The 534,327-nt window shown below is 41.8% G+C and overlaps 2 protein-coding genes and 2 long non-coding RNA genes across 19 annotated transcripts; 2 read left to right on the plus strand and 2 right to left on the minus strand.

Annotated features, from left to right (window-relative positions):
- The first annotated feature begins 78,728 nt into the window (after positions 1-78,728).
- MID1 (midline 1) lies at positions 78,729-397,727 on the plus strand. 16 transcript variants are annotated; one of them, XM_008167184.4, is made up of 11 exons: positions 78,818-78,960; positions 274,290-275,005; positions 288,229-288,345; positions 336,594-336,689; positions 359,358-359,465; positions 364,347-364,495; positions 369,433-369,560; positions 373,306-373,449; positions 389,558-389,719; positions 392,638-392,845; positions 394,509-397,727. In XM_008167184.4, the coding sequence occupies exons 2-11, from the start codon at positions 274,346-274,348 to the stop codon at positions 394,855-394,857; spliced, it is 2,121 nt and encodes a 706-aa protein (XP_008165406.2). In that variant the 5' UTR covers positions 78,818-78,960; positions 274,290-274,345; the 3' UTR covers positions 394,858-397,727. The 16 variants fall into 16 exon arrangements, with proteins under 16 accessions (XP_065436743.1, XP_008165406.2, XP_023960055.2 ...); XM_024104287.3 differs by lacking the exon at positions 78,818-78,960 and adding an exon at positions 173,286-173,421; XM_024104288.3 differs by lacking the exon at positions 78,818-78,960 and adding an exon at positions 173,400-173,541.
- Positions 93,286-100,427, minus strand: LOC135980752 (uncharacterized). The gene is made up of 2 exons (XR_010597650.1): positions 100,303-100,427; positions 93,286-95,616 (listed from the first exon to the last, which is right to left on the minus strand). It is a non-coding gene; the product is annotated as an uncharacterized LOC135980752 (long non-coding RNA).
- On the minus strand, positions 253,311-258,965 carry LOC135980753 (uncharacterized). The gene is made up of 3 exons (XR_010597651.1): positions 258,835-258,965; positions 258,493-258,641; positions 253,311-254,526 (listed from the first exon to the last, which is right to left on the minus strand). It is a non-coding gene; the product is annotated as an uncharacterized LOC135980753 (long non-coding RNA).
- A 39,922-nt stretch (positions 397,728-437,649) lies between the features above and the next one.
- LOC135980754 (uncharacterized) lies at positions 437,650-440,172 on the plus strand. The gene is made up of 2 exons (XM_065580678.1): positions 437,650-438,689; positions 439,607-440,172. Exons 1-2 carry the CDS (start codon positions 438,407-438,409, stop codon positions 440,071-440,073), a joined length of 750 nt encoding a protein of 249 aa, XP_065436750.1. The 5' UTR covers positions 437,650-438,406; the 3' UTR covers positions 440,074-440,172.
- The last annotated feature ends 94,155 nt before the right edge of the window (positions 440,173-534,327 follow it).

Genomic DNA, 534,327 nt, shown 5'->3' on the forward strand with positions numbered 1-534,327 from the left:
TACTCATGTGCACAGAATATTCAATGCAGCATCACTGTGCACTGTGAATTACAGCTGTCATTCTGGGAAACTCCCTTGGTGTGAGGTCCAGGTTTCCTTCTGACCCAACCCCAGAGATGAAACTGTAATTTGTGGGATTGCCCCCATACACATGTATGTATGAGAAAATGAGACGCTCCTTGCCAGCAGGGCATTCTCTGAAGGGGCAGGTACACTAAAACCCATTAGAGTTACCTAGTTGGGAAGGAATTTATATTTCCATATGAAATGAGGAAGAACTTCCTCTAGGTGGTAACCATCCCAGATTAAACTCTGCTGCTTTTAGGGGAGCAATGTCAGTGGCTTTCTCAAACATTTCAAAGCTTCTTTCCCTTTTCCCCTTTTTTTAACTTAAACTCCCATGGTTCCTCTAAGGACAGCTCTTGATCTAAAAATGCATAAGGCCACGGTTTAATCTGATGGTGTTGTCAAAATGGATTTATGGATTTGTTTGTTAGACAGAATAATTTGGAATGGGATGAACCAAATTCGCCTCAGGCAATGGATATGGCCTCTGAGAGTCGACTTTTCTGTCTGTTTTTAAAGAAATAGATTACTAATGAAATATGACTTGCAACTAACAGAAATTAAAATCAGGGGAAAGCTTTGTTTTTATGTAAACCTTAGAAATGGCAGCCTGGCATTTCCAAAGTTGAGTGATAAATTGTAACTGTCCTGTCAATTTTTTGAGCTTATCTCAAGGGTTGCCATGAAAAATTTTAGGCTAAAGAACAGTAAAAAATCATGGACTTTTTGTCAAATCTACCTGTCTGCCCTTTGCTTTCCCTCTTACTCGCTTTCTTTTCCTTCCTTCCTTCCTTGTTGCTTTTGTTGTCCTGCTCTCCAAACAAACAAAGAAGATGTTTCTCACCATGGGAATCAGTACTACACCTCTTCGGGTACATCTACATTACAGCTGGGAACACATAGCCAGACATATGTGCTAGCTCTGCTCGCTTAAAATAGCAAGGTTGCTGGGGTAATGTGGGTGGCCGTTCAGGTTAGCTGCCTGAATATGTACAGCTGGATGTAAACCTGGATCGGTTTGTACCTGGGCAACTAGCTGCAGACTCTAAGGCTATGTCTACCCTACACGCTACTGGTGGTGGTGTATAATGTGCATGTAGCTACATGCTGCAGTGGCAAGCAGGCTGTGTCCATGCTGGCATGCCTAACAACACGTTAGTGAAGGGCTCTGGCAGAGGGGAGGCAACAGGGAAAGGCTTCAGCAACACCCCTCTGCTGGAGCCGTTCACTGCAGTGAGGAAAGGGTTTGGTGTCGGGACCCAGTGAGTGAGGAAAGAGTCCAGCAGCAGGGAAGTGCCTGAGCCTTTCCCTCTTGCCTGCCTCTCCCCCCCCCTCCCCACCCCGCTGCCAGAGCCTTTCCCTTTGTTAGGAGAAGGATCTAGGGTGACCAGATGTCCCGATTTTATAGGGACAGTCCCGATTTTTGGGTCTTTTTCTTATATAGGCTCCTATTACCCCCCACCCCCGTCCCGATTTTTCATACTTGCTGTATGGTCACCCTAGAAGGATCCATAGCAGGGATCTGCCCAAGCCTTTCCTCCATACCACAGTCTTTCCCTGCTTGGAGTCTTTTCCTGCAGAGGCGAAAGGCTCCAGCAGCTGGGTTGCAGTGGGACACTATGGTGCTAAAAATAGCAGTGTAGACGGGGAGGCACGGCTTGGGCAAGTAGAGAGCGTGTATGGTATGTACTTGCATACATACTTGCACCCTTCAGGCCTATCTTTACTCTACCTGCCTAAGCAGCGTCTCACTGGCTACGCTGCTATTTATACTGGTGCTAGGAGACCTATGTGGGTATGTAAGCTACATGCTGCCAAAAGAAGCGAGCCACAGAGACGTACTGTAAGATGCACAGAACTTGCAGCCCAGCGGGAGAGGATCTAAGTTAGTATTAAACCATCCTTGCACTCTCCTAATCCTGGAGTTGTCCCTGATGTAATTTATACAGCTATGCAACAGCCTGGCAAGCAGGTGCTTGGGGCGGCCGCTCCGGAGAGGGGCGGCAGGTCCAGCTATTCAGCGGCAATTCGGCGGACGGTCCCTCACTCCCACTCGGAGCAAAGGAGCTCCCGCCAAATTGCCGCCGCAGAGTGCGATCGCGGCTTTTTTTTTTTTTGGCTGCTTGGGGCAGCCAAAACCCTGGAGCCGGCCCTGATCCCCACCCATGGCAACCCCCCACACCCCAGGGCTTGTGATGGGGTCCTTGGAAGACAGATGCAGGCTATCTTCCATAGCCAGGTTGAGGCTTTTTACTCTGCTTTGGCCCTTTTGCCCAGCATAAAGGTGTCAGAGTGGGGGTGAGAATCTCACCCCTTGTACTGCTTCTGGGGCCTCACCCAACGGAAGGTCTTTTTTAGAATTACACTTAAAAGTGTAATTGTAACATATAGATTTTCTTTTGAGTAGTTCCAGACTTTATTACATTAATACTCTTAAGCTCCATTTTTAGTAACTCAACTTTCTGAAACATTCACTTTTTAGTTTATAATGTTCTAGGCTTTGTTTCTTAAAGATGATTATTTTTAAAAACTATTCAGCCCTTTGGTGAATCAGGGAAATATTTTTTCCCATTCTTAAATTATTATTTTTTTGCTACTTTTTTTGTTTTAATAGCACCACGGCCAAAACCAGTGAGGTTGGAAAGTTGAAATTTGGCATTGAAATAGTCCTTACTGAGAAGTACATTCTTGAGGAAATTGATTTTCATGTTACCATCTTAGGAGTGTCTTGAAAATTTAGGTTCTGAGCCACAGGGTTCACAGTTGATTTATGTCTTTATTTTTTGCTAAGCTTGTTGAGTTAGATTTGCAGTGAATGAGCTACTTCTCTTTGGTTTGGGGAAGAGAGAGAGAATCTACCAGTTCCCTTTGTAGTTTGTTCCAATGATGAATTGTCCCCACTGTTAAAAACATGTGCCTTAATTCTAATTCTGAATTTGCCTGGCTTCTGCTTCTAGCCATTGGTTCTTTTATGCTTTTAGTTTTGCAACCAGAAAAAAGATCCCTTTTAGTTCCTATGAAGATGCTCATACAGTATAACCAAATCCTTCCTTGTGATAAACTAAACAGACTGAGTTCTTTGATTCTCTCTAGTCTAAAGCATCTTCACTAGCCCTTGAATCACTTTGTTGCTCTGTTCTGTACCTTGTTCAGTTTTTCAATATCCTTTTTCAAAATGTGGACGCCAGAACTATATGCAGTATTCCAGTACAAGTCTCACTCATACTTCATACAGAGGTAAAATCAACTCTCTACTCCTCTATTTATATACCCAAGGATTGCATTAGCGCCCCCCCCCACTCCGACCAAGAGGCCGCACTCCTCTCTGTGGCTTTGCCCCTGTTCCTCCTCTTCTCCCCAAGGCCCCACCCCCTGGACAGGCCAGAAGTTGGAGCTGGGCCGTGGTAAGAGCTGCCCAGGGAGCCACTGTGGGGAGCCCCAGACCTTCCACCTGCCCTGGGCGGTGTGTCCCAGGGAGCGGGAACATGGGCTGGGGCTGCTCTTGGGCACTGCAGCCCCCCTGCTCAGGGCAGGTGGAGGGTCTGGGGCTCCCCATGGTGGCCCAGGCTCCCTGGGTGGCAATTATTCCTGCTCAGCTCCAGCTTCCAGCCTGGCTAGGGGGCAGGGCCTCAGTGGGGAGAGCAGAAGCAGCGGCAGGACTATGGGGCAGCGGCAGGACCTTCTGTTGAGGTTCCAGTGCTTGCTCCCGACTCTGACCCCTAGGTCCTCTTCAGAGTTGCTGCTTTTTCAGATTATAGTCCCCCATTCTGTAGATACACTCTGCATTTCTTGTTCCTAAATGCATAACGTTGCATTTGGCTGTATTAAAGCACATTTTGTTTGAATTGGCCCAGGTTAACAAGCAATCCAGAGAGTTAGAATTTTGGACCCTGAATACTTGCAACAAATAGCTCATTAATTACAGGCCAATAATTAGTCAATGAAATATTTTCATGAATACATTGGAGGAAATCATAAGGAGTTCTTGGATACACATTTGCTATGAATACTCTGACTGATAGTGTAACCCAGAGTTTCAAGTGAAGTTTCCAGCTCCTGATGTGAAGGGAAGGGACTTTTGACATCAAACACATGGCTAGCACTCTTTTTACAATGCCAGGTACCAACTTTAGCCCATTGCAAAAGTAATTTTACACAGACATCAAATACTTTAAAGGATCCTCTCAATATATTTTGAAACATTCCCTTCATAAGGTCTTGCAAATTCTTTTTGAGTGTAAACAGGATTGTTGCTATTCTTTGATCTGCTTTCAGACTCAGCATAACATTTATCTATATTGTTGTAGAATATTTTTTTCCCCTTCCTTGATTAACGGGGTCTTGATTTTGGGGTTTTTTTTAATGGCTATTCTGAATAAAACTCTCTGGCTGGAAACTGATGATAAAAAGGTGTTATTCCCATGATGACTATCTTCCCTTAGCTTGCAGATGACCTCAGACTCAGGGAATCTCTTGCTCCTCTTAACATTCTAATAGAGATAACATGGCTCATGAAAGAACTTGTTTGCCTCACATGGATTTGTTTAGTTGGCATAGCCTTATTTATCATTACCCTGTCACTTAAGGAAACATGTATTCGTGGGATATAAACTTGGCTGTCATTTTGGTAATTGCTGTTTATACTGCACTTGGTCAGTTCTCTTCTCTATTCTCCTTCTAATTGTGTCTGGAATGCTGCAAATGTGAGGAATGTGTGTTAGACTTGGTTTGGATTTTTCAAGGCAGTTCTTCTCTGACCCTTTTTATGAGATGATTGAAGGGGACTGCGGTTTTTTGGCTCACTTTTTTAGTGTCCACAATAAAAACTGTTCAGCAATTTTGAACAGTCACAACATGTTTGCTTGCATAGCTGAATTAGTGCTGGGAGGGCTTTCTGATGAACTGCATGAATAATTTATCCATCCTAAGAATCAAAGGAAAAACTACTACATTTTTTCTGAAAGAAGTACTGTAGATAGGGAATAACCCAATGGCTGTTGCATTTCTTCCATGCCGGGAGTGAGAGAGAAGGGGATTTTATTACTCAGAGTATTTTTTCTTTTTTCTTTTCAAGTTGCTCATTATTTTTCAGAACATTGTACTGTAAATATATGCTAGATTTTTGTTTATTTGCTTCTCTGCAAAATCAAACTTTAGCTTTCTAGGGATTTGCGTGGAAGCCGCCTTCTCACAGAAGTAGCTGTAAGGCTATCTTTCTCAGCGCCTGACTCTTCTGTGATCTGGGGTATGAACTAAGCAGATGTGTCTGGTGCTTGACTCATACATCCCATAATATTTGTGAAGCAATAATACTGCCTAGTGAGCAACATGGGAGGTCATGTATGATCTATGTGCATAAAAATGTGCTTGGGAACTGGCAAAAGTTGCTTCGACGTACATGTGTCAACATCTGGATCCATTATTTGTTATACTGCTCGAAAGCCTACAATGTCAGCTTAGACTATTGAAAAAATCAAAATTGCTCAGGCATTAATGAGACTTCTACCATCATTTCCTTGCATTAGATTTGAAAGAGGCATTCAAAATAAAATGTGCCTGATATGGGCAAACAATATTGTGCATACAAAATGATTTTTTGTCATCAGAGAAGAATATTTATCCCACTGAACTGAATAGCTTGTGATAGCTGCACACTATGCCCCAGATTCTGCAGAGCTCTGAATGCCTCTTGAGAAATCCATTCTTGCGCATGCTTTGATTCCCACTCAAGGACTAGGTCCTAACTTTCATTTCTGTATTAAAGTGTCTGAGGTGCAAATACAATCACTGCAAGTGAACTTGTTGAATAAAGACATGTTAGTTTTGTTATATGCTGTCATTTCCCTAAAACACATGCGTTCCCATACATCAGAACCAAAATGGTTAATTAAAGTCATGCAACCTTGACGTACCTTGATTTGGTTTAACAAGGATCCAAATGGATTATCTGTAAGTGCACAGTAATCCTCATCTCTAAATGAGATAATATGGAAAGTAATAAACAGCATCATAAAACTGACATAAATTAGCCTGGTGTTTTTCATTCAACTGATGGCTTAACTGATGGCTTGTATGTGCTTCAAAGAAAGAATTCAACTAATTAGTAGAGCTCAGGGAAACCACCTGGAAAGTAATCTTGTATTATATCTTTTGAGCCTAAGGTGAGATGAAGTCAATAAAGAATTTAAAAATAAGAGAAATAGGGCAGCAAAAATAGATGCATAAACCCCGGCCTCTGTACATCTCGGAAGCAGTAGCCATAGACAGAAGGACCTAATGGCTTTATCAACCTTGATGTGTTGGGTCATGGATTGGTCTTGTCATACTGGAAGTAGCATGATTGTTTATAGGAGGAGTGGATGGCTTTATCAATAACATTCACTTTCTTTTCTAAATGAATTGTGCCATGCGGACAATCTTTTCATATGGTAATAAAGTGGTGTGGTATTCTTCTGGGTGCAATATACAGTATAATTGTTTTTCCATAGACATTTCCACCGAGGAAATATATACTTTCAATTCAGTTACCTTATTATTTGTGTTACAGTAGCACATAGAGACCCCACATAGTAAGAGATAAACAGTCCCTGTCCCAAAGAACTTAGTCTATCGGACAGACAAAAAGAAAGGGAAGAAGAAGAAACAGACACAGAGGTGAAGTGACTTGCCCAAGGTCACTTTACACATTTGTGGCTAAACTCAGATTTTCAAAATTCTAGTCTAGTGCCCTAGCAACTACACCGCTGATTGATATTTTAGATTTGACGAAAAATGAAGTCTCCATAAGAGAGCAGAGTGCGTGTGCCTCCTCTTTATCAACAGCCATCCTGAATTAGCTCAAAGAGACTTCTCTACAGACTGACCCGAGGGCCCATTCTACCCCAAATGCAGTCTATGGAGAGAAGCCTTACCATTGTATACTGTACACCACAAATAAAGTAATAATATCAGTATTTATTAAATAGACTAAAGGGGCTCCCTAGTTCTATGTGCTGAGGACTGGAAGTCAAGAATTCTCTGTTATTTGGGGTTGGTCTACACTACTGTGGTAAATCGTTATGTGAATAACATAACTGAAGTTGACATACTTAGATGCACTTACCATGGTGGCTACGCTGTGCTGTGTCAACGGGAGAGCATCTCCCATTGACTTCCCTTACGTTTCACAGGGAGGTGGAGTACACAAATGATGGGAGAGTGCTCTCGATTCAGCGTGTCTTCCCCAGACCCGCTAAATCTACACTCGCTGCATCGATTGCAGCAGTGCCAATCTAAAGATAAGTATAGACGAGCCCTTGGATTAAATAGGAAGAGAGAGAGAGACAATAATGATTAAAGAATTGGAAAATATGATTTATAGTAATGAGTTCCTTGAATCTTGTCTACTCAGCTTAAAAAAGAGAAGGCTAAGGAGTGATTTGACCACAGTCTAACGCTGCCTACATGGGGAACAGAATTCTGATAATGGAGGATGATTCAATCTATAAGATCCAATGGCTGGAAGCTGAAGCTGGAAAAATTCATTCAAGAGATAAGGTGCCGTTTTTTAATAGAGAGGGTAATTAACCATTGGAACAATTTACCAAGAGTTCAAACAAGAATTAATTGAAGGAAGCCCTATTGCCTGTGTCACATAGGAGGTTGGTTTAGATAGTCACCGAGGTCCCTTCTGGCCTTCAAATCTATGAAATAGAACTCTTAAGGGCTCTAACAAGGATTCCCTTCTGAGACCTCAGGCAAGTTGTTTCTTTTTTAAAATAGGGATAATACTTGTGTCATCTGTGCATTGTAAGGATTGATTATTTTTGTAGAATTCTTTGAAGATAAGTGCTGTAAACACTTCAAGCAGGGGGCAAGGTTATAATCAGAAAAGGTTTGTTTGGAATAGGAAAATTCATCTTGTATGAATATCTTGGCTTTGAAATTTATATTGGAAGGTGAAAATTATTAGGCTTGCATTCAACTCAGGAATGTAAAGGCAGAAAGGAAAATCATCCAATGAAAAACAGAGTATAAATGGAGCAGTGATGGGCAGAATGACTGCTATAATGTAAAATAAAAAGGACAATAGAGATACCAATGGGAAAAAGGGATAATATAATATAAACCTAATGGCTAAGTGGTTTGCTGGGAACTGAAGTGCTCTGGGTTCCCTTGTGGTGAAAAGGGAATGTTTATGTTGGGAGGGGGAGGGATAGCTCAGTGGTTTGAGCATGGCAGGGAGGGATAGCTCAGTGGTTTGAACATTAGCCTGTTAAACCCAGGATTGTGAGTTCAATCCTTGAGGTGGGGCCATCTGGGGCAAAATCAGTACTTGGTCCTGCTAGTGAAGGCAGGGGCTGGACTCAATGACCTTTCAGGGTCCCTTTCAGTTCTATGAGACAGGTATATCTCCATACACTTTTTTTATTTTTATTTTATGATGCATATTGTTTTATACAGGACACAAACTAGCCTTGGTTTTTAGTGCTTGGCCTTCTAACTGTAACAAATTGCACAGGCTTCGCTTTGGCTAGGAAAACCATTTTTGAGAAAAAAACTCCACCCAGGAGGGGTGGGATGTGGACCCTTATTTACAGGAAATGGGTTCATAAATTTCACAAAGCTCCAGATTCCTGCAGGTACATGCCTTCCTAATGCTCGTGACCCATACCATTTTGTATGGCTTCACCAACACTGTTCCATGTTTAAGAGCAGTAGATAAATTGTGGCATTTGGGAATCCCCAGCTGCAAGACAGGTATTCATTTGTTTTCACAAATTCAAAGGTTGGTCATAAAGGGTTTGGGGAATGGTCTAGAAATGACAGTAGTTTGTAGCACACTAAAGAACTGCACAGCAATGGTAAGTGCTGATGTGATGTTAATAAAGCCCCTGTGCAGAGGCAGTCCCAGGGACATGGTCAAAGTGTGGTTGTTCTTAGTGCCTCCTCGCTAGTGGCATCCCCTTAGTACTGCTGGGGCTGGAATCAGTAGGAATCATTATTTAAAAATAAATAAATAAATAAATAAAGGATGGAAGGGTCGAATAGTAGGCAAGTGGTAGGAGCTTCCTGAGGAGGAATGGGAACCTCTATACTGCCAACAAGAAGTTACTACTGTGAATATGATGAGTTGTCCAAATGTTATTGATTACAAGCAGCACATCATTTCATGAATTTGAGTTACTCTTTACAATTTGCATAAGATTTAAAAAACAGAAGAAAGGAAAATGTTGGGAGCTTTAGATATGTATGGGGAAAACCTTAAAAGCGGGCTATTGCCACTCTAAGGGGTTATTATTTTAGATTACTTAACCAAATCTGATAGGAAAAAGCAAGCCGCTTTCAATTCTTAGTTTTCCCCTGTAAGCCATGCAAGATACTGTAGACAGGTTGCAATGTGGTGAGAAGCACATCAGCCAAGTGTATCAGCTGCAGTGCCAGGGTAATTGCATTGCACAGAACAGTTGATATAGAAACGGAGAAGTCTTGTTATTTTGCTCCTAGAGGTCTCACTTAGATATTGTAAACAGTAGGTTGCTACAAATAAGGAGCGAGAAACTCTATATTCCTGTTGAAAATGTATACAACTTTCATCTCCCACTGTGTTGTGTTATCTAGTCACCTTGGTATCACGCAGCCACATCATTCATATTCCTTTTGATCTTATTCTTGGCAAATATTGAAAAAGACTGCCAAGATCATTTTAGCCCTTTACCCAAATTACTATAATGGCTAGGTTCTGCATTGATGTCTTAATTCCCTATCTCAGATGAACTGAAGAAAAGCTGAGCTCTTAGTGGTTTGCTCTAAGAGGAATGCCGATCAGGGATACCTCCTTGCTGTTCCCTCTTGACTTTCAGAGTACCATTCATGAGTCTAAAAAGCACAGGTAGTAAGATGGCCTTTAGTTTATCCTTCGATAGTCATATTTGTGATATTTTCAGGTTTTTGTGTTTCAGCCTTTGAATGATTACCTGATTGAAATCTTGATTTAACAACCTGTAAGTGCTAGTCAGTTATTTTACCATATGTGAACAGAGATAAGCCTTCTTTAATGGAAGCTTTTACAGATTGTGCCATTTATAAAGACAAATTATCTTCTGAGATCCAGCCCCTTTGCGCCTCTAAAGCGGCATAAAGGCACTGTAATCTGGCTGCAAATCACTGGCCCTGTACCTCCCTTTCCAGGTATTGGATGGGGACCTGGCAAACCCTGCCATCTGTGCCAGATCTTAGAGCTGATAGAAGCAAACTATTGGGTGGGTCAGTCTCTTTCTCATTTTGGCCAGAAATTCCATTCTGGACCTGATAACTTTTTTGATAAATCAGCATTTTCCAATGAAAGCTGTTTAATCAAAACATTCCTGATCAGTACTGGTAATTTCCAAGTTGATCTAACAGATGTCAATCCGAGGTGATATGACTGCAAGCAGAGAGAGTAAAAGTGAAACGACAAAAAAAGGATATTTTAAATATGTGGGTGTGTCACTCTGTCACATTTGAGCACTTAATACATGTTGTAAATGGCTGGTTTTAAACACAGATGTCACTGTTTATCATCTAGAAGTATGGTGCTGACTGACAAAGCCCTTTTCTCTTCCCCCTCCACCCTCCTGTTCTTATTAAAGCTCTGTAATAGTGAAGTGGAACAACATCCAAAATATTCCAACATAACAAAACAATATTATGATTTGAAAGCTGAAACTGTTGTGGTTTGGAATCCGGAAATCCTAGGGATTCAAAATTGTGGTATAGTCCCTGTATAACTGTACTTGGTAATTATGAGAAGCTCTATTTTTCTTTAATATTAAATTTCACTGATTAAGAGGTTCAGCCCCTAGCTACAATACATTAGAAAGAAGATAAAATAATCAAATCAACACAACTTGTGTTGCATTTAGAGAAGTACATATCATGATGAGAGTAAGAACTAAAAATAAATAAAAATGAAAAACTGGAGGAGACTTGTAATGAAAACTTCGTAGACTCGTGAAATATGTTGGATAGAATAAATGTTCATACTCTGTGGGTTTTCCTTCAGTGCAGCTTCATTCTCCAAAACATTGATTTCCATTCTAAAAATTGGATAGAGAAACTTAGTTTAGATAGACCCATTAATCATTAGCAAAGCTATCCACAATCATTAAGCCTCCCACTGTTCTCTTTTAAGAAGAATCTGTCTCATGGAATAAGAACCCATATAAATAAATCACGCTGACATTGGAAAATATCATTGAGCTGATCGGTAATGGTTTCTACTGTTTAAACCCCTCCGTTTATGCATTGCTCAAAAATCTTGAAGTAATGGTCCATTCACTGTACATTGGCTAACACTTTCAAAAATGGCTGCCTAACTTTAGGCACCCAATCCCATCTATAAGCAACTAGAGAGGTCACTAGAACTTCAGAGGTGCTGAGCCACCTACAATTCCAACCGAAATTCAAGCCACCTATTAGCTATCTAAATATGGATTTTGGGTGCCTAACTTTGGCAATGTTGGCTAGTGCATATTAATACATTGTATATTGCACATAATTATTATTAGGGATTATTACTTTTCTCCAGTTAGAGCCTTTAGAAAAATTAAACTACAGTCATGGGGGGAGGGATAGCTCAGTGGTTTGAGCATTGGCCTGCTAAACCTAGGGTTGTGAGTTCAGTCCTTGAGGGGGCCACTTAGGGATCTGAGGCAAAATCAGTAGTTAGTCCTGCTACTGAAGGCAGGGAGCTGGACTTGATGACCTTTCAAGGTCCCTTCCAGTTCTGGGAGATAGGATACCTCCATAAATTTAAATATGCCCCAATCTTGCTAACTCTTCCATGAGAGTGGAACTCTGTGTCAATGTAGAATATAGTAGCCTGAGCAGTATTGCAATTAAGAGTTTTACGATATGTTTGAGACTACAATGACAAACACCAGCAGCTTTGTTGCCTTTCAGCCCTAAATCTCTTGTACAATACAACACAGAATTGCATTCACCATTTTCATGCCTTCCTGGCAATAGCAATGGAAAAATAAGTGCAACAGTAGAAAGATTAATTAAAAGCAGTGCCAAATATGTGTTAGTTTCTCATGCCTTCTCTATTCCAATTATCTTTTAATGAAAGAGTCAGGATAATTATTTGACTAGTTGTTGCAAGCTTTTCTCTTAAGAAAAAATAATGCTGGGCCCCAACAGTGGGATTATGGAGACAGATCAACCAAATCAAAGGCTGTATTCTGTCAGTTGTCCTGTTGAAATCACAACTCATGAGGTGAAACCTTGGCTCCAAAGACATCAATGAGAATTTTGACATTGACCTCAATGGCGATATCTGTCCCTAAATGAATAACAAATCTTGTGAAATTCATTGGTTCTTCTAAATTAAGTAACTTTTACAATATACACACACCATTAAGACATAATGGAGTTTTATTAGGCATGAATTTAGCCTATGCTGTTTAAAACACGAGGAGGCAAAATGGATTTACCAATTGGCTAAAAACGAATAGTAATTTCTCCCTGCGAAGCTAGATAACTGATTTACCACCTTAAAAACCAGCGTTATCAAGATCTCATTAGAGTTTCATTACAAAATGGCAGGTAACACTTAATTGTAAATATTTTTAATTAAGAAATAAATAACTCTTGGTTTCAGTTGTTACTATATTAAAGTACAGGTGTACAAGTTTAATTTGTTTTACTAATTTTTCTGTTATGGTGGTAAAATCTGACCCAGGTAAAGACTGTTAGCTTTTTAACTTTGGTTAGAATTTTTTTTTCAGAAATTTGATCTGTACTTGTTTCTTTTGTGTTGCTTTTGGCTGCTTCCAGCTGTGATTCAAACCTGCAGTAATTGTGTTCTGCTATTATTCATGTTTGCTTTCACTAATCCAGCTAAAGAATGCAAGGAAGAAGACTCTTTTTAAAAAAATTAGAAATGACTTAGATGAATGGGTTAAACACACAAGTCTTGTTCTTTATTAAAGTGCTTGCATTTACCATAGGTAAGACAATCATGTTTCTGAAATTCTAGTATCTAGTGAAATAGAAATATGGTTTCACTACTAAAGGTTGTTAGCACTAATATCCAAGAAATGTAAATTAAACTTTTAAGGACACATGGCTTAGGATGACTTTTTTCCTAGAGAAGCTTTATCTTTTAAAGTTTGCTTGATATCAAATAAATAAATAAAAATCTAATACTGTCCAGTAGATCTCTCTTGCTTGATTTTTGCTTTACCTGTCTTATAGTAACAATTAATCTTTGTATAAATTATGTTTCATGATGACCTTTCCACCCTACCTTATGATGTGGAAGTTCACATTTCCTTTAACTAATAGCTTTGCCACTGTGGAGGTTTATCGGAGTTCTTGTTGAACAGTGAATAGGAAGAGAGTAATTTTGAGATCCACAGAATACTACAACAGCTTCACATTCATAGATACTGTTTTATAAATTGTATCCTTGCTCCACTCAGGCTCATACAATAAAAGTACTTGCAAGATTTTCATTAATGAGATAAGGAACACAATCTAGTGCAACTTCTATATACTAAACTCTGGATAATCTGAACCAATGACATCTGTTAATGCAGTGGAGTTAAGTATTGAATATTGTTAAGCTGATTCTTCTCACACAAATGTCATTGTTGCTTTTTGTTTGCTGTGTTGGTCCCAGGGTATTAGAGAGACAAAGTGGGTGAGGTAACATCTTTTATTGGACCAACCTCTGTTGGTGAAAGAGGCAAGTTTTGAGCCACATAGAGCTCTTCTTCAGGTCTGTGACTCCCCAGGGGTCATGGAAATCAGGAGACCCTCCCCCACTCTTAAAACCATGTAAATTTTTGAAATGCCTTTTCCTGATTGTCCATCTTGGTCAGCACACCTAGCAGCTCTCCAGCACTGTGTGCAACCACTAGGGTTGCCAACCCTCCAGGATTGTCCTGGAGTCTCTAGGAATTAAAGATTAATCTTTAATTAAAGATTATTTCATGTGATGAAATCTTCAGAAATTTGTCCAACCAAAGTTGGCAACCCTAGCAACTATCCAACTGACCATGTAAGCTACATGCTCCAGATGTGCTCTGACCTAAAGTAGATAAGAAGATATTGAATCTCCTGGGCCTGTGGGGAGAAGAGGCTGTGCAAACACAGCTATGGACCAGTCATTGAAAGGTGGACATCTACAAATAGATTGCACAGGGAATGTAAGAGAAGGGGTGTGACAGGGATCAGCTGCAGTGCTGCATGAAAGTGAAGGAACTGTGACTATCACACCTGGGACATGAAGGGTCTGACCTAGTGGTTGGAGCAGGAGTCAGGCCAGGTCAGACACCAGGAAGCCAGAGAGCAGGCTGAGAGTCAGGCATCAGGAGGTAGGCAGGATCAGGTTACCAGGAGGTTAGAGTCTGAGACAGGCCAGAGAGAAAACCGAGAGTTAGGTGTCAGGAGGCAGGCAGAGTCAGGTTACCAGGAGATTGGGGTCAGGCACTAGGTTACAGACAACAACTGGAGAGCAAAGTCAAGGATGAACCAAGGCCGGAAGCTGGCATCTAGGGCCTATTGTTAGCAGTGCGTGGAGCAGAAGCAGGCAGGCTGTGTTGTTGCTCAGATAGCTCCTCATCATGGCATCCTAGTTTATATACTGTTATCGGCCAGTCAGTGGGCTGTGAGGGGCTGCCACTCACGCCCTGTGGGGTGGTACTTCCTGCCAAGCCTAGGTTTACAAGGTCTTCTCAAGGATGCCGAGCCTAAGCCTCTAAGAGGGCGATATGGAGGCATAAGTGGCCATGGGTCCCAGGTTCTAGCCCTGCAGATTTTTACAGTGATAGGAACACCAGAAGGTCAGGGAGGCCAACAATTGAATCAGTGCTGAGCCTCAGATCACTGCTTTAACTAAGAGCTGCATGCCATCCTTGACGGAGACCCCACCACCACTCTGCAGACCACTGTGGATACCTCCGAGGAGCTAGAGTCACAAGCCCCTGATGTGAATTGTGAGGAGGAGGAGGAGGATGGGGGATCTGTGACTGTGTTGTCACAGCTATGCCGTGAATCAGGACCTATTTTTGTCTCCACTATTGTCCAGTCAGTCCTTGCAGTCGAGCATGAGTGAACCCAATGCAGGGAAAGGAACCTTGGGTAAGTGTGTAAATTTATTTCCCATTACAGGGATGGTGCCCCTAACTTAGCAGGACACAGCTACTGACTTTTCATTAATTTACTGCTACTAGAAAAGGTAGCAGTACAACAAAGAGGGGTAGAGTTGCTATCTGTTTTTCATTGCCTTGTACAGTTGCGGGGGGCGGGAGGGAGGATGCAGCACGGTTTGTGTATGTACACTGGGATATCCCTTGAATCCTCCTCAGAGATCTCGATGAACCTTTCATGGAGTTACTCTGCAATCCTCTGCTGAAGGCTTCATCCACTGCAGTAGGATGTTGCTTGTCATCCGAAGCCTGCATTGTGATGCGATCCTATCAGTCAATGCTCAATTCTCGGGCCAAGAGGCAACACTCTACCATTTGCAGCTGCTCCGTGAACATCACCAACAATCTTGATTTGGTCCTTGCTACATCCCACAGCAATCTGCTCTCCAGAAAACCATCATGTTTCCCCAGCTCTTCTTGCAGCTCTGCAAATACTGGAGGATTGTGCATCCTGTGCTTGCAACACTCATGACAATAGAGCTGAACTATGCAGCTCCCATGCTTCTGTCAAAAATGGTAGACAGTGGCAAGACCCACGCAGGTTTGTGGGATTTTCAAAATAGGCACAAAAATTATGGGATAGAGAAAGTTGCATGATGGGAACTTGACCATGTAGTCCCAGTCACCTTTGTGCATCTCATTTCTGCCCCGACCTTGCATTGCCGAAAGTTCTCCAAAACCAGTGTGCTGGATGGTGGCGAGTTGCACGCAGGGCCGGCTCCAGGCACCAGCCCAGCAAGCAGGTGCTTGGGGCGGCCAACAGAGAGGGCACCGGCACGTCCGGTTCTTCAGCGGCAATTCGGCAGCGGATCCCTCAGTCCCTCTCGGAGGGAAGGATTTGCCGCTGAATTGCCGCCGAAGAATGAAGCGGCGGCAGTAGAGCTGCCGCCGAAGTGCCGCCGATTGCGGCTTTTTTTTTTTTTCCGCCTGGGGCGGCAAAAACACTGGAGCTGGCCCTGGTTGCATGCTGAGATACTACCCATGGTGCACCGCAGTGTGCATGGAAACAAGCACTCCTGGTGAGCAAGAAACCAAGTATGCACAAGCAATAATCTAACTACAGTAGCTTTAGGCTGATTTTATGCATTGGCAAAAGTTAGTATTGTAGAACGTGCCCTCAGTCTTGGTCAACACTACAAAATTAGGGCCACTTCACCTTCAATGATTCCTTAGAATATGTGTTAACTACTTATGCTAAACAATTGGCTGTACCTTATATTTAACTGTGACAGGCTGAGGACATGTCTACATGTACAGTGCTGCAGTGGTGCGCCGCTGCAGCATATCTGGTGAAGACGTTCTATGCCGATGGGAAAGAGCTCTTCTGCCAGCATAATAAAACCATCTCTGTGAGCAGCAGAATCTATGCTGGCAAGAGAGAGCTCACCTGTCAACATAGCACTGTCCACATCGACACTTATGTCGGTGTAACTGATGTCGCTCAGGGGGATAGTTTATTCACACCACTGAGCAACGTAAGTTCTATCAACATAAGCTGCAGTGTTGACATAGCCTGAGTACCTTTCCCAGATATGGAAAAGAAGTTCTGTGTATCTTGAAAGCTTGTCTTTTTCACAAACAGAAGATGGTTCAATAAATGATATTACCTCACCCCCCATGTTTCTCTAATTGTTGCTTTTCATTTAGACATGAAATTGTTGAAAGCAATGGTCAGCAAAGTTTGCTGTTTTCCTAAAGGACAAAAGAATATAAATAATCCAAGTTAGAAGAGTTTAACATAAAATATTCCCTGAAAATGTGGCAGCAACTGATCCTAGGTACTATGGTAATACAAATAATAATAATAATGATTTACAGATTGTTTATTCCACAGTGCATAGTTAGTCTCTCTTGCTAATCTACATTTGTGTTATCATCTTTGCAACAAAGAGGCAGTCTTTGGGCAATGTAATAAAAAGGAATGTTGGCCTTAGACCTCTCATTTTAAATCTGTGCTTTAAAGACCATTTTTTCTCTTTTAAATGTAAGAACAATAAACTCCTTTAGCAAAACTCTGGAACATACCCAAACCAAAATGGTAAGAATAGTATGGCTAAAGGTTACACAAAGTGCATGCTTAGTCTCCAAAAACTTTAATTAGGTAAGGCAAACGTTCTCTTTCTCTCTCTGTCTCTTTCTTAATGTCTGTTCCATTGCTAATAATTTTATTTTATCTTTTTTATTATGTTGTTGTAAAATTAGAGACATAGTTTGGAGATAGGCATTATTTTCTTAAGAAAAGACTACAGAACTGCCAGTCACAGATATGCTGAAGAGAAAACAAGTTTGCCATTCATGTTTCACAAGACCAGCCTCTTTGTTCCCAGAGGACATTTTTTACAATTACAATTTAAAGGTTAAAATTGTATGTGTCTGTGCATGTGTGTATATATATATATCTATGTGCCTACATATACACACATTTTATATATGTGTGTAAGACACACATATATATACATATACAATATGGGCCATTTTTGATGAGTAATCTTTTCTTCCTGCCTTTAATTCTGAAACCTTCGAAAAGTGAACTTTATGTTGGGAACTGGAAGACTAAATGTGTTCTGTTTCTGCTAGTGCTATTGCTACTCTTGCAATTTGTATGAGAGAGGTACATAAATGTGCCCCCACCTCTACTTTTAGTTAGTGGATTTGTCATGTTATCACCAAGAAATAGATGTGTATACATCCTGGATATTTTTTATTATCTTTGAGTCCATAATCAGTTTGGAATTCTTATTTATAACTCACTATTTAACAAAAATAAACTTCCTGAACACACCATAAAAGAAAAATTAAAAGACCTAAAAAAATATTAAAAGGGGTTAAACTAGAGATGGATGTGAATTAGAACTCCAGGCCTGAATAATACAAACTTCAAAGAGAAGCATTATGGAATTGGAATTTGAACCTAGATCCAATTTTGTGGTTGGTCAATTTCGATATATGTATTTGGCCTAGCTCAGACTCCAGAGCCCAACAGCCCCACATTTATGTGGCTTGAAAGCTAGATCTAGCTCTGAAATGTATGGATTGAATTAGAACAATGAAAACAATTCTGAAAATAAATAGGGGCATGCTGTAAAAACACAGTGAAAATGAAAATCACCAAAGTGGAAGAAACACAGTTAAACCACATGGACCAAATTCTACTCAGTTACACTAGTGAAAATCTGGAGTGACTCCAGAAATGGCAGTGGGTTTATTCCAGATTGTCACATTGGGGTAACTGACAGCAGGATTTGGCCTGTTTTTTTTTAAATATTGTAGTAAACCCTAAAAAGCTTGGTATTTAACTTAATTTCCATGTTGTACACATACAACAGAACATTGGCTTTCAAAATGTCCGTATCTTTCTGTTATTTCATGTGATAGAAGGGAAAGAAAAGGCCCTCTATACATCACTGAACATCAAAATATACTTCGGAAATATGTGACAGTACAAAGGGATCTTGTGTTTCACTCTGTGTATGTGTATTCATCTTGGTTGCTTAATTATGAAGCATAGAATTAAGGCTGAATTGTGCACTCCTGGTTACAGGACCTGTGGGGTGACTGGATCCATTGCTTGGTAACTTGTTCCTCAAGGACCAATTAAAAGCAAGACATGTAAAGTTAAATAAAAGTACAACTCTTGTGAGCTGCAAACTTCTTGCTGGAAACTGGCATTAGCAGAATCTCAGTAAACTGCTTTTTTTGTTATCCTTTTTATGTGAGACAATTAGCTAACTTGTTAATATAAATTCACACCACTATCTCAAGGTCAGCAATTGAATTAATTGGCTATTTTAATACACCGGTATTATTATCCTTATTATTATCTTATTATCCTTGTGAATGAAAATGAGACATGACCATAGCTGAGAAATCCTCTTTGCACTCACATACGATCAGTATAAGAAAATATTCAACCTCTTGCTCTGCTGATGTTTATGTGGGATGCTATGTGGAGGAATTTCAGATCTTGTTTATGTCAGTAATTTAATCTTAAAAGTTATAATAGCCCGGTTAAGTTAGCTCTGCTGATGATGTATTCTTTCAGCTTTCAGCTAAATTATAGTTAAGAGATTTGTTGAATTATTCATGTATATAATTTTGTATGTCAAGACTCTAAATATATACTCACAAAATGAACAAAGTATATTAAGCATCTGTAATGCATTGTGAACATATGTACAGTTACTAGAAAAACGGGCCTTGATTCTCCACTCAGTCATACCAGTCTTACATTGGTGTAACTGCATAGGCTTTAAAAGAGTTGCTCCCAGTCTACAGCGGTGTAAGCAAGAGGAGAATCATAACTATAATCTTGACATTGTTAAATGAAATGAAAAACCCAGGAGAAGATATAAAAATAATCAGTGCAGCAGCTCTCATGTTTAAACATAAATGCTATATCCACAAGCAAATATCCATTCATAAACAACTGCTAACTCTGTTATAGATTTACCATATGCATGAGTACTTATGTTAATGAAGAAATAATATATCATTTGTCAAAAGAATGTTGGTTTCTTAAAGATGTAATTTCTTGCACTGTACTTGGAATAAGAAAGGAGGGGAATATGGCTATGTTTACATTAGTATTCTAAAAGCAGATTTGTTTATTTGGAAAATATTCCAGTAAAGACAGATATTTACATTCAGATTGGCCACTGAATAATTGTAGCCAATTATGGGAACAAAAACTAGCTCAAATAGGGCTGCAAGAGAAGAAAAAGAGCATCCAACACCCAATGAGAGTAGTCTCAGCATATCAGCAATCATTCCTTGGTTAATAGAGGCAGACCTGCTCTTGTTTTACACAGATAGTACAATCCTATTGTCGGGTGAAGTTGCGAATCTGGGGGCCAGCCCTCCAAGCATAGGTCTGGAACAGTACTAAGTATTTTTTTCCTGGTATCTCTAAAACAAGCTAGTAATAATTTTAATAGCAAGCTATATTACTGTACTAAGCTGAGTGGTATGAAAGTTCAAAGGGAAGCAATTTTCAACATGAACACACTGACATACACATTTGAAAATATGATTTACAATTATGATTGACTTTTATTCAGTCTAAATTTTCAAATGCTAATAGTGATTTTTGTAGCCTAAAATTCTGGTTGCCCATATGAGACATCTTAAAGATTTTCAGAAAGAAACATTTGACCTAGGCCATACATTAATGAAAGCTTGACTTATCTAGCAAGAAGTGACAGTTGCTGACATTGGTTTCCATTCCCTCTTCAGAGGATGGAACTACAGAGAAAAAACCAATTCATTTACTGGATGCTGTGAGACTTTGGGTTGAGCACAATTTGAAGAAAGAACAAACACCACTGAAACAAGAACAAAACACTGGAGGCAATTTAGGACATTGAATTTTTGAAAGCAGAGGAAGTGGAAAGATTTAAGTAATTTGTTACACCTCTCTCACACAGGCAGTTCTTAGCCTCTTTTTTCAGAATAATTAGATCTTTATAGGCTAGCAAAATAATTCCTGTGAATTAAGGGTGGAGAAAAGGGTCTGGCCCATAGGAATGGGGAAATGAGTCTGGTACACTATAGAAAAACTCACTGCAGTTTACTTGGAGACAGTCATAGGGATATACTTGGCGTCCCATGTTTCTGTGTTCCAAACGTTTGTCTTCACTAGGAAATCTTATGTTTCAGCCACTGTGACTATTTCGTGATGTCAGCTAATCATGGTTAAACAATTCTGAACTTGACTGGTCCTTTTTTTTTCAGAAAGTGCAGGAAGTAAACAGAGGGACAGCCATTTTAGACTTGATTCTGACCAATAGGGAAGAATTGGTTGTGAATCTGAAGGTGGAAGGCAATTTGGGTGAAAGTGATCATGAAATGATAGATTTCCTTATTCTAAGGAAAGGAAGGAGTGAGAGCAACAGAATAAGGACAATAGACTTCAAAAAAGCAGCCTTTAACAAACTCAGAGAATTGGTAGGTAAGGTCCCATGGAAAGAAAATCTAAGGCTAGGTCTACACTACCCGCCTGAATCGGTGGGTAGAAATCGACCTCTTGGGGATCGATTTATCGCGTCCTGTCGGGACACGACAATCGATCCCCGAATCGACGCTCTTACTCCACCAGCGGAGATGGGAGTAAGCGCCGTCGACAGGAAGCCGCAGAGGTCGATTTTGCCGCCGTCCTCACAGCGGGGTAAGTCGGCTGCGATACATCAAATTCAGCTACGCTATTCACGTAGCTGAATTTGCGTATCTTAAATCGACTCCCCCCTGTAGAGTAGATGTAGCCTTAGGGATAAAGGAGGTGAGGAGAGCTGGCAGTTTCTCAAGAGACCATATTAATCACACAACTACCAACTACTGTGACGTGAACAAAAGAAAGGAAGAATAGTAAGAGGCCAAAGTGGCTCTATCAGGAGCTATTTAATGACCTGAAAATCAAAAGGGAATCCTATAAAAAATGGAAACATGAACAAATTGCTAAGGAGGAATACAAAAGAAAAGCACACGCATGTAGAGACAAAGTCAGAAAGGTTAAGGCTAGCAAGAGACATAAAAGGTAATAAGAAGAGGTTCTATAAGTATATTAGGAGCAAGAGAAAGATAAAGGAAAGTGTAGATCCTCTACTTAGCAGGGAAAGAGAGCTCATAACTGATGGCTTCAAGAGCCTACTTTGCTCCAGTCTTCAATAAAAAGGTTAATGGTCACCAGATAGCCAACACAATTAATATTAACAACAAGGGAGAAGGAAGGAAGACATAACAGCTCAATCTGTTTATGTTATCAAAAAGAAGACTCAGAGGTGACTTGATTATGGTGTATAAGTACCTTCACAGGGAGAAAATACCAGGTAGTAAAAGGATTTTTAACTCAGTGGAGAAAGAAGTATCAAGAACCAATGATGGAAAGCTGAAGCCAGGCAAATTCAAATTAGAAATAAGGCACATTTTTAAACAGTGAAGTTGATTAACCATTGGAATCAACTGCCAATAGAAGTGGTGAATTCTTTTTGAGTCAATACTGGATGACTTTCTGGAAGATGTGCTTAAGACAGGGGTAATGGGGTGAAATGTAATGGCCTGTGATACACAGGGGGTCAGACTAGATGACCTAATGTTCCTTTGTGAACTTAAACTCTATGAATCTATGAATTACCATCTCAAGTAAAACAATGTATCTTATATCTAGTCTAAATTTGTCTAGCTTTAGCCTCCAGCCATCAGATCTTGTTTTACTTTTGTCTGTGGGAAGGCTTTTTAATCTAGCAGACAAAGGCATCACAAGATCCTTAGAAGATGAAACTATACAAATTCAGCCTAGAATTAAGGTGCAATTACTTTTTTCACCAATACAAGATGGCTAGCATCATAGGTGTTTACACTATATCCAATTACCAACACTACATTTATGAAAGATAGACACACCTACTGTCTCCAGCTTCTTAATTTTTTTAAAAAACATGTTTATTATGGTAGTACCTAGGAGAGAACTGAACCCAATTGTGCTAGGCACTGTACAAACACAGAATAAGACAGAGTTCCTGCCCAGAGGTGCTTACAATATAAATAGACAAGGCAGACGAAGGGAAAAGGATATAACACACAAGCAGATGTCATGTAAGTTTTTGTTTTTGCTCTGTTGTTTCAATCCTGTTTTGGGGTTATGTTAGGAGAGCTAGATTGAAAGACTAAGGAAGAGAGTGGGTGAAAAGAGGTTGGAGAACATGAAGTAGGAGGCAGAAGGAGTTGGAGCAAACAGCCCATTGTATTATGGTCAGTTATGCGTCTGATGGTTCCTTTTATCAGCTGGCACAGCATTGGACATAGCTGTTGGTGTGTGTTTATTACACATTACCGAGTTAAAAAAACAGCAACAGTTACTTTGAGAAATCATTAACATTCTTAATTATATAATTGGTTGAAAGAGCATAGCCTAGTCATTGTTTAACAATATTCTTGAGGATACACAAACTCTTCTCTCTTGAACCTGACTTACCGTATTTGAAATGAGCCAGACACTAGCACCTCATCTCTCTCTTTTCACTTTTACTAAAAGTGCAATGTTAAACGGTATGTTAATTACAAGGGGCCTGTATTGTGATATATATAGCAGTAGGTTTTTATGACTTTTAGATACCTAATTAATTAAGAACAGTTTAGTAAAAACAGCACATTTAAACAATGTACCGGTACTTGTCTTTGGTCTGCTAATATAAATGTAGGAATCATGAAAGGGGTACACCTTTTCTAACATAAGTGCCATTCTATTTGCACAAGGCTTAGCCATTAAAATGTTGAATGCAAGAGTAAAATACTAGGTTCTTTTATGGGAGGACTTGTTGCCTCACCCTATGTTAGGTAGGAGGTAAAGCAAATAATATTCCGTAAAATGGAATTTGGAATCAGATTTACTGCACTGGGAGTAGTTGGGGTTAACAGTGGCCATGCAGTATACAGCTAAAATCTTCTCTCAAGAGGCTGCCTCCGTTCAATAAACTAACACTAATAAGAGACTCTTATCCCTATATAAGACTGAAAAGCTGAAGAAAAATATTTACCAAAAAAGGGTAAATCTGTAAAATTTACATTTCTCTGAGTATTTTTAAAGAAACAAATACACAGCAACCTCCTATTCCTGCTGTGATTATTTGGGGAATTTGTCTATACAAAGTTTACTAGTTCTGTTTGATACTGGGAGCTCTTTATGTGTACACAAGTAAGACTTCATTTTGAATACAGGGCTGCTGCCTTCTCTGTTGTCTTTTAATCTCCATGTTGGACTGAAATTCCAAGAGATGGTGGCACAGGGCTAACTAGAGAGGGCTGTTAAATCTTGATGACCCTCTATTCAGATAGAAGCATCCTTTGACAAAGTATTAATTCTTCTGGGTGGCAGCCAATCTGCCCAGGTGAGCTGAATCTTAGCAACAGAACATCTGGTGAGGGACTTTGATCACCTAATGAGGTTAAATAGAGATCACCTGAGAAAGGGGGTGGGAGATTATAAGAGAAAGCATTTCTTGCTCCCTAGATATTGGGAGAAGGGACCAGAAGCAGAAGAAGAAGAAGAAGTTGGGGGGCAGAAGAGAACTAGACTAGACCAGAGAATCCATGTTCTAGATGACAAGCCAAGGGCATGGAGGAAAGGAAGGATCCAGAACTTCTTAGAGGATTGTGGACTCAAAGACTGTTTCAGAGTGGTGAGGAAACTGTGGCAGTGAAATGGAGGTAGATGTATTTTTGTCTAGATGTGTGTGTTTCTCATTCTGTCTAAGTAGAGAGCAACAGAATTCTGTGCAAAGTCTGCCTGTATGTCTGTTTGCTTTTACCTGTCATGTGACCCTGAAAAGTTAATCTGTGAACCCAGAGTATGGCTTGAGTTCTGGGAAAGGATTTGTTTAAGCTATTGGGAATTCTGCTGTAGCTATAACTAGTACTAGGGCTAGGCAGTTGAATCATGGGGTCTCAGCTCTCAAAAAGGGGTTGCTAGACAAAGGATCTGCCCACTGAGTGTGTGCCTAGAAACCTCTCCCAGGGGCAGTAAGTGGACTCTGTTTAGACTCAGGAGGCTTAAAGTACATGGGGCCCAGGAAAGTGGGCACCAAACACAACACCCTGGTTAATGTCTGCTACAGGAAGCTCTACCAGTGCTGTGGATGTGTGATACCTGCTTTCTAATATTGCAGGAAATTCCAGGATATCCCTTTTCACTTTTGCTAATTGCTGTAACTGATGTGAAATGCCTATCCCTGAAACCAGGACTTTTGTAGAATATTATGGAAAAAGATAAACTCAATGACATTTTGTGACATACTTCATAAATCAGTTGAAAGCTTTCCATTTAAATCCGTGTAGACACTTACTTTAAAAAGGTGTTGGCAGAGTTTTGCTCACAGAATTTTTCCAATGGCTTCAACCAGAGAGCATTTTTTATAGAGAAGGGGGACATATGGCAGTAGAGCTGGGTGAAAGCTGCATTTTCGGTGTCGCACTTTCAAAAAATAATTCAGTTTGGGTTGAACCAAATTTGAAAATTCCAAAAATGTTTGCTGAATCAATGTCCATTTTGGGTTGAGGGAATATTTTGTTCTACCTGAAACATTTTGTTTCTGGGAATTTTTAAAGGGCTAGATTCATAGGGAGGAGATGATGGTGTCTCCTTGATAAGTTTTCATCCAGGATCTAGGGCACTCTGCTGGGATGTGGGTTTAATTCCCCACTTGGCCTGATGCAGAGAAGGGATGTGAACTGTAGTAGGATAGTGGCCTAATCCTCCAGGCCATAGGGTAGTCTGAGATGGGTTTTTCTCAGTCTGTCCTGCTGAAGCTGTTCCATTTTGAATAAATACTTAGTCATTGAGAGGGAGAGAGAGAGAGACTCTATTCTTATTAGGCACTCACCCAGGAGCTGGGAGACCCTGCTCCAGTAACTGTTTAATTACTTATATACAGTGGAACAACTTTAACAGGAGAGACTCCTACATCAGAATATCCCATAGCTCAGAGGTTAGAGTGCGCGTCTGCAAGGTGGGAGATCCCTTTTTCACATCAGCAAGAGTGGGGAATTGCCCTAGGTATGTGCCCTAATCACTGAGCTAAAGCTTCTAAAGGAGGCACTACTACTACTACTTCCTCCTTTTCTGGCCATTTTGTGCATGGCCACCTCACTCACACAAAAAAAAACATTTTTTGGGTTGATATTATTCCGTGAATTTAAGTCAAATTCACAAATAGTTTAGGTTCCCCCCAAAGTGCATTTTTTGGTAAATTTGCTATTTGTTGGGGAAAAAATATCATACAGCTCTATATAGGAGTGGAGGGAACATTTATTTTCATTCGTTATGAAATGCAGCAGGAAAGAGAAAATAACAAAATAATTAGGTTAGCACAGAAGTAGCCTTAACTTATGGGGCTGCAAATTGTTGGAGCTTGTCTTTGCTAGGAAATATTATTATCTGCCACACTGGAAGAAGACAGGATGTGGTTTAAGTACGCCACAACTTTATTCACTTAAAATATCTGGGAGTACCCAGCAATACATTGTATAGTGCAGGTCATCATCATTCCTTAATCATCTCCACAGAATCACCCTCTTACTGCTGGGACCCCACTGCCCTCACCTTGTCTGAGGTGAAAGGGGGCTAAGAGAAGAGAGGTGTCAGCTCACAGCTATTCCAGATGTAAGAGCTCGGAGCTGCCCTTCCACACCTCCCTTAAGGATTGCTTTCCTTTACATCCTTTTCCAATACATTTGATCTGTTAACCGTATCCCTTTCATATCAAGTGCCTGCAGGGCCAGCTCCAGGCACCAGCTCAGCAAGCAGGTGCTTGGGGCGGCCAGGGGGAAGGGGCGGCAGGTTGGGCTCTTCGGCGACGGGTCCCTCGGTCCCTCTCGGAGGGAAGGACCTGCTGCCGTGTTGCCACCGAAGAAGAAAGCGGCGCGGTAGAGCTGCCGCCAATTGCGGCTTTTTTTTCTTCTTCTTCTGCCGCTTGGGGCGGCAAAAACCCTGGAGCCGGCCCTGCGTGCTTGAACTGGATATCTGACCCAATCCAGGTAAAAGAACTGGACATCTGACCCGATCCAGGTAAAAGAGAGCCTCTCTAGGGCTCCATGGGGTATAAATTCCTCCCCTCCCCTCACAATTCCGTTACGCACAAAGACAGCAACCTTCTCCTGACCTGGTCCCATCTGCATCCTGCCTTTCTTGTCTATCCCTTTAAATTTTCTCTCTTCTCCCTACACATTGTAAGGAAGCCCCTAAAGGGGCAATAACCTTTCCCCTCCCGGCTAGCTGCACAAAGACCCCAACATGAAGGTTGCAGTGGACACGCTGTGCGTAAGCATAATTGTTAGGGGAAGACTTAGCTGACACGGTGCTCCTGTGACTGATTGGCCAGTGTAGACAAGGACCAGTCAAGTTCAGAATTGTTTAACCATGATTAGCTGACATCATGAAATGTGACAGTAGCTAAATATAAGATTTCCTAATGAAGAAAAGCCTTTGGAGCACAGGAATGTGGGACACCAAGTAGTTGCTTTGCTTGTGTCTGTCCCTATGACTGTCCCCAGGTAAACTGCAGTTAATTTTTCTATGGTATACCAGACTCATTCCCCCATTCCTGTGGGCTAGACCCTTTTCTCCACACCTAATTCACAGGAATTATTTTGCTAGACTACAAAGATCTAATTATTCTGAAAAAGACTAAGAACTGCCTTCTGAGAGAGGTGTAACAAATTACTAAATCTTCCACTTCCTCTGCTTTCAAAAAATCAGTGCTGTAAATTGCCTCCAGTGTTTTGTTCTTATTTCAGTGGTGCTTGTGCTTTTTTCAAATACCAAAAGGTTTAGATCTGACTTTTGTGCTCAACCCAAAGTCTCACAGCATCCAGTAAATGAATCTGATTTCTTGTCTGTCAGTTCCTTTCTCTGAAGAGGGAATGGAAACCAGTCCTTGTCAGCAACTGTAGTTTCTTGCTAGATAAGTCAAGCTTCACTAACCTATGGCCTAGGTCAAATGTCATAGGACCTATGATTTTAGAAGAAGCAGGAAGTTGGGAAGGTTGTTGACTTTTGGAGGTATTATAGTAACAACAGCTAGAAGAGTGTTAGGAGTCATTAGAAAAGGTGCTATCAGAGCACAGGGAGAGTGTGTGAAAAGAAGACAGGAACTTGGAAACTTGTAGCTAGGAAGGAAGACTGGAACTAGAGATTGCAGAGGAGAAGCTTGAGGATACTGCAGGAAGCTGGAGACATGGGAAAACTGAAGCTGGGAATTAAGTAAATATAAGGGGATTCAAAGTCTGTAGCCTGAAAGAGTTTATAGAATTAAAGAGCTGAAGTACATGAATCAAGTGATGGGGCCACAGCTGAGACAGGCTCTCTCGGGGCGCTTGAACGATTTTTATAGTGGGGGTGTTGAGACCATTGAACCAAACTATAAACCCTGTATATAATGGAAACCACTTCAAGCCAGGGGATGCTGCAGCACCCCACACCCCTAGTTCCAGCACCTATGGGCTCTCTGCAGTGGTGGTTGGGACATCAGCCCCTATCCATTACTGCTGTTGTGGGGGCATCAGTTGCTGCTGCAGTTTTTAAAAGTGCAATAGACATGCTTTTTAGCTTGGCTTTTTTTTTTTTTTTTTTTTGAAGTGTGCGTGTAAACTCTTTGGCACAGGGAAAGCATCTTATTCTGAATGTGGTGTGTAAACTTGCAGTGCTGTCTAAATGATTGCATATAATAGTATGTTGTGTTTTTTTTTTTAAAGGCTGTTCATACGATGCAGGATAGAACAACTTGAGTACTTCTCCCCCCCAGCCCCAGACAGACTCCATAAAGAAAACTGTTGAAATATGCTGACAGAAAGAGTCTATCTGAAGGCTCAGCAAGGCATTTAGAGAAAGAGCCCTTTTCCAGAACCCCTGCAATCTTTCTTCTGGCATGCAGACAAGTTGTAAATATTTAACATGGTCTTCCTTTTTTCTCCTTCTTATTTCACTCCATCAGAATGTTTTATTCTCTCTTAAGAAGAGCTGCTGTCAGGCCCCAACAGGTTATTTGCCAAAGCACTAACGACCTCATCTAATTACTGTTTATCTGAAACTGCTTGAAGAAACCTTTTTTTTTTTTTAATTTGTTAGAGAAGAATTCTGTCACTGAATCTCAGCACAACAGTTGAAAAATCCCTTGGATTTCAGCATTTGTGAATAGTCCCCTCACTAAAAGAGAAACACGGGCTATATTACAGCAGTTGCTTTACCAGGACATGATTTATTAAAAACAAAACCAAACTTAGCTGAACTTGGGTATTATTTGTAAAGTCAGTGTGGTTGGGGTAATCAAAACAGCACTGGGATTGATACGAGAGCTGGGCAACATTTTTATGGCAAATAATATATTCACTAAAATAAGCATTTTTTGTGTCACCTAAACTATTTATGAATTTGGGGTGAATTCAGCTGAAAGTCAAAATGGTTTATTTTGGCCGTTTTGCAACAAATCCTTTTGACTTTATTTTGAAAGGGCATTTTGATTAGCAATGTAGCTTTTTTCCTTTCTTTTTTTAAAAGAAGTGTAAACACCTGGAAATAACCCAAAATGACCTGTGTCTTCCTCCTCCCCCCACCGAAAAATTAAGTTTGAACAGAAAAAAAATTGTTTTTTGGTTTTTCAGTTCACTCAGATCTACTTGCTACTAGCAGGAGGAAAAACGCTAAATAATATTGTTGGGGGGCAAAAACCCCCCAGCTAAAACAAATGCTTCCCTCACACACTGTAGAATTGTTTTAAACTTTTTGTAGATTTCAAAGTGCAAAAATATGAAACTAAAGTTCTTGAAATAGGGACTTCAATATGTTCCAGTGAAACTACAGCAGGTTCTGCAAGAGTTTTTGTGAGGGGAACTAAGATTCAAAATCAAAGTGAACCACAGGGGCCCAGGAAATATAAGCCCTATCCTGTAGCAACTCCAGATGTGCAAATCCCTGTGAGAGTTAGATGCATGGAGTAATTGCAGGATGAAGCCCTTCAATAGAAAATAATTCCAACAGACCACTGGGACTGTCAGACCTGTTAATAGATAATCATTGTAAGTCTCGTTCTTCACACAAACTGAGCCAGCCCATATCTCTTACCATTCCTGAAAACTGTGAAGGTGGAAAATCTTTTGTTCATGTTGGCAAAATTACCAATTTTTTTGCATCAGTTTTTATTTGTAAAAATTGATAGACTTGTAATACTCTTAATGCTGAATCTAGGGCAAACTGTTATCAATTCCAGTATTTTATGTAGCTTAACCCCACTCCAAAGAAATGTAAAAAAACTTCCCTTATCAAAATCCTTCCCTTTGATTAAAATTGTGAAAGTTCACACATCAAACACAGGTTTCTTTGCGTGTGTGTGACATTTTTGTGAGTTTATCTGGTGATGGCATTCGTTTACATGAAAGATTTATAACTAGGGCCCTGCCAAATTCATGGCCATGAAAAACGCATCATGGACCGTGATATCTTGTCTCCCCCTGTGAAATCATTTTTTTATGGTATGGAGCCTCTTACACTTGACATAGCTTAGGGCCACAGCATGTCATAATCCGACCCTGCTGCACTGCGTCAACAAGAGATGCTCTCCAGTTGACTTCCCTTACTCTTTTCAGATAGCTGGAGTACTGGGGTTGACTGGAGAGTGCTCTGCTGTTGATTTAGTTGGGCTTCACTAGACCCACTAAATCAATCAGTGCTGCATCGATTGCAGCAGCGTCGATCTCCCTGTAGTGAAGACCAGCCCACAGACTTGAACTGAAATAACTAAAAGTGTGAATTACAATAAATTGTTACTTGGTTTCCATTTACTGTGTAAACAAGCCCATAGTCAGTTTAAAAGAATTAAGACTTTGCTAGGGACACGAAGAATGCGCACATAAAGATCTCATAACCCAGCATAGGCCTCAACAGCTCCTTGGAAGTCCCTTTCACTTCCACAAATTATGTGCCTTGAGTATAGCAACTTGAGATGTTCTAAGTTTCTACATTGAAACATGATATACGGGCCCAGTCCATGGCCCCCAGCCATAAAGGATAGACTCCCATTGACTTCAGTTCGCTTTGGACCAGGGCTAAAAGAGCATTATGTTTTGATTATGTTTAACAAATAGTGTTATCCTTCTCCATCGGGGATGGAGAGTATTTATATTACCCAAATATAATCTGCTGGAAGTCAGACTGTCTGAACAAGCAGACAAACAAGAACTTAGTTTGGACCTGCAGAAAGTAACCTTTTTCTTTCTTATGATTCCATAGCAAATTTTTTAGTTTATGGGTTAAAAGATTACCCCTCAGATCTGCCCTGCAGACTCAATGTAGAATCTCTGAATCCAGCTGTATTCAGAAATGTTGCCTCTTGCATCATCACAGTATACAATTCTGCAATATGAAACTACTGATGATGCATAAATCAGACTAAAATCTACTTACAAGCTTTGTAATCTGCTTTATGCATCATCAGCTAAATTCTATTTTTTCAGCACTGTAAGCAGTGATGGGTCTGACACATTAAAAGGAGGCAGAAGGTGCTATATTACATTATCACTTTACTGACTAAGTCACACTTACAAACATGAAGACCAACAGCTTTTCTATTATAATCCAGCAGGATCTAAAGTAGCTGGCTACAGATGACACCATCTATGTCAGCAGGATAGAATAATGGCTAAAGTAATAAAACCTTTTTCTGAAACAAGTGGGTGATCCCATCTGTCTGGTCTTGCTTCAAGTAAGCTAGCAAATACCATTTGAAATATCCCAATCAGCCGATTCTATATAGATATTGTATACAGGTAAAAAGAATGAGGAGTACTTGTGGCACCTTAGAGACCAACAAATTTATTTGAGCATAAGCTTTCGTGGGCTAGAGCCCACTTCATCAGATGCATGAAGTGGGTTTCAGCTCACGAAAGCTTATGCTCAAATAAATTTGTTGGTCTCTAAGGTGCCACAAGTACTCCTCATTCTTTTTGCTGATACAGACTAATATGGCTACCACTCTGAAACCTGTAGACAGGTAGTTATGCCTGTGACTAGGGGACATGCCATGTATGCATTCTTTAATTTAAGGAGGACTGAGAGAGAAAAAACTCCACAGCACAGTTAAACCTTTTCATTTTCATTCTTCTTTTATTCCTCCCCTTCTTACTGTGTTTTATGTGGCTTGTACATGATGTGACTTGAGTTTGATGTAATGGTGTGAAACATGAGTGTTGGGATCTGACTGAACTTTTGTTTTCTGCTTCTTGTCACTTGGATTAAAAAAGGATTAACAAAAGTTAATGCTATATAGGGCAAGTTGAAAAATTGGTTGACATTTTTGGTAAAAGGTTGATCTGTTTTATTCACTGAAATTCAAAATTTTGAGAAAAATCTTGAAATTTCTTGAGCAGTTCTAGTTGTTACCCCATCTCAAAATAGGGTTGAGTAGTCATTGACTTCAGTAGTTATTGCTGATACTTTATTTGTCTCTCTTTTAAGAATGCCAGCAAGGATGCAGGTTCTGTTGTTGGTAATAGCTTTCGCTGACATTATATTTTTATTACTTCCTTTACAACCAAATAATGCCATCAGTCAATGACAAAACAATGTATATAATTTCAGTTACTTATTACAAATTATTTGGATTTTCTACCATAATATTTTCTTTATAATCTGACAAAGAAAGGAATAGTAACTGGGTATGTACAACTAACTGTTAGAACCTGGACTGAGACCATCACCACATAGGTCTTTGAAAAGTCACAATTATTTATACAGTACCATAAATATGCATGTTGCTTTACAGACCTTCAGAGAGCAATGAATTTCTGATATTACTGGAAAAAGAACAGGAGTACTTGTGGCACCTTAGAGACTAACAAATTTATTAGAGCATAAGCTTTCGTGGACTACAGCCCACTTCTTCGGATGCATACAGAGTGGAATAAATATTGAGGAGATATATATATATATATACACACATACAGAGAGCATAAACAGGTGGGAGTTGTCTTACCAACTCTGAGAGACCAATTAAGTAAGAGGAAAAAAAACTTTTGAAGTGATAATCAAGTGTTCGCTCTCGGGACTGAGAGGGACCAGACATCAATCCAGGTTCTCCACATCTTTCTAAACAAGTCTCTCCTATTTCAAACTTGTAAGTAAATAGCCAGGCAAGGCGTGTTAGTTTTCCTTTGTTTTCTCAACTTGCAAATGTACCTTTTACTAGAGTGTTTATCTTTGTTTGCTGTACTTTGAACCTAAGACTAGAGGGGAGTCCTCTGAGCCAGATTTGAGCCATTGGCTTCGGTAGAAAAGGCTTCATGCCCTGTTATCAATCCCCTAAATCATTCAATCCAGGCAGCCTCATATTTGTTTCCTTTTCATGCTATGATAATGTTTCTGAATACTGATGAGATAATTCATTCCTTCTTCCGGACTAAGGTAATCAGATTAATACATATAAACAATATATTTAAAAAACAGCATTACAAGGAAATTTGAAGTGGGAGCTATCTTACGTCTTGCTATCAGGCAGATGTTGGTACAGTGTGCCCAAACTACTTTGAATTGCCTGTTCTCTCATCCATACCAGTTACGAGATGAGGCTTTCATATCAGAAGAGTATCACAAAGGCTTTATTAATCTCTGTAAACAAGGACAGTAGTGGTGCCACCTCACAAAAAGAGAAAAATGGAAAATGTACGAAATATAATTTATTTTAATCCCATGCACATTCATCTGCTAAATGTTTTCAGATGAATGGCTGACTGAGTTGGTAGTAAGATCACATTATCCATATCTTGTGCTTTTTCTAGCAATAATCCTTGTGTAATTACACATTTGACAGGTGAAAATTGCAATGGACTTTGACAGTGCTTAGCACAGTGTAATCTTGCATGCTGCAATCTGTAATTTTCTTAGCTTTGTGAGAGACTACATGGTGTTATCGCTCTGCAGTCTGGGTTCATCATCAGAACAGACATTCTGCATATTTGTTATCTATACTGCTTACTCAGCATGGTACTATACAGTGCATTCACAGTCTTCTTACTTGAATTCGACATGCTATTTCTAAAGTCAAAATACTGGTAAATCACTCTTGCTGTTTGGATATCTTCAAAAATTATGGTTTAGGATTATTGTTGCATGTAGATGAGAGCCTGCTGGTCTGTCTTTTCCATCACGAACCGGTTGTAGATGTTGGTTTTTCAAATTCAGAAGAAGCCTTTGAATACTGCTGAGCAATAAATAGAGCCTTCAGTTAGAATCAATTTCATATTAACATAAGAATGGCCATACTGGGTCAGACCAATGGTCCCTCAAGCCCAGTATTCTGTCTCTGACAGTGGCCAGTACAGAACAGGGCAACTTTTGAGAGATACACCCATCTTTCCCGCTCAGCTTCTGGAAGTCAGAGGTTTAGCATTGTCGGGTCATGGATTTGCATCCCTGACCATGATGGCTAATAGCTGTGGATGGACCTCTCCTCCATGAATTAATCTAGTTCTTTTTTTAACCCACTTATACTTTTGGCCATCACAACATCCCATAGCAATTAGTTCCACATGTTAACTATATGTTGTGTAAAAAAGTATTTCCTCTTCAACCTGCTGCCTATTAATTTCATCGTGTGAGCCCTGATTTTGTATTGTGGGAAAGGTTAATAATATTTGTTCCACACCATTTATGATTTTATAGACCTCTATCATATTCCCCCCATTAAATGTCACTTTTCATCAGTTCTGAATCTGTCCTAATCAGAATAATTATATGGCAGTTTTCATATTTGGAATTCATTGTTAAGATTTGTAATTTGTATCCTGAATGGGGGAGAACCAGATTTTTGAGATATTATAATTCAGTTTTCTTTAAACTTTTTCTCCAAGTGATGGAAATTAATCAGTCAACTGAAAACAGTCTTCAGAATGCAGAAAAGGTAAGTATTTAAGATCACACAACCTGGTATGATAGGTCTACAAAGGAAATCTCTTCCAAAGACTTGCAGGCCACTCTTGAATTTATAAAACAGAGAAAATAGCACCTGAGTTAAGATCAAACAAACATCTTAGGTACCATTCTATAATAGGTAATAGCTGTCATACTTTGTTGCTTTCTATTGTGCTTGAGTACTGACAGTCGGTGTACTTATTTCAAGACAAAATATTTCCTTAGAACTTTATTTTGGTGAGTCTCCCCATGAACCAAGACACAATGTGACACCCCCGCCCTCCACACAGTTATTGATCCAACATCATAGTGAAATGCAAATGCAGCATGAATAGTTTTGTTGTTGCCTATTCTACATAACCTAATTACAAGATAATTATATGATAATGGCTTCTTAGTGGTTACATGCAAAACATTTCACATCTACTCCATCTTCTTTCTGTAACACAAACAGTACTTCACACAAATCTGTGAAAAGATTTATATAATTTGCTTTGAATATCTCAAATATTGCCTCAAGATCCTTTGTTCACATGCTTATGCCAATAATTTAATATTGTTGCATGATTTTATTGATTTAATAAACTTGATGATTAGGTAAAAAGTGCCATTATGCTTAATAATATTATTGCCATGTCAATGGCAAAGCCCTCCCCTTCCATCCCCATTAAGGAATTATTATTGGATAGGAATAAAGTAGCCTCTTTAGATGCATTAATGCTTGGGAAAGTGTCACTCATTTGGGAAGACTTCCTAGAAATAAAAATAATATAATATATGGAAATATACCTATCTCACAGAACTGGAAGGGACCTTGAAAAGTCATTGAGTCCAGCCCCGTGCCTTCACTAGCAGGACAAAGTACTGATTTTTGCCCCAGATCCCTAAGTGGCCCCCTCAAGGATTGAATTCACAACCTGGGCTTAGCAAGCTATTGCTCAAACCACTGAGCTATCCCTCCCCCCCATGTTTGATAAGGGTATAGCACACTCATCCATTGTTTTCTTACTTCCACTTTTTTTTGTTCAATTTCCTAATACAAGCTCTTTTGTGCCATCTCTTCTTGTATCCAGCTGTTTTCATAAGGCTAAAGGAAAATGGAAAATAAGTATTTCTATTTCATATAGTACATAAATTCTTAAAATCTTACTGGAAAAGGTGGGACTCTAAGGCATTCTTTGGATTTTTCTCTGGATTTGCTATATGTTGCTTTTACTTTGCTGCTTGGTGTTTTCTGTATGCTTTACATCCTATATGTACAGAAAAATATTCAATAATTATTTTTATTTATTAATCAAATATGACTGTAGTACGTTATGGGGCTGATCCAAAGTTTAATGACGTTGATGGAAAAGTATAGATCAGCCCCTAATTTTTTATTTTAAGAACACTGACTACATTATGAACTCCCTGATGAACCCAAGAATCAAGAATGTCAGGATTGCTGCCAAACCATCCAATATATGGAAGCAAAAAATGGTGCAGGTGTTAAAATCATAGGACAGATAGGGCCATAGAGATTCTGATATCCATTTTGCCTGTGTAAATTTGGACTACTTCACTGATTTCATCCTCAAATCAGAATATTTTCCCAAAGTTGTTCTGGAATCCAGAGAAACGTCATTTTGGCCCAGAAACCAAATCATGGTGTTGAAAAATGGCCTGCCTGTCAGGGTTGAAACAGATGTTGAAACATAGCAGATGTCAACACGGTGAAACCATTGTCCTGCTTTCAGCCTTGGCATCTCTGTTCTTGAAAAAGCAATAGTTCAATAAAAATAGAGAGGTGGGGGATGATTGAGTGAAATCTATTTTATATATATATATATGGGTATATATAAACACACATCATTTCCTGGCTCTGTTAGTGGTGAGGGAAAATATGATGTTTTAACAATATGTCCCTCTCACTAGCTGGTACTCCGCCAGAGCTCTGGTTGCAGGAATTTCAAACATACTGCCACCATTTGCTTGGAAATTAAGCCCTAAAAATCAATAATTGGGTTTCAATATTAAGTCGTATACAGTATTTTTATTGTGGTTTTATTAGATCAGTAAAATGCCAACTGTGGGACAATATCACAAGGAATTAATTAATGTAGCAAACTTAAAATCTAATATATGCCGAAGAGTGTAGAGAGAGAGGGATTTGAAAGAGGCAAAAACTGTAGAGGTTTTAGTGTTTTAAAAGAGTTTCCTAATATGAAAAGAGTAAAAGGAAACTAAAGTCCAATAAAGTTAAATATTGCAAGGTTTGATGTTTCAGATTACCTTAATTTGCTGTGTAAATTGCTAAGGAAACAAGGTTATGGGACACTTTCTCAGTCACCTTCCTTCCCCCAGGGGTTGTCTTCCCTCCCCCCACCCCACTCTCACTCTCAACAAACTCATTAGAAACTAACCATCTAGAATTTTTAATTTTGTTAATTAAATTGGAACCATCAATTGATTAAAGTATGGGCAACTATGTTTTGTTAAACACATTGGGCCAAGATATGACACAAATACTCATGCTGTGTAGAATCTGGCCCATAGTTTATGCATTTCTCAAATTTAATCCTTTATGGAAGGATCTGAAGCACAGGGCCCAATTCTGTTCTGATTTGTATCAGTGTTTAATGTGAAGTGATTCCACTGAAGTTTGTGGAATTTGGCGTTACTTTGGCTTTTCACTAGAAGTTTGAATTACTCTGGAGTTGTATCATTGTACCTGAGAGATCAGAATTTGATCCAGGTTAGGTAAGTTTAATTTCTAATCTGAGTTTTAAAAAGACTGTTATTATTTATTATTGCCATTGACTGAAATGACCGTAGGATCAGGCCCTTTAATATTATAGCTTCAATGATATCCAACAGGGGGAAAATGAAGAACAAATAAATAATGTGAATAAAGCTGAATTAAGTTTACTTTCACCATAAGAATGAGCTACTGAAAAGCTGAAAGAAATTCACTTTCCGAATCTGTGGGAAATGATTGGAGGAATTGCAAAAGAAGAATGTTTAATCAGCTTCACTTAAAATATACAAATCTCCCAATATGTACATTTTTTGTGTTTTTAAGTTTTTCATAACATTAACTTTGCAATTAATTCAGTCTTGTTTTTTAAATTTCTACACACATTTCCATTGTTCTCCTCTTCCAGTATTTGTGTGACTAGTGACTGGAATGTAATTGTAGCATCGGTCTGAGACAGGTTTAGTTTAATATATTATTCCAAATTATACATGGTGACACAGAGTACAAGATCTATACCACTGTAGGATGAGAGCTTCAGGGTGACAGATATAGTTGATGAGAATGAGGCAGTCTTGCATGCTAAATTGAGATTTTTTTTGAAAAAGACCTTGACACTATGAAACTACTCTCTCTAATGTCAATATAAATTCAGTAACATCTACTTTATATTATGAAATTCCTATAATGCATATAGGCAGCTAAACATCTAGAAACAAATATGCAAATATTGATAAAGGAGGTGTCATGTTCTAAATGCAATTACTTTGATATCCATAATTCATTAAAGATACCCAATTCTTTGTTAGAAAAGATCAGTATGCCTTGTTTTGCCTGTGCCAGATGCTTCTCAGTCAGGAGGAGACAGTTGCTAAATTGTTCACCATGCACTTGAAATAGCAATGGAAGTATTATACCCAGCATGTGGTCCAAAGACAGACATCTGCTAACAAAGATTAGGGATATTGTGGAACAGATTCACAGTTGTTATAATGAGCCAAATAATCTCCCATGTAACTCCACTGAATCAAATGAAAATAGCAGTTAGTGGTATTGTACCAATGTTGGCCCAGTGTACTTTGCCAATTGGATTCATAGTATGTGTTTAGTGCCTTTGGGGTTACAGATGCATTTGTCAGAACTTCTTGGTAAATCCATGTTTATTGGCTAGAAACATGGTGAGAATAGACTACCTATTGCTCTAGGGGAAACAGGGAAAACCACCCAACTTCATGGAATCAGACAAAGCCTTTGAGGAGACTAGCTGTTGGAGACTAGCTGCTTCAAAGATAAACTGCTTCTAGTTCTTCAGAGAGCGTACAGAGAGACCAAGTGGAAATACATCGTTTGTTGCACCTTTTGATTATAAGCATTCTGTCCCACAGTTCAGGGACTTACAGCCCTTCAAGAGGTATCCCTCACATATGTGTTATCATTATGGTCACTAAGATATAAAGTATAGTTTAAATCATTAGGTACTGGTCATTCTTAAGACAGACAGTGGGTTTGTTGGGTACTCAAGAGTCCCAAAAACTCCACTTGGATTTTGTTAACAATTTTTAAACTTTCTTTTAATACTAAAAGGAAAAAATCCAAGGAGTTTTAGAGATCAGTTGTGCACTCTGAACATTTTGGTAAATTTCTGCATTAGCTCTTAAGAAATTGTTTTATATAGTCTGTCAGCAAACACAGATGCAGGAAAACTGAAGAATAAACCACCTTCACTTCTGTTTGACCTCTGGCTTGCGTAGCCAATGGGAACACAAAAGGCATATGTGCATGCATTCTGAGATAATTAACTTATTACTTATTCAATAGAGTATGGTGCAAGCATGAATACAAAATGTGTAAGGCAAGGTCAGCCACTGACCACAGTTGTCATTTATTGCACTTGATTTGGAGAACTGTGGCTTCATAAATTGGTATGCCCTGGACATGAAACTGGGATGGCCCTTTTTCAACTTTGAAGCTCTTTGGTTTCTATTGTATATCTAACCATGAGAGGAGAATTACAAAATGTTATCTCCCGATCAGATGGCATGATGATATTCTCTAAATGGATAACACAGTGTGATGTCAGTTTCTGAAACTTATATTGGTACCTATAGGATTTCATATTTTCTTTCCAACAATTCTGAGAAAAATATACACTGCACCTAAATCAACATTGAAAACTTCAAAAACTTTGCGCATGTGTGTATAATAATTTTAGTGGATAGTGGATGTTCCCAGCAAGCTGTTCTCCATTTTATCAGGTGTCTCTGCTTCATTTAACTTCCACTTCAATTAATGTAATTAATCCCTCTTCATCTTTGAGAGTATAAAAGCTAAATGGAAAATGAATCTGGATATTGTTCTGATGATGATGCGTGAAGTTTTATATATTCTATATCTATCCCTTTCATGTGAAGCAGAGTGGGAAGGAAAATAGTTTAAAACTTTAGATAGGCTATTTTAGACACCTGCAGAGATGGAACTGTGCAAATGCTTGCTACATGAGTAGCAGAAAGGGAATGATGTTAATGTAGTCCCTTTTTACTGGAAGGCTTTACAAACTATATTGAAACATGTCTTAAGCGATACTTGAGGGACTTACCAAAAATTGATTGCTTAGTGGAACTGGTCTTCTAATAAAGGTACAGTAGACCTGAAATCCTCTATACACTTGGGGATACTAATTTTAAAAAAGTTGGCTAATAAGGCTGTACAGGTTTATAAATTATATCTGTAACCCCTGCTTGCTCAGAGTGGCACTTTGTCCCCCTCTAGTGGTGGCTAGGCCAGTTAGAGATTGATGAGTCTGCTACAGCCTTGGCTAAGAGAGATGTGTCTTTTAGCTCAGGCAGTAGAGGCTCATGCATTAAGCTCAAGAGCTCCCAGGTTTGATCCCCACTGCTGATGCCCCTGCGTGGGTCAGTGTTACAAGTGGTGACCCGCACAAGGTTCGAACCAGTCACCTGGGTATTATCAGCACCAAACACTGCTCTCTGTCAACTGGAGAGAAATACAAAATATTGCAGTTTGTTTCTTTTTAAAGCCCAAGGGACTTCAGCACAATCTGCTTGGCAGTTTTGTTAAACTGTTCTCTGCCCTTGCGCCACATTTTGGAGGCATCAACATAGGTTCCATTTACATAGTTTGATTCTGCTAACATGCTAACAACTGACAATAGGCTCTTTTCCACACTCTGCTATGGGCTCCACCTCTCAGTGCTGCTCTTGCTGAGATGACCCCATACAGTCATCTTAATGGTGCCTCCACTTGTAATGATGACCCACTCAGGGGTGTTGGCAATGGGGATGAAACAGAGATGACCTTCTGAGTTTAATGCATGAGTTTCTACTGCCTGAGCTAAAAGACACATCGCTAAACCAAGGCTGTAGCAGACTCATCAATCTCTAGCTGGCTTTTCCACCACTAGAGGAGGACAAAGTGCCACTCTGAGCAAACCGGGGTTACATAGAAGCATAGAATCGTAAGACTGGAGTGGACTTCAAGAGGTCATCTAGTCCAGTCCCCTGTACTCATGGCAGGACTATTATCTACACCATCTCAGACAGGTGTTTGTCTAACCTGCTCTTTTATCTCCAGTGATGGAGATTCCACAACCTCCCTAGGCAATTTATTCCAGTGCTTAACCACCCTGACAGGAAGTTTTTCCTAATGTCCAACCTAAACCTCCCTTGATTCAATTTAAGCTCATTGCTTCTTGTCCTGTCCTTAGACGTTATAAATAAATAAATAAATTAATTAATTAATGGAGATAGCCCATCTCCTAGAACTGGAAGGGACCTTGAAAGGTCATTGAGTCTAGCCCCCTGCCTTCACTAGGCAGGACCAAGTACTGATTTTGCCCCAGATCCCTAAGTGGCCCCCTCAAGGATTGAACTCATAACCCTATGTTTATTAGGCCAATGCTTAAACCACCGAGCTATCCCTCCCCATGTTAAGAAGAACCTTTTTTTTTCCTTCCTCCTTGGAACAATCTTTTGTGTACTTGAAAACTGTTATCATGGCCTCTCTGTCTTCTCTTCTCCAGACTAAACAAATCCATTTTTTTTCAATCTTCCCTCATAGGTCAGGTTTTCTAGATCTTTAATCATTTTTGTTGCTCTTCTCTGAATTTTCTCCAATTTGTCCACATCTTTCCTGAAATGTGGAGCTCAGAACTGGACACAATAATCCAGCGTGGAGTAGAGCGGAAGAATTACTTCTCGTGTCTTGCTTACAACACTCCTGCTAATATATCCCAGAACGTTTGCTTTTTTTGCCACAGTGTTACACTGTTGACTCCTATTTACTTGTGATCCACTAGGACCCCCAGATCCCTTCCCAGATGCATAATCTCAATGTTGAAAATAGATTTATCGTTTCTTTTATTTCAAAATGATGAGGCTGTATGAGCCAAGCCTTACCTCAGCCTCAACAGTGTTATGAGGTAGGGAAGCTTTGCTGTATGTCCCTGACAATGACTGATTTTTCACAGGCCATTACTAGGGGAAATTCCAAAGGATAGAAAACCGCTGACTTTGTTCAGCCTCCCAAAAGCAGAGTCCTGCTCTCCTGACAGATTTCTCTACTGCCTTCCCACCGCAGTCCTTCCCATTGTAGGCCACTGTCAGGAACGGGGGCCTGCAGTTGTGCCTGCCCAGTCATCAGATTGGATAAGGCAATCAGGTGGCTTGCTCTTAAACCCAGCAGCTCCAGAGGATCAGAAGTTGTTCAACAGACATGCCCACAGATTCTCTGTCTCCCGTTGCACACATCATTCCAAGTCCAGTTCTGCCCTGCACCCACCTTCACTCCAGTCTAGACCCTGTCCTGCACCCAGCTTTGTTGCAATGCTGTTACATCTTGCTCCTGCCTTCCATGACTCCTGCTCTGACCCTCAGTTCTGATTCCTGGCTCTGTCTCAATCCTTCGCTCTGACAGTCAGACTCTGACTTCAGTTCTGATCTTTGATTCCAATCAAAGGGGAAAAATGGAGGAGGTGTTGCCTTATATATTAAAAATGTACACACTTGGACTGAGGTAGAGATGGACATAGGAGACGGAAGTGTTGAGAGTCTCTGGGTTAGGCTAAAAGGGGTAAAAAACAAGGGAGATGTCATGCTAGGAGTCTACTACAGGCCACCTAACCAGGTGGAAGAGGTGGATGAGGCTTTTTTTAAGCAACTAACAAAATCATCCAAAGCCCAAGATTTGGTGGTGATGGGGGACTTCAACTATCCGGATATATGTTGAGAAAATAACACAGCGGGGCACAGACTATCCAACAAATTCTTGGACTGCATTGGAGACAACTTTTTATTTCAGAAGGTTGAAAAAGCTACTGGGGGGAAGCTGTTCTAGACTTGATTTTAACAAATAGGGAGGAACTCGTTGAGAATTTGAAAGTAGAAGGCAGCCTGGGTGAAAGTGATCATGAAATCCTAGAGTTTGCAATTCTACGGAAGGGTAGAAGGGAGAACAGCAAAATAGAGACAATGGATTTCAGGAAGGCAGATTTTGGTAAGCTCAGAGAGCTGATAGGTAAGGTCCCATGGAAATCAAGACTGAGGGGAAAAACAACTCAGGAGAGTTGGCAGTTTTTCAAAGGGACACTATAAAGAGTCCAAAAGCAAGCTATTCCGCTGGTTAGGAAAGATAGAAAATGTGGCAAAAGACCACCTTGGCTTAACCATGAGATCTTGCATAATCTAAAAAATAAAAAGGAGTCATATAAAAATGGAAACTGGGACAGATTACAAAGGATGAATATAGGCAAACAACACAGGAATGCAGGGGCAAGATTAGAAAGGCAAAGGCACAAAATGAGCTCAAACTAGCTACGGGAATAAAGGGAAACAAGAAGACTTTTTATCAATACATTAGAAGCAAGAGGAAGACCAACAACAGGGTAGGCCCACTGCTTAGTGAAGAGGGAGAAACAGTAACAGGAAACTTGGAAATGGCGGAGATGCTTAATGACTTCTTTGTTTCGGTCTTCACCAAGAAGTCTGAAGGAATGCCTAACATAGTGAATGCTAATGGGAAGGGGGTAGGTTTAGCAGATAAAATAAAAGAAGAACAAGTTAAAAATCACTTAGAAAAGTTAGATGCCTGCAAGTCACCAGGGCCTGATGAAATGCATCCTAGAATACTCAAGGAGCTAATAGAGGAGGTATCTGAGCCTCTAGCTATTATCTTTGGAAAATCATGGGAGACGGGAGAGATTCCAGAAGACTGGAAAAGGGCAAATATAGTGCCCATCTATAAAAAGGGAAATAAAAACAACCCAGGAAACTACAGACCAGTTAGTTTAACTTCTGTGCCAGGGAAGATAATGGAGCAAGTAATTAAGGAAATCATCTGCAAACACTTGGAAGGTGGTAAGGTGATAGGGAACAGCCAGCATGGATTTGTGAAGAACAAATCATGTCAAACCAATCTGATAGCTTTCTTTGATAGGATAACGAGCCTTGTGGATAAGGGTGAAGCTGTGGATGTGGTATACCTAGACTTTAGTAAGGCATTTGATACGGTCTCGCATGATATTCTTATCGATAAACTAGGCAAATACAATTTAGATGGGGCTACTATAAGGTGAGTGCATAACTGGCTGGATAACCGTACTCAGAGAGTTGTTATTAATGGTTCCCAATCCTGCTGGAAAGGCATAACGAGTGGGGTACCGCAGGGGTCTGTTTTGGGACCGGCGCTGTTCAATATCTTCATCAACAACTTAGATATTGGCATAGAAAGTACGCTTATTAAGTTTGCGGATGATACCAAACTGGGAGGGATTGCAACTGCTTTGGAGGACAGGGTCATAATTCAAAATGATCTGGACAAATTGGAGAAATGGGCTGAGGTAAACAGGATGAAGTTTAACAAAGACAAATGCAAAGTGCTCCACTTAGGAAGGAAAAATCAGTTTCACACATACAGAATGGGAAGAGACTGTCTAGGAAGGAGTACGGCAGAAAGGGATCTAGGGGTTATAGTGGACCACAAGCTAAATATGAGTCAACAGTGTGATGCTGTTGCAAAAAAAGCAAACATGATTCTGGGATGTATTAACAGGTGTGTTGTGAGCAAGACACGAGAAGTCATTCTTCCGCTCTACTCTGCTCTGGTTAGGCCTCAGCTGGAGTATTGTGTCCAGTTCTGGGCACCGCATTTTAAAAAAGATGTGGAGAAATTGGAAAGGGTCCAGAGAAGAGCAACAAGAATGATTAAAGGTCTTGAGAACATGACCTATGAAGGAAGGCTGAAAGAATTGGGTTTGTTTAGTTTGGAAAAGAGAAGACTGAGAGGGGACATGATAGCAGTTTTCAGGTATTTAAAAGGGTGTCATAAGGAGGAGGGAGAAAACTTGTTCACCTTAGCCTCTAAGGATAGAACCAGAAGCAATGGGTTTAAACTGCAGCAAGGGAGGTCTAGGTTGGACATTAGGAAAAAGTTCCTAACTGTCAGGGTGGTTAAACACTGGAATAAATTGCCTAGGGAGGTTGTGGAATCTCCATCTCTGGAGATATTTAAGAGTAGGTTAGATAAATGTCTATCAGGGATGGTCTAGACGGTATTTGGTCCTGCCATGCGGGCAGGGGACTGGACTCAATGACCTCTCGAAGTCCCTTCCAGTCCTAGAATCTATGAATCTATGAATCCCTGGCTCTGACCCTGCCTTGACACTGGGCTCTGGCATTCGGACTCCGACCACTAGGCCTGACTCCTGATCTGAACACTAGGCCTGACCATCTACATTCTCATTTCCTGATACCCACCTATGGCCAGATCTCTTGCTATGCTCTTTCTTTGCACCAGCAGCATTCCTGATAAAAGCCCCTGCAACGTTCTCCTTCTCCTTGTTAGTTATTGCTCATTCTGTTGCTGGAACCGTATAACTGTCACCCTGCCAGCTCTTACTATCATCATCCCTATCAGCTCTTCTTGCTCCCGAACTTCTAAATAGTTCTGCTTTCCCCCAGGTCAGCTGTTTATGGCCCTTTTTATTGCACTGTATTCCAGTTCCTTATGCGCTATCCCTTCTTCCTACAACTAGCTCACTCTGCCAGTGAACAGCTCCCTCTGCTCTCTTTTTTTCAGGCATCACTCCCAAGCCCGCTCTATCGGCTACCATCTCAACCAAATCAATCTGCCAGCAGCCACATTGTATTGTCCCGACATTTGGTTCCTATTTGGATCCATCTCTTATATCAAATTACACATCATAACCATTTCCTCTGAGGTGAGCAGTACAATGATTTTTTGTGATGACTGAATTACTTTGGACTCATTTGGCACAATTCTACGTGTAAATTGTTCTTTTAAAATGTATCCATGAATCAATTTCTTAATTTAGGTCTTGATGAAAATATCATTGAAATATTGGGTAATTCTTTCCTCCTTCAAGTCAGGTAAATAAAAGTTAATATATGCGGTCTTTCTGCCTCTCCTTCTCTATTTACCTCAAACTGCTAATTAGCTGCAGCAATCAAAATGAACATAATATATGGAATTCCAATATGGAAGACTGAATCTGTCCTAAAAATAAATTGTGCTCAAATAACTTTAAATTATTATGCAGTGCTGGAGCTATGTTTGTAGAAGATAGTTGTAGCCTTCTAATAATTTTTGAATTACTCAATGGTATAGAATTACTCAGTGCTATAGTTTTGGTAGTGTAACTATAAAAAGTCAGGCTGATGAATTAGACTGATGAAAACCCATATGGTAAGTATATGATTTTTAAAGTAAATTGTAAAGCATATAGGGCCAAATTCTCTTCTGGTCTAAACTAACTTGGCTTTCTTGGCTTCAGTGGACAAGTACCAATTTATACTAGCAGAGAATTTAATCAAATGTACACAATGTTGTATTTATGCTATGCTACAGTGCAAGAGAATACTCTGCCCACCAGTCAGATAGCCTAATATTGTAGGTTTCAGAGTAGCAGCCGTGTTAGTCTGTATCAGCAAAAAGAACAGGAGTACTTGTGGCACCTTAGAGACTAACACATTTTTTTGAGCATAAGCTTTCGTGGGCTAGAGCCCACTTCATCAGATGCATAGAATGGAACATTCAGTAAGAAGATATTTATACATACAGAGAACATGAAAAGGTGGAAGTACCATACCAACTGTAAGAGACTAATTAAGAGAAGCTATTATCAGCAGGGGAGAAAAACTTTAGAAGTGATCATCAAGATGGCCCATCTCAGACAGTTGACACGAAGGTGTGAGGATACTTTAACATGGGGAAATAGATGCAATTAGTGTAATGACCGAGCCATTCCCAGTCTCTGTTCAAACCTAAGTTAATGGTATCTAGTTTGCATATTAATTCAAGGTCAGCAGCTTCTCGTTGGAGTCTGTTTTTGAAGCTTTTCTGTTGCAAAATTGCCACCTTTAATGTCTGTCACTGAGTGATTAGAGAGGTTGAAGTGTTCTCTTACTGGTTTTTGAATGTTATGATTCCTGATGTCAGATTTGTGTCAGTTTATTCTTTTGCATAGAGACTGTCCGGTTTGGCTAATATACATGGCAGAGGGGCATTGCTGGCACATGATGGCATATATCACATTGGTAGATGTGCAGGTGAACGAGCCCCTGATGGTGTGGCTGATGTGATTAGGTCCTATGATGGTCTCACTTGAATAGATATGTGGACAGAGTTGGCAGTGGGGTTTGTTGCAAGGATAGGTTCCTGGGTTAGTGTTTTTGTTGTATGGTGTGTGGCTGCTGGTGAGTATATGCTTCAGGTTGGGGGATTGTCTGTAAGCGAGGACAGGTCTGTCTCCCAAGATCTGTGAGAGTGAGGGATCATCTTTAAGGATAGGTTGTAGATCTTTGATGATGCACTGGAGAGGTTTTAGTTGGGGGCTGAAGGTGATGGCTAGTGGCGTTCAGTTATTTTCTTTGTTGGGCCTGTCCTGTAGTCAGTGACTTCTGGGTACTCTTTTGGCTCTGTCAATCTGTTTTTTCACTTCAGCAGGTGGGTATTGTAGTTTTAAGAATGCTTGATAGAGATCTTGTAGGTGTTTCTCTGTCTGAGGGATTGGAACAAATGCAGTTGTATCTTAGAAATTGGCTGTAGACAATGGATGTGTGGTGTGTCCTGGATGGAAGCTGGAGGCATGTAGGTAAGTATACCTGTCAGTAGGTTTCTGCTATAGGGTGGAGTTTATGTGACCGTCGCTTATTAGCACAGTAGTATCTAGGAAATAGAATGCTTGTGTGGACTGGTCTAGGCTGAGGTTGATGGTGTGATAGAAATTGTTGAAATCATGGTAGAATTCCTCGAGGGCTTTTTTTCCCCCGTGGATCCAGATGATGATGTCATCAATGTAGTGCAAGTAGAGTAGGGGACGAGAGCTAAAGAAGCGTTGTTCTAAGTCAGCCATAAAAATGTTGCCATACTGTGGGGCCATGTGGGTTTTTCTCCCCTGCTGATAATAGCTTCTCTTAATTAATTAGCCTCTTACAGTTGGTATGGTACTTCCACCTATTCATGTTCTCTGTATGTATAAATATCTTCTTACTGTATGTTCCATTCTATGCATCTGATGAAGTGGGCTGTAGCCCACGAAAGTTTATGCTCAAATAAATTTAGTCTCTAAGGTACCACAAGTACTCCTGTTCTTTTTCCTAATATTGTAATTATTCCACAATGTTTGCACAAGTTGGTGAGCCCGGGCTTAGGTAACATTATTTATTGGTGACATCCTTGAAGACATAGCTTACTTCTCTACTTCTTAAGACTGAATTTATACTAAACTTTCTTTCTGAAAAAAATTACCATTGTTGCTAACCACTGTGCAATCTAGTATAGACAAAAATTAATTTAGAAACAAAAATGTATCATTAAAATTATTACAAATATGCATGTTATAGTACTGTTACACTCTGTGCCCCAGAACAGCAATCCCCAAAACACAATCTAAGCAAGACATGCAGGTAGGTTTTCAATCAAAACATATACAAACCATGAACCAGTTTGGACAGCAACAGTCTGAACAAAACATAATACCAGTCCAAACAGCAGATATTTAACAGCAGCTCTGAGTAGCTGCACACATCCAACTCTTTCTTCTCAAGGAGTAACTGTGGACTATCCTGTAGCCCCTAATGCATCTCCCTTCTCCTAGGGAGTCACCACAGCCTACTTCCCTGAAGTCTTTCTTTTGCCATCTCCTGGACTTTATGGAAGTCCCATCTGTTCCTGCCAAATTGAGCCTGTTCCCAATTAATCACCTGACCCCTCCTCCACATGCAATCTGTGGAGTTAATTGGCCCACTTGGCCATCTTAACCCCTTCCAGTCTTGTTGGGGTAGAAACCCCATCACAATCCCAATTTGAATATCATGCACAATCCAGTCCCTTGTATTTTTAACTTTCTAATTTTCTACATAGGTTTCGTATTGTTTCTTCTAATTTGTGTGATCTAGTAGAAAGTTAATATTCAAATAAAAGTGAGGAAGTTCCTTTGGGTGGATGAAGTATTGCTTGATGTGAGCATTATTTGAGTGTGTGATGAACATTCACTTCAGTTTGCCAAAATAATTCACTGTTAGCACTGCTGACTCATTATAGAAATTTCAAATTTACTCAGTTAACAAAAGGATATAGTAAAGTTTAAAAAAAAAGCGTATATCAGTGGCTTCTGTCTAACTTACACAGACCATCCCAAACAAACCTATACAAAATATACTGCCAAAAACTTTACAGTTATATTTTAATGAAAGACAGGTATTTATGATTTACCCTCTTCGTTAATTTAATGTAAGAAAAAAATATTTTGGTTTGAATGTCATTAGGACACCAGTAACTTTAATATACCAGCTATGCCCATTCTTGCATTTAGTTGAAACCAGTGAGAGCTTCAATTATCAGAAATCCTAACTCCTGGTCTACACTGGGGGAGGGGGATCGATCTAAGTCACGCAATTTCAGCTACGTGAATAACGTAGCTGAAGTCGAGATACTTAGATCGACTTACCATAGTGTCTTCACTGCGGTTAGTCGACTGCTGCCATTCCACCGTCAACTCTGCCTGCGCCTCTTACGGCGCTGGAGTACAGGAGTAAATGGGAGAGCGCTCGGGGATCGATTTATCGCATCTAGACTAGATGTGATGAATCGATCCCTGCTGGATCGATCGCTGCCCACCAATCCGGCGGGTAGTGTAGACTTACCCTCAGTAAATGCCGAATGGCAGGGTTTTAGAAGTGGTTGGCTGTTGACAGTATTCAAAACATGAGTAAGTGTCAAAAGGCATAATCACACCTAACACCTTCTCTGGGGTCAGTGAGCTAAATTCAGAAACCATGTGATATATTAGACCCCCCGTGGTGTTAGTTGTGAATGTTTAGAGCAGCCACGATGCGTCTTAAAGCTAGGAGGTAAGAGTCAGGTAAAAGAGTGAGGTAAAAGACAGTCTGGCATTCATGCCAGCAATGGTGTGCTGGGTCTCTGAAATCTCTACCTGGTGTCAGAGTGGGGTCGAATAAAGACCCACCAGATCATAGAATGTCCCTGCAAAAAAGGAAAAGGGGGAAAGGAAAACGGAAAAGTAAGCCCTCCTCCCCAACCAGAACAGGCAAAGAGCTGCCGCAACGTAAAACAGGCAGAAAAGAGGCCTGAAAGCACTGAGAACCCAGAGGCAAGTGCTGTGGTGAGTGCAGACTACAACAGAATTGAAATATGTGATATTTATGTGTGCCTGAGAATCAGCTCACTAAAACCATTGTTAATGTCTGCTCTGTCAGACAAGCCATGGCAGAAAGTTGAGTAATAGGTTGGATTATCCAGATTATCTTTTAATGATTGATTATTTCTCAAGTTTCATTAAAGTTGCCAGGTTGTTCAACACCATGCCAAGTGCAGTTTTAGAGAGTATAAAACACCTCTTTGCCAATTTCAGGATTCCAGAACAAATCATCTGTAACAATGATCCTCTATTTTCCTCTGAGACCATTTCAAAACCCTTGAAAACAAGAGGATAAATGGACACAAGTCAGATATCAGGAATGGCAATATACAAAAACCTGTAGGAGAACACTTCAACCTCCCTGGCCACACAATAGCAGATGTAAAGGTAGCCATCTTACAGCAAAAAAACTTCAGGACCAGACTCCAAAGAGAAACTGCTGAGCTCCAATTCATTTGCAAATTTGACACCATCAGATCAGGATTAAACAAAGACTGTGAATGGCTATCCAACTACAGAAGCAGTTTCTCCTCCCTTGGTGTTCACACCTCAACTGCTAGCAGAGCACCTCACCCTCCCTGATTGAACTAACCTCGTTATCTCCATACTGATTTATACCTGCCTCTGGAGATTTCCATTACTTGCATCTGAAGAAGTGAGGTTCTTACCCACGAAAGCTTATGCTCCCAATACTTCTGTTAGTCTTAAGGTGCCACAGGACCCTCTGTTGTATTATTACTATAAATAGAGGAGTCAGACAAGGTGACACAATCTCACCAAAGCTGTTTGCAGCAGTATTGGAGTCACTGTACAAGAAATTGAACTGGGAAGAAGGAATCAGAATTGACAGAGAACAATTAATGCATCTTTTCTTCACTGACAACTGTGTAATATTGGCAAAGGACACAGCACATCAATTAGGATTCCCTTAAATCTATTACCAATATCTAAGGGAGTGTGAGAGATTGTTTTACACAACTTTACATATTACCTCTGAATTTGTTCCAATGGGTATCTTTGTCCCTTGCAACCTCAAAAAAGTTCTCCCTAATTAACAGTGAGTTACATGACATAATAATGTCATCCCATTTAATGTGAACTAGTTCCCTTTAAATTCTGTGACAGTGGACCTCTTTTCAAACTAAAATGACAGAAATATGAAGAAAAACATAAATTTGATATCAGTGATAACATAATTCATCTGCAATCCCTTGCCGGAGTCCCTCTGGCTGTGTAATATTCTATTGCTAACTTTTTTTTCCCTGTGTGTTTAGAAAACAATGTATATTTAATAACTTACTATTATAAAATGTTTTTGTCTGGCCAAGACATCAGTGTGAAAAGGACTACAGATGCTACAGTAACTTTCACAACTTATTAATGTCATTCATTTACTGTTCATTTAAATAGTAATTAGCGTTATAAAAATTTCATTAAGGCCACTATGATGCTATTGCAATGCACAAGATAAACACATTGTCATTTAAGTCTATGGAGAGCATTTTCAAAATGATTGCAAGTTACAGCAGAAGATGAAGAGATGGCATGAAGCAGCAAAGATAGAACTGCATCCAGACTTCTCAAATATTGGGGTTGTTCACACCTAGATATATGGTTTAGGTCCATCTCTGATGGAGACCATATAATGATGGTAATGGTAGGGGTTAGTGAATGGCCAAAGAGACAAGCTTTACATTACTAAATTACTAGGTTGACTAAGGTAATGCATCGAATCACTCAGATTAAGACAAACTATTTCAGTGCAAGTCAGTGCAGACCATATTAGAACACTGACACGACAGAGCTTGCATACATTACTTGTATGAGGTGAACTGAAAAATACTATTTCTTTTGTTTATCTTTTACAGTGCAAATATTTGTAATAAAAATAACAATATAGAGTGAGCACTGTACACTTTGTATTCTGTGTTGTAATTAAAATCAATATATTTGCAAAATGTAGAAAACATCCAAAAATATTCATAATAAATTTAAATTGGTATTCTATTGTTTAACTGTGCGATTAAAACTGTGATTAATCACTTTTTTTAATCTTGCAATTAATTGTGATTATTTAAAAAAATTGTTTGACAGCCCTAGTAAATATTATAATTTATATAGGAATAGGTTGTAAGATCCTTATGTCACTGACAATGGGCCATATTCTCAGCCTTGCTATGGCTGCTTTGTGTCTGTTTAATGCTGATCCCTACTAGCTGGAACAGGTCCTTGGGGCTATGGACATGTGTGTGTAAATTAGAGCAGCTCGGTATGTGCTCTAATTTACATCAGGGACTGAATCAGTCCTTGGCTGGCCTCAGGATAAGGAAGCGATAAAGTTGGCAATTTTGGCCTCCTTAACAGAGCTGCGCCAAGTTCAGCTCAGATGTAAACAAGGATCAAAGCCCATGTCCTCATTCTCAGTACACTTTGCTGGTGCACTATACAAATGTTTAATAAGAATAATCTAGCGTTTATATTTCACTAGAGTCCTCTCAGATGTCTGTGCAGTATCGAAATGTATAGACCGCATGTGTGAGGCAGGGTTGCTGTCACAGATTTACTTAGGAATTTTCTCACTTTGGTACTCTCTGCATCTGTTAATTCTGAGTATTTTAATGTAGATTGATTTTGGTATGTTCTTAATAGCCAGGCTGCTAGGCTTTGAATAGGTAGCTGCTTATGAAGCCATTTCCCTACTTTACAAAAATCCATCCTATGCACAGAATTTGTCATATCAAAAGCTTATGTCAATTAATACTTCCTATGAATCCTCAATAACACTACTCTGTGAGAAATTTCACTTGTGCATTATGCATGAGCATTGCACACAGAATATGTGCATGGACTATAAAGGTTTTCTATCTACATTGGGATCAAAGTTCTGTCCTCTTGCTTTTCTTGTGTTTATTCGCAGCTTTTGATTCCATCAATCATGCTTAGGCGACATAAACTTTGAAGGGATACTGCTGGGTTACTGTGAGTATTATTTTGACACACTTGGTATGGTTTCAGATGACTCTCTGATAGTTATTCTAGTTGATTTTGTCTTCTCATAGCTCTTCAGGATTCCATCTCAGACCCTTATTAGCCTTTTGTTGTTGTCGCATGCTAGTGTCCTGATTACCCTGTCCTTTAAAACATTAGATGTGCCATGCAAGTGACCAGGCATCCTTACTGAACTATGTCTTCCAAAATTGATTTGGTTCCTGTGGCTTGTGGGCTGCCCTGAAGACATGCTTCTGAGCTAGGGCCGAAGCTGTACAGCATTTTGCTTTAGTGGAATTCTGACGATACAAGCTTTATGTGCAGAACCCAATAGCCTCTTGGAAGAGCCTCTTCCTTCATAGTCTCTTTGGAGGATGATTTTTCCATTTCCTGTCACTACAGATTGCACTCTTGGAGGCAGTTTTAAATCTGCAATGTCTTTGATGTTTTCCTCTTACTATGCCAGGAACATTCCCAGAGTGACACTGATGCTCTCCCAGGCTGTCCAAATGTATATTCATGGCAGGCTTCTGCTAAGCTCAAGCTCTCTCTCTCTCTCTCTCTGTTTGCTAGCTTGCCAGATGTGAATAAGCTTCAGTTAATTGAAAATACCAGATTTTGAATAGATTGCAATTAATTCAGAATGCTAAAGCCAGATTATGTGTGACTAAAATTTATGTCACTTAAATTTAACTATTGCATTACTCCTCTAGTCAAATCTATTGACAAAAGTTTCTTATAAATTTCAGAACATTTTCCTTCCAGGCTTACAAATGCCTTCCAAGATTTTTTTTTAATTCCTCTTTCCAGGACAGTCTAATGTGTCAGTCATAGCATTTAGAAATGGAACATATATGTCATGGAGATGGCCAATTTCCTATAGCCAAGCAACCGAGTATGTTTTTGTTTCTGTTCTGCTAGGACCTGCCTGTAGCTGCTTCTCCTTTTCCTTAAAGAGAAATTAATTGATTTCAATTATTGCTCCCTGTTGTGTTCCATGGAGCTAGGTAGGGTGGTATCAACCACCTTCCTTTTCTTTCTTCCTTCGGTAGATCCACTTCTTCCCTTCTGCTGAACTCAGACGAAACACAAACCAAAATGTTTGTCTGGTACCATGATACTTCAAAAGAGTTGTTGCAGTAGCTAGTAAAGGATTCTGGGGCATGCATACAGACATTGAAATGAAGGAGCACTGAGCTATTTGGAGAATAACCATCCATCTTTATGAAAGAAAACCATTGAAGTCTTCAAACAAAATCAGAAGACTGTTTTATTCATGGTAATGATGCTGTAAACAGGCAAGCCCGCCACGCATCATACTTCATGAAACTGTGAATAGAGAAAGACACCAATTCTCATTATAATTGAGGAAACATTGAGTTTGCCTAAGTTTTGAATGAATGTCATTATTGTTATGTCAGGATCTGCTGCTGCCAGTCAAATCAAAGCAATGTCCTTCTCTAATGATGCAGTCAGCTGATGAAATCATGATATGGTCAGAGAAGTTCAGGAACAGCAGCCTAGAAGCATTCAGAAGAGCCAGCATTATTCAGTACAACTGGATGAAAGTATAGATATCAAATGCCCAATTTATAACATTTGTCTAGTATGGGTGGGAAGGACCCAGGCAGGAGGACTGGCTGTTCGACTGTCCACTGACAGTAAGTAGATTCCATAAAACTGAAAGAATGTTGAAGTCATGCCAGTGTTGAACAAAGGCAAGTGAGATGACCTGGGGAATTATAGGCCTGTCAACCTATCAGCTTGTTATCAGTCCCAGGTAAAATAATGGAAAAGCTGATAAGGGATTCAATCAATAAGAATTTAAGTATGGGAATATAATTAATGCCAGTCAATGCGGCTTTATGAAATTAGGTCTGGTCAAACAAACATGATTTCATTTTTTGGTGTGATTACAAGTTTGGTTGACAAATGTAGCTGGGTAAATACAATAGACTTAGGCTTTTGAAAGGCATTTGACATTTAATCAAAATGTCATGTACTATTAACACTATGTTTCTACAGGGGATCCACAGGGATCGGCACTAGGCCCAAGACTATTCAATATTTTCATCATGTATCTAGAAGTAAATACAAAATCTGCACTTTAAGATGAAAGAGAGGTTGGTGGAGTGGTAAATAATGAGCCAGACTGGGGAATCTGAATTTCATGGTAAACTAGGTCTATTCAAAGAAACTATGTTTAAATACAGTCAGATGCAAGGTTATATATCTAGGAAAAAAGAAGGCAGGCCATATCTCCAGAATGGAGGACTGTATGTGGGAAATCAATGATTCTGTGAAGGATTTGGGGGTCAGAGGGAACAAGTAACTCAACATGAGCACCCATTGTAATGCTGTGGCGAAAAGGGCGTATGTGATTCTTGGATGTAGAAATAGAAAGGTGAGTAGTGATTAAGAGCAGGGAGGTGAATTTTACTTCAGCGTGTGGAATTGGTCAGGCAGATACTGCAATACTGTGTACAGTTCTGGTGTTGCAATTTAAAATGAATGTTGAAAAATTAGAGAAGGTGTGGAGAAGAGTCACAAAAATGTTACTAGGGTTGGAGAAAATGTCTTACAGTGGAAGACTTAGAGTTCAGTCTGTTTATCTTATCCAAAAGAAGACCAAGGGGTGATTGGTTAGAGTAGATAAGTACCTTGATGGAGAGAGAATAGCATGTACTAAAAGGGCTCTTTAATCTAGCAGAGAAAGACATAACAAGAACCAGTGTGTGCAAGCTGAAGCCAGACAAATTTCCTTCACAAATAAGACACACATTTTTAACAGTGAGGGTTATTAACCATTGGAATAAACTACCAAGGGAAGTGATAGATTATCCATCTCTTGATGTCTTCAAATGAAGGCTAGATGCCTTTCTGGAAGCCAAACACAAGTTATGCTTTAGTCAAACACAAGTTATTGGGTTCAATACAGAGGTAACTGGAAGAAATTTTTTGGCCAGTGTTATATACAGGAGTACAGACTAGATAATTTAATGGTCTCTTCTGGCCTTGAAATCTATTAATCTAAGTGCTACAGAGGAAAAAAAATGTTTTTGAAATATTCTAAGAATCCAGTTCTTGCAGCGTGACTTGATTAGTATGGCTGTATTGCTATTTCAGTGATGTTGACACTGTGGCCTTGCAACTAGACTGTATTTCACCCTGAGACATTTGGACACTGTTTTTTGTTGAACGGGAAAATGTTGTGGTGGTGAGGATACTAGTGGAACTGAAAAAGTTTCTTGATGGGCTGTACATTGTGAACTCTTGAGAAAGATAAGCCCAGTGCATGCCTCTTCATTCTTTTTCTATGCTGAGAGGGACACTCAGCATCAGCTCCTTCTCCTCACTGAAGTTTGTTGGCCTTTTGTATGACAAAGTTTTAAATCAAAAGTTTGAGCTAAGAGAAGTGGTTGAGATTTTTCTTGTTGAATGTGGCTCTGCCCTTACAGAATATTGCACTGAGCAGCATTCATTTGCTCTGAGCTCTTCTCTCCAGGGAAGGGTTTATGACAGGAATTTTCAACGTAGGAGTCACAAGCAGGTGTTAGGGGGTTAGGATCACCTTGCTCCTACCCTACTTATAAATGAAGGGTGGGGTGATCTTTGGAATAGGGTGCTGGTTTTCAGAGTTTTCCTTAGGCGGGACATGCCCCCTCCTTCAAATTAAAAATTAAAGGGGAAAGTTAATACTTGTGAAACTGTGTTACAATTGATGACCACCTTCATGTAATCAATGGGTCCAGTATAATCCTTGGCTGTTCCCTTGTGCTCTGTCATCACAGAGACAGTCAACTCAAACCAGACCAGTCAGGAATAAAAATACATTTTTAGATCCATTCATTTAATTGGTGCCCATCTTAGATTGTAAGCTCTTCAGTGTCTTTTTATGTATGTCTAGTGATGGTCTTGGTTTACTTAGTCTTGCCTCAGTGCAGGGGTCTGGACTTGCAGACTTCTTGAGGTCCCTTCCAGTCCTACATTTCTGATTCTGTGTTTACACAGTATGTAGCACAATGGTCCCCTGATCCTGATTGGAGCCTCTAACGAGAGATCCTTAAAGCTCACTCATTCTAGAGCAGAGTGCAAGTTCTTTCAAATTATTCAAATACCTCTGTTTTCTGAAATGTGAACAATGTAAAACAAAGGGATTGCAGAGAACAATATTTGCGATCACTCCACTTCCCATTTTCTCTGGATCGCCCCTAGAATGCATTGGCTATTCATTCTCCCCTCTTTTTTTCTTCCTCTTCCTTCATTGTCCTAATGGCCTTTCCACTCACCAGACAGGTTTTATGAGAGCATGAACCACTTTTGGGGGATACTTGTCTGGCTCAAGAAAGGATATTGCTTAGTTCAGGTGAAAAGTTGCTCTGTATCAATTTCTGTATAATTTCCACTAGGTAACGTGTTATTTTCCTTCTCTGGTCTACCACATAATAACAGGTATTGTTTAGGTTGGGTTTGTTAGTAGATGGCTTGCAAGAAATTGCGTCATCTATATGGTGGACATTTGTTAAGTGAGTGGCACAGGAAGCATTTGTGGCATTCAAGTTTGTTTGAATTTTGTCAGTAGTCTTTCTTTAGATGGTTACATTATTTTTGTCTAGGATTCATAGGTGGAGCTTGGACCGAATAACCGAAATGGCTGATGTACATCATCAGTGGACGCAAGCTTCAGGGGTAGCATAGAAATGAGACACTCCTATTAGACTTGAATTTAGAGGTAATCGAGTCTCAATTTGTATGAAAGCACAGCTGTGCCTGTCAGCAATCAGACACTATGTTTTATGTGGAGGGCCACACCACATCAGATAGATGGTGAACTGTACACTTTATAATTCTCTGTTAAAAGTTGTGGTTAAAAGACTTTAACTATTGAATTTATATCTGGAGAGCCAATTTTTCAGCTGTTAGAAATCAGCATAGTTCTAGTTAAATCTGTGAAACGACACCAGTTTGAACCACCTGAAGATCTGACCTGGAGGGTTTATCTGGCTGAACTTGATGGGAAGGGAGGTGGCAGAGTGGTACTCACACCCAAATATGTGTCTAATTAAGCAAACTACTTTATATTTTATGGAATGAAACCCACCCTCAAAACAATAGCAGAAATCTGACCACTTCTTTGGCCTGTATTTGTAAATCTTCTTTCTCTCCTCATAGGCTTCCTTCTAATACGAGAGTTATTGTTCTGGACTCAGCTCTCTAATGTTATTAATTGAGGAGTACTTTACTTTTCATTCTCCCACCATTTATTTTAAAGAAAAGCAAGGACTTCAGAACACAAACATGCATATAATAATATGAAATTCAGTATGTGAAACTAAATCCACAGAAATTAAGGTGGTGACGCAAACAGACACAATCCAGGGACTTCAAGCTTAAGGCTAATATTTCATTCTCCAGAGCTGTTAGGCCTTTTTATTTTTTCTTTTCTTTAACAGGAATGGTGTGAGCTATGGATGGAGTGTCAGTTAAGTTTAAATTTCTTGGCTTGTCAGTTTGTGCAACTTTAATGTGGTTTGTGTAGTATGTGTGCACATGTTCATATATTCTTTCTCTCTAAAACTGCTGATATCAGATTTTACATGGAACAGAAAGATTCTCAGAGTTTTCACAGAATGAGATATAGTATCTATTTAATAGCTGTAAGAAGTGGGTTTTGCATATTGCTTTGAAGGTCATAGTCATTCTGATCAATTCCAGGTGGGAGTTCCAGATTTGTGGGCCACACACCAAAATGATCTGTCTCTTGTGTGTGCAGCTTAACCTTTTGAGATTGATAGTTCCATTGTTTCAGTGGAATGTGGCTGTCATGGGAGGCCCTGATCATACAGGCTGAGGTGGTCCCCCAGGTAAATTTGGCCAGTCCTACAGAAGGCTTTGAAGATGGGGTTCAGAACTTAGAATTTAACCATCAGGAATCAGTGAAGGGAATGGTGCAGTAGGGTGTTTTTTATGTGGCTATGTTTGGATCTCCAGAAGCAGTGAGGAGTCCAGGTAACTGTCAATTCTGAGAACATAGCCTGGGCTTTTCAGACCTTCTTCACATTGTACGTTGTTAGTGACTATATACAAATCTTTGTATCTAATCATCCACTAGTTTCTTTGTCTGTTATCTGCCTCATTAGAAGTGGTCCAGTTAAAGATGTTGGTAGATTGAGTAGAACTGAAAAGAAATGCATCATATGTTTTTTTAATTTCAATTTTTTGGGACAGGGGGAGGTTGGGTGTGTTTTTAGGCTAGCTGTAGACTTCTGGTGCCCTTTGTCACATCTGGCCAATCATTGAATCTTAAGGGTTGAGACTGGAAAACCCATGGCTTGGTTTCTCAAAGAAAATGCAGTCCAAGCGACACACGATATGAAAACGTCACATGGAAATTTCCAAAAACATGTTATGTGAAAATGCCAAATTAACTAAAATATACATTTTAAAAAAACTTCCAGATGAAAATATGATTGGCAGTAAAGCTGATCTATTTTGCCTGTACAGCAAGATTTGGACTTCATTTTAATTAAAGGCCCAGTCCAATGTCACCTTTCCCAGTTTTTGGTGCTGCATGTCAAATAAAGTGTTATTACAGGAGCAGTGAGTTAAGTAGTTGTTTATAATAATGCTTTACACTGGTAATGAGGAAAGTTTTAAGAGTTTTGAAAACAAATTGATGTTTACCCTTTAAAGGACAAATTCTACTGGTGGAAGTATGAATGAGGCTTCTGTTGACATCAATGGAAACCATATGCTCAAAGGAAGAATGAGGCTCTTAATCTTGTCATCTCCAAATGGGGAGGAGAGCCTGGTCAGCCAGAAAATAGGCATTCCTCATCTGAACAGGGATTCTCCAATCTGGATCTAAAAGTTTGGAATCCATAAAAGGTTCAAATCAAGACGCACCACTTCAGAAAAACGAGGTGGTAATTTGGTTGTATCCCCATTTTGCTTTCAAAACGGTTGCCTTTACTGTTCCTTTTCCTTTACCAAATAGAATACTGATTGCTCTACCACTTCAGAAAAGGTCCAGGGCAGGAGTCTCACCAAGGAGAGTTTTTTGAGAGGCATCTGAGCAGAAATATCAGGCAATGAATCCATCTTACTGTGTGAGGATAACTCATAGTGTCCAGAGCCACTCTCCAGTAATTACTGAATATATGAGAACCAAAAGGAGGAATGACAATAGCTGTAAAAACAACAACAAAAAAGCAACTATAAGAGATTATGGTTAACCCATCCCTAATTCTGCAGCTGTCCCCTCTTCTTTAGTACTTTCCATATTCCCAACCTCATCCACCAAATGAAACTGACTGCCATCTCCAGTCCTCTCTGTGCCTGAGTCTGCTATGTATGTTCTAATCCGAGACCTTCTATAATAGTTTGTTTTCTGCTGCCTGCCCACCTGTAACTCTGTTGACATAGCCCAATAGACACCGAGGATGGCTCCTGCTGTGATGGACGGGGCAAAGCTTTCTATCTAGACGGTGTTTGTGCTGCTGCTGTTGCTGCTGCTGGGCAAGCAGTGGATGGAAAATAAACAGATCTGAAGGACAATAGTAGTGCTGCAGGCAGTGGAAATTAAACACAGCTGAGCAGTAAGAGAAAGATCTGTTCTTTAGCTTCTTTAAACTTTGAAATGGGTGGGGCAAACTTGAATCTAGTGAGCTGGTTACCTCCTGTCCTATTACAATTTGTCTTTGATACAAAGAGGTGAGCTGGGGGGTGGGAGAGTGAATGAAAATAAGGAAAAGAGGGATTGAGAGGAAGGAGAAGTCACTGAGGGACTTAAAGAGGGAAGAGAGTGGGTTGATGAAAGTGGGGAGAATGAAGTTGCTGGTGTGTAATACACTGGCTCACCAATCCTTCTCTCTACCTCCCCAGACAGTCTTTTTTCACTGTGGTGTAAATTACAATAGCAGATGTGGAATCTGTGAAGTAATTTCTTTTTGAAGAACTTACAAGTGCTCACCACTGGCTTGTTAAGACACCACACCACTAGCAGTTATAAAGTGCTCTAAGTAACGCTGGCTGATGGGCAAGTCAGGTAGCAAAGAGAATTATTTTTTGCAAAAACTAGTTACAAATGATTTTCCGGTTCTCAATACAATAAAGAGTTCTCTCACCCAGAGGTTTGAATCATGAAAACTATTCTTCTGCTGCACAGACAGTAGAGAATAGGACTGTCTGACTTTTGGTTAATAAGAGAGAGCCTAGGATAGCTATATGTTCAAGTTACACTTGGTACCGTAACGTTTTTTCTGATTAATGTGTAAGAGCTGTGGGTGTTTGTTTCTATAGAGATACATTCTATACATGCAACTCGCATTAAAATCAGTGGAAGCTCTGCATATAGATTTAGGATAGTATGCCACTCTCCATACTTTTTATTTGTTTCTGGAAATTGTGCACATTCTGTTCTAGGAAATGTATTTAGCACATTTGTAGGAGCTGGAGTTGGGGCTGATAGTGAAGGTGGACAATAATATGGATTGCAGTATAGTGTTTATTGAAGGCTTTTCCAGTGCATTGAAGAGATTCTTTACTGTGCTCTGCGTAACATACAGTATACAGAAATATCTTTAATACTTAGCATTAGTTTGTAATATTGCATATGTAACCATTTAAAACAGGGCTTGCAAACCACATCAAAAGTCTTGAGATGGGTATTTTTGCTGTTGCTTGTATTTGATTCCCACAGCCATCTGCCACTATGTAAGCTTATTTCTGTTCTTATTTATGCAAAGAAAATGATCAAACCTTAAGTCCATTGTGACTACCTCGGGAACGGCACTATTGTTTTATCATTTAGTTATGTTTTGGGTAAATCTTGCCATAAAATTCAGCTGCAGCTCGGAACTGTGTTCAGTACACTTTAAACTTTATAAAATCTTCCATATGTAAAGCAAATTAAACCAGCATATTGTGGTGCATGGCTATTGTGCTGAGAGGAGACTCTGGTTCTGCTGTTGTGTTGTATAGGAAGGTTGCTATCCTTTGGAAAGAACAGATTGGGCTATGCATTCTGTGCTTAATGCCCTTTCAGAGCTATGACCTGAGAGGCTAGGAGTTGGGGCACCTAAATAAAGAGGTGATATTTTCAAAGTCTAGATGGCTTGAGAAACAAAAATAATCATTAAAAACTCTGTTGGCTTTAGGCACAAGCAATGCAAGAGGCTTCTTAGGACTTTGCACTTCTGTAGGCTTTGCAATGCTGCATTGACTTTGGGAACTGAGCGGCTGACTCACTCTGGCAAGAGCCATGGAATGGGAGGAAACTTAGGGTCAAAGATTTAGACTACTTTCAAACTTCAACCCATGATATTGAAATGAATGAAATCTGACCCATGAGTTTCTGGTAGTTAATGCCAACCATCAGCTCAGCTTCAGTAACCCCACCCTGCTGTGGTTTCTGACATCAGTCAATTTGTTGTTTTCGAAAAGACCAAAAAAAAAATCTATCTCTGCAAAAGCATTTGATGATAGACTATATATTATTTGGGTAATTATAGGATATAGAAATGGCAATTCTGGAGCATCACTGAAAATCTTCTGCCTCTCTTCTGCTGTTGACAGATTCTGTTATGCATGCTTAGGGATCACAAATCTTGTTATTGAGTGATCCTTAAAGTGTTTCTCTAATTTATTGTGTCCTGCCCGGAAATGGCCTTGCAAACATGCCCGGGCTTGCTGAGGGCCAAAGGTTCATTCAAAAACAGTCAGTGCTGCTGTTTCTTTTTTTTTTTTTTTTAGAAAGCTATCTTTACGGATGTCAAACTTGTGTTTGTATAGGAAGGTTGTGTTGCTGCTCCAAGTGCTTTGTTGTTGTTGGAAAGGAAAAGGAAAAGTTTTTCTCCCCTCCCTCCATTTGATTGCAAAATAGATTTTTGGGATAGATTTTCAAGAGCACAAATGGCTTTCGATAGCCATTTAGAGCCAATGGGAATTAGGTGCCCAAGTGCCATTTCTGTTTTCGAAAATCTACCCTTCTATGTCTTTCATAAATGTTTGCAATTTTGCTTGATGTGAGTTGTCATTTTAGATCCTTAACAGTTTGGCTATGCAGGGGTGACTTTAGGCACCAGCAAAACAAGCAGGTGCTTGGGGCAGAAAATTACCAGGGGCAGCATAATGCTGGGGCACTGTCCTGGGCTGGATCCTGACCGCCCTGTTGTTCTCTGATCGGGTGCCACCGAGGCTGTGCGGCAGGACAGGGGGAGCCAGCTCAGTGGGGAGCGTGTCCCTGCCGTTCTCCCACGGGCAGTGGCCAGCCCCTCTCAGGCAGGAGCCGGTAGCGTGGCCCTGCCCCGGTCGCGGAGTGCATGGGGTGGTGGCGGAACATGGCGGCCGGGTGGGCCGCTCCTCCAGCGCTGGCTGCGGGCTCCTCCTCGGCTTGTCCCCGCCTCCGCCTCCCCCCTGCGCTGCCTCCTGCCTGGGGAGGGGAGCGGCAGCCCAGGCTGAGCTGAACTCGTGCTGCTGTGCAGGCCAAGCCCGTGGCTGGCTTGCGGGGGTCCCGGGGAGCAGGAGGCCCAGGCACACTGCCCTGCAATCACCAGCCACCGGCTGCTCTGCCCCGGACCCCGGCAGCCGAACCCCGCAGCCACCCCAGCTCGCTACACGTGAGAGCTACAGGCGGTGCCCCCTGCACCCCCCAGCCTGCTGGCTCTGTCCCCGGCCACGCCACAGGGTGACCGCCCAGGACTCTGGGGTGTTGCTGAGGCTGCCCCAAGCCAGGCTCCCCAGGTTCTGCTGCCCCTCCAGCCGCGGGGGCCCTAGGACAGTGTGGGAGCCGGGATGCAGCCCTGCTCTTAGAGCCTCCTCCCCTCCCCGCGCTGCATAGCAAGACGTGGGACCGTGGGCAGGGCTGCTACAGCCATTTCAGACTGGGATTGGTGCCAGGGGAGCGGAGGTGATTGTGGTCGGGCTGGAGAGACCGGGCAGCCCCCCAACGCCCACTGCTTGCTCCTGCCTGCACGGGGCTGTAATGCCCAGCTTTGGAGGGCAGTGCCAAGCCCCCGGGCATGCTCGCGGGGAAGGAGAGACAGGAAGCAGAGCTCTTCGGTGTCTCCCACGCAGCTCCAGGCCCCTCTGGCTACTTAGCAGTGACAGCCAGGCTGGGGAGGCCGTCAGCAGCATGACTTAGTCTGATCCGCACAGACCACATGAGCCCTGGGGTTGGTGCTGACATCCTGCCTACGCCAAGGCCTCCGGCGCAGGGGCAGCCCTAGCTCTGCCCAGGCAGACACAGCCCAGGTCACTCCATGGTCGGCCCAGTGAGTAAATGAGTACACTAGTAGGAAATTGTTTTATTTAACTAACCAAAAAAAAAAATGAAAACAGAGAATTTGTAATTTTAAACAGTCAAAAACAAAACAAAACAAACGTGTAAAAGCCAAAAAAAAGGGGCCGGGGGGGGACAACCAAATTTTTTTTGCTGGGGGGGCAAAAAACCTAGAGCCGGCCCTGTGGCTATGTATCTAATAATCGAATAAAAAAACTACAGATAGGAAATGCAGGTCCTATGGTCATTGCTACATTTAGGTGGTGGTTTGTATTTGATCCTAGATAGTGTGTTGAAAAAATTTCTAGAAAATGTTTTGTTGAAAAATACCATTTCATCTAAACCGATATTTAAGGAAAAATTTAACTAGGAAGGTTTCTCAGGCCCAGGATTGTGGGGGCAGGTGACAGGAGGACAAAGAAACTCCCAGAATAGTCAATAGCCTGATAAGTAGGGGTCTTAGTTAGGATGTGGGAGACCCAGGTTCAGAATCAGGTAGGGAAGGGAATTGAACTTGGGCCTCCCCTCTCAGTGCCATAACCACCAGGCTATCAACTACTCTAAGGTGTGTCTCACTGTGTGGTTTTTTTTTTACCAGAAATTCTATCCTGGACCTAAGAAACCTTTCCTGACAAAAGTTTTGTTTAAACCAATATGTTTCCATGACATACTTCGGTTTGGACAAATGACAGTCCCATCATGCAAAACAAAAATGCAGCCTGCCCCTATCTCAGCCCTCCCCCAAAACCAGCTCTTACAGATGGACTTCGCAGTGTATCCAGATGGTCAACATAGTAAGGCTACCTCAAGCCCAAGCTAAGGACTGAATTCCAAAGCTGATGGGCCCCATAGAGAATCCCCCGTCTTTTTAGACAGCCAAAAAGCTGACAGAAATCTAACCAGTTCCCAAGGTGGTGGTATCAGTTTATTTTTCACTGGACAGATGTCTGCAGAACAAACAAACCTCGTCACTACCATTGGCAGACCACTGTGTTATCATTGTTATTAATTATTATGAGCTCTTATTTATTATTTGTAGTGCCTAGAAATCCCAGTCATGGCCCAGGACCCCATTGTGTTAGGTGCTGTACAAACACAGAACAATAAAACAGTTCTTGCTTGACGAGCTTACACTAAATATAGGTCAAGAAACAGTGGATGGATATAAACAGTTGGGGGAGAGTGGAATACAAGGAAACACTGAGGCAATAATGGCTGCCGTGATAGACTGTTGTGGGCAGTGTAGTGAAGGCTGACATGGGCTGATCAGAGGAAGAATCAACTGCTTGATACTAAACGAGAGAGAGAAGGTGGGTAGGTGTGGGGGGCGGAAATTGACTGTAAAGGGTCAGGAAAGTCAATATAAGCAGTTTGTTTTATGCAGTACAGAAGATGGAGTCAATGGAGGGGGTTCAAAAAGAAGTGCTACACATCAAAATGATGGGTAGGTAGAATGGTCTTTGCAGCGACAATATGAATGGATATGAGGTAGGCCTTAACCACGGAGTATTGAGAACACGATTCCTTATTTTCAGCTTCCTCTGTTACTAGATCTGCCAATCTCTCTTGAGACAGGAAACATGGTTGTAGTGCAGAAAGGGTTTCAATTATCTTCTCATTTGCTGGAAATAATAAGAAACCTCAAGCTGACATGTGTCTCAGGAAGGATACATCATCCATACCACAGAAACAAACAAATACCATTCCTTCAGCTCCAATATCCTGGTTGGCCAAACCAAAAAGTTGCAGAACATCAGCAGCTGTATTATCTAGCAGTCTTCCTTGCTGACACTGATATGTACATGCTGGTGTGTCAAAGTGCATTGTGACCTGACCAGCCATGACTGCAGAAGTGAATGAATGAAAAAAGTAAATTTAGAATTATGGAGGGATTTTATAAAGCTATGTATAACTTTTTGCAAAAATCAAAACATTTTATAGAATTTTAAAGTACATTTTTATACTGGAATCACTTTACCCACCAAAGGAACATAACTACCTTTGGTGTATAACATGGCAGGTGTGTTTGAGTAGCGATAATTGTTGTGGAAGGATGTTAGACATTGCTGCAGAGACCGAAGTTCATCCTCTGTCATGGAAGAAATGGCTCTGAACTGCAGAGGGTGAGCTGCAGGTTGAAATGAACAGCAGGCTCTGGTTTGCATTTGGTAAAATTTTCAAAAGTGCCTAAGGCCCAGATCCTCAAAGGTAATTAGGCACCTAACTCCCATTGACATGGGAGCTAGGGGCCTAAATACCTTTGACTGAACGTAAGTGACTTAAGTGTCTGAACTCCTATTGAATTTCACTTCTGAAAATATTGTCTCTTTTTTGCAAAGATCTCTGCACCTCAGTAAGGCAACACAGCAGGTGTTAAACTTCATTCAGCTGTGCTATACAGAGTACAAGTAAAGACGTGAATAATAATACATATGATTGAAATTGCAAGGTAAATACCTGAATTTGAATGAAGCTAGGACACAAGGGATAATACTCCTACCCTTCTGAAAATTGTCATGGGATCAATAACCACAAACAGTTAGGACCTTGGTTTCATGTCTCATCTAAAACACTGTCTCTCCATGTCACTGAAAAATCATAGAAATGTAGGGCTGGAAAGGTCTTCTAGTCCAGAACCATGCTGGCCCATTGGTTTCCTGTGCACTCAGGGAGAAGAGTACTTTCTACTGAATCACCCAAATTTATGTCCTGCAGCACTTAGATGTTTAACAAGGGTCTGTTCTACAGATACTGATATCTTACTCCTGCTTAGCTTGTGACAGATGATGGGATCTCCCCATAAGGTGCTTTTACCCTTGCTTTCCCAAGTATTTAGCGCATAATTTAGAGCTAATTTATATTTAAATAGTGCAAGTCACTTTTAAACACCTGCCTTCCAAATGGGAGGAGGCAGGCCTTTAAGAGATGGCTTCATTTACATGCATCTCACTTTGTATTTAGCAAGGGCACATTTGGCTCATTTTCATTTTTTGGTATGGCACTTGCAGTATATTTAGCTTCCTCTGACAGTAGTAGCAGCTGTTTATGTAAAATAAAATTAACTGTTTAAAGATTTAAGTCCATTTTCATGCTTCATTTTATAGTGTATATTCCAGGAGAGAGAATTTCCTGTGCTTTGAAGGGGGAAAAAAAGTACTTTTTTGGTGCCAAAACATACAGAAAGCTTATATGCTATGAAAGAAAGGTGAGAGGAACAGGACTGTTTCTGAGAGAATAGACGTTCCTTTTACTTCCTGGATTTTCTTTACATGACTACTAATATTTTTAAATTAACCTGGTACCTTGCAGGCAGTAAAAAAGCAGCCCACTCCCCCCATCAAAAGCAGACTTTTCTTTTCCTCTTCAAACCAGGTAATTCTGAGACTGTCTTTTAAACTAAACATTCCTACTTAAAAGGAAAGTGCAATCATGTTCTGCTTTTGAAGACAGCTGGTAGTTTGTCCAAATTCATAAAAATAAGTGTCACAGCAATTACCATAAAGGACTGAGAAATTATATTGAATTCTCCCTTCAGTTACACTCCCAACATTATTGGAAAAGAGAGAATAATGAGAGGTGTTTAAGCAATATGGGAAAACAAACATTTAAGTGAGCAAATATTGGAGGTTGTGTAATGGAGCCCCCAGGGCAATGAATACATTCCAGTACCTAAATATCAGTTTACAAGCAGAAAAGTTTTCTTAGACATTGGAGTTAATTAAGCTTTATGTTTGTCAATACTTTGCCATTTATATCTGCTTCTGTGAATAATATATCCTATGGCAAAATATCACATCAGTGCCCTATTCTTCAAACTCCTCATGTGACAATTTTTCCATCATGGGTGGGCCAATTGACTACTAGAAATAATCAAATCTGTGGAGTTAAGTTGAATTCATAGTCATTGGACTTCAGGTTCTTAGAGAGGACCAGGATGTGGTGCATGAGGGTCTTGATAAAGTGAAGGACCGCTGAATAAGAGATCATTCTCAAGTTTCCTACTCAAGCTTATGGTCTGTTTTCTCTCTGCTCACACAACACTCGTGCCTATATGCAAATTCAGAGAGTCTAAGGCTAAATTTAAAAAAGAAACCCAAATATTTAAAGGGATGGAATGCACAAGTAAGGTAGACAAGCTATCTTAATTCTGGCACTTTAGAGATATCAGCCTCTCATCTTCTTTTTGCTGCAGGAGTTCTGGCAATATAGAATATTTCGTTATATTTAATTTCATATGTAAGTCTCCAATACTAAGTGAGTTGCTCAGTCACCATTTAACAATCACATTTTTATTGCAAGGGCTATAATTTCATGATCTGGGCCAAGATTCTTATATATGCAGGCAAGCTTACTATGCCTAATGACACATGCATAAGTGGCTAATATGTAATTGCAGGGCCCAGAAGCAAAGTTCTAAGTGCCTTCTGCAGCTCCCAGTGTTAGGGCCTGAATGAGGATTGGGGAATGATTGCCTGGTGTGTGCTATTTGTTAAATCGGGAATTTGTAAGTAGACATTTTCTTTTCTGTGGAACAGTTGGTGCAATCATGGCATAGTTAAGCTTAATACTTTGATTTTGTGGTGATTGCTAAAATGACACTTATTATGGAAGGATGAGGTAGTCTGAATATCTAATTTGCTCAGGATGTTGCTACAAGGCAGAGCTAATGTAGTTTGAGTGGCTTAATGGTATAGAATCATAGAATATCGGGTTGGAAGGGACCTCAGGAGGCCATCTAGTCCAACCCCCAGCTCAAAGCAGGACCAGTCCCCAACTAAATCAACCTAGCCAGGGCTTTGTCAAGCCTGACCTTAAAAACCTCTAAGGAAGGAGATTTCACCACCTCCCTAGGTAACCCATTCCAGTGCTTCACCACCCTATTAGTGAAAAAGGTTTTCCTAATATCCAACCTAAACCTCCCCCACTGCAACTTGAGACCATTACTCCTTGTTCTGTCATCTGGTACCACTGAGAACAGTCTAGATCCATCCTCTTTGGAACCTCCTTTCAGCTAGTTGAAAGCAGCTACCAAATCCCCCCCCTCATTCTTCTTTCACAGACTAAATAATCCCACTTCCCTCAGCCTCTCCTCATAAGTCATGTGCTCCAGCCCCCTAATCGTTTTTGTTGCCCTCTGCTGGACTCTTTCCAATTTTTCCACATCCTTCTTGTAGTGTGGGGCCCAAAACTGAGTGTATTATCTAATCTCTCTCTAAGTATTTCCTCTGATGATGTCTCTGTGGCTTCTCTTGGCAGGCTGTTCCATTGATTAATAGCTCTTATTAGGAAGTTTTTCCTGGTATCTAATCTTAACTTGTTCTTCTTTAGGTGAAGACCATTACTTCTTTGAATGTATTCTTGGTCAACTTTGAATAAGTCTTCCCCCTCTTTCACCTGGTTTCCTTTAAAACAGAAAAAGGGTATAGAGAGTTCATATGTACTTTCTGGTTTGTTTAAGCAATGTCTCCTTTTCACCTTGTTCCTTGTATGGTACCTTTCAACTTTCTTACGGTTATTGCCCTTTTTTGTTTTCTCTCTTTATCACTTCTGTTTGTACTGAGATGCCCAAAGCGCTTCATGCTATCCTCAATGAGGCCTTTCCAGTGATGTGAATGCAAGAATTGTTACCTCTCCACTCTTAAGTATAATATTTAAATATATATTTTTTTCCATATGGCATTAGTCTTTTCACTTACCGTTTGTTGTATCAAGGCTGAATCTAAAATTGCAGTAGTTCTGGTATGTTTTCCTACTTTTTGGAACAAGAAATAATTCTCCAAATATTTCAAGAAGTCCACAGAGATCCAATTTTTATGCAAATATATTCATCATATTTGTGTGATCTAAAATGATCTCTTTACCGCCTCCCCTATGTATTTTGAGTCAGATTTGTGGCAGTTTGTCACCCATCCACTTTGCTTTTCCTACATTACATTAATTCATAAAGATTTGCTGTTGCGTTTTCCTTCTGAAAGGCAATTCTATGTCAGTACATGTACCAATAATTTAAATATAAATGCACTGCGATCCTTTCATTTTTTTTTAACCAATAGGGTCATATCCTGAGATCTTTACTCACTGAACATTCTATTGACCTCATTGAGAGTTTTGCCTAAGTATGGACTGAATGAAAACTAAGTTCCGAATTGGCCCTGTAGCGGGGTGGTCACCCCTCTCCTGCCCTGAAGAGCTTAAAACAGCCTTGGGAGAGGGCTGTGGAAGGGGAAAGGTAGGCTGATTGGGAAACCAGCCACAGCTGTGGCCAGCTCAATCAGGGCCCAGCTGGCCCTTATAAGAGGGCGGTGGGCCAGAAGCTGAAACACACTCTCTTTAGCCTTTTGAGAGAGAAGGACCTGGCTGCCTGGGAGCTGAGCAGAGTCCCTGAGGTGGAGCAATGCTGGGGAAGGGCAGAGGGAGCTGAGGAGCTCCAGCCTAGCAAAAGCCCAGGATGCAGGCCTAGTTAAAGGCCCATAAAAGGTACTGGGGCTGCAGAGGGACAGCCCAGAGATAGGTAAAGGCAGCTGGTCCAACCCCCTTTGCCGATGATGAGTGGTTTACAGACTGCCGTCTGCCCCAGGGAGCGGGGGCTCGATGATGACTGGCAGTAGCCACAAAGGCAAGGTGGGGATAGAGGGTTGGGGGTTCCCCTGGAAGGGGAGACCCAGAGACTGTGGGTTGCGGCTGGGGGCAGAACCCTGATGTAAACAAGGACCAGGGTCCAGGAGGGACATGGGGGCCAGAGGCAGGCAAGACACTGGCTTGCAGAGGGCACTCTGGGCTGGAAGAGCTAATTCCCAAGACAACCAGTAGGAGGTGCTGTGCTAGTAGTCATCACCCCGCCCCAGGCCCATAGATTCTATCCATAAATAATGAAATTCCATTTCTGTCAATGTATCCTATCATGTTTTATGTATGTCAGGCATCATTCTGTATACTTTCTCACATACATGACCACATTCCTCAGATTCATTGCCCATGCTCTTTGTTTTTGTGTATAGATACTTGAATTTTATTTTTAATTTAACCTTAATTTGGGGCTATCTTTTATCCATTATTCCTTTTTATTAGGCTTGGGCTAAATTATGTCTGTAAAAGGCAGAGCTGTTCAGTGAGTAGGGGAAGGAAGCATATTGCCTGAGCAGTGCTTCCTCCAGAAGCACAGACGGATGTGGGTGAGCAGGTTAAAATGTGTAACAAGTTTCCCTCCAGTGCTGTCTAGTGCTCAGCATACCATGGCCTTCCATTATCATTCTCAGGCACATCTGCTTTGGACCATTAGCTCTCACCCATCCATGTGCTCTCTAGTATAGTCAGACAATTGATGCTGACCTCCTTCAGGATTGTGCTGGGCTGTGGTACTCACCCCTCGGTTTGCCCACCCAGGGCCAAATATAATTTGACCCATAATGTTTTGTTCCATACATGACAATTTCCTCTGTCCTCCTAGCTCAAAGATCTTTGTACCACCTTAATTAGTTTGACATTCAGATAGCTAGCTCCCCATTTGATCAAATCAAGGCAGAACATTCTAAATAGCCCTGGTGTTAATATATTTGTAAAGCTATTAAGGAAGGTCATAGTTACTCACTAGTTACGGAAATCTTGAAAAACTAAAGGGCTGTAAAACTAACTCAAATTACAGCCTGTCTTAGTGGTTGAGATCCCAGATTTTGATAAACACTTGGAGAAATTTTCTGCTATCTAGATTCCTAAGGTGCTAAGAAGTAAGAGCTGGATTCACAAAAGGCCATAGGCACCTAACTGTCACTTTCACAAAAATGCTGCTTAGCTGCCCCCAAACCCGGTAGCCTAAAATCTCTGGTCCTATGCTGAAGCTATTGCACGGTGATTAAATAATGAGAGAATCAGTGGGGGTGGAGAAGAGAGCTCTTGTGCACAACCATCACAATGACTCTGTAGCCTGGTGATTAGAACACTCATCTAGGAGGTGGGAGACCCAGGGTCCAGTTGCTCCTGCTCCAATGATTGTTTCATAATGTATTCAAAGTGGAACAGTGCCAGCAGGAGAGATTGAGATTGAATAGCCCAGTGGCTAGAGCATTCAGCTGAGAGATGGGAGACCCCTTATTTAAATTCCCCTCCCCTCCCTTGGCAGAGAGGGGGGGGGATTGAACTGGGGGTCTCTCACATCCCATGTGAGTGCTCTGACTACTGAGCTATAAATTATAAGTTCCTTCTCACTCCACGGCTTCTTGCAGAAACGACATATGTGCCTAACACCAAGAGAGGGTTTGCAGCAGAGGGAGGCACCTCCCTGTAGCCCAGATTTAGGTGCCTATTTCTGAGAGAAGGGTGGGGCTTAGCACACACCCTTTGGCTAGGCATCCCCCATTAGCTAGTTTAGACGAGGAGCCACCTAGCGTGTGCTGGCTTTTGTAGCTTCCATTGTAAAGTGCCTGTTTCTCGCCATTCATTGTATAAGGAGCCTAAGGGCTTGTCTACACTGGCACTTTACAGCGCTGCTCACTCATGGGTGTGAAAAAACACTCCCCTGAGCGCAGGAAAGCGCCAGTGTAAACAGTGCACTAGTGCTGGTAGCTGCGCTCCCAGAGCTGGTGTCTACGCCCCTTGTGGAGGTGGTTTTTTAGAGCCGCGACTACACAAGCCACATTAAAGCAGCACTGTAGACTAGCCCTATGTGCCAAACTCAGGCTTTCTGAATCCCAGTGATTACCTAAGCACCTAATTTTCTTTCTGAATCTAGCCCTAAGTACTTCCCATGAGACCTCTTAGGTCTAGATATTCTGAATAGTCTTCTCATGGGTCTCAGGCATTTTCCATGCTGAGAACATATATATTTTTACTATTTATTTTCCAGAGTATTTTAATCCCCCTCTAATTTTCCTTAATATTATCATTATTTCATTAACTTCTCCTACTAATACATTTAAGCTCCTCCGTACCAAATAGTTTTCTGCTGCCTCCCGTACTGATTGCTTCATCTGATGCCACAACTTCGAGTTTTTAATTTATTTAATGGAAAAAAACCATAATTTTTTGTCTTGTATCAACATATTTTTGAGGCCTAAAGTAGCCCTTACACTTGGTACAAGTCTGTTGTATTACAAAGGTTTTAATTAAACATTTTGTGAGAGATGAAGAAGAAACCACTGTGATCTTTTTTCGAAGGTAAATGAATATCCATAGGACTTCAGCATGTATTGACACCTTTGTTCCTATGTAAAGGTTAATTAATATGGTAGACTGTTATAAGCAGTGCTTTATTAAAAGCAATATGTTAAGGGTGTAAAATTAAACACCAAAATCAGAAAATACTATACAACCTTCACTTTTTATTATAGTGAACTGATCGATACAGCCAGACGTGAAAGTAAGCCAGTACAGTCCGGTACAGTGTACCGGCAAGAGCCAGTACGCCGTGCTGGACTGACCGGCTTCTGCAGCAGTGATTTAAAGGGCCCAGGGCTCCAGCCGCTGTGGGGAGCCCCGGGCCCTTTAAAGCATCACCAGAGCTCTGGCAGCTGGGCTCAGGCGGTGATTTAAAGGGCCCAGAGCTCCGCGGCGGCCGGAGCCCCGGGCCCTTTAATTCGCCACCGGGCTCCCAGCCCCCTCTGCAGCTGGTAGCTCCAGGGTGATTTAATGGATTTAATGCAGCTGGAGACACAAGGCCTTTAAATCTTGCAAGGCCCCGCCTCTTCCAGTTGAGGCCACACCCCCACTCAGGACTCCGGCATACCGGTAAATCCTTTAAGTTACTTTCACCCCTGCATACAGCTTGTGCGCTACAGATAAGTTACGTGCTTAACAATTGACCCAATACTTTAAAATACTGCATATAGTATGTGCAACATGAATGAGTTAGCATTTTCTGAAACCCTTAACCTTTTCATTTCCTGACTTCTTCCTAGCTTCTTTTCATTTGTAGCTTGAATGTTTCTTTAATATAATTTTTTGCATTAATTTTATTTTGTGCATTTGTTGGGGGGGGAAAGAATAAAATGGGAGAAAAAACTCCACATCAAAATACTCATAGTTGTGTGTTTTACATACTTGATTTATCTGTATTAATAGAATTATAATGCCTTACCCTGAGAGTGCTAGTTCTCCATTATAAGTATGTACGGTTAATTGGTCTATTTTAGAAACAATCACTTCCATGACATGGGAATATTAAGAACATACATATAGTAACTGAATGAAAGTACACCTCTACTCAGATATAACGCGACCCGATATAACATGAATTTGAATATAACACGGTAAAGCAGTGCTTTTTTTTGAGGGGGGGGGGCTACACACTCCAGTGGATCAAAGCAAGTTTGATATAATGCGGTTTCACCTATAACGCGGTAAGATTTTTTGGCTCCCGAGGACAGCGTTACATCGGGGTAGAGGTATAGTTTAAGGTTCTCTGTCTGGCCTGGATCAGTCTGACATTCTTTTCTATAGAGAGGGAGAGATGTATAACTTCACAGTGCAGCTTTAGGAGACACAAGCTCATCTGTCAAATAGAGACTGTAATATGTGTTAGCCTTTTAGACTCTTCTTTTGTAAACAATGTTTCTATGAGTTCAGTTAGCATCAGACATTTTTTAGGACTCATTTAGACAATCTCTTGAGTTTTCTGTGTGGTTTTCTGTGTTTTTTTAATACATTTTTGTTATCTCATTTGGATTGAATCTGTCAATTTTATTTGAGGAAATACATATTGTTATAATTCATGAAAGCGTGTGATTTATCTGTCTTCAGTTCTTGGTGATGTTATGGAGAAAAAGGACACGAACTATTGAATTGTTGGCCTGTCAGAAAGGAGCAGTCCCACAGAAACTGTTCTGGTGATAGACTGGTGATTAAGAGATGTCATGACCAAGATGGAGGGTGAAATCCTGTCTTCAGTGAATTCAATGGGAGTTTTGCAATTGACTTCACGGAGTCAAGATCTCAAGAGTACAAGAGCAGCTTAACTCTTAAAACTGTAGCGTCATAGTGTTGTGCAGCCAAATGTTGCACATCTCCCCTGGTTTAAACTCAATGGTTTCAATAAATGTAGCCAGTTTATTATGGTGTTCAAGCATGGACAGTTTCAACCTAAAGAGGGAAATTTTCAGAATGTTATGGACTAGAGAAGATTGGAGGTTGCAAGAAACATTATTTTAACCTGATAGCTTATTGTGCCTATACAGATACTTGTGGTCAATCAAATGCAGAGTTCAGTCACAACAGATTGAATTCCTACTTTAGATTTTTATAGTGAGAGGAATTCTTAAGCTAGTTACTTGAATAGTGAAGGTGGGCTGTGATTTCTATTATGATGGGCATTGGTTATTTAGCCTCTTTGTGCAAGTCCTTTCCCCTTTATGATCTCTCCAAATTCACCAGGCAACATAGGAAAATGAAATTTTTACTGGATTTCTGTTTCTGAGCACCGGTACTGATTCCAGCACTATGTAACCAATGAAACGCTGGTGCATGTTATGAAGGGAAAATGAAAGCAAGTCACTCGTTTAAGAGGACAGAATAGTTGTCATGAATAGTCGCCTGCACTGTAGAGAACGCAGCTACTTAGGAGAACAATTGGCAGTCATGAAGAGGCAGAGTGGTTCACTTGATTAGTCACTGACCTTTGAGGTCCTCCTTAGAGACTGTTGTTATCCACAGTAAACAAAGCTCATTGTAATTACAAACAGATGCCAGATAAAAGGTGGAGAATACAATAATCTCAGCTGAGCTTCTAGTGAACGCGGAGTATGGAAAACAGGGTACCAACACTCCAAAGGAGCATGGCACAGTGTAGTTTAAATTGTAAGCTTTTGTGTTGAAAGCTACCCAGAGTATGCTGGAAACCCCACTCTTGCCATTACTTGCATTAATTCCTGATCCTTTTCATATCAACCCATCCATTTCCCATATTTTAAAAAGAAATATTTTACAGGCCCAAAATGGAAGAATTTCATATGGAATAGGCACATACATATGCATACTCAAAAGATGTCTTGCAACTTATTAATATATGAGGTTGATTCCAGTAATTAATATCATCCTATCACTTGCAGACAGTACATGAATGACAGGAAAGTAAATGAAAGCAATCAGTCTGCATGACTTTTCAACCCCCAAAATTAGACTACCGCTGAAGATTATATTTTAAAAAGGCCATACCATACATTACAGCAGCCATTTAAAAATAATCCGACTACATGTAATACATTACTAGTATGAATTATTTTAACTCCTTGGTGTAGGTACACAGTGAAATTATAGTGAACATATTTTTATGATTTGAGAGATTGCTAGTTCCACTGCTACTCTCTATCTCCCAAACCAGTACCATATTTCAAAATTGAAGAAACTTTTAACATGTGATCACTGTGCCACGTATTAGGGATATGACAAACCCATAATTTGGGGATTCTATAGGTAAATAGTGAGTATTCCTGATGGATTCAAATCCAGATATTGATTACCTTTAGAGTCTTTGGCTCATGGATGGAGGTGAACAGAGGGCTGAGCTGGGGGAGGCAGTGGGAGAATAGGTTCTGGGGATGTGGTGGAGGGAGGGATGTAGAGCGAAGTAATAGGTATGGGTGGAAGAACCCACGTGTGAACAAAGGTGAGCAGTGGGAAGGAGTAGTTTTTGATGTGTGACTTGCTTCTGGGGCTGTGGATTTGCTGGAAGAATGGTATTAGTATCAGGACTGAGAGTGAGGCCATACTTGAAATGGCTGCTACCATACTGGATTAGCCATCTCAAGTGTTTATCTGTTTTATTATCAACTGGAGAATCCAACTGATTTGAGTACAGGTGCAAATATGACTTGCTTAATATAAAAATTGATTTTTAATTGGAGATTTGTCACATGCTTTACTTATAGGGAGAGAATACAAGTAGTGTGGTGCAGTACACATAGATTTAATCAGAATAGCATGAGTTTGGCGTGGCCAACTTACCCACAAAGTTGTGAAGCCACAAGTGAATTATTTAAATGACCCTAAATGAATCCCATGAAGACCATTATACCACATCCATGGTCAGGTATTTGGTATATGCCAAATATTTTACAGGTAGAGACTATTTTAAATGTATTTATGGAGTGTTTTACAATTTTTATTGGTATTAATTTTCATATTTCTCTACCTGTAAAGCCAGGCTCCTTCAGTATCATAAGGCCAAATGCTCTGCTGTTTCTAACCCTACTAATTCACCTGTTACCAGACCTTATACCTGTGGCTGGTTCAGGACTGAATATTGCCTGTCCTGAGCCATGCGGCTGTATATGTTTGGCATGAAAGAATGAAAAGTTGGGTTCCCCTCCTCTTAGGGCTGTATATATCTGCATTTAATATTCAGTATCTCTCCCCACTATATCTCCCCGTTTCCACTTTTTATCTACTTCTTTCTTTTTCTCTTTTTGTTTCTTTCTACTTCCTCTTGTTAAGGGAAAGCTTTGGCAAAGAGGTGAGTCTTGATCTGACTGGAGTCAGCTGAGAATGTGTTCAACTTGTGGTATTTTTAATGAATTACCTGACTGTTGAAGCTGCTCTGGTTTTTGAAATGTTAAGAGCAGTCCATGAAGAAATGGATTAGTAGGCAGAGTGCAGTTGAGGGGAGTTAAAGATACATGAAAAATTCAGATGTATTAGTTCCACAATTCCTCACATAAATATCCACTGTCTTAGAAACATGTGTGCCCTAAGGGGATACCTTGTGTGTCTAGCTATTTCTGTAAAGCGTCCCAAGGTAAGATAGTGACAGTATGATAGAGATTAAAGAGATCCCGGTCCCAAAGAGCTTAAACTCTAAAAATGCCCAAAATACAAACAAAGGAATTGGAGAAGGGATATGACAAGTTTTTTTTATCCCAGTGTTTTCTGTTCTATTTTATAGTTTTAATAATTTGTAGCCTTTACTTCTTGTACATAAAGTTCGGTTTACTTTAATCTTGTATTAAACAGTCTTAGCACTGCTAGTTTTTTAAAACTCTCAGATTCTCTGTGTGTTTATACACAGATACATGTACCAGTGTCATCTTTTGTGCTTTGTTTCTCTCATCAATATTGAAGTATAGGATGATGAGGGTGTAGTGACACTTTTGTAAAAACTGTTTAATGTACTGTAATAATGCATAATATCTTAGTTTTAATAAAATGAATATTTGAATAGATGGTAAACTGGTATCATATTCCTTTTGCAGTGTCTTTACAGTGCTTGCTAGCAAACTACATGCATTCAAACCATTTGGTATTTGTGGAGTTAACTAACTTACACCTATTCCCAATTAGCTTCTTACACCCGGAGTGCAATGCTTGTTTACCTATCTAAGGAAACATGTTATACTGAAGTGAGCTTGGCTGGTTTTTAGCCTGACTGAGAGAGACAAGTAAGCACACACCCAGGAGAGTGGGAGTGATCAGTAGGCTGGACAGAGCACAGCTTCCTGAATCAAACTGACTACTACAGTTCAGCTGATCTTGAGGAAAAACAGCACAAGCCAGGCAACAAAGCACACTACTTGGAGGAACTATCAACTTAAAAAACCAAACAAACAGAATTTCAGGACAAGAACAATAACCAACAGTATAAAAATGGAGAAGCAGGTAAGTCACTTGCATTTTAGAAGTGGCCTTGTTAGAATGAGGAGGAAATCAGATTGCTACTATTAAGTCTTGTATCTAGTTCATTCCTAAAACGGCTTGCACATTTTAGAAATACTTCTAGACAATTTATGCCTTTTGTGCACAGCAACATCTGTGTGGGGTAATTATTTTAGTTTATCTGACTTTCCATGTGTTTCTAATTTGGATACACCTTTCTTTACCAAAGAGATTATCAAAGTTTCTTATCTTTGATGGAACACAGATGCAAGCTGAGACTGTGCAAATAAAGCTAGGACGCTTTGATTAACTGTCTGAATCCCTGCAAACTGCAGAATGCAAAATTTCTAATTTGCACACACTAAAAGTCCTTATTTTTAAAGTTTAGTGCATTTTTTAAAAAAGTGAAATATCGCTTCATTCCGTAGTTTCTAGTATACTTCATTTTGACTGGTATGACTGGAGCTCAGTCAGCACAGCTGAAATGTCCTTGCTTGCTGTACATGGAATATGGGTATACCTGCAATAATAAGCACAAATTAATTAAAAATAAGCCTGGTTCAGTCTTGCAAAACTTGTAAACAAAACTTGTTCTCCTAAAATAAAAGTTGTCAAGGTACAAAACAAAAACATGGGTTGCTTAGGGAACATTTACAGATTCTGATAACCTTTACAATAGACTCTGATTGGAATCCAGAGAGGAAAAGAGTTCTTTGAAGAATATCTCAAAGAATTAAAAGTGGAAATCTGAGAGAATATGTTTCAATAGCCTTCTAATTGCATAGTGTTGTACGGTACTTCAGGACAGTCAATGTTAAAAGGCAGCTAGTTGTAGAACTTCCTTCAAATTCTATTGCACTGATGATATAAAAATTACGAATGAAAGTTTGGTTTAATTGATCCCTCTGAGAGGTACCTTCCACAGAAGAATACTGTGTGCAGAAAACTTTACAGAAACAGGTGCAGACTTTGTTTTTAGGGTGATTTCATTTCTCTCATTCTGGTGGTTCACTGTCATATGGTTGCATTGCAATAAGCTTTGACTGATAATCTCATCACAAAAAATCTGCATTAAGAATTTAATTGGTATGTCTGTATCTTTCCTGAGGGCCAAAATAGCAAAAATAAATAAATAAATAAAAAATTACATTAATATTTCTAAAAATGTAGAAGATTTTTAAGAAATTGATTACACTAGAAACAAAACAGTTAACTTTCAAAATGTTGCAAGATTTATTAATGTATGCATAACAGTAAGCAGTTATATTGCAAGCTCCTGTAATGTAATATTTCCTGGCTAAAACATTCATTCGTGATAAGGAATTGGCAACGTTAAACTTCACTTATGCTAATTTAGTTTCTCATTCATAAATATACAGGATGTTTCTAAACTCCTGACCTTCAAAGTGAATATATTGATGGGAGTTACATACATAAAACAGCAATGCAGTATCTTCAGTATAGCATTTTTACAGGATCATTTGCAAGGAAAGTAGATAGTGAGTTCTTAGACATGGGACAACATCGGAACATACCATGTTATCCCTCTGAAATATCATTGCTTTTGATGGAACTCAGCAGCGGTAGGGAATCTGGGAATGGAGGACCAGGAGCAAAGATTGTGGCTTCTGAACTTCACTCACCTCACCTCCCACCCTATCTTTGCTGGCTTCTGTTTATGGTACCTCAAGAAACTCTGTGCCTCAGGTAGGGATACAAGATAAGAGATTTTTATCAGGGGTGTTTGTAAATAAAACACAAGCTTTAAATTTTATTAATGGAGATATCCTATCTCCTAGAACTGGAAGGGACCTTGAAAGGTCATTAAGTCCAGCCCCCTGCCTTCACTAGCAGGACCAAGTACTAATTTTGCCTCAGATCCCTAAGTGGCCCCCTCAAGGATTGAACTCACAACCCTGGGTTTAGCAGGCCAATGTTCAAACCACTGAGCTATTCTTCCCCCCCCAAGAACAGGAGAAATACCTGCCAAGAGAAACCCACATTCTTAATCTATTGGATTCTATTCTGTCTAGATACTTAATGGTACTGATCCAAATACCTCATAATCATTAACAGAATTTATCTTTACAACACCCTGGGAGGTAAGGATGTTCTATTGCCATTTTACAGATGGGAACTGAGGCACAGGGTATTTTATTTATATTATTGTAGCACCTAGGAGCCTCAGCTATGGACCAGGACCCCATTGTACTAGGCGCTGTTATATAGACACAGATCAAACAGTTCCTAGATTAACTGATTTACCTAAAGTCACAAAGAATGTCTGAGGATGAGCTGGGAAATGAACCCAAGTTTCCTGCATCTCAATCCAATGCCCTATCCACTAGATCAGGGTTTCTCAATTGGGGGGGGGGGGGAGGAGGAAGGAGGCGCCTGTCAAATTTTCTAGGGGGAAAAGCACATCACAACACCACTCATGACGGGGGGAGGGGGGGGGGGGAGGAGGGGGGAATGTGTGTGGGAGCCGGGCTACATTTGAGTAAATGACACAAGGGTTCCAAGTTTAAAGACAAAGAAATACCTCCCCTCCCCGCCGCAAAAAATCTAGGGTGGGATGTGGTTCAGAAAAGGTTGAGAACCCCTGCACTAGATCACTCTTCCCTCTTAAGCTTCTGTGCCTGAGTTCCTTATCTGTAAAATGGGCATATTTCTTCACACATCGATAGACAGAAACATTCTTTCTGTGACGATATGCAAGTAAAGTAATCTTGGAAACTGGGAACACCGCCCTGTGCAAAGTGGTTAAATAATGCTTTCACTGCCAATGAGCTGTATGTAAGGAACTCTACTTGTATATTTAGCTAAAACTGGTTCCAGCAATTTTTTTGGTCCATAATGCACAAAATGAGGAGGGGGGGAATCATCCCACAAACCCACCATATTTATGGGATTTGGCTCATGAGGCAATATTTCTGTCATTTTATGGGTGGAACAGCTGGCAGTACTGGGTGAGGGTCTTTTGGGAAGCTATTACCTTGAGCTGCATAAACTTTATAGCCTTTCTCCTTGATACTCTTCATCAGTAAATGTTTTTTTTTTTTTAATGAGTCTTGCCCTAGTAGAAAATTTCCATTTTAGATACGCCTTGAAACACTGAGGAAAAGCTTTCACTTTAAATGGTTGGTGTAGAAAAAGCTATACTTTTGTTTTAAAGTTTAATTCCAGGTTAAATAATGTAATTAAGTTCTACAAGGTTTCTCCCTGTCTTTGGATATGTGTCAATTTCAATTGTTTATCTCCAAGGAAAATAATGAAGTACATTGATGATGTTCAGTCTAAAGAAATGTCAGCTTTGCAGATGCACATATTGAATCTAAGCAAAGGTGTTGTGCCCCAACAGGCTTTCTGTGTGTATGTATGTACTTATAGCACCATCTTTAGCTGTCTAAACATGAGACAGGGCTGAAGTGAAACAGAACAACTCTGATTTGACAGTCCAAGTTTTAACACAGAGAGGACTGAGTTGGAAATTTTTGTTCACGTTTCAAAATTGTGAAGTTATTACTCTCTGACAAAGGCTCTGATTACTTAGACAAAAATGATTTTGCTTGGTTCTGAGTGAAACATTGCTGGTGCATTAAATTCAGGAGGGTTCTTATCCATTTGTGGTTTTAGCAAATAAAGGGTTAACTTTAGAACTGAGGCTGTTGGATGTAGTTATCATGACACTTTTATTTTAAAAGAAAAGTTGAATATGGAAACTAATATTTCTTTTTAATCCATTAACAATAGTATTTAAGGATATTTTTAAAAGTTTCCAAGGTAAATAAACTAGAGTTGACAGTTCACCCTACAACGACTCTCTTTCTTGATTAAACAGGTTTTTCAGAACCACCGCTTTGTTTACTTATTTTTACTTTTTAAATTTTTCATGTAATTGGAATTGAGAGCTTCTATACATTAGCAAGCAGAGGCTGTGCACGTCACATTTCCATTTTGATACCTTAATGCTTTTTCAATGAGAACTCAAGGCTTTCAAAATGTAATTAGAGAGCTAGCAATAATAGATGAGCAGGCTGTACTAATTGTGTGCTCCCTGTAGGGTTTTGTTAAAGGTTTTACCATTCTGTTACGCTATCATTTTCTAATGTAAGCATTTTATATGGCATGTGTGATTTCACTGCCCTTAAGTGACCTAAGTAAATTCCTTTTCCCCCCCTGAAGCATATGCCTAATTGAAAAGAACCGTCAACAGTTGCCGAGTTGCAAGCAACATCGCTAGGAATAGTTTGAAGAGAGACAGGTGTCAAAAAGGGTGGGGTCAAGTGGGACAACATTTATAACAACCTTCTGCAGATCCTGTATTGAATCATTGTTAGGATTAATAGTAATGAAGAAGTGTAGGCAGGGCATATTAGCTTAGCTGAAGAGAAGACAGCAGCTGCCTCAAGATTAAATATACAGAATATATTTTCTGAAAGGGCATCTGTTTTGGTTTTTTACTTCTGCTGTCCTTGCTACTCTATTTAGGAAATTTAAAATGCAACTCAAAATCTGTATATTTCCTAGTGCAACTGCTGTTCTAAAATCATAAAGCCCCACGTGGCTGTGTGGAACCGCTTTATTCATAAATGTAGTTATGAAGAACACACTGGGCTGCAACCTAAGATTGAAACATTGTGTTCCCTATTGGGAGCCCTATGTTGCTTTTAAAGTGCTAGCTTCCCTGAGTGCATGTTTTAAGAGTCATGCAAATGAAGGACAGTCTCAAGCTGGGGAATAGCCTTTCTTTTCCCTGATCAAGAAAAAATTATGAAATGATAAATCATTGGTCAATTCTGCTTAGATGATTAAAAAAATTAATCTCAGTTTAAAATACTTCCATGAAGTCTGCTCAAATTTTATATTTATTGATTGCAACTTTAACTTGCTTGATCAGGTCAGAAAAAACAACAACCCAGTACTTAAATTTAAAAAGGTTAAAAACCAATGGTCCTTGCAGGCACAAACACAGAGCCCGTATCATATAAAGATGTGTCACATCATTCTATCAGCCGTTCTGTGCTATTTGTCTGGCTTGGAAAGTTCAGAAACCACTAGGTTAAAAATGAAGACTAGGAAGGTCTCTGCCAATGGACTATGGATAGTAAATTAGCTCAGCACGTCTGTCTTGTGTTATCTGTCTCATAGTCTGCTTTAGGTAGGCTTGTCCTATTGATTTATTTGATTCTGTATTTATTCCAGGCTATATTTCAGTAGCACATGTCAGAATTTTAGTTTTGGAATGCTTACAACTTTGGGTCTGATCCTGAAAGGCGCTGAGCACCCATAACTCCCATTTCAGGCAACTAGATTTATAGGTGCTGAGGCCCTTAACAGGCTGAATCTGCCTGGTTTTTTTTTTAGAACAATATTTCCTGTTGTGTTTTATTTTTTGCTAAACTAGTCAACATTAAATCTAATTTTTGGTGCTGTGACCAGTGATTGAGAGAATACAAGGCTGTGTTAATGCAGAGGTTGTTTATAATACTGTATTTTGTAGGGCAGGTTGGTCATTTTCATGATAAATTCCTGATTCAGCAAAACAGTGAAAGACAATAAAAATATATTTCCGAGAAACTTCTCTGTCAACAATACTGAAGTCAATGGGACTTATGCACAAGCTTAAAGTGCATGTTCTTAAACATTTTGCTAAATTTTGGCCTCAATCAACAAAATCAAGATCTTTATCCTCAGACTTTTATGCTCTTCGTACAGTATATCAGAGCTAGGGAAATAGATTACTTTTGAAATCAGTTTTAGCCAATAGGACTTTTTAATACAAAACTCAGCATTTTCACCTTACAAACTGAAACATTTTATTTGGTTTTAAGTCTTATTCCTGGACTCTTACCCATTGGTAGTAATTGTGATAGCCCTTAATATAAAGAATTAGGGTGAAGGCAGAATGGAAGTGGGCAGTTTCTCTTGTTAGATGTGATTAATTTTATTTGCAGGAAGTATTTGATTAATTTCAGCTTCATTTAAAACCAGCTGAGGTTACTTTCAGGAATAATGAAAAAAGACATTTGTGGATACTGTAGTGCAAAGTTCCAGTCATTCCTACAGGTTGAGAACAGTCTCATTTTGTAATACAATAGATATATGCAGCGTCATTTTCAAAAGGTCTTGACTTGTTCACAATGAGCTTCCACTGATGTGTGTTCTCAGCGCTGCTGGTCTTCCTGCAGTTCTGTGTGGTAACCGCCTAATCTTGGAGGTGCCATTTGAAACCCCAAGTCAGGACCCTGAGGGGTATATTTTTTTGTACTTGTGTCATATCCCTATGTATTAAACACTGATTGTGCTCCTAATTTGTGAATTCTGTAACATGCCATTATTTTCACTGTACATTTTTTATCATCTTAGTCTCCAATTTCTTAGTCTGTTTGAAATTCAAACTCTATTTTATCTGAGCACTTTAAGTATTAGCAATTAATTATAAATTCTTACCTTTAAGAATGGAAATATGCCACAAAGTGGTTTGGGATATCTTATTGGTTGTTTATTCAAAATTATGCAGCTGCACTTAAAACTCTAGTGGGCAATTCTGAATATGTTGTGTTTTGCCTTTGATACAGTGCCATACCTCCTCCATTAGTGCAGTGGTTAGACTGCAAACATCTGTTTGCTTTTATTGCACATGTGTTACATAAGATGTTCGGTTTCTGCAGGATGTAAATCACTGCAATTTACTGCAACATAGGATTTGTTTATTCAGTAAACCTTAAAATGTGCCAATTGACTATCCTAGATATTGACATATATAGACACATACAGAAGGAAAAGCTGATGCTCGGTGTCTGTGTAATCAACAATATTACACTTTTCTGTTTTAAAAAACAATTTGTAAACATTCATGTGACTGTCTATAAAAAAAATTGACCTAAAACTGGCACACACCCACACAATCAGATGACAGTGGTCAAAACTGGGGATATAGAAATGCACCTGACTTAATTACATTTCAGAAAACAAAATGACAAAATCTATAGACCCTCATTCTAGAATCTTGCTATATTCACAGAACAAAACAGAACATATGAATGTGTAATATACAGTAAATGCATTTTCAGGTGATATAACTGTATACAACATATTGCCTTTTGAACAAATTGATAAATTAAACAGTAATAAGTCACCAGGACCAGATGGTATTCACCCAAGAGTTCTCAAGGAACTCAAATATGAAACTGCAGAACTACTAACTGTGGTATGTAATCTATCATTTGAATCAGCCTCTATACCAGATGACTGGTAGATAGCTAATTTGATGCCGATTTTGAAAAAAGGCTCTAGAGGTGATCCTAGAGGCAATTACAGGCCAGTAGGCCTAACTTCATCACCATGTAAATTGGTTTAAAGCTATAGTGAAGAATGCAATTATCAGATACATAGATGAACGCAATATGTTGGGGAGGAGTCAACATGGCTTTTGTAAAGGGAAATCATGCCTTACCAGTCAATTAGATTTCTTCGAGGGTGTCAAAAATGTGTGGACAAGGGTGATCCACTGAATATAGCAGATATAGACTTTCAGAAAATCTTTGACAAGGTCCCTCACAAAGGGTTCTTAAGCAAAGTAGGCAGTCATGAGATAAGAGGGAAGGTCCTCTTATGGATCTGTAACTGGTTAAAAGACCGGTAACAAAGGGTCATAATAAATTATCAGTTTTCACAGTGGAGAGAGGTAAATAGAGGGTTCCCCAAAGGATCTGTACTTGGACTAATGCTAATCAACATAGTCCTAAATGATCTAGAAAAAGGAGTAAACAGCGAGGTGGAAAACTTTGCAGATGATACAAAATTACTCAAGATAAGTCCAAAGCTGACTGCAAAGAGTTACAAAGAGATCTTATAAACTGGGTGAGTGGGCAACAAAATGGCAGATGGAATTCAATATTGATAAATGAAAAGTAATGCACAATGGAAAAAATAATCCCATCTATGCATACAAAATGATGGGGTATAAATTAGCTGTTACCACTGAAGAAAGAGATCTTGGAGTCATCGTGGATAGTTCTCTGAAAACATCTGCTCAATAAGCAACAGCACTAAAAAAAGATAACAATGTTAGGAACCATTAGGAAAGGAATATATCACAATGCACTATATAAATTCATGGTACAGTAACACCTTGAATACTGAATACAGTTCTGGTCACATCATAGCCAAAAAGATATATTTGAATTGGAAAAAGTACAGAGAAAGGCAATAAAAATGATTAAAGGGTATGGAACAGCTTCCATATGAGGAGAGATTAAAAAGACTGGGATTGTTCAGCTTGGAAAAGAGATGATTGGGGGGAAAAGGGGGGCATTATGATAGTCTGTAAAATCATGAATGTTGAAAGTGAAAAAGGAAGTATTATTTACCCCTTCACGTAACACATGAACCAGGGGTTAACCAAGGAAATTAATAGGTAGCAGGTTTACAACAAACGTAAGGAAATACTTCTTCACAGAATGCACAGTTAACCTGTGGAACTCATTGCTAGGGAATGTTAAATGTGAAGGCCAAAAATATAAGGGGGTTCAAAAAAGAATTAGATAAGTTCATGGAGGATATGGCTATCAATTGCTATTATCCAAGATGGTCAGGGATGCAATCCCATGCTCTGGGTGTCCCTAAACCTCTGACTGCTAGAAGTTGGGAGTGGATGGCTAGGGATGGATCACTCGATAAATTACCCTGTTCTGTTCACTCCCTGTGAAGTATCTGTTGGAAGACAGGATACTGGTCTAGATGGACCATTGGTCCAATATGGCCGTTCTTATGAAACATTACCTGGATTCTAAAACAAGTTTTTCAAATGATCTCAGTAATTTTGGTTCTTTCAATGATATTTTATAGCTATATCAGACCTCTTGAAGCTTGGTTCTAATGTAACTCACTCAACATTGCTAAATTGCAGAACTGAATTGTTTACTTTAGGTTACAGAAAATATAACCCTTTGTAGTAGATTAAGGTGGTTATTAGGGCTGTCAAATGATTAAAAAATAATCGTGATTAATTGTGTGGTTAATCGCACTGTTAAACAATAATAGAATACCATGTATTTAAATATTTTAGATGTTTTCAATGTTTTCAAATATATTGATTTCAATTACAACACAGAATACAAAGTGTATAGTGCTCACTTTATATTTATTTTTGATTACAAGTATTTGCACTATAAAAAAAACAAAAGAAATAGTATTTTTCAATTCACCTAATACAAGTACCATAATACAATCTCGTTATCATGAAAGTTGAACTTACAAATGTAGAATTATGTACAAAAAAACTGCATTAAAAATAAAACAATGTAAAATTTTAGAGCCTGCAAGTCCACTAAGTCCTTTGTTCAGCCAATCGCTCAGACAAACAAGTTGTTTACATTTGCCTGCTTCTTGTTTACAATGTCACCTGAAAGTGAGAACAGGCGTTCGCATGGCACTGTTGTAGCTGGTGTTGCAAGATATTTACATGGCAGATGTGCTAAAGATTCATATGTCCCTTCATGCTTCAACCGCCGTTGCCGAGGACATGCGTCCATGCTGATGACGGGTTCTGCTCAATAACAATCCAAAGCAGGGCGGACCGACTCATGTTCATTTTCATTATCTGAGTCAGATGCCATCAGCAGAAGGTTGATTTTCTTTTTTGGTGGTTCAGGTTCTGTAGTTTCCGCATTGCAGTGTAGCTCTTCTAAGACTTCTGAAAGCATGCCCACACCTTGTCCCTCTCAGATTTTGGAAGGCACTTCCAATTCTTAAAGCTTGGGTCGAGTGCTGTAGCTATCTTTAGAAATCTCACATTGTTATCTTCTTTGCATTTTGTCAAATCTGCAGTGAAAGTGTTCTTAAAATGAACAAACATGGGCTGGGTCATCATCCGAGACTGCTATAACATGAAATATATGGCAGAATGTGGGTAAAACAGAGCAGGGGACAGAGTTCTCCCTCAAGGAGTTCAGTCACAAATTTAATAACACTATTTAAAAAAAAAAAAAAAAAGCGTCATCAGCATGGAAGCATGTCCTCTGGAATGGTGGAGAGGCTGAGGGAACTGGGATTGTTTAGTCTGCAGAAGAGAAGAATGAGGGGGGATTTGATAGCTGCTTTCAACTACCTGAAAGGGGGTTCCAAAGAGGATGGATCTAGACTGTTCTCAGTGGTACCAGATGACAGAACAAGGAGTAATGGTCTCAAGTTGCAGTGGGGGAGGTTTAGGTTGTATATTAGGAAAAACTTTTTCGCTAGGAGGGTGGTGAAGCACAGGAATGGGTTACCTAGGGAGGTGGTGAAATCTCCTTCCTTAGAGGTTTTTAAGGTCAGGCTTGACAAATCCCTGGCTGGGATGATTTAGGTGGGGATTGGTCCTGCTTTGAGCAGGGGGTTGGACTAGATGATCTCCTGAGGTCCCTTCCAACTCTGATATTCTATGATTCTATGATTATCTCTTGTAATTATAAACAAACTTGTTTCTCTTAGCAATTGGCTGAACAAGAAGTAGGTCTGAGTGGACTCGTAGACTCTGAAGATTTACATTGTTTTGTTTTGAGTGCAGTTATGTAACAAAAAATCTAGATTTGTAAATTACACTTTCACGACAAAGATTGCATTCCAGTACTCGTATGCAAATATAATAAAAATAATATACACTTTGATTTCAATTACAACACAGAATACAATATATATGAAAATTTAGAAAAACATCCAAAATATTTAACAAATTTAAATTGGTATTCTATTGTTAACAGTGTGATTAAAACTGCAATTAATTGATTTTTTTTTAGTTAATCACATGCGTTAACTGCAATTAATCGACAGCCCTGGTTATTATGTTTGTGATGTAATTTAAATGGCTCCCAGTATGTTAGCCTCAAATGCTTTGCAGTTTTAGTTCTTTGTCTCCCTATCTGTTTGTGTAACTCAAGCAAAACTAAACTAGAATGCATTGTCCATCTCACTTGAGAATGAAAGACACAAAGCCTAATTAGAAAAGGAGAACTTAAAAGTGGACAAGTCAGTTGAATCATTAGCTGCATAACCTTTTATTTGACTACCAAGAACTTGAAAGTATTCAGAGTTCTGGTTAGAGACCGCAGAATTTCAGAACTGGAAGTTTCCATAGACAGCCAAGACTGTAAAAGGAATTGAAAATTGGAACAGGTTATTTTTTGTCCTAAACTGGCTGTAGGGAATTAAAGAGTTGATCTTTCCTGAGGCCAGGTCTACACTAACCCCCTAATTCGAACTAAGGTACGCAACTTCAGCTACGTGAATAACGTAGCTGAAGTTCGAAGTACCTTAGTTTGAACTTACCTTGGTCCACACGCGGCAGGCAGGCTCCCCTATCGACTCTGCGGTACTCCTCTCGTCTAGCTGGAGTACCGCAGTCGACGGCGAGCACTTCCGGGTTCAACTATCGCGTCCAGACAAGACGCAATAAGTCTAAGCCAGAAGTTCAATCGCTCGCCACCGAACTACCGGGTAAGTGTAGACCTACCCTAAGACTCAAATTGGAGCTGTTGGTATGATATATGTGTTATCCAGCAGATTGTGGTGTCTACTGAGGCCTCTTTAGTCATTCCAAGGTAAATTTTGGGTTGGCACTCTGGAACTTTAACTGATTATTTTTACTTTAGACTATTACACAGTTATCAGTATCAAGTTCAACTCGCAGGATTCTTTGCAGCTACCTGGCTTGTAGTAACAAAAGATGCATAGTTGCCATGAGAAAATGCTAAACCTAGTATAAATGTTACAAACATTCACACATCTATTGACACGAAAACAGTCACCATGTATAATACAGTCCAGAATATATAATTTTCCCTGTTAAAATGCTAATTATGGATTGTGGCATAGTTAAAGAACATAACAATACAATATCTGTAAATGTAAGGCAAGCATGAGAGTAACCATTTGAAAATGTGTAGGGAAGATAAAGTACATTATGTCATTCCAGGAGAGAGAGTTGTTGTCCTCTATGGTATTTTTAACTTTCATGTCTGAAGTGTGGCGGAAGAGTTGTATGACAAGGTCCTTCTAAGAGAACACTGAGCAGAACTGGTTATTGCTTAAAATGTAATATTGATTTGGCATGATCAACAAACGAGCACTCAACATATCACCCATTATGTTGCAGTGTTGAGTCATTTGATCAGTCTGGATCAATATCTGCACTCCATACTGCAGTATCCATTAGGTGTGCTCTGGGAATTACAGGCGTTATCCCTTGACCAGTTGGGTTCCAAATTAGAGTCAATGAGCTCAGAAATAGCAGATAATAAAAATGGAAATGAGATTGATTTCTTTTGCATGATACTTTCCATAACTTCAGCTTCATGAGTGAGTATTTTTGATGTCAATAATTGGGGTTAGATTGGATAAATTGAATTCCTAAATAAGGATGGTCTTTGTCAGGAGTGTAATCAAGAGCAGTAAAATGTCAAGGCTATGTATGTGTACATTTTCTCTTCTAAAATAGGCCAATATATAGTCTTTATACTAACAGATATCTGTCTAATATTTAGATAATAGATATCTATATTGTGATATCAAACCACAAATCTATTTGTGGGATCATATTATGGTTTCTGAGCACCTATATCTTAATTCTTTATTTGTTTGTAGCTGGGAATAATTACTAACAGATTTCTTTTAGTGAATTTTGTACTTGTAAAAGATGCCAGTCTCACAGCCCTGGAGTCTGAAGTATTTTATTTATCCACAGAACAGATATAAGCACAGATAGAAACTGAATAAGCTCACATCCTCCCTTCTATCCTGTTTATGTGACACAATTACATCATGGTTGGGGAGGAAAAGGTAATTCATTCTTAATACTCACTCAGTCTTTGGCCTAATTGCTGGGACCGCCAACACGGATTCCATGGCTTGTGTGATGAGCTTCCAAAAGGAACTGGATTCAGAACACCAGCTCATTATAGTGTTGCCATTAAATGCTGTTAAGCAATTAAAATTTAATTGCTGTCTCTCTCGCAGTGATCTCCGACATTCTGCAGTTATTTTCTATCATAAATTTGGGAAATGTGGTATGTCAGATAACAAATGTTGTAACAGTTGGCAAATGTTCACTTTTGAATGGCAACCACTGCCTTTCAGTTATTGCAGTTTTGGGTCAGAACAGATTACATTTTATTTTCAGTGTATATAGCACTTGCTAATTTCTAAGACGTGACTGAAACTCTGCATCTAAAAATATTTTGTAAACGTTAAATTGAACCATGCTATTAAAAATTCAATAATTACATGCAGCAGTACTTCCACGTGTCTGCTCAAAGCCAGCTTTTAACATGTTGCCTTTAGACAAATTCTCTTTAAAGTTCTTGGACAAGTTAAATCCCAAAATAAAATTTGTTTGGAAGATGATATTTTACTAAGCATGGTTTAGTAATTCTCCTAGATCAGAATCAAATCAGTAGTTTTTAGCATATTTGTACTGAAGACAGATCTCAAACTAAAAACCTATTAAAACACATGACAAAACCTCTTGTCTAAAAATATTCAAAGGGGACACCAATATTCAACAAACCTTAGCCATCTCCAGAAACCATAGACTCTCATGCTGAATTTATGAAATCACCTTTATTCCCAGATGGAGCAAATCATAGCAATTCCTGTTCTCATTTAAGTTAATAAGAGCTATACTTCTCATTAGCTTAAAAAGGAGCAGGATCAAGCCCTTAAAATAAATCTAGGATAGATTTAGAAAAAGACTCTGTATTTACAATGGATTTTCAGAAAACCTTTGAGTAGACATGTAGTGGTTGCACAATTCATGTAGCAATGAAAAACTCCTGTTTAAACCTCTCATATAAACATCTGGAGCAGGACGTGTGAATGGATAAAGAACTTGATAAAAAGTAGAACAACAAAGAAAAGGGTAATTTTCAAAAGTAGCTAAGTGACTTAGGAGACAAAGTCCCATTGAAGGACAAGGAGATTTAGGGTCTTCAGTCTGTTAGGTACTTTATAATTTTACCCAAAAGGATTAAAGGAGTTACATCCCTACATCCTATGGAAATATCCCATAGAATTAGATAGGGATGAAGCAACAGGACACTGCTCAGACCTGGTTAGTTTGAATAGCATGTAGAATCCAAAGGCTGGGTCCATTTGTAGCAGCCTGGTGACTTGTTTCTCTCCCAACAACAGAGGTTGGTTCTTTACAAGATATTATCTCACCCACCTTGTCTTGCTAATATCCTGGGGACTGACATAGCTACAAGTACGCTATATGCAGCCTGGTGACTGTCCACTAGGAGAATTCATCCTGGGCTGTACCACGGTGTACTAAAATAAAAGAAAATCTTATAACATCAGGAACATTTAATGAGCATCAGGCCTATTACAACATAGAATTGTCTTCCAGAGGAAATGATAGAAGCCCTATTGCTTCAGTCACTTGAAACTGAATTGTATAAAGCACTTTAGAATATACTGTGGAAACCAACCTGCACAAACAGAGGGATAGACTTGATATGACCTCGCTGGGAGAGTGGACTGGAAGGGGGCAGTTTCCAGCTATAATTTCTATGATGCATGTCTTGACAAATGTGCAAAGCTCATAATGGGAAGTTTGCATTCTTACTGAGATCAGTATGAGTTGCACTCTTGCCACAGAGCAGAAACATTCACTTCTTCCTGCTACCTAATATGCCACCAGCATTTCTTCCTCTGCACTACTTCCATGTAATCAGTCTTAACAAAACAATCCACCAGAGTCACATGTATCTCTGTGTGAGACAGAACTATTTGGCTAGTGGTACTGCTTCTACTAATGCTACTCTGAAGGAGTGCTAGAACATACTGTGCTCTAGGTGGATAATATGGGAGGGTGAGTTTCACAATTAGTTAATGGAGGGGAAATAGCTGTGTGTATGGACATAATGGGTCCCCAGCCTGGTTGGCATCCAGGTAAATACTTATGGACACATTTTATATAAGATGTCATGGTCACCAGACAAATTGCCCCCTGAGTAAAGGGATTTGGAAAAGGGCTGAACAGACCATCACAGAAGCTAGCTAGGTGATTTTTTGCATCTGAATTTTTAACAGATGGCAGGGAGCCCCTAGCTGATAAACTGAAAATATCAGTCATGCTGTCGACCAGGAGAAGTGTGTGAAGTCTCACTGCAAGGATGCAGAAAGTATGGAGACTGGCATACCTTACAGATGCCACCCTTTCACTTTATTCTTCATACAGGTTTTCTCAGACAGGGCCCAAAATGTTTTGATAGTGTTAAAAACCCACTCCCCTCCCTTTACTCATCAGTTTGTTCAGCATTTTCATGCAAGATTTGAAGTGGAATGTTGTAAAGTTATATGCGTTTAGTCTGTAAAACTCTGGATTCTGTCCAACAGACTGTTTTACATGGCCTGTATACTTTTTAGACAAACAGGAACTGTACTAGGGTGCAAGAATTTAGACAACTGATACATTCTTTAAAATAACTACAAGTTGGCCTGCTGCTGCCTTTTATGAGTAGAAGAGTCCCCCTCCCACATGCCCATGGAGTCTAGGAATATAGTTGTGGCAAAAAATTTTAAGTACCTTTAAATTAATAAGTGTTAAAGGTACATTTTGTTTTCTGACACATTATAATTCCTTTTTAATTAATTAGCCATCCACACAAGGTAGGTGAGGACACTTAAAATTTCTGCAACAAAGTACATGTACTCTGTGACTAAAGTGTTAATTTTTAAAAGAAAATATATCATGAAATTTTTTCTATAGTGATAAAATTAGCTTTTCAAGTCCATGACACCCTTTTCATGATGAAATTGATTCAGTGATGTGCTACCAGAATTTTAACATAGGATTCCCTCAGAAATGTTGTGCCTCAGTCAGTGATATGTATGATGGTCTCCGGGAAAAGCACTATTTCATCTCCTCGCAAAGCAGTATATTCTTCTTCCTCCCTGATGATGGAAAAATTTTATCACTATCCCCACCTTCCAGCTCAATGCCTCTTGACACTTCATTCTTTCCCATTCCCTGCACCTCATGGAAATGTCTCTAGATGCCAACCCCTATCAAGCGTCTGCTCCTCACAGCGGTAGTGGTGGTGTCCAGTGGCCTTTGTTGACAGCAGTAGGGGTGGGTAACTTGTCTGGTGGTCTTTAGCTGTGGAATGGTTGGTCAGGTGAGGAGTGGATCCCTTATGGTGGCAGATAGGGAATTGGTCTCTTTTTGGCTCTTGAGGTGGGTAGGTTTCCACTCACTTCTATTAGGAAGGGGAAAGTGTGAATCCTCCACAGTTGATGTAGAGAGTATTAATGGAGGAGTAGGTCTCTAACTGGTGTGGAAAGTTGGGTGTGGAGCAAGTCCCTCCTGGTAGATGGGTGGAGAAACAAGGCTCCAGGCTCTCTGCCAATATCAGGTCTTCAGACTCAGGACAGGGAACAAGCAGGAAGAAGGATGAGGGGAGGATGGCAACAGCTATAGGACTCTTACTTCATGGTGCAGTAGGTTGACCCCATCTTCTTTCCTCCTCCTTCTGTGCTGCTGCTGCAGCTGTGGAGACAGGAAGGTTAAATGGTGTGTCCTCTTTGTGGACCTAGAGGCACTGATGGGGGATACAAGGGCGTTCCCCTTGCAGTAGCTGTCACGGTTGCAGTCAGTGTGCCTACCCAGAGAGGGAGCTGAAAATTTTAACAAGAGTTGGCTTTAGTATTCTGGCATTTTGTCACTTCCCCTCCAAATGCAAGCAATTTCTTACCACCGTAAACATGCCATATTGCACCAGGCTGACCGAAAGGCCTAGCAGGATGATTGGGCTACAGTCCAAATACAACTGACTTGTTTTATATAAAAATGATGTGTTGGAGAGAATCTTTATGTCCTCCACAGCCGGCTGTGGAAATGGAGCCCCCAACTGCATACTCCTTTATAATCCTAGCAATCACTTTTCATTGATTTACATTTTCATGACTATCTTTACAGGGAAAAGGACTAGAGGGCTCTCTTAAAATTAAAATTTAGCTTCTCCTTTAAAGGGACCGAAATCTGACTCTGTTAACAAGGGACTCACATGAGTGCTCACTGACTTCAATTTATTTGAGTTTTATTTCCAATTTTTCCTTTCCCTTCTATTTTTAGAGATCCTAGTTACAACCACATTCCTGGAATGGGATCAGTGCTGAGGTCCTTGTGTAACAGCCTTTAAGGAGCAAACCTAGATAAGTAGTTTGACTAGGATAAGCATATATGAGCAGGGCAGGCTAACTTTAGCCTGTTTGCACTGGGATTATAACAAAGACAAGGAGGGAGGAAAGTTTGAAAGCATTTTCTTCAGGGTTGTATTATAGATTGTTTGCTGACTTGAGTGCATTCTTCAGAACATTGTCAAAGACACGCATTTCTTTTCAAGCTTGGAAAGCAAACCTTGTGAATTTTTCATGGTTTCTTCTTCAGCGGTTTCTTTAAGTTCTTTTAATCAAATAGGTGTGGAGGATAGAATTATGTTTTTAATTATTTTTATGTAAGAATTTTATAGTAACAGCGCTAGGGCCAAATGACCCTTGGATGCATGATTTGAACTGAAGTAAATGGAAGTTGTGCATCTGTATCAAAAGACAGAATGGCATTTAGTGCATGAAAAAATATATAATTTGGTGTTTTTTCCCTCCCCCCATATTTAGATGTATATCTTACTTTACTTTTGTATTGGGTAGCGAGGGGATTCCATCGAATTGAATAAGTGGGGAGTCCCTTACTAAGGTACAATAAATGTAGCTGCTAACTTTGTGTTAAAGAAACAAATTTGGTGAAAATGCAATTTTAATACACAAGTATTTAGAAAGTAACAAATACAAAAAAGATGTAATAATTATAGAAAAATGATGAAATCAAATCAGTATTTTTAATAAAAATATATTTTCTGTGAATATTTTAGTAGTTGTGTTATGAAACCTCCTGATATAGAGCAAGTAAAACATTAAAAAAAGTCATTTCTTACAGTGTTTCAGCAGCAAAGATCTAACTTGGATCAGATAAAATGACACTGTCCAGGAAAGTATATGTATTGAATTACTGCAATAATAAAAGGGAAACTGTAGTACAGTAGTTTTCCTCAGCCATTGGATTTCACAGGTGCTTAAACCACTGTGGGATAGAATAACTGTATTGTAAATATAGTCATATTTTGCAATTAGCTGCATTTTTCTGTGAAATGTGATAAATCAAGGACTGGAATTTGTCAGGCATCGGTTCCCTAATGGAAAGAAGAAAAAAACGCTCACAGCTAAAATCACCATTTTTTAATGTTAATGTTTTCACTCAAGTCACAACAGAAATATTACAGTCCAATGCATAGACTGAAGCTTTTTGATTTTTATTTGCATTAATTAGAATAAGGTTATTATGTAACCAGATATTTTGGCAACACCTGTGCTTTTATTGTATATTTTCCACAAATCTGCAGCTCCCTGTGAAGTGTGGCACTTTGTCACAATCACTTGGTGCAATCTGACATCTTCCTCTCTGATTAGGGAATTTATAGTTGATAGCTATCGGAAGAAGCAATTGCCAGTTAATCTACAGGTCTATTATGGGTAGCAGGGGGGGTTTCTTACAGTGTTAACTGTGTTTTTCCTGGATATAGTTATGACTGCATAGCCCATTTGTTGTTAAAAATTCCATAATACAGGATTCTACACCTCTGCAATACTGCACCAGCTAATTTAAGGTAACTAACTGATATAGGAAACCACAGCCGCCCTGGGATTTTTTTCTCCCATTAAATAAAAAAGCATGTGGATTTAAATTTTGTGATCATTTAAAAATATAAAAAGGAAATAGTTATTAGGTGATGGACATTAAAGGCCTGATCCAACTCCCATTAACTTCAATGGGAAGGTAGATTAGGGTTACCATATTTTGAGTGTCCAAAAAGAGGACACTCCACGGGGCCCCCGCCCCCAGCCCTGCCCACGCCCACGCCCCAACTCCACCCCTTCCCCAAAGTCCCCGCCCCAACTCCCTCCCCCTCCCCTGCTTCCTGTGAACATTTGATTCATGGGAAGCCTGAAGCAGGTAAGGGTGGGGGGAGGAGGCGCGGCCCAGTCTGGCCCCCCCGGCGTCTCCAGCCTGGGTCGGCTCGGGCCCTGGGGTGCTGGCCCCGGGCCACCCCCGGCCGAGCACCCCCGGCCCGCCCAGCACCGCCGGCCCCTGTCCCGGCCCAGCACCGCCGGCCCGGCCCCTGGTCCAGCACTGCCAGCCCCGCATGTCCTGATTTTCCCGGACATGTCTGGCTTTTTGGGATTTCCCCCCGGACGGGGATTTGAAGCCCAAAAAGCCGGACATGTCCGGGAAAATCCGGACGTATGGTAACCCTAAGGTAGATCAGTCCCTAAAATGCAAACACAAATGAAAGAAGTATGGTAGCTACAACTAACTTTTACTGCCTTTGGATGCACATTCAGTTCCTATCTAAATAACTGACTTTGAATGCAGATCATGCATCCACTGGCAGAGTTACCCTCCGTGTGCTTAGCAATTTTTCTGGGCTGGATGCAAAAGCTTAAAGGGGTATATTTCCCCCTCTAGCCATGTGTATAAAATTCACTAATGTTAACATGTCAGCTGAGCACAACCACTGAGGTGAAAAGAGACCCCATAATGAAGCAAATCCAAATGATGTGCATGTGGGTTATTTTTTTATACTTTGCAACATTAAAATCCTTCAGAGATCACTCCCTTTCTGCCATAGAACATATTTCTCTTAGAGGACTAGATTCCAAAACTGCTAATGCCACGGGGATCATATTTCTTTTACTCCGTCTTTTTGTGAAAAACTCCCATTGGAAGTTGAGCAATGAAATTAGAGTGGAATGTAGCCTTCTTAAGGGTCTAGCTCATGCTGCCCAGCTCTTTATAAAGAGGATCTCTCCCTCCTGCATGAAAGTACATGTCAGTCATCTATGCAGCATAGTTTCCCTCACTCTGGAGAGTATTCATTTGTTCCAAGGTCAATGTGTGGGAAGCGGGAAGAGCCCGGGGCCGTATTATCTCTTCGCTGGAATCCATTCTGGGGCCCCAGAGCAGTCAAGGCCAGAGTAGTGCAGTTCCATGAAATCTTTTGCCAGGAACCAGGGAATTAGTGCAGAGGCACGGAGTCTCTGTGAGAGATGATCCTGGCTGACTGTTGATCCCTGGAATTTGTCAGGCACAGGAGTTGGCCCTTCAGCTTTTTCCATAGGGGCAAACCTGTGGGGGGGTGGAAAGAGTCCTTGTAGAGATTTATTTCCCCGGATATCACTCCCATGGGTTTTACTGCAGAATGGGATAACCCAGGCCAAGATATGCTATCCGTGTTTTCCTGTTGCTTGAGGGTGGCCTGAATTACTGAAGTGCAATACAGACTTCAATGCTTGAATATAAAACATAGGAGGAGGAGGACTACAGAATGCTCTGAATGAAGAGTTAAGGGGAGAAGAGCTAACAGGAGTCAGTCAACAAGTGAGTGTGGTTGGGGTTGGAATTTCCTGCTCGCCCCTGTAAGAACAAGTTTCCATTTTGTTTGAATACGAGTGACATCCAAGATATTACAGGACAACAAACATTAACTATTATCTTTATGCTCAAGCAGCTCCAAGGTGAATATAAACAGTGATTGTTTAGAGACCATCAATTAAACTAAGATGTATTTACAGCAGGTGCCACAGAGATAATGGAATGAATGTAAAGAGAACTTTATAGCCTCATAGCTTTAAAACAATTAGGGTTTTTGATGTCATGTTTACTGGGAAAAGTACTGAGATGATATTCAAGGCCTGTGCTACTTTATGAAAGGTTTACAGTTTAACAACCACATTTACAGGCATCAAGTAAGAAGGGCTAAGTGGTGGGAGCTTTTACACTGAAGAAAGATTTATTTATAACTGCAGTAATTTATTAAAACGACACTTGAACCTAGAGCCAGAAGTTCAGATGCTAGATCTTTTCTAACCTTAGATTTGATTTGTTTTAAAATAACATTTGTTTTAAGAAAACCTTCCACTATATGTATTTGGAATACAGTGTGGCAGCTAGAGGCCCCCATTGAGTTTGGGGTCCCGTATGCACATATAGTCGCTGCTCTGAAGAGCTTGCAATTTATATAGACAAGACAGACAAAGTGGGAGAAAGGGAAGTTTATATTATCCCCACTTCACAGATGGGGATCTGAGGCACAGAGAAACAGGGGCTGAGATTTCCAAAGCACACTAGGGCATTTAGCCACATGATTCTCATTGAAATTAAACCTAAACTGCCCTGTCTAAGGTCACAAAGGAAACTGAACCCTCAACTCCTGCATTGTAGTTTAGTGCCTTAACTACAGGACTAACCTTTTGATGATGTTAAAAGCAGTTCCTTAAAGGATTCCTAGCCCCTTGATTTCCGTCCAGGCACGCTGTATTACCGGGTGCTTAACAGTGGGAGGAAGGAGAATCTTGGATTTTAACCTGAAATGTCCCAGCTCATTCAATGAGCCAGTGTCGCAAATTATTTGATGTTCCTGTACCTTGGTCAGCGCAGCTGTCAGATTAGGTAAATAGAAACAGGACTTTACTGAGAACTAGATCCTGTATCTGAGCTGATCTATCCCTAAATAAATAAGCTACAAAATAAAGTTAACTATTGCTAATCGTGGTGTGGCCCGTTTCCTTAAACAATGGTTTTGCATCAGGATTTTAGTCCACATGAAACTTACCTTTTTTATATGATTAAACTGTTATTAGTAATACTGATTGTGCTTAATGCCATATAAAACATAGAAGAGACATGGCACAAAGCACTAGGTGACACTACTTGCGATGATGCAATAATGACCATGCAGGGAAACAGGACTCCCTTGGCCAGATGCTCTCCTGTGCTAGAACTCCACTCAGTGTAGAAACCGGGGCCAAGAGAGCCATAAGGGATCCAGTTATGCCAGTAGAGGAGCGGCATAGCAGAGAACCATCTCTGGGACACCCCTTCCCTTTATGACCCCTCCAACACTGGGGGAAGGAAGTGCTCAGGTAAAGGACCTAGTTTCAGCACACTTGCAACGCCCATGAGTTTGCCTCCAACAGGATAATTCTCTGTTGGGCATTTCTGGATGGATTATATCTCCTTTGTGCCACCTGGTTGGTGCAAAGATGAGTAGCTGCATAGGGAATCTGGCCTTCTCTGTACATTTCAGGTCTGAAAGAGCTCTCTAGTTTGAATTTGCTTTGACTTAGCTCTTGAGTTTGACACTATACCCACTTGTCAATAGCGAAGCACCTCAGCCAGCCAGCTAACACTCTGATGTAGGCCTGTAACAATTCCTCCTCCTCCATCTCTGCCTAAATGGCAAATTCAGAGCTTGTTGTTCACCTTTCTATACACTCAGTTGCCACTATCTAGTATGAAAAACAACAACAAACTGCTCTTCTCTTCTGCATTCAAAGGAAGTGTAAAGAGGTTAGCCGGGGCTTGTCCCTTTCTGGGGCGGCGGGGAGCCACACCACCTCGCTGTTGATGTCTTGGGGGAATTAGTCTGACCTTGGGAGTCTCCCTCGGTGGCGCTTGCGGCAACTGAAATAAACACAGTAAGCCTGGGCCCTAGGTCCGGGTAGGGCAACAGTGAGTCAGGTGCTCAGGCCCTCAGGCAGGGCTGAGCAGTAGCAATGCAAACAGTAGCAATGAGCCCAGGCCTCCAAAGGGCTAGGAGAGGGGGAGACTGCCACCCACAAGTTGGGTGTCAGGGGGGACGCAGGCCCTCCCACTCCACTGCGTCCCAGCCTGGGGCCCTAGCAGCGGCAGAAGACCTGCTGGTGAGTCAGTGGGGATCCTGGCCGCAACACACTGACATGGGCTCTGGCAGTGCTGCAGCCAAACTAGGGTCGGCTGCCCCCAGGCTACTTCCAGACTCCCCCTCTTGTGGTACTTGAGTCACAGTGATGCCCTCCGGGGGGGTCCAGCACCATGGGTTCCTCGGGGTAGTTGGCGAGAGGCAGATCTGGCATCTCCTCCGGGTAGTGGGCGAGGGGCAGGTCAGGCCAGTCCTTGGGCGCACCTAGAGCGGCACGGCTTCCCAGTCGCGGGCTAGGCCGGAGGCGTCTGGCCTCCCCGGCGTCTGTCTCTCCAGTGACTGCTGAGGTCGAGCCTCTGTACTTCCGGGGCACTGCCTGATCCGCTGAGGGGCAGGCTCAGAGCTCCCTAGCTCCATCTAATCTGGTGTCCAGAAGGGGTCGTCCCTCTCTGGGGCGGCGGGGAGCCACACCGCCTCCCCACAGGAATCAATAACATTATCACTGTAGTGAAAGACACCCAGTTACAGTTCAAACGTTACCACCGCCCAATAGCCATAACATAGATGGCAAACTCTTCTGAGATTACAGCATTCTGATATTTCCTGTGAAAAATAATCTTTCATTAGGTTTATGTTGCTAGTGATACGAGGAAGTCTATGCTTCCTGTTGATGGTTAATGAAAACTGACATATGCAATACAGGATACCAAAGTTTGAGTTCATAAACAAATTCATTTCCTGCTTTACCATCTATTCTTAAGATGATAATAGAATCACAGAATCATAGAACATTAGAGTCGGAAGAGACCTCAGGAGGTCATCTAATCCAATCCCCTTCTCAAAGCAGGACCAACCCCAACTAAATCATCCCAGCCAAGGCTTTGTCAAGCCAGGCCTTAAAAACGTCTAAGGATGGATATTCCATCACTTTTCTAAGTAAGTGCTTCACCACCCTCCTAGTGAAATAGTTTTTCCTAATATCCAACCTAGACCTCCTGCGCTGCAACTTGAGACTATTGCTTCTTGCTCTGTCATCTGCCACAACTGAGAACAGCCTAGCTCCATCCTCTTTGGAACACCCTCCTTCAGGTAGTTGAAGGCTGCTATCAAATCCCTCCTCACTCTCCTCTTCTTCAGACTAAATAAGCCCAGTTCCCTCAGCCTCTCCTTATAAGTCATGTGCCCCAGTCCCCTAATCATTTTTGTTGCCCTCCGCTGGACTCCCTCCAATTTGTCCACATCCTTTCTGTAGTGGGAGGCCCAAAACTTTACGCAGTACTCCAGATGTGGCCTCACCAGTGCCGAATAGAGGGGAATAATCACTTCACTCGATCTGCTGGCAATGCTCTTAATAATACAGCCCAATATGCCATTAGCCTTCTTAGCTACAAGGGCACACTGCTGATTTATATCTAACTTTTCGTCCTCTGTAATCCCCAGATCCTTTTCTGCAGAACTGCTGCTTAGCCAGTCAGTCCCTAGCCTGTAGCGGTGCATGAGATTCGTTCGTCATAAGTGCAGGACTCTGCACTTGTCCTTGTTGAACCTCATCAGATTTCTTTGGCCCAATCCTCCAATTTGTCTAGGTCACTCTGGACCATGTCCCTACCTTCCAGTGTTTCTACCTCTCCCCCGAGTTTAGTGTCATCTGCGAACTTGCCGAGGGGGCAATCCATCCCATCATCCAGATCATTAATGAAAATATTGAACAAAACCGGCCCAGGACCCACTCCTGGGGTACTCCGCTTGATACCGGCTGCCAGCTAGACATCAAGCCATTGATCACTACCCGTTGAGCCTGATAATCTAGCCAGCTTTCTGTCCACCTTATAGTCCATTCAATCCATACCTTTTTAACTTGCTGGCAAGAATACTGTGGGAAACCATATCAAAAGCTTTGCTAAAGTCGAGGTATATTACGTTCACTGCTTTCCCCATATCCATAGAGCCAGCTCTCTCATCATAGAAGGCAATCAGGTTGGTCAGGCATGACTTGCCCTTGGTGAATCCATGTTGACTGTTCCTGATCACCTTCCTCTTCTCCAGTTGCTTCAAAATAGATTCCTTGAGGACCTGTTCCATGATTTTTCCAGGGACTGAGGTGAGGCTGACCAGTCTGTAATTACCTGGATTCTCCTTCTTCCCTTTTTTAAAGATGGGCACTATATGTGCTTTTTCCAATCATTTGGGACCTCTCCCAATTGCCACGAGTTTTCAAAAATAATGGCCAATGGCTCTGCAATCACATCAGCCAACTCCTTCAGCACCCTTGGATGCATTGCATCTGGCCCCACGGACTTGTGCATGTCCAGCTTTTCTAAATAGTCCTTAACCTGTTCTTTCACTACTGAGGGCTGCTCACCTCCTCCCCATACTGTGCTGCCCAGTGCAGCAGTCTGGGAGCTGACCTTGTCCGTGAAGACCGAGGCAAAAAAAGCATTGAGTACTTCAGCTTTTTCCACATAATCTGTCACTAGGTTGCCTCCCCCATTCAGTAAGGGTCCCACTTTCTCTGACCTTCTTGTTGCTAACTTACTTGTAGAAACCCTTCTTGTTACCCTTCACATCCCTTGCTAGCTGCAACTTAATATTGAAATACTCCAAGGATTAAGAGAGTTGCCCACTGCTGCTTATATTAACAGCTGCAGATAAAGGTTTTCAGTGGTGTTATTCCAGTTCATCCTTGGGAGAAAATAAATCGTTCATGGTGGAGGTATATGGTTAAGTGCTAATACATTAACCAGGTATTGAAAGCAGGCTGAGGATTATGAGAAAATGGCCAGATAAACAGTTAACTGTTCCATAAACATGTAGATCCACAATCTGCCATGAATGCACACATGGATTCCCTCTGAAATCAAAGGGAGTTGTCCCTAAAAATTGATTTATGATTTCATATAAAATTGACAACTTATATGTAAAAAAAATCCCATGTGAACTTACAAAATGTGTTGAATAACATAAGTACCGTTTTCAATTTTAAAATTCCAGCCTCAGCAATTTTATTTCTTCAAGTGCCAATTTATTTCCTCTTTCACAGACATACTTTCTTTAATTCCTCCTATATTAAATGAATAGTGCAGGGCTTTAAAAACCTATGATTAAAATCCTCTCCGAATTAGTTTCCTGGCATGGTTTTTATTTAAATTGTAGAGGAATTTTTAATGATTCTTCCACAGAGAAAAGTTTATTACTAATGCATTTTCTTTGTACCTTGTATATCGGTCCAGCATTCTCTTCATTTACATAATTAACTTATATTTTTATTGTGTCTTCTCAAGATAGTTTTGTAAGTCTTGTGTCTTTTTTTAATACAAACAACATTTTAGTTTATCTATTAAATAATGCAAACATTCTGTTTTTTTTTTAACCAATTGAAATTAAAACAACCTGATGGCCAGATCTTCTAAAAAGCAAAACATATCTGCTTGTTTAGGACCTGAATGTTTATACAGGGCAGTTTTATATTACCATTTCTCTACAGGGAATGCATGTTGATAGATGGAAATTGGGAAGATAGTACTCAGCAAAGTCCTATGGCTTATATTATACAGGAGATCAGATTAGATGACCACAGTGGTTCCTTCTGCCTTTATAATCTATAATCAATTAACCTTGGGTCACATTAGAGCAGTGTCATCTAGTCGTTATCTCAGCTGTTAAGGCCATTGCAAATATGCCTATCTATCTTGGACTTACCATTCCCATTCTATCCGAGTGCCTCACAGTGGAAGGGAGCTATGAGAGAAGACATCTCCATGAAGTTTCCCCCATCATCCTATTGGGGAATAGGAGTTTTCTCCTGTGGAATAGGCTACAGCACCATTGGAGCAGAGATATCAAAAACTCCCTTTGCCATTAGGACATGATGCTTCTTGAAGAAGAAAACACAGGTTTAGCCATGTAGTTCACTGTTGTTACCCATGTCTTCCCTTTCCTCTTTTTGACCATATTGTGTGTTGCTATCACTCATGTTATAATATTGTTTCTATTATCATACAACTAAGATGATAAATTCTTCAAGGCAGGGACTGTGTATTTCATTTGTCCGTTCCTAGCTAACTTGTGGCCTGGCATAAATAGTCATGATGATAATATTTTGATTTTTCACTTTCTCCCTCTATTGATACTTTTGGGTAAGAGTGTTGTTCATCTAGCAGATGGCACTGTTTGTTTCATTGTTGACTTCAGCCACTCCTGCTGTGCTTTTTGGAAAGGAAAAGACTCAGCAGGAAGAGCTTTTTGTTACAGGAGCCAATTGCTCCATGCAGGTGTGTGTGTATGTGTCTCTTGCGGACTGAGAACAAAGAGTCTTAATTTTTCAACCAGACAGCAATAATCTGAAATGGGCTGAACTGGAAAGTCCTTGGGGAGGAAAGGAGAAAATCATTTTGTAAGGGCTTATCCTCCAGTTCTGTAATCAATGAGCATATTGCCTGCAGAACTGGGACCATAGTGATTTGAGAAACAAAACATTTTGACAGTATTTATTAATGTATTTCATGGAAGGGTTTTGAGAAATCTTCCCTCCGTAATCTGAAGTATAGTAAATTACAGCGTTGGATAGATTTTACAGACCAATCACTTTGAAAGGGTGTTGAATAAACAGCTGCAAATAAATACCTGGCTTATTTTGGATTGGGTGGGAAGAAAATTAATAGCTTGACACAATTAGTATTTAGAGTTGAGCCATCTGTATAATTAAAATGAGACACTCAACAGAAACGCCTTTCCTTATAATATTTTGATTGAAATTCACTTTGTACAAGGGGCCAACCCTAGTCCTGGGCACAATATATGTCTCTATTAACCACTGTGTTTCACCTTTTCTGAATGTTTCAGCAATATCAAGGTAATTAATGGCAATGGAGCATCTAATGGATACCTTGCTATATATCACTCAACTGCATAGGGGGAACAACAATGAAATCCTTGGTCACATATACAAAATAGTCTCTGCTGCTGGCATTTCTTTTACCTATATGTGATTGAAATATGTGTTATAAATGGCTGATAAATCTAGTCTGGTCTGAAAGAAAAAATTATCAGAACAGCTTATTGTATGTAATTGAGAAGAAATGATGGTTTTATGGCTAAGGTGCTCGACTGGGGTTACGGAAATATAGGTTCAGTTCTTGGCTGTGGCTCAGGCTGTGTGTGACTTTGGCAAGTCAGTTGGGCCTAAATGTTCAGAAGTGACTAATGATTTTGGGTGCCTCAATTTTTGGGTGTCCTGCTTGAAAATCTTGAGACCGATTTTCAGAAAGTGCTGAGCACCTGCCTTCTGAAAATCAGTCCTCTGTCAGGCATTTTAAATTGGGCACCCAAAAATGGTAGCTCCCCAAATCCCTAGTGACATTTGAAACTGTTGGCCTAAATTTCTCTGTGCTGCAGTTTCTCATCTGTAAAATGGGAAAGAGAATACTTTCTTTCTTCGACCCTTTGCCTGTCTTTTCTATTTGTATTGTGAGCTCTTTGCAACAGGAACTGTTTTTTACTACATGTATGCTGTAGCTACTAGCACAATAGGGGCCTGATACCAGTTGGTGCCTCTGGGTGTACTGAAACAATATTATGTTTCAGTTCATTGTTAATTATTATTATTATGGCTCTTGGAGCACAAATTTTGGCTGATAGAATAAGCTTATGATCCTTGAATGTTCACATTATTTAGATTATCTAGATTACATGTTTATATCATCTGTGCATATAAAACATATAATTAGGGAATGTTTGAATCTGTAAAATAGGTTTTATTAGGAAACTGAAAACCAAAGGTATATTTTATACTGTACTTTATGCAACAATAAACTGTTAACAGCTCAGCTTTTATAAAGGATTAGAAAAGAATTCAAACAGGCGTGATAAATTGTATGTTGAAAAAAAGAATACCCCATTAAAAATACAGACTCCTTATAGTTTAATGTCCATTGAATTTCTAAAACTTGAATTAAGGATCAGGTGACATTTTAATTCTGAACAATTTTGGGGGAGCATACATAGTTACTTAAGGCTAAAAGTTAGCAAGCAAGCTGGGTGAATTTTCATTTTCTAAAAATAAAAAATCTCTCCTGCTAATTAAAGAACTCTGTAAATTAATTTTTCATGCTGTGTAAGTGTATAATCTTGATGGTTTGGGACACTCTATTTAAAAGTTAAACCATTAAAAAAATTTACTGTTTTTCTTTGGCAAAGGGTTTTTTCTGTAGTCTTGAATAAAACTCAGGTTAATGTGTCTGCTTCAGTTAACAGTAATGAATACAATTTATGCTAAAAAAAGTCTGTACTAACATAATCAGTGACAATACAATTGTGGAAATTGTGTGTGTTAGTGTAGCTTGGGTATTGCTATTGCAGTGCCAGCACACACAAAATTGTTTGAACCTCACAAAAATGTGTCTGTTTTTGGGTTTTCTCTTATGGATGCTATTTTTTTTTTTACTATATATTTAGAATAATCAGGGCACCCCACCACTGTATTATGTTGATGGAAAGATAGGTCAGAATTTAGGTCTATCCTTTTTTTGTAGCCACAATGTGGTCAAAACATATTGATTTTTGTAGCTATAGTTGACATTTCCACTTTGGTCTCACTAAAAATAGCTTTCAAAAATGATAATTTCACATTTCTCACACACTTGGGGGCCTGATCTTACAGCCCTGGTGGACCCAAAACTCACAGTGAATTCATTGGGAGTCTTAAGTGTGCAAAGAATTTCTCCGAAATAAGAAATAATAAAATCAACATGTTCCATGGTAGTTCTACCAGCTTTACTGTTCAAGGGGGAAAATAAAATCCGAGAAATTCTTAAGTGAGATTTCATCTATTAGTAGCAGCAATGTGATTAATTGTAGCTCTTTGGAAGCTGTAGTATCCCTTACCAGTAAAAAATAAGAGAGGACTCAGTTTTAATAGCTATGACACTTTAGCTAACATTTATATGATTTGCCTCCCTTTTCTTGGGCTTATGGGCAGGCAAAATCCCAATGCAGTTTGAAACCAATAGAATAGCCAGCAATAGGCCAGTGTTCAGAGAAACTGCACACCTACAGCTCCCACTGTCCATTGCCTCTGAAAATCCAACCAGATGTTGTTTGGACATGAATAGGGCCCTACCAAATTCACAGCCATGAAAAACGCGTCACAGCCTGTGAAATCTGGTCTTTTGTGTGCTTTTACCCTATACTATACAGATTTCACAGAGGAGACCAGTGTTTCTCAAATTAGGGATCCTGATCAAAAAGGGTGTTGCAGGGTGGGTCACAAGGTTATTTTAAATTTGTTAGTCTCTAAGGTGCCACAAGTACTCTTGTTCTTCTTTTTAAGGTTATTTTAGGGGGGGTTGCAGTATTGTCACCCTTACTTCTGCGCTGCCTTCAGACCTGGGTGGCTAGCGACTGGTGGCTGTTGGCCGGGAGTCGAGGTCTGAAGGCAGAGCAGCCGCCAGCAACAGCACAGAAGTAAGGGTGGCAATACCATACCATGCCATCTTTACTTCTGCGCTGCTCCTGGTGGCAGCTCTGCCTTCAGAGCTGGACTCCCGGCCAGCCACTGCTGCTCTCCAGCTGCCGAGCTCTGAAGGCAGTGCACCAGCAGCAGTGCAGAAGTAAGGGTGGCAGTACTGCAACCCCTGTACAATAACCTGCGAGCACCCCAGGATCCCTACAATTACACCATTGTGAAATTTTAGATTTAAATAGCTGAAATCATGAAATTTACAATTTTTAAAATCCTATAACCGTGAAATTGACCATAATGGACCATGAATTTGGTAGGGCCCTAGACATGAGCTTGCTTCTCTTGACTTCAGATGGAGCAGAAAATGAGTGTTCAGAAGGAAGTAAGGCAGTGATTTCAATTGAGATGGACTGAGTATTAAAATTGAGTAAGGATCTCTGAATTGGACTCTAGAGAAAACTAACTTAATTTGTGTACTTCCCTCACAACAGAGTACAATTCCTATTGCAGTAAAATAGTGCTAAATCACGGAGCTATTGTAAGCTTGCTATACATCAGAGAAAATTATTTCTTCACTGCAAGCTTCCTCGTCTGCTTTTTGTTTGTTTGTTTGACTCTTCTTGTGAGTCTCTATTACTCATGTTTAAGGCCCGTGTCACACATTTAAGCCTGGCAGATTGAGAGCTATGTGACTAATGTGGAATTCAGATTCACAAACTAACCATGCCTTCACATGCAAACTGTGCATAGCAAACATACTTTGCTTTGTACATTTTTGCATAGAAACTATGCAGAACTACAGAACTAAACGTACTACAGAACTAAAAAATATAAGGCAGAGGCCGGTATCTGGTATAAGTTACAAAAAGCAGTTTTGAAAAGACATTGTTTGATAAAAGAAATTAAAGCAGTGAGTCATCAGAATAACGAAGGCAAAGAAAAATAAAGGGGCTTAGGGAAGGGAGCCAAGCTGAAGATAGGGTCCCTGATTCTGCAACTAATTTTGCATGTACGGATCCTTTTGTCCACACAGAGTCCCACTGACTTCAGTAGAATTCTGTATAAGTGTGGGGGTTTGCCCAGATGGTTTCAGCTACAGTACTGGGGCCTTGGTTTAAGACAAGAGAGGGTAAGTGACGTTGAGGTGGTGGAAGGGTGTTCCACACGGCAGCAGTTGCAGAGGAGAACATTCTTGCAGCAGCAGAGATAAGTTATGTGATGGGACAGAGAGGTGGAGGGAATTAGGAAGGGGAAAGGTCTGTAAGGTAGGCTGGAGCAAATACACAGAGGGATATTAAGGATTGTATTCAGAAATGAGCAGGGAGCCAGGTAGGTGTTTGTGGAGGTGATGTGGTTGGGTTTCTTTGTGTGGGTGAAAAGGAGGAAATACTGGATTCAGGAGAGCTGGATCTTCGAGAAACGGTATATTAAAAAAAAGTCACTTGGGTAATTTAATTATACTGTTTAGGGCTTGGTCACCAATGGGACAGATCTCTCTCTCGCTCTCTCTTTTCAAAAGGCAAAATGTTGTAGCATACTTTTTTTCTTTTTGACAATTAGTGTTCTATGTAATGTTTTGTGGCTAAGAGAGAGAGATCTCTGGCTGACTGTATCCTCAAGGGAAGACACTGGAGATTATACCCATACTCTCCCTTATGCTAACATGAGTAGGGTGGAGCAAAACCTGGTGAAAACAGGCTGTGGAGAATAGAGGTTCTATAGCATATTCTTTCTTCCCTTTATTCTGCTCCCATAGAAAACTCCCCCCATTAAATCCAGAGCTCTGAGATTTGTGAAGGGTCATAACTGCATGGGGAAGGGTAGGACTGGGAGGATGGTCAAGTTCAGCCACATTACCCCTACCAGAATTTTCCCAGTTCATGGATGTTTTGGAGCAGCTAGTGAGACTGTCATGAAGCTTGCCTGGAGGTAGCTGTGCTGCTGTGGGGAGAGGGAGCCCAGGAAATAGTGTGATGGAACTAGTTCATCAAGCCAATTCGATTTCTTCAACAGATTTCTGGTTTTGTGGGCCTCACCCCAATCAGTTCATCACACGCGGGCAAACTCCATTTTCCTGATGGAACAATTGGAAGGAAACTCTACAAGTTGAAACTCAGTGTTCTGATTGGGTTTTCTTGATGTACACTTCATCGGGTCTGCAAATATTATTTGAACAGGAGATGGTAGACCTATTTATTGTTGATTTGGGCCAGGGCCGTCCTTACCCATATGCAAAGTACGCAGCTGCGTAGGGCACCAGGAAATTTGGGGCACCACATTTCCTGGTGCCCTGCGCAGCAGTGTGCTGCTCCAGCCCCTGCCCCGCCTCTTCCCACCCCTGTTCCACCCCAGCCCCAGTCATGCCGCCCAGGGCTGGCTCCAGGGTTTTGGCCGCCCCAAGCAGCCCAAAAAAAAAGCTGCGATCATGATCTGCAGTGGCAATTTGGTGGGAGCTCCTTCGCTCCGAGCGGGAGTGAAGGACCGTCTGCCGAATTGCCGCCGAATAGCTGGACCTGCCGCCCTTCTCCAGAGCGGCCGCACCAACCACCTGCTTGCTAGGCTGGTGCCTGGAGCCGGCCCTGACGCCGCCGGTGAGTGCTGTGGGGTGGTTCCCCCCTGCTCCCCAAGCCAGTCTTCCCCACCCTCCCATGGAGGCCTGGAGCCCCCTGCAGCCTTCCCCGCGGTGGGGCTGCGTAGGGCCCCAGAATAGCTAGGGACGGCTCTGATTTGGGCTGTCATTTCCCTTGTGTTGTTCTAAGGATATAGCTGCACTTTTCTTTATGAAGGTTGCTTAAGTAAGAACCCAAACTGTGCCCCCGAAGCAAGCATTAAGAGTGGTGCAGCTGCATATTAGGGCTGCAATGCTCTCATTATCCAAAATAAATTATTCTCCTTTTTATTCATGGGGGTTTCTCTCACATTGTCAGCCTTTTCCTGCCCCTTTCTATTATAGTTTTCCCCCTGGATGAATGCTTGACCACTGATAATGAAAAAATGTTATATTTAGAGAAAAGTTTACCTGAATAACAAGAGTGTGAGAGACAGAGCTGATGGCATCTCTTGCACTGTGATGTTTAGAAGAGTATCATACTCAAATATCTGTATCTGTTAACTTGAAAATATTGGTAACTTATTTCAGAAGAAAGAAAAAGTAATCCATCTGTTGTCAATTGTCATATCTAAGAGATAATATCAGTCCAGTACAGATTTGCCATAAGATAATTGGTTCCTGCTCCTGCATAAATGGAAAATAAATGTCAAAGTGAAGCTGAGACGTTTATTTTCAAAGCATAAGGCATGGGTCCTTTGAAAATATTTTAGTTTAATTACTTAAAAGGGTAATGTGATACTAGTACCTATGAGGCAAAAAATGGCTTTGTTGGCAATTTAATGCTGAAGCAAAGCTTGAAGTGTTTGTTAACATTATTCTTTAAAAGTTATTCTTTGCTAAAGCTGGTTGATAAATAGAAATTTCCATCTGGTGAGAAATTCTGAGATTTTAAAATTTTGGTTCATCCCAAATCAAAGTTGCAATCTCGGAAAAAAAATTATGAAACAAAATATTCCAACATACTTTGTTTTGACTTTATCGTTTCGACTATTGTGTTATATTTATAATGTAAGAGTTAAAACATGCTGACACTTATATTATATTCTATATCAGAGTTGAAATGATAAAGTTGAACTGAAGTGTTTCGACTTTATCCAAATGAAACGTCGACAAAAGCAATATGCTCCCGCAAAAGTATTCCACTGGAAATGACCTGTGCTGTTCATTGCCTGTATACTCAAGTGTCATGAACCCCTATTTCTATTATACAAGACAGTGGTCAATCAAGGAAATCCAGGCCTACACAGACCTGTGCCAGGGGCAACATAATAAACAAGTAGCAATGTTTTCCCATCCACGTGAGGATTTGAAATTAGGAATAATGGTTGGTTATGCAGAAAACTGACTGGGTGACCCACATTCTTCTTCTTCTTCGAAATAAAGCTGGCATAGACTTCCAACAGATTTTGTCTCCCATCTTGATGTCCAAGTACTGTACCCTCTTTCATCAGCAATAACTATGATATTGGGCCAAATATGCCCCTCTGTGCAATGCAAAGGAGAGTGAAAATAGAGGGGACAAAACAGCAGATGGAATAAAGGCTAGATTTGGATGGTGTGTTTTGGGGACGTATTGAGTTGAAGTGGGGAACAACTGTATAGCGACTGTTCTACACAGCACACCTCCCTCAACAGCTAATTTCTCAGTGGAAATTAATGCTGCCTGTTGTAGCATTAACTAGTCCTCAAACTTCTGTTTCCTTTGGAGAGAGGAGATGGTGCATAGCCGTAGTGGGGGAGTCATTGGTCAAACGGCTCTGAGAGCGGTCAGAGTAGACCAAGGAGCACTGAGTGTGAAGAGGTTAGTGCTCTGGATGACACAGGTTCCGTGGAGTTGGAGCCAATTTCCCTCATGAGCTCTACTCAAATGGCATTCCCCTAGCTCTTTCATGTGACTGTTGACCACTCCCTTAGAGGGGAGCATGCTTCATTTTTCCTCCCTATTTCACACAGGAGACTTTATATTTACATTAGTTTTTGTCCCCTCCTGCAGGTTTTTTCAGCAGGTAGGGAAAATGTGTCCCATGGTCACTCACGGGCTATGGTGATGAAGGTATTGTAAGTCGTTTGGTAAGAGAGAGTCTCTTTCTCGCAGATGCACTTTAGATGAGGGTTCTCGAAAATAAATGAATGTTTTTTTTTTAATAACATAAAAGGTAAGGGTATAGAACTATGTTTACAACATATAGTACACATTTATAGACAATACATTGTAGTTTTCTGAAACATCATTATTGCTAGAATGTCTTCCTGAAGAAGAAACTGATAGTACTTCTGGGTGAATTCTGTGGAGGGAAATATTCCTAGCATGTCTTATAATATCCCAGAGACATAATTATTTGGTAAGTCTCATAGCTTCAGCCAGGCTGTTGCTGATTAAATAATGTAAATATATATGTGCCACATCTGTCGCTGCAGTTTTTCTGAGACTCTTTCTAACAGGACAGACCTATGAACTGCTGTTTGGATAGTGTGAATTCCAAATATAAACTGGGGAAAGATTACATTTTTGGAACATCTGTAATCATCTGTGTGCTAGTACAGAGTTAATTAGCTGTATATGGATTTTAAGCATTAAGTATCCATCATTAATACAAAATGTAAAGGCAGCTTTAGGGCTTGTTACCAAATTAAACTGAATCAATAGAACGTACTCTTAAACTGATTTAAGAGTGTCCACACAAGATGGTTCCACTGACTTAATATAATAAATTTAGGAACTGATTTCTTTAAATCAGTGTAATTTCTGTGTGTAGACTGGAGACAGATGTTTTTAAAATGTCTTTCTGTTGTTTCATAATCACCAACAATAAATACATCATATTTTAAATTATCCATAAGTTTACATGAATTCTCTTCTTCCCCATCACCCTACAACCTATTTTGTGCTCAGGGGCGGCTCTAGGCACCAGCAAAGCAAGCACGTGCTTGGGGCAGCCCATTTGCAGGGGTGGCAGGGATCCAGCACGGAACCAACAGGGGGCCCTTGGAGCTGTAGTTCCTTGGTTAGCTCCCTGCCTATAGAGCCAGCCCTGGAGCAGGGAAAGAACTACATTTCCCAGCATTCCCTTGGCCACTACCAACAGGAAAGAGGGGGAGGAAGTGAGGAAGCTGAGACCTCATGCTGCAGCCTGCTGTGAATGGAGAGCTGCACTGGGAAGGGTAGGGATACCATATTTTAACATTCAAAAAATAGGACACTCCACAGGGAGGGAGGGTAGCCCCACCCTGCCACCATCCACTCCCTCCGACTGTCCCCCACAGAAACCCCAAGCCATCCAACCCCCCCTGCTCCCTGTCCCCTGATCACCCCCTCCCGGGACCCCTGCCCCAACTGCCCCCCAGGACCCCACCCCCTATCTAAGCCCCACTGGTCCTTGTCCCCTGATTGCCCCCTCCTGGGACCCCACCCCCTATCTAAGCCTCCCTTCTCCTTGTCCCCAACTGCCCCCTCCTGAGACCCCCCCCCCAACTTCCCTCCTAGGACCCCACTCCCTATCTGTCCCCTGACAAACCCCTGGGACTCCCATGCCTATCCAACTGCTGTCTGTCCCTTGAGTGCCCCCCCTGAAACTCTGACCCATCTAACCTCCCCTTGTCCCTGCTCCAGACTGCCCCCCCGAACCTCTGCCCCATCCAACCCCCCCTGCTCCCTATCCCTTGACTGCCCCCCCCAGAACCTCCTACCCTTCTCCACCCCCCAGAACCTCCTACCCCTTTTCCTACTCCTAGCCACTCAGACCAGCGTGTCTGGCTTTGCGCAGCGCCAGACACGCTGCTGCATACATGCTGCCATGCTCCCCTACAGAGCCACAGCCCCCCTCCCCCCCCGCAGCACGTGCCTTCCAGATTTGAACACCTCAAAATTCAGGAGTGCTCAAGCTCCGTTTGGGCAGCTGTTACTTCATTTCTCCCAAATCAAATATACTGATCCACTGTAACTTGCTATAGAAAAAGTAGGATAAAATTGAGCAAGAAATGCTTCGCAGTGGAATTGCTATTTTCAACAGCCATTGCCTTTTTGTTTGTTTGTTTGTTTGTTTAAAAGGAAGACAGTGATATTGCATTGGCAAATTCCCCATAGAAAGAAAGAGTGGAACAAAAGAATAATAAAGGCACCTCAACTTTTCCTCATTTATGTAGGACAGTCTTATAATATGCATCCAGATATCCTCCAATCACACAAGCTGAAAATTGTTCCACTTTACTGCAGTTCTGTAACCATATGGGAACCAATCCTGTCTGTGTTCTGTGCACATCTAAAATTCCTGCTGAATGACCTGCCCAGGGAGCGAGTTATCAGTGACCCAGGGCTGCGGTGGAAGGAGGGTGCAGGTGGGGGGGGGGGCAGATCCCAGGGCTGGGGCAGTAGGGGAGTGCGGGTGGTGGGGGAGAGCCCAGGGCCGGGGCGGTGGGGGGTGCGGTGAGGAGCCCAGGGCTGGGACGGAGGGCAGGCAAAATTTTTTTTGCTTGGGGCGGCAAAAAACCTAGAGCCGGCCCTGTTTGTACTGCCTTCCTCTCCCTAACCTTACCTTCACAACCTATACAGGGTGAGGTGAGAGCTTGGTATTTCACTTATCTGTTTTAATTTTTTGGAATTCTTCCTCCTCTTGAGCAACAGGGTGACTTCCTCCCTTTAAATCTTACATCTTTCCTTGTCTCAGTTTCTGATTAATGCTCGGTACAAAGTGCTCTGTGATGCGGTGAATTAATGGCATTTTTGTAAAATTAAAATGAATCTTATTTGCCAGAATTTGGTTCTTCGTATTCTGGACTTGCCATTTGTATTTTAAATGGTGGCTTACTTGAAAATCAGAAGAGAGACAAGGTGGGGGAGGTGATATCTTTTATTGGACCAACTTCTGTTGATGAGAGAGAGAGAAAAGCTTTCGAGCTTACATAGAGTTGACCTGAAGAAGAGCGCCGCATAAGCTTGAAAGTGTGTGTCTCTCTCACCAACAGAAGTTGGTCCAATAAAAGATATCACCTCCCCCACCTTGTCTCTCTAATATCCTAGGACCAACCTGGCTACAACAACACTGGATTGAATAGTCATCTGTGTATGTGTGCGTGCAGGCATTCATGTTGGTTTACGACCTCCTGGAAGTTTGCTTGAATTTGCTTTGATTTGACATGTATTCTAACAGTAACCTACCTGAAGCCTTTCACTTCCGGGTTGCTAGTTCATGTCCAGTACCTATTAACAGAGATTGAAAATGATTATAGATGGTTAATGTAAAATAAATTGGTGGCCTCAGTCCACTTCCCTGTGGACAGTTAGACATCTTGCACAATTGTCACCAGCGCTGGCAGGCCTTCAGAAAGGAAAAGAATATAATGGGGATAAACACTGAATTACCCTAAAGCCTGTTGCACCAGGTCAGAGTTGAGGCATTCTGGCAGGGCAATTTGGGGAGCCCTTCTCTGCTGCTGCCGCCCATGCTGCACGTATTTTATAGATAAAGTTCAGTGCTGTTAATTATGCATTTTTTCTGAGCATGAAGGCCAAAAGTTGTAAACCTGGGTGCTTAAAGTTAGGATCCTGAATTCATAATTAGGCACCTAAATAAACATGGCTTGATTTTTTTTAAGTGCTGAGCATCCACAAATGCCACTACAGTTAATAGAAGCTGCAGGTGATCATCACCTAAATTCAGGTGTCTAAATATGGATTTAGGAGCCTAACTTTAAGCACCCAGGTTGGAAAATGTTGGACTAAACTCTCTAATATCGGGAGGAGAAAGGGGAAAGACAGATCTCTCATATAGGACCCGATCAATAGCCCAGTGAAGTAAATGGGACTCTTTCAAGTTGATTTAAGTGGGCTTTGAATCAGGTCTAGGTTCTTGTCTCCATCAGTTTCTGTTCTGGACTATATAGAATTTAATTCTTCTTGTTTATCCTTTAGATCTGGTGTTGCTAAATATTAGTCTACTCTTCCATCATAAGTGTTCTCAAATAGTATCTTTGCAGCCTGAACTGCTCTGTCAGCACATTTATTTCTCCGAAGCTAAAGATTAGAGGAACTCACAATATGCTTTAGGTCCCATCTGCTGGTAAATTGCTGAAATTCTTTGCAGCTGAGCTGTGGTCTGTTATCATTTATTAGTTCATCTGGAATTCCATCCTTAATGCTTGAACTTTCATCTTCTCAGTAACAGCTGATGACTTAGTATTTGGTGAGAAATCCACTTCAAACCATCGTGTAGTCTTCTTTTAGCAAATAATCTCTGTTAGGGCACCCCAGTAGATCTGTTCTATTTCTCTTGGCCTTTGTGGAAATGTGAGTGACAGCAAAGATACTCTACTGTGGTTCTTGTGACTAGAGTATGCCGTAGACATTTCTGGATGTATGTTTTATGCCGTCTTCTCCTCACTGTGCTTTCTATCTCTGATGTCATTTACATGCTTCTCTTCTAAGATGTCTTACAGCTGATAATTTTCAGCATGATCGTCTTAATCTAATAATAATACTTAGAACTTTTACACAGTGTTTTCATCATCAGTGCCCTTTACAGGTTGTTACTAAGTAATCTTCAGACTGCCTCTGTAAATTAATATAGATGGGTAAATAAATTCTCATTTTCCAAAGGAAACCGATACTTCAAGTAGGGGACAGGAAACTCTTTCAGATTTCTCAGTTTTCTATGTGATCCTCCATACTAGGGCTCTGGTTTAGCTCTCCTCCTCCCATAGATGAGATGGGGGGATAGGATTCTAAAGCCAGTAGGACCTTTGAAATCCATGGAGGCTCTACTTCCCTGTGACAGATGTGGCAATGTCCTGTAATAGCCTTGAAAGACCTTATTGTATTAAGTTGATGTATTATTGTGGGCAGGGATTGTATGTAACCTCTCTATGGGGGAGATGTGACAGATGTAAGAACTTAGGAGTTCAGAAGAATATATTGAAAATGTGTCAGACAAGTATGGACTTTTTGGGACAAGTGTTAAGTGGATTTCCTGGGGATTCCTTAGGGAGAGGTTAATGCAAATTCCCCATGTCTGATTATATAAAAACCCAGCTTTTTGAAGCTATGCCCCAAGGAAAGGGTCTTTGTCTGCTGATCACCTATTACAGAAGGTCAAGATCAAAGGCCCGAGCTGTATAAAGAAATGGCTGTGGATGAATTTGTAACCATGGGGAGAACCCTATTTTAGGTTTTGAAGGACTGAAGCCTACCAGAGTCTAGGTTGGCACCCAGGGTGACCTCTGGTAAGCTTTAAGTGGGTAGATTTTTGTATTATTTTAATGTTTTCTCTGTAATGCCTTTACCTTGAGAATAAATGTGCATGCTTAGAAGGAGCTGTGTGGTAATTTATAACTGTGGGCAATACACTGGACATAGCCATCTGGAGAGAAAGCAGCACACAGTTACTGGCCTGCTTAGGCAGTCTGGCTTGCTGAGGATATTACAGTGAAATCCAGGGAGCTGTGCAGCCTTAAAACCTCTGGCCAGGAGGAAGAGTCCTGGTCTCTGTCCCTGGGCTCTGCCCAAGAGAAGTGACAGCTGGGAGCTGGAAACCTTTAAGTGGGTGCCCTTGAGTGACTGAGGAGGGGAAAAATAAATGCAATTACCCTTAAACAGTGGCATCGCTATCCAGACTCCTTTCAGAGTTGTGCTATCAGGGGTTCTGCTGCCAGCCACTGACCAAAGCACACTTCCCTTAAGGGGAGCATTTCACAGCCTAGAGGGGAGTGTGTGAGGGATGTTGGCAAGTTGATTGCTGATAGGATTGTCATTAACTTGCCTAGAAAAGTTCTGTAGGTTTGAGGGAGAGAGGAAGATCATTTGACCTCCTTAGCTATATCCCCGACCCAAACGATCCCTGAGCCTCACATGGGGTATCCACAGAAGGCTGATACTGCGGAGGCACTGTGAGTTAGTGGATCGGACACTGGCCTGAGAGTTAGGAGACCTGGATTCTATTCCCAGCTCTGTCTTGGGTAAGGTACTTCATCTCCTTGTGCTTCTGTATCCCTACCTGTAAAATGGGGATACTGATACTTTCTTTTGAAAAGTGTTTGCGTTCTGTGGATGAAAAGTGCAATGATCCAAAGCCTACTAAAGTCAGTAGTAACATTTTAATAGACTCTAATGCGCATTGGATCAAGCCATCTAAGATTAAGTATTATTTATTTATTTATTTTATTGCCTCTTTCCATACTCTGGGATCTCCTGAATCCTTACACATTCTGTGATGGGAGCAAAAGAGATGATGACATCCTTTGGTCTGCTCATTTTTCCAAAGGCATATAATAGCCATCCATAAGTTAAACAGGCTGTCATAATACATATTCCACTAACGAACTCTCAATTTGTTTATGGTAAGTATTTCTCTTAAACCGAAACCCTCAGAAATCTGTACATGTATAAAGACTTCCTGACCAAAGCCTTGAATTCTTAGATAAAGCAAATGAAAATATATTTATAAACCATGAATGAAAGTAATAATTTTTTTAAAAATAATGAATCTTTTTCAGTGTGACAGGGTTTGATGAGGTTACAGAGGGAAAATTTAAACTGATTATAGTGATTATGGTATTCAATAGAAAATAGTGCATCTCACAAAAAGGAGAGGAATAAAAGGCAACAGAGTGGGAAATAGGTTTTATTTATTTCATGGCTTATGGCTGCTTAGTTTTTTTTTTTTAATTATTGGAAAGAAAATTTATAATAAAATGTATATAAGTTAATGGGGAGTCGCAAAGTGTTTTCTTTCCTATAGTATAGGATTTTAGAGCCATTGGCCATTATATCTGAAAATTCATGGCTGTCGGGGGAGGTCCCAGACAATTGGAAAAAGGGCAAATATAGTGCCCATATTTAAAGAAGAAAGAGAACCTGAGGAACTACAGACTGGTCAGCCTCACTTCAGCCCCTGAAAAAATCATGGAGCAGGTCCTCAAGGAATCCATTTTGAAGCACTTGGAGGAGAGGAAGGTGATCAGGAACAGTCAACATGGCTTCACCAAGGGCAAGTCATGCCTGACCAACCTGATTGCCTTCTATGATGAGATAACTGGAACTGTGGTTATGGGGAAAGCAGTGGATGTGATATATCTTGACTTTAGCAAAGCTTTTGATATGGTCTCCCACAGTATTCTTGACAGCAAGTTAAAAAAGTATGAATTGGATGAATGCAATATAATACGGATAGAAAGTTGGCTAGATTCTTGGGCTCAATGGGTAGTGATCAACAGCTCGATGTCTAGTTGGCAGCTGGTATCGTGCGGAGTGCCCCAGGGGTCGGTCCTGGGGCCAGTTTTGTTCAACATCTTTATTAATGATCTGGATAATAGGATTCATTGCACCGTCAGCAAGTTAGCAGATGACACTAAGCTGGGGGGAGAGGTAGATATAGAGTCCAGAGTGACCTAGATAAATTGGAGGATTGGGCCAAAGAAATCTGATGAGATTTCAAGGACAAGTGCAGAGTCCTGCACTTAGGAAGGAAGAATCCCATGCACCGCTACAGGCTGGGGACAGACTGTCTAAGCAGCAGTTCTGCAGAAAAGGACCTGGGGATTACAGTGGATGAGAAGCTCGATATGAATCAGCAGTATGCCCTCGTTGCCAAGAAGGCCAACGGCATTTTGGGCTGTATTAGTAGGAGCATTGCCTGCAGATCGAAGGAAGTGATTATTCACCTCTGTTCAACACTGGTGAGGCCACACCTGGAGTATTGCATCCAGTTTTGTTCCCCCCACTACAGAAGAGATGTGGACAAACTGGAGAGAGTCCAGCGGAGGGCAACAAAAATGATTAGGGGGCTGGGGCACATGACTTATAAGGAGAGGCTGAGGAAACTGGGGTTATTTTGTCAGCAGAAGAGATGAGTGAGGGGGATTTGATAGCAGCCTTCAACTACCTGACGGGGGTTCCAAAGAGGATGGAGCTAGGCTGTTCTCAGTGGTGGCAGATGACAGAACAAGAAGCAATGGTCTCAAGTTACAGTGTGGGAGGTCTAGGTTGGATATTAGTGTAAAGGGACTGTTGCCCCTTACTAACATTCAGTGGGGGTGTTTTGGTTGGCTAGCTCCCAGCACTAAAAGGGGAGGGGTCGATGGGAAATCAGGACCCTGAGACTGACAGTCCCCAGGAACAATGGCGAGACGCCAATGCTCTAGGTCAGCCTGATTGACAGGGTGGGCAGGCTAATCAGCATGACAGGAGGCCAGGGTGGGCCCTGTCCTCCGTGTGAGTTGGAATTGCCTGGGTCAGACTGAGTGGGGCCGAGCTAAGGAGAGAGCAGGGGCCCAAGCTGAGCTGGAGAGCAGAACCGTGCCAGATCCAGAGGAACCAGAGACGCAGCCCAGGGAGAGCAGATCCTGTGCTGGGAGCAGAGCTGCAGCCACAGAGCCAGGTGTGGTGAGCAAGTGGGGCCAGCCAAGGGGGGACCTTGGGCAAAGGGCCCAGCACAGAAAGACACCCCCAGACAAGGGCCCTTGCAGGCCAGACCAGGAGGGGGACCTTACCCTGACGGGGGGCTGATGCTGGGAAGAAGGGTCCCACCACTCGAAGCCCGGAGATGTGTGGCCACCACTATTGCAAATGTTCAACCTGCAGCATACCTGCAGCACAGCCAGGGCCTGAGAAGGAAATCTGGGACCTACAAGGAACAGACTGCGAAGTGCCCTGATGTCCAGAGACACTGTTTGTGATGTTCCCTGCCACAGAGCGGGGTGATGTGTTTTCCTTTAACCTCTCCCATTTTTCCTTATTCTTTTCTTTAGATTAATTGTTAATTAAACAACTTGTATTTGTTTTAAATTGTATGGCATAATCAGTGGGTCAGGGAGGTGCCCCAGTGCAGAGAGAGTACCCCGGAGTGGGGACACCCTAGCCCCTGCCCTAGGTGACCACAGCAGGGTTGGGGGTTGAGCCCCCCCAGGAATCCTGGGCCCAGCCTTGTTGGGGTTACGAGGACTCTGCCAGACAGGAGAGTGGAAGGGGAGCCCTCAAGGGCAGGGAGGCCTCTGGGTACAGGGAGTGGGAGCGAGGACTCAGATCCTTTTGCTAGCCCACTTCACCGGGGTAGTGCAGAAGCCAGGAAAGTTCCCCACAATAACGGGACCATTCCCCCCTTACATTAGGAAACACTATTTCACTAGGAGGGTGGTGAAGCACTGGAATGGGTTACCTAGCAAGGTGGTGGAATCTCCATCCTTAGAGATTTTTAAGGTCTGGCTTTACAAAGCCTTGGCTGGGATGATTTAATGGGTGTTGGTCCTACTTTGAGCAGGGGATTGGACTAGATGACCTCCTGAGGTCTCTTCCAACCCAAATATTCTATGATTCTATTAACTGAGCTGATACAGTTATTGGTAGAAAACATAAAGCATAATATGAATCCATACAAAAGGAACTATACTAGTTTATCCACATACCAACTAAGATTATTATATTTAAAAGTCAAAGCATTCTTCAGTTGCAGATTTGGAATATGGAAATTCAATGTAAGTACAACTGAAAGAACACGATCTCAAAAGTGGTCCCCCTAACCCTCCCAGTGCCAAAACCTGTGAACAAATTAGAACAGGTGTCCACCCTCAAATTCTTTGCAAAGCCTTCCGTGTGCAATCCGTCACTGAAAGAGCAAAGTGATGCCAGTTCATGTAGCATTTTTAGGGATTTGTAACCTGTTCAGAAAGGGTTTTAATTGCTTATTTGGAATATAGACAATTATTACTAAGAATCTATATTATGTGGCTTTGTCTAATATGTGCTAAATCCTCAAAGGCCTGCTTTCTTTGGACAATATTACTTAAGCAGCCCCTTTCCTTTCCCTTATAATTGCAGTGCCTAATACAAGATTAAGAAAAGCTTTTAGAAAATTGCTCATAAGGGTCAGACATTTCATCTGGTAGGGACAGATGTGGGCATTGTACACAGAGTTGAAACAGCTATTAAAAGTGCTCATTCTCAAAATAACAAGGATGTTTGATAGAATCTCCTTGTCAGCCTTCTAGGAAATAAGGCAACTGGAATATTACAATGACACAAAACACTTTGGGAAAGATTCGCCTAGCTCCACGGATGTCAATTTACACCTTTAAAGTTGAGTCTGTGTGTTGCAGTAATGGAAGCTACAGTCATAGGGATGGATTCTGACACCCTTAATGATGTTGGGCAGTGCCTTACTCCACAAATAGTTCCATTGGATGAAATCTTGGCCTCACTGAAGTTAATGGGAGTTTTGCCATTGACTTTAACAAGGCCAGAACTTCACTCGTGACTTCAGTGAGACTGTTTGTAGTGTAAGGTACCGTTCAGCATAAGCAAAGGTCTCAGAATCTGGCCATGGTAACAGAAAAAAGGTGGACAGTTCTGTTTAAACACACACATAAAAAAATCCAACTGCTGATTTTGTGGAATAATTTTTTTAGGTACACAGTGGAATTATTGGTGACTTTATTATTACATCGTTAGAGGCATTTATGACTATAAGACAAACATGAGGTTTCTTCAGGCTAAGCTAATGCAATTTTTATATTCTGAATGAGTATTCTTGAAAATGAAATACACAGTTCACTGACTTCATTACAACATTGCTGTTACACTTATAATTTCTGCATTGCACCCCATTTTCATGGGTTTATATTTTGATTGTAGAGACTTAGTCTGAATTGCATGCATCGTCTCTTAGAATGGGAGCTATTGGTTTTATAATATTTTTCTCCAAAATAGCTTTAGCCTTTTTGAGTAGAAAAACAAATTAAAAGTTAACATGTTCAAGATATTTTTTTATTTCTATGATTCAAAAGATTTTTTGCAGACCATTTGCTTATAATAGGAATTAGTGCCTTAAGGAAATAATTACTAGAAGGTAGCTTAGTTAATTTATTTAGAATTGCAGTTCTTTGCATGCACACTAAGAATTCTGTTCTTCCTTAGTTTACGTGTATAACTCCCATTAATTTTATCTGGAATTAAAAACATGTATTCAGAAAAGAATGTCACAATATTTTCTTTCTTTGAAAATTTCATAGAGATTTTTGGCATGAGAAAATAGCACACATTTATAATAACTGGAATAATGTGATTGATCACAATAGCTGCAAAGGAACAATTACACTTTATTAATTCAATAATCTTGTTAAGAAGGAAGTAACTATTATAGTACTTTGTGTAAATACTATGTGACAGATCCTCAGCTAGTGTAAATCGATGTAGCTCTATTGAGTGAACCTGAGGATGAGGGATGAGATCTTCACCTCCACTTTAGCCTCTTTATGCTGGGTAAAGGAGCCAGAGCAGCATAAAGGGGCTCTAAAAGCTCTGACTCTGGCTGGGATCTCTCAGCTCAGGCAGTGCAGAAGATAGCTGTAAGTCTGACTTTCAGGGACCCCTTTATGAGCACAGGCATTGGGGCTGTGCTGGAAACAGGAGTGGCATCTCAGCTGCAGGGGCTGTTGCATGCTCTGCCTTTAAGAGGCACAGAACAGAATCTTATCCTTAGTGTGCATGTTCTCAAAATTGGTGGGCTAGATCCTCAGCTGGTGTACATTGGTGTAGCCGTGTTGTATAAATTGAAATAAATGGATTTATATTAATTTACTCCTGGTGGGCATCTGGCTCACCACATTTTGGCATGTCTAGACTAGGTAGTATTTGAGAGTATTTGGGTTTTTTACATGTTTTTAAGCAAACATCCCTTAGCAGCCAATATAAAGAAAATATAAAACACTTTAAAAATGTGTTAGCTGTTTATAATCAAGCCTAAACTCCTCTCAGAACCAGCTAACTTGTTTTCAAATGCGTTAAACCCTGTCAACACTAGAAGCTAAGCAGTGTTGTAAACTGAGTGAATTAAAACATGTTAGCTAACATGTTTTTAAAACATCACCTACTTTCTTAGTCTTGGTAAGGTCTTTAAGAACATATGGGCCAGATTGTCATGTAGTGTTAATTAGTAGAGTTTCACTGAAGTATATATACTGATATTGATGATGTATGTTATGTCATTTACCTGACAGTAAATATAAAGACCTTAGAAGGGGAGAATTACTCACACTAGGATATATACTCAGCTGGTGTAAATTGGATTATTATCCTTTCTATCTACTAAATGATAAACAATATAATGTCAATATTAGTGTATATATATTGATCTAACATAATTCAACGACGCCAATTATATAATTTTGGGGAAATGGTATAGAGGGAGTTATCAAGTATTTATATTACTGCATCATTTTATACTGGCATATTAAAAAAAAGCTTTTGGTGAGCAATACAAGAGCTCAGTTCTGCCCTCTTTACTAGAGCTGGTTGAAATTCAGAATTTCTCATTCATGGGAAATTTTGACATTTCAAAATTTATTTTCATTTTTAATTGGAACAAAAGCAAATATTTTCAACATTTCTGAAAAATTTAGTTTTTCCAGATTATGGGTTGTGTTCAGTACCGATCTATGCTGGGGGCTGGCTTTACTCATTGGTGACCTTGGCAGAGAATGCTAATGTTGAAAAGTCCCCCAGAGAAGAGAGTGTTTGTTTGAAAAGTTACTCCTGGGGGAATTCTATGCCAAAAATTTAAAAATTCTGTACCAAAAATTTAAAAATTCTGCACACAATATTTTAAAATTCTGCAAATTGTATTTGTCAAAATAACACTATATAATCATGCCTGTTTCAATTTTTTTAGTAATTTATTTCAAAATACCTGTCAACAAGTATGTCTCTAGCAATACAGACACACACAAATTTTCCCCCAGGAGTAGTGAGTTAAAGGAACCCCTACAACAACCCAGTTTCTGCTTTTCTGTCCCCTCCCCAGAGCCCAGCTGGAGGAGCCAGACACTCACACCCCCTTTCCCCCAAAGCCCAGCCCTGCCTCCCCAGAGACCAGCCATGCCCCCCCCCACAGTCCAGACACTCACATCTCCTTCCCCCCCCAGAACCCAGGCATGGGGCACTCCCTGGCCCAAACATTTATACCCTCTACCTCCCCAGAGCCCAGCTGCAGGCCCCTCCTGGCCCAGACACTCATAGACTCTACCCTCCTAGAGCCCAGGCTTTCAGAGGGAGAAAGAGCCTGATGCTGAGTCCCGGGCTTGCACAGAGTTTCCTTCAGGATGTGCAGGAACTGCAGCTGCTGGGAACTCTCCAGTTCCCTCCCCCTCCCCCAGGCCTTGTCTTCCATTTGCGAGCTGGGCTCTGCCGGGTCCAGCAGGTCCTAGTCGCGGCCAACATCTCTTCAGCCCATTTCTGTGGGGAAAAAAGGAAATTCTGCATTGCGCACAACATTAATTTCTGCAAAATTCTGCATTGCGCAGTGGCACAGAATTCCCCCAGGAGTAAAGAGTATGGCAGTGAAGTGACTGTAACCTCCTCCCCTCGGAGAGAGCCAGCACAGCTAGAAAATCTTTTTGGATTTGGAATTAAGAAGGCACTACTGAATAGTTTGGTTTGATTGAGTATGTTCCACATGAGCATTATAAAATCTTATAGTCTAGGCCATAAAATAAGGATAATTCTGAGCAAATTAGTAAAAGGGGCTGATTTGTCAAACTATTAATTTCCTCGTTTAAATGAGGACCATATGGAGAGTTAATAAATTCAGCGGGTTTCATTTCAACTCCCAAGGAGGGTATCCTATGTTTTATTTTACCCACAGTAAATGACACATAGTTGGTTGGAATGTGGAGAGATACATCACTGAAAATTTCCCCAAGTGGAGCTCTGTCGTTGGGTATCATTACATAGCAGCACGTGCACAGTAACAATGGTTTCTTAGCAACTAACTCTCTCTTTCTTTTGAGTTCTCCTTCTGTGATGAGGGGGAAATTCTTAGAAATAGGCCCTTGATCTCCACCCCTTTATTTTTCCATTTCCAAGGCAATGAGAACCAGGACATGATCATATTTTGGCCTCTCAGAAAGCCCATGTTGCAAATGAATATATCTTCCTTTGCTGTTCTATAGTCCCTAAAATCTATTGCATGTATTTTTGAAAATAATTTGTTTTTTAATTAAAATATATTTATCATTAAAATCTTGCCTTTTTAATAATATATGGTATGGCATTCAAATATATTTTAATATGATATTTGGCTTTAGTAAAAAATATATAGTAATTAAAATCTGCAGATCTGGCCTTTACATAGAAAATTCATTATTTTCCATTGGGGTCAATGTTAATGTAAACACATATGCATCATTGATGTAAGGATGGACAAAGAATAGAATTCCTTCTGTGCAGAAGCTTAGAGGCTATGCTTTCAAACTGTTTACTTTAAAAAAAATTGATCTTGGTGTATATATTCCTAATGCTGCCATTGGATGTTTTGTTTTATTGTTGATTTCTTTTTCTTCAAATTATTTAATCCCCTTCTGTTTGCAGTGGCTATGTATGCTGGGAATGTTTCAAGTCATTTATTTTCTAAGAATGTTGGGATCAGTGTAATATTTAATTGCCTAATGCCCTTCATTTGCTCAAATAAGAATGCAAAAAGTTGGTGTGCTATGTGGCTGAGTGGGTGTAATGAATCATGTTCCATCTAAGTCCCAGTTATATTCTCATGTCTAGACAGGGTCTGCTACAAGGAACATGTGAGTGTAATTGAATATGTCAGTATGCAGTGAAGACTTTTTTTTCTAATAAGCTTTTAATACAAAACAACAACATTTAGTAAAACTCAAAGCACGTACACTGTTTAGAAAAATCTTTTTGAAGTGAGGAATCTGGTTGATTCTTCTGCGCTAAGCTGATTAACTGTTGTGTGACCTTTCAAAGTATGTCTAATATAATCCTGAAAGACCACCAGAGTTGAAACTACTTTGTTAGTTTTGATGTCCCCTTCAGGCTTATTATCTGTATCACACGAAATACTAATTCACTTTGTTTTTAGTTAATTTGACAGGTCATTGTTAACATCATTACTAATAGCAACCTAAAACAAGTTACACGTGTTCTGACTAGCTGGAGCCTTTAGATAATGTCAGTTAATTAGTGTACAGTGAAAATGCCAATTGCTTCTTTCCGTGAACTGGATATTCTTAATGTTTTTTGGGGGGAGAGGAGAAATATGTTTACTTCATGGACAAATCTCTCTCTCTCTCTCTCTCTCTCTCTCTCTCTCTCTCTCTCTCTCTCTCTCTCTCTCTCTGGCTAAAGGTAATTATGACTAAATGAAAGCTTGAGGATACCTATAAACAATCATAGTGCTAATACCATGGAGGCACTCTGATGAGGAGGACATCCTTGTCTGGTGTCACAGTCACATCCGTCCTTCCTGTTCAAATTCTATGCAGGCATTTGAGGAGCTTTTTGTGGAGTGCTACAGTAGCAATGTAGCATTCCTTGCCCAACATCTTTTGGAGCTAAGGGTGGCGGTGCCTACACTAACTTAATTTAAAACTAAGGGGACTATAAAGCTGTTCCTCAGCTGATACTTCAGTACATGGAGTTGTCGTAGCACCTACCAGTCCTGTACTGCTGCTTTGCATATATATTGCCTGGTAGATCTGCTGGCTCTCTATCTACTACACCAGTGTTTCAGGCTGGCTACCCCTTATTTGGAGTAAATCATTTTCATGATCCCCATACATTTACTATAAAAGTAAGAGTAAAAAATACATAAATGATAAGGCCGTGTAATTTATGTTTTGAGAGATTGAAAAAGAATACTTGACCTTGAAGGGTAAGAATGTGTGGGAAATAGGGGAATGAGAGTTTCTTTTTTAAGATACAAGGGGAAATCTCTGGAAGTTAAATCTCTTTTCCAATTTGGGACCACTGCTATAAAAAGCAGCTATAATAACCCTTCTTTGAGTGTTTCTATCAAAGGGATTCACCAGGGAATAATTGGCTGTTCCAGCGATACCTCATTCCCCACTCAGATCAAAAGATTTAAAATTTATTATTATTAATTTATTTGTATTGTGGTAGCACCTAGGGGTCCTCATCAGGGACCAGGACCCCACTGTGGTGGGCACTGTACAAATATGAAAGAAAAAGATGGTCCCTGCCCGAAAGAGCTGTGACTCTTGCTGTAGAATGTGCGTGGCAAGGGAGTGATGCTTTGTTCCACATCTGGTTGGAGTGTCCAAAGGTGTCCAAACTTTCAGCATATATCCTGGCACTGACACCAGATTACCAATGGACCCTTTAGTTATAGTTTCAGTAGGGTTACCATACGTCCGTTTTTTCTCAGACATGTCCGGCTTTTTGGTAATCAAACCCCCGTCTGGGGGGAATTGCCAAAAAGCCGAACATGTCCGGGAAAATGCCGGCCGGGCACTTCCCCTCCCGCGGCTGCTCTGCTCCTCCCCTGACTCTTCGGCTCTGTTTAAGAGCCGAGCTGCCCGAGCGCTGTGGGCTTCAGGCAGCCCCCTTGCCTCCGGACCCCAGCCGCCGGCTGGGCACTTCCCCTCCCGGGCGCCGGCGGCGCAGGGTCCGGAGGCATGGGGGCTGCCCGAAGCCAGTAGCGCTCGGGCAGCTCAGCTCTTAAACAGAGCTGAAGAGTCAGGGGAGGAGCAGAGCCTCCGGCCGCTGCGGCTCTGCTCCTCCCCTGACTCTTTGGCTCTGTTTAAGAGCCGAGCGCTACGGGCTTCGGGCAGCCCCTATGCCTCCGGACCCTGCGCCACCGGAGCCCGGGAGGGGAAGTGCCCGGCCGGGGGCGCAGGGTCCGGAGGCATGGGGGCTGCCCGAAGCCCGAGTGCCACCGGCTTCAGGCAGCCTCCAGACCCTGCGCCCCCGGCTGGGCACTTCCCCTCCCGGGCTCCAGCTGCGCTGGGGAAGCGCCGGCCGGGGGCGCAGGGTCTGGGGGCTGACCGGCAAACTGTGAAGCCGGTAGCGCACAGGCAGCCCTTTTCGCATGGCTGGGAGTGGGAGGGAGGAGGGGGTGGGGCTGGGGTGGGAAATGGGTGGGGCCAGGGCCCCATGGAGGGTCCTCCTTTTTTTATTTGTTAAATATGGTAACCCTAGTTTCAGGCCTGGCTTATTTCTTAACTCTTGGTAGCAGCAAGATGCTCCTTAGCTGTGAATTGGAAGAAGAAAGATCCCTAATACAATCGCTTTGTTTGGTAGGGTCTGAGACATATACCATGTGGAAAAGCTTAAAGACAACACAGAAACCGGTGTTAGTTTCAAAATAACTTGACTCCAATTTTTTTTAGAACAAAATAATCCTTCAAAAACAAACAGGTGACTGGATAACACCAATGTTTTTCTTTATTATGATCTAGGCAGTGTCTTTCCTTTGACACGTGTATAAACCCTATGCATTCCTGCTCTCTTCTTATTCCATTTTCCATATAATCTGCATACCTTTGTTGTATTCTGAGGATTGCTCTGTCTCCTATGTCTGTCTTCTATGTTTAATTTTGTTATTTCTGAACAGAAATAAACATAATTGATTTATTAAGAAAAAAGAGGGAAAGCAAGGGAGGGGAGATGGTGAAGGGATAGGAGTGAGGTAGAACAGTCAGGATAGCACAGAGAATGTGCTGGGAATTCTCATTTAAAGAAAATACAAAGAGTATGAAATCACTTTTGGAGCAAGTCAGAAAAATGCCAGAACAGCAATTTCTCCCTATCATAATATCCACATTTACACTGAGATTCGGCCTGACTGCTTGCTAATTAGTGTTGCTGATTCATATCACACTTAGATCTATATCTCAATATGCTATGACGGTTCGATTTGCATTTCACAAAGAGGAACAGCCCTACTAATGAAATAATGCTTTGCAGAGATGTGTGCAGAGAGGCACAGCTGGGTTATGTAAATGTGATTTATCAAGCTGTAACTTGGGCCCTGTTATTCAGATGCTGGTGTCTAACTCATTGATGATTTTAGTGGTTTCACACATACTCAGTGTTTGGTATTGACACTTAAGCTCATTTGTTTTTATGAATGTCATAAAAGGTTTACATCAAAGTTATCATATACCCTGAGTTCATGCTCGCAGTGGCCTGTGGTGTTTATCTTCCCCTCTTCCGGCTCTGCCATTCGCCACAGTGACATTTTCAAAGAGGTGTGATGCATACCAAATGTGTCTAATTTAACATCACACTCCAACGAGTGAAAGAAGCTTAAGAAACAAAATGTAGCAAGTGGTATCTAACTGGTCTGTTATACTGTCAGTGTTTCCCTTTCAGTTGGCCTTGATCCCAAAACCTTTTATGGTGCCATTTGTATCTCTAAAGAACAAAAATGTGTCTCTGAAGGGTGGTTATGTAGCAAGCTTTATCCAATGCCAAAGCATTGCTGTAATTGTAATTTCAGAGGGGGCATTTCAGCATTTGTAAAACTACTGTTTATGTTAGAACTTGGTTGTAACTCATGGAAAAGGTGACACATTGCAGGTATACACATCACACTCACAAATAATACTGTATGGGTTACATTCAGCCATAAGGCTAAGGCCTGGTCTACATTATGAGTTTAGGTCGACTTTAGCAGCATTAAATAGAATTAAGCCTGGACACGTTCACACGACGAAGCCCTTTCTTTCGACTTAAAGGGCCCTTTAAACCGGTTTCTTTACTCCACCTCCGACGAGGGGATTAGCGATAAAATCGGCCTTAGCGGGTCGGAATTGGGGTAGTGTGGACGGAATTCGATGTTATTGGCCTCCGGGAGCTATCCCACAGTGCTTCATTGTGACCGCTCTGGACAGCACTCTCAACTCAGATGCACTGACCAGGTAGACAGGAAAAGCCCCGAGAATGTTTGAATTTCATTTCCTGTTTGCTCAGCGTGGAGACCACAGGTGACCACTGCTCGCCATATGGGGAGATGAATCAGTGCTAGCTGAACTCCGTAGCAGTAAAAGAAATGGCAAAATATTAGAAAAGGTCTCCAAGGCCATGAAGGACAGAGGCCATAACAGGGACGCACAGCAGTGCCGCGTGAAAATTAAGGAGCTACGGCAAGCCTACCACAAAGCCAGAGAAGCAAACGGAAGGTCCGGGGCAGAGCCGCAAACTTGCTGCTTCTACGCGGAGCTGCATGCCATTCTAGGGGGTTCAGCCACCACTACCCCAACCGTGTGCTATGACTCCCTCACTGGAGAAACACACAGGGAAGAGGGTTCGGGGTACGAGGAAGATGAGGATGGAGGTAATGTAGATAGCTCACAGCAGCAAGGAAGCGGAGAAACCGGTTTCCCCAACAGCCAGGATATGTTTGTCACCCTGGACCTGGAACCAGTAACCCCCGAACTCACCCCAGACCCTGAGGGCACACAGGAGACCTCTGGTGAGTGTACCTTTGTAAATATTACACATGGTTTAAAAGCAAGCGTGTTTAATGATTAATTTGCCCTGGCAATCGCGGCCAGTACAGCTACTGGAAAAGTCTGCTAACGTGTATGGGGATGGAGCGGAAATCCTCCAGGGACATCTCCAGAAAGCTCTCCTTCATGTACTCCCAAAGCCTTTGCAAAAGGTTTCTGGGGAGGGCTGCCTTATCCCGTCCGCCATGGTAGGACACTTTACCACGCCAGGCCAGTAGCACATAGTCTGAAATCATTGCATAACAAAGCATTGTACCGTATGGTCCCGGTGTTTGCTGGCATGCAGACAACATCCATTCCTTATCGCTCTTTGTTATCCTCAGGAGAGTGATATCATTCACGGTCACCTGGTTGAAATGGGGCAATTTTATTAAGGGGACATTCAGAGGTGCCCGTTCCTGCTCTGCTGAACAGAAATGTTCCCCGCTGTTAGCCACGCGGTGCGGGGAGGGGTGAAGTGATCATCCCAGAGAATTGGGTGTGTGGGGAGAGGGGGGTTAGTTGGGTTTGTGCTGCATGTTAATCTGGAAACCGCAGCCTCTCCTTTTACATTGCAAACCCATTTTAAATGGCCAACCCAATTCATGCTTGATATGGGAAATGAGGGCGCTGCTGTTTGAAACCATTCCCACATGTTAAGAAGGTTAAAAAACCAAAAGACTGTGGCTTACCATGACTGCCTGCAAGCCGAAATCTGTTGCCTGGCACTGCGTGAGTGATCTCTCACACGAAACCGGCAGGCCCTCACTATAAGAGGAAAAATGCGACCTTGTAACGAAAGCACATGTGCTGTGTAATGTGAACAGCAAAATTTAACGTGAAAAAGTGTACCCATTGTTCTCTAAAATGTGTCTTTTTTAACCACCTCTCCCTTCTCCTCCACCAGCTGCAAATGTTTCTCCTTCACAGAGGCTAGTGAACATTAGAAAGAGAAAATGGAGGACGCGGGACGATATGTTCACAGAGCTCCAGATGTCCTCCCACGCTGATAGAGCACAGCAGAATGCGTGGAGGCAGTCAATGTCAGATTACAGAAAAGCACAATATGAACGAGAGGAGAGGTGGCAGGCTGAATCGTGGGATGAACAGAGCAAGTTGCAGGCTGAAGATGATAGGTGCTGTCAGCTTGCAGACAGAAGGCAAGAGTTGATGCTCCGGCTGCTGGAGCATCAAACTGATATGCTCCAGCGTATGGTTGAGCTGCAGGAAAGGCAGCAGGTGCAGAGACCGCCGCTACAGCCCCTTTGTAACTAACAAAGTTCCATAGCCTCCTCCCCAAGTTCCATAGCCTCCTCACCCTCCGGCCACCCAGTCACTCCACCCCAGATGATTGCCCGAGCATCAGAAGGCTGGCCTTCAATAAGAGTTAAAGTTTTAAAATGCAGTGTGTCCCTTTCCTTCCGTCCTCCCCCACCCATCCCGGGCTACCTTGGCAATTATCCCCCTAGTTGTGTGATGAATTAATAAAGAATGCATGAATGTGAAGTAACAATGACTTTATTGCCTCTGCAAGCGGTGCTCAAAGTGGGGAGGGGAGGGGAGGGTGGGGTGGTTGGTTTACAGGGAAGTAGAGTGAACCGGGTGGGGGGGCGGAGGGTTCATCAAGGAGAAACAAACAAGTTTCACACCGTAGCCTGGCCAGTCACAAAACTCGTTTTCAAAGCTTCTCTGATGTGCACCGCGCCCTGCTGTGCTGCTCTAACCGCCCTGGTGTCTGGCTGCGCGTAATCAGCAGCCAGGTGATTTGCCTCAACCTCCCACCCCGCCATAAATGTCTCCCCCTTACTCTCACAGATATTGTGGAGCGCACAGCAAGCAGCAATAACAATGGGGATATTCTTTTCGCTGAGGTCTGAGCGAGTCAGTAAGCTGCGCCAGCGTGCTTTTAAACGTCCAAATGCACATTCCACCACCATTCGGCACCTGCTCAGCCTGTAGTTGAACAGGTCCTGATTACTGTCCAGGCTGCCTGTGTACGGCTTCATGAGCCATGGCATTAAAGGGTAGGCTGGGTCCCCAAGGATCACGATAGGCATTTCAACATCCCCAACGGTTACTTTCTGGTCCGGGAAGAAAGTCCCTTCCTCCAGCTTTCGAAACAGAGCAGAGTGCCTGAAGACGCGAGCATCATATACCTTTCCCGGCCATCCCACGTTGATGTTGGTGAAACGTCCCTTGTGATCCACCAGGGCTTGCAGCAGCATTGAAAAGTACCCCTTGCGGTTTATGTACTCGGTGGCTTGGTGCTCCGGTGCCAAGATAGGGATATGGGTTCCGTCTATGGCCCCACCACAGTTTGAGAATCCCATTGCAGCAAAGCCATCCACTATGGCCTGCACGTTTCCCAGAGTCACTACCCTTGATATCAGCAGGTCTTTCATTGCCCTGGCAACTTGGATCACAGCAGCCCCCACAGTAGATTTGCCCACTCCAAATTGATTCCTGACTGACCGGTAGCTGTCTGGCGTTGCAAGCTTCCACAGGGCTATCACCACTCGCTTCTCAACTGTGAGGGCTGCTCTCATCCTGGTATTCTGGTGCTTCAGGGCAGGGGAAAGCAAGTCACAAAGTTCCATGAAAGTGCCCTTACGCATGCGAAAGTTTCGCAGCCACTGGGAATCGTCCCACACCTGCAGCACGATGCGGTCCCACCAGTATGTGCTTGTTTCCCGTGCCCAGAATCAGCGTTCCACGGCATGAACCTGCCCCAGTAACACCATGATTTCCACATTGCTGGGGCCTGTGCCTTGTGAGAGGTCTATGTCCATGTCAATTTCCTCATCACTCTCGTCGCCGCGCTGCAATCGCCTCTTCTGCTGGTCCTGGTTTCGCTCTGCATATACTCCAGGACAATGCGTGTGGTGTTCATAGTGCTCATAATTGCTGCGGTGATCTGAGCGGGCTCCATGATCCCAGTGCTAGCTATGGCGCCTGGTCTGAAAAAAGGCGCGAAACTAGTATCTGACGGACCGAGGGAGGGAGGGCCGAGTGACAACATGGCATACAGGTTCAGGGAATTAAAATCAAGAAAGGTGGGTGTGCATCAGAGAGAAACACAAACAACTGTCACACAGAATACCCTCCCCCCAAAGATTAAACTCAAAACCCTGGGTTTAGCAGGCCGTTGATTTCACGGAGGGAGGGGAAGCAAATGAATACAAAACAAATCTATTTTTTACATCTTAAGCTGGCAGACGACGGTGCAGCATGACTGATAGCCCTCGGCATCTTCTGGGTGCTTGGCAGAAAATACTGGGCGCTTGGCAGAAAATAGCATACTACGACTGATAGCCATCATCATCGAGACTGCCCAGGTGCCCATGATTGACAGCCACTGCAGTACAACGACGATGGATACCAGTCGTAATATACCATCTTCTACCAAAAGGCAAGGGGCTGCTGTTGTGTGCAATGCAGCCCCACGTGTTCCAGCCCCACGTCTGCCAGCACCCAGATCGCCGATGAAGGCTACCAGTCATACTGCACCGTCTACTGCCAAAAGGCAATTAGCTGCCGCTGTGTAGCAATGCAGTACCACGTCTGCCGGCACCCAGAGGACATATGGTGACGGTGAGCTGAGCTGAGCGGGCTCCATGCTTGGCGTGGTATGTTGTCTGCACAGGTAACCCAGGTAAAAAGGCGCGAATCCATTGTCTGCCATTGCTCTGACGGAGGGGGAGGTGCCTGACGACATGTACCCAGAACCCCCCCGCGACACCGTTTTGCATCATTCAGGCATTGGGATCTCAACCCAGAATTCCAATGGGCGGTGGAGACTGCGGGAACTGTGGGATAGCTACCCACAGTGCAACGCTCCGGAAGTCAACGCTAGCCTCGGTACTGTGGACGCGGTCCGCCGGCTTCATGCACTTAGAGCATTTTATGTGGGGACACACACAATCGGCTGTATACAACCGATTTCTATAAAACCGGCTTCTATAAATTTGACATAATTTCATAGTGTAGACATACCCTAAGTCCAGAATAAGAGGCAGTGCATAGCTGCGCTGCCCCAGGAGGAGCCCTGGTAAGGAATTGTGACTCAGCCTTGTCTACATGAGAAAGGGACCATATGGAAAGTGGTTTTTAAACCAATTAAGTGAAAACCCCTAGGTGGATACTCCTATTTCAGTTGAAGAGTGGCTTCTTTAAGTTTGCACCCCTTCAACTTACTGGGTTTAAAATCAAGCCTTTAGTTCAACTGGTCCAACTTCTATGTATAGACAAGGCCCCAGGGAATTGCAGTTACTTTCTTTCTCCTTGGGGAGAAATAAATTGCACCTTCTTTCCCTCCACATGCCAACTCCTACTGGTCTTGCCTCACACAGGGACAGCAGAGATGAGGCGTTGCATGCTTGATTGTGGGGGGGCCTAGAGAATGTCTGGAGTGCTGGGGCTGCACTCTTCATCAGATCCAGAGCCAAATGAAAGATTGAGAGCTTTGCACTGAACCCAGAACTAATGCTTACCTTACCCTTAGACTATTTTTCTTCATTATTTACAGAGCTTTGGATGATCTCATCAGCTCTTTAACACCAAATATTTCCTTTTCTATTAAAATCCTTTATAAAGCATCCTTTTGTCCTACAAAGTTGTTTATACGAGAGCGAAACCAGAGAGACAAAAAGATCAGTTTTCAATCCCATGATTTTGGGCAATGGCCTGAAAATGCCAACTATCTCTGTCAAAATAACCAAGAGAACAAACAATATACCAGCAACCTCTATTGTACTTTTATACTCAATTTTTTAAAAAGTTATGAAGATTTCTAAATCCCTATTGCCTTTGTGGGAATGTAGGATGGGCCCTGGGGTTGCAGCAAACAGAAGTTACCATTGTTAGCTGTTGACCCAGGAGCCTAGTACCTTGACTCTTGCACAAGTGGTCAGGCACTGAAAAGCCATTGTGATGCGGAGTTTGCAGCTGGTTTGAACACTGTAGCCTGAGCTAGAAGAGCAGAGAGTTAAATGACCTCAGACCTACGTAGAAACTTCGCAATCAAAATAAGCATTTGGCTGATTTTTTTTTAAGTATAATCCACATGGGGTGGTTCTGCAATGAATTATTTCATGGATTTTTTCTGAGATTATATTTCTGCCTTGTTTGAAAGTATAATAAATAAGGGCAGCATTTCACCCTCCTACACCCATCTTTTAGGATATAATGTTCCTCTCCTAAGTGGGAGGATGGGAGGGTACAAAACTAATTCAAAGCCCCACTGGTGCTTTTAGGAGTGGCAACCAAGTGCTCAGAGGGCGGGGTGGAGGGGGGGATGCAGAGCCAGTGAGTGAGGCCACTACAAGCTGCAGAGCTTGGGGCTCAGTAGGAAAGTAGCCCTGGGATCCTTGGCTAGATGCAGAGAGGCTTTCCTTCCATTCTCATTAAATGACAAACCCTCTTCCCTTCCTCCAGAGAAACAGCAGCACAGCTTGGTACCAGCCCTGCTGCCGCTGGCTGTCCGCACAAGACTATGTTATGTTTATTTTATGTGGACTGCCCACGCAGGAAGGGAAAATGCAACATTATTTGAGTAGCTGTTGCCAACTCCTGGCTTTGGCCACAGAGGCATTGTGGAGACATGCTAGAGATAACTGTGCAGAGGAGAGGAATGTTCTGTGTAGCCACCTTTCCCCTTCAGATATATCCAGTGGTGCAAGTAGAATTAATTTCTTACTGGTACGCTGCACCAGGTAAAGCGGAGGGGAAGGGGTGGTGCACGAGATCTCCCCATATGACTCCGACATGACTCCTCATGTGACCCTGTCCCGTCCCCTGCCTGGGGCCCCACGCTCTCCCTTTCCCCTCCCCATGATCCATCCCACGTTACCTGGGAGGGATTGCTCCCAGTGTGTGGACATGGCACAGCTGCTGTGTGAGCTGCTAAGAGAAGAGCAGGGCTTGCTTTCTGGAACAATAGCCAGTTCGCAGTCACACCTGCTTTGGGAATTGCCAGCAGAAGAGCTTCAAACCAGCTCCCTCGAACAGCAGAGAATATTTTTTTCAGACACGCCGAAGGAGCTGCCGGCGTAGGAGTTCTGCAGGGCTGTCCTGGGAACTGCAGCGGTGAAAAGAGCAGAACATGGAGCCACTGGGCGGCCCCACACCGGCAGCTCCTCTGGCGCGGCTGTACTGTCCCCATCCCCACCCCCAGCTCTGTCCTCCGGTGGGGCTGCTGTACCGCCCCCGGACAGGGGACACAGGCACACAGCTGCGTGGAAGGGCTGGGTGCGGTACAGCCACCTCGGAGGAGCTGCTGGCGTGAGGCCACCGTTCTGCTCCTCCTGTGTCTTTTTGGGATGCTGTACCGGCTATCAATAGCTTACTGGTACGGCTACCGTATTGTACTGCTCTAGTTGCACCACTGGATATATCTCTTTGACTTCTCCCTCTGTTATTGTTTCTCTCCATTATTTGCAGCAGGAGAAGTGTAAGGGTCGGATATCTACCCAGATCCTCAAACCTCCCGAAAATAACTTTTCTGTCCTAAGTAACCCTGCAGGCCCTACAGATTCTTACAGTATGGAGAAATATTATAAGTACAGGATGTTCTTCTAGCAGTACAGACCCCTGAGCATCCTTATGATCCTTGATTAGCCTTGTGGAACATGGACAGTTGCAACACATGCCGCTTAACTCAGTCCAGTAATACATTTAAGCAATTAAAATAATCAAGTCCAGGTTTTTTTTACCAATTAAGACAGAAACATTTTAATTTGAAAAATATAGATTTGATTTTTCACCTGGAATAAACAACAAATCTGTAAGGGCTTGTGTGGTGTGTTGATGAACTGAAAACGTAAATTGGACTAAACGGTGGTGATTATTTTAATGTGGATTAATGTTCCTTATAATGTTCAGGAGGAAGCTACCAAACTTCATTTTCCCTTTTAGAATTAGCTCTCTGAAGCTGGAAGACTAGTTCACTGACACACTGTCTTATTATAGCCCCTTCTCAGAGCCTTATCACCCAATAGGAGAGTGTCTCCAGCTTTGGGGTCTGGGAAATGTGGCAGACATTCTTATATCAGACAGGTTCTAATCAAATGATGATGGTTCAGTTTGTTACAATAAATAGAGTCTGAATAAATAAAGATTAAAACTGGATTCTCCCCTGCAATTCTATGAGCACAGGTAAATCACCAGAGAAGGGCACAATGAGGAATTCTGACTTCCTGGACGTCCATCCCTTTTCCACCCCTACACTCAGCAAAAGTGGGTAGAGGATGTACCAGGCGTAGTAAAAGGAAAGATCAGTCAGAAAATCCTGGAGTCTGATTTTCTATATGCCTTGTGGGAGTAACCCACACAGGGAGAATATTTGTCTCAAAGCCATTGTTTAAATTGTTGGGCACCATATCTTACCATCCCTTCTCATGTGGCTCTCCCATTAGGATCAGTGAGTTTTTTTGCATAAAAACCACTTGCAGGGTAGTAATTAATCGATAATTACAGGCAGCTGTCTGTTTCTTAAGGAAAAAAAGCCTTTAATAAATGACAGTAAGTACAATCTGTGAAAGTGCACACTTGTTTCCTGACATGATGCAAAATCCTTCACTGATATAACATAGGTTTTTAATGCATAAACATGGTAGGTTTGATTTTAACTATACTCAGGTGAAAAGGGATTTTGTTTTTAAAATAAAAATTCAACTAAAAGGAAGAGGAGCTCTGTTTGGCTAGAAAGCTTGTCTCTTTCACCAACGAAAGTTGGTCCAATAACAGATATTACCGCACCCACCTTGTCTCTCTAATATGCTGGGACCAACATAGTTCCAACAACACTGCAAACAAACATACTTTCTCTTCACAGAAAATGTTCAAAGAAGCTCCATGTTAGGCCCTGGACTCATTGTAAATTCTAGAGAGATCTCAAAGGGAATTACCCTCACTGCTTAAATGTGCAACTGCAGCTGGGTCTTGAACTGTATCCTAAATTTTTCACCTACATTCACAGTTGCCCAGTTACATTTATACATACCATTCCTTTGGCAACCTCATTTTCCTTTCTGCCTGACTACAGCAATGAACAAGGGTTCAGTGCTTCCCCAGTAACAAAGGTCTCCCATTGAAATTCTGAAACTTCTTTTTGAAATGAAAGAATATGGTACTAAGCCAAACACTCACTTGCTTTCCATCAAAATACTTGCAGGGTGCCATTATTCTAGGCTACTAGAAGGCCCATATTTGACATAGCATACCAACTACAAAAATGATAGTATTGGACCTGTGCCTCTCCCTGTTTATTTAAGTGTATTGTATATCTTTGTTTAAACTACTGACTCTTTTCCTCACTAGCACCCTACTATATCCACAGATTGACAGTAGTAGTTTCTACCATTATGCGTACATTACCAATCATTTTCATTTGTTACTGTATATATTAACATGGAAAGCTGAATGAATTTTTAAATTCAAAATGATTCTTTCCCATCATTCAAAGTAGCTGACTGGCGATCTCACTACAGTGCTTTTGCTGAAAGTAGTATTTTATAAATATATAAAAGGGAAGTTCTCGATTTCTCTCTCTCTCTAGTTATTTCTTATGTAGGTTTTGCATTCACTTAAATATTGTCATGTAGAAGGAGCATATGAGCACCCAAGAGCTATGCACAGTTATGTGATCTGTGCTCTAAACTATGGGGCAGATCCTGATGGTAATTGGTACATCTCTATTGGATTAAAGGCAGTTATGCTGATTTACATTACCACCTTAGAATCTTGTGTTTCCAGGAAATGGGTTACAAATAAATAAAACTACTCAAGGAGCAAATTCACAATCTATCTATGATAGTTATGTGGCCCCCATTATCATATTTGAGCACCGTGCAGTCTTCACAATGTAGTTACTTCACAATAACCCTGCGAGGTTGGGATCACCATTTTACAAAGGAGTCCCTAGACTCAATACATTGTCCATAGTCACACACAAAATCATGTGGCAGAGTAGAGAATTGAGTCTGGATCTTCAAAGTCCCAAGCTAATGCCCTAACCACTGGACAATCTTTTTGCTGTCATTATGCGGCTTTCTTGGGGTGCCCAGAACTGTGAGTCACCTTGTTGCCCTTCCTCCCACCCCCGCCAGCAGCAAAAGGGAGAATTGCTTGTGTTTAACTGAGTGTCAGCTCCCTGACACCACCAGTGTGTCAGCCACCCAAACAGTCTCCTCAGGGCAACGTCAATCCTGATTTTAGCTTTATAGGTTAAAAATAGGTTCTTCCCAGTCTGCAAGCCCCTTTGAAGCACTTCCCTGTGATACCCAGCCCCTGCCACTGGCTACTCACAGAAATACCAGGTAGACTAGCCCCCAGGGGACAATGTAAACACCAGATTGTTTGATTCAGATGAGGATCAGCTCCTATATAACATCACAGCCCTGAGACATATTTATAGTGAAAATATAAATTTATTATCAAAGATTCAGATTTAAGCAAGGATAGTGGAAACAGAAAGGTTACATATAAAATCATAACATGCTTTCTAGAGATTAAATTTAACAGGCTAACCTCCTGTCAAAGGAAGTTTATCTGACCCCAAATGTCTTTTACAGCATTTTTAACCAAGGCTGGTTGAGTTCCCATTTTCATGAATGTCATTGCACTTCCCAATTACATCCTCATATAAAGGGGCATCTTTTGCCTTCCCCTTATGGTCCCCAAAGTCATTCTTTGTCCCTAGAATCAGATGACCCCCCCCCCCCGGGTTTATTCTTTGGCCTGCTGACTCCATGTTGATTTCACATCCTCATACAGACTTCATATGCAAATGGGGGTTCCATTGTGTTGACTTACAATGCTTAATATTTACTTCTGAAGTGAGGCAGAGAGAGGACTATACATCTTTTGTCTGGCAGAAACCTACTTGTCAACCCTGCCTTGAATCAGACTTTTAGGATCATGCTTTCAGTATGTGTATATACATAACTTCTTACATGGTATATGGTATTTGCACATACATTTCCTAACACTATTAATGATGAGTGTGACCCCAGCTTTTATTGAAGACTCTTATGACATTCTTTATGGATAAATACTATGAAAGCAGTGTGCTAGGTGTAGTGCATTTGCCAGGCCCAACAGGAATTGCTGTTACAGAACAGTGAACCCTTCGCCAGTTGGGCTTCTTAGGCTCACAGTCATACCACATCTTGTCATGGAAACACATTCAAAATAATGTGTACATTACAAATTTAAATCCTTGAGATTAAAGCCAATAATTAAACAATCTGGTAGTTACTTACAAAAGCCCATTCGTATATGCACCATAGGCCCAATCCTGCTACTCTGAAGTTAATATAAAGATTTGTAAGCAATTTGACTTCAGTGAGAGTTGGATTAGGCGCTATGACTTTCAAAGTGTGGTCTGTGCATTTTGGGTGGAATTCCAGTTGAGCTAATGCTGTTAGAGACAGAGTTTTTAAACAATAGAAAAAAAATAATAATTAAGAGACACTTCTTTGACTAAAATTTCACTAGTGTTTCATTTTCAAAGAAATGAGTAAATAATGTTTAACCCCCCCCCCCCCCCAGGAGCATCATAGACTTTTTATTTTTGTTTAAAAACCTCCTTTTTTTCTATTTTATGTCTGTATTTCCAGCCAAGCAAAATCAAAAAGACTAAATAATATGTCTAAAATATTTCACAAGAAAGAATGCAGAGGACAAATAGCTGCATGGAAATTCAGCGATTTTAAACATCTGTGATGCATTTTTGAGTAGTCTTGAATAGAAATAAACCTAAACTAGAACCATTTATTCAAACCCATCTTCCCCCAAATCACTGAAGGTTCAGATAAAATGGAACCCAGAATCAAGCCACCAAAGCCTGACAGCTGAGATTTAAAAAAAATGAAAATCAGGCCTGATTTTGCTCAACCCAGGAGCTTGCTTTTGTTCCCAATAAAGTAGATGGCAAAAAGTCTCATTAGTTTCAATGGGAGCAGGAACTAGGCCTCTGTCTGGAAGCTGCTGTCTGAAATTCCACATAGAAGATTTTGATCTAATTGCTTAGCATGAAAGAATGTTGGATAGCGAGATAACCCAGTCATTTTCATCTGTTACTGCATTACAAAGCACCAAAGCTTGCTCAGCCAACTGGCTAAAAACTGGCTCTCCTGGCTAAGAAGTCTGACACTTCTATTCAGAACAGAGAGCAATCAGTAGGCGTTATGAAACATTTAATGTTACACTGCTCCATGGTTACTGCTGGGAATGTACTGTATCATGATCTGTGGCATTAGAGTCAGAGGACCATGTTTCCTGGAAGACTATTATTGATGGGACACCAGGGAAACAGAGAATGCTGGGGAGTTAGGTTGGAAGCAACGCAGCCACATAGATGGAGCAGTGTAAAGGGTTTAATAAAATTCCACTTGTTCAGTGTAATCCGTTTTCTGCATCTCTCTGCAAATAAACAGGGGCTGCAGCAGGCATTCAAACATGTTACTCAGTTAGATCTTTAATTTTTATTTTAGAAAATAGTGAAAAATATTTAAAAATGAAATACGTTACAATATATTTATGCAGTTGCATCTCTTTCTATTAGAATGCTTCTGTGACCAGCTGGTAAGAGACAAGAGCATCTTGGCTTCCATTTTTAGTCCATTTGGCCTTAAATTGCTCAGCCCTGAGCATCTTCTGAGGGTTTCACAGGAGTTCGAGTTCAACACTCTGGAGCAAACCTTTAGGCATTCATGGCTAGTCAGTGTACTTCCAAAAAAATTGTTGTCAATATTTTCTTAAAATAACAACAATGAATTTGCTTTCACTGGGTTCGTGCCCCTATTGTGGACACTTTCTCCAAATATTTTAAACAACTAGTTTACTTAATATTTGTAAATTTTAAGGGAATAGTCACAGAAGGGGATATTCACTGCTTCAGTCCAGTTTCAACCTTCAAAATAGAGAATTCAAGTTGTGCATAGGTCTTTTTGATGGCCTGCTGTGCAGGAGTCAATTTCATCCAGGAAATGTTTTTCAAAATATTAATGAAAGTATTTGGACTGGAAAACTGATCGTAAAAGTTATGTTAATCCAATCAGGGAATGGAATAGTACCATGTGAGCAATGTGTCCAATTAAAATAATGGACCAGAATCTTCTGAACTATGAATATTGGATACTGTCAGTTGCCTGCTTAGAATCAGAGGCCAGAAATTATTTGGTGAATAACTTTCAATAGTGAATACATTCAGACAATTCCATTGTGTGGATTATTTCCCTATCTTTAGTATGAATATAGATTTCAGTTTTCAGCTAAATTACACACATGCCGTGGGGGCGTATAATTCAGGACCATCTGTGCCTGAAAATAAATGCCTCCATCACTTGTACTAAAGGTAAATTATGATCTAATGATGGAATTACCTTCTTTGTAAACCTAATATTACCATAAGTTTTATTCCATGACGCATAAGGACCAAATAAGCAATACAATGCAGTACTCTAACTGCAAAGGAGCCCACAGTTGCAGTAGTGCATATCTTAAATATGCAGCTATCCTATAGAATTTAACAGACAATGAAAACCTTTACAAAGATTTTTTTTCAATCAGCCTATAGAATTTTATGGCGAAGTTATCATTCTCTATTCAATTCTATAGGCTCGGAGCAGCAACACCCTGAGCTGGAATCATATGTTCAGTGAAAGAGGCCACACGTGATATGTATATTGTTAATCAAGACAAAGACATTTCAAATACATTTGAGGACCTGATACTCTATCAATTTTTTTCTTATCTTTGAGCATTGCAAGAAATAGAAGTCTCTCCAATGCAGTCCTGTTACTACAGCTCTTCATGTGCCTTTGTTCATGAGTCTGTGAATCACAGTCCGACTACTTCAAATAGCTCCTTTTTTTTCAAACTTTATTTTTCTTTCAGATTATTTCCATATTTTGAGCCAGACTTCTTGAAACTAAATAGTTCTGGGACAGTCATGATGGTCCAGATAGATTGCTCCAACTATTAAGGATTTAGATCCAATTTTGAGTCCCACGTGAAGACTCCTGTTCTGCTCTTCATGTCAAATGTAGAACTATTTGCCATTTTTTAAAACCAGGGGGCACAAGGGTGGATAGAAAGCAGTTTCTGAGTTTCTTTAATATCTAATATCCCTTTAATATCCCTCGTAATAACATACGAGACTATAAGTGGTATTTGTATTTGTTAGTGTCTTCTCTACAAAAAGAAAGGAGGACATTTGCCATAGCTTTTACTTTTTACAATGTTTTTCTGGATCAGAGGGAATTTTCCCACATAGCATTTGTTTAACCTGCAGCATTATTCCACCTAATTTGAAATGGCTACCAGGTCAGAAAATTGGAGACCTTCCACTTAAATGAACCTCCTTTTATCTGAAGCTAATGTGTAACCACCTGGCCTTGCAAATAAGTTGCTTGGGTGTTTGTATTCAGAATACCATATTGATTGAAATATGATACACTGGTTGCCATCAAAAGTCAACATTTACCCACAGTTATCACAATTTAGTTATGAGATGGTGCTTTAGAGATACAACAGTTACCATCTGCAGAGTGTATTTTATAAAACAAAGTCAATGAAGCAAGTTGATATGCATTTCTTAATGCACGGCTTTGCTTACGTCAGGATTTTATTTTTAAATTGACTAAACAACTACTTTTGAAAATTTCAGATAGGAATGTTAAAGAACATACCATACTTACAACACATTATTCTAGCCTTAGTGTCCAGAAATATGAAAATCTATGTCTAGAGAAAAGCAGCAGTTTCTCTTTCTTTCTTTCTTTCTTTCTTCATTACTGGTGCATGGTGGAGATTTTGAGAGAGGCTGGTATAGAGGGGCCTTAGTGCAAATAAGAATCAAGCACAGAAAAAGCAATATGCACTTCATTCTTCAGGCTTGAATCTGTCTATATAGATTTAGTATATGGTCATGCATCAGCATAGTATCTAAGTGGGGTCTGGGAGTTTGGCCATTGACTCCAATATCACTGACCATAAACAGGAAACTGTAATAGTCCTGTGACTTAGGGCCTTATGGTTGCTGCCATGCTGTATGCCATGCGCACTATGAACTTCTTTGTAAGAGTGGAGATAAAACTCAAATCCTCCAGCTCCAAAAGCACCAGCTTCTACTATATGAACAAAAAGAGTCTCTATTAGTTGTACAGGGCTATCACACACAATTAAGCCGTTTTAATTTTACCCAGAAGAGGTCATTGGAACAAATAAACACTAGCAAGTTTATTACATTCTCCCAGTTAGATAAAACTTGAGTGTCTGAGGGTCCCAGGATTTCAAGTCTCACCTCTCATACCTGTGTGGCAAATTGGTGACCAACTAGGGACTACACAGTGTCAGTATGTGTTCACAATGGCAATGGGGATAGAACTATTATCATCCTAGTATAAAAGCTCAGACAACTCCCATCTGAAGTAAGGAGAGTCAATGTTAGCTATCTGTCTACCTATCTACTTACCTAGCTACTTACATAGCCCTCATCAGTGTAATGTCTGAGTTTCTGTTAGAAATATAAAGATTTGTGACACAAAGATGATCTGTTCAGATTCTGCTCAATAGAAAACAGTGGTGCACAAACAATAGCCAGTATACTGCAATCCTTTGTATTTTATACAGCACTTTCCAGCTAAGTACTTGAAATGGAATTTTAAATCCGGATAAATTCAGATTCACAACAGCCCCATGGAGTATTATGGTTTACAGTTAAGGAAACAGGGTCTGCTAATTTTTAATCAAAATTGTTGTTCTGACATCTCCCTCAAGAACTCGAACTCTTGCCCATCCTCAATACCCTCTTAAGGCATGTCCTCATCCTATGTCAATGAATTAGTGGCCCAGTACTGATTCTATTAATGAACACCAGCCAGCCTCTTATTGTTTGGTTTCATAGGGTACTAAACTATTGAAATATTTTAATAGTATGGGGGCAGAGTGCTAGCTGTAGCACCCTCATCACTGACATTACTGCTGGAGGGAAAAGGCTGCAGGCTAGGCTGGAAGCAATTAAACACTTTCTGGTGGGAGATTATGACCACCACCTGGGTGGTCATTGCTGGGCTAATGATACAATTAGCAATAATTGGGAAGATATAATGGGGGGAGGAGGGGAAAGGAATCAAGGTGACAGGATGAGCTGACGAGAGGAAAGATGCCACATAGAAGTTTCCTCCTGCAGTATGTCTGTGACATGTTCTGTTTGCGGGAGACTGAGGAATAAAGGTACATGGGGTGAAAAGGAAACAACTTGGGTATGCTTGAGATGGAGGGGCCATGGAAGTAGGCTAGGTAGAGAGGCATAGCAGGTAGCTGAAGAAGCACCCTATGACTGTGTAAAAATAGTTTTGCTCCCCAGGTTCTACATAAGATTCTTTCTTTGATTAGTGCGTTTTAGGAGCCTAAACAAGCTGACAGTATCCCTTTGCAGTAAAACCTTGGAGCAGGGATAGTCAACTATTTTTTGTCAAGGTCCAAATTTCTTGGTCAAGATTCAGACTCCAGAGAAGAATATCCCCTCCCTATCCCCCCCCCCCCAATGATAAGTACATAAAAATATTTCAGGGTCTCTTCAAAAGCATCTGGCAGTTTGGATTTAGCCTGCCTATTGACTATCCCTACCTTTGAGTGCCCTGAGTACTTGAGAAGGATGAATGTTGTCTTATGAGTGTATATTGCACTCAGTGTTTTCTATTCTTTCATATTTCCTTTTTTTTTTTTTTTTTTTTTGAATGTATAAACAGATGTAACCTCATGCAATATTGGGTATAACAGTAATGCTGTACTACTACTTTAGAAGACAGGCTTCCTCCAGAAAGGGAAGCACATTCAGGCTCCCTGTTTTCCTCAGTGCCTATGAAATGATGCATGCTACCCAGTGGGAGAAATTAATTCTAGTACAACACACACACATGCATATAGTCAGCTGATCAAAGTGTGTTAAAGGCAAGATTCCAGGTTGCGAATGTTAAACATCTTTCTTGAACTTGCTCTCCTAAGGTTCAGAGAATGCTGTAGGCTGCCTTAGCTCTGATCTTCCATGTGAATTATGCATTTCCTTCTGTTTCTTAATGGGTAATGCATTTATTTTTGTAGGCGAGGACCTGATTTTAAAATGTGGCCTTCAATTTTGACTGCCGTTTTATCAGGGGCACCATTTCAGATTTTGGTAGGGGGTGGAGCAACTTTAACCATGATGCCAGGGGCTACACTACAGACACAAGCCGATTTCAAAAATAACCAAGCATCACCACTACCCTGCAGGCTAACTACTTTAAACCTTGTGGTATTGCAACAATTTGAATGATGCACATGAAGAATATTTTATTACACCCTAAATCAAATAAGAGGTAGATATGATTGAGGTCTATAAAATCATGACTGGTGTGGAGAAAGTAAACAAGGAAGTGTTATTTACTCCTTCTCATAACACAAGAACTAGGGGTCACCAAATGAAATTAATAGGGAGCAGGTTTAAAACAAACAAAAGGAAGTATTTCTTCACACAACGCACAGTCAACCTGTGGAACTCTTTACCAGAGGATGTTGTGAAGGCCAAGACCATAACAGGGCTCAAAAAAGAACTAGATAAATTCATGGAGGATAGATCCATCAATGGCTATCAGTCAGGATGGGGAAGGGATGGTGTCCCTACCTCTGTTTGCCAGAAGCTGGGAATGAGCGACAGGGGATGGATCATTTGATGATTAACTGTTCTGTTAATTCCCTCTGGGGCACCTGGCATTGGCCATGGTCTGAAGACAGGATACTCGGCTAGATGGACCTTTGGTCTGACCCACTATGGCCCATGTTTTTTTGTTCTGATTGTTTCATAATACCCTACAACTGAAATGCTTTTCATAGCAGCAGTTTTTGTATTCTTAATTTTCCAGTGCACAAATGATTGAAATTCTACATTTCAGTAAAATTTCAACGAACCTCAGGTTTGTATTAAGGAGATCAAAATATGATGTTTTCAAAACCTTGTAGCAGTAAAATCAAAACTAAAAATGAAATAAGATGGACCATATTCTGCTCTTTTACACAATTCCAAATTCAGAATACTGGTTGAAACCCATGCAATTTCTCCAGATTTACAGCAGTGCTAAGGAGAGCATAATTTGCCCCTTTGTGTTTGTTAGTTGCAATTTCTGTTGGAAACTGTGCTAGAGATAGCTATGGATAGAGATTCGCTGGTAAAACCCCTTCCTAAATGGCCCACTATATTAAATAATTCCTTTAGCACAACTTACTGTAAGTATTAAAGTGTACCTAAATACTAGAATTTGATGTTTCTTTGTAAAACTTCTGTAAAGATTGGAACAAACATTGCTGCCCAATAACATTAGACCTTTTTGTAGGACCAATTGCAATGCATTAACTATGGTAGAAGGTCCATCTGTAAGGAGATCATCCACAAGTGAACCCTTTCGATTGAGATGGCAAAGCAAGCCATTTTTCAAGGGGGTACATAAATATAAAGTTGAACCGGGGCTAGATCCTTTAAACACATATGTCACAAGTCGTCATCATCCAATACTAATTCTGGAAGTAGCTCTTGCTCTTTTTTGTTGAAACACCATGAGATCTGAATTATCCAGAGGGGTTTCTTTTCAGAACTACACCACTGAGCATAATTTACCCTCTCTGATCTTTTTCCTTTAATTTCTTTAGGGCACTGTCCTAGGCACTTTAGAAATAATTCTACATTGTGTCAGTAAAACCACTGGCATCTATTGATTGCATGGCAGACAGCAATATATTTCAATTACGAAAGGCTAGAAAACTTCTCAAAAATATGAAGAACTCACCCAAGGTGACATAGATCCATTTGGCAGATAAGGGTCTAAGAGCATTGGATCAAACTCTTTTTTGGGGGGGAAGGGGTAATGAGAAGGGGTTTGTAATTGACAACCTGGAGGATGAAGACAGGATCCAGGAATCCACCCCAACTCCCCACCCCAGGAAAGCCCATGGCTTTGGCCAGGAGAGACACAGCACAGAGCACCTGGCGCAGAGCGGTGCGTGCGAACAAGGCAGAGGAACCCCAGCAAAGGCTGTCGACATCAAAGAAACTGCCGGCTGATTGGCAGCTCAGAAGAGGTGTTGTGTGACTCTTGCACACGTACACACAGCGCTGTGCATCTGTCTTAAAGGGCCAGCACTCGCTTCCTGCACACCTGGGAGCATCCACATGGAGCAAGCTGGAACCCGGCTCGGGTACAAAACTCGGGGGGAGGGAAAAGTGCTGCCCCTGAATTTTATGTGTATATAACTCTGAGTACAACAATTGCATGTCTACTGTCTGCACCTGTGAATCAAAGAGAGGTGTCAGTGTTAGAGTTGGCACCTGCAATTAGTTGTACAGCTCTTTACTAAAATCAGAATGAAAGAGGTCCCTAGTTTGTTTTCCATAACTTGAATAATCCAATTATTGATGGCTAAGTTGAGGGGCAGGTAAGGATAACTGGCATATAGTAATAACAAGTGTAAATTAATATAGGAATATAAAATTGTATGTCTCCGCCCCTATCCTTCATATGTCATCTTCTAAAAAAGTGTAAATTCAGTGGGAGGGAGGGGGCAGGGATTGCGGGTTGGTTTTTTTGTACATTTAATACTTAGCACAATTGGGGCCCTTATTTTGACTGGGAATTCCAGACACTACTGCATTATAAATAATAATAGATTACTTAGGTTGGTTGTTTATTGTCACTAGTAGCCAATGTGTAATTAGCTCTTTTACTGCAGGCTATTGCGACTTTGTACTGCAGCTTTAAGTAGACATCCCCTGATAATAAGTAGGACATGCATACTTCATGCTTTGGACAGCCTACGATGCCTGTGTCTGTTTGGTACAGCTGGTATTTGAGAGCAATTAAATGGTTAATTACTTTGTGTGATATGTTTCAGTCCTTTAAAGTCTCTCATTTTCACTGAAATGATACTGTTTAAAATAGGTAGCTGAATCCAAACCATGAGATGCAATTTGTTGCTACACACACAAGTAAAGCTAATTTTTAAAGAAAACATTAAATAATTTATGGTGGGTTCATGTGAGATGTGGAAAATATAGTAACTGTATTCACGGAGAAATTACCTCCGTAACTTACTTCAGCTGCACCTTTCATGTGTTATGAGCTCTTCTCTTGCCAAGAAGAGATTCCTCCCCTCACACCCCCCGCCCCCCACATATCTCTGACATACCCTTTGTGAATACTACTTGCCTTTCTCTAACTCTAATAGTATTTCTCTTCTGTTTATCAGTCCAGGGAGCAGAGGGAGGCAGAAACAAAAACACATATCAGATAAAATTGTGATTGATACAGTAGATTGTGACACAGTAGAAATTGCATAAGGCTGACTCACCACTCTGTAAGCTTCCCCTCAGGGGCCAAACTGGGGAGATAACTGGTTAATCACACAGTCCTTTGTCAATTAACAAGGGGATTGAGCTTGACAGCTGGGGACAGTTAAAAGGGAAAGGGGGAGGTTGGAAGGAAAGACAGATGCTATCTAAGCTATGGAGATAGATTGACATAAGGCAACTTACATCACCCCAACTCTGTCTACACTGCAATGATGCTCCCGCGGATGTAAATCACCTACTACAGTGACCTAATAACTCCACCTCTGTGAGAAATGTAGCACTTAGGTTGATGTAGTTAAGATGATGCAGTGTTTGTGTAGAAACTGTGTTACTACACAGACACTCCCGGGCACACACAAGGTTACCACCTACCTGTTTTTCCACCTGGACAGTCTCGGTTTCAGCTTGTGTCTGGGTGCCATTTGACAAGCCTGGATGTCTGGGGGTTTTTTTGTCTGGGGGGAGAAGAGGTGGGGTGCAGTCTTGGGGGGGAAGAAGCAGAGCAGGGGGCATGGCCTCGGTGATCTGGTCACCAGCCATTAAAGAGGTGCCAACCTGGGGCCCACAGGCGGAGCTCTGTCTGTGAGCCCAGGACAGGGCTCACAGTCTGGGCCGTGGGCCCCAGAGGGGCGGGGACTCCAGCTGTCAGTGCCTCACAATGCCCCACACAGTTAAATTGATGGAAGCGTTCCTGATGAGGACACGCACCACCAACAGAGGGGGCGTAGTGTGGACATGAAGCACCACAGTAATTACTGTGGTGGCTGAATGTTGACCTAACTTAGATTGACTTAATTTTGTAGCATAGACAAGGCATAAGAAGCCCATGAGAAGTGAGATCTCTTGCCCTAAGTCTAGAGAGTATGCCTTATGTTGTAGGGACACAAACTTGTGTAAGATGATATAAATAAAACACATGGTGTTGAGCCTGCAGGAGGGCTGTTTGCGAAATACACAAGGAGAGGGAAACTCACCCTGCGACAGCGATGTATTCCTGAGATCCAAGAAGAATGCAGAGTGTACAGAGCAGCCTAGAAGATGGAATCCATATGCCTGAGATTCTAGCCATGTTCTGTGTCTTTAGTTTAATTTAATAAGCCTTGAAATGTGTTTTATTAGTTTTGTAATTACAGTTTCAAATTGTTTTATTTTGGCAGCTGTATTAAAAATGTAAGCATCAAATAGTACCTTGAAATTGTTCCATTAACCAGTTCGAATTCTTCTATTGGCTCCCTGCCTTACATCTAAGCAGAGCTCAGGAGACAGATCCTCTGAAGATATGTTTGAGGAAGTCTCCCTAATTGAAAAATCATTTCCCTCTTTTTCCCCTTGCAAATACAGGAAGACCTCATTAGGAGGCTCTCTAATATAACATTCACAGACAAAAAGCTACTATAGTGAAAACTGAAGCTAAAGTAATCTCCATTACAGAGACTCAGATTATTCACACACACATGCAAATCTTTATAATTAGGCTGTTAAAGTCCTTTCTCTCACTATGGAAAATGTGTTATGCTTAAGCTTAAACCAGGTTATTAGTTTATTATTCTCCAACATCTGTCTCAAACTTGTGAGAGAACTGAGCTGTTTGGCTCAGTTTACATTTAAATCCTGTCAAAACTAAGGAATTTGTTATGCCAACCACTTTGTGGTCCTTCAGCACACCTTGCATACACACCAAAAATACTCCCAAAGACTGACAGGAATTCCTGCCACCAATTAGATTAGACCTGCTTTGAAAAAATATGGCAAGTTTGGTCTCTCCCTTTGCCAGTTATCAATCATGACTGGTTTCCCAGGGTACAGCCTAGAACTGGGGTACTGCTGAGTCCTCTGTTTCACTAACCTAGGCTCTTTCTCACACTGTGATAAGCTACAAACCTCTCCAGGTTCATGAACTTACATTGCCATCCACAGGCAGGGATACAGCCTGCTGAGTTACACGAAGCTTTTGCCATCCACTCATGAAACCAACACTAGAGAGGTTCCAGGCAATTCTCCATAGGTCCCCAGCCTAGGACCCCATAGCTAAACCATCTTGCCCTGGTCAGAAGCCTGACTAGTGTAAGTTTATTACCCAGTCTGCCCCTCCCTCAATGTAGAGAGGACATGCACCAGTTCTTGTTCCAGAACAGATTCCCCAAACACTTTGAGCAAAACACACTGTCTTACATAGGTAAAATATAAAACAGTTTTATTAACTACAGAAAGATTAAGTGATTATAAGTAGTAAGCGAACAGAATAACGTTGTTATCTAAGAAATAAAAGTAAAATCACAATCTGAGTTCTATAAACTAGACAGGATTTGAATCAAGCAGTGTCTCACCTGACGATATAGTTCCTTACTGCGCAAGGGATTGTCCTTTCCAGCATGGCACCAACTCCCCAGTTCAGTCTTTGTTTTCCAGACATGTTTCCAGGTGTTGATTTGTGTGGGGAATGAGGACCAATGATGTCACCTCCCCTCCAGAGGGGAGGGATAGCTCAGTGGTTTGAGCTTTGGCTTGTTAAACCCAGGGTTGTGAGCTCAATCCTTGAGGCACCCACTTAGGGATCTGAAGCAAAAATCAGTATTTGGTCCTTCTAATGAAGGCAGGAGGCTGGACTCCATGAACTTTTGGGGTCCCTTCCAGTTCTATGAGATAGATAGGTATAGGTTCTTCCAGCTTGCCAGAAAGCTCGTTTGCTATGACGTGAGTCAAGCAGTGTTCATTGTTTACATGCTCCTTCTGAGAAGCCTTCATTGTATACAGATCCTGTGATAGTCCTTAGTGTTCTAGGCTCATTAAGGGGAATCCACACTACTATCTGGCTTCTCCATTGTTGTACGTGAAAGGCTGGTTGTGGCTGTTTCCAACTTCACAACATATTTCAGTAACACACACAGCAAAACTTCATATCTTCACGTACAATTTAACAGAATATTAATATTCAACAGGTTAAGACTTTTACAATGATACCTTACAAGGCATATTTTGTATAAAACATATAATCATATCACCATGGTAAATATGGGTGCCCCAGGGTGTTGCTTTGGGGTACAGTGTATCACACTAATGTTGCATTGCTAGTGTGAACAGAGTAGGGTAATAAACCCAGTAGAGCATACAGCCATCCCTCCTCTATTCCACAGTATAGGGGCCACTGCTTAGGTGACTTGTCTGGTCTTCTGCAAGCCACTGCTTCAGAGATTGTCTTAGGAATTGTGGCATAATTACCAGTGTATAGTCCAACTGCAGTGAGACAGAACAGTATGTATGCGATTGCATTTGAATCAGCATGGCTACCATGGAAAACACTGCACCGTTTATGTCTACACCATTAGATCCCACCAGTTTAATTACCAAAAGTTCATTTTTCTAGTTTGAACAGGGCCTTAGAAAATTCAGTGTTATCTGCACCTGTCTACCTAGTCCTGAAAATGTATGGGGTTTTTTGTTTGTTTGTTTTTAAATGGGTAAAACATGTTTTTGCCTAATCCTCATTGATGAAATAAAAGCAAGTGGAATAAACCAGTTTTTAAAACCATTTAGTTAATGCACCTTTTTCTACTTCTAAACATGTTTTTTTTTTTCTGTGTATATGAGTGTGTTTCACAACACCACTTAGCAAACAGGGCAATCACTAAGTTTTGCTGTTTTAAATAACGGGTTTCAGCTTCACCACTCATCTGTTCATTGTGTATTTTTCTTTGAAACTCGACCCCTGAATGTGTGATATCACTGTCAATTTCATGGCAATAAGAATGAAGTAAAAACACAGGATTATAATTTTACTGCAGGATCATGTATAGAGAAGTTTTATTGTAAGTGAAAATGCTTTTTCTAGCACTAATAACTTCAGTAACATGGTGGGGCATATATAAAATTGCAGTCAAAGTAATGGCTTTTGTGGAGGGTCATGACTGGAAGGAAGGAAAGTAAAAATATCCATTTTATCTTTTAAAGTCTATCCTATATATCTTTGTTTAGACACTCTGGCTTCTATTAGATTTAATGACTTTCCACTGTAGATTGCATTGTTACTAAAAAGGCCAGCATTTATTTTAAAAACTATTTATTTAAAGCTCCTACTCAAAAGTGGCTTTTAAAATAGAGATAAAAGTGTGTTTGTTCTCAGCTATCTTAGTGCATTTGGTGTGATTTATTGTTGAGAACCAGCACTCTGGCTGGAAGAATTCAGGGATGAAATATTCTGTGTATATATGGATGTATTTTCTTCTCCATATACACACAGACTATTTCATGTCTCTGTTAATTACAGCTTGATTAATCCAGTTGCTTATTAATTGTGTGATGTCTCATAGTAATAACTGTGTTAGTGCCTGATGTCTAGCCAGGGATCTGGGGGAAACACTATTTTACTGCTGTTTTAAGTGTCCCATGCATCCGCAGCCACATTTCATATATTTGCTAAATGCATGATTGAATCCATCTGTTACCATTCTATGGCATGCTATAATTTGCCAACCACTCACCATGGCCATTAGTTGTATGTACATGCTTCTGCCACAGTTGCAGAGGGTGCAGTCACCCTTCCAGAGTGGTATTTTTGACTTATTTTCACTGATTATCAGGACTATGGGGAAATGCAGTATGTTGCAAAGTGTCCCCTTCCTCTCCCATGCATTATAATACTATTTGATTACATCTGCCAAATCCATGGATGGAATTTACTGGTCTCCATTTTCATGTCCTTTCTTCTTTGCAATCACTGTCAGTCACACAAATACTTTAGTAATTGTATATATGTGTGAAGGGTGAGGTCATTTACCCTTATCTATCTCATTGTATTAACTACATTACTGCCAAATTTAGCCTGATGTCTAGGGAAAACAGTTTTATTTCCCTGTTAAGTATCACACTTGTATTATTTTAACATTTATACTGCAGCAGTGCCTAATGGGAGTTCAACGTTTGTTAAAGGAGAAGCAGAAAAGAGCTCGTGGAGAGTGGGGGAGATTCACCAATTAAAGGAGCAGAGGAGAGTCCAGAATGAATGTATTTAACAGGAGGAGGGAAGGCTGAATTCATTCATTGTTCAGAGCCCAGGGTTTAACTAATGTATGTGTCAAATTTAAGGTTTTTTTGTTTTTTGTTTTTTGTTGTTTTTTTTGTGGTGGTGGATTCAGGCTGGCAAAAGGAGGCTGGAAGGGCTGGAATTGATGTGGGAGTGAAGATACGGTGTCATAATGACTTTGAAAAGCTACTTTAACAAATTCCAAATGAATAGCAGCCATGCAGAAAACAGCTCAGGTCTGAGTGATGCCAACAAGCAACTTGCTACATTAATACTATCAAATTGTAATTGGATTTATTTATTTATTTTTCTAGTTGTTGAAATTAAGTTTGTAATGGCATGGTTGAAAGTCAGTTGTTTTGCTGTCACTCCTTCACCTCTGCCCCAAAGTTTCAATGAGACATTGTTAGAGCTTGAAAGTTTCCCTTTTTTAAAATTTGTCTTCCCCTCTTTTCCCCCCACCCCCATATGACCATCATGTGATGCCAAAGGAACCAGATAAGGACCAGAGAGGAGTGAGCTTTACAACAATACTGGAGTACTAGACAAAAGGAAGCCAGAGGTACTGGCTTTATACTCCGTTTGCACTGTCCATAGGGCAAATCCTGGCCCCATGGAAGCCAATGGCAGGACTCCTATTTACTTCAAAGATTTCATGCATAGTTTCTAAGACTTGTGCTTCGAGTGCTTTTTTCCTGTCCTTCTGCTTGGCCTAGTAAAGAATCCTCTCCTTGAAGTTAGCAAAGAGTCCTGTGGCACCTTATAGACTAACAGATGTATAGGAGCATGAGCTTTTGTGCGTGAATACCCATTTCTTCGGATGTATGTAGTGGAAATTTCCACTTCCTCTTTGCTGCTTTTACAGATCCAGACTAACACGGCTACCCCTTTGATACTTGACTCCTTAAAGTTGTGTGTATTAATACTCATTGGGAAGCCATCAGGCACTAGACTCTATGGGGACTAGTTGTTCCCAAGGTCTTGGAACATCTGGCATGCTATCAGGTATCTGAAGAGCATTGGAGTATCATCACAACCACAGTAGTGGGTTAATTACAATATATATTTTAGGATGGCTGGAACATCAGTTCTATGTCTCTTCTGAAAGCCACACAGTAGTGCCCTATATGATTTAAATGACTTACTGAATTGTAAATGAATCCTTTTAAAAATAATTAAAAACACCTCTGTATAAGTAAAATGGCTAGATATTGTCCACATACCAAAAATCTGTCTTGGGATTTATGATTACTTCTCTTCATTCAGTGACAAGATCATACCAATGAAAGGAACACCCATATAGCTACAGCGATGAACAGCCTTTATTGACACCACACTTCACTATTGGTTTGTGTAAATAATCTTTAAAAGATGCCTATTGGTTGCCCTGGTGTGACAATAAAAATGCTAAATAACTTCAGAGTGAAAACAGTCCCACCAACAACCTTAGTTCTTGTATTATCAGACATAATGGGTTTGTAGCCTCTTGATTATTTCCCTTTAAATAAATCAAAAACAGAGAAATAAAAATATCCAAGTTTAACTGTGAGCTATGCAGCTCTACCCTGCAAATGTTATCTCTTCTCATTAATCCACATGATTTATTTATAGACTCCCAGGCTTTTCTATGGTGCAAATCACCATAGTAGCCGCATGCCTCAGAAGCATTAATGGAGTTAGCTTGACAGTGCCTACCCTGTGAGACAACATTCTCTCCATTTATAAGATGGGTAACTGAAAACACAGAGACTGGCACTTGCCCAAGCTCACTATGTCTGTAGTAAAGCCAGAGCTGGAACTCAGATCTCAGTACAGTGTCTTAGCCTCCAGACCATCCTTCCACAGGATCACTCTCATACCCCACATATTTACAAGAATCACTCATGGTAACTTTTGATCTTGTTCCTATGACAAAACATAAGTCTCAGCCCATTCCAAATTCCATGCAGCTCTTAGAAAACATATCCAACCCTCCCCCAAATATCCTCATTTTTAGACACTAGCGTTGTCCCGATGACTGTTAAATTGATACAAATATTCACCAGAGAAAAGTTTGCCTTTCTAAAAGAATCGCCACAAAAGTAAATGACCTCTAGCTGTCAGATGTGTAATGCTGATCTCCAGGGTTCAGCCGGAGCAGGACTCAATATCAGCCTACAATCACAATGGATAGTATTCAGGTTCCTTCACTCCTCCCCTCGAACCCTCACACTTCTGGGGCACGGAGCTGACCTCGTCACTCAGGGAGGATGACCTCTGCCAACACACTTGAAATCCTCTCAATGAAGTTCCAATGAGAATGGAAGGTTCAAACCAGGACTTTAAGCAACAGGGGTTTTGATAGAAGAAATCATTTTGCCTTTGGAGCTACTGTTACAGCCAAAGAGCATATTCCAGTGTATTCTTATTTAAATAGAGTGCGTATTGGCAAATCCATTTCTTTAACTCTGTGAAATACCCTCCAGGAAAGGTGGCAGAGGCATACTAACATCTTTTCCTGACAATTCAGATATAAAGGTGGTGGGACATCCATTGGACAATGAAATACTGTATGTTGCTTTAATGATCACCGTGTATGGTGCATATGGAGTTGTACATAATGAGACAATACATATTGTTGGGTTTCATCAGCAAGAATTTGGAATGGCCGCATTACTTACAAGAAGCAAAGCGGCTTCTGGGACCAGATTCTTGCAGGTATGGTTAATCTTTAGGGGTTGTCTATGCATAAAATGCTGCAGCAGTGCCACTGTAGTGCTTCAGTGAAGACACTACCTACATCAGTGGCAGGTGGGGGAGGGGAGGGTTCGCCTGTTGGTGAAGGTAATCCACTTCCCTGAGAGGTAGTAGCTAGGTCAGTGGGAGAAATCTCCCATTGAAATAGCGCTGTCTACACCAGGGGTTAGGTTGGTTTAACTGCATCACTCTGGTGTGGATTTTTCTCACCCCTGAGCGACATAGTTATACCATCTTAATTTCCTAGTGTAGGCTAGGCCTTAATCATGTGGGTATTCTCATTGACTTCAGTGAGACTTTTCATATGAGTAAGGGTTGTAGTATAATGCCTTTAGGTCTGACCTGATCAGGCATTGCAGAGCATTAGTGATGAAGATATGTATAACTTAAAAACCAAAAGTATCTTATTTCTTCCGTATTTCAATAAAAGATTAAATACTTATGTTGATTCTTAGTTTGTCATAAATGAGTTAACCATCCCAGATTTGTAACTTGGCTCCTAGAATTATAATTCATAATGAATCAATTTAATAAATTATTTCTCTTTCTGTTAGCAGAACTTCTGTCCATACATAGATCATCATTTTCTGGATTTTATTGTTTGAAATTGCTCAGTGAAAAATTTCATAAATTCAACTTTCTCTGTGCATGCCATTCAAAATTCAGGGTGTGTTGCTTAGTTGTGACAACAGAATTTACACGGTATTGTTTCTCTTGCCTGATTGGATGAGCAATTACTCACTCTGGAAATGCTTGGGGAAAGCAAATGTAAAATTAACTATTGCAGCATGGGAATTGATAATGTACATTTCCATTGTACAGTACTTTAAATATTATTTTTATCTCTCCAGTGATGTGTATGGTTGATTTCCTGTCCCAAAGAACTTAGAATCTTGTCTATGCGGCACCTCCACGAGTAAGGGACAGTAAAAACCCCAGAAAAAGGTTGGGGAGGGATTGTGCCTTGGAAGCTGGTGTAGTATACTGTTGGACAGCTGTGTAGGCCTGGAGGTGGGTGGGAGGGAAGAATAGAGCTGTGAGGACCCACACTTCCAAGGGGGCACTTCTCTGAGTATAAGGAAAGTTATTCTGCATGGCCCTTGCATGAAACGTAGACAGAAAGTTCTCTGCACCTCTTCAACCTGCACACTCTCTTGTAATGATCAGGGTCAATCTGGCCCTAAGTTAGGATGAGAAACAGGAGGTAACAACACAGGGCAGAGGTGGGAAAGAGCTATAATGGGGAAGAAGACAATTGCCCAGATCCTCCAGCAGATAAATACCTTTGAGGCTCTGGGCCAATATGAGTACATGACCATATGGGGGACTAGTACATATGGCTGGTTACAATTATGTATTTATTTGTTAATGATGTCTTATGTATTTAAACTAAAGCTATAGTTTACATTCAGCCTTGAAAAATGAGTGGTTTTTTTATGGGGTTAACACTAGAGGAATGGCAGGAAATGGTGCCAGGACGTGGATTTTTTTTTTTTACATGCTACATATGAAATATCAGCTGTTCTGGCTGCTGCAGCTGGCAACCATATTTTTGAAGAATCCGTTAAAGTTTCTGCAATTTATCATTTCTGTTCCTTAAGGTTAGGTTCTTGTTATGAGAATTCATATCCAAGTATAAGTTGGCTACCAGAGCTATCAAATCATGGAGGCTTTTTGTCTTCCCTTTTCCTTTGAGAGGACTGATGTAGCTCTAGCCAAAAGATTTTTTTTCTGCCTTCCTCACAATGTATTATTATAATTGGGATTGACCATGTTTGCCTGAAAACTAGTAATGTCCTTGTTGGTCTTGTAGAAAACAGCACTTCTCCACCATTTTCCACTAACTCCATCTGACAGGCCACCTGAAAGAGCCATCGATCAACTGAGATGCTGAAAGTGATCAAAGGCTGGCTGATCATGTGTGCGCGTCCAGGATCTTCCCCAACCAGTCCTGTGTCACATCGACACCTTGTCATGTCCTTCTTACCAAGAGCCTGATCCATCTCCTATTGACTTCGGTGGAAATTGGATTAAGTCTAAATGATGACTGGCATGCGGATTCTTATGGCTCAGTTTAATTCTCAATAAAGTTAATGAAAATAATCCTATTGACCTCAGTGGGAGTTGGATCAGGTCCTTTGTGTGTCTGAAAAAAAGAGAGGTCGTTGACACTACCATTAAAATATGCAATCTCAGTTCACAGCCCAGACATGGGTTTTGTTACAGATTTGTTCAATGTTTGGGTGGAATTCACAGCTTGTGGCGCTAAAGCTGACCATTTATTAAAACTTTTCCATGTAAATCTGCTGTTTGGAAAAACTTTGGATTACTTAGCACATGATCAGAATTGCCATCTGCAGCCAGCCATTTGAGTTGCTCGCATCAGAGAACTGTACACAAAGTTCCAAAATTTTATTGTGCCTTAATTACTGAAAAGGGCGAGCTGTCTAGCAGAATTTTTGTGAGCATTAATAAACTCTCTTGGTAGTTATATAAACATTTAGGGTAGTCCATTAATGAAAAATGTGTTAGTGCAGGTGTTGAGTGTACTGCAATGAAATTACAGTACTCAAGAGGTTGTTTGTTATACTCAGTTACATGTTCTGTAATACTTCCAGGTATTCATACTGAACTCAAACAAATGAAAACACAGATTAAATCCTGTTAAAATGGAAAATAAGGTTAAGATCAATGTTTATAGCAACTGAGTCTTCTAAGTGAAGAAACCAGTTCATAATGAATTTAGAGGAAATATTTTTTCCAAGCAGACTCCCCATGATTTTCCAAGATTTATTATAACAAATATCATTGCCATAAAAACAACTTCAGCCAAGGACTTCTGACAACTTCGTTTTTAGTCTGGTCAGCTAAGGTAAACTGAGATGCCCAAGGAGAGTTGGTGAAAGAGTTTACTTGCTGTAATTGTAATAAAGGAAGTTTATAAACCACAAGCTGTTACAATTCAAAAGTGAACAACTGAATATTATTTCTAACAGATTTTTTATTTCCCCTTCTTGGCAAGCTCGTGCTACTTTGGGCTAGTGGGAATGGGATTGTGTTGAGGTTAGGGCACTGTTATTTATGTTAGATAAATGAAAGTATAATCACTGCACACTTTCACTGCATAAATTCAAGTTTTGTAGTTTTAAATCCTAGGACTTTGTTTTACAGCCCTAATAAAACACACCATAAGTAAAAATCAAATCATAGCATCCATCTGTTTCTGGCACTGAAGTTCATTTGGTCAACTTCACATGCCTGCACAAATACTAACAATACACTATTTGCCTACCACACTTACTAAATTCATCATTTCTGCCAATAGAACTCTAATTCTGTTTTGCAATTTCTATAGCCTGATTCAATGGCAAAATATTTACCCTGGAAGGAACCATTTGTAGCTATTAAAATATTAGAAAGTGTAACTCAAATATGTTTATAAATGATGCTGGAAGGTGAACATTTATGACTGACAATTTTATTTTGTAGTCAAATGAAAGCTTAATCTCACCTTTGATCTCAGTAAAATCAAGAACTCAACTACAGCTTCTGGATGGCTTGCATTGTCAGTTATTTTTTTAAAAAGGTAATGATACATTTGATAGACATACAATACATGGTATGTTTGAAATGGAGCTTCTCTACACCGAGTTGACTGCAGAATTACAACAGAAGTGCTGTCAGCTTTATGCAAATTAACCATAGGAGGGAGCCTTTCCTCTTTAAGGATATAAGGAATCAAGGCCTTTGCAAATTAAAGATGTCTTTAGCAACAGACTATGGTGTCTACCAACCAGTTTTTATTCTGGTAAAAAACAAAACAAAACTCTTATTCTGTTAATACACTCTATGGCAACTTCACAAAAGGTAACATTTACACCATAGTATAGACTCCAGCTTCTATAGGCACATATAGAGCAATTTCCAAAACCTACTCTGAAGAGCAAGTAAGGGGTGATAACACTTTTAACATTACTGGGATTCACTCATTGTTAGAAGAAAGCTGCTTTTTTAAATCTTTGCCAACATCAATAGAGGCTGCTGTGGTAAAGAATATTTGTGTTCTAATGCCTGTTTGAGTTGCAGCCTATCTTTGTAGTCACTGACTGCTCTGTCCTCAGAACATATTAGAGAATAAAGTCTCAATGACTCCCTTATGTCTTAGAATAAAGTTAGGGCTGGTTTACACAGAAATGTTTCACTTTAAGTAAAATCAGGTTTAAAATCAATTTGGCTAAACTGCTGGAAACCCACCTTCCCTGACAATATCCCCTCTTGCTCTGGTGCTACATGCCTGCTACCCTCTCCCCACAGGATCCAATCCCTGCTCTGCCCTGACATAGTCCTGGAGCAACACACATTTGTAAATCCCATGAACCACTATAAAGCATATAGTGGAAGCTATAACAGATTTATTAATGAGCAGTCACTGTGCCTCTGTCTCTATGCATTTCTTGACCATCACTGATGACGATAGTCCCTGGGCTGTGTGAAAAGGGGCCGGGAGAAGGGAGGGCGGGGGCGGATTTTAAAAGCACCCCGGTGGGGAAAGAACAGATTGTCATGACAATTATGGTTGTGCAAAAACCCAACACCATCCCTCTCCCCCCCCCCAAGTCTTTCCTTCATCTTATGAGTGGGAGCCATGTGGAAAGGGAATGGGGGTGGTTGGTGGCTTAAGTGCAGGCTCGCCTAGGTCAGGGAAGGGAAAGAGAACAGTTTGTTTGCTGAGGAAAATCAAAGCAGTCCATTCTCTTTCTGACTATTTCAAATGTTTTGAACCATTCTCAGTCTCTGGCATCTGTCCTGAAAGCTGGGAGAAGCAGGGGGGTGGGTGAAGCATCCACTTAGGCAGTTGCATAAACACAATGCTGTTTCCCTTATTGGGGAGAGGCAATTGCCATGTGCGGTTAATCCAAAACTTCAGGGAAGAAAATACACTTCTGGAGTCACTCTCGGTGTTCCATGTCCCTTTCAATGCTGCTTGCTGGACATGGGCCGGATCATCTGGTGATGTGGAGGGGCTAGGGGTTGAGTGGATGTTTTCTGTCCTCTTCCAGGGGAACGCCGTCTTCTACCTTGGAATAGTCAATTTCCACTTGAATTGCCACTCAGGCCTGTAAATATAATTCAGTATGTTTTTGGTGTTGCAGAAATTCAAGATGGTTCTTCAGGCTTAATGACAGGGCAAATGTGCTTGGTTCACCTTCGTATTTCACCAAACCCTTCCACTTAGCAATAGGTGGAGCGGTCACCCTTAGCGGTCACCATTAGTCCACTATGGTACTAGGAAGCACATTTCTTTTTTCCATTCCAATACCTTCAAAACTGCTATATTCTCCAAGTGATGGCCAGCCTTTAAAGAAAAGAAAGGTGTTACCCCTGAAGGAACCAAACCACACCCCAACCAGTCCCTTGATGAACTGCAAACATTACAACATTTTAATAAAAGTAACACAGGTATCTTACCATATTTACCCTCTGCTTCTTCCTCATGGGCTGCATAAGTAGTCTGAAGAAAAGAGGCTATAACACTTGCATTTCCGGGATCCTAAAAAGTATCAATATTGTGGCCTTCTGCAGCACAGTTATGTTATGTGGGGGGATTTAGGTACCTCTCAAGGAAAAATGAAATAGAATGCTACCCTTCTATTTAACTTGGTAGGATATTTCAATGCCAACAGGGAAACCATTCCAGTGGTTGGTCAGTAGCAGCACCACAGAGGTAGCAGAGGAAGACCTGCTTCTTGGCATAGATAGCAGTCAAGAGCACTTTGACTTTCTTGGGGAAAGGGAGGAATGGGCTCTTAGGTACGATGAGGCATTCCAACAAATGGAGATGCAGCACCGGCAATGGGAGCATGCACAGAGAGAAGGGGATCATGCCGGTCCTCATCCAACTGGTGGCAGAACACTTTTGGGGTCTGCCTCCCGTGGTGGCTGCCGCTCCTGTATGGGAATGGGCTTCACCTCCTCCTTCTCTAGCTGTCACACAGCCTTCTGCTGAAGTGGTGAATCCCACTGCTCCCCAATGGGAAGGAGCATGTTGGATGCCTGACACATCATTCTCCACTGAAACTCCTCACAGAGAAACCACCCCCCCCCAGCATTCAGTGAGGGAACAAGGAGCCTGATCCACTCCCTGTTGTCCAACCTGTGTTCGTCCCTTGACCCACACAGAAGATGTCCATGTTTGTACCCCTGCACAATATTCTGCAGCATTCCCCCACCCCTCTATGTCTCCTGGCCCTTCCCTTCTCCTGACATGTCCACAGACATGGTTTACCCACTTTTCTCAGTGAATTTAACCTTTTTAAGGCTCATTTTTTTCTTGTTATAAAGCCCTTTAGCTCTTTGTTCAATGTATGCCTGTTCCCTGAGAGCTGAACTGGTTTGCAACTGATCAGTAGATGCCAAGGCTTAACAGCTTCCAAAGGGTGATAGCCACCCACTTATGTATTGATATGGATTTCTGAAATCAAAGTGGTCTGGCACTGAAGGGTTGTTGCAAGTTGCTCAGACAACTCTGTGAAGGTCTGCTTCCTCATTCAGAAGTTCTGCAGCCACTGGTCATCATCCCAGGTTTCCAAGACTATCTGGTCTCATCACACCATGCCGGTTTTCTGGGATCAGAAATGGTGGTCCACCCATAGGCATTCTGTTGCAATCCTGGGACTTAGCACTTTCCTTGGGACTACTGGAGATTTTCATTCCCCTTCTGGGTCAGTCATCTTCACCATCTCAAATTTTTATGGACCGATTCTGCCCAGTATCCAATGCTGAACCACACAAGCATTTGTGCTTTGGACAGGAGCAGAACCACATCATCATACACTTGCTCCATGTCTCCAACACAGCTCGGAGAAATGGCCAGGAGCTGCTGTTGCCAAATGTGTGAAGGCGGCATACAGTGCCAGCACTTCCCAGAGTCTCCTGTGTTGAATAGAACTCTGGGATACTGCCATTTCAGGGTTGGTGCTACTATGCCATCCTGAAAAGGGTTAGTGTGTATGCAGCACACTGGTATATTCCTGTGCACAGCATATACCTGTGCCCACCTTGGCATATGTGGACACTTGGTATGCATATGGGGAACATCTGCTAGCAATACATGGATACGTAACCAGGGAAGCGCACAAGCATAGATGTAGCCTAACCATAGTACAGAATCTGTAGTCCAGGGTGAGGGTGGGAGGGACTAAAGTGGTTTAAAGCCACTTTTGCACTCTCCTAATCCTGGCCTGGTCTGCGATCACCAGAATAATTGAGACAGTCCTGGGAGCCTGTCTAGGTTACAGCAGCCTGTCGCTGGCTGCCTATGGGCAGCAGCTCTGACCAGAATCTTCACAGCACTATGTGCTGAGGCCCTATCCCTGATGCGCCTCTTCCACCTGTAACATCACCCCAGCACATACTCTATGCTACAATTTGTGAGGCAGTCCTTGGACGACATTCTTATGGCCAGTGCTGGGGGAATCTTCTCCCAGCCAAATGTGGGGCTTTTGGAGCTACTTCATGTCACATGTAAAGAGGCTGGAGCAAGGTTAGGGATCTTGCCATTGCAACTAACACTATGTTAACCAATGGCAGGAAAGTTGCCTTATTGCTATTCTGTTTTCTTTTTTTTTAACAAGCTTTAAACTGAGGCTGCATTCACTAAAGTTCAAGCGCCATTCACGCAAACCTGGGCTGATTTATGCTTTGATATTAGATTCTACAGATATTCTTAGTGTCTCAAACTCCTGATGCAAAACCAGCTGAACTTCAATCATTTTGGCTGACTTTTACTTTGAGAATATGAGTTCACCCAAGTCAAAAACTGAAAGCAAAATTTGGGAGTTGGGGATGGGATGAACCCATATGGACTAAAACCAAAGAAAATAATTGGACAGACCCTTGCAAAGTTGAAATCATTGACTATTACAGAGTTCTTGCTGGAGTGAGTCTTTTTTTCTCTTACTAATGCTAAGTAATATCACAATCTTGTGTGTTTCTTACTCTCATTTTCTCTTCATCTCAGTTCTTTCTTTTCTTGCTCTATACCATCTCTCCCTCTCCTTTTACTCTTCCTATTTCTGTTCCCTATTTCCGTCTGATTCTCAGCAGCTCTCTCTCTTCTCTCTAATTCTACTCCTCTACTCTCCCTTCTCACTTCTTTCTCAGAGGGCATATCTGTGATATGTAACTGAAAACATCACCAGAACATTTATGCATATTAAGCACTGATTGGGTCTGCATCATCCACAACTTTATTTGCAAATGGTACATTTTCAGGGCTTATTGAGAAAAATAAGGAGCTGTCCTGAATGAAAAGTTGTTTGAAAATCTCTAACATTTCCAAAATATGGACCTTCCATGGGTTTATACTCCATCTGTACTTTACCTAAAGCAAAAAGTTAGTTTTCCTGCAGTTATAAACCATTGCTTTTTTGACAGTGTTGAATCGAAATCAAGTTGATCTCTTATCTTTAGATCTGAAATTTGGCTGTTCCATGTGGCTTCCGAGTGTTTTTAATGTGCCAAAATGAATTGGCAATGGAAAAATATAAAAAATGACACTGTCTCAGTAAATAAATGATTCCAAAACTGTCAAGAAAAAAATCAACGGGAGATTAGAGAATAGAAAGCCAATTTTGCTTGACTCCATTGTCAGCTTGTCTTCTGCCCCAAGATCTGCACAGTTTGCGGAGATTGTGTAATACTTTCAGGGAGCTAGTTACAATTCCCTGATTTTTTGGGCTTCATACTTTCAGATAGTCTGAGTTACTTTAGTTATTGTTTCAGAGGGAAACCTAATTGTAAAATTTATTGAGGATTTTTTAAAAAGGGGATGAAGTGGCATTTAGTCATTGGCAAATAAAGAAAGCATCATAGCTTGAATCATAGAATCATAGAATATCAGGGTTGGAAGGGACCTCAGGAGGTCATCTAGTCCAACCCCCTGCTCAAAGCAGGACCAATCCCCAACTAAATCATCCCAGCCAGGGCTTTGTCAAGCCGGGCCTTAAAAACCTCCAAGGAAGGAGACTCCACCACTTCCCTAGGTAACGCATTCCAGTGCTTCACCACCCTCCTAGGGAAATAGTGTTTCCTAATATCCAATCTGGACCTCCCCCACTGCAACTTGAGACCATTGCTCCTTGTTCTGTCATCTGCCCCCACTGAGAACAGCCGAGCTCCATCCTCTTTGGAACCCCCCTTCAGGTAGTTGAAGGCTGCTATCAAATCCCTCCTCATTCTTCTCTTCTGGAGACTAAACAATCCCAGTTCCCTCAGCCTCTTCTCATAAGTCATGTGCTCCAGACCCCTAATCATTATTGTTGCCCTCCGCTGGACTCTTTCCAATTTTTCCACATCCTTCTTGTAGTGTGGTGCCCAAAACTGGACACAGTATTCCAGATGAGGCCTCACCACTGTCGAATAAAGAGGAACGATCACGTTCCTCGATCTGCTGGCAATGCCCCTACTTATACAGCCCAAAATGCCGTTAGCCTTCTTGGCAACAAGAGCACACTGTTGACTCATATTCAGCTTCTCATCCACTGTAACCCCTAGGTCCTTTTCTGCAGAACTGCTACCTAGCCATTCGGTCCCTAGTCTGTAGCAGTGCATAGGATTCTTCCGTCCTAAGTTCAGAACTCTGCACTTGTCCTTGTTGAACCTCATCAGGTTTTTTTTAGCCCAGTCCTCTAATTTGTCTAGGTCCCTCTGTATCCTATCCCTAACCTCTAGTGTATCTACCATGCCTTCTAGTTTAGTGTCATCTGCAAACTTGCTGAGAGTGCAGTCCACACCATCCTCCAGATCATTAATAAAGATATTAAACAAAACCGGCCCCAGGACCAACCCTTGGGCACTCCGCTTGAAACCGGCTGCCAACTAAACATGGAGCCATTGATCACTACCTGTTGAGCCCGATGATCTAGCCATCTTTCTATCCACCTTACAGTCCATTCATCCAGCCCATACTTCTTTAACTTGGCGGCAAGAATACTGTGGGAGACCGTATCAAAAGCTTTGCTAAAGTCAAGGAATAACACATCCACTGCTTTCCCCTCATCCACAGAGCCAGTTATCTCCTCATAGAAGGCAATTATGTTAGTCAGGCACGACTTCCCCTTGGTGAATCCATGTTGACTGTTCCTGATCACTTTCCTCTCCTCTAAGTGTTTCATAATTGATTCCTTGGGTTGGCATAGACTGAAACCATTCTGAGAAAATCCAAAGGTACCACAGGCTAGAGAGTATGTTTACCACTGCCCTTTATTGGATGGAATCAGAACTGCTCCACACGTAGGTCATGGATGCTACACTGCTAATAGTTAACAGAAAGGATAATCTCTCTCATGTAGTAGAGACTTGTGCTTTGAGAGGATCTAAAGTCTATCCTCTTTATTGCTGAAAAGTTTTCAGTCTCTTTTATTGTGAAATGTAGTAACATCTATGAAGTCCTTGGTGTGTACGGATTTGTTACAATTTGCTTCTTTCCTTATTTGTGTAAGGCTCTGACCTTGCAACTGGCTTTGTGCAGAATGCCAGTGACTTCAACAGGCCTCCACATGGATGCAGGCATCCACCCCATAGAGCTCCTTGCAGGATCAGAACCGACGACATTGTTAACTGATTTTATATAATAGTCCCAAAGAACAATTTTGACAAGTGTAGGAAGCTGTTCATTAGTGTATGGGATTTTTCAATCAACAAAGGCTTAGTTGTGACTAACACTATCAACTACTCATCTTGGAGAGATATAATTAATGGTTGTGAGGACAAAGCATTGTCTTTGTTCATTCACTCACTAGGTCATAAATAATAATACTGAATGTAAATATTAGAGGTTGAGTGTACATTTTTCTTTGTTTTTATTGTTTCTAATGTTAACTGCCTCTTTTGCCTCTGTCTCCACAGTGTGTTCTAGAATTATTGGAATTTTTTCCCCAAGAGCAGATCCACAACAGAAGTGTCGCTGTGCTAGGCTAATCTAATCAGTCACATCAGAGATCCTCAAAGAGCTTAGTGTCCTTTCATGTTTAGTTTTGCTAGAATCATTTCCAGTGCAATTACATACTCCGTTCTGCTTAGGGATTTGAAATACATTTAGGATTACTATTAAAAATGCAGAATTATGACCAAAATGACGTTGCCTTTTTTTCCTTGTTAATTCAAGAAACAGTATTTGGTCCTGCCATGCGGGCAGGGGACTGGACTCGATGACCTCTCGAGGTCCCTTCCAGTCCTAGAATCTATGAATCTATGAATCTATTATGGTTCTAATATGAAACTGCAATTCCATATCCATTTTACCAGTAGATGATTCTGTGAGGCAATGATGCTGCATGAGATCTTGAAAAGTAGAAACGGATGTTCAATGAGGTAAAAAAAATCTATGAAAGCTGTAAATAAAATAACTTAGTTAACTATAATGTTAAAAGTTCATTTTAGTGTGGAATCTGTGCTTGAAATAGTATGGTGCCACTAAATTAAATTTTAGTAAATATTGTTCCTCTGATATTTTACAGTTACATTTTAATGATAATAAGCAATCCCATACTGGAACTTCGTATGGTGCAAGAGTTCGCTTCACAAATCATATTACAGGATGGGGGCCTTAGTGAAATACACAACTGTCCAAGGTTCCTGGTAAAGCCATTAAATTAGTAGCTAGGAGAAATTGACAGAGGTCATCGTTCAAGTGCCCTTGATGGTACACGAAACAAAAAAATTCCTTCTTTCCTTCCTGGCTGATGATGCTGGTTTTTTGGGCCAAAATAAGCTATGTAGTGTGCTACTGACACTAGCCCTCCTCCTTGTAATGTCTCCCTAGTCACCTCTTACTCCCACAGCTTTTTCCACAACAAACCCAGAAAAATGTAGAGAAAACAAAAACCAAAGCAAAACAAACAAACCCTCACAACTTTGGTGAGGTAGCAAAAGGAAGTCTCAGCCTTTGCTACACAGGTTTTGTTTCATTTTCATTGTTAAAATTGTTTTGTGTGTAGTAGCTTTTTGTTTTTGTTTTTCCCTAGATAAGCCATAATGGAGGATGGGATGGGTGAGGGGGGAGTCATAGCTAATGAAGTCACAACCTATATTGTGAACAGAGAACCTCATCCATCAAACCGTCACCTCAGGTTTCTGTACAGGGTCACAGAAGAACAAAGTAAGCCTGTGTCAGGTTGAAATAGCATTGGTAAGTGTTAGTGTGTGCGAAGCTGGTGGTTTGAAGTCTATTTATTTTGTCTGAAAGGCACAAATGGCATGCTGCTGAGAAAAGGAACAAGCAGGGGGGAAGTATCCTTATCAATTATTACTAGAAGGCTAACAAACCGACATTTAAGCTGTCGAATTGTACCATCTGCTTTTCCACATCTTTTGATTTGTTTTGAGGCAGCTGTTTATTTCTGAGCTTCAGAGAGAGATGGGCAGGTAAAGCTTATGTTTCCAATAAAAACAACAATGTTTTTGAACAAAGTTCTAAAGACTTCTTGAACTATGAAGAATATGCTGAGGATGAGATTTGATTTACATGGCATAACTTCAAGGTGCATTATCTGGGAAAACCAAATATAGGTCATTTTACATGTAGTTAGATGTCGGTGTCAAAGTAAACTTTACATAATAGTTTTTTCTGCTTGTAGCTATTAAAAACATTTTAGGAAGTTTAGATGTTTTAATAACTCACCGTTGATTTCAGTGATTCCTAATACATTTTTGATATTATTTGTTAGGATTTTTTTAACTTCATCTTTGTTGTTATCTTTTTTCCAGGGTCTTTATTTGAAAAATAAATAAACAAAAATTAGGGCCATTAGCAGCCTTAGGAAATTCAGGTAGCTATTTTTTTTTTTAAAAAGACTAATTCTTTAATATACTTTAACTGAGATGTAAACAGGGAACTCTTAGAAGTATCAAGAGATGTATTTATTTCAGAAATTAGTAGCTGAGATGTTGATGAATGGAGATGCACACTTTTTTATGCCTTGTCAAGAAGCACTCTTTGTATGGCATTTGGTGCCTGATGTCCAAATGACCACACTGTGTAGGCGAGTTTATTTGGATACCCTCTCTGAGGATTAACATACTGCAATGGTTGAATGCCAGCAGAATCTCTTTTCCCCCCCACCCCCCAGGAGAATGGTTTCTGCTGAAGTCATTTGGTGTGTGCTTTTTCCTGTGTGAGGATTAGGGAATAGGAGAATGGCTTTGTGAGGAGATTCGGAGAGAGGGAGCTGAGGAGAAACTAAACACAGGGTACGAAAGACTTTAGCCTTTCAGAGTTCTTTCAGTCAATTCATTCTGGGAGACCAATTGCATGTGATACAGCAGCTGGGGTTTTGTTTTCTTTTCAGCTATATACTGTAGGAGAAGCTGGTAAGGTTATTTTTTTCCCCTTGTTCTACTGTTCCATGATGCTGTTGTAATTGCTTTATCGAAGTGATTGTTTCAAGAGGAAGGGAAGTTGGTTAATGATGATGGGGACACCCTGCATTGTCTCTCCTTTGTACAGCTGCTTAGTTTGCAAAGAGGCACTGTTTACAGTAAAGGGGCCAGTTTCCGTAGAATATCTTTGCTATTTTTTAATCAAAGTTGTTTTAGCCTCTCTTTCTGCAAAGCTGGTAAAAATAAACAAATAAAAGGAACTCAGCTCTTCAGTAATGTTTGAATTTATAGAAAGCTAATTTGGGGGGGAAAGCTTTCATCTAAATGCTAAATTTGAGATGTTTGTTCTTCGTTGATGTTATCAGATTTCTCATTTTTATGGATTAATTCCAAACCTCTCCTGGGTTTTGCATGAGGAACATATATTACAGTCTTACTTCTCACATGCTCAACCTAGACAACAGGGGACACTTGCTCTGACAACAAAACAAAAGCAAATAAATTTCTCTAAGGAAGGTGAAAATGAGAAATACAAAAAAAAAAAAAAAAAAAGCTGGGGGGAGGGGGGGGAAGGAGGGGATGGAGGGGAGTCCAAAATGACCAGCTGAATTTTTTTAATTATTTTGTTTTAGTTTAAAAGAAATTGCAAAGAAATCATCAACAAGGACATTAATATTAGACACCTATTCTTACCAAAGTGCTTGTGGATAATGTAAGATGATAAATACAAGACTAAATAGAAAAAATAAGGAATCTTTCAGAGGAATCAAAGTACACAGATTCACATATAGTCTAATTACACCCTCTCAAAAAGGCAGTTTTCAGATTCTTATTTGAAAAAAATATTAGCTATCCTTTCCCTCCCCCTGCCCCACACATTATTTTTAGAATAATGACTTGTGTTTGTCTGCATCTTTTATTTCCTTTCATATCATCGTGGGAAACTTTAGCTTGAATTGCTTGAGGATACGTGAACACAGCTTGGGGCATACCATGCTTATTCCACAGGCAAGCTATGAAAATCCTTCCTGTGACTCAGATGAATTGCAAAGTCCATAATTACAAACAAAAGTTTCTTTTGTGGTCAGTCAAAAATCACAGACAAGGGAACTGGAGAATGATTGGCATCAGTTATTGGAGTGATTGACAGAGAACCAGAAACTTGGTCCATGACATAGTATGTTGGTTTTTCAAGCAGTGTTGGTCTTTTTTTTACTATTATTCATTTCTTTATTCCGAGTTTCCCTATTGAGTTCTGAATGCTTTGCTAAAATGGTCCTCTGTAGCTATTATTGCTTATAGCCTATGGATGTCTGTATACAATGATTTACTAATCTGTTGCTGCTGAAACAAAACTGATAATTGCATCATAATCAGACCTCCTTGAAAGAATGTGTAGATTCACTTTACACACTTAGCTGTTGTTCCAGTTACAGATCCCACTCTTATTAAGTAATGAAGTGCCAATGCCCAATCCTGCAAAACCATACTCACAAGGTTAGCTCTTACTCATGGAGCCGGCTCACTCATCTCAATGTGGTTACCAGTATGAATAAAGGTTTGGAGGATCAGTTTCCTAGTCATTAATGAACTGGATTAGGAAGTGAGCTGTTACTATGATTTTCTTTGTGGCTTCAAAACAGAAACATCTATTAAAATAGACACTGATGGAATCTGTCATGGGGGCCCAATGAATGTCAAGCTCACTGGCTAAATATTAGAGTGTTGTAGACTTTTGACTTCAGCATTACAGGGAAATGCTAAAAGATCAAGCACATTTTGCAAGTTTACCTTTCTTTAGAATACTAACAATTTTGGCAGCAAGGGAAACATAATTCTTCTCTCTCTCTGCATTCTACCACCAGATACTGTGACCCCAGGGTTAGCAGTGTAACTTAGAGCTACTCTCTAGGAGGACAGAAGTTAAATTAGTATAGTCTTATCACCTACCATTGGAGTCCTTACTCCTCCCAACTCCTAGCAATAACTCTCAGTGCTGCCAAATGGCTAGATGCATTATCTTTTGGCATCAGGATCTGTTTTCAGCAAACTGACACATCAGGTTAGGCTTCTGGCTGTGGTTCTAAAGATGGAAAAGTAGTTTAACTCCAGACTGTAGAGCAATATACTGTTTATTATTTTCACATCACTGATTTCAGTGTGACTACTTCTGTGAGTAAAGGTTTTCGGTATCGGTACCCCAGTCATGAAGGAACCAATCTAAGTGAGCAGTTACTATGGCTCCTTGGTTCTCTGCTATAGTGCTGTCCAAACTCTGTTTCATTAGTTTTCATTACTCAACAGCATTCTTTAATGTATGAAGGTAAAAATGAGGCTCTGTTGTAAGTTCTTCCCACATATGCATGGGTCTGCAAAATTCCCATGGAAGAGAAAATGTGGTAACATTGACCCAGTGAACCACATTAGCTGCTATTTCTGTCTACGTTGGAGGTAATGTAACTGCACTGAGTTAGTTGGTCCCAGCAAAAAGAGACATAAAATTATCTGTTTGAGCCTATACTTTGGCTAGTTCAACATCATATCACAATGCAAAAATATGTGTTTTTTTCCTATGTACACATTATTGTTTAGAAAAGTCGGGGGATCCAAGGCTAGGTGAAAGGTAATTTTGTTTTGTGAGACCTGTTATGTTTATCATCCGGTATATTACATAGGAATGTGGTTGTGTAATTTAAAGTACTTGCTATGTTTATGATCACAGAGAACATGTGTGAGAGAAGTCCTTGCAGCTCATGGTTTCCAATCCTTCTAAAAATAACCACCAGACTCCCATGTCATCATATCTCAGGCTAAATATGCTGTAAAGAAGTTGTGCTTTCATTATCCAAGACTAGCAGAAATCACATCTGGTCTCTCATGGGAAGTTGCCATTTCACAAGCACTAATCCACCAGAGGTCCAGTCCGATGGAATAGGGTAAGAATTCGGGAATACAGTTCCCAGTTGCTCATGTAACAAAACAAGAGACTTTGAATATTGCTGTAAAGTCAATTCTATCACATTGTAATGTGTTTTTTTTTAAATTGCATCTGAAAATGGTCAGCAATTACATTAATCATTCTTATTAACAGAACTTATTTATAGCAATTTTCAATCTTTTATTTTCTCATCATTCAAATGGGGGCTGTATTCTTTAATTCATTATCTATTATCAGAGCTCCATTGTGGCAGCTTCCTATATGATTGTCAATTATTCTTTTTGGTACTTGACAGATATGGTCCTGGAGCTTTAAAATTGCCAGATGTTCTATACTGTCTTTTTTACAGGAACCCAGTGTAACTTGATGAAAATCACCTTGCTGAGTAAGTGATCAGCCACAGGATGGGTGGAATTTAAAGTTTCTGGGACGGTATAACTTATTGTTGAGGTTCTCAGAGCTGATGAGTGGATTTAGCCACACAACTCACGTTAATCTGTATGCATGTTGTGTGACTAAATATCATGCCTAGCCATCTTGGAAAATGTGTATTTGTGTGTGGGTGTGGGTGGGTGTGGGTGCACGCACACAACTTGCACTCCTTTGTACTTAGATGTGGTGAGTATCCTTTATATTACATTTCTGTGTCCTTTAGGAAGATATCACCATTTCCATTGTAAATGTTCAGGATTTAACAGCTTGACTATGAAAATTCATTGCAGGTTAAAGCTTTGCATAGATGATAAAACAGTCTGGACACTGTCAAGAACTCATATTTGATACAGAATTGAATTATTGAGACATGTGAACTTAATGTAGAAACATAACCTTTACTAAGACCAGGACTGAAATGTTAATGATCTTTTGTCTAACACTTCAGGGAAAGACCACCAGTGATCTCCTAGGAGAAAAGAGCTATTAACTTGAAAACATGTCTTAGTCTGGCCAAGCTTTTTACATTGTTAACTGTCATCTATGTAGGTATATACGAACTTTTGAAGTTCTCTCAACTACATATGAAGAGAAAAATAGAATGGCGTGCTTTTACTTCCATGAAGAAAATGTATCTCTGAGATACTTCAGTGCTAAGACCAGGAAGCTAAGGGACAGCCTGTCAGTCAGGCCTTGTCTATATTCGGAAAATCTGTAAGAATTTTTCTGTACTGGTGAAGCTTGTCCAGTGCTACCTATTGTGGCTAGGGTGTAGGCTGAGGCTTTGTAACTCATATTATGATCAGAAAAGTGTTAAAAGGCATTGTGACACTCCTCACAGTACATTCTGGACTGTTGCATAGCTGTGTTTCCTCAGTTCTCCAACCTGGAATGCCTTTTACACTGTTTTACTGATGAGCAGTCACTCCTGGTCAGTTAACTACACAGCCTCTAGCATGCAACTTGCTCTCAGCTACATAGTATTGAGTGCTATTAGCTAACAACTTATAAATTACACTGCAGAAAAATAGCAGAAGATTCTCTAATCCGGGGTCCCCAACGCGGTGCCCGCGGGTGCCATGGCGCCCGCTGGGGTGTCTAAGTGCACCTGCATACTGGCCGGTGGACGAGCATCCACCGAAATGCCGCCGAGAAGCAGCGTCATCCAGAGGCGTCACCGCCAAAATGCTGCTGATTTTTGGTGGCATTTCGACGGCGACGCCTCTGGATGACGCTGCTTGTCGGTGGAATTTTGGCAGCAACGCCTATTGACGTTGCCACTTGTCGGCAGCATTTCAGTGGATGCTCGGCCACCGCCACAGTTCTCCGTGGCTTGTCGTCTGATGAAAAAGGTTGGGGACCACTGCTCTAATCCAAGACCTTCTCCCAGAAATGTGCGTCTTGTATTACCTAACACCTTGTTGAACAATGCAAGCTCATATAAAGTCCATCATTCCATCAAAGGAAAATGATATGCACCAGCTTTGTTATCCCCACACACTTTAAACCAAAAACTCTGGTTAGATAAAACAGTGAAACAAGTTTATTAACTACAGAAAGAAAAGAGACTTTAAGTGACTACAAGTATTGAGGCGTAAAAGTCAAGACTGGTTACAAAAGTAATAAAAAGATAAAATGCAAACTAAATGCCTAACTTAACAAACTAAGTGCAGGGTTTTTCTCACCATAAGCTTACACCAGTCAGTACTGGCTGAAAAGCCTCTCAGCCACTCCTCTCCCAATTCAATGGTTCTTCCTTTGTCTTTCGAGTGTTATAGCTGCCATGGGTAGACATGGGGGGAGAGAGAGAAGTGATTTGGATGCCACTGTCTCTCATTCTCTCCCCTCTTTGCTGATTACCCCCAGCTGGGGTGCAGGCGACAAGTAGTCTCTTGTGGACGTGAGGTTGGAACCATGCCTGTGATGAAATGTAAATTTCTCATTCACATCTTCTCGTTGTTGGGAAATGGCTGCTTAAGCCAGTGATAGCTCTGGGTGTTTGCCAAAACTGGTTTGGGGCTGCTTTTCTTAACCTTGGAACTTGTTATAACAATGGTATACAGTAGAATTCTGTAACTTCACATAAAATACTGATACACATATTTTATGAGGACAATAATGTTCAGCATTTCAAATGATACCTCACAAGTCATACTTCCTACAAAATTTATCATAGTCTTGTAAAAGTGGTGAATGTAATGGTATAGACTGTCAGAGGCATACTGGTAAAAATGCCTATACACTGCTTTCACCAGCTCTCCCACTATCGCTAGCCCCTTTGTAGCAGCGCTGTGTACAGAGAAACACAATTTCCCCCATTGTAGACATGTCCTAAGGCAGTGGTTCTCAAACTAGGGCTGCCCTTGTTCAGGGAAAGCCCCTGGTGGGCCGGGCCAGTTTGTTTACCTGACATGTCTGCAAGTTCAGCTGATCGCGGCTCCCACTGGCCGTGATTTGCCGCTCCAGGCCAATGGGGGCTGCAGGAAGGGTGGCCAGCACGTCCCTCGGCCCACGCCGCTTCCTGCAGCCCCGATTGGCCTGGAGCGGCTTTCCCTGAACAAGTGGGGGCCCTAGTTTGAGAACCACTGTCCTAAGAGACTGAATCCTCCAGACTGTAAGGGCCAAATCTTGCAAGTATTTAGGCACTTGAATAAAGGCACCTATCTACATAAGTGCTTGTAGGCTTTCCTGAAAGACTGGATTTGAGAGTTATATGGCTAAGGCTGTACAAAGTTTTGGACCAGATATGATTTGATACTGTAACATTCTGTTGGGTTTGGTCTTGAGTATTTACTGTGTCTATCCAAGGAAACAAGGAAAATTAACTTCTGCTCCCTCCAAGGAGACCTGAAAGGAAGTTACAAGATATTGTACCTGGAACATATAGTTCAAAGCCTGGGCAAAAGACTGTCTGCCTTCAAGAGTTGCTGTCCAGATGCCAGCCATGGTCAGTAAAGATACAAGAAGAAGTCTAGGAAACCACTAGATGAGACGAGTCTAGAGGACCAAAAACTGCATAAGGTTTTGGCCCTGCAAAAGCCTTTTAAAAATATTTATAATAAATTTATTTTGTGGTTAGAAGAAGGACATTTTGAAGTCAGTAGTTTTGACAATGTTTAGTGGTCAATAATTTATAATGTTGATTAGTGCCTTAGGGTGTTTTGGAAAGAAACATGTAAAAAATAAGTTATTTTGATTCCTATCATGGTTATTATGTCAACAATGACATTTTCCTACAGACATTCAGGAGGATTTTTATCACACAGAGTGCCGAATAGAAGGAGGAACTTTATTTCTTGTGTAAGGTTTAATTTCCATTTTAGTTTTAGGAATAAGATGAATTGGGGACAAGTTTGATATGGGGAATTCTGTGGTTAGGTGATGTTAATACATATCAAAACCAATCTGTGACTTACTTACTATAGTTTTGAAATTGAATAGTCAAATGATATACCAGTGTAGATGAGAGAAGAATTTGCTCAAGAGTGTCTGGTACATTTAAAAACAATTGGTTAAGTTTAGAAAGAAAGTAGAACCATATATTATTTTTTTGAATTACTAGAGGAAAGGGTGCAAAAGAAATACCTGTACTCAGTGAACATTTTGATCTGGCATTACTTTTGCATCCACAGTGCCCATTGATTGGTGTCAGTCAACCAATTGTCAAGGTATTTTTACAATTTGGGATCTTACAGAACTCATTTTTGTTTTATGGACATCCAGCTACTAGTGATGGCTTGACATATCTTCTTGATCTTCAGCTAGCTAAGGGATAGTAACATATAACCTATCTTAGATATTGACCTAGTCATGCTTACCCACCATTTGTCACCTATAGACATCCATGCTTGCATTAATGTTAGGGAGGCATGTTCAAGGAAAAGCTTACAGTAAGTGGCTCATAGAATTCTCTATGACTGGCCCTCGTCTCTGGAACTCATTGCAGGGAATACAAGATGCATGTCTTTATTTAGCCTGACTCAAGCAGGGATAGAACACACTTTCTCATATGTTATGCATTTGTGTCTATCACCAGCCTTGATTTGTAGCTCTGCAGCCCAGGGTGTAGTGCTCGTGCAGAGGGGTTTGTCTAAATTTAGGAGTGTGTTAATTATTTTTATTTTATAGTAGTGGTTGAAGTTTCCCCCCTACAGTTTGAAGAATTATTTTCAAAATGCTAGAACTGCACCTTGTATTAATAACCCCAAAAAGGCCTTACCCTCCTAAAATGCTGACTAAAACCAGTTGGAATAGACTGCCAAGACAACAACTGTAGAGTGAGAGAGAGGAAGTGTGTATACTGATATTCTCTCTCTCTCTCTCTCTCTCTCTCTCTGCCTTTCTCTCTGTCACATCCTCACACACGGTCTCATTCGGCTCTCTTTTACTGTGGTTTTACATTGTTGACATCAGTGGAGCAACTCCTGATTTACAGTGGTATAAATGAGATTTGAATGGGGTCCATTGCGTTCCCTGGTTTCATATTACCATTAGACATAAATATGTCAGGTATGATGATCCTATTCTAGAGCTGAATGGGTCATAAAAGGACTGTTATGCTGCCCTCTGATATGTTCAGCAGGAGGACTGAGTCCTCTCCTTCCCAAACATGCAAGGTGGGATATCCACCGTTGGCATAACTCAGTTCCATTGGAGTCAAAGGGAGTTTTACTATTGACTTCAGTGGGAGCATTAGGCCATTGTTGAGTACTTTTTGAAAATATCACCTGCAGACTTATTTCTGCAGAAATATTAGTATGCATAGGTTGGGTGGGGGGGCATATGTTCTGCACATACTAGTGCAATGTGTGGAGTACTTACTGCTCTCCAGGGTAGCTTGCTTGTCCACTGCAAATACAATGGAAGTTGCCTGCCACTGCTTTGTTTGCCCTGGTTTGCCCCTTGTACTTCTTGTTCTCAATTGGTGCTGCTACTCTTGGATTTTCCACTTATTTGGAGTCTATTTGCTGAGCTCTTAAGACTCTTGTGGGTGTAAGTAATATTTTTCCCACCTCAATATTTTTGCGTGGGTGTGCATGCCAAACATTTATTTCCACAATTAAACATTCTAAAATATAAATCCACTTATTGTTTGTTTTATGTCTCTCAGTAATGAGACATCAGATGGTAGGGCAATTGCAGAACGGAGTTTACCAATTTACATGCTAATCCAGCTGAGTTTGATGGAGCACGATTAGCATAGACTCAGTCAACATATTAGTTAGGTACAATCCCAGTATGCTGCAGTGGTGCCTATCACCCTCAGAATTTTTCCAGAGAAAATGCAGGTTCCTTAAAAGCTGATTCTCAGTGTTGTTGTTAAAGCTGAGACCTTAATAATTGGTTTAATAAGGGAAGTTAGTTAAAAAACACTCAACCTCACATAGAGCACCTGGGGCAGCACAGTATCTTTATTAGGAGACATCTGGTTTCTCACTTGTATCAGAGGGTAGCCCACTGATAAATTGAACCAGGTGAGTAATTAAATAATAGACGTATCAAAATGAAGTTCAGCAAAAGGATATGATAGATCTTCTGACTTAGAACAAATGGTGAGAACATAAATCTCACCAAGTGACATGCTGTCTAAACCTTGTTGGGTTTTTTTAAAGGTTTTGGGATGGTTTTATCTAATTATTTAATTCCACGTGCCTACAGCCACAGGAATCTCTCTACAGGAGACTGTAAGAAATCAGGATGAGCATAATTTGAGTCTGCCTTTGTATTTGAGGACTCTGCTGAGCTAGACTTCACCTCGGCTATTAGTATCTACCATGATATTTTGTGAATAGAAACACTGATTTGAGGTTTTTGTTTTGTCTGTTGTTAATTTTGAGGGTATTTTTAGGAATGAAGATTGAGTTTTATATACATAATTAAATGTATATTTATATACGTATTTTTAAAATGTCCCTGAATTAGACATTTTCAAAGTCCATGCTTCTGAAGATGAGTTCTGAGTGAAAATAGATGTTTAGAAATTTTCCTTGCTTCAACTCCTTGCTGAATATTTTTTCACACTGTAAACTGTGTGTAAATCTGGGGAAGGATTCTATGTATATTAAAAAAGCAAAAGCCCAAATCAGAAATATTTGTTCTCTGGGTGAAGGGAGGAAATTATATTTTAATTTTAAAACCAGGAGCTACTTATATGGCATCATATATTGATGCTACTACAACATTACAAAGCAAAATGTTAGGGAAGGTAAATATATTCATTCTGTGCAGTTTCCACCTCTTCTTGCCTTCATGGCTGTGGGTGGAAGAATAGCTGGAGGTGATAAAAAGAAAACATCTCTTGTGTCCCATATTTGTCATTTGGAACTGAGATTTCAGGTTAGAACTCAGAGCAATCTGTGACCTTACACTTCTCACTGTCCTTGGGAACATCATAATGACTATCTGCTTGGGCTCTAAGACGAGAGGTTTAAAGCCACTCTTTGTATGAGACAATTGACACAGGGAATGCCTTTTGCATGGTCTATTCAAATACTACTCTCTGGCCTTCCAGCCAGGGGAATGACACTGCCAACTCAGACAGACAAAAAGGAGATATTTTATTTGGCAGATGAATTAGAAAATAAAGGAAGAGGTTTCTTATGTCTCCATCTAGAGATCCTTGTAGCTAGAAATGTCTAGAAGTTATAAATTATATTACCTGCCAGTGCAGATCATAGAAATTATTGATGAAAATGACCCACGGACACACTTAAGCAGTTCCTTCAAGTTCTGGAGATATTCTGTGGTCTTGATGGTATTCTGTGTTTTAAGTATAGGAAATATCTCTGGAAACCTTTACTATCTCTAAATCCAGAAGGAACTTTTGAATTGGCCACTCTGCACATTGCAACACTATCCAAACTGGAATTCTGCCCTACCCTCTGAAGTCACCTACCCTCTGAAGTCACCTTTGTCACCTCTACTTACTCTTTCTAGTGTTTTTATTAGACAACCCCATTATTATTATTCAGCCTTTCCACTTATGTTACTGTATTTCTCTCCATCTGATATGAGACTTGAATCATCTGTTTTTCATGGCCAGCTAATGACAATTTCAATGATTACTAAACCTCATTGCTGACAGATTGCTTTAAAATTAACACAACACTGAGTGAGTCCCCAACAAATTGCCAAACTTTCGTAATAGTACAAGCACTTGAAGTAGTAAATTTCAATTATGTAACATGTTAACAGTAAGAAATATGTACTTTTATAAGCTAATTTCCCATATACAAATCTAATTTCCAGTGGTCTATTTTCATCAGTTTTAGTGCACTATTTTTTCCGAGGGTTTTGACTCTTGGAGATTAATGCAACCAATAAAAGGAACAAGCCAAAACAGGGATGAAGCAGCCTAAGAGCAGTTTCTTCCCAAGATGTAGAAACGTCATGTGTCAAAATGAATGAACAACATTGTGTTGAATAATTGGAGACTACCCAGGGCCAAATGGCTTTAGGTTCTGGTCATTTACATGACATTAATATAATGTGCTCCTGTAAAGACATTTCACCAGCAGCAGACTTACATTACACTGTTCCAGATGATTAGTGCACTATCATAAACAAAATCTCCTTATTAATATGTAAGATGTTCCAGTTGTCATCTTTGTTGTTGTTTCATATCATCCAGATTTCTGTAAATTGTCTTCCCTGTCTTTTTCTCTATAAATAAATCTTTTTTTTTGTGGGGGGGGGGGGGGAGAATAAACATGGAAATTATAGTTGTTTACTTAGTTGGAAAAAAGCAAACACATGGGAGAGCTGAATTATATACACCAATTGTGGGAATTCCAACCACAGAAGTTGCATTAACTTAAATGGGATTTTTTAACTTTTATTTTTAAATGTGTATTATCTCCATCATCATAGCTGTTTTAAATTCTGTAAATTCATCCAGTCAGACAACTAGAAGTATTGCCAGCAACTGATAAAAAAGAAACACATTTGTGCTTCTCCCAGGGGTCACTGAAAAATAATTTCCCCCAGCTGGTCACAATCCTCGTTAGGGAAAAACATATTTTAAAAGTTATTTTGCATTGTGTTCTAAAAGCCATTAAACTGGTAAATCACAGTAGAAAGTCATCTCTAGAGCTAAGAGTCCTTGGGTAATAATGCTAATTAATTAGCACTTCCATAGTGCTTTTCAAATATTAACTAGTCCACCTGATGTACCCTCACTTTACCCAGGGGGAAATGGTAGGCAGAGGAGTTCAATGATTTGCTTAAGGACCACAGAAGGTTTCATTTACAGAACCAGGATCAGAATTTGGGAGTGCTTTTCTCCTAATGCAATGATCAGATCACTACACTTTTGAAGATAAATCTCTTTCCTCTTACCAAAAATGCTTTTTGGATTCAATCTTTGAGATATCACTGGGAGAGAAGATCTGGGTTTGGTGAAAAGAAGGCACAGATGTTTGAACTGCATCATGTGTGATCAGCAACACTTCTATTAAGTTGGGTGTATGTAAAAAATATTCACCCTATAGAGAAAATGGAAAGATAGGCTCTCTTCTCTGTAGGTTAGTTGTATTCTAGGCATGTGTCTGATTCTTAACGCTGTGCTATGTGTTATGTATGTGTGATAATCAACTTTTAGAGATCTGGGAAATGAAATAATATTACTAAAGAATTGTTGAATTGGGAAAGGGAAAAAAAATCAAGAGTTCTATGAGTTGTAAAAGAACAGACCAGGAAAGAGCCCACCAGCTGTGCGATACTGTTCAGTGTGAAAAATGTGCTATTAATTCTCTCTCTTTTCTGTAGGAGATCATTAGAGGGTTTTATAGTCTTTCCTGATCAGTACAAAAGACATTCTGTAGCTTGGTGTGTCTCTATGAATTTGGAAGATATGCACTCCAAAGGGGATACTGCTGTTTGTTTTATCTTATTAATGTTCTTCATTTATTTCTGTAGAATATCTAGACTGTCTCTTATAGCTGGAACTGCCTGTGGTGATAAATTGGATCCTGAATCTTTGCACCTGATGCCATGCAAAGCTATAAATTAGTTATGGGCTAGTAAGATGGAATCCTAAATGTTTCCATTTCTCATAGAGTAGCTGACCCTGGAGGTCACAAGCAATGAATGGGGAAAAAAACTGGACTTGTTAGCAAGAATACAATTAATTATTTACACACATGTGAGCATTTGACATTAGCATCTTTTGAATTAGAAGGCTTTGCTCTGCTTCTTTTAATTTTGCCCTCAAAACTATATAGTTGGTAAAATGGGATTCAGTGTTTGTCTCATTTAAAACCAGAAAATATATACAAAACAAGTTCTAGGGTAAAAGTGGGGGATGTGTGTGAAGAATTTTTGGTGAACAATTTAAATGTTTTTAAGAATCTAAGATTAGACTATTTTATGTCAAAGCTAGAGCATTGAAGAATGGGCAGTGGTTACTTAACTATACATATGATGGCTTAATATCCCTATGCATTCAAAACCAGTATAATAAATATAGTGAATGCTGTGGGTTAAACACAAAGAACAGGGGGAAAAGCCACCTCCCAGTACAATTCCCACTGGGAAATCTTCAGTGAAGTTCAGCCAAGTGAGGTTTCCACTTGTTTTTCTCATTTACACTGCCATGCTCTATTCATCCCAACACCAGGTCACTTTTCATCCCTGAAAGCTCCTTGCTAAAGTAATAGATGGGTTTGTAAATAAAGCCTTGCGTCACTGAGAAAAAAATATAGATCACAGGTATTCCAGTATATTTAATTTGGTTTAAACTCTGAAAAGTTTATTCCTGTAGTGGAATATTTTAAGGCACCCTTGGTAGGGAAAGCTTTCTTTTTAATGGCATGTAACCTTTACTGGCCCTTCATGGCTATTGAACTGTTGTTTTGAACACGAAGGGCTTACAACTGCTGCAGTATGATACAGGAATTTTAGTACGATTCTCCAAGGTGAAAGCATTTTTTTCCAATATATGAGCAGTTCTAAAACATCAGGATCCATGTTCTGCCCTCAGATACATGCCCAAGAGACCCGATGGCTACAGTGAGAGTTGTACATGCATATCTAAGGGGCAGTATTGGCTCTGAATGTTAATGAGGCTAGGGTAGAATAGACTTTGGTTTTGTATAGCTCCTTTCAGACTTGGTACAGCTCAAAGCTACTTACAAAGAAATAAATGAGATACTAGCAGTGTGATGACTGCAGAGGAAAATGGAGCAGCCATTAGTGCTCAGTAGTAGCTCTCTTGCTCTCTGGGAAAGTAGAGCCTGGTTTATGTTGAGAAAAGCAATACTGGCTAGTAACACTGGGGTTATCCTGATTTTTTTCTGAAAGTGCCAATGGATCTTTCAGGACATTCACCAGAGAATGTCAGAAGGCTTTAATGTCTCAAAACTATGGACTTTCCCCCTTCTTCTTATAGTGTTGCTCTAAACCCTGCAGCAACTTGAAAGCATCAGGTGTGAAATGCAAAATATCTTCTCCAGCTCAGTTCTCCAGTATCAAAGATGCTAGACTTGCTTTTAAAATTAAATACAGGAACAGGGGCGCTGGAACAACGTTTATGGGGATGGGCATGGTGCTGAGAGCCATTGAACCAAACAGTAAACCCTGGATATGATGGTATCCATTTCAAGCCAATGGTGTGTCAGCACCCCTAGTTCCAGCACCTATGTACAGGAAATGTGTTTACTTCACATGCATGTTCTATACAGCAGGCTGTGTGCAGTCATTCTAAGCAATGATCATTAACAGCTAGACACCAAGTTAAGCCGAGTTTTCTGATAGCTAACTTAGGCTCCAATCGTGCAATGAGCTCTGTGCAGATGGGGGCTCTTACACTTGTATGGAGCTCATTGCAAGCTCAGGACATTAGATGTAACAGTGCAAGTGTTGATATGCTATGCTATTCCCACACAAATAATCGTCTGCTTCAGAGAAGGAGCCTTTGGATTAATGGGAAATGCCTGAATACTGTCTACAGGCTGATGTTCCTGACACTACCACTTTAACAGCCTTAAAAGCTGCTGACCTTTCAATCTTTGATTCTAGTGCCAAAGAAGGAAGTCTCACATGCATATGATTTTTTCCCCTCAAAAATTCTTCTATTCATAAGCACTGTTGCAGTGGCTGCATAGTTTTTACAACTTGGAATATTTTAAATACATAGCACTGGCACATATCGGAGGATGTGGATGACTATACTTTGAGAGCACTTCTGGAATGATGTATTCCATATTTACTCCATATAAAGGATCTGGGCATCTTATATGTCACTGAGCAACAAGAAAGGCAGACTCCATTCTTTGGCAATGCCAGGAACTACTTGGTTTTGTAGACAGGGAGGAACATCTTTTGGGATGCAAGTGGGAAAATTTGTGGAAGGTGATCTGAGGTCATGATAGTAATAAAATGGATATATGTACTATCCAAGCTCTTTTATACATAATCTTTCAAATCTGGCAAGCCTTCAGTAGTTACTTAGCCACACTACCCTCCCTTCTTTTATACTTATACCCATAAAAAGACACAATAAAATAGAGAACAGCATCTTTAACATTTTCCGCCTAATGCTCTCTTTTAAATTGGTGTAAACAATGCTGGCTTTGGGACCCCTGCTGGTCTTAAATTGTTTAATAGCTTGCCAGCAGCATGCCAACCTCGATTCTGTAGTCTGTAGGACAAATTCTGCTTGCCTAACTCATGTAAGTAGTCTGTTAACCTGTGGCCCTGGGCATCTGATGTTGCCATGGTAAATTTTAGAAAAGATATCTAAGCATTTAAAGCTCTTCAGGACTCAGTTATACTCAGAGAAACATCTCTTTTTCTTTTTTAAATTGAGCTACTTGTCTTTGAAGTGTGGTTTCTCCTAGAATCACGGTGATAGATTTTGCATTAGGGTGCCATCTACCACAAGGGCTAAGAGCTCTTATGAGGCACAGCCTTGAGGTGCAGGGGCAGAAAATTCATTGTTTGAAGTAATGGTGGACATTGTCCTCTGTGCCTGATCCACAGAGGGGGTGAGCCTGTTACAGTTCTCAGCTACAGAGATTGGCTCTTTAACTCAAGCTGTAGATCCCGGTGTGTTAGCAATGATCGTACATGGAGGCATTGACCTGCTCTCTTGTCTCCTACATCCATAGCATTGCCAGACCCACACATTCAAAATTCATGTGTCAGGTCCAATAGCACACTCCATATAAGGTAATATATTCTTGTTTATGATCCTTTCTAAGGACTGTTTTACAGTACCTAATTACTATGTCCGTTCTGTTACTAATTGTTTTTGGTTCTGCACAGCATAAAGCAAAAGGTCAAAACACATTTCTTCAGGTCTGGAAAGCCAAGAGGTTGCTTGGCTTTCCAGACCTTCCAAACTGCAAAAGCAAACGTAACTAGCTTGCTAATACAAAAGGAAAAGGACAGTACTGAGAAGGACATGTCTTTTGTGCAAAGCTGAACAGAAACCAGCATTTCTAACAGGATTTGGGGGTCATTGCTTAAGAAACACACACCTCAGAAAACATGGATTTTTGCAGCTAGAAATCAAGTATGCTGTTGCTATGGTTGCCAGATATCATCAAAGACATCCTAGTGGGAGAAGAGAGAACAATGCTGATCAGGGCCGGCTCTTTTGGCCGCCCCAAGCAAAAAAAAAAAAAAAAAAAAACCTGCGGCGTGGCCGGAGCGCGGGTGCAGGGGGACCGGCTGGGGGTGTGGGGGAGGGAGTGGGCGGGAGAGAGAGAGAAGGGGGCAACCAGGGCTACAGCAGGAGCGCTGCCACTCGGCCCCTCCCGCCGCGTCGCCTCCTGCCGCCTGCCGCGAGGGCTCCGCTCTGGTCGGCGGGGAGGGAAGGAAGAGGACTGCCCTGCAGGGCACTCTGGTTCTCCGCGCCGCCGCCCCCTACAGGGCGGCCGGAGCGGAACAAGAGCAAACAAACAAACAAACAAAAAAAAGCGGCTGTGCCGCCCTAGGATTGGGCAGAATGCCGCCGCGAACAGTCTGCCGCCCCAAGCACCAGCTTGCTCATCTGGTGCCTGGAGCCGGCCCTGATGCTGAGTTGTAAATCAAGACTGCCTATAGACACTGATTTGAAGTCAGCCCAGAAACAGAAGAAGGAAATACATTTCTTCCCTCAACCCAGCCATAAGAACAGTGATAGGCCAGTTCTGTTTTCTCCACATTGCCATTTACTCAGGCTCAGTGTTTCAGGGCTGCTCTAACTGCCACGGGTTGGGCTGGCACAGAATCAGAGAGCTTGTAATTGAGAAGAACTTGGATTCAGGGGAAAACTGAGCATCCTTTCTTTGTCCATATTTTAAGTTGTTTGGGACATAAACCATATGCGCCGACTCCGTGAGTGCTTCGGGGCAGTTACATAGATGTTTTTAATGACATCATTGTTATCTGACACTTTTCCCCCTAGGAAATAATAAGTTTAGGCCTACTTCTCCACTGTCTTGCACCTTGGCTACAGGCTGCAAAGTCTGGCACCCGTCACTAGTATTTTTTTCTTCTTCTCATCCTAAGTAAATTATCAGCATCCCCAGCCCAAGAGCTTTGATGTGGATAAACTGCCAGATTTCCACTTGAGAAATACAGCTTCACTGCAAACACACCTTTGTTTGCAGTGACAAGTATTTATGTTGCACCATTCCTCAGCGGTGCTTGTTTTCTCCACTTATATCAAAGAGCATGTAAGCCGTGAAAGGAAGCAGGGCAAAGTGAACCCAAGCATCCATGAAGCACAGAGCTGGCAAGGACCAGCTACTGGGCCTGATAGTGCCTTTGAACTACATGCCTGTGATATTATCGGTCCTGATCCAACTATCATTGATATCAACTGCAAAACTCCAGGAGCGGCTCTCGTAAGAGAAACTAAAATTTGGCTGTGTGTATGTGTGTACGCACGCGTGCAAGAGAGATTCCTCAAATGCCAAGTCTACTTTATTCCTAAACATTTCAAGAAACGATGTGGCCTTTGACATTAATGACATGACATGAAATGTGTTAATAATAGCATAATAGTTAATCTTTGCAAGAAAAATAAGCGCATCCCTCAATACTTGCCATACGCCTAGATCAAATGCATCCCTACGGACTATTAATGCCAGATGAAATCTGAAGATGTAATAAAACATGAGTTGAATAAAACATGTTCTCCTTTGTTACTCGGTTCTTTCAAGGCTAAGAAGTAACAGAACACAGGGTATCAACTGGTTATTTCTCAGTAGTCCTGTTCTTGCACATTGTAACTGCAGGACTGGGCGCTTCTGTTGTGCCATCCTTTTCGCAAGTGTCAGCACCCTGCTGAAGCTCTGCTGAATTATTATGGCAAGTGTGACTCATTAACTTCACCCTAGAAATAAGGGAAGTATGGCTGGTTGCCTAGGAAGAAGAAGCTAGTGAGCTAAGTTGAGAGCTGTGCGAATAACTGATTTTTCAGTTTGCCAGCTGAATCACAAAATCAGAAAAAAGTTAGAATTTTCTGGCAAAAAGTCAAAAAAATAGTTCCGGGTGGAATTAAATGTTTCATTTCATTTTCAAAGTTTTTTAATCTTTTATTATTAACATTGAAACAAGATTTGAAACAAAGTCATTTTGCATCCAAAAATCAAAACATTTCATTTAAAAAAATGTCAACATGGAGTGTTCTGATTTTTTTTTCCAGATTTTTTTGGGCGGGGGGGAGTTGAATGAAACAATTTGGTGAATTCAGCACAAATTAGAGAAATGTTTGAGTCAATCTAAATCTGTATTTTACAGTGAAACAAAGTTTTGACCAAAAAATGTCATCCACCTCCAGTTAAGATATAGGAAGTCCTGGAAGAAAATATTATGAATAGCTAAGGTCAGGGAGTCAGCTTATGCTGAAGTTGATGTGGTGGTGGTTGTGTTTTTAGTTACCAATAAAATGAGACTTCAGGAGGAGAATGAGCTTGGGCACTAACTCAAGGTCCACATGCGTTTCTGGGAACAGGGTAAAGATTCAGCCTGTTCAAACACATAAACAATATGAGCCAGATCATTCATAAAGGGATAGGAATGGAATTTCTGGCTGCAATACCCTTTCACCAGTAGCCATTGTTCATACATCTAAAGATAAATGAACAGCAGAAATTGAGAGAGCTCAGACTGGGATCATGATCCATTTCATTATGGATTTATTTGCCTTTCGAAAGAGTGTTGGGGTGCATAATAATTATGATACTTGTCCTGTCTTCACCGAGTAGCTATAGAAGGTAGCTGCCAGTGCATTGAGCTGTGCTCTTCATTATCATGTCAGAACACGCTGACGTGCTCTCTAAATTTCACTTTGTTTGACTTAAAGTTTGGTGGTTGGCATGACTGGATGCCTCTTATTAAAACAAAAAGAAAATCATGATCTGACACAGGTAGAAAAAGTATTAAAATGCACAAAATGATTGGACATCTACAACTTAAACCCTCCCAATTCAAGTATATCTGAGGCTGATATTGTGTTGTTCTTATTCCCTTTATGCTGACTATCAGGATATCCTGTTGCTATAGGCTAATGTGGAATGCACAAGTGCCTTACTGGTCAGAGTTCGAGGGTTTCATCATATTTTTGCAGCCAGAAAGCTGGTCCCGAGCACCATTCCTTTATTCCAAGGGGCCACACTTTTATGCTGGGAAAAATTTACCACAAATCTGACGCATGCAAAGTCTTGCAGGCTCTTAAACTTGTAACTACAGAAAAATTACAGGGTAGAGACTTCAAGGTGATAGTACAGTTGGAGTATGTTGTGTAATATAAAGTATTCCCAGTGGGCATTGGTGGGGTACCTACTTAATAATTCCAACATACTTTAAAAAAATTACAATTTTAAACTGTTGTCTTTGTTTGCTCATACAAATAAATTCCTTTAGCCTATGAAGACATATTTAGAAACCGAGATTCCAAGTTGTTTTTCACTAAAATAGCGGAGTATTGGGTGGGATTATTTTCAAGAATTTATAGAACTGTCTGTTTTATTTGCTCCTTTATGTGATTGTGCTTCCTTATCAAGTTTAAGAAACTAGAAGTAATTGAAACTAAAGAACTTTATTTTTCTTCTGAGTAGCTGAAATATCACTATGATATCGATGTGTGCATGAAACTGACCTCAAGCCTAGATTGAAAGGAATCCCATAGTCTTTGCAATTCATTTCTGGGCCATCCTTCAGCAAAGTCTGTGAATCATTTTTGGTTATGCAAACGTATGTGTTGTTTGGGCAGCAGGGATAAAGGGTGCTGGGGATTCTTGTGATGTTTATTATTGGCCACCAGAGGCTGCTCAGAGTCCACCATACTCATTTCACTGAGGATTATAGTCCTAGTGGTAAAAAGAACAAAAGAGGTCTTGCTCTGCCATCTCTTTGAACTGGGTTCTCCTATAAAATTAATACATTCCTTTGAGGTCTGGTCTTTGTAGCAATTAATTAATTACCTCAATAAAGAACCAAAGAACAACAACAATTCCAGACTAACTAATGACAGTCCCATCCTTTACCCCTTTGTTTTTCCTCTAGCTTCTTCCTTAGCATTTTGCAAAGAAAAAGTATTTTTTTCTGCAATCTTCCAACTAATTTCACTTATTTTCCTTATTTTTGTGAAGTTAACATTTTTAAAAACTTTAATAATTTAGTTTTTACATTTACAAATTCTTGTTTTCTTTTTTGCACTTTCCACATTTCCCCTTCTTCTGTCTACATTTTTCATAGCCATCTCCACTTACATATTTCCAGCAAAAACTTTTATTTCATGACTTTACAATCCACTTTTTTCAAATCTTTAAGTAAGTGACTAAAAACTGAAGCTGGTAACATGATCAATGGCATGATAACCAAATAGTGCACTGCCAAATGGAAGATCTGTCATAGGTTTGGAAGTGCATTCCTCACCAAGGGCTTTTGTTGCTTAGCATTACAATTCCTGATTTCACTGGCACTATCAAAACACACTTAAAGATCAAACCTGACTAATTTACCTCTGCTAACTACATCACAAAAATGATTCTCTGAATGCTTATGTACAGATCTCCTTAACATATGTATGTATACCATATGTGCTTGCTGTTGTTGCAGTGTGAATTTAGGGTTTTATGAAGTGATAAGCCACGTATTAATAGTTTTAACAGAAGGCACACTAGTTGTTAACATGGTAGCACCTTGCCAGAACAATGTTATATCCATTTTTGATGCTAGAAATAGGCTAGATGCTGGGCTTTAAAATATGTAATGCGAGTGCATATTTAGCACTCGTATCTGGTCAATATATTATCTTCATCAGTCTCTTGGGCTATTGCCTGTAGTTTTATAAAAATGTGCAGCCCTAGACTAAATATTAATCCATTTCTCAGTAATTTGGGAAACAATATGTGAATATGGACCCCAGCACTGCAAATACTTTAGCACTTGCCTAACTTTACTCATGTTCATAGTCCCATTGATTTGAATGGGCCCACTCACATGAGTAAAATTACCAAGTATTTGAGTGTTTGCAAGATGGGCCTGTAGCTTGGAGGAATAATTTTCTTTGTTCTTGTAAGAATTATTAGATTATGGGTGAAATCCTGGTTCTATTTAAATCAATGAGAGTTGTGCCATTGATTTTAACAGGGCCAGGATTTCACTCATAACTTATTAAAGTAATTTCACAATTTGAAAATCTCTCTCTCATATTTCTAACATACCCCACAAGCTCTAACCTTTTATCTGTAACTTGATACATTTTAGGGATTAGGCAGTGAATGGCCAAAGCAGTTTACCTGGTTCCAAAATGTTATGATATTTGGATCATCAGAAAAAAACGGGGAAGGTTCTCATGTCTTCACTTTTCAGATTTTTTAAATAAACCAGATAAAATGCAAAATTAGCATGAAATCAGCATTTTCAAACTTCTGTTTAGTAGCATTGTTAAGAAGATTGACAAGGATAAAATTCAGGTTAAATTGCCAAATATCTTGTCTTTCCAGTAACTCCTTTAAACTTGCCATTCTTAGGAGGGAATGCATGAAAGCATTTACCCGTGAGTAATACCTTATTAAACTGTCATGATTTAATGTAACACATTTTTTCTCTCAATTTGCATGCCTGACAATAAACTTCCTAAATATCACCTTCAGAACCATTGGCAAAAAAAGTAACCCAACTGAAATAAATGTTGGATCAGCAACGTGGGACAACCACAATGCCCCATGTGAATACAGGACAAAGGGCTTAAGCCATTAAAAACTATATGGTCCATTGCCATGCTAATGTTGAGTTCTTTGTGCAGAATGGGCTTGTTGCCTTGTAAACACATTTCCATGATTCATTAAATCCTGTGGAATAACCCCCACCCCACAACAATCCCAGTACAATGGAGCAGTCATTTTTAGATTTAATTATGAACAGGCAACACAATGAGCTGCCTAACTTGCCCACTTTTGCTGAAGGACCAGTGTGTCTACAGACCTTTCCTTTAATTAACAGAATACACATTTTAGAAATCCATTACTTTTTTAAAAAGAAAAGGGGGGAGTCTTGAAAAAATAAGGGTGCATAAATGAATGCCATTCGGGGCACTAATATTTAATGAATCGAGTTGCACTGGTTTTGCACACCTATTTAGTATTCAGTTTAATAGAATATAGTAACCATAGTAACCAATGTATAAAGGGCTATGCAACTGCTTCAGACTCTGCAACGTCTTCTTAATGAAAATGCCATGTTAATATCTAAAACAATTTTGTTGATACTATCAATTGGAAAAAGCTACAAGGAGAGATTATGTATAAAATCCTCAAGAATCCTGACCTTGCATTATAATTTTTGCCTTTTAATTCAAACACTGGCTTCCCCTTGCCCATTTACTTATGCTATGTATTCCTGGAGTAACCAGTGAGAGTGTGGGTGTAGTCTGCAGAGGGCATTTCTACCATTTTAGACTCTGCATGGCAGCCACCTCCATTTCCTTTGCAGCTTCAAAGATGCACTGGGGTGAGGGTCTACTCTTGTGGTGTTTGGAAAATGGGCATGACAGCCATGTTCTCCTGCTGTGTCATTCTGAAACCTCACAGGGGCTTCAAACAGTAGCTGCCTGCTCCTGCCAGCCTCTCCCTGCTCATCTCACAAGACAATACTTCAGCCCCTTCCACTACAGCCTTCTCCTTTCCCACTAGTTTAGGAACTGCACAGGTGGGTGGCTGTCATGTGGAGCTCCCAAGCTGCACAGGAGCCCTTGGGCAAATGCTAAGCAGCCACATTTGAAATAATAATTTCTTCTAAGGTTTTCATCCAAATATGAGTTTCCTTCTTTTTTTTTTCTTTTAACTGAATGCGAAATGCAATAGTTTTATGTTTTCACCAGGGCTACATATTCAGAATTAGGTATGTAAAATAAGTGGTATGATTCTATGATACTAAATGGTTTTATAATCCGTGGACATGGCTTCACAATTCAGTGCAACTCTGCTGCATAAATTGAGAGATCTTGGTGCACAGTTTACGTCTATGCCACACGGTACAAAGCTCCCAGACCTTAATCTCATAAAGTAGACATCTCATTGCCCACAAGTCAATGGGAGAGGTATGCAGGACCAGGGCCAATAGGATCACTGCTTTATGCCAGCTGAGTGGGTGGAAATGGGACATTTATATAAATGAGAATTAGGCCCATACAATTTAGTTATAGTTATGGAGAGAGAAAGAGTAGTAATACAAAAAAAATCCTGTTGAGGAAGGAATTAAAAAATGTGACAGTATTTGAGAGAAAGGGTGGTCACAAGCATTAAAAATTGCATGCAGTGGCATACAGGGCATATGCTAAACTACCCCCATGGTGAAACATAATGTAGCAGGTATTTCTGTGCTTCACTTTTACTGCTGTTGGTGACTAGTGATGGTACCTGACGGGAGTGCAGTGTACACAGGAATTTGAACATCTGGGTGTTCCAGCAAAGAAACACAAGCAGTCATGAAGGGTGTTACACACCTGTCAGTTTCTGTGACTTTGGATACTGAAATGTCAGAAGCTGATTGAATAAACTGGGGAAGAAAGAGAAGCATAAATGAAACACACGGATATAGCCTTTGTTTCTGTGCTTGCCTTCATACTGCACAAGTACTACCTTTATCAGCCTTCAGAATTTTACCTTACTGGAATGGCACAAAAATAATGGCACTTGACATAAAAATATCATAGTTTCACAAATCAATAGTTCACTCTTTTTTATGGGTGTGTCTTATAAAATGAAAAAGAAAACAGTCAGAGAATCTGACTGTAAAACAGCTTTGCCAGAAACCTAGGGAAGTACATTATCTTTTTAGCCATTATCTTTTAGTACCAGCAGCGTTTAACAAAAAAGAGAAGCCTACGGAGGAAACACATCTGGAAATGTGTCCTAAATAAAGTAAAAATTCTTTTGGGAAGTGGTAAGCCTATACTATGTCTGTAATTAAAAGAAATGAGGTATGGTGGCTCATAAAAAACCATCTGAAAACAGTTTAAAGGTTAAAAAGAGGGCTCCCTGGCATAGATAGAAGGGTAAGAACTGAACAGACCACCTCACTCCTCGCAGGGCGGTGCTCACTGTCAGACAACTTAAAAGTGTAATGTTTCAACTCATTCCTTACTTAGCTGGCATGTATATAAATAATTTTAAGTACTAAACAATGCTACTGACAAGAAGAAAAACAGCATTCATGTGATAGGGAAGACTGAAATTGTTTCTTTCTTACTCATAATAGTGTATGACTAATGTTTAGAGACATCTGTCCATGTCCTTGTGGATTACTTCATTAAATCCTTAAGGCCCTTTCTTTTTTCATCTATGGCTTCTGTTTTTCCTCTTCTACAAAGCAAGAACAAGAATGCTTTCTGCTGGGTTTCCCTAAAACACATATTGGGTAATCAGCCCAGAGAGTCACAGATGACAGTAACTGAAGCAAAGTCAGAGGTACTGTAGGTGTATGGGACTGGATTTGATGTAGGTTTGCCAACCCTCCAGGATTGTCCTGGAGTCTCCAGGAATTAAAGATGAATCTTTAATTAAAAATTATGTAATGTGATGAAACCTCCAGGAATATGTCCAACCAAAATTGACAACCCTACTTTGATGGGGAATCTGAGGTGCTGTCTTGACAATTAAAAACATCAGAAATTTATTCAAGCCAGATCCTGAGGCATTTATTCAGGTAATCTCTCATCGATGAGCAAAATCTAAGGACTTCAGGACTTTTGTCCACTGTATTTTTGCACCGACTTGATCATGCTAATATGACTCACAAAAATCATATTGACAGGTTTACCTATTTGGCTAAATGTTTAGCCCAACTGTGTGTAGGGGGTGGGGGTGGGAGGAGAAAGGATTCTTACTTTTTAATTGAAGTAAAAAGACTTCAGCCGTTTTGATTCTAAGGGGGGAACTGAAGTGTATTTTTAATCACACCTCAAATAGTCTATTCATTGCATTAACTGTTTGATTCATATTGTCTGTCTCACTACAGCTATATTAAGGGATTGGAAGATGCAGCCCCATTCTGCAGGGGGCTGTTCTTGCCAGGCCTCTCCTTTCCCATATAGATCAAATTCTCCTATTTCTCCCTCTGCTCCTATCTGTCAAGAGGCTTATATGGCCCTGATTACTACAATATCTTGTGCCCCTTTTTAGTATTTATAGATTTATCCTCACAACATTCTTAGGGAAGTGTAATTATCCCCATTTCACAGATTAGGAACTGAGGCAGAGAGATATTAAATGACTTGGCCAATGTCACACAAGAAGTCTGTGGTAGGAAATCTAGGTCCATTTCACAGCTCCTGAGTCTGAATCCTGTGTCTGAACCATGACACAGTCCTTCAATATCTGCCTTCACATTTCGCTATGAGTTCTTAATGGGCTTTAGGGTGGGACATTCCCTCTTAGATCCTAGTAGTGTCATACAATTAGCAGGTTTGTAACCTAACAGAGATGCATTATTGAGAAGGGGAATATAATGTTTCAGTTGCTTGGTGCAGAGTCTCATCTCCCATGGCAGGCTGCTGGCAGAGGAATAGAGCTGGTCAGGAATTTTCCATTGGAATAATTTTTTTTTGATGTAAAACGCAGTTTCCACAGGAAATTTTTGATTGTGCCAAAATTTTTCAATTTTCCAGTTGGAAATCTAAACAAAAGAATTTTGTTTTGGGTTGATTGAACATGAATTAAAAAATTCTGAATTGTTGAATTGACCTGAAATGTTTCATTACAACATTAAACTGCATTTCCCTATTGTAGAGATTTGCCTCCTGGGAGTGGTAGTTCCTGCTTCCTGCATGCTCAACCTGACTGGAGCACATCTCCCCTAATGCAATGCACTCTCCCCTTTGATCGAGCAGTGTGGTATATCATGGGCATCATGTGGCTGTGGGTAAGTCATGGGAGATTTAGTCTGGTGAGGGAGCCCAGCACTTGGGCGCATCATTCTCCTGATCTACAACTCCTATGAGGCAATGTGTCCCCACAGGGAAATGCGGTTTAATGTTGAACTGACTCAAAATGAAACATTTCACCATTTTTTAATTGAAACTTTTCAGAACTTTCAACGTTTTGCCACAATTTGGGTCAAAAACAAATGTTGAAATATAAGAGTTTCTCACAGGTCAGAAACTCTGATTTTTCTCAGCTCCACAGAGGAACTTTCATTCTCCCAGTGAACGGGATAGTTTAGATCCTTTGGCTATCACAGGGTGCAGAGCGTCCCACTGTTGCATCAGGATTTGCACAGCATTGCATTAGGTCTGACTGACTGCTATATTTGAGGTCAGAAAAACAATTTCTTTCAGTGACAGAATGGCTTGGCTTATGAGGACTTTTTTACTTGCTTTGGTAAATCCATGGCAGGGTACTGGACTAGCGGAAGTAATCTTCATTTGGAAAGGAAAGATTTGCAGAGAAGGGTGAATTTAGTTAGCATGGAGGTTATGGCATTTTGAACAGATGAGAATTTGGCTGTACCAAGTAGACACAGGGTCCTACAAAGTGCTGTGGGACCACAGGGCCTTGTAGGCTAGGTTAGAGTTTGGTAGTTTATTTCAATTTAACAATTTATCCCACAGGTTTTATTTAAAATTTCGTTAAAACTCTGGCTGGAGGCTCTTAATCATCATATTCTTTGTCTGAGAATATTTATTTGAGTGTATGTTGTGGGGGAGCAGGGTTGCACTTGGTAAAGTATTTTTATTGCAAACTATGACTTAATGTGTGGCCATCGATATAATATATCCCTTAAGCTTTGCTTCTGAATCCGTACTGGTTTAGCATTATTTATTAGGGGCTTGATCCTGCTACCTTTAACCATGTTGAGTAATACCTTATTTTGCAAGCATTCAATAGGACTACTCAGGAATAAGGTACTCTTTAACATGGATAAGGGTAATAAAAAATTAATTCCATCTCTTTTCCTTGACATGTTTTGCTTCTTATCTTCATGTAGGCTTCACAGGGGCTTGACTATTAAGAGAGAAAAGTAATCAGTGCGCTACTTATTTATCTATTTTTCTGTATATATTTAGTAGAAATAAGGTTTTAACCAATTAGTCTTAAAAACTGATATAAATATGCAAACACCAGAGTAAATTAATTGTGATTTACATTAAATTCTGCATGCATGTAGATCTTGGTATGTGTTAGACTTTTGTAGTCTGCTTTTTTTTTAATTTACGATATTTCAGTCTAATTTTGGAATATAATATCAGTCTTCCTGTAGCTAATTTAATGCACATGAGTTGCAATGTGCAGTTCGGCGATCAAGTATCTATCTTGTAGTACAGAGGCAGTGAAATGAAATGCTGCAAACATTTTCTTTTGCTAAAATATTTTAATCAAAATGTGTAGTTAATTTTGTCCATTAGGGCAAATACAGTCTAATATTCTTTTACCACTTTTCTAAAGCAACCCCCACCCCCTCAAAACCCTGCTCTGTAATATTTTGGATGAGATCCTTCAGTCTGTCTGAGCTGTGCTTGGTGCAGGACCTGGGAGAAGACTGGGGAAGAAGTTCACTCCAAGTCCTCTTCCCTACTTCCCTAGTGCAGTCCTTGAGCTACTCGGAGGCCAGTTCAGCCCCTGAAGTCATTAGAGCAGCCTGAGGGATGCTGTAATTTCCATTGGTAGTAATGGCCTTTTAGGGACCATTCTGCTAGCTGAGGATTTTTAGAATTCAACATGCTCTAGTCACACTCATCTGTGTCTGGACAGGTGTCAGCTTTCCAATGCCTTCTCCTAAATAACCTTTCCTATGGAGTGGCCTGGCCCCCTGCCCTTGGAGCCTAGGAAGTCTCCCCTGGGACATTCTAGAAACCTCTGCTGGTACACCTGAAAAGTGGGTGGTAGTTACCTCTCTGCTATACTGAGTAACTGAGTAACTGTCATTAGTTGATGATTTTTTAAAAGTTTTTTTCCCTCTCTGACCCAAACAATGGACGCATCTCTACAGTGGCGGCTCCAGGCACCAGCGCAGCAAGCGCGTGCCTGGGGCGGCAAGCCGCGGGGGGCGGCGTGCCGGTCCCCCCTGAGGGTGGGAGTCAGATGTCCTTTGGCGGCATGCCTGCAGGAGGTCCGCTGGTCCCGCGGGTTCGGCGGCAATTTGGCGGCGGGTACGCTGAAGGCACGGGACCGGCAGATCACCTGCAGAAACGCCGCCGAATCCGCGTGACCAGCGGACCTCCCGCAGGCATGCCGCCGAAGGCAGCCTGACTGCCGTGCTTGGGGAGGCAAAAAACATAGAGCTGTCCCTGCATTTCTAACATAATGGGGAACCTGCTGGCTCCATATTTAAATTCCTAGTTTCCATAATACACAGTCCCATATTAGAGCATCATGAGAAAAAGCTCCGAGCAACAGTGGAAATGTCCAATCTGGAGTGTCTTCATACTTAAAGATATTAGACTCCATCAGTAATTTTTTATCTTCTCATTTTGGAAATATTTTGGAAAATTTTTGCACATTTAACTATATATGGGTCAGTTTGTTTTAATTAACATAGTTTCATTGATTTCAGTAGAACAATGTTGATTAAACCAGTGAAGGATTTGACCCATATGATTTTTTTCTATATTTATAAGTGGTTGCTGGAAAAATTAAATGAAATATAAGAATGGAATTGTGCACAGTTTTGGGAGGGTGATTCCCTCCCTCTGTATTTTCAGGTCAACTTTAATATTTATACTTTTAAAACTCTATGCATTTTTCTTATCAATGCCATGTTCTTGGGATATTTTTGGCTCCCTACAAGCTTTTAGTTCAAGTATTTTATTATGTTTCTTTTGGAGGTTATTTATATATTCTGTTTTTGTTGTTGCCACTTGAGAATTAAAGAGAGTATTTTGTATTCTGGACATCCCAATCTTCCTTCGGATGTTGGTTTAAAAATCACTGAGAAAGGGGCATATAAAAGCTACTTGTGGAGAATTGCAACCACGTTAGTTTGGGTGTGAAAATTAGCTCAGTCTGCCTGAAATGTGAAGGATTAGATGATTACTCATTTGTGAAAAATAATGGGTCTTTATTACCCTAAATTATTTATATCTAAAATCAAAGGCAATCTGTTTGTGATAGACTTCACATCTTGAGATGATGATGATGATGATTGTTTATAGCATCTGGCTTAACGGTCTTTTTTCAAGCTTGGCTTTTTTTTTTTTTTTAAACATGTGTTGGGCCAAATTCATACTTGGTGTCAGCATAGCTGGTGCAACTCTATTACTCCATTCTGATGTAGGACCAGATCCTGTGGTCAGGCCTGGCTGTATCTTGGGGCTGGCTAGGTTACTTTAATGTATATTCACTTCCCTTGGCCCAAAGGGGCCATTATGACAGTTGGAGATCAGATGGGTGTAAAGAGGCCTTGGTTCCATCTGCATTGCCCTGGTCCCACACCCTATGTCACTAGCAGGTAGCAGCTCTGTGCCAACTGAGAATTGTTCTATGCCAGAACAATTGTTCAGTGTCTGAGGAAGCCAGCTATAGAGCAGCTTTGCACCTGCTCAACCAGTTCAAATCCACCTGGAGTATTGGAAAATTGGACCCGAGTTTGGATCAAATCGTATGCATTGGGAAACATAATAAGCTGTCATAGACCAGATACTTTATGTGAAGTATTAGGCATGCCCCCAAAAGCTAAAAATATGGTCACATACAAACGCCTGGCCATAGCGTGGCTGAATCAGATTTTTTTCATGTGACATTTGGCAAACAAATTAGTTTGTTTATATAAGGTAACAATGTGCTCCCTTCCTTTCAAAGTATATAACTTTCAATCTGTCCACACAGAAATAGCCTCTGTCAGATCACAGTAATCAAAGCTGATTCGTCTATTGTCACAGAAAAGTAACTGCCTCAACAAGCCGACTCTTACTGCTGTACAGTAGCTCTCAACCTGCCAAGGCCCAAATGTATGACCTTGGCCTGTACATTGGGCACCAAAAAGAGTCACAACAGAATAGTTAAGGAAGGAAACTGAGAAGATGTGAGATTAATTTATAGACTGTACGTTGTTTCCAGAGCTTAACGTCATAGCTGACGTCAATAATTATGGATTAGCTAGTGACTCAATATGTAAGACAGTGTTTCCACTATAAGTGCAAACTATTTCTCATGCAGGAAGTCTTTGCTCTGATAATTTGTTTTGGAAAGTATGAGGTTAATTAGGGCAGAGTTAACTGGATAAGCCATTTTGAGCACTGAGACTTAGAACAATTTTTATGAACTGAAAAACCAACACTGTTTCAACCTATTTCCCCTCCCCTCAGAACTTTACAAGTCTTGTTATAAAAACTTCAAACTTGTCCAATACACTAATTCTCATTGGCCTACTCCCCAGTCCTATTGAAATCAGTTGGAGTTTGCCAAAAATGGGATTTGTCCCAATGAAAAATAATACATAGCCTGTTTTTACCAAGATGCAGTGCATATATGTTTCATTATTAGGGACTGATGTTTCTGGTCCCACGTATATAATAACTTTGGGGACAGGTCTATTGAATATTGTCAATGCTAGTCCACCTGATTATAGACTAAAAAGTGACTCTCCAGCCCTTACTGATGGTGAAGACAGCTTTAAAAATGTAAACCCATGAGTAGGTTAGTACACTTGTAATCGTTTTTCTTTCAAAGAGATGTTCACAATCTTCTTCGGAAAAATGTCAGGCTCCCAGCCGAGCTTGCATATTCAGAGAGACACCTCTTCCCCTGTGCTGCTTAGTGAGAAGGTATGAGAAAGCACTTCTACCATGCCGGAGGAACCAAGCTATCGAACCTAATCCTCCTCCTTGCAGCAGCCTCATGTCATCTGCAGAGGCAATAGGGGCTGGATTTTAAATGTTTCTTCCTCCAGCAGTGGAATCTTCTTTCTCTTCCCTGAAGCCGGTAAAATTACTGTCTGTCCCCTCTATTCCAGAGATGGAAGCAAAATAGTCGTTCAGGAGGGGCAGGGAATGACATTGCCCTTTCACCGATCCACATGGTAATGACACTTCCTCAACCTCTCAGTCATATTGTTTTATCCTTAGGGTTAGGGGCCTAGCGGCAAAGTAAATTGAAATCTGGTCCCAAACCCTGATCTTTTCAACATTGTCCAGAGTTTCAGGGTGTCTAGAGCCAAGATTTTATGTCAGGTCCATCTCTCTTTATCTTCTGTCTTGTGGGAGACTTGGAATAGGAATCTTTCCAGCCCCCTTATGTGAGTGCAGAATGTCAGAACAACCAAGCTTTCAAAATCCACCCTCCCAGGTGATTGCACTGTGTATTGACAGTTACGGACTAATCACAAACCACACTCCTTGAATGTGAAAAGTGAATTGAACAGGTGATAAAATGCTGACCAGGTGAGATATTTAGATTACCTGAGTAAAAATGTTTCCCCACAACATGCATCCTTATCTCTTTGGAATGATTCCTTAGTAACACCATACAGGTATTGGTTTTCAGCAAATAGGGCCATGTCAATTTTTGATGCCATAAGCCGCTGACTAGTCATGAAGATAAAACCTATATCTTGTGAGAAAATATATGGATTGCCAGTCACTGTGTGTGGCATTTTAACAAATGCAAATTTCTAGAAACCTTCTTCACCTTTCCTCATTCTTTCAACATAGGAGTTTCTACTGCATCTGTTGTTATGTGAGAGCCCCACTGAAATGCTGGAGGCGGCTCTTAGGACTCCCTTGTTAAAACTCTGACTCCAAATTGAAGAGAGTGTAGGGTGATTCCCCAGGCTTTGGAAAATTTTGCCTCTCTCTGGCTACTGCTAAATCACCTTTGCCACAGCAGACTTATCTCTGGGGCTCAAATTACTTCAGAAGAGCATTTTTTTTCTTTTAGAATGCATCATATTAAATCAAAGTCCATGTTTTTAAAAGTATTTAGGTGTTGCGGTGTTCAGCCTTGCAATGCTTACCTGATTTAGGAGATAACTTTTGAAAATGAGACAATCTAGGCATCTAGGAGCCTAAATCCCATTGACTGTCAATGGGAGTTTTGGCTCCTCCGTGACTAAATCCCTTTGGAAAATTATACTTATGCTCCATAATCAGTTAGACATTGCAATGCTGAGTGCAGCAATGCCTAAATACCTTTGCAAGTCTGGGCCCAAGTATCAGGTATCTTCCAAAAATGTTCCCAGGGAGGATTCTCCTAGGTTTATCTACAGTAAAAGGTCTTCACATACCATATATATATATATACACACATTTCAAATTACATTATCTGAACCCTAAGCTAGGGATGTAGATATTTTTCAGGAACAATCTATAAACATTTATTTCAAAGTGCACTTAATGCACCACTCTACCCTGCAGCCACTTAGAGCTGCTCCAGCAATGGAAAGAGTCCCTAAAGCCTCTGTAGCTGGCCCCAGGATCACCAAGTCAACCCCTCTGGCCCAGTGTAGATATCATGGTTGGGGTTTTCCTCATGCCTTTATTCACAACAGCTATGTTGGCCCGTTAGGGCTGAAAGTGAGAGCAGCCTGAACTCTTTAACTGAAGTGTGAGGACCATACCAGTGTACAGCCAGGCCAGGGTCAAGAGAGTGGAAAGGTATCTTAAAGCCACCTTTCCCCTCCTCCTTCCACCCTGAGCTGTGCAGTGTGTTCTTTGACTGCAGCAGAGCATCTGGTCCAGTATGGTATTACTTCCTTTCTCAGCTGTGTGTATATGAGAAAAAGCATTTAAATAGCAAAACAAAGGAATAGATTCCCCAGTCCTTCACTCCCATTTCTACAACATACACAGCCTTGGTACTCGGAGCTTATCACAGGCCAAAAGAAAACACATTTTAAGAATCCCTTTATTGAACTATTGGCAACACATCACTGTGACACCTTATTCTGCAGCTCAGTGCAAAAGATTCCTGGAGCTGAAAGGAATTTTCTGAGTAGTGACTACTTCTTGCCTTGATAGAAACAGCCATTGCTGTAGCAAATCCATGACCATGGGGCTTTTCTTCAGACATCAGATTTGCCTGATTGTCCCTTGAGATCAAAAGACAGATTTCCATTTAGAGTGGAACAGAGGAACTAGCAAGCTTCTAAACTGATCTTAAGTTTGAGGCTGGGAAAGAGGGGGTGGAGGAAGAGGCGAGGGGGGGGAGGTTAGAGACTTGAGGAGGTGGTGTGAGTGTATAATTCTGTAGATCTGCCCCTTTTCTTGGCTTAAAAATGGTGCAAGTCAAACAGCAGCCACATGTTACACACAGCTCCATTTTAAAAGAAAGCCACTAAGGGACATATGCGTGCTGTGCAACTAAAAACAGGTCCTATTGGACAAAGCAACAAAGCTCCACCAGTTGTATTTTATAATCTGGATATTTTCTTGAAATTCAAAGTAGGGTACAATACTACCTTAGGTTTGGAACCTGTATGCAAGAATGATTCCCTCCACCCCCCCGCCCCAGGGAAGGCAGGAATCACCCTTCCTAAAGAGAAAAATTAAAGTAAAATGTTATGGAGAGGATTATACATTTACTAGTGAGACAAATGAGGATTTATCACAGAACATTTTGTAATTTCTATAGCTTTGTTTGCACATGTTCATATGTTTCTGTTCCTCAGGGCACATATCTATTTGGTATATATGTAAATTAGATATAGCATGTTTTTCCCTCTTTACTTCTTATGTTTTATATATTGTAATTTGGTAGGACTTCAAAAACAAATGTTTCTTAAATTGCTAGTGACATATGTGGTTCTAAATAGAATGGGTGTTACTACACCTTACAGTTTTTTGGTTAAGTATTTGGGCATCTCTCCAATATTTGGGCAGTTTTTACTGGCTATTTACATTTCAAGTGTGTGTGTGTGTGTGTGTGTGTGTGTGTTTTTTTAATCTCAGGAGCCTGTTAAACTTTGAGCAGACCCAGAGCAGTAAGATAAGAATGGAAATAATCTCTTATACCACAAATTGACTTCCCTCTTTGTAGCCTTAGACACTGTTTCCAGCTGCTTTCAGTCTTTTAAATCCTTGAAAGCTTTCCTAATCCTCATGTAGGCAGTCTCTCTGTGTTATACCTCCCTCCCCTTTCCGCTGATTGGTGAGGCTATTTCATGGCCTAATTCAGCCAACTACTACATATCTGAGCCGTGATTTGAAATAAGAGCAAGGCAGACAGTTGCCTTCCTACGCCTGACTTTTAATAGGCTAGAGGAAAGGTTGCAAAACTTGACATTGTCTTAGGAAGAGTCCCCACAGCAAAAAATGAAGGAAAATGAGAGAGAGAGAAACTTAGCAGCTTGTTTATAGGGAAACTTCTGATGGATTTTTGTTTTTACTTTGAAATTACACTGTAAATTTGAATTCAGATTGTTTCCTGCTGGATGGATAATGGAATTCTAAACATGAGGCAGGTAAGGAACATACTGTAAAGCATTTAGAGATCTATAAAGGAGGGAGCAAAGGGGGGAAAAGTTGGATTGGTCTGTAAATATTTGCTTTGTTGGACTAGATAGCATTTGCAGAAACCTTTAGATTTTTAGCCTGAAGATCCTTTATAAATAAATACAAATTAACCAGTCTGATCTTTCAGTTTGATCTTATTGCTAGTAAGTGATGTCATGCAATTCATTGTTTGATTCAATTTTGTAAATGGCATGAAAGCTGTTTGTAGGATATGTAATTCAATTCCAATTTGCCCTGGGTTAAATATGTTGTGTAGACTTTCTCACAACCTTGTTTGTGACATGTAGAATAAGAATGTGTTGTTTAAACTGTAGAGGTGTGTGGGAATGATTTATTAAACATGCACAGCAACTCACACACAAATTGCCAATACTTAAATTTTTCAGTTGCTTTAAAATATAATAGTCTCAAGCCGTTTTCAAAAGTAGTACTGTAACATTGCATAAAAGAGCCTAGAAAACCAATGATTTTTCAAATACGCTTACTTTTTTAAAAGCTTGCTATTCACATGAATGGACAAAAGCAGCTGTTTGCTTATTCTCAAAGTTGAAGGTCACAATGGGATAACAATTTGATACTACACTGTTTGTAGTTTTGCAATTAAAATATGCAGTTAGAACACAGAGTACAGAGCAGTGGCAGATGTAAATCTCAGCCTTAAAGCAGAGCTCGGCTCTGAATTAAAGACCCTGGCAAATCAACATCTTAAAATCAATACTTTGTTTTACGAATAGCCACTGTATGAAAGTCAGGCTGTGAGAAAAATGTTCTTGTTTCTTTGTGAGAGTCATAGTCTATTCAGGCAGCTTTCTGAAATCAGTAGGACTTGGGGCATGGCGGGGGAGGAGGTAGAGGGGAAAGGAGGGTAGAAGCAGGAGTAGAGTTTGCACCTGCAGTGGAAATGGAGCATTTGTTTTTTTTCAACCACTTTTTGAAAACAAGATGGAAGCACTCATGTATTTTAGACCATTTTGCCATATGTGGAGGAAAAGCAGTTTTTGCGAGTGGGCAAAAACCTGCTTTTTACCTTTTTAAAGATTGTTGGGGGGAGGAGGGGAATTCTTGTCACAGTGGAGTGCAAATGGAAACTAAAGTTTACATAATGCATTGCTTGGGTTCAATTAGTCCTTTATCTATGTGATCAGCAGAATGCATTGTCGCCACAAAAAAGAACCTTAGTAAAGGGAGGTGTCAAAGAGGATCAGAAGAAAGTTGGGATACGTCAGAGCATAAGAATACAAAACAAACATTGCTACAAACAGATGGGATGCATCTATTTGAAGCAGATGGTTGTAAAGTGTGTATTTGTGTGTGTGAATAAATAAGAAGAGGAAACCAGGAGAGGAGAAGAGGAAAAAGGGGAGTGGGAGTTAGTGAGAAAATAAAAAGCACTAAAGTTCTTCAGGGACTCCCCAATAAAAAGAAAAGAGGAGGGACAGATTTAGCATTAGAATATTTTTGACTCATTGTATAATACCCACCTCCATCCAACAGAAGTCCTCCTCTTTCTACTTCCTCTGTGGCAGCAGTATCTCCTGGGAAGTTGCATCCATGAAATTGAGAATATGGGCCTGATTATCCCCTCACAGTAGCTTTACATTGCTACAGCCCCATTAATTTTAATGGAGTTATTCCTGGTTTTTCCCCTCTGTATATGAGAGAAGAACCAGATCCAGTAGGGCAGACCTTTGCCTAGTATAAATTGTCATAGCTTCATAATGGAGCTTCACAGCAGGTGAAGATCTGCCCCTGTGGGTTTAGACACACATTTTTGTGTAAGCTTTCCCAACTTGGTTGACCGTACTTATACCACATGCACAATTCTGAAGTTGCCACTGGATTTCAGTGGTGTTTGTGTGTGAAATATTTCAGTTTGGCAGAGAAAAATCTGTTTTCTCTAGTTTACTACTAGTTCTTGCTGAACAAAAGCCAGTGACCTAATAGTCTAGAGTTGAAGGGACTAATCATGCATATGTTGACAGAGATCAAACAGCCTCTTTGCATCTTTAAAATGGTGATTGGAGATCTTGATAAGCCTCCAAATGTGATGACCAAAGGACAGTACAAAATAAGAAAGCAAAATATTCAGGAACTGAAGTGCCATGAAATTGGAGGCATGAGATGGTTAGGAATCACTTCTGATTTTATTTGAAAATTTCTGAAGAGAATGAGTACTCAGGAAAAAATGTGCCTTTTCTATCTGCCAGCCAATTTGTTGTCATAATCATAGTCTAGTTTGGATTTGCAGGGTTAACTATCAAACAAATCTGTGTGTCATCGCATTGAAATGAAATATACTTTGCTGATGAAGGATCTGGCCCACAGGCAGCATACAGATGCTGAACAATAGTGCATAGGTTCAAAATAGTGCAATGCAGCTAACTACCCTAGCTGAAGAGCAGAAATTACTCATAGAAATGTAATATGCTGCCTGTTGGGCTGATAGGATTCAACCTGTTTTACAGTCGTGCCAGGCCAACAGTCCCTAGCGGGACATCATTGGTTGGTTGTACGGAATGCTGTGCTGAGATTCATAAATGACACAGGTAAAAAGAAGTAGCCTTTTATTAGGAGGTAATTTAAAACCTCAGCAAGGGCTGTGAGTGTCTCTGTTCTGTCTGATATAAATAATAACTCGACTGAAACCTCTATCATGAAATTGTGAAGTTTCCATACAACAGCTGTGTACATCACATCTTTGAAAGCACCTTGGTAATTCTGAAGCTGGGAAATTTTAGGCTTCTAGTCAAAAATATGTCCCTAGGAAGTGGAACTGTGTAGTTTCTTAAGAGGGTTTCTAACATGCCAGCCAAATATATACTGTACCAGGAAACAAAACTTCAGCTTCACTATGGATACTGAAATTTCCATCCACTAAAACTCTGACCAGCTCACTACTTGGGAAAAGAGATCAAAAGAGTAAGAACTCTCAAAGATCAGAAGTTTAGATAAGAACACAGATGTGTCAGCGGTCCAAGATTTATTGAGGCCACTGTGGCTGGGTGCAGTTTGCTTGTCTGTATTCTTGGTATTTACTTTAAAACTGGAGAGGGCAGTGTGGTATCTGTTTTAGGTTCCCCAAATGGATTTAATAGAAACTAGGTAATCAATTAATTTTTAATATTCAAACCCATTTTCAAACTATTTTTGCCCACAACAAATAATATCCTCAAACATACTAACACCATAATGCAGCACATAGGAATTCTGTGAAGGCAGATTTAGGGCTTTATTTTCCACTCAAGTCAATGGCACTATTCCCATTGACTTTGGTCAGGGCAGGACTGGGCCCACAGTCCTATAAAAGGGTCCTGTAAGACATGCAATTTGCTAATGGATCATTATGAACCTAATTAAAAGTGAAGATAAAATCTGTAAGGCACAGAGGCCATTTCAGTTTTTATTTATCATAGCTGTAGTCATATAGCTTTTATAGTATATGATTCATAGAGTGCATACATGCTGAATAGAATTTTAGTCGATAACACATGTAAAACATAAAATCATCCCTCTTCCGTACAGATGTTTAGCTTTTTAGCATGTGGTTTCTATTTCCTACTTTCTTTAGTGCACCTTTTTAATTCTTAATTTATTCCTTGCTAAGAAATCTATATCCTTGTCCTGAAATATTGTAATCATAAGACTTGCTTTAGGAAGTGCTGCTTAGAGTTCCATGCCGTCTCTTTTTTTTTTCCCCCCCCAGGGGCTGTCTTTTCTCAGAGATAAATTCTTATTCTAGACTTCTGTTTTTGTGTGCCATATATAATAAAGAAAACAAGTATATGGAATCTGTGGGCTGAGAGTGTATCAGTTAATTAGTGGCTGGACGTTACCCGGTAGGAAGTCTGGCAAGGTTTGTGTGTGTGTGTGTGTGTGTGTGTGTGTGTGTTGTCTGCTTTCTTTGATCACTTGTGTGGTAAATAGACATGCAGAGTAACTATGGCAACATGTGCTGTAGGTTTGTGGGAACAGAGGGGACTCAATCACTGGACAAAGGATAGTTTGTTAGAATAGTTGGTTATGATTAGAAAAAGGTGGCACCGAACAAGACTTTTAAAAATGTAAGTTTTAAAAAACTCAAATTTATGTTATCAATTGGAAAATAACATTCTTCTATAGCTATGAAAGATCATGCCATGTTTGAGGGTGGTGGTGGAGAGGGGAAACAGAAATAAATCTGAGTATAAAATGGTGCTATTTGATTATTGTTCAGTATATGCCTTTCATAAAACTGAATTTGTTTGAACCAAATGCACATATTAGTGTTTTTAAAAATAAAACCTTACATATTTAAACCTTGTCGGTGGTTTGTGTATTAAGGCTGGAAGCCTGGCCTTATGCAGTGTCTAATAAAATCTTTGTACAACTTAGGTACAGTATCTTTTGATCACATTTCAGTTACCTACCTGTAGAGGTCAGACTTGAAGTTCACAAAAACTTTACATGATAGAATTTAAACCAGAGTTAAGAGTAAACATTTCAGAGCAGACATAGCTACTTCCTTATTAACTTTATACTGAATTACTTAATGATATCATTAGTTTATAAATAGCATATTATTAAATAATATATATACAATGGATGTGCATAACCACCTTGGAATAAATAAAATCTGAGCCTTCTCCCCCATCTTGAACAGAACCAAACCTAAACCTTTTATTAGGTTCTAAATTATTTAGATGTGTATCTCTCTCACTAATCTCTAACAGGCTTCTACCTTTGATGAAATACATCTCAGGTTCTCAGAATGTCTGGCATTCTTTGCTGGGCTGGCTGCTGGATCTAACAAATTCCAGGGCTTCTGTGGGATCAAAGGTGGGGCAATGCATTCTGGACCCCTACTAACCTGGGGAAGCCTTTGAGCTCAGTAAAAATAGTGCCAGACCTTAGAGTCCATCAACAGAATAGCACCAAAGGTAAGAGGTCTGCTGAAGGGTAAGTCAGGGATACTCTTTGCAACTGAGGAATTAGTAAATGCTCGGGGGACTTGTTGGAGCTCAGCAGAGGAGAAAGATGGAGTCAGGGAGAAGAATCAGATGGGGTAGGAGGAAATAGGGGCGGGGAGGCAGAGATGAATGTAAGGGGACTTTTGTCCCCTTACTAAAACTGTGTGTGTGTGTGTGTGTGTGTGTGTGTGTGTGTGGTGGTGGGGGTTTCGGTTGGCTAGTTCCCAGTACTAAAAGTAAGGGGAAGGGTCAATGGGAAATCAGGACCCTGAGACTCACAATCCCTAGGGGCAATGGGGAGACACCAATACTCTAGGTCAGCCTGATTGGCAGGGCATTGGCAGGCTAATGAGGGAGTCAGGAGGACAGGGTGGTCCCATCCTCCATGTGAGCTGGAACTGCCTAGGTCACAGATTGAGGGGGGAGGGATAGTTCAGTGGTTTGAGCATTGGCCTGCTAAACCCAGGGTTAAGAGTTCAATCCCTGAGGGGGCCATTTAGGGAGCTGGGGCAAAAACCTGTCTGGGGATTGGTCCTGCTTTGAGCAGGGGGTTGGAATAGATGATTTCCTGAGGTCCCTTCCAACCCTGATATTCTATGACTGGGGCCGAGCTGGGGAGCAGGGCCGTGCCAGCCAGAGAAGCAGCCCAGGGAGCAAGTCAGTGCTGGGAGCAGAGGCACAGAAGCAGCCCACAGAGCAGACCTGTGCTGGGAGCAGAGCTGCAGCAACAAGAGCCAGAGGGGCCAGAAAAAGCAGCCCAGGGGGCTGGAACAAGAGCAGCAGCCGAGCTGGGGCTGGAGCAGTTAGGAGCTGGGTGCAGGGAGCAGCTGGGGAGAGCAAGGGGGACCCTGGGCAGTGGGCCCAGCACAGGGAGATGCCCCCAGCCAAGAGGTCTTATAGGCCACACTTGGGGGCGGGGGATCATAACGCCAATGGGTGGCTGACACTGGGGAGAAGAGTCCTGCCACTGAGAGCATGTGGCCACCGCCAGAACAAATGCCCAGCGTGCAGCACAGCCAGGGCCTGAGAAGGAGGCCTGGGACTTGTGAGAAACAGACTGTGGACTTCTCTTACATTCCAGAGACTGCTGTTTGTGATGTCCCCATGCCACAGAGCAGGGTTGTGTGATTTCCTTTAACCTTTTGCATTTTTTCCTTATTTTTTAAAATTGATTGCTGTTTAATAAATTGTACTTGCTTTGAACTGTATGTAATGATCAGTGGGTCAGGGAAGCGTCTAGTGCAGAGAGAGCACGCTGGAGTGGGGACACCCTAGCTCCTGCCCTAAGTGACCATGGCAAAATTGGTGGTCCAGGCCCCCAGGAATTCTGGGCCCAGCCTTGTTGGGGTTCTGAGGACTCTGCCACACAGGAGAGTGGAAGGGAGCCCTCAAGGTCAGGCAGGCCTCTAGGTAAAGGAAGGGGGAGCGAGGACTTGGATCCTTTTGCTAGCCCACTTCATCGGGGTAGTGTATAAGCCAAGAAAGTTCCCCACAATAGCAGGCCTGGTCCCCCTCTTACACTAGTAAGAGAGAAAGAAAAGGGATACACACAAGTGTGGATAAAGGTTTGAATAAGCTTCAGAACTTTCAGGGCTTATTTGAACTGAACTTCCAAACCTTTTAAGGTTTCCCATACACTAGTCCACCGTTAGCACAAATGTGCAGAAAAACTGTGCAGCAATTTAGTGCTTATACTGTTTTCTGCAGGTTGTAAAGAGTTATTGTACATCACTTGAGATCTCAAGCCTGTAATATGAAATCTACCCTGTATGGAACTTAAAAGGCACCAAAACGGTTTGATGAAGTTCAGTTTGATCTGATGTTTATAATAAAAATAGCTCTTAATATTTCAAAGTGATACTTCCCTGTTTCCTGCAGCTTCGTAGACATTTATTATACCATCTTATGGTGATATGGGTGGAAAGATGTGCAATTCAAAAAAGCTGGAATATAACACTTTAAGGTGTTTTTATTTGGCCCTGCAATATGATTAGATTTTTCTTGTAACATGTCTAGGTCTAAACACACTTTGAAAAATACTAAAAAGATTAAGAGAAAGTTAAGGTTCTACTCCTGGGACAGTGACTGAGAAGATGCAGTGGGTTTGGTATCAATTTTTATTGTAACAAAATGGACTGTAGTGACAATATTTTGCCACAATAATACATTTTTATTACTGCTGAAAGGAGTTGGTACTTGACAGTCCATCACACCTTGACTATTGACCCTTTAACTCCCCAACTCAGAGTCAAAATTCTCTGTGTGTGTTTTGATCCTGGTCCACGGAAGTCAAAGGTAAAACTGTCATTTACTTCAGTAGCACAGGGTCTGATCCTGTCCCATTTTATTAGTGAGATTCAGTGATGCATTTAATTAATTGTACAGTTGGTGTGTGTGTGTGGAAATGATTCTGACACATGCAAAATCTGACGAGTGCCCTTTGAACATTGTATTTGGGGTCACTTCTCTTTGGGTTTTTGGTACTAAAACTTACATGTGTTGTTCCAGTTCCATACCAAGTCTTCCTCAAACCCACACCCTCTGCCTCTTGGTATGGGCTGACATGGTGAGCAGAGTACAATATAACCATGCAATGAAAAAATTACAATAGAGAAGTTAGTTATATCCTTAACAGAAAATATTCTGACATTGACATTTACGTTGTCAGCTGCAATGTTATATTACAATACATTTTAGTCTTTTGTAAGGGGAACAGAATCCCAGCTTTAACGGTACATTAATGACAGTTTTGCTTAGGGGAATCAGTATAAATCTTGTAATTAGATTAGGAAAAGAGGTGAAAAGCACTGACTTTTACTGTCCTCATTAAGTTGAGTAGAAGTGCCATATAATATGGCCTGCTCCTGAATACACTTAAGCACCTGTGTAACTTTACTCACATGAGTTTTCTGTAGAGCTGTCTATTAATTGCAGTTAACTCATGCGATTAACTCAAAATTAATTGCAATTAATCACATTGTTAAACAGTACCAATTGAAAGGTATTAAATCTTTTTGGATTTTTTTCTACATTTTCAAATATATTTCTATTACAACACAATACAAAGTATACAGTGCTCACTTTTATAATGCAAATATTTGTAATAAAATGGTAAAAGGTTTTTCAGTTCACCTTGTACAAGTACTGTAGTGCATTCTCTTTATCATGAAAATGCAACTTACAAATGTAGATTTTTGTTGTTGTTGTTACATAACTGCACTCAAAAACAATATACAGCTTTAGAGCCTACAAGTCCACTCAGGCCTACTTCTTGTTCAGCCAGTCACTAAGACAAACAAGTTTGTTTACATTTATAGGAAATACTGCTGCCTGCTTCTTGTTTACAATGTCACCTGAAAGTAAGAACAGGCATTCACATGGCATGTTTGTAGCTGGCGTTGCAAGGTATTTACGTGCCAGATATGCTAAATATTATACATCGTTCTGCTCTGCTTTGGATCGTTATCAAGCAGAACGCATCATCATGGACGCATGTCCTTTGGAAGCCCGGTGGTTGAAGCACGAAGGGACATATGAATCTTTAGTGCATCTGGCACGTAAATATCTTGCGACGCTGGCTACAACAGTGCCATGAGAACACCTGTTCTCACTTTCAGGTGGTGACATTGTAAACAAGAAGCGGGCAGCATTCTCTCCTGCAAATGTAAACAAACTTGTTTGAGCAATTGGCTGAACAAGAAGTAGGTCTGAGTGGATTTGTAGGCTCTAAAGTTTTACATTGTTTTGTTTTTGAATGCAGCTATTTTGTACATAATTCTACATTTGTAAGTTCAACTTTCATGATAAAGAGTTTGCACTGTTGTACTTGTATTAGGTGAATTGAAAAATACTCTCGTTTTACAGTGCAAATATTTGTAATAAATATAAAGTGAGCACTGTACACTTTGTATTCTGTGTTGTAATTGAAATATATTTGAAAATGTAGAAAACAAAAAAATAAATGGTATCTATTACATTTTTGGATAACAGCGCAATTAATTGTGCAATTAATCACAATTTTTTTTAATTGCTTGGCAGCCCTAGTTTTGATTAGTTTCTTTCAGACTACTCATGTGAATAAAGCTATGGATGTGCTTAAAACATTTGCTAGATTGAGCCATAATACTATGAAGCTAGTAAAGTAATGAGCAGAATCACTTGGTGTTTAAATAAAATGGTTCAGATCCTCCACTGATATAAATTTGGCAGTTTCTATCAAAGTCAATGGAGCTTTGCTGATTTACATCACATAAGGATCAGGCCCAATGTTTTCGGGGAGAATGCTAAGTTCCGCTAATTAGGAGAGCAAGGAAAGTTTAGAAAATGAACCTACGTGCCTGTCTGTCTCATTTTTCCCCATTTCTTTTTGCAGGACATAAATCCAGAAAAAAAGGAGATTCAGAATTTACCTTTTCAATAAAAAACAAAATATTTTGACATTCTTGAAATGAAATGTTTCATTTCAGTTTATTGAACTGACTTAAAATGTTTCATTCTGAGCCTGTTAAATACTAAACTGTATTTTCCCCTAGTAGCACATTACCTCATGGGAGTTGTAATTCAGGCACCTGATGTTCCCTTTCTCCCGTAGAGGCTAGTCTCCATGGCTGGACTACATCCCCCATAATGTACCCACAGTCATATGACTCATGATGCACTAAGTAGTTTAGTCAGACGGAAATCCACATTGCATTATAGTCCTCACGGGAGCCTGGTCCATAGAGAATGGGGTCTGAACTGCAAACCCTCAAAGCAATGCTCTGATGGGAAATTCAGTTTAATGTTTTGCTGAACTATTTTGAATGAAATGTTTCAGCTCAAAACACAAAATATTTCATTTCTGGTCAGGTCAGCATGAATTGGAATATTTCAATTTGATTTCCCAATAGAAAAATGAAAATTCTCAGCTAAATTATCAACCAGCTTTAGATATCAAGAATATCCAGAGTTATCCAAAAATTTTGGAATAATTATAACTCATGCTTCAGGTCATAAGCCAGTTTCTATTAGAGACCAGGAGGAGACCTAGAGTGAAGGGCAGATTATTCTACATCTGCATGTTGCAAAGTTCTTATATCTTCCTCTGAAGCATCTGCTGCTGGCCACTGTCAGAGACAGGATGGTGGACTAAATGGTCCTCATCTGATTCAGTTTGGGAATTTCCATGTTTGACACAGAGGCCTGTTGGCCAAGGATCCCTGGTCTTTTGCAAACAACTCACTTCAGACCTAACACTTATTATACCAAACACATCTTGCAGGCTATTTATCCATAAAGAGTAACATGTAAAGGTACCTACAGAAAGCTTATAAATGGTCAAGATTCATAATCATTGTGATATAAGTGGGTAATATTTAAGGAATATGGTTTATGGACTTGGAGTAAGAGTTAGTCACGAGGGGATAGTATGTCTTTATGATGGCCCATTCAAGCAGGAGGACACTGTCACCCCTCTTTGGTTAGCCAGTGATTGTAAAGCAAGGCTCAGTGTTCTAGCCTTGCTCCATCCCAAGACTATCGATGGAAACCAACAAAGCCAACAGCAAACCATCAAAATCACTTGGTGGTAAAAAATGGGCATTACAACAGACAGGGGATTGCCATGTCTGTGACTATTGGCAAAAGATTGATTCCATATATTAGAGTGAAGAGAAGCCGCCTCAGTGAAAGGATGTGGATGGGCTCTCTTGGGAAGTGGGGATGTTCTAATGAAGAATTGGGTCCTGGTTTCTGTGAAGCCAGCCAGCTCTGCAGCAGACTGACCTGTGTGTGTGTCTTTAGGAAAGTTATTGATGTGTAGACCCAGGTTTGTGTTTTATGATTGTTGTGTATTGTAAACATTCATTTCAACCATTATCTCTTGTTTCTAGTTAAATCTGCACTCTTTAAAAATAAACCTACTCTTGTTTTATTATAAGTGCTCACAAGTACAGTGTTTATATAGGAACTGTGATTTAAGGTAAAACTGGGCTACACTGCTCCTTTGTGGGCAGAGGAGCTGGAATTTCTGTGATTAGCTAGTGTCAAGGGCTGGAGATCACAGGGGAATGATTCAGAGGGACTCATTGTTAACCTGCATGGCAAAGATAGGGCTGGCATGTAGAGTTGCCAACCCTCCTGGATTGTCTTGGAGTCTCCAGGAATTGAAGATTAATCTTGAATTAAAGATTGTCATGTGATGAAACCTCCAGGAATACATCCAACCAAAATTGGCAACCCTACTGGCAGGGCCCAGAGAAGAGTGCGTGAGTAGCATGGGGTTAGGGAGCCAACACCTCGCTGAGTCCAGTGAGGTTACCTGTTGCTACAGGGAGGGGATAACAAGATGACGCTCAGTCCTGGGAACCCAGAGAACTGTCACACTCTGTTCCAAACTTTCTCCAGTAAAACTGCGAACTTTGACTTCAATAATAAGGATCAGACTTTTATTGTGGTTGAGACTAATGTGCTATGCTGCAATATAGCAAGTAAAGGCAGAAGTGTAGGATGTAACTTTGTGAAAAATTGCAGTTAAACCAGCAAGTTCCCCATGTCCCCTGAAAAATGAAATATGCACTGCAAAACATGGTGTCAAGAGAACAGAAAGGCAGGGCTAATCTGGAAGAGAAATGTGGAGACAGCAGGATTCTTGTAACTTTCAGCATACTACCTGGGTAGAGAATAGGGGACAAGAAAACAAAATGGAAAAGGGTGGAAGGAAATAAAGTTGCATATATGTGCCCCAGTCACTTCCATGCACAGATCTGCACCTGCGCTCTGGCGTGATATAGCAGGGTCAAAATCAATGCAGTTTGCTTAATCAAATGAGCTTTGCAGTCCCTCGTTTTAGAAACTAAAAAATGCACTGAATAGAGCAACTGGTAGAGATTAATATCATTTGATGCAGATACCAGCTTTAACAATGCCCCTTGAAACCAGTGGCTGTAAAGAGTTAATGGTGGCTCTTTTCTGACTGGATAAAGAAAAGAGTGCAGTTAGGTAAGGATTCCTAACTGGGAGTTAAACAGTTCAAAAGTGCACTATATTGTTTTGGTCTAATTAACACAACATGGTGATAAGACATTAAAGCAGAGTGACAACACTATACATTGATAACAGAGGACATTAATGCCTGCAGACACAGCCTACATTGTAAAAATCTGGAAAAAATGCTTATTATGTTAGATAGGTCAAGCCACATTGACCTAGTTTTGCTTTGCTGCCTGGAAATTATGTCAGTATTAGTTATGTCATCCCCTTGCTTGAACAGTTTAACATCCTTTTTGCATTGCAGTGTCCTGCTAATATTTTATATATATTTACTTATTCTGTACCAGGATCCTTCAGGCTAATAATTGTAGAGATCTGCATTTGACCAACAAGCAAACTAACCCCCCCCCCCCCAAATAGAGTGCATATATCAAAAAGAGAGTCAATGTGGTAAGAAGAGTTTTTTCCTGTCAATAAAAAAGCAATCTATAAAAATTCTAAGGTGTCTCTTCTCCCCTTGATAACTCTCATTAAGGTTACTGAGTGAAGAACTATGCCTCACGTTGCCCTACATAGCTTTATTTATGGAAATATATTTTTAGTTTCATGATAATTAGCTTTTTGCCTTTATCATTGTATAGAGCTTACTGAGTTATTGTGAATAAGCACATTCTTTCTTCCCCCCCCCCCATGAAATGGATGAGATCCTAGGAAATCACTTGTAATTCTAGAGAAAATTTTGCTCCGCATTGAAGATAAAACTTGGATTTCCCCTAAATATTCGTGTTCTTGTCTCCACATTTATTGTCTTTCAGTGTCAGGGCTGGGCCACACAATCTGCCTGGAGTTCAAGAGTGATGGCTAGTGCCTCAGGAGCAGGCTAAGGAATGAGATGTGCCTCCTCTTCCTCCACTGAGGAAATAATCTGCTTCTAGTGTAGCAAGTTACTTACTCCTCTGCAGCAGTTCACCTCTGCTAGCTGCTGTGTTCAGATGGTGAAGTCATGGCTCCACCGATTCCTCAATTCTGCCCACCCGTTCACCAACCACCTGCACAGATGGGGGAGTAGTGGCCCTGGAGAGTTAACTGTGCCCCCCTCCCTGCCACCCCCCTCTTGTGGTCTCTTAAGTCTCTGCATGTTATTGTAAGGGCAAGTTCTAATTCTGGCTTTTTGTAGAATTTCTACATATCCAGTAAAGAACTTTGAATCCTAATCTTGCACCCATTGGAATCAAAGGGGAGGGGCTTTTGGCTAGTGCCTCTGGACCCAGTCATGTGAATACCGTAATTTTATGGGACTACTTATGAGTGAATTTACACACACATGCAAATAGTTGAACACCCAGACTCTTCTGCGGGAGCAGGAGTAGGCCTTTTATCTTTTTAATAACATGAATGATATGAAATAGTCCTCAGGGTTTGAATGTGGCCTTGTTCCTCGGTGTTCATATTCTAATGTGGAAAGAGCTGTATAATTTCTCCACCCTTTCTTCACAAATAATGTAATCTTCAAAAGGTCCCAGTGCTCAGATTTTCAGCTCAAGTAAAGTTGTGAAGTATAATTGCTATCTGAAGTCCTTGAATGTGCATCAAATGTAAATGCTCTTATACCCCTCATTATCAAGCTTAATTGGAACAAAAGCCTGATAAGAATATGCAAGGATATCTCATCTAGCTCCAGTCATTTCTTCGCCTTTCACAGGTATAGAAGTCTAGTATTGATAGAGCAGTACAAGCACATACAGTGCCTCATATGTTACCATAGATGACCATGGCAATCTGCAAGTCAATGAAAAGACAAGGTCCCTTCTCCTTGGCATTTAAAATAAAATAAAAAAAAAAGATCAAGAATACAACAGCAGATCATGATGGGGGTGGAAATCCAACTGATTTAAAACTGATCAAAGAAAATATCTTTTTTTACACTGCTGTTAATTAACCTGTGGAACTCACTTGCCACAAGATCATTAGGAATAAGAACTTTATATGGATAATAAGACTATCCACAGATATACTAGCAAAGAAAAACACTTATTAGGGGTCTTGGTCTTCATGCTTCAGGGCATAAGTCAACCAATTGCTGCCTGAGGTTATGAAGAAACTTCCCGCCACAGGTGGTTATTTTAGAGTTGCCCATTGCAGGGTTTTACAGCTTCTTCTCAAGTATTATGAGTATCAGAGGCAGGATACTGGGCTAGCCTGATTATTGATCTTATCTGTTTCTACGGAAGGATACCCTCAAATGTAAGAAGAGGATTTAGTTTTAGTAAGGTAGATTCCTCTCTGAGAACAGATCTTTTGAGCTGATTTGTTTCCCATGTATTTTGTGGGAAGGGATGACTGGGAATGGACCAGAATACTAGTGGTTGAAATAAGGAAGAAAAGAAAAGAAAAGATGGAAGTTCAAGCTGTTATAGAGACCAAACAACAAGAGTTAGCAATACCTGGATATAGGAAGAAAAAGGAAAAAAAGAGGAATCCAATATGACACAAAGTTTGAGCTTTGTGTTGGGGAGAATACTGGAGTTAACAGAGAAAGAGAAGGGAAGGTTTATGAAGAAATGTAAGGCATTTTATTTTAGCTGTGTTGAGTCAGAGTGCGCGGTGGGATATTCAGACAGAGAGAAACAGCCAGTGCTGCTATTTTTTTGGTCAGGATTGCCCTCCTTTTTAATCCAATACCAATGGCTATGCATCCTAGACTACATGTAGCTGTCTGAGAAGTTGCATTGATTAAAAAAAATTACAATGTTTTTCCAGTTCTCTCCCCCAAAAAAAGTTAATTGAAATTTAATTGAAAATTTTCATACTAATTTCTAAAGTCAAACAATTTTGACCAGCCTCACGGAGGCATTTTTAAACTGTTCCTCCTACTAGATGGTACTGTGCAGAGCAGGCTCGCTGAAGGCTCTTCCCTCCTCCTCCCACCTTAGTCCTTCTATGCCTTCAGACACCAGAGTAGAGCCTGAGGGAGGAGGTGGAAAGAGTAAAAGGGGTTAGTGTTCTATCTGTGCACTGTCTGCAGCACTACATCACAAACACCAACTCCATGGGTGGCACGTGAACCACCAGCTGGGAGAGGATAACCCTCAATCCCGTCCCTGATGCCCAACCCCTTCCACACACACCCCACCAAAGCCCCCCCCCCCACCATCCTGCAGCCACCAGCCCCTGCCTAACTCTCTCCCCCCAGCCCCAAAGCACCAGGAGGGCAGGTAGTGCAGCCCAACCCAAGCTGGGGCTACCGCACAAGGGGGACTGGAGCCGCATGCAGAGCAGGAAGCAGGAGAGGGACCTGGGCATGGAGCATGAGCAGAGCTACACCTGGCTGCTTGGGGGAGGCACAGCCTCCCCCAGCCTATGGTACTCCATTCCATGACCAACTGCCCTTTTTTGGCATAATTTTTACAGTGTTGGCAACAGAAAGTTGATTCTGAGAGTCATCACTATAGAGCTATGTAGTGAAAGACTATGCTCCCTAGGGAGCATGTGCAGAAGGAAGAGACAAGGGAGAGAACCCTGAGAGAAGCCAACAAGAAGGTGAGAAGATAACAAGTGGGGCAAAAATGGAAAGATAAGGATATCATGGCATAACCTAGGAAGGAGACTAGACCCAGGAGCCAAAGGATAAGACTTACCCAGGGCCGGTTCTAGCTTTTTTGCTGCCCCAAGCAGCAAAAAAAAAGCGCTGCCCCCCGAGTCCCCCCGCCGAGCGCCGGAGCCCGTCCCCCCCCCTGCGCCGAGCGCCGCCGGAAACCCCCCCCCCCGAGCACCAAGCCCCGTGCCGTTGGAGCCCGCCCCAGCCCCCTGCCGAGCGCCGCCCGACCCCCCCCTCCAGCGCTGCGCCCGCGCCGCACCCCCACCGTGCGCCGGAACCCCTCCCCCTGAGCGCCGAGCCCTGCGGTACCCCCCCCCGCCGAGCGCCGCGCCGCCAGAGCCCGCCCCCGCCTAGCGCCGCCGGAACCCCCCCTCCAGCGCCGCACCCATGCCGCCCCCTCACCAAGCCCTGCGCAACCGGAGCCCGCCCCCCACCCCGCGGAATGCCGCGCCGCGCTCCCCCCACCGCCCCTTACCAGGTGCCGCCCCAAGCATGTGCTTGGGTGCCTGGTGCCTGGAGCCGGCCCTGGACTTACCAAAGTGACTGGTGATTTTTAGGTGCCTCTGGTTTTGGGTTTTGCTCATCTTGAAGAACTTTGAAGGGGTCAGATTTTCAGAGGATGGGTGCATAGCAATTTCTGAAAAATCAGGCCTTTTCAAAAGTGTCTCAAGTCAGGCAGCTAAAATCACTTTTTAAATTCTTGAACCATGTGTGCTTGAAAAGTATCAGATCAACAATGAGAATAGGTTCTTAGGCATTACAAAATTATTGGTTGCCTTTGTAAGTATAGATTGAGTAGAACATGGAGAGCAGAACAATACTGAAGGAGTCTGAGGAGAAAAAGCTGAAGTAGGAGTAGCTGGCAAACAAAGAGCCTGTGGGCAAAGAAGAGGAAGAAAATGGGGCAATAGCTGGAGAAGCAAGTAGGTTTGAGGCAGCAATTTTTAAAACGGATTCAAAGAAGGTGTTGCGGGCAGTGTTTCATTCTGCACATGAGTGGGGGAAAAACTAGAGGAATCTTGCTATGTGCACCGATATGGAACTGATGTGTGACAAATCAGCTTCATATTGGTGCACATAACAAAATTAATGGGGTGGGACTGAGGGGTTCAGCATGTGGGACGGGGATCAGGGCTGGGGCAGAGGGTTGTGGTGTAGGGGTGAAGGCTGCAAGGTGGGGCCAGGGATGAGGGGCTCAGGGTGTAGGAAGGGGCTCAGGGCTGGAGCAGAAGGTTGGGGTGCAGGGAGGAGGGGGGGGGTGAGGGGCCAGCCTCTGGCTGGGGGTGCAGGCTCTGGGGTGGAGCCAGGGATGAGAAGTTTGCAGTGCAGGCAGGCTGCCCCAGGGCTGGGGCCAGAGGACTTCCCCCAGCCCTCTCCCAACTGGCAGCACAGAGCTCCAGAAAAGGGGGAGAGGCCCACAGCAGCCCTGCATGCCCCAACTTTCTCCCCTCTCCAGTTCCCACCCACCCCCTAACAGGCTGCACAGCCCTTTATAGTCTGCTGCAAGGCTGCACAGCTTAGAGGGAACTTGGGTCACAGGGCCAGTACACCCAATGAAAGGTGTGGCAGGCCTGCAGTTAAAGCCAATGGGGCTCCCTGGACTACAGGGAAGCATAGCCTAATGGCCAGAGTCAATGGGGCTCCCCAGGACAGTCAGTGAGGAATCTACCCACAACACACCCACTGCTGCCAGGTCACTGGCTAGTCCCTCCCTGGGCTACTTTCTACCATGACTCCTGCAGTTGAGGTCACAGTGTCTTCAGAGTCTCTGGGCTCCTCTGGTGGCAACTGCAATCTCCCTAGGGCATCTGCAAGTACCTGGGCCTCAGCATCTTCTGCTCCCACTGGCTAGAATCCTGGCTGCTCATCAGCGGGAAGTGGCAAGATGCATCCTTCATCCTCAGTAGCCAGCCCAGACTGAGCTAGGCTGCTCCTTTTTATACTGCAGCAGCAGTGGGAACATGCCCAGCAGGATTGAGGAGGGGGAATGGCTTCTGCTGCTAAGAGCACTGCTTTAACCCCTTCTGCTCCAGTGTGGGGCCTGTCACAGAAGGCATAACAAAAGAAGTACTGAAAAAAGTCATTGCTAACTTCACACATTTCTCCATTAATATGCGTGCCTTATCCCTGCTTCAGTCTTTGAGTGGCATAATGATCAAAGGTGATTTATCTCAAATAAATCCTCTGGTTCTTTAGTTTTGATTCTCATGTTTATTATATAAATCAAAGAAAAAGTACAGTATTTTAGTATGTAGTTTCGATCTTATCTAAAACTCACTAAATATAAGGTTTTTTTTTTGTTGTTTTTTGTTTTTTTTTTCCTCCAATGATCAAACGCCAAGGGGATTTTTCTATAGTTTGAGGAATTTTGTACATTCTCTCTCATCAAGCTTTTTACTGATAGCTGAAAGCTTGATAATGAAACAAGATATAAATAATCAATTTAGAAACCAAATGGGAAAAAAAGTGTTTTTTTTTTTTTTTTAAGAAGAGTTGAAGTAAAATTTAAAGGGATGTTGTCAACTTAAGAGATTCTGGGAAATACCTTTATTCCATTTTTAAACACTGTTTATAAGCTCTCATTGAGCCAGACTGTGAGCCCCTTGCTCTCATTGGTGAACATTTACTCTCACTGGGGTCTACTTGTGTGAGTAAACATTCATCAGCAGGAGTAAGGGACTTGCTCTCTGGCCCTTAGTAATAAAAACAAACATGGAAATATTTTGCTCCATTGTGCAAGAGTGTAACATTAGCCCTGGGGAGTAGACATCCTTGTGACACACACTTTTGATGACTGCAGCTATATGGTGACCTAAATCAGGTCTTTAAGATCAACATTTTTAGTGTTCATGTTCTTTTAATCAGCGTTTGTATGGCTAAATCTAGTGCTAATGAAAGTGATATAACACTGACTAGAATGTTGTGGGCAGATTCAATAACAGATAATTCCAGTCATATCAAATTATATGCTGGTGTATGTTTCTGATGTAGTCCAGATATTCTTATAAGATCACTAAACACATGCAACTGTGTAACCTAAGCAGGGTTTGAACCTAGGGCTTCAGAAATGAAAGGCGACTGAGTTAATTTACTTCCCCAGCCTTGTACAGTAATATTTTAAGGCAGTTTGAATCATAGAACTGGAAGGGACCTCGAGAGGCCATCTAGTCCAGTCCCCTGCAATCATGGCAGGAAGGGAATTAGCTATTGTACTTTTAAAGAATATAATTTTAATATTTTTCAGTATGTGAATTGACACAGAGCAAAATTCACACAGTAGTTTATTTTGTAGAAAAACAAGCAAGTCAGTGAAACTTTGGGATTCGATCATTTTTGCTTTGGAGATTAATTTATATATTTTTTTCATTCTAACTGTTGTTGGGGTGAAAAGGTTATTCATGACTTCAGGTGATAATAGATACATTATTTAATATTTGTGTTTATGCTCAGAATAAGGTCAAGCATCTTTGCCTAAAGTGCGAGAATGAATGTGATTCAGAATGATTAACACCCAGAGGAAATTTCTGAAGAGTTTATTTTGGCTAGTCTATAATTGATAACTCCCACGGCTAATGGCATGCCAGGCGCCACGTCTATCACCATCTGCAGATCTTAACTCCGAGTAGCAGTTATTGGTCACATATGGTAGCTTGTCAACTGTCATTTTAAAAACAGAATGCAAAAGGGCACCTTGGTAAATTACAGCAATTGGGGTCTTAAATGATTCTGATGGGAGGCAGGGAGGAATAAATGTAGCCCTGAGGTGAGCCTGCCTGCTGAAGGCAATAGACTTCCCCTCCCCCCACCAGTTGGGACTGCAGGTGAATGTGATCTGAGAGAAGTTCACAGAATAGAAATTGGAACAAAGTGCTCTTTTGGTGCATGGTGCCCCATGTCACCAGCTGTAGGGCGGCAGACATGGTTGGGTCTGAAGGCTCTAGATGCATTAAAGTTTGTTGGATTTGGATTTTTTGACATTGTGGTCTCTTGCCTCATTCCTTTGGATACCCCCAATGCTACAATACTGTACTCAGTGTAAAGCATTCTAGGCTAGATTCATCCCTCCACAGCTGGCAGCCATAACTTGGGCCACTTGCTGCATGGCCACTATGGTGCTTGCAACAGGAGTTAATTATTGGCATGCAGATCCATCTGGGCCATATCATCTCCGTCTTCCAATCCATCGCTGGCTGTTCCATGTTGTCCCGAAATGCTCCCTGTCCTAGAGTGTCTGTGGATTGGCAGGGTTGGGGGAGGAGGGCTGCTCAGTGCTAGGGAAGGTCATGCAGCCCCTTGCTGGCCACTTTGCACAAGCCTAGCTGGTACAAAAGAGTCACAGTGCTGGGATATATATCCCCTGGGGATATTCAGCCAGGTGTATCACTGCTCAGTGGAACATTCCTAACCCTTTAGTGTAAATTTATAAAGTTCCTCCACGGAACCTCTAGTTCTGTTTAAAAAAGTAAACCATTCATGTTCAACACTACAAAGGCTACAAAGTAAAATTGAGTAGTTCTGTTCCTGTAGAGCTGGTTGGAAACCAGAATTTTCATTTAGCAGGAAATTCTGAAATCTCCATGATGATGATGTCCTGAATTGGAATGATGAAAAGCTGCAATGTTGAAATTTCCCATTGAATGGAACTTCCAAACATTTTTTTTATCCAGAATCATTGAAACAATTTGGATTTCACATTCATTTTAATTATGTCAAATCATTTCATTTTGACTTTTAATTTAATATTTTGCTATAATATAATATTTATTAAACACCCCTTATAAGCAGTGAAGACAAAGCTGCAGAAGAGGTACTGCTATAGATGAAACACCAGCTAGGGGCTACAGATACCACAATGATGGGTGTGATATAAAAGCCTAGACATGTGCAAAAATAGAATATTAATAGTGCATTCACATTCATATAGCACTTTTGATCTCAAAGACTTAAAAGATTCTTTAGACATATTGCTCTGGTAAAATTTGGCCCCGTTTTTAAAGTGTTTATGTTAAAAATATGATGCACAGCTGTAGCAATTAATTTTAAATATTGTGCAGGTTTATTCTTATGTCTTACATTTAACAGTATTGAGGCAGGAAGTCTACTTGTTAAAGTACTGGACTGGGATGCAGGAGAACGGGTTCAGTCCCTGGCTCTGTTACAACTTCCATGGTCTCTCTGGGTATGTGTTCACTGCAGACTTAGCCTGGGCACTTGGTGTTGTTCCTCCTTCCTGTCCACACACAAAAATCTGTTAGTTGTATCTGGTGGTGCTTTCAATCCAGGCTTGTTGGCCTAACTGAGGATATAGGTTGGAGGCCAAGTTCCGCTTTCACATGGGCTGGTAACCTTTGCAGTGAGGATGCAGGCTATATCGCTTAAGTGTTGAGAATCCTCCAGTGCCTTCCTACGATTGCCCCCTTATGCCCAGAAGCACAGACAAGTTCTCCCACAATTCACTGGGAAAGCAACGTAGCGTGGCTCAGCTTACTGCAGCACAAAGAACTGTGGAATGTGTCCCCAGAAATCCTAGTGATGCATGTGGTGGGGGAGAGGGGGGAGAGGCATAGCATCAAGATACAGCAACTCTGGTTAGGTCTTTGCAGTGTGCAGTACTTAAAATGTGTCTAGGGCGGTGCAAGATCTGACAAAATAAAATAAAAATGAGCTGGATCACTGAGAGGTGCACTTCAAGCACTGTTTTACCAAAGCTGCTTCTCCCAGACTGAGAGACCCCTTCTCCCTCGTGTGTCCCTCCTTGCCCACACACACACTTTCTTCAGACTACTTTAGCACTGGTAGCGTGATTGCTCATATCCAAGGTAGGCTAATCTGGGTGCTCAGACCCAGATGCCAGTCACTTTGCAGTGAAGACCTACCATGTGTGACCTAGGGCAAATCATTTAAACTACCCTTTGTTTCAATTCCCCAATCTGTAAAATGAGGATAATCCTTCCCTGCTTCACCAGGACGTTGTGAGAATAAAATCCATTAATGACTTGGTGGTGCTTGAATGTTGGTGCTGGCGGCCAGATAAATACCTAGATAGATGATGATTTTTTTTTTTTTAATATCAGATGTGAAAATACTTAACCAAAGTTGTTGTCAGTGGTATACCTATACAGATTTTCAAATAGGATTACCCTGTGGAGATACTTGCTCAGTTATATTTTAGATGCCACTAATGTTCTGCTCTCATATTGACTTGAAGCTTTCAGCCATCCTCCTTGAAAGGAGGACAATGGAAGATGTCAGAAAGAGCTTGTAAAGAAAATTTAAATTGGTCTCCATTGGGAACCTCAGTGTTTAAAATACCTTATTTAGTGATTTGATGCGGTGTCAGCAAAGGTTTTTCTCTCTTTTGTAGTACAGATAAAAGCCCATAGGAGTAGATCTTTGGGAATGATCAGAACTTTGATCTGCACAAATGAATTATAGAGTTTGTTTTGATGATGCCATACAAAAAGATTTCAATTAACCTCAGCTGAAAAATGCATGGTATTGAGAAACGAACATACGCGATTAATTGGCCTTCAGATCTTAGGTCCCAGTTGTGACATACTGGGACACAATCCAGATTAGTGAGAGGCTGTGTCACCCCAGCACTGCAATCTTGGGTGCATACAAACCACACCCTGAATGTCTGTGTGTAACTGCAGGCTGCCAATTACACCCTGGATCTCACCAGCCTTGGTTATACTGCAGGATGACCTTGACACACCCACAGTTCCAGATCTTACCCCAGAAACATATTCCCTGTATAGCCCAGCCCTCTTCTGGACAGTACAAATATATTAAATCCACTGTTCCTTTAAGGAAATATTATACGAACATTGTTACCCCAAATGGAGTTACCCAGACACTTAAATTTAAACACACTGGATTAGATAAAACAATAAAACAAGTTTATTAACTACAGAGAGAGATTTTAAGTGAGTACAAGTAATGAGGCATAAAAGTCAGAAATGGTTACAAGAAAAATTAAGATAAAACATTTACTACTGAGCAAACTATTAAATTTACTAACTGAACAAACTATTAAATTCAAGCAAAATTTCTCATCACATGCTGACCAAATTCTTCAGGTCAGGAACCCCCGCCCAGAGTCAAACAGCTATTTCCTTTGTTTTCTCAGGCGCAGAGAATGCAATGGGCAAGGAAAGAGAGAAAGGTTCTTGGGTATTTGCCTGTTCTTTTATAGTTTCAGTCTTTCAGCCTCCTCTTGAAAAACATTTCCATCTGAGAACCAGAAGACAAAGAGTCTATGTGGAAGGATGTTCTCTGCTGTTTTTTCCCCATTGTTTGTGCATTCTTTGTTTTTTTTCCCTTCCTGCTTGGTGACTCTGTTTACTGCTTAAATGTAAATTAAGGCAAGCACACATTCCTTTGTTTAGGACACACCTGTTTCATGACTTCTGCCTGTGCGTGACTGTGAGGTTGGAACATATGTTAGTAACATCATATAGGAGCAGGGCCATAACCAGTGCGAGCCCAGGGCGCAAAGCTGCGGGGGTGGAAAAATGATGAAAAAACAGTAGGGTGCGCAAAAATGCTTGCTCGCCCTAGGTGCTAAAATGCCTACTTATGGTTCTGTACAGGGAAATCTTATAACTTCATGTACAATGTCATCACATTTTTTTTTTCAGGACCGTACTGGTCAGCAAATTGAGTTTTCATATGATACCTTAAAAGGCATACTTTGTACAAAGATTATTACAATAATCTGTAGGGTGTGAAAACAGGGCTGTATTGCATCACAACAGCTTACCATCTTTTGAAATGTGATTTTAACCTAGAAAGAGACAGAAAATTTAATGTAAATAATGAATAATATTTTCGTAATTTCTGCCACCTGAGAAGACTGTTCCAGTACAGGGATATTCATTACTGTTTTCCAGCACCTGCTTACTTCTCTCCTACAGTTAAAGTGGAATTTGAATTGTTCTAGTATGGAACAATTTTTTATGGGTTTGTGTATTTTTCAGAAGATTGTAAAAGTTCATGCTAGTCTTAGACTTGATATGTCTCTCAGATTAATATTTTTCTCTTAATTTAAGTATAAAAATGGGTTCAAATTTTTTAAGCAGTCAGTATTTATTTACACAATGGAACTACTAGAGTATATCTGATTTATAATAATAATGCAACTTTTAAAATACTTTGGGCCACACTTTGGAGTTACACCAGGGATACACTTTGACCCCTTGCATATTTTTAAAAGTCCATAAGTGTGTCTATGTAGATATGCATAAATTATCTTTGTCTGTATATCTGTCTATTGATAGACCTCCCTTGCTACCTATTGTGTCAACTGTCCACTAATGGGCCAGATCTCCACTCTTAATTACACTAGCATCAATCACTGTAACTGTTTTAACTTCATTGGAAGTACTCTGGATTTACACTGGTGTAAATCAGTACAGACTTTGATCTATCAAGCTTAGGTGGAATGACTGCAGTCGTCTTGGATCAGATCGTGATGGCTTCAGTGGAATTCTACCAGGGATGACTCTGACCACATTGCTGTAATACCCAGCCTCAAACAATAAAGCAGGGGTTCTCAAATGGGGGATCAGGACCCCTCAGACGGTCGTGAGGTTATTACATGGGGGGGGGTCACAAGCTGTCAGCCTCCACCCTAAACCCCGCTTTGCCTCCTGCATTTATAATGGTGTTAAATATATTTAAAAGTATTTTTAATTCGTAAGAGGGGTCACACTCAGAGGCTTGCTATGTGAAAAGGGTCACCAGTACAAAAGTTTGAGAACCACTGGGATAAAGTAAGAGGCAAAATGCTATCTTGGATTTTGAATTTCCTTTCTTAGTTCTTTACACAAGCTTCCATTATCCATGCATGAGAACCTTACTGAGGTTCTGGGACCCTCTTTTGTTGAAGAGTAAGGAATTCTTATTCCTTGGAGCTGGGGACATGCAGACGTAGAAGGGGTGGTGTTCATTTTTTTTTTTTTTTTGCCTCTATGGTCCTGCGATTGTGGAATGCGCTTTGTTAGCCATGTGTTTGGCCCCTGGTGAAAAACTTATTTCTCCACAGAGATTTTGGCATAGCTATGGTTTTTAATTTTACCTCCATAGATATTAGCGTTTGATCATGTTTCTGCTGGTTTGTGAAGAGCATGGAATGTTATGAGAATGAGGATCCTAGTAAATGAAATGTATTTAGTATTATTATAATTTTTATTTGTTCACTCAACCACCCTCATATGAATTTATATAGCTATATCTCTGTGGGTCATTTATTATTTGTAGCCTTTACTGAATAACAAGTTTAATGAGTCCAGAAAAATGCTCTGGTGGCTTTTTCCCTAGGTTGTCGCACTACTCTAGGTCTCTGACCAAGCTCTACCTGAGCTTTCACCCTCAACTCCTATTACACAGCAGTCCATCTGACTGGCACTTTGCAGAGAATGAGAAGAAAATTCCTAACACCACATGGAAGCTGAAAGGATGAGGAGTTTGAGTAGGGGGTTCAGGATTGCATGGGGATGGGTTCGCTCCTGGGTGTCCATAAAGCTGTTCGGAGAAATAGAAGGTAGAGGAAAGAGGATGGTTTAAGGCAGCATAGTAGGGAGAAAGCTTAAAGTGTTTCTGGTAAAATAAAAAAATACTGAAGGACAGATTGAGCTGATGAGAGAAGAGATTGAGAGGACTGATAGAGAAGTGCTGTTGCTAGGGCCTTGTTTACACTTACGTTGCTCTGGGGTGTGAAACACACCCCTTAGCGACATAAATTTGGCCGGCATAAGTGGTAATGTTGGCGGGAGAGCTTCTTCCACTGACTAGGGTTGCCAGGTGTCCGGTTTTCAACTGAGCCATTAAAAGTCCCAGAAAGCTGCCAGCATCTCCCTCTGGCCCCTAGGCTTAGGGATGGCTAGGAGGGCTCTGCTCGCTGCTCCCTCCCCCCCAGCGCAGCCTCCACAGCTCCCATTGGTCGGGAACCGTGGCCAATGGGAGCTGCGGGGGTAGTGCCCGCAGGCAGGGGCAGTGCTCAGAGCCACCTGGCCATGCCTACACCTAGGAGACAGAGGCAAATGCCGGCAGCTTCCTGGGAGCCGCCTGAGATAAGTGCTGCTTGAAGCCCTCTTCCCCCTCCCATGCCCCAACCTCTTGCCCCAGCCCGGAGCCTCATCCTGCACCCCAAACCCTCATCCTTGGCCCCACCCCAGAGCCTTCCCCCCCCAGACGGAACTCTCACCCCCTCCTGCATCCCAACCCCCTGCTCCAGCCTGAAGCCCCCTCCTGCACCCCAAACCTCTCATCCCGAGCTCCACCCCAGAGGTCCCAGCCCAGAGCCCATACCTCCTCCCATACCCCAACCCCCTGCCAGGAGCCCTCTCCCACACTCCAAACCCCTTGGCCCCAACCCCCGACTTGGAGCCCCCTCCTGCACCCCAAACCCCTCATTTCCGGCCCCACCCCAGATCCAGTACCCCCAGACAGAGATCTCTCCCCCCAACTCCCTACACCAGCCTGGAGCACCCTCCCGCACCCTAAACCCCTCATTTCTGGCCCCACTCTGGAGCCCACACCCCAACCCCCCTAGCCCAGAGCCCCCTCCTACACCCCAAACCCTTCATCTCCAGCCCCACCCCAGAGACCGCACGCCCAGCCGGAGCACTCACCCTCTCTCACACCCCAACCGCCTGCCCCAGCCTGCTGAAAATGAGTGAGTGAGCAAGGGTGGGGGAGAGCGAGCAACTGAAGGAGGGGGGATGGAGTGAATGGGGGCGGGACCTCAGAGAAGGGGCAGGGCAGCGGCAGGACCTTGGAGAAGGGGCGGGGCAGGTGTTCAGTTTTCTGCAAATAGAATGTTGGCAACCCTACCACTGACATAGCTATCACCGCTCGTTGGAGGTGGCTTAATTATGTTGACAGGCAAGCTCTCTATCATCAGTATAAGGTGGTTACACAAGAGATCTTACAGTGGTGCATCTGCATTGATACGGTTGTGCTGCTCTAAGGTCTCTAGTGTAGACACAACCTAAGAAGTTTTATAATGCTAATCTTTTTAACTTTCTCCTATGGTTTTGTTACTAAAGCCCGTTGGGGCTTAGCTATAGAGACTTCACTCCACCTCTTTCCAGACATCTGTTTAAAATAGAGCTCAGTTCCTTCACTCCAAAGTTACCACTGAGCAGAACTGCAAAAGACTGCTATAAGCAGACCACTTTTCACTGTTAAAATGCAGTTCTACCAAAGGTACCAAATAACTTGTGAGTAAATGGATTAATGTGCTTAAAAGGTGGAGCATTCATTGGTCACACATATTGTAAATATCATATCTACATTTTATTTTTCTTCATTTCTGCAAACCTAGAAGGATCCTTTCTGTAGTAATGTTCAGAGGACATAAAGGCACACCTGTTTCTTAGAATTAGTGAAGCTATGAAATCCGTGAACTTTTCCCCATGTTCTTACAAAGGGAGTGCCAAGTCTATGAATTTTAAAGCCAGGGCAAATTTTTGTTGCCCTTGGTTGTGGATTTTAACAGCTATATCTTTCAGTGATGTTATGCTTGAATGCTGTTTTCTTTGTAACGCCCAAAACTTCGCCTTGTGCTTTCACTGCATTCATAGCACCCACTGAAAGATGAATATTTAGAGAATTACCTTATATTTCATCTGAGCCATTAATTTCATCTGACTGCTTGATTGAAATGATTCAATGCCAATAATCCAGAGAAATACAAAAATCTGTTTAGCAACTTGGTGTTCTTCAATCGGGAAATAAATGATGTTATAATCCACGAAGGAATAGTTTGTGCTAGTAAAATGGGTTGTACAGGGCTCAGCCACAAGAAAATTTGAAATATTTCCTGTGTAATGAGCCATGCAGGGTAGAGACTGTAAAGAATGGCTAGCAATACAGAGCTATCTACAGTGATGTAGTCATTTTTATGTTCCATTTAAGTTTTGTTGTTGTATTTAAATGAAATTATGCAGAAGGAAAATATGGGTCCTATCACATAACTCTGATGAGAAGAAAGATCAGATTTCAAAGCATTAAAACTACCATTTAGAAGAAATACATGCATCATACTCTGATTATTCAGCTGAGAACATTAGAGATGAAAGAAATACACCCCCTAGGTTCAGGAAGGAAATTGTGGACTATTGAGCTTTCGCAAATGGTCAGAGCCAGCGAGGATGGATACAAACAGCAGATTCTTGGCTGAGTAACTGCAACTTAAACAAAGTAAGATAACGTTTGGAGTGAACAGCCTGTATTTTCAAGAGTCCTTACTAGTGATTTTGGGTGCCCAAGCTAGGGACACCTTAAGAGGACCTGATTTTTCAGAAAATGTTGAACACCTGACCTCCAATAAGCAGGCTTCTGAGATGTCTCAAGTTGGACATCAAAAAATGGACATGCTGCCTTCAAAGATGATCCTGGGAGCTCAGATTCATAACTTCGCTGATACTAAAAAGTATGGACTCAACAGAGACACTGGACTTACAGCTTATAACAATCTGTAACTCACTTAGCGCCCTCATCCCCCAGTCTTCTCTTCCTACCCCCCCCCCCATGACTGGAGAGGTGTTAGTGGGCTAATTCATTCTGAATGGTCCCTTGAAATATATGTTAACTACTTTGGCTAAACAATTTTGTTCTGCCTTGTATTTAGCTGTGACACTTTGTGTACATTTCCTAGACCTGAAGGAGAGCTCTGTGTAGCTCAAAAGCTTGCATCTTTCATCAGCAAACTTAGACACAATGCGTTCATAGCCTATGCAATTCCAAAGCCTGTAGCCCTTTGCAGGCTACTGAATGAGGAAATCCCAAACCTCACTATTGAGAGCTCAGGCATTTCTGTGGATCCAATCGTCTTTGGCCTGGAAGATGAGTTGATACCTAAAGGGCTTTCATCCCAGCTAGCCTCTGTGGCACTGGAAAACCAACCCACCATTCCCTCTATGGGAATCCCCCAAACTGCCACAGATGCTGCTAACTTCGAGTTTAGCTGGTGAAAAACCACTTGCAAATCTTGCAATCAATTTCAATCTATTACAGTATGTTCAAGTTGAAAATACCTGTGTTCGTGTCAAAGAGAAGTGTCCTCAGCTTCAGTTTTTGGCCCCAAGGAAATGTACAAGAGTTCATTCATTCTCCCAGCTAATCTCCTTCCATGTTTGATCCTCTGGCTGTCATTGCCTCTCCAAACTCCTTTCAGTAGCAGTTTAGGCCATGCAGTCATGGTCACTGGGAAAAGTTGCTTCGGCCCAGCCCAGTCCCGTGGTGGGGGACTCTCTTAAGAGTTGCCAGCTTTTGCAATTTTATCACAAGTCTCATTTTTCCTTAAAGCCCTCACTCCCAAGATCAGATAGTTAAGTAAGAATCTGAGCTTTGCTTTTTTAATTGTTTTAAATAAGTCTCTAGCTTTCATGGTAGTTGAATTTACAGGTTCAAAACCCAGAAGGCATGTAAAAAGATCCCCAAACATATTATTTTTTTCAATCTCCTCTTGAGTTTTAAGCCACTCGGGAGTTTTGGAGCCCGGATTTATGATTTTTGATTGGTGAGTATTGGTAATCATGAGATTCATTCTTTGGTGCAGAGCCTGCATTTGGAGAAGACTGGGACAGAGCAGGAAGAGACCTGCATCATCCTGAAGCCACCTCTTATGAGCAGTATCCTGCCAGCAATCCTAGCATTCCTTAGATATGCTGGGTTTGGCCAACAACAACAATCCTAAGAAAGGAAGGCTACTATGGTTATTGGACACCATAATGCTATCCCCCTTAGTTCAACCTCCCAAGCACCTGGCATCCGAGGCAAGGCTGCTGGTACAAAGAGAGGGGAAGTTACAGGGACACTTGTCAGTACTGACAAGCACAAAAAATTGATTTGCCTCAGAAATATGTTGGTTAAAACGCCTGTCCCCCCAGAAAACTATTAGTTTCTGTAACATCATGGCTTCATTCTGTATCATAGATAACATTCTTAAATTATTTGACTGGGCGTCTGTCAGTAACAATTAACAGTAGTGCTAATATGTGCACTAGTTGTAATGCTGGTGTAATTGAGGATAAGCTGCTGTTTTACACGTTAAATATTTGGTGTTGTAATTTATATGCATTAAATGTCTATGGATTTTTATAATGTGTTGGTTTTAATTAGACTCATACTATAAGCAGTCAGACACTGGCAGTCCAGATGTCTTTTTTTTTTTTTAAAGTAAAAATCAGATAAGTTACAGTGGGGAAATTTAGATCAAGATAAGTCAGAAAAATGTATTTCTGTGACTTCACTTAATCTGTTCCAAACTAAAAATGGAAATGTTTGTGATTTATAAGATAGGCATTCTGTGACAATTCATAATACAACATGAAAAAGTTTTTCTTTTGCCACAAGTGCTGCTGTCAAATTGGCACCAGCTCAGCATCTAGAGATTTTAAGCTTTGCACCTATAATTTGCACTGCTCAGAATGTTAGTGCGTGAATTCATTTGATACCTAGGAATGTTTCTGTAGAACCAGGACACTGTCAGCCAAATGCTGTTCTCTGTTGCATTAGTGCAAATCCTGAGTAACTCCGTTTACATCAGTGGGATCTTCAGAGGCAAAGAGCATCTGATAATCACACCAGATATTTAGGTTCTTGACTCTGGATTTGGATGCCTAGCTCTTAGGCACTCAACTTTGAATATTTTTCAATATAGGTTTAGTCAGTTCAAGAATCATTCTCTCATGGTAAATTTTCTTCTAACTGCCCATTATTGTATGGTTTCCCCAACAAAGGAAATATTTTATCACATAAAGATAGCCTGGTCAATCCTTGTTGTTCTGCACATTTGTTATAACAAGCATGATTACTTTGAGCCTCATCTTGCTTCTGTACAGACGGCCCAGTCCACCTCCCATTGAAGTCAAGCACATGAGTGCTCAGTGTCTTGCAGGATCCCATTCAATGTACTTTGGTTTACAGGAACTGTCCGTTTCTTTAACTTTCATCCTTCATAACCACAAGCATTCACATAACATAAAGCTATATGTCTTGGCAATGTCTATGCTTATATGAACAGTAACATTTATATATGGCAAAATAATTTACAGTAAAATAAGTGGCACGTGGAATACATTTCCCATTTTATTAGGGTACTATATGCTCTGATTGAGCTCGCATGCTAAAAATAGAGTGTATCTGCAGCAGTGTGAGTGATGGGAGGGGCTAGCTGCCCTGAGTACATACCCATCTGAGACCCTACGCACATACTTGGGGCACTTTAGCCTCTCCACCACTCACATCGCCCCAGTTATACTCTATTTTTAGCACACTAGCTTCGTCAGAGCCAGTGTGAGTATGTCTCCACGAGATGGAATTAATGCTTCCAGCTTGAAGTGTAGCTGCACCCAGCGTATCATAAAATCCTAGGTCAATTGTATGTTAAAATAAAATACTCACTTTCCTTCTTCCGAACGTTTCAAAACGGTTGGCTCCTGAGAGATGGAAGATAAGTGATGCTATGTGTTTAGTTTCCAGTCTTTCTTTCACCTCTGAAGGCCTGGGTTATAATCTGATTTAAGTGGCAATTGAAACAAGATTGATGGTCTCAGTTTAGCTCCTAATGGACATTTGTTAACAGCCATCCCCACGCAGTTCAGCACAGTTAGTGGTCTATACATAGTAGAGTCCGAGGACTGGAATAACAGGGTTGTTGCATCTCTAGACTGAGGGGCATTGACAGAACTGCATGAAAAGAACTTGCACTGCACACTCTGCTCTTACAAAATCCAATCAACACTTACTTCTTATATGCCACAAAAATTCATTCCGATTTTACAATGTAGAAAAAATACCCAATCCAACAACCAGCAAATGCCTTAGTTCCCATGGATGACAGAATGTACCAACGTGTGCATTATAAATAGCAAAGCTTTCTGTGTTGTTTGTGGAGAAATCACTTAGAAGGAAGAAATGCATTATGGTAAAAGTAATTTACTTGTGATTTTGCAGCGCTTTTTTAAAGGTATCAGCAAAGCAAGGGAATCTTCACTTAGCAGAACGAGAGCAGATGGTATATTGTTTTTATGCTGTCCTCAAGCAGGAAGCTGTGCTAGATTAAGATACTGACCTGATCAACTGATCTTCCAGCAGGGATTCACATCTGACTACTTCTGAATTCATAACAGGGATGATCTAGTGGTGTGACACGTATTTGCTTTCCATAAACTATTCTTTGGTATACATTCAAATTTAACCTTAAATAATAGTAGTGAAAAGAAATGTTGATGAGCCAGAAAAGATGAAGCCAGACCCATATTGCTAAATCCTGAGAGGAAGACTCTCTAATGCTTTTTGAAATGCACTATGACAGTTAATCCCATTTCTGTAACCCTAGATAGATGGAAAATCTGTGTACCACAACCCTCAGCAAGTAGGTTTTTGCAAGACACAGAGCCGACATAGCAGAAGAAAGAGTTTTTAGAGCTCAGCACCCCAGGGAGTTAACATGTATAAAAGCTACTGCTCGAATGGACCATAGTTTAATCCCTGGTGCTGCCAGTCAGGGTAATGATTAAAAATCACCCATCCAGAGAATTACTTCTGGATGTTGTTCTGCCAGGTTGTGAGGATGGGGTTAAGGGGAGGAAAAGAGGAAGGTTTGTGTGGGGATGGACGGTGTCTGAGCAGTTGTTTTTGAAAAGGAGGGAGGGAAAGCGGGGGAAACTTGGCTGGCTGGAAGAGAGAGAACAAAGCTCCCTTTACTAAACTCACAGCCAGCCCCGCAGTCATAATTTCAGTGTTCCTCACGAGTTGGCTACACCACCGTTGATACACCAACACCAAAGAGGGAGCAGAAAATGTCAGTGCCGGTGAATTAATGAGAAACTTTTAAATGAGGCAGGTTTTGAACGGAGATAATAACCAATAGCAGTATTAGCCAGGCTGTTGTGAAGCCCTCAGGGGATTTTTTTTAATCTGCTTTTTCCCAGGTGCAAAGTGTGCAGTTCTTTAAGTAGGTTCTTCTGTATGTCAAAAGAGTGTAGGCATTGATTGTAGTATAATATAGTCTTCAGTGTGAGAGGGGTAGGAAGACTAACCAGACTTTTTTTTTTTTTTACCCTCTCCTGGTAATTCATTTATTAATTCAGATGTGTGGGGATTTTTTTTGATTGTATAAAATAGATATTTTACTTCCAGGTTCTATTTGATCCTCTTAAAACAAGGGCTGGGGGAGGAGGGGAGGAAAGTAAATATAGTTCATCTGCAAATTATCCTAAACAAATGAAGAATTACTGCCCCTAGCTGCAACTCCTCTTTCAGCATTAAACATTTAAGCGATGTCTGTGCTGCTGCCTTTTAAGTTCACATATACCTCCTAAGGTGTTTCATCTCCCAGGCTTTTTTGCACATCACATATATGTTAGTGAGGAGAAAATGCTTTGGTTTCTGATCACTGCAAGAGATCAGCTCATGGAGTTGCTGGCACTCAACCTCTTGCAAAGTAACTGTACCCACTATTTTTGATGGAGAGACTTTAGTCTGATAGATTTACTTCAGAGTACCTGAACCACACAAAGTCCTTAATGCCGGTACATTTTAATAGAACTTAGCAGAATGCCATAAAACCACCCTCTTCCTTCCTAGATTCCAACTGACTGTTTTATATTTATGTTCTTCAAAAGTGAGGAGAAAAATGGAGGTTTTGCCAAATACAAATTCTGAGTTAGCAACATGAAAGAAAGCTCAGAATATGGTCTATGGCTATCATCCAAAACTAGGAGTGAGAGAGCTGAGTTCTATTCCCACAGATTTCCTGCTGCCACAGATGTGATCTTGGGTTAAGTTATTTAGCCCTTCTGTCCCGCCCCCCCCCCCCTTATTTTTTAATTTGAAAAATGGGGCTAATACTACTCAGATCCAGTGTATTCTGCAGTTCTTTAACCATGGAGCTTACTGTATAATTCACCCCCTTTCTGAAAAATTGTGCTTCATAATCTGATCTTCCATTTAAAAACGAAAGTTTAAAAAGTGACCCCAGTGTAAACTGATGCAGTATCATTTGCCTGTGTGTGCAGACAGTCTGAGAGGTGTGAACTGTCTCATTGATCTCATTTGGGGTCCAGTATATCCTGCAATTCTGTTGCTGTTGTAATATGGAATTTTCTCAAAATACCATGGCATTTTGTTTTCTTGCCACAGAATTCCCATTTTGCGATAGCCCAACATTTTATTTTCTGTCGCCCTGCCCTTCTGTAGTTTCCTCTTGCTCTGTAGCTTCCTCCATAAGGAGGAGTTAATTGGAGTTCAGTGCATGCCCTCTGTATAGTTCATAAGAGAATCTCAAAAAGATCAACAGCTCTTTAAGTCAAAGAGCATTTTCAACTGAGAGTCATGGCTATGTTTGTTTCCCTGGAGGTGGAGACAGGGGAGGAATAGGAAAGGAGGATATTTCATGCAAGAGAATACATGAATGTGCCCATGGGTTTTAGGGTTTGCAGCCACAGAATTTAGGAGCTGCTGGTGTGGAATTTGGTCCTATTGTGCTGTGGAATACTTGGGGCCCTTGAGAATACCCATCTCAAAAGATTATTGTGAGGATTAACTAATGTTTGTAAAGTGCTTTGAGATCTCTTGGTGGAAGGCACCTATAGAAGTGAAAAATATTTTTTTTTATTTAAAATTGTTAATTTTTTTCAGTATGGAAAATACTTACAGGAATCGCTCATATGGCCTTTTGTTTCCTCCTTCACTTGAGTCTCAGCTTGAGTCTTATTCCTTTACTCCACAGTTCACAGCACCTGCCAGTGGTAATAGGCTAAATGTGTTCTCCAAACATCCCTATGCTAATGGTTTGCTAGTGTAGGCCAAAAACTCTTTCAAGGCAGCTTAGCCACCCTAATGCATGCTCTTCCATATTCTTCCTTCGTTTTGACAGAAAAGCTCTAAAAAACCAATCTCTTGGCTCTGCTATTCAGGCAAAATGACATGAAGCCTTTTCAGATGCGGTAAGTTCAACAGCAACTCTCCTTGCTTGCCATTGACACACTTATGTAGGGCCAGATCCTCAGCTGGTGTAAATGGTTCTAGATTCATGGACTTCAACCGAGCTATGACCACTTACACTAGCTGAGGATCTAACTCATGGAGTCATCTCTGATGAAATGCCTCCTTCCACTGAAAATGGAGGGAATTCAAAAATTTTTTTTTGCTTGTCTAGAGTCTGATTTAAATGTGCTACCTTTTCCATAGGAATTTGTGTGTCAATCATTCCACTGATCATATGACATGTTAACTAATAAACTCTTTGTTTTCAGCTTGACACCGAAATCTATTCCAAATCATTCAGAAAGTCTCATTATACTGTTCATAAACTCAGTATACCCCCCCCCCCCAGCCTGATCTTTATATGGTTTACAGGTTCATTGAGTTTCCGCTCACAGAATCCTTTTGTCTGGGGTAGGATTTGCTCACATTGACTACACAAGAAGCCAAGCATTCCACCCCTCAATCTGTGGGCCACCTGAGGTTGGAAGCCCTACTACATTTCTGAGCCATCACCCTTCTATTTGTAGCTCCTGAACAGCGTAGCTCCCAGGCAGGGGTGAAAGTAACTTGTATTTCTTAACGGTACGGTCGTATTGCTACCCACCTCCACTCCTACACACTTAACTTCATGCATCCCTTTGCATGACTTTGATATAGAAATTAAAGCTATGACTACCAATACTGTCTCTTGAATAAAACTTTAATATTGGAATAAAAGCCTGAACTCACTGTTACATTTCTCTCCTCTCTTCCAATTTAAGGGAGCCTCCATGGAAAGAAGACAGCATAGTGGGGAGGGGGAGAGAATCTATATACGCAAACCAGACTCAAAGGAAATGCAGCAGGCAGAGGGAGGGGGAGGGAGCCTCAGCCAACCCCACCGAGCTCCGCAGGTGCAAGACTCCTGAGAAAAGTCCCTGCAGGCTCTGACATGGGTTGCACAGTGTGGGATCCTGCACCAGTCCTCCCCGCCCCAGTCCTTTCTGACCGCGGCCACGAGCCAAAGCCACCAGCTCCACTGCCCCCCGCAGCTGCAGGACAGAGCTGGGCTAGCTGCAGGATAATGCCCAGGAAATGCCCTCTCACCCAGGGCAGCAGCCCGTCCCTTACTGTCCCAGCTACCAGCTCCGATTCCAGCTCAAAGCAATGGGCCAGCAGCAGCCATTCATTGGAGCCGTCGAGCCAGTAATCCGGCACCGCGCCCCCAGCCCTGCCCACGGTGAAGGAGCTGGAGGGAGGACGAGGAGGGCATGGTGACTTTGGTCCAGCATGCCGGGACTCCGGCCGGTGGCTCCCTCCTCCTCCTCCAGCCAGGCTGCAGAAGGTGGCTAGGCTCGGCCCTTCACCCCCGCCTCGCACTCAGGAGCAGCCGCAGCTCCTCTTCAGCTTGCAGTGGGGAGGAGCAGGATTGGCTTGTGGAGAAGCCCAGTGCTACCAGGAAAACTTCCAGCCTCAGCAGTTGCTGCTTTGCCAGGCTGCGGGAGGGAGCCGCACACAGGAGCCGCCCGGGAGGGGACAGAGGTACGGGGGGCAGCAGCAACAAACAAGGCGATGAGGGGTGGTGGGTTGGGGCTGCAGCTTCAAGAGAAACCCACAGCAAAGCCGCCCCAGCCCCCCTCCAGTGGCTCGGTCCTCACGCGTGGAAGGTGTGAGCAGGGGCATCCAGGGGAGACTGGAGCAACCTTATAGAAACTCCCCCATTGGCCCATACAGTTGATCTTGCTGCTCTCCCTCTTGTTGTGCCATGCCTTGAGATGAATGTGCTGCACGTCGGCCCTTTCCAAGCCACAATTTCACATATGGCATGGGATTCCACTGAGTATTAGGAGGTCCCACACATGAAATGAATAGCAAGTCGGCTACATGACGAGTTATAAGTGCGATCCGTTTCACTGTAATGATGTTGTTCATTGCACTGAATCCTCTTTCGCAGTCAGCGTTGCTTGCAGCAAGGGTGTCTGCTGCAAGGACGATTTTTTTTTTTTTAAGTTTTCCAGGAATGTTTTTTCCTCCAGAAGCCTTGAATTCCATAAATCCCAAGTGTTTCCTGTTGGTTGGTTGGTTGATTGTCAGTTGATCAGCCAATGCTCTTATTTCCTTTTCTCCAAAGTGGGAATTCTCTGGATTCTCTTGCCATTTTTCAGGATTCAAAAATCGACAAATTGTTAATTAAGTTCTTATTATCAGAAGCCCTTTCTTCGCGTGTGCTTTGATCGGCTTTGTTTGAGGCAGTTGTGAATAGTTTTGTCCTCATGTTGTCAACGACTGTTTGAATGAATTGAGATGAGTTGATTCTGGGGCTTTTTCTAGCACCATATAGTTTCTGTTTTTGAACATCATGGATTGTTCAGCCTTCTGAGCTTGTTCAGAGTGGACTCCTGGGTCTGTTTTTAGACTTTCGATTCTCTTGATGTATATTTTCATTAGGTTGTCTGCTTTTGGAATGGTCATGTCTCGTTCTTGTAGCATCTCAGACAAGTTCTTCAGTTCTGTCAGCACATCCAGCATTAAAGAAAGGTTTCTGATAAAATTTACAGAACACAGCTTTGAGTGTAGTCCTTGAAATTTAAGACATTCGCTTCCGACTCTCAACTGGTCTTGTGAGGCCGCCTTGAAGTGTTTTGCCAAAGCAGGATATGTTTGCCACACTGCACTGACTGCTCTCCACATTGACGCCACTCACCTTAAATTGAACACTTAGCCGATTTTTTTTTTTGAAGTACAATGTGTAATTCAATGGCATGAGCACTCAGTTCACGGGAGTGTTTTGGTGATTGACTGTATAAGGAATATAATGCATCCAAAAAAGCCTTAGTCATTTGTACCTCTGGTGACTTCTAAAGCTTCATCAACAGCAAGTTCCAGTCTATGGTTGAGGCAATGCCATGATATCACATTAGGAAAGTCCATTTGTAGTAGTTTTCCAACACCAGCTTTGACTCCTAACATCACATTTGTGTCGTCACTACAAAAGCTGATCAACGCTTCCAATAATAGTTCTTTAGTGAACTCACAACGCAGCAAGCATTTTAAAATTTCCCCTTTAATGGCTGCTGCTATTGCACTTTGCAGCTCAATCAAGTCCAGAGGAAACGTAAGTGGCCTCATAATTCCATCTATCCTGGCTTTCAAAAAAATGATGAGAGTCGAGTTTCCAGCGAGAGTAGTTGATTCATTGACAAGTACTATAATATTTGACTTATTGTCGATGATTTTGTTGACAATTCTCTTATTCATTTCAGTGGATATATGATTGATTATGTCTACACAAACTATTCTACTATGCAACAAATGCCCCATTTTAGTTCCATTGATTTGCTGTAGGTCAATGAGGCTCTCGTAGTCACTGCGTGGTCACCGGGTGGTTGATTTGTTTTTGCTATGTAGTAAACTGTACGGAATACACAAGCAGTAATTTTAAATGCTGCTTCTTCACTTTTAGCAGTTTCTTTTTTAGCCATGGCTTGAATTTTTCAGCCTCCAGGTGAGCTGCCGATTTCTTATCTTCATTTATTTTTTTGCGAAGGGAGGACAGCTCTATCTCTTTATTCTTTCCATATGAGGATATTTCACAAGAGGCCCAGTTTGGAGAGCTGTTAACCCGTCTTGCAGCATGCATCTTCAAATCGGAAATATCATGACATACTGTGCACCCAAGTTTACCGCCCGAAGCAAAAAGGCAGTAGTGGTTTGTTTTGGTTTTTTGAACTTCTCAAATTGCATTTTTGACCACACAGCAGGATATGGTGGTTGAGACTCAGTTTTCTTACCTGGCAGTTCAGCAGTTTCATTTGTCTCCTCTCTTTGTGGTGGCTGTGGCTCACCACATGACAAAGGTGTAAAAGTGTCAGCGTTTTTTCCCTGTAGATGACTTTCAGCTTCTTCATTTGTTGCTGTTCTTTTTGACTGACAATCCTCATTTCCTCAATTTTACGTCCAAACATACCTGTTAGGGTCTGTTGAATGTGTATATTCCTAGGTGGCATTTTTTTTCTACGTACTGTCATACTGTAAATTGGCGCCTGACAAGACAGACTTGACCAATAAGAAGCAAGCGCGGTTACTGTGATGGCAGTATGGCACTCAAAAGTGAACGTTTGGAACAACCATGTGGACATCTTCCTGTGAAACCAAAATCGTCTTGCTTGACAGATCTATATACCTATTTATCTCTCTCATCCATATATTGTTTTGTGTGTGTGTGTGTGTGTGTGTGTGTGTGTGTGTGTGTGTGTGTGTGTGTGTGTGTATATGTACAGTGTGGATGGATCTCTCAAAAAAGATGGCTTTTCACTGTAGGACAAGCAGCCCCCCCCGGGGCAGGACACCATTAAGCAGCAACCCGAAAGCTGGGCGCCCACAGATGCACTAGCGCACAGCCAGACCTTGCCTCTTGCAGAAGTTCCCGGGTGTTAGCTGTGGAAACACTCCCCCCACCCCTCAAAGGTGCCCTCCCCACTCCAGAGTCCCGGGCTGTGCGGCTGGAGAATGCGCCCGGCCGCTAGAATCGGTGTCCGCTTGCACAAGGACAGAATGTCACAATGCAGCTGCTGCGGACCAGCAGCCACCCCAGCAACCAGTTCTCACCGGCTGCTGGCTGCAGAGAGCCAGTAGCTGCACCTGGTGCTGGGCTGGGTCCACCAAGGAGTAGCCGAGGCAAACCACAACCAGGCAGCCAGGTGCAAAGGCCTGCACTATGCCCGCCAGTGCCCCAGACCCTCCCTATTTCCCAGCAAGTTAACAGATCTCAAGGATTGTTCTAATCTCCCAGGAGCATAAAAGGGCACAGGGGGCACACCAAAGGGTGGCTAGTAGGGTGAAGGATAGAAGTGAATGAAGGACAAATAGAAATAGCCTTCATGAGATACTTAGAGAAAATTTTGTCAAATTCAGGCTCTGGGTTAAAATCTAAAATGAAGACAGCCATTCGCTAGCAACTTTAAAACTGCAAAAATCTGGGTTTGTTTTGGTTTGGTTTGTTCCTAAAATGGAAACATTATTTTTTGTTTTGTCTTAATTTAAAAATGAGGATCATTTCCACCTAAACAAACACAACTCCCACAACCCTGCAAGTTACAGAGAGAGTCAGGACACTGAAGCAAAGCAGAAAGAGATCTGAGGTTCTGCTCATATGTCCTAACGACATTTCAGGTTTTTAATTCATTATATAAATCAGGTGGAAACTATTTTTTCTTTCAAAGGTAGCACAATAATTTCCCTAAATATCCAGTTTTCCCCTCCGATCTCTTTGTGGTTTTGTCTGTCAGGCTAATTGCTTTCCCTGTGATTCTTTTGTTGCTTTAGCAAAATTAGTTTGCCAAAAATAAGCCCCAATGACACATCTTCCCACCATGTTCTCCATTTTTTTTAAAAGCAACATTTCAAGGAAGATCTAATGGCAATTTGGGCATTGCATCCATCCTCCTGGAGTGGGGGTTTTGACCCCCATTACCAGCCATTTTTAAAAAAAATGGCACAGTGGAGGGATAGACTTGAACTCAGACATGGACCCCGATTTTATTTGTGTATTGGTTCCAGAGCAGAAAAAAACTGCCCCTAGTCACACCAACAACTGTGAAATAAACAAGGATGCCAGAAATGGCCCCTAATCCTGCGGGCTGAACAGGGGATATAACATTAGCTGAGTTTAAGCTGTTATGCAGCCAAGCAGAGGTGAAAGTAAGCTGGTACTGAATGTTTCGGCCACTTTCTTACTGGTACGCCACCGCACTTTCTTAGCGGTACGCCATACCGGCTTACTTTCACCGCTGCTCCCAGGAGACGCTTGCTGGGGATTCCACAGTCTGGTTGTGTCCTGAGCCTCTTTCTGTAGACATATCCAGGAGGCACAGAAAGTTGTTATAGGAGTGCTCTGTAATAGAACCTATATACATGTAAATAGTTAGTTACTAGATAAAATGCCAGTAGATGGCATTCAGGAATATGTAGTATCATTTCTGGGTTTTATATGACTAACAAAATTTTTGATGATACCAATTGCTTCCTGGGTGTAGCTGTTTACATAGAGCTTTAACAGAGGGAAGCCTGTGGTTACTGCAGTGGCTGGGTCTGATTTTCAAAGGAGCTGAGCCCCCACAGCTCCCACTTTCTTAATCAGTAATTTTGGGGTATTACTGAAATCAGACCCAGTCTGTTTGCAGCAGTCTGTGTTTGTGGGAATACTCAGACACCATTCAAATGGTGCCTCTTATAATCTCTGGAGCAGGAAGCCCACAAAAGGGAATTCTTAGGGTCGGTGCAATGGGAAACCTGCTATGTCGGTGGCTCTTCACACTTCTTTCCTGGCCAAACCAGATCTGTGATTTTGGTGCAGAAACTCTGGGGAGCCCATGTTTAACAGAAAACCAGGCGCCTGTATTATTTATAAAAAGGGACATTGCACCATGGGAAAACTGAAAAAGAGAACATGTAATTTATGAAAATGTTGGACAAATTAGATATTCCCTTCCTACTATTAAAGAGATTTGTGCTTTCAGAAGGCTTTCTCCTCACAAATCAGCTTCTCCCTCTGCTAAATCCTGCAATAAAACACTAAATCTACTTAATGTTTATGGCATGAGTTATTTTTCTTCTTTCTCTTTCCCTCCTTTAAAGCAGAAAGCCCTTAAACAATATCTTTGAATGTGGCAGAAAGAGAGAGAATGTGAAAGTTAAATAAATCTATGCAAGAATATCTTCTGTATTTTCACAACCCTTGCTCCTTTCTGATCTAGTCATTTTCATACTCTCCAACTCATCTTGTCTTAGGCACAACAAGTATTGATCAGAAAAAGGGCAGCAATTTCACTCATAGAGTGGATTTATAATACAAGCTTGATTCTGCCCTTTGACAAATTACTGCACTTGTGCATGTACATGCCAATGAGGAACTGTTAAGAAATGGAGCATGCTGCAGAACTGGACAGGACTGAGCCCTCCGTGTTGCAATCTCCTTCGCAAGGCACAGTGAGTGCATTTAGTTTATCTGTCAGTAGAAATAAAAAACACACTTTAGCTTTGTTCTTTTTTCCAGCTTCTGCATTAAACAAACCCACGTATTGATTCTTTCTGGGAACTGAGGTGGAAGTGTTTAGTGTTCTTATTCCGTTAGGAGAGTTCTCAAAGAAATGAGGACAGAAGCCAAAAGGGCTCTTGCTCACCTCAAAATATAAGTTGACTTAACTTTGACGTATCTAGGTGAGGAATTTGCAGTTGTTTTAGGATGGCTAGCTGGGTGGGGTGGGCCTCAAAAGGCTTGGTTTCTAGCTGCCATGATGATGTGATAATGCAAAGTGTAAATGACATTTACATCCGCATGCCAGCCCAGTGGACTCCATGATCTGAAGATTAAACAAGCCAGCTGTGTGCTGAACTGGCTAACACTCAGGTTGGGTTCCCAGAAGAAAAGGTTATTTTTGGCTAACTGCTTCTTAATGAATATGCCCTGTCCTTTCATCCAAGCTCTGGATTGTGGTCTCTTCTCATCTGGCACTGTGACACGATGAAATCAGAATTCAAATGTCATCGCTTTGTGCCACAAAAATGACACTGAATTCACAGAGAGTCTCTTAGTTCAGAAGAATCCAATGGCCTGGCTTGGAATTTTATTTATTTATTTTGCTCAGCCCTACCAGAGATTTCTGTTGTTGTTGAAGCGTTGTGGTTACTCTCTGGAATGTGGAAGGATAAATACCATTTGGAGAGTTGCAGCTACGGTAACAGCAGCTTGTATGTCTGATTGCTTCAAGCATGAGGAGCAATTCTGAGCCCGGTTGGCAGTATTTGGATCAAGAGGATATGAGATAGCAAGCGAGGAATAGAGCAGTCTTTCATGGCTGAGCTGATGCATACAAGGCTGACAAGAATATAGACAAGAGACAAAGACAAGAATATAGAAGACTGGTAGACTTTCTGAAAATAGTGGATTTTGCTACAGAAATTGGTTTATGTCACTAACCACATCATGTGCATGCTTGGATTAGCTTTAAAATAGCTTTCATTGTCTCTATTCAACTTGAAGGCTGCCTGGTACATCAGACTATTATAAGTCACAGTGAATGCTTTGGGCAATTCAATTTATAATTAATATTATATATATTGTGGTACCGCCCCTTTGTGCTAGGTGTTCTGCACACACATGTCAAAAAGACAGTCCCTCCTCCAAAGAGGTTAGATTCTAAATAGATTATGATACAATAGACACAAAAGAGACAAAAAATAATTGTTCTCTTTCAGGTGGGTTATTAGGCATTAGTCTGTTTGCTCCTTAGGGTTAATATCTTTTTCTATCATTTTTAGGTGAATTTCTAGAACCTGTAGTTCAGTGTACTGGGCACCCATCTCTCCTGATTTACAGAAGACGTAAGTCTACCATAGCTACCAGCTAAGAGACTTCATCCTTCAGTTCAGGCAGTAGAGACTCATGTTCATTTCCTGGTGTTGCCCAAGATAACAATTGTTACTCTCCTTGATTGGCCAAGTTTTCTTGAAGCATTAGTAATGGGCCAGGGCCATTCTGGAAGGGTGCCTCCCCTTTTTAATTACTAATCCTTTGAGATTGAATATACTTTGTATGAACACAGAGGCATGTTTTTAGTTTTTATGACATCACCCTACTTCAGGATACATTAGAGCTGCAGGAGATGCTCTGGAAGAAAGGAAGAAAAGGAAACAATATTACATTTTGTTTTCTTGCCTCTTGGTATATGTTGTTCTTTAGGAAATTCCTTTAAAATAACAGTATAGTCACAGAATACTGAGAACTGGTACGCTTGTGAGAGCCTGCATCCTTGGTGGCAGGTGATTCTTGAAGCAATCCCCTGCCATAAGGGAGGAAAACACATCACAGCGGTTGCAGATGTATCAGTCAACCCAAACTGCCTATTCCACAGTCAGTAACTTTGTATTGGACATTGCCTATCCTTCCTTGCTTTGGGTGTTCTAACCTGACAAAGACACACAAGAGAAAATAAAGAGAATGACACAAGCAAGTGTAATTGAGGATTCCTTTTAAATCACAAATATTTGAGGAGAGAGTATGGTTGATGGGATTAATTAGTGCTTTATGTTTATCAAATTATTCCAGCCATACTGAACCCATGACTTACAACCTGAATTTTGTAGGAAAGACCAAGAGAGATTATGCCTTTTACAATGCATATCAGTTTATGAATTCTGTTTTTATTTGTATGGCAGAAAAATCAGATGAATAGGCCAACAGTGCATATACAAGATAATATGAAATGTATTACCATGATTTATATTTCTTTTGGAGAGTCAGATAAATGCAGATAAACCAAGCATGGATCGGCAATGCCTGCCTCTCTTCTGCTGCCTTTTGGTGGTATGAATTTGGATCCATCTTGTCTGAACAAATCATTGTACCTGCTTTAGGTCATCACTTAAAATGACAATTAAAACTTACTTAACATGCTTTGTATTTAACAGAACTTAATCTCCATTTTCCTCCTCAAGGAGACTGTAGGTGTATATTCCTGTTGTTACTTTATGTAGAGTTTCATCTCTTTGCTTGCCTACGGGATTAGAATGCATGTGTGTGTTTGAATTAGAAAACTGAAGGGCCCCATCCAGTAGACTCTCTCACAAGTGGTCTGTACTCAGTTCAAAGGGACTGTGCTCTTAAGTAAAGATATCTCAAATGTACATCTGAAGAGTTTGCAGGATTGGGTCTTTTGGTTTTTAATTAAAGCACCTGGCTCTTCTTTTACTACTGTACTAGATGCACATTCAGTTCCTTTTCCTAATGCATTGCACACACAGAGAGAGAGAGAGAGAGCTGTTTATATATTTAAAATTAATATAGGAATATCAACTGAAGACATACTCTTGGGACTAAGGACTCATTACATTAAAATATACTTGCTTTGGTCCTAATCCTGCAAACACTTAGGCACATGCTTAACTTCACCATTGTGAGTAGTCCCACAATAGTAAAGTTAATGGGTGTGTGTTTGTGGGATTGGGGTGGGAGAACTGTGTGTGTGTGTGTGTGTGTGTGTGTGAGAGAGAGAGAGAGATTCCCTCTAGTATCTGCAGACAGGATAAGGCCCCTGGTACTACTTCTAGCTAGTGGATATTTCCTTATCTGCTGCATAGGGTTTCGTTACAATGTGGAAAAAAAGATTTTCAGTATCAGGCTCTTAATTTGTAATTAAAATAAGATGCTGATAATGGAAATAGTTTTGTCACGCAATGGGCTTTTGAATGATGTAGTAATATAAAAATATTAATTTTCATCAGAAAAAGTGCAGCCTGTAGGAAATATGTGTGGGATGGAAGAATGCAGCAGGACTTGGCCAGGAAAATGCGGTGGCTGAGTCATTCCAAATAACTTGTTGGGACTTATTACCAAGTCCAAATGGCCAGTGTCAGATCCATCTGTGCTGATTACAGTGCTGATATGACATTACTGTAACATATCCCTCTTTGTTAAGAAACTTTGGAGCTGATCCTGCATTCTTTGTATACTCAAAGCTCTCATCAGCTTCAAGATTGGAGGTTTTAAGAGACATGTTGAACTTGCAGTCAAAGAATGAAGAGAATGCACAGGCTCATTTTTGACCATTTGAGTCCCTTCCCTCCTAGACCTGATTTGGTGTCAGATTGAGAGTGGGCCCGTCCATCCATCTTTTGAGTGAGGGAGGAGGGGGTCAGCAGATCAAGAACAGGCACAGTTTAGAGTGTTGCAGAGATTAATTTTAAAAATGGTCATCGCTACAGAATAGTTAGCCAAGCAGAACAAAAAGTTAACTATCTTCTTGAAATGGTTACATACATGGAAAACTGGAGGCAGGCTTGAACAACAGACCAAAAGGTACAAAAGAACTAACCAGTGAACCTAAACTATGCACTGATCACTGATTTATCTCAGTGCCCTCATAGTAAAAACCAGGAAATTGTTTTCAGAGAATCATAGGATAATATCGTAATCCTGGATCTTCCAGGGTAGAGGAACAGAAGACCTTGTCATTCTTTTTTTTTTTTTTTTTAAATAGTTACCCAATCAGTTGAAGTAGGGTGCAGAGAAGAAGTCAATACCTATCAGTTGACTGTATTGAATCCCCAACCAGAAATGAGATGAGACCTAAATTATCCAGAACACTGATCTAGAGAATTTCCAATCTTTAAACTTCTTTTAGAAAAAAAAAATCCCGTATTTACCAGGAAACAAAGAGAGTTGGACACACAATACTAGTTGTCCCATATAACATGAACAAAAATTTTAAATATGCTCTTTATAAAACAATCCTTTCCAATTTATAACACTGAGATATCACTATTGTATACAGCAAAACTAAAAATCTGGTATTATGCTAAAATATATACTTTGTTTACTGTTAGCGTAGAAGCTTTTCATACCAAATATTAAATCAGTTTTGTTCTCAACATTAGGTTTCAACATTTTAAGAATAGAAATTTTAGGGCATTGAGATACCATAGTGGTTGTTGTGGTATGAGAATCTGAATAGACTAGAGTAGGACTGCCCTAGTAAACGTATGCAAGCCTTACATCCCAATATGTTGAATCAGAAAAGCTTGCGGGTAAGTGAAATCGGAGCTCATCATTGTAAAGCATTTATTAAAGAGGGGGGCCAATGCTGGGTTAAGGTTTAAGGCACATCACACCAAGGGAAGGTAACACAATATTCAAATGAGGCATGAGCAGAGGCCGCAAAGTTGGGACTGGGATTCAAACTTGCCCAAGGTTTGAGGATATTTGGATTTGAGGTTTAGAGTCAGTCTCTAATCCCAAATGTAGTCTAGGGTTGTATTAATTTCCAAACATTTCAGCTAGAACTCCAACTCCCTAAGGCTCCTTTGATAATCCCAGCCTTTGTGGTTTGTGTTTCAGACTGAACCACATTTGGATATTCATATTGCTTTAAAGCAGTTTACACAAGCTCTTGTTACTTATTCACTGCAAAAGGTTTTTCAGGTGGTGATGCTGAGCAGAAGTTGCAGTGCGTTGTTTATATTGCGGAGTTGCTGTACTCACCATCATCATCATCATCATCATCATGATGTTCCTATTACACCTCTGGCATTTAGATTTAGGGCAGTGACGAAGCTCCTCCACTCCTTTCTGTTTCTGGCAAGTCTTTCAATGGTTCCCCCTGCTGTGCCCCAGGTTTTTCAGCTCAGCTTCCACAGCTCTTCGCCATGTTGTTTTTGGGCGGCCTCGTTGCTGTAAGAGGAGTCAAATAGAACAGCCTCATTCTTATGGGATTTTTCTCCACTGGTCTGAGTAGTATGCCACCTCGGTTCACTACATAGGAACATGCACAGTTCTATTCCTCGTCTTCTTTTTTTCAATACGAGGGATCTGTCACCCTTTTCATTACTGCTTTTCTAATCATTCCCTGTCTTTCAAGTGGTCAAACTAGAATTCAGTGCTTTACTGTCAGTTTAACTACCTAACAAAAGGAATTATTCCTCTTCATCTCTAGGCAAAAAAGAAAACACAGTTGCTGAGCTCATGGCTCCATTGATCACAGGGGAATGTTAAAAGCATGTCCCGTATAATAGTTAAGCCGGATGGGGTGGTAGCTTTTCATTTTTTTTTTCCCCCCCCAAGATTACAAGTAACTTCAATGTATTGTGAATGAGGAGAGTTTTTGTGAATGGCTCACTTTGAAGTTTAGAAAGATACCGGCTTGTTTGAGCAAAGGAAATCTAATATTTGATGGTGCAATTCATAATCTAGTCATTTTATGTGAATCAAGTACCATACAATTGTTCCTTCAGTGAGTCACAAAGACGGCCAAAGAGCACATGCTGTTATTGAAATTAAAGCTTGCCAGGCTCCAGAGAGTTGTAATAAAATGGTCACTTTTAGTAGGACTCATTGGACCAAATTCAGAGTTTACTTAAATGCTAGTGTAATTTGCAAGGGAGTATAAATGGCACAGTAATGTATCATTTTAATGTAGTTACCTATCCTTTTTCTAAGCTGAGAGAGCAAAAGGTGGGGGTGTATCTGACAATAGGAGACTGTGCTATGAAGCAGCCATTTAAAGGAGCCCATAATAATGAGAGTGTAGCATAAAACAGCCATGTAAAGCAGTTTGGTATAAAGAAGCCATCCACCTTCCATGGGAAATTTCCATCAAGGGAGTTGCATTTCCTATGACACTAGTTCTGAATGTGGCCTCTAGTGACTGGGTTGGATTCTCAATCCTACCCTGCTCTCTTACTACACAAAGGGAGTGCAAACCTCATGCAAGTCCCAAAGTGCAGATGTCCCTGGCATGGTTGCAGGGCCAGCTCCCATGCCTCCTTCTCTCTCGGCCTCAGGTACCAGGAGCATATCTGGGATGGGCAGGAGAAGTGGCCATAGAGCAATGCACTCTGTGAATCCCCAACTGGCAGAAGAGCCCTAGATCTCTAGGAACGTGCTGTTTAGAGCAGCTGTGAGGCTATTCTAGCCTTCATGTTTGGCCAGTGAGAGAATCAGAGAGCCATAACTGGCTCCCTCAGAGCCCCCACGCTGTGTTCACCTGGCATAAGCTGAACATGACAGGGAAACTAGGACATTTGATTTTCTTCTTGAACAATCATTTTACTGCCAAAGAAACTTTCTCAGAAATTGAAGGAATAGCATTTTCACTGTCTCCATCTAGCTGTGCACATGAATAAATCAGCATGTGTGTAAGCATCCTTACACTTGACCAAAAACACAAACTGCGGACATGTAAGCTAGCAAACACTATTCTTAAATGTCAGCCTCCCTGAAACTTTTATTTTTCTCATTGTTAATATTATATTGATGTGGCTGTGCCCTGATCTCACTGTACGATGTGGCTGCACCCTGCATAGGGACTGGTGGCTTGGAATATCAGCTGCCTGATACCTGGCAGTATCTCTCAAGCTATAAATAGTTTTGTCCGTCCCCTCCCCCCCCCCCCCCCGCCCCAAAATCAGGAAAAAATGCAAAAGTACTTAAAATTTCAAAAACATTGGCATTTTTTAAACTTGAAAACGGGTGCACTCACATGAAAGATTCTGGAATGATATAAAAATAAATCAGAAAAATGAGTCCAAATTGAGCTCTTCCAAGCAGAAACAGGCAAAAATACATTCCATCTTCTGACCAAAGGTGACTTTTGCCTTGAAAATATGCAACCCCCTCCCGCCCCAAAAAAGCATAGTGTAATGTTCATACATGGAAAATATTTTAACCTATTGAAATACTGACATATGAAATTGTTTTTGAATCTTCTTCAGTCTGTCTGGGTATTTATACCTTGCTCACCAGCATAACGTCTGAGCAATCTGCCTTCAGCACAAAGTCCAAATAACTGGTCTCTGGAGTGCAGAGTTCGATGGGATTGGAATCCTGTGCTCTGGGGAGTTGATCAACAGCCACTTCTGGCACTCCTCTTCCATGGGTTTGATCCATGACCCATTGTTCACATCCCACTCCCCTCTTGGTCTGCTTCTTCACCTAAAAGCTTTGTGCTTGCCTGGGCACAGGGAGCCTGCTGTGGAGCACAGTTCCATGGTGGGCAGGGAGCAACAGTCTGGGATCCCATAAAATCTGGGCTCCCTTGCTCATAAGGTTGCCATCTTTCTAATGGCTGGTAACTGGACCCCTGAGTCCCCAATCCCTGCTCCGCCTCTCCCCCACCCCCCAGATCAAAAAAACTGGACATCAGTCAAATGGCACCTGGACGCACAAGCTGAAATCCAGACTGTCCGGGTGAAAACTGGACAAGTGGCAACCCTACTTGCTCAGCAGAATCCTATTGTGTCAAATCCTCTCCATACAGAGGTGTTGTGGATGGCCCTGAATTTTGCATAACCAAGGTGTTGACGAGCAAAAGCACTGGAGATCCTGTCATCAGAAAGATGTGCTTTTCCTCATTTAAAAATTATTTTGACTCTGTTGTGGGTTAAAGACTTGCCTTTGATGTCTAGGGGTTGGGAAAATGTACTTCTGGGGTACTGCTCCCGGTCCACAGAATGTCATGAATATAAATAGGAAATGAATACAAAGTGGGGGCTAACATACACTTCCAGAAAAGTGTCTGTTTAATGTTTAAAATGCTGAGTTAAGGGAAGGGCAGCAGGTGACAGATCAGAAGGAGAGATGAGGTGAACAGTCCATTAGATGCATGATTTAGCTTAAGTTAAAGCTGCTGAATAACTAGGAGATGCTAATGTGGCCAGGGGACACAGTAGAAATATTTGCTTTGGGGGAAAAATTCTTTGATTTTTCTCTTGTACATTTTTCCTTTCTCCTTCTCTTTCATATTGACCACCCATACATTTGTTTGCACAATGGTATTTCCCCACCTGGAAGTTGTCCCACACAGTGAGCATAAAGCTGTTGCAGAAATCCAGTTTGCGGCATAAGGGCCTGATCCTGTAAATACATGAATAACCCCACTGAAGTCTATGGTCAACTCATGAGAGTAAAGTGAGAAGGATTAAGCCCTCAATGGCTCTCTCACTGAATGTATACAAAATGCACATTTTTAATCACACAAGTGAGTTCAGATCAAAATAGAACTGTTTGGTTAGAACTGAGGCAATCTTCTCCCAGTATCCTTTGCTCCTGTTACACATCTTTAAAAGGGGGACCGTGGAAATTTTAATGTTCTTATTTTGTGTAACCGGTTCAATAGAATCATCTTTATCCAAACACCACTATGCAAATCTCCCTTTCTAATTTACCTTATCTATCTGTTTGGCCCCCACTACCATAATGTCTGAGTACCTCACTGTTTTTATTGTGCTTGTTGTCACAACAGCCCTGTGAGGTAGGGTAGTGCTGCTATCCCTGTTTTATCGGTTGGGAACTGAGGCACAGAGAGGTAAAGTGCTTAATGCACAAAAGGAGTAAGGCACCTAGAAAATCACTGTGATTCACAAAACCTGAGTTAGGAACCTTATACAACGAATAAGGAGAGAATAGGCTCCTTAGAGTGCGATTCACAAAAGCTAGCATGCCACCTAAGCAATGCCAATGAGAAGGATGTGTGCCCCTCTCTCTGAGATAGGTGCCTAAGTCCTGGCTCCAGGGAGATGCCTTGGGATTCTCAGTTGCAAAAGGTCTCTTGGTGATAAGTGCCTGCACTGTTAGCAAGAAGATGGTAAAGAGGAAGGTAACTTCCCTCATAACTTTTAGCCCAGTGATTAGGGTACTCACCTGGCATGTTGGAGACACACAATCCAAGTCCCCACTCTGCCTGATGGGAAGAAGGAATCTGAGCAAGCATCTGCCACTTCTCAGGTGAGTGCCCTACTCTTTGGGCTGCAGGACTCCCTGAGATTCTGTCCTGTTGAAGCTGTTGCAATCTGAATAAATAATGAGAGTCAGTGGAGCAGAGGGAGTAGATCCTGGGTCTCACAACTCAGTGCTCTAACCACCAGGCAACAATGTCATTCTCATGAGCGTGTGCTCATTCTCACTCGTTCACTCACTCTCTTTCAAAGAGTCATTTGGGCTAGAGAGATAATCCAAGCCTGAGACCAATTCTATTGCACTCACCAGGCATATAGAAGACTCACGATCCAGTCTTCTTCTCCAGTGACTCTAATTTATTCACAGTGGAACAGCTTCAAAAGGAGAAATCCTTAAAAAAATCTGAATGAAGTATGTCGATAAGGGCTCCAATCCATTGTTTAAAGGAAATGAAATGCATAGGAAATTAAATAATCACAATGTTTATTATTCCATTGTGAACAAAATACAGACTCATGTGGGGAAAGAGACCAAAGAGAATGTTTGTTTTGCATCCTTACGGCCAAACATCTGAGGTATGTTTGCTTTCACTATGCTGTGCTGCAACTGCATGAAAGAAGTCATTGCAACATGAAAAACAGAAAACACCAGGAAGCAATTCTTTCCTGCTGTTTCCACTTTAACATGAATTTTTTAACACCTTCGTTGGAGTCCAAATGTCTGGTGTAATATCAAATCAGTCAGGATTACAATCAGCCATTTTAAATGGTGCTTTTGGGTTAATCTGTAGTTTACTCTTGCGGGTTGTTCACTTGCACACTGATAATTTAGCAACATTTTTTACACAACTGCTATCAGCCAGTGTTTCACCTCCTAAACTAAAAGAGGTGGCTTATTGCTGTTGTACAGGAAAGAATTCCCTTCCCAATAAATACATTTAGGTGTTTCATGCAGCTGCCCCAGCCTTTAGGTGAACTCCTGCCAGGCTTTGTTTATGTGATGTATTTTTTTAATACTACGTGGAGAAAATAATAAAAATAGCAGGGGAATCATTTGTCATTTTTTTTCCTGTAGAGTTCTACATTCTGTGAAGAAGAAAAGTTCTGTACTGTTCACATTGTGTGACAGGTTTTGCCAGTTCAGGTCAGTCTCCTTTACAGGCATGGGAGCTACAATTCATTATTCAGCTCTGGATTAATTACACAGCAGGCTGAGCTTCCACTTATTCAAGTTATGTGGCAGTGTAGCCCAATGTCCTTATTACAAGCCATCATTGTTGGACAGGTTATACAGAAGCTCTGTGAGAGAATCTGATCCTCATTGCTTTTTCACTCGATTTAAGTTGAATGCTGAGAGAGATTTTGCTTTAGGGTCAGTGACTAAGGCATCTGGATTGCTGAAGGATTTTTGATTCTTGAACTCTGGCGGAGGTGATTAGGTGGAGCTGGTTTTCCTGGAATTGTAGGGTAGATTTTCCTGTTGTGTTTCAGCGTCCACTGTCTCACAGTTACAGACACAGTCACAGTACTGCTCCAAGATTACTAGGATAGTGGTAGCTGTTACCATCTGGCCTTTTTGGCCTGTCAGTATTTTTTGAGTGGGTCAACGCGGTCTTTCTCTACAGCAATGTATCAGCCAAAAGAACTAGGGCGAAATCCGTCGGTGGGTATGTGAGTTGATACGTTCTTGAGAGTTGGAACAGATGCTTAAATTTTCAATGGCAAGATTACATTTTCCATTTTCAAAAATATTTTCAAATGTGTTTAACAATATGCTAATACAGCATTTTATGTTTTTATGCTATTATAAAAATGATCTTCTCTGTATGGAAAGCTTAACAAAAATGGGAATGTTTCTCTGTAATAAGCTATTTTAAATTGTGTGCATGTTGTTTTATCAATTGGTGTTAAGCTACTAAAGAAACCTGAAAAATAGGCATCTTTATTCTGTTAAATACAACTTTATAGTTTTGGTTTAAAAAGTATCAAATAAAGGGTGAGGTAGCACATTTCCCCTTATTTCTGTCATTTAAACATGAAATTCCCTACAGCCCTCTACCATGCTTGTGCAAAGTCTTTGAAATCACCTTTTGATATAAAATATTCATTTGTTACCAATCAAGTTGCATAATCTAAAACCTTGACATCCACTAGGCTAAAGTCCTAGAGATACAGTTTAGAAGGATAAACTTTTTTTTTAGCACCAGTATGGTCAAGGTGGTATAGAAGACAGCTTGAGCATGTTAACTATTTTATTTGTGTGATTGACATAATGCCCATCAGATGTACCATATATATTCAGTGAAACCAGGAGTGTGTATGATCCACCATTACTAAGTTTCTAATCTATATTTCCCAGTATGACATTTCAAACTGAACAAATGTCTGTCTAAGAGCAAGATAATCTGACATTCGGAGAGGTCATTTTTTTAAAGTAGCTATTTTAAAATCTAATGGATAATGAGTGTGTGTGTGTGTGTGTGTGTGTTGTGGGGAGTAGGGATGGGGGTGGGGCTGGAACTGTACAACTACATGCCAATAATTCTATCCATCACGTTACTCATTTTCAACCAGTAAAAGTTACGGGTCACTGTACTCTGATAATTGACCAGAAATGTATAACATGCCCTAGGTCTAGAAAGTTGAACTAAATAAAAGGAGATTTTACATTTTGTTGACAAATGGCATTGCAAAGAGCTGTAACTTTAGGTATTTGTTTTTCTCATGCTGTCATCAGAAGTAATTTAGATACTGTTGTGATGGGTGCTATAGAAAATCTTGTGGTAGAAAGACTGAATATCTATTTAGTATACTGATGCAACCATTCTGTGTAGAGAATAATTTTGCTTTTGTTTATTCCTTTTCACTCTCTGTCTCTCCGCTCTAGGATGTTGTATTGGACAGATGTCTCTATGACACCAGTCACTACCCCAGGCAGCAACATTCAATTAATCGTTTCCTTTTTTCTTTTTTTACCCTCCTTTTCTACCTTTTTAGAGAGGTGCTGAGCACAAGCATCCCCCGCTGATTTCATATGGGCATTGTGCACCTCTCTGGATAAGAGTTCTAATGAAAACATAAGAAAAGCAGTACTGAGCAAATGCTGTACTGCACATTGCATCTTGGCTTTAAAATGCGTGGCTAGAGAGAAGTGAGAATTGAGCACCAACTCCCAGCTATTATGAGATTGAGTAATAAGAGTTCTGAAAACCCTGTATTTATGCAGTAAAATTTAGCTCAGATGCAGCACCCAGCTATCTGCCTTTTGTGCAACCTTCCAGGTAGATTGAGGCAGATGATTTCCTCCAAAGTCAAATAGTAAATTACTTCATTCAGATTAGAACTGAGTATCCTCTGGCTTGCTGGTCTTTCATAGGTGCTGGAACTAAAGGTATGGGGGGTGCTGCAGCACCCTCTGGCTTGAAGTGGTTTCCATTATATACAGCAGGGGTCTCAAACTCAATTTACCTTAGGGCCAGTGCCAGTCCTCAAATCCTCCCAGCGGGCCAATGTCACTCATGCCACCCAGAACCCGCCCCCCCAAAACTCCGCCCCCCCCACCTGCCTAAGGCTCTGTGAGGGAGTTTGGATTGGGGAGGGGGTCTGGGGTGCAGGCTGTGGGATGGAGTTTGGGGGCTGGGGAGTGTGTGGGGAGGGAGTTTGGGGGCGGGAGGGGGTTCGTGGGGGGGGGTGCAGGCTCTGGGAGGGGTTCAGGGGTGTGGTGCTTACCTGGGGCTCCAAGGCAGGGCGAGGCAGGGCGGGAGGCCTCCATGTGCTGCTGCCTCCAGGCACCGCCCCCGCAGCATCCCATTGGCCGCAGGGGCGCACCTGCCCTGCCCCTGGCTGCAGAGAGGGGCCGGCAACCATTAGAGCGAGCAGGCAGATGCCGCTCAGCTCCGCAGCGCTGCCGGGGCTCCTGGCGGGGGAGCGCCTAGGGGCGGCAGGTGGGGCCAAGGGAGAGACCCGGCCCCAAAACTGCTGGAACCCCATGGGCCACATTGGGGAGGCTCGTGGGCCGCAAGTTTGAGACCCCTGATATACAGGGTTTACAGATTGGTTCAAGATCTCTCGGCACCCCCACTATAAAAATTGTTCCAGCACCCTTGCGGTCTTTGTTTTGACTGCTGTACCCACCCAGCCCAACAAGATCTCCTTGGTCTCCTATATATTTTTCTTTCTGAAATTAACCAATAGTATTTGGCACTTTAATTGTCTGAGTTACACACTCAGTTACTGATACTGTTCTTTCATTTGCTGCTTTTAATTCTCTAGTTTGAAGTACTAACGCTATTGTTCTGCATGGCTGCTAAAAGCCCTCAAGGTGAGATTGTATGGTTGTGAGCAATGGTTTGTTTGTTTTGTCTCACTGTGCTCCTTACAAGGGATGCAAGTACAAAAACGAAAATACTTGAGATTGCCAAGGTTCATATATGGCAGGGAGATGTTACCTTTAAGTTCCCACAAAATAAGAGACAATGAAGCATTGCAGGCTCTTTCTGTAAGCAGGTGGCTTTTGCAACCTGTTCTCAAACAAAGCCCCCACACAACATAAAGTAAAGAAGTCCCCTCTTTGCCAGGGTTGGGTTTTATTAACAAAGGGGCAAGACTGAGACTTTTACATCTTACCCTGAGTAAGGGGCAGGGCATAGCCAACCAGGGAATGAATTGTGACCACAAATTGTAATTTCTTTCAAGACTCATCCTTGCTCCAAGGAGGAAGAAATCTGCTATTGGCATTACCAGTAGATGATTATTTCCCCCCCAGTGTTGGCTGAGATATGCTGGTTGGCAGGTTGACCGGCTGTACAGTGGAGTAAAGAGGGAGAAAGTGTCTTACGCTTCCTTACTTGTCTGCATAGAGTTATAACAGCAAATCACTATCTTGTCCAAAGAAATTAACAATAAGATATTAAAGTGAGGCTTAAGCTTTCTCTACAGGCTTGGCTGTTCTTAGGGTTCCTACTTAAAGAGTGCTCAGCCCACACCCTAGATCTTCTCTCTGTAGGAAATTATCCTCACCTTTCTCATATTCAGCGGGGATAAGGAGCTGCCTGCCTCAGTGAGACAGCAGAACCTCCTTACTTTTGAAAAGAATAGAAGAGAACCCTTCCCCAGTAGAATCAACGCCTGCTAACAGGGAGGGTTGTTTCAGGCAAACACTGCCAGCCTGTTATACTCTCATTGTACTATACCAGGGGTGACTCTTTCCTGTGACTAAATTGAGTTTCCTGCTCATTCTGTAACAGGCTAAAGCTGAATGGAAATGAGATGGAGACAGCAGACCATAATAAAAAGGAGATGGCCATCTTTGAGACACTCCTGACCAAAGGCACATTTCTGGTTGTTCTTGGGATGCAGGATTTCAACAAAGATATTTGTAAATTTTCCATGGAGGAAATCAGGAAGCCTGGAGACAGTTGCTTTGCAAATCTTAGTCAATTACACTAAAGTGTAACTGACATAAGGCAGAAAAATACACAGTGTCTAGTGGTTGGAGTAGGGGGTTGGGTTCTGCTCCTTGTTCTGCAATTGACTTTCTATGAAGACTTCGCAAGTCAGTATCTTAGCAGATAGAGCCTGAACCATGCTAGGAAGATGGGTAGGAGGTGTAGAACAGTGGTTCTCAATCAGGGGTCTGGGGCCCTCTAGGGGGCTGCGAGCAGGTTTTAGCGGGTCTGCTAAGCCAGGCCAGCATTAGACTCACTGGAGCCCAGGGCAGAAAGCAGAAGCCCAGCCACCTGGGGCTGAAGCCTGGGGCCCTGCGCCCGCCACCTGGGGCTGAAGCCAAAGCCTGAACAATGTAGCTTCACGGGGCCCCCAGTGGTGTGGGGCCCCAGGCAATTGCCCTGCTTGCTACCCCCTAATGCTGGCTTTGGCTTTTTTATGCAGAAAGCCAGTTAGTGTGGCACAGGTGGGCCATGGAGGTTTTTATAGCCTATTGGGAAGGGCCTCAGAAAGAAAAAGGTTGAGAACCCCTAGTATAGAACATAATCCTGAAACCATTCTGCCTGAATGGGCCAGAGTGGGAGCGCCCTTACTAGGGTTGCCAATTTTGGTTTGGATGTATTCCTGGAAATTTCATCACATGACATAATCTTTAATTAAGATTAATCTTTAATTTCTGGAGACTTCAAGAGAATCCTAGAGGGTTGGCAACCCTAGTCCTTACTGCTGTCCACAGTGGCACCTCTGTTACAGCTAATGACCGCATTCCTCTCAGAGCAGTCTCACAGACACCAGGCCATATGTGTGAGGGGCTCGGATCACAATCTTGCCATCACACAGACATGTGTAGTGTTTGTCCTCCCTTTGTTCTCCCAGGAGACAAGCAGCCAAATTTGGCTGTCTACTGCACAGATAGCCGGGCTCTCTTCCTCCCTTACAACAGTGCATCTTCAAAAGAGCAGCTATAATTTGCCCCTTATCCTCTCTGTGTGTCATGGTCAATCAGTAAAACAGGGACCTAACTCACTGGGGCCACATGAGACTCAATTGATTAGGTCCAAACTCTCCTCTCAGCTACACTGCTACAACTTTACCAACTTTGCCCCTTCAAGTTTGTAAAATGATTTGGGTCCTTGAATGAAAGGTGTGTGCAAGTGGGAAAGCATTTTTGTTGTTGCTCATTTTAATTCTACTTAAGTATTTAAGTGATTTACAGTTTTTAAAATCCTCCCCCCCCCCTTAACTTACCTTAGCAATACAATCTTTATTTGAAAATACATGTATTGGTCTTATACAGGCACTCAGAGGAACATACAGAAAGGAATTAGAAGTGTGATAGATATACAATTGGAATAAAATGTTAAATATTGGATTGGGAAATCTTGTAAAAGCCAGTGAGCTAATTCTTTTCATAGTGGTTGCGAATGTGCAGAGTATACTGAGAACACATTTCTGGTCTGTTAGAATAAAAATACGCTTTCTTTATGGGACTTTTCAGCTATCACATGTGAGGAGCAGAAAGCAAGGCAGAGAGGTTGATGGGGTATGCCTGGTGAGTAGGATGGAGATTAGTTTAAAAAAGCAAGAGCTTTATTTAGCCAAGATTGCATCTGTACATTGAACTTCCAGTCTGTTTAAATTGTAAAAGCCCCGTGAGACAAATGAGGTCATAACTTGACTATTGCAGCTCCCCGAACACCTCTTACTGCCATTTTAAAGGCTCTGTGTGATGTGAGAACAGACCCTGGGTTTCTTCTGACAGTTTATGATTCATGGTCAAGATTTATATGCCAAGTTTAGGATGGTTATGAATTTAAATATGGTGTTTACCCTTGTAGGGCTAGGTTCCCACTCAGGCCTTTTTAAGTACATGGTCGTTGTCACCCATAATGCCATTACACTGACAAAAAAGCAAAGTGAAGTGCTCAATTTTTGCTGCTGAATAACTAGAGAGACATTTGAAATTAATCTCTTTTCATATGGAGAGGTGAAAATTAGTTTTGTGTAAGAGATTTTTGAGCTAGATCTTTTAGCTGGCGTAAATCAGTCAAGTTAATGGAGCTCAATCATGAGGTCAGTGGAGTTATGGTGATTTACACCAGCTGAGGAGATCTAGCCCTTTGTTTTCAGCATTCCACATTTGAGCATCACACACCTAAAAATATAGAACTAGTTGACACACATGAATATTAAAAAACAATTCAGAGCATTTCATTTTTAAAATGTACGGAAGCATATTAAAATAGATATCTGCTATTCTATTTTATGAGCCCTTTGGGGCTTCACTGTATATAGCCAATCTTGTTTTTTTCAGTTTTTAACCTGAGGCTCGAAGAATATTTTAGTTCCTAGATGATTATTAGATCCCAGTTTGGTAAACTAATGTGGTGGTTTTTGTTGTTGTTTTTTTCTCTACTGAAGATTCCACTCCTCTGAGGTGCTGAGCGTTCTCAGTCCCGCTGATGTCAACTTGCAGGATTGGGCCTTTAGAACATGTGTTCTGTAACTGACATATGACATTCCACAGACAGAATGATGCCATTAGGACTATGTTTAACCACAAGCCGTCAGGCAGATGTGCTTTGGCTGTATTTGTTAACATCTCTCAAATGTTCCAAAAAATGTAAACTGTTACAAACATTATGTACATATCATATGTAGTTTACTTGTGGATAAAACAGTGAATTATTCCTTTGGCAATGAAAATGTATGAATAATGTGAAATATTCACATGAAAAATATGACATTCACTTGTGGCAGAAGCTGTTGAATGAGTACTCTCCTTTTGAAGTTTTATTAACCCTCAGTTTTATGATGTAAATGAGGAAGAGAGTTCTCTGCAGTAAACGGAGGCTTATATGTAATGACAACTAGCTTTCCCTAATGTGGTGAATGCTTCTCTTCCTGAAGTACTAGGAATAATTTTTTAAGCTTTGATTATCAGCTCCATGTGGATGGTTGCTGTCCTTTAAAAATATGTCCATGTCAAAGTAATGAAATGCATGGATAATTATTAACATCACTAGTTAATCACAGACCTCAGTTGTCTGAGATATAAAAGTTGAAAGTAGTTAATGGATTAGGGGCAAACATTGGGTTGTGAGTGTTCTTTAATAGCATTAGGAATACTTCTTGAATCTGATGCCACATGTTCTAACTGTTCCCTAAAATGATTCTATTTATATCCTACAGCAGAATGAAAACTACAACATAAATTTTCTTTCTTCAGAGCTAGTACTAGAAATTCCAAATGTATCAATTACAGATGAGAGACAGTTTTTTTTTTTTCTTGCCTCTTTCAGTGCCTATATCCGATTCTATGACAAGAATGTAAACACTTAACTAAGTTTACCGTGCATTTATACAACATCCTGTTAACCTGATAAACAGACATTGCCTATTATGATGCTACTTTGTGTCAGCACTAGAAGACACACACACACACACACACACACACACACACACACACACACACACACACACACACACACACACACACACACAGTAATTCTGCCTTTGACTCCATTTCCAAATTTCACTTAAGTTCATTATAAAGAGTTCCTCTACAGTACATTCTTTGTGTGTGGTATCTATAAAGGTTTTGCAATTTATTTTATAACTGCCATTCTTTGATTAACATAACATGGTAATTTATATAATCAGGACCTTTTAAAAAATTTAAAATTAATATAAAGTTTAAAGTACTTTCTACCAAAAAAAAAAAATGGCATCAGCAGGTGTTCCAGGTCTAATTCCTCAGTCTTGCACGCTTATGTACCTGTATGGCTTTTACATGTGTGAGTTATTCCCATTGAATTTAAGCATGTCACAGGTGCAGGTAGGACTGCAAGAGTGGGGGGAGCAACCCCCCCCCCCCCCGAGTCCCACCCTACTGTAGCCTCTGCCTCCTCCCACCAGCCCCATCTTCCCGGAGCCCCTGCTCCCTCCCCCCCCCCGCTCCACCCCCCCCCCCCCCCACACACACATACTTTCCCTGCTGACCAGGGCCAGCTCTAACTTTTTTGCCGCCCCACACAAAAAAGAAGAGTGCCGCCCCCCCCCTCACGCCGCGCTGCCGTACCGCCCCCCAGTGCCGCCAAAATCCCCGCCCCCCAGAACGCCACGCTGCCCAAAGCCACGCCCCCTCCGAACACCACGCCAACCCCAGCCCCTCCTCTGAGCGCCAGCCCGCGCCGCGCCAGCCCCCACCCCCCCAGCGCCGCGCCAGCCCCCGCCCCTCCTCCGAGCGCCAGCCCCTGCCCCCCCAACGCAGCGCCAACCCCCGCCCCTCCTCCGAGCGCCAACCCCCGCCCCTCCTCCGAGCGCCAACCCCCCCAGCACCGCGCCAGCCCCCGCCCCACCTCCGAGCGTCAGCCCCCGCCCCCCCAGCGCCGCACCAGCCCCCGCCCAATAAATAAATTAATAAAAACCTGAGTGCCGCCCCGGCCCAAGGTGCCGCCCCAAGCACGTGCTTGTTTGGCTGGTGCCTGGAGCCGGCCCTGCTCCTGACCAGCCCGAAACCCTCTGATTCATAGATTCATAGATTCTAGGACTGGAAGGGACCTCGAGAGGTCATCGAGTCCAGTCCCCTGCCCGCATGGCAGGACCAAATACTGTCTAGACCATCCCTGATAGACATTTATCTAACCTACTCTTAAATATCTCCAGAGATGGAGATTCCACAACCTCCCTAGGCAATTTACGGGTCCTTCCTGCTTCCCGGACCCAGCGGGTTCCCGGCACCAAGAGAACCTGATGACGGGTCCTTCCTGCTTCCCGGACCCAGCGGGTTCCCGGCACCAAGAGGACCTGCGCTGTAGTTTTGGTAGTCGACAGGTGAGGGCCCAGCTGCTAGCATGTGGCTCAGTGTAGAGCGGGACCCAGGTGCCAGCCAACCAGGCCAAGTCACAACGTGCTGTCTCCCAGACAGGTTTTAAAGGAGGGGGGAACAATGGCCCTTCGGGCGCCTGGAACCTTTGTAGAATTGGGAGCAGGGAGGCAAGGCCAAAGTGGCAGAGGAATTAATATTTAAATATCCCACAGAGAGCACATATGTTTCTTTTGTTAAAAAGTGGGGTGGCCATGGCACCCTGACCCCCTGCCCCGGTTCCAGTGCTGGTGACACATGTAAGTGTTTGCGGCCAGGGCCCTGACATTGCAGTATTGAAATCTAGAATCAGTAGTATCCCGAAGCCAATATGTTGTCAGTAAATGTTGCTAGGAAAAAATGCCAATGGAAACTGCTTTGGGCAGGGTCGGCTCCAGGGTTTTTGCCTCCCCAAGCGGCGGGGGGGGGGGAAGAAAAAAAAAAAAGCCGTGATTGTGATCGGTGGCACTTCGGCGGCGAGTTCTTCTCTCTGATAGGGACTGAGGGACCCGCCGCCGAATTGCCGCCGAAGAGCCGGACGTGCCGCCCCTTCCCCTTGGCCGCCCCAAGCACCTGCTTGCTGCGCTGGTGCCTGGAGCCGGCCCTGGCTTTGGGTATATTTAGGATTTGATTCCCCAACACATGAAAAACTGAAATCTTGTTAGTGAGGAGACACATCAGAGAATCTCCAGATACAGCACGACACACTTTTTTTTGCTTCTGAATAAATACAGCTTGTTATCAGGTTACACAGTTTTACATGCACTTGAACACAGTGGAGAGTGGCAGCTGATTCAGCACAGTGTAGGACTGCTCAAGGACAGCCCTTATTTATGCCACTGGCTCAAGAACCTTATGCCAATGGAGGATCAAGAGTAGCCGAGATCCTTTCTATCCCATTGCTGCCTACCCCCATCTTGTCCATGACCTGCCCCTGACACACCCTCTCCTTCCACTATCTCTGAGGAATGGGCAACTGTATAGAAGCATTCGAGCCACCTCTGCTAGCTTTACTCCCGTAGAGGAGCACAGAAATAATAAAGTAAACATAGTAATAAAATCATATTGCATATCATAATAGTAATGAAACAATCATATAAATGAAGATTTTCCCACTGTACTCCTCTTGTACTTGACACTTGCAAGCTAATGTAAATTAGTCAAATTTCAGTTTAAATTATCCATTTCTCTTACTTCTCTTTTTCTGGAGCTTGAGGATGCTCTCCTTATGCAATTAAAAGGAGTTATCACCAATTCAAAGTTCTTCAATTTGTCCTAAAACAATGGGTCAAATCCTGGCCCATTGAAGTCATAGGAAGGGAGTTTTGTTACTTTTGATTTCAGTGACATTTCAACCTTTAAGGCCAACATTCTATTTCCACCATATTTCATATACTACATTATGTGAGAGGAGATTCAGACTTCCAAGTATTCTGTTTCCCCTGAGATTTCTTCCACTCAGTTTCCCAAGAATTCAGTCTGACTCCAGTCATGAGATGGGGCTTCGGCTTTCTGCCCTGGACCCTAGCAAGTCTAACACTGGCCCTGCTTGGTGGACCCCCTGAAACCTGCTCGCGGTCATCCAGGGGGCCCCTGACCCCTGGTTGAGAACCACTGGTATACAGCAAAGCTACGCTGAGTGGATCAGATTCAAGCATAGTGGTTGAGCATAGGACATACCACATATCCAAAGTTACACAGCAAACCTCTTCCTTTTATATACATTTGCACATCACATTGCATTTATTGTCCGTTGCAGCACATGGCTTGGTTACTTTGTAGGAACTAATCTATGTGCGGCATGCTCTGTCCACGCACTGTCCATGTACAACTTACTGTTTATCTCAACTTTACATTCCCGACTTATCCATTGTTAGCTTGGACATTGTAAATGGTTCCCTCATATCTTGGCTAGTAAAGACATTTTGTTTTCAGCCTACTGATCCTAATCCTGTCTCCCAAAAAGTGAGACCTCATCCATGTCCAATTACTCATGTCAAGCCAGGCCTACATTAAGTTCTTACTGAAGTAGGTTTCCCAGCTAGAAATAATATTCATGTTTTAGCATTTGCTATCTCACTGTTGTCTATTGCTAAAATTACTTCTTATGAGTAGAACTTAGTATTTCTCACTGCAATAATATTTTTATGCCTGTAATTCTGTATTTTTGAAATTACCAAATGATATATTCCAAGTTCTTTTCCCTATTGCTGTTTCTCCTGCACTGGTTGGGTGGCAGTAATTTTATGGACTACAGCTTTGTAAAGCCACAACAGAATCTATTATAAGCCATTTATACTGAATTTTTGTTTCTATGACAATATGCTTGGCATAAGTTGGGGGTTTTTTTATTATTTTTTTATTGGTCCTAAAGTGCAGTCTTCCAATTTCAAGTGGTTAGAAGTGTTCCAGAAATCTCAGGAAAGTGAAAGCTTATACATGAAAATTTGAGAAAAGTGGCATTTGGTTTTAAGAGACTTTGTGGGTAGATTGCTAACATGACCTGCATTGAATTGTTTAAAAGTATAATAGCAGGATTGTAGTTGGTTAGATACTCCTATTTGGATTGTCTTTAGCATACTCTGTCCCTCATAGAGCTTACATTGGTTTTGGTTCAGGCACAGAGGCAGTGGTAATAAAAAATACAGTGTTATTAAAAGTAATTGTCATTGGCAGCTGCAAAGGAGAGGCGGTGCAGATGATTTTGCTAGAGGTTTTAGCAATATTTGGTACAAGGGGACATGTATCATTTATTGAGCTCCCGCAATGTGTTCAATTCTGAACAAACAGGAAGACAGGCCTCTGCCTGAACAAGCTTACAATCTGAGGGTCAGATTTTGATGCCCTACTCTCACTGAGTAGTGCTACTCAAGAAGTAAGTTACCATTCAGTGTGAGTAAAGGTACCAGAATCTGATCCCATATCAGACTTGGACAAAATAGTCTATAAAGACCTGTCTGAATCACTGGGTAAACTCCAACCTTTGGATCAGTGGTGCAGATACCTCCTGGTTTATCTGTAGTTGACTATCATTAAAAGCCATGTGTTTCAAGAAGGCAATTGAACAGAGATAAGGAGATCACCTGCCACACGCAGAGCCACAGGGATTTCCATGTATAAAAGGACACATGGAAGAAGCCCCGAATCCTAAACAGTTATAAGAAAGAAACGCTGAAGGTCAGGGTGTTTTCACAGAAATGCCAGTGTAGAAGTAACAATTAGGTTTGCCGGCTTAAAACCTTGGCCTCTGCCAACCATAAATCCCCTTCTGTTATTTTCAGTTCATCATATAAAATGCAGGATAAATGGGTGATGAGGTATTCCGTTGTGGTGTGGAATGAATTCAAACAGCATGAATGAGGTTTTGATCATCTGGATCTTCCATGGAACAGTGAATGAAGGGAAAAAAAGAGACACTGTTCTTCATCTGCAGAATATGCTTTCATCTTTTGTGTGCTGTGTGACTGTGGTTGATGTGAGAGTGGAGGGTTATCATTGCACCCATGTCAAATCAACAGGTCTTTAATTTTTAACAGGCACAGCATGTATTTCTGGCATTTGATGGATAGTTATAACTGAATTAGACAGTGGCAAAGTGAACTTTAGTTGAACCAAGATCATCATCACAGTAGACCTGAAAATTAAGACTTGTGATGAGGTCAGTGCTTTTTAAAAATCTCCAGAGTTTTTGGCAAATATCTGGAAGACTGCAAAGGGGCAAAAACATCCCTGGAACTAAAGCCTCAGTGCTCTTGCCACAAAGCACGTATGAATAAGAATTAACGGGTGATTTGAACCTTGCCTCCATTTGTTGAACTTTTCTGTTCTGTTATGGTTTGTATTGGGGTTCTATATAGCATTCCTGTCACTGTAACTGCAGTCCCAAATTCAATTGTAGTGAAATGCAGAAAGTTCAAAGAGATTTGGTTCCCAAGCTTGCTAATGAGCACCAGGCTCTCTTCACCCTTAATGAACCAAGATTTGTATGTGATTTTTTTTTTTTTGGAAGTGGGAGGGAGGCAGGAGTTCACACAACTGAACAATGACTTTACAGTGTAAAGCGTATGCAGCTGTGCCATCTGAAGCTGTCCTCCGTTATGAGCAACAAAGCTTAAATAGATTGTACTGTGAAGAGGTACAGCTCTGTGAGTGTGAAGCATAGCTTTTGCTTCTGCTTCACTGACCTGTCTGCTTGCAATAGCAATGGGGCCTTGATGAGAGCTTAGGCAGGGAGAGCTGCGTAGGGCGACTCTTTCAAAATCACTCCCTGTAACTTGAATAGAGAAGAGGAAACAAAATGAAGTTTCAGTTGATCTCTTTCCAGGGATGTACTGCTGCATTTTCTTGAAAAATCCCATGCCCTCCATCTAAAAGTTATTGGTGATTCCTTATCCACTTCAGCTGATCCATAAACCAGTAGACTGAGTATTTTCAGCCGATAGTCTATTTTTCTTCTAAATTGTAACAACAAAGATTATACACACACCAAGATAAATTTGTTAAACTAAACAAACCACTGATATTTCACTTTAGCTCAATGATCTTCCAAAAGCTCATGTTATGTCTTAGGTCAAACTCATTTGAAATTTGTGCAGAGCTAATATTTTCTCTTTAAAATAGATATTTATATTATATTTCGCCTAATCTCTCTAGATATTTCTGTTGTGTCCATTGCTGCTGCTGCTGTGTATATGTGTACGTATACACCGTATTAGGGGTTTGTGTGTGTGTGTGTGAGATATATTTATGCATATATACACATTCTTGGAAAAAATATATACACCCATGTACTCTATACATACACACTGCACTACATGTATATTCACACACACATAGAATATATAGAGAGACAGATATACCCAGTATATTTATGTACCATGACTGTAACATTAATTAAAATTTGTAATCTGAGACAATGCCACAATGTGAAGTACAGAAGCAACAAGGAGTTTTTAGCTTATCTAATATAATACTGTGGCTTAATCCTTGCTCTGCTGCTCTTCAAAACAGAAATAAAAAAAATGCCAGTAGGTTAGCAAAGCAGACAGCCGCTTCTGCAGCAGGAATCTATTTTTACTGTGATATGTTGTTCTGCAGTTTGAAGGTCTTAATTTTGGCTTTAAATAATTCAAAAGCACCAGAAAACATCTGCTGTTGCCCTCAATCTCATGTTAAAGATAGAGAAATTGACAAAAGGGTTTTGTTTGTTTTTGTTTTGTTTTTTAAATACAAAACAGTAAATTGTTTTTTTTTAATTGTTTTTGTTTTTTAAAATACAAAATAGTACAATTTTAAATACCTTGACATGTGCCTATGCAGATTCAAAACTTTAGATAGCTCTTCAGTCTGCTGTGGTGGTTTGATAGTATCAGTGGCGAAAGTTGACAACCCCCCGTGGCTGACCCCTCTTGCTCTCTCTCGCCTAATCGAATTTTGCGTTATGTTTCCAGATAGCCGATCAGCTTCCCTGGATTTCGCTGACGACACAGGAAAGCTTTGCCTGAAGATGGAAACACTGGAGTCGGAATTGACCTGCCCTATCTGTCTGGAGCTGTTTGAGGACCCACTGCTGCTGCCTTGCGCTCACAGCCTCTGTTTCAACTGTGCGCATCGCATATTGGTCTCCCACTGTGCCACCAACGAATCAGTGGAATCCATCACTGCCTTCCAGTGCCCTACTTGTCGTTATGTCATCACTCTCAATCAACGTGGTCTAGACGGACTGAAGCGCAACGTCACCCTGCAGAATATTATCGACAGGTTTCAGAAAGCTTCAGTGAGTGGGCCCAATTCTCCTAGCGAAACCCGCCGAGAGCGGGCATTTGATAGCAACAGCATGTCATCCAGTGAAAAAGTTCTCTGCCAGTTCTGTGACCAGGACCCTGCCCAGGAAGCAGTGAAGACCTGTGTCACTTGTGAGGTGTCCTACTGCGAGGAGTGCCTGAAAGCGACTCACCCGAACAAGAAGCCATTCACGGGCCACCGTTTGATAGAGCCTATTCCAGACTCTCACATCCGAGGATTAATGTGTCTGGAGCATGAGGACGAGAAAGTTAACATGTACTGCGTGACTGATGACCAGTTAATCTGTGCCTTGTGTAAACTGGTTGGACGGCATCGTGATCATCAGGTGGCAGCTTTGAGTGAGCGCTATGACAAATTAAAGGTTAGTTTTATCTACTCGCCCCTTGGAGCCCAGCAAGTGGGGTGTGAAAAGAAGCTTAGTTGCATGATGGGGAAATACGTTTTCTCACCTCTGGTGAGTGACTGGTATGGGTAGGAGTGCAGTCTGTAATGAATATATAATATGCACATACACACATATATGTGTTCTTGAAAAGGTGTCAATTAATTTGCCTTTAGATAAAGTTACCTCAGTATTATCTAAACTTCTCTATACTTACCAAACATTCTACAAATATTGAAGTAAACTTTTTTATTTACCTAAAGCATTATCCATAGTGACCGGTAAGTTTTTAATGTTGATCGCTGTACATACAGGCGTGTGTGTATATACATATACATGGACATTGATTGAAATTTCAGACATTTAAATATTCTGATGATGATTATTTTTAACGCAGTTGCTTACAACTTGAAATCCCTCATCTCTACTAAGCAGGGGAAACATTTAAGGGCTGTCTTCAGGACTCTCCCAGCAACAGCATTCAGCCACACTTACATAAAACATAGAAATTAAAACAAAAATGAAATTGTTTCAGAGCTACCTGTGACATTTCCTTGGTTATGTGTTTCCTCCCCCCTCTCACCTCCCCTTCCACAGTGAAATGGCATCTATCCTATCAGGTAACAATGCTGCTCTGACAGTCCTGTGTTCCATTGCAGAATGTCTTCAGTATAGTATCGGTATTGCTAACACACATTCTCTGGATGTTCTCCAGTTTCAGCATGGACTTAATTTAACAAAGCTCCAACTCAGAAAGTAGAGATGTATTATACCTCTTTGAGCCCAGGATCTTTTAGTTACCAGATTTGCATGCTTCTGCAGAGCAGAATAAGAAAGAAAGACCCTCAGGAACCCCAACCCCCATTCCTTAGGGAAATGCAGGTTCGGTTATTTCAAAGGAAGACTACAACTGAGAAATCATGAGTATGAAGGTAAAAAGAGCATTCTTCTTCTGCATACAATGGTTTCAATGGCAAGAAACAAACAGAATAGGTTGAATTAACTAGAGGTCTTATCTCAAAATACATACTATTTTATTGTTGTGTGTGCATGTGCATGGTGTGTGTGTGTGTGTGTGTGTGTGTGTGTATATATATATATATGCACACAAACACTTTATGTTTATATATGAGTGCGTGCATACACACAAAAAGTCGTATTATATTAAAACAGTGAATAGTAATGGGAAGAAAATCTGGCTGAAACTGACAGCTTCCTTTTAAATCTTAAAGGATTTCTTGTTTAATAATGAAGTATAGTTATTTTTATATATATTATACAATTTTATTCTTTGATAAATATAAGATTTTTTTGTCATGATTGATAATATTTTACATTTAGTATTATATAATGTGGATATAAAAACCCAATAATCGGCTTAATGAAATGTTACTATTTGGTAGACTAATTAGAACAGTTACATCACTATTGTCCATTGATTTATATTGGTAGGAATGCACTATTTAATGTGAAATACCTGCCATAATTAAGTATTGGGTAAGTATATATATTTTTTAATAACTCAATATAAGCAATTAGGAAATATCTCACATTTTGACTTATTTAGATGTAGTAAGCCTAAATAGAGCATTTTTAAAACAGTTGTCTCCTTTCTTTATAGCTTTGAGTTAATATCATCAATAGCTTGGAAAATGAAATTTAAAGCCAGGCTAGTTTGTACTGTGCGTAGGTTTTCTGCTAGCTCTGGTTGTGAACATGAATGCAGTGGGTAGAGTAGATGATTGTCATCTGATGCCATTCCACTTTACTGACCATGCAAATGAATGTTTAAATTCCTACTAAAATTATTTTTTTAGCTAAAATTCTCTCTATTTTGTATTCTGAAGAACAATATTTTGGCATTTTGTGTCCGAGGTAACAAATATGGGTTTCCTTGGCCCCAACAATCCTGCCAGGTGGTTGATCTCTTCCCACAGATAGTTCTGTCAGATAACATCAAGCCTGTATGAAGGCCTTTTGGTACTCACTACATCATGAGCTACCATTCCCCTCATATAATCCTTCCCTCCATGTGCTGCACTACACTCTAGGTAGAAGGGTAGTAGGCCAGGTAATTTCTTTCCAGATCAAAGCTCCAGTCTCTGGCCATCAGCAAGGCTATTTGAAAACCATGCCTTATCCCTTTTCTCCCTACCCTTTTTTCCCAGAGGCTGAGAATATTTTATGTGCTAAAATCCTAGAGCAAGATCTACAGCATGTAAATCGGCATCATTCCATTGAAATAAACAGAGTGATGTGGGTTTACATCAGCTGAAGATCTGGCCTCTGCTGTCTATCAGACAAGCAAGAGTTCCAAATCCACTCTTGAATTCTGGTTGTCTCCTTCATTAAGGGTAATATTGACCTTTGAGATAGATACTAGGTTAGTCTAGCTACACTACTGCTACTAAAAATGGAAGGATCTTGGTCTTGAGTTTATGTGGTGACTTTCATCCACATGGATGTGTAGAAGCTAATAAGCGCAATGCTAAAATTTAATAAACTAAAATGTCAACTAAAAGAAATGGATAAAACTGATTGTGAAAATACTGTTGTTTAAATAAAAAGATTTTTGGTGATACAAAGATTTTTGAAAAAATGAACATGTATTATTCTGTAAAATTGCTGGACTCATTCATAAATTTCTAATGATAAGTTTCCTTAAAAAAACAAAACACACCATATCTTAAGTGACATATTCTTTCAGTGGAGGGTTTTTAAAATCAACATAGCTACTAGTTTTTGGTATGTAGCTCTGGGTGTCAAGCTATGCTAATTACTTACATTCTATCCCAGCAGTGTTGCTAATTATTTAAACAATATATCATCCTTCATTAACCACGGGACAAAAGATGCCATTACAATCTAGCTCCTTTTGTGGCAAAAATGAAGCTCTTTAATTAAGAGTTCTGGTACACTTGTCTGAGGTATGCATGCTAGAGTGGATTTAACAGTCAATGTAATAGTCATTGTGAAGCTCTGGAAACGAGAACTAAAAGTCTAAATCACTTTGCCCTGACAGTTAGAACTCCAATCCTGTGAGGTGCTGAGTACTTTCATCTTTTATCAGCCCCACTGTGAGTTACAGCAGCAGGCCTCTAGTATTTTTAGTTATAGGATTACATGAAAAATCGTCTGTTTATTATAATTATTAATAATTTAATAAAGTAGGTCACAGACATATATGTGTATAATAAAAAAACTGGGGACAAGTCAGTAATGTATTAAATTTATATGACATGGTATAGTTTTAACTTTGTAGTGGAACTTAAAATTAATCTTCTGGTATATTAACAATGTATAGTGTGTTATAAATATTAACAGGAGGTTCACAGGGTTCTAGCAAATGCTCACATCCCACCCCCTTCATGAATGCAAAGAATCTCTATTACTCAATGAACATTCATCCTTTCCTTTTTGTCTTGGAGCAATGGAATGAAACATACCAGTTTTTTTCAGGGGAAACAAATCAAAATTAGATTCTCATATAGTTGTATCTACACAAGTTAACATTAGCTAAGGTTTTGGAGTGAGAGGGAATGTTGTGGGTGGACAAATGTAAGACAGATATAGTCAGCTAATGTTCATTTTAAGTTAATAAACATGTTACATTTGGGCCTGAAAAAAGGGGAAAAAATACATCTAGGGTCAGATTCTCAAATGGTGTAAATTAAACATTGCTCAGTTGAAGTTAATGGAGCTGCTTAGATTTACACCAGCTGAGGATCTGGTCTGTAACGTTCATGTAGCAATATCTCCCATAACGCCATGCAATGTGAAATCAGTTTGGGGTGGCTTTCATACTACCTAATCAGGAGCTCTCTTTTGTTAGGTCTGCTATAGCCCTGAATATGTCTGTGTAATTCTTATTAATGCTGAAGTGTGTTAGGCATGTTTATGAAATATAGATCAGATTCCAGAGTAGAATTCTGTAACTGCAAGAGTGTTGCCTTTTTCATTAACATTTTCTGTATTTTTACTTCCAAAAGTACACCAACAAAAAGGGGTTTTTAAATTGTTTGGTTGCTGGGTTTTTTTTTTTTTCATGGAAAGAAATTACAAAAATAGACAACACTATAATCAAAATCCACATTTTGGTGTGGTGATTTTGTGACAGAATCCATTAAAAATATCTATTTCTTTTTTCCTAATCTGAATCAGGACACAGGGAAAATAATCCATTTACCTTAACCAGCTTAGTGCTCACAAACATTTTTCAGTGGGAAGCAACTATAAAATATTTAAGCACTGAGAATATCAAAGTTACATCTTACAAAATTACTTTGAGCATATTATGATAGAAGGCCTTCTGCCAAATCCAAAGCTTCTATAAATAGAGTATAACAATGCATGCATCTTTCCCTATTGTTTTAAACTTGAGGTTAAAACCCTTAATATCTAAATGTCTTTGTAGAGATTCTGGTACAATATATGCTGAAATTTTCAGTCCAGCTATGTGTTCCTTACTTCCTTTTTGTATTATTTTTAATTTATGGACTGATCATTAATCAGGTTGCAAATGTATTGTAATATCATCAGGGTCTGACACTTCAAACCAGTACTCATGTAAATAGTCCTGCTGACCACACATGAGTATGTGCTTCCAGGATCATACCGTACATCATTATGTGCATCTATTAATAGTATGTATGGGTAGATCAATACCTATACACACAAAGATACTAGTAATATCTACATACGTGTGTGTGTGTGTGTGTGTGTGTGTGCGCGCGTATAACAGAGAGTGTATATAATTTGTGTGTATGTGTATAATACACATACAAGGTACTAGTAATATCCAACTTTACACACATGCACAAACGCACACAAATGTACAGTGCACGTGCATGTGTGTAAATAGATACATATGAGGGTGCATAAAATGTGTGTAAATATATATGTGTGTGTATATATGAATTACATACACATGTATGTTATGTATATGCATTCCATATATAATGTACTTTTGGCTATTATTAGCACATTTATGGATGTAATGGATTTCTATTTTTAACTCAGCATTGATTAATGTATCCTTTTAAAAACATTTTTTTTCTGTTGCTGATTTTCATATTTATGAATATATTTTCCCTTTTGTATCTTTGTAACTTCTATTAACATTAGGCTTAATGGTAGTTAATGCATTTAGGAAAGAATATGGGCCTTAGGCTTTGTGTGTTTCTTCTTTCTCAATAGGATCAATTATTCAATCTCCTCAGTGAGCACAATATATTGTATGAAGGATGTGGAAAAAATTATAACTAACTTTACAAGATTGAATATTTTCGTCCTGCTTGCTTAGTATTGAATGATCTTGAGCAGCAGCCAGTTGTCACCTTTCTTTCAAGTTATGCAGCTTTAGTATTTAATAAAAGTATTATATTAAACCTGGCAAAATGTGTTCTAGGGAAACTTGAAATTCAATAGCTTCTTGTTCATTCCGTACATGAACTTCAGAAATTAGATGAAACAGGTTTAATAAAAATTGTTAGCGTACATAAATTAGGTACGATATATGCATACATGAAGTTAATAAATTGTTACATTAGATATTGCCCAATCTAAAAATTGTGTATTCTGCTGCATAGATTATTCTTCTTTTTGGTGTCAACATTGATGTTTTGTCACATTTACTTCTATAGAGTATTATCAAAACATATAATCAGACTGGCCTCTGGATTATTGTGCTACAAAGAGTGTGTAACCTCGGTAAAAAATGGAATAACCATCTCTCACTACACTAATTTATCATGTTAATATACTTATACAATTATGAAAATCCTCTTTTTAGTCCTACATCCTTTGTTGTAGTGTGTGACCTTAAGTCTTTGTTGTTTGTTCTCCTGATTCAGAATTTTTTGGTGGAGAGGAGCAGGACTGTATAACATTTAATTATGGTAAAAACCTTTTTAACATTTTTTCTTTAGACAACCTCTGTAAAATAAATTTTAGAATTTGCTTGTTAGTCGAGGATGTCTGAAATGACTCGTGCATATGACTATATACTATAATTTCACAGGGAACAATAATATCAAAAGGTCCTCTAGAAGTTCAATTAAGCTCTTTTTAAATATTTTATTATAATTTCTGAGAATCCACTTGATTAAAAACAAACAAACAAACAAGCAGTGCTGTAAATTTTATTGTGTATTTCACAAAGCTTTAGCAAGACTTCCAAAGGCATCAATTTATTTGGAATTACTGTTTGTTTTTCGCCCACTTTTAGCCCCAAAGTAACTTTTAAAAAAATGTTTTGTTGATGGCATGGGTTATTCATAAAGAGCAACAAAATCAACAAATGGTACAGATTATACTATAATATAGTCTTACTCTCCCTTCATATGTTTCTAGCTTCCAGGGGAACTAGACTAAGTAATCGGTTCAGAGAGTCTAGAACTTGGGGCTCTTTGTGTTTGTTCCAAATCCCTCCAAAGTTTTAACAAGATGAAATTGTTTACTGGGAAGACCATCAGATAGTCTTGTCTGGCATTGTTATCTTCCTCATCTGTTCAGATGGTTGAGAGGGTTAGATGGTGATGAGGAACCACAATGGATAGGAGATGTTTTAGGAAGGACGGGGATTTATGTGGTTAAATAATAAATAACTATATCACAATTAAAATAAAATGAATTTTAAAAAAAGAAATAGAGTAAATGGTTAAGGGAGAAATAATTGTTATGGTAAGTTTAGGAAATGCTTAGTGGTTGGATGATATGTTGTGATAGAGACGGAGAGTAGTAAAAAATTTTTAAGTATGTGTATATTTTATGAACATAGTAGCCCTGTGACCTTATTATTTTAAATTAAACTACTATTCGTTAAAATTAAAATGATGTCAAATACATCTTCAGACAAAACACTGTTAAAGTGGGGTTGAGTTTGAGAGTACACGTCAAAAAATTTAAGGGTAAAAATAATTGCAAGGGTGTTGTAAATATTCTAAAAGCAAGCATTACAAGCCTGGGAAATTCAAAGTTAAGTTTAAACATTTTTTTAAAAAATCAAAACCTGTTAAAGCACTGTAGGAGTGCTATATAACACTAACTGTACCCTGCAATCATGCAACACAATAATCATATGATTATGATTAAGGCATATTAATGTTTGTTGTCTTGGGTTTGATTAAATTGATTTTTAAAACCATTAGGTTTTTTTCTTCACATTTTCTGAACTTGACATATGCATCAAGCAATGTTACCAGCAGATCATCAATTCTTTCATGTGTTCTAGTCATTAGAGCAGTGATTCTTAACCTGGGGTGCACACACCCCTTGGGGGTGCGAGATATCCTTTCTGGGTGTGTGAGACTTGCCAGATTTTTTGAAAGCAGATTAAAAACTTTGCAGTGTAAACTCATTGCTGTTTCCTTTGCTCTAAATTGTTCTGTACATCTTTTCCCCAGATTTTATATTTATTAACAAAATGGTAGCACCTCATGCAAATATACATGATCTGTGCTGCCTCCCCTTCCTCCAAATTGTGTATAATGCAGTCATTATGCTCAGCAGTGGCAGGAGCTGCTCCTGAATCTAGGGAAGGGAGATTATTGTTATTTATTTAAAATGTATATTGCAGAGGCCAACAGGAAAATAATAGTACAATTAAAGGGAAAGTCTATAAAATGGTGCTCCCTCCAGTTTTAATGTAGGGCACTGAGCATTCGGCCACAAAAAAGAAACACGAGCAAGTTGTCTGTTCCACAGAAATGTAAATGCTGAGATGGATGAGAGGGGTAAGCAAGAGAGACCATGTGAGGAATGTGTATGTTAGAGACATGCTCAAAGTAACACACACAAAACAAAAAATGAGGGAGTGGTGCAGACTTAGGTGGCTTGGTCATGTAAAGCTCAGTCCTGACAACTGTGTGGGTAAGAGACTCCAACAGAACAAGACTGAAGGAGGCCGACCCAAGAAGTAGTTGTGGGATATCATAAATGAAAACATATTAACATGTGGTGTGATGGAGGATCTGGCATTGGCAGAGCACTTTGGAGGGAGGGGACTCATAGAGCAGATTCTATTTGATGGGACTAAAGTGAGAAAGAAGAAGATTGCAGAGACCAACTAGGTCAAGACTCCACAGTGCTAGGCACTGTCGGTAAAGCGCTTAGCATACTTTGAGTATCCTATAAATAAATAAATAAATAATAATAAGTGAAGGAAAAAGTGATGTACTCTTGACTTTTGGGTGATGTGCCATATAGTGCTGCTTGAAAGAGTTTGAGATGATCTTTTTCTTGTGACTTGTATAGGGTGCATTAGGAGCATCACTTTTCTTGTGACTTTTTCCTGTGTGCGTTCTGGCAATATACAATAGTTCATTTCATACCTGTGTTTTTCCAAAGAGTACCTCAAACCAAAGTATTTTCAGAGTCAGATCCCTGTATTGGTACTTTAACTTACTGTTCCTCTTTTCCATTAGAATGATTTGATGGAGGGAGTCCTTTGCTTTCTTCTCTGCAGCTGCTGAGGTGTGAGATTTTTGTTGCAGCTAGAATTAGATTGGCACAGATATAGCCATCATTGCCTTCTGGTAAAATCTGCAAGGTTATTTACTATTTGTTATCTCTAAAACAGTTCCTGTTGTTTCTAGGAGTTTAACAATGGAAGAGAAAGGGCAAGGGGCAATCAATATTGTTCAATAGTAACATTTTTTCCCCCTTAGGCAACAAGCATTAACACGATCATACATCAACAGTTGTTTATATAAGGATATGTTTTCAAAGGTGCCTCAATCCAACTTTTAAAATTACATGCACAATTTTTCACATGATCCGAAAAAATTGGATGTGAAAAATGGTGAGTTCAAAAAGACTCAGCAGGCAAAATCTGATGTGTAATTTGAGTGCATTCTTTTGAAATTTCTACTCTAGCCGTCAGTTCCGCAGAGACCGAAAAGCAGGACTAGCAGCATGATCTTTTAATTCAGTTTGATAGTATTTGGTGGATCAGAAGGCTCTTCAAAGACAGTAAGAATCGGGGATCCAATAGGAGTGACTGTGGCTAAATTCCTCTTTTTGAGACTTATTTTTTCAAGTATGTTTGAGATTGAGAGGGTTTTTGTTCCATAAGCAACTATAGACTCTTTTTGTCAGTGGCCTTTCTCTGACATATAAAACATCAGAAAGATGAGGTGGATGATGTAGTATCTTTTAGTGGACCAATTCTGTTGGTGAGATAGACAAGCTTTCGAGCTACACAGAGTTCTTCTTCAGGGCTGGGAAATGTACTCTGGTGTCACAGCTAAATACAAGATAGTTTCAAATTAAACTATATGTTCAATTTTGTAGTTCGCTGTGACACTGGATTAGAACTGAAATTGTCACAGACAATAGATTCGAAGGGCAATGGGAATGGAGGTTGCAGCGTGGCAGTGAGGAGTGCAGGCCACTGGCTGCACAAAAATGGGGGTCACTCTGAGCCCGCACTCCTGGGCCACAGGCTCAGTGATGAAGCTGCATCCAACCCTGACACAGTGCAAGGGCCAGGCCTCCCCCAGAAACAGCCCTGGGCCCTGCCCCTCTGCGCTGGACACACCACACTAGCCAGCGAGGGGGACAGTCTCACATGCACGCCCATCCCTAGTCCCCAATCCATGTGTGGGCAGACAGGTTCAGCCCAGCAGGATCCAAGTGTGGAGGGGCTTAGTGTGGGGGATCCAGGTGTGGGGTGAGGGTTTTGTGTGAGGCAATTGGATGCGGGCAGCTTGGTGGGGGGGGTGTCTAGGTGTGTGTGGGGGTCTGGATGCAGGGGATGGAGCTCAGCGGGGGAATCAGGGTGTGGGGTGGGGACTGGATGCACGGGGGTTGGGTGGACGGGGGGGCAGCTCCCTGTACAGTGACTCCTCCCCCTGCAAGCTGGGGAGCTATAGGGACAGGAAGTGGGGGTGGAGCTTCCTGCAGCTGAGGGAGGGGTCACCACATGGGGAGCTGCCCCCCCCGTCTACCCAACCCCCATGCATCCAGACACTACCCCACTCCCCACCCAGACTCCCCTGATCCATACAGTGGAAGAGGAAGTCTCGTCCCCCACTAGCCCAGCCAGGACTAGCAGCTGGAGCCCAGCAGCTCTGGGTGTAGCACAATAGCAAGTGAGAGGGACAGAGTCTCGCATGCATGCCCGATCTCCTCCCCCACCACCAGGCTATGATTTATGTCTCCCTCAGCTGCTCCCAATGCCTGAACCAAAAGTTCCTGCTCGGGACCATTGCCCAGGAGGGGTGCGTGAATCAATTATTCTATGAGGAAAGAGTAAAATCTGTGGGAGACATTAACTCTGTGCTTGCTCAGTGGCACAGAATTCCCCCAGGAGTATAATTCTGAGCTCAAATCAGATAAACCAGGAGTATTTCCATTGAAGTCATTGGTATTATACTGAAGTATTATAAAAACTGAAGTGAGATCAGAATCACAAAGCTTGAGCAAAAGAACTTAAATTCCTGAAAAAGTGTTTTATATCCCAAATGTGCTGGTAGCCATTTACATCCCAGTACTCTTTGTATTTAGAATGGGAAGTACCATAAATATGGTCATAAATTTAACTACTGCTTGCTGTAAATGCTGAGTTTTTAATGGCACCCATTGACAGTCCTAAGTCTCTCATTTCTGCCATCAAAATAACAACTCTGAACAATTTTCAGACTTTGCAGATGACATTTGTTTAGCTGAGCTAGAGAGGTTCGTAATTTACTCTTAATATAAAACAGTGGTTCTCAAACTTTTGTCCTGGTGACCCCTTTCACGTAGCAAGCCTCTGTGTGTGACACCCTCCCCCCCATAAATTAAAAACACTTTTTAATATATTTAACACCATTATAAATGCTGGAGGAAAGCAGGGTTTGGGGTGGAGGCTGACAGCTCACGGCCCCCCCATGTAGTAACCTCATGACCCCCTGAGGGGTACTGACCCCCAGTTTGAGAACCCCTGATGTAAGAGGAAGCAAGGGGGCAACAGTGACTCAGAAGCTGGGACTACTCCTGGAATAGTGCTGTTGATGGTACTGCTTCTTGTTCAGGACTGTGTCTAAAATCACAAGCTGCACCACACCTCCTTGTATCACTTCCTATAATTGCATGTACTATATTGTAAAATCCTGAGTTTCACACTTTTGGAATTAGTTTAAAAATATTGACTTTTTAATTCTGTGTCTAAAGATAAACTCTAACTTGTCTTGTTATAAACAAACAACATTTTTGGATGGATTAAAAGACCATACTCCTTAGAACCACCATGAGAGGCTCAGAATATTGGGGTTGAGGGAAATGATGACTAACTAAGTAGAGGAAATCTTTCCATGAAACTGATGGGAAAAGAGAAACCAGAACAGAAGTGTTCCCTTGTTGAAAATAACCCTGTTGTCAGGTAAAAAACTGTATAATTGACAGGGCCGGCTCTAACTTTTTTGCTACCCCAAGCAGCAAAAAAAAGGGCCGCCCTGCTGAGCCCCGCCCCTCCCTGAGCGCCCCGCTGAGCGCCGCGCCGCTGGAGCGCCCCCCCCCCCCGCGGAATGCCGTGCCGCACTGCCCCCCGCCACCCCAAGATTAGCCGCCCCTTACCAGGTGCCGCCCCAAGCATGTGCTTGGTTGCCTGGTGCCTGGAGCCGGCCCTGATAATTGATAACTTAGGACCAGATTTAGGGGCAGGTGACCGCATGGGGTGCAGGGCTTGGAGGGCACCGGGCTTGGGGTAATGTAAATTATTCAAAAGTTTAACAAATGAGAGGGGGTGTTGAAGATGCTCCACACCTGGGGTGCCATTTGGTCTAGGGCTGGCCCTGGCTAGCAGTTGTTGTCTGTGCTTGCACTGCGGCAAGCTCTTCATTGAAACTGATCCATGTGAAACTGTCCTCTTTGATTCATGTTTTGCTCTCTTGAAACATGAGGCTGTATAACTGAGCTCTCTTGTTTAAAGGGGCCCAGACAATATGGTCAAACTTTAAAACTGATTACAGACAGGCAGCTGTTTGCCACAAATGTATCTTGTTCAGAAGTCATTTGCTAGAATTGTTAGGCTGTAGTCAATGACACTTTGTGCTTGCCTTGCCCCATAACTAAAAAACATAAAAGGGAAGAACAAAACTCATACCACATTGACACTTTCCTATATATATATATATATATATATATATATATATATATATATATATATATATATTATGGTGGGTGTGTATACATAATCTATTAAAATGTGAAAAGTGTGTGTGGGGGGGGGAATGGTAAACCATTGAAATATTTGTTAAAATATGATATTCTCCACACAAAAAAGCCTCACCATATATATAAGGAGAAACCCTTTACAATGACTAACGGATAGAGAGGATGAAATTGTTAAAGGAATACATTGCTGGTGCATCCGTAAGTAAAATGCAATATAAAATTAACCTAAGTAAAAATAGAGGTTTTTCTATGTATCCAACCCAAATAGATTCTGTAAAATAGAAGAGGAGAAATTGGTGCTGATGCATGTGAATATGAAGGTTGTGGAGAGGTGCAAGGTCTGCAACTCTCACTATCTTCAAGGGCACACACTGTCCACAGCCACTTCACTCTCACTGCAGAGGAATACGTAGTCACAGAATGACATGCCCTTACCTTGCCTTTCCTTTGTTTCCTGTCTTCTCCTGTACATTGGTGCCTGGGGTGCTGCTGTCATGGTCACAACAAAATTGTGGTAGTTCCACTGTGTTTTGGGCCTTCCTCATCTGAAGGGGGAGGGGACAGGATTTGAGTCAGTAGGGTTAACTACCGCACATATGTCTCTAAGGCTGCAATTGAAGGTTTATAATTAATCTACAGGTTTGAAAAAGTTATCTGCAGTAGGATATAATGCCTGCATTCTGTCACTGGCCCTTCGCTTTCCCCACCCCAGAGAACAATATTGCCCCCATAAATAAAAAAATTCTGGTCTAGATACTTGGTCAAATTAGTTAACATGTACGTTAATGTTGTTTTTGTTGCACGTGTTTAAATGAAGGCAGAATTTTCCTACTGTTTTATTAAGCCCATCAACAAATCGGTCTGTACTCAATGTGTTGCATCATCGCTGACCTTCTTCTGATGCTTCTGTTGTAGCTCATGGGGCTATGTGACCTTAATGGAAAGAACAGCTCCATCAGTTACAGCAACGGCCATCCTCATAATGCCTTTCCACTTTTTTTTTTGAATTGCCACCCAACTCACTGAATTAGCCCCTTTTTTTGCAGGGGGGAATGGTGGAGCAGCACTCCAGAAGTTCAGATGCTTTCCCAAACCTCTCGTCTAAAAACTGGACTAAAAGTCTCATGCAAACAGGATGTCATGAGATTTCTGTTTCTGGCTGGGTAAGAAATATTAGAAGAACTATTTTTATTTACTTCAGTCTTTCCAGTCCTGCCCTTGTTGAGAAAAATAATCTTACGCATATTCTACAGAAATGATCTAAAAGTGCTATGTCTATGTCATACTGTTGCCTTTTGGATCAATAACAATAGAAAAAGTCGTACTTCTTGTTAAGGGTAACTATGTGAGGGGGAAAATGAGAGAAATAAAATGAAAAGTTAACTGTACTTTTTTGAACCTTGAGAAGGTTTGAGTTTGGTTTGAATTTTGAGCAGAGTTTGAAATTGGCTCCTGCTTCATCCACATCAGTTTGCACATTCCCAGTTGAAACCAATGCAATTTACTTTGTCAAATAAATCACCACTGCTCTTTAGAAAAACACACAAACAAATCCCCCTCAGAGCAGTGTTGTTAGGATCCCATTGCTGTTAATTCTGCCCCTTTGAAGACAATGGGGCTTTAGACTTCACCGTTTAGTCAATGGGCACAAGACCAAAGTCCATTGTGGACAAATTTGCAAACTACACTGCCCAGTTGTTGCCTACATTGACATTGCCTCTTAAATAAAAAAAGCCCAGTGTTAAACTCAGTAGTGTTTACAAACTAAATTATCTGGTTATAAACTAAATTATCCTCAGAAGTTACAGATGCATGTGTAGGAGTGATTATTTTCTTGATTACCGATGTGTCTAGTTAGTAATGAAACTGTCACTAGCAAGAAGGAAAGGGGGGGAAGGGCATTGCTTATTTTGCGCACTTTTACAGACATATTCTAGGACTGATAAGAGCTCCAATTCATCCTGAAGTCGGAGATGGGAGTTTTCTTGTTGAATGACTACTGTGCACATAGTGGGACTATTAATCTGTTGTCACGTATTTTCCTTAGAGGAATTAGTTTCCTTCCTGAGGAGGTCCAATAGGTCAGGTAAATATCTGAGTTTGGAAGCTGTTTGTATGAGTCCTGCCCTGTTAGACTGAACGTTTCTACAAAGAAACTGAGAGGAAAGCTCTAGGAAACCTTATCGTGCAGCTATGCAATACAGTAATGTCGGGGAGCCATTTTAACTGTGTATGATAGATAAGAGGTCTCCTCTTTATTGTGTAATTTGAGAATCTAGCTTGTTAGGAATCAGTATTCAGTTTTGGTTTTTTTGTTTTTTAGTAGCATTGGCTGAGTAGAGATTAAGAGTCAGATCGTGAAGCTTTTGCTTAAACCAGCCCTTGTTCATGCGAGTAATCCCTGGTATTACTTGATCAAATAAGCATTATCCAGTGTACAGATTCTAGAGTCAGGCCCTAAGAAATTTGAATCTATCACTATCCATCTGTTCTCTTATTTTATACTTAGGTTGTAAACATTTTGGGGCAGGGATGGACTTTTTGTTCTGTTTGTACAGCGCCTAGCACAACTGGGTCCTGCTCCATGACTGGAGACTGAGGCTCTTAGGTGCTTTGATAATACAAATAAATAATAAAATAATATCTCAATTATACAGTAATTACATTGGTTCATCTGGCCACACCCTGCCTTAATTTACACCGGTGCAAATCAGAGTAATCCCATTGAAGTAATGGAGTTATTCTGGATTTGTACTGAGGAAACAGAGTTCAGAATCTGATCCAAAGTGTTTTAATTATAAACAAAACAGACAAGCATATGCCTATGCAGCTCTGTTAAGGGCTCTCCCTGTTGTTAATACAGACCTGTACTACGAGAAGTAGAGATGAGCCTGAATCAAATCCTCAAAAAGCGAGGAGTGTTTACAATATGAATCTGAGGCCAAGACTACACTAGAAAAGGTTTGCCAGTGTATACTATACAGATCTAGCTATACTGGCAAAGCTTCCTAATGTAGACACAGCAAAAAAGAACTCTTGCTTGTATATGTCATAGCGGTTCCCGAAGTGAAATAACCTATACCGGCAAAATCACTTTGATGCTGGTATAACTGCATCAACACTAGGGCTTTTGCTGGTATACCTATGTTGCAAAAATATCACCCCCCTCACTGACATTGCTATACTGGGAGAAGCTTCTAGTGTAGATCTGGCCTGACTGTGAAACTCTTGTTCACAAGGGTTTATGAAAACACTTTTGATCTATGTGAGTTTGTCCCCCAGTCCCTGAATTTCACTTTGTGCTTTAGAGTCAAATACATCCCAGCCATTTTTCTGAAACTAGCTGTAGGATAGCCAAAAAGGTTCATAAAGCTAAGCCAACCTTTTACAAACCTGCCCTGAATTTTGAGCTTGCAGCCAGCTGCCAAATTGGCCATGTTTTGGTTTTCACTGCAAATATTTAACACAGTTCTAGTACTGTGATATAAAGTCTCCTTGGCTGTTTGAAAAGTGCTTCCCTAAAAATATCAACTTCACTTTCCAAACTGTGGATTTGATATTTAGATATTTATTTTGATATACACATTGGCCCTGTTAAAAAGGAGCACCTACCCCTGCTCTAGGCACTACTTGACTATTCCTAAAAATAGAGAGCTCTTGTGTAACTCTCTTTTAACTACAAATCAACTAATTCAGAATAACTCAGCAGCAATAAACATATGGAAGATCTCTAAAGATCTCCCACTAGAACCTCCCCCTCCTTCAGCCTGGAAAAACAAATGGGCTTCAGAGCATGCCCTGAAAATTAGGGCTATTTCAGACCAAGAGGAGAGCATGTTCCAAAGTATATACAAACTAATTCCTCATTGTTTCACCATAAGCCACAGTGAATCCTGATCAAATGAATGCAGCTGTTGCGGTGCTGTAACATAAAAGAGAGCCAAAATATGGTAACTAATTTACTGTTCAGGGATTTTTAAAATATACATTTGGAGGAGATTCATTATTGGTAATTCTTCAGTGAGGCATTTATAAACTTATCCTCTGAGGTGATCGTATCTTCTTTCATTCGGAGAACACACAGAGAAGAAATAGAACCAGCATGACAAATGAGCAGTCAGAAATCTGCAACAAGAAACCGCAAGAACCTCAGGCTAATCCAAACCAAGCTGAAAAACCTTTTGGGAAGGAGATGAGAACTCTTTCATGGGCTGTTAGAAAAATTTACTGAGAGGCTCTCTGCTGACCAGGTCACTGAGGGCAGAGTCACCAAGGGGAGGCTGCAACAGCCACAACCTCCCATCTGCTGGCAGGATTGTAAGAATTCGCTGCCTAAAAGTAGGCAATGTTGGCTGGGGAGGAGTTGTCCCCTCAGTAATCTCTGCTGATGGTGACCCTATGGAGCTCTGAACATAACCCGAGGGTGGGCTGCCCTGGGGTGTCAGTGACTAGGATGGCACAGGGAAGTATTCCAAATACTTCAGACATCTGTAAAAAATTCAGTGATTCTGGCCCACAAAATGAATACTGCCCATACTGAAGTGTATCTACCCCACAGATAGTCCCAACCTTTGCTCTAGCTGTTTAGAAGTAAACAAGCAGATATCCAGAGCACCAAAGTCATGAAGAAGTGGACATAATATCATTTACACTGCCATCAGACCACTGGCAAAAGAAAAACAGTTGCATCCTGTCTTATCCCAAAGAGGGTCTAGCTTCTTATTTGTGCTAATTGTGACCCCAAACTATATTCTAGCTTCAGAAAGTGGAAAAATATACAGTGCCAGAGTCCCTTCTTCAAGTGTTCTCATGTTCACTATGTTTGGTACTTTGACTAGAAAATTGCTACTTGTTACAGAACTATGCATACAAATTGTAGAAGTATACGATTAAACAGATGAAATGTATATTAAAGCTGGTGAGATGAGGGTAAAGCATGATTTGAACTATGTTAACTGAAATTGGTGTGAACTAGGGTATGACGGGGTGTACTAGCCCCTTTAAGGCCAGAAAATGAGTAATGAAGGTGGGTCCCCAGGTCTGCCTAGAATGGCTTCTTCCCTGCAGCCTATCAGAACTCAGCAGGCTCAGCTAAAAGGAGTTAGTTCCTGGCAGGGACTAGAGGAGCAAGGAAGGTGCTCTTTGCTGAGGTTTGAGACAGAACCAGAAGACGGGGTCTGGTGACATTGGCATTCTGTGGAGAAGAAATTCAGCCCTGAGATAAGGGTGAACAGGAAGGGACTATGTGGGAAATGGCCCAGGGAATAGCAACAGCTATTTATAGGGTCCCTGGGTCGCGACCCAAAGTAGTGGGTGGGCCCAGGTTCTGCCACTGGCAGGATGGCCTAAGCCCCAAGAAGGGGATAAGACTTGTATAGCCCCAAGAGAAGGGCAGGACCTAAAAAATCTCCAGGGAGAATGCTCTGGGGGCACTGCTCTATACCAGGGCAGACAGGGACTTAAAGCTAGCCAAGAAGGGTCTGAGGACTGAGCCCAGAGACAAAGCTAAAGACATTACTTAGGGCACAGGGACAGGCCCTGTTGGACCTTTTACCCTGGAAGGGGTTTGTTTGGTCACATGTTGATGTGTGTGACTTGGCCCAATGGTGGAGCCACTGAAGGGCAGTGTTGACAAAGGCAATAGCTGACAGGGCACAGCAAAAAGGGACAGAGAGAGTGAGTGCACGTTTGTACCTACCCGACACGAGATGCTCACGAGAGGTTAGTGTGCGCCATCATATGGGGCTTAGGTTGAGTCAGTTTTTACAAGACCAGAGAATATGACTTTAGACTTGCAAATCAGATATTCAGCTTATGTAAACTGTTATAGACAGGTTGAAGTTGGTGGAGCTATGACATTTTACACTAGCTCGGGATGTGTCCATTGGAATGTACGGCTCTCCGTGTTCCCAGATTAAAATGAGGCCATTTGCACCTTTCTCACAAGAAACCACTGAGTTTTGTGAAACCCTTATTGTTCTTGAATAACACAATGTTTGTGGGAAAGTGGAGAAAGAGAAAAGTGGTTTTGGGAAAAGAGAGCTCAGCAGGCTTCTGAAAAGAGATCGAGTCCTAGAAGTACACACGGAAAAATGGAAGGTAGGGCACTCAGAATGCAAACACTTTGTTTCAAGGAGAGGAAAAGATGTTATCTGAAGGGAAATGGAAACAGTGGGCAGCTCAGATCAACAGGGTATATCCAGCACAACCAGATTAGGTAGTGTGAAGCTACAAAAGAATATTTAAGGTGGAAAGCTTACTCTGGAAGGTAGACATTCCTCCTGGTCCTTATTGGCAGAAGCTGAAAACTAGGAACTTGGTATGTGAGTGATAGACAGAATCATCTCCTTTTATTAGAGAAAGACATCTCTGTATTCTGAGAGGATTTATTTAGGACATCTGAGGGCGTCTACTAATTCTTTCTGAATCCAGAGACAAATTGAAATAGCGGAGAGTTGATCTAACAGCTGATACCAGACTGTGGAAGAATTGAGACAAAGCAGACAAGAGGGGAAAACCAAGTCCTATATCAGCCCAGCTGCTTCACATTGTAGCAGCGATTGAACAGCTGCACAAAATAAACATTCAGTCACACACATCTATAAGCATTGTACCTTGCTGGAGGTAATAGCTAAGACGTACAACATTAACCTACAGTTAAAACCCTCAACAAAATGCAGTCTAAAACTATAGTCTGAAATAGGGTGACCAGATAGCAAGTGTGAAAAATCGGGACGGGGGTTGGAGGGCAATAGGTGCCTATATAAGAAAAAGCCCCCAAAATTGGGACTGTCCCTATAAAATCGGGACATCTGGTCACCCTAGTCTGAAAACCTCTTCAAGAGTAAAGATAACTTTCATGATTTAGCTCTTACCCTAAAAATGGGCTGTTACTGGAATAAATGCTGTTAAACCACATAGAATTGCATTGTGTATTGTAATTTGTCTTGCCTTTTGATATTTTGCTTTTTATTACAATTAAAACTAGTTTAATATAGGGCACGTCCTTTAGTCCCCTAGCTTGAACTACAAAGAAGACTAATTACATGGGCCCTTTTCTGTAGAAAAGACAGACTTCTGACAAAACTTTGTCTAATTTGGTTTCCAAGTGACTAATAACAGTTAAAAGATATTGAATGCCCATAAGAGAATTGAAGAAGATTGGCCATATTGGGTCAGACCAATGGTCCATCTAGCCCAGTATCCTGTCTTCCTGGCCAATGCCAGGTGCCCTAGAGGGAATGAACAGAACAGGTAATTATCAAGTGATTCATCCCCCGTTGCCATTCCCAGTTTCTGGCAAACAGAGGCTAGGGACACTTCAGAGCATGGTTTTATATCCCTGTCCATCCTGGCTAAAAGTCATGGTGGATCTATTCTCCATGAACTTATCCAGTTCTTTTTTGAATCCTGTTATAGCCTTGGCCTTCACAACATCCTCTGGCAAAGAGTTCCACAGGTTGACTGTGCATTGTGTGAAGAAATACTTCCTTTTGTTTGTTTTAAACCTGCTGCCTATTAATTTCATTTGGTGACCCCTAGTTGTTGTTTTATGAGAAGGAGTAAATAACACTTCCTTATTTACTTTCTCCACACCAGTCATGATTTTGTAGACCTCTATCGTATCCCCCCTTAGTTTTCTCTTTTCTCAGCTGCAATGTCCCAGTCTTATTAATCTCTCCTCATATGGAAGCCGTTCCAGACCTCTACCTATAAGTAGATCATTATGAGCAGCTCAGGCTGAATTTTTCAAATTTCAATTTTGCAACAAAAAGAAAGGGATGAATTTTTCATGAAAAAATCTTTTTTTTTTTTTGTCCAACTCTAAGACTATATGAAATAAGAGCTGGTTAGTGTAAAAATGGATCTCAAATGGTATATTTCCATACCTTTGTATGCTAAGTCTAATTCTTAGAATCATGTTTCCAGTGCGAATATTCACTATTACGGATTCAGTTCAGAAATGGCTTTCTGTGAGTATTTTTGCCATGAGTTCTCTGACACTTGAGTGCACAGATAGCTTTGTTAGAGCATGCCAATAGATTCCTTTACTTTATGCCTACTATTCTTTGTTCCTTATGTTTAGTCCAGATGGTGAAAGCATTCCTCACCAACTGCTGACCTGAGCAATGCAGGCTGGCTTGGATGTAAAAGGACAAGAATGTGGGGGGAGGGGAAATTGGACTTTTTTAAAAATTTTGGTTTTTGATCAAGACAGAAAAATGCTGTGATCACATTGTCATGAGTTTGTTCAGCAGTAACTTTCAAAGAACAACTTGTAAGAATTTTAATGTTTTTTCCTTCAACGTAGAAAGGCTAAGTGTAATTACCTGCACTTCTTAACTTTTGCTGTTGTATTAAAACTGCTTAATATCTCTTACATCTTAAGTATGAGGCAAGAAAAAAAATGGCCCGTTACATCCTTTTGTTGCTCACCATTGGTCAGTAACCATGAATTCCTTTTTTGGACATAATTATAAGAGATAGACGAGCTAGTATATGGCCTAAAGATAAACTTTTTACAAGCATGAATCTATTGTAGCAACAAACCAAAGTCTTTTGAATTCAAACTGCCAGAAGAGGGAGAAAAGAGAGAAATGGGGAGGATGGGATTTATAGGTCAGTCGTTGATTTCATTTAATTCATTTTTTGTGTAGCTTTAGGAATACAAATCTGTCTGAGATTTAAAAAAAAACAAACATTAATTTTTCTGTCATAGTTTAGCCAAATTACAAAGTGCTGGCAACCCTAGCAAAGAGTATTCACAAGCATCTTTCTGTGCACAAACAGCCTTGCCTCATACTGATGTATTTGGACTTTTACACTTAGGGTACGTCTATACTACCCTCGGATCGGCGGGTAGTGTTCGATGTATCGGGGATCAATTTATCGCATCTTGTCTAGACGTGATAAATCGATCCCCGAATCGATGCCTGTACTCCACCTCAGCAGGAGGAGTAAGTGGAGTCGACGGGGGAGCTGTGGCGGTCGACTTGCCACTGTGAGGACGACCAGGTAAGTTGAACTAAGATACTTCGACTTCAGGTATGCGAATAGTGTAGCTGAAGTTGCATATCTTAGTTCAGAAACACACACCCACCCACCCCAGTGTAGCCCAGGCCATAATATCTTAGATTGTTTCAGCATTACTTCAGGGTGGAATGGCTCCTTCTGCCTTAACTCTATCACACCTTAGTGCAGTGATTGCTTATTGTCTGACAAATCCTTATGATTTCTTTTTTAGTACCTATAAGCGTAAACCTAGATTTCTCTTTGGCATGTACACTGTGCTGCATCAGATAGAGAAACCTGGCCAGCTTCTTTAAAGGGCCATGGTAAAATTTTCAAAAGCACCCAAGTCACTTAGGGTGCAATCCACAAAGCAATTGAGGGGCCTAACTTCCTGATTTAGGTTTCTAAATCCCCATGTGTGGCATCACCATGATCCATGAAACTCCTTCTTGACTGCTGCCTAGTCCTGTAGGTGCTTAAACTCACTCAGCATCTAACTTTCTGCTGTAAAAGTTCTGTAGGCACCTAAGTTTTAGACCCTGGGGCATGTGCACAGCTGCTTCCTGTCGATGGCCAGGCACCTATCTTCCCGCCCAAGCCCCAGAGCAATTCATGAACAAGGAAGCTAGGTGATTGTCTGCCTTAATCACACATGGGATCCAATCCAGTTAGGCGGCCTCTGAGAATGCCTACTGGATCCGGTCCCATTCAAAATCCTATTGGAGGAGGAGGAGGAGGAGGAGGAGGTGGTGGTGGTGCTGATGCCCACCTTATAATGTTTAGCGCAGTGGTTAGAGCACTTACCTGGGATGTGGGAAATTCAGGTTCAATTCCCACCCCTCCTTTGCTAAAGGGAGAGACAGGATTGGAATGGAGCTGGGATGGGGTGTCTAACCACTGAATTATGTGTAGCTGTCTCAGTCTCTGCTGTTGAATAAATAAAGAGCCACTAGGAGCAGGGGGATTGGATCCTGGGTCTCCCACATGGATGCCCTAACCACTGGACTACAGAATCATTCTCTCACTCTGTCTGGCCCAATGACTGCTCCACAGTAGCTAAATACTTAAATTATCTTTGTGAGAGAGGAAATGATTCTATAGTCCAGTGGTTAAGGCACCCACCTGGGAGATGGGAGACCCCAGGTCCAGTCCCCACACACAGTGGAGCTTTATCAGCAGGAGAGATTGAGGGAGCCCCACATCTGAATATCCCATAGCTCAGTGGTTAGAGCACCCTCCTGAGAGGTAGGTAGGTGCTTAGGGCCAGATTTTGCCACCCTTAGTCACTAGAAATAGAACCTTATTCTGTGAACAGGCTTTCAATAGGACTAATCAGAGTAAAATAATACTCAATGTCAGAGTGGCTAACTCTGGCCCTTACTAAACGGAATCTCCTGCAGAGATTGTCAAAGCCTGAAATCATCCTGGCCCAATGGGGGCTGTTGTCAGTTATGTCTGGGGTAACTTACATGAGGTCATTAGCTCTGTTTTCTTTTGAGTAGTGTTCACTCCTTAAGGCGCTGCAGGTCAGATGATTCGTTAGAGGGAAAGCTAATGGGTCAGGATTCCAAAAAAGGGGCATCTAAATGGGATTTGCAAAGCTCCCAAAAACCTAAGGTTGATTTCCTGTTCCCAGGTGACCTGGGACTTAAAGAGATGTTCATATCCCCCTCCCCTCCTGTAAGCTATTTAGTGGAATGAGCAGTTAAAAAAAATTGACACTTAAATTGTTCTTCTGAGGTGATCTCTAGAGTTAACACCCCCATTAGGCACCTAACACCCGATTAGGCACCTAACACACTTATGAGCTCTGAATACATAATAATTTAAAAATAAATAACTGAGCTGAATGGAGGAAGGGAAAGAGTTCACATCTCTCTAAGCTATTGTTTCAGGTAGACTCCTACATGGGATTGCTGTAGAGCCTGGCAGCGGGATTGAGATCCTGCGGGTCCTGCAGGATCCGCTACCAGAACAGTGAGAGCAGGTGGGAGTGGGATTAAAGAATAGTCCTGCACACGGCTCTTTGTCAGCAGACTCAGACAACAGAGTATTAGTTACATGAGTTCATATTTGGAAGGTTTTGCTCACAAACCTAAGTGTAGATTAGAATCATAGAATATCAGGGTTGGAAGGGACCTCAAGAGGTCATCTAGTCCAACCCCCTGCTCAAAGCAGGACCAATTCCCAACTAAATCATCCCAGCCAGGGCTTTGTCAAGCCGGGCCTTAAAAACCTCCAAGGAAGGAGACTCCACCACCTCCCTAGGTAACACATTCCAGTGCTTCACCACCCTCCTAGTGAAATAGTGTTTCCTAATATCCAACCTAGTGGATATTAGGATTCTGATTAAACTGATAGCATATGCCTCCCTGTCCCATTTAGATCCACCACCGCTTGGAGACTCTTTACTGAATGCCTCTGCTAGTACATTCAAGTCCCAAAATACTTTGAGGCTTCTGTTTGTGAACCACAACAGAATGAGGCTTGAATTGCTCTGAGGCTTTCTGTCAGAGCATGCCATGCAGCCTGATGTGTGACTAATTTGAAAGCCTCAAGGTAGTGTGACATATGAACTAAAAGTAGAGGGGACAAGTAGAGCGGTTGCAAAACCTCATGACAACAGATTTCTACATGTGAGAGAGAGGAGACAGACACTGTTGGAAGAAAAGGAGTAAATAGAGATGGACAAAACTTGATAGGTTGAGTGGTGCCTATATGAACTTCTTTGTCCCATGAAAGGGCTGAACTTTACGCCACCTTGTTTCTTTGCAAGTTTTTCAATAGATCCTGGATCTAGCTAGGCCACACATACCAGAAGAAAAACTTCTTACAGTTTTTCTGCACTTCTGCTTCCAATTGTGGCTGAAACCAGGAAGTGTGAGGCCTATTAAACTTGAATATGGGGAGCAGGGCTGGGAATAAAAATTAGCCTAACTATTGTATACTTCAGATAAAGGTTGCTTTCTGGTTTTGTTTAACTCATGATTGAAACTAGTTTACTGTAAAGATGGTGCTCTCCTCCCCCCCAAACTTTAGAGTTCAAATAAAAAGGGAGCTGGATCCAAAATGCCACTGGTGTTGTACAGCTCCTATTTAACCAAATATTTTAGAAATGGAATGTTTCAATTTTATTTGGGGGGGGAAGAGGGGAATCTAGTTAGAATGAGCAAATCTTTTGGGAGTGATTATTGTTTAAACCATTTTATCCATTTCCAATCATAATTAAAGTATTTAATAAAGAAAATAGTCTTGCTTAATCTGATTGCATAAGTTAATACTTTGAGCAATACACAGTGCTAGCTGATAATTCATCTTTGCAAAGGAAGATTTTGTTAATGAAAGTTAATAGCCTCCACTAAGGGCTTGTCTACACTACCGCGTGGAGTCAATCTAAGATACGCAATTTCAGCTACGTGAATAGCGTAGCTGAAGTCGATGTACTTAGATCTACTTACTATAGTGTCTTCACTGCGGTAAGTCGACAGTTGACACTCTCCCATCGACTCCACTTACGCTCCTCATTCTGGTGGACTACTGGAGTCAATGGGAGAGTGCTCAGTGGTCAATTTATGGTGTCTCTATACTAGATGCGATAAATCGACCCCCGCTGGATCGATCGCTGCCCGCTGATCCGGCGGGTAGTGTAGACAAGCCCTAAGTTAAGACACTGCAGTTTGTTTGTCACTTCTTTGTCAGTTGATATGCTGAGATCTGTGCATCTATGCTTATACTTAAAATAGTAGGCTTTAGCTTTATATTGGTGCATGGCTCTTACACATCTGCATTGCATATGTTTATGAAGGTGTTTTCTGGGGTGGAGTTTGGAAAGGGTGATGGGCACGTGAAACCAGTTGCAGCTCCCTAATCCTGAGCTTCCCAGCCTTGGCACAAGTTAAAAGTTGCATTGGAGCAGCTCTGACTAGCATAGAATCCAGGTGTACGTTGGGATTCCATCCGTGACCTCTTTCCACTCAGCTTCCCAAGAACTCAGTTTGACTCCAGACTTCGTCACTTAGGTACCTTTATTTGTCATACAGCAAGACTATGCTGAGCCGATCAGACTCAAATATGGGGTGTCTGTAGGGTAACCAGATGTCCCGATTTTATAGGGACAGTCCTGATTTTTGGGTCTTTTTCTTATATAGGCTCCTATTACTGCCCACCCCCATCCCGATTTTTCACACTTGCTTTCTGGTCAGCTTAGGTGTCTGTGTAGTGTGAATGCAGGGTATATCACATCTCCAAAGTTAGAGAAACCCTCTCCTTTTATATACATTTACACATCTCAGTGCATTTATTATACACTCTATCACACATTTTGGTTACTTTGCAGGAACCAATTGCTGTGCAGCATGTTCTGTTCATGTATAGTTCATGCTACTCCTTACCTCATCTCTACATTCCTAATTTATCTTGTCCGTTGTTCTTGTTCATAGTAAATGGTTCCCTGATGTTCTCCCTCTTATCTTAGCTGGCTCAGACATTCTGTCTTCTGAGCCTACTGACGTATTTACTTATCTTATTTAGTACAAAACCATCAATTTTCAACCTAATGATCTGTTTACCTCTCTAATTCTCTCTTTCAAGAAATGAGGCCTCTCTCCAGGTGTTAATTACTCATGTCAGGCCAGACCTCAGCTCCACCACACCCCGATCCCTGACAAGATTCTAATACATCCCCTATACCAGGGTTCGAGGGATGGTACAGGAGGCAGTGAAGCCACTATAATTAGCTTTACATCAGCAAAATGCTCCCTTGCACAGACAGAATTATCTACTGACCAACTCTGGATATATTAGGTCCACTTCACTCCAACAGCTTACCAGAGAAGCTGGCATGTTAGTGCCAGTTCACCCTTACAAAGAGAGAGAAATCTGATGAGTAATGAGTGGAAGAAAACTAGAGTAGAAAAAAGTAGAAGTGGGAGTGTGGGGAGAAACCATTTTAAGGCCCCAATCCTGCACTAGTGAAATCACTGGGAGTGTAAACAGTTTAAGGACCAGGAGGTCTGGGGCTAGCCAGCCCTGTTTATTCAGCACACCTGTGCAATAATTAACTGCATTTTAGGCAGAGTGGAATGGACCAATTAGGGTCAGGTGAAACACCCGGGCCTCATAAAAGGGCTGAGAAGAGTTAGTTTGCAGGAGAAACCATATGGAGCAGCCTGGGTTCCTGTGAAAGACCCCAAAACAGGGTTTGGATGAGATGTTGAGATAATGAGGGGACACCAGAGAAGGAGCCTGGGAGTCCAGGCCAAAGAGAGAGAGAAAGAAACTTAAAGCTGGCCCAGAAGGGGCTGGCAATAGGGTCCCAGAGGGCAAGCTGAAGAGAAGCCCAAGTGGGTGTGTCACAGTTTCAGGGTAACTGCAACTGTATCTCCTCCCTCCCCCACCCCCAAGTTCCTCTCCAGGAGTTCCTAGTCAGGTCTCCAGCAATCACCTGTTTCTAGGCAGGGACCCTTGTCCCCACCCCCTTCTGACAGGGGGTTTTAAGGCTGCACTGCTTTCTGGCTTACACTGCGATATCTCCAGCAAGCCAGTCTGCATAACAGCCAGCACCTGTGCTTTGGTTTCTCCCTGGGGGCTACGAACAGTGTATTGCCAATAATTACCATGCAGCTCTTTTTAAGCAAGCACATTTATTCTTATGGTAAAAACATTTCAGAGAAAACATAAACAAATAGATTAAAACACACTAAACATACCTGGAATCCTCAATCATTCTTATGGGGCCCTAGTAGGCGAAAGTCTGTCCAACCTTTGTGCAAGGGTTAGGGGCTTCTGGACAGAAGATTCTGTCCATTTACTGGATTGGAAAAAAGGCCCGGTGTCAGTTCAAGCTCCTCCTTTTATACCAAAAGCCCTTTCTTTGTCTCACAATCACTGGTTCAAGCTGGGTTTTCCAGAATTTGCACACTTCCCCAAGGGTGGTACCTCTGTAGAGTTTAGTCTCAAATCACCATGACCCCCACCCCCAGGGTTTATATTTCCTGTAGGAGCTGTGCTAACCTTCCCCCATGGATTAGCATACAATCCTACATAAACCATTCATAGAGTTAAGACAATATGGTCCCCAAAGATGCTGCATGCAGTTGCAATATCTGTCACAGGATGAACAAACCTTTTGTTTGTGTAAAGTTTTGTTGCACTTGTGTTTGGACTTTTCTCACCCAGGTAGCTGGACTGGACTAGATATGACTTAGCCAGAGGGCTAAATTGTGGAGCAAAGCAGAAAGTCACAGGGACAAAGGTGATCAATAGGTGGCTCTAGAGGCAAGCATAGCTGTGACCAGCTGCCTGGATGGGCCACACTGAGAATGCCACTCTCAGGCAGACTGCAAGAAATAGGGCAGACAATTCCCCCCACTCTGCCAAATGGGTGGTTTATTGTATAATTAGATTCACCAAGCCAGTAACAAAAGAGCTTCTGCAGCATCACACTGGTTAAACAGAAGCCAAACACAGTCACCTTTAGACATTCCAGGACTTGGCTCTCATCCAGATAAACAGGCCTAATATAGTGAGAGGTTACTGAAAACTCATTTTGCCATATGTGAGGTTCTTACTGATCCCAAAGGGTCAGACACTTATCCCAGATGAATGTGTATCTCAGATCTTACCAAAATATCACGCTGTCAGCCAATCCTTAGTAAACTAACCAAAGATTTAACAAAAGAGTTATAAATAGTTGTTAGATCATATACATACAAATGATTGCAAAGTCCTTAGATCAGGTTTGTAGCAGCGATGGAATAGGCTGCTGGCTTGCAAAAGTCTGTCTGGTGACTTCCAAAAGATTGGTAGGCCCCCAATCCATAGTTCAAGATGCTCCTTTTAGTTGTAAATCCACAGTCCAGAGAATTAGAACAGGGAAGAGGCAACATGGAGTTGTCTTGTGTGACTTTTTATGTCCTCTGTCATGTGCAAGGAATTTTACTGTCCCAAACAAAGCCCACAGCCCCTGTATATGGAAAGTGGCTGGTCCAAGATGGAGTCCAGGGTTACATGAGCATATTGCATGTCCCTACATGGTTTGCTGAATCACGGGGAATAGCCATTGGCTCCTCGCTGTCTGAGGCGTCCTCAGGAACAGCTAGCTGGATGGGATGAGTTTTTTCAATGGCCTGTTGTGAGGGCTGAGTGTCCTTGATGGGCCATCAATACATTTACATCAGGGCTAGACAGCTGTGTATCTGGGGTGTGTCACTCAGGAATACAACACAGGTTTAAGATACAAATACATATCTAATATTCATAACTTAATATACAAAGATGATCCATGCATATAAACAGGATAATCATGCTTAGCAACTCATAACTTTTCCATTCACACCTTACTTGGCATACTTTGTACATGATTTGTTGCAATTGTATAATAGTGATACACAATTGCAATTGTACAACATTGATACAAATGGTCATCTATCTTATACACAACATCACAACACCTGCAGCACCAAGTCCTGACACCAGAGTGTGCCAAGGCAGTCAGTGGAACTGCTGACAAAGTTTTACCATTAACTTCAATGGGAGCAGGAACAAGCTGTGACAGATGTGGCCATAACAATGAGGAGTCCGGCGGCACCTTAAAGACTAATAGATTTATATGAGCATAAGCTTTTGTGGGTAAAAAACCCACTTCAGTCAGCTGCCCAATTCTTCAGATGTGGCAATGTCCTGAAATATCTCTGAGAGATCCTACTGTATTAAGATTATGTATCATTGTGGGCAAGGGATTGTATGTGATTTAATGGGGGTGAGTGACCGCAGCCTTCCAGCAACTAAGACCAGTGTGTGGTGAATAGGCAAATTAACTGAGGTAGTAATATCTCCAAAGAGGTATCACTACCTAGAGAGGCTTGCCTATACTGCTTCAAACTAGATTTGTCAGAGACCAACAGTCAAAGAAAGGAATTTTGGATGAATAGCTTGAGTTCAGACTGATTCAGGGCCTTCTTTCTGATCCAGCAAAGTCAGGACCCTCGGAATCCAGAATCCTCCGGAAAGGGTTGGAAGGACTGACATCTGTCTGAGCTTGGAGTTGGAGTGACCTCTGAACAACTTTTTAGCATGCATTGAGGTTCTTTTATTGGTTTTTTTTAATGTTTTCTCTGTAAGGCTTTCACCTTAAGGATTAATATGCTTGCTTAGAAAGAGCTGTGTGGTAATCTATGTCTGTAGACAATTATGCTGTTATAGCCAGGGCTGGCTCCCGGCATCAGCGTAGCAAGCAGGTGCCTGGGGCAGCCAAAGAAGGGAGGGTGGCACATCTGGCCACTTGGCGGCAATTCGATGGCGGGGCCGTCACTCTCTCTCCAAGCGAAGGACCTGCCGCCAAATTGCCGCCGATCGCGGCTTTTTGTGTGTGTGTGTGTGTGTGTGTGTGTGCGTGTGCGCTTGGGGCGGCAAAAATGCTAGAGCCGGGCCTGGTTATAGCCTCTGGAGAGAAAGCAAAGCACAGACACTGGCCTGTTTAGCCCATCTGGCTTGATGGGACTAACACAGTGCAGATAGGGAAATGTGCAGTCTGAAAAAACCCTGTTCAGTGCAGGAGGGAAAGAGATATGTGGCTTTCTCACTCTCTTCTCTTGAAGCTATTCCACTGTGAATAATGAAAGCATCATTAGGCCAGAGAGAGCAAATATGAGAATGCTCACCTGGGAGGTGAGACCCTCAGGATCCAGTTCCCGAACTCCAATGACTTTTAAATTATTAATTTGTCCACAGAATTCTGTTTTTTCCCCCAAATAATACCTCTCCCATTCTGTGTCCAGTACACCCTGAGTGCTTGGCTTTTCAATCTTAGCAGTGTTCTTTTAGAATTGCTTGTTTTGTATGGGAAAATATCCATATTTTCTTAAACATGTACCTTGCCTCCCATATGCTTTTCTATGTTGGATTTAGGTTCTTCAGGACATAGGTTTTTTGTAAACTCCAGGGACACTTTTGGCTCTATATAAATAATGAAGGGCCCAGTCATTAGATTAGTAACTTATATGCAGAATCCCAGTGAGGTTAGTGGAACTCTTTGTATTACAATATCTATGTGAATAATTGCTTGCAGGGCTGGGCTCTCATAACGTCTGTTGGGGGATGTGCATGTGCATACTTTTTTTTAAACTCAGGAATGTTCAGCTCAAATGCAGCATCTAATTTTCAGCACAGTTCTGCTCTACTTAATTATCCATTTAGATTGACTGAGGCATAAGGAGGTCAGCTGACTAGTACAGAGTTCCAGGGATCTCTTGATTTAATTCTGCCAGCAACCAGACTGCATGACCTTTTTATCTTCTATTGAACTGATTTACACATTATGGAGGTCCACTGCTTTGTTCTGTCAGATGATTAATGTTCACAAACACTTCTTAGATAGGCACTGTTTTCCTAGTATCATTTTATATTATATTTGCATAATGCAAAAACTTTCCAAGGTACAATTAATTTAAGATATGATGTAAAAAAGAAAATGCTCTGTTTTTCAAATTAGTTAAGCTCTATATTATACTTTTGATAGACTGTATATTAAATATACCCAATTTAGAATATAATTGGCATATAATACCCAATTTAAAATTACTTATACCCAGTATTGTCCTGATTATGAATAATCCTGTGTAATGTTGCCTATAGTTCTTACCTAAGCAGATTTATGTCTATCAAGTACTCCACTAAATTGGGTTCATTCCAGCTGTAGAGGGGATATATAGTAACTGCCTAATGTAACTCTATCCAGTTTATAGACAAAACAAGTCAAATTCATCCTCAGTCTGATTCAGGTGATGTCACCAGAAATAAATTTGGCCAAACAGATACTGCAATTTAAAATGGAATTTGGGGGTCATATTCTACCCCTTTTTCTATGTCTGCCACTCACAGTGGATGTCAGTAAGTTTAACATAATGTTGTCTGTGACTTGAAGGAAGATAATCACCCCAACTATTCACACCAAACCAAGCTTCAGATGTTCAAACAATTTAAGGAATATTATCTTATTTTACATTTTCAGATAGCTCTCCACTCCTTGACTCCAGCTGAAATCAAAAGATGCATGTCAGTCTCAGGAGAACCTGTGCCCATGAGATTTCCAGCCCAATCTTTATCCAAATCATATCTTCTAAACTTCTGATGTGACCACCTGTGCCAGGATACAAGTGTATTCATTAGAGAATTATCCACCAGGATCAAGGATATACTTCTAAGGGTCCCATCCTCTGTTCCATGCATCTCTTGAGATTTGTAGTTGAAATGACAAAGCCTTTCTGCTATTAGCGTATTTAGAGTTTTTGATTTGTAGATAAGTACTTTGGCCCAAACCATTAGGTCCTTACTCAGTATTTATTTGGTCTTTACTAAATAAACACAAAGGGCTGATGTTGGCCTGCGTTGAGCGTAATGTGAAGTTGCACTGCCAAAGGAGATGATGTATTCTGAAATAATGGAGGGTGCACTCAGTGCACCGGTTATTAGGTGCTCCTCCACATTGGTCTAGCTCCTATGAAGAAGAATGGTTGGTATGGCACCATGACCCTTTTCTTGGCTCTCTGGGGTGGGTTGTAACCCCAGATTCATCCTCTCAGAAGCACAAAGGCTTGATTATCCCAGGTGTTGGGGTGAAAGCTACTTGTTCTTTTCCCCTTCCCTGTACCCATTCAAGGGCCAAAGATAGTCTATCTCAAAGCAACTGAAGGGTTGTTGCTTTAACCCATAAAGTGGTCATTTCAAAGTACATAAATTACTTTGAGCAATGGCACAGTGGAGCATGATAAAATGTAATAGTAATGATGCACAGTAAAAGGCAAATACAGGCTACGCTAATTTATGATGGCTCGAGAGTGGAGCAGTCTGAAGACTTTGTGCATCAGCCAAGTCCAAACCATGTAACCTTTTATGGAATGAAAGGTCTTCATGCATAAACTGGTAAAGAACAATAAGTGTTATGACCCAGTCCTCTAAAAACTGTAGTCACATGAGGATTCCTATTGTCTTCAATGGTACTTCTTACAAGAGTAAGGGATACTCATGTGAATAAGGGATTACAAGTTAAAGCCCTTACTTACCATTTCAAAACACTTTACAGAATTGTTAAATAATACATTCCAGGAATGCAGCCAACGGCCTGCTCTTTTACCATTCCACCAGAAACAACCAACTGAAAGCATCCTTTTCCTTTAGGCATGTCTTCCACTTCCATATTGAATCCATACAGGCACATGAGGGAGCAGAACTTAGCCTTTTGTTTTACTTATTTACATTGTGTTACATGATGCAATGCAGACTAACTTGAAAATAATTACTAAAAAGTACATGGCTGCAAACTTTAGAGAAGTGTTCTTGTGTTTTAGCCTCAGAATTTCTTTTCAGGCTGGATAACAAAGTCTCTGAGTCCTGGGCAATTCTCTGGACCAAGATCCATTTAAAGCACTAGAGTTAGCACTCAATATCTTTTATTAGCAACCATTACAGAGCTCAGGTGTAATTTGCTCTTGAAAACATGCATTACCTAAAAGGCAGTCAGCTGCATTCTGACAATAGCACTAGCATAATTTGCACTAGCTGAAGCTTCCAAGTGGCCATCAAGGGTACAAGCAGAGCTCATTGAGATAATCCAGTCTTTGTATGTTAAAACACAGCTAAGTGTGGCATGGATTGCATCTGAAAAGAAAATCTCCTAGTCAGTGAAAATGAAAGAAGACATTTCTGGCCCCTACTACTATCTGGGAATTTTGGAGATTGAAAAATAATGTTAGTGTCAGTGGATGAACACAGCTGTAGCCACAAAGCATCATCTCAGTTGTAGCCAGACTGAGCTTTGAAATGCCAGTTTTTATCAAAGTCCCCACAAGGAACTGGCAGAGTGGGGGGACAGCTTTGTCTAGGCTCATGAAGAAGAAACCCAGAGCAGAGTATAATCAGCATATTGATGATTGGCAGCATTTCGCGCATTACCTCACACTTTTATGTAGTGCCTTCCATCTAGAGTACTGAAAGCACTTTAGAAACATTCGTTGGTTCATCAAAGAACCTATGGAGATATGGATATTATGACCCTAATTTTCAAGATAGGAAAACTGAAACAAAAAGTGTTGGACCAAATTCACAAACTAAATCATTTGTCAGGACTGGAGGTAGAACCCAGGATTCTTGATGCCCAAACTCATACTCCAGGCACCAGACAATGCTGCCTCCTTTGATTAAATAAATTACATTGAACAGTTCAAACATGAGCTTGCCAGATTCAATCCTGTTGTAACCCTGTTCCAATGAATGGAGTTGCAGCCATTTACATCAGGGTTGAGTTTGGTGCAGTATTTATTTATTCATTTTCATTTTACTTTTGTGGCTTCTTTGTTGCTATTTAGCACATAACTGCCCATGGATAATAGAAAGACATTTGTTAAAATACCACTGCAACCGTGGCTAATTAAGAGAAGATAATTGACACAGATGGGGTTCAAATTAGAGTTGAGCAAATAATTGATTTTTTAGTTAGGGGGACAAATTGGAAAAATCAGAACAAAATAAGTCAGTTTGGATCAAACCAAAATGGAGATTTTTCAGGTTCTCACTTTACAATGAGTCACCTGGAAGAACTAAACATGGTGTTTCCTGTTGGTTCTAGAAGTCCCTTGGTGGGTCTTGGTCCCTGAGCTGCAAACCTGGCAAGCATCAGGGTCTGCAGCAGCCTGCCAGGAATCCAGGCAGAGTTCTAGGGGAACCTCATTTTGGATTTGCTGAAAGTTTGTAGAACCCAGAAGTTTTGGGAGAAACATTTTGAACTCCACAAATCAGCATTTTCTGACAAAATGTTGTTTTGCTGGAAAATTTCTGGCAAGCTCTAGTTCAAATTTTGTAGGGTTATCCTGAAAGTGTGAAAAATATCATTTGTGCTCTGATGACAATAGCTAAAGCAGTTTGAAAGTTCACAATTAGGGAACAATACAGCACAACTTTTCAATGTGGGGCTTTAGTATAGGGCAGGGGCAGATCAGATAACAGGTAATATTTGATCAAGAGCCAAATGCATTAATGATGTCATCATTCCTATGTTCATTTTTTTTCATACGGAGCATGAGATAAGTATTGGCATTGTCATTATTTATTTTACCAGGGGAATTCATTATTAAATTACTTGTCTAGTTACAACAAAAATAAAGCTTCACTGAAGAAAACCGTGTACTTTTCCAAAAATCTTTACTTTAAATAGTCAATAAATCATCTTATATTCTGTCATCTGGTATCTAATGTTTTATTCCATTCTTCAGTCTGCAACAGAAAGCTCTTTAAATTAAATATAATATAATATAATTGTCACTTTCAATGCTGCAATTCACTTGAACAATTCTTGCTCATGTAAGAACTGGTATCTGAGTCTTATGTAGTTTATCCACATTCTTAGGAGCCAAAGATTCAATTATAGTCTGTGTAAAGGTTATAGAACAAAGAGGATTTGATTTTTTTTCATACTTGAGGATATTCCAAAGTGCTGTACAAAGCAAGGAGTTAGCTCAGAGGTGAACAAAATACGTTTTTGCTGTAGATATTACTATAAAGATCAGGAGAGTCACAGAATGCTGGGGTCATGTAAGTGGTCAAGAGAGCAAATGTAGCTCTCTTGACACCTATCTCTTTGGAAACAATAAAGCAGGGATAAGAGGAACAGTAGAGAGTAGGGCCTGCTTATCATCATCATACAGATGTTTGGACTGTTATGCTGAAAAAAATTGGTATAATTTTCTTTTAAGTAAAATGTGACGGTTTTGATTCAAGATGGGTTCAAACCGAACATTAGATCCAAACTTCACTGAGAGGACATTCAGATTTATTTCTGAATATGGACTCAGACTTCTGGCTCTGACTAACTCTACACAGCTAAGAGTTAGTCAGAGCCACAAGTCTTGAATCAAAACCTGTCCCCATCTGTCTAGCACTCCCTTTACATCCCCCTCAGCTGTGACCTCCAAAGAGAAGTCGAGGGGAGCAAGGGCTGCATGAAAGAAAAGAAAAGCCCTTATTGTATGGGAGAAAGTTTAGTATCTAGAGCAGTGGTTCTCAACCAGGGGTCTGGGGCCCCCTGGCGGGCCATGACCAGGTTTCAGGGGGCTGCCAAGCAGGACCAGTGTTAGACTTGCTGGGGCCCAGGGTAGAAAGCCGAAGCCCCATCACATGGGAATGAAGCCCAGGGGGGCCATGAGCCCCACCGCCTGGGGCTGAAGCAGAAGCCTGAGCAAGTTAGTGGGTAGCTTGAGCTTGCTACCCACTAACGCCGCCCCTGGCTTTTATAGGCTGAAACCCAGTTCTAAGAAAGAAAAAGTTTGAGAATCCCTGATCTAGCGTTTTCATTGATTGAATATTGCACATGCAGAAATGATTATTCAACTGATCAGTGGTTTTCCATTCAGGCATTTTTGTGCATAAACTACTGGGCATACCATTTTCACATACAAAACACAACAGTTGCCTAATCTGCCAGATGCTGAGCCCCTCCTCAGATCACTAAGGATCCGCCTCTCCCATTTGAGGTGTTCAGAATCTCACAGACTAGCTGCCACAATATCTGATTCTGTCACATGTAAAAATCACTTCATTGAACATCTAAAAATAGGGTACTGTCTATGTATACAAAATGGCTCCCAGTCATCTCTAACTCATGACTGCCAAAAACTGAGCTTGTGACGTTTCCTTCCAAGCCTTCTCCAATAACCCTGTTCTCTATTAGTGGTGACTATGATCCTTTCTGTCATGTTGACTCAGAACTATCTTTAACTCCTTTCTACTTTTCTACCCAAATCCAGGCCATGACAAAGTCCTGTTTTTCTTCCTCCACAACAATTCAAACAACTAGTCATCTCTTTCCGTTCAGACAGCAAAATCGTTTGTCCATGTCCTAATCATCTCTCCTCTCAGCCACTGTCATCTCCTCCTTTTGCGTCTTGTTGAAAAACTAACTATGCTACACTATTATCTGTCTGATATTCTACTGTCAAAATTATGTTTTTCATCCATCGCTTCAACCATGTAATCCTTTCTTTGAGTCACTTTGCTGGCTCCTTATTGTGTGGTTCACCAAATTCACACTTTTTGTGCGTCCTTTACCAGGCCCTACATCATGCACCCCTTCCTACCTCTGAAACCTGGTCTCCGTTCAGGTTGCCCCCTCCCTCTCATCTGCGCTCTGAAGCCAGCCTCAAGATCCTTTGACTCCATCACAAACATCTTTGTGCTTTCTTCCAGACTGTCCCTTTTTGCTGTAATTCCCTCACCAAATTTTATTTGTTGGTTCATGATCAGTTTAGATGATAAACTTCCACAGCTAAGTGGTTCTGTGGTTTTATTTGTTTTATAAAGTGCCTGTCACATTTTCAGGAGCTCAAAAATATTATTAATAATAATAAAATTATATTTTGAATTTTTAAATATTTCAAATACTCGTTTTATTACATGAAGTGATAAGCTCTCTGGGGAAGGTATCCCCATTTTGTTCTGGGTTTGAATGGCATCTAGAACACTGGGGTTCTGGTCCATGAGCGGGGCTCCTAAGCGCCCCCACAGTACCAATAATAGAGCATTATATTTTTCTCTTTAAATTATTTCAAAATAGATTAATTTATTACAAATATTTTATGCTTTACATACAATGAGCTTGTATTCGTTTTTGTAATAGACTAATATAAGAGTACTGCAGAAATAGAATTTAATGCAAGATCTGGATTTATAAACATGTGGTTTAGAAATGTTTAAATGTTTCTAACATATTTAGAAATCTCAGAATTATTGAGAGATATCAGTCATGATTTATATATTTAAACTGCTGTTTAAATAAAACATCTCTGACTACAAGACAACAAAATATTTTGTTTATGCTATGATGCTCCAATGGGGAGGGATAGCTCAGTGGTTTGAGCATTGGCCTGCTAACCCCAGGGTTGTGAGTTCAATCCTTGAGGGGGCCACTTAGGGATCTCGGGCAAAATCAGTACTTGGTCCTGCTAGTGAAGGCAGTGGGCTGGACTCAATGACCTTTCACTGTCCCTTCCAGCTCTGAGATAGGATTATAACAATATATAGAGATATACCTCTTTCATTGTAATCCAATTAGTCACTGCTTTCTATGTACTGCCCAAAATCTTTCTCCACTTCTTAAAAAGAAGCAGCAAAAATCTTGAAAGGATTACATTAAAAAAAGCACAGTATGCAGTATTAACTTTCTTTAAACTCCACAAATAGAATAGCATTTTTTGATCAACGATCATGCAGTACAAGAGATACTGTTATTAATCGGTCTAGAGACTGTTGGCTAATTGTCCCCATTTAAGTCTCAGCCTAACAAAATGGTCGTTCTTGATCCATGTGAAACTCCTTCATTTATTTTTGATTGTTTATTGGTTGTCTTATTCTAAGTCTCTCAATACGGTGGGTATTTTGTAACCAAGGCTCAATTCAGCAAGTTACTTAAAGCATACTTAACTTTAACCTTTTGAATTCAGTGGAAATACTGAGAGCTTAAAGTTAGGCACATGCTCAAGTATCTTGTTAAATCTAGGCCTAAATTCACTGAGCCATCCTGGGAAGTCAGGGGAAAAATATGTTTCTATTCGGTGATGTCAGCTGTTCAGATATAAGGCACCATAACAAATAAACATAGCAAAGAGCACGCACACCTAAGCATGCCTAATTTGTTAGTATTCAGCTTTATGCTTAGGTCATGTCAAATTGCTGTTTAAATAAAACATCTCTGACTCCAGCACTGTGAAATATTCTGTTTATGCTAATATGCTCCAATGAATCCTAAATCGTTGTAAACAGATTAGTTACTGCCTTCTATATACGATAAAGAAGCAGTAGATGCCTTGGAAGGAATTAAGGAACAGACCAACGCTTTAGGATAGACCATGCTTCAGAACTCTTTGCAATCCTATGTAGATAAAATAAGCCACTCTGTGGATACTGCTGAATTTAATTATTTTCTAAACCTTGGTTGGTGGGGATTAAAATCCTTTCCCCTGAGCACAATCTAGAAGTGAGGCAATTTTCCTGCTGTAGGCAAAAAGAATATAAATACTGTAATCCTAAATCCAGATTTTCAACAAACATCATAATATTGTGAACATACAAAGCTACAGTCATTGCTATAATTTACTGTAACACTTCCCAGGTTTATAGGCTATCCCTATGCCCATCCTGTCTATAACCAGCATTCCTGTGGCACCTTTTAGAGAGAGACCGTGAAGTTCCTTCATCTTTGACCAAATACTTAGCTTGTATTCTGTTTCCTGATTCCGCTTCTCCAAACACCCGGCACCAAGCCCTTCCTTCAACTCCCTCTACCCCCTGAATCCAGAAGCTGGGTTCTTGTTATCCAGTAAATGACCTGTGGCAGGGCCTTGGCTGGTCTGGATCCACTGACTCGGACTCATGGGGCTATAAAATTGCAGTGTAGACGTTCAGGGGATTGGGTCTCACAGCAGGCCGCAGTGACATGCTGGCCACTGCTTCCCACAGCTCCCATTGGCCGGGAACGGCAAACCGCGGCCACTGGGAGCTGCACGGGGCCATACTTGCAGATGGTCAACCTAAACAAAATGTCTTGCGGCCCGCCAGCAGATTACCCTGATGGGCCACATGGTAAAGGTTACTCACCCCTGATTTAGACTGTAAACTCTTTAGGGTAGGGACTATCTTTTTATTATCTATCTATAGGGCCTCAATCTGTGACAGGCCTCTAGATGCTCCCACAATAGAAATAATGAATAATGATAATTCTGTGACTGGGAGTATGTGGGGAAGCCACATTGCTCAACTGTGCAAGGACCAGTCACAGTCTAGTCCTAAATAACACATCCTCCTGAGGTAAGTAAGTATATTTTGCATGTTACAGATGGGGAAACTGAGGTGATGAGATCTATCAAAGGCCACAGAGCAAGTCTCAATAGTGGAAACAAAAAACAGGGATAAAAATTGTTTAAAATGTACTTACGGAGTTTGGTTCTCACTAGACCATGTTCAAAACAACACAGTTCACTTAGCACCACTTGTTCTTAGCCAGTTGGTATTAGTCATGAATGTTTTTCCTTAGAAAGAATACTTGAGAAAGCAAAGTAATAGACCTGTTAGTGAATAGCATGTATTGTGTACAAAAGTTGTACCTCATCTCCAAAATCTCTCATTAGGAACAGTAAATATTTTCTTGTGTAAAGTATTGTTTTCACAAGAGAGTTGGTGTTTGCTGGGATAAATCCTTTTTTTTTCCTGCCAGAATGTTCGACTTTTCTATTGAATAAATCATGACATGTAAGAGACACATCTACAATGGATAAAATCCATTGACAAAAAAATCCTACCTCTAGTTTCTGCCAGTTGGTGATTAGATACTACAACACAGCTGCCCAATTACTGGAGTCAGCTGGCAGCTGGGTTGAGAGAGAGAGAGAGAGAGAGAGAGAGAGTGTGTCCACAGCCAAGATTCCAGCAAAGCCCATTTTGGTTGTAGTAGCATTACAACTTGGTGAGTTAGTCACAGTGGACAATATATTTAACAGACTTACCCGCCTGTTCTATTCACACATCGTCCTGTGAATATACTTCAGGGAGCCAAATCGGTCAAAAGGTTCTGGCTGAACCAGAAGGAAATCTGCAGCATGAGTGGAGAGATGGGTGAACAGCTTGAGGCACCGCATGGAAGTTATGCACCTAGGCACTTTTGAACACCCCACTAGGCGCCTAGCTGCATCTTTAAGCGCCTACATACCTTTAAAAATCTGGCTTAAAGGCCTTGTCAACACTAAGCATAAGGGGATTCAGTTACAACATGGTTGCCTTTTAACCTGATAACAAGAGGGTTAACATGTGTATTGCTGACAGGACCTAACCATGTCCCCATAATCAAGCTAATATCTGGGACTTAGTTATGGGCACACAATTAGGTCCTGTCCACGCTATTATTTTTAACTATATTGTAAGTGGCTCAGGGGGCAACTGCGTTGTAATGGAGTCCCTGGTTTGGTTATGGCTGTAGTGTAGATGGGACCAAAGCTTACTGAATCCCACTGTTGCATTAACATTTCAATGTTACCATGTAATGTTTTGACGTGAAATTCTACACACAGCAGTGTTAGTTTGGCAAAGTCTGTCATTTGGGGATGAAGCACAGGTGCCAGAGGAACAGCGGCTGCTCCAGGCACCAGTGCTCCAATCGCGTGCTGGGGGCAGCAAGCTACGGGGGGGGGCAGCTTGCCTGCGGGAGGTCCGCTGGTCCCGCGGATTTGGCGGCAATTCGGGGGCAGGTACGCTGAAGCTGCGTCACTGGCGGACCTCCCGCAGGCATGCCGCCGAAGGCCACCTGACTGCCGTGCTTGGAGCAGCAAAAAAGCTAGAGCCGCCCCTGCAGAGGAAAGTTAGCTTCTTAAATCCAGCTAGTTTGGCTAATTGAGTAGCATGAATTCAGACTAGTTGATGTTGTTTTCTGATCTGTTTTCCCATTCTTACTGTTAAATTTATGCCCCGTGGAAGTTGGTCTTTGCAAATTTGGCACTTCAGATCTTGCATTATGCTTGTACTATAAAGTTACAGGAATTGTTAATTGACTGTCTTGTATTAGATTGATATCTGAGTACGATTCCCATTTTTAAGGTACACCACTACCTCGATATAATGCCACCCAATATAACACGAATTTGGATATAACGCTCCGGGGGGGCGGGCCTGCGCACTCCGGTGGATCAAAGCAAGTTCTATATAACGCGGTTTCACCTATAACGCGGTAAGATTTTTTGGCTCCCGAGGACAGCGTTATATCGAGGTAGAGGTTTATCATTTTTAAATGGCTCATACTAAACATTGAATAGACTTGGGCTCATGTGTTAGATTAAGTTGTAATGTCTGTGTAAGACGATCCATGATAAATCAATAAGCGATTTTATCTTTTATTCACAGTAAATATTAGAGGCTCAGTTTGTGGAGCACATTCTGAGATGGAGTCAATGGAGCTATGGCAATTTACACCACCTAAGAGTCTGCCCCTGAGTTCTTAAAATAGTTGCTTGAAATTCCAGTTATTTTCCTATGGTGACAAAATTGCTATAGGCCAAAACTATTATACATTTTGTGAAAGAATTGGAGCACTGAAACTTATCTTATATTTGGAAACTAAACTAGTTTAGCTTTCTTCCTTGATTATAAAGGCAAAATAAAATAAAAACTACAGAATGTCTTCCTTTGAGAGCTGAGAAATGAGGGCATTCTGCTTTTAACCTAAGCAAATGAGGGGTAATATTATAACATTATATGTTATACTTGGCAGCAGGTGCCAGGAAAAAAATTGTCTTCTAAAACCCTGCTAACCTATGGAGAATAAATAGATGGTGCTGACAATGAATAAACTTTAAAAGAAATGGAAAAAATGACATTGACATTGCAACATTTTGTTTGGTGGCTGCTGGATTAAAAGTGTCCGTGTTACATACAGCTCCTTTTTCAAAGAAGCACCAGGTGAAATCTTAGCTCCATTGAAGTCAATCACAAAACTCTCATTGCCTTCAATGAAGGTAGGATTTCACTCACAGACTTGCATAGAAACTATAGGTTGATCAGTCAGAAGACGGAAGGATTCTTTGGCAATCTCTTTTCTCAATTTCTTAATAAATAGGGACATTGCCAGAGATAATGTCTGGATTAACTAAGAGCTACATTTTCCCCTTGCAGAATTCTCCATGACGTGAAAAGAAGTTGTGAGGAAAGATCAAGTGTAGGGTGTTGCCTTTACTGGTTTCCTTCATGTGATCCTACAATAATATGTCATTTTATTCCGTGGAATATATTTTGCTAAATGAGAAAGTATAGTTGAGAATAACAGAAAAATTTGTCTGGAGTTAAGCCTTTACACTGTCAATAATACACACAAAAACTATATTAAAGAATATTATTAAGGTTTCAAAGTCAAGCTCTCAACAGTTAGGAAATGCCAGAATTAATGTAGCTTTTGCAATCTTAGTTGGACCCTCTTGCATGTATAATGATCCAGTCTTTAAGTACATGATCACATACTATTTTTTCCATAAACCCCTGTTTCATTCAGTGCACAGGATAGACAATGCTCACTGAATGAGCAGGTGTTCAATATTTTGTTTAATCCTCTTTGTTCAACATGTGCACCTAGGTTTTATTTACTGTACTTTCTTGCACAGGCAACGTTAATACTGACATTTCCTAACTTTTGCGGCTGTTTGGCTTTGCCACCTTAGTAATGTTCTTTTAGTGTAGATTTGTGTGTCTAATTTCCTAGGCATCACATTGACGCCCACATGGGTCATCACTCGGCTTGCAACCTTTTCAGATCCGCTGCACAAACCTCTGTCATTTGAGCTAATGGAGTAACTGACAGTGGTAGTAGGTTGACATCCTCAATATGAACCTATACCAGAAGGGAATGAGACACATGCTTTGCCAGTAAGTTTCACCAGTATTTGCTGATAGCACACAAATGGTGAGAATCAAGACTCTTGGGTTCCGGAGGGCACTGTGCTCTAGTGGGCACAGTCTTCTGCCTGGTCCACCCAAACTTGACCCCTTCTGCCCCACCCCCTTCAACCTGTCCCAGTCGCTTTTTCTTTGCTTACCTCTCCTCAGGTTTCTCATCTCAGTCTCAGCCTCCTTGCCCAGTCAGTCCTAGTTTTACCCTCCAGGCTTGCTATCTGAGTCCCAATCTTCCTTCCCACACCCAGTCCCAGTGTCCTTGCCCAGCAATCCCAGTTCCCAGGTCCTCAGGCTATGTCTCTTCCCACACTGTCCTGCTAATCCTAGGCTAGGTCTACACTACCCGCCTGAATTGGCGGGTAGAAATCGACCTCTCGGGGATCGATTTATCGCGTCCCAACGGGACGTGACAATCGATCCCCGAATCGACGCTCTTACTCCACCAGCGGAGGTGGGAGTAAGCGCCGTCGACAGAAAGCCGCAGAAGTCGATTTTGCCGCCGTCCTCACAGCGGGGTAAGTCGGCTGCGATACGTCGAATTCAGCTACGCTATTCACGTAGCTGAATTTGCGTAACTTAAATCGACTCCCCCCTGTAGTGTAGATGTACCCTAAGTCTCCCTTCCCAGCTCCTCATCCAACCTTCGCCTCTCCCTCTCCACCCTGCCATGAGGGCAGGGGACTGGACTCGATGACCTCTCGAGGTCCCTTCCAGTCCAAGAATCTATGAATCTATGAAAACACCTCCTCAGCTCCTTGCTATAGTGTCCTTCCTTCCTGGTTCCTTGTCCCAGTCTCCTTGTCCACCAACTCCCTGTCCTTCCCCTGCACTCCAGCTCCTTGTCTGTTCTGTGTCCCCTCCCTCCAGCCCCATTCTCCCCATCCCCAATACTGGTTCATGGTTCCAGTCTCCTTGCCAACCCGGTCCCAGTCTGCCCCCATTTCCTCATCCAATGATGTTCCCCCCCTCAGTTGGCTTCCAGTCCCCATTTATCTTACGAGCTCGCAGTTCTAGTCTCCCCTGGCTACCAGGCACAGTCTCATTGGCCAAACAGTCCCAGTCTCCCCTTACCTCCTCCAACCCAGATCATAGTCTCTGCCCAAACAGTACCACCCTCCCTTCCTGCTCCCTCTCTGGTTCCCAGCCCATCTCCCTTACCTCCCAGTCCCAGCCTTCCTCTTAGTTCCTAGCCCCAGTCTCCTTGCCTTACCAATCCCAATTATAGTTTCTCTCCTCACACCTTGCAGTTCCAATCTCACCAGATTCCTTGTCCCAATCAACTCCTTTTCTTCCCCCAATTTGGCTTTTGTCCCCTCTGCATTCAAATCAGACAGCATCTTCCTCCATGCTTCTAGCAGTGGGGTCACTGAGAGTACAGGAGAGACAAGTTCCTTGCTCTCAGTTCCACTGCAGTGATTATAGGGAAAGTCCGACTTCATCCCAGTAACCCTGGACTGGAGTATCCTCAGTCACTCTGTGGGGATGCCAAATGTTGAGTCTGATCAGCACTAAGAGCTGTGAGGGGATGGAACATGTTTAATTGCTCAGTGGGGATAGCAGATGCATGAACACTCCTGTCACATGTAGCAGCTGAAGCATGCTCAGTTGCTCTGTAGGGATGGTGCATGTGCCATCAGGTTAGCACTAGAAGGACCCAGGACTAGGTTTGAGGCTTGACCATGCTCAGTGATGACAGAATCTTCACAGATTTTAGCAGCTAAAATCTAAGTCTCTAGTGAGCATGGGCTATCTGCAGTTTTTCAAAGGGTTGTAGCTTGGCCATATTTGGGTTGATTTTCTCAGGGGTGACTAAAGGCACATCCCTGAGACAAGGTCCACCTCGCTCCAAATTTCAAGTTCCGGTTCCAAACCATGGGACCACCAGTTTCATAAGAAAAGTTGTCCATGTTATTTACATGAGTAAAACAGCCTGTTCTTGGAAATGACTGACCCATTTTGGCTGACCAAAAAAAAAAGTGTGAGGTAGACTCCCAGAATGGAAAATTTCAGCCTGAACAGTTCAAGTTTGGCAAACTTATAAGCAAATGAAAACAGGAACTTCTAATGGGAAATGTAAGGCAACTTTAATAATATTAAGCTTTGAAAATATAAAATATGGTCTAAATATTTTGAGGTAAATTCTGATTATCTCAGTTACATTTCTGAAAACCATGTAGATGTGCATGGGCTGATTTTGACTTTTTGTGCATACCAAAATATATTCATTTTTGTATCTCCTCTAGACACCACTGATTTACACATTTTAAGACTAGAAGGGGCCATTATGATCACCTAGCTCTGCCCCCGGCATAATAGAGACTATAACATTTTACACAGTAATTCTTCCATCGAGCCTAATGACTTGTGGTTGAACTAGAGCATATCTTTTAGTGTATCTATGCTACTTACCAGTAGTGGGATGGCCAGTTTATTGGGATGTATCCCAGGGAAAGAGTTTAGCCTTATGATCATGAATGATGTGATAGCAAAAAAATTCCACTTAATGGGGATGCACTGGGCTGATATAAATGATTTAAGTGATAATCAGCCAGCTGTGAAATGATAAACTCCAGTGTTAGTACAGAAGTTGCTAATTAATGCCCCAGTCCAGAAAGCACTCAAACTTGAACTCAATGGGACTATTAATATGCTTAAAAATATGCATCATCTTAAGCACTGTGCTAGGTCAGGAACTGTAAGAAGAAAAAATAGAGATGAATCTAAGAGTGAAATTTTTAGCTTGCATTTTTATTGGTTTGGTTTGGTACATCATTTTATTTCATCTTCAAACCATTGCATCCCCCCCCACCAAAATAGCCTTTTGTTTTAACTTGAGAGCCTGTTAATTGGGATGAGAGGCTGCCCGCAGCATGTCCCAATTAAGAAGATAGTACTGTCGACCCTAAAAGAAGTTAGGATTCCACTTCAGCCAAGTGGCTTTTTCAGTTGTTGAAAAGAGCATAGCTTAATTGGTTGAAAAACTGGGCAGCCAGTCTATTCAGGAAAAGCTGAGAAATGGGAGTGAGATTTGTATAAGGATCTGTAACTATTTAGTTGATGCACAGATCTTTTCCTCTTTTCTCAGCCTTTCCTTACATCCTCTTAATACTAACCTCTCCATTTCATTTGTACTTCTGTCTGAAGCAAAATAGGTTTTTACAAAGGCTTTTTTCCTTTCTCGTCTGATTCTCACATTCTACAAGCAGATGTTAAAAGCAGTGCTGTTTAATGGATTGAATCTGTCCTCTCCACTGATGGGTTTTTAAATTAAAGTTATTTGAAACTTTCATGCCTGGAGTGTCAATACAGCCCTGCAGTACTTGCCCTTTGCCAACTGCTGATGCACCAAGTTTTAGAATACAGGTTGACAATTTGTCCCGCTATGCTTACAGTACACTACCACTATTGAATGAAAGGTGAGAAGGTGTCACTATTCCTTTATAGGTGAGTACATAAAACAGTTTGGTTGGTAAAGACTGGGGATCTTCTGAGGTGCTCAGCATCAGCTGTACCCGTTCGGTAGGAGCTGCAACTACTCAGCACTTCACCTTACATTTGTAATTACACTGGAAGAAAGTATCATTTAATGAATGGCAAACTAGAAAGAAATCTTCATTACAGTGTACTTACTGGTTTGCAAATATATAATTCTCTGAAATTGTGGGACTTGGCAGTAAAATAATGAAATTATGATGGCAGATGGAAGTTATGAACTCAAGAGACAGATGCAATTAAGCTAATAGGGAAATGCTGTACAGCTCTATAATAAAATTATGCTTAATCATTTATTTTTTTAAATATTAAAACCGGAGAGTTTGCCTAGATACTATAGTGATAGGTGTGCTAGAAATATCTAATGAATATAGTAAGCTTGTCAAAGTCTTAAACTGATTTTCCTGAAAAAGGCCTTCATGGAGACTTAAAAATGGAATCTTAAATGCATACATATTTATTAGCCCTTTGTGATCATATATAGGCATGTCATAGTAATGTGTTTGGATGGTATAACTATTGTAGCCAATTAAAGAGGGATAAAATCACATAATACATTTTTGATAGAATAAATTAAATTCAGTTTTAACTGGTTTCAGAGTAGCAGCCGTGTTAGTCTGTATCCGCAAAAAGAACAGGAGTACTTGTGGCACCTTAGAGACTAACAAATTTCTTAGAGCATAAGCTTTCATGGACTACAGCCCACTTCTTCAGTCAAAATTGCAATTTCTTCAGATTTCCATTGCTTCTATTAAATGTAGTGGTTTATTGGGGTGGCAGGTTAATTTGGGCTTGTTGTCTTATTAAAGATAACCATTACATTTTCTTAGAAGAAAATCCACATGGGTTGCCTAAATTAATTAATGCACTAGTGTTTGATGCCCGTGCTAGTCATTCAAGGCTAGATTCACAAATGAATTTCGGCATGGTGACACTCAGCATCACCACGTCTAACGTTTAAGCATTAAGAAAGTCACTGGAATTCACAAAGCCTGAGTTAGGCACGCAGGCTTCCTACACAGTAAAGGAGGAGAGAGAGGCTCCTTAAAACAGGATCCACAAAGACCAGCACGTTAGGCAGCTCTCTGACTCAGCTAGCCAGTGGGAGATACGAAAGTTAGGGGGGGGGGTGTAAGCCCTGTCCCTCCGAGAGTTCAACACCTAAATCTAGGCTGAAGGAGGCACGTTCCTTTGCTTGGGATCCTCAGCTGCAAACCCTCTTTTGGGGTTGTGCACCTACACTGCTCTTGCAGGAAGGTGGGAGTTGGGAGGAGAGGACCTCTCTCATCATTTTTAGCCCAGTGGTTAGGGTACTCACCTGGGATGTTTGAGACCCCCAGTTCCAGTCCCCCCACTGCCTGAAAGGGAGAAGGGACTTGGACAGAGTGAGGGATCTGCCACCTGTCAGGTGAGTTCCCTAATCACCAGGCTATGGGATATTCTGATGTGTTGCTCCCCCACTCTACTGTTGAAGCTGTTGCTCTCTGAATAAATAATGAGAGTTATTGGAGCAAGGTGACTGGATCCTGGGGCTCCCACCTCTCAGGTGGGTTCTCTAACCACCAACAGGTGAGGCTGAGGGAGCCGCACATCAGAATATCCTATAACTAAGGCTATGATTATGTCACAGAAGTCATGGAAGCCGTGACTTCCAGAGACCTCCGTGATATTTTCTGCCCTGGGGCTGGAGCTGTCAGCTGGCAGGACGTGTAGCTCTCAGCTGCTGCTGGCGGCGGGCTCCCAGCAGTTCCTAAACCGTGGGCAGCAGGGGGGGAACCCCAGAGCCCCCACAGGTGGTGGGGGGACCCCGCAGCTCCCAGTCATCTGGGACACCCCTGCCCCCATAACTCCAGCAGCTGCAGGTGGCGAGGGGACTGTGGAGCTCCCACTCCTCATGGGCGGTGTGTTCCCCCCCCCTCCACAGCTGCCCAGCCGCTGCAGGCAGCGAGGTGCCCGCCCGTTGCTCAGCCAGAGCGCCCCCCTGCAACTCCCAGCCACTTGGGGGAAGCCAGAGCTCCCAGCTGCTGTGGATGCTGGACCCTCCTCCTTCCCCATTTTGTCAGGGATATTTTTAGTAAAAATCACAGACAGGTCATGGGCTTCCATGAATTTTTGTTTATTGCCCGTGACCAGTCCGTGATTTTTTCTAAAAATATCCGTGACAAATCTGAGCTTTACCTGTAACCCAGGGGTTAGGGTACTCACCTGAGGGGTGGCAGATCCTTGTCTAGATCCATTTTCCCCCTCAGGTCTCTCATGTCCCAGGTAAGTACCCTAGCCACTGGGTTAAAGGTTAAGAGAGTGGGGCAGTGGCAGGAGATTGGGGCCCCACAGACCCAGAGGAATTAGGCAGAGGAATGCCCTATCTTCCCCTGGTTCATTAATCATTCTGGGGCTTAGGTATCTGCATACCTAGAGTGAGGTATGTGCAGAGACAGAAACATGGGCACCCAGGAAACTTTTACAGTGAAAATTTAGGCAGCAAGTGAGTTTAGGGTTTGGCAGCAGCTGAATGGGGTTTTTATGAATCCCAGTGAAGCCTGAGATTTAGGCACCTGAAGTGGCAGTTAAGCGCCTAAGTTCTTTTGTGAATCTAGCTCTCCATTCCTAATGCCTTTTAGTATATTGCAGACATGAAACAAACTAGATCTTTGTTTAGTTTGAAAAGCATCCAGCAGTTAATGTTATACATTAAAGACATACTAGAGCACAGATTTGGGAATGAGAATGTACAGCATTTAAGATCAGGTCAAGCCCAAAAGGAATTATTGAAGTCTCCTGTTTCAGGAGTACATTAAAAAAAATAGTGTCCATTGGCAAGCCATTAATTCTTCAAAATGTGACTCTGACATACTAGCCTTACAACCCTAGTATTGGGGGTATTTGTCCCCTTAGCTTCCAGTTTGATCCTGTACTGGTGAGATTTGGCAAGCACAGTGCACATCTGTGTGTTTGGATTTAGACAACTTTATGAGTTATTGCTTTTGCCATAATGAGGAGTCATTAGTATGTTATAACAGGCCAAATTCTACTATCAAATATGCCTGTGCAACTCTGATGAAGTAAGTGAGAGTTGCGTCAAATCACTTACTAAAGAATTTGGCCATATGTGGTTGCAGAGCCATGACATGTTATTGGGCTCAGTACAGAGGTTACTGGGTAAATTAAAGGGCTTGGGATAGACCGGAGGTCAGACTAGATGATCTAATGGTCCTTTCTGGCCTTAAACTCTCTGAATCTGTGAATTAATTATGCACCAGCTTGAGTCCCAAAATTAGTGACATAAAAACATGTATTAAATGGCAACTGTGGCAGGAGAACTGGATTCTATTCTTGGCACTGCTGCTGAGTGCTGTGGCCCTAATCCAACACTGAAAGCAATGGAAAGACTTCAGTGGGCTTTGGAACAGCTCTGTGTGACTTATGATCCTTATTTTACAGACAAAGTAACTTGTCAAAATGCTTACTCACCTTTTGTAAAGGACTTTGAGATCTATCCATGCATAGTGCTATACCAGTACAAAGCATTAATGATTGTTGTTTGTTTATTTGGTCAGAAATTCAGTTTGGTGAATTGTTAGTCAATTTCTTATTTTTGATAGTTTTAGAAGGTTTTTAGGTCAGTCTGTGTTTTTTCATTTGAAGTAATTTAGTTGCTATGGAGACTAATTTGGGCTGTCATTAGCTTCTCAGACAAACAAATTATTACAAAAAACAAGAAACTTACTGGCCAAATGTATGAGCAGAACCAGAGCCTTACTAATTAATAACCCATCTTGGGTAGAGGCTTCTTTTTATACCATTAAGTGTGTTGAATATAAGCCATCCATGCAAAAACAAGGCTTTTTTTTAAAGATTTTAATAGGTCTGCAATTACAGTTAATATTACTATATAATTATGTGAAATGTAATTCACCGCCCCTACTGGACCTGTTATAACAAAGTGAAAGCTTTACCAATAGTGATGTTGTTTTACTATTTGAGTGTCACTATTAAACTTAAATGTAAAATTGACATATTCCAAAACAAAGGAACAATGTTAAAAACTGAGCTGTTCTCTTTTTCAGTTATGCAGGCAATACAGCATCACATTTTCTCCCCATCTACTTGTACAATTATTTTCTTGGCCATCTCACAGTATGTATGCTATGTTTTTACATATATGATACTTTGGTTGAAAGGAGGAACCCAAGCAACTTAATCTGGGGAAGCCTGATGTCCTGAGGTTTGATAAGTGTTGCCAGGTTTCACTTCCAGAACTCGTGGAGATATCCAAGAGTGTGGAGCAGGACAGTGTGGATTAGACACATGTCAACTCTTCTCCCCCATTCGCAGTTCATTTTGACCTTGACATGACCCTATGTGTTTAAAAAAGAGGACGTGGTTGCATAACTGAAATCAGCTCAAACTAGAGAAGTAGGTTTGGGGGCCCACGAAAACAGCAAGAACCAAACTGACGTCGTTGTTTTCATTTTGGTATTTGCAAACACATATTAAAACGTCTACATGAATTTCAGGTACAACTGTTTAAGCAATTTCTTTCACTATAAAGTATTGAATAATGCACCAAACCTTATCTCAATCTTTTAAAGAAGTCTGAAAGAATTATAGTCTGATAGAATGATTTTAAAAATGAAAGAGAGAGATCAGAAACAGGGTCCAAACCAATATAGTCATGGCCTAAAAATGCTATTGTTAATAACATACGGAAGCACCAGAGGAGTCCTCATATTGTCCATCTGCAGTGTAACAATTTTTGCATGACGTTATGTGGGATCTAGTTTTTTTCGTCCTCCTGGATTGTGTGTGTATGTTTTATGTACCTAAACTGGCTGTAACTAGATTGACATTGGTAGGCCTGATTCACAGAAGTCAATGGACTTACACGAGTGTAAAGCTGAAATAATGCAGGGTGAATCAGCCCAGTGCCGTTACACTAGAGTAAAATTGATGAGATCAAAATCAGGCCCTTATTTGACTAAAGGTTCTCAATAAATATCGTCTACTTGGGCTTTTCATTTATTTCTACTTTGCCAAACTGACATAAGAAATATACTTACATAGCCATGGGTTCACCGTTTAAATAGCAATCTTTGCCAGCCTCAGTAGAAGGGAAAACTCCAAAGGTTGTAGTAAATCAAATGAATAATTTGTCTGGAGGAAGTCTGTACAAATTGGACATGCTCTCTAAATTGGTCAGATGAAACATTAAGATTTCTCACTCAAGGTTCAGAAAAGACTCTCTCTCCAGCGGTAATTTGATTTGCACATTTTTTCTGAGATGTTCGTCTATCCACCAGAGTGAAGCAGCATATGCTTTCCATAGTCTAAAAGTTCTGGGTGACAAAGGTTAATACATGAATGGGTTAAAGCTAGTATTTGACCAGTTTGGGCAATTTGACTTTTGCACTCTTCTCACTACCTGGTTAAAGATGAGCAGCAAAACAGACTTTTAGCCTTCAAACCAAGATACATTTGGGCTGGAGACAAAGTTAAGCTTACCATATAAACAGCTTGTTCTTATTTGACTGATTAAAAATGGCTTAATTGATTCCTATCACTAGTAAGAGACTAATAAAGTGTGCAAGATTTTTTTTCTTGATTGTTCAATGTATTGAGATTTTGAAGTGAACCAACAGAGAAACCAACACGTGAAAATACAGACTCAGATGCTGAGCTATATAATGATGGGTCATAAAGTTAGAAATGGAAATAATTAGAGATGAACCTAAGCTGCAGAGTTTGAATCTGGATTTCCTGGAGTTCAAGGTGGTATTTGCACTGGGGAGTTTGATTTGGGCTCATCTCTAGAAAAGACCTATTAGATTTACATTGTCTGTCCCTCTACAAATGAGGATTGTTCGCTGCAGTACGTCTTCTAGTGCCATGTCTATTCTAGTTTTTACTGTCTCAAGTACTGGACTTCCCCCATTTCCACTGAAAAAGTATTGACATACTCTAATGGATGTTCCTGTTAGGAAGTTTTCCCTGATATATGCTTTGAAATATGAAGTAACTGAAGCATATGGAAATAATATTTGACTCTTGATAATTATAACAGAGTAGAATTTACCTTAGTATGTGTATGTTGTGGTACTATATAAATGTTTTATTATAATAGAAATTCAGTGAAAAATAGCCTTAGAAAAAGCACATAGGCCCCAATCCTACAGCTACCTAGGCATGTACTTTAATTTACTACAGTAGTAAAGTTAAGCACACGTAAGTGTTTGAAAGATTGGAATCTCAGTGAGGTACATGAATCTGGATTGGTCTCCAAAATGTTTTATTTGTTTAAAAAGCTATTCATTCAATATATTTTTCTAGTTATTTTTCTTTATAGCAAGAATCTCTAATACAGACGCTCCCTGGGTTACGCAAACCCGACTTATGCAAACCCTCACTTACGGAAAAAGTTCCATAAGTTCCGTAAGCTTGTGTGTGTGTGTGTGTGTGTGTGTGTGTGTGTGTGTGTGTGTAATTGTCAGGTATATGTCCCCGACTTACGCAAAATTCAACTTACGCAAGGCATTCCGGAACGGAATGCTTGCGTAAGTTGGGGAGCGTCTGTATATAAATTATACAGGGACCTGAACCACAATTTCAGGTCCAAACATTCCTCAATTTTCCTAATAGGATGTGCAGGGAGCGGGTGGCAGAATCTGAATGTGATCCTAGATGAAATGTTGTCATTAGGATTTATATCAGTAGTGTACAAAACTAGAATCCTTAATCTGCATACCACTGAAATATAATGGTGGTTCAAATTCAGATTCAAACCAGGGTCTGTGTTTTGCAGCTCAAGCTGATTTATTTGGTATAAACTGAGCTCACCACCAAGCTGTCATATGCGGTAGTGAGAAATCCCTCCAACATCCCATCACAGATTTGAGAGAGATTGTAATTAGACTATCCAACATTTTTCTTATGTTATACCCTTAACTACTTGTTAAGACCCAGGCCTTCAACATAATAATGCTGTAGTTCAAATCTAGGTCAAATATGATTATTTTTCTAATGAAATCCCAGATCTGACGCTGATCAAAAGTTATGTAACATAACCAATAGCATATGAGCTGTTGCATTATAAAATAAACAAGTGTCATTGGCTTAAGTTTCCCACTGAAAAATGACTGTCTTATACCGGGTCCATATGGTATTTTGGAAAAAAGTTTAAGGCCCCTATTCAGCAAAGTACTTAAACTCAAGCCTAACTTTAAGCATGTGAATAGTCTCAATTTATCCAATCAGCCCCCCTCCAAGGTGTTTACTCAACCTTGCAACCTACAGTACAGCTTCTGAGCACTGGATAAAGAGCAGAGCATGCGAAAAGGCAATTGAAGGTGCTGAACACTTCACTAGAATATGTTCTAGGATGGAGCCCTAAACTTGAATAGAGTACTGATATGGAGGATACTAATTTTCTTCTTGATGGTCTGCTAGAATTAAATCCAACTCCAGTGGAAGACAAAGGCAAAACTACCACTGACTTCAGTGGTGCAGGATCTGTGCCATAAGTGCACAAGTAGCACATGACATTCTTCATGCAAACATTCTAGCCACGTTTATAATTGGGAGGGGGGAGAGAGAAAACCATATACATGCTGCTTTGTTTACTGTGATTCGCACATTAAGTCACAGCTCTCTTGTTTGTTTGTTTTTTCTCTCTCCTTAAATAAGGAAGAGAGAGCTGCCAAAACCAAACACACACAAACAAACTACCAACAAGGCAAGAATGCTTATTTGGGTTTATTTAGTCTGCAGAAGAGAAGAGTGAGGGATATTTGATAGCAGCCTTCAACTACCTGAAGGGGGGTTCCAAGGAGAATGGAGCTGGGCTGTTCTCAGTGGTGGCAGATGGCAGAACAAGGAGCAATGGTCTCAAGTTGCAGTGGGGGAGGTCTATGTTGGATATTGGAAGAAACTATTTCACTAGGGAGGTGGTGAGATCTCCATCCTTAGAGGTTTTTAAGGCCTGGCTTAACAAAGCCCTGGCTGAGATGATTTAGTTGTGTTTGGTCCTGCTTTTAGTTGAGGATTGGATTAGACGACCTCCTGAGGTCTTTTCCAACCCTGATCTTCTATGATTCTATGAATACTGACGAGAACTTAAGTCCTCCAAAATGGGATAACTGACACCATGGTTCTTTTTTACTTTCTTTTAAAGATAAGAACCTTGACAGAGTCCACAGAACCTTGACAGAGTCCACAGAAAGTAAATTCAATTGCATACAAAGTTGGACCGATTTACTATTGTTCTACAGTCTGTTCATTGATCTTGGTTATGGGGAAGTTAATTTTGAAATAAAAAGGTAAAGCGTGATATGACAGTGATTAATGGGTTTATGGGCTCAGACAGCAGCCTACACAACTAGTAATAAGAACAAATTCGGGTTTAAGGCGAAGTGATTTAAGTTCACTTTTTGAAAATTGCTATAAACAATATTTCGCTTCATTCACCTTGGCTGATCCAATAGGTGACCTAAATGTTTGCTGTCGCCTACTAAAATTCAGCATTTTTTTTTATTTCACACTTGCTTAGTATTGGCTTCTATGCTTTAATGATGCTCAAGATAAAACTTGCCACCTCCTTTCCTGTATCAAACACTCATATCATGGCTTGCCCTATATTAGCTGAAAACTGACTTGTCCTTTCATTACTGTGGCTCCAATTGACAAGTGTTGTTAGCCCCATTGATCCAGATATCTGTAGGAAACAGTTGCTGTGCCCGCCTTACTTCTCTTTAAAATTTTAATACAGTCAGGTTTCCTTCTTAACTCATCATAATGTATAATACTTATTTGATTTTTTTTATATAATCCCGTAAGATCAAGAAAGGTTATGTTTCAACCACAGAATTTAGTAATATGTACTGGCTGATTAAAAGCAGATTGTCCTCATGATGTATCCCATAAAACAAAAATTTTAGAAAGTGGAGAGGCACATGTTTGTAGAAGCCAGAATTTTAAAAGCACTGCATAAATTGTGGTTCTTTAGAGGAGCTTTTACCTGTCCGTGCCAGTAAAAGCCATTTTAGTATTAGTGATGTGTAAAGCTCAGAACTTCAGCTTTGGAATGGATGCTAGGAATGGATTAGGCTAGATATTTTGTGTGCACAGGCTATTGGGCGATTTCCTGATTAACAGCACTTCCCACTTCTTGGCAGGCCAGAAATACGTTTTGACTGACCATCCCTTCTTGTGATATTTGAACACTTCAGTTCTTAACCTTGGCTGCTACACAAAAAAAAAAAAAATGCAGAGATGGACAAAAGTTAAATATAATTGGGCTCAAAAGTTGTCCACACCTTTTCAAACCGCTAAAAGTTCAAGTTTCAGCCAAAAAATTTGTAATTTATCCATACCACTTTACTCTTCCCTTCTTCCCTCTGTGCCTTTGGACTTGAGGTGAATTACTCCCATAATCATTCTGTGGATTCAAGACTGTCTGGAGAATTACATGGGTCAAACAAGCAATTGAACATGTCTGTGGGATATGCATAAGTACAGGTGCATAGGATAAAAATTAGCTCAAGTTCTTCCACGTGCACCTGCTATCCTGAAAGAACAGAACATCACTATATAGAGGCAACAATTGTATTGGCGAGGGAAGACATTGCATTCAAATATACTCAAAACCAAGCTTTTCTTTATATTTAATATTCTGTATATCTTTTAGAATTGAGTGGCAACTTTGTCTAATGGATCAGGTATTGCAACTGGAGCCAGTAGCCACGGATCTTAATTTCTGTTCTACTGTTAACTAACTCTGTGACCATTTTAATTTTAGTCATCCAAGCTTAAAAATTTGGGCCTTAACCTGTCTCAGTTTTCCACTTGTAAAAGGCAGATAATAATACCTACCTATTTCACAGGGGCCTTGTGAGAATTAACTAGTGATTGGGCCCAATTCTGTGTTGTCCTGCCCCCCGTGTGTCCCTAGAGGTCTGTGCTTTCTTTTACCAGCAGGTGGCCCCAGAATATGAGGAATACAAAGTGATGCATAGTCACCTTTAACCTATCCCAATACAGTTCCTGCTCCACACACAGGAATAGAGGAACTGAGAATTGCTGCCACAGTTTCTAGAGTACTTAGATTATGTACCAGACTAGATAAATGTTAAGTAAAATTGTTATTCCAAAGTGGTCTCCTGGAATGTTTGGTTATAGCAGGATCCACAACTTCAGAAGAAATGTTCTTGGAAAATTCCAAAGAGTAAATGAAAGCCTTTTATAAACCATAAAGGAAAGGGAGCTCTTATATTAGTACTCTGTGTGTGCGCAAGTATATGTGTGTGTGTGTGTGTGTGTGTATGTGTGTGTGTGTGTGAGAGAGCAGGCAAGAAAAAGAAAAATGTTACTTCACCCTACCCTGTGCAATTCCTATTGTAACTGACTGCTATATGTTTCTCTTTGTAGCCCTTTGAATAGGAAGGTTCTACAGTGCAGGAAAATATCTTTGGGAGTAAAAATGGTTCTTGGGAATGTTGCTGTGTCCTCTACTGTGATTGATTTTAGAAACCCTCATCATGCCAATTAAGGCTGTGTCAGCACCAGTCAGCTTTTTTTCTGTTTAGCGTATTTAGAATCTCATTCTTTCATTTTGACAATATCATCAGCCCTTGTAATGGTTTAGGCTTATCCAAATCTGCAGATGTAGGAGGAAAGCAGTTGATAAATCCAAAGGAAGAAAAATGCTATCTTCCTTTTTTGTACATGCTGTTCTTTGCATGAGACCACTAATTTGGCAAAGGACATGGGTTCACATTTGGCTTTCATATATTTTAAGGCTAGAAGAGACTATGATGATCTTGTCTGACTGCCTACTTAAGACAGGCCAACAAACCTCACCCAATAATTTCTGCATCAAGCCCACAACTTCTGTTTTGAGCTAGAGTATTTCTTTTAGAAAGCCATCCAGTGTTGATTTAAAGACTGCAAGTAGCACCACATCCCCCACTAAGTTGTTCCAAATAGATAATTAGCCTCACTGTTAAACTCAATCTTATTTTTAGTCTGAATTTGTCCAGCTCCCATTTCCAACTATTGGCTCAAACCATTCTATAGACTTGTGGAACAAAAATGAAACATCACCCTCTCAACTTATAATTACATTTTGGTGATTCATTCTGGGTGGACTTGGCCCCATATACACTCCATAAATAATCGTGTTTTAAAATGCTTGTATAAAGCTCCATCTTCATGATCATTTTAACTGAGTCAATTGACCTGCTTACAATTCAGTTAAAAGTTGTAATATGATTAAACCTACTGTGTCCAAGCAACCTGGTTAAAAGAAGCTTGTGAGTTTTGGCTAGTTATTTGTGAGGGCTTGTCTACACTACCACGCAGGTTCGATCTATGATACGCAACTTCAGCTACGTGAATAGCGTAGCTGAAGTCGATGTACTTGGATCTACTTACCGCGGTGTCTTCACTGCAGTAAGTCGACAGCTGACGCTCTTCCGTCGACTCTGCTTGCGCTTCTCGTTCTGGTGGAGTACCGGAGTCATCAGGAGAGCGCTCAGTGGTCGATTTATCGTGTCTGTACTAGATGCGATAAATTGACCACCGTTATATCAATCACTGCCTGTTGATCTGGCCAGTAGTGTAGACAAGCCCTTAGTGTTGCTTAGAGCGGACTTTGAAGTCAGAACTTCATTTGGATAAATAGAAATGTTGCCACCTCTTTGGGTGGCATTGCTTGATTGGGTTGAATGCAAATTTTACAAGACAGCAATGCATTAGCAGAAGGGCCAGAAACCTATTTTTTTATAATGAGCGTATACATTATATTAGATATATTATGACTCTCTTCCCCCCCCCATCCCAAAAAAAAATCCTCTTGTATTTACAGATAATCTATCAAGGCTCTTGTAGCATTTATTTTGTTGCTTCATCTGTTTAGCACACAATCCAACCTTGTGTCTGTCATATTTGTATCTGTCAACGTTATCATTAAAAATCCGTGTTTTCAGGAATTTCTAATTTAACCATAGAAATCCATTCTAGACAGAATGTTACACAGTGTGCTCCTTCTCTTTTATGCATTCACTATGGAAAAAAGAATGTCACTTTGGAATTAAAATTCTTAAGCAGAACATTTAGGCAGATCTATAAGGATAGCCAGATGCCTAGCACTTTATTTCTTTTAATGATTATCTATTTGGTTAAGAATAGGGCCGCCCAGAGGATTCAGGGGGCCTGGGGCAAAGCAATTTCAGGGACCCCTTCCATTAAAAAAATGTTGCAATACTACAGAATACTATATTCTCATGGGGGCCCCTGCGGGGCCCGGGGCAAATTGCCCCACTCCCCTTCCCCCTCCTCCCCCCGGGCATCCCTGGTTAAGAATGGGATATAGTTTACAAGAATAATTAAAAAAATACGAGTGTTAAACTAATACCTCCATATCTGAGGGTAGACTTAAGCACTTTAATCGGTTTGAATATTAGTTTTTAAAAAATACAGATAAGTGTTACATTGTTGTTTACAGTGTTGTGCTACAAGACCGATATTAGTTATCACAATAAACATCTGACTAGATAAGTTGAGAAACAATGCACAAAGAGGGGTCAGAAACAAATTGAGCATAAACTATAGTAACCAGAACCATAGTGAAGAGTAGCTGCCTATTATTATTACTAATTGTTATTAGAGTAGCAACAGTCACATTTACAGAGGGTAGAGGTGTTCAGGTTGTACAGAAGTAAGACCACTCTAGAAAGGGTGGTGAGTGTAGAGGATGGGTGTGTGCTAAATTCATTGCTTTGTGAATTGGGCTGTCCATTGTGGCGAAATTCACTAAATCCACATAAAGCCTGAATATTTGGATGGAGTGCAGGGAAGGTAGGAAGGTGAACTCTTACCTCCAGGCTAGAATTGCCATCCTGTGCTGCTTACATGGGGTACTAGTGCCACTGGATCCACATTAAGGCAGACTGCTGGCCCCGCTTGCAGCCTGCCCCCCACACACACCCTCAAAGAGGGCGTGGTGTAAATTTCACTTCTCTCCTTTACCCAAAATATTCAGGCTTTTGGTGGATTTCACCACAACTGACAGCCCTGACTGAGACACAGCTATCACTTTAGCACACAGCCATCCTATAATCACTGTCATCGTTGTGCCAGCCCTGCATACACTGGTGCAATTCCACAGCACATAGGGGGTATAAAAGCACCCCAACATGGCCACTCAGCTGACCCACACATACACACGCATACACGTGTGTGCGCACACACACACACAGATACTCAGGTTTAAACAATATAGAGGGTCTTGATGAATAATACCATGAGACACAATATGAGGGAGTATGGGAGTATAAATCAAGAGTCCCTGAGTACTAATCCTAGCTCTGCAAATACGTTGCTGTTTAGCCCTTAGCTCTGCGCTTCTCGTTTTTCGTATGTAAGAATTTGGAGCAGAACAGTAACATACTAAAGCGTATCATTAATACGTCATTAAGGATCCATGGGCACTCATATCTATATATCTCATCCACTGTTGCATGCCTTAGTGTCCTGGTGGTGACAGGATATGGAAATCTCCCCACAATATAGTATACTGTATTTTTATTCAGGATTTGTAATAAAATCTAAGGTAAAATCCCCAGTGTAGATGCAGCTACTGCCTTCTGTCTTCTAAACTGCTTCAGTTGTCTTAGGCCTTGGCTACACTTGCAAGTTACAGTGCTGTAAAGTCTCCCCTAGCACTGTAACTCACTCCCCGTCCACACTGGCAGGGCACTTGCAGCGCTGTATCTCCCTGGTACACCGCTGCAGGTACTCCACATCTCCGAGAGGAATAACAGCTGCAGTGGAGTGGCTAGGACTCACAGGTGTGAATGTAACGCTTGCAGGGCTGTACTAATCACCTTGTCAAGTGGGCAATCCTCTCCATTGTTGTGACTGGCTGCAGGTGCCAGTTTCAAAGCTCGTACCACAGAGAAAAGCAAACAATTTGCAGCTTGCTTTGAGTGAGTAAATGCATGAGCAGGGGGCCGGGAGTTCGGAACTTGCAAAATAGAGAGCTGACATGCTCCAAAAAGCACTCTTTCTCCCCCCACACTCCCTGTCACAATCCATCCCACCTCCCCGTTTTGAAAAGCACTTTGCAGCCACATGAATGCTGGATAGCTGCCCATAATGCACCGCTCCCAACACAGCTGCAAATGTTACAAGTGTGGCCACACCACTGCGCTGTCAGCTGTCAATGTAGACAGACTGCAGTGCTTTTCCCTACTCAGCTGTGCGAAGACAGGTTTACCTCACAGTGCTGTACAGCTGCAAGTGTAGCCAAGGCCTTAGCTAATATAGTTCAGGGAGGTGATGTTACTATACAGGCAGAAAAACTCACCCTATGGCTGTGTCTATGCTAGGGGCTATGTTGGCAAAGCAAAGACTATGTAGTGTAGACTACCCCCACAGACTTGTGCTGAAATAACAAAAGGTGTGAATTAAACCAATTTAGTTATTTTGATGCAAATGTGTGTGTAGCTCAGCGTTTTACTCATGCAAACAGCCCTTAGTATTGCCAGCGCTAAATGTCCAAAAATCATGAGTCAGGCTCACAAAAGTCATGAGATTTAAAAATAATGATTTGGGGTCTTTTTATTTGTTTTCTGGCTTTTGAACTTTTAAAGTGCATTAGGGCCACATTTTTAAGCTGTTCTCCACAACCAGCAATGATAAAAACATAGTGGGTTTTTTTTTAATTAAAGCTCAGACTCTCTCGTATTCACTTGTCTTCGGGAGCTAGACTTTAAATAAAATTTCAGATATTATGAGAACCATGATAAAAACAGGAGTTGGCAACACTCATATTTATTTCAGCCATAAACATGAGGATAAAGAGCCATAAGCAATAAGCCTCGTGGGATTATAAAGAAGAAATCTTCTTAGTCAAATTGATTGCTGTCCCTGATAGAATTACAAAGTTAGCAGGCAAAGGGAACAAAGTATATATTATATTAGGCTTTTAATAAAGTGTCTGATACTGTCTTTCTCAAAAACAACTGGGAAAAATAAAATTGGTAAGGGATGATATTTCATTTTCATGGTTATAAGAGATTTATTTAAAATGGCGAAAGAAAAATATAGATCTATTGAAGATCTTGACAACTATCTTTAGCTGATATTAAATCAATTACAGTTTTGGTTAAACATTTGTGAATTCCAGTAAGTTTATAAGAAGGGCATGCACACTTTGCACATGCACTACCAGATACTGAATGTGCAAGTAGATGGCTAACTAGGCACTTTCCTTACCATGTGCCTGCTCAAAACATCTGGTAATACAGATAAATAAGAAAGCCACATGTACATATCTACAAACTTAATATAAGGCCCTGAAAGTATAACAGTTTTCCATGTATTTACCTGAAATCCTAAATTCTGCAGAAAACTAAAAGGTTCTTTTCTTTCCTTTAAACAGCAAAATTTGGAGAATAACCTCACGAACCTTATTAAGAGGAATACTGAACTGGAAACTCTCTTGGCTAAACTCATTCAAACCTGCCAACATGTGGAAGTGAGTATTGAACTATGCTTGAAATACTTGATACCTGAAACATGTATTTACAACCAGTACCTGTGCACTTCAGAAATCCCCAGCTTCTAGGAATTGTAGAGTAACTTCCTAGAACAGGGGTGGGCAAACTACAGCCCGCGGGCCGGATCTGGCCCGTCGGGGCTTTGGATCTGGCCCGCGAGATTGCCAGCCCCGGGGGCTTCCTGCCTGCCCAGACCCCGTGTCGTTTCCGGAAGCGTCTGGCACCACGTCCCTGCGGTCATTGGGGGAGGGTGGGGGGGAAGAGGGCTCCATGCACTGCCTTCACCTGCGGGTACCTCCCCCGAAGCTCCCATTGGCCGCAGTTCCCTGTTCCCAGCCAATGGGAGCTGAAGTTCTATCTTATGATAATATTTTATACAGGGCCATTTAGCTTCTGACTACATTTTTATTCCTATGGCAACTCAGTGTTATTCAGAGTATTTGTATTAAATATTAATTGTATTGTACAGGAAAGGTTTCACAATATTGGGATTTAGAATATTTCCTACACATATAGCAATCTAAGGGAAATCTGCTTTATTCACCAATATTACACTATGGAAAATTCCTGTAGCGAAGGATAGCCTTTCTACAGAATCTTTAAAACAACTTTTAGAATCTAATAGAAATTATCTTGGTAGAATTCTATAAGATAGTTACCAAAGTCTATGGAAAGATACTATTCATTATTAAATGCTGCGGGGTTTTAGAGTAATACCTATAGAATCCTGTTGGTTTCATCCCTATACAATTCTATAGGAGTTTCTCATAGGATATTTTATTCTTGGTTTGATTTTGGTCTTTTCTGGTATGTAGATGTGGCATCTATCTTTTTTCCATAGGCTTCGATTCAGCCAAGGTACCCAAGCTTGTGCCTAACTTTAAGCAAGTGACTATGGCTATTGAGTAGTCTATATGCATATGCTAATTATCTTGTTGGGTTGGGCCTCAGTATCTACTGTGGTATTTGGTTCTATCTTGGAAACAAAGACAAGGTACATCACTTCTTGTTTCACATGTTTAACTCTGGTAGAACATTTTCCTAATGGGGATGAGATTATGGTGACACAAGACCTCCTCTCCATCAGGGGAACTACAACCAGCACTACCCAAAATGTGGATGGACCCTGCATATTTTAGGGTCAGTCTTCAGGGAAAGTCTATGCTTAAAACGTTGCATCGGTATAGCTACACCAATGCAGCAGCACAGCTGTAGCGCTTTAATGAAGATGCTCTAAGCCAGGGGTAGGCAACCTATGGCATGCGTGCCGAAGGCAGCACACGAGCTGATTTTCAGTGGCACTCACACTGCCCAGGTCCTGGCCACCGGTCCGGGGGGCTCTGCATTTTAATTTAATTTTAGATGAAGCTTCTTAAACATTTTGAAACCTTATTTATTTTACATATGACAATAGTTTAGTTATATATTATAGACTTATAGAAAGAGACCTTCTAAAAATGTTAAAATGTATTACTGGCATGCAAAACCTTAAATTAGAGTGAATAAATGAAGACTCAGCACACCACTTCTGAAAGGTTGCCGACCCCTGCTCTAAGCTGATGGGAGAGAGCTCTCCCATCAGCCTAGTTAATCCAGTGAGGCAGTAGCTATGTCAATGGGAGAAGCTCTCCTGCCAACATAGCACTGTCTACACAGGGAGTTAGGTCGGTGTAACTACGTCTCGCAGGGGTATGGATTTTTCACACCCCTGAGCGACATAGTTATATATGGTCTGTAGTGTAGACCAGACCTCAGTTTTCTCTGTGTTCTTCAATATGCTACAAATTCTAAGCTTTCATAGTTTTTTTTTTTAAAACAAACTTACTACACTGTAAAGATACAGCTGCCACACTGCAAACAGATGTGCTGCTGTCCCTTGATCTCAATTTTACAAACAATTCTCTCCAGACAAAAAGCAGCAGCGCAAAGTTGGGAACTCATTCCTTCCCCAGCCAGTTCATCTAATTAGCATATAAATTAGCTCAATATTAAGAGATGTGCCTGAATCACAATCGTGGATCCAAGCACCACTGAAATTTCGACAATTTTGTATCTGGCTATTAACTTAACAGCTGTCCCTGTTCATCATAAAGGACTCAACTGTGACAGACTTGCCACATCTGGAACAAACCTTATGGAATAAAAATAAACTTTATCGAATTAGGATAAAGCCTTCTGAATTAGGTTTAAGACCTTTAGGATCCATGGTTTTAAAATGTAGTTGTATATGTGTTCTTGTGGAATTGTATGCAACTTCTCTTGAAGGAGGGGGATGCTAATGTAATTCCTCTGGTTATCAACCTCTTTGAAGCCACCCCCTGGAGAGGTTCACATATGCTAGTTCAAACTGGATTCTCCAGAAACCAACAGCCCAGGAAAGGATTTTTGGATAAATAGCCTGTTAGTAAATTGACTCAGAGCCTTCTTTCTGATCCAGCAAATTGACAGGATCCCTGGTCCAGGCAGAGCCCCAGTCCTTAGGGTAGAGTTGTAAGCACTAGACCTATTGAGACCCCATGGGAGTGGGTGCTTGTTCTGAGCTGAAGCTCAGTGATTAACTGGTAACCATAAGGAAACCTCTTGGGTGAGGTGTTGAAGGACTGCTCCTGCCAGAGTCCATGTTAGGGTCCTGGTGCTGTCTGGTCACCTTATTTGCATGCATGTAGGTTATTGGGTTTTTTTTTTAATGTTTTCTCCCTAATGCTTTTATGTTAAGAATAAAATAGGCATGCATAAAAAGAGCTTTGTGGTAATTATAACTGTGGGCAGTCACACTGTTAGCTGTCTCTGAAGAGAAAGCAAGTAGGACTGCTTTGGCAACCTGTCCCTGCTGTGAACAACACAGTGATTGCCAGGAACTGTTCAGCCTGGAAATATCCCAATCAGGAGGAAGAGATGCATGTCTCTGCCCAAGAGAGGTGATGGCCGGGGAGCCGGAAGCCTCAGAGTGGGTCCCCTTGGTGTACCATTTGTGTGTGTGTGGGGAGGAGGGGGGAATATAGGTGCAGTTGCCCAGAACTGTGACAACAACTAAAACTTTAGAGCTGAACACCCTAACCTTGAGAAATTGAGATCTGGATCCAGATAAAAACTTGATCCTGAGTCCATCTATACTATTTTTTGAGCACAGGCAATTGCTTTTTGTCTCTTTCTTTTAAATAAAAATAAATTACAAAAGTACAAAAGTCAAGTGAAACAAACCTTTTGTTAATGCAACATTAATGTTACAAAGTTAAAATAACAAAAAAGTCAGGAAAGGAAAAATGTAAGGTTCTACTAGCAATGTTTTGCCATATTTTTTGCCAATTTTGCCATATTTCTTGTCTGACTCTACTGCTCCAGGCTTAGACAACCTGAACCTGCAATATGACACTCATATGTTTGAAGTGTTTACAGGATTGGGGCCTTAGCATTTTCTCTTTCAGTTTTTCTGGTTTCATATATTACTGATAATGGTGTAAAATGTATTCTGTAAAATATACACGGATATACTGTACTACATGCCCAATGCACTGTAAGAGTTGCTGCTGTATAATAAATTCACTATTGCCTAATTGTGTTTTAATTTTGTAGTCTTATTGTTGCCTTAGGATTTTGTTAAACACACAGTTACTTTAAATAAGATAAGCCTTATATATCTTAAGGATATATCTTGTGCAAAAATATATATATCCAAAAACAAGGAAGGGAGACAGTGGCATTGGAACAATTTGTATAGTGGAGGTGCTGAAAGCCATTGAACAAAGCTGTAAACTCTGTATATGATGGAAACTTGTTCAAGCCAGGGGGTGCTTTCTCACCCCCTTAGTTCCAGCACCCAAAAGGGAGAAAAACTACTGTTCTTTGATTTTCGGTTTCAGAGTTTATTAAGATGTGCACAGGCTAAAAAACTTATTTAAACTACTCTTCATTTAATCTTATAAAATAATAATAAAGCTTAACATCTTAGCAGAGCATTTTGGTCCTCAAAAGAAAGTTTGTTAAATGTTACAAGAAAAATTAAATACACCTCTACCTCGATATAACGCTGTCCTCAAGAGCCAAAAAATCTTACTGCGTTATAGGTGAAACCGCATTATATCGACCTTGCTTTGATCTGCTGGAGTGCGCATCCCCGCCTCCCTGGAGCACTGCTTTACCGCGTTATATCCGAATTCGTGTTATATCGGGTCGCATTATATCGGGGTAGAGGTGTATAACCAAACATGAATAGGGTGGTCCTTCTAGTTTTGCTTTTGATTTGTGGCAGACCTGATGATTCTGACAAAATGAAAATTGGCTATGGGCCTTCTGTAAAAAAAAGAAAAAAAAATTACCTCGTCTGTAGGGGAGATATGTTGTAAATGTTTTATACATTGCCTGTGTTTATCATCCAGTGAAGTGATGTCAATGAACCCAAATGTTCACTGGTTCTGCTACTCATTACAAAGTTTAACTCCCCAGCAACTGATTTCACCATTGATGCATTATTTAGAGTTATGGTGACCAAATGTCCCTATTTTCTAGGGACAGTCCTGATATTCAGGGCTTTGTCTCATATAGGTGCCTATTACCCCCTACCCTGATTTCTCATGTTTGCTATCTAGTCACCCTATTTAGAGTATACCCCTCGAGACAAAAGAACTGATGACTTAACCGTACTAAGGAACAAATCCAGTTCACCCTATGACTTAAGCATTACTTTAAAAACAAAAACCCAGAGATGCACTTCACTCCTAATTGACATGGGTAACCCTGGTGACTTCAATGTGAATACTCACATAAGTAAGGCAAGCAGAATTTGGCTCCAAATTAATAAAAAGGTCAGAAGACAATTTTAAAAAATCAATATAATTTTGGTGGGGATTGGGAGAGGAATGAGGCAGAGCTACCAAAATAGTAGTTTTCATTTATTAGAGGGGTTCTCAGACTGGGGGTCAGGGAGTTGCGAGGTTATTACATGGGGGGTCGTGAGCTGTCCGCCTACACCCCAAACCCCGCTTTGCCTCCAGCATTTATAGTGGTGTTAAATATATTAAAAGTGTTTTTCATTTATAAGGGGGTCACACTCAGAGGCTTGCTATGTGAAAGGGGTTCACCAGTATGAAAGTTTGAGAACAACTGATCTATAATATGAAGGTATAAGCCCTGATTCTGCAAACACTTAAGCACATTATTAACTTTACGCATGTCACTATTCCCATTTGGGGTCACACATGGTAAATGTAATGTATTGCATGATCCTCTATGCACGTGCACATACACACACAGAGTCTTTTTTGGGAAGAGTTGTTTGGTGTCACACACACACTCTGATTTATAGCTGGTTTCACTCGCTTTTCTGATTCATCCCCACCGGTTATTTTTAACTCATTCTGCACCCTCTTGTTTTTCATTCCTCACCTTTCCAGGAATCCAAAAAGGCAGGTGTCCCATGAAAGTTTTTCTCTGCTTTTCAGGAGAAACTGGTGTTAGGGGCACAGCTGGCTCCCAACCTGATTAGGCAACCCAGCATGTTCACTTGGACCCAATGAATCTTTCCCCCCAAATGGTTGCACTTCCTAATTGGGTAGGGGAACCAGCAGTTTGCTACTTGAGCCTTGCAGCAACAGCACAGAGACTGCTCAGTGTGTACCATTTGGCTTCTGACTCCAGTTCTGACTTTTGGTTTGGCTCCTCGACCCTGACTCTGGCTTCACCCTTGGACTGTTACCTGTTTCCTGGATCTAAGCTTGTCATTACCTGACATATGTTTTCAGAAATTTGTTAAAACATTTATTATTTACTCAACAGACTGAAGCTGTTCCGGTCTGTTATGCACTAATGTAATTAGAACACAGCTGCAGAAGAATCTGAACAATGAGCTGTGAGGGGGGAAATATAGGTTTGGCCTGTAGACAACATTGTAACATCTGTGTCTTAGCCATTGTTTTTAATCTACCAAATGTAATAGGCAAGATTTATGGATGCTATTGCAAAATTTATTTTTGTTTTTTCCAGTCAAAATCATTCTTTGGTTATATAAGGGAGGGAGGGGCATTTTTATATATTTGTATAACTCTGGAACTGCTGCACTCACTGTGTGCTGTTTATAATGGAAATGTTTGGATTCTAACTCAGCTATAAAAATCTTGCTGCAGGCTTAAACTCAGCAGACAAGGCCACAGTCAAAAGTGATTGTGTGTGTGTGTCAGAGTGGTCTTAATGGTCAAGTTATATAAACCCCTGAAAAAACAAGGGGGAATAATGATGGGCCCTTAACTCTGACAGCACAGATACTGCCACTATGATACAGGTCAGATGTCTCTCTATATCAGTGTAACAATAGCAGAGCAAAAGATAGGGAGGAAAGATGGCAAGCACTGTGGAAATCCTGCAGTCCCCTGATCCAAAGAAAGGGCCTGATGGAAAGTCACAATTCAGGGGCTGAGGTACAGGATAGCATAGGAAAATAAATGTAGTTAAAATAATGAAAATTCAAATATCTTGTCAGACTTCAGCCACTTAATCAAAGAGCTTCTTTGAGATGTATAGCAAAGTATGTCTCCCTTCTTTTTTCCATGAAATACGTTTAGAATTCCCCTTGTTTGTGGTCTAGGAAAAATTAGAACTATGCTGGCAGGGTGCTCCCCTGAGGACTCTTAAGCAATAAAAAGGCTCTGTTCATGGCAATAAAAATAATGCATACTGTGTCTTCATGAGCTGGCATCGTGCCAGTTCCTTTTATTTCTCATTCACAAACTGAAACTTGGGAGCACTGCATTCAGATCTCAGATTAGCTGTAGTCTTCTCTGCTTCTCAGCTCGTAGGAAGGTTTAGGTAGAAATCCTGTCTACAGAACATGTTGATAAGTACTTTAGTAAAGCAGCCCCTCTTTATCATCAGAGTTCTGACATATGCTGTTTATAATAAGGTACCTACTTCGGATTATGTTTACGTATGCTGAATATATTTGCATAATACCCAGTACAATAGAAAAAAATAGATAAAATAATACACAGAGTTCATCCCTCACAACACATCATTCAGTAATGGAATTTGAGGTGAGAGTTGATTATCTACCATTATATTGGTGGGGGGAAAAATCATACTTGGGAGGCAGTGAGGGAGTAGGAAAAAAGAAGGTAGGAGTGAGTTTATTAGGCTCATCACGAGAGGGAAAGGAGCTTCTCTTGGACACAGGAAGCCAGTGACAGAATTTAAGAAAAGTGGTGGCATAGTTGGAGTGATGGGAAGATTACTTTTACACCAGTGTTATGGGGAGACATAAGAGAAAAAGCTGAAAAATAGAAAGTTTCTGGTGAGACATGACCCAGGCCTGGACTAGGGATTTAGAAGTGCAAACTCCTGCTAATTCCCCCTTGTCAGGAACGTGTCTTTGTGATTCCCATGCTGGTTCAGCCAGAGGTTGGGATTGTGATATATCATGGGAGGCATAGTCCAGCCAGAGAGCCCAGCCCAGAGAGTATGGTAGGGGCATAATGCACATGAACTACTGCTTCCCTGAGGCATGGAAAGCACATATTAATGTCAAACTGACCCAAAATGAAACAGTTCATTTCGGTCAAGCAAACCAAGATGTGTAGATTTGGGTTGATCTGACATGAATATTTTGTTTTGATCTTCCCAACCAAAAACTGAAAAATATCAGTAAAATTATTAGATATTGGTTAGGGGTTTTTTTTATATAGAACATTCCTGACCAGATCAAGCAATGTTTCTTAAGAATTGCATGTATCATTTCAGCTGGTTTCTCTTTCCTCTAATCCTTTTTCTGATTTTCTTATAAAGCAGTGAACAAATACTAAATGTTTTACTTTATTATTAAAACTAAGGTAGCTGCTAACAGCTACAAAAATATTTTTCCTCCCTCCCCCATCCCCTTTTAATTATAAGTAATTACTCAGCGTCTTTCTCACTTTCTTTCTTTAAGTCATAGAAGGAATTGAGATATGTATATTTTGGTGGATGAGCAGGAATAAATGACTGATGGAATTTGAGTTACTGTTGGTGAGAGTAATTAGTGATCTCTTTAAGCTGTGCACAAACCCTTAAGGAAGGGTTTACAGCATTTGTTTCCTAAGACAGTTGTTAATGAGCGATAGGTACTTTCTCCATTATTGTTGTTCAGATGAATTATGAACATGCTCTATCTTTGTTTTAGGAATCATGTTAGTACAGAGTTTGCTGTTACTGTGTGTCTCTCAAATAAGATATTTGTATTCAGCTCACAAATGAATTACTAGGCAGTAAACATCCGAAGTTTGTAGTTGCTTAAACCTCAACAACAACAACAAAAAGGCAAAAATACCTGTGGGTGACCACACTCTTCAAGGTCCAAGACAAATCACAGGGTATTCTCAAGCAGGGTACAGAAGTCCACAGAGTTTATTGAGGCAGTTCCCCATACACACCCTGCAACAGTCTCATTAGGCCCCTCAGGCCTGTCCCAGGCAAGCACAGTACTCCTTTTTGTAGTAAAGCAAATAAACAGTTTCAAAAACAAACTCTGTAGTCCTGTGTGAAGTCTACCTTCTTCCAGAAACATTTCTACTAGACAGTCATTTTTTCCATTAATACAGAAGTAGAGAGCTCACTAAGCCAGTCTGTGTATGAGGGAGGAATTGCAGATTTCCATTTTGTCAAATTCACTCTTTTGGCTACTAAAATAGTTACGGCAATCCTTTTCTAATGTTACCTAGTAATACCAACTCATCCAGCACCCCTAAAATACACAGGCTTGGAGAAAGAAAAATAGCAACATTTAAAGTTTTCAAAAGAGCACTGAATATAGTGTTCCAGAACACATGCATTTTTGACAGGTATAGAAGATGTGTGAAAGGTTGGCATGGGGCTGTTTGCACATCCAGCATTCACTGCCTGTTGCTAATCAAGCCTTAATGTTCTGAGCTTGAAGTATCTTTCACATTAAGCCAGATATCCTGCCAGGTTTCTGTTGAGATAGTAAGGCCAAGATTTTTCCCATTTTTCTTTGAAACTGAGATTGAGAGTGTAATGCCAAGCATTAAGCCACCTATGAGTAATTCCTACAAAGTAACTTGTATTTCCATATTTCTTAACATGTTATTCTTGAGGTGAGAGTTGAAGCAGACCAATTGTCCCCTATCCTTGCATGAATCCTTGAGCATAGCCCCTGAAAGAAGGAATTGTGAGATAACGGTAGCTGATATTTGTTGTATATGTAAATCGAAGGAGGCCAGTTTATCATCTTGGATTATGTCTTAAGCATGGAGTTGGCCTCGATCCTAAAACACAGGTTATCCCATAGTGGTACAAGAAGCAAATTAGTAAGATTGGATGTGATAATCATCTTAACACATTGCAGGATTCCCCGTGTAGCTGTAAAGATTGGATTTTCCCGTAAGGGTTTCAGTAGCCTCTTAAAGTATATAAAAGGGAACCATGTGGCATAGCTAAGCTTTTTTTAATCTCAAACCAGGCTAATGTTTGTATAGAACTACTGAAGGGGAACCATCCTACAATATGACACATCATAGAGATCCAGATCTGGCAACCCCATACCTCCAGTTTCCCAGGATTTTTAAAGTGTCTTGTGTGACAAGCATGGCTGTTTTTTTTTTAATCTCATATAAATAGGCTTTTCATGCAATTTATACAAGCACAGAGCAAGGGAGAGAGCTTGAAAGGCAATAGGTGAATGATATAAGTCATCCTGGGACAGATCTTCATTTTGGCTATTTCTGTTCTCCCCAGTAAGGGGGATGCTTCCTCTCCACATCCTTGGAAATTTCTTTTAATCTATAGTCCATATTTATAGAAACAATTTTGGGAAGATCAGGACAAATTTTAAATAAATAAGCTAATTCCTTGTTTATTTGAAATAGAAAATGTTGAAACTGCGAAGGATCTGGTCTTTGGAATAAATCGCAAGCAGTTGATATAGCCAAGTTAATATGAAAACCAGAGATCTTTCAAAAAACATCAACTGCATTCAATAATGATGGGACTGATGAGGATGGATTCTTCCCAAAGATGTCATCAGCTTATAAACTGATTTTGTATTGTTTCCAGTTTAGAGTCATACCTTCAATGGCTGAATGCTGTGATGTGTATACTTTGCCAGTGGCTCAAGAGTGAGATGAGAAAGAAGAGGTGAGAGGAGACAGCCCTGTCGTGTCTCTTGACTAGAATCAAATTGGTTGTCTGATTTATATAAGGCTTGATAGAATCGCTTAAATTGATTATTTATATCTATTGGTTCAAGGATGGCACGAGAATCTTCTTGTAATAATAAGAAAAAAATAATGTTGTTGGCTAGTTCCAGCTTGCGCAAGTAGTTTACCTGCTTTATCTCCCCATTCATAATATCTTTGACCCTGTTGAGGGCAAATTCGATTTGGCTGGATAAGCATTCATTATATTTATATTTGGCATTTATTAGAGAATTTAGGAGGTTTTCATTATTTCAGTCAGTCTTATGCCCTTCTCTGCAACTCATCTATTTTCTTATCCAGAGAGCTAGTAATTTGAGCCTTTCTTCTTTTGAGAGGCATACTTTATCCATTCATCCCTCACAGTAGCTTTTAGAGCTTCCTGAAAGATGGTATCTGAGGTAACTGAGTGCTTATTTTCTTTTCTGAAGTTAGAAATGACTGAATCAACTGTGGAACAAAATTTTGCATCTTTTAGTAGCAGAGCATTCAGCTTCCTCCGAGACTATTTTAATGATGTGTAACCAGCATCTATGGTAGATATTAAGGCTGTCAATTAATCACTGTTAACTCAAGCAATTATCTCAAATCAAATTACCTCGATAAAAAAATTAATCACAGTTAAACAATAATAGAATACCAATTGAAATTTACTATAAATATTTTTCGATGTTTTTCTACATTTTCAAATACCCAAAAGATACCTGATTTGCCTGTTGTTGTGCTTTGAGGACTCACAAGTCACAGGATATTTGACTGAAAAGCAATCAATGAAGGTCTCTTCAGGCCTGAAGGAAACAGGTACCAGAACACACCAGGCGATGGACAAAAAAATAAAATCCATGAGCACCATGATCAAGTAAACATGTGACATTCAAAACTAGCAGGGAGGAGACCCAGGCACCAAAGACCCTGCGCTGAAGTCAACATAATTGGCACTGAGGACATAGTATCATAGAACTGGAAGGGACCTCGAGAGTCATCTAGTCAAGTCCCTTGCACTCATGACAGAACTAAGTATTATCTAAACTATCCCTGACAGGTGTTTGTCTAACCTGCTCTTAAAAATCTCCAATGATGAAGATTCCACAACCTTCCTAGGCAATTTATTCCAGTGCTTAACCACCCTGACAGTTAGGAAGTTTTTTCTTAATATCCAACCTAAACCTCCCTTGCTGCAATTTAAGCCTATTGCTTCTTGTTCTATCCTCAGAGGTTAAGAAGAACAACTTTTTCTCCATCCTCCTTGTAACAACCTTTTATATACTTGAAAACTGTTATCATGTCCCCTCTGAGACTCCTCTTTTCCATCATCTGCTCGTAAGCCAACACTATTGGCATTGAAGCAGGTGCCAAGTCCAGCAGCAAGAGAGGCTGCCTTGATAATTAAGTCAGAGACTGCAGGCAGAGCTCAATGCCTTTGCAGAGGGAAGACCACACATGGCCTCCAGGAAGAAAGCCACTAAGCCCCAAATGGAGTCGAGGGCTATTGACAAGGAGACACCTATCATCTCTTCACAGAGGGAAACTTCCCTACTGCTGACTGCACAAGTACTGATGTCAGCGTCAATATTGGCAGTGTCATTGTTGCCACCAGATGTGTCCCTGGAGGAATCCAGAAGGACCTCAGTTCTGAGACAATTACTGGTACTGATGTGCAGACCCAGTGTACCTTTGCGCTGCCTCTAAAGGGAAATCTACTCCTCCTGTCTATCACAGTGGCACATGTTCTTGCCTCCTTCCAGTAGAGAACCCTCTTTCCTGAGATCCACGGGTGAGACCACAGAAAGAACCAAGTGGCTTTCCTTACAGACCTCAGCCATAACCACACTGGAAATGACACTGGACTAGCCAGTGCCAGACCAGCCAGCCATATCCATATAGCATGCCATCATGACTTTATTGGGCTTAGTCAGGTCTACCCCCACACACTTCCAGGAGTCAATCTCCATTCCATTCCAGAAAGAAGCAGAGATTGTACTCACAAATGGCATCCCTAGCTAGACCACTGACACTGGGCAGAAGAGAATGCCAAGAATTGTCAGATATGGGACCTGAGGAGAAACAGCAATAACATCCTGTCTCACCATCCAAGGACTTTTACTGTTCATCACCCGATGAAGCAGTGACTCTATCAGTGCCAGTTGACTTCCTGTCATTTCAAAAATTACTTTATAAGAATCGCAGATACCAGAAATATACATGTCTGTCATACAAGAAAAATCTCATCAGTTGTTTGACATGCTGGCAACTTCAGGCCCAGCTATAATTGCCCTTCCAATAAATGAAGGACTGCTAAGGTCCTGGGCAAACACCTGCCACGACTATGATCCTAGGAACACCACAGTGCCAGATGGCAAGGGGTTCCCTGATATGTAACCATAAAACTCAGTTGGCCTGACCAGCTCACTGCAATTTGCATGCTGTTGTCATAATATTTAAAACATGTCTTGGAATATCATTGAAAACTAAGAACATGATGGCCACTAATATTACTATGAAATGTATGTAACAATGCTACATGTGAAATTATGGATACTCACTGATTTTATGTTCTGAAGTCTGCAAAAGGAGGCAAAACATTTTTCCAGACTAAGGAGAAAGGCAAACACCACTTTGTCTCAATTGCAAATTGAACTAGGCATGATCAGGGACTGGGACAATAGGCTACTTATTTGCATCAGAGATTGTAGGAAAATCATTTGCATTGGGGAAAAAAAAATCACAGGAGACTGCAAAATTAGCATGGTGTCAGCTCCCTGGTGGACATACAAAGCTGAACCCCCAGGATAGCTTTCTTACTTTGAAGACAAAGAAACTTTGGGGATAAAGGAACTGCTGAAAGCCTCTGGGATATCCATCACCTGGGAGAACAAAGAAGCCAGTGCTTTGTATCTAAGCTGGGTCATCCTGCTAAGCAACTTGGAGAATGTGACAACTTGGTGGGAGTAAGAAACTATGTTAGGCAAAACTGGATCTTGCTAGAATCAAGTTCTAGACACTAGAAAGCATGTTGTTATTGTTGTGTGTGTAATCCTTTCATATCTTGTTCACTCTTGCTTGAAATCACTTAATTCTATGCTCTTTGTTACTAAATTTATTCTTAGTTTTACTACAAACCATCTCAGTGCTGTGTATTAAGGTGGAGTGTATCACCCCAGTTATTCTAACGAACTGTTGTATGTACTGGCTCTTTGGATGGAGTGAACTTGGTGTTTCCTCCGCGAGTGTCTGTTAGAAGGACTGGACACTGCAGTGGAGATTATTTTGGGGAGACTCGGGACTGGAAGTGTTGTTGGCATCACTCTGTGAAGAGTAAGTGGACTAGTGAGATCATTGTGCTGTGAGCATTCCGCTGGAGTGAGCGCTCTGGGACAAAGCTGCACAGCACATTTTAGGGCAGGTGGTAACAGAACCCCTTACTAGTCTGAGTGAACCCTCAAAGCATCATAAGCATCCACCACAAAACGGTTGAAGAAGAGGTACCAAGTCACTCAAACAAGGGTCTGAGTACTTCTGTGCCTACCCCAGCCCAAACTCCTCAGCCATGTCAGCAGTGCAGGAGAAATCCAAGTCCAACAAAATCATCCCAAACAATAAGGGCCCAGAAAGCTTGATTATTCATGAGGATTATTCATGAGGATATCGTATTCCTCTGCCTCCCTTCAGCTACAGGTGGAAAATTATCAGGCCCATCTGGCTTTTTCTTTTTTCTTTTTTTTTTTTTGCGCCTAGGAGAGGGTGACACGCTTTCTGTTAAAGCTCCCACCTGATAACAGCCAAAAGCTCAAAGAGAGAATCAGAAAGGGACAGTTAGTAGCCCAAATGCTCCACAATGCTTCAGACACCGTGGCCAGATCCATGGCGGAGATGACGTAAAGAGCTTCCTGGCTTCAGACATCAGTTATTCCCAGAGAAGTGCAAGCCCTTTGAAGGCATGGACCGATTCAGCGAGCACAGAGATAACCCTGTACGCTGCTTAAAGACTAAGGCTATCTTCAGTTGTGCCAAGTTTATGGTGGCTCAACTAGCAGAGGCCCTCTTAGGCAGACTGGACATCTGGCTATTTTAGAAGTTTTCAGGACCTCCTCTAGTTCCTTCAATGTCCGATGGTGGCGGTAGCAGGGGATGAGGTTAGTGGGGCTGCCAAGTGGAAGAGGGCAGCTGCCAGATGGGGCTCCGAGGAGCAGGCTGCCGGGGAAGTGTTCCTGCCTTCTCCCCAGCTGCTCCCCACCCATGGCACAGGTAAGATTGTGGCAATGGCTCAGAGTTTCTCCTGGTGGCACTGTCAGCACTGGTGGGACTTCAACCCCACATAGGCTCTGCTGCCTGGGCAGCTCCTGGCTTCTGCTCCAGATGCCACTTCAATGGCAAGAAGCTAATCTGAAAAGGTGTGGGGGGCAGACTGGGGGATGTGGGGTTTGCTGGGAGCCAGACAGGAGGTGCAGACTGGGATGGCAGAGTGTAGGGGACCAAGCAGGGGGTGCCTGGGTCTCATTCTGGTTGAGCTGAGCAGCTCCAGGGGATGGGTTGCAGGACGCACCCAGCCCTGGGCAGGGGATGCGGAGGCCAGGGGAGGGTTGAGGAGGAAGGATGGGGAGAAGGTCCCCAGCCCCAGGGGTAAAGTGGGAGGCTAGAGGATGAGTAAGCTGGTGAGGGGGGCCTTGACCTATTCTTAGATCAGGGCCCTCCAGGCCTTTGTTACAGGACTGAGTGGAATCAAAATTCCTTAAGGGCCTCCTGCATACTTGCCCACCTGTTAGAGAACTTACTCAACATTATCGTCCTAAAATTCATAGAACCTCCTTTTAGGCAGCTGCTGGATTGCTCAGCATATCATCCTACCCTCAAGAGGGTTTTTCTGGTTGCTCTCTCCATGGCACTGAGGGTCAGTGAGTTTTGAAGCCTTCGTGGCTTAGACTCCTCACACATCCTTTCATAGAGACAAGGCAGTGCTCAGACCACACCCTACATCCCGGTGGTCTCAGACTTTCACTTAAAATCAGTCAACTTACTGGCCTTCTTCCCCAAACCACATTCAATACAGGAAGAAAAGAAGCTAACATGCTTTGGGCATTTCAAGAGCCTGGCTCTATTATGTTAACAAGACCACACCTTTTAGACTATCTCTCCACCTCTTTTGTGGCCATATCTGGCACATTGAAAGGTCAAGTCAGAATCCCTGATCATGTACTGTGTTGTATATCTGCCATCTATCAGATAGCTGGCAAGACCTCTCCCTCTGAATGTCAAGGCACAACCCGACAGCATCTTCAGCCTGCTTCAGAAATCTCTGAGATCTGCAAGGCAGCAACACGGAGTAACCCTCTGATATTTGTTCGACATCATTACCTTGACATGGCAGCCAGCCATCTGATGCGAAGCTTGGGAAAGCCATTCTTTTATCATCATTTGATGAATGCAGCAGAAACTTCTCATTCCCACCCTCCTGAGTTCATACTGGTACTGTTTGCCAGTCACCTACAGTGGGATCCACACTAGCATTTGAAGAAAGAATAGGTTCTTTGCCTAAGGGGGGACTGGTTCTTTAAGATGTTGTAGTCTGTATGGATCCCACAACCTATTCTCTGTACAAAATCTTCAGCAACAAAGGCTTTGAATTGCAAAGGAACATGAGGAGGTACAGGGCTTGTGTGTGGCCCCAATGGACACTGCTATTCAAAAGACTCCTATTTTGAGCACACAAGGGGCATATGCAGTTACAGTGAGTACTGACTACATCTCGAAGAAGCACAATTACTGTCGTGTGAGTAACCATTTTTTAGTTTTCCTTCTGATCCTGAAAAAAACCACACACCACTATCTATGCCTCAGCTGCTGCCACATATGTGGTTATAGAAAACATCAAAATAACTCTTCTAGCCTCATTTTCATCAAATCTAGTGTTTATTTTGTTTACAGTCAAAGGCATACACATGTCTGGAACGTAATGGCACTGTGATTTTCGTGGTCTTTATCAGAATATTCCAAACACCCTTGATGTGAAGGCTTTTTTGCTGGAAATCTTACAAGAATAGACGTTTCATGAGATTTCTGATCTTTTTAAATTCTGGTTGGGTTGGAAATATTTGATGACAGCCTTTTCATGTTGCTTAGTCACTTATCAATCTGCTCCCAGTAGTGGTGCAGAAGCATGTAAAATGACAATATTTTAAAAACTAACACAGACACTTTCCAAGCTCAGAAAAAGTTTGATTGGATTTTCTCTTCAGGCAGATGTTGGTGTCATTTGACCCAAACTGGTTCAACTACTCTGGCTTAATGGAGAGGTCTTCACAAAATTCTTAGGTAGCCTGTATAAGTTGGTTTATTTTTGTACTGACCTTTTTTTAAACCTGCTCTGAAACTGTCTCTAAATCCAGATTTCCTGGTTACAGAAAAATGTCAATAAGATCTAGAAAACAAATAAAAAAACAAAGCCTGTGGCACACTTGAAATGGGAGATGACCGTTCCTTTCTCCAGCCCCAATTTAGAATAAAGTTGTAGATCTATTCGGAGGGCAAGCTGATTAATATCACATATTTCCAAAGGCACAGTTTGTCATAATTGATAAAATCAGTGTTGCATTTAGACTAGAAAAAATCTGAAAGCGTTTTATTCCAATTTTCTAGAGAATGCTAGTTTGTGCCTCACATAGTATCAGACAGACATAAAAGGGAAGAAGTTTGACCTCACAGCACACATCCAGTCTCATCATCCAAAGAGACAAACGAGAAGAAAATGCCTTTTTGTTGCTGATTATCATTCATTATCCCTTATATTTCCATTACATTGTTCTCATGTGTTGGTGTCTCAGTGCATTGATAAGAAGATAATTTTTATACCATGAGCTAATTGTCCTATTTGGATAAGTTTAAAAACAAGTTCTTAAAATGAACTTTAAGAAATGTCTTAGAAAAGTAGATAATTTACACATTAAGCCATTAAGGAAATTGAGGGACACAGTCTCTTTTGATGGTTATGGAAATATTGTGTGGGCACAAATAAAGAATAACATTGGGAAACTGAATTACAATGATATCAATTGTTTTATGAAAATGATTCACTCAGCTATTATTTTTTTAAGCCTAGTCTCAAGCTATGATAATGGTTAGGCTTCTGGTGTTCTGAGACCACTCTGCTGATCATGCTGACTAATACTGTCTCAGTTTCCTTGCACTCTCAGCCTCTCTGTTGTTTCTTGTCTTGTACTTAGATTGTCAGTGCCTCGTGACGGGGACCATGTTTCTGACAGGAGGGCTCCTATGCAGACCCAACCACAAGTTAAAGCTGCCAACCTCTGATGAACTCCAGAGGGAGAGCTGTGCTCCCATGAGGCAAATCTTGCTAGGAGACCACAAAACACTTTTTGGCTCAGAGATGTGAATTACACAAGTGCTAGTAGGTGTGAGGTTAGCCCTGTGAGTTCACTCTTTGCCAAATTAAGGTTGAGTTAGCAGCAGAAGATTGGCTGTAATTGAGTTGCCCATTGTGTTATAATTTGGCGATTTACCAAACATCTGCTAAGGACTTTGAAACCACCACAACCATTTTGCTTATGACCTAAACCACAATTTGACTCAAGTCTCTGAATAGCAAGTCTAGGCAGCCTCTCAGAGAGCAGAACTCTTTCCAAGACAGTTCTCAGTTGTAGGAGAACTAAAACAGCTGCCCTAATTTCTCCCATTGCTCTGAGGAGCACCCATTTTTCTCTACATTCCCACTCACTTTGAAGCCCAGCCTAGCAGTCATCTTTCTATTTGGAAAAGATTTGAGGTGCTCCCTGAAGAGCCCGTTAGTCAGCAAGATGGATCACTGTATTGAGGCAACATGGGACAACCCTGTTTCCTGAGGGGCCTGGGTGTGTTGCAACTTACTTCTAAAGCATTCCTAACTCCTACCAGATCACAGAGCAAGAAAGAGACCTCTGGCTACTGTGACCACTCATTGATGGAAACACAGGCCACTACTGTTACCTTGTCCTTCCATAGAATCATAGAATATCAGGGTTGGAAGGGACCTCAGGAGGTCATCTAGTCCAACCCTCTGCTCAAAGCAGGACCAATTCCCAACTAAATCATCCCAGCCAGGATGTCAAGCCGGGCCTTAAAAACCTCCAAGGAAGGAGATTCCACCACCTCCCTAAGTAATGCATTCCAGTGCTTCACCACCCTCCTAGTGAAATAGTGTTTCCTAATATCCAACCTAGACCTCCCGCACTGCAACTTGAGACTATTGCTCCTTGTTCTGCCATCTGCCACCACTGAGAACAGCCGAGCTCCATCCTCTTTGGAACCCCCATTCAGGTAGTTGAAAGCAGCTATCAAATCCCCCCCCCCATTCTTCTCTTCTGGAGACTAAACAATCCCAGTTCCCTCAGCCTCTCCTCATAAGTCATGAGCTCCAGACCCCTAATCATTTTTGTTGCCCTCCGCTGGACTCTTTCCAATATTTCCACATCCTTCTTGTAGTGTGGGGCCCAAAACTGGACACAGTATTCCAGATGAGGCCTCACCAATGTCGAATAAAGGGGAATGATCACGTTCCTCAATCTGCTGGCAATGCCCCTACTTATACAGCCCAAAATGCCGTTAGCCTTCTTGGCAACAAGAGCACACTGTTGACTCATATCCAGTTTCTCGTCCACTGTGACCCCTAGGTCCTTTTCTGCAGAACTGTTACCTAGCCATTCGGTCCCTAGTCTGTGGCAGTGCATAGGATTCTTCCGTCCTAAGTGTAGGACTCTGCACTTGTCCTTGTTGAACCTCATCAGGGTTTTTTTGGCCCAATCCTCTAATTTGTCTAGGTCCCTCTGTATCCGATCCCTACCCTCTAGTGTATCTACCACTCCTCCCAGTTTAGTGTCATCTGCAAACTTGCTGAGAGTGCAGTCCACACCATCCTCCAGATCATTAATAAAGATATTAAACAAAACTGGCCCCAGGACCGACCCTTGGGGCACTCCACTTGAAACCGGCTGCCCCGTTTGTTTAGTTTATTTTATCTGTCACACATTTTCTACATCTTAGATTGGGAGAACTGTTTTCCAGTTATCAGTTTGTATAGAGCCTGTTTAGAGTCCTTAGGCAGTGCAGAAATAAAAATGATTATTTTGTTATGATAATAATAATAGGACTAGAGTCAGACCTTGTCTCTTGTATGGCAGCAGGGAACAATATCATGTAGCCAAAGCACAAAGCCATACCAGTCTGTTTTAAGTACATTTCTTAGTATAAAATAGCAATGTTGTAAAATGTTGTTGTAAAATGATATTTTAAGGCTATAAAATATTAGGTTGAAAGTAACAGTTAAGGCCCCAATTCAGCAGGGAATGTAGGCTCAGACATAACTTTTTAAGTTCATGAGTAGTCCCATTGGCTTCACTGGTACTTAAAGTCAGTTAGGCATGTGCTTAATTAAGTACCATGAAGTGAATAGGCCCTATGTAGCCTGCAAATATAATAAGATAATGTATCAATATTTCAGAAAGGGGATCAGAAAAACATAGAAAATGAACTAGCGTTTTTAATAGTCTTGGACATGTTTTCCAGAAATTTTGAAATACATTTTCCACTTTAATAATTTTGTATAAGCTATAAAAATTGGATATGTGTTCAAAAGAATTTTAAAATTTTTCTAGTTTCAAAGAAAAGAGAAATCTGTGTTCATTGAGTAAGGGATCAAAAAGGAAAAGTTTTGGAACCATTTTATTATTCTTATAATTTTGGTGGATGCATGTTAATTTCCCCCCCTGTCTTAAACAAACTTGGCACTAAATAAAACATTGTTGGCTATATTTAGCCCTAGTGTGACTCCCCTGATGTCTGGAGAGTTACACTATAGATGAATTTGGTCCTATAGGCTAATTTAATCAGTGATATAAATGGTGATAGAAATTACACATTGAGTGGAAGCTAGTCAGAAATCCTGTTTAAGCGATAAAGTAATTAACCTAAGCACCAGCCAACCATGACGTAAGTGAGCATTGACATAAAAAAAGTTGCACCCTTTTATACCAAGATTGAGTTTTACCCTAATTTGCACCAGTTTGGGATTCCTTGCTTTGTCAAAAGGAATTTCAATCCATCTAGTCAAGTAGAAGTCAGAAGAAGGGCAGGGTTGTGGTTAGAAAATAGTACAATTGGTTAAAAGCAGTTCTGCAGAGGTGCAGGATGACAAAAGTGACCAGTAGGAACACGCGTCAGGAGACCAAGTCACAGGTGGTCATGTCTAGTGGTCAGAGCCAAAGTCAAAACCAAATCCAAGGGTCAAGACAAAGTCAGAACCAGCAACCAAGGCCAAGGTTCAGAACTGTAGTCAGAGTCCAAATGCCAGAGCCAAGGGTAAAGACTGAGTCAGAGCCAGGAATCAGAGCCAAGGGTGAGAAATGAATTACCAGGAGTCAGGGAAACCAGGGCTGGTTCCAAGGCAGCAGCAAGGCTGGAACTGGACTGGAATACAGCCAAGTGCAGGGCAGGGTCCAGGCTTGAAGCAGGGCAGGAATAGGACTTGGAGTGAGGCAAGCACATGGAGGCAGAGAAGCTGCAGACAGGGGCATTGAGTAGCCACAAAACCTCTACAGTTGCTGGCCTTAAGGGCAAGCCACCTGACTGCCTGAGCCAATCATGGCTCTGCTGTGGCCCAGTTGCATTGACTGACAGCCTGACAACTGAGCAGGCAGAGCTGTGGGCGCTCATTTCTGACAGCAAGTAAAACAGATTATTGTTATTAACATCTCTAATGCACACACCATTGAAAACAGGCCCACATCTCCACTTCACCTATGTCAGGGCAGACATCTCCAGCACTCAGCGGCACCACTTAGGCCCCCTCCTCAGGGTTATTGGACCAAACAGCATTTCAGTATTGAAAATACATTTAAGTATTATAAACCTCTATTAATGTTTAAGCCTATGGTATAAGTGGCTAAACCTTGATTGTTCTGGTAATAAAATCTGGGTTTTGTACCCTACAGTTAGGCTGAGGGGCATAAAGCTGTTCACATAAGAGGGAACTTTGTAAAATTGGCCCTGATCTAATAACGTGTTTAAGCATGTGCTTAAATTTAAGGACAAGGGACTATTAATGTGCTTAAAGGTCGATACATGTTTAAATGCTTTGCTGGATTAGGGTCCTTTTTGTAATCTCCGGGCAAGGAGCTGTCAGTTTACTTGTCTGTAAATTTCATTCTTGTTGCACTGTATAAATACTATAATGTAAAGATGAGATACAACAGTCTACCCTCCATTTCCTTAAGCATTGTGTTCTATAGTTTAAAATTCAAGCATTATAAAGAACAATGTCTACACTGTATATTCCTTCTGTCAACTAGTGATACACTCTGAAGCAGGGCCGGCTCCAGGCACCAGCTTGCCAAGCAGGTGCTTGGGGTGGCCACTCCGGAGAGGGGCGGCACTGTCCAACTATTCGGAGGCAATTCGGCGGACGGTCCCTCACTCCCGCTCGGAGCCAAGGACCTCCCGCCGAATTGCCACTGCAGATCGCGATCGGGATCGCAGCTTTTTTTTTTTTTTTTTTGTGCCGGTTGGGGCGGCAAAAACCCTGGAGCCAGCCCTGCTCTGAAACAACCATTGTTATACTTCTGGTTTCTCGTATGTAGAATATATAAAAAAGAGCTGCTTGAAAAGTGGTATTCTTCCCACCCACCTTGGAAAATTTTGAGTTTAAACTGAAAAACTGAAAATCCAAAAACTTTTTGACTGAAATAAAAGAAAAGAAAAAACCTTTTCTGTTTTTTGGGGCACTTGGGGTGTGTGTGGTTTTTTTTTTGTTTGTTTTTTTTTGTTTTTTTTTTTGTTTTTTTACACAAAGTTGAAATTTTGCAGAGAGAGCAAACATTTTCCATGGACATTTTTTATGTTCCTCCCTGCCGCCCCCCCCCAATCACCACCAGTTTTCCATTAAAAAACAGTTTTGACAAAAAAATTTGACCAATCCTAAGACCCCTCTCTCTCTCTCTCTCTCTAATCACAATTATTTTAACACTATTTTGTTACTGAGAAGAATCTCAAACACACCTAATATATTAAATCATTGATCTTTTTCATGGGCTGTTGTGTATAAGCTGTGATAATAAGCTACATAAGTGTTCTTTATTTGAACCCTACTTAGGGCTTCATACTGTGAGGGCTAAGCACCCAGGGAAGGATGGTGAGGGCTCTCAGCGCTCACTGATGTCAACTAGAGTTAAGGTTACACAGCACCTGACAGGCCCTATTTGACTTTGGTTAGAAATAGTGATGAGTTTGTCTGTACAGTGATACATTATTCAAGAGTCCAGACAGAGCTTTTTCATATCCATATTTCACAAGGTCCAGAAGAGAGAAAATAAACAGAACAAAATTTATGAAACAAAATGAAAAATGCAAAAAAATTTTTAGAAATGATCATTTTAAATTAAAAATAAAATGAAAAAGACCAGAATTTTCTAACTAAGGTGACTTACTCTTCAGGTGAATGCATCGCGACAAGAAACCAAGCTGACCGAGGAATGTGACCTGCTCATTGAAATAATCCAACAGAGACGACAAATTATTGGAACCAAAATAAAGGAAGGGAAGGTAAGAGCTCCTCCCCCGATAGTTCAAATGGGTCAGCAGTGTTTCTTCATGCTCTGTAACTTCCGTGATTTCTTGACTTAATGTGCTATTAATACACACTTACAAGAATCCTTGGATACTCCTTGCCATCTGTGACTTTTAGGTGAACGAAGATGTTGTCTGTTGTCTGCATAGGGTAAACATTCAGTCATCGCTTAAAACTTATTGAGTGTTATTTAGTGTTAATCTAATCTTACGCAATTTTGGTGTTTAAGGGGTTTTTTTGTGATATAATATGATTTTTAAAAATCAAATAATTTATATAATATTTTCCAACAGGGATGTGATTTCACTTAGCAAAAGATATAAATAAAATGAGGGACTAAAAAAACTTTCACTTTATCAGAAATCTGAAGGCATTTGCCCATAGCAAGAATTTACTGTATCACAGAATTTGCTCTCCAGTCATCTGCATTAATATTTTATTCCGTATCAACCTAAATTATTTATTAAAGACATTTATACAAAATAACTCTACAGACAAGAGCAATTACTTTCAAGATAACACTTTTTTAAAGCCTGTAATGGGGAACTTTAACTTGGATTTTACAGAAAGTGGTATGAGATTTTTTACTATCTAAAAATATTGAGAATATAAGTTCAATGCCATTGCTTTCCTAATAACTGCAGGACAGTGATTGTTAGTGTCAACCTAATGAATAAGGCAAATCTCGGATATACATTCAAGTTTAAAATCTAGCTACCTGCTAAATTAAGGAACATCTTAGTTTTAGATCATTATTCTTGTTTCTTTTGGAGCATGGCATTTATTCTTTAGCTGCTAAAGGAGCTGGAAGAGTGAAACATAAAGTCTTCTTGTGTGGGAAAAGCTCAAACAAGGAATAAAGTCAAGGGCAGGTTAAATGGTTCACTTAGCTGTCAAGATATTCCAATTAACTTGAAATAAAAAAGGCTGTAGGCAAGGGCTGACTTCAACATGTTTGAAGACCATAGTTCCCATTCGTTATTTGACAGAGCTTGAAGTTCTTCATAATGTTAACAAAATACATCTCCCTTCAAGATGTAGTAAGCCAGCCTTCTGCATAATCTTCTTGGCTGTATTTCTGCGTACATTGAGACCAACCCTACTGCCGTCAAAGTTCATGGCAAACTTCCTATTCATTGGGAGCTGCCCATTATGCATATAGATTTCATCTTTAAAAGATCCTACACCAGCTTCTGATCTCAATTACACCAATGAAAACTTGTAGATTTCATTAGTTACTTTGGATTTTGTCCAGTGTAACTAGGATCAGACTCTGCCCCATTCTTTTTTCTGTTAAAAAAAAAATCAGACTTCTAATAACCCCGTAAATACTTGAAAAATATCTGGCTCCTTCCTAAAATCTGCATCACTTGCACGCTCTGGATTGTTTTGATGAGGCTCTTCATTACTGACAAAGTTGCTGCTGCTGATTTGTTTTTAAGAAATATTTTAAAACAAATATTAAAGACCTGTTTGTGCCCAGCCCCCTGCATGAGAATGTGAGGCCACAAGAAAGCCTCCAGAGGCCAGGCACAATGGGAGTCCTTGCACAATACTGGAAAAGTTTCTACCTGTTTTCCAACAATGATGCAACAGCTATACCAGTACTACCAACTGGTATAGACAGGGGTCAGGGATTTTTATCAACATGCCATGAAAACCTGCCCAAAGCTGCTGGAAAACAAGTACAAAATGTACTAGTTTAGGTCTACCCAAGGAGCCCAGAGATAGAGTTACCACCTATATCTGCTAGCCTCTGCTAATGGGTCAAGGCAGGGGTGGAGCCAGGTCCTGTCCCTCCCTCCTTCGCACTGAGCAGCGAAGCCATCGAACAGAGTGCATGTTGTACCCTCTTTATCATCAGCTATTCAAAGGAGATCTAGGAGGCACAATACTGCCAAACTCCCCTTTGGCCTGTGACTGTGGCTAGAGAGCTATGGACTCCAGACTGGAGCTCCAGCTGTTATAAGGATGAGGGCTCTGACATGGGACTGTAGCTATGTGCAACAGCTAGCCCTTAATGCACTGTTGTATACTTGTGTAATCACGTGAAGTGTACTTAACTGAATTAGGCATTTAAATGTCAAACAGATGAGACGTGTTAAGTATAGAGGACATTCCTGCAGTAGGGGAAGGGAGGTTCTTCCTTTCCAGATTTATCATCTATTGTTTATATAAAGAAGCTGAAAAATACTAGTTCAGACATTGGGCCTGCCAACCAGGAAAGTGTCCTCTGGTGCCTAAAGTGCATTGTGTAACATTTGTTCAGTTAATTACTTGGTTTGTTAATGAATACCACAGTAAAGAGTTGAACAAAACTTGCATGTTCAGGCAGTGAACGTGTCACTGCCTAGGGCAGTATATGCCGAAAAGCTGTCTCTTCATGAACGCACACATAGAGCATGTCTTGCTCTGCACAGAACAATCATATGTACAGTATCTAAACAAATGGCTCCTTTCCTAGCTATCTACCTACCCCCGTACAGCGTGTTCATGAGAAACAATCAATTAAATGAGGGCTGGATTGTGCCCCTTTCCTCATATGAGTTACCTACTGGCTTCAGTGGGACTCCTCTTGTGAGTAAGTGCTCACCAATGTGAGTAATGGTTGTGCAATCTAGTCCTTAATGTTTTGCGAGGGCGGGGAGATGCTGTTTGGTTGATTATATCAATAGTGAATTATGCTGAAAGTATATTATGATCTTTTTTTCTTTGAAGAGCAGGTAACAAATGTTTGTTTCATTCAAATACTCAACAATAGTAGCAGCCAACCACTGTGAATATGCTGTAGCAGTAGATCACATTAGGAACCAGCCAGAACATTAACATCGTCACAATTTGTACGTTTCTGTAGCAAATTATTTTCATTCATTGCTTGTGTTTTGTGGGAAAACATCAATGTTAAAGATTTTCAGCCTTGTTCAACACTGACCTTGTCATAACTATAAAGAGAAGGGTAACAGCCCTCCTGTGTACAATACTATAAAATCCCTCCTGGCCAAAGACTCCAAAATCCTTTTACCTGTAAAGGGTTCAGAAGCTCAGGTAACCTGGCGGACACCTGACCCAATAAGGGGACAAGATGGTGGGGGGAAGGCTTTTGTTTGTGCTCTTTGTTTTGGTGGTGTTCGCTCTTGGGACTAAGAGGGACCAGACATCAATCCAGGCTCTCCAAATCTTTTCTGAACAAGTCTCTCATATTTCAAACTTGTAAGTACAGCCAGGCAAGGCGTGGTAGTTTTATCTTTGTTTTCTCAGCTTGTAAATGTACCTTTTACTAGGGTGTTTACCTCTGTTTGCTGTAATTTTGAACTTAAGGCTGGGGGGGGGTCCTCTGGGCTCTTTAAGTTTGATTACCCTGTAAAGTTATTTTCCATCCTGATTTTACAGAGATGATTTTTACCTTTTTCTTTAATTAAAAGCCTTCTTTTTAAGGACCTGATTGATTTTCCCTGTTTTTTAGATCCAAGGGGGTTGGATCTTGATCCACCAGGAGTTGGTGGGAGAGAGGAGGGGGGATGGTTAATTTCTCCTTGTTTTAAGATCCAAGGGGTTTGGATCTGTATTCACCAGGGAATTGGTGAAGAATCTCTCAAGGCTACCCAGGGAAGGGAATTAGCACATTGGGAGTGGTGGCAGCGGACCAGATCTAAGCTGTTAGTTAAGTTTAGAAGTTTTCATGCAGGCCCCCACATCTGTACCCTAAAGTTCAGAGTGGGGAAGGAGCCTTGACAGACCTTTTAAAAATTTCCTAAAAGGAATATTTTATTTTTGCTTGTGGATTCAGTTGTCCTAAAACAAATTAATATGTACCCTCACCTCCACTCAGGATGCAGTCAGTTATCTGGCAGCAGAACGAGCAACTACAATGTTTATTATTTAATTAATGAGACTCTTAGAGTTTGTGTTAACTTTAGTATACAATTATGATCTTTCTACTAATCCACTTAATCATTAATTTCCTGATTTTATACATAGCCAGGGCTTAATGTGCTTCTGAGGTCCAAAGTTATTACATTTCCTTCCTTTTTTCCCCTCCTGTTGGAACTATGTGGTGGTGGTGGTGATGATTTTATAGAAATAGGAAGGATTCCCAGAGCTTTCAGGAACTAAGAGGCATCAGGAGCCAACATTGTCTCTAAAAGGCAGATTGATTGGTCCCCTCCCTAGCCTTCCAGCTAATGGTACTTTCCAGGACCATGTCATATCTCGTGTGGATCTCCTGACTGGCTACTTCCTTGCTACGTATAGCAGAAGCACAGTCAATTCTCCCTTTATAGCTGTGCTTCTGAGTAGCCAAATTCATTCCACACAACAGGTTAGGATCTGAACAAACATATAATAAAATAAAAAGGATGAACATTTATTTATTGTTCGTAAACATGAACTAACCCCCTTAGTCAAGTTTTGTTCTCAGGTCATTTTTGTGTATACCAATTTGGGACTAAACGAAAAGTAACGAATTTTGTAAACTGCTCTTAACACATTTTTCATCACTTCAGGGAAATGGTTATCAAAATACCTTTTAGTTATCATGTAAGCAGAAAGTGCCAGGAAATGACGTTCTTGCTGAAGGAAAATTGGCTAGCTGTGCTTGTTTTGGCTCCCCTCTGTTGTTTCCAGTGTGGAAAAAGTTGAGGTAGAAAGAACAAATCAGTCCTCTTGTAAAATAGCCCATAGCTTTTACTTGGCTGATGTGGCCTATGAGTGAAGCAGGTTGAAAAGAGGCTCCTTCTCCTCAGTTAACCCACTGATGTTAACACCCCATTTGCACTATGGCCATGAGCACAAAGTGTAAACGCTAATGTGATTTGTGAGCATGTGGATATGACTATTTTCTTATGCTTTTGTTCAAGGTGGTGAGACTGAGAAAACTGGCTCAGCAGATTGCAAACTGCAAACAGTGCATTGAACGCTCTACGTCTCTCATCTCTCAGGCCGAACAGTCTCTGAAGGAGAATGATCATGCGCGCTTCCTGCAGACGGCTAAAAATATCACTGAGAGGTAAAGGCATGGACTGCTAGGGAATTTCCTCCTGGCAGATGCAAGAGCTTACAGTTAGGGTGGTTGATTGGTTATGATTGCCCTCTTGTCTTTCTTGTCTTGCTGTAGGTGCCTTCAAAGAATAAAGGGGGGCTGAATTGCTTTATTCTACACTAATGAACATTGGTATTGCCTTGAAATGTCAAGGGCCTTTCTATAATATTGAATCAAAACATATTTAAAAGAGGAAAGACACATGAGGATGGAACTTTTAGGTATTGTTTCATCATCCATAGATGAAGAAGGTGGCATAGTTATACATGGAGATTGATAAATACTAATTGGTAGTTTGGCTATAAATACAGCTCTAATTAGAGCTGGCCAGAAACTGTGATTCCCCGTTCTATGGGAAATTGCAAATTTAAAAGAAAAAAAATCCGAAGTGAAAAGAAAAATGAACTTTCCTGAAGGATCGACATTTCAAACTGTTTCTGAGGCTCCCTAAGCTGCCAAAAAACCCAGTGGCCCACCAGGTGAGGAACCAGGCAGCTTTCAGCCTGGGAGCCAGAGAACTTGGGGAACCTGGGAACCAGCATTCCCAGGGCTTTTGAGCTGCTGAAGGCTGGGGAGCCTGGAAACCCAGGCTGCCAAGGAACAGGAAGCCTGTGAGCTCAGGAGCCAGGGCGCATAAGGCCTCAGGCTCCTGGCTTCCTATTCGCCTGCCAGGCGTGCCACGAGACGCGGAAGCCTGGGCTGCTGAAGAGCCACAAGCCTTGCAGACTGGGCTCCGGGGCAGCCAGCCAAGGAGCTTCATGGGTGGGATGGCAGTAGATGAGACAGATTTTCAGTGGAACCCTGCCTGGATTCTGCTGGAATTTCATTAAAATCTACATGTTCCCATGAAAATGTCTAATTAGGTGTCGATTCTCTATTGAGATGGGGGGGAAGCAAAGTAGCTGTATCTATGATAATATGGAGTCTACAGTATAACGAAAAAAGAAGTGGAGCTCCTATTTGGAGCTTGTCTTTCTACTAATATTTACATCTTTGTCCAACTGTTTTTTGTTTGTTTTTTGGGGGGGGTATGGGGTCACTTTGTCTTCACATACAGCTAGTATAAGTGCTGGCCTAGTCTAAGTCATAAGGATCTGTGGTGTTATTTATTTTATTTTTTACTCTGCCTCTTTGAGACACCCTCTGCAGGTGACTGAAATCCCAAAACAACTCCTTTATCCCTCAGAGCTTTCTTTACTTCATCTCTGATATAAACCAGTGGCATACACTGGAGTGTTGGGCGTAGATTTGGAATGTCAGTTTATTCCTGAGTAAAAAATTAAGCCCAGAACCTACAAAGACTATTACATGTCCTTAACTTTACGTATTCTGAGTTAGTCCTATTGACATCAATGGATCTACACACCATGTGTAAATTTTACCATGTGTAATAGAATTTTCAGCCATGGAACCTAAATTTGATTTAAGGAACAGAGGGTCCTGTGGCACCTTTAAGACTAACAGAAGTATTGGGAGCATAAGCTTTCGTGGGTAAGAACCTCACTTCTTCAGATGCAAGTACTTGCATCCAATACTTGGAAGCTTATGCTTCCAATACTTCTGTTAGTCTTAAAGGTGCCACAGGACCCTCTGTTGCTTTTGACAGATTCAGACTAACACGGCTACCCCTCTGATACTTAAATTTGATTTGGCTGTGTTAGACCCACTTTTGGTGTTTACTTTATAGACCAGTTTCTGTCACCTTTACTTATGGTGAATTGTATTTTACACCATGAGAAGTCCTTTTGAAGTTAATGGGACCACTCCTGTAGTAAAGTACAATTCAACATGAGTAAGGGTGTGGGAATTTGTCTACTTCTCAATATTCTAGAGAATTAATCTTTGGGCAGAAATATTTGCAGATACAATACATTTTCAGTGAGTGTTAGAATATTCACAGAAAATCCATTTTGAACTCATAAACATTAATAGATTTGCTCCAGACCCGTGATTGCAAGAGTTTCACACATCTAGTCAGAGAACAGTAATAACACCATGTGATAGGTGTGTGCAGTCAAAATTAATCAATGCTTCTTGCATATTATAGACCTGTACCTATGACAAAATGTTTGTGAATAGAGCTGGTTGGAAATCTTCTCACAAAACATTTTCATTGGAAAATGCCAGTTCATCAAACCTGAAATTACTTGTGAAATTTCACCAAATCATAGTCAATGTTCCAGTGGAACCCTGCCTGGTTCCCTGCCAGCTTGCCTGATTGGCTGCTGCGGAGACCCCTGATGCAGACTGCTCCAGGGCCGGGGACCCCAGGCTTCCAGGGTCCATGGCTCTGCGGCAGGCCCATCATGTAGACTGCTCGTGGACTGGGGACCCAAAGGCTTCCAGACTCCCTTGTCAACTGAGTCCCTGTGTTGCTCAGTTTCTGAATAGGCAATCCTGGAGCAAGCCAGCCTGGGAGTCTGGAATGCCTGGGGTCCCTGACTCCAGAGTAATCCACATGGCAGGCTGCCCTGGAACCACAGATCCTGGGAACCCTTGCAGCTGCTGAGTGAAATTGACATTCTTGTGAGTTTCACCACTGCTAATAGCTAATAGCAATAGCAAGAATGTCAGTTGTAGTCAGCAGCCGTCACTCTGGGGAGTATATTTTGTTTCAGAAACACCATGTGTCGGTGTTTCCAAAGGAAAATGTAGGGATGGGTTTCTGAATCAAAACAAAACCACATTTCAAAACGTTAAAATTTCTCATGAGCCAGAAATCTGAGTTTAGGCCAGCTCTACTTGTGAACGCTCTACGGACCAATGAATAATTTCAAATAAGAATAAATCCGAGAAAATCATAAACTGCTCACAGACAATTTACAAAGTGGAGGAAGAGGCTAAATTTGTTCAATAAATTATTCACCACAAATGATTCTCTCAGCTCTAGTGATGTGTAAAACGTTGCTTGCTGCTAGAGTATGCATGCAGTCACCTCTACAGGGCCCTGAGCTCCAGTGGCTAAAACTGATTTCTTAAAGTTATGTACACTGCATTTTTTCATGCACATATTTCAAAGGGAATGCAGTATAAAATTCTTTGCTGTGGGCACAGTGGGAAACCATGCTTACCACAGGAGTTTTTAGTTAGTGGGTTATTCATCCTGTTAATGAAATCCACTTCCTTTACATAAAGCCTTAGTAATCAGATGCTATATGAGTGAAGTGCTGGAGGGAGAGCTGGGGGAAGTGAAATCTACTTCTGAATCAGAAGGCCATAGGTCTACAGCATGCCATTTGCTCATTAGGTTGTGGGGCACAAAATCCACCTAAAATGGATGCCATTACATGCGTAATACCTCCATTAGTCCAGCCTATTGGGGGCCATGGTAGAGACCTTTTCAGTATAGGGTGTGTGGAGACACCCAGGAGCAATTGCTGTGTTCACAAATGCACCTCTGTCTTTCCCAGCAACCCCAGTGTGGGGCTTCTGGTACAGAAGGCCAGGTACAAAAATTTTGACCAACCCTAATGTAATATAAGGTCCAAAAGAAACCAATGAGTCTTTTTTTCCTTTAGGGATAGAAACATTAAGGCCAGATTGTTATTGACCCTTTAGTGAAAATGGGGAAGAGTGCAGGAAACTTCCCCACTGTATTCCAACACTTACATGTGCAGTCCCTACAATAGACCTCATCCACACTGACATAATTACCTGAGTGTCAGCCACAGTCTCAACAGAACCAATGATGAAGATGATTAACTGCAATTATAGAACAGGAGAAACCTCATTCAGCAAAGTTTCAGAAAACCATTCTTAAAATCCTGGTGAGATGGATGATCTAACTCATTTTTAATCATTCCCATTGTACTTTTCCAAAGACCATGTGAAGCAAAAGGGATTCGTGAAAATTAAAATTCTGAGGAATAGGAGGTCAGACTTTAATCTCTTGAGCCAGGTCTGCAGTGAAATTTTCTGTTTGGGGAAAAGGGTTCATCCGAGGAATGAAAATATTTTGATCTGTGCCTCATGAATGACAGACAAATGCAACTGATTGAAAGTTGTATAGCTGCCTCCAGATTGACACAATTAGTTGTTCCCTGCTGTAATAGCAGGAAGCTGAATCTGTTTGCTCAAACAGATGAGAATTCTCTCCTGAATTTTCTGTAAACATCACAATCCACTTACACTCCTGGTTCCCGCTGACATGTCTTTGAGATATCCGCCTGAAAAGTTCCAAATGCAGCATCTATCTTAGACCTAATTTTCCTGAAAAAACTCGTCTACAGATGCATGACATTTACTGGAAAAATAAATAAAATTTTTGATGTGAGCTAGGCAAGAAAGCATTTCAGGTTTGAAAAAAACATTATTCTGCATGTTCATTTTACAACAAAAAGGCTAAGCATTTCAAGATAAAACATCCTGACGTCTGTTTGTTTAATTTTCACTCTGCACTTTTTGAAGCTAAAAATTATGTAACTTGTTTAACAACTGGGGGAGATGTGACAGTCTGAACTAAAACCACAATTTTTGAGACAGATGTGCGAAGGAATGCCTGGAGCAGGAAGCTGCTTAACAAGGCAGTGGTTGAGAGAGATACAGCATCTGTTCAGGGCTGTTTAATACACAGCAGACGCAAATAAAAATATTTCTAAGAAGAATTTTGTTCAACAGGAGAAGGAAAAAACCCTGCTTTTCCATTTTTTAAAATCTATTGATGTTTGATCATAATTTTGTTAATGTTGTAGAGTAAAAAAGTTCAACATAGCAAAATGGGAGGCAGCCATGTAATGGGCTGACCCTGCGGACTTTGCTTACAGAAGTAAGAACTACAGGATAGAGCACTAAATCAATATGTTTTTTAAAATGGTTGTAAAAATGTGACAATTTTGGGTTGATGATTCTGATGATTAGGAGATGAATGTGAAAGCTACTGCATCCTTGTGTTTTTTCCATTATAGGGTCTCCATGGCTACTGCATCCTCCCAGGTGTTAATCCCTGAAATTAATCTCAATGATACTTTCGATACTTTTGCGCTTGATTTTACCAGGGAGAAAAAATTGCTGGAATGCCTCGATTATCTTACAGGTATTTTTTGAAACGATTAATTCACTTGTAAAATAGTATGGCCAGGATTGTCACTGTCCCATCCCCATTAGACTCCCTGCATGGATTATTCGTAACACAGGGGGAAGGGAAAGGAGTGAGGGACAAGAGTGAGGAGTAGGTGTAGTCTTGCCTCTGTCCCCTCCTCCCTGCCCAGTGCTCTGGCCAGCACAGTTAAGTGAACATGGAGGGGAAAATAAGTTGAGCCCAGTACATGATGTGCACTGATTCCCCCAACTCCACCCCACGTTGGAGCAATGGGGAAGTAGGGACTGAATCCTGGCTCAGAATCATAATTTGTTCCCTGTTCTACCCCTAGGCCAGTGCTGCTGGGCACTGCCTTGTGTTCAAGGCAGATTACTGTTGCTGTTCAAGGCAGTTTATCTGTATATTAGTAACCAGAAGCAATTCTAATAACCAGCACTAAGGAATCAGCAATGAGAGAAGTCTTTGTGTATCAACACATACAGTACACTTCACCCATGAAGTAGCTGAAGGAGCTGACAGTGTTCAGGGTTGTATAATGTGTGGCAACTTTTTTCACTGCTATATGGGTTGATCCTACAGTTTTTACTTTCTCAAAGATTCCTTCAAGTTAAATGGGAATTTTGCCTGAGTAAATCTGCAGGATTGGGCCCTTCCAAACAGATTGCGCAATCTACAATCACAGAATATTTAATCATTCACAAAGAAAAACAAATTGCTGAAATCAAGACTGTTCTCTTTTTGGTGCCAGAATTAGAACAATTCATTTCAGTTTAATTAATTGAAAACAGAAAAAACATGGCAGCGACTCTAATTTTGGACAGCCTATAAGCAGCCATCACTAACGAGAATGTGGAAATGAAAAACACACAGTATTGTTCAAAGAGCACTTAAAAATTTTGCCTCCGTTTTGATGGGATTTCACAAGGACATGCCATACGCCACCAGAGAAGGCACCCCAGTATTAATTCTGTCCCAGTTGGGATGCCAGCATTCAACTACCCTCTTCCTCAAATTCAACCTACAATAGACCAGACTTCTTCTTGTCCCTTCTGCACAGTTCTGTGAAATGACACACACTCAGGTTTGGGGGAACAACATAATAGGTCTGTTTAGCTAGACATTTTTAATCTAACATTTTCATTATTTGGCTATCCAGTCAAGAATGGCCTAGCTACCCATGTCTTTACCAGATTAGTCTTTCATACTAATAATGTGTGGCTCAAATTGCAAAATACAAACAGGAAATCCAAACTGTCTGAGTACAAAATTCAATCTACCTAAATTTCTCGTATCTCAAACATGAGTATTAAAATAAAGAAATTATATATACGTCAGTAGTCCTATATGCTTGGCTATTCTGTATTATAATTTGAAACCTTTAAGGCCAGAATTTACTCCCTTTCCTCATTATGAGTAGTATCTTAGTTGATGAGGAGTTTCACTGAAAACAATGGAGCTATTTGTGAAATGAAGTTCTATTCACAATGATGAAATGTTGCAAACTCTAGCCCTTTATAAACCATTTCTATTCCATTGTGTTTCCTCATTCATGATGTTCTGAAATAGTTAATTTTTTTTAAGATAAATTGGTACTTGGATTACCAATTAAAGAAAATTGCCCCTATTACATTTACCACTGGTGAATAAGCAACTTATAAAGATGTATCTATTTCATTGCTTTATAGACCAAAAGCCCTGGGGGCTACAGGTCCAAGGATGGATTTTGCATTCAGACATCTAAATTTATTTGAAAGATGTGGAAAGCCACTTTCAGGCTAGGAGCTCCCCTCACATCTTGAGGAATTCCATGTATACTATTGTAGTCTAGTTGGTTCATGAAATAAGTAATGCTCCAGAAACATCACCCATATTCTAGTTTCAGGGAAGTCTAGGTACATAGGAGGTGCATCGGATAAAATCCTCCCACTCTGTCTCAAATCCTCCCTCTATTCTATGATTTTAGAGCATGAATATCTGTACTCTTCAGTGGGAACCCCTACGTGTGCACAAAAAGAGAAAATTCACACTGGTGTTTTCAAAGGCGATGAAGGGAATTAGCCACTCAATCCCTGTTGAAATTCAATGGGAATTGGGTGCCTCAATCTCTTAGGCTCCTCCTCCCTTAGGTTTTATAATAGTTACCATTTAACTATCAATTATAGTAACTATCATCTTCCCTTAAATTATTATTAATTATTTGTGCTATGGTACTGCCTAGAAGCCTCAACTGGGATTGGGATCCTATTGCACTAGGCATGTAAGAGAATGAAATTACAAGTATTTCAGTGTATTACAACCCCACAAAATTGGATCCCCAGCCTAGATACAAAGATCCGTTTATTTCCTTTTAATCATATTTTTCTAAACTGAAGGAACGGCACTGTATGGAGGAGGAAGAATAGGATACAATAGTGTTTAAAAAAACATGTCCAGTAAGTTATTCTGATAGAAAGTCAGGTATTTCTAAAAGCCATGAATGTCAACCTCTAATATTTCAAAGAGAACTCAGGGTAGCAACACTGCAATAGACTCTCTCACAATATATCGTCAGTTAATATACACTATCTAAATTGCATCAATATCCCTTTCAGAGAATTGTTTTCTTTTTCTTTTGCTTATATTCCCATTCTGGAATGAATGTTCTTCTTTTCATCCCTTTTTGTTAATACCCATATGTCCCAAGGGTTCCTCGGTTTGGAAAAAAATGCGCTGACAAGCTTCTGTGCTACAATATTTAGAGCAGCACAAATCATGGTCACATTTGAGCATTTCCTCTCAGTTGCCTCTTTTACATAAATGAAAAATGCTGTTTGGAACAAAGTCTACCTCTTTAATCCTTGCATAACACATAAATAAAATAGAAGCTTTAAAATATAAACATATTTAATAGCAAAATACAATTTTAAAATGTTATGTTAAAATAAAGTTGCTGGGAAAGGAACAATAGACTCTTCTATTGTGATTTTTTTTAAAGTGCTCATGACAGTCTGAGAAATGCCAGCAAAAAACATGTGTAGACCATTTTTTCCTTTACTTTTGATTCAGGTGCAATTGGGTCATTTTTGTACAACCTTCTCTGTGAGTCATTAGTACCACTGACCTCATTGGGGCTATTCATATTAAAGCTACTTAGATGTGAAAGGATTTTTAAGATCCGCCCCCAGGGAGGGTGGGAATTTTATGACAGGAATTCCTGGAGACGGATTTTTAAACTACCCATCTAAGGGCCACATCATCTGTTTTTAAGAACTTCCTATTGACATTAGCAAGAAGTTGGCATCCTGAGGGCCCTTCCAACCCTACATTTCTAAGGGTACGTCTATACTTACCTCCGGGTCCGGCGGTAAGCAATCAATCTTCTGGGTTCGATTTATCGTGTCTTGTCTAGACGTGATAAATCAATCCCGGAAGTGCTTGCCGTCGACGCCGGTACTCCTGCTCTGCGAGAGGAGTACGCGGAGTCAACGGGGAAGCCTGCCTGCCGTGTCTGGACCCACGGTAAGTTCAAACTAAGGTACTTAAACTTCAGCTACGTTATTCACGTAGCTGAAGTTGCGTATCTTAGTTCGAAGTGGGGGGTTAGTGTGCACCAGGCCTAAGTTCTGCCTAAAAATCTTTGGTACAATATGGCCATAAAATCCCATCTAAAATTTGCACATTAATCTCAGAGGTGAAAGGGAAAGTACCCTACTAAGTCAGTCAGCTCCTTCCCCTAACAGTTGTTCTTGGTTTTTCACAGCTCCTAACCCTCCAACCATTAGAGAAGAGCTCTGTACAGCTTCTTACGACACAATCACGGTCCACTGGACGTCAGATGATGAGTTCAGTGTGGTCTCATATGAGCTGCAATATACCATCTTTACTGGACAAGCTAATGTAGTTAGTAAGTATAAATCTTCTAATTTTCTGTTCTGTTTAATTGTGAGTTTCAGCAAATTACATACCTTCAAATATAAATATATACAGAAGTCAAGAAGAAAAGGGGAAAAAAACATAATTCCTATACATTTTTATTGTTCTGTTTCTCTATTTAAAGTCCAATGACTATAATGATTTTGAGAGGATTTTCAAATTCAAAACTTGTGTGGCTTGAATTCCTTATATGTGTACGTTTGCTAGGAGTGTAGTAGGGTGGGAGTTTAAAAAACAATAATAGATTCCTAATGGTACAAATACAATCCATCTCATAAGAGCTAAGCAGTATTCATAACTGTTTAGACTATTTCTATGATTTTAAGTGAGTTTAAAATGTATGTACTGTAGTTATAAATTTTGAGCAGTGGTATTGCCAGTATAAGCAAAGCCAGATGGCCAGGGCCAGATTTTCTAAAACACTTAGCACCCGATAGCTCCCATTGAAACACTTATGGTGAGAATTTCAAAAGAACTCATTACCCAATAAAACTGTACTCATTTGAAAATCTGATTTCTTTAGATTAAGTCCTTGATCTGCCAAAACGGTTAAGTATGTGCTTAACTTTAAGCAAGTAGTGCTATTGATTTAAATGGGATTATTCATGTGCTTGAAGGTAAGATTTGGTCAAAGACTATTCAAGTGCTTATGTTCAAAAGCACCTATGTGACTAAGGAGCCTACTTTCAAAAGTGGCTAAGTCTCATTGACTTTCAGTTAGACCCATGCTCCTAAGTGATTTAGGTTCTTTTGAAAAAAATTTACTCTTAGGGATAAAAATAAAGGTTTTTCCTACCAACTTCCACTGTCTGTAGGGCTACAGAAAGTAGGGATTCATTTCAGTGTGAAGCGTCTCTCAGTGTATTAAAGTCAAAGGGAGTAAACATCAGTGGGAAAAACTATTGACGTGGTGATTTTATTTGACTCAGTTTTTATAATTACACTAACCCTTGCATTGTCCTATATAACTTATAGTAGAACATTTTCCTTTGCCTTGATACTAGGAGTTTTATGAAAGACCAAATTTAATTTTTTGTTCCTTATGGGTTAACTTGTTTCTAGGCAACTATTCTACCAGTAATTAACACCCTAATTTTTATTACTGTAAATTACTAAAATAGGTCCAAATCCACAAAGAAACGTAGATACTTAAAGCCCAGATTTTTGGAAGAGGACGCTGCCTCCCATATACCTGTAGTCCAGTGATTCGGGTACTTGCCCAGGATGAGGTAAATCCTGGTTCAAGCTCCCTACTGTCTATTGAAGAGAAGGACTGTGAACAGGGTTCGCCCACGTTTCAATGGAGTGTCCTAGGCACTGAACTATAGTGGCAGTCAGTATCTCTCTCTCTCTGGCCCAGTGCATATTTAATTATTTATACAGAATGGAACGGCTTCAACAAGAGTGACCGAGAAAGCCCCACATCAGAATAACCCATAGTTCAGAGCACTCACCTGGGAGACCCCAGAGAGAATCCCTTCTCCCCTTCAGGCAGGATAGAAAATTGAACTGGGGTCCCCCACATCCCAGGTGAGTACCATAATTGCACGGCTAAATGTAATATAGGCAGCGGTGAAAGTAACTTAAAGGACTTACCAGTACGCCGAAGTCCTGAATGGGGGTGTGACCTCAACTGGAAGAGGCGGGGCCTTTAAATCAAGATTTAAAGGCCCCAGGGTAGGCGGCAGGAGCCCTGGGCCCTTTAAAGCACCGTCCGAGTCCAGCTGCTGCAGGGAGCCCCGGGCCCTTTAAAGTGCCAGCCTGGGGAAGCCGGTCTGGTCCAGCAGGGTGTACCGGCCCTTGCCGGTACACAGTACTGGCTTACTTTCACCTCTGAACATGGGAGGCCTTGTCTTTCTTTTCCCATCTGTTTTGTGTGGAGTCTGGCAGGCACCTAAGCTGCCTGACTCCAAGAAAGGGGGTTCTGGCTGTGGATCACAAGTAGAGAGAGTTGCTTCCCTGCAGCCTGGACTTAGGCACCAATCTCTGTGAGGGGGTGGAGCATAGGACACCCCTCTGTCATTGGCTAGTGTAGGCTGCTCCTCACCTAACATGCTGGCTTTTGTGTGTCCCATTCTTAGGCACCTATCTCTCCCCAGACATGTTATAGGGATCACAGGTGCCTAACTCTGGCTTTGTGGGGTCCCATGATTTTTCCCCATCTGTATAATGGAAATAATAATACCAGGCTGATGAATTGAGAGGATGAATAGTCATAAATGTTTTGAGATGCTTTGATGAAAGTTAGTACTGTGTCTAAGTGCAATTCCCGCTTTTAATACCTGGGAAAGAGGTGTGGTCTAAATACAGGCTTGGAAGCCTGAGATCTAATCCAGGTTCTAGCACTGATGCCTGTGGCCATGGTCAAGCACCACACACTCACCACCTTAGTTCCTATGGCTTTAAAATGGGGTGAGCATTTACTATCCCCTCTAAATGGTTTGTCTGAGGATTACTTAGCTGGAGTCTGCAAAGTGGTCTGAAGATGAGTGCTATCACAGGATAGAGCATCATTTTGTAAATAGGAATGCTGGAATATTGAAAGCACATGCTTGTCAAATACTTGAGTGAACCCTGCATTTAGTATTTCACTTGTACGCTTAATTCTTGTCAACAGCCTCTAAATTCTTAATAGAGCTGAGTAGAAAGGCCAAGTAAACTTCAATATACACTTGTACACCCTGGTTAACTGATGGATTTAATGCAATAAAGGCTTAAGAGTACTCCAAAGGAATTAGAGCAAGGCAGACAACAGAAAGAAAAGATTCTCTGATTAATCACTAACAAGCAGACAGAACTGTGCAACAATGCAGTGTGCTGCTTATTCTCTGACCCATTTTCATACATGGTATTACGCCTAACAGAAGGCATATTGTGGGGTAAAGAGAGCATGTCAGCTGCAGAACATTAGGGATGGGTTTGATGTCAAATGTAAATGACGGCAGAAGTGATTGCAATTTCTGCACCTTTGTAATCTGAGGCTTTCTGTTCCTTGTTTACTAGTGAATAAACAACAACGTATCTCCTTTTAAGGCTATGTTGTAGGCCTCACACGTAGAGGTGAGAGCTTTGATCTACAAACAAGTATTAATGGGGTTTTGAAGTTGTAATATGGTAATTTTTTGGAATTGCAGTGTGAAATGCTCAGTGTATGCTATGAAATTGAATTGTCGCACTTGCTGTTTTCCATACATAATAGCATTAAAGCATCAAATAAAAATTAATGAATCAAATAAACATCTTCAGAGGGCTATTTATAAAATGTGTTTTATATATTTCAAACAAAAGAAGATATTTTGTGGCAATTATGTAAAACTGGTGAAATAGGATAATTAGGTCCAGCACCTAATTATCCTATTTCACCAGTTTTACATAATTGAAACTCCATTGACTTCAGTGGACTTCCTCTCTTGATTTATACCGGTGGAAATCAGAATCAGTCCCGTGTTCTTTGAAGAAACTGATTTCCCAAAATGTTTATGGCTTCTTCAGGTCTCTCTCAAGATGAAAAATGGGTGGCTGTTTGTTTTAATTTTACTTCCATCTGTAAGCCATGGAACTGTAAAGTTTTATTTTAAGTCATAAAAAATGTATAAACATTGTTTTACTTCTTGTAAAGCTTCCTTTTTTCTCTCCGAGATAAAGTCCTGTGCCTCATAGTGGAGATGCCATTTCCTTCTTGCAAATACCAATTCCAAGGGGAGAATCCCTACAAGCCTGCCCTGATTTCTTTGATGTAAACCTCTATAACATGATTAGGTCCAACTTCTAACCATACTCAGAGATTTGTCCACCAGCCTCCTGTTTTTACCCAGAGTGCTCTTGAGTGGGTTTTTTTGCTTCATGTAGATCATACTGTTTGTCCTTTAGTGGAGTTGAATCTTCCTGTTTTTATATTTGACTTTCCAAGAATGCAGTTGAAATTCTGGAGTGTTAACCTCTTGAATTTTGCAATAAAGGATATATTCAATGGAACCCTCTTACAGTGAATTATTTTTCCCAGAACAGTTTAGTACAAGAGGAAGTTCGCTGTTGTTGGGTTTGCAGTCTTCACGTTGCAATGTACTAAAACAAATTATTCTATTTTAATATAATGGAGTTCCAGTAAAAGGTGGTTTCCCTATATTTGTGGCATTTACATACTGCCGCATAGTAAAAGGCATTCTTCACTTCTTTCCCACCCATCCCCAAACAATGCATGCAGTGGCTGCTGTTACTGCAGGTTACTTCCTGCAGAGAGTGTCTATCCATTTCTATCCATGAATTAGTCAGGAGGAAGTAGCTAGAGTACTGTATCAGGCCAATATGCTTCTTTCCCCAGAGGCTATGTGAATTACTTTGGATACGTACCCACACATTCTACTTATGTAAGTTGTTATTTTGGAATCCATTTCTTAGAACTGCATAGCCAGATTTGCTGCACTTTCCTGTCTTTACTACATTTCCCTCAGCAAAAGCATATGTTATTAAGAGGTTATTATGAATTCAGCAAGAAAAACAAACCTAAGCTTTACTGATGCATTTTGTGTCCAACCTAATAAATTATAATATCTTTTATTAACTGATAAATGTGGAGGTTAAAATTTGATCCAGGCCCTATTTAATACAGGAAAGATTATTTCCAAATGCGGCCAAATTGCTTGGCTACCAAAGACCTGGCAGCACTGTTCCTATAACAGTGTAGAACTTTAAATTAAGCAGCTTTTTACTACAGTAGTTATTCTCAAAGCTAATATTATCTGAGGAGCTGTTTGCACATTAGCATCTCTGAGAAGTAGCTAATCATCTGTAATCTAAATACTGTAAATGCCTTTTTATAATTAATGTGTACTTGTACTAGTTGCTTTGCCTGCAGTATAATTTTTTTACTCCTTTTAAATCATGTGAAACATAAATCATGTAAAAAACCTAGTACTTTTTTAACATCATGGAATTGCTTTAGTACACTACTGTAAAGGTCATGGAATTGCTTTAGAACACTACTGTAAAGGTCAGCTTTTAACTCTTTCTCTTCACTGTATGCAGCACAATGTGTTTTTGAACAGCACTCATGGCTCTGTCTCTAAGGGTACGTCTAAGCAATCGATTTATCCAGGATCGATATATCGCGTCTCGTTAAGACACGATATATCGATCCCCGAACGTGCTCACCGTCGACTCCGGAACTCCACCATAGCGAGCGGCGGTAGCGCAGTCGACGGGGGAGCCACGGCCGTCGATCCCGCGCCGTCTGGACCCCAGGTAATTCGATCCAAGATACTTCGACTTCAGCTACGCGAATAGCTGAAGTTGCATATCTTGGATCGATCCCCCCGCAGTGTAGACCAGCCCTTAGACCAAATACAGGAGCCAAGAGATTAATTCTGTTACTCCTGGTCATTGAGAGAATCAGGCTTGTTATATATATTTAAAGATACAGTATAAGGTGAAAATCTACCCTGAGTTACATGGCTACAACCCCCATGACTTGCATCATAGAGGGGGAGGGATAGCTCAGTGGTTTGAGCATTGGCCTGCTAAACCCAGGGTTGTGAGTTCAGTCCTTGAGGGGGCCACTTGGGGGATCTGGGGCAAAATCAGTACTTGGTCCTGCTACTGAAGACAGGGGGCTGGACTCAATGACCTTTCAAGGTCCCTTCCAGTTCTAGGAGATGGGATATCTCCATTAATTATTATTATTATCCCACAAAGAGAGAGGAGGAGAGATGGCCATGTGGTTAATGTACTGGACTGGAACTCAGGAGATCTGTATTCAATTCTCAGCCCAGTCATAGACTTTCCATGTGACTTTGGTCATCTTAGATCCCCTTCTGTAAAATGGGGAAAATAATACTTCCTTTGTCTAGTTAGACTGTTTTCTCTCTTGGACAGTTTACACTCCTAGGGGCAGGGTCCATGGATCCAATTGCAGGATCAGAGCCTAATCTAGAACCATATGCTGGGTTACATGGTACATTTAGGGCCTGATTCTCATTTACTCCCACTTTAAGGCCTTTTACGCTGCCTGGACAATGTAAAGAGACCTTAGTGTAAATTAGAATTAAGTCTTTTAGTCTGAGATTTTCAAAAGTGCCTTAGGAGGCTAGGTACCCAACTCCCACTGAAATTCAATAGAGGCTGGGTGCTTGTCTTCCTGGGGCACTTACTGTCTGAGCTGTTTCAGTGTATTTTGAATTCAAATTCCTTGGGGGCACAGATTATGTTTTCCTCTGTTTTTTTGGTAAGAGTATTGAACACATTGCTAGAACGTAACAAATTATTTATTGTTGTTATCCTCACTGTTTGTTTATTATGGCACTGATCACCCAAAGAATGGTGGGAGAATAGAATTTTTAATCTTTAGGTTAGGTAAACTGTTGGACCTAAAGAAATTGCAAGGATAAAATTTTCAATAGTTAACTCGATTGAAAGCAACAGGACTTTCTTTGACATTACTGAGAACTATGAAATTATGCAAATTTTACTGTCTCTTCATATAGTTCTTAAACTGATTAAAAGAGATTTCCTATATTCTAAAGAAAAATTCCATAGTGCTTTCTCAGTGAATATCTCTTTAATGTACAATAGCCAATGTGCCAAATGTGGGACAAAAACAGGAAAACCTCAGACTGTTAAAACAGTGTTCAAAGATCATATTGCTTAGGAAAAATTGTTATGTATTTAGCAGAAATTCTGTCTATATTAATTTCATCCATGTGGGAATGTGGAGGGGGAGGGTTATATATCTGTCACCTTCTCCCACTGTCATTGCTCCACTGATGTGAGTTGGTAATAAATTTATTGAAATAAAGCATTTTTAAACAATTAAAATTCTTGGGAGATTAGATAACCTTCCTGTGACTTATGTGTTCCTGGTGTAGTTTAAAAAGAGAAGTGTTTTGTTAAAACAGTGTAAATTTTAGTAGCATTTACACATTGGGATTTTTCCCGTCTGGTTTTTAAAGTGCGTCAGCAACCAACCTTGGGGAAATAGCTTTACAAATTATTACCTCCAGATTGTAGAAAACTTAATTATTTTTTTTTCAGTGAAAACTCACATCCTGCATGGGCATCACTGTACTGACAGCACCATTTCAGGATGTAATTTAAATTCCCTAAATTCTTCTATGATACGTACATTGTTTTACCACCTGCAGGAGACTTAATCTTAATGTTTAAAGCCCTAGATTTCTGAAACAAGAAACCTGAATCTACAAACAATATGTGCACATGCTGTGATTAGGAGCAGTCGTGTCTCTCAGCTGCTTCTTCTATGCCTGTGCATAAAGCTTAATGGTGCTGCTGTGGCATTTAAACCATTGGCCATGGTAGGGAGTCAAGGATGCACACAGTCCTAGTAGCAACTCCTAGAGGCCTGGAAAATGTTCACACAATCAGGTTGCTCAGTTGGCTGATCATTCCTAATCCTCTTCTTCCCCTTTTCCCAGCTAACTGGGGTTAGGGTGACCAGACGTTCCGATTTTATCAGGACAGTCCCGATTTTAGGGGACTTGTCCCGCGTCCTGACCTTACATTGGTCGGGACGCACTTTGTCCCGATATCGGGGGACCGTCTGGTGGATGATGCAAGCCGGCACTGCCGGCGCCGCTCACCTCTTCTTCCTGGGCCCTGAGGCAGCTCAGCTGAACTCCTAGCACCTGCCTGCCCGCAGGCCGGCCGGCAGGAGCCTGCAGAGTGCTGCAGCCCCACTCCCCAGGCACGCACAGAGACGGCAAGGAGGTCTCCACTATGTGCTGCAGGGGCGGGGGGGCTTGTAGGCGCCGGCAGCGAGCCTCCCGACCCCTCCCCCCCCCGACCCGACCCGAGCAACCTTAGGAGCCAGAGGGACAAGACCTGCCTGCTGGATTCTACCTGGGAGCCGCTCCAGGAAAGGCTAGCACTGCCTGGGACTCACCTGGCCCCCTGGCAGGTCCCTCTGGTGGGGGGGGCTCTGCGTGCTGTCCCCCTTCTCCCCCCCGAGGCGGAGAAGGGGGACAGAGGCAAGCTGGTGGGGGGCGGGGTGTGGAGCTGCTGGTGGGTTCTCAGTTTTTCCTGTGCGCCGGCAGGTTTTTTTTGGTTTTTTGTTTTGCTCCGCCGCCCGCTTGTTTTTTTTTTTTTTTTTTTTTTGCTCCGTTCCCTGCCCCCCTGCGTCCCGATATTTGACCTCTGTCATCTGGTCACCCTAACTGGGGTCAGGGTGCCGGATCAGTCTTTTCCAGGCTTGCCTCTCCAACACTTGTTCCATATTCTCCTCCGTTCCTAATTTTCTCCATTTCATAAAAGAAGTGGCTATTCTATTATGTCTGCCCCTGGAATAGAGTGGGGGACAAAACAAAATATTCTCTCATAAGTAATAGTTTTATGTGGCTCTTGCTGGTTGTCTGTATTTGTTTTAGATCATTTTATAATTGCAGTTGGGGGACATCATCATAACTTTACTTTTTCAGCTTTTGGGGCCAACTAGGAGTTTGGTCATGTGACAGCCCTCCAAGGATAATCATCAAGGCCCCCATTCAGGAAAGCATCCCTATTCAAATGAAATGTAAACATGTGTTTATATGGATAGACTTAACCATGTGTTTAAGTAACCTCCTGAATGGGCCACTGATGATTGTCCTTGGGGGCCTGCCACATGACCAAACAAAGCTTTGACCCAAAAACATTCTATTTAGAAATATTCTGTTTTATATCAATAGACACAGGCTGCAGAAGTTTTCCCAGTGACTCTCTAGTAGCAAGATATCCTGATGCCTTAGAGTGGTGTAGTTATGCCAACATCCTGGAATCTAATGTTGAGATTGTTAAATAATTTAATAACTAATATGTACATATAGTTAATTTTATAGCTAATATGGAACATATGTAAATCTAGAGGGTGAAAACCCATAACAAACATATCTGCGTTTTTTACAGTTCCTCACACGCCTGTTTGAATACAGGTTGTAGACTGACTTTATTGAGATCATTTAAACTTCCTCCTCCTCTGATTGATTGCATCCAGTTTAATGTTGTCGAAAAGTTCCAAGGCAAGCTAGAGAAATGTACTTTACTTGGCGAGTTCTAGGGATTGAGACTGAGCTCAGATTTCCAGGTCATTTAATAAATGGCAATTACTGTATCAAGAAAACTAACACGGTACCGAGGAGCATAACTCGCACTACCACTGCCTACCTAACGTGGGCCTGGAAGGCTGGGGGGCCTACCCAGCACTAAGGGTTGGAGCTTGCGGTGATGAGCTGAGTCAGTGGGAGCAGAAGGTGCTCTGCACTATCCAGGACGTGTGCAGCGCTTTGCAGGATCAGACCCTAGAAGCAGTTGAAAAATAAGTGAATGGATCTGGTGGCCATTCATGGCCTTATCCTGTGGGGCTCTGAGTCCATCCTGTGAACTGAGTGCCTTCCATCCCCAGTCACTTAACAGCCACCGACCGTGTTCCTCACTGTGGTGGGGGTGTTCAGACCCATACTGGATCCCTCCCTACATCAGTTTTAAAAAGCAGCTCTATACAGCCCAGTGTAACAGCCCGAGCCTGCCAAATGTCAAACCCTGTATTTTTCCAGTGCTTGATGTGGCGTCTCTGATTGCAGAATGCTCTGAAACCATGACTTGAAGGGATTCTTTTTAAAAAAACCAAAACTGTCTGCATGTTGAGCAGATTTGTTCTTATAGAACAGAGCTAAAATAATGAATGTGCTGGTGATGACTGAGGCCCCAATTCAGGAAAGCACTTAATTACAAGCTGAAATCCATCCTTGAGTCCCAATGGGTCATAACGGCTGAATAGTAATGCTTTCCTGAATCAAGGCATGAGCTTGCTAGGTTGCACATGACTATTATTATTGTGGACACTTGGTAGATTCTAGGCATACCACCATAGGAATGAGCCTGATCCTTCAGTCGTTGAAGCTGGCAGCAAACTTCCTTGGATATTAGTGGGAGCAGGAATAGGACCTCATTTAGATGATGTTCCAGTGGGACATCAATCGAGTATGGCATTGGCATTGCAAAAGCTTGAGGGAAGGACTTCTATTAAAGCACTGAAAGCCTTCAGAAATATTTTATTAAAACAGTATCTATCCACAGCATCTTATTGTCCTTCCTAATGAGAATCAAAACCCTTTTGGTGCAGTATTAAATTCTCTCTCAAAGTCCTTCTTATTCAACACTGTTATTGCAATAGTGCCTAGGGGCCCACCGGGTGGGGTCCAGTTGTTTAATTCAGAATAACAGAGTAACAACTTGCAACAGCAATTGCTGCATAATTCGTGCTAATTTTCTTTAGTATCAGTATATTTTGACAGTCAGTCTCTGTTCACGGGAGGCCCAGGACTAAAGAAGCAAAGGCTGGGAGGATGGTCTGAGCAGAGTAATGCAATAGGTACTGTACTTCCCTGCCCTATGCTGGGATCATGTCCAGGGCTTCTTTTACTTCCCTTCTCTCATCAGCAAAAAACTCACTCCTAGAATAAAAAACCCAAATTCAGTAACTCTGTTTAAGAGACAGAACAGGAAATGGACAGATACTGCTGTAGGCACCATACTATAGGTGCTAGACGGCACTGGAGCCTCTGCAAGGAAAGCACTGGGTTCTTTCCTCAGGGGATGGGGGGCTGATGGATTTGTCTGATCTAATTTTCTCAACATCTTTGTGAAAAAACTGAGTGCTGCAAATTGTTCCTTACAGTTTAAAACTCTTGTAGCGGATGTTTGGGAGACGTAAATAGGGTCGGGAGCTCACTGGCTTACGAACAAAGAAGATACCAGAATTCATTTTTGCTGTAAAACAACAAACAAAAAATGTTTCAAGTTGGGTAAACACAGTTGTTGTTGTTCATCTTGACAGTAGTTAGTATCAAAATACCAGTATTCTTGATGTGATCAGTGGCTCCATGTCTAGTTGGCAGCCGGTATCAAGTGGAGTGCCCCAAGGGTTGGTCCTGGGGCCAGTTTTGTTCAATATCTTCATTAATGATCTGGAGGATGGCATGGATTCCACCCTCAGCAAGTTAGCAGATGACACGAAGCTGGGGGGAGAGGTAGATACGCTGGAGGGTAGGTATAGGATACAGAGGGACCTAGACAAATTAGAGGATTGGGCCAAAAGAAATCTGATGAGGTTCAACAAGGACAAGTGTAGAGTCCTGCACTTAGGACTGAAGAATCCCATGCACTGTTACAGACTAAGGACCGAGTGGCAAGGCAGCAGTTCTGCAGATAAGGACCTAGGAGTTACAGTGGACGAGAAGCTGGATATGAGTCAACAGTGTGCCCTTGTTGCCAAGAAGGCTAATGGCATTTTGGGCTGTATAAGTAGGAGCATTTTCAGCAGATCGAGGGACATGATCATTCCCCTCTATTCGGCATTGGTGAGGCCTCATCTGGAATACTGTATCCAGTTTTGGGCCCCACACTACAAGAAGGATGTAGAAAAAGGGAAAGAGTCCAGTGGAGGGCAACAAAAATGATTAGGGGACTGGAGCATATGATTTATGGGGAGAGGTTTAGGGAACTGGGATTATTTAGTCTGCAAAAGAGAAGAATGAGGGGGGATTTGATAGCTGCTTTCAACTACGTGAAAGGGGGTTTCAAAGAGGATGGATCTAGAATGTTCTCAGTGGTAGCAGATGACAGAACAAGGAGTAATGGTCTCAAGTTGCAATGGGGGAGGTCTAGGTTGGATATTAGGAAAAACTTTTTCACTAGGAGGGTGGTGAAGTACTGGAATGGGTTACCTAGGGAGGTGGTGGAATCTCCTTGTTTAGAGGTTTTTAAGGTCAGGCTTGACAAAGCCCTGGCTGGGATGATTTAGTTGGGGATTGGTCCTGCTTTGAGCAGGGGGTTGGACTAGATGACCTCCTGAGGTCCCTTCCAACCCTGAGATTCTATGATTCTATGTTCGAATAGGCCACAGAAAATTGGAAACCCTCAGCCATTCTAGGTCTGCTTTCTACAAGATAAAATACAAAAAGGTAAGTTTAGTGTCACTGCAGCTTGGTAAGAAGAAGAATGGTCTAAAAGCTATGGAACTAGTCTTAGCGTTAGGAGACCTGGGTTCAATTCCTGACTCAGTCCAGGTATTTTACCTTGGTTAAGTCACTTAGTGTCTGTCTACACTGCAGTAAAAGATTCACGCCACGGCCCCTGATTGGGCTTGCAGAGCTCAAGCTGTGTGGCTATAAAATTGCAGTGTAGATGTCTACTGAGACTTGGAGCTGTGGGGGTTTTATTGCAGTTTGGGTATATACTCAGGCCTGGATTTTTATAGGTATTTATGTTTTGTGGCGCTCAGCTTTGCAGCGCTTAACTGTTTTAGGAGGTTAACTCTCATTTTCAAAATGGATTTAGACATTTAGGAGCTGGAATCCTGCCTAAATCCCTTTATGAAATTGAAAATTAGGCTCCTAAATCAGTTAGGCATTGCAATGCTGAGTGCTGCAATGCTTAAATACCTATCAAAATATGGGCCTTCATCTCTCTATGCCTCAATTCCTCATTTGGAAAATAAAGGTAATACCTCCCTACGTTGTTGTGAGGATAAAATCCTTTAATAATTGCAAGGCACTCTGATATTACGGTGATGAAGGCTAGATAAGTACCGAGATAGAAAGAATGAACTCATGAATGAACATAGAGACAAAGCAACACAGTTAAGAAATTAAAAGACGAGTCCTAAACTCTATCCTTAATGGGCTTGCAAACAAAAAAACAAAACCGTCTGAGTTAGGAAGAGAGTTTCCAACATAACTCTGAATTTATTCAAGTTTATATACCCGATCAGCATAGTTATTTTTATATGATCTCCTTTTGTGTGTGTTTTCTTAACTTTTTTTCTCAAAAGGTTTTGTACTGGCACCAGTGTATCTTCATGTATTATAGTCTGTTGTTAACTGGGAAAAGGCACTATCCATCTGTGTTCCCTGCTCCCTTGGTAAAAGGCAGGATAAAAGGTCAAAACTCCCCTGAAAATATACTGGCTTTTATAATGTATTCCAATCCCAATGAAGATAAAGCCTGAAAAGAACTTCAGTCTTCTCATCCAGTGCAAGATTGTTCCTTTTTGTTATATTTTCCAGTCTTAAATTATTATTCTAATTATTATTTATAGAATGTAATTACATGCATATATAATTATTAACATCATTGTTATTTCTATAAATGTTTATAATGCAAATGTTTATAATGCAATAGTACCTAGAGGCAAATTAGACTGGGGCCTATTATACCAAGTACTGTTTTAAACAGATAGTACGAGTAAATGATTTGTGTCAATGAGGCTTTGTAGCGAAGTGAGACTCACCCATGCGGCACCTCCTGCTGGTTATCCTGGGAATTAACTCAATTTAAGCCCGGAGCGCCCTCTCCTGGCCAGTGGGTCACCTGCCTCAGGCCCCGTGTCCCGCCCAAACCCCGGTCTCAGGGTTCTGCCCCTGCAGTATCCCCAGTCTGTGTCTCCCCTCCCAGGGGAACCCCCACCTTCTAAACCCACCTTGCCTCAGTGGCTACTGCCAGTCATCATCCAGCCCCTGCTCACTGGGGCAGACTGCAGTCTGTAAACCACTCATCATGGGCAAGGGGTGGTTTGGACCTCCTGCCTCTGCCTAACCCCAGGCTGCACCTTTGCAACCCCAGTACCTGTTTTGGTCTTTAGCAAGGCCCGCAGCCTGGGCATTTACCAAGCTGGAGTTTCCCAGCTCCTCTTGCCTTTCCACAGCCCTGCTCTGTTCCCTGTACCCTGAGCTCCCAGGCAGCCAGGTCCTTCTCTCCCAAGAGCTAGAGAGAAACTAACCCAGCGCCTGGCTCACAGCCCTTTTATAGGGCCAGCTGTCTCCTAACTGGACGTGTCCCCAGCTGTGCTGCCTTCCCAATCAGCCTATTCTTATTGGCTTTCAGCCCCAGCCCTCTCCAAGGGCTGGCTTTTAACTCTTTCAGGGCTGGAGTGGGGTGACTGCCCCGCTACACACACCCCTCCTCAAGATCCCCACCCCTGGGGGTAGGGAGGTCTCCTCGCCTGGATCAGTCGCACATGCACCTCCGGATCCACTCGCTTCTTTTCCGACTCCTCCAGCTGCTTACGCAAGCAGGTCTCCTCATCTATTATGGCCGCATACTCTTTCGTGCCATGGCATTTGATTCAGCCTCGCGGCGGGCATGCTCTGCAGCCTCCAGCCGCACACACAGGCCAGAGTCCCTTCAAGGTCTGGGTTCCTACTGCTACCTGCTCTACAACAGCCTGGGTCCCGGCCTCTTGCTGGGCCCACCCTGTCCCAGTCTCTCTGTCTGCCATCCCGCATGGGTGGCTCTTGGTCAGGTCTACTGCCATCTCTGCAGCATCTACCCGGCCGGTCCTTGACCCATCTGGGTCCTCAGGCCCCTCCACCTGAGTTCGCCCTCCTTTGAAGGAGCAGTTCCTCTTTATGTGGCCCCGTTCATGGCAGCCAAAGCAGGCTCCCCGCCCCTTTGCTGCCTGGGGCCCCGGCTTCTTCTGTTGGTCCTTCTCAGGGACAGCCCTCCCTGGGCTGCCCTGGGCCCTGCTCCTTGAGGTAGGGCATTTCCTCCATAGGTGCCCCCACCACCCACAGGCCCAACACCTTCTTCGCCTCCTGACTTCCCTCACCAGGTGGCTTCTTGTAGGGGCTTCTCCCTTCTCCAGTTCTGGGTGAGGATCCCTGCCCCCATCCTACTAGGGACAATTCACCCTTACATGTCCACAGCTCCCACAGGTGTAACAAGCCCTGAGCTCTGCCCCAGGCCTCCTGGCCCCAGTGCTGGGCTTCTCTCACCAATCTCGGTGGTCTTTTTGGAACTTCCCCACAGGAGTTTCACCAGGGCCCGCTGTTCCTCTGCCAGCTGCCCCAGTTGTGCCTGCAAGACCCACTGTACCTCCCACTGTCTCTCCTGGTTCTCCCGGATCACATGGCGCAAGGTCTCACACCGCTTCTGTGTTCCATCTGTCCCCTTCCGTGGGGGCCCTGGCACCGAAGATCAGCCAGGGATGGCACAAGAGCCTTCAGCAAAGAAAACCTCTGTATATGCTGGGTTCATTGTCCCCTCCTTTTCCAGGCAATAGTCCCAGTCCTCGCCCTGCCCCTTGTATCAGGGGTGGACCGCAAATGCTGACATTCTCCACCACCTTGTAGCGCAGTGAGACTCACCCGTGCGGCGCCTCCTATTGGCTTTTAACCCTTTCAGGGCCGAAGCGGGATGATTGCCCTGCTACAGGCTCCCATCAAATCTTGTAGGAAACACTTCCACAACTTAATAGATCTCACTGTGGGACATTTTTCCCTTTTGGTTTAGCCTACATTTTTCTTTCCTTCGTAGTTTCCTTTTATGTTATACCCTCATCTGGATGCATCTCACACACAATAAAAGTTTATAACTGTATACAATGGAAAGGAGTACTAACCTTTCCCAATGAACCACTGGGAAAGAAATCAGAAAAATAATAAAATAAATTATAAAACATTTGATTACATCCATCTGGCAAAGGCTATGCTGAAAAGATGACACTTGCACAATATCCTGAAGTCTAACAAACTTAGGCTCTGATACACCGCCAGGAGAAGTAAGATCTGCAGTTGAGATCTCTCCACCAACAACTTGCTTCCTATCCTCAGAAATGAACATTAGGGGACTGTCAGCAAAAATGCCTCAACAAACCTCATGGCGATGAGTCACATTAGTCTTTTAAGTCCTAAAGCATACAACTCAATTCATTAAGTCAAAAAACAGACTGATGGCATTTCCACATCCTCTAGTCCTTAAGCAATAAACCATTCCTTATCTAGGGACAAGTGAAAGTTCCCAGACTGTCCACACATCAGTGAATCGTCTTTTAAAGGTCCATTTTTCATGGTTGGTGTCACATACTAAGATTTTAAAAGGTACGCTGGTTGGGGGCAGGTGAAATGAGTCAGTGGAAATTAGTGAACCAGTTGGTAAATGTTACAGCCCTTCAGTAAGGAAAGAGGCAAGTTTCTTGTGGATTGTTTAATGCCTTTTCAGGTTAATGTAAATATTCATGAGTGTTCAAAGTATGTCTCCATTAGTTACAAAGTATTTAGTGTGTTATGACTAATGAGTTTGATTTGAAATTACAGGTTTATGCAACTCAGCCGACAGTTGGATGATTGTTCCAAATATCAAACAAAACCACTACACAGTGCATGGGTTACAGAGTGGCACTAAGTACATCTTCATTGTCAAGGCCATTAATCAGGCGGGCAGCCGAAACAGTGAGCCTGGCAAGTTGAAGACAAACAGTGAGTAACATGGAATCCAGCAAACCCACATGCACTCCCACACTCCCTCTCCTCCCCACTCTCCTTCAGAGGTTTGATACTTGAAAGGCGCAGGAGTATAAAGCAAGATGCCTTGTTTCAAGTGCTTTATACTTAAGCCATTTATTTTTCACCCTATTCAAGACTGCCAGAGTCCTCAACATGACAACACAGGGATCTCTTTTATTCTGGAGGTCCACTGAAGCGTCCACATCATTGAAAATACCACTAGCAGTAGCAACGTCAAGAAGAAATGATTGAAAATGTTTCTTTGGGGGTTTTTTTATTACTTCTCATATTGTTTTGCCCTTTTCTTCTACTGTTATAGGACATTTTATTTCTTTATCAATTGAAGAGGATGGTCATTATATAATTAAAATGACTAAATTGGGTCCTCTTGGATCCCTGTTTTATTATATTGGGAGCCTCCCTGAATTTATTATAAAAATTATGTGGGAGTGATTGAGTCAGAGATCTCACTTTTAAGAAAATGATTGAACAAAATTATTAGTGGATAGAGCATAGCACTTTAAAGCAGTGGTTCTAAGCTTTTTTCCATCTGTGGTTTCTTGTCATGCCCTAGCTAATCCCATAATCCTTTTAGACTACAGATGGGTTTGGGTGTTGGGTAGAGAATGTCGGAGCTTGAGGGGCAGTTACTGGGGGATAATGAAAGTATTGGGAGATTACTATGGGGAGCTGGTGCATTTCTTCTTCCTCCCCTGTCTAGCTGGCCAGCACTCTATCCCTATGTTACTGACTTATATAAACAATATCTGCTACTAAAAAGATTGTGTGTAGCAGTAAATACAGTTTTAAGTTAAAGCAGGCATTTCCCTGCCTCTGGAGGACCTGATGCTCTGGCCTGATGCGAACCAGTACAGAGAAAGACATGCTTCAGATGATACTTCGTTAATACAAAGACTAGAAAACAGGTAGAGAGACATGTAGGACGTATTTTGCTGATACCCAGTGGTAGAAGCAAGCAGACACTGTTAGCATCCGTGGGGAAAAAACATGTGTCAAAGCCTACGTTCCAAATGATAAATTTTACCCTTGATACGTGCATAATTATTTGTATGTTATGAAAGAAAATATACCCCCTATATCTAAAACCATTCCTTCATCTTTAGTATCAAAATAATAGTGATTGAGACAGTGTTGGCTTAACCTTTTCCTTTAAATGTTTAGCCTTTCAAATTTCCTGCAGTTCTTAAATAAAGCATGGTGAATATCACTTTTCAGACCAATTTCATTCATCTTTTTATGCCGACTTCAGTTATTTCAATTCCCCTGCATAAGAATTACTTAGCTCTTCTTTCACAAACACTAAGGAATTCACATATTAATTTAAAGTGCACATTTATCAATACCATAAGGTCACAGAGCCACTGAGAATGCTCATTTCCACTCCCTACTTGTGTAATCAGATCTTCCACTTATAAGATTTGTCTTTATATGAAAGAGGATAAAGGAGAAAAAAGGACTTTGTTGGACACTGGTGGTGTCATATTTTTTCCAGTTGTCCTTCAGAAATTCTCTGGCAGAAGTAAAAAGATCTTTCTGCTTTTTAACATGGGTAAGCTTGTCAGAGTCAGAGCAGGCATTATGTATCTACAGAGTTTGGTTTACCAAACTGCTTCCTGTTATTGTCTATAGACCCTGTGCTATGGCAGAAGATAGCTGCCAACAGCAACAACAGTGGTGTTTTTACACCATATTGTTTGGACCAAGTTATAGTTCATTTCCTTCATTTTAATTCACAGTATCCACTATTGTCGGCATCCCAGCATAAATAAAACTAAGAGAGAGTGAATGAACAGACCAGGGTAGCACTTCTTCTGATTTTCAAACTTCATTTTATGGGATTATGAAGAAATAAATTTTTTGCAATAGTAATAAAGCCATTATTGTAATTTTTCATTGTTGGCAAACTAATAAAAATGTGTCAAGTATCAGAGGGGTAGCCATGTTAATCTGGATCTGTAAAAAGCGACAAAGAGTCCTGTGGCAACTTATAGACTAACAGACGTATTGGAGCATAAGCTTTCGTGGGTGAATACCTACTTCGTCAGAGGCAGCCACCCATGAAAGCTTATGCTCCAATATGTCTGCTAGTCTGTAAGATGCCACAGGACTCTTTGTCACTAAATAAGAATGTGAGGTATTTTAAAATCTAATGCAGGGATCGGCAACCTTTGGCACGTGGCTCACCAGGGTAAGCCCCCTGGCAGGCCGGGCCGGTTTGTTTTCCTGCCACATCCGCAGGTTCGGCCATTCGCGGCTCCCACTGGCCACGGTTCACTGCTCCAGGCCAGTGGGGGCCGCGGGAACAGCGCAAGCCGAGGGATGTGCTGGCCGCGGCTTCCTGCAGCCCCCATTGGCCTGGAGCGGCGAACTGTGGCCAGTGGGAGCCACAATCGGCCGAACCTGCGGACGCGGCAGGTAAACAAATTCGCCCGGCCTGCCAGGGGGCTTACCCAGGCGAGCCGCGTGCCAAAGGTTGCCGATCCCTGATCTAATGTATAACAAAAAAAGCCATAATGAGAGATTGCGTGTTTATTGCAATTCAATTGTAATTTCAATTACATGAAAGATTTAGAGTATTCAAGTTAGCTCTAGGTCTCAGACAATGAGTGTGACTTTGATACGGGGCTCTTCTTAGATGTAACTAGTACTTAAATATACCATTTCAAATTGCCTTCTAACTCAACAAAAGGATTATCTTTGTAGATTAGTGTTCAGATAGATTGAAGTCTGGGCCTGTTTTAGTCCAGGGTAATGCTCCAGAGAAGAAAATATGTATTATTATATAGTCTTATTATCCAAATATATGACGTTACGTGTGTTTATTAAAATTAAACAAACCTTTCCTTTGTCATCCTTCTGTGTGTGCCCAGGCCAGCCGTTTAAACTGGATCCCAAGTCTGCCCACAGAAAGTTGAAGGTGTCCCATGATAACCTGACAGTGGAGCGTGATGAAACCTCTTCCAAAAAGAGCCACACACCCGAGCGATTCACCAGCCAAGGGAGCTATGGAATAGCTGGAAATGTGTTTATTGACAGTGGACGGCATTACTGGGAAGTGGTTATAAGTGGGAGTACATGGTATGTGTCACATTTTTAATTACTGTCATACCAGAAAAAGTTGCATTTGTTTTCATGCTAATACATGTCAGTGCTTCCTAAACAAAACTAAAACATCATTCTTAAATAAGAATAACAGATTGAATATGAAAGCACCTTCATGGTCCAGTGGCAAATGCTACACAGGGCAGTCAGATTTGGTTACAATATCCCCAGAGAATGGGAATGCTGTGAATACATGTCCCACAGTGGGGTGTAGGGGATGAAGAGAAGCATCCCTTCACTCTTGAATGAGCCTCATTGGCTGTCATGTGGAACAGGGTTTGTGGGCTCAGGGGGTAGCGGTAGCCACCGTATTTGGTCAGAAAGAGACACATCATGACATGTGATTCAAGGGTTGTGATAGTGCTAGAAATAAATGAAATGGAAAACTTGTGAGGCCTGGAGTGCCCACCTCCCCTACAAAGAAAAATGCACATTTGTTAATGCCACCACATAATAGGCAGAAAAATGCTTACTAGTGTATTTAGCATAAAGCAACAAAACACATCTGATATAGAACAAACATACAATAACACATATGAGGTTAGCCCCTGCTTCCACCAGAGGAATGTAAGCCATAAAAGCTTCTTCCCTACAGGGGAAATCAGGCCTTCATGCAGCGTGCCCAATGATGAGACTACCCCTGGAGGTCATTGTCCTAGTCCGTTTCCGTTTCATCAGGACATCCCACCAACTCTAAGGCCTGATCTACATTGGGGGCGGGGGGATCTATCTAAGTTACACATCTTCAGTTATGTGAATAACGTAGCTGAAGTCGACGTACTTAGACCTACTCACCGTGGTGTCTTCACTGCGGTGAGTCAACTGCAGCTGCTCCCCCGTCAACTCCCGCCTGCGCCTCTCGCGGTGGTGGAATACAGGAGTCAACGGGAGAGTGCTCGGGGATCTATTTATCGCGTCTAAACTGGACACGATAAATCAACCCCCGCTGCATCAATTGCTGCCCATCAATCCAGCAGGTAGTGTAGACTTTCCCTAACACTTGTTTGGCAAAGGAATGTTGTCTCCTACAATTGCCTCACATGGCCCAATGCTCAATCCAATAAACTTGACACTTGAATCTACATACCTCATAGAGACCTGGCAGAAGAGGTTCTATGAAGGCAGAAATGGGCATTCCATGTACACTTTGATACTTTTTCTCATCTTTCTGCTGCACCATGTATTAAATCAGCAATGAGAGATCCACGTTAATAGCAAATGCAACAATAGAAAGTTATTTGGTTTTAGTTCATTATCTATATATTCTTCTGTTCAGGAATGGAAATTTCCAGACGAAGGATTAGAACTCTGAGCTGTTTAGCATGCAGCAATTTTCCTTGTCAATAAAAAAGGCCGATAGCATTAGCTAAGTGTTCCAAAAATTGCCATAGCATCCAAACTGTAAATAGCAATGTGAACAACAAGATTTGCATGACCTGCCAGCCCCAACATTGGGAGCAGAGAGGAATGTTAATTAAATGTGGTATTATGGTTATCCTTCACTTAATGAGAACATAACATGCATAAACAAAAGAAGACAATGCATTCCTTAGAGTCTTTCAGGATAAAGTTTAGCCTGTATTGATAGAAAACCGCATGGCACAAAACATTGGTTTTCTAGACTACTTTTATTTTACAGGTATGCAATTGGTATTTCTTACAAGACAGCGCCAAAACACGAGTGGATTGGAAAGAATTCTGCCTCTTGGGTGCTTTGCCGTTGTAATAATGCCTGGGTGGTGAGACATAACAGCAAAGAAATTCCTATAGAGCCTGCTCCTCACCTCCGTCGTGTTGGGATTTTGCTGGACTACGACAACGGTTCCCTTGCCTTTTATGATGCTTTGAACTCTCTACACCTTTACACGTTTGACATAACCTTTGCACAGCCCGTGTGCCCCACATTCACTGTGTGGAATAAATGTTTGACAATTATAACAGGCCTGCCTATCCCGGATCACTTAGACTGCACTGAGCAGTTTCCGTGACTGCTAAAAGCAAAGGGATATAATGTCAGCTTTCCAGTGGACTGCAAAAATACTGCCCACAGGAGCTATTTGAATATGTGGCGTACAAAACATCCCTGATGATTTCAGCCAAAACTGAAAGTGGGTATTTCTCTTTGCTGTGTATTTTGTATTAAAGGGCAAGAAATGGCTTTAATAATTTCTCAGAACTATTTTGTATTTAGTCTCTTACAGGAAGATTTATAAATTATTTATATAAAGAACTCCTCAATTTGGCGATTTGGATTACAATTAATTGTTTTTGCACATAAAGGGCCCCATTCACTAAAGTTTCGCAAGCCTTTTTTACAGTTTTATTTTACAAGGGACAACTAGCAGGAATTTTGTTTCCTGGAAACTGTGCAGCGGACACATTGATATACTGTTGATCTTACATTAAACGCCAATCTTATTGTGTGCAACATCTCTCTACTTCACTTTTGCACACCAGAATGTGCATACCAAAAAAATGAAATAAAATAAACAAGGAAGGAAATGGAGTTATCCAGTACAACAAAAGAAGAAGGGTTTATTTACTTCTGTTCACTAATATGTCTGCATGTTAAACTTATTCACATATGGACACAAGAAACATATGGAATATCTTCTAGAAGTGTCAGTGGCTAAATCATCCGGTGATTCTAACCCTATCAATGCTTCACTTTTGTCTCTGGGAAGTGCAGTAAGATCACTGAGGATTTGTAAGACTGATATCATCTCAGAAAATCAGCAACATTGGAACAGCGCAACCAATCCAAGGTCTGACTATATCCTGATTTGATGAGAAGCTGCATCATTTAAGGTTCCATTATAATTGGAGATGGCCTAGTTCTGACGGTCGAGGTGTGGGTGTATATCACTGATTTTTCAGGTACACCACAACAATCCAAGGCCGTACATCTGAAATGAGAGATGGCCTACTTACAACTGATTTTAAACTAAATGCAAGAGTCTCAGTGTATCGCACTGTAGTGTATCAATAAAGAAGAGCAAAGATATCTGGTATATGGATGTTGCATTGAGAAGCACTGTACTGAAGTTCATCATAAAATCATCCAATGAAACAAAGAATGTGTATTGTTGCGTTGGGTTGCTTGAAGGGATAGACTTTTTGTGAATGAGGGGTAAATGACAAATTTGCAGCAGTAACATTAGTCTATCTGAGTTTCACCTGCACATATGGGATCTAAGTTAGCCCTGGTGTTAGGGGCTGCAACTCCACTGAGATAAGTAGAAGCTGTACGCACTATATCCCAAAGCTGAATTTTGCCCATTAATTTTTTAAAAAATGAATAGGGCCCTTTGTGATTATTACAATATTTCTGTATAAATGATCATTTGGGAGATTCCTGAGAAATTTTTGAAATGTGGAAGATGGTATGATGCCTTTTAAAGCTGTTCCTAGAGAGACAGTGAAAAGGGTTTTGTTGATCATATGCAAAGGATGAAAACCTGCCTTCATAGAATAAGGATAAATGGAATACAAGCGTAATGAAAGGGTTGGCTCAGTCATTTTAAACCTTGCTTTGGGTGTCCTTTGAAAACGACACTTTAATGCACTTTGTTCACCAATGGGCCCAAAATGAAAGGGTCTCAAGCTTGGCTTCAGATTTTTTAAATATTGACTCTCCAGGTACAAAGATGTACTACAGTTTGCCTTATGATAGTGATATGAAAGAAGCTTATGAGGAGGCTAATGAATACATGACTACAGGTTTTGTTTAAACAGAGATTAATTACTGCTCATGTTCCTTTGATTCTCTATACATACCCTGTTTACTGTGGAATGAATGGGGGAAAGTATCTCTCTGACAGCATGTTGGTTTCAGCCATTTTATCGCTTCCTGCCATGGCAGCGTTCCATTGTTTACAGAGAGTAGCTGCTGACCTTTTCTGAGTTGACATATGTAAAGGGAAAATATGTACATACTCGATGACAGTGTTTATTCTAATGTCTATGATGATATAGAAAAGGGCCCCCCAAGAACTTAAAAAAATGTCTGAAACAGTGTTTTGTGTAACCGAATGTGATCTTACCAGTGTGACTTGATGTACTGTGTTCAGCTGATCTGGCCTTGACTGTTTGAAAGGCAATTGAGAAATCATGAAAGTTATTATACATGGTAGACTGAGAACAATTTCTAAAAAAAACAACGGTAAAAAGGTGTTGGGAGGGAAGAGAGTGACAACATGGGATGGGCGTCAACTTTCTGCCTAGCAGAACAGAGTATACAATGTACATGGCACCACCCTTTTTCATAGAAATATTAAGTATATCTGGAAGCTAATTTCAGAAAGGGGCAAACTGACAACAGTTCAATATTAGATCATACAAGGCTTGCAGAGATCAAACTGGATTGAAAACAGTATCATGAATATTTGGAGGCTTTTCTCCTCCCTTTTTTCATTTTAAACACCAACCATGCATTTAAAGGGTGACAATTGGTTTTGGCTGAGAGGGAGAAAAAATGGTCTGGTATATACAATAGTAATCCTTCTATGGGATTTATATTTCAACAATGAATACTTCATTTTAAGCCAAACCACATTCCTCAAATGGGCTATTAATTCTATCAGTGCTCTTTGTGCATGTATGTGTGTATATTATATATGTATAATTACATACGTATAATTACATATATATATGTACAGATTAATTGGCAATAAATTAAGTGTCCCACCATCCCTTTTAGCTTATTATTTGAACCATTATGTAGTCTGTATGGACTATGATTGGGGAAACAGTTTGCTATGCTTGGTATTTGTATGGACATTTTCAAAAATAAAAATCTGTTTATTTTACAGTACTTGATTCAATGCCCGATTATACAATAAAAACATCCATTTCAAAACTTGGCTTTGTGGTTCTGTGGCATTTTCATGGTCCATACGAATAAAATGAAATATGGGGGGGGGGGGGACCAGCAATCTTAAACCAGTAACTAAAACATGCTGCTTTTACAATGCATGGCAGAGCTGGATGAGGTTTTCTTCTGATATTCTGAAACTGCTGAGACTCTCTGATGGCCAATGAAGCCGGCATGTGTACAATGATCATTTTAAGGCTGTAAATCCAAGTTGGGGTTCAGTGGAGCAAACTGTGGAACCCCTATAGGAAACCAAGTGCAAGAATAGAATGGCTGACTGGTTAAGGGTGTTGCTCAGCCTGGCTTACAGAGACCAAAAGGAAAGCTGCTCACTGTCATAGCTTTTCCTCTTTCTGCTTTTATTCCTCCTGACTTCTAAATCTCTCAACTGCTCAGGCAAAGGAATCTCATTGAGCAGTGGTTCCCATCCATGGTCGACAGAGCATTTGTGGGTGGGCGGTCGAGATTTGACTGATCATGGAGTAATGGCTCCTTCTCTTTTCCAGCTGCTAAATCGCAATAAAAGAAGTTAGAAGTACAATGAATATTTTGCAGACATTACTTTTCTATGTAAGCAATTGCTGTAGTTGCAACAAGGATGATATAGAATCATCAGTGGGAGGTGAAGGTGGTCCATGTGACTACCAATGGGAAGGGAGGGGGTGTGTGATTGCAAATGGGTGACTGACCATGCTGCCACATGTAAGAGTTGGTGGGTCCGTGACACAATCCTCATCACTTTGACCATCACCCCTCTCTTAGTAGTTTTCCACTGGCTCCCATTCCTCTGTTGTATCACTTTCATGGCCCAATCCCAATCTATTTCCCATCCAAGGCTGGCCTTAGGGATGGTCGATATTGGCGACTGCCCAGGGCACTGTGGTTAGTGGGGGGGGAGCACCATCAAGAGACTGTAACAATAACAGCTTGAGAACCTCTGAGCTAGATGAACCCTTGTTATGGGTTGAGTTAAAACCCCATTGAGGGGTAAGTGTGAATTCACCCTTCAATTAACATAACTGTAAACATAAGAGTGACCTAAGACTAAAGGTCTGTATGATCGACCCAGGAGCTTTTGGGCTCAGTATTGTTTTGGATTGCTGTGTTTGGGAGAATACTGAGGTCACAGACAAGAACAGAGAGAGGCAAAAGAAAAAAGGGAAGAGAAGCCAAGCAGGAACCTGTAAGCACAATGTGACGCTGGAACAAAGCGAGAGAGAGAGAGAGAGAGAGAGAGAGAAAGCTTTTGGGTCTGTTAGCTAAAAGAGGGTTGGAGGCTGGTAGGCTGCTCCTTTTGGTTTGTGGTTCCTTCTGTGTTCAGAGACACAGGACTTCATACATTCCTTGTAAATAAACAAGATTACATCAGAGAAATACGTGGCTACCACTAATTTCTACTCCCAACTGGAACACCCTCAGGGCCTCAAACTTTGACTAGCTGCTTGGGTCAATACGGGTAACACTATCATCACTCGTTCAATATCGAAAGGTTGAGAGTCTTGTTACATGCTGCAGAGCTGAAATCATTGATGTCTAAGTATTAGACCTACTTTGGGACAGTGTCTCTATTGCAAGAGACTGCCCAGTGTGCACCAGCGGTGAGTCTCCACCACTAACAGCTGAAATCACTGAGAGCTGAAATCAATAAGAGCTGTGTTAGGGTGGGGGGCCTGAAGACATCTTAGTGTGGCCAGCAGGGCGGCTGGCAGAGAGGAGCGGCAGGCAGCCAGCAGAGAGGCGCAGCAATCGGGTCGTTGGGGCGACGAGCGGGTGCCCAAGCAGCAGAGCGTATAAGGTGCCTCCTTATTCCCCCCTCCTCCACATAGGGTGGGAGATGAACTCTGCGGATGAACCTCTGAACTTTGGGGCTGCACTGGACAAGGAAAACAACTGTGAGTGGGGTGCAAAGAAGGGACGGGCACGTTAAAGGGACTTTTGCGTTGCTAGACTTAAGACCCTGAGGGGAAAAGGACACTGCCCACCTTACTTGGGGGTGGGTTTTTTGCTCGTGGTTTATGTTTATGAACCCTAGTTGTGGTGTTTTCCCAAAGTAATGCTGAGTTACTTCCCTCCTTTTATTAAAAGTTTTTGCTACACTCAGACCCTGTGCTTGCGAGAGGGGAAGTATTGCCTCTCAGAGGCGCCCAGGGGGTGGTGTGTAATTGTCCCAGGTCACTGGGTGGGAGCTCGAGCCAGTTTTGTGTTGTAGTGTTGAAAGGGAATCCCTAGATACTGAACCCAGCCCTTGTTGCTGCCGGCTGCACCTGGCAGAAGGGTTACATCATATCTACTGAAAAGTAAGGGGGGAAGCTTACTGCCTTTGGTTTTCACAAAAGATGTTCCAGCCTTCATAAACTAACGAAAATTTGATAATTTAGTGTCCCCCTCCCCAATCCAGTGGGGATAATTTTTATGTACTGCAGCCTTACAAGTGAGATTCTGGTGTGTTTAGTTATAAGGAAGGCTGTGACCCTTTCAACTTTTTTCAGCACTGCTCTTCTGCCATATGATTGACAGTGTCTTTAATAATGCCGTCTCTAAGAGAGAATGCTGTGAGAGAGGGGGAAATGCTGGGAAAGACAGCTCAGAAATATAGGACGGGTGGAAACCTGCCATCCCTTTTTTGTCCTCGTGTAGCTGCATCCCCAGCTATATATATATATATAAAAAAGCAAGTCTGCACTCATCCTTCCATCTGTTGCTTCCCTCCCTGACCCCATCCTACATTCCCCAATGACACAGAAATATGCTGTTTAAGGATGTGTTTGAAATCCTAATCTGAACAAAAGCAGCAGGAGAGGGATGTCAAGCCCTCAGGCCCTGATTCTCCTCTCACTTACCCAAGTTTTACATTTGTTGGCTTCAAAGCAGTGACTCCTGATTTACACTGGTACAGGTGAGAGGAGAACCAAGCCCATAATCTTCAGATTCCATTGGGGTCAAAAATCCAGCAAAGCATGAACACTTGTGCTATCAGACCAGCATTCCTAATAAATCATGTCTCTGGAGTGGGTGCATTAGCTGCTAGAAAAGCCGCCCAGTTTCTCACGAGCTGTTTCTCAAGCCCAACACAGGTGTGTTTTAAAATGTACAGTTTAATTGCATTCTGCTTGGGTGAATTGTTAGGGCAATGTTGTACCATTTCCTTAAGGCAGTATGCAGAACAATTCTCTTGGCTGGTACTGAGTTACATTTAACATGGGAACAGCTGGAACATAAGGTAAGATACAATAAAGCAGCATAATTCTATTGTTCCTGTTAGTTCCATTTAAAAATGGAGGCTGTCTAAAGCAGTTGAAAAGTCTACTTCCTCCAGCTGTTTATCAAAATTTATATAACTATTCTAGTGTATGGAGAGGTTTCCTCTCAAGGAGGATTGGACCTTTTCTTTTTAATTCCTCCTGAGGCTGCTTTGTTGTTAGACATTTTCTAGAAAATCCACTGTAGCATGTAATAGGTTGCAATCAACCCCCTGAAAGATATACTGTAAAAGCGTTGTTGTGTCTCCTGCTGGCTGATAAATGAAACAAAACTAGGGTTAGTGAAAAATGAAATAGTTTTGACTACCAATCAGCCTTTCAAATCACATGAAAATGTTCCTGAGAATGTTTGTTTCTTTTTTGAAATGTTTGTATCTTTCCATAAGGAAAAACACCTTACCTGGGTATAGGTTTTGGGTTCTCCCCACTTTGTATCTTTTCTCTTCTTGTTCTTTCCCCCATCCCAGAAGTTTTGGTTTTAAATTTAAAAAATAAATGTTTGCAGGAAATTAAATAAACATACAAAATAATGTGGGGAAAAAAATGACCTCTTTTCCACTCACTGTCATCAAAACATGAAATAGAATAAAAACAATCAAATGCAGAAAAGGTACAGTTCTCAGGGTATGTCTGCATTACAGCCACTACAGCATCTGTGCCACTGTAGCACCGCTGTTTAGACGCTTCCTACATCAACATAAGGGCTTTGGGGGAGAGGGGGTTCAGCGTAGTTAATCCACCTCTCCAAGAGGCAGTAGGTAGGTTGTTGGAAGAATTCTTGTAGATAAATGTAGATTTATTTCCCAACTAGCACTGACATTTCCTTTGACCTTAGGAAAGTCACATCACCCTTCTGACTCAGTTTCCTTCTGTAAAACGGGAATGATTCTCCCATACCTTTGCAAAGCACTTTGGAATCAATGGATTTGAAAAGCACTAGGTAATTGCAAAATATTAATTTTGGTCAGTAAATTTGGTACTTTCTGATTTTGATCTCGTGGAAAATACCGTGGAAAGCAGACCTTTCTCATAAAATATTAAGTAAATGTGTTTGGCAAAGACAACAACAAAAACAATCCAAAGCCAGGACATTCAGAGGCCAAAGAAGCTATCACAGCTTTTTCGAAACACAAAATCATTTTAGGAGCAGTTTGAACATGGAGCAATGATGCAGGTCAGTCATGTTCCAAGAGAAACAGAAATAGCTCAAATGAATTCATCCTTGTCACACAAATGAGTAGTGGTTGATACCAACAAACAGAGAGAGTCAAATAGTAAAAAAACACATGTATGTGAATATTTCTGTAAATATATGGTTTGCTCGGTTTTTCGGCTATTGATTGGGTCATATTTAGAGCTGGGCAGAAACCAGTTTTCCCATCCCATGAAAATTTTTGAGGTATTGCAAATTTTTTCTGCCATGGGAAAATGTCGTAATGTCGACAATTATTGTGAACTGAAAGTCTGGACAAAATATTGGTTTGGGTCAATCAAAACAGTTTGTTTTGAAAATTTTAAAGTGTTTCATGAACAGTTTCAGTTCTGACAAATCAGCATTTCATGTATTTTTGCATGTATTTGGATAAACACTAGGTATCACAGGCAATTTAACTGTCTGCAAACCACCCAGAGGCTTCTTCAGACTATTCAGCAGGGCCGGCGCAACCCATTAGGCGACCTAGGCAGTTGCCTAGGGTGCTACAATTTGGGGGGTGGCGACCACGGCGGTATTTCGGCTGCGGGACCTTCTGCTGCCTCTGTGGGGGGGCGGCATTTCGGGGCGGGACTGTCCGCTGCCTAAGGCGGCAGAAAAGCTGGCGGCGCTCCTGCTATTCAGGCAATACTTACAAATACAAAGCCAGTCACAGAAATCAGGATCAGTTTGTGAATGATACACAAATAGAAAGAACAGCCTAAATTCACCACATCCATTAATCCCAATGCATTATTCAAACAATTCTACAAACAAGTCTGTCTCATTAGAGTCTTGACGGTGTTCTCTTGTGGATAGGATGAAATATGAGTTCATCATCTTTGAATCTATGAAGTGAGTGTTCCATATTATTAATACTGGGAAATCACTCAGGATGAATAAATTCAGTACAAACACCAGTACTGGAAACTGAATAAGCTATTAGCCAGTTATAAGATTGAATTACTGTCTAGTTATGAATGGCTTCATGCATATTTTAAGCCATGTAAAAATAAGCTTGTTACCCATACTGAATTTTACATAGATGTATGAAGAGACTCCTCTTCTGATAGTACTATTCTGAATAAAGTAACAGAGTTAGTTTGGTACAGTGATGTGCAGATTCTATAGAATTATTTTCATAATGTACCTGCGCTTGGGTAAGTTATTTTGTCTGAATGAATATTGTAGCATTGAGCCAAACCATGTTTTGTCCGAGATGGGAAACCAGGATCCTGACCTTTTGTGTCCATTAAAGATCCCATGGCATTTTCCCACAAGAGTAAGGGCATTAGCCCTAGGACCTGGCCAAATGTCATCTTTAGTAATGGAATAATCAGGGACGGAGCATGCCTCCTGAAATCCATCTTCCATGGGGAGCCTTTACATACACCGCTCTTGCATGAGAGTACCTCAGCCATCTATTCAGCGGCTTCCCCAGCTTCCATCAGCAAGCTCCACCGGATTCAGGAAACCACAAATGGGAAGGGGATACATACTGGTAGGACTGGGTATGGGGAATGCATATCTTCCTCCAATCGGCCTAATAGGGCCAGGAAGGAAATATTATGCAACCTGGACCATATTATACTTCTCCATCTCCATGGTTTAAGGAGGGACCTGTCCTGGGAAGTCCCGACAACATAGCATCAGTGGAGTCGAGCTGTCAGGCAGCAGGTGAGGAAGAGTGCACCTGAGAGCCTGAGTTAGTGCAGAGGCACAAAGCCACCTACTCATGCCCCAGGATCTGTAGGGTTTGTGAGCAGGCCTGTATTTTATGGGAGGGCACCAAAATGATTTGTGAATTCGGGTAGAACGCGGCAAATAGGTTTGGCCAAAAAAAAAAAAATCAGAAATGCTGAATTGTTTCCTTTTGAAAACGTCATTTTGAATTGACACTTGGACCGTTTCATTCAATCCAAATGGAAAGAAAAAACAAAAGAAATCAGTCTGAAATGAAAGTATTATTAGGTATTATTATTATGGGGAGGTAATGGGGCTTTCAGTTTAGGTAATGAACTGAAAGATCAATTATTCACTCAGTTCTAGTTGGTGGGGTGGGAGAGGAGGTATGTGGCATACATTCTTCTACTCTGCCACAACCCTCAATGTTCTATTTGGGAAGAAATTGCTGTGAGAGACTGATGCTAGTGATCTTCTGTATGTCCAAGCTGAACAAATAAAAAAAGGAAACATCAGGTTTGAACTAGTGTAAATGGTGAATTCTCTGTAACTTGAAGTCTTTAAACCATGCTTTGAGGACTTCAGAAGGACTGCTAGAAGCTGGGAATGGGTGACAGGGGATGGCTCACTTGACGAATACCTGTTCCGTTCATTCCCTTTGAAGCACCTGGCATTGACCACTGTCGGAAGACAGGACACTGGGCCGGATGGACCTTTGGTCTGACCCAGTGTGGCCATTCCTATGTTCTTACATTCTCAGTAACTCAGACAGAGGTTAGGGGTCTATTTCAGGAGTGGGTGAGGTTCTGTGGCCTGCAACATGCAGAAGGTCAGACTAGATGATCATGATGGTCCCTTCTGACCTTAAAGTCTGTGTCTATGAGCCATCAACAGTGGGGAAAAAAACTTGATTTATACAATGCTTTCATTTTAGATAATCTACTATGTTATTAATCATATCGGTAAATAATTGTGTTTGGGTAAAATACAGGATTTATGCCAAGCACATGGAGTAAAAAATCTTGGCCCCATTAAAGTCAACAGTAATTTTGCAACTGACTTCAGTGGAGCCAGAATTTCATGCACATGGACTATATCCAAGGTGGATAGGCGTATGTGAAATTCCTATTGAATATGGAAATCTCCACCAACCAGAGACTGTTCTAACAACTGAGCCCTTCTAAGTTTTTCAAAGGAAATTCTTCACAATGATGCTGCAATGAAGAATTCCCCTGGGCAAAAATTAAAAGCTAATCTGTTTGGCAACAGAACAAAAGACTCTTAAAACAGGATTCACTTATGTACTTTTTATGTAGATATTCTTGTATTTGTATCTAGTATTTTAATATGAGTCAGCGGAAATACTTTAGACTCCAAACCCTTTGAACAGTGTAATCAACAATGCTACGTGTTTTGTTGGTAAATGTACTAACAGTACCTGATATTATCATAGCTAGATACTTTTTTTTAATAGAGATCATGGCCAGCTTGCATCTGCTCATCCTATCCTGCATTAGCTAATTATCACTGATAAATGTAAGTGTCATCCACAGATGATATCAAACCTGGAACAGCTGGAATCAAATTCATGTGGGAGCATCGTTCTATCATCTTGACACTAATCGTATGGTAGACTGCACATAGGAATCAAAGTCAGTCTGTAACAAAGAATGATTTAGCTTGTGTCATGTAGATTTCCCTACACAAATCTCTTCTGGTGGGTGTGCAACTAACCCACTGTGATGCTGTGGATAAGAAAGATGACCATGTGTATCTTTGTTCCTACCACTGTTATACAATTGGAACCAATCTTGTACAAAATAGGTCATATAAGGTATCAATGGAAAAGTTACAATCTATCAAGTATGATTATCCTGGTTAAAGCCATGTATCACCTCTGTATCTGAAGTTATGAATATTGGCTATGCATTGGTGTCTGATACCTGTTTGTATTCCTGGCTGACAACCACAGATGGATTTACATTAGGGCTATGTGTTGATAGCCCATTAAGGACACTTCACTCTAACAATGGGCCATAGAAGAGACTCATCCCACCCAATAGATCTTCCTGCAGATGACTTAGGCCCCGTCTACACTGGCAAGTTTGTGCACAGTAAAGCAGCTTTGAGTGGTGTAACTCCCGAGGTGTACACACTGCCAAGCCACTTAGTGTGCAGAAACTGCACAGATGTAGTCCTCTTAAAAAAAACCACCTCGATGAGAGGCATTGAGCTTTCTGTGCCGGGGCTACAGCGCTGTGGTGCCAGTGTACAAACCGTGGTGATTATAGTGCTGTGATTGGCCTCCAAGAGGTGTCCCACAATGCCTGTTCTCACCTCTCTGGTCATTGGTTTGAACTCTACTGCTCTGTCCTCAGGTGACCAACAGTCAGCCCCACCCCATACATTCCTTTGCAAATTTGAAAGTCCCCTTCCTGTTTGCTCGGTGATATGTGCAGTGGTCTCAGCGCATCTTTCCAGGTGGCCATGCCTGCTCCACACACCAGGTAATTTCCCGCTTGGAGCAATGCTGAGCTGCTGGACCTCATCAACATTTGGGGAGTGGAGGCTGTCCAGTCACAGCTGTGCTCCAGCCGTCGGAATTATGATACCTATGGACAGATTTCTAGATGAATGACAGAAAGGGGCCATGACTGGGACACATTGCAGAGCAGGGTCAAAGTGAAGGAGCTGTGGAATGCCTACCACAAGGCACAGGAGGCAAACCGCTGCTCTGGTGCTGTGCTCATGAGCTGCCAGTTCTACAGAGAGCTGGATGCAATACTCGGTGGCAACCCCACCTCCACTGCGAAGGACCCTGTGGATACTTCATTGGCTTGCATGCCAGTCTAGAGTGGACCAAGCCAGGAGGAGGCAATTTTGAATGAAGAGGGTGAGGGGGACCCAGAGGCAGAGGAAGACTCAGAGGCCAGAGATGCATGCAGATAGGAACTCTTTTCTACCCCGGAGGAGCCTAGCCAGTCACAGCAGTCGGAGCTTGGCGAAGCACAAACAGGAGAGGAGGCCCCTGGTAAGTGGATCTGATTTGGGGAATTGCTGAAGCAAGTTGTTGGGGGCAGGAGGGTTGCAGAAAGCAGGCTTGTCTCCCACCTCATGCCTAGTTTGAGCGGCAGAACAGGCTGTTGATACATTCCCTCACTTCACGGGAATGTCCCTCTGAGATCTCCAGGAAACTTTCATGGAGATACTGGGCAATCTGCTCCTGCAGGTTCCTCAGCAGAGCCGCTTTGTTTCTTTCCCCATTAACGGTAACTTTCCCACGCCACTGTGCCATCACGGGGGGGGGGGGGGAGGACCATTGCTGCACACAGGCTAGCTGCATAGGGGCCAGGGTGGAAGCCGCAGGCTTGGAGAAGACCCTCCCTTGATTCCCTGCTCACTCTCAACAGCGAGATATCTTCCATAATGATCACATCCTGTGGAAAGTGTGGGGACAGGAATGATTATCAGCCCCCCCTACAGTGCTGGCTCTCCTCAAGAGCCACGTGACCAGTGTACAGCAGGGTCCGGGAAGAGTGATTTTCCTTGCCCCTGCAGTTACTCACCATTTTGGGGGTCTTTTGGGGTCAGCCAGTTAGTGACAGGTGTGTGAGTACTGGGTGTGTTTTAAAGCACTGAAACAGTGTTGTCTGTGTTGCAAACAATACTGCTCTGTAAAATGTTGCATTTAAACTTCACAGAGATGACCGTGGGAGCCTAGCCTCCTTCTTTATCAGCAGCAGAATGGTTGCAAAGAATTAGAAAGCATCCAAGAAGAACTAAGGAGGACTTTGTGTCAGGTTATGATGTATGCCGAGAAAAAGGAATTGAAGGAGTGGCAGGACAGTGAGAAGAGGGACTGAAAGGAAAACGCGGCACACCTGAAAGAAGCCTTGGAGTGGCTCTTAACAGTTATGAAGCTCCAGGCAATACTAGCTCTTCAAACCGAGCCGCTCTGCGCCAGCCCTCCCCTGCAGCAGCTGTCGCAAAACTGTTTCCCATGCATCCCCCCCACACCGCCAACACACTCTTATCAACCTCCTGGCTCCACTCTCTACCCGCAGCATTCCACTCCTCCCCCTCACAGTCCAGTAGTGTGGAGTCCCAGTACCCACTGCACTCAAGACCCATCCCTCTGCAGTTTGGCCCTGCTGAAGTACAACACCCACTGCAACATACTCCAGAGGAGACGGTTGGGTATGATCCCTGGACATACACAAATCTGTAGCCATCCCAGGACCCCTCCTCCTCTTGAGACCTTCCCTTCCCCCCATCTCCCTCCCTGCTGATGATTTTTTTCATTTGACTCTGTCCTCTGATTGTTGTTTGTGTTTGTTTGAAAGCAATCTTTATTCTATTAAGTGAAAGCAAAAAGAGCACTGCAAAGCAACATACAATTATGTTAAGGCCCCTTCTTGCATCATGTGCACCAATCACCTCCTAGCATTACAAGCACTGCAATCCCAAGCATAGCAACAAATATTAGTGGCTTTCAGCTTCAAATTGCTGCCTCAAAGCATCCCTGATCCTTATGGCCCCGTGCTGTGCCCCTCTAATAGCCCTGGTCTCCGGCTGTTCAAACTCAGCCTCCAGGTGCTGAGCCTCTGTGGTCCAGCCCTGAGTGAAGCTTTCACCCTTCCCTTCACAAATATTATGGAGCGTACAGCATGCAGCTATAAGCATAGGAATATTGTCATCGGCCATGTCCAGCTTCCCATACAGGTATCACCAGCGGGCTTTTAAATGGCCGAATGCACACTCCACAGTCATTCTGCACTTGCTCAGCTTGTTGTCGAACCGCTCCTTGCTGCTGTCAAGTTGCCCCGTGTATGGCTTCATGAGCCACGGCATTAAGGGGTAGGCAGGGTCTCCCAGGATCACAATGGGCATTTTGACTTCCTTTACGGTGATCTTCTGGTCCAGGAAGAAAGTCCCTGCTTGCAGCTTCTTGAACAGGCCAGTGTTCCGAAAGATGCGTATATCATGCACCTTTCCGGACCAGCCTGCGTTAATGTCTGTGAAATGCCCACGGTGATCCACAAGTGCCTGGAAAACCATTGAGAAATACCCCTTGCGATTAATGTACTTGGTGACTTCAAGGAGTATGTGAAAGATCTTTGAAAAATGTGGGTCCTTACACATTGATATTCATTAAATGCTGGTTCTTAAAGCAGTTATGTTAATGTGCAATATGCCAGCGTCCTGTACAGGGGGAAAGGATGTTTCTAAATAAAGTTGTGGATGCTCTAGAGCAGTGTTTCTCAAACTGGGGTCCACGGAACCCTGGGGGTCCCCGAGGTACTCCAGGGGGGCCGTGGGCCACACTGATGAACTCCCCCCCCCCAACATCTCCCTGTCCTTCCCAGCACCTCCTTCCCGCCGTGGAACAGCTGTTCCCTGGTGTGAAAGAGGCACTGGGAGGAAGTGGGAGGAGCAGGGACCCTGGGACCGCCCACTCCCGGAAGCAGCCAGCATGTCTCTGCAGCCTGGGGGTGGGGGAGGCAGAGGGTCTCTGCATGCTACCCCTAGCCTGAGCACCAACTCTGCAGTTCCCATTAGCCAGGAATTGTGGCTAATGGGTGCTGTGGGGACACTGTCTGTGGGCAGCATGTGGACACCCCCTGGTCCCCCCACCTAGGAGCTGCTGCCAGAGGGATCTTCCAGTCACTTTTGGGAGCCACCCAAGGTAACTGCTGCCCCTCTCACCCCCTCTTTCAACCCAAACTCCTGCCCCAGCCCAGAGCCTACACCCAAACTCCCTCCCAGAACCCGCACCCCCTCCCACACCCAAACTCCCTCCCACCCCTCACCCCTCCTGCACCCCTCTGCCCCAGCCCTGAGACCCCTTGAGCACCCCTTCCCACACCCAACGTCCCAGCCCAGAGCCCATATCCCTCCTGCACCCAAACTCCCTCCCAGAGCCCACATCCTCTCCTGCACCCAACCCCCTACCGCAGCCTGGTGAAAATGGTGAGGGTAGGGGAGAGCAAGCGACAGAGGGAGGGGAGATGGAGTGAGTGGGGGCATGGCCTCAGGGAAGGGGGCAGGGCAGGAGCATGGCCTTGGGGAAGGGGGTGGGGCAAGGGCTGAGCAGAGGGACTTGGGGTCCCCCCAAAATTTTAAATCAAAATGGGGATCTTTGGCTTGCTAAAGTGTGAGCACTGCTGCTCTAGAGCCCCGCGGGTGTTCTTGGCTCATACATTTAGGCTATCAGGTTTTTAAGAGGATCTACATATATAAGGAAGGGCTTGGCTGCACTACCACTTTTGTCAGTATAATTTATGTCACTTGGGGTATGAAAAAAACACACCACTGTGGACAGTGCTAGGTCAACAGGAGAGTTGCTCCTGCCAACATAGCTACCGCTGCTTGTGGAGGTGGTGTTAATATGTCAACGGGAGAGCTCTCTCCTGTCGGCATAGACCAGCTACATAGGAGATCTTACAGAGGCACAGCAGCATCGGTACACTCACTAGTGTAATTATGACTTAAGTAAAAATGTTCTGTCTGTCTAGGGTTTTGGACTGCATTCATTCCCATAGTATGAGCATCTTGCATGCATACGTTTTAATTTATCCATCTTTAAAACAGGGCTAATACACATATTTCCAGCAGTGGTGTCATAAGGACTGATTCATTCAGTAATGTCCATCAGGTGCTTTGAGATCCATGAAAGAAACATCTCAGACAAATGACAAGTATTGTTAACTGATTGTCCTTCACGGGGGGAAGAAGTGACTCAGGCTGGGGAAAAGCTAGTTTAAAAAATTGGCTCTCTCATGGCTGGTAGATAAATTGGTGGAAGAGAGAGAATGTGTTCCTGCCAGAGGCACATGTTTTGGGTGGAAAGAATTAGAGGTATAGGATGGGAAGGATAGCTGATAGAAGGCCAGGAAAATGATCAAACTAGGCAAACTTGTCTGGGGGAAGGGTTAGCTAATTGGGAATTTGATGGAAGGGAATTCACTCTGGAATTCCAATTGGTGGAAAACAGAGGGAGTCGATCAGGAGTATAGCTGGGTGGAATTTTTCAACAAAAACATTTTTCAATGAAAAATGCAGATTTGGCAACACCAAAATATTTCACGAACTTGCATCAATTTTGCCAATTTTGTTTTAGATGGAAAAAAAAATGAAAAACAAATTCTGGAAAAAGTGAAACATTTTGTCCTGATGTATTCAAAAATGAAATATTTTGATTGGAAATTACTCTTCCCTTCAATGTTGCCTTTAATTTTATTTTTAAACCATTTAAAAATGTTTGAAATCAAATTGAAATGTTTCATTTTCCCCAAAATGATTTCCCCCCCAAATAGCTGAAAATTAAAAAAAAGAATCATTTCCAGTGCAAGCCAAATTCTTTTTTTTTTTAAATATCTTTTCAGAATTGCCAGCCATTATTCACCCATTGCTATTCAGGATCACTTCTAAGGACAGCTGAGAATCTCAATTTGGGTAGATGCAGCTGGTTGGATGAGAGTGCTGAGAGCAGTCCGGTTCCGGGACATCTTCTCAGCACTATCAGCAACAGTGGCTGTGAAAAGACAAGGAACTGAAACAGGGGTGAAACGAGAGGAAGGACAAACATTTATTTATTCCTTTTCTTTTAAAGTTAAAAACTGCACCATTATATGAGCTCAGCATTTATTATGGGAAATTATGCAGCACCCGGAACAGATGCAGAGTGCAGAAGGTAAAGAATTTTGAAATCCAGTCTCCTTACCTGTGTCACTGATGACCCTTCGATTATTAAAATGGAGAACACCTAATTTACTTTTCAGCATTCAGCTTGGTTTGGGGTTTGGTTTTATTGTGTTTTTTACTACTTGCCTGTCATGTCTCTTTATCTCGGTTGTCAAACAGCAGGTCAGATTGTGACCCTGCGATTCATGCACCGACAGAGCCTTTTGCATACGGGTATCCCCTAATCCACATGGAAGGTAGAATAAGCCACCTCAGCAGCACTGAAAGGCAGGGGGGTAGACCAAAAGGTGTTTTTTTGGCTCCCGACTCTATTATTTTATTCATGGAGCAACACCGTACTAAGGAATCCCCATCTGAGGGAAATTTCAGAGAATCTGAAGCCAATGGAGGTCCTTATAGAGCATATCTCATAACCTATGGAGTAGCCATGACTGGTCTGGCAGAGGCGGAGTGAAGCTGCAGAGCCAGCACTGACAAACATGGCCTATATATTGATGGCTTTGCCTCCTGCCTATCTCCCACAATAACAAGGGTTATAGCATGGAGGGGTTCAAACCCTGCCCTCCCCTAGTGGAATGATTTGGGGGCAAACTCTATGAGGAAACCTTTGCTGAGCTACCACCGCTACTCCCCAAACTTTCTCCTCAGGTATTTTCATGGGAAGTGCTGCTCTTCTGAATGAGTCCTGGGGTAAAATTCAATTCTGATGTAGATATATTAAAGTTAATTGAGTTACGGAGGGCTCAAGTTGGGTGGAGGGAGGGGGAAGTCAGGAGTTTTGAGGTGAGGGAGAGACGAACAAAGCAAAGTTTATAAGAGCTTTTCCACTCTATAAAACAAAATTGTTAGGGGACTATCTCTGAGCCACAAATTCCAGTCACAAGTGTAAGAAAAGGTTTAATTTCACATTTGGTTTAGGGATAGCTTTCTATCACATTCCTGGACACTTGGCTCACAGATACTCTAGCTAAACTACCTTAGAACCACTCAACAAGCCCATGCCAGAGGAATCGCACCTATTTAGTCACATTTTATTACTTATAATGAAATAAATATAAAATGGCTGAGCCAAATATAATACAGGATTTATGAAGCTAGTGCTTTTATTCCCCTGGCAGCAGCAGCACATCATGATAAGTGGTTAATCATTCCTCGAATAGCCATTCTTTATCATTGAGAAACCGTTTGTATACTTATGTGCCTGCAGCCATACTACCTTGGGCTGTGAGCCCATTCAGTCTCATAAGCAGTGTGGGGTCAGATCGGGACTTGTATAGGCGTTGGGAATTTTGCATCTGGAACTCTTCCCTCTCTGAGTGAGCGTTGAACTAATATAGTCTTAGGGGGTTATTATGGTCCCAGTTCAGCAAGATATTTATGCTTGTGAGTAGCCCCAGTGAAGTTGATGGAACTACTCATGCTTAAAGTAACATACATGCTTTACTGAAGTGGGGCCAACTGCTGAAGTTGACTTTGTTTTAGCTCAAAGAGTAAGGAGAGAAAAATGTTAATGTAAAGAAAAGATATTAATCCCTTTAAATGTTGAATGGATGAGTCTAGACTCTTACCAGTTTATTTAAAAAGAATCATCATTTAAGATCTAAAATGAGTGTTATTAATTAATATTTGAAGTAGCTCCCTTTCCAAAACATAGTATTTACTGTCCTCAGCAATGCTAAATTTAATACAGGCTAAAAAATCAAAATTATTCTATTTAGTATTTGACAGCAGCTTTAAGAAGAAGCATTTAAGCTTTTATGTTACAGTTTACCTTTAATCCCCATTTTAAAGTAAGTTGGCCATAGTTAAAGCCACTGATGTAATTTTGAAAATATGTGAAATTCAGGATAAGTAAAAATTCACTTAATCTATTTTTTAAAATAGTTTTGAACATTGGAAAAAAGCTCTTCTTTCTGCAAGGATTCTTTAGTTCCTGGTTGTAGATGGACATAGCTTCTTCACTGCTAAATCACCATCAGGAGCCCAGCTTACATACTGCAATTGCAGTGGGGCAGAAGCCAGTCCCACAGCATTGTGTTGCTTTCTTCTGAAGCATTAGATAGTGGATCCAGATCGCCATCAGAAATTCGACCAACTTTTTGAAAAGTGGAGCTGGCAGAAAAAAAAGGGAGTTCCGATCCAGATTTGGAGCTCAGACATGTCTACACCAGACTTGATAAACCAATGGACTAATCCAGTAAGAAAAATCATATGAAACTCTCTTCCTGTTGGGATCCAGGACAATAGTTTGATTCAAGTGACAGTTTCTGGCTTACTAAAAAAGTGAGGCTAGAAAAAAGAATTTAAGATGTTATTGACTTGCAGAGAATAAACTCCCACTGCCCATTTGTTACACATGGACTACAAATAATAAGAAAAACAGAACAGATTCCCCTTTGCTGTTTGTTGGTACTCCCTGATCTATTCCTTTAGGGCCAGATTACAACCCCCTTACTCACACTGCTGAGCAGACACTCCCACAAGTCGTTCTACTGAAATGAGTTGGGCCAATCAATGGCTCGATCCAGCCACTGCTCATGGTGCCACCCAGCATGCAGCTCCCTGCAGGAGTGTGCTGAGAATTCTCCAGAGTCGCATGCAATCCGAAGCCTGCCCATGCAGCAGAGGATAGGCCCCAGTGGGCAGGCAGTGTGTGTGTGCTTCAAAACAGCGCAGGGACCCACAACAGTGCAGGGGGTGGGGGTTGGGGGGTCACCTCTCTGATCCTAGCAGGGGCTGCATGTGTTCAGGGCTGCGGTGCTCATGTTGCAGTGGTCTGGTCCCTGTTTCTTGCATCCTGCGGGCACAGGAGAATTTTGGGGAAAGGGGGCAACTTCCACAATCATCCGCTGCCTCCTGGATAGCATGCCAGAGGCGATGCAGCACCATGTGCCCCCTCTGCTTTTCCCCATGCCCCTTCTACCCTCTGCGCACTCCAATGGAGCTTGGTGTTCGTGGACCTTCTCTGCTACCTGGCAGCCATGGGTGCCTTGCTCTCCACACAGAGCACTAGTAAGGATCAGCGCCACTGTGGAGCCCATCCATATGGTAGCCCTAAAGCTCCAAGTGAGAAACCGCTCAGCAATGTGCATATGTGGGTGACAATCTGGCCCTTAGTATAGTATTTGAACCACAGCCTCCTTTTAAGTAGCGTCCTAGCACCTCGAGTTAGGAACTTTTTTTTAATCACACTTTGCTTTAAGAGGCATAGATTTGTATTTTACTTAAAGTCAACCCTATGCATTTTCAGAGATATATCAGTGACTTAAGCAAACCTTGCATGTACTAATCTGGCTTTCAGGTTTTGCTTTAAAAAACAAAAACAAATAAATTTTCAATGAAAATGTAAGGGGAAAATGCAAACATTTAAATCTGAGACTGATTCAGTGTTTATCTTAAGAGTCATTTTAGTTTAATAGTAAAACGATTAGAAACAGAAACCTTGCTGAATGCCACAGCTCTTCCACAGAGATCCAGATGTGCTCTGACCGATTGCTTTCAAAAGCGGTTAGGATATTAAGAGTCTTTAATCATTTTAAGTGAGGAGCTATTTAAATCGCAGAAGCTCTCTTCTCTTTTCTGAATATCTGATGGCCTGCAAACGTTACTGAGGAGTGCTTATTATCTTGAGTAGTCCCTTTGATTTCAGTGAGATTCGTCACAGTAGGAAGTGCTATGCAAAGTAGTAGAAAGTAGACTGGTCCCTGGGTTTGTGAAGTAAAAGGTTCAAGAAAAAACATATAAACCAGCCCACAGCCTATTTAGATATGGAGTGAGTGAAATCAAATACATGAGTAGTTATATATTTATACTGTTTTTGTAATTACGTTTACTATTTTGTCACAACAAACATGTATTTCATGTGTTGACTAATATATGCTGGGCTAGCACCTAAATATCACAGTGCAAATACATATTGTCCACACCACACACAGACCAGGATATACTGAGCGCAGAATATTAATATAATAGCAGTTATATAGCCAAATTAGCCTATGCTTTTTGTATAATCCTGCTCATGTATGTGAAGTATCTCATAACACTTTGCATTTGCTGCAGTATACATTTGGCATAAGCAGAAAGGAAACTTGTCAAAATCAAGATACATAGCTGTATGTCTTAGTACAAGCTAGGGAAGTACCTTCATGGACCAGTACCTGGAATGCTATGGTCCAAAACACAGATAAGAAAGGAACAGAACAAGAAGTTAGGGAACTTGGACAAACTGATGGGTTGGGTTTTAGAGATATGTAAAGAGATGTGTAACTTGTAAAACCATCATATAAATAATACCAGCTGAAAGGTGTAGCTTTGGGAGCACACCTTCTGTGTAAGGGGACTGTAACATCACTGCACGAGACAGCTTCCCGGAGATTGGTATCATAGAGAACATTTTCCCTGTACTATATTATTAGTGGCTTGGAGCAATCAACCTAACTGACATTGGCTTTTTGGTTTCGAATATACTTCATAATGAACCAAAGTGTGGTCAAGCAATTGACTATACAATTTATGTGTCTGTATATATGTGTGTGTATCTGTGTGTCCCACATACTTACATTGCACCATTAAGAGGTGTGAATAAGGGAAGAAACTGTGGAGACAAAACATAGTTTCTTGTTTTTGTTTTGGGGACTCTATGTGCCTGCAATCTTGCCAGACCAGGAAGAGGGAGGCCCTGCTGGATGGGCCAGATCACTCCGTGTTGCAGGCACTAGGTGTATTCATTTGCTGTTTGAAGCTACTTGGATGATTTCCACTGTGGACAAGCAGCCTGGCAGAACATACCCAGAATCACTCTCTAAACATGGAACCAATGTGAACTCAAGAATAGGGGAGGAGTTTTTTAAACAGAAGTGGGAGTCAGATTGAAACTCAGAGGAACAGCAGCTCAAGGACCAGGAAAATCTTCTGTAAGAATTGTGTTCCAGGGAGTTTGCCAGTTTGTTGGATTTAGACTGCAGGCTTTTTCATCCCACTGGAGAAGAAGACAAGAATTTGCAACAGGCTGTGCAAATTGCAGATTGAGGTTGCAAAGAATTGTGGGGAGTTTGAAGGAGACTATGAGATTTCACTTGTTTCCCAATTTTAAGGTGGAGGTTTGGACACCATTCCACAGAGGATGAAAAGGGGAAATCTTCCCTAAGAATTGTCCTAGAGGAGCATATGTATGTGCGTACACATAATTATATGTTGTATTTGAATTTGTGTTAGTTATAGGTACAAAATATAGGGAAATTCCTTGAAAGTGTTATCTTTAAAAAGTTGTTATTGACAATATTCACAATTGTTTCATGAGTTATATGAAAACTTTTTACTTAGAACCCATGAAATACTGTCAATAATAACTTTTTAAAGATAACACTTTCAGGGAGTTTTCCCCAAGAGAATATATATACTTTTCATAAATATTTTTTCCTTGAGAGATTGTGTCATATTTTTTCCTTCAGCTATTTAATTTGTATTACATATATATCTCTTTGGGCTGTCAAGCAATTAAAAAAATGAATCACGATTAATCGCACTGTTAAACAACAATAGAATACAACAATAAATATTTTTGGATGTTTACTACATTTTCAAATATATTAATTTCAATTACAACACAGAATAGAAAGTGTACAGTGCTCATGTTATATTTATTTTTTATTACAAATATTTGCACTGTAAAAAAACAAAAAAACAAAAATTTTCAATTCACCTTATACAAGTACTGTAGTGCAATCTCTTTATCATGAAAGTTGAACTTACAAATGTAGAATTATGTACAAAAAAACTGCATTCAAAAATAAAACAATGTAAAACTTTAGAGCCTACAAGTCCACTCAGTCCTACTTCTTGGTCAGCCAATCACTCAGACAAACAAGGTTGGTTACAATTTGCAGGAGATAATGCTGCCCGCTTCTTGTTTACAATATCACCTGAAAGTGAGAACAGGCATTCACATGGCACTGTTGTAGTTGGTGTTGCAAGAAATGTACGTGCCAGATGCACTAAAGATTCATATGTCCTTTTATGCTTCAACCACATTCTAGAGGCCATGCTTCCATGCTGATAATGGGTTCTGCCTGATAACGATCCAAAGCAGTACAGACTGACGCATGTTCATTGTCATCATCTGAGTCAGATGCCATCAGCAGAAGGTTGATTTTCTTTTTTGGCGGTTTGGGTTTTATAGTTTCAGCATCAGAGTGTTGCTCTTTTAAGACTTCTAAAAGCATGCTTCACACCTTGTCCTTCTGAAATTTTGGAAGGCACATAAACCTTGGGTCGAGTGCTGTAGCTATTTTTAGAAATCTCACATCGGTACCTTCTTTGCATTTTGTCAAACCTGCTGTGAAAATGTTCTTAAAATGAACATGTGTTGGGTCATCATCCGAGACTTCCATGACATGAAATATATGCAGAATTCAGGTAAAACAGGGCAGGGGACATACAATTCTCCCCCCAAGGAGTACAGTCACAAATTTAATTGACGCATTATTTTTTTTAACGAGCATCATCAGCATGGAAGCATGTCCTCTGGAAGGGTGGCCAAACCATAAAAGGGCATACAAATGTTTCTCATATCTGGCATGTAAATACCTTGCAACACCGGCTACAAAAGTGCCAGGTGAATGCCTGTTCTCACTTTCAAGTGACCTTGTAAATCAGAAGCAGGCAGCAGTATCTCCCATCAATGTCAACAAATTTGTTTGTCTTAGCGATTGGCAGAATAAGAAGTAGGACTGAGTGGACTTGTAGACTCTAAAGTTTTACACTGTTTTGTTTTTGAGTGCAGTTATGTAACCAAAAAAAATCTGCATTTGTAAGTTACTCTTTCACGATAAAGAGATTGCACTTCAGTACTTGTATGAGGTGAATTGAAAAATACTATTTGAGTTAATCATGTGAGATAACTGTGACTAATTGACAGCCCTAATATATCAAAGTCCTGAAAAAAACTAAATTCTGCTCTGTACCCTTGCAGAGAAGTAAGCTGAGGTACAGGAAAGGGGAAAGAAAAACACCTAACATAAGCACAGTACTTAACCAAACCCATTACAGACACACAAACATACCGTATATACTCGTTCATAAGTCGAATATTTTTGGTAAAAAAGTGACACAAAAAGTGACGCATCAGCTTATAAACGGGTCTACACCAAAATTTGATGATTTTAAACTCTATGGAATCATTGAATTGAATATCTAATACATTGTTGTTTTGTTTACCTGGAGCATTAGCAGGCATGGAGCCCCTCAGCTCCCTGTGGCCGTGGTTCGCTGTACCCAGCCAATCAGAGCTGCAGGAAGCGGCGCAGGCTGAGGGATGTGTTGGCCGCCACTTCCCGCAGCTTCCACTGGCTGGGAACAGCGAACCGCGGCCACTGGGAGCTGAGGGGCTCCATGCTCCAAGTAAACAAAATGTCCAGACCTGCTAGCGGCTTACTCTAATGGGCCAGGAGCCAAAGTTTTCCCTGAAATATAGGATTGGCTTATGAAAGGGTCATACAGTTTTTGCTATTTTTACCTAACCATCTTGGGTGGTCGGCTTATAAATGAACGGGCTAATGAACGAGTATATATCCATTTTGAGGGCAGAACTAAGAAATGTGATCATCTACTCTGATCTCCGGCATAACACAGGCCATAGAATTTCACCCAGTAAATTCTGCAGCTAAATCCCGGTTGAACTAGAGCAGGGGTCGGCAACCTTTCAGAAGCGGTGTGCCGAGTCTTCATTTATTCACTCTAATGTAAGGTTTCGCGTGCCAGTAATACATTTAACGTTTTTAGAAGGTCTCTTTCTATAAGTCTATAATATATAACTAAACTGTTGTTGTATGTAAAGTAAATAAGGTTTTGAAAATGTTTAAGAAGCTTCATTTAAAATTAAATTAAAATGAAGAGCCCCCCAGACCGGTGGCCAGGTCCCAGGCAGTGTGAGTGCCACTGAAAATCAGTTCGCGTGCCGCCTTCAGCACACGTGCCATAGGTTGCCTACCCCTGAACTAGAGTTTATCTTTCAGAAGTACACCCAATCTTCATGTAAAACGTCAACTGACTGAGAGTTCACCACATCCCAGTGGCTAACTGCCCACATGGTTAAACCATTGTGTCTTAATTCCATTTTGTCCAGTTTCAACTACACACAGACACATGCACTCACTATTTTAAATAAAAAAAAAACATAGTGAATTTCTCCTAAATGAACTCTCACCCATGAAGGGTGGGGGGTGGGGGAAGCATCCAAGTAGAAAAATATTTTTAAAACTTGACATTTTAAATCAGGTGGTGAAAAAAGGCATCTCATAATTTTTCTCCAGCTCAAAATGTCAGGTAATCTAACCAACAAAAGAGTGCCTCTATCAGCTTGTCATATTCTAAACTTTAATCTCAGCTATAAAACGATAGTCCATTGTTAGTCCTTAAAAACCTCCATTGTGAAAGGGAAACATAATAACCTTTGCTGCGGATACACCAGGTGTTCTTCACTAACAAGCCATGGTGATAGAGTGATGTGTCATCTTTGACAGTAACGTCTGCAAGGTATTGAATTGCAATAAAGACGCTTACCAGATATCGTATCTTCCAGGATTATAAACTGTATGGGCAAACCATATGATTTTACACAATGGGTTAAATAATGAATGGTAGTGCTTTTGGAAACGTTGTAAGCTTGATCTCCTATATGGGAAAAATCCAAGGTGTTTAATAGCTTCATAAAGTAGCACGTTTTTGTCCCAGCATAGAACGGAAGCGGTAAATTCTTGGATTACTGCTGTTATAAAACACAGTAACAGAAACCCACAGCTGTGCTTTAGGATCCTCAACAGCAAAGGTTAGTGATGGTTTTCCTTCAGTGCTGAACAAGTGACCGTAGGGAAGGATAATAATATGGCAAAGTTCTTAAAGTTCGGTGAGCTGTATGCCAGCCTAAACAATTAAAATTGTAATACCATTACTGCAAAATGGATCTAATTATAATTATCTAAGTGGTTTCATCATACAGTCAGGGTTTGGGATATTTTTAAAAAAGCCTATTAAATATGATGCACTCCATGAGTTACACATGAAAATAAAGAATGACAAGGAAGAGTGAATAAAAACCTGGTGACAGAACATATAGCAATTTACATCTATGCATATAGCATATTACTGATCAGATGCTATTAAAGGGGTCCAATTTGTCCATCATTTTGAAAGGCATGTATCTAGTCTCAATCCAATGTAAAGCATAGATGATGACTCCTAATGAACATGGTTCAGTTTTACACCATGAGGACAGCGCACCAGCAGCTATCCTTATTGATTGCCGATAACAAGATAAAGGCATATTAGTCTGCTATGCAAAGAACACAAAGCAAGGAAAAAGCTCTTTGCACTTGCTCCCAGGGATAGGGTGTCCACCCCACCCTTGTCTTGGGGGGAGGGGTTAATCTAGTCTAAGAAGGGGGCCAGTTAACCAGACAGGCCACAGCTGAGGGGAATCAGATGGTTTAATTAATCCCCTGACTGAATAATGAGGGAGCCCATATGAGGAGGGATGAACTGGGCTGGGCATATGAAGACTGGAAGTTGGCAGCAGAGGTGGGCTGCAGGGAAGTAGTCTGTAGTAATTTCCTGTGTGAAGGGAGGTGTATTTGGGACTCTAGAGTATAGTCTATAGTTACTACCTAGGAGGACGGAATTTGGATTAGGAAACCCAGAGAGGGGAGGGAGTCACAAAGGTAGGAGAAGGCAGAGGGGAAAAGCAGCAAGGCGAAAGATAGTGCAGACCTTGGCTGTTGAACCCCTGCCAGCTCCTGGGGAAGTGGCACCACAGGGGCAGTGAATGGGAAGACTACTGAGACTGCTAGTGAGGAAAGCCTTTGATAACATGGAAGGTGGAAACATGTATTGTGACCTGGCTGGAGGGCCAAGTTGTGAAGAAGGAGCACCTGGAATTGCAGAGGCTGGGAGAGAGAGAGAGAGAGAGAGAGAGAGTAGCAGCAGAAGGGAGCCCTGGACCTGGCAGAGCTAATCTTCAGAATGGCCAGGAGGAGGTGCCGCCTGTAGTGAGTGGACTCCCATGACACTCCCCTCCCCTTCTACACCTCTACCCCAATATGACGTGACCCGATATAACAGAAATTCAGATATAATGCTGTAAAGCAGCGCTCCGGGGGCTGGCGGGGCTGCACACTCTGGTGGATCAAAGCAAGTTCAATATAACGCAGTTTCACTTATAACGCGGTAAGATTTTTTGGCTCCCGAGGACAGCATTATAATCGGGGTAGAGGTGTACTTGTGTCCCTGTGCAGGGCCAGGCTTCTGCTATCTTGAATTTTCTATAGCATCTAGCTATATGGTATCTAAGCAGTTCCCAGTTAAAATTAAATCTACATGACAAGGCCCCAGATGGACTTCACAGGGTCTTCTGGTTCTCTCTTTTCTGGTATACACCTACAGATATGTTTTTATCATTATTATCTTCCCTCCTCTAGCAACTCATTCTCGTAATGGTAGGAAAACTAATAAAGAGGCAGGTTTTGCAGCATGCTTTAAAGGTGATCAAAACCATGCCCCATTAACTGAGAATGCTTTATCTCCAGCTTTCTCATGGCTCATCCAGTGCTTTGGCAGCTGCATTGGCCCTCAGGAGTGCAATTGTTTTGGCTGGTCATGGAGGGAGATGCAGACACCAACTTAGCTTAGCTAAGTCACCAGCTTAGTCACCAATGGGTGACTGTGAAAAGCGAGGCCAAGGCCTTGAACTGGCTATAGAAATGAGCTGGGAGCCAGTGATGAGTTCCAAGCATAGAGCTGATGTGCTCGTGGTGGCTTATCCTGTTAAGGAAGCATACTGCCACCTTTCTACACAAGCTGGAGCCACTGCTTTACTTCCACCTTCAGTCCTAGTGAACCTAGCAGGTTACAGAATGCCAGACTGCAGGTGACAAATGGCTGGATTGCTGGAATCCAGCGGCCAGCCTCTGATCGGAGTAGGAAATGTGGCATTAGTAAGCTGGTGATGAAAGAAAGCACTTTTCGCCACTTACACTGGCTATCTCAATAATGAGTCAGACCGGTCTGTTTGTACCAATTTAGTGATGGGGGAAAATGCCTTTGCTGGAAGGGAGGAGGAGGGCAGTGCCCCCAGCTAGTTCTTCAGAGCTTTTGTCCCTCCAACGAGAATCACATCTTCATCCGGGTGCTGATCCCTGTAAACGTTGCAACATTCTTATCACGGAGCTGGCTTCATCAGTGTAGAGCTGAGCATCATCAGCATGGTAGCATCTCACCACCGCTCCTAGCGATATCACACCGATATCGAAGAGAGGACAAGATTTTGAAGCTAAGGGCATCTGGGGAAGAGATGCAGTTACCCATCACCACTCACTGACTCTTGTTGCAGCAGAATTACTAGAGCCATTGTAATGTGCTCTACTGTACCTGTGTCATGTAAGTGGGCCAGCAACACCTGTGGTCAACCGTTCTGAAAGGTCAAGTAGTAGGAGCATGGAGATGTGGCCTATATTCATTGTCATGTGGAAGTCATCTTTCAGTACCTCTATGGCTGGCTACGTGTGATACCCCAGTGAGAAGCCCCATTGTGAAGACTGCTGGCAGGTGTCACATGCTGTCAGTTGTTACTACCCTCCGTGATTTTGTCCAGGAATGGGAGGATGGAGATGGGGAAGTGGTCAAAGAGGTTTTTCTACATCTGGTGTTGGTTTTGCAACTATTATGCTTTTTTCCCCAGGGAAATTAGCAGTTTGGCATCTATGAAGAGGGTGTTGATGAAAGCAGACAGCAGCTTTTCTCTGACTTTCACCAGCCAGGAAGAGTGCAGGCTTCTTTTACAGGGATAACTAAGTACTTCTGAGGGCTTCTAGAGCTACATTGTGTGTAATGGGGCTGAATTATGTCAGAGCAGTGAGGTGGTTAATGCCAACCAGTCCGGTTGAACGTTTTCTGCCTCAGTGAGTTCTTGTCATATTGGGTTTATCTTTCTGTGAAGTAGGATGAAAGTTCTTTGTGGTCTCATGTTTAATAGTTTAGTAGTGCAGTCTTCTGATACCAAGTTTAAATGGCCTCTACCAATTATTGATGGGATAGTATTCTTGAATTTCTATATGCATACATATCCTTTCTACAAATGAATTGTATTCTAGGCCTCCTGAATTCTGCAGTTGCCACACTTTATACCCCTTATTACAGCATTGTGTTCCAGAATTTATGCTTTCTTGGAAAAAATGACATTGCTAGCCATTATATTTGAGAAGCAAAAGTCTTGAATGTCAACGAAATGTAAACAAATGCAGTATTGTCTTCCTGGATATGCAGACAGCCTGGAACAATAGGTCTGAGAGCGGTGAACTGCCCTTGTTCATCTGAATGGAATATTAACTCTGAAACATAATGATGATATCCTCTACTCATCAATCAAAATCTTAGGTTCCCCCTTCTGATAACTTCTACGGTGCAGTTCTGCATTTTCATTATAAAATTCTGCCACACACTGAATGTTTGGGTTGAGTCATAGCTTCTCCATGAACCCTGTGAATGGGGTGCCATATTGTTGTACTGCCAGGAGCAGTGGTTTCCTGTTGGTGCTTTCACCATAATGAGAACTTGGATAGGGTGACTGAATGTTCCAGTTCACTGGAATCATTCAAGTTCTAGTTCCATTGGAAAAGGGATTTTTGTCTTTGTTCCTGTGTAGTTCTGGCTTACTTATCCTCTCTCCTATAGCGTTACTCTGCTGGCAGCACACAGAGTCACAGTTTGTCTACTGTTTTCCCCATGTTGTTGCTGGAGCCAACCTTATACCTGGCACAGCATAAGTCCCCAGCATGCCGGTGCATTGGAGGGGAAAAGCCAAAGTTCCATTCATCCCCATGTGCAAAGGAGAGATGGGATGAACCCAGGGAGGCTGCTCTCCCCATCATGGAGCTACTGACATTATCTGCTGCAGCACACGGGAGCATCATATCCCCTTTCTTCGATATGAGAAGAGATTAAAAGACCAGGACTGTTCAGCTTAGAAAAGAGACAACAATGGGGAGTGGGGTATGATAAAGGTTTATAAAATCATGAATGGTGTGGAGAAAGCGAACAGAGAAGTGTTATTTTCCCTTTGCCACAATACAAAAGCCATGGAGCAGCCGATGAAATTAATAGGCAGTATGTTTCATACAGAGAAGAGGAAATACTTTTTAACACAATGCACAATTAATCGGTGGAAGTCATTGCCGGGGCATGTTGTGATGAGCAAAAGTATAACTGGGTTCAAAAGAGATCTAGATACATTCATGGAGGATAGGTCCATCAACGGCTATTAGTCAAGATGGTCAGGGATGCAACCCCATGTTCTGGGTATCCCTAAACCTCTGACTGCCAGAAATCAGGAGGGGAAGACAGGGATAGATCACGCCAACTACCCTGTTCTGTATACTCCTCCTGATGCCTGGTATTGACCACTATTGAAGACAGGATTCTGGGCTAGATGGACTATTGATTTGGCCCTGTATGGCAGTGCTTATGTTTACTCCACTTCTGTACACCCTCCAAATTGGCACCATGGTGGGATACAGAACCACCGACCCACTTCTAGAGGTGCTTTCACCAGAATGGGAACTCTGGTGGGGTGACCACATGTTCCAGTACATTGGAAATGCCCAAGTACTAATTGTATTGCAACTGGGATTTTTGTCCTAGTGTCAGTATAGTTCTGAGATACTTATCACACCAATGCAGCTCCTGCAGTAACAGTCAGGGAGGAGGTGGGAGTAGAAGTGAAAAGAAGTATAAAGGCCTTAATGAACAGGCATTGGTGACAGGGGAAAGTCAGCATTATTGGACGCTCCTTCTCAGTCTTCTCTTTACCCCCTCTCTATTCCTCCCATAGAGTTGTGAGCAGAAACATTTGACGCATCCTCTACATCTCCCCACAGAAGTCCCTATGTCCTCTGTGTCACTGCCATAACTGTCTGGGGTTGTCCACACTCTCAAGTTCTGAGCCCCCACTTTTTCTCCCTCTGCTGAACTAATCCAAAGAGGGAGGAGAGTAGCCTAACTTGTTGTTCCTACATCTCCAGGACACTCAGAGCTTTCAGGCACTAAGCAATCAGGCAGAGAGGAATCTTAGCTGTCTTCTTGCCCATCCTCTAGCTGCAGCTTGCCCTCCTTAGTGAGGATTTAAAGTGGGTTGGCTGGCCAGAAAGCTGAAGATGATGGGTCAGGGATGGAGAATGCAATGAAAGTACCAAAAACCTGAGTATCCCGCCAAAGGTCAGGCTGGTATCTATCTAATCCACTTGGTAGCAGGGGGAAGACAAGAAAGAGTGAAGTAAGAAATAAGATAGGACTTGGAACAGGGAAGAAGATACAATTTAGGGGAGCTGGGCTGGAAGCGTAGCTGAAAATATAATGAAGAGGGTAGTACTGAGAAAATAGTAAAGGGGATACAGGAGGTAAATACTGTTTTCTCCCTTCCTACCTTTAGCTGTAACATGTTTTCAAAGGCCTCTATACCTATTATGAACAGCAGAGATTTCTGATGCTTTGGTGTTTTCAGCAATGCTCTATATTAATTGTCAAAGAGTGGAATTCAGCTAAAATCCTAAAAGCACTCCTGCTGCTGACAAGTCACTCATTGTTCTTTCGACAATGTGTACTTTGTCAGCTATTGGAAAACTCCCCCCAAATGCACTCGAATTGCTGTTTTAGTCTTTTAACATTTTATAGAGTAAAATTTTAAAACTTTTGTACCGGCTGTTAGCTGGCAGCTCACACTGACTTTAATGGAAGTCATGCCACTGAAACCCTGTGCGACACTCAGAAATTATTTTTTTTTAGCCATTTAATTTTAATAAACATAGTCCAACTGAACCAATTGTGCCCAAGGAGCCTATTTTGACTGCCAAAGATAGTTAATCTTGGTGTTCCTTTCTGCAGTCTAAACCTTCGCTACCTAATTCTTATTCATAGTTAATGTTTGTATTATTACTATTGAGGTTAGGATATCATTGTGCTAGGCAGTTTATAAACACAGGGTAAGAAACCATCTATTCAAATAGCTTCTCTCAGAATAGTGTGTATGTGTGTGTGTGAGAGAGATAGTTATATCCACTGTTTATCTTTCTCTCATATTTATGTCTACACTACGAGCTAGGGGCGTGATTTCCCTGCTTGCATACACATACTCAAGCTAGCTCGATGAGAACTAGTGCGAGCAGTGTAGCCGCAGCAGCATGGGTAAAGGCATGACTGTAGCGAGTATGTACCCACCTGAAACCTGTGGATACCTATACCGGATGGTGAAGCCTTGCCTCTGCTGTTGCTAATCATGCTACTGTAGCTACCCTGCTATTTATGCTCGTGCTAGCTCAGTAAGATCTAGATCAAGTAGGTTTGTGCAAACAGGGTTATCACACTCCTAGCTCACTGTGTAGACAGAGACACACACAGATGAGTGGAGGAATTCATGATAGTGTGGTGTAACATTTTTTTATCAGCAATTGTTTGGAATGATTTCAAATCTCACAAATGGCAAATCCATAAATAAGTTAGGCCTTGATTCAGCAAACAACTGATGCGTGTGCCTAGCAAAGCATATGAGTAGGTTCATTAGCATCAATAAGAATATTCACATGCTTAAAATTATGCATATGCTTAAGTACTTTGCTGAATCCTTATACAGGTCATCCCCAAACCTTCATAGTACATCATGGTATATTCGGTATATATCACATATTTAACAGAAAAACTGCTCCACGATAATCCACTTTTTTTTCCCAGTCCTCTATGTTGCTTATTCTTGCATAGAGGTTCATCTGTCTCTACATGCATAATAAATTATGAACATGTTAAAATAATATCAAAGCTACATTTGAAGCACATTTGATAGACTGTGTAGCATTGCAACATGCTATAAATGTTTAATTTGTGCCTGGAAATTATTTTGAATATAATTGGGATATATTGGGATATATTAAATGAACTAAACAGATCTTTTAGATATGTTGGGGGAATATCTGATGTACATTTAGTACATGCTGTTTTTTCTACATGGGAAGGCTTCAAAAAAACATGAATTTGGAACCTACAGCAAGTGGGCTTATTTCTGACTCCAATCTAACATCACTATTGCAATTTAATGTGCCATTCTGGTTTAACGTACACATACAGATGAATATATATAGAATATCGGCAGTAGGGAACCCTCACTGGTTGGCTGATATGTGAATAGCTGAAATGTATATTGGGCAGATCTGGATTGGGTTTTTAGTTTGTTTTTTATTTTATTTTATTTTGTTTTTGATGAAACAGAAATGTTTGTGGAAAATGGAAACCCCTGGAAGTTTATATCTATGTATGTAAAAAAATAAATTCAGGGGTTAGTGGAAAAACTGAAAACCAAAAGGCAACAAAAACCTAAAAAATTTCAGCCAAAACCAACCAATTTTGGTGGGGTTTTTTTGTCTGTTCATTTGTTTTCTGAAGAAAAAAAAGCACTGAAGCAAATTTTTAACAAATGAAAATATTTTAATTAAATTATGTAGGGAAATAAAAGTAAATTGACCAACTCAAATACTGAGTTGCTGTTGTTCTTACACTTTCACAGCAAGAAGGCAACAAGTAAGATAAAGATTACAAAAAAAGAACAAAAATTGTTCTAGAGATCCTTTAAAATGTTCAGAAAGAAAGTGTTAATAGAGTTGGACACTATAATAACATGCTGTCCAGCAAAAAAGGTTGTTGACATTTTTTAATAGTCAAGGATACCAAATTATAACACAGAGTTTGTCATGCTGTATCTACCTTGAAATTTAATTAAACATACTTAAAATCCTCCTATCAATCACTTACAACAGATTGCAAACCAGAAGCACAGCCTGTCTTATGTAATGCCTGGTAACACATAAATAAGTTTTGCTTTACCACAGTAGGCTCCCTAAAGCCTGGGGAATTCATGGCTAGAAATTGGCAGGTTTATTGAGTAGCTGGATGCTTATTTTTTAAAAATTAGCTGTTTGAACCAAGGACAACGTCTGTAGAATTTCTATATTTATTATTTCTATGAGTCACTCTGGGTTTACACCAATGTAAATGAAGATCAGATTCTGGTCCTATATCTCTAAACTCCCAGTGCGATCAGGATTGGGTTTTTATTGTCCATCACAATCCATCCTATAAACCTTACCACTTTTTCTTTCTAAGCATGCTTTAACATGTGTTATCTCAAACTTCACACTTTATTTAGCCAAACAATATGATCGTGCTGGGTTTTTATGCTGGTTGTGGTACTGAGAGCAATGCTAAAAGTGCTTAGTGACACTTTGCAGCAAAACTGCAATGGATTTATGACCATTTTACTTAATTAAACAGCTGTTTTTGACACCATCAGCCATTTGACACCAGTTCAACATTTATCATCTTAAACTTCCATGGTCTGGAGTGCAGTACAGTGGAGTCTTATCTTTCTAATAATTCTTTTCTGTGTCATGTGAAGATCAAGCTTTTCACATTCTTATGCTTTATAAATGTTGGTGTACCTCAGGGCTCAAGCCTAGGTCTTTTACATCTTTCATTATATTTAAGTCCTCTTGAAGTGTTGATTGTGTCACATGGCTTTCATTATCATATATACTCTGATGTTGTTCAGATCTGTGGTTCCTTTTAACCTTTCCTGCTGAGGTCAGTAACTGTATCTTTGAGCGTCTAACAGCTGTCTCCTTCTGAATGTCTCATAATATTTTGACATTAAACATGGACAGTTCAGAGGTTTCGTTAATTGGGTCCGACAGTCTGTATTCTACTTTTGATTCACATTCCATGGAATCTGTTCAGTACCTTCCACCAGGAATGTGGGTGTTATTTCTGCCACTCGCTTGTCTTTCTCAGTTCACATTTTTTCCTTCAACAGAATCATGTCACTATCAATTATTTACCATCTTCCAAATTTGCAAGTACTTGGCCATTAGGGTTGCAAAAACATTAGTACATGCTCTTCTGGTCTCATGTTTGGAGTACTGCAGTAGTCTGAACACATCTTTACAATGGACATGCTCTTCTGCTTGGCTGCAAAATGGAAGCCTATGTGAGGCTGTGTACGTGTTGCCAGGGATATTGGGCAATGTGTGCACCTTGACATAAGAGTAAGTTACAGTACTATTTGGAGGGGAAAGTATTGCTTTACTTTATAGTTCCCTTTAGTCCTTATTGTACTGTTACTGATTGGCTTCAGTGGGACTTTTTCTGGAGTATTCTGTGAGTGAGGCCTGAGCTACATACACAATTGCATGTGTTTGTTTAAAGGTATGATTTATAAACCTATTTCGTTAGACCAGCGCAGCTTTGTGTTTAGACACTCTTAAATCGATTTAAACCTGTCTCATATTGGTTTAGCTTGCATAGTTCTAAACTGATAGAACTATGTCCACACAGGGGGTTGCCCCAGTTTAACTTAAATTGTTTTTTTTTAATGATTTAAGTTTAACGCGTGCAACTCCTCCGTGTGGACAAGTCCTGTGGGAATACTCTGTTATGCCTTCCTCACTTCTTTTGCACAACCCATGCATTCTAAACCTCCAGACTTGATGCTCTGGCTCTTAAATCTGCTTTCTGTTTTCCCTCAAGTGTGCAACTTATATAAACAATCAAATTTAGCCCAGGTTTCAGAGTAGCAGCCGTGTTAGTCTGTTTCCGCAAAAAGAACAGGAGTACTTGTGGCACCTTAGAGACTAACAAAATTATTAGAGCATAAGCTTTCGTGGGCTACAACCCACTTCTTCGGATGCATATAGAGTGGAACATATATTGAGGAGATATATATATACACACATACAGAGAGCATGAACAGGTGGGAGTTGTCTTACCAACTCTTGAGAGGCCAACTCCCACCTGTTCATGCTCTCTGTATGTGTGTATATATATCTCCTCAATATATGTTCCACTCTATATGAATCCGAAGAAGTGGGCTGTAGCCCACGAAAGCTTATGCTCTAATAATTTTGTTAGTCTCTAAGGTGCCACAAGTACTCCTGTTAAATTTAGCCCAGTGTTTTAGAAGTTAGACTGAAGACTGATCATTTTGTTGGTTGGTTCTAACTATAACCATTGGGCCAAATTCTGCCTTCAGTTAAATTGAAGCAGATTTAGGGCCAGATATCAAAGGTATTTAGGTGCCTAAAGATATATATATAGATGAGTCAGGCGATTTTCAAATGTGCCTAAATATCTTTGAGGATCTGGGCCTTAGAGACTGAGGGCTAGAGCCATAAAGGGACTTAGACATTGCAACACTGTGTTGCAATGCCTAACTTCTAGGTACCCTACTGCCGAGTGGCATCCTCAGTCCCACATTAGGCACCCAGGATCCCCCTACAGAGTACAGAGAGAATTAGGCCCTTAAGGAAGCAATTCTCAGAAGCTGGCAAGCTGAGTGGGAAGCAGCCTTAGCGCTTGTCTACATTACCCGCTGGATCAACGGGCAGTGATCGATCCAGCGGAGGTCAATTGACGCGATAAATAGACCGCCGAGTGCTCTCCTGTCGACTCTGGTACTCCACCAGGGCAAGAGGCACAGGCGGAGTTGACAGGAGAGCATCCGCCATCAACTTTCTGCAGTGAAGACACCACGGTAAGTAGAGCTAAGTACGTCGACTTCAGCTATGTGAATTTGCATAACTTAGATCGATCCTCCGCCCCCCCCCCCCCCCCCCCCGGTGTAGACCAGGTCTAAGGTAGCCAGGGGTGAAATGCAGACCAAAGAGACGAGGCTTAGGCCCACATCCCCAAAGGTATATAGTCACCTAACTCCCATCAATCTGGGCCTTAGGCTACATAGCAATTCAACATCAGCAGCTGGCCTGAGGCAACTGAGTTGGTCTCACAGGGCTCAGGCTGTGGGGCTTCAAAATTGCTGTGTAGATGTTTGGGGTTTGGCTGGAGCTGGAGTTCTGGGACCATCCCCCTTTGTGGGGTCCCAGAGCTTGGGCTCCAGCCCAAGCCCAAATGTCTAAGCAACAGTTTTTAACCCCACAGTCCAAGCCCCATGAGCCTGAGACAGTCACAGCTGTGCCACAGGCCTTTTATTCCAGGGTAGATGTGCCCTTAGGCACCTGACTGATGCACAGGCACCAACTCTGTGGGTGCTCCGGGGTTAGAGCACCCCCGGGGAAAAATTAGTGGGTACTCTGCACCCACCAGCAGCCAAGCTCCCCTCACCCCCTCACACGTCCTCATCCCCCCCCCCGAGTGTGCCGCGTCCACGCTCCTCTGCCTACCTCACAGCCGCTGCCAAACACGCTCCGGGGGAGTGGGGGGAGTGGGAACGCGGAGCACTCAGGGGAGGAGGCGGGGAAGAGGCGGGGCTGGGGAAGGGGTTGGAATGGGGAAGGGGTTGGAATGGGGGAGGGGAAGGGGTGGAGTGGGGGCGAGGCCGGGGGTAGAGGGGGGTATCGAGCACCCATGGGAAACAGGGGAAGTTGGCGCCTATGGACTGACAGACTGCAGAGGGGCACTGTCTCTGATGAGGAGTCTCAACCATGCACCCTCTCCTGGAGTTAGAGGCTTAAACCAGGTTAGCCCTTTCTTGTGAAAAATCAGAAAGACACCCACTCACCCCATAGCCAAGTGGTTAGATCTAGGAGACCCAGATTTAACTCCCTGTTCTGCTTGACTTGGAGCAGGAATTTGAACCCAGGTTTCTTACATCTTGTATGAGTGTCTTAACCACTGGGCTAGTGTCTGTTCCTTCATCTCTCCTACTGGAGCTGTACCACTTTATATAAACACCTATTTATTGGTGCAGGGTCTTGAAACTGCCTCTCCCACATCCACCACTAAGAAGACATCTATACTGTCCCTGAAGTCTAACCACCAGACAGTTATCAAACCAACAGACAAAGGGGGTGCCACTGTAAAACTCAACTGTGATGATTACATTAATAAGGCCAACCAAAAACTCTGATCCCATCTACTATAAAGAACTCAAAGACCCCACATCACAATTTACCCAGAAACTTTATGATATTATCAAATCCTTCCCCAAACAGCTCTGAGAGAGTCTACAAACTCATCCTCCACAAACCCACCGCAAGGGCCTTCTACATGTTTTCCAAGATATACAAACAAGGGAACCCAGGCAGATCCATTATATCTGGCCACAGCACTCTTACTGAATGAATATCGGGTCTCATAGGAACCATCCTCAAACCACTCACCACACAAAGGGCCTCCAGGATACAAATGATTTCCTCCACAAACTTTGCAACATTAACAACCTCCCTCAAAACACCATCCTTGCTACCATGGATGTCACTGCTCTATACACCAACATCCGTCACAATGACAGCATAGCTGCCTGCCTCAAATATTTGTAAGACAACGAACAACCTGAAGATATCCACCCCAGACACATTGCCAAACTCATCCATTTCATCCTCACCCATAACAATTTTACATTCAACAACAAACACTTTGTCCAAACCATGGGAACAGCAATGGGTACTAGGATGGCTCCCCAATATGCCAATCTCTTAATGGGGCACCTTGAAAAAGAATTTCTGGATGAATGCACCACGAAAGCAATGATATACCTGAGATACATCAATAATATTTTCATCCTCTGGACAGATGACTTAAACTCCCTCATAGACTCCCACCACAACTTCAACAACCATCACTCATCCATTAAACTGTCTCTGGAACACTCCCACACTAGCATCAACTTCCTGGACACCACAATTGGCTCCAACAATGGACTCCTACAGACAATCCTATGCAAGAAACCTACAGATCACCACACCTACCTACAGATCCCCAGACACAGCAAGAAATCTGTTATCTACAGTCAGGCAGTCAGATACCATACAATATGCTCCGAGAAGAAAGTCTGGGATACACACCTTACCACACTTAAAACCACCTTCACCAAACAAAGACACTCTATCAGAGAAGTAGATCATATCATGGAGTGGGCCTCCTACAAACCTTGAGAGAACCTGCTTCAATACAGAAATAATCTTCCCCCCCCCAACCACATACCCCTAATTATCAATTACCACCCCACACTGGAACCCATATGGGGTATTATGAAACAACTACAGCCCATACTCGATGGGGGACCCCCATCCTGAAAAATCTTTCCTGAACTCTGGACTTCTGGCCTTCAAACAACTCCCCAACCTCTCCAAGCTCATCATCAGAAGCAAGTTCCCTCAGTCCAGGACACACCAATTCAAAACAGCACCAGACCGTGTAAGAACAAAAGATGCAAAACCTGCAGATATACCTCCACTACTACAATGAGCATCACCCCACAAAACACACTTTTTAAGATTCATTAATCCTATGCATGCCTATCACAACATGTGGTGTATCTCATCCAGTGTCCTAAATTCCTCAATAACAATTATATGGGTGAAACCAGACAATCACTACACTCTAGAAACAACTCACACAGGAAAATTATAAAAGACAACAGTTTGCCTCTCTCACCAACAGAAGTTGGTTCAATAAAAGATGTTACCTCACCCACCTTGTGGCTCTAATATCCTGGGACTGACACAGCTTCAACTACACTACATACATCTTGCACACCCCACATGAGTGTGCTGACCACTGCACTATAAAGTGGAACAGCTTGAACTGATTGCGAGAGACCCATCTCAATATACCCAACAGCCCGGCGGGGGTAGGGGTGGCACTGAGGTCACTTTTCTGCAAGGTGGGAAACTTGAGTTTAAGTCCCTGCCATAAATCAGGCAGAGTAGGGTTTGAAAATAGCACTCACACCCCACCCCAGCTAAGTGCCCTATCTATGGGGCTATTGGCTATAATGAAGGTGGGGGATTCTCTTTCTTTCTTTCACCTGGGTTGACCTGGCTTAGGCATTCAGCTCCAGGTGAGAGTTCACAGCTGTGACTTCCAAACACAGATAGGCACCTCCCTCCAGCCCAGGGAGTTACATGTCTAACTACTGTACCTTTGAGGGGCCAGGGGCCACATCTGTCTCCTCAGCATTTCCTGCTGGCTGCTTTAGGCCACTCCCCCTCTCAACATGCTGCCATCAGTGATTTTTTTTTTTTTTTTGGTTAGGCATCTAACTACACCTATGTATCATATAGGGAGTCTGGGCTCCTAACTGGGGGCTGTGGATTCCCCTGGTTGTCAGGGCACCTAAAATTTAGGCATTGCAATGCTGAGCAGTGTGACATCTAAGTCCCTTTGTGGATCTATTCCTTTGTGCATTCCCTACACAAAGTTCATCCATGGTGCTCTCTAGTCCCCTCAACAGACAATGGAAATTCAGAAAATATTAAAAAATAAACATTTTACATGATTAGACAAAGTAGTATTGCATTATTTGTTTAGTTATTTAGTTTTACATACCCACGCACCAAAAAATTGCTGTTTAGAAGGGCTCAGTGCACAAATTCAACATGGTTACCTGAGGATAGAGGGAAGGAGGGGGGGGGGGGAAATGTGCTGAGCACTTTACTACTAATCTTCCTGTACAGTTTCATTAAAAGAGCTACAGGCATACTTTCTCAGCTTCACAGATGCCACATGACATCATGAGCCTTCATTTGATGCCATCTGCAGGAGGAAAGCTTCAGCGCGGCCTGCAAATAGAGCAAATGTCATTACAGTTGAATGAATGAAATGAGACACATAATTTCAATCAGCACAAGGGTGCTGGAGGGAAAATCAAGCCAAACTAGTTCAGTTTTTGCTGGAGGAGCTAGAACGATTTTAGAAAATAATTGTTTGGAAAGTTTGGTTGACTCTTTATTGGGGGGGGGGGGGAGTCAGGAGGGGAAATATGGAGCTAGTGCATTTTTTGGAGCTAATTCTCCAGTTTCCTGGAATTTTCTTAACATTCCTAGCAGTCAAAAATGTAGAGACTACCGAAAAGGTGAAAAATTGGTTACCATAGTTTATTCCTAACTTTGTATTTGAGAAGACTAAATCCAGAGAGCATCTTCCCTGAAGGTAGATGCTTCTTTTTGTCATAAAATTGACTGCGTATCAATGAATCTTGTGCTACCCTGGTGGCTTTGGGGTTTTTCTGAGTCTGCTGATATTGGTTTTTTTGGCAGCTTCTCAGCCCAAACTTCCCTATTAACTCTTGCCCAAAACAGAGCTTAAAATATAAATAGAACTTTTAATATGATCAGCAGGGGAAAAGATCATAAAAAATCATGACAAAGAAATGAATCAGGCTTTCTGAGCCTATACATATAGATCGTGAGAAAAAGTACAAACTCATCACGTATAGCCCAGTGTACATACCTCCTGCAAACCTAGTACATTGAAGAAAGCTCTCTCAGTCCAGGACTTTTCTGTTAACTCTATCTCCAGGCAGAACTTCCCCTACTCAAGTTCTCTAATTGTGCTTTCTCAGTGCAGTTTTCCCTATATGGGTCTCTGAGCACCCCCTACCAAACTCTCATGATTGTTTACATTCCCTCCTCTATCAGGTGCATCCAATAAGAGAAGCAGCAAACAGCTTCCTGGTGGCCTAGGGGCTCACTTCTAGCCATGCAGGACAAGCCTCTCCTTACTGCAGACTCATCTTAAGGTCAGAGTCTTGGGAAAGCTCCAAAATCTCTTCCTAGCCTAGTTAACTAAAGTGACTCCTTCCTAGAGGGGATGGTTGCACAATCCTATCATTTACAAATCATGGTCCTCAAATAATTATTTCAGTTAGGCCCTGTTTTGTTATTCTGGGCCTTATGGCTTTCAGAAATAGAAACAAACCATCCATATATAAATACAGGATGGAAGAAAGAAAAATATGCTGTTATGTTCTTTGTGAAACAACTATCTGTCAAGTACAAACTCTCATATCCTTTACTATGGCTTGGTCTACACTAAACCCCCAAATCGAACTAAGGTACGCAACTTCAGCTACGTGAATAACGTAGCTGAAGTTCGAAGTACCTTAGTTCGAACTTACCTCGGTCCACATGCGGCAGGCAGGCTCCCCCGTCGACTCCGCGGTACTCCTCTCGCTGAGCTGGAGTACCGCAGTCGACGGCGAGCACTTCCGGCTTCGACTTATCGCGTCCAGACAAGACGCGATAAGTCGAACCCAGAAGTTTGATTGCCAGCCGCCGAACTAGCGGCTGGGTATAGACGTACCCTATGATATGTTAGTTGTGCACAGATATTAGGGTTGCCAGGCATCCAGTTTTTGGAACACCTGGTCAAAAAGGGACCCTGGCAGCTCCGGTCAGCACCGCCGACCAGGCCATTAAAAGTCCAGTCAATGGTGCTGCAGGGCTAAGGCAGGCTAGTCTCTACCTGTCCTGTCTCTACGCTGTGCCCCAGAAGTGGCCAGCAGGTCCGGCTCATAAGCCTGCACCCACAGCCAGAGCCCTGACCCCCTCTTTCACCACAACCCCCTGCCCCAGCCCAGAGCCCCCTCCCACACCCTGAACCCCTTATCCACGGCCCCATGCCGGAGCCCGTGCCCCCAGCCAGAACCCTCACCCCCTCGTGCACCCCAACTGCCTGCCTCAACCCACAGACCCCTCCCATACTCCAAATTCCTCGGCCCCACTCCCCAGCCTAGAGCCCCCTCCTATATCCCAAACCCCTCATCCCCAGGGCACCCCAGAGCCCATACTCCCAGTCCAGAGCCAATACCCCTTTTCACACCCCAACCCCCTGCCTCAATCTAAAGCCCCCTCCCACACTCCAAATCCCTCAGCCCCACCCCCCAGCCTGGAGCTTCCTCCTGCACCCCAAACCCCTCATCCCCAGCCGCACCCCCAGCTGGACCCCTCACCCCCTTCTGCACCTCAACCCCCTGCCCTGGCCTGGAGCCATCTCCCGCACCCTAAACCCCTCATTTCTGGCCCCAACCCAGAGCCCGCACCCCCAATTAGAGACCTCACCCCTTCCCTCATCCCAACCCCCTGCCCCAGCCAAGTGAAAGTGAGTACGGGTGGGGGAAAGCGAGCCACTGAGGAGGAGGAATGTAGTGGGCCAGGGGTGGGGCCTCAGGGAAGGGGCAGGACTAGGATGTTTGGTTTTGTACGATTAGAAAGTTGGCAACCCTAACAGATATTTCTCTGCTATTGCTGAGCTGTTTGCCTCAAACTGCTAGTGGTTTTGAAAAAAGGGCCTGCTAGATAAAGTGAAAAATCAGATCTACAAAACACTTTCTAGTCTTGTGGTTGTGTCTGAGGCCTGGTCTACACTACGAGTTTAGGTCAAATTTAGCAGCGTTAAATCAAATTAAGCCTGGACACGTCCACACGACAAAGCCCTTTTTTTTTTCACTTAAAGGGCCCTTTAAACCAGTTTCTTTACTCCACCTCCGACGAGGGAATTAGCGCTGAAATTGGCCTTTGCGGGTCGGATTTGGGGTAGTGTGGACGGAATTCGACGTTATTGGCCTTTGGGAGCTATCCCACAGGGCTTCACTGTGACTGCTCTGGAAAGCATTCTCAACTCAGATGCACTGACCAGGTAGACAGGAAAAGCCCCGCGAACTTTTGAATTTCATTTCCTGTTTGCCCAGCATGGAAAGCACAGGTGACCACGCAGAGCTCATCAGCACAGGTAACCATGATGGAGTCCCAGGATCGCAAAAGAGCTCCAGCATGGACCGAACGGGAGGTACGGGATCTGCTCGCCATATGGGGAGACGAATCAGTGCTAGCTGAACTCCGTAGCAGTAAACGAAATGGCAAAATATTAGAAAAAGTCTCAAAGGCCATGAAGGACAGAAGCCATAACAGGGACACACAGCAGTGCCGCGTGAAAATTAAGGAACTAAGGCAAGTCTACCACAAAGCCAGAGAGGCAAACGGAAGGTCCGGGGCAGAGCCGCAAACATGCCGCTTCTACGCGGAGCTGCATGCCATGCTAGGGGTGCAGCCACCACTACCCCAACCGTGTGCTTTGACTCCATCAATGGAGAATCACGCAACAGGGAAGCGGGTTCGGGGTACGAGGAAGATGATGATGAAGACAATGAAGATAGCTCACAGCAAGGAAGTGGAGAAACCGGTTTCCCCAACAGCCAGGATATGTTTATCACCCTGGACCTGGAACCAGTAACCCCCGAACTCACCCAAGGCATGCTCCCAGACCCTGAGGGCACACAAGGGACCTCTGGTGAGTGTACCTTTGTAAATATTACACATGGTTTAAAAGCAAGCGTGTTTAATGATTAATGATTAATTTGCCCTGGCAATCGCGGCCAGTACAGCTACTGGAAAAGTCTGCTAACGTGTATGGGGATGGAGCGGAAATCCTCCAGGGACATCTCCAGAAAGCTCTCCTTCATGTACTCCCAAAGCCTTTGCAAAAGGTTTCTGGGGAGGGCTGCCTTATCCTGTCCGCCATGGTAGGACACTTTACCATGCCAGGCAAGTAGCACGTAGTCTGGAATCATTGCATAACAAAGCATGGCAGTGTATGGTCCCGGTGTTTGCTGGCATGCAGACAACATCCATTCCTTATCTCTCTTTGTTATCCTCAGGAGAATGATATCATTCATGGTCACCTGGTTGAAATGGGGTGATTTTATTAAGGGGACATTCAGAGGTGCCCATTCCTGCTCGGCTGAACATAAAGGTTCCCCGCTGTTAGCCACGCAGTGGGGGGAAGGGGTGAAGTGATCATCCCAGAGAATTGGGTGTGGGGGGGTAGTTGGGTTTGTGCTGCATGTTAACCCTGAAACCGCAGCCCCTCCTTTTACATTGCAAACCCATTTTAAATGGCCAACCCAACGGGTGCTTGGTATGGGAAATGAGGGCGCTGCTGTTTGAAACCATTCCCACATGTTATGAAGGTTAAAAAAGCCAAAAGACTATGGCTTACCATGGCTGCCTGCAAGCCGAATTCTGTTGCCTGGCACCGCATGAGTGATCTCTCACACCAAACTGGCAGGCCCTCAATATAAGAGGAAAAATGCGACGTTGTAACGAAAGCACATGTGCTGTGTAATGTGAACAGCAAAATTTAACGTGAAAGAGAAAATTGTTCTCTAAAATGTGTCTTTTTAACCACCTCTCCCTTCTCCTCACCAGCTGCAAATGTTTCTCCTTCACAGAGGCTAGTGAAGATTAGAAGGAAAAAACGGTGGACTCAGGATGATATGTTCTCGGAGCTCCAGATGTCCTCCCACACTGACAGAGCACAGCAGAATGCGTGGAGGCAATCAATGTCAGAGTGCAAAAAAGCACAATATGAACGAGAGGAGAGGTGGCGGGCTGAAGAGAGCAAGTGGTGGGCTGAAGATAGGTGGCGTCAGCTTGCTGACAGAAGGCAAGAGTTGATGCTCCGGCTGCTGGAGCATCAAACAGATATGCTCCAGCGTATGGTTGAGCTGCAGGAAAGGCAGCAGGAGCAGAGACCGCCACTACAGCCCCTGTGTAACCAACAGCCCTCCTCCCCAAGTTCCATAGCCTCCTCACCCAGACGCCTTCGGCCACCCAGTCACTCCACCCCAGATGATTGCCCAAGCATCAGAAGGCTGGCCTTCAATAAGTGTTAAAGTTTTAAAGTTTTAAACTGCAGTGTGTCCTTTTCCTTCCCTCCTCCCGCACCCCTCCTGGGCTTACTTGGCAGTTATCCCCCTACTTGTGTGATGAATTAATAAAGAATGCATGAATGTGAAGTAACAATGACTTTATTGCCTCCGCAAGCGGTGCTCAAAGGGGGGAGGGGAGGGTGGTTGGTTTACAGGGAAGTAGAGTGAACCGCGGGGGTTGGGGGGAGGGTTCATCAAGGAGAAACAAACAGAAATTTCACACCGTAGCCTGGCCAGTCACAAAACTGGTTTTCAAAGCTTCTCTGATGCGTACCACGCCCTGCTGTACCCTTCTAACCGCCCTAGTGTCTGGCTGCGCGTAATCACCGGCCAGGCGATTTGCCTCAACCTCCCAACCCGCCATAAATGTCTCCCCCTTACTCTCACAGATATTGTGGAGCGCACAGCAAGCAGCAATAACAATTGGAATATTGGTTTCGCTGAGGTCTATCCGAGTCAGTAAACTGCGCCAGCGCGCTTTTAAATGTCCAAATGCACATTCTACCACCATTCGGCACTTGCTCAGCCTATAGTTGAACAGGTCCTGATTACTGTCCAGGCTGCCTGTGTACGGCTTTATGAGCCATGGCATTAAGGGGTAGGCTGGGTCCCCAAGGATAACTATAGGCATTTCAACATCCCAAACGGTTATTTTCTGGTCCGGGAAAAAAGTCCCTTCCTCCAGCTTTTGAAACAGACCAGAGTTCCTGAAGACGCGAGCATCATGTACCTTTCCCAGCCATCCCACGTTGATGTTAGTAAAACGTCCCTTGTGATCCACCAGGGCTTGCAGCAGCATTGAAAAGTACCCCTGCGGTTTATGTACTTGGTGGCTTGGTGCTCCAGTGACAAGATAGGGATATGGATTCTGTCTATCGCCCCACCACAGTTTGGGAATCCCATTGCAGCAAAGCTATCCACTATGACCTGCATGTTTCCCAGAATCACTACCCTTGATATCAGCGGGTCTTTGATTGCGTTGGCTACTTGGATCACAGCAGCCCCCATAGTAGATTTGCTCACTCCAAATTGATTCCCGACTGACCGGTAGCTGTCTGGCGTTGCAAGTTTCCACAGGGCTATTGCCACTCACTTCTCAACTGTGAGGGCTGTTCTCATCCTGGTATTCTGGCGCTTCAGGGCAGGGGAAAGCAAGTCACAAAGTTCCATGAAAGTGGAATGCATGCGAAAGTTTCGCAGCCACTGGGGATCGTCCCACACCTGCAACATGATGCAGTCCCACCAGTCTGTGCTTGTTTCCCGGGCCCAGAATCGGCGTTCTATGCCATGAACCTCCCCCAGTAACACCATAATTTGCACATTGCTGGGGCCTGTACTTTGTGAGAGGTCTATGTCCATGTCAATTTCCTCATCACTCTTGTCGCCTCGCTGCAATCGCCTCCTCGCCTGGTTTTGCTTTGGCATGTTCTGGCTCTGCATATACTCCAGGACAATGCGCTCATAGTGCTCATAATTGCCGCGGTGATCTGAGCGGGCTCCATGATCCCAGTGCTATGGCATCTGGGCTGAAAAAAGGCGCGAAACTATTGTCTGACGGAGGGAGGGAGGGGCAAGTGACAACATGGCTTACAGGGAATTAAAATCAACAAAGGTGGCTGTGCATCAGGGAGAAACACAAACAACTATCATATAGAATGGCCCCCCCAAAGATTGAACTCAAAACCCTGGGTTTAGCAGGCTGTTGATTTCACGGAGGGAGGGGGAAGCAAATGAATACAGAACAAATCTGGTCCATATATATTTTACATCTTAGGCTGGCAGCAGACGGTGCAGCATGACTGACAGCCATCAGCATCTTCTGGGTGCTTGGCAGAAGATGCTGTATTTCAGCCATCATCATCAGGACGGTTCAATAGGACTGCCGGCAGGACTGAGTTTTCAGGAGACAAAACATGTCTGCCCAGGTGCCTCTGACCGAACTCACTGAGGAATACGACGATGATGGATACCAGTCGTAATACACCATCTACCGCCAAAAGGCAAGGAGCTGCTGCTGTATAGCAATGCAGCCCCACATCTGCCAGCACCCAGATGACATATGGTGACGGTGAGCTGAATGGGCTCCATGCTTCCCGTGGTATCTTGTCTGCACAGGTAACCCAGGTAAAAAGGCGCAAATCGATTGTCTGCTGTTGCTCTGACGGGGGGGGGGGGGGGGGGCCTGACGACATGTATCCAGAACCCCCCGCGACACTGGTTTTGCATCATCAGGCATTGGGATCTCAACCCAGAATTCTAATGGGCGGCGGAGACTGCGGGAACTGTGGGATAGTTACCCACAGTGCAACGCTCCAGAAGTCGATGCTAGCCTTGGTACTGTGGACGCGGTCCGCTGGCTTCATGCACTTAGAGCATTTTATGTGGGGACACACACAATCGACTGTATAAAACCGATTTCTATAAAACCGGCTTGTGCAGGGTGCGGCAGGGGGCTCAGGATAGGGGGGTTCGGCTGCAGGAGGGATTCGGGGGGCAGGATCTGGCCCAGCGCGTACCGGGGGCAGGGCAGGGCAGGCTCCCTGCCTGCCTGCCTGCCTGTCCTGCCCCCGCGCTGCTCCGGGAAGAGACTGGAATGTGGGGAAGGGGGGGCAGAGGGGCTTTGTGTTGCTGTTGCTTCAGGCACCGCCCCCAGCAGCTCCCATTGGCCGCGGTTCCCCGTTCCCTGCCAATTGGAGCTGCTGGGGGTGTTGCCTGAAGCAACAGCAACACACAGCCCCTCTGCCTCCCCTTCCCCACGTTCCAGCCTCTTCCCGGAGCAGCGCGGGGGCAGGGCAGGCAGGCAGGGATCACGCCCTGTCCCCGGTGCACGTCCGGCCGGAGCCGCTCTAGGTAAACACTGGGGAAGGGCGGAGGGGCTGGAGGGGCTCGCAGGCCGCAGAAAATGACCCCGCGGGCCGCGTGTTTGAGACCCCTGATCTAAATCATGGATGAAGATATTGAACAGAACCGGACCCAGAACTGATCCCTGCGGGACCTCACTCGTTATCTCCTTCCAGCATGACTGTGAACCACTGATAACTACTCTCTGGGAATGGTTTTCCAACCAGTTTTACACCCACCTTTGTTCCCACCTAGGTTGCATTTCCCTAGTTTGTTTATGAGACGGTCATGTGAGACAGTATCAAAAGCTTTACTAAAGTTGTCCCTAGGTTGTCCTTATTTCCCTTTTTATAGATTGGCACTATATTTGCCCTCTTCCAGTCTTTTGGAATCTCTTCCATCTTCCATGACTTATTGCTAATGGCTCAGATATCTCCTCAGTCAGCTTCTTGAGTATTCTAGGATGCATTTCATTAGGCCCTGGTGACTTGAAGACATCTAATTTGTCTAAGTAATTTTCAACTTGTTCTTTCCCTATTTTAGCCTCTTCTGATCCTACCTCATTTTCACTGGTATTCACTATGTTAGGTGTCCAATCATCACCAACCTTCTTGGTGAAAACCGAAACAAAGAAGTCTTTAAGCACCTCTGCCATTTCCACATTTTCTGTTATTGTTTCCCCCCCCTTCATTGTGTAATGGTCTTACCCTGTCCTTGGTCTTCCTCTTGCTTCTAATATATTTGTAGAATGTTTTCTTGTTATCTTTTATGTCTCTAGCTCATTTTGTGCCTTGGCCTTTCTAATTTTGTCCCTACATACTTGTGTTATTTGTTTATATTCATCCTTTGTAATTTGACCTAGTTTCTACTTTTTGTAGGACTCTTTTTTGATTTTTAAATCATTGAAGATCTCCTGGTTAAGCCAGGGTGGTGTCTCTTGCCATATCCCACATATAGGAACTATAAATTTGGTGTAGATATGGAAGACTAACTTAGAACTAATTTGTTTTAGCTATTCCCCATTAAATGGTCACATTAAATATCTCTCATTATGGGTATTATCAACTTTTAAAATATTAATTTTCAAAGCTGTGTTTTCCATGTAAAATATTTTGGATCAGATACATTCATCAAACTATCCTGCAGTGACACAAGAACATGAGTACCAATCTCATGGCAGACTATTAAGAAGCAGGGCACAAACCCTAAACTGGCTGTGAGTTCTATACTCAGATTTCACCAACCAAGTATCAAGTGTAAATTTCTCAGGGACTATAACAGCCTAACCAAGGAGTCACAGACAGTCCCCTAAGGTACTCTGATCTATCTTGTCACCTAGGCAAGCTTGCCTTTGTGATAGATAGTCCCTTGCACCAAAAAATACAAGAATATTCAGGTTACACCCAGTCCCAAAGGTCCAGTCACTTACGTCAGATCAATTGCACCTTAGATCTCACTATCCAGGACAATGCTTGTAGCCAATCCTATAATAAACTATCTAAAGATGTATTAACTGAGAAAAGGAAATAAGGGTTATTTACCAGATTAAAGCAGGTAAATCTACACAATGAGTTACAGTCTTAAATTCCAAAATGTAATAGAAGCTTTTATAATTAGCAACCTTGTCCCTTAGGGTTAACACTGGGATTTCTTGCTCAAGTTCAAGCACTTGAGGCAGAGGTTCCCAAACTTTTCTTCTTGCATACCCCTTTCCAGATCTACCAGCTGCCTGTGTACTCCTACCCTTTTCATCACTAATACTTTGTGTGTTCTTCTTAACACTACCTGTCTTTAGCCACATTTCACTGTTACGTACAATATAGTGCAATAGAACTGGGGGAAAAAACAACTGACTAATTTCTGAGCTTAGTTAGAATGGATGGTTGCAAGGCAACTGAACCCATATTGTACAGTGATTGGAGGTCGGGGTTTGTACGTCAGCATCTTGGTGTATCTGTGTTCTCAGTGTTACATCTTGAAGTAAATTAACTACCAGATTTTATATAACAAATTCCCACAGTTTTAAAGCTTTGTCTGACTAGCCTATAATGAAAATGCAATCAATAAAATAATTAATAAATAAAATCCACCATTGCACAATTCTCCCACATACCCTCCACAGATATCTCATATACCCCTCGGGATATGCATACCACAATTTGGGAACCTCCTGCTAAAAGGGATGCAAAGTAAGGTTTGCAAAATTCTGAGGTGAATGATTGCAAGTTGCAATGTCTGAATGGCTAGTTAGAATTACCACTGAAGAGATCACAATGACTTCTGTGCTCCTCTCAGACTTCCAGCTGCTGCACTAGATTCTGTTCCACTGAGTTCAACAGAATTGATTCAACAGGAAAATGACATAGAGCCTTAGAATATGTCTACACTGCAATTAAAAACTTGCAGCTGGCCCACGCCAGCTGCCTTGGGCTCACAGGGCTCGGGCTAGGGGGCTGTTTAATTGCAGTGAAGATGTTCCAGCTGGAGCCCAGGCTCTAGGACCCCATCACATTTTGTAGTTGTGCATTTGACTTTTTTTCCTTCCTAAGTGTAGTATTATGCACTTGTATTTACTGAATTTCATCTTGTTGATTTCAGACCAATTCTCCAATTTGTCAAGGCTGTTTTGAATTCTAATCTTGTTCTCCAAAATACTTGCATCCCCTCCCAGTTTGGTGTCATCCACAAATGTTATAAGCATGCTCTCCACTCCATTATCCATGTCATTAGCAAAAAAGAAAAATAAGATCTTGTAAAGTATATATTAATTTTATAGATTATCTGACTAATTGTTTTGTTTCTCACGCAAAAAACATAAGAATAAAAAATAAAGTTGCAATGAAAATAGTATGATAAATTCTTTTTGGTGCAGTATGTAAAACAATAATTGGAGAAAGTCCATTAGGTCTGTTCAGTTAGTCTTTATTTTCCTCTCTGCCTCCTTCAAAATGCCATGTTAAGAACTTGTTTGAGATTTTTATTCTTGTTTGCATGCACTGGGCTTTTCTCATTATGCTCCTAGTTCCCTAAACTTTATTTTCTATCTTCCTGTTCTGACCATTGGCAGCAGGAATAATTTATCTGAGTCAGGGTAATGAATTCTTTTCAGGATTTTACAAACTGCACCTCTGAGTCTTTTCTTGCCCATAAAATTAAGCCCCTCTTCCTTAGCCATTTTTCACGATGTAAATCTTGGATCTCTAGAGTCATCCTGATCGCTTATTCTGCCTCTTGCTAAGGGTAATATTTCACATCCAACGCATAGCCGCCAGTGCAATAGAGTGTTATTTTCACACCCTTTCTTTTGATTTTATTTTAATTTCCATTAACAATGCCAATGCGCTTCCTTGCTTATCTGCTTCGCCTCAGCCAGCAACAACTGGATAGAAAGTCGTAGGTTATTGTTTTTGAGGGGGGTTTTCTGACAACTTCCAGGTGTTTTCCATGCCATCTTGCAGTATGGAGCAAACATTCCCTCTGTCAACTCCTAGTCTTGGCTCAGTTGCATTCACACGGTACTTCAGAAGGCTTGAATTAGTTCCTATTCCTTGTCGTACCTCCAATTTTATCATTATTTTCAAAAATTGAAATCTTAGTTTCCAGATTTGTTGGAACTCAATGCTGCAAAGAATCATTAGAGGCCCAGAGCTTAGCAGGGTTTCAAAAAGGATTAGACATTTGTATGGAATGTACAGAGTTATAGTAAATTAAATAAATAAACAAGAGTTTTGGAAGGGATATAAACCCTCAGGCTTTGGATCCTCAAAAACCAATTGCTAACGATTGTGGATTAGATTCCCTGGGCATAGATAATCCCCCTAATTACCTACTGCAGGGTGAGGTATTGTGTAGTGACCACTGTCAATGCCAAAATGCTGGCGTAAATGAACTATTGACCTGTATAGCAATTCCACATTCCTGAGCACTGATTCCGGTGATATTTCTTTGACAGGATGTAGCTAGATCTTATTTTGGGGAAGAGATGAGGGGGTTGGGGGTTCCTTATGGACGTTCACTGCAAAAAGCAATAATCTTTGCTGAGTCAAATAGGCTGGGGATACCCATTGCCTTGTTTCCTGAGTTGATGAACTTGGTTTATTTCCCTGCTCATGAGTGTCTCATTTCCATTTTTATTGGACACCCTTTTCTCAGTTCCCACACATGTAATGAAAGAAAGAAATAACACTGGCTTAAAAAACCACCTTTACAACAAAGATTGGCCTAGTTAAAGTATATTTTTTACCTACAAATAGATGGCAATCACTCAATAAGCAATGATTGAATTAATTCTTATTTTGAGGGGTGGAGGATGGGATATCATTCAGGTTGTTAAGTGTTCTGCTAAGTGATCTTTTTATGTTTTGTGTTAGGTAGCAGCCTTGGCTTTACTAGGACTCAATGTACCAGCTCCATTATATTAGACTCCTGAAAGGTATGTGTGTCTTTTCACTCCATATTCTTTATGAAAATATGCTTACAATATGAATATGACCTAACTGAGATATACTTTATGCAAGATGGCTCATGTGAGATATCATTGGAAAGGTTAAAATTTACTGAATATGATTATTTAATTTGTATGCCTGTATCATTTCTGTATCTGAAGTTAGGAATATTAACTATGTGTCTGTATTTCAAATGTGTTACTTTGGGTGTCAGCCCCAACCAGCCCTTCATGTACAACAGTGGAAAAGCCAGACAGGGCTAATGGCCCATTAGCAGAGACAATGGACTGTGAAAGGGCTTAGTGTTCCTGTGGACCCTGGAGACAGCCTAGGAGCAATGGCTGCCATAGCCATGCAGAGACATGGGTCCAAGTAACCTGGGATTGGATACCCCTCCTCCCCTTTTGGAATGCCAGTGGTTTTCCACTAGAAGACAAAGGGTTCCCACCTTACACAAGAGCTATATAAGGCAGGGGAGTGACATCATCATGGTGCTGTCCTCTGTCTCCCCACCCTAAGAGACACTGAAAAAGACCTGGAAGCAAAAAACTGAACTGGGGGGAGAAGAATCAAACCCAAGCTGTAAGGGTGTCTAGCTTGTAAGTAATACTAACTGAGGTCTCAAGAGGGAGATCAGTGCAGCTGCCTTTCAAGACTTTCTGTAATCTGCCTGTAACAATATCTAGGGTGAGAAATACTATTTGTAACCAATTTCTTTAGTGAAACTAGCTTAGTTTTTTGTGTTTGGTTTCATTTGCTTAGTAATCCGCTTTGTTCTGTTTATTACCCCTTTTACCACTTAAAATCTGCCTTTTATAGTTAATAAAAATTGTTTTGTTTATTATTAAACCCAGTTTCTGTAATTTCTAGCTGGGGTGGGTGAGAAGTTGTGCATACCTTCCTCCACATGAGGGAGGAGGCGGATTCCATAATATATCTTTGGGTCTGAACTTCAAGGGAGGTGGACATCTCTGTGCTGGGGCAAGACCCTTAAACTGAGCCTTTCCAGAACTGTTCTCAGTGTCTGTTTTGTTCTGCAGTTGGGTGGGGCCCTGCCTGTATGTTTGCTGGAGGAGGCTTTATACCCTAGCTCAGCAAGACAGGTAAGAAGGGTTCCCTAGTTGGCATAACAGTCAGGCTCAGTGGTATCTCAGCACATCAGGTGGCATCTTAAGGGGTCCAACCTGTCACAGTATGAAGAAGTCAAAATGATTTACACTTGAGAAGGTCAGGCATGTTACCTGATGTCAGAACTTGTAATCCAAGTATCCTTTAGTACACCTTACATGACTGCTTCTTGGAGCAGCTCGTCCTGGAACCCACAAGAGGCGAGGCAATTTTTGATTTAGTCCTAAGTGGAGCACAAGATCTGGTCCAAGAGGTGAATATAGCTGGACCACTTGGTAGTTGTGACCATAATATAATTAAATTTAACATCCCTGTGGCGGGGAAAACACCACAGCAGCCCAACACTGTAGCATTTAATTTGAGTAAGGGGAACTACACAAAAATGAGGAGGTTAGTTAAAAAGAAATACAGCGCCAAAAGTGAAATCCCTACAAGCTGCATGGAAACTTTTTAAAGACACCATAATAGAGGCTCAACTTAAATGTATACCCCAAATTAAAAAACGTAATAAGAGAACCAAAAAAGTGCCACCATGGCTAAACACCAATGTAAAAGAAGCAGTGAGAGGCAAAAAGGCATCCTTTAAAAAGTGGAAGTTAAATCCCAGTAAGTAAAGTGGAAAGGAACATAAACCCTGGCAAATGAAGTGTAAAAATATAAATAGGAAAGCCAGAAAAATAATTTGAAGAACAGCTAGCCAAAGACTCAAAAAGTAATAGCAAAAAAAATGTAAGTATATCAGAAGCAGGAATCCTGTTAGACAACCAGGAGCCACTGGATGATAAAGATGTTAAAGAAGTACTCAAGGATGATAAGGCCATTGCAGAGAAACTAAATTAATTCTTTGCATTGGTCTTCACAGCTGAGGATGTGAGGGAGATTCCCAAACCTGAGTTTAGGTGACAAATCTGAGGAACTGTCCCAGGTGTCAGTAGAGGAGGTTTTGGAACAAATTGATAAACTAACTGTAATAAGTCACCAGGACCAGATGGTATTCACCCAAAAGTTCTGAAGGAACTCAAATGTGAAATTGCAGAACTTTAGTCTATAACCTATCATTTAAATCAGCTTCTGTACCAAATGACTGGAGGATAGCTAATGTGACGCCAATTTTTAAAATGGGCTCCAGAGGGGATCCTGGAAATAACAGGCCAGTAAGCCTGACTTCAGTACCAGGCAAACAGGTTGAAACTATAGTAAAGAATAAAATTGTCAGACACATAGATGAACGCTGGGAAAGAGTCAACATGGTTTATGTAAAGGGAAATCATGCCTCACCAATCTACTAGAATTCTTTGAGGGGGTCAACACGCATGTGGACAAGGGGGATCCAGTGGATATAGTGTATTTAGATTTTCAGAAAGCCTTTGAGAGGATCCCTTGCCAAAGGCTCTTAAGCAAAATAAGCTGTCATGGGATAAGAGGGAAGGTCCTGTCCTGGATTGGTAACTAGTTAAAAGATAGGAAACAAAGGGTAGGAACAAATGGTCTTTTTTCAGAATGGAGAGAGGTAAATAGACCCAGAGGTCTGTACTGGGTCCAGTCCTATTCAACATATTCATAAATGATCTGGAAAGAGGGGTAAACAGTGAGGTGGTAAAATTTGCAGATTATACAAAACTACTCACAATAGTTAAGTCCAAAGCAGACTAAGAAGAGCTACAAAGGGATCACACAAAACTGGGTGACTGGGCAAAAAAATGGCAGATAAAATTCAATATTCATAATGCACATTGGAAAACATAATCCCAACTATAAATATAAAATGATGGGGTCTAAATTAGCTGTTACCACTCAAGAAAGAGATCTTGGAATCATTGTGGATAGTTTTCTGAAAACATCCACTCAATGTGCAGCTGCAGTCAAAAAAGCGAACAGAATGTTGGGAATTATTAAGAAAGGGATAGATAGTAAGACAGAAAATCATGTTGCCTCTTTATGAATTCATGGTATGCCCACATCTTGAATACTGCGTGCAGATGTGGTCGCCCCATCTTAAAAGAGGTAAGTGCTGCTCGGAGCCTGCACCCCTGAGCCTCTTCCCATGCCCCAACCCCCTGCTCCAGCCCTGATTCCCCTCCCACCCTCCAAACCCCTCGATCTCAGGCCAGGGCACCCTCCTGCACCCAAACCTCTCATCTCTACCCCACCTCAGAGCCTGCATCCCCAGCCAGAGCCTGTACCCATTCCTGCACCCCAACCCCCCTCCCAGCCCAGAGCCCCCTCCCACATCCTGAACTCCTAATTTCTGGCCCCACCCCAGAGCCTGCATCCCCAAACAGAGCCCTCACCCCCTCCCATACCCCAACCTCAATTTTGTGAGCATTCATAGCCCGCCATACAATTTCAATTCCCAGATGTGAATTTTGCCCACCCCGGTCTAAATCATCCAAGACAAATGGCTTTCCCGCCTCTCTTTGAAAACCTCCAGTGAAGGAGATTCCACGATTTCCCTAGGCAGTTTGTTCCATTGTCCTGCTGTTCTTATAGTTAGGAAGTTTTTCCTGAGATTAACTGAAATCTGCTATGCTGTAATTTGAACCCACTGCCTCTTGTCCTGCCCTCTGTGGCAAGAGAGAATAGTTTTTCTCCATCTTTCTTATGGCAGCCTTTCAAGTATTTGAAGACCAGTATCAGATCCCTCCCTTAATCTCCTCTTTTCCAAATTAAACATGCCCAGTTCCTTCAGTCTCTGCTCATCTGGCTTGCATTCCATTCCTTTGATCATTCTTGTCGCTCATCTCTGGATCCTTTCCAGATTCTCTACATCCTTTCTATACAGCGGAGACCAGAATTGGACACAATACCCCCGTTAGGGCCTAACCAGCGCCGAATAGAGTGATGCTATCACCTCCCATGACTTACATGCTCTCCCTCTGTTAATGCAACTCAAAAGTTTGGTTGATAGAGCTACGTTGCTCAGGGCTGTGAAATATCCACACCCCTGAGCGACGTAGTTAAACCGACCTAACTTCTGGCACAAACAGCACTAGGTCAATAGAAGGATTCTTCTGTTGACCTAGCTACCGCATCTCAGGAAGGTGTACTGCCGACAGTGATGGGAGAATTATTCCTGTCACTGTAGTAAGTGTCTACACTGAAGCGCTACAGTGGCGCAGCTGTAGAAGTAGCCATAGTCTTAGGTGCCAAATTCCTTGAGGGGTGGAGCTTAGGACATGCCTTGGCATCTCCCATTGATTAGCTTAGGTGGGGAGCTGCCTAGCCTGATGGCTTTTATGAATCCCATTTTAAAGCAAGTTTCAGAGTAGCAGCCGTGTTAGTCTGTATCCGCAAAAAGCAACTATCTCACCTCATTCATTACATAGGGAGCCTAGGTGTCAAATTCAGGCGTTGTGAATCCCAGTGCTTTTCTAAATGCTAAAAGTTAGATGCTCAGTGTTTCCATGTCTAAATCTAGCAGTAGGTGACCTGCGCCTACATTCCTTTAACTTCTTTTCTGTTTGAAGAAAGACTATTAGGTTGAGTGCAAGCTTCTTTTTTTTTAACTCTTTAAAGTTACCCATTTCATCAAACCAAACTCATTTTTGTACATTTACATATTTATTTCTGCCTGTCACGTTGATAAAATGTCAGTAACTTGATGGAAAACTTAAATGTATTTCTTGGTGTTCCAAGAATACAACCCCCTGCTTAGTGCATGCTTTTGGGAATGATGTAATTAATTTTTACATTTTTATTTGAATAAAACTTCAATTTTGACAACCTCTGTCTGTGGAATATTAATCATATGCACAAAAAGTCATCTGGAAGTTCATATTCCTCCTGTGTAGAATACTGCCAATAAATAAATCCTTCCCCGTGTCTTCTCTAACACATTCTATTTTGCACACCGCTAAATGCATACTTAGCCGTATGTACGGCAACACGTCAGAATCAATACATAAACTTGCTATTGTATGTCATAGTCCAAATGGATTATTTTTACTATCATGCCACTAGTTTGGAAATCCTGGGCCTGGTATGTTTTCAATAATCTTTTAATTAAATTTAAATGTTCTAGTAACTTGTTCGTCACCGAATGTCATCTGTAGCCTCCGCAGTGGAGACCTCAAAATGCTGAGTCATGTACAAAATATCAGCTAAAAGCTTCAAGAAAGGAGACTGGTGATTAAATTGCTTATCTGTAAACAACCCCTTGATTATTTTTATAAGTTCTAAAAAAACTTATTTTCACACTCTGCTCGCCCCCCTTCCCCAGTCCCTCACACATATTCGCTCAAGTGTTGCACTCTCTTTTCCATATAAAAGCATAAAATCCCTCTCATTTCCCTCCAACCTTTCACAGTGGAAGGGATCCCATCAGCAGAATCCTAATAGAGACATTCCTGTGAATGTCCCCTTTTTCCTTCCTTCCCACTGTTTTGTTGTTTTTCTTGTAAACTGTTTAGAAAAGCTGCTAAGATTAGACCTCTCCTTATATCAGTAGCTATTGCCTTCCTGGAGTGACAGGCTAATTTCCTCCCTTTCTCTTCATAGCCTTGTATCCTGCTAGCTCTGCCGTGGGAACTAAATATTATCAGTCTGATAAGGCTTACCTAGTTCTTCATTTTTGTGCATTGGCAAATGAAATAAAGACTGTGACATATAGGTTTTGGAGGGCAGGGATTAGCAACTTTTGTGCACTGGAAAGCAAAAACAGCAGGGGCAAAAATGTAATATTTGTCTCACACAGTTAATGATGTTAGCCATCATATGCATTCCATTTATTGTGTTTTATAAATAAAGTCAGAAATATTTTTCAAAAGTGTAGGTTTGTTACCAATTTCTCTATGGTATCTTGATGATAGGACTGAATTAGTCATTCCAAAGAAGGAGTTGGGGGGGGGGGGATGTAGAGTGCTTTAACAACCCACACATTGTGATTTTGTTGGCTGAAGCTGTGGGATTTAGTTCTTCTTGATTTCATTATAAATGTCCAGAGAGTAAGATCTAGAAATGTTAATCGTGCATTAGGACTGACTGAAGCATTTTATTTAGAGTTTTAAGCACTAAACTGATGCAGAAACATCTTGCAACTAATCTAAATAGTTAGAGGAACAAGTTATAGTACATCTGCTTTGCCCTCCATTTTATTTGTAAAAGGACAGATAAGCTATATGTTCAATTTTAATGTGTTTTACAGACACAAATGCCATAATTGAACTGAAATCCATGTAGCTAATGTCTCTTCATTAATAAGAGCTCTAGTCTGATTAATTCGCCTTGGTGGAAGGTTAGAGCAGGTTTATGTACATCACTGCGCTACTCCTCTGAAACTCAGTTGAGCCTTTGAAGAGATTCACCCTCCTGATCCGCAGGGGGACTGCTGTGGGAAAGAAAAAGAAAATGAAGTCTTGCTTTCAGTGAGTTATTTCACCCCAGCAGAGCAGTATGTCAAATTCTTGTGGGTCAAAATAGAGAACTACAGAATGTGGGTTTTTTCAAAAGGATGAATCTGGCTCTGAGCTGAATAAATTCCTGTGGAGGCTCAAAGTGGAACAGCTGACAATGTTCTTGGCTGGGAATTCTCTCTGACAAAAACATTAGATCCTACCCATAACTCCCACTGCTGTTTCTTCCCTCAGGCCCACATGTTTGGAGAGCACAATAATACTTCTGTGTTGACTGCATCCTTGGCATTGGATTTTGTGTATTTCAATTGTAGAGTGAACTGTGGCACTGTCCTGCTAAACAGCCTTTGAGAGCCCTTGTTCTATGTGTTGATGTCATTCTTTTCTCTGATAGGGTGTACTCTTCCTTCAGTGTATTTGATGTCAACCATGTCAGTTACTTACTTAGTATGACTGTGATGTAGGTGGGTATTGCTTCAAGTTCTCTTGTTTTGATAAGTTCTTAAATAGGGTTACCATATCTCATAAATAAAAAAAGAGGACCCTCCACGGGCCATGGCCCCGCCCATTTCCCCACCCCTAGCCCCGCCCCAACTCCGCCCCTTCCCCACCCTAACTCCGCCCCCTCCTCCCTCCCACTCCCAGCCAGGGGGAAAGGGCTGCCCCAGTGCTACCAGCTTCACGGTTTGCCGGGCAGCCCCCAGACCCTGCGCCCCCAGCCGACGCTTCCCCAGCGCAGCTGGAGCCTGGGAGGGGAAGCGCCCAGCCGGGGGCGCAGGGTCTGGAGGCTGCCCAGCAAACCGTGAAGCCGGTAGCGCTCAGGCTTTGGGCAGCCCCTATGCCTCCGGACCCTGTGCCCCCAGCCGGGCACTTCCCCTCCGGGGCTCCGGCGGCTCTGCGTAACTTACACTGTATAAGTTACACAGAGCCGAAGAGGAGCAGAGCCCCCGCAGCTGGAGGCTCTGCTCCTCTTAGGCTCTAAGAGCCGGGCTGCCCCAGCGCTACCGGCTTCGGGCAGCCCCCGTGCCTCCGGACCCTGCGCCGCTGGAGCCCGGGAGGGGAAGTGCCCAGCTGGGGGCGCAGGGTCCGGAGGCAAGGGGGCTGCCCGAAGCCGGTAGCTCTCAGGCAGCCCAGTTCTTAAACAGAGCCTCCAGCGGCTGCGGCTCTGTGTAACTGACACTGTGTCAGTTATACACAGCCCCGGCCGCTGGAGGCTTTTCTCCTCTTTGGCTCTGTGTAACTGACACTGGGTCAGTTACACACAGCCCCGGGGGCTGGAGGCTCCAGCCGCTGGAGGCTCTGTTTAAGAGCCGGGCTGCCCAAGCGCTACCGGCTTCGGGCAGCCCCCGTGCCTCCAGATCCTGCGCCCCCAGCCGGGCACTTCCCGTCCCGGGCTCCAGCGGCGCAGGGTCTCCAGGCACGGGGCTGCCCGAAGCCGGTAGCTCTGGGGCAGCCCGGCTCTTAAACAGAGCCTCCAGCGGCTGGGGCTGGCTCTGTGTAACTGACACTGTGTCAGTTACACACAGCCCCGGCGGCTGGAGGCTCCAGCCGCCCCCGCTCTGTTTAAGAGCCGGGCTGCCCAAGCGCTACCGGCTTCGGGCAGCCCCGTGCCTCCAGATCCTGCGCCCCCAGCCGGGCACTTCCCCTCCCGGGCTCCGGCGGCGCAGGGTCTGGAGGCACGGGGCTGCCCGAAGCTGGTAGCGCTCGGGCAGCCCGGCTCCTAAATAGAGCGGGGGCGGCTGGAGCCTCCAGCCGCCGGGGCTGTGTGTAACTGACACAGTGTCAGTTACACAGAGCCAGCCCCAGCCGCTGGAGGCTCTGTTTAAGAGCCGGGCTGCCCCAGAGCTACCGGCTTCGGGCAGCCCCGTGCCTCCAGACCCTGCGCTGCTGGAGCCCGGGAGGGGAAGTGCCAGGCTGGGGGCGCAGGGTCTGGAGGCACGGGGCTGCCCGAAGCCGGTAGCGCTTGGGCAGCCCGGCTCTTAAACAGAGCCGCCATTTTCCCGGACATGTTCGGCTTTTTGGCAATTCCCCCCGGACGGGGGTTTGACTGCCGAAAAGCCGGACATGTCCGGGAAAAAGAGGACGTATGGTAACCCTATCTTAAATAAACTACTGTCAGAGCTCCATGAGAGCAAAATGTTTCAAATCAGAATCAGACTTTGCTGGTACTAAAATAAAGATGCCTTATTGTAGCTTCATGGCAAAATCTGTTGAAATCTAAGTTTGAGAACAGGAGAGAGAATGAATTCAATTAGTATCCAGAAGTTTACATTTGTTTCCTTTTTTTTTTTTAATGAAATGGACATAGGATAAATATAACGTCCAAATAGACCTATTCTCAGTCAAAAGTGTTCAGCTGCTTAACTACTGTTAAATTAGCATGCTTTTGTTAAATGTGTGTATGGGAGAGACAGCTGCTGACTTTTCCTTTGTGTGTACGTATAATAAATCACTAGACAAAGAATTTCCTTTCAAACTTCCTTTCTGGTTCCACTTCTAAGAGACACATGTAATCAAAATCTAGTCAAATAAGGATTGTAAGGTTTTTTCCCTCAGCCATTTTCTTTAACCTCTGCAAGCTGACAAGTATTTCCTGTCTGAGTTTGCTTTAAAAGACAATGTTCCTCCTGACTAACAACCCACTACAAGGACCTGGCAGGCGCAGAAAAAGAGAGGTAGAAATCTGTGAGTGGAGATAAATAGGTGGTTTCTGGAGCTGGACATGTTCATGCAGGATAATTTAGGGCTAGCAATAGAAAGCACCATGGCGACGTGGCAAACCATCAATTCTGGGAACTGGACCAGCCAGTCTCATTTTAAGGCACTTTGTGTAATAAGAGAATTTTAAAAAAAGTTTCATACAAAAATTTGTCTCCCTTATAATTGTCTAGTAATGGTATCACTGCATTCACAGCAGTACTTATATCAGTCCTTCAGCTATTTCAGTTATAACACATGGGATATAAAAGGAGACTGGGATTGAAATAAACTGCCTAAGGGTAGGTCTATACTTACCTCCGGGTCCGGCGGTAAGCAATCGATCTTCTGGGATCGATTTATCGCGTCTTGTCTAGACACGATAAATCGATCCCGGATCAATGCCGGAAGTGCTCGCCGTCGACGCCAGTACTCCTGCTTGGCGAGAGGAGTACGCGGCATCGACGGGGGAGCCTGCCTGCCGCGTCTGGACCCGTGGTAAGTTCGAAGTTATTCATGTAGCTGAAGTTGCGTATCTTAGTTCAAAGTGGGGGGGTTAGTGTGGACCAGGCCTCAGTCCTTGTCTTACTCCCAGTGTGTGGCAATGGCAAAGTCCCCATTAACTTCAAAGTAGACTGCCCTGTGGGCCCCATTCAATGCAAGGAAAGTTTTCCCATTGACTTTAATGGCGATTGGATTGGGTCCATGCACAGGAAAAGAGTTGGATGGGCCAGTTGCATAATGGTCACTGTTAGCTTCAATCCAGGTGAGTTTACATATTAACTTGTGCCTAGTGCTAAGAGCCCAGAGCTACATTAGCCATGGTTAGAGTTTAGAAGGTATGAAAGCTTCTCTAGCATGAATTAATGAAAAGGGAACCATATTACATGTATATTATTTACCACAGCTTTGAACAGTGGGCACCACTGTAGTATGACTCTGTCAGCATTATATTCACTTTTATAAATCCTGATTTTTTTTAAGGGTTTTTTTTTTCAGTCACAGTAATTATGGCTTAAATTAAGTTGCAACCTGGTTTGCTTGTCAACAGCCTGAATTCATTCTCTTAAAAAATATTTAAAAGCAACCATTGCAAATTACTCTTAGGTTAAAAGTTTAATAAAGATTTGAATATTCAAACCATTACATTTAAAAATGGTCTGGCTGTTTGAGAGCCATTTCCACTATCAGAGGGGATAATTTCTGAGCCTAATTTCATTTCCCAAGCCAGCAGGGTCTTAGTCAATTTGGTAACAGGAGCCATATAGGGTTGCCAGGCATCTGGTTTTTGACTGGAATGCCTGGTCAAAAAGGGACCCTGGTAGCTCCGGTCAGAACCATTGACTGGGCTGTTAAAAGTCTGGTCAGCAATGCAGACAGTTCCCTGCCTGCCTTGGCTCCACGTGGCTCCCGGAAGCCACAGCATGTTCCTACAGCTCCTAGGCGCAGAGGTGGCCAGGGAGGCTCTGCGTGCTGCCCCTGCCCTGAGCGCCGGCTCCACAGCTCCCGCTGGCTGCGGTTCCCAGATGAGGACAGCACATGGAGCCCCCTGGTCACCCCTGTGCCTAGTGTCTGCAGGGACATACTGGCTGCTTCTGGGAGCTGCCTGAGGTAAATGCCACCTGGAGCCTGCACCCCAAACTCCCTCCCACATCCCAAGCCCCTGCCCTAGCCCAGAGCCCCCCTTCTGGAGCCCGCACCCCCTCCTACACGCCAACCCTCTGCCCCAGCCCTGGTCCCCTCCCAAAGCCCACACCGCAACACCCTTGCCTGAATCCTAAGCCCCCTCCTGCACCCAAACTCCCTCCCAGAGCCCTCACCCTGCATCCCCTCTCACATGCCAACCCCCTGCCCCAGCCCTGAGTCCCCTCCTGCACTCCAAATCTCTCAGTACCAGCCTGGAGCCCACACCTCCAGCTGGAGCCCTCATCGCCCCCCCACCCCCAGCATCCTAACCCCTTGCCCCAGTCCAGAGCCCCCTCCCATACGCCAAACCCTTCAGCCCCACCCACCAACCCGGAGCTCCGTCCTGCACCCCAAACCCCTCATCCCTGACCCCATCTCACAGCCCTCACACACACCCCTGCACCCTAACCTCCTGCCCCAGCCCAGAGTCCCCTCCCACACTCTGAACCCCCTACCCCAGCCTGCTGAAAATGAGCGAGTGAGTAAGGATGGGGGACAGCAAGTGACGGGGGGGGGGTGGAGTGAGTACGGGGGCGGGGCATTGGAGAAAGGAAAATGGACTTGGGGTAGGGGCAGGATGGGGCAGGGGGCAGGGCCAAGGTGTTCAGTTTTGCGCGATTAGAAAGTTGGCAACCCAGAGCCATATACATACAAATTCATAATTTTATCATTAGTTTAGCCTCACAACACCTCTGTGAGGGAAGTACTATTATTATAGTTGGGGAACTGGGGTGGGGGGAGGAATGAGATTATATGACTTGCCCAGAGTCACACAGGAAGTCTTTAACAGAGCCAAAAATTGAGCCTAGCTCTCATTAGACCTAGTCCTATACTTTAAGCACAAAACCACCTTTGTTTTCTAGAGTCATGTGAAAAAGTAGTTCAAATCTTTCTAGAGTAATGCTCCTGGCTGATTAAGATGTTGATGAGTTCAAAAGGAATTTCATCTATTTTCCTTCATCTCGAAGTATAGTAATTGTGACATGTTGCAACAGAAACACAGACCGATGCCATGGGGAAATATGTTTCCTGTTTTTATCTTTTGCTATTTTTTAAAAAAATAATATTTTGACTTTGCCAAGATAATTACTTCTGAAAGTATCAGAGTGTCACATTATTCTTTTATTTACTATGTGGATCCAGGCTGAGAGAATGAGACAAGCACCAGGTAGCTCTACAAGCAGTTAATCAAATAAAACTGTTCTGAAGAAAGAATTGTAAATTGCTCCTTTTCATCTATAACCACAATTTAATTCTCCTGTACCCTGGGGTTTATATGCAAACAATTTTTACCTTGTCCCCCAGAGGACTTTCTCTGATGAGGACAGTTTCACAATAGAGGAGAAGAAATCTTTGCACTTACTAAAGTCCCGAGGGAAGCTTGTAATGAGCTTTTCCAACGTCCTGCTCCAAGGGAATGTAGCTGCTGCAAGCCTTGGAAAGTGTCCCACAGCATATTGGTTTCCACTGACCCAGTTCTCGACAGCCAGTTGCTTTCTCTCTCCTCTCTGCCTCATCAGAGTTCAAAACCCTCTTCTGCCTGACTGTTTCCCATAGACAACTCATTACTAGAGGGTGCTGGCAAATTGCATTTAAAAGTACAGGGCCACTGAGGTACAGATATCACTTTGTGAAAGGATCATTTCCAGCCATTAAAGAATGGTACTTTAAGGGATAACCTTTTATCTCCAGCAAATGAGTTTCCAGTGCTGAAGTATAGTCAATGAAAGTCGTGGTATGTAACACTGTGATGGATCAATGGCCTGGATAGAAAACTGCCGGAATGCTTGTGTGTTGCTTTGGTTCTCACAATGGTTGGAAGTGTTTGAAACTTAGTAGTTAATCTTGATGTCTATCAAGCAACTTGACATCTGAAAAAGGAGTGTCAGCCAAGCTCTCCCACAGCCTTTCTATTGCCAATAATAGTTTGCAGTTATAGCACCTTTCAGTCAAGATCTCAGTGCGTTACAAACCTGGATAGCATTTTGTAGATGGGGGAAACTGAAGCTCAGAAAAGTTAAATGACTTATTGGTAATGTTACTAATACAAACAATGTTACTTTTTAACACATATATATTATCACATGTCATTTTTGCGTCCTATTAACCCATTTTCCTTATTATGGGAGGGGACCTTATAGAACTGAAAGCAGTATAGGAGTATATTGAAATTATTCTCTAAATCTGCTGGATCTAATTAGAATGGTATCCTTTCTATAGATTTGTGTAGTTGCCCTATAGAATTCTATAACAGGGATATGATTATTTGTTGAATTCTTCTTGGCCATTTACAAAAAAATCTATGAAAAGGGTATCCTTCTTTAAGTTCCCTAGGAACTTGCCATAAGCATTAGAGGCCTCTGGACCAAATCCTACTTGCCTTACTCCTGTAAGTGGCATGGGTCACACTGAAATCATGAGGACTAATTGTGTGAATAAAGCAAGTAGAATTTTTATCCTATCGTTACAAACTATGTGGCAGGAAATTCGTCAGCCAGGCTATCCAGAAATGACTAGTGCTGATTTACTTCCAGCATGATATGCTTCAACAAGACCCCTTCCAATACGTCATTCTTAAAGCTATTTTGCCTCCAAGAGACTCTTACCATCTGTATTTTTTATAGCTTGGAGCACTAGAAGGCTGCTCCTCAGATGGCCATTACTTCACAGTCATGTTTTTGACAGCAACAGGATGTACACTGGAAAATCGCAATTCTCTGTATCAAAGTGCTGAATTCTCCTTACAGAACAGTTCTCCCATCCTTTCTCTAAGGCCTTGTTGTAACATTTTGCTTAATTTTGTCATGCTGATGGGGCCAGTTCAAGTAAACCTGGGGTCAACTGTCACTTTATTCAACTGAGACCCCCGCATGCAATTCCCACATTCATGGTCAAGCTTCTCTCCTTCACTCCTGTCTCCCCACACAACTATGTCATACTCCATACCAGCTGGGTGTATGGGAGAGTGAGATTAGGTGATAGTAATTACCTGTGGGCTCACTTACTCTACGTAAATGTCAAGAGACCGAACTGAAGTCGGTGGCATTATTCGGGAAATACACCAGTATAAATAACAAGATTTAGGCTCAAGTGTGAGTGTTTGGGGTGGGGGGAAGGGGATGAATTTTTTAATAATAAACAAGAGAAGAGAGGAATCTGAAATGTGCCCCAGCCAGAGCTGCAGCAAAAAGGGTGACATCCTGATTCCTCCAGGAGCTCAAGTTATCACTATGAGCTCTGTCAGCAGGAAACAGCTCATGCTTCATCCCCATATCCTATTCAACCACAAGCAATAGTGTCACTCTTGCATAGGTGGAGACATACAGCTACAAGAGGAGCTTCTACTCCATTTTGTCCATTTAGTCTACATTGCAAATGTTCTTCCATAAGGTAGTAGTCCATTGGTGCAAGTCCCCATGGACAGCCCAGAGTTTTCCCACTATGTCATCTGGGTCCTGCTCATAGCAGGGTTAGATAACAGTGCTACAAACCTAGGGTTACCATACATCCGGATTTTCCCGGACATGTCCGGCTTTTTGGGCCTCAAATCCCCGTCCAGGAGGAAATCCCAAAAAGCCGGACATGTCCGGGAAAATAGGGAGGGAGGGCCTGGCGGTGCTCGGCCGGGGCCGCTGGGGCTGGGCTGGGGCCAGCGGTGCTTGGCCGGAGCCGGGGCCGGGGCTGGGTGCTGGGCCGGGGCTGGGTGCTGGGGCCGGGGGCGCAGTGCTGGGGCTGGGGCACGGTGCTGGGCCGGGGGCGCAGTGCTGGGGCCGGGGGCGCGGTGCTTGGCCGGGGCCAGGGGCGCGGTGCTGGGTCGGGGTTGCGGTGCTGGGGCCGAACCGGGGGCGCGGTGCTAGGCTGGGGCCGGGGCCGAGGGCGCGGTGCTGGGCCAGGGGCGCGGTGCTGGGGCCGGGGCCTGGGGCACGGTGCTAGGCTGGGGCCAGGGCCGGGGCCAGGGGCGCAGTGCTAGGCCGGGGCCGGCGCGGTGCTAGGCCGGGGGCCGGGGGCACGGGTACTTGGCCGGGGGCCGGCGCCCCAGGGCCCGAGCCGAGCTGGGCGGGAGACGCCGGGGCCAGAGCCTCTTGGCCTGGGCCGGCCGCCGGAGGGAGCTGCTCGGCCAGGGGGGCCGGACTGGGCCACGCCGCACCCTGCCCCAGCCCCAGCTTACCTGCTGCCTCCCTGTTTCAGGCTTCCCGCGAACATTTGATTCGCGGGAAGCAGGAGAGGGGGAGGAGAAGGGGGCGGAGCGTTCAGGGGAGGGGGCAGAGTTGGGGCGGGGTGGGGCCGGGGCCCAATGGAGTGTCCTCCTTTTTAAAAATTAAAATATGGTAACCCTATACAAACCACTTGCACCATGGCTACACTTAGCATTTCCAGCAAAGGAGTACTGGCCTTTGGGAATAAGGGGTAAGAACACTTCTAGAAGTGTTAAAGTTAAAGTTAAAAGAAGTGTTCCTGGGGGTTTAACATCTGGATTTTCCAACTCTGACCTCTCCTGCACCAAGCACAGAAAAAGAAAGTGAAACTGTGAGCAAACAAAAACAGAAAAAGGGTAGTCTTTCCATTAACTTCAAAGACCTTAAGATCAGACCTGAATATTTAAAAATTAAACAACCAATCATAATGTTCCATTGAAACTTTCATTACAAAAACCCAGGGCATGGGCAAACGTAATGCTCTGCTGCATCTAAAAATGCTCAGAATCCACAGAAACCATTGAATTCCAAACTGGAACTTCAAAATGTTCTGATCAATACTGTGAATTTCTTTCTGAAGATTCTGCACTTGTCCACATTGATGTGAATGGGAGCTGTGCTTGGGAAACAAGCAGAGATAAATGCTGTAGATTGATAGAGACGGATTTTAATATGAATGTGTCTCCATGTGCCTACGTATTGTAGAGTGGAGTGGTGTAAAATGTATGAGGGTGACTTTAGTTGGAGGGCAACAGGGAAGTAGAAAAAATTATATTTACTCGTGCAGTTCCATTTAATTTTGCCATAAGTGAAGACAAATTTGACCACCACAATGGTTAGACTGCTAAAGACTGAAGGGTAAATTCTGCTTACTACCGGGATGTATATTCTTAAAATGAATCTTATTAATGTCAGCCATCATTTGCTCATTGAAAAAAAAAGTGTGAACAGGCAGCTCTGGATGACAGCTGCATTTCTTTTGTGGGGAGGAAAAGGGGCACTTCATACTCAAGATGAAACTGTCACTTTTGGGGGGGGGTTATTGACTAAAATATTTGTAGTAGAAAACTACTTGTCAACTTCTACAGAGCCCTTGCTCCTTACTATAGAAATTGCATGAGGTCTTAACCTTAAAAATGTCAAGGAAGACTTTCAAAAGCAGAAATGGGAGTCAGACATTCAACTTCCAAGGATTTTTTTTCCAGTAGAAGCTGGACACCACACTGTCATTTGTGCCATTGAAGAGTTCCCCTTGTTTTACAGAACTAATTCTTGGGCCAGTTTGAAATTCCCAGCCTAAACCTACTTTCCATAAAATATTCATGGTATCCTTTTATTGAGAGTTTGCAACTGTGCTACTTAAGTTTCAGTTTCCCAAGTGTTCATAAAAAGCCACATACTTAAAGGCAGATTTAATAACACAAAATTGGTCCCTATGTGGCTGAAATGATAACTTTGAAAATATTTTCCATTCATGAAAATCGATTCAGCTTTCTTTTCCTTCCACTCTAATGAGTAGCAGCAGGATCAAATTACTGTACCAAACAAACTGGAGAAAAGAGCAACATTGAGACCAATCCATAGGAGAAGCTATAAAAAAGCTTGTTCCCAAGGATTTATAATGACATGCTAATATTAGACTATTCTAGCATGGTCTTACTGAATGTATAATAAAGGAAATGCTTGGGCATATTAACTGCTATGCTACTCAGGTAGGATTGCTAACCCTTTATGGTTGTCCTGGAGTCTCCAGGAATTAAATACTAATTTTTAATTGAAGATTATGTCATGTGATGCAATCTTCAGGAATTCATCCACCCAAAGTTGTCAACCCTATACTCAGGCTTTGTCTACACTAGCATTTTTGTCAGCAAAACTTTTGTTGGTCAAAGGTGTGAAACAAATACACCGCTGACCAACATACGTTTCACCAATAAAAGCACCAGTGTGGACAGCACTATGTTGACGGGAGACAGTCTCCCACTGACATAGCTACCGCCGCTTGTTGTGGGTGGTTTAATTATGCCGTGGGAGAGCTCTCTCCTGCCAGCATAGAGTGGCTACACAGGAGACCTTACAGTGGCTGCAGTGGTACAGCTGTGCTGTTGTAAAGTCCATAATGTAGACATAGTCTCAGTCCATCGAATAACTGTCTGAATTAATTAACTCTTCCACTGCTTTAGAAAGAGAGGGGTAGTACAAGGTACCTCTTTATAGTGATGTGCAAGGATTTATCTACGTGACTATTGTTGATATAAATAGAAGTGGTGCAGCAAAAAATGCTGTGTATGGCCTTAATAGTGTAGCACATATTTTAACACATTATTTACAAGAGAAAGGATACTTCGTTCAATTTGCCTTCCTTTATGAGTTTCACTAAACCCCCCTCAACTTCCTGTTTATTCACATTGCCCCCTGAGCTCCTTTTCCAGAAATGTACACCTATAGATCCACTGGAAACTTGTGCTCATGTCCTGGGGAATGTACCATATGGCCATGAAGCTTCCAGAAACCATAGCCATTTCGCATCCATTGCAGAACTAATTGCTGAGGTAGGGTTATAATGGGGCATTTAAGACCCGGGTTGTGTTTGTGAGAGGGGAGGTGAGAGGTGTGATGGGTGGCAGTAGTGGGAATTCCCAGAGGCATTCTGACTGACTCAGTTAGAATTCCTCCATGGTTTCTGGGGTGAAAACACCAAACTGGGAGCCCCACTGTCCTGTGGGGTGAAGCTGGCACGTTTCCCATGCTGGCTTGTCTCTACTGTGGTGAAGCAACAACTATACTCTTATTCCACCTTACTGAAGAATCTAATGTCATGACTAATTCTAGACCAGCATAGTCTGTGTATTTCCTACTGGCACAATGGCTGGTCTTCTATTTTGCTAAGAAGAAGGATGATTTCTTCACTCTCTCCCCACTCTTTCACGGGGCCGCCCCGGGGGGGGGGGGGCAAGTGGGGCAATTTGCCCCAGGCCCTGGGCCCCACAGGTGCCCCGCGAGCCCTGGCTGAGAATCCCTTTCCTCACCCGGCGGCGGGCCGGGTCTTCGGCAGCATTTCAGCGGCGGGGGGCCCTTCAGTCGCTCTGGGTCTTCGGTTGCATTTCGGTGGCAGGTCCTTCAGTGCTGCCGCAGACTCGGAGCACCACCCGGTGAGTACAAGCTCCGCTGCTTTGTCCCAGGCCCCCTGAATCCTCTGGGCGGCCCTGCAGTCTTCCATACACATGGATTTATAGCCACAATCTGTTCCATCCACAGTAGGCTCACCACACCTCTCAATTACATTGGCTTCCATCAGACTAACCAAGGGTGTAGTATCTCTGTACTGGAAAGTATGGCTGGAGGGATGTTGATGCTAGCTGTGAGGGAGAGTACTCAAGTGATGCTCTGATTCGATGTATTCCCTCAGGTAGTCTCCATTGGGTAGACTCTTTCTATAAAAGCCCCAGCTAGATGTTAGCTTCCCTCCTCTAGCAGAAACTTTGGGTGAGGACAGTGATGCAAAAATAGTTTACCTTCTTCTGGGGATGAACTCAGAACTGTCATTGAAGGTTTCTTTCAAATGCTTTGTAAAAATCCCAATTTGTGAAATAATGGTCCTGATACAACCTTCTTTGAAGATGGATCCACTCCCATTGCCTTCAATGGGAAATGGATCAGGCCCTAAAAGTCTAGCAAGAGATAAATTCTCTTTTTGGTTTCTTAAGTGAAATTATACCATCCATCGAGGATGTTTGAGGTACAGTGTGTGTGTGTGTGTGTGTGTGTGTGTGTGTGTGTGTTTGGGCTTTTTGTAAAGTATTTCAAATAAGTTTTTATTGTCCATTTCTCCTGGTTCTCAAGGGAAATGTAAGTCTTTTAGGACTGCAAATGTTTATGTTCCAGACAATGTTATAAAAATGAAATGAAATCTGATTTAATGCAATTTCAGTCTTTTTGGCATAGAAATACTTCTGTAGCCTTTGCACATACACTACAAAATTTTCCTCTCCTCCACTCTAGTGGAGCCTGATAACTTTTCCTCAAATAATCATTTTACCTTTCCTTCTTTAAACCAGACATCATTTCCTTCACTGCTACTTCACTGGTTGCTTTGCTCTTTTAAAATCATCCCATCCTCATTGCCAGAAATTCTTGTTATTTCTCCAGATACCCTCTCAGCCAAAGAAATCAATAGCTTCAGCTGGATAAGAGAGCAAACAGCAAGTAAACAATACAGCAAAATGTTCCAAGGGTGAAATATCCCCCGTAAAGAGAATGATCACAAGGTCTGGGTACCATTTTCAGAAGCCCTTGAGCGATGCCGATGTCTTTTGCTGCCCCTCTGCAGAGAGGTGAATTTCACTCAGAATTAGCACATTGGAATGCTCCTTGTTACAGATACCACCCAGTATGCTCTCGGGTCCAGTTCCAACTTCAGGCTTCAGTTGACTAGCCATGAACTCTGCCATACAGTGAGTGTTCAGAACTTAAAGGGACAGTAACACACACAAAGTCACAATTCATAAAGCTAAACCTGCCACAGGGCACGATGGAATACTTTGGTGCGGGGGATTGTCATTTTTATCCTTATGTCCAAAAAAAAGTGTGAATGCAGCCTCTCTTTGTATTTTTCAAACTAAGTATAAAAATAGTTGAATAAACGGAGAAAACTTTTCTTTACCCTAATTTTGACAGGGTGTGCAGAGTTTTACAGGCAGTAAATAGTGGTTTACTGGTTGTGTGCTTCCCTATTATGGTGGGGGAGAAGAAATGCATTTCAAATACTGTCCCATGAACCAGGGACATAACTTGAAAGTGTCAGTGTACTTCTAGAATATCGGCTTTTCCAAGCAAGAAATGACAAAGGGTTTGAACTGGAAACCTTAAGCCCTAAGCATAATAGATGAAAATGTAAGTGGTTTTTGATGTAACCAAAAGCCTTTGATATATTTATAAAATCTTGCGTAGCTTCTCATATTTTATGCTGGCTAATATATGGATAAAATAATTAGTTATAATAGCATACTTGTATTGTGCTTTAAAACTGCACTTCTGAAAGTCACTCATTTATGCAGTGTCCCCGCTCAGGGCCAGCATGGCTGTGTCTTTTGAAAGCACCTGTGTTGCTTTTTATATTCACAGTGTAACCAGGGAGATATTCAAAGCTCCAAACTCAGCCTGTTGAACACAAACTGTGGTTAAAAGAAGAGATGCTGATGGTTAAGCTATGGCTAAGTCACTGGTTCCATTTATAAGCTGGTATTTTCTTCCTTTAGCATGGTCCGAGCCAAATTCTATTTTCATTTCTTTACACATTGGTGTGAAATTCCATATCGTTCTATTGAAGTCAATGGAGTTATTTTAAACTTACACTGGTATGTCTGAGAGCAGTTTTTGGCCCTTGTTCTTGACTGAGATTTCACCTTACAAAAGCACTGTACTACAGCTGTGCAGGAAAATCCAACCCAAAACACCACTTCTGTAGCGATATCCATGTTATAAAAATAGTTTAGGTATTATTCAATTGTCCTCCTCCATTAATATCAAAATCATATCAGAAACAGTATCTTCCCTCGGAAAGATTTTCAGGACTTAAGATACTTTATCTGACCTATCCTTCATCCTGGATTCTATCCTAAACTCTTAAGTGCCTTTACTTTAACCCTTCTTTAACAGTTCCTGCTGTTACTAGCAGAAAAGTTGCAATCTGAAACTTAAGATCTCTGTTGGCTTTTGACTGTTCATGTGGGGTTTTTTGCAACAAAATCAGTTGTTTTCAAATCTGGAGACCATAACTGCATGTGTTCAGGGAGCTTTCAAGTCTGCTGCATTATAATGAATGTCTCCCAGGGCTATGGTGTCTTTCTGCCCTTTGAAACTGCCTGCTTTATGTTCCCACTTCAGCGGCCATGCACCTGCTGCTCCTATCACCTTTGGGACCCAGAGTAGAGTCTTCTAACGATACTCATGCATCTGTCCTGCACACTTTCCTACTCAAACATCTCTGTGCCATCAATCAACCTGCCTGTGTGTCTTTTGTCTTTTTTTTTCATTAACAAGTGGGGACTTTGTGCTGTTCTGAGGCTTTATCTCACTAATTCCATCTGCTCTTCAGAGTTGTCCACACAACTAAATAGCAAATACCAGCCAGAAAAGTCTACATGCTTTTAATATTCATTCTTTTAATCCTTTTTTTTAATTCTTACAAAACCATCTCTTTTTAAATTGCCTTCCTTCTTCGATGTTTGTCCTTCTTAAGAAAAGACAAAAGGAGAAAGATGGAGATGATGAAGATATTACAGATTCCGGTGTGGTGACAACTGCCCTCTTCGTTTATACGTGTTGTTCTCTTCTGATTTATGCCAGTGTAAATCAAATGCAGTTACACTAGACTTAATCTGCTGTAACTGCCCTTTGATTATCAACATTTTTAGAAATCATATTCAGCTTCTCTACTTATTAATCTTTACTATGGTCACAGATTGATGACACCAGACCTTTACCTGATCCCTTGCTTTATTCTGATTATGCAGGAAATGTTGTAATGCACCTTCTATGCCAGGATTTTACTGATTTTATATTATGTTAGAGGGCGTAATCCTGTAGTCCTTATTCAGTCAAAATTCATTTACTTCAGCTGGAATTTTGCCTGAATGAGATCTGCTGGGTCAGGCTTCTTGACAATTCATCTCTCATCCCATCTACTTATAATATCATTGTGTTCAATTTCTTTTCTGCCTCTTAAAATTCCCACTTATGATTAAGATCTTCAAGTCAGCTTCCAACACTGAAGGTTCACATTTCCACTTACAAATCATTGTGCCCTCAATATTTGCTCCTCCAAATGCTAGCATATAGATTTCTAATTGCCTCCCTTGCAGTTGCAACCAGGTGCATCAATAGACCCCATGCTATCATTTTCACTCACAATTAATAGGTGCAATTGTTTTGGGTTGCAAAATTGCCTCTATGAAATTGGAATCTATTGGCTGAATGCCTTCAACTCGCAGAGAAGTTAAAATGTAGTAGATTGTGCTCAGCACTTTGCAGGATGAGGCTCTAATTTTCTACATCCCTGACTGGAACCCATGCTATCGCCAAGGAGCACACACACAGTGTGTGTGTGTGTGTGTGTGTGTGTGTGTGTGTGTGTGTGTGTAAGTAAAGGTATAAAGTTTGCCTTTGCATTCTCCTGATTTTAGCTATACTGTGTGCAGGGCCAGTTTCCAGCAGTTAGGGCATTTCAAAGGCTACTCTAAATTACACCAGCTGTAAATGGCCCTAATGGTCTAAAATGGCAGCCAGAGACTGGCAGAGCATAAGACATGCTGGCCACGTCTCTTTCCTCTGGCCATGCCTACTTCACCAGCAGTAGGGAAGAGGGATGACACAGGAGCTTCTACTTCATTAGAGGATCTCCCTTGCACTGGAATCATCCTCTCGTTTGGTAATGCTGGCTTTACAGGGCATGGGTTAGAGAAGCTGCACCAGGGGATCTGGCCCTATATCTTATAAGAACATAAGAGCAGCCATACTGGGTCAGACCAAAAGTCCATCTAGCCCAGTATCCTGTCTTCTAACAGCAGCCAACACCAGGTGCCCCAGAGGGAATGAATCTAACAGGTAATCATCAAGTGATCCATCCCCTGTTGCCCATTCCCAGCTTCTGGCAAATTTGTCTTGGAGTTTTCGTCCATTTTCTGACCTTTACAGAGACACATTTATTATAGTCTCTCCTCTGACTTCCTCCTTAACTCCCTCGGGGAATGGATTTTCAATAAAATGACTTTGCTTTCAGGTATTTCTTATTATTGTGCTTTCTTCTGTTTTTTCAGCTTAATCTTTCAGTCTCATGTTCATGCGGTATATATACAGGAGCATGCTTCCTTCATTTCCAGGGGAATAAAAGGTAATACTTTACTCACTCTGTTGAGGAAAGAAGTGAATTAAAAGGCAAACCTCTTCAGTGAATTTTGTCTTTGTGTATTTGATTGTGTTTCCTACCTAAGAGAAGTGCTTTTCACTTTATTTAGTTTCACATCGTTGAATTCAGACCAATTCTTCAGTTTGTCAAGGTCACTTTGAATCCTAATCCTGTCCTCCAAAGTGCTTGCAACCGTTCCCACCTTGATGTCATCTGCAAATTTTATAAGCATACTCTGCACTCCCGTATCCAAGTTATTAATGAAAATATTGAATAATGCTGGAATGAGGACACTCCTGCAGGACCACACTAGATATGTCCTCCCAGTTGGTTTGACAGCAGATCATTGAGAAGTACCCTTAGAGTACATTTTTTCAACCAGTTATGCACCCACTTACAGTAATTTAATCTAGACCATATTTCCCTAGTTTACTTATGAGAATGTCTTGTTCGGTTGCCAACTTCCTATTTGCAGAAAACTGAACACCCTTGCCCCGTGCCCTGCCCTGGGAACTGGGTGTAGTATTTTTATATCCTTCCTTATGGTAACCGTATAAATATACAGTATATCATATATGACTCTGTTACTCTCATTATAATAAGGTCAATTCCTACCCCTATCCATATGTGGCCTTTGGGGTGTTCATAATTAAGCATTAACATTCATGATTTATGTCACTTATTTCTTAATAATTCCTATATGTAAATGAGGTCTAACTGCTTAGATACTGGATAGCAACCTAATTGCCAAAGTCTCTCAAAACTCCCTTCTTGTGAAACTCTGATATACTATACCCATTTGGGGTTACTTAACTGCTCCCACAACTACTCCCATCTGACCTGGTTTTTTCTCCTTAGGCCTGTATTATTTAGCTAAATCTGAGCCCTTAATACAACAGGCCTTTAATCATAACAATCCTAATAACCCATTTACTTATGTTCACGTATTTGGCTGCCATGCATGTTCCAAACTAATGAGCAATACTCCCGTTAATCTTATACTCTTATAATGTCATGTTACCTCTAGCAAGCATAAAATAACTGTGAGACAGGGTCATAGGTCTATAAGATCAGGTCAGAGATCAACAGGTGCTAATCAATGTTAGTAATGGAGACAGAATATGTCCCTAAGCATGATGGACAAAGTCTTGCAAATTGACAGTCTCTACTGCTGTGAGCAGTCCATACTCATGTGGGTAATCCCACTGAGGCCAATGGGACAACGTTGAGTTTGCAGGATTGTGCCCTTGTTTGGAATATCTAGAATTATAGGTTCTAACTTGTTACGTGGATGGCATACACACAGAGAATTAGAAACAAAATACAAATACTCTTCTTGAAAGGCTGTCATGTAAGACTGTTGTAATGGATCTGCTAAGCAGCGGACTACCGGGGGGCTCCCCACTGCAAATCCCCTTCTCCTGGCTAAGCAGTTTCTATCAGCCCCATTGTGGTCCCCTTTCCCCTGGCTAGGTAAGAGGAAAGGTCCTTAACCAGGAAGAAAGTAGATGGGTTCTATTTGGGAATGGGAGGCACATGGCAGAAGTGAGCTTTAGAGGAACCCCAGGAACTGTGGATAGAAATCTCTGTGAACAGGCTGCAACTGCTGGATGTTACAGCTGGGTGCAGGTCTGTGTGGACCTATCGGGGAATAGCAGCAGCTGGGCAGGGAGCCGATGCAGAGGGGTACTAATGAGAGACAAACAATAACTAAGCCTAGTCTAGAAACCTGCAAGCTCCTATTTGTTGGAATAGAGGCTGGACAGGAGAGGGCATCCCAGGCATTTAAGTGCCATGACTCTTGACTGGCTGCCACAGGGGCCCAAACAGGAACCCCTATTGCTCACGCTAAACTGTAACTGTTTAATCCTCTGTACTTAGGGTATCTGCAACCTTTCCCTCTTCTGCCAGCACGAGTAAAATACCCTTTCCCTTAACATGTGTTTGATGGTTATTGGGACCCACCAGGGCTAGTGCCTACAAGGCCTGGTTGCTGAAGCACCTCAAGTGAAGCACCACTTGCCTATGAGACGTGGTATGCCTGGCACGCTACAGGCACTGTAGGGATTTGGAATACAGAGTAACCCCAATAATTGCACTATATGTCTAAGTATCAAGAATTCTAGCACACAGCAACCAAATACAGAGAGAGACAGCAGAGCAGCACAACTCAACCTACCTTGCAGACTGGCTCTTTTGCAAGCAGACTGCTGAAAACCCAGATCACGCTCTTCCCCACAAAGCTTCCAACCTGCAAGCAGGACCAGAAAACCCCTTACTATTTTAACAGTTTTCAATACAGCACATAACTCTAGTAAGATTGATGCAGCCCATTCGTCTTCTTGGACTTCTAGATGATTTGATTATGCATTTTACTGTGGGTATGTCTTCTGGCGCTGATCTCACAAAACAAAGTCCTGCCCTACTCTGCACTGATGATCTAGTGGAGTTTTTCATAAGAGTAGAGTTTGCCCTGATGCCCTGGGACAAAATTTTCCCTCCCTGACCCCTGTTGTTGAACACTATGCTGTACACTGGATAGCTAATGCCTTCAACATCAAAAGTGACTGCATCAAAGAGGAGCTGTATGTGATCCTTCAGGTGGTAGAAAAATGTGCTAAGTATTGCTCTCATTATGGTACATGCCCCCTTATTTCTAACTATTCAGTAAATGATCTTTCGTCAATTAAGCACGAAGCAGCCAGAATAGTTATAATTTGTGTATTGGCATTTTTGAGAGAAGAACTTAATTATTGTAGACATGTAATGTTAAGCATGCCTCAAATATATATCCTTTCCTGATATAACACATCTGATGAAATGTGTCATTTAAAATAATATAATGAAAGCACAGGAGAAAAGGTGGGGAACAGGGAGAACTTGTACAAACATCAAAAGTACCATATGTACCAGGCATTTTAAAAAGGATTTCCTGTATACTTAAAAGTCACAATGATTTAACATGTCTTCCATCTGCAAGCTAAAATCTATAGACTGATTAACTTTAGAGCTAAAGTTCTAGCTCTAAAAAAACCCAGGTGTTTACAAAAAACAGAAGAAGAGTTCTTAGAACAAGCTTGTGAAATTTGGCTACTCACAGAGAGGATAAAGGAGTGAGCAAAAAAATGTAAATTAAGAATCAGCTTTGGACCAAAACACTTAGAAATATAATTATTCCATTTAGGGCATGAATTATACAGCAGCTTGATGCTATTATATGCTCAGTTTGAAGCCTGTGCTCTTCTATTTTAAATTACATGCATGTTATGGCATCACACACACACACACACACACACACACACACACACACACACACTCCTATGTCCATCAGCACTTTCAGTCTGAACTTCTATTCACATGGAATAATTTTTTGCAGAATTATTTTGAATGAATTATCGTGAGCATATTTTAGGCAGAACATCACCTTTTGGGGTGAGAGAGTTTGTGCTATTGAGCTATATAATGAAAACTTAAATGTCGATTGTGATGTAGGATAAGACCATAAGAACATAAGAATGGCCATACTGGGTCAGACCAAAGGTCCATCTAGCCCAGTATCCTGTCCACCGACAGTGGCCAATGCCAGGTGCCCCAGAGGGATTGAACCTAACAGGTAATGATCAAGTGATCTCTCTCCTGCCATCCATCACCACCCTCTGACAAACAGAGGCTAGGGACACCATTCCTTACCCATCCTGGCTAATAGCCATTAATGGACGTAACCTCCATGAATTTATACAGTTCTCTTTTAAACCTGGTATAGTCCTAACCTTCACAACCTCCTCAGGCAAGGAGTTCCACAAGTTGACTGTGTGCTGTGTGAAGAAGAACTTCCTTTTATTTGTTTTAAACCTGCTGCCCATTAATTTCATTTGGTGGCCCCTAGTTCTTATATTATGGGAACAAGTAAATAACTTTTCCTTATTCACGTTCTCCACATCGCTCATGATTTTATATACCTCTATCATATCTCCCCTAAGTCTCCTCTTTTCCAAGCTGAAAAGTCCTAGCCTCTTTAATCTCTCCTCATATGGGACCCATTCCAAACCCCTAATCATTTTAGTAGCCCTTCTCTGAATCTTTTCTAATGCCAGTATATCTTTTTTGAGATGAGAAGACCACATCTGTACGCAGTATTCAAGATGTGGGGGGTACCATGGATTTATATAAGGACAATAAGATATTCTCCATTTTATTCTCTATCCCCTTTTTAATGATTCCTAACATCCTGTTTGCCTTTTTTGACTGCCGCTGCACACTGCGTGGACATCTTCAGAGAACTATCCATGATGACGCCAAGATCTTTTTCCTGATTAGATGTAGCTAAATTAGCCTCTGTCATATTGTATGTATAGATGGGGTTATTTTTCCCAATGTGCATTACTTTACATTTATCCACATTAAATGTCATTTGCCATTTTGTTGCCCAAACACTTAGTTTTGTGAGATCTTTTTGTAGTTCTTCACAGTCTGCTTTGGTCTTAACTATCTTGAGCAGTTTAGGATCATCTGCAAACTTTGCCACCTCACTGTTTACCCCTTTCTCCAGATCATTTATGAATAAATTGAATAGGATTGGTCCTAGGACTGACCCTTGGGGAACACCGCTAGTTACCCCTCTCCATTCTGAAAATTTACCATTTATTCCTACCCTTTGTTCCCTGTCATTTAACCAGTTCTCAATCCATGAAAGGATCTTCCCTCTTATCCCATGTCCCCACTTAGGACATGTACTATTTTCATATTTAGTTATTTTCTCATAACATTTTATCTTAGCAATGTTGAGTTACACCAAAACTGGAGCTAGGCTGTTTTAATGTAATGGAGAAAATTAACATGGGGACCTATTGCAAATAAATGGACGATTTATCAGCATTAAACTAGCATTATAATACAAAGAGTTAAAGTCCTTTTACCAACATAAATATATCTGCTGGTTTTTCAAAACTAAAAAAACCTTGCTCATATCCCTTAAATTGTCTGCTTCTTACTTACTCTTACAGGAGCTCGAGGGCCAAATAAAAATGTCTGATGGGCCGGAAGCCCACCCCTGCTCTAAATCTTAGGTAAACCAAATTTGCAAATTGTAGGGACAAAAATAGGTTATCAACAGAGATGACTCAAAGTGTGGCTCTGGAGCCAGGTCTAGACCACCCCAAATTTTCTGGGTGTTTTATGGAGGGTTTTGATTTGATCACTTAAAAAGATGGAGAAAGTGGCAAAATTTTCACTTAGAGCTGTGTTTGGATTTCAAACATGTGCAAACTAGGAGTTGTTCAGAGCTGGAGATTTAGTTCTGACCCATCTCTTTCTCAAGCATTTTGATGTTTAATCCAAGTGCTAGATCATTCTTGACATCATCCCCAAAGATTATACCTTGATAGCATGTTAATTGTTTGTCTTCCATTTCTCTCAACACTGCAATATCATACATTTTTGCCAAGTTTCAATTCAATAATTTATGGGGAAAAATTAGTTTATTATTTTAGTGCTTAGAACATGAGACTAGGATCCAAGGAGTTTTAATCCCAGGTTTGCTGCTGGTTTGCTGTATTACCTTGAGCAAGTTATTTATCATCTCTGTGTTCTGGTTTCCCCATTGGTAAAATGGGGACAATACCTTTGAACACTCAGAGGGATAGGATTATTTACTCAATCTTTATGCAACTCTCTAAACATGTAAAATGCTAAGTATCATTAGCAGTTATTACCATTAAAGACCCATTGTTTCAAACCAGATGACTTTTCAGTTGATGTCTTTTCCATTGTCTAACTTGACTGGAGTTAAAAGGTGTGTCTCACTTTTCTGCCTAAATGTTCCTATACACAGCTGTGAAACATTAGCAGATATGGATTACCCTGAGTCATCTTAAACTAAGAAGGGCTTTGTCTTTATAAAGTGAGTGAAGTGCATTTACCTCATGGTCTGACATTGAAGAAAACAAGAAGTTTGCAAAATTTTGGTGCATTACTCATATTCAGACTGTTTTAAGATCTGATGTTTGTGCCTAAACCTTTCATAAAAGGCTCCATATGTTGCAGAGTGAAATACTGTTATCATGTATGGAAAACCTGTCACATAGTTTAAAAAAAGGCATGGTGCAGTTGGAGAGTAAAAGAGAAAATACATAATTCTATATGATCTGCTCTTTACTCTGTCTCTTCCAGTTCATTCCAACTATAGGCTACAAATAACAGACCTTCAACTGTCTGCAACTGTCACTGATTTGTAACATTTGTTTTTAATCAAGATAAATTTGACTCTGATTTAAAGAGCATTCTAACCACTATCTCATGTATAAGTTCAGGGGGAGTGTTCAGGAAGGATGTTCTAGTTCTCCCACTGGAGAACAAGCTGAATCTATCACTGAGGAATTGCTTTAACTGGCACAGTATAATTTCACTGAGAGATTATTTTGATTGAAGCAGTACTCTGCAAATTGGCATTTTTGGACTAGCTGAGCTAGTAAAGTCTCTGGGCTGGAGTCATTTGGATGGGGCTAATCACTACACATGCATGAGTTTCACAAGCATGAAGGTTCACCCTCGAGTAGCCCTTGTGAACCACACTGAACTATGAAAAGGAAATGGCTTTGAGCTTGACAAAATCAAAAGACAGACTCATAAAGTGCAGTACCCGAGAGTCCATAAGATGTTCCCTAGTTAGCCAGCTGGTTCCTGTGGAAGCACGCAGCTAGGCTTTGCTTTAAAGCCCAATTTATATCGCAGCATTAACACTAGAGCAGAGCAGGAAATTGTCTTCCTGTCCCATGAACATTTTTGAGATTTCAAAAATGTTTGTTCTGCCTGGGAACAAAATCAAGACCTTTCCATTTTTTTCATGGAAAAACAAGAAAGAGACACATATACCACCCTGCCCCCCATAGCATAGTTAGTGATTAGGGCACTCCCCTGGGATGTGGGACCCAGGTTCAACTCCATACTCTGTTTGATTTGAACCTTAGTCTCCCACATACCAGATGTGTGCCTAGTAACTAGTATGAGTTGTGTCTTTCTCTATTGGCAGTGCTTAATGTCACCGAAATATCGGGTCCACCTAGCTGAGAGCCAATAACAGCCAGACAGGGATAAGGAAGAGTTGCTTTATTCTGCAGAAGAAAGGAGAGCTTTGAACCTTGGTACAAAAACTCTGTCTTACACACATTTTACAGACCCTTTATACACATTCAGACAAAGGCCCTTGCCGTGTTAACATTTGATTGGTGGTTGTCAGACCCGTGCTTTTGCTATCTGGTCAGTGAAAACCGGCTTGGGATCAGCTCCAACTACCTTAAGGCCTTGAAAGGGAAGACAGTTGAAAAGTTCAGGCTACTGTGTACTTAAGGTGTCTGCTTCCCCCTAATGGCCGTTGGCTGACATAACGGCTACTAGCTGTTAAGGGGGGTCACTAGTAACTTTCACATTAATGTTGTCTGAAAAATGGGGCAAAGGGTCTACCATCACCCACATCTGCCTGTCTAGCAATTATTTCACCCCTACATTAGGTTTTCTGCCCTGGCCTCACCTCTGGAGCTCCTAATGTTCTTCACCCCCCCCCCCCCTCTCCACTCCAAGTTGTGGGCCAGCTGCAGCAAGGTCCCCTCTTCGGATTCCAGGCCAGGGAGGTACAGGGAGCAGAGGAGCCATCCATTTGCTCACAGGAGGTTAGGAGGGAGCAGAGCTGACCTGGACTCTTTCTGCCCCCCCCCCCCCCAGGAGAATGATGTTGGCTCCTGAGGGGAGGGAGGGAGCTCTGCCTGCTTCCTGCAGCAGCTCTGACTGGCTGCTCTTCCCCAGCAGCTGGGCAAGTGGGAAAAGCAGCCAATCGGGGTGGGGTTTCCCTTATGCAATACAAAAACTGTATTGCAAGTGAGCCCCCTCAGCGACCTGGCTCACTTTTTAGAAATTTTATCTTCCGGGTCTGTGACCCATTGAGTCCCAGAGCACTTTAAGCACCGCTTAGTGGGTATGTTGTGGTGGGTCTCTCTCTCTCTCTCTCTCTCTCTGATTTTGAGCAGAAATTCCATCCTTGGCCTGAGCCCTCTTCCCAATGAAGTTTAGTTAAAACTGACTTTTTCTCATGAAAAGCTTTGGTTTAAACAAGTTGCCACTTTTTGAGGGGGGGAAAAAAGATTTGTCAAAAAATTCTTAACCTGCTCTAATTATTATCTCCAGAGTTGAGTCAATGACACAAAGAAGTTTGGAGCACCTTTTTCTCTCTTCTTAGGTTCTAGTCTTCTGTGTTTCTGCATGTGACTGTGCTAAAGGATCTGACTGATATATTTCCTCTTATTTTATGGAGAGTAACTGCGAGGAAAATATAATTCTCACCATTAGGTCACCTGTGTCAAGAATACCACATATGTTAGAAAATTGGGAACTATTTCTCATCTCCACCTGAAGCACATAAGGGAACTTATGAATGATATGCAGTTGCCAGACTCTATACTGTTCCCTACGGATACCCTCCCACTGACTTGTGTTTTGAACTGTCATTAATATGGCCTTAAATGTTATATAGATTCAAAACTGACTCAGGAAACTGAAGGCAACATGTGTGAAGAGGTAAACCATTCCCAAAGTTTTGCAAGTGACTTCCCCATCCTAATAATTAGCTAGAGTGATCTGTGTACTCTGACTGTATACAACAGCGCTTCCTCACCACAGCACTGACTACAAATAGAAATTGTACAAGATCTGCTGTCTATAAGGCAAGAAATAACTATCATTATCTGCCCCAAAAAACTCTTTAACCCTGCCAGTTCCAAAACCGACTTACAGAAAACTCCTTACAGCTAAGAAGTTAGGGAATAAAAAAAAAAATTTAGCCACTGCAACCATTTCCTTTTAACTACTGCTACACACATTTTAGCACCTTCTCCCACATAGATCACCAGGGATGTTCAGTGACTTATCCCTGGTTGCTATTTAGTTTTAAAATGCTGGGATTCATAGTCCCTGGGATATATGGATACTTTAGGCTTCTTTATCAGGGTATTCTGCGAAGGGGGGCAGGATTTATAATCATACCTCTATGGTCTTGAGGGAAGAAAATGAGGAAGGAACTGTAATTTCTGTTTTCTCCATGGAAAGAGGTTGGGCCGCAGTTAGAAGTAAAGCTGAAGAGACTAAAGAATCCTGGAATGGGGAGGGGCCGGTAGGAGTTTGGTGACCCTTTGGAAGCTTGGGGGAAAATCTCTTTGGAATGACTGCCAAGTAAACATTTGTGAGCTCCTGGGAGTTTGTGTCAGGAGCCCAGAGTGGGAGAGAGACCTGAAATGAGATGGGAGAAACATATGGGGTGAAGAAGTCATGTGGGTTTGAGACCCTGAGTAGGCATCTGCTTACTCTCCCAGGACCCAAGGTTGACACTTACGGGCAACATAGGAGGCAAACTTCCCTTCACACCTTCACTGAGACCAGGTGGAAACTGAAGGCTCTCTGCGAATGAGAAGCCTGCAATCAAGGTGAACACTGGGGAAGGAAACTTTTGACATGGACTCTCATTATGCCAGAAGGCAGGGGAGAGAGTTTTAAGTTATCTGGAAGGTTACATTAACATACTGGTGAGGGAAACTGAGACAGCAACAGGGATTCATAGAAAAAGGTACAGAACAAAGAGTGGAAGGAGGCCATTGGAGTGGCTAATTTGGGTGGATTGAAAAGGGTGAAAGAAAATAATTGAGAGCAATGAGGTAATTCTGCAAGAACTGTACAAGCCAGCCAACATTTTTACATCCGATTGCTTAAAATCTGTCTCCTAAATTTATGTCTAGATACTTAAATAAGTGGTTTGATTTTTTTGCACATGCTGGGCACCCACAAATCCTGATGAAATTAGGGAGAGCAGCCCATTCTGAGCATCTTTCGAAGTCAGGCCATGTTTATTTAGGTGGCTAAATATGGCTTTAGTAGCCTCGCTTTGGACCCTAGCTTTAAAAATGTTGGCCATTGTAAACATATTAATGTCACTTGTCCATGTCTAGTGATTTCTCACCAAAGGGAAAAACACACTTCTTGACTGTGGGCTTTTAATCATTCAGCTCAATGAAGCTTTCAATTGGCTAACAGTAAACTCAGTTTTAGGAAATAATTACTATGATCTTCCTCTCTCTTAATCAAATGAGCACCCACTTCTTGAGTCTGCAAAACTGACTTGGAAGTTTGGGAAGAAAGGTGCACTCTTAAGACACCACGCATATCCATTTTGTGTCATAGCCAGAAATATCACATAATAAGACAAGTCTCTCTCATGGTGCAAGCCAAAAAACTGAAAGAAAAATGTATGTTAATATTTCATAATGCAAAGGTCTTTGGTTTAAGTGCTGTTTAAAGTAGGTGAAGTATTAGAAAATTTGGACTATATGTGTACATATATTTCACGTTCACCCATCTCTGTGGCTTGCCTCCTATTACAAAGTTGACATTTCAAAAATTTGCACCCTCTGACTGAGTTGTTTTGAGAGTTGCTAGAGGCTTGAGAAAAGGTTGTAATTTTCTCAGTAAATTGCAATTTATATTTTAATTTTGCACTTCAAAAAACTACATTTAATAGTAACACACCTTAATAATATGTGTCCTTACTCTTGTAAGGCATTTTCCATGGAACAAATGCTGTGTTGATTTACACTCACATGCCAAAAAAAATTAAATTAAATTAAAGGCAATTGGATTCAGCAAGGCTGTAAATCAGCACCGTATTTTTATGCATTACCTTCACCTGCTCATTGTACACTAGCCATCAGAATGAATTATCACAGGCTTCTGGAACATGATATCTCCAGGACGTTGGTGTTTCTGAGAAAAGAGAGTTTATATTAAAAATCAATGCCTATAATTTGTTTTTCCTCTATTAAAAATATTACTAGAGGCAGAGTGATTGCTAACGATGCTCACTGTGTAATCTGATTTCTCCGTACACCTGAATACTAGTTCAGAAACAAACATCCAATTTTATTTTAAAAATGTAAAAACTGATTTGAGCTTTAGCCATTTGCCATAGCCTAGGGGATTCCAATCACATTTGGAACACTAACTAAAATGAAGTTGGGTTCCTCTCTGATAAAACCCTGTTAGAAGTAATACTTACTACTGAGGTAGACAAAATAACTTCCTATAGCCTCAGTGAGCCTGAAACAGAGTATTAAGCAGTTCAGCTGTACTGTCCAAGCTGAGAGTTTGTGAAGGGCACTAATTGGGTGACTGTAAGATGCTGCTTCTCTCTTTTAGTCAGTTCAAGTGTCCAGCATCTGGAATGTGAAAGTTTCCAGACTGTCAGAAAGTAACATGTCATAGGCACCCCATGACTCTCATCATTCTGTGATCTGACCCCATCAACTCTAGACATACCATTTCTTCATGTCAGCCACGGCAAGGATCCTTTAGGTGAAAATGTTGCTGGGTACCTCTACTGACAGAATAAATTGTTTGGGATGAGCTGTCTGAAGGATTTATTAATGTTGTTATTAGCCGAAACGATATAGATAGGGTTTTTTATTTGCTATTCTGCCTCACCACCCTGTTTTTTCACTGCTATTTGTGTTCATGTCACTCAAACATACTTTGTCATGGTAAGGTTTCAGAGTGGTAGCCGTGTTAGTCTGTATCAGGAAAAAACGATGAGGAGTACTTGTGGCACCTTAGAGACTAACAAGGTACAGAGACTTCTGGGTACAGAAGACAGAGCCAGAAGGGTACCCAGAAGTCACCTACTACAGGACAGGCCCAACAAAGAAAGTAACAGAACGCCACTAGCCGTCACCTTCAGCCCCCAACTAAAACATCTTCAGCCCATCATCAAGGATCTACAACCTATCCTGGAGGATGATCCCTCACTCTCACAGACCTTCAGAGACAGGCCAATCCTCACTTACAAACAGCCCCCCTCCTAACTCACCAGCAACTATACACCACACAACAGAAACACTAACCCAGGAACCAATCCCTGCAACAAACCCCGTTGCCAACTTTGTCCACATATCTATTCAAGGGACATCATCATTGGATCTAACCACATCAGCCACATCATCAGGGGCTCGTTCACCTGCACATCTACCAGTGTGACATATGCCATCATGTGCCAGCAATGCCCCTCTGCCATGTACATTGGCCAAACCGGACAGTCTCTTCGCAAAAGAATAAATGGACACAAATCAGACATCAAGAATTATAACATTCAAAAACCAGTAGGAGAACACTTCAATCTCTCTGGACACTCAATAACAGACTTAAAAGTAGCCATTCTTCAACAAAAAAACTTCAAAAACAGACTTCAATGAGAAACTGCAGAACTAGAATTACTTTGCAAACTTGACACCATCAAATTAGGCCTGAATGAAGACTGGGAGTGGCTGGGTCACTACAAAAAGTAATATTCCCTCTGTTGATACTCACCCCTTCTTGTCAACTGTTGGGAATGGGCCACATCCACCCTGATTGAATTGGCCTCGTTAGCACTGACCCCTCTCCCTCCCCCCCCCCCCCCACACACACTTGGTAAGGCAACTCCCATCTTTTCATGTGCTGTATATTTATACCTGCCTACTGTATTTTTCACTCCATACATCTGATGAAGTGGGTTCTAGCCCACAAAAGCTTATGCCCAAATAAATGTTAGTCTCTACGGTGCCACAAGGACTCCTCATTGTTTTTGTCACGTTAATTACTATAATTATTGCTGCTGTATACAGACCCTCTCCCTGTTTGTCTCCAGTTACTTTTTTCTTTCTTTCTTTCCAACTGACCTGATTTTGTACTTTGTGTTAGGATTTGGTGTGGAAAATTGCAGGGATCTGATTTCGAAGGGAAGTTTGGTGTCTCAGTTTTCAGATATCTCTTGTAAAGGACCTCAGAGTGCCCTATCTAAAGGGAAGTTCCTTTATGGTCCAGGGCTCCCACTCTCACATGAAGGTGTATTTTTTTGGGAGGGAGCAGAGCTTGGTATTTCAAATTTAGAGGAGAGGGGACAGGGAATCAGATTTTCTTGAATATGAAGCAGACACCTTGCAGACTCTAAACAATCTCTCTCTCTCTCTCTCTCTCTCTCACACACACACACACACACACCACTCCCTTGCTGTCTCCAGGTGCATGCAGAGAGAGCTACCTATTAGTAGATTCCCACAGAAGAGCTGAGTCCTTAGGTTTATCTTTAATTGTTTTGTTACCTTTTTTTATTGTGAAACGTGACTTTGCTTCTTTTCTGGTCATTTGTATGAATTTCCCATAATGTTCTGCACCGAGGTAATTTTTACCATCCTCTCCTTCCTTCTCTAATTATGGTTGTTCTGTTGATCATTAACAAATAGAGTTGCTTAGTTAATAATGTTGACAATCCCTTGAACCTTCAAAAATATTTAACTTTTAATATAGAGGGGTAACAGTCCTTTGCTGGTGATCAAACTCAATGTGCTACATGTTTTATAGTGTAGTCACCAAATCCCATCTCTTTCTGAAATGTCTAAAATACCTTAAAATGCAGGGGGTATTTCTGGTTTTTAAGGTAACTGTAAAGAAGGCAGGTCCCTCTGCTATCTTCTGGCTTATTTGGAAATAGCCCGTACTGAAAACTGAAATGCAATCCAATAGCTGCTTTAAAAAATATCTGACTATGTGCAAAATGCAAAAGCAATCCAGTCCACAGAGGATTTAAATATTAATGCTGGCCCCACAAATAAGATATGGAGTCTCATAGCCATAAGCCCAACACTTTTTTGTTCAGTGAATTAAAAAAAACCCCACTATAGGTCATGTGCAATTACCCAGAAGGTCAGACAAAAAGCTATTGAGTGAAACCTGTAGCCAGTGTGGGTTGCTGGGGAAGGAATCTCACTTAATGGAACCCTGCAGCACAAAAACACAGGACTGTTTTATGATAACCTTGGAATGTTTGTTAAGAAACGTAAGATGCTTTTGCTCTGAGCTACTGCCTCTACATTTCTCCCATTTACCGTGGAGTCAGTCTCCTTGAATGAAAGCTTTGACAATTTCTCTATAAATTGCACTCCCTGAGAGGTCCCCTGCAGCTCGTCTGTTTGTTCTCCTGGAGTTTTGAAAGCTGCACACTGTGGATGCCCCTTCTCTATTTGTCCTTTTCTTGTTGCTTTCTGAAACAATGATTATTCATTTATTTATTTATTTTAGACTGTCCAAAGGATTAGGGCTGAATAAAACTAAAGACCACCAATTTTGCCACAGATGCTAACCAGATGACTTTCTCCCCCCGCCCCCAAATCTCCAGACAACACTGTTGTCACCAAAGTAATGTAATCTTTAGGTTTATTCCCCTCAACTCAATTGGTTTAATATGGGTTTGTGTTTTATTGCATTAGAGGTCAGAGTCTGACCTCAGTTACATGGCAGTAACACTTTTCAGTGGAATTACTGCGCCTTTTGTTAATGAGATTGGAGTCTAGTACAGTATTCTGAAAAGGAGCTCTTTATCTGGCTTGAAAAGTACTGATACTCTGCAGTGCAGGATGCTGGCTATTGGCTAAAAAACCCAAAGGGGACAGCAAATAAATCCTAATATTTATATTTACCAACAAGCCACTTTGATTGAATTTCAAAAAGAGCTATAAACTAGAACTGGTCAAAAAATAAGTGTATTTTTTCCATGGAAAAGTCCAACTTTTCAGCAAAATATCAAACACCAAAACATTTTCATTCAAAATGGCATCTCTTGGGAGCTATAGTTACACTCCCATTCTCCTCTATGGGCCAGGCTCCCAGTCAGACTATATCTCTCATGGTCCACCAGTTTCTCTTCTCCTCGTGAGGGAATGTGTGGTAGAATCACTTACCGGGGTGCCTTATGGGAGATGTAGTCCAGCCAGAGATACTAGCCCACAGAGGAAAAAGGGGTAAATAAGACACACAAATTACAACTTCCATGAGGCATCACAGCACCATATTTTAATCAAAATATTTCTGTTTTTAGCTCTTCAGGTTTTTTTGAGAAAATATCAACATTTTTCTGGTTAAACCACTTTTTAAAAAAAAAACTTTCATTTTGTCAAAACCCCAATTTTCCAATGAAAAATAGTTTTGATGGAAAAATTTTACAAGCCCAACTATTCACTTTCTGTAAGTTAACTGCCCTTTTGGAAAGCTTCAGCAATTTCTGTAGAATTTTCCATTCTTTTTACTCTCCCATGACTTGCTACTTTGAGCTGAAAGAGTTACATAGCCACAGAGTAGCCACATAATTCCCACACAACTCTTTGAAGATGAGAGGACTATGTTGTCCTAGGCAGGAAAGTAAGAGTATGACCGGTTGAAATAGAAGGGTCTATTCATGGGCTGAGATTTACTTCTGGAAAACAAAGGGAATGCAAACTTGATGTAACAACTGAAACATGTCTGATTTCTCAAGAGATTTTGGTGCCACCATGTTGCTTCCGATCATAGAGCTCAATTCTGCACTCTTGTACCTGTGCAATCCCACTGGCTGTTTATGTAACTCCAACAGACCCCCATCATCAGTGGGTAGGATCAAACCTGGGATTTCTGGAGCTAAAGGTATGAGCCTCTACCACATGAGCTAGAAGCCACATGGTTGCTAGCTAAGGTTGTAGCATACTAATTAATCTCTAAGGCCAGGTCTACACTACCCCCCTAATTCGAACTAAGGTACGCAACTTCAGCTACGTGAATAACGTAGCTGAAGTTCGAAGTACCTTAGTTCGAACTTACCTTGGTCCACACTCGGCAGGCAGGCTCCCCCGTCGACTCCGCGGTACTCCTCTCGCCGAGCTGGAGTACCGCAGTCGACGGCGAGCACTTCCGGGTTCGACTTATCGCGTCCAGACTAGACGCGATAAGTCGAACCCAGAAGTTCGAATGCCAGCCGCCGAACTAGCGGGTAAGTGTAGCCAAGGCCTAAGTGGTCTCAGTGCCAGTAGATGGGACAGAGCACCACACCCAGGAGGTGTGTGGGTTACATATGCATGAAACTGAGGGCCCATGATGTCTACATTTTCATAAAGTATTCCTAAAACATCACAGCCCAGTTCAGATGCCTAATGAGATGCCAAGGGCAGTGTACATCTCAGACTATTGGGTCCTGGAGCTAGTGGACAACTGGGCAAGTGATAATGAGACTGGAGTTTAGTACAGCTCATGGTCCAAGGAGGGTGACAACATGTACAAATGAAAAGGGTGCAGTCAGTGGTGTACCAATGCCTAGTATAAAGATTATGGTAAAAGAAGAGAGTCCAGACTACCAGGCACAATCTCTGACGTACCAGAGCTGCAAGGCTTCCTGTCTTTCAGAAGACCTTCTTATTATTTGTTGTATTTTATTAACTCAAACTCTGGGTTCCCTCTGTTAGGTATAAGAAGTATAAACTGTTTAATATGTTCAATTAGTTGTTTAATAAGGCGTTTATAAAATAATGTTAAGTAAATCACTGGCTTTAAAATAAGATCCAATATGGAGTATATGAACTATTGACCCTTGGACTCCATCTCTGAGAGTGGACTTGTTTACCATTAAGACACAGGCTCAAACCAGTCAAAACCATTTTTTTCTGCCAAAACCAGCCCTCAGCATTCCATCTCCTCAGAACTTTTCCCACCACAAAAGCTTTATAAGGACTTGTTCAGCGCCTGCGTGGCGCTGTCCACCCCAGCGACAGCACGTATACGGTCAGGTCTTCACAGTGCTCCAGAGCTGAAGAGTGAAGAATACCATCAGTCCCACAGTGAGATTGAGAAAAAGGAGGCCTGTCATCACCATTCCTGCCACATCTTACCATCTTACCTGTGGAGGATCCTGCATTCCTGGTGTCCATCATCCCAGAAGGTCTCCTTGCCAGCGACGAAATCCAACAGTCGTCTGGACTCCCCAGTGCTCCTCCTCAAAGGCTCTAAATCAGCCAGAGAGTGGAAGGTCCTGGGCATCAGACCTGTACTTGATATCCATTGCACCTGAACAGTAGGAAAGGTTTCTGTGTTGGGGCATCATTTATTGTTTTCCAGTTTCCAAAGGAGGGTTTATGGGCCTGAGCTTTAAGCTCCCAAAGCCAGTCACTATTTCATTGTATTAATTAAGTTTGCATTTTCCCCTATTTCTCCCAGTTTTCTGTACCTTTACCCTGAATACACATACCTTTGTTTGCACCAGATCACCTTGTCTCCTCTTTATTTTATTTACACCACACAAGGAGGGAGGCTAAGTCCACTGGTGATAGATACAGGAGGGAGTCGAGTTTGCATCTTCTGAGAAAAGAGGCTTTCCTTTCCTATTTCTCCCCTACCATTTCTAAAGATTTCCTTTGAAGCGTTGCCTTATTCCCCTTGAGGTAACACCTTGCTCAACTATCCCTTGGCCAAATGCAAGGGATGGTCAGAAAGAATAAAAGAACAAAAATGGTATTTTTCCTCATCAAAAACAAAGCAAAAATGAAAATCAGTCCATTAATAATTTCATTGTCTTTCAGTTCTGGGTCTCCAGCCTGAGACAGAGATGTATGCGTAAGCTGCCAGGGTGGGTGGGACCTTGCCTGATGGTTGCAGTGGCAGTTTGGAGTAATGGGAGGTGTCGATCCAGGAGTCAGGTACTGGGCTCAGGATGAGGCCAGAGTCAGGGACAAGAAGCCAAGCCAAAGGTCAGAACCAAACTCTGAATCAGGGGCAATGCTGTGAGGCAAAGACTTGAACAAGGGGCTGAAAACAAGAGCAGGGCAGGCACAGCTGCAGGCATGATACATGGTCAGGTGATGCTGTGCTGCTGCCACTGCAAGGCTCAAGTAGCTGTCTGCGGCTTCCTTTCCTAAACGGGAGACACAACCGTTTGGAGAAGGTCTCATTGGGCCCAGCTGAGCTTGCTGGGTCACCTAGCGACCAGGCTCAGGCCAGCTCTGTTCCTGAGACTACATGGTTATAGTTCTGAAACTGTCCAAGCTGCCTACCTTCCTTCCTTTCAGTCAGAAATCTTCATTAGCTATTCACCTGATAACAAACAAGATAAAATAAGCTTTTAAAAAAATCTAACAATCCGAGCCTGAGCTAGAGAGCCACGATGGATGAACCTACAAAGTGTCAGAGGTCCAGTTTGGCTTGGACATTTTCCTGGATCTTATTCTGGAGCTTATTTGGCCAGGGAGTCAGGTTAAAAATCCAAGGACAGGCTTTCCTGTAAGATTTCCAGGTCTTCCTGACATTAGCTGTCTCTGATTTTTAATGTGAAAATAACTTTTCTGTGGTATTTTGATATTTCTGCCTCTGGTGTCAGCCAAACCAGAGTAGTTGAAAACAGCACAAGCCTCATGATTTTGAATTTCGAAAACTCCCATTAGGTCCCTTTTACTGAATGTGAACTCTTCCCCCATCTGTAATTGAACTGGCTGCAAGTTGTCACCTAACCATATAGGGTAAACATTTCAGAGGCTTACCAGGGCATCCAAATCCCCATTCAGGTGCTTAGTTTGAGCCCATGTGTGCTCCTGTCCCACTCCCAGTTTTCAAAGTAGGTGTCTGGGATTGCACAGTCGGTTTGTGCTGGGAGAGGTGTGTGAGAAAATGAGCTGGGCTGTGGCGATGGCCATGGTAATCGATGTGCATGAACTATATTTTCAGACTCGTGCAGACAGGTCCATTCAAGTTGATTTAGACATGTGCAAATGGCTGAAGCAAAGGAGTAAGTAAGGAGATTCAGGACAAGGTGGATTCCAAGCAGCTGTCTGACTGTAGCTCCAAAGAAGCAGCAAACGAAGCAGAGTAATAAGCAGCACCAACAGTCATGGCCAAGTTATCAGGCATGTGTAATAGATTTATACCTAGTCCTGCTATACTGCTGTCATGAGTGCTTCCCAATCTACTCCTCCACATTAGCCATGAGATTAGTGAACACAGACCCTTGCCATGGCACTGGTGTAGCTCCCACTGCCTCTCCACAGCTCCATGGTATCAGCTGGCAAGATCCGTTTCAAAAGTTCCATGATGAATTTATCTGCAGACCATCGGGTGGCAGAGTTTGCTGACTGAGAATGGCACATCCAAAATGGTGGTATCTGGTAGCGTGTTCCCATTCAGGGCATGATACCCCATGGTTTGTCTGGCCCTGAACTGATCCATATTCATCCCTATCATGCCTTTCCGACCACCACACAATGAATACTAAGTACTCTTAAAAGGTTGGGGGGGAAACAAATTTTAGGGGACCGTATTTTACTGAGCTCCCTGGCCAAAGATATTTTATGTCTGGTGTGAAGTCCAAGAATGAGTGTGTCTGTTCCACAGGAAATTAAGAGTCAGTGCACGTAGGTGAGGTGTGGGGGGAGGGATGGTGTTACTTTTTAAAGGTACAGGACCAGCCACATTGATTAGCTCTACATTTATGAAAACTTGCAACATTTGCCCTTTATGTGGTGAAAACTGACTCAAATATCTCACTGTTATCATCCACTTGTGCCAAGTAGTAAGGTGCCCCCTTGTCTCACTACAGTATCTCTTGCAAGCAGCTGCAAAATGAGGTGATGCAGATAGTCATATTCTGAGCTGTAACTGTCCTGGAGATACTGGGGGGAGGTGTGGGCAGTAGTGCCAAATGGCACATACGAGCTCTTTTTCAAAATCCCAATGTGGTGCATGCAGCCAGGATCTGTATGAGCAGCCACATTTTGGCCAGGCTCCATTCTGTCCTCTTTTTCAGACTGCCCAAACCTGCATGTTTCTTTTTGAAAAGAATCTCCCTTCTAGGCTGCAGAAAGTAGATACAAGTTCAGGTCTCAAACTCATTCCCGTGCCCATGTGCACCCATGTGAGATTCTTTGAAATTCTGATGTGGAGGCTCCTGCAGCATTTTGGCTGTTTTCAGACGTGTGTGTGTGTGTGTGTGTGTGTGTGTGTGTGTGTGTGTGTGTGTGTGTGTGTGTGTGTGTGTGTGTGTGTCCCCAGAAGGAAGTTCCTTCAAATACAATTCTGTTGTGAAAGGAAATATATATACACACATACACTATCTCTCTCATATATAAATAACACACACACACACACACACACTCACACACACACACTTCCTTTCACATCAGAATTGTATTTGAAGGAACTGCATTAGAGGGTAGAGGAAATCCTGATCAGAGGCTTAACAACTCATAGCACAGGGTGTTTTTCTTCTCTTTTTTAAAAATATGATACTGAAAGAACTTCCTAGGCTTTCCTGTGAGGTTTACTGAAACATTTTCTGACACTGAAAATGGTTTATGGATTCCCGCAACTTCTGTAATATCTTTGATCTGGAATTGGGACTATTCCAATAAATACATTCTCTGTGTATGATGCATTGTATTTCTTTTTCACCTGGTCATTTTCTTTCAACTCTTTCTCCCCTTAGACATTAGTTTTTATTTAACTTGTGGATAACTTTATTCTGGTCATCTTGAAATGTCTTGCACCCAACAATTTCTTTTATGCCTTGCTTCTCTTGTCTTATGAAATGCAAGAAATTAAAGCTGGGAGATAGGGAGCACAAAACAGAGAGGTTCGGAATATTTATTGCTACTGTCTACTGAGTTGGGGATGAGGAGGAGAGCAATGGGTATAAAACTTAGGGCATGTCTACACTGGCAGAGTTACAGCGCCGGGAGTTACAGCGCCGCTCAGAGAGCGCTGAACGGGAACTGCTGTTGTGTGTTCACACTGTCAGCTGCCTGTGCAATAGCATGTTCACACTTGTGGCACTTGCAGTGATATTCACAGTGGTGCACTCTGGGGAGCTATCACAGCATTTCTTCCTCTTCTGTCGCTAAGAGGTGTGGGAAGATGAAGGGGGGTTGAAGGGCATCATGGGTCCTGTCCCAATGCCCTGTGATGCATTGCTTCGCATCCCAGCAATCTCTGTGCTTTCAACTGCATTTGGCACCACCTTTCAACAGTTTGTGTACTGCGTGCCCTGCCTCTTTGGGCTGCAGGAATGGATCCTGACCAGTATGCTGCTCGCTCTGACCAACACTTCACGAGTGGCAATCGAGTTACTCCTTAACTACAAAGGCAAGATGAGTGTGACATTGATCTCGCCACACGTAGTAGCTATGACACAAGATTGCTTGTGGCATTCACGGAGGTACTGGCCACAGTGGAACACTGCTTTTGGGCTCAGGAAACAAGCACTGAGTGGTGGGATCACATCGTGATGCACGTCTGGGATGACGAGCAGTGGCTGCAGAATTTTCGGATGAGGAAAGCTACATTCATGGGACTGTGTGATGAGCTACACCACAGCCCTGTGGCACACAGACACGAGAATGAGAGCTGCCCTGCCAATGGAGAAGCGTGTGGCGATTGCACTATGGAAGCTGGCTACTCCAGACTGCTACCAACTAGTTGCTAACCAGTTCGGAATGGGGAAGTCGAGCGTTGGACTCATGTTGACAGAAGTGTGCAGGGCCATTAATCACATCCTGCTCCGAAAGAGTCCGGGCAATGTGCGTGACATTGTGGATGCCTTTGTACAAATAGGCTTTCATAACTGCGGAGGGGCAATAGATGGCACGCATATTCCAATTCTGGCACCAGGCCAACTAGCCACCGAATACATTAATTGAAGGGGGTATTTCTCAATGATTCTCCAGGTGCTTGTGGATTACCATAGGTGTTTCACAGACATTAACACAGGCTGGTCCAGAAAGGTACATGACACACACATCTTTCGGACCACTGGCCTGTTTAGGAAGCTGCAAGCTGCAAGATCTTCCCGGACCAGAAGGTCACCATAGGGGAAGTCAAAACGCCCACTGTGATCCTGGGAGACCCTGCGTACCCCTTAATTCCATGGCTTATGAAGCCATACATGGAGAAAGATGACAGCAGCAAGGAGCAGTTCAACAACAGGCTGAGCCAGTGCAGAATGACTGTGGAGTGTGCTTTTGGCCATTTAAAGGCCTGCTGGCCCTGCCTCTATGGGAAGCTGGACCTGGCCAATGACAATATTCCTATGCTTATAGCCGCATGCTGTGTGTTCCATAATATTTGTGAAGGGAAGGGTGAAAGCTTCACTCAAGGGTGGACCACAGAGACTCAGCACCTGGAGGCTGAGTTTGAACAGCCAGAGACCAGGGCTATTAGAGGGGCATAGCACAGGGCCATAAGAATCAGAGATGCCTTGAGGCAGCAATTTGAAGCTGAAAGCCACTAAATATTTGTTGCTATGCTCAGGAGTGCAGTACTTGTAATGCTAGGAGGTGATTGTGATTGGTGCAGACAATGCAATATGAAGGTTTAACATAATTATCTGTTGCTTTGCAGGGCTCTGTTTGCTTTCAATTAAAAGAATAAAGATTGCTTTCAAACCCACACAATTCTTTATGAAAAAACAATAACGGCAGGAGAGAGTCAAACAAAAAAAACCCATCAGCAGTGAGGGAGATGGGGGAAGGGAAGGTCCCAGGAGGAGGTGAGGTCCCAGGATGGCTAAAGATTTGTGTATGTCCAGGGATCATATCCAACCTTCTCCTTCAGAGTACAATGCAGCGGGTACTGTACTTCAGCAGGGCTAAACTTCAGAGGGATGGGTGTTGAGTGCAGTGGGTACTGGGAGTCTGCAGGGCTGGACTGTGATGGGGCAGGAGTGGAATGCAGTGGGTACAGACTGGAACCAGGAGGTTGATAAGAGTGTGATGGTGGTGTCTGGGGGGAGCATGGGAAAGAGTTTTGCGATAGCAGCTGCAGGGGAGGGCGGGCACGGAGCTGCTTGGTTTGCAGAGCTAGTATCACCTGAAGCGTGTCTGCTTGGCGCTCCATAACCTTTAAGAGCCGTTACATGGCTTCATTCTGGTGTACTGCATTCTCCTTTCAGTCCCTCTTCTTGCTGACCTGCCACTCCTTCAATTCCTGTTTCTCAGCAGTGGACTGCATCATAACATCACGCAGAAAGTCCTCCTTAGTTCTTCTTGGCTGCTTTCTAATTCTGCACAGCCGTTCATCCACCAATACCAAAGAGGGAGGCTGGGCTCCCAAGGTCACCTCTGTGAAGTAAGTTAAATGCAACATTTTACAGAAGCAGTATTGTTTGCAACACAGAGAACACTGTTTCAGTACTTTAAAACACAGCCAGTACTCACACACCTGTCACTAACTGGTTGACCCCAGGCAAGCACACATTAGCCACAAGACCTCCAAAATAGTGAGTAGCCACAGGGGCAGGGAAAATCACTCTTCCCGGACCCTGCTGTACACTGGGCACATGGCTGTTGGGGAGAGCCAGCACTGTGGGGGGGGAGGGCTGATAATCATTTCTGTACCCACACTTTCCACAGGCTGTGTTAATTATGGAGGATATCTTGCTGCTGAGGGTGAGCAAGGCATCAAGGGAAGATTTTCTCCAAGCCTGCGGCTTCCAACCTGACCCCTATGTGGCTTGCCTGTATGTAGCAATGGTTCCCCCCCATCCCCGTGACAGCACAGTGGCACAGAAAAGTTACTATTAATGGGGCAAGAAACAAAGCAGCTCTGCAGAAGAACCTGCAGCAGCAGATTGCCCAGTATCTCCATGAGAGTTTCCAGGAGATCTCTGAGGAAGATTCCCATGAAATAAGGGAGTCAATCAACAGCCTGTTCTGCCGCTCAGACTAGGCATGTGGCAGGAGACAGGCCTGCTTTCTGCAACCGTTCTGCCCCCAACAACTCGCTTCAGCGATTCCCAAAATCAAATCCACTTACCAGAGGCCTCCTCTCCTGTTTGCGCTTTTGCAACATCTGACAGCTGTGACTGGCTAGCCTCCTCTGGGTTAAAAAAGAGCTCTTGGCTGCATGCATCTCTGACATCCGAGTCGTCCTCTGCCTCTGGGTCCCCTTCCTTCTCCACATCCTCATCCAAGATTTCCTCCTCCAGGCTTGGTCCACTCTCGACTGGTGTCTTGCTGATTAAGTGAGTATTTCTGTGTTGTAGTATAGGGTTTCACCCAAGAGTTTTGAAGGAACTTAAATATTAAATTACAGAGTTATTAACTGTGGTATATAATTGATCACTTAAATCAGCTTCTGAACCAGATGACTGGAGGATAGTTAATGTTATGCCAATTTTTTTAGAAGGCTCCAGAGAGCCTTGGAAATTACAGGCCAGTAAGCCTAACTTCAGTACCAGGCAAATTGGTTGAAACTATAATAAAGAACAGAATTATCTCACACATAAATGAACATGATTTGTTGGGGAAGAGTCAACGTGGCTTCTGTAAAGGGAAATCATACCTCACCAATCTATTAGAATTCTTTGAGGGGGTCAACAAGCATGTGAACAAGGATGATCGGGTGAATATAGTGTACTTGGACTTTTAGAAAGCCTTCGGCAAGGTCCCTCAAAGGCTCTTAAGCAAAGTAAGCAGTTATGGGTAAGATGGAAGGAAAAGATAGAGAAGGGGCAACAAAATGATTAAGTATATGGAACAGCTTCCATATGAGGAGAGATTAAAAAGATTTGGAGTTTTCATCTTGGAAAAGAGATGACTAAGAGGGCATATGATAGAGGTGTATAAAATCATGACTAGTGTAGAGAAAGTGAATAAAGAAGTGTTATTTATTCCTTCCCATAACAAAAGAACCAAGGGCCACCCAATGAAATTAATAGGCGGCAGGTTTAATACAAGCAAAAGGAAATACTTTGCACAACACACAGTCAACGTGTGAAACTCATTGCCACGAGATATTGTGAAGGCCAAAAGTGCAAGTGGGTTCAAAAATAATTAGATAAGTTCATGGACACTAGGTCCATCAATGGTTATTAACCAAGATGGTCAGGATGAAACTCAGTGCTCCGGGTGTTTCTAGTTTCTGACTGCCAAAAGCTGGGAGTGGACGACAGGGGATGGATCACCAATGATTGTTCTGTTCATTCACTTCTGTTGGAAGACAGGAAACTGGGCTAAATAGAGCACTGGTCTGACCCAGCATGGCCATTCTTATATTTTGTGTTTTAGTGGGTTCAGCTAAGTGAAAATAAAAGGGAAGGGAAAGGGGGTGAGAGGGATAGGACAGGGGAGAAGAAGATAAGGGGGCAGGTGTCAAGTAAAGCTAAGATGAAAAGACACTATGGGAGAGGGAGGGGGAGATTGGAGAAAACAGCCACTACCTTCTAACACCATATAAAATACATTGAACTAAAACTCATTTTAGAGGGTCTGTATGAGTGGAAAATGGTAAATATATTGTTTATTTAAAAGCAGGTATTGTCCTTCAAACACAGTCAGTTGATATGGATGCTTAATACGTTTAAATCAAATTTAATTCTGTGTCAGAGTTTAGCAATTTCATTGATTTTTGGTCTTTTCTAAAGTATGGATAAAATAATCCAAATGCAATTTTTTAACATTCTAAACTTAATAAAAATTAAGGTCTTTCCAGAAGATCTACCATGGCTGGTTACTAAACCACAACCATAATAATTGTCTTCATTGTTTGTTTAGCTATATTTTAAATAAGTTTTTCTAATCTCAAGTGCACCAAAATAATTATGCAGGTCTCAAAATATCACAATATTGGCTTAAATGTTTAAATATTTTTTCCAAAAATAATAGGTCTGGTGTTCTTTTTATTTGCCTTCTAGTTTCTGAGCCTTTAGAGTGCACTTCAGATTTTTTTTCTCTGTAACCACAAGGGTGAGAAACTTCTTTTTAAATGGAAGCCGAGTTATTTCCCATAGTCACATGGCCCCTAAGAGCTGGGTCTTTAAGAAAAAACAAACATCACAAGCCTCACTATAAAACTGTGGGATATGGCACTACTGTTTGAGGGATTTACATATGACTTTTCATAGGTGATAAAAAATTTGCTAGTGAAACCTGCACTAGCATCAGAAATAGCTGGTTTAGTTGGGATGAGAAAAAGGTTGAACTGGATTTTTTTTGTTTTGCTAGAATGGACTTTATTTTAGTGGGTTGTCACTGTGCATTGTGTTGTCTTGATCTATTCTCTGAGATATTTTGGTGAATTTCTTCTTCCTTGTTTTAGGGTCTTGCTGATTGAGTGAGTATTTCTCTGTTGGAGTATAGGGTTTCAAAAGACAAGAGGAGATAAAGGACACTCTTGGCCCTGTTTAGACTAATGGCTGTAAACTGGTTATGAACTGGAGCCTTTGCTTAGATACTTTGTGATCAGTAGCGAGCTCAGAAACCACTGTTTAACCAGAAAGAAACTACTACAATAATTCATCCAGGCTTTCACCAGTCTAAGTGCTAGAAATCCTACATTACAAGGAATGCTAAGTTTGAAAACTTCAAAAAGAGCTTCTTCCTTGCCTAGACTTCAGCAAAAATTCAGGTCAGAGGTTGAGAGTTTGTAAATTAATAATCCTTGGATGACACAGGAAGAGCCTTTACCAAAATTCATTTTCCCACCTTCCCTTCATTAGGAATATGTTGAAAAGTGGTTTGGAAAAGAAATTTTTTAACATGAACAACAATTCTGGGAATATACTGACTGAAAGACAAGGGCCCAGAGAGAGCTCTGAAAACTATACATTTTCACGTAGCCGATATAAAAATGAGAGTGTGCATGAACCTGGTCATGACTCAAAGCCCCATGCACTATGCAACATATCAGACCTAAAAACTCAAAAAAGGTTCCCTCTCCCCCCTCATCACACTTACTCATGAGCTGCCCTGAATTCTGCACCATGCTGGAAATTACTGGAAAATGACTGGACCCTAAGTTTTAATGAACTTGTGATGCTGGCTGATCAGGTCATGCTACAGTGTATTCAGCTCAATTCATAGAATCATAGAACTGGAAGGGAGCTTGAGATGTCTTCTAGTCCAGTTCCCTGAATTCAAGACAGGACTAAGTATTATCTAGACCATCCCTGACAATTGTTTGTCTAACCTGCTGTCATAACTATAAAAGGAAGGGTGTAACAGCTGTCCTGTGTACAGTACTATAAAATCCCTCCTGGCCAGAGACTCCAAAATCCTTTTCCCTGTAAAGGGTTAAGAAGCTCAGGTAACCTGGCTGGCATCTGACCCAAAGGACCAATAAGGGGACAAGATACTTTCAAATCTTGGTGGGGGGAAGGCTTTTGTTTGTGCTCTTTGTTTGGGAAGTCGTTCGCTCTTGGGACTGAGAGGGACCAGACATCAATCCAGGTTCTCCCCATCTTTCTAAACAAGTCTCTCATATTTCAAACTTGTAAGTAAATAGCCAGGCAAGGCCTCTTAGTTTTACTTTGTTTTCTCAACTTGTAAATGTACCTTTTACTAGAGTGTTTATCTTTGTTTGCTATACTTGAACCTGAGGCTAGAGGGAGGTCCTCTGAGCTCTTTAAGTTTGATTACTCTGTAAAGTTATTTTCCATACTGATTTTACAGAGATGATTTTTACCTTTTTCTTTAATTAAAAACCTTCTTTTTAAGAACCTGATTGATTTTTTCCTTGTTTTAGATCCAAGGGGGTTGGATCTGTATTCACCAGGAGTTGGTGGGAGAAAGAAGGGGGGATGGTTAATTTCTCCTTGTTTTAAGATCCAAGGGGTTTGGATCTGTATTCACCAGGGAATTGGAGAAGGTCTCTCAAGGCTACCCAGGGAAGGGAATTAGCTTTGGGATGGTGGCAGCAGACCAGAGCTAAGCTGCTAGTTAAGCTTCGAAGTCTTCATGCAGGCCCCCACATTTTGTACCCTAAAGTTCAAAGTGGGGATACAGCCTTGACATGGTGGCAGAGCGGTGGGATCATTTTAAACCCAAAAGCCAGTAAGATTTTTTTTCCTTCTAGCTGCTTGGAAAGCAGAGCTGAAGGTAGATGCATATCTTATCTCTCCTTGCCTGAAGGCAGAGGTGTTAAGTTTTTTTAACAAGGGCCTTTGTTAAGAGAAGGGTGCAATTAATGAGCAAACGACTGGTAAAAGGAATTTACAAGCTGAATTGTTTTTTTTTTCTTTTTATATCCTCGGGAGTAGCTAGTTAGAAAGTCTCTGTTAACTCAGCAGCAGCCAGAACTGAGTACATCCCAGTTTCAGTCAACTGCAGAGGGGTATGACCCAGCACAAGAAAACAGGAAAATGACTACCAAAGAAGTAGCTAACAAAATAGAACTGGCCAAACTAGAAGCAGAAGAAAATAAAAGAAAACATCAGAGACTGCTTCAATTAAAAAAACTCAAGACAGAGCAAAGAAAAAGAAAAGAGAAAGCCAAAGAGGAGGCCCATGAAAAAGAAAAAAAAGCCAAAGAGGAGCAAGAAAGAGATGGAGCTAAAAAAAGCCAAAGAGGAGGTGAGAGAAAAAGAAAGGAAGCATTAACTGGAAGTAGCAAGGGCTAGGCCGGATGCAACAGCCACTCCTAACAACTCCTCTCCAGGTACCACTTCCCATCCCAGAAAATTCCCCACCTACAAGGCAGGCGATGATACTGAGGCCTTCTTAGAAAATTTTGAAAGGGCCTGCCTTGGATACAGCATCCCTATAGACCAGTACATGGTAAAGCTGAGGCCGCAGCTCAGTGGACCCTTAGCAGAGGTGGCGGCTGAAATGCCTAAGGAGCACATGAACAGTTACGAACTTTTTAAAAACAAGGCCAGACTCAGAATGGGGCTAACACCCGAGCATGCCCGTCGGCGGTTCAGAGCCCTAAGGTGGAAACCAGACGTGTCATTTACCCGGCATGCCTATCACATTGACAAAAATTATGATGCCTGGGTATCAGGAGCAAATGTTAAATCTCTGAAAGATCTGGTTTCCCTAGTAAAAATGGAGCAGTTTTTAGAGGGTGTTCCTGAGGAAATAGAATGGTACATCCTAGATAGAAAGCCCAAAACTGTAACTGAGGTGGGGGAGATTGGAGCCAAATGGGTGGAGGTGGCAGAAAAGAAAAAAACTAGTAGCAGTTGGAGCAAAAAACAGAAGGAACAAGCCGAAACAAAACCTTACCACCGGGGACAACCCAAGGCCCCACCCACATCCCAAGGAAAACCCCAGACCCTTCTGACCCCACCACATCAGTCTCCACCAACCAACATCACCCCGGTGATACCTTAGCAGGGCGATGTTTTAAATGTAATGAACTGGGACATATAAAGGCTCACTGCCCCAAGAACCCCAACCGATTACAGTTCATTACACCACAATCACACCAAAGATCCCAGACCCAGATGCCTCTCTCATACCCTCGGAGCGAAGGGAAACCTTGAGAGTGGGCGGAAAGAAGGTTATCGCTTGGAGGGACACTGGGGCACAAGTGTCAACTATCCACCAATCCCTAGTAGACCCCAAACTCATCAACCCTTCGTGTCACAGTCTGTAACCTTGCCTACAGCCAAGTTGCATGTCCAGTACAAGGGCTGGTCAGGAATGTGGACTTTTGCAGTCTATGACACTTATCCCATCCCCAGGCTGCTGGGGGAAGACTTGGCCAACCATGTGAAGCTAGCCAAGAGGGTGGGAATAGTCACCCGCAGACAGGCTAAGCAAGCTTGCACCCCCATCCCTGTTCCTGAGCCGTCCACCAGGGCCCCGTCTGTGTTACCGGAGACCCAAACAAAGGTGGTGGAACCGGATCCCCTGCCAACGACTGCAACAGCCGTAGTGGATCCAATCCCAGAAACCCAGCCAAAGCCAGTCCCAGAACTGGCAACGCAACCAGCACCAGAACCATTGCCAGCACTGAGTCCAGCGCTTGCAAACCCGTCTACAACTCCAATGCCAGAGGGCACCAGCGAGCCTGAACTGGCGGAAGCAGCAGATAACCCTACCCAAGAGGCTCAGCTAGAGCCTGAAATACCACATAGTGCACCAGCAGACAGCGGTTCACAGTCAATGGAAACAGCCCCAGCACCTGCATCGCTTCCAGAGGGGCCAAGCCCCAGGCCACAGTCCAAGGAGGAACTGATGTCTCCAGCATCAAGGGAACAGTTCCAGGCCGAGCAGGAAGCAGATGACAGCCTTCAGAAAGCTTGGGCGGCGGCACAGAGCATCCCACCGCCTCTCAGCTCTTCTAACCGATCCCGGTTTGTTGTAGAACAAGGACTTTTATACAAGGAGACTCTTTCTGGTGGACACCAGGAAGACTGGCATCCTCAAAGACAGTTGGTAGGTTCCCACTAAGTATCGGGTAAAGCTCTTGAGCTTAGCCCATGATCATCCCAGTGGCCATTCTGGGGTGAACAGAACCAAAGACCGGTTGGGGAAGTCCTTCCACTGGGAGGGAATGGGCAAGGACGTTGCTAATTATGTCCGGTCTTGTGAGGTGTGCCAACGAGTGGGAAAGCCCCAAGACCAGGTTAAAGCCCCTCTCCAGCCATTACGCATAATTGAGGTCCCATTTCAGCGAGTAGCTGTGGATATTCTGGGTTCTTTCCCAAAGAAGACACCCAGAGGAAAGCAGTACATACTGACTTTCATGGATTTTGCTACCCGATGGCCGGAAGCAGTACCCTTAAGCAACACCAGGGCTAAAAGTGTGTGCCAGGCATTAGCAGACATTTTTGCCAGAGTAGGTTGGCCCTCCGACATCCTTACCGATTCGGGAACTAATTTCCTGGCAGGGACCATGAAAAACCTGTGGGAAGCTCATGGGGTGAATCACTTGGTTGCCACTCCTTATCACCATCAAACCAATGGCCTGGTGGAGAGGTTTAATGGAACGTTGGGGGCCATGATACATAAATTTGTAAACGAACACTCCAATGATTGGGATCTAGTGTTGCAGCAGTTGCTTTTTGCCTACAGGGCTGTACCACATCCCAGTTTAGGGTTTTCACCATTTAAACTTGTGTATGGCCGCGAGGTTAAGGGGCCATTACAGTTGGTGAAGCAGCAATGGGAGGGGTTTACGCCTTCTCCAGAAACTAACATTCTAGACTTTGTAAGCAACCTACAAAGCACCCTCCGACACTCTTTAGCCCTTGCTAAAGAAAACCTAAAGGATGCTCAGGAAGAGCAAAAGGCCTGGTATGATAAACATTCCAGAGAACGGTCCTTCAAAGTAGGAGACCAAGTCATGGTCTTAAAGGCGCTCCAGGCCCATAAAATGGAAGCGTCGTGGGAAGGACCATTCACGGTCCAGGAGCGCCTAGGAGCTGTTAACTATCTCATAGCCTCCCCCACCTCCAACATAAAGCCTAAGGTATACCATGTTAATTCTCTTAAGCCCTTTTATTCCAGAGAATTAAACGTTTGCCAGTTTACAGCCCAGAAAACAGATGACGCGGAGTGGCCTAAAGGTGTCTACTACGAAGGAAAAAAGGATGGTGGCGTAGAAGAGGTGAACCTCTCCACGACCCTTGGACATCTGCAGCAACAGCAGATCAAGGAGCTGTGCACAAGCTTTGCACCAATTTTCTCAGCCACTCCAGGACGGACCGAACGGGCCTACCACTCCATTGACACAGGTAATGCTCACCCAATTAGAACCCCACCCTATCGGGAGTCACCTCATGCCCAAACTGCTATACAAAGGGAGATCCAGGACATGCTACAGATGGGTATAATCCGTCCCTCTAATAGTGCATGGGCATCTCCAGTGGTTCTAGTTCCCAAACCAGATGGGGAAATACGCTTTTGCGTGGACTACCGTAAGCTAAATGCTGTAACTCGTCCTGACAACTATCCAATGCCACGCACAGATGAGCTATTGGAGAAATTGGGACATGCCCAATTCATCTCTACTTTAAACGTAACCAAGGGGTACTGGCAAGTACCACTAGATGAACCCGCTAAGGAAAGTTCAGCCTTCGTCACCCAGGCAGGGGTGTATGAATTCAATGTACTCCCTTTCGGGTTGCAAAATGCACCCGCCACCTTCCAAAGACTTGTAGATGGTCTCCTAGCAGGATTGGGAGAATCTGCAGTTGCCTACCTCGATGATGTGGCCATTTTTCTAATTCATGGACAGAACATCTGGAGCACCTGGAAAAAGTCTTCGAGCACATCCGGCAGGCAGGACTAACTGTTAAGGCTAAAAAGTGTCAAATAGGCCAAAACAGAGTAACTTACCTGGGGCACCAGGTGGGTCAAGAAACTATACCATTTCTTATAATCATGAACTCTATCATTTCATCATCATTTTCACCCAAGCTGCCTTCCATGGGCAGCGGATACAATAGGCCGGGGAAGGCTGAGCCTTCCCTATTGCTGCCACCCACCCGCCGCTGGACACCTGGGCCATGGTGGCCCCACCTCACCCATTCCCCGACTCCCCCACCACCTGCTGCTTCTCCTGCTGCCTGCCTGCCATGCCTCTGCCTCCCCCCCCCCTGAGGTCCCCGTTGCTCGCAGCATCCCTCCTCCTCAGGGACGGGGGAGTGAGGAGGCTTGGCCAGGTGGTGCTTGGAGGGCCAGCCAGGTGTTCGGGGGGATGTTAGCTCAGCCCAGCGCTGGCAGTAAGGGGCCAGTGGCTTGGCTGGGAAAGGGCCTTCAGGGCCAGGGGAATGGCGGTTTGGCCCAGCTGGCCTGGCGCTGGGGCCAGCCCGGCAGGTCGTCTGGGTCCTGTGGACATCGGCTTGGCCAGGCGCTGGGGCCAGTCCGGCACTGGGGGTCAGCCACTCGGCCAGGGGCCAGCTTTCGAGGGGGCTGGTGGCTCGACCCAGCACTGGGGCCAGCCTGGCACTTGGGGGGGGGGTGGCCTGGCAGTCGGGGGAGGTGATGGGTACGGGGGTCTGGCGGCTCAGCCCAGGTGTGGCTGTGGCAGGCAGGGTGGGGTTCCTCTGGTTGCAGGGGGGCCCTCAGAGCATCTCCTGTTGGGGTGGGGTTCAGGGCTCCGGTGTATGGGGGTGGGGCCTTAGGCAGAAGGGGTGGGGCTGGCGGGCTAGTCTTCCCAAAGCGCGGGTTCACCCGCCACCCATGCTGCCTTCCACTTTCAAATTCTCAACCAGTTCCTTCCAATTCATCAAAATCAAATCTAGAACAGCCTCTCCCCGAGTGGCTTTCTCCACCTTCTGAAATAAAAAATTGTCTCCAATACGTTCACTTATGTATTAGATCAAAGCAATTGTAAATGTGTAAGTGTTTTGGGTGTTTACATTTCATAAAACTAATGAGATGGTACATGCATTGTTTTCACTTATCTGTTCCTGTCATAATGTAATAGCCGGGGAAGATGGAGATCTCCAGAGTTATTCTGGGTAGTCCTGAAGACCTTTAGGAAACTGGCAGTTTATTATACCACTGCCACCATTTGGAGTTACAAACTGATTTACCTGTTATTAATATTTTACCTTCTTTAACCTCTCAATAACTCTCATTCTTTTTTCTTAGCTAATAAAGCCTTAGCTCGTTTATAGAATTGGCTGCCATCATTGTCTTTGGTGTAAGATCGGGAGTATCAATTGATCTGGGGTAAGTGACTGGTCTTTGGGACTTGGAGACACCTGATGTGGTGTGATTTTTTGTTTCAATAACCTTTTGTCACAAAGTCCAGTTTGTCTGGGTGACAAGATAGACTGGCGGGGCTCAGGGGACTGTCTGTGACTCCGTGGTAAGACTGGTATAGTGATCCAGTTCACATTTGTTACTGGGTTGGTGAAATCTAATTATAGAACATTCCACCAGTTTGGGGTGTCTGCCATGTATTCTGACAGTCTGCCCTGGGGTGGGCACTCCCAGTTGTGAGCCACTCCAGACAGTGTGACAGAGCTAATTCTAAAAAAAGCATCACACGGTGACAAGACATGATCGGAGCACGTTATCTGCTCGCCCTGTAACAGAGAGGTGCCACTCATGCAAGGCTTAGAAGCTCCACAGCAGCAGTCTGTTCCCTGTGTGGCTGGCTTGGTGAGTGGAAGATGTGCAGTGACATGAGGTGCTGAAGTATGAGTTAACAGTAAGAAGCATTCACCATCCAGCAATCCTAAACTGCACAGCAACAGAACTCCACTCCCACAGGGCTCAAGTATGCCAGATGGCTTCCCTGATATGCCAGGGCTCCGACGTGAATTAGGAGTGTTGGGTGGCATTCACTTTCTCCTGCAAGCTTCCCCTTTCCCCTCCCCCGACCTCTGAGAGAATGTCAGGTAGGGCAGTTTGCTTTTTGAGCTGTGTCCCTGTTGACATGAACTGTGAAGGATTTCCCTCTCAGGGCCGTCCGCAAAGGATCTGAAGTTTGCCTGGCTGGATAATGAGAACATCCACTGTTACATTAGATAGGGGAATAAGAAAAACAGGAAAGGATATACATCCTTATCCTTCAGGGCATAAGCCAAACACTCAAGTTCCGACTGTAAAACAAACCTATGTGGGTACAACATCATCACTCAGGGGTCTGAAAATTCACACCCTGAGTGACAGAGTTATACTGACCTGACCCTGGGTGTAGACAGAGCTGTGTTGACAGGAGGGCTTCTCCCATCAACTTAGCTACTACCTCTCTGGGAGGTGGAGTATCTATGCTGATGGGAAAAGCTCTCCTGTTGGTAGAGGTACCTTCTTCACTAAGTGCTCAGGGTTAAGAAGAGCTCTTTGACAGCATATGAAGCATTTGGTACTGGAAAGTGACTAGGTGGATCAGTGGTCTGATCTGCTACGGCAATTGCTATATTCTTAGGTATGAGAAATCCAAAGAATTCAGGGGGAAACAGAAAAAAACAGATGTGGAGAAGGAAGGCAAAAATGGTGAGAAGAGAAGCTGAAGAACTGAAAGAAAAAGGCATAAAACATATTTTATTCTATGTGACTCAAGTAGATTCGTGCTATCTGGAAAAAGTAAATTATGTATCCATGTGTATACATCAGACACAACAATGTTGTTTCTGTTGGAGTACCCTTTTTTCATCGTAAAAAGAGCTCTATTCTACCCTCAAACAAATCACACGTCTTTTATTCCAAGCAAAATAGGTTTCATTTTTGCAGAAAAATAGTTTCGTCTGCAAAAATTCCCTTTTTGTTTCTTGTGAAAAAATGCCAAAAAGAATGGAAAGTAATGCCACACAATGTGTTTTATTTTTGTTTCCTCTTCCCCACCCCCAACAAAAAATATGGTTCTCCTTGAGCTGCACGAATTTTGTCACATAGCTCTAGTTATACTCTACACATACTCCAGGTTGCCTATCAGTGACTCTGCCAAAAAGAAATGAAGGGGAAAGAACTGAAGTGCTTAGTATTACCAAATCAGCAGAAATTTGTTTCTGAATCACTTAAGCAGTTTATTTCCTCATCTAAATTGTATCCTTCTGCATGAATATAGACAACAAACCTCTTTGTGGCGTGAAAAAGAAGCCGATATTCTTTGCTGGTAGGTTCTAGGCAAAAGCCTTTATCAAGTACAGCCCTAATCTCCTCCAGTGACATGAACATTCATGTTGTTTAATATGAAGGCAATTTTACTTCACAAAGTGGATTCTTTTTCTTAAGGCAGATAGTTTAGCTGCTATACATAGGACAATAGACACAAGCCATCTTCAATCCATCTGTGCATAGTGTTAACAGTGCAGTTATTTGTTGTGGATTTGGGGTGTAATTTCTTGCTACTTTAGGAAGTTTTTTATGAGAAATTGGGTGACTTGTATTTTGTGAGAAATTTGTATTTGTATTGAAACTTGTATTTTTTGAGAAACTGGATGACTTGTAATTTTCGTTTTGGTCTGATTGGTTTCTATGGAAAAAACAAATTAAATTCCCATTTCTTAAACTGACCAATTACACTGGTCTACAATTTTTGAGAAGTCGTCTGCTTCAGAGATAAAATGTGCTATTTATTATGTATTTTGATGTGCTGAATTCAAATATGACAATTAAAACAACTGATTGGCTACTGTTTCTAAGATATTTAAGTTTTTACATTTTATGTCTATGTATATTGTGTAGATAGTAGAGTTTTAATCATAAATTGTAAACCTAGGTCTTTTCATGTGTTTATGGTTGCTTTACATGATAATATTTCACCTGTCCTGTTTATGGAACACTTTAAAAATCAGCAAAAGGGTTATATAAATAAAATTTATTATGAAACAAAAGGCAAAAAACTATTATGTACATAGTTTAGTCCTATTCAGTGTCTACTCGGCACTTCTTGGCTTGTCTCTTGTATTCATTAAATGGAGCATCTCTTGTCACTGTCCAGCAATATTCTGCAAACATTGATGGGCTCCATTTGCCCTGATAGCGTTTCTCCATTGTTGCAAAGTCCTGCTGAAATCGCTCGCCGTGCTCGTCGCTCACTGCTCCGCAGTTCGGTGGACAAAAATCTAGATGAGAGTGCAAAAAATGTATCTTTAGTGACATGTTGCAACCAAGGCTTTTGTATGCCTTGAGGAGGTTTTCCACCAACAACCTGTAGTTGTCTGCCTTGTTGTTTCCGAGAAAATGTATTGCCACTAACTGGAAGGCTTTCCATGCCGTCTTTTCCTTGCCATGCAGTGCATGGTCAAATGCATCATCTCGAAGAAGTTCATGAATCTGAGGACTAACAAAGACACCTTCCTTTATCTTAGCTTCACTTAACCTTGGAAATTTTCCACGGAGGTACTTGAAAGCTGCTTGTGTTTTGTCAATGGCCTTGACAAAGTTCTTCATCAGACCCAGCTTGATGTGTAAGGGTGGTAACAAAATCTTCCTTGATACAACAGCTCTTTTCCTCCCAGGCTCCAATGACTGTCGGAGTGGCCAATCTTTCTTGAGGTAGTAGGAATCTCTTGCACGACTATCCCATTCACAGAGAAAACAGCAGTACTTTGTGTATCCAGTCTGCAGACAAAGCCAGAGAGCAACAACCTTCAAATCGCCACAAAGCTGCCACTGACAGGGCTGGCTCCAGGCACCAGCCCACCAAGCATGTGCTTGGGGCAGCGCCTGGAGGGGTGCGGCGCCTGGAGGGGGGGGGGTGTGGCGCCGCCCTCCTCCTGGCCGGTCGGGGAGAGCAGAGAGCTGCGGCAGGCTTGCCGCCCTTCCCCCAGCGCTCCGGCCGGTCGGGGAGAGCGGAGAGCCCCGGCCGGGGGGGGGGGGGGGGGGAGGGGAAGGAAGGCGGGTGGCTTTTCTGCCTAGGGCCACTGATGTTGGTCATAGTTTATGCACCTCAAAAGTTGTTTCATGTTGTCATAAGTTTCCTTCATATGGACTGCATGACCAACTGGAATTGATGGCAAAACATTGCCATTATACAGTAAAACAGCTTTGAGACTCGTCTTCGATGAATCAATGAACAGTCTCCACTCATCTGGATCGTGAACGATGTTGAGGGCTGCCATCACGCCATCGATATTGTTGCAGGCTACAAGGTCACCTTCCGTGAAGAAGAATGGGACAAGATCCTTTTGACGGTCATGGAACATGGAAACCCTAACATTACCTGCCAGGAGATTCCACTGCTGTAGTCTGGAGCCCAACAGCTCTGCCTTACTCTTGGGTAGTTCCAAATCCCTGACAAGGTCATTCAGTTCACCTTGTGTTATGAGGTGTGGTTCAGAGGAGGAGGATAGGAGAAAATGTGGGTCCTGTGACATTGATGGTTCAGGACCAGAAGTTTCATCCTCTTCCTCTTCGTCTGACTCAAGTGAGAATGATTCTGGTGCATCAGGAACCAGCAGTCCTTCTCCGTGGGGTACTGGGCGTATAGCTGATGGAATGTTTGGATAATGCACAGTCCACTTTTTCTTCTTTGACACACCTTTCCCAACTGGAGGCACCATGCAGAAGTAACAATTGCTGGTATGATCTGTTGGCTCTCTCCAAATCATTGGCACTGCAAAAGGCATAGATTTCCTTTTCCTGTTCAACCACTGGTGAAGATTTGTTGCACAAGTGTTGCAGCATATGTGTGGGGCCCACCTCTTGTCCCGATCTCCAATTTTGCAGCCAAAATAAAGGCGATGGGCTTTCTTAACCATAGTGGTTATACTGCGCTTTTGTGATGCAAAAGTCACTTCGCCACAAACATAGCAGAAGTTATCTGTACTGTTCACACAAGTACGAGGCATCTCTGCTCACTTTGGCTAAACAGAAATGTGGCCCTTTGCAAAATCAAACACTGACGAATAAGAGAGCACGACACTGTATGATTTCTAGAGCTGATATAGGGCAATTTGTTCAGCAGAGTGCTGTAAGCTTCGTTATGATTGCATCATCCATGACTTCTAGGAATAACATGATGCAATTCATATCATGTATGACGCAATACCAGCTTCAAATTGCATCATTCATTGTTTTGCCTAAAAAGCAAGTACTGTCCAAACCCAGTCATAGATTTATTCATAGATCCAGTCAAAGATGTAGTTTAGTCATTTTCTGGTTTAAATTGAGATCCCTTCCCTTTATAACTCACTTATCCTCCGCCATTCCCAAGTCAAGGGTCGTATATACTGACCCAATAGCATATCTTGAAAACTAGAGCCAATCAACAATTTTAAGCATCATTTTCATTCTCAGTGACCCAGAATTAGTAAAGTTTGACTACATTTATTTCAGAAGCATTTTGGCTGTAGAGCAGTGTTATATTACTGCTTGGATTTAATATTTGATATAGCTATTGTCTTTGATTATTTTTCACAATATATCAGTCTAAAAAATCTTCTCTGTTTGTTTTTCTTTTATGAGTATATGAGAGAAAAATCCCATTTTGTATGAATGCAGCCATTGCTAAATTCAAACATAACTGAACAACCTACGCTTGATTAATTTTTTTTAAATGTTCCCACTAACTTCCAATCCCGCCTCTTGTAGCATGCAGGTGGACTTCAGTGAGGCTCAGTGTGAGACCAACAGTCCATCAGTACACAATACATTGCAGGATTGAGGAATAAAGCAACATCAGAGACAATGCAATATGTCTTTTGGGGATTTTTCCACCATTGACAAATTCACAGTCTTAGATTAAGGACAAAATTCTGCTCTCACATTCAGTCAGCCAATCCACCTGAAGTTAGTTGAAGCCAAAGGGTTGGCACAGATATAAGCAAAGGCAAAATTTGCCTCGAAAGGTGGGATCCACAAAAAGATTTAAGAGCCTACATTCCTGTTTTAAGCACTTAAATTCCAGTTTTGGCTCCACTTCAATTCACAAAACTTTCACCAAACTCTGTAAGCACCTAAACTCACTGAGTGCCTAAGTCTTTTCAACATAAAAGTTCCCGAGGCAGCTATGTTTCTGCCTCTGAACATGTGCACTGTTGCTTAACTCTAGGAGCCGGGTGTGATGGGTTCCCCCGGGGTGTCACCTGGAACTGGGGTACCACTGAGCCCCCTGACCCACCAGCCGGGCTCCCTCTCACACTATACCGCTGTGACAACCTGAAAAGCCCTACAGCCTGTACTTTTACCAGCATACATACATGTAGGGACACACCCAGCTGCAGTTATATGCAGGGTCTCTGACCAGCCCCTGCATAGGAAGGCTACAGCTAAGGCAACTCCCAGCTCCTCAGGCACACACCCGCTCTGGAGTATAAACCCAAAATTATACTGTCTTGAGCTGCACAGGGAACTGTACAGCGTAAGCTCATAAAATTCACCCTCTCCCTCAATGTGGAAGGAATATGCAACAGCCTTTTGCCCCTGAGCTAAGATTCCCATACACTTCATTCCAACTCACTGGTTTAGATAAAGCAAAAACAAGTTTATTAACTACAAAAGATAGATTGTAAGTGATTATAAGAGATAGCAAACAGAGCAAAGCAGATTACCTAGCAAATAAACAAAAACTGGAAACTAAGCTTAAGATACTAAATAGATTGGATATGAATAGCAGATTTTCACCCTAAGAGATGGTACAAGCAGGCTGCAGATTCTTAAGGGGCAAGCTGCACTTGCTTTACAGCTTGGAATCCCCAGGTGTCTCATTCACAGGCTAGACATCCCTTTAGCCTGGGTCCAGCACTTCCCCCAGTTCAGTCTTTGTTCCTCAGGTGTTTCCAGGAGTCTTCTTCTGTGGGTAGCGAAGAACGCCAGATGATGTCACTCCCTGCCTTATATAATTTTTGCATATGGCGGGAACCCTTTGTTCCCAAAGCTTGGTTCCCAGACCAGTCTGTGGAAAAATACTGACATCCCAAGATGGAGTATAGAGACATGTGGTCTAATCACATGTCCTTTTAGAGTCATCGCAGCCATTTGGCAAAACTGACCCTTCCCCACAACAGTTTTGGTTTCATCAAACCTGAATTTTCCAGCAAAAAACATTTTGTCAGAAAATTTCTGACCAGCTATAGTTAGCAATTGCCTATGCAATGGTAGCACCCGTTTAGGAGACCACTATGAAAGGATGGAGAGAAAGGGAGATGGAAAACTTTAACCATAGTTAAATAGCTTCAATGGGTTCATGGAGATGGCAACCCGATGGGACATTGCACCCTATATTCCTCACAGTGATATTATTATGATATGAGTAGGGCATAATTATGATGCACTTTATGCAGGATAAGTCATGTGAGGTGTCATTGGAAAAAGTTATGATTTTCTGCATATGATTATGCTATTTGTGTGTATCATTTTTGTATCTGAAGTTATGAATATTGACTATGTATCTGTATTTCAAATGTAGTTACACCTGGGTAACATCCACTAGACAAGATGCTTTCAGTCTAGATAGTGGGTGGGGAAGGGCCTATTTAGGGTAATGGGCCATTAGGAAAAAACAATAAGTTGTAGGAGAAGCTTATCCACCACCTGGTGAGCCTTCCTGAAAATGCTACAGCCAGCCTGTAAGTGGCTTTCCTGATGGCTAGGGACTACACTGGGTGATCAGCAGAGAAGCATGCTTGGTTGTAATCTGCTTTAGCAGCTGGAAGGGATCTGGCACATAGCTAGCATCTTGGTTTGGAGCACATAATAAAATCAAGACATCTGTGGCTGAGGATTTCAAGGGTCCCAAAGGCCAACTCTGTGGTGTTGTAAGAGATGCATGAACAGTGAACGTATATTAGGAAGAATCACAGAGACAAACTTTTTTTTTTAATACTAGTTGACATTCTCTGTTCCTTCTGCAATGAAAAGGACTAGAAATCTTTTACTTGCCGGATGCAAGATCCACACAAACAGGGTAAACTGACTCAACAGAGAGTACAGTAATACTTATACACAAAGTGAAAGATGAGAGAAAAAATATTTTTCTGTTTCCTCAGTTATAATCGTAAGAGTAACTTACAGCCATAAGTTAAAAAAAGTTCAGAAAGAATTGTCATCTTTTTTAAGTTGATGGTGTCTCTTTAAAATCAAGTCCAATGATGTTTGGGTGATTGCATTGAATTCTGCTTATTCTGTTATAGGCCACTATAACCACCATAAAAAGAAATACACCACATGTTATTCTCTATGGTGACACATTTATAATCCAACTCTTTTGAGGCTGATCCTTACCAATAATTGTGTAGCTTGTCTTGCTAATAAATTTATTACAGTTGAATCAAACTGGAAAGTGACATTATGCTCCACACAGGCATACATCAATGTTTGCTCTGAGGCTCTTTCGCTATGAGGCAGAATGAAACCATATAAATCCTTTGCCCTGTAATAGCTTAAGTATTTTCACAGGACCATAAATCCTCAGATTTAGTGTCAGCTATATAGAATTCAATTATCAGTTCTTGGTGACCAGATAAAGACCCTGATCCTGTAAACACTTAAGTACATGCTTAGCTTTAAGCATGTGAGCAGAGTTCTATTGATTTCAACAGGACTACTCATGTGTTTTACGTTAAGCAGGTATTTTTGCAGAATCAAGGCCACAATGAGACATGGAAAAATGTAGATATGTCTTCTAACCTTCCTTTAGTCATTCAGCTCCTACAAAGATAAGTATCTGCCTACCCATGGTGTACAAAACAAAATAAAATGCTTTGGCTGGACATTCAGGTAAGTTTTATTACTGGAACATGTAATGCAAGGGTTGAATGGCATCAATAGGAAGGAGACAGAAATACTAGAAAGCCTATTGTGGTTAAGGGAAGAGTGTATTTTTACTTTGTCTTGACTAGCAGCAGTGTAAAACTTTTGTTGTCTTGAGACAAGGATGACCTCTCCTAGTTCCCAAAAGGCTTCACATAGATAAATAGACCCTCAGGGCACTGCATTCTCATCTTCCTTTTCTGTATAAACACAAAGGAGAGTGGATGCACACCAAATTGCTCCCTCTAAATTTCTGTTAGTCACTGTTGTTACTGTTCCTCTGGTCAAAATCTGGAATCAATAACCTTTTAATGGAGCCACCAGGGGGTGAAGGATATGCTGGGCACCATGTGTCCTCCATTGGCCCAGTTGGAGTTGAGCCTATTGAGTTTAAAACATTTACAAAAATGAGTCATATCAAAAGACAACCCCCCTGGAGGGCTATACCAGCCAGGAGTTTAATTGCACGCCTAAGTGAGAAGCTTTCATTCTTTGCCTTCCCTGTGGTGTGCTGTGCTCAAGCTAATTGTGTTATTTAGAATGACGGTAAGCATCATCTTGAGCTCGTTAAAAATGCCCTCGTGTTGTACCTTTTTTTTTGCATAAATAAACTGTGTTTACCTGCCATTCATCTACAAAACAAGGCTGATATCTAGGGATCTGGTAACTCCCTCAGGGTATTTATTTTAATATACTGACCTTTCACTGCTGAAGATTATAGATTCCTCTGGGGGCAAAAGAACCTTAACAGTGAAATTCAAAGGGACTTAGAAATGTGTTTAGCATGGATTCATTGAATGCCTTACATGTGTGAAAGGGTTCTTTTCTGTTTAACCTCTGTTCATTTTTCTAGTAATATAAATACAAAATTCTGTATTTCTAAACAATATGAGATCCAATACATTTGACAGGTTAAATGTACAGTTCGACCACATTAAGATGTGTGATTGAGCAGATCAGCCATGTTAGAAAATGCAAATGACATAATTAAGTCTCATTTGATTTGCTGTTTCACCTGCTTAATGCAGAGCTTGACGTTTGCAGAAGGGGGACCAAGTTAGTACTAATTAGGGATAGTTTAGGGAATGCTGTGAGTGTAACATACTGGAAAAGCATCTCTTTCCTCTCTAGTAGCTGGAATGTTACAGGATAAGAGCATAATATCCCATTGGCATTTTCTTAGGAGGTTACTTCTATTGTACAAGACCCCACCACTGAGGGAGAGGTTCGGGTGCAGCCATGGATTTGCGTTTAATTGACACAGTAATAAAAATGCTGGCTGCTATGGGAACCTTGTGCACACTGAGCTACCACTGTTAGCACAGGGTAGGATTTTTTTGCTCAAATTCTCGACTATAAACAGTACAAGTATTGATGAATACTATTGAAAGAAAGAGCTATGAAGAACTCTGAATAAATGAGACAATTCATTCGGCGTCTGTAGTTACTATCTTCAGAAATTAAGGCAGCAACTGCCACTGATAGGCTACAAAGTCAGTATTAAGAAGGTTTAGCCAAATATAGGGGTTCCATTACCCAAAGAAGGGAACACACGTCCCCAGGATTCAACAGATATAGGTTAAGAGTTACAGGTAAAAATAACAAAAAACAAACAAACAAACAAAATCTAAGAGCTAAACATTTAAAATGTCTGTTCCCTAATTCTTACCAAAAATCTAGAGACCTCAAACATTTCTTGCAGATCTAATTTATTTTCTTCTTCAGTGAAAAAATAAAGATGTTTCCCCTCCTCTCTTAGCTTTATATTTTCCTTGTCACTTAAGGCACCTATTAAAATGATCTTTTTTTAAAACAATGTGATCTTTAAGAAATTTAGAGTCAAGATGTAGACACCCATTTAATTTATTTATTTATTGAAAATTTTGGCTTAGATAATAGAAAACACCAAAAAAATAGTTTGGCTGGTTATTTGAATGGGTGAAAAACAGCTATTTTAGAACCAATTTGATTGTATTTTTTTAACATGGAAATCATTTTATGGATTAAAATTCATAGTGAAATGTAAATGATTGCATTGCACTGTCTGTTGTGAATGGCTACTTTCCCCTCAGTTCAGGTTAGTGCCAAGTCACACTAGATTGGTGAAAAGCACCCTGAGCAATTTTTTATTGTGCAGGCTGCATGGGAGCTCATGAGAGGAAATTGACTGGGTATGGGACAACAGCATAGCCACTCTTTGCACTGGAGGAGGGAAGAAAAGGGGGATGTACAACAGGCACAACTTGCTTTTAGTACTCTGATTTCAATTGGGATAGTTGACTAGGTCACTTGCTAATACTCAGCAGCTGTTGGCCAAGAGACCTTTACTAAGGCAACAAAGGACAAACAGAAGGAGAGTTGTGTGTTTCTTTCCACCAATCATATTGACTGCAAAGAGATATCTGATATATAATATTCTAAGAAAAAACAATGTACTTCTTTCTATTGAAGGAAGGAAGGAAATTCTGTTATCGTTTTGTCAACAATTGTATTTTGCTGAGTGGTAACTGCAGAGGGTTCCTCCAGCTCATTTTTCATCCTTTCTTTGAAGAGTATCCCTAATACACAGCACAAGGATTTTGATTTCCTTTTCATATTCCATCTGTTTTTAAGGTAGAGGAGAAAATGGTGAAGCCTCCATCTCTTATTTATCTGGAGGGCTCTGACATCCTCTTGATATCTTGTGAGCATCAGAGGTTGAGAAGAAAAGAGCTCAAATCCAGTCTAAATTTGGACAGAGGCACAAAGCCAGAATAAAAAATGCAGAATTACTCCAGGAACGATGGCTGCTTAGAAGTGTCATTTCAAAGAGTTTATTCAGGAGAGAATGAGCTAAATTCACCCCTGGGGTAGCTCCATTGAAGTCAAGAGTAACACAAGGGATAAGTTAAACCCATTGTCTTTGCTATGAGCTTTGACCATGCAGGGAGAAAAAATTCCTTTTTCACATGTTTGAAGCATTTTAATTTAGCTGTTGGATAACATGTGGCCAAACCTAGAGGGCTCAGTGCTGATGCCCAATGGGAGTTTTGCCCAAATAAGATCCTGGAGATCAGGCTCAGTGTTACCAGCTCTTTTCACAAGAACAGGCCACTTTCAGAACAGATTGATTAGTGGACTTTGAGGTAAGAAGCACAAGCAGAATTCTTGTTTCCTCAGTGGTGGCATAACTGTACAAATTAAACCCAGTTTTCACTTTCTAGAATAGCATTAGAGCCTATGAAGAAATGAATTGTTCAGCTGGCCACTTAATCTAGATGACAGTTTTATTACAAATAAATATCACCCCAAGGATGCCCTTTGTTTGCATTGGACAGATTTTATTGTGTTTATATGGTTTAATGAAGCAGAATGAAATTATACAGTTTATATTAAATTTCAGTGACTGATTTATTGTATTTAAAGCCCCAAATTATCATCTATAGTCTTTAATGCTGCACAAACCAAATTATTACTACTGCTGTTTTATATTTTATTTTATTAAGTTGCCTGTGGAATAAAAAAGTGACTTTCTGGCTGCACTAGGTTATTTCATATTCCTAATATTTAAAACTATTACTTTTCAGCATCATAACTGTAAAAATGCTTTGATTTCCATCATCTGTCCTGTACTTCAAGTAAGTGGGTCTAATTTCCTAAGAGTAAAATTGCATTTCATATGTTATTGTCGAAGACTCTGAGGAAAACTTTAGAGTTGGACCCCAGGGCAGCAATGGGCTGCACGTGGTCAGACCCCTGTGTCTAAGCAGGGCCTCTGTGAAGTCAAATGGGTCACACAAAGCAGCCGGCAGGAATGGAGCTAATATAGTCTCTCTCTTCACTTTCTATCTTTTATTTTTTGTTCTTTATCTGTATTGCGGTAGTACTAGGAGGTACCAGACCTATTGTACTAGGCACTGTACAAACATATAACAGAGATGGTCGATGGTCCCTTCCCCCAAAGAGTTTACAGTCTAAATAAACTTACAGTGTGGGTATACAGTTTTATGTGTAAATATCAATCTGGCTGGTTCTTGCTCACATGCTCAGGGTCTAACTGATTACCATATGTGGGGCCGGGAAGGAATTTTATGGTTCTCACTGCACAGACCCCTGATTTCTGAGTTTCAATGGCTTCTACAGTTGGATGCAGTGAATAGATTTGTCTGCTCAAGTGATGGAACCTGGAAGTTTAGCAACAGCATGTTTCAATGAGTTTCCAGGATTCAGCCATACTAATATCAGTTTCTGTTGGGGCTAAGTAACTATCAAAAGATGCAGTAGTTTGGATGGCTTCCCAAGCCCTATTTGAACTGTAAAAATACAAGCCTGAGGTGGAAATAATTGGAGGTTTTTGTCAGATCTCCTCTACTTGCAGGGCCAGATTAAGGGGCAGTAAACCCAGGTTTGGGGGCTCCAGGCTCGGGGAGTTGTCAGGTATTCAAAAATTTAATAAATGGAGTGGGAAGGGGGCACCAAAGATGCTCCTCGCCTGGGGTGCCATTTGGTCCAGAGTCAGACCTGTCTACTTGTTGTATCCAGATGGTTCAGAACTAGGAAGTGTAGAGGCATTCCCTGCAAGATTCACTGATAAGGTACCTGCCACTCGCTAGAGCTGAGACACTGAATGGTTCAGCAACTCTGTTGTCTGATTCCACTCAGGAAAGTGATTCTCCTTTCAAATGCCAAGCCTCTAATTCTGGATGAGTAAACCTTTACATATGAGGAACAGCTACTTCTTTTCTATCACTTGAGGGAATATCACTTCTGCCACTGAATATTCAATCAGAGAAAAAAACATAATAATTTAAAACACTGAGGTCCAGATCCACAAATAAATCTCTGCTTTAGACACCACTGCAATCCACAATACCCCCTTTTGGCTGATGCCAAATCCTTTAGGCACCTAAACTCACTCAATGCTTAAATTGCTGCTGTAAAAGTTCCTTAGGCACCTATGTTTCTGCCTTTGGGTATGTGCCTAATTCCAGACAGCCAGGTGTTTATCTCACAGCTGAGCCCCAGAGCAATCCACAAACCAGGGAAAGATAGGCATTCCAGCTATGAGGGAGGAATCACTACCACCTCTTCCACCTATAAGGTAGGCACCATCTCCTCCAACCATGTTGTGTCGAGTGAGGCTGGTGCCTAACTCATTCTTGCAAGAAACAGCTTAGAGTTCATCTACATTATAATTAAACACCCACGGCTGGCCCATGTCAGCATACTTAGCTTGCAGGGCTCAGGCTCGTGGGGCTCAGGCTGTGGAGCTGTTTAACTGCAGAGTAGATGTTTGGGCTCAGGCTAGAGCCTAGGCTCTGGGACCCCAGAATGGGAGCGGGTCCCAGAGCATGGGCTCCAGCCCGAGCCCAAATGTCTAAACCAGTGGTTTTCAACCAGGTGTCTGGGGTTACCTGGGGACTGCAAGCAAGTTTCAGGAAGTCTGCCAAGCAGGGGCAGCATTAGACTCGCTGGGGCCCAGGAGAGAAAGCCAAAACCCCACTGCATGAGGCTGAAAACTAGGGCCCAAAGCCCCACCACCATCCAAGGCTGAAGCCAAAGCCTGAGCAATGTAGCTTCACGAGGGCCCCTGTGGCTTGAGGCCCCAGGCAATTGCCCTGCTTGCTATCCCCTAGGACTGGTTATATGCACAAAACCAGTTATTATAGCATGGATGGGCCATGATGTTTTGGTAGCACATTGGGCAAGTTTCAGAAAGAAAAAGGTTGAGAACCCCTGGGCTAAATCACAATTAAACAGCCCTGCAGCCAGAGCCCCACAAGCTTGAGTCAGCTGATACTTGCCAGCTGCAGGTATTTAATTGCAATGTATACATACCCTTAGGCACTTTAGTTGCCTGACTCCAGAAGAGGGACTCCTAGTTTGTGCATAGCAAGCAGCAATAGGCACATCCCTGCAGCCCAGAGTTAAGTGCCTAACTCTGAGGGATTGGGGCTTAGAACATACCCCTCATGTCAGCAACCCCCATTGCTAGGTTAGGCAATTTCCTGCTGGCTTTTGGGACTCCCAGTCTTAGGCACTTCTCTCTCCCAAATCATGATATAGGTGCCTAGCTCAGGCTTTGTGGATCCCATTGTTATTCCAATGATGTTCTAGGTGCCTAAAAGTTAGGCATTTTGCCTCTCGGTGTTGCAATGCATAAGTCCTTCTATGGATCTGGGCCTTAGGGCCTGATACCGCAGATCCTCGTTGCATCAGTATACCATGAGGAGTCTCATTGAAGTCAATGCGCCATATTGTGCCTCATCCTGAAGTAGAGGCTAACAAGGGAGGACAATTCCATCACAGAATTCCTCCCAGATGTTTCTATCCTTGGGTGGAACAGGCTGTGAGCTCTGTCCACAAACCTCAGGAAGTGACCATGTGCACCAGCAGCCCTAGAAACCCCACTAGTCAATTGCCACTTGCCACAGCTACTTTTAAAAGGGGAGAGAAGATACTACAGCTGGACAGGAGGACAATATACTTGCTCCCACTGAGGGTAGGACTGCCCATTCCTCACCCTCCAGCCTGTCCAGCCCCTGTCCCTTCCCCTGCATGGATCCCAGCCACACAGATTGTGCTGCCCAGATCTATGCACAATCTGGCCCACTGGAAAAAGACATACGAGTGAAGTTACTCCTGTGCATTAATTATTTGTAGACTGGGCTCTTGAACTGGAAGGTGCCATAAGGAATTATATATAAAACTTATTTTGCTGAAGCTAAGTGTAGCGCCCCTCTTCACCTGGTTACCTCCTTTAATGGCAATCTGCTTCCAGGTTTTGATGGATAGGTCTGGGTTCTTTTGGATCCCGCCATCCACTCAGCACGGTGAATCTTTTTCCTTCTTTTTCTATGAAATTATTTGGCGGTGCCTCCACCCCCTTCGCTCCTTCCTGGCAGGGTCACCAGGGCACCTTGGATGGAAAATTCTAACTACAGGGTAATCCTCACTTACTTGCCAGATAGTTGGAGACTTCCAAGAAATAACACAACACATAAAAATATATTCAACACAATAATTATATTAAACCGGCAACAAATACAACATAACAGGGTGAAACACTATTTTTAGGGTCACCGGTGCCCACACTGAAAATACCCATGTCTTGATGTAACAAGTGTAAAACCAGTGTCCTGTTGGTACGCGTACTTTGCTGGGGCCCTTGATGATCTATAAAATTCTCTGCAGTGGTTTAGCAGTGTGGCTGACTGGGTTCAGTACAGCCCAAAAGACCCACAAGTGGGAGGAGGATGTGAATCCCTCCACAGGTATAATAAGCAGCAGGTTATAAAATCCTCAAACCCTTACTCCCTGGCTTGTGGACACAGTTCAGGGAGTAGGGGGTCCCCAAAACAAATTCCCTGACTAACTAACTTAAAAATGGTGCACTCACGAGGAGGCCCAGATTCTCCCTCTTTAATAGTTTCTACCTCAGGTAATAGCTCATGAAGCATAGGAGGTGTTGGATAATGGGGGAAGAATTCCTCCTCACTGCTACTCTGTGAATGAGGATCATTTTCTCCAGGGGAGGTTAAAGACTCGCTCTCTGCCTCCTCAGCAGATTCAAGTTGTGCAGTAAGGCTTCTTTCTGCAGGAACTTGCTTCCTGAGTCTAGAACAAGTAATGGGTCAGGAGGGACCACATTCACTATTGTTTTCTTCACCTATTAACTGCCCCACTGGCAAGAAGTAGTTTCGGTGAATAGTCTTACAAACATCTTTTCCATTTTCCATCCTAAGGTGGTATACAGGCAAGTCTGGTAGCTCATCATCCACTATGTAGGAGTCTGCATTCCACCGGTCAGCTAATCTGTGCTTTCCAGTGAGAGCTAGATTTTGGATTAAGACTCTGTCTCCTACCTGCAGATCCTGTTCACGGACCCGACTATCATATCTCTGCTTGTTGGCAAGGTTGCTTTTCCTGGCTGCTTGGGAGGCCAGTTTGTAAGCTTCCCGCAAGGCACGTCTAAGACTTTGAATGTACTGGAGATAAGTTGTTTTGCTAGCGTCATCAGAGGATATCCCAAAACATAAGTCAATTGGTAGCCTTGCTTCTCTACTAAACATTAAATAATAAGGCGAAAATCCAGTGGACTCATTTTTAGTGCAGTTATAAGCATGCACAAAGTAACTGACATGCTCACTCCATCTGGTCTTTTGGGATGGATGCAGAGTTCCCAACATGTTTAGCAAAGTCCGGTTGAATCTCTCCAGTTGTGGAGCTCCCTGAGGATGGTAAGGAGTGGTTCTGGACTTCCTTATTCCCAGGGTTTTTGTCAGTTCATGAATTAGTCTGCTTTCAAAATCTCTTCCCTGGTCGGAATGGATTCGGGCAGGTAAATCATAATGTATAAAGAATTTGTCCCATAAAATTTTGGCCACTGTATTGGCATTTGGTCTTTTGTGGGATATGCTTGGGAATACCTTGTGAAATGATCAGTAGCTACCAGTATACTGGAGTGGTTTTTTCTATCAGGCTCCAACAACAAAAAAGTCAACGCACACCAATTGCATGGGTGCATCTGTAGTGATGTTCACCATAGACGCTGCCCTTTTTGGCAGGGTCTTCCGCTTAACACACCGAGAGCACTGATTGCAGTGGTTTTCCACAGATGCTGTCATTTTGGGCCAATAAAACCAGTCTCTGATCAATTCCAAAGTCTTGTCTACCCCCAAGTGACCATGGTCATTGTGCAAAGACTTCAACACCATCTCCTGGTATTCTCGAGGTAAGACCAGTTGTTTTCGCACATGGTCCCTTATGGTCTGGATGATCCGGAATAACAAGCCTTTGTTGATCACTAAACCATCCCACTCTTTCAAAAGAAGAATTGTGCCGGGGGGAAAGTTAGCATTGGAGATGGGGGTTTTCACCCTTTTCCACAGCTTCCAGCACAGGCCCAACGTCTGAATCTTTCCACTGAGCTCTTCTCAATTCAGTCGGAGTGAACTGGGGCAATTCAAAAGTCTTTAGCCCGACAAGGTTGGCATAAATTGTAGGTATAGCCTTGTCAGATACCCCCAGTGTATCACCATATCTTTCCTCATTTACATAAGGGGACTGCAGTTTTCCTATTATGGTCTTGCAGGTGGCACGAATAGCAGGAGAAGGTATTTCCATCCACTCAGACTCTTTCTCAAGTGGGTTATGATGGCGATGGGACAATGCATCTGCATCTGCATTGATTTGACCCGAACGGTACTGCAGCTTAAAGTCATAAGCAGCCAAGGCAGCCATCCATCGCTGACCAATAGCATCTAGTTTAGCTGTGGTCTGCACATAAGTAAGTGGGTTATTATCGGTTTTTACTACAAAGGTCGCTCCGTACAGATAATCATGAAGTTTGTCCACAACAGCCCATTTGAGAACTAAAAACTCAAGTTGGTGCACGGGATAGTGTCTTTCCGATGCAGTCAGCCCTCGGCTGACAAAGGCCACAGGTTTCCATTGATTCTCATAATTTTGATAGAGAACTGCTCCTAATCCATCAAGACTGGCATCTATGTGAAGTTCATAGGGCTTGGTAGGGTCTGCAAAAGCTAACACTGATGCAATAGTGAGTTTCTCAATAAGGGTATGGAAAGCGCTGTTGCATTCCTCGGTCCAACGGTTCCCAAAGGGCTCATTCACCTTGAAATACCTCTCAGGAGGACTCGCAAGCTTATGTTGGGATGATCTCTTCCACGTTGGGGGGTAGCCCCTTGTCAAATTGGTGAGTGGTCTCACAATGGAGGAGTAATTTTTTACAAATCGGCGGTAATATCCACAGAAGCCTAGGAAAGACTGTAAAGCTTTCAGGTCTTTGGGTATAGGCCAGGTGGTTAATGCCTCAGTCTTCTCTGAGTCAGTCACCACACCTTCTGCTGACACAGTATGACCTACATATTTTACTCGGGTCTGACAAAATTGACATTTATCAAGTGACAGTTTCAATCCACTAGCTTCCAGGCGGTCTAATACTTTCATTAGTCGAGCTTCATGCTCTTCCAGAGTCTTCCCAAAAACAATTAAGTCATCCAAATACACCAGCACTTCTAACAAATTCATATCCCCCACTGTCTTTTCCATCAAACGCTGGAATGTAGCAGGAGCTCCCGAGATACCTTGGGGCATCCTCTCAAACTGGTAGAATCCCAAAGGGCAAATGAAAGCTGTTTTCTCTTTGTCTTCAGAGCTCATTGGGATCTGGTAGTAGCCGCTTCGTAAATCTAAGACAGAGAACTATCTGCTTCCTGCTAGGCAAGCTAAGGCATCATCTACCCTGGGTACAGTGTATTGATCTGGGATGGTCCTTTTATTCAGGGTGCGATAGTCCACACACATGCGCACAGTCCCATTTTTCTTCCGCACCACCACAATGGGGGGATGCATAGGAGCTGCGGGATTCAGAAATTATTCCTGCTTCCAATAGTTTGTGGATATGCTTTCTCACATCCTCAACGTCTGCAGGTGCCAGTCTTCGGGACCTCTCCCTAAAAGGCCTGTTATCTGCCAAACGAATGGTGTGTTCCATGTTAATGGCACACTCCACATCCCATTCCTCAGTGGAACACACATTAGGTCTCTCACTTAGCTGCTTTTTCAATCAATCTTTCCAACTGGGAGATACAGGAGAATCACCAAAATTAAAAAGATCAGGATCCAATGCATTACAGGTCTTTCTGGCTCCAGTTGCAGGGCTCACGACACTCTCTACCCTATACAATTGTGCCAACACCATTCCTTTCCTGATGGCTATGGGATGGTTGGTTTCGTTTCTTACTCTTACCATAATGCCAGCTTCCTCCATCTGTGGTAAGGACAATAAATTTCTCTGAACCATCAGACCACTAGGGAGGTTATCTCCATCAGACGGCTCCATCATCACTGTAGGAGGAAGGCTGCGACTATGCTTCTCAAGTTTTCCTCTCAAGTCAATCTCGCCATGTGGGGGGTATGGACAAAACAGCTTTGGATACTCTTACAACTTTCCCTATTGACTCACCAACAGAGCTATCATGGTCATAATGCATCGTGGATGAGCCCAGGGTCGGCCCTCGCCGTGGAGGGTGAACCAGGCCTGGGGTCTTCTGGTCCAAATGACCACAAAGAGTGGCCAAAGACTGGAACATGTTGCTGTTGGTTCCAATCAATATGGGAATGCCATCAGAATTTTGCATCTCAGAACAAATCAAAGCCAGAGTATCACAATCCTGAAGACATCCAGCCAGTTCTGCAGGAAAACTTAGACTCACTAAAAGAACAGGAGTACTTGTGGCACCTTAGAGACTAACAAATTTATTAGAGCATAAGCTTTCGTGGGCTACTGCCCACTTCTTCGGATGCATATGAAAGCTTATGCTCTAATAAATTTGTTAGTCTCTAAGGTGCCACAAGTACTCCTGTTCTTTTTGCGGATACAGACTAACATGGCTGCTACTCTGAAACCTTAGAGTCACTAGTACATACCCATCGTACGGGTAACTAGCTTGCTAAGGCCCCATATTGTCAATCCCTCTAGAGGATAGATCTTCACTTGAGGCAGGAATTGCTGATGGAATTCTCTAGTAATTATGGTGACCTGAGATCCACTGTCCAGCAGGGCCCTACAAGGAATCCCTACCACCATCACATTAACTACCGTGGCTGGGCCTATCAATCCCTCTGGGAATGGGCTCCAGGAAGGCTGTTCATAACACAACTTAGTGGAGCTCTGCCTGTGATGGCTCCCAGTATGCTCCATTACCAGGACCCTTGTGAGTTTCCCTGTAGCTCCCTTTTTCGTTGTGCTACCTTCTCTTCATTCCTGGGTGGAAATGTGCCCATCCTCACCACATCGGTAGCAGAATCTCTTGTTCCTTGGGAGGGTCACCAAGGTTTGCTTTGCAAGTTCTCTGTTGGGGTCTCCGCTCCCTGGGCGAAAAGGAGGGTACTTCCTTTCTGTCAAAGTTGGTGGAAGAATTTCGCTAGGTGACCCCCGAGGCATCTTACTCGTCATAAATTCAGTGAGCTGTGCTGTCAGGGTTTTAAGCTGTTGATGGAGGTCCTAAGTGGTGGACAGACAAGGATCTTCCTTCAGTTTGTTAGGAGCAACGGTCCAGCTCACTGAGATCTTATTCCTTTCCCTAACAGTTTTCTTTTCCTCCTCCTCCCAGACGTCTCGCAGCAATTGATGGAATCCTGGAGGACTGTCCAATTGGTCTGCAACTTTCAATTTCATAATTAGAAAGTCATCATAAATGGCACCTCGTATGACCTGTTCTAGTCGTACTCGGTGTTCCTTGCTCCTTACAGTGCCTTTACAGCGGATGCGCAGTTGAAGGGATGGTTCCAATCTGTGAAGATAGGAAGATAGTTTTTCATCTGGCTGTTGGTAACAGGAACGAAATTGAAAGTAGAGGTCTTCCCCTGTCTCTAGGCTCCCAAAGGCATCCTCCATCGCCAAGAGATAGTCATCAACAGTGGCAACAGGCTTGCTGGCTTTTAATGCACAGATTACATTCCCTGCAGGTCCTTGCAGGCTTTCTGCCACACGTTTCCTCTTTTCAGCCTCATTACATTGCCATTCCTGCATCACCTGATTAAGTTGATGCCTCCAAGTGTCATAGTCATCTTCCCCTACAGGCACTGGTTTAATACCTGAAAAGAACTTCAGCCTTCGGGTTTGTGACATTACACCCCATATTCTTCATAGAAATATGGTTATGATATGAATATGGCATAACTAAAATATATTTTATGCAAGATGGCTCATGTAAGGTACCATTGGAAAGATTATAATTTACTGAATGTGATTATCCAATTTATATGCATATATCATTTCTGTATCTAAAGTTAGGAATATTGACTATGTAACAATTACAGCTGTGTGTGTACTTGGGAAACACCCACCAGACAGTAAGCAATCAGCCTTAATGGGCCATTAGAAAAAGACAATTAATCTTTGGATCTCTTATCTGCCTGGAGTTCCTTCCTGTGGACATTGCAAATAAACCTGGTTTCATAGTTGCTTTGACACTGCAAGGTCAGGTGATAAGATCACCTGATACAAAATACCACCTTGGACACTTCTGGTACTTTTCCTCTGTAGGGGGAGGGGGATCAAACAAAGGTTTCCCACCTTAGATAAATCCTTTTTAAGGCTGGGGAGAGGGGTAATCTGGACTCTCCTCCATTGCCTTCCCAAGAAGAAAGACTGCTGAAAGTACCTAAAGGGATAAAGGAACTAACCTGAGGGAAAAGGCAGGGGTGAGTCCAGACTGAGACAGGGGTCCAGTCTGTAAGAAGAAATAACTGGAACTCTGAGCTACAGAAACTCTGCAACTTGCCTAAAATAACATTTAGGGTGAGAAATTACTTCTTGAAACCAGTCTCTTTAAGATCTTAAGCTTAGTATGTATGTTTGTTTTATTTGCTCATTAATCTGCTTTCTTCCGTTTGCTATTCTTTATAATCACTAAAAATCTGCCTTTTATAGTTAATAAATTTGTTTTTTTATTAAATCCAGTTTGTGCAATTTCTAACTGGGGAGTGGGCAAGAGGTTGTGCACATCTCTCTTCACATTGAGGGAGAGGACGAATTTTTATGAGCTCACAGTGTGCAGATCTTTCTATACAGTGCAAGACAGTATCATTTTGGGTTTATTCCCCAAAGGGGGTGTGCACGTGAGTGCTGGGTGAATCCTCTCACACAGAGCTGACTTCAGTCTGTGTTTGCAGCTGGGTGTGGCCCTACCTCTGTGTGTGTGTGTGCTGCAAGAGGCCAGAGAGCCTAATTCAGCAAAGCAGAGAGAGGGAATCCAGGCTGGTGGTTCAGGAGGGACTCAGTGAAACCCCAGTACAGCAGGTGGCATCCCAGAAGGGGGGTCCAACCCATCACAGTTTGAGGGCAATTTAAGGGGCTATGGAGCCTTGTGTAGAAAAAAAGAGCCTTTAGGGTTCTGAATTTTTGCTAGCTGGTAAAACTCAAGCTGGCAGTGATCCAATCCTTCTATTTTTGGTTACAGATGGATTAGGTCTGGGGAGAAGAGGGTTACAATCTTAGGTTTATTTACAGAGATCTGCTATAAAAGAGGAGGGGTTTGAATGTACAGTATTTTGGGGTGCTCAGAAGGCCCCATTAATACAATCAAGACAGTATATGTTAAGCCTTGCATAATGACAGGTTTCAGAGTAGCAGCCGTGTTAGTCTGTATCCGCAAAAAGAAGAACAGGAGTACTTGTGGCACCTTAGAGACTAACAAATTTATTAGAGCATAAGCTTTCGTGGACTACAGCCCACTTCTTCGGATGCATCCAAAGAAGTGGGCTGTAGTCCACGAAAGCTTATGCTCTAATAAATTTGTTAGTTTCTAAGGTGCCACAAGTACTCCTGTTCTTCTTTTTATGTTAAGCCTGTATGGAATGGAAGTGAATCCATGTGAGGCTCCTGCTTGGCGAGCAAAGTCAGCCTCCATAGCTGGGGGTGGAGGTGTTAACATTTCTTCAGTTCTAGTAAAAGCTCACTGGGATATGCAAAGCACATTCATTAAGCACTGCTGGAGAGTGACAGATGCTGACACACATAATTTGACAGCTGCAAATACCAGGTACTAGAAAGTGTCATTTCCCATACGTAAAAAATAATGGGTCATTATTTCTTGACAGATTAAAAACCAGCTAACAAGAATGTATGAATTGGTAATCCTGTTTAAATAACACATTCTTTTCTCACTCAGAGTAAAGGTGATTCCTTTTGTCTTTGCCCTACCTGGCACACACGTGTGCATGTGTGTGTGCTACAGTCCCCATCTGTGCCTGTCTACAGGGGATGTGATTTGGTTACAGCTCCAGGTAGGGAGGCTTGGATGTAGCAGCTCATGAGTTTAATCCCTGGTATATTGGCCAAGAGGGTGGCTATCACCGCTCCATTTGATGCTGAGGATACTTTGAGACATCTGAACCCATGATGTAGATATTCTTGCCCCTTTTCGACCTGAGCAGCTAGTCAAAGTTAGGGGCCCTGGGGATGCTCCAGTTGGAAGTAGAAATTGATGGCGTCTGGTATTTTCTTTGATGCAATCTTGTTTATTTACAAGGAATGTTCAAAGTCCTGCTTCTCTGAATGCTGGAGGAATTAACAACAAAAGGACCCATTTCTTAGCTTACAATTCCAAGCACCTTTAGCTAACAGACTCAAAAACTCTTACCCTAGCTTTTCCCAGGATTGTACTGCACTCACTGGCTACTGCTTGGCTTTCTTGCTTTTTGCTTCTGCATCTCTGTCTGTTCTTGTCTTTTTCAGTCTTTTGTCTCTTCTGTATTTGCATGTGTACACACACACATGCTCCTCGGCAGGTTCACTCCTTTTGTCTTAGGTGGGCATCTTATGCTTACCATCATGTTAACTGAAAGGTGAGTTCACATCTATCAATCTCAATAGGGTTTTAACTCAACCCATAACAAGGTTTAACCCAGCTCATAACAACATGTTTGTTCCTTTAGTATTCTATAAGGATGTGTGTCATGAGTTTTTAGAATTCTATAAGGATGTGTGTCATGGGTTTTTAAGTCTTCTGACTACAGCTGGTCAGAAAAATTCCAACAAAACAGTTTTTCAGTGGAATTTGCCTGTTTATCCAAATCAAAACATTCTGTGGCGGGTTTGATTTCAATCAAGTTCCACTGGAAACCAGGCAGCTTTTGAAACCTGACTGCCAGAGCAGGTTTCCTGCCAGACAGGCTACCAAGTAGCCTCGACTTCCACAGTCCAAAGCTCAAGGGGCAGCCCACCAGACTGACTGTTTCTCTGAGTTGGGAGGTCCTAGAACTTTCCCTTTTATGGAGAATTTCAAAAATTTGAATCAGAATGAAACCAAATTTCAAAATATAGAAATCCTCTGTACAGCTCTATCTTCTCTTTCTCAAGAAGAGAACGTGGACTGAGTGAAACAATTTACATGTTAAAAACAATCAAATTATCTTACACCACCAAGTCAACTTACCACGTGAACTTACTGCTGTTACCCTTCTTCTCCTTCCCTCTTTTCTCCTATAGTTATACTCGCTCATTTGTGTCTTGTTTCAAAGTAAATCATCAAATTTTTGGGGCAGGGACTGTGTCTTCCTGTGTGTCTGAACTGGGCCTAGCACAAAATGGCCCACATCCTGAATGGAGCTTAGGGTGACCAGATGAGAGGAAGAAAATATCGGGACACAGGGGCGGGGAGGGGGGCGGGGATCACCAGCAGAGCAAAAAAAAAAGCAGACTGCCACCAGCGGAGGGAAAAAAAAAAAAACAGTCGGGATGTGGGACAAACGCCTAGATATCGGGACGTCTGGTCAACCTACTGCTACTGCAATATAAATACAACCAAGGAGCTAATTGATCTCAAGATAAATCTATTTCATAACAAGTTGCTTATGATATGGAGGCTCAGATCTTGAGCTGTGCTCAGTGTAGCTCAAGAAAGGGAGGAAGGAGAGAGAATGGTGCAAATATGGCTATAAGCCAGCACCACCACCAAGCTGGTCAGTTTGTGAGGCCTGTCCCCACAAATTAATTTACACCAGATTCTCATGGTACCAAGGGGCTGTTCTCATAGTGAGTGTACAGACACAATCCAGCCACACCCCCTTTTCAATGGCCACACCCACTGCACCAGCATCTGGAAAGGAGGCAGTGTAGGAGCTTATTACATTTAAGGAGTCCCCTGAACAAAGTGAATCCTCTGGTGGCCAGGTAAGCAGGCATTTGCACTGTTTTATATCAGCAGAGCAGTGCAAAGAGCCTTAATGCACTGAAGAATCTAGTCCTTGTAGTCTTTTTTCCTGTATGCATAATATACTTACAGAAAGAAGAATTATATATTTACTTATTTCAGTTCCTTTTAAGTCTGCATGTATCTGTAGCTATAGATTAGATTTATAACACCAGACCTACTGCATAACACAGGCTACAGAATATCACCCAGTAATTCTGTAATGGCGGGGAATAAGCCTTCTGTCTTACATAAGTGCAATTGCATGCATCAAAGTTGTATGACATCCAGGAAAGCACAAAATTTACTGAAGCACAAACTATCCACAAAATCTTAAAACTGTCTACTGCATATTTTAATCATAATTATCTTTTATGCTACATTAATAAAGAGGTATGTAGCTTTAGATATTTTAGCATCATTGCTATGTTTAAATTCTGTTAGCATTTACTTTTAACAAATGATGTTAGTTAGTATCTTTGTATATTGTAGATAACTACAGACTCAGTAAGATGAACAAAACAAAACAAAACAACCTCATTGGCTAAACCACTGGTGAGATCATTATAGGATCTTTGGGTCAGGACCATCTCTTTGTTCCGTTTGTACAGCATCTAGCACAATGAGGTCCTGGTCGATGACTGGGGCAGCGAGGCACAAAAGGAATGTAAATAATAATAACTGGATACATGTTAAAGACAGTACTACCGCTCCAGGGTATTGATCCGTCGAAAGGAGGGGAGCCTGAAACGTAGTAATGATCATTTGTTTACTTCCCATGGGGAAAAAAAAACACACACAGCGGGGGCGGAAGGAATGTCAATTAAATGTTCAGTATAAAATATCTCATTACACAGCTAATTATCAGCTCAAGGGATATATTAAGAAAACTTTCCACTCCAATCTGCCAATTTCTTCTCACCCATTTTGTAACTGGTGGTTGTTCAGCGATTTGGGAGAAGATTACCTCCTCAGGATGATTATCAAAGGTTGTCAAAGAGGTAGTCCTATAATCTCAGGCACCTGGCATCAGCTGGGAGCTTAGTATTTGTGAATTCAGTGTCATGCTATCCAGTCTTCTCACAGTCTAGGTCTAGATACAAGTCTTCTAACAGTGCTAGGTCTGTTTAAAAACAAATTCTCCTCTGGCTGCCCGCCAAGATTTTGACATAATCTCAATCACAATGGCCATTCAGGACAAGAAACTGAAAAGCATTGAATCAAGACTACAGATGAAATAATAGACCACTGAGAAGGATATGTGTTTAGCAATAGGTAAACTGGTACAGATAAAATGAGTGAACAAGCCTTCACCAGTGTCTCTTAAACTCCAACCTCACCAAGTCTAGTGTGAGAGAATTATTAAATATTTATAAAGCACATACTATTATTTATTATCATTATTTATTTACATAATGCCAAAACTTCTCTAGACACATTACTGCACATCAGAGGCATAGTCCCTGTCGTGAAAAGCAGACAGGCTAAATAATTTGTTAGTGTGTCTTGAGAATATAAGTCACATTTTTCAAAAACAGCCATACCATAGAAGGACAGTGTATGCATCTCTTTCCTGCACAGGGCCATGTTTGTCCAAAAAAAGGAGCCCAGTGTTAGGCCCCTAAATCCATGTGTAGGCATGTGCCTGATTTCCAAAACTGCTGATCACCCAAAAATCCCCAAATTATCTAAATATGGATTTGGGAACCTAATGTTAAGTGGCTGTATTTGAAAGTTAAGCACATGCGTAAGCCTTAGTTTTCAGTTTCAACTTGACCTTTAATGTTCTGGATAGAACTGAGTGAAAATTTTTGTCAAATAGTAAATTTTTCAGAAAATGCAGATTGGGGGCAATCAAAACTATCCCTGAATTCAGGTCAAATTTGGCAGATGGCTAGGGGCAAATAAATGAGAAAAATAATTTCAAAAAAGTCAAAATGGTTCATCTTGATACTTTCAACATGAACAGTTTCATTTCAAAAATGTAAATTTGAATTGACCCAAACAAAAATTTGTTTTGTTTTGTTTTTTGTTACAGCAAGAAAAAATAATTCATTTTTGGTTTGAAACAAACCACGTTTGGAGGTTTTTTTTTTTTTTTCAGATATTTCGGGTCAGCCACCAAAAAAATAACTATTCACTCAGCTCTCCTTATGGATCAGGAACCAAGATTTAATTTTATACATTAATAAACTTTTCAAATGAGAAATAATCTGATGGTTATTTCTCAGCTCTTGTATTCAACAGCCGTCTAGTGTTGGTTTTATCTGTAAGCCAGAAAGAGGTTGCAGAGGCAGTTAGTGAGGAAGTGTTACAGAACACCAGTAAAGTGGCTGACATACTATTGGCAGCAGGAGTCTACTACAAGACAATCATATCAGAATGAAAACAGCTGTCTGCCAGCACCATAAACCTTTAGGAAATGTTATGGGTGATTAGTTGTTACACTTAATGTGTGAAAGCTGGCTTCTGCCTGCCTATGGACAAAGTAACCCCCTCCTTTTTTTCTACTTACTGCTACTCATATAGGACATGGTGAGGTGTTTTAAAACTCACAAAAGCCAGGACATTCAGAGTTAGAGCCAGGGGTGAAAGTAGAAATAGGGACTTAGTGGTATGGGGCTGGGTTGGGGCCAGGTCTGGCCCCTGGAAGGGGCGGGGCCTCGGGTGGAAGGGGCGGGATGGGGGGTCAGAGCCAGCCCCAGCCTGCCTTGTACCGGTAAGTGCCCTCCCCCGCCGGGGTAGCAGCGGCAGCCAGGGGCTCCGGCAGCAGTTTAAAGGGCTCAGGGCTCGGCCACTGCTATGGCCCCAGGCTGCCACTGTTACTCCAGAGCTCCAGCAGCAGGGCTCTGCGGGCTATTTAAAGGGCCTGGGGCTCCCCTGCCTCTACAGCCCCCGACCCTTTAAATAACTGCCGGAGCCCCGCCGCTACTCCAGGGCTCTGGGGGCTATTTAAAGGGCCCAGGACCCCCCACTTCTACCGCCCCAGTCATTTAAATAGTCCCCGGAGCTCTGGAATAGCGGCGGTGGGGCTGCAATGACTATTTAAAGGGCCCAGGGCAGTAGAGGCAGCGGGAGCCCTGGCCCTTTAAATAGGCCCCGGAGCCCCGCCGCTAGTCCAGAGCTCTGGCAGCGGGGCTCTGGCCGCAATTTAAATGGCCCGGGGCTCCAGCCGCTGCTGGGAGCCCCAGCCCTTTAAATTGGCGCCTGGGGAAGCCGGGCCGCCCTGGTACGGTGCACCAGCTCTTGCCTGTACGCCGTACCGGGGCGTACCGGCTTACTTTCACCTCTGGTTAGAGCTCAAACCATGGCAATGACTTTCTCTTTCTGTTTGGGTACGTTTGTGTGAGCCGTTCAGGTGAAATGAAAAAGACCAGGAGGCACACTGAAAATGGGACAAAACTCTAATGGGAAAAGCATCTCGGTCAGGAAGGAACACTCAAGCACACATTATACAGCACCTGTCCTCTTTGAGATTTGGCTGAACTTGCTTTTCTTTTCAATAGTTTTTAAAACCTTGCTGGCTGCTGAACAGTGACAATGGAATGGTCCTATGAATGGACATTCTGTCACATGCTATATTGTCTTCTTCCCATGCAGATGTGTCGGATTGATTTCCCTGTCCCCACCTTGGCTGAACATTTCAGGTGCTTTATAGTGTCATTTTAAACAAAAAAAGAGAGCTGAATAGTAGCTAAGATGCCATTCTGACTTTCTGATCTTGAAACGCTTAGTTCATATGCATCCAGAACTAGGTATTCAAAGTAGGCATTTGAAACCAAATCAACTGTGACTGTAACGGTGGGTGTTCAACATGGATTAGCCCATCCTCATTCTGTTTAGTAGAGTAGTCTCAAAGCTGGCTTTGTGGGAAGGATTTCGCCCGATGCATTTATCACATAGATTTTGAAGCTCTAGGGAAAACGAAACACTGAGAAAGAAGTGAAGTTGAAGAACATAAACAGAAAAATAGAACCAAGTTTCCAAACATTGAAAATATAACTCCATTTTTTCTAACTTCATCAGCTGGGAGGTGTTTCCTTCTGATAGCCACTTTGAAATGGCAAAGAAATGCTTTCTTCAGACTCTTGAGGTGGGACTCTTAAGGGGGGCTTAGTCACTGTCATGCTGAGAGTTGCAACACCTAACTTTTAGGTGCCTGGAAGCCTAGTGGAATGCACAGCCCTGAGTTAGGCACCCTGGCTACCCATACCCCAATGTGCACGGTTGCCACACTCGCACTTAGAAAACTCCTTCTGTATTTGTAATAGTTTTATTAATACAGTTAGCAAAGTCACCAACATTGTAACTCAGCAAGGTAACTAGAGATAATGCAGAATGCACAGTCGAACATCCATATACTCACATCATCCCTCTTAGACCAACCTGAAATGTTAGCCATTACCTTCCTCATCACCATCCACTTCCTCATCACCACCACCAGCAACCATTGTCCTGGTACCTCTCAAGTGCTACATCTCTCCCTTCCTAAGCACTCAGGCTGAGATACAACTTTTATAATATGTTACGCTGACACCACTGTGCCTAATGCATATTCAGCTCTCCCCTCTTCCTTATTTGTATTTCTTCACCCTACTAATGTTGGGGTGTCTTTATCCTATAGGTTAGTATATTACTGATCTCAACTTATCGTATGTCAATTTGTTGCCATGGCACTCTTATGGTCACATGTCTGTGGATGTTCCTATCCTAAAAATATGCAAAACCTGGTATCAGTTCAAGGTTTTTGTGGTTAACTCGTATAAACTTCCCCATTAAACATAACTTTCCTAGTTCCCAAAATTCAGGGTGACTGGCCATTTATCTGTGTCAAAATTTGCAGGCCTCAAAGCCTTATGCTAACTGCTTAAGTCAATGTCTTACAGGACACATGCCTGTAGTCTCATAGCTCTGCTGCCTTAATTTATGCCTATGCCTTACCTAGCAAATTCCTATACCTATAGGCTACAGGATGCGCATTCCAAACCAGCAGGTGCTGCCATCCAAATATAATTTTGTGAATTGAGACTCTGTAGCCAAATTCACGGACAAGTTGCCTGAATCTTTTAGGGAAGAGTTCAGGGCATTTATTGTGGGAGACCATCTGGTTGCCAAGGCATCATTACAATAAGCACTGGGCATAACTGATAGAGCTGCCAGAGTTAATGGCATCAGTGGTTATCATGAGAAGGGCATCGTGGTTGCAAAACTCTGGAAGCACCAGGCATCCAAAGAGTGTGGGATACCTGATAAAATGGATAAGACTTTATATTCATTGAAGACTCACAAGCAACCCTGCACTCTTTAGGGATTTATACCCCAGCCATGAAAAGGTGTCCCTTCACAGGTCAGCAACAGCAGCACCAATACTAGCCCCAATGGTATTTTAGACAGGTACCATACCATTTGAGGCACCAGACTACTTCAGAAAGGGGAATAAGTCCCATAGGAGGAGGTCTTCTGGATCTACTTTCACTCAGCCAGCCCATTCCACTTCTACCTTCAGGCAGACTTGTACATTGTACATTGACCTTAATACTATGCT

The sequence above is a fragment of the Chrysemys picta genome, chromosome 1 (assembly GCF_011386835.1).
Source record: "Chrysemys picta bellii isolate R12L10 chromosome 1, ASM1138683v2, whole genome shotgun sequence".
In the NCBI taxonomy this organism is placed as follows: domain Eukaryota; kingdom Metazoa; phylum Chordata; order Testudines; family Emydidae; genus Chrysemys; species Chrysemys picta.

Coding starts and splice junctions, on each gene's coding strand:
- MID1 (XM_008167180.4), top strand. CDS start 260,155: ATGTATCAGCCAAAAGAACTAGGGCGAAATCCGTCGGTGG. Junction 288,346..336,593: donor AGATTTCTGTTTCTGGCTGG/GTAAGAAATATT, acceptor TCCTTTAAACAG/CAAAATTTGGAGAATAACCT. Junction 336,690..359,357: donor AAACCTGCCAACATGTGGAA/GTGAGTATTGAA, acceptor CTTACTCTTCAG/GTGAATGCATCGCGACAAGA.
- LOC135980754 (XM_065580678.1), top strand. CDS start 438,407: ATGCCGCTTCTACGCGGAGCTGCATGCCATGCTAGGGGTGCAGCCACC. Junction 438,690..439,606: donor GGGCACACAAGGGACCTCTG/GTGAGTGTACCT, acceptor TCTCCTCACCAG/CTGCAAATGTTTCTCCTTCA.